The sequence below is a fragment of the Mchenga conophoros genome, linkage group LG23 (assembly GCF_057382185.1).
Source record: "Mchenga conophoros isolate Kocher_MC1m ecotype Shallow Benthic linkage group LG23, M_conophoros_male_GT1.1, whole genome shotgun sequence".
NCBI classification, from domain to species: Eukaryota; Metazoa; Chordata; class Actinopteri; order Cichliformes; family Cichlidae; genus Mchenga; species Mchenga conophoros.
This window is the reverse complement of record NC_140547.1, coordinates 8743524-9167555: the sequence shown is the minus strand read 5'-3', so window position 1 is coordinate 9167555 and position 424032 is coordinate 8743524. Positions and strand designations below refer to the sequence as shown.

At 40.0% G+C, this 424032-nt stretch overlaps 15 protein-coding genes and 2 long non-coding RNA genes across 38 annotated transcripts; 9 read left to right on the top strand and 8 right to left on the bottom strand.

Annotated features, from left to right (window-relative positions):
* Positions 1-3385: 3385 nt before the first annotated feature.
* anapc4 (anaphase promoting complex subunit 4) lies at positions 3386-15928 on the top strand. Its single transcript, XM_085264145.1, has 27 exons — positions 3386-3653; positions 5047-5162; positions 5285-5390; positions 5472-5604; positions 5691-5765; positions 5854-5880; positions 5976-6020; positions 6110-6194; positions 7216-7323; positions 7417-7652; positions 7810-7852; positions 10415-10491; positions 10580-10680; positions 10762-10813; positions 10903-10958; positions 11088-11134; positions 11348-11404; positions 11484-11540; positions 11660-11753; positions 11882-11979; positions 12084-12145; positions 12228-12266; positions 12367-12468; positions 12548-12625; positions 12759-12926; positions 15215-15338; positions 15540-15928. The coding sequence occupies exons 2-27, from the start codon at positions 5055-5057 to the stop codon at positions 15783-15785; spliced, it is 2424 nt and encodes an 807-aa protein (XP_085120271.1). The 5' UTR covers positions 3386-3653; positions 5047-5054; the 3' UTR covers positions 15786-15928.
* A 774-nt stretch (positions 15929-16702) lies between these two features.
* slain2 (SLAIN family member 2) lies at positions 16703-42647 on the top strand. Of its 5 annotated transcripts, XM_085264151.1 has the most exons (10): positions 16703-17435; positions 21657-21799; positions 31673-31840; positions 31927-32100; positions 32183-32536; positions 34275-34424; positions 35494-35580; positions 37637-37675; positions 38078-38303; positions 39788-42647. In XM_085264151.1, exons 1-10 carry the CDS (start codon positions 16951-16953, stop codon positions 39849-39851), a joined length of 1890 nt encoding a protein of 629 aa, XP_085120277.1. In that variant the 5' UTR covers positions 16703-16950; the 3' UTR covers positions 39852-42647. The 5 variants fall into 5 exon arrangements, with proteins under 5 accessions (XP_085120277.1, XP_085120274.1, XP_085120273.1 ...); XM_085264148.1 differs by lacking the exon at positions 35494-35580 and having other exon boundaries at positions 16704-17435; XM_085264147.1 differs by lacking the exon at positions 37637-37675 and having other exon boundaries at positions 16704-17435; positions 35497-35580.
* Positions 42648-44718: 2071 nt separating this feature from the next.
* Positions 44719-49049, top strand: slc10a4 (solute carrier family 10 member 4). Its single transcript, XM_085264152.1, has 3 exons — positions 44719-45589; positions 45811-46021; positions 46558-49049. Exons 1-3 carry the CDS (start codon positions 45075-45077, stop codon positions 47080-47082), a joined length of 1251 nt encoding a protein of 416 aa, XP_085120278.1. The 5' UTR covers positions 44719-45074; the 3' UTR covers positions 47083-49049.
* Positions 49050-49110: 61 nt separating this feature from the next.
* Positions 49111-51412, top strand: zar1 (zygote arrest 1). The gene is made up of 4 exons (XM_085264153.1): positions 49111-49830; positions 50466-50558; positions 50700-50774; positions 50847-51412. Exons 1-4 carry the CDS (start codon positions 49138-49140, stop codon positions 50988-50990), a joined length of 1005 nt encoding a protein of 334 aa, XP_085120279.1. The 5' UTR covers positions 49111-49137; the 3' UTR covers positions 50991-51412.
* A 674-nt stretch (positions 51413-52086) lies between these two features.
* fryl (furry homolog, like) lies at positions 52087-127328 on the bottom strand. Of its 10 annotated transcripts, XM_085264141.1 has the most exons (63): positions 127152-127328; positions 119029-119098; positions 94659-94867; positions 94232-94285; positions 93033-93172; positions 92817-92913; positions 91572-91651; positions 91174-91254; positions 90704-90872; positions 90027-90119; positions 89831-89929; positions 89119-89220; positions 87226-87270; positions 84682-84785; positions 84451-84559; positions 84255-84341; positions 83996-84167; positions 83766-83898; positions 83501-83608; positions 83168-83405; positions 82898-83074; positions 82676-82762; positions 82320-82588; positions 81863-82070; positions 81490-81614; positions 81350-81407; positions 81160-81251; positions 80902-81074; positions 80624-80784; positions 80422-80532; positions 79226-79380; positions 79042-79141; positions 78771-78939; positions 78031-78299; positions 77704-77844; positions 77447-77615; positions 77260-77344; positions 76672-76784; positions 76430-76580; positions 76241-76344; positions 75902-76084; positions 75194-75395; positions 74727-74848; positions 74459-74646; positions 73400-73494; positions 72678-73282; positions 72215-72483; positions 71994-72134; positions 70953-71153; positions 70700-70861; positions 70174-70284; positions 69853-70029; positions 68970-69170; positions 66320-66520; positions 64095-64501; positions 61108-61315; positions 60806-60955; positions 60262-60360; positions 59507-59575; positions 57165-57182; positions 56057-56167; positions 55031-55224; positions 52087-54040 (listed from the first exon to the last, which is right to left on the bottom strand). In XM_085264141.1, the coding sequence occupies exons 3-63, from the start codon at positions 94776-94778 to the stop codon at positions 53800-53802; spliced, it is 9303 nt and encodes a 3100-aa protein (XP_085120267.1). In that variant the 5' UTR covers positions 94779-94867; positions 119029-119098; positions 127152-127328; the 3' UTR covers positions 52087-53799. The 10 variants fall into 10 exon arrangements, with proteins under 10 accessions (XP_085120267.1, XP_085120268.1, XP_085120260.1 ...); XM_085264142.1 differs by lacking the exon at positions 119029-119098; XM_085264134.1 differs by lacking the exons at positions 119029-119098; positions 127152-127328 and adding an exon at positions 113435-113964.
* A 146-nt stretch (positions 127329-127474) lies between these two features.
* LOC146546660 (uncharacterized) lies at positions 127475-131965 on the top strand. The gene is made up of 3 exons (XR_014890833.1): positions 127475-127573; positions 129776-129903; positions 130028-131965. It is a non-coding gene; the product is annotated as an uncharacterized LOC146546660 (long non-coding RNA).
* Positions 129408-133818, bottom strand: ociad2 (OCIA domain containing 2). Its single transcript, XM_085265694.1, has 8 exons — positions 133685-133818; positions 132076-132231; positions 131897-131981; positions 130690-130743; positions 130543-130590; positions 130319-130466; positions 129801-129884; positions 129408-129604 (listed from the first exon to the last, which is right to left on the bottom strand). Exons 2-7 carry the CDS (start codon positions 132163-132165, stop codon positions 129818-129820), a joined length of 492 nt encoding a protein of 163 aa, XP_085121820.1. The 5' UTR covers positions 132166-132231; positions 133685-133818; the 3' UTR covers positions 129408-129604; positions 129801-129817.
* Positions 133819-134032: 214 nt separating this feature from the next.
* dcun1d4 (DCN1, defective in cullin neddylation 1, domain containing 4 (S. cerevisiae)) lies at positions 134033-137758 on the top strand. Of its 2 annotated transcripts, none has more exons than XM_085265326.1 (11): positions 134033-134102; positions 135394-135464; positions 135562-135601; positions 135808-135895; positions 136031-136119; positions 136221-136291; positions 136540-136631; positions 136794-136902; positions 137074-137178; positions 137348-137450; positions 137558-137758. In XM_085265326.1, exons 1-11 carry the CDS (start codon positions 134084-134086, stop codon positions 137611-137613), a joined length of 843 nt encoding a protein of 280 aa, XP_085121452.1. In that variant the 5' UTR covers positions 134033-134083; the 3' UTR covers positions 137614-137758. The 2 variants fall into 2 exon arrangements, with proteins under 2 accessions (XP_085121452.1, XP_085121453.1); XM_085265327.1 differs by lacking the exon at positions 134033-134102 and adding an exon at positions 134109-135086 and having other exon boundaries at positions 137558-137757.
* Positions 137759-139853: 2095 nt separating this feature from the next.
* Positions 139854-153017, bottom strand: lrrc66 (leucine rich repeat containing 66). Its single transcript, XM_085265255.1, has 5 exons — positions 152926-153017; positions 152133-152570; positions 149580-149749; positions 149040-149373; positions 139854-148952 (listed from the first exon to the last, which is right to left on the bottom strand). The coding sequence occupies exons 2-5, from the start codon at positions 152557-152559 to the stop codon at positions 140290-140292; spliced, it is 9594 nt and encodes a 3197-aa protein (XP_085121381.1). The 5' UTR covers positions 152560-152570; positions 152926-153017; the 3' UTR covers positions 139854-140289.
* Positions 153018-153274: 257 nt separating this feature from the next.
* Positions 153275-160153, bottom strand: sgcb (sarcoglycan, beta (dystrophin-associated glycoprotein)). The gene is made up of 6 exons (XM_085264748.1): positions 160124-160153; positions 158901-159110; positions 158625-158810; positions 158310-158501; positions 156965-157093; positions 153275-156881 (listed from the first exon to the last, which is right to left on the bottom strand). Exons 1-6 carry the CDS (start codon positions 160136-160138, stop codon positions 156681-156683), a joined length of 933 nt encoding a protein of 310 aa, XP_085120874.1. The 5' UTR covers positions 160139-160153; the 3' UTR covers positions 153275-156680.
* A 715-nt stretch (positions 160154-160868) lies between these two features.
* Positions 160869-166313, top strand: spata18 (spermatogenesis associated 18). Its single transcript, XM_085264747.1, has 12 exons — positions 160869-161292; positions 162508-162613; positions 162684-162799; positions 162882-163000; positions 163115-163210; positions 163291-163425; positions 163512-163743; positions 163851-164009; positions 164102-164277; positions 164483-164606; positions 164728-164802; positions 165084-166313. Exons 1-12 carry the CDS (start codon positions 161206-161208, stop codon positions 165138-165140), a joined length of 1482 nt encoding a protein of 493 aa, XP_085120873.1. The 5' UTR covers positions 160869-161205; the 3' UTR covers positions 165141-166313.
* A 22397-nt stretch (positions 166314-188710) lies between these two features.
* Positions 188711-221586, bottom strand: usp46 (ubiquitin specific peptidase 46). 3 transcript variants are annotated; one of them, XR_014890693.1, is made up of 10 exons: positions 202572-202974; positions 198361-198441; positions 197765-197978; positions 195363-195601; positions 194809-194885; positions 194624-194707; positions 194345-194542; positions 191188-191266; positions 190890-191097; positions 188711-190792 (listed from the first exon to the last, which is right to left on the bottom strand). XR_014890693.1 is itself a non-coding variant. In XM_085264434.1 (9 exons), the coding sequence occupies exons 1-9, from the start codon at positions 221569-221571 to the stop codon at positions 190996-190998; spliced, it is 1095 nt and encodes a 364-aa protein (XP_085120560.1). In that variant the 5' UTR covers positions 221572-221586; the 3' UTR covers positions 188711-190995. The 3 variants fall into 3 exon arrangements, 2 of the variants coding, with proteins under 2 accessions (XP_085120560.1, XP_085120559.1); XM_085264434.1 differs by lacking the exon at positions 202572-202974 and adding an exon at positions 221551-221586 and having other exon boundaries at positions 188711-191097; XM_085264433.1 differs by having other exon boundaries at positions 188711-191097; positions 202572-202973.
* Positions 221587-221679: 93 nt separating this feature from the next.
* rasl11b (RAS-like, family 11, member B) lies at positions 221680-224083 on the top strand. The gene is made up of 4 exons (XM_085264435.1): positions 221680-222022; positions 222116-222172; positions 222271-222347; positions 222811-224083. Exons 1-4 carry the CDS (start codon positions 221908-221910, stop codon positions 223306-223308), a joined length of 747 nt encoding a protein of 248 aa, XP_085120561.1. The 5' UTR covers positions 221680-221907; the 3' UTR covers positions 223309-224083.
* An 886-nt stretch (positions 224084-224969) lies between these two features.
* On the bottom strand, positions 224970-326879 carry scfd2 (sec1 family domain containing 2). The gene is made up of 9 exons (XM_085266441.1): positions 325933-326879; positions 324329-324497; positions 312973-313097; positions 305728-305903; positions 276226-276523; positions 242092-242237; positions 233759-233893; positions 229025-229144; positions 224970-225278 (listed from the first exon to the last, which is right to left on the bottom strand). The coding sequence occupies exons 1-9, from the start codon at positions 326744-326746 to the stop codon at positions 225186-225188; spliced, it is 2076 nt and encodes a 691-aa protein (XP_085122567.1). The 5' UTR covers positions 326747-326879; the 3' UTR covers positions 224970-225185.
* A 6-nt stretch (positions 326880-326885) lies between these two features.
* Positions 326886-353671, top strand: fip1l1a (FIP1 like 1a (S. cerevisiae)). 2 transcript variants are annotated; one of them, XM_085266443.1, is made up of 13 exons: positions 326886-327040; positions 327354-327430; positions 328781-328818; positions 329307-329402; positions 329503-329600; positions 329747-329832; positions 332139-332235; positions 332533-332641; positions 335790-335826; positions 338792-338832; positions 339278-339449; positions 353056-353172; positions 353267-353671. In XM_085266443.1, exons 2-13 carry the CDS (start codon positions 327378-327380, stop codon positions 353382-353384), a joined length of 1062 nt encoding a protein of 353 aa, XP_085122569.1. In that variant the 5' UTR covers positions 326886-327040; positions 327354-327377; the 3' UTR covers positions 353385-353671. The 2 variants fall into 2 exon arrangements, with proteins under 2 accessions (XP_085122569.1, XP_085122568.1); XM_085266442.1 differs by having other exon boundaries at positions 353264-353671.
* Positions 353672-353699: 28 nt separating this feature from the next.
* Positions 353700-388987, bottom strand: lnx1 (ligand of numb-protein X 1). Of its 5 annotated transcripts, none has more exons than XM_085266436.1 (11): positions 388693-388987; positions 383320-383833; positions 364984-365237; positions 362776-362931; positions 360853-361061; positions 360363-360776; positions 359460-359594; positions 356872-357049; positions 355541-355787; positions 354810-354968; positions 353700-354704 (listed from the first exon to the last, which is right to left on the bottom strand). In XM_085266436.1, exons 2-11 carry the CDS (start codon positions 383772-383774, stop codon positions 354569-354571), a joined length of 2343 nt encoding a protein of 780 aa, XP_085122562.1. In that variant the 5' UTR covers positions 383775-383833; positions 388693-388987; the 3' UTR covers positions 353700-354568. The 5 variants fall into 5 exon arrangements, with proteins under 5 accessions (XP_085122562.1, XP_085122565.1, XP_085122564.1 ...); XM_085266439.1 differs by having other exon boundaries at positions 355541-355748; XM_085266438.1 differs by having other exon boundaries at positions 364990-365237.
* Positions 388988-401906: 12919 nt separating this feature from the next.
* On the bottom strand, positions 401907-409875 carry LOC146546649 (uncharacterized). Its single transcript, XR_014890663.1, has 2 exons — positions 406276-409875; positions 401907-405974 (listed from the first exon to the last, which is right to left on the bottom strand). It is a non-coding gene; the product is annotated as an uncharacterized LOC146546649 (long non-coding RNA).
* Positions 409876-424032: the final 14157 nt, after the last annotated feature.

The following is a 424032-nucleotide window of genomic DNA, read 5'->3' as shown; positions in this document are numbered from 1 at the left end:
GGTTCAGCTTCAGTTTAGTCAAGGTCAGTACTGTAGACATAGCAGTAAAGGTCTAAATGCAAGTGATTGCTCCAAAATTCATAATTTAATTCCTTACATTTTAAGGGCATCAGAGAAAGATGGCAACTGCTTGTCACAGGGCTGATAGCCTCTACGGTAATGCCACCGTACATTTGACACAAGATACTGTGTCAAATGCTACAGGGTGGAGGTAAACAGCATATAAGCAGATGTTGTTGCTTTTGATATATATACATATTGTTCAAAAGCAGGATGCACAGAAATATAAAACAGGAAACAATTGCGACCAACTACCTGCGTCAGAAAAATAAACAATATGAAATAAAGAGCAGCAACATTCTTACTCCTTATTTGATTAAACAAAAGAAAAACACTGCGGTGTTTGTGGGGTGCATCTAATTGCGTGTTTGCACCTAGCCAAACCACTGGCACTAATAATTACTTCAAAAACACAATTAACTTCACCTAGTATCTGCTTGCAACCTTGCAAGGTCCTGTAGCACACTGTTAACCTGCGCCCATGCATATGTTTCAGTTTTCAGTTTTATTTGTCATATGCAAGTTAGCACAGGGTCAACATTACAATGAAATGTGTTTGATGAGCAGCAGTCACTCAGCAGCATGGTACAGTAGAAGAAAATATAATAAAATAAAATAAAAAAATAAAAAAATAAATAGAAAAATAGTAAAGAGCAAAATATTAGAGAGATGTGGTAAAAGAGAAAAGATGACTAAATATATATGTATCTATAAATATAAATATATGTACATATGTACATATGGGTAGTAATAGTAAAATTGCAGTTATAGCGACTAGTGATCATTTTGTGCTTTACTGTAATGGTACACAAAGGCACCTTTTAAAAATTTATTCAATTATGTATAGGAAATACACTATTTATATCCTGGTTCATTCACCACCTGCTTTGGATGTTATCAGTACATTCAAAGGGCTTTATTAACAGTAATCAGCTCCACAGATATTAGCCAGTACACTTGGGAATGAACACGGGCATTTGTATAGTGCTTTTCTCAAAAACTCAAGGCTCTATTTATCTCATACACAAACCCACTCTTACTGTGTATGTGAGTGTAGAGTATAGATATATGGAGATCCATAATTAGCCCTAAAAGGTATATATGTGTCAACTGTGCCTTTAGAGAGACAAAAACGGAAAGGCCAGTACAGTGGGGTAGAAAGACGCAGACAGTGAAGGACCATGCAGCCTCACTTGATCTATTTATGGGCCACTATCACATTTTGTGCTCTCAGAGCTATTCTGGTTCTTCATCAATCCACTGATTACAGTCAAGAGTAGGCGATAAGTCTGGAAGGAATTTCCTCTGTAATAACTATCTAGTCTGCACGCACAGACACACCAGCTAATGAGTAATCTTACATTCAACTTGCTTGTCATCCTACCCCACTTAGCAATAACTTTGTAAGGTATCATTTAAAAATAACCACATTATTTAGCAATGACTTCTATGCATTACAGTTTGTGGTCTACTGTATGTAAGAATAGCCATGGAACATTTCCAGGAATCCTTTATAGGCTACCATGTGTGCAAAAGGTCTTCCATCATAAATTATATTTACAGTGTTTTGGTTATAGGTAAATGGTCAGACATAGACATCATTTGCTAATGCTTAGAAATATCAACACATCTATGTATAATTATGTAATGTCTAATTTTGTATAACATTAAGCCACTGGGGTAAGATTAATTCTTAAAGGGCTTCTAACAGCTAAAAACAACTTACAAAAGTACTTGTCTAATACAAAACAGCAATCCAGGAACACACAAGGAGTTTGAAAGCACACAGGGCCAAACAGGGACAGACAAACTGACAAGACAATACAGGACTCACTCAACACATGTAAAACGAATGAGGTCAAGGCAGACAATCAAAGAAAACAGAAAATGTCAGAAAAAAGGTAGGGAAGAAAACTAAGACTACGACAAAACAGATGGAAACAAAGACAAGGAAGTACATGAGACACTAGGAATAAAAGAAAGGATATTAAAAAAATCAGGAGCCAAAACTCAAACATGTGAAAGGAAACCAGAACTACTACACACATGAATCCAAAAGATTAATGCAACAGAGAATTAAAAGGTTGTTCTTTTGACACAAAATAATGAAAATGTTTCCCATAAGTAAACCAGGTATACACCCAGGAGGTCAAAAGCACCTGAGTTATTTATTACAGCTGAAGTGTTTCTACTGGTTCTACTGCTGCACAAAAACAGACATGTTAAAACGTGCATAAGTGAATGTGCACAACACAAAACAGTTTCTTTGCAATGGATTCCTGAAGATTAAGAATGGCTAAAACTCTTCAGTGTCAATTTAAAATGGCTTTGCACATCTGTCTGCTTTTTTAAGTGCTAAAACTGTTTGCTTCAGTCTTCAGTTGTTTTTAGACTCATTAAATTCAATCATTAAACAATACAGACATAAAATTTACAAGTCTCTGCTTTTTTTTAGTTGTTTTATAACAATACAGAAAGAGCCATGTGTTGCATATAACAATGACAATGACAATTATATATAGCACATTTCATTACATGAAAAGTCGACATGCTTAAAATAGAAAATGAAAAAATATTAATAACTATGTAGGTTTAAAGTGCCCTAAGGCAGTGAAAACAGCAAAGCAGAACAAAACAAAATGTAAAAGAAAAATGTAAAAAAGCAAACAAACTTATAAATTGTAGGACTGTGTGAATAGAAAGGTTTTTACTGTGTTTTTGAATGTGCATACAAATTGGTCTCAAATCAGCAGGTAGCTTGTTCCAAAGAATAGGGCCACAATAACTGGACCTACCTTTAGCATACTTAGATCTGATTCTAAGAACAGTTAAAAAGTCTAAATCTAATGACCTGAGAGGTAAAAAAAAAAAATTGCATTGCAATAATCTAACCTACCTGATGTGAACACATGGACCAATTTCTCAGACTCAGCTTGTGATGGGAATTTTCTAACCTTAGATATATATTTTAGTTAAGGTAACCTTATTGATGTGATTGTCAAAACTGAGATCATTGTCCAAAATTATGCCAAGGTTCCTGACTTGCTCACTGTGTTTCAGAAAAACTGATGACAAATAAGAAGAAAGTTTTTGTTTTTGACTTTTTGGACAAACAACACGTATTTGTGTTTGTTCTAAAAACATTTGATAAATCCAGCATTCAATGTAATCGATGCAGCTCATTAGTTTGTACAAACATTTTAAATCATCAGAGGAGATAAATGAGAAGTACAACTTTGTGCCATCTGCACTTTTCCAGTTGTCATTTCAAGTTTCATTAAATTGCGTTTCTCTCTTAGTAAATTTGTCCCTTGCTTTCCGCCGTCGCTCCGCAATGATTGGTTAAAAGAAAAAAAATGGCGGCGTCCGCGTAGTTGTAAAAACATCGCGAAGCCGTATTAAAATTAAAATTTCGGCGGCGCAAGACAATTTGGAACTCACTGTGGCGTATTATGGTTATCATATTTCTCCGCTTGTAATGTCCTAAATCATAAAAAATATTATCCATGGCCTTCTTTCTGCATTAGCTTGCTAGCAAAACCGCTAGCATAATATCAGTGGAACAGAAAGATCTCATCTGTCAGCTTTAAACGGTAAGTGAAGCTTCAGTTTAGTTTAGATTTAGGTTGTGGATTAGGTTTAGATATTTTATTTATTTTTATTTTTTAATGCCTGGCTGTTTTTAACAGAGATCATAAGAAGTAACCTCATGAGGTTCAGGAACCTGTCAGAAAACTATAAAGAATCAGTCCGTATCAGTCAGTGAATCTGTTTATCTTAATCACTGCACTATAACAGTGGTGTTTAATACGATCTCCATAATCATATTAGAGGTCCACAGATACAGATTTGTGACAACTTAAAGAAAAGTTCTGAATCTTTTGACACTGTGTTTAAGGGGATCTTTTTTGGCGTATGAGATCATTTTACGGGCATGGTTTGGCTCCACTTGCCCTCTTTGGCCTGGGTGTTAAGCATAACTCCCAAGGAACAGTAGTGACCCACTGGATGCCGTTGCAGTGGGTAAAAAATTGCAGTTATGTCAGAAATTACTGCAGTTTTTCAAAATACTCTGCTTTACTTTTTTTTTTCCTTTAAAAAGTTCAAAGTATTTTTAGATTTAGTTTCAGTTTTTTTGAATCATAAAGACATTCAATTTTAAATTCAATTCAGTTTTAATCATATAGTGCCAAATCACAACAGCAGTTGCCTCAAGGTACTTTGATATGACACCCCAGTACAAGGGCCAGTTCAGTATTCAACTGAAAGTGGCGTGAGTGTTATGTAGTGGTTACCACATTTACCTTATTTTAAAGCTCCCTGGTAAGTGAGAGCGTTACATCTGGTGCAAAATCTGCCAAATCAAACTTGTGGATTCATCTTGTTTTCAAGGGAGAAAAGGGGGCCACCAAAAGTTAAAAGCTAGTGGTGTGAAGAGGCTAATCTCCCCTGCTACCTTTTCTCAAAGACCCCTAACTGTCTTCTCCCCGAAATACCTGTACAAAAACTTTGGTTCACTGCAGAAACTTTTTCTTTGGACAGTTACAATGAGTATGTTATCTGCAGGCTATATGTTTTATTTAATTTTTTAAATAAACTAAGATACCTGACTTTAGTTTTTCCTTCAACAACACTAATAATACAATTAAGTAGCTAAAAAAATTGAAGCTGTTAATTAATTAGGTTAATATACTTTTTGCAAATAACTGATTGATAGTAGTGTCTGATTTGTGAATTGTAATAATATTGTTGATCAGTATCACAGTGAAAAATGTATATTTTTTCAAGGGAGGTAATGAACATACTATTTGTTTCTGCTGTCCAATAAAGAGTTTGACTTAAGCACAGTAGTGTCATTCTTCAACAAAAGCTCAGCTGATTTTTTTGGCTTTGACACAAATAAAAGCAAAACTGTACAGAGAAAACGTTCACGAAACGCTTAACAAAAAGTGTGTTTTTCAAGTATTTTTATTAACATTTTTTCAGCCAACAAAATGCCTGCCTTCCGGCAAGTAGGAGAGAAGCAACTTCCTAACCCTGTACTGTGTATGGCATGGTCTCCAAAGAGGGATCTGATTGCTCTGGCCAACACAACTGGAGAGGTAATATTAAAACAATTATTCTGAAACACAGCTCAGTATTCTGTGTGTGTGTGTGTGTGTGTGTGTGTGTGTGTGTGTGTGCTTTTTAATACTTTAAATACTTGGCTTATGTTTTTCCATAGTTGCTGCTTCACCGCTTGGCTGGTTTCCAGCGTGTATGGACCCTACCACCCAGTGAGTATACTGGCAAGGAGATCACAGCGATTGCCTGGAGACCAGATGGCAAAAGTAAGGAGTGACTGTGCGCATCTTTTGCTTTTTTTAGTCATGTGTTTGATGGAATCATGATGTAATATATCCTCTCTTCAGTTTTGGCATTCAGTCTTGGAGACACTAAGCAGGTAGTCCTGTGTGATGTTGAGAAAGCAGAGATCCTCCATGTGTTTCCTATGCAAAGTCCTGTAACTTGCATGCACTGGATGGAGGTGATTGAGGAGAGCAGGTATGCATCGATTGAGGCTCAGGAACCAAGCCAATGGTGTGGAGGGTGTGTAGAATAATGAGAGTGATTGTTTTGATGTGTTTCAGTGCCCTCAGCTCTTTTTACAACTCTGAGGATGAATCCAAACTCTTTCTTCCCAAACTACCAACTCTCCCCAAGAGGTAACCGCAATATTAATGGCACATGCAATTATAAGAAAACAGCTCCTTGGATGAATTATTAATATTTGTCCAAACTTTTTTTTTCCAGCTATAGTACAACTTCAAAGATCTTCAGGTGGGAAAACATTTTAATAAAATGAAGCTGTTATCCAATGTGTGATTTGATCATTCCTTGTAGCAGCTGAGTCTATTTTTCTATCTCTTTCACAGTGAGGAAAAATCTGATGAGATACTTAAACTCCTGGGGGAAGTCCGGTAAATAATCAGTACATGAACAAACAGTTGTATCTCAAATGCACTGTGCTTTGTAAATGATTTCACCACCTTATGTTGTTTCCATGCAGGCTGAACATACTTGTTCTGGGAGGAAATGCAAGCTTTGTGGAGCTTTATGCCTATGGCATGTACAGGATTGCCACGCTGGAAGGGGTAAGGCTTTTTTTGCTTGTTTGCTTGTAAATCTACTTTACACTGATGACATTTTCATTAAGTGGCTTCCAAGTGAAGGAAGACCAAAGGACGCTTTTCAAAATGTCTTTTTATTTTGAGTTTAATAAGAATGTTATGATATCAGCAATAATCAGATATTGTGACAGCCCTAAATGATATAGATGTAGAGCTGTGCTAAGCATGCTAATCTGGTAAAAGCTATAAGTACATCAGATGGAGTTTATTTTTTTGTTCATGATCCAGTTCTGATAAAGTGAGCAGGCCTGTGAGTTGCTTTTGATATTCTGCCTTGCCAAAGAAAATCCAGAAGAGAAACTGTAGATCTGAAGGACTGTTACACCCCCTAAATGTAAGCGTATGTTATTGCAGCACCAGCAGCTCATATAATGTAAACATCAGCTGTGTGAGAAATGTAACGAAACAGAAAGAAATGTACTATTAAGCCTATATGCAATGCAGAAAATTGGTTTTGCCACATTATTAGCACAAGAGCTCCAAAGTGGTATGGATAGAGGTAAACCCTGTCTTCCTCACTGGGCAGGTATTAGCCACCAGAATTAACAATTTAACGTCAGACTTCATGTCAAAAGCAAACTATTTTAGGACCGCTTCCCTTTAAGCCAACTTTCTACTGATTAGTGGACACTCATAAACAGACAGTGTGAACTATGCTCACAGCTCAGAACCAGGGCTTTGTGTCTGGGGTGACCATATTTCAGACATTGCCTCTCTTTGACATCATAAAGAGCCACAAATAAAAAGAAGACTGTCTGAAATGGACTATTAAAACCATGCTGACCTTATTATTTAAAACTTTGGCCTTATTTAGTATGGGTATCTACCATTACCAGTAGCTATGTGACAGAAAATGAGGGAAAGAATCCCCTATGGTCCACTTTAAATGGTGAAACAATAAATCCCACAAATTACTATCTAAATTGCACAAAAATAATATTGATTAAACTTTTGCTGCTTTTGTTGCCGTAACAACACCCTGCAGGTTTTGGGAACGTGCCGGAGCCTGAGTCTGTCCAGTGATCTTAAGTCTCTGTCTGTCATCACAGAAGTCAGATCTGCTGACGACAACCCAGAGATCTGCTATGTTCAGGTGAGACGGATTGTTTGACTTCGCTTTTCCATTTTCTGACATCCTCTCTGCTTTTACCTAAATTTCTCTTAAACCGATGTCTTCTTCTTCCAGCTGGACACAGGGTTGTTGTCAGATTGCCTGCCTGAGGTCACCAGGATGGCACGCAAGTTCACCCACATCTCCACCCTACTGCAATACCTGCACCTCTCACTTACCTGTATGTGTGAGGCGTGGGAAGACATCCTCATGCAGATGGATCTTCGACTCACTAAGTTTGTGCAGGAAAAGAACACAAGCACTCAAGTTCAAGATGAGTTTCTGGAGCTTCTACTGTGGGGGCAGTCCAGGTGGGACAGAATTACGTTTTTTTTCTGCTGTTTGGATTTGCAATGTCTAGAGTGTCCTGTAGATGGTAGCAACACATCTTGAGCTGCTAACTCAGCGTGTTGTTCTGCAGCAGTTTGAGGTAAATCATGCCAGACTGCTCTATTTTTTTACTTGCAGCCCTGAACTGCAGGCTCTTCTCATGAACCAGCTGACAGTCAAGGTGAGGCTACAGTCCCTTTTCTTCATGGACTCTTCTGCTAATGTGGCAGCACATAAATGTGTCTTTTCCTATATTAGTTTCTATTCCTATTAGTTAGTAACTTTTTTAGCATTTTAGTAACAAAACTGTGAATGTGTCTCATTATATATACATTAAATGGTCTGAACAACACAAATTTCTGCATTTCAGTTCATATACTGGCATACATAAGTGATACTGGGTAAACTTTCAGTTTACCTCTGTACCTTGCTCCGTCTCAGCTCCAACACTCCTTCAAACAGTTGCTTTTTGCCATAATTTTCCCTCTGTGGACTTTGGACATGGAAAACTTTGAAGGAGCCAAACTTAAATACACTTTCAGTTGTGGTCGGAAGTATACATGGGGATGAATGTCATGGTAATTTTTGACTTTTAATGATTTCTTTGCACTGTTCTTTTTCCAGTGAGGAATGATTGGAAAGCATACGTCTTTAATGACTTAAAAAAAAACAAAAATCGGGTGTAAAATTTATTTTAGGTTTTCACACAGGGTCAAAATACATACAGACTCACATAGGCATATTCACTTAACTCTTAATAAGTGATGCTGAATATTCTATAATGTATTTTAACTTGAGGTTTATTAACCTCTTCTCAGCTATAACAGATGAAACTGTTATAGCTGCAAAGGATGGGCCGATATCATGTTATGCCCTGTAGGTATGGCCATATGCATGTCAAGGCAGATGAATTAATACTTTTGGCAGTACAGTATAAATAAAATAAAATTTTATTTATATAGTGCTAAATCACAGCAGCAGTCTTCTTGAGGCGCTTAATATTTCTCTGTATACAATACAGGGAAAACCCCCCTATGAGTAAGCACTTGGCGACAGTGGTAAGGAAAAACTCCCGTTTAACAGGAACACTACCTTCCAATTCTTCAGCTTCACCTAAAATCAACAGCTAGATGGTTGAAACTTGGGCAAAGTTGGGTGGTCCAGTAGGACAATGACCCCAAATACACATCAGAACTGGTTTTGAAATGGATAAAGCAGGCTTCTTCTGAAATGGCCTTCCACAAGCTCTGACCTGTGGAAAATCTGTGGACCAGCCAGGAACCCAACCAATTTAAAACGAACTGAACCAATTCTGACAAGAAGAGTTAAATCTCTAAAGTTGAATCTTTCCATTTCAGAAATATCCTTTTACAATGGCCAGCCACTCCCCAACGACTGGTATTATCCAGCCTTGTCCTTATTGTTTGTGTTACTGGGTTACCAGATTTTCTCATCTGGTCTTGCACAAATTTTCTTTTTGGAGTGAAAAATAAATTTCATCCTCCATTAAAAAAAAATTGTCTCCACTGAGCAGATCTGTAGGTGCTGGCACTTGTTTTACACATATTTAACCAATCTGTTTCCATCATTGTAATATTTGCTTCCATCAGATCTTAATGTATCATAGCATGTGTCTTAAGGGATTGCAAGCTGATTCTTGTTTTTTAAAGTTGTTAAAGATGTATGCCGTGTAATTACTCCACCCTGGAAAAAGAACAGTTCAGAGAAATCATTAAAGTCCTAAATTACCATGACATTCATGCCCATGATAAGCATGTGAGTGCAAGCATCCCGGGGAACATATTGTTTTTCTTGAGAAGCCTGGGTTATTTGTGTATTGTATGCTATCTTGTTTATCTGTTGCACTTTAAATATGTCAATTGTGCATGGCCCCTGCAATGAGCAGTGCCATGTTACTTCCTGGTTAAATAAAGATAAATAAACAAATAAACCTAACACACAGACCTACCTAAACTCAGCTTTGCCATACATTTATGGTTTTATTATTATTAACCTTTATTTAACCAGGAAAAGTCCCATTGAGATTAAAAACCTCTTTTGCAAGGGAGTCCTGAAAGACAGTAAAGACAGTTTAGATTAAACTCTAGTGTTATTTTAGTTTTTTGCATCCAGCTGTTTCTAGAAGTCTTTCTCCTGAGCTTATAACAAAGCTGAAGTGTCACACAGCAGCAGTGTCTATTCAGAAGTGAAAGAATCATGCATTCTTTTACTTATCTGACACAACTCCCATGGCTTAAATAAATAACAAATCATTCCTAACATGGAGAAGGGATGTAACAGCAAATAACATTGTGTATATCACTGTCTGAGTCACACTCTAAGCACTATAATAAGCTGCCATGCTGTAGCTCATGTCTAATAAGCAAATTAAGTGTGTATCTGTATAGGCTGTGACATCTGTAATTTTTATAATAACCTACTACTGAAACTCTGACATGGTTAGATGTCACTTTCAGTACTCTCACAACTCATAGGATAGGTGTGAGTACTGTGTGCCATTCTCTCAGTGCTGTGAAATTATCCAAATCAAGGCTTCAGGTAAATTATGTAAAAAGGGGCTTTTTGTCCAGTTGGCAGAATACCGTCACCTTAACATATTGATGAAGCCAGCAATGTTTTGTCTCCAATGTCTAAAAACGGCTTAAGAAGCATTAAGGTATACGAGTTTGTGAGAAGTTGAAAATGATGGGTTTTTTTTATTTAAAATTAATTTCTATTACAGGGATTGAAGAAGCTTGGACAGTCCATTGAGTCTTCCTATTCCAGCATCCAGAAGCTAGTAATAAGCCACCTGCAGAGGTATTTTGTCTTTTACTTTTCATCATGGCTGCCCTACCCTTTGACTGGTTGTCATTTTAAATCTGTCGCTCTCTTTTGCTGGCTGCAGTGGCTCAGAGGCTCTGTTATATCACCTCAGTGAGGTGAAAGGAATGGCCCTGTGGAAACAAAAGTTTGAGCCCCTCGGCTTGGATGCAGCAGCTATAGAAGGTGCATTTCAGGACATGCACAATGGTTTAAAACAGGTTTTTTATGTCAGTAGTCACATGTGTGTATTTTATTTTATTTTAGGCGCTATCACAGCAGTTGGATCCTTTTCCCTGAAAGCAAATGAACTTCTGCAGTAAGTTCAGGACCGTAATTGAGTAATGCACATGTTTTTTAGAATTAGTGCTTCTGTTTTCAAGTATAATAACTTTTTTTGCCATTTAGGGTGATTGACAAGAGTATGAAAAACTTTAAGGCCTTTTTCCGTTGGCTGTATGTAGGTAAGAAATAAAAAAAAAAAAAGAATTGTTGATCTTGAAACATTTAAAATAATTATTGTGCATGTATGGTCTTATTTATAGATTTGAAATGACTGTTTATATGCTCACACACTTTTTGCTTTCCCACAGCAATGCTCAGAATGTGTGAGGAGCATGTGCCACCAGAACTCAATAAGGTGAGCTTTATTTTTTTATTTATTAAATGTTTACTAGAAGCAGTTAACAAACTGTTCCTCCTGTTCAATGTATGGTAATCTACATCCCAGCAAATTAATTGCACAAATTGACATAAGGAAAATAATGTTAGAAATAATGTTATTTTGATTTAAGTGTTCATGGGATTATTTTAACATCCATTATTTATCTAAACATGTTGTTTAACTCCTTAGATGACTCAGAAGGACATTGCCTTTGTTGCTGACTTCTTGTCTGAGCATTTTAGTGAGGTGAGCTCAGCATAATATCAGAAACATGCTAATAAGTTTAAAGACTTTTTTAACTTTTTAATTTAATGTGGTTTAACAGAATGAGGAACTCTTCGGTCGTAAAGGGAAGTACTTCAACGTAGAACGAGTTGGACAGGTAAATGGTTTTGTACTGTTTATCTTTAGCTGGTCTTTTTTTGTTTGTTTATTTGTTTGTTTTTAATGGAACTCCTGCTTGACCGCATAGTGGTTTGTCTTTCCTAATAACATTTACAGTACCTGAAGGACGAAGATGAGGACCTTGTGTCTCCACCCAACACAAAGGGGAACCAGTGGTTGAAGTTTTTACAGGACAGCACACACCTGAAAGGTGAATTATCACCTTTGTGCGTTTCGGAGTTGGGTTAAATTCTTTGTTTTGCGTGAAACTACTTAAATGTTGATTGTACTCAAAATACCTGTTAGTTACCTGATTAAATGTTTCATTGGTTTATTTAGGGAGCCCTTTGCTGTTTCCTTCATATCCCCAAAAGTCTTTGCACTTTGTCAAGAGGATGATGGAGAATGTGATTGAGGATTGTCTACAGAAACCCGCAGTAAGTTTTGTGCACTGTAGATTTCTGCAGTCATTCAAAATATAAGGCTGGCTGGCAATGTTGTGTCCTCTCTCCTCTTAATTGTTTTGTTTCTTTGTGTGTAGGAAGTAATTGGAAAGTCGGTAAAACAAGCCATCTTTTTGCCCTTGTACAACGTGCCAGAGAGGTATAATCTTATGTGTAAAATCTGTTGTATTTTAAATATAAGCCATACACTGAGACTAAATTTGTATTTACCTGTTTTTTAGCTCCGAAAACACTCCTCGGCTTTTTGAACTTCCATCTTTGTATGTAAAACACAAACATCATGCAGTTTTTTTTGTTTTTTTTTTATCTGTAAAAGCAAGATGGGGTTTTAATTAATGTTATTCATTTGTCAACCTATAGGTGGAATGACAAAAAGGCCAAAATGCATTATGTTGTGTTTTGCATGCCAGAGATTTCACCCCACAAACTCTACCTGTTACGCAGAGGAACTGACCCAAACAGGTACATTTCTGTAATTCAGTAAGTACTTTTTAGATATTTGCTTTTCATTTCTAACCTCATTTGTTTTATATTTTTGCAGACCTATCCCAAACAGCGTCATGTCGATTAATCTCACCCATCACCTTGACAGTGGGGATGATGGAAATGCTGCAGACCAGTGAGTCACGTTTATGTTGTTCCTTTACTGTATTAACAGATATAAACGCAAAGAAATGTGTTTATGTGAAAGGTGTTTATGCAAGGCCAAAAGATTTTAAGGTGTGTTTTTTTTTTTTTTTTTTTTTTGTCAGGTCTCATTATTTTTACAGCTACCTGGATGCTCGTTTTTATGACGATGAAATGCTAACTGTGGTCTTACAAGGATCTGAAGAACTCAACGCCATGCGTGTCCTTGCTCAAATTCCAATTTCTTCCAGCTTAAGCTGCGAGACAGAATTCAACTGGGAGCCAAACCTGAGGTTTGTGTTTACGAATTTTTTTTGATTTATCTTCATTTAATAATTATAAATCTTTTTCTGACATTTAAAAAAAAAATGCAGATACACAGGTACATGACACATACATCATCAACGCAAACACTCTAGGAACACCAGCGAGTCCCATCCAGGTGCAGTCTGTAGGTTGATTACCTTTTTCTTGCATCCCAAATTAGAACTTGAACGGCCCACCTCAAATATAAAACACCCTACTTTTATTTGAAGTAAGGAATAAGTGGATTTGTAATTTTGTTACTGTTTGCTCTACAAAAGTAGTACCAACATTCCTTTTTGAACATTGCCTGGACAGCCTTCCATTGTTTTACTTTTATTAAATCAATTTTTAGATTACATATTTTCGCACACCAAAACTGAAGCACTGAACAAACTTCTTGGTCTATAGTAGGGCTGCTCGATTATGGCAAAAATGATAATCATGATTATTTTTACTGAAATTGAGATCTCGATTATTTGACGATATTTATTTAACCCTTTAAGACCTACTATAGAACCAAGTCCGCCAGAGATTATATATTTTTTTTTACATGTTGTAGTGCCATTTGTGGGAGCATTTCAAGTTGCTATACAACTGTTATAGCCCATATTTTAATAATATGTATGCATTAAGTCCATAGTAACTACATTAATTGCAAAAAAGTGCAATAAACTACAAAAAAATTGAAAATCGTTTTTGTTTTTTTTACATATATTTCTACTTGGAGAAATTTAAGAGGTTTATCCCTCAAAACTTTAAATACAAAAAAGTTGCACAAAATAGTTTACAGCAACAGGAAACTTATTTTGAGTGTCTTTATAGTTTTATTTTGGAGATACACCAATTTTTATACACTGCAGGAAAAACAAAAAAAAACAATCCTATGATGCAAATTTGCAAAGAAAACAGCATGTGCATCAAAATAAACTATTTCCAGCAGTGAAGTTTGAGTTCTAAGCATCCCAGCAACTATTCAGAAAAGTCAAACATGACCAGTATAGGCTTTTAAGGCCTACAAGTAAAAAACTACATTTCCGCGAAAATGACGTCACTTCCGGTTTCGGCCAGGAAATGGCGGACATGTGATAGTTCGCGCTGACATCTATTTCAATGTGGGAAGTGTTACGAACAGCTGATCAGATCGGCAAAGCGTGTTTCTGGAATATTATTTTTTTGTTCCTGCAAGCGCTTTTTATGCAATTTTTGCAAAGCTATATGTGGAAGGAAACCGTGACCGAGAGCTGATGGCATCAGATGTAAGTACAACTCCTCCGGATTCATATGCAAAACAAATTATTGCACTAGCTTACACGGTTCAGGTTCTACAGGGATTTAAAAATAGTTACACAACACGGAGCGTGCTGCTCTGACCGGCTTTAAAGGGTTAACAATGACTTTAAAAAATAATATAAAATAGTGTGCAACACCACTGAAGTTTTTTTTACCTCTCTTTTCAACCAACGGCAGTCACTCTTCTCTCCAAATAACTTCTGCTTAGCTTTCCGAGCTTCCCTCGGGTCCTCTTAATCAGCGGTCTCCAACCTTTTTTGCGCCACGGACCGGTTTATGCCCGACAATATTTTCACGGACCGGCCTTTAAGGTGTCGCGGATAAATTAGGGAGGGGCTAATAATCGGCTCAGTCATTTTTAATGATCGTTGAAAGCCCAGATCGTAATCGTGATTAAAATTCGATTAATTGAGCAGCCCTAGTCTATAGCACATAACAAGCCACGATATTATTAAGATAACCCATGAAAATGCTCTAAAAATTACCAACAAGTACACACATAGTGAAGCGGTCCAGTTTCTTGACCAACAAAGCAGAGCTGAGGCATGTGAGACACTGATCAGCTCCTGCTGTTTTTTTGTCAGGACACTTGTCGAAGTTGCCGTACCTGTAACGCCACGAATCTATGAATGACTCATAAACAAAAATTCTCCCCACGCCCCGAAAATTGTCCAGTGCTCATAGTTTGATAACCTTGATAATCACATTGCTCTCAAACCATAACCAATGACATAGCATTGCTGGTAGTCACAACCATGTTTGTTGTGTTTATCTAATTAAACCACCAATTTTAAGGTGCTGAACCTCAAAAGTGTATACATATATTATATCACTTATAAACTACTCGCATATTCACAGATTATTAAGTACTATTTTATTAAATCTTTTGGAAGTACTTAAATGTAAATGTAGTTGGTTTATGACATGTTGTAAAGCTAAAACTTTAACTTTAAAGTGCACATCTAACCTTGGCATATATTTACAGGCTGGACCAACAGAGCAGTTCCATCCCGTCCCAAGGCCTGGTGTTGGGTAATCAGTGGCGTGAACTGGAAAACATGAAAGCCCAGTTTGTAGCTGTTAATGGAATCCGCAAAGTGGCCTGTGTGGTAAGAATTCACATTATATTTAGTTTATGTGGATTTTGTTTCACGATATCATGAGTCATCTGCACTGCTGTGTTTTTCAGTGATCAGTCTAATGTCGTTTAAGCCATTTTCAGTCTTCTCATGTTTCTCCGGCAGTGGGGGAATTCCAGTGAATGAATATTGTGGACTGTGGCCAAACATTTACTTTTTCTTTCCCGACAGCTAAGTACCAATCTGAGGCACATACGTGTTTTTGAGATGGATGTGGAAGATGAGGATGAGGAGGGAGCTGACTCACAAAATGCCAGTGCTGATCAGGAAGGACTGGAAGCTACCATGAGCAGCCAGGGACAAGGAGAGGAGGAGAATTTGGAGGCTGAAGGTGGGGCTGGAGAGCAGGAAGAGGGAGAAGGTGTTTTTCAAAAATCTAAGGAGCACCTGGAATCAGAAGAGGCCCTGGATAGCTGAGAAGCTATCTCCAATAAATTAATCTACAGCTTTCTTTTTTGTTACTTACATTTTGCTGTTATTGTTGTAGTTTTTCACAGCATTTGTAAAAAATAAATAAATAAATAAATGAAGATGTAAAAATAAAGCTATATTCTCATGTTTGCTTTATCTTGACTAGTATTTTTTAATGGGGTCCCACAGGGGACCCACAGCGAGCATTATTTAAAAATATTTGGATCCTTTTTTTACATAAAGTTCTCAATTATACCTTAATAATAATACTTTAAAAGTTTTGTCATCAGATTATCAGAAGATGAAGGCTAGTATTTAATTTTACACTGCTATGTAAAAGTCTTTAACAATCCCTTGTAAGACCTTGTAATTTTTTGATTTTTAGTAATTTACAAATTGAGCAAAAGTTCTGAAGGCCTTTTTCTTTGAATGAAAAAGCAGCCAATGTCCAAGCATTTAATCTGTTCCCATTTATTAACTGATACTGTGAAAAATGCAAAAAAAAAAAAAAAAAAAGACTGTTTAACGAGCATAAAATGTAAATTTATCTTGGCATAGTGTGCAGCATGTCCTTAAAAAAATCTGAGGATACTCCATAATTGGAGGGTAACAGAAGCAGCAGGCCTACAAAGCGATCTACATCTGATCAGCAAGTTAATTTTTTTTTTCAGAATTATTAGATATTTGAACTCTGTATCCCAGTAGTTATAAATGTATAAGACTGTACCCAGGCGGTTAGTTGTAAATATGTAGTAAATCACAAATAAACATTCAAAATCCTGCGTTTAGGAGTTCATATGTTACAATGTGGTTTCTGTAGCCAAATTTTCGATCCATATCTATAACGGTGTAGTTATATGTGCACGCGCAAATAGGTGTTGGTTACGTGGTCGCTCCCGATATGGAACGTGGTGACGTGTGTTCTCCGCCGCCTGTTGGTCTTTCACAGTTGGTGACGAGTATTATGAAAATGGCCTCAACCCTACCCGTGAGCACGAATAACCGGAGAAGATGACGACGCTGAGCTTTTCAAGTCGGTTGAACACCAAAGTGTCTTCTTTGAACACCCATATAGCAGTGAAGTAAACAAAAACAAAGGGACTCTCGGCAAAGAAACGCCTAAAAATACCCCTGACCACCGCATATTTTCGTAGGGCTGAGAGGAGCCACTATGGAGGATATCAACTCTAATATCAACGCGGACTTGGAGGTGCGGAAGCTCCAGGACTTGGTGAAGAAACTCGAACAACAAAACGAGCAGCTCCGGAGCAGGTCTACGATGTTGTCTTCGTCCGGACCGATGTCAGGGAACCACAGACCCCTGAGCGCCGGATACGACTCGTCGTCCCTGTCAGCAGGGATGGCAGCCGGTCTGGCCGGCTTCCCTGGGGTGGGGTTCGCTGGAACGGGCGGCTACGGTGGGCTGTTGGAGAACAACCGCTGTTTAAACCCCAGACTTTCTTATGACGGCATCAGTTTCAGGAGGGCGTATGAGGGTGAGGGGGCATCTGCTGCCACCTCTTTATCGAGTATGAACTCATTTTATTCAGACACTAGCAGGGGCTTCACGGATGAAGGGGAAACCTCAATTCTAGATGAAGTGGAAATCTTAGATCTGGAAGACATGGACTGTCTAAACGAAGACGAGGACAGCTGGTGAGTCAAAGCCTTGTCTTGGGAGGTAACTTGCCTGCTCCGCCGTGTTTTTGTCTTCGGGGCTGGGTGACAGCTTTAAATGCCTGGTCACAGCTGCTATACACATTAGCTGCCACCACAAACGCCTGGCATGAACAATCATTTCAGTAGCTTGTCTGAAATCTGAAGTCATCCCCACTGAAGGAGCCTCATTGTGGATTACTGACTGCAGGATGTTGTTTGGCAAGTCATATGGGCGATCCCAAGGCACTTCTGTGACTGTCTGAATATAAAAGACAGGCTTTGTCTTACAGTCGTTGTCAGACCGCTCTCCATTCTTTCCGTGCCTAGAGTTTGTTCATTAGTTTCAGAGATAGATCAGCAGGCCTGTGGCAATTAAAATCATCAGTTTCTTGGTGTTGTGATGTGACAGATTGCTTGGCTTGTCGTGTCAGTGTTGTACAGTAAAAAAATCAAAGTTGTTTTCCTGCCCAGCAGCCATGTGGGAGAGGTAGCCATGGTTATATTCCTCTTCTGAAATCCCTTTAGCGCAGCAGTTGGCACACAGCTACAAGTGCTCTGCAGCACCAAGTGAGAGATGTGAAATAGGACAGTTATCTCATCAACATGGAGAAATAAACGCTATGGCAGGGTCCTAAAGATGATTACAAGAATTGCATTAACAGGGGTTATAAACATAAACTGTTAATCTTATACACAAGAGAGTGTCTTGTGTATAAGATTAGCATTAGGCAAGAGTTGTAGCAGTTCCCTCAAACCAAGGTGTTGTGCATGTCCTGATGTTTTGTCATTAAAGTGACAAACAAAAAAGGGACAATGTTTTTACCACAGCCCAGATCATTAGATTGTGATTGCATCATGAACAAAAAGCAAGCTAAATTAGTCTGATGTATTTCCTGTTACCTCTAAGATCTTTAAATGTACTTTTTGTAATTTCCCCCCAAAAATAGAGACATCAGGGGGTTCGTATTTTAAATTTAGTTGAAATTTGCTTTTTAAATTTTTATATTTCCTGTTTAGATGCACCTATTGCTAATCCACCAGTTGTAATTAGGTCTTTCTAATAGCATTACTCATTTTAAAGCCAGACTTGGAATGCATAAAACTGATATTCACACAAGTTAAAAAAAAAATTTCTATGTTAGGCCATTACAGTTTGACAAGGAATTCATGTTTCTTTGAAAGTAGTTGCCCTTGAAGAGATACCAAATCATACAAGAGGTGGTATTACACTGCAAAAATGTAATCAACGTGAAACATTTTGGATTGTAACATTACAGGCTAAAAATCTTTAAAAAAAAATATGACTTTCACTGTACTCACCAGACACTGACAGCAACACTTTAACATTCACAGTAGAGGAAGATAGAACCAATACAGTATTGTTGTTCTGCTTGTTAACTCCTATGTATTTCAATATCCTTTCCCGCTAGATTGTGCCCATATAATTTAACCAAGCACTGCGCATTTCTGCCCTTAGATGGCTTTAGAAAAGAAGTGCAGCCCGTCAAACTCCAGACTAAATTGGATTTGACTGTTTTTGACTTCCAAGAACATCATTGTTGACTGGATGAAAATATAATGATGGCCCTTTTCTTCAGGAAATGGTTATCTATCTTATTAGGACGGGCTTATATGCATTGCTTCTGCTATGGTAATGATATTGTAGTAGGCAACACGAGGGCGTAACTCTTAATGCATCTTAATGGCAGTTTTTAAAAGCTGCTGCAATCAGGGCATATCATCTGTTTTGAAGTTGAACATGCGCCAAGTGCTTTTACATTTTTAGAACACTCCTAACACAAACACTGTTTCTTCAAGGGAGGATAAACACGAATCCTGTTAATCAGTTTGCATTTTTTGTAATTATTATTTCAGCTAACTCAGCTTTTCCTGTCTTGCTTGCAGCTGCATGCCCATGCCAGCTACTGAGCCCTCGGCATCAGACTACTTTCAGACATTGCTCGCTCATGCCCAGCCAAGCTAGTCTCATTATGCCCTGGCTGTTTGTCCATCCTCTGGATTAGATTGATATCTGGGATTAGCCTATAGTGCCTAGCTTTTGCCAGCTCCTGTCACAGACTCCTGTAATCCCATGAATTAGCATCAGAGTGGATTTAAAAAGGCTGCCTGCTCCTGCAGCACTCGGCCTATCAATAGATGCCCGTTGCGCTCCTGTTTCTGCATGCGCATGACACATATCATTGTTTCAGATGTAGTTTTACATTGCACTGTACCACATGTGAATGGCTGTCATTGTGTTGATAAACAATGACAATGTGCAGTATAAGTATAAGGCCGGTATTTCTCTGCCCTTGCTTTGCCTGTAATGTTTCTGCTTTCATCTTGAAAGGCTTCCTCAATGGCTGCAACATTGCTGACAGCTGCTGACTCAGATTCCTCCTCTGAGTGGAAACTCAACTCAACTCTACTCTTCTCTTCTCTTCTCTTCTCTTCTCTTCTCTTCTCTTCTCTTCTCTTCTCTTCTCTTCTCTTCTCTTCTCTTCTCTTCTCTTCTCTTCTCTTCTCTTCTCTTCATAAACATTTCTATTGCTTTTATAAATGGGGAACACAATTAAATTCAATTTTGATGAGTGAAAACATGTTTAGACTGTTAGAAGTTGAAAGCATATAAATTTTACAGCCACTGAAAGTGCCACAGTCACAATTCATTTGCTCCAATGCACTTTTTGACCTCATCTTAATATGGAAATGAGGCGAGACTGATAGCGCGTCAGCTATCTCAGGTAATGCTGTATGTACTTTAGTGTTATTTCTTTTCCAATGATCTTGTTAGGTTAGCTTATTTATGCATGTTCTATACCTTTGCAATCAAAAGTAACATAAATTTTGTCATTTTTCAGTTCAGCAACTTTATGAAGCCTTAGTTCTCTGTCTATGACTGTATTTCTTGCTGTCAAAATGACATCACAAATGTTATTTGTAAGCAGAAATTATGTCGTGGTAAACAAATGTCATTCTTTACACTCAGTAAAGCTGTAGTTAATTCAGTGTGTCACATGTGTAGAAATGGTAGATGTAGCCACCATGACATCATCCAGCAGTCCTGGACTCTGCATTTTGAAGATTCATTGTTAGTGTTTTGGCTGCTCCTATTTTGGTTTTTGCAGCCAGAAGTTACCATATGTGGAGAGAGGATGCAGCGCTAAGTTATGAGCTAATGCCGTATAGATTTGTTAGCAAGCTGCAAAAACTTGTATGGGTGCAGTGAACAGAAACAGATACCTGGTAACTGGTGCCAGGTGATGGTCTGAAAAAATACCAGAATTTTATTCATCAAAACTGGAGCCTAAACTTCTAAGCACCTAGCAGTCACTGACCAGCTCCAGTTGCCTGTCAACACCTTTCACCCAAAGCAGTCACACACCGCAAAAACCCCCAAACATTTTTGTACCAGGCTATAAATATGGTTTTTAATGCTGCTGAACATTTTAACACTGGAACCTGTGGGAATTGACCAATTAAAGAGCTAAATTTTTAGGCACTTTAACTTAATCTTCTAGCTCTGGAGGTTGCTCGGGTAAAATTATCTGCCTGCAGCATCAACTTTAAAAAATAAAAATAAATCCCACATTTTGTTTTTCGCTGGCTTGTCAGTTTGCATATGAGGTGTCATTGTGTCTCTCTGTTTAGTTTGGTGTGTGCACTTGGTTCTGCAGAGCAACTAGATGTGTGAGTGTGAAGTGATTTTCAGGCCGTATTTTCCCTGCAAGCCTTGAGTTTAACTTGAAGCCATATTAAAAGTGTTTGGCTATTTAAATGAGTACATATGATTAAGTATTGAGATTTATGGTCTTTTCAAAAAAAAATTTTAAGACTGTTTATTCTTAAAATTTCTTAAAACTCAACACATGCAACATAAATAAAAGGGTATTAACAGGGTATTTACTATATTTTTAGAGTCCCCTTAAATAATTAGCAAGGCTCAAGATTTTAAATATTTATGTCTGAAATAAATTAGCATTAAAAATTTTTTTTTTTCTTTTTACTAAGAAAACATGAATTCCTTCCTGCCTCTCCACATCATCCACTATAAGGCAGCACTTTGTAATAAAACCAGGTCCAGATTAGCAGCTTGTTATCCTCTCAATCACATTTCCTCTTCAAGCTGTTGACTAACACCATATATGAGGTGTGATAGGAGTGATCTGTCGGTCATTATTAGAGGAGAAAAATAACTTGCTGTTGATATTTTTTTAGGTTATATGAGGCAAAGCTGAACAGTCCCCTGCAAAAAGCCTTGAGTCCTATCGTGTGGTGCCGCCAAGCTCTGGACAATCCGAGTCCCGAGATGGAATCAGCCAAGCGCTCCCTCATACACAGACTGGACCTCACCATGTCAGGTAAACAGGAGCATAGTTGTAATTGTTTCAACTGTAATTACAATACCGATGCACTTAATTTATCTTTCTTTTGGTATGTTAGAGGTCAGAAACAAATAACATGTGTACCAAACTATGTTATCTGGATCATTGGGCTTCTCTATTAGTGTCTGTATTGAGATATGTTCATTTGTGTTCACAATTGTCTGGCTGGCCTTCGAACAAACATGATGCATTTGAGCTGAAGAGAACCAAAATCACTGAACCAGCTCTCCTGCTAGTGCTTGCATCTGTTTTTTGGGTTGCTGATTTATGTTAAAATAGGGATGGGAATCAAGAACCGGTTCTTGTAGAGAACCAGTTCCCGGTAGTTCAGTTCCTTGGAATTGTTACTATGCCTGTTTATTGATGCCGCTTATTGGTTTCACTTACACTTGTGCTACAATTAGCTGATTTCAGTTCATGTGTTGGAAGAGGAAGGTAGTAACTCAGTCTGTGCTCCACAAGGTTCGTATGGATATTTAAGAAAAGTGTTCTGTGTAACATTTGTAATATATTACTTTTGTTTGTGTAATGACCCCAACACTGATCACATCAAAAAGGGGAAATGCATCCAACATTCAGAAACATTTGACCACACAGCATGCAATTAATTTGCATGAATGTAATGTCTTTGATGTACTGCTTAGCGATGGTGGTGACTCTCAAAGCCGTTAATGAAAACTCAAAGAGAAACCGATGTGATATTGATAACGAAATCGGAATCATTAAATTCTTATCAATTCCCATCCCTAGTTAAGAGTAGAGATGGACCGATCCGATATTACGTATCGGTATCGGTCCGATACTGACCTAAATTACTGGATCGGATATCGGAGAAAAATAAAAAATGTAATCCGATCCATTAAATATCACGAAAGCACCTCACAAAACTTGCAACACGCCGTAACTCACCTCAGAACGTTAGCATGTCGGAGCAGTATGCATCACGTGATAGAGCGGCTGTGGCATGCGGGACCTGTTGGTGGTCTGGATAGCATTTGGAGCTTCGCTAGCAACCCGGCATTTCATCTCCGACAAAGTTATCCCGAGAGAAGTAAAGCAAGTGTGTAAGTCCATCTCTGAATGTTTGTAAAGCATTCCTGCATTAAGCTTAACAAACGATATATGGAGCGACTGCCTCTTCTTGCTGCTACTTCAATCATGAAACTGCTTAACGATCAGCTGATCGGCTTTTCTGTCGCGAGTCCGTGTCTCTAGTTTGCTTTTGGCCCACTTTGCACCAGAAAGAGGAAACCAGCGGCTGAACAACAGCAGCACGTTTAAGCTTGATCAGCTGTTGTTAGAATTTATTTATTATTACTTTCTACTCGAGGATCTTTTTCTACGTAGCTGACGCTGGTAACTGTGCAGGGGCGGATCTAGCAAAGTTTAGCCAGGGGGGCCGATAGGGCATTAACAGGGAAAAGGGGGCACAAAGACATACTTTTCTTTCTTATTCTCATTTAAAATGTCTAGCTTTTAATAAATAATTATCTGACACCCAAAGTTTTAATTTGATGCAAAATAAATAGAAGTCCATTACTGTATATAGTAACTATTAAGTCTAATATATATACCCTAGTAAGCTATAGTACTTTTTCCTTTGGGAAGGTACCATCTGTGCAGTCTGCAATTTTGTTGAAGAAAGATGTTGAATCTATTTAATATTTCTTGAAAAATAATTGATTTCTGTGCATTTTTTTTTCACACTGCATCAAATTAAGGTTGATTACGTCGATTAAGCATCATGAGGTGGAGCGTGAGGGGTGGTTCCCTATTTTTTATTTATTTATTTTTGTTGTTGCTGGGAGTTGGAACCCTATTAGTTAGGCTGCTTAATATTTATGCTAAGTACTCTTTAAAATACCAGAATAGGGAGGATGGTGTAGGTCTAAGTTTATTAGATTGATCAGTATTGCTGAACTATGAAATATTTTTTTTTGCATACAGGTATAACAGAATAGCTTTAGTGTAGTTGTTGTTTTAAACTTGAGTATGAACTTATACAAAATGCAGCAAGATATTTAAAAAAAACAGTTTTGTTGATTAAAAAACACTATATCGGATTCATATCGGTATCGGCAGATATCCAAATTTATGATATCGGTATCGGTATCGGACATAAAAAAGTGGTATCGTGCCATCTCTAGTTAAGAGGCTGTTATACTTTCAGCCTGTTTGGATCCATATGTTTTGCTATTAAAGGGTGAACGCAAGGCTCTGATAGTAGGGTAGTTGATATCCACATGCCCTCTGGTTTTGGCACTTGAGGATGTGCATGCAGACAGCTGTGGACACTGCAGCTGTGTAGTCCTTTTTATATTTTCTTTTCAATACTGCTCAGAGTCTGCAAGAAGGGCGTATATGTAGTTGGCGCATTGTAGTATAGTGCCTCGATTGGAATAAAGGCACACTGTGGTCCACACGGAGCCTTGCATTCACAGTCTCTTGACAAAATTTACACCAGTAGGAGTCTGCCTTTCATGTGGATATCTGCTCGGCTGTTGAAGTCTTCAGCTGCCCTGGTCCACTAGTGAGCATAATGACCTGGCTGTGCCTTATGTGTATGTCATTTCTTATATGTACTCCTAAACTATGGGTATTACAACTTAAGGAAAAGAAAATTGCTATATTGTCACTTGTATAGGAATCAAAGAAGTTGAAATGGATTTGATTTCTGCAGAATATCTCATTTCCAACTATCAAAGGATCTTCCTTTCAGTCAGAAAATAGTAATAATAAATCACTGCAATGCTGGTAAAGACCAACTTGCTCGCACACTTGTGTCTCTAACGAGGTTACAAAAATAAAGAAGTGCATGATTAACCAAAACAACACCAAAGTGTACTGCACAGTAGCAGTTGTGTCCTCACTTTTGGATTTGGTTGCAAGGGTGACAGTGCCGAGCATACACTGCTAAATGATCTAGATTTATATCATTTGGTCGGAGTGAAAATTCTTCTTCTTTTTCTGTTTAAAAACAACGGGGTTATTATTTTCTGCTTATTTTGCTGGCAGATTGTATGAGGAGCTGTTGTGCCCTGGGACCTGCAAAATATTTATTATTTTGTGTCACGTGATAGTGCCTAATTGCTTACTTATTTATATTTACATCTGTGATTATTTTTTTTTTTTGTATTCTTATTTTGCTGCTTTTGCAGCACTTTCTTCTCAAACAGCAGCACCGACAAACCTAAACTGATCCATACTGAATGGCCTGAGCTAACCAGCGGACCTATCAGTCTCTGGTCCCTGAGTGTATGGATTCAATGAATGAACTGCAGACACACTCAGTTTACATACATAAAGTCAGATTTTTTTCATGTTGGGGTTAAAATCATTTAGTTGTGTATGAGAGTACGTAAAATAAGGAAAGATAGACTTATTGTCATAACTATACATGGAGCAATCGTGCTGACGTTTGCAGTCACTCTCGAAAGGCCCCTTCTTATAGTGAGAAGAACCTGAAAAAAGCAACTTTATATCACCCAGAGTTACCTAATTTCTTATGCCTGTAGAGTTTTTGATTTCACTAATTATATTTAACCTTTCAGTGAGGAGAACAGGGCTCCGTTCCTGAAAGTTAAACTAAGAGGCGAGTCATTTCCATTTTGACTGTGGTATGCTCATGTGATAGTTGGATCACGTTGAGCAACAGTCCAGTGAAGGTTGTCACTGGGGTCAGTGGGATTCTTTCAGCTGTTGTGAAAGAAACACCTGGTCACACATTTCTTCCCTCATCTGGGGATAGGGAAACTTGTTTATATGAATATTGTTGCATGGAGTAGTTATGTGTTGGACTGTCTTCTTAAGTAATGATAAATCAGATCAGAGTGAGGCTTGTATAATATAGCTTATTGCTCTTTATTGGCTGTTTATACCAGCTACTATGGGCTGGACTATGTGACCTTTTGTTGAACATTGCTCTTAGCCTTACCTCACCTTCCCTTGAGAAACCTCTTGCCTTACCAAACTAGTTGCTAATTATGGCCAATTCTGCTAACATTTCTCTTAATAATACTCACTGAATGGCTCAATTGTGGAATCTTCTTATACTCCTAAAAACTCATCTTTGGGAGCACAGTGATTTACTGCAGTACGTTAGGAGAGAATTGACCTCACTTTTGTATTTAAGTCATTAAATTCACACAATCTGTTAAATCCATGAAACCTTAATATGGAAGTTTGTTATCTTACTGTCCATTTGTCCGCCCCCATTGTTCCACTACTGGAGTCTGACCCACAGTTTGAGAAACACTGATTTAGGGAGTGGTGCTTACTTGTGGTGATATCATCGATGTAGGTGTGGCACGATAACGTCATCCTAAAAATACCCCCCTTGTCGCTAATAGCATCTGCCCCACCTCATTCATTCCTCAGATGGCACTGGTGGAAAGTGAAAGTGCACTATGGGGAGGCTTATGATTCACTGAGTAAAGTGGTTAAGACATTCAGATCTAATGAATTAAACACCAACATTGTGATTTTTAATAAAATATTTAGAAATTTTTCAAAGAAGACTTATAAGGTTACATAGTATCTCAGTGTCTGACCCAGACTCTCTATTAAAGCGAGGATCAGCATCAAGCAGTCAGTGTACATGCATTTACTTTCTACATCTCATCTTTTTACTTCTGCGAAAACTTAAATAACTTGATGAATTAGGAAGTCAGGTTGTATATCATCTGAGGGGAAACTGCTTATCCGCTCAGTGAACACTTTCCTGATTAGTTTATTGGCTCAGTCTCTAGTTGCTGGTTTTATTGAATGCAATGTAATGGTCATTTTCTAAACTGCGATCTTAGTTTTCAAAGAACGAAGTTTATGATGGCAAATTTGCTCAGCTTTACAACATGGATATGTTCAAATTTGATTTAGATTGTTGTAATCGAAAAATTCTTCACAGCGAAGTCAAAGTGAGAGTTAAATAATACCATTAAAACGTCTAATGCAGCTGTTGGTTGCAGTCAGCATCTGTCTTTTTGGGAAGACTGCACTGGAGTCTTTGGTTAAACTCCCATAATCCTTCTCTCTGCATAGCCAGAGAGCTACGCAAACACAGGACCATGAATTTGGCTTTAAGCGCTACATTCTGAAAGCATTTGTGTCTGTGAGAGTCACCAGACAGGGCTTTATAGCTCCGGGCTGAATTATTTTTCATACCCAACCTCTAGCAGGAGCATGGAAATGCTGTTGCTATGGAATCGCCAAATAAACTCTTCACTTGCGGCAGATTGTTACCAAAAGTGTGTGAAGATTTCACATCTGTCTAAGCATTGTGCCATCTTCTGGAATAAGTGCATATTCAGATATTTTAAACATGACCTTCTGTGTGAGGAGTGACCCAAGCCTTTTGTATGCGCACACCCTGTTAAAATCTTCTCCACAGATGACGTGTCTCAGTTATATAACTAACAACAGGGAGGAAACTCCTGGGAGACATCTCCTTGAGTTGACTATACTAGTCAGACAGCACAACTTTATTCATACCAGACAGTTCAGATATGCAGTGGAACCACTTTGTTATTAGTGCTGTACAATTATACAAAGCTCATTTCCTTTGCACTGCTTTGACAGCTGTTCCACAGAGTACGTAAAAGACCCAAGAGGTCCCAACCACAGTCACATGGCTGACCTGCCCTGTTTTCAGCTCTCACTTTTGCACAGTTGTTGCACCTCCTTCTTGCATGTCTCTGCCAGTTTTATCCCCTTTCTTCTCTGGTGTATTTATCTCTAGCATACAATAGTTTTTCTATTTGCTTGTCTCTTGGATGTGCTTACAGCTCCGTGCTGCTGCTTTAACCCATTCATTCTTTTATTTTATTTTTGTATCAAATGGCCTCAATGAAAGGTTGGTCTTCTCTTTCCCTCCCCCTTTAAGGCCTTAAGCAGTCTGTTGTGTGCCGCCTCATTTAGTTTTATTTTTGCCTGTGGAAACTGGCCTGAAGTTTCCACAGACTGGCGCAGTACAATTTCATATCACAGTAAATGGAAATGACATCAGTCACAGTGGGCAGAAAGAACATTTCCTTTTCTTTCTACTGACTTGTTTCAGTACACGAGGGTGTCAAGGACACTCTATTTTTATTGGTCCCTGTGCTACTGATCCCATCAGATTGGTCTCATTCTACTGAAAGTGTGTTGCTAGGGTTGCTGTGATAGGCCAGGTCACCTAACCACATCTAAATCCTCTGAAACCTGAATTGGCCCTTTGAGCTGTAGCACCATTGTGATTTTAGCTTAGACCCAATACAGACTAAAGTATGCCAAGCTCTTCTGCTGTGTTGTACACAAACAGGCAGAATTATTTTTAAAAGTTGATGATCAACTTAAATGAAAAGTTTACCAGGTGTGGGGCTTAGCCTGACTTAGAAGTGATATTGAAAGAATGACTTCTTTCCCATTATGAGATAGAAATTGGACATTTCAAGCATATTGTAAAATAACAGACTGTGGATCCTGATATCCTTCTAAAATCAAGTTATGATACTTACAGAAACTAAAAGTCGATATGAAAAAACATTAATAAAAATAAAAATTACACAGAAAGTAATTAGAACTATATGGTGTACTTAGTTTTAATTCTTAAATTTAATCAAATTTGCCAGCAGAAACAGTTTGAGGAGGCTTTGATGTTTACTGAAATTGGGATGTCTGTGTAACCGTTACCTTGAAAATACACCAGCTCCAACATAGCCATCAGAACTATTTGCACCCACTCAGGACAGTGTTTGCAGTTCTGCCAAATGACCCACAGTGCATTTCAAAAGCTCGAAATGTAGCCTGGTCTATTTTTAACGGAAGCCACATCAAGTTGCACAGCGCAGAAGAGGAGCACAGGAAGTCGGATACAGGATTGGTACAGAAAATTTAGTCTTTTATTTTCAAAATAAAAGACAGTTTATAGGCTAAACATTCAGCTTCTAAAACAGTGAGATCTGAAGCTCTGTGAAGGACAGAACGAGACCTCATCTGAGATACGATGTCACACTCGTGGTCAAATAAATTTCCCCTTGTGGGACTAATAAAGGTATATCAATATCAAGTGTGGTATAGTGAACCTCTTGAATTTTGTCTTTTTCAAATATGTATCCATATTTAAATTCTAAAAAAATACTAAAAGTAACACTAAAAGTATTTTCAAAACAAAATCAAATTTAAATATAGGTTAGATATAGGAGCAGAACCATTCTGGAAACTGAATTTGAGCTGAAAACAAAACAATGTTATATATATTTTTTAAAAAAATATTTTAAAAAATCCAAAACAAACACTTGCAGCACTGTTCTGGATCCAGTAACCACTGTTTATGATTTTACTGTATGCAGTCACAGAAATATGCTGTTATATCAACTTTCTTGTGATGTAAACACAGTGGAGCTTTACAGAACATGCAGATTAGTATTTACTCTTTCATTTACCACTTCACCAGGTGAACTCTTTAAATCTGTTGACCTCATTGTTCTTTTCTGGAAAACAAAGCGTCTTTTGGCTAAGTGAGTGCAGCATTTCTGACTAAACACGTTCCAACGTTGTTGGCATTCCACAGGATCTGATCCATGTGGATTGCAGCAGAGGAGACATGATGGCGTTTTCTAAATAATGCAGGACAGAGTGCAGAGCACGAGGTGGAACAGGAGAAAGTGAAAGGAGCGATGTGGAAAGAGCAGAGAGTTGATCTTAAAAGGCTGCCTCACCACCGAGCAATGTAAACACATCCAGTAAGAGAGATTAAAACAGAGTGATGATGGGTAAATTAACAAACTCGAGAGATGTTAACCATCTAAACCAATCAGAGTATCACTGTGACAGAGTGTCCAGAGTCTGATATCATAATTCAGACCAGCGACTTTGGACTGTAGCCTGTGACCGCTGCTTTGCTGAGTTTAACAGAGAATTGTATTGTGCTCTGTGCGTATATGGACTGAATGGTTTGCATTGTTAAGCGTTTGTCCCAGCTAATGATGTAGGAAGTCTCCATCAGGCCCACACTCAGCATACATTATAAGAGACTCAATCAGATTGAAAAGCTCTGCAATGTGCAGGCATAGATGTGCTGGCTCCGAGCAGACACTCCTGATGTTCATAGTCAAATGCTCAGAAGGCCAACAAGCTTCGTCCGGGCTTTTAAGGGGTTACAGCGTATAGATGGTGAATGAGCAGATTAAACAATGAACGACAAGTTTTGATCCCAAATTTCTATGAGTTGGATTTTAGACTTTCTCTAAACTTTCATTTCTCTAAAAGTTGTGATTCTTGGTAGAAACTATAAGATTGATAGCTGCAAGTTTGTTTTTATACGCAGGTAATTTATGAAGTTAAGGAAACAAAAATCCCCCTTCAGCAGGTATGCGGGGATGTTTATGTGATCGATGGTGATGAATATTTTTTGTTTTGTTGTTTTTAATTCTCTCTTTAGCATAAAAAAACAAATATTTTTTATTATAGTCTTTCAGCAATTCTTCATCTTTGAACATTCAGCCAACACAAACTTTATATTGCACAACAGAAAGGAATTTGCCACTGACCTGGTGGTCGCCTCCTCATTTGTTGAAAGGTTCAAAAGCAGTCAACAAGGCTGATGTTGGCCATGACCGTGTTTGGTTGACAGGTATTGTAGGATGAAGTGCAGATTTTATGATATCCTTTGAATGACAGAACCATTACTGAAGAACAGGCTGACTCAACTACCTCAAAACATTGAGACTGGACTGACTAATCAACACAAACACTGGACTTTTTGCACTAACTTCTTTACTTCCTAATTTTTGCTGCTACACTAAGGAATGTTTACTGTTCCTCCACTACCTCAACTCATCATCACAAAACCTTATTATTATTTTACGTTGTGTTTTTTTTGTCACACTGTCACTTTGTTGCTCTTGTTTGCACATTTGCACATGCACTTTGTTGTCTGCTGTCTGTTAACAAAAAAAAAAAAAGTCTTCCTTAGATAGTTAGTTAGTTTTTGTTAATTTATGTTGTAATTTATGTTAGGTCAGTCTGTCTTGTCTCTGCTAGCCAGCTAACTAGGCCTCTTAGTTAGCTAGTTTAGTGTTTTCTGTTAATTTATGTTGTAAATTTATGTTGCATGTAGCACCTTGGTCCTGGAGGAACGTTGTTTCGCTTCACTGTGTACTAACTGTATATGGTTGAAGTGACAATAAAGCCAACTTGACTTGACTAACTGGTCCCAGTTAAGAGAATATTATGGATTATTCATTGAGAACAGTCTTTCTTTTTCACCTATTAATGTAGTATACTTACCAGAAGAAATAGTGGTAAAATATGTTAAAAATAAGAAATCATATCACCTCAATAGAGTGATGAAATTGCTCAGGACACACATATTAATACTATTAGTTGTCCAGGACAAATATACAAGTACCTAATATAGTGAAAGTCTATTAGTTTGGTGCGTTTGCTGTATTTCTCTGTCACATTTTCTTAGTGGTCAACTTTTAAAACAATAAAAACAACAAAACTAAATAGTTTAGTGGGTAATATTTGCCAGGTTCTAAATCTGCTTGTGCAAGGTATCTAAAACATTTATTTGCTGACTTGTATAGATAATATAATAAAATGTCAAAATGAAAATAAAGGAACTGATGACAAAATAATTAATTGCAAGTAAATGTAATATATGATATAATTCTGTATTTTGATTTAACACCTCTACTTTCCCGCTTGAAAGTTTCATAGATTAGTGAATGAGAGGACGTGAAACTGCTTAACAACTCCACCACATGTAGACAGCATGGATTTTGCAACATGAAAACTTTATTGACAAGTCTTTCTGAGTCTCTCATGTGATGCTGTCTGACATTGTAGTTCTGCTTTTTGCCTCTACAGCCAACAAGCGCCGGAGCTTGTATGGAAGTCCGTACAACCAGCAGAGTTATGGAAGTCCTTATAGCACAAATGCAGCCAACAGCCCTTACAGCAGTGGCTTCAACTCCCCCTCCTCAACCCCAAGCAGAGTGCCCATCGTGCGACAGCAACTAATGCCCAGTAACGCAAGTATGGGTCTCTCTATAGTTCACTGTCTGTTTCAGGATATCTGTTTAGTTTATCTCTAAAACATTCACATATGATTTCTGCACCAGTTCATCAGAGAAACTCTGCAGCAGAGAGGAATCCTCCTGCAGTTAGTCCGCAGTCATCGGTGGACAGCGAGCTGAGCACGTCAGAAATGGATGAGGACTCAGTGGGATCCTCAACGACCTATAAACTCAATGATGTCACTGATGTCCAGATATTGGCACGCATGCAGGAAGAGAGTATGTATCCGTCATCCACAGCTTTATTCTTCAATTTTTTGCAATTACATTTTTTTTTGCACCACACCTTTTTTGCCAACAGGCTTGAGACAGGAATATGCTGCAACAGCATCCAGACGGAGCTCGGGTTCATCCTGCCACTCCCTGCGGCGCAGCACCTTCAGTGACCAGGAGCTAGATGCTCATAGTCTGGAGGACGACGAGGAGGCGGTGCACCCGGCCTTTCACCTGCCCTCCAACCGTTTCAGCCCCTCCCCTCGCCACTCTCCCCGTGCATCCCCGAGAAACTCTCCCCGCTCGCGCTCACCTGCTCGTTCCATCGACTATAGCCACAGCCGGGGTTCTCCTCAGCCCATCATCAGCCGCCTGCAGCAGCCTCGTCACTCGCTGCAGAGCCACGGGCATGACCTTCAGACTAATGTGGTGAAAAATGAAGGTAAGCAGTGGACATGAACAAGTTGCATGTTTCAGTTACTCCAGTGTTTCACACATTAGGTCTTATTTTCATCACAAGTAATGTGTTTATTATCAGATGTATAATCAGATGGATTTTAAAGTCAGAGAGCAGCAAGGAAGCTGGGGATGGTTGTCCTTACTTTGTGATCTCAGTGAGATGGAGGTTTAGAACAACTGCTGTCACCAGAGGCACCAGTCAGTGGACACTGGACAAAAAATTCAAACAGCTGTTTATCAAAGACCGCCACTGCAGCGACTTGGCCAACAAGCCAGCCAAATAAAGACTGACTTTTCAGACCTAAATGTAGCTAAAAAAAATGAGGCAAACTCAGAAGTGCCCAAAACATGGGTTCCTTTTAGCTGACCCGCAGCCTACTTGCTCTGTAAAAATTAAATACTATTGTCTCAGTAGCTAGTTTCAAGGGTTTTCACTAGCTACTTGTCTGTAACAGTCGTTAGCCAGTGAGCATATCAATGAGTTTGGCATTTGGGATCCATGTTTTACTCGTTACCCCTGGTTTCAACACACCAAAATACCAGCATCCATTATTTTATATGCAGTCTATGGGAAAAAATAACAAGAGACAGAAAGGGTAAGGGTGATTGTCCATAACTTACCGTATTTCCCGGACTACAAAGCGCACCTGAATATTAGCCGCACAAGCTAAAATCAGGGGAAAATCCTGTTTTGTACATACATTAGCCGCACCTGACTAAAAGCCGCAGGTGTTTCAATGTTGACTTATCATATGTAAGAGAATATGCACAAAGGGAATTGTCAGGAAAGAGATGGCTGTTTGGAGACACACCCCTTTTATTAATATTTTGAAAAACAAGTTATGGGTACATATTTGCACATGTAGTACATAACAGTAACCTACAGCACACCAGAAAAATAGATTCGGACTACCTTTTAGGCTCAGGTGCAGTGACACGGCTTTAACAAGAAGAAAAGTCAGTCATTCACCATCTTTCTCTTCTTCCTGCGCTCTAAAACCACCAAAGTCCTCTTCTCCAATGTCGGAAACGAACAGGCTCAGGATGGCTTCGTCATCCACTCTCCGCTTCTCTCCTTCGTTGTCACTTTCAAAACCAAAGAAATCCTCGTTGTCAGTGTCGGAGTCGAACACCCTCAGAAGGGCCGTGGCGGTGTCCTCCTCTCCATCATGCAGCAGTCCAGCCCTTCAAAATCCGTTGGTGATCGTGGATGTTTTCGCACTTTTCCACGCTGTCAGAATCCACCGGTGGAGTTGGGCATAACTTGCTTTTCGCAAGTTTATCGCCGCTCGTCATCCACGCCTCCCGCTGAATGCGTAGGGCTACCTTGAAGTTTGTTTTTCGCGCTACTTCGTACGGCACTACGTTGCCTGGCGGACGGACATGTGACTAACATACCACTCTTGAACCCTGATCCTTCCGCCAGGCAACGTAGTGCCGTACAACAGTGGAACAAACAAAACAAATCGTCTTACGATATGACAAAAATCATGGACAATCCATAGAAAAGCCGCACCTGACTAAAAGCCGCAGGGTTCAAAGCTTGTGCAAAAAGTAGCGGCTTATAGCCCGACAATTACGGTAATCACATGGATAAGTATGTTACCAAATATGCTTAAACTAATACATGTAGGAGTACACCGGCGAGTAAAAGTTTATCTGTGGGAAACAGTGATTTGAGTTGACGCTGACTTTGATTCTGGCCTGTGCTACTGTTGTAGAAAAACTGCGCCGAAGTCTTCCTAATCTTACACGCACCTCGGTGGCGGCGGCAGTTCAGGCCCCAGAGCCCGTGAAGAACAGTCGCAGCTGTGAGTCCAACCTGCAAGTGCCAAACGGCGGCTCCCCCCGACACCAGAGCCAATCTGCCAGTGAGTACTGTAACAGCCACGGAGAGCATCACTTTTTAAGCCTTTTAGTTTGAATGCGAAATATTTATTAACTTGAAGCTTTAGACTGTCAGATTCATTACTGAAGTAACTTTTTGTTAGATCGATATTTGTTTTGCTCTCCAAGCGCAGCGACTGCACTGCTTTGTAGTGACATGGCTTTGGTGTTTGGGGATCCTCTTTTGTCTTTGATCTTTTTTCCTTGTAATATGTTTAACACACACAAACACACAAACACACACACACACACATCCTTCCTCTTATTGTCTTGGCATAACTTTCACTTCAAAGAAAAGCACTCATCCTGCAGAATAAAAGCATGATGCCAGAAACACTGACAATCCAGAGCGACTCGGGGGATCTGTGACACAAACATTGTTTTACATTTCATGTCCAATGGTTTTATGGTCTCTTTTAAGAGCTTAGAAATCCTCCTCTGCGAGTTAAGACTATCCATTTGATATAATCCTGTAATGGGAGATAAAGGTAATGATTTAGTCCTTAATCCAGAAGCTGTAATCTCTCCTCTGTTACTAGAGGCAGATGGAGGGGTCAAAGAGGAAGTTTCAGCGGGTTAATCATGTGGTAGCTGCCTCTTTCTTGCCTTAACCAGCTCCTAGTGTGGAAGGATGGTGTATTTGTGTGCTCCCTATGCATACATACAGAGCAGCAATTCAGTTTTTACCTCAGTCTTTATACATTTATCTGTGGTGACTGGTTTGTGTTTTTCTGAGCTTTGGCTGTACATGGACATGGGCACCTCTGCTGCCTCTATCACTGGCTTCTCTTCCCTGTAAAGCATGTGTAAACCATACACTCCTTTTCTCTGTCTGTGCTGGGATTGGTTGTTAAACCTGTCAGAGGCAGAGGGCACTTTGCTCTGATAGTCGTGCTCCTCCTTCACTATCTCAGCGTGTGTGCTTGGAGAGCCCTCTAGTGTCCTCAACCTGCACCTCAGGCTCAAATGGCCTCCAGTGCCAAAATAGCCCCTCTTTCTCCATGAATTCTGTGACAGATTGAAGTCTAGTGCTGACATGTTTCTGTTTTCCAGCAGCACCTCAGCTCCCGAAATACTTGACCCCTTCTCGCACCTCACTGAAACCCAAACAGCAGCTCCAAAGCCCCACTGCCCTACGAGGTAACAGCTAAAGGCTGTGAGACTGCTCTCTCACACAGACAAATGCACAATTTGTGACAACATAAAAGTCAGCTGAAGGTACAGATGACTGATGAGTTGTAATGATGGGTTGTTATGTTTATGGAGCGGAAATGAAAGTGAGGGAAGTTGCCAGCTCGTCATTTGAAGGGCTGAGAATGTAAAGCAACGCTGAGCACACGCTGAATTTAAGCCTTTTATTTTTGTTGCTTTCTTTGCAAGATGTTTAATACGAGGTAACCATGGAGTACGTTTGTTGTCAGAGATGAGGATGATCTTGCAACCTTGTAAGAAATGTGTGAATGTGTATTTTCTTTTGGTTGTGGTAATACTTTCTTTCTGTAAAGAATCATGCATGACAGGGTCAGTGTTGTCTCAGGTAGGTAACACCTTAGAATAGCCATTGCTAATAAATAGTAAACTGATAGTTAATTAGACTTCAGTTATGTTTTTTTATGATTCGACAGTTAGATCATAATAAAAATAGTTGTAAATAAACGTTGTGCATTTATAATATTTGTCATCTTGATAGCTGTTAGAAAGTTGCCCCTGATGTTCAAAATACTTGTTTTGTATAAATGGACGCACAGGTGACACTGGCAAAAATCCAAAGGCTGGAGAGCGTGTACTGTTTCATTCACTGTTTAGTTTTCTTCTCTCTTGCTCTTTACCTGTTTGATGCCACACATACAAGACACCTGATGGCTTTCCTACGATGCAAGTCCAACATAGCCAGGCTTTCTTTGCGATAGCTGGCTCGACACAACGTAAAATCTCAGTCAGAGGTGGCGGGTATCACGATGGAGGTTTTTATAATCCAGGCGTTCTGCTTCAGGCTCAGCATAAAAAGGGATCGAAGCATCTTTTCACTCTTGGATGCAGATCTATAAAATCTAAAAACCCCAAAATATAATAAGAAAAAGAAACAACGTTCCTGAAAATCCTGTGAAATCTTGTGAATACATAAGTCAATACATATCTATTTTACTGCTAAATGTTGCCATGAGTGCTGCACGTTAGAGCCCTGAAACTTTAAACATGATACACATTATTACTCTGCATGTCTGGGCATAGCGCTGTCCTGTAGCCTCATAAAATCCCCGTAGATTGTGGGCAGGTCAAAGTGAAATAAATGTTATTGATTGACTATTCTCAGTGATAAATTGCCAACAAACAGGCCGATGAGTTTTCTAATGTGTTCTCCGTTAGCTACAACCTCAGCAGTGTACAAAATGATTTGGCAGCAGATTGGGACCAAGCATAAATACAATATTACATTTTCTCCATGACCAACTGAATGCATGCAGTACACAGTTTGTCGAGCTGTAACTTTACTGCACAGCTTCCTTTTGTGATATTAGTAAGCCTATCAACTTGCCTGTATGAAATATAAGTCTAGAGAATCTGTATTGTACTTGCTTTAAGTGAAAAAAATCAATGAAAATCCATCCTGATGATTTTTAAAGAGAAGATCTGAACACAAACCTACTCCAGACCAGGTTATGTGCCTAGCCTAAGATATGGTGACCTAGCCAGGTACACAGAGAGTCAACTTCATGACAGAGCTCACTAACCCATTAATCTCGCTTTGTTGTGCACTTCCTCCCAGAGATGCCAGCAGCTTTCACTAAATAGCAGGAATAAGAAGGGCAATTACTAAGGAAGCAATTAAAACAAAACATTTGGTTGTCATTAACAAATACATAACATCGTTAAAGGTGGCCCCGAAGAGGTTTTAGTTATCCCAGCAGAAAATCCTCTCCTACGTCAGGTGTTGAAATTTAAATAATTTTTCTTACTGTATATTTAGGTGGGTTTTATTTAGTCAAAGGATTTTTCTTTATAGATAATTAAAAATTAGAGGAAACTGAATAGATTTCTGTCAAATAAGATGACAGACTCATTGCCTTTATCATGTGTGGCGTCAGCCCTAAAGGCCCATTTTGAGCAAAACGCCACATTACACTGCATGGTCAGCACGTTCCTCCCTCCCTGCTCTGAAATAAGGCCTGTCTCTGTTGTCTTCGTCTTTGTCTAGTCCCACTCTCCTGTTGCTTTGGAGAAGAAGGTGATTTCAGTGAGTATTCACTGAGAGCCTCCACCTTTTTAAATATCGTGATTGTGGTTTCCACGCCGTGGCCGCATCGATGTTGTGTTGTTGGTTTTTACTAGTAGAGTTTGCTCTGTGTGTTTGTATCATCTCATTCTGTCAATGCATCAAAAATCATAGCCGGCAGCTGTGCTAGTTAACCTTTCTGTTCATTTATTTATGTTTTTGAACTTATGTAGAAGTTTGTGAATTTGGAATGGATGTTGTTAGTAAAAGCTTGCATACTGTCTCAGATTTTTTTATACCGGCATCATATTTAAATTAACCTCACACCATCGTGGTTTTGATCATTACTTCATTATATAGATACTGTGTATGAAAGCAGTCCATCATAATCCACTTACACCTGACTTTTCTGCCCGTCTCCAGTTCCATCTCCCAGTAAACTACGGACTCCTGCCACCCCATCACCACTAGCCTTGCGGCAACCGGTAAAGGCCACATCTACCCCCAATTCTGCCACCTCCACCCCCACCCGCTCCCTAGCTCCTCCGCGCAGTGGCCTGCCCCGACCTAGTGCTTCTACAGGAGGAGGAGGAGGAGGAGGCGGTGGGATCCCTCTGCCTCGCAGCAAACTGGCCCAACCCGTGCGCAGGTATGTACAGACACGTTGTCCTTATTGTGCACCTCTCTGTCTGATTAAAGAGGACGGTAACACTTTATAATAAGGGCGTAATTCCCCTGTAATTAAATGAAATTTCAATGGAATTCATTTTAAATTACAATGTAACTATATTTACCTACAAATACTTGAAATAAGCTGCAGCAGAATAAAGAGGTAGCAAGCAAGAAATAATTATACTTTAATTTAACCTCCTTTATTCCAGTGTGCCTACCTTTAAGTATCGCTCGGTAAATATGATTACACTGTAATTTCAGATAAAATACATTGAAGTTCCATCTAATTAAAGGGGAATTACACTCTTAGTCATGCAGCAGGTTATAAAGTGTTACCAGGCAGGCGTATTGTGCTTATATATATATATATTTTCGCTCTTATGTGTACACCAGTGATGTTTCTGGCTGGTAATTTACTAAAAATTGACCAGTCTAATATCAAGACAACAGTCAAAGCTGAGCACAACAGACTAACAGACAATGTCTGTAATTACATTCCTCAACAATCAAATCGTAAATTAAACGTTGCTGAAATTTTTAGTTGCTGTCACATAATGTTGCACAGACAGTCTTATTGTATTTCCTGAGTGTAGCAGCAGCAGCAGCATTCTTCCCTTCCAGGTTTAAATAGCTGGCTGGTTATTTTACTTTGACCGAGAAAGAGAGAGAGAAATGCTGGTGTAGCCGCAGCTCCAGCTAGTGGTGAGTGGTTGTAGAATCTCCATCCACCACTAGCTCTTTTAATGTCTTTTGATTCCACTGTTCTTACAAATTCGTGCACTTTTACTGTTATCGCCTGTCTTTTAATTTCTATAATTCACTTTCTGCATTCCGTGTGTTGCTTTGTGGTGGTTCCATTCCCAGATTGATTCCACTCTTATAAAGGTTGGCCAGTCTTGCTTCCTCCAAATAAGAACCTTCTAACTTTGAAACTAACACCCAGGAAAGGTTAATCCATCCATTTTCTTAACTGCTTATCCAGTTCAGGTTTGAGGGTACACTGTCATAGGACAGGAGGGGGGTACACTCACACACACTAGAGTCACACTTGTGGCCAAAGCTGCATCTCTTTGCCTGTGGGAGGAAGCACAAGTACCTCCAGGCAAACGCTGGCGGATTCGAACCCAGGACCTTCCTGCTGGAGAGCGACAGCGCTAACAATCACACTTTCTGTTCATTGTTATTGGTTTAATATGCAGACATTCACTTTGGAACAGCCTGGCTGGGAGTGCAAGGCTCGCAGAATTAATGACCAACTTTATATCAGTCCTTAAAACATATTTTTATGCGATTCCATCAGAGTCTGGCTGATGTCTTTCAGTTGTTTTGTTTATTATCTATTTTAAGTGCTTTAATGTGTCTGTGATATTTATTTTGAATTGTTTTCTGTCTTGTATCTCTTTATTTTTATTATTATTGTTGGCTGTTACAGAAATGCATTTTCCTTGCTTGCCTTTTCAGGTCCCTTCCTGGTCCGCGGACTTACAGCGGCGGCGGTGAGAACTGGAGAGAAGGTTGTTACTAAGGCGGGCCACCAGGGGGCTCTCCAGTCAAAACTATCAATAAAAGGAGGAAATATTTTAACATGGCACTTTATCTACCTAGATAACTCTTATAGTTCAGAAAGACCAAGCCCCCAAAAATACATTTGATTAAGAGTTTAAAAAAGAAAAAGGGAGAGGACAGAGTCCACATTGTGTCAAAGAGGACCTCTCATTGTGTCTCTCTGTGGGGACTGGCTCTGGAGGGGTCAGGCATGTAGTGCAGACAGCCCAGAAGATGCCAAAGAAACCAGCCCGACTCCAGCGCCCCCATCAGAGGACACGTCACCTGCCTTTGGTTCAACTGCAGTCATCCGTGAGACTGTCCATATCTCCACATGCCCAGCTTTCCTCCCTCCCCCTCCTCCTCGTCCTCCTCCCCCCTGTTCTTCTTTCACTTCCCTCAGGTTGAAATGTTTCCACGCATTTCTCTCTTTATGCTCTGTGTTTAACAGATGTCGGTGAGCGATCTCTATGATGATGCTGTGCAGGTGAACTGTCCCGTAACGTTAGAGAATTGTTGATGTCTTGAAACAGTGAAAGCACCTCTTGTGTGGGTTTGACATTTAAGAATCTTTCCTCTTTGTAAAATCAGCCAGAATGTATGCACAAGTTTGTTTTGGAAAATTATTTATTCAAAATTATTTAAGAAGTGTACATCCAAACATCCATATCAGTATTTTGTTTTAAAATTTCAGTTGTTTAAAATGTACGTTTTGAACCTCAACTGCAAAGCTAACTTTCCAAAGCCTTTTTTTGTTTGTTTGTTTTTGTTTTTAAAGTGTCAAACCGGGTGATTAAAGACATCCCAGCCAAAGCTTCAGTTCTGACTCGTACCACAGTTTTGCCAAGATTATACTTTTCCATTTAAGTGCTTAAAGTGGTCTGTTCAAGAACAGGGGCCAGTCTCACAAAGACGACTCAGTTCTAAAACCGTGTGTAAAAGATGGATTTTTGGTAAGCTGACAGCTAACGCTAGCATTCGTACAGCTCACAGATATACCTGCTGCTTCAGAGAGGAGGAACAGAGTAATTCAACACTAGAATTTTAAAATGCACTAAAGCTACAAACAGCAGGTAGGTTCAGTTCAATGACTCTGATTAGCAAATGTGCAGTCTGCTCCACGTGCATGTGTCAGGATTCAACACCCATATTTTAATTTAGTTTAAATAATTGAACATCATTTTATCAGCAGTGTCGCTGAGTGAATACATAATTTGAAGTTAGCCCTGGAGAATGGTGACGCTTTTGACCTAAAGGTACTTTTTTGTAAATCTTTGTTTTTATTAGTGGTTCAAAACAATAAAAATGAACCAAAGCTGTCAGAAGAAGAAGAAACAATCGTTCTAACTTTATGTCCACATTGCCTTTGAATTATGTTTAAGAGCTCAATCTGGGCCATTCTGTACTTTGAATTATGTTGTGGTACAATTTTGCACCACAAGATGGTGCAGTGACTCATCGTAACGTTTCCTAAACCTGACTAATCATTAGGAGGAACACGTGCTTATTTGCTCTGGTGTTTTGGGGAAAAGGGAAGCCTCTTGTATAAATAGGGAAGGGTAAAGAGAACTATCAAATTTAAAAAATGGAACAGAAACATGAATGTGCTGCCCCCTGCTGGTGAAAGTTATAATTAGATTATGCAGATAACTACAAAAAGTACCTTTAGATAAAAGTCAGTGGTTCTTTTTGTGAAATTCAGACTAGATTACACATTGGTGACCCGGGCTTTTATTTATCTTACCTGCAGACAATAGCAGGCATTTCATTTATAATTGTTCATAATAGTCCTCTTTCCGCTGCAAGACCAAGCTTCAATTTGGGATCCACTCTGAGCTACTGAATTGTGCTTTTAATAGAAACACAGCACTTCAAGTAAGCACTTAAAGTTAAAAGCCCTTTAATTTGGGACTTTTATCACTGGACCTGAGCTGCTAATTGACTCTGTTGCAGAAATATGGCAGCCAAAGAGCACATTTTAGACCCTCGCACACTGGAGTCTCAGATCTCTTTGTGAAACTGGCCCCAGGTTAACATTAGCTCTGAGTTTTTACTGATGTCTGATTTAAAAAAAATGTTGAGAAAAATAGCCTGAAAGAGCTGTTTTGTCCCTGTTCACCCATTCAGCCAATGAAAACAAGGAAACTTTGATATTGTTTATCAAATCCCCATAAGAGATGTATCAGTGTGTATCATTCATACCATGAAAAAAAGGAATATGATGAAAATCTGTCTTGAATACATTTTAGGTTTTGATTGGCTTTTACCTCTTATGCTATGAGAATGAATCAAAAGGCATGCCAGTGTTCGGGAAGCTGTACCGGTGATTGATGTGGTGGGTGTTCTTAAACTAGTGCCTATAATTTAAAGTTTGAACATAATTTTGTTTGTATGTTTTCTTTTTTTCTTGGTGCCAGTTTTTGGTTTTGCCAACATTGTTTGCAATTTTGCATCTGATTGCTTGATTGATTTGCTTGTTGCCTGTTTGTTTTTTTTAAATAGAATCAACACATTTATAATTGCTTTAAAAAAATGTTTTAAACGCGCCTTTGTATTTATATCTAATTACTCGCTCTGTAAATGAAACTATTTATTAAAGAGAGAGGTGCCTCTGTTAAAGCTCAGATTCAGTGGGAAGCTGTAGGACGAATGTTGCAAAAAGACATACCACACCTTTTGTGTGACAGGTTTTGTTATTGAAATTTTTTTTATATCCACAAACATGACATTCGGTTTCCCTGTGTAAAGTCACATTTCAAATAAAAGCTCAAAAGTATTCTTACATGTAGCTTTTCCTTTTTCTTGTTTGCAATTTTGCTAATTTGGAACTATAAAACTGTTTGTAAACACAAAGTGTACAAGCTGCACACCGTGGAGTTTGTACACATTTAAGGACAGTTTTTAAACCACATGTACACTGAGCAGACACTTTAATGTATCTAAAAAATAAATAAAGTGACTGCGGAGGCAGTGAACTCATCATCATGTTCAAGAAACCACTTCTGCAATATGGCATGTTATACAGCGGGGAGCAGCCATCTGAAGATGGTTCACTGTGGTCAGTACTAAGGGGCCCGAAATTGAGATCAGGTAATGTTTTTCAGAGGATGAACTGAGGGTGTGCACAAAGGCCCAGAAGAAGGTACATAAGGGAATATTTTTATGTTATTTATTTAGATTTTTACTTAAAACTGCCATAAAAAACACATCTTATATAGCACTGTAATATCTGAGCACTCAAAGCATTTTATACAACTTGTCACACTCATACAGGCTCTTTTTTTTCCTCCATGGTTTTAATAGGTTTAATAGAGTACACTCATATATTGTGTCAAAATTATTTCTGGGTATGTAAATCTGTCTCTGTGTGCTCTCACTTTACTATAACATTTATATTTTCTAAAAGAAAAAAGCAAACAACAACAACAAAACAATTTGCTTGCACTGTTCTTTGCTCTTGTCAGCTGTAATCAATTACAGTATTTATTCATTTTGTACTGTACTTTTGTTTTAGTCTCATACACTATGTCCAGCTGCTGATGGGGACACATTATGTATTCTGCACAGAGACAGCGTTACGTACCTGGAGTCACCCGCTGCTGCTGAGGAGGGGACATGGTGTGTTTCTCTGGGAAGGGGAGGAGATTGAAAGCCTGAGTCACCGACTGTTCTGTCCCCTCTTCAGCTCCGAAGAGTGAATTTATTTTTTCCAGACTCTCATCTTCGTGTGCTAGATTCACTCAGGATCATTTCCTGTGTGCTGCAGACACACAGAACAAAGACAGTTCATATGAGTGATGCTGAATAAGATAAACCATTATTGTGGAGAACACACTGTCACAGCAGCAGACCACAATATTTCATCGGTGCTGCCTATGCCGTCTACACAACAAAGGTTTAAAATAAGCAACGATCAAACCATTTACCATGTACAAGTTTTACCTCACTCATATTTAGGATTTCTGTTAAAAGATTTTCTTTGTCATATTGATGGATAAAAGATTTCAACATAAAAAATATTATGTATTACAGGAATTGAAATGTAATAATAAATATAGGCTTCAGGTTTATAAAAAGCAGATTCAGCAACAATATTCATCCTATTAGCTGTAATATTGTGTAACTGCTCTGCCCATTAAAGACCAAGGACCTCTGGGTGTGTCCTGTGCTTTCTGGCACCCAGGGAATCTTTTCAGTCCTGTAGGTTGAGGTGTGGGAACTGTGTGGTTTGCTCCGTGGCATCATGCATTTTAGGCTCAATGCGCCACAGCAAAATGTTTTTTAATGTTTATGAATCACACATGTCTACCTTATTTGAATTCAAGAATGAAAATATATGTGGGAGTGAGCTTGAGCCCGCTTTAATCACGTAAGAAATATATCAGACTCCACCAGGAGTACTTTTGGGAGCAACTGAATTATTTCAATTCCAGCTGATCTGACCAATATATATACAAATTCACTGTGATATATATGCTTTCAGGTTGGTATTTATAAAACACTAATCAGAGTTCCCAAGTTCTTGTTTGAGGTCAAACGCTGAAGTCTGATTTTAATAATAATAATCTACTGAACCAAAAGACTTCTGCGCAACGTAACGTTTGAGGTGAGGACTCGTGCGTAATGCGACCAGCATGACCAAAAAAACCGGGGGGAAAGAAAAGGGCGGGCGGATTTTCACAGTTTGCTGCAATAATTTAAAGATCAACACAGTCTCTGCTTACTCAACCTCAACAAGTAACTGACTTAGCGCAACTTACATTTCCCATAAATGTCAAGGATCTTTTCCATCCTTCTGCAGAACACGCGAGAGACGAAACAGCAACCACTCAACAGAGTCTCATTTTTCAGGATGGCAAACTGTCAGAGTGTAATAATAAGATTGAAGTTTGCGGGGTCTTTCTTCCTATACAGCGCAGAGCTCAGTGTAAATGGCAATTGTGGTAGTTATTAATTGGTCCAGCCACTCTTGCTTAAACTTACGACCCTGTGCTGTCTTTCCTCCAGCAGTTTAGCCCAGAAACAATCCGTGGCACCACTCAGACTCATTAGACTATCAGTACCATGGCACCATCACATACCCCGACTACTGGACCTTCCGCAGTTTCTTATTAGTGACAGTGCGTCACTAGAGGAATCGTTTACGCACGAGCCAATACAGGCACAAGGCGACGGTTGAGATTTTCTGATCTCCTTTTGCGCCATGGAGAACTCCAGTCTGCCGGGTGGAAGTGCGCAAAGTGCTGGTTCGGTGGACTTTATTACTTTAAAGCAAGTGGATTCTCCGGAGGAGGGTGTCATGAAGGGATTAGGAGCGGTCGGTCGTGCCGTGTTTCTCCAAGGCAGCGGTTACAGGACTGTAGCCGAGTTTATGGCCGTTCTCCCGACGGAAACCTCTCACCTGATGCCTGCCTTCTGGGACTCCCCGCTCAGTCACGGCATCAATGTGTTCGTCGGACTGGTACTTTGCTTCACTATGTTGGGGCTGGGCTGCACGGTGGAGGTCAGCCAGCTCGGAGAACATATCCGCCGACCCATCGGGGTGCTCCTGGCTCTGGTGTGTCAGTTTGTTATCATGCCACTAGTGGCTTTTCTTTTGGCGCTAGCCTTTTCTTTGGATGATGTGGCGGCGATGGCCGTGCTCCTCTGTGGCTGCTGTCCTGGAGGAAACTTGTCAAATATTATGTCTCTGCTTGTGCACGGAGAGATGAATCTAAGGTAGATCCCCTTACTCACCTAAGCATGACTTGAAGTGGGTTTTGGTGTTAACAGTGTTTTGTGCGCAAATTCTGACATTAACGCACTGAAATAACAACACTTAAGAATAACTTTTAAGTTCTGCATGCTTTTTTTAAGCCATTGCTACATTTTCCTCAAACGATCCAACACCGTACGTGCTGCACGTCCACCATACTCCTTCTTTTCTCTACTCCTCCCAGCATCATCATGACCATATCCTCCACTCTGCTGGCGCTCGTTTTGATGCCGCTCTGCCTCTGGATCTACAGTCGAGCCTGGATCAACACCCCTGTGGTTAACCTCCTGCCCTTTGGGGCCATCATACTGACACTTTGCAGCACCCTCATCCCCATTGGGTTTGGAGTTATGCTTAGGTACCGCTACACGCGAGTGGCGGATATTGTTTTAAAGGTAATCTGACAACAATTAACTTTTATACATCCGTTCGATCATTTCGTTCCAGCCGAAGTGCTTTTGGTTAGGGGCCTTAGCCCAAAAGCGCATTGCGTATTTCTTGGTCTCAGTTATTACTAGTGGGGTGGCTGACCGCTGGAAGAGTGACATCAGAGGCACTATATCAGGAAGAGCTCCTCCCTGTGCTTTCTGATAAAAGCGACACATGAGGGCCTCATCAGTTAGAGTACACAGTTATGTTGGGCACCACAAGCACAACGAAATTATATGCTGTCCCCTTAGTGCAAAGAAAGCAGTCTATCTTAAACTTTTATTATATGTACACAATTTTTAAAAAGGAGTTTACAATAAATAAATAAAGCAACATAAAAATGTGATGTTATTAGTTATTATTGGTTGCGCAGATTGGATATTGCCTTTATGGTTCAAATGAAGAAAAAAACTGAAATTTTTTGGTTTTAAAAATCATGTCTTGTAGAAAGTTGCCGCCATATTTTTAAAAAAATTCTCACGCTGAATTCTTGTGTTTGCAGGCTTCTCTGTGGTCTTTGTTGTTCACCCTGGTGTTACTCTTCATCCTTACTGGAGCAATGCTGGGGCCAGAGCTGCTCTCCACCATCCCGCCTTCTGTCTACGTGGTGGCTGTGCTGATGCCTCTGTGCGGTTACGCTGCAGGTTACGGGCTGGCAGTGCTTTTTGACTTGCCCCCCAACAGTCGCAGGGCTGTGTCTCTGGAGACGGGCTGCCAGAATGTGCAGCTGTGTACGGCTATCCTGAAGCTGGCCTTCCCTCCTCAGCTGATGGGGGGGATGTACATGTTTCCCCTGCTCTACGCCCTGTTCCAAGCAACCGAGGCTGGGATTTTCATCCTGGCCTACAGGATGTACAGGAGGGAGGTCCTGCATAAACCAGATCCCATGGTGGACGGTGAGGACACGGACATAAATTATCAAAGGTTTGAAGACGAGGACTTTGAACCGTCATATGGTGCGGTGACAGTGAGCGACCCAAACACTATCATGCTGGATCCTTGTCCTCCTGATCCAACTCCAGTTTAATCTGCATAAAAATAATAAAATAAAAAAAACAAAAATCGCTGCTTCGCTATGGAGGACCAAAACTGCCAAATTGAAAAAAGAAAAAAAAACGAAAAAACATATATATATGACTCAGTAACACAATTAATAGACATTAAATTATTACTTAAACACAGAAATGAATAAAGCTATAATATAAACACTTGTTTTTATTGTTTTCAACATGTCACTTGGTATTATAGTTATCCCACTTTATTACTTTCATTCATTTTGACTTTTATTTTACATTTATTTAATGATTCTTTTTATTATTTATCTATTATTTGACTGTATTTTTAGCCAAGTGGGAACTCCTAGGACTGAAAAATGAAGCAAATGCAAAGGTAATAAAACCTTCATCTAATACTGGTCCTTTAAAGACCACATGAGGTTGGCTCCAAGCAGACATTATAAAAGATGGATCTAGCTACCGTGACATCACTTGTTGGTTTCTGAAGTCCAATTTTGAAGCCTGGGGATGTGGTTTCTGCAATCGCCAGCTTAGTTGCAAAAATCCACATATGAAGAGATAACGGTCTGACTGTGAAAATGGATGCTCATTGGCTAACGCTCACTGACTTGTAGCTACATACCACAGATATCCTTCCATTCTGCTTTGCTTATAAAACAGACCTTGGCTTTTATTTTTAGCATGACCCGAAATGAGTGATTGAGACCATAAACTCAGCAGGAAAATCAGAAAATAATTTTCCCACAGAACTCTATAGAATTAAATGACTTTTCGAAACCACAGCTATTGCCATCTGGTGGTCTTCAAGTAGGATACAGATATTTTGGCACTTCTGCATTGGCTTTATTGTTAGACCCGAAGGTTACGTCCATCTTTGATACATGTGTATGATTTAAATTGGTTGATTGAAATTCGGGTGTTTTATTCGTTTCTTGCTTAAGATTAGCAGGGATGTGCACCTTTAGCTCCTCGCAGACTCTGTGCCGTGTTATTGTTTATGAGCTTTTGATTGGCCAACATTTTTTGAAGGTTGGGGTTATATCACCACCTGTTGCTTTAGCATGCTCTTGACTGCGCTCGAGATTGGTTTTGCATTTTCATGTGTAAGGAGACATTTTTTAAAGACAAACTCGGAAAAATCTTGTTTTAAAAAGTACCTGCGTAGCTAGCCTTCACACATAAGCTTTCCCTTTTCTAAATGGGTCACCCTCCCTCAACCCTCCCATTTATCCAGGCTTTGGAATAGCACCGGGAATCCAATAGCGTGTGACCTCGCCTTGGAAAAATGTGGGGGTAGGGCTGCGTTCTCCTAGTCTCAAAATGGTGATCATGCACATGTAAGGTGAATGTGTTAACCACTACACTATGTTGTTATATAAATCTGGAAACTTCAACCGCTGATAAAGCATATAATCTAATTACTGAGTCATTTATTGACTAATTTCTTTATTTTTTAATTTTGGCAGTTATGACCTTCCATACATACTATGACGCAGGGAAGCAGATTAAGGCGTTCAGATGGATTTATCATTTCATCGCTGTTATTCATAAAAGAAATGCCTGTAAAATGTTAACATGATTGCTAAAAAGGTGCTTTATGTCCTGAGCTTAACTCGTTCATCCTAACCACTGATGTCTCATTTTGTGATATAAAAAAAGCAAAAGAAACATGACTTCAAAGTTGCATTAGTGAAGCAGGACAGTGTTTCGTTCCAATGCTTTAAGTGTGTGTGTGTGTGTGTGTGTGTGTGTGTGTGTGTGTGTGTGTGTGTAAGAGAGACTAAAAGCCATTTTAAAAACATATCAGACTGATTCATGTGCAGTTTTCCCAACAAGCCTGTGCCAAAACTTTAGCTTACCTGTGCTCTACAGTCTGATCTTAATTGTACTGTAAAAATTGTGCCAATTAAAGACGTATAAACACAAAACAGGCACACCTCTGTCACGTGTCTACTTTCCCCTCCTTTCTTGTAATGAGACGTCCTACACCTGATCTTAATTAGGTCTAATGGAGAGCTCCACTCTATTTAACTAGTTACAGCAAAACCTCGGCCGGTTGAACAAACATGGCAACATATGGTGACGAGCCAGTGGACGCCTACTTCTATTCTTCTTACAATCCTTACATGGGCAGATACCCCCGGCCTAAAGACGCGGGGTGGAAATACAAAAGTTACTTCTCCCACTATGGAGACTCTTCTGATGCCTTCAACAACCACCAGCGCGCACAGCTGAAGTCCATCTTGTCCCAAATCAACCCCAAACTCACCCCGAGGCTCAGGAAGGCGAACACCAAGGATGTGGCAGTGCAGGTCAACCCGAAGAAGGACGCTTCGGTGCAGTGCTCCATTGGCCCGCGCACCCTTCTGGCCATGAAGCGGGACTTCCAGCGCAAAAGGAAGCAGGAGCCAGCGACGCCCGGCAGCCCCAAAGCGACGGGCGGTGTGCGTTACCCCCGTACCCTCGCCGTCTACTCCCCGATAGCATACAGGAGCGTCACCTCCTTTCTGGTCGATGAAAATAACAACAATAAGGAAACCTCCAGTGAGACGGTGCAGACCGGTGAGCCCCCGGGTGAGCCGCCCGAGCCCTCCGAGGACACCGAGGGGAAGGACGAAGACAGCCAGGCTGGTGGGGATGAAAAGACCGCAAAGCGAGCAGAGCAGAGCAAAAAGCTCAAGTCCAAACAGCTGGCCAGGAGTGAGGATGCGCAGCCAACTGCGGAGGACTCGAAGGGCAAAGCGCGTGTGCGGTTCCAGGTGAGTTAATCAAGCACCGGGAGGTTCATACTTGGCAGTTTTTCGAAGAAGAACGTTTGCGCCACAACTGCTTGGAAATTGCCTTGTATATTAAATGGCTCATTCAAGGACATGGGTTGGCGCATTTCTTTTTCTTTCAGAACTGAACGTCCAGTTTGGAAGCTGTAGTATTGTCCCAAATAAGTGCGAAAATGGCACTAAAATACTCACTGTCCTTATAAACTAGTCTTTAATTTGTTCCACTTCCTGGATACTGTTTAGGTATTGCCCAAGCCTTAACGACCTTAAAGTTGTTCCCAAGTTGAGCAGCTCTTTAGCCTTGGTTTAACCAGACTTGAGGGCAGCATCTATCAGAGACCCGTCTTCAAACAAAACTATTGGCAAATTTCTGTTTAGAACATCATCCAGAAAATATGCTTCTAATTTTGTCAGTGTGCTACCTATAAAGTTTAATCTGTTTCAGTTAATTTGCTAATTAACAATCAACTCAAAGTATATTTGTTTAGCCCCCCTTTGCAAGTGTCATGATCATGGCTACTCGGATTGTTCTCCTCTCAAACAACATATGTGGATGGTTTATTTTTGGATGGATTCCTTCTAATTTCATTGAACTAATTTTGGTTTTTGTCCTTCAGTTTCTGGAACAGAAATATGGATATTATCACTGCAGAGACTGCAATCTGCGATGGGAGAGTGCCTATGTGTGGTGTGTTCAGGGCACCAACAAGGTGAGCAGCTCTGTTTAAGGTCCTCCAAAGATGAAATGTGCTTTATCAAGAGTCCACCATAGGAAGTCCTCAGTGCAACAATGACTGACTTCCAGAGACCTGCTGCCTAGAAAGTATCTGAGTCCTCTGCTTATCTTCCAGGTTTACTTCAAACAGTTTTGTAGAAAATGCCAAAAGGAATACAACCCATACCGTGTCGAGGACATCACGTGTCATGTAAGTCCTAATCTGTCTGTGTGGATTTTGAATGGCTTGTTAGTCTCCACTTAACACTTCCTCTCTCCTCAGACTTGCAACAAAGCACGCTGTTCCTGTGCAGTAACACAACGACACGTCGATCCCAAACGACCCCACAGACAGGATTTGTGCGGCAGATGCAAAGGCAAGCGGCTCTCTTGCGACAGCACATTCAGCTTCAAGTACATCATCTAAGGAGCGTCTCGACTGAACTGTCCTCAGTATGCTGGCACAACTTGTACGTGGGGGGCATCTTGAACCCACTGCTGGTGCAACGATGGCATCTTGGATGCAAAATGTATTTTTGATGTTTCTGTACTTTATTTCACACCAGTTCTCTTTGTGTTGATGAAACTGAAGCACCGCATGTGCTTTACGATGTAATAAATGGCTAGCTTGCATTCGGTCTGTAAGCATGCTCACTTAAACTGTCACTGATCTCAACTCAAATGCAGCACCTTGGAGAATCCTGTTGTCTAAAATCAGGCTGACATAAACCTGAACATGTGCAATAAACTAAGACTGACATCAAATTATTGGAAACTAGGTTGCCGTGGCACCAAAGACACTGAAACTGGTGGGTCGAAGACTAAACACTTGGCTTAAAAAAAATAAAATCTGCTGTTCTGAATATCAGTGTATCCTACCCATTCCTTCGTAATTGTTTGCAGATCTGTTAGCCAAACGGTCACTGGTAGCTATGAATACTCACTCTGGCTATTGCTATGACTTTTGAGTGATGAGACCATACAGAGCCAAAGAGCACGGATTGGATTTAAATGGTTCATATGTACAGGGATTTTTACTAAAACCCTTCACCACTTTACCCAGTGTCTTAAGTGCTTTCTAATACACAATTGCACCACAGGGAATCTGGGTTTCAGTGTCTGGCCCAAAGATACTGGGACAGGAGAACCATCTACCTCCGGAGCCACAGATGCCCCTGTGGATTTGGGAATGTAGCTTTTTTTTTTTTTTTTTTTTTAAAACCTCCACACTGGTAAGCAGATGGGGGTGTGCCCATGCAGCACATCTTGTTTGCAGAATTTCAATTCATTATTTATATAGCACCAAATCACAACAGTTGCCTCAAGGTACTTTATATTGTATCTATTATTGTAGGCTCAACGGTACAAATAAAAACCCAACAATTATATGACCTCTATGAGCAAGCACTTTAGCAACAGTGGGAAGGAAAAAACTCCCGGCTATCTGGTATTTTAAGATAATTAGTATATTTTTTTTAAACTTCCAGTGAGTCTGGCAGAGTCCAAGAAAAAACACATGGAGATGGTGCTTTCAATTTTAATAACTGAAGATCAAGATCATTCTGTAAGGTTTTTATTGATCCAGAAAAGGCTGGTATGAGTGAACAAGGAAAAAATGTATAATGCAGCTCTACATTAAAATATCTTCCAGGTAAATAATCATTAAATAAGAACAGCATTCATATGTACCAGACAAGCAGGAGGAGAAAAAGAGAAGCTCTGAGGAATGAGTACAGTGACTGTTACAATGTGCCATGACAAGCTGTCCAAGAAGCATTCAGATAACGGTTCATGTCCTGCAGTCACAGCAGCAAGTAGGGGCATTGTGAGAGTACAGACACCCGCTTCCCCTCAGAAAATAAATAAACAGGATCAAAACGCAGCAGTGGATGAGCGCCGCTTTGCAACATGATCGACCTACATGGACAGATTCAAACCTCATCTCCTCCCTCGTAAGGCTTTAAGCAGAGCCTACGCTGCTAACAAAAAGATCACAGTGGAGACAAGGAATGCATATGTATGTGGGGCTTGGCTGGGTTGGTGGGATCCAGCAGAGGAGATGGAGGCTTGTTTTGATCTCCCATTCCATCGCCGCCAAAGGCGGACGGGTGGCTTGTCCCAAACGAGCATCGCTTCCCTCTTTTGAAACCACAACCACCAACCAAGGCAGCCTTTGGGAAATTTGTATGATTGGATGACTAAAGGTGGAGCGGACCATTAATGACTCAAACCTGTTTCTGGCTTTCTCATCACATTAGCTTTATACAGACATCCTAATCGGATGAACAGTGCATTACACAAAAGTACAAGGGGAAAAAAAAAATACTGGTTTTACACTATACATTTTCTAAAATATATACAGAGTAAAATAAGTTATGTTTCCATAATGAGCTGTAGCCAGTCCGCACTTGTGTGCAATTATATGCATTTTTGTGTGTGAGCGTATACCAGAATATCCAATATATAATCACACAGTCAAGAGTCTCTAAAGGCATCTACTTATTTGGTTAAAGAGTGAGTTTTGCGTGAAGACCTGTTGAAGGGGACTCTCCTCTCAGAGCAGATCAATAAACAGATATATTTCTCTTTGTACACTCCCTGAAGGTAAACGTCTCCCACAGGGTTAACATGTTAAATATCCTAACATTTACAACCTAGGATGTTAGCTCTAATAAAAAATACATTTCTCAAAAAAATATTCTTGCAGTGCTTTTTCTCTTTCAGCATGCGTTTGAAAACTATTCGGTTTCTCAAAGACTTTCTGAGTTTGCTTATGAATCTTGATGGTGCGTCCTCACACATACGACACCTCCTCTGGACTGCCTCCCAGGCTTCGACGCCGACTCCCAGTCCAGACCCCGAGGAGCGCATCCGTTCGGTACGACGGGGCCCCTCGGATCAGATCCAGCGAAAAGAGAAAAACAAATAACAACAACAACAACAAAAGTTATCATCCCACAGCGCCCTCTCTTATTCTTTCCCAGGCACGCCACCACATGACTTATTGCAACTGAATTTTGCGAGTTGGCTTAGTCTGGGAAAAGATATTAGCTTTAAGCATTCATACATGTAATAATATATATTAAGAGTCACAGTTATTCCCACGCATCCTTTAGCCCTTTATAGGTGGAGTCTCTCTTGTCCTCCGCCCCTCACCGTCTACACTCCAGCTGAGGGGAGGTGTAGAGGAGAGGGGTGTTTTTGTCCAGTCTAGTCCAGCCTGCAGTGCCTCAGGCTTACAGTCCGGTGCTGACTATGTCGGTGTGGGTCTGGCAGGTCTGTGCCTGACTCAGAGCCTCACGGATCTGCAGGTTGAGCTCCATGAGGCGGCTGCTAGCCTGAGACAGGTCTCTGCTGGGGCCTACGACCGCCAAGCAGCCTGTCTGACCCAGCGTCTGGTGACGGAAGTAAATGTGTAGAAGAGTCTGGACCGCGTCGTCCGTCTCGTTGCCGAAGATGTCGTTGGGCCACAGAGATCTGGAGATGAAGAAGAGATGTGAAGAAAAGGGGATTGTACCGAACACATTCTTAGCTGCTGGATAAACAGTTTTCCTGAGGTGCTTTGGGTTTGTTAGTCGACTCCTCTGAAAACATGTTCAGGTCTGTGAACAAATGCACTTTGGGCGATGTTGGGCAGTAGTTCACTGAGCTTTAGAAAGAACACAGTATTAAATTCTAGGCACTCATTGTTTAGGTAATGCTACAGGTGTGTACCATTGCACAGTTTTTGTTAGCAACTTTATTTCAAGGGGGTGTAGCAATTATTTTTATGCACAGTCCCTCATCTTCACAGACTCATGCCTCATCACCAGGCAGCGAGCCAAAGGTTTCACGACTGTTTACTGTGTGACTGGTGAGTCTACACGTACTGCTTTCATATCCCAGTGAACATCCAATCTCATCATTTAGATGGGATCTTCAAAATAACTGCCAAGAAGCATCACAAGCAGGCCTGCCAAGTCAAAGGAGCTTCTGCCTCTGAACATTTCAGTAATGATATGCGATAGAAACAGGAGTGCATTTTAACCTCCTTTTATCTTATATCTGGGCTTCTTACTTGAAATGATCATGCTGGATGTCCTAGTCCGAACTTAATCTGCAGCATCCAAAAATCGCAATATTAAAATATGTGACAGTGCCAAAGAACATCCTTATTATGTTAACAAAAAATGTTTTTCTGGAGCAAACTTGCAGCTGTCTTCCATGTTGTAGTAACCAAACTGAACGGATGCTGTGTCTGAGTGAACCCGTGAGGATCAGTTAGTAACTCGAGCCCTTAAGCGCAATGACATGAAGCACGAGACTGGAATGAAACAGCCAGGAATCAGAGTGCATTAAAAATAACAACTTTTTACTTGTTAAATAATGTTTGACTGGGCCTTTTACACAGGAGGCTTAATCACTGTATTGCCTTGTTATGTCACCGATTAAAGCCACTGTTTTGTTTGACTGTAGTGTTTATCTTACCTGAAGATTTTGACTTGTGTGAGAGCAGAGCTGAAGTCTCTGGCTCTCAGGGTTTCAATCAGCGACTGTATGGCTGTCTCGGTGTTCGTCTGGGCATTGTCTGACATGCACACATCCTCCTGACCATCATTTCCTGTTTCCGCCTCCTTCAGGCAGCTCTCTAAGATAGTGAGCTCGTCGGACATGTTGGTAACCTTAGGAACGGAGACAAAGGAGGATTATTGTCACAGCACCAAATAACACAAGCAGATCTTCCTCGGGAGGTGAACGAAATGAACCCAGACTAAATATTACCTGGACTAGCTGACCTCAGCGCTCAGTACGGGAAATAATTTAATTTTATTAAATGTCTAAATTAAATTAAAGCACAATTAAGATGCAGCTCAGAGAAGGATGGACTGCAATACAGATTTAGTAAAGCCTGTTTATCGATCCCGTGGGTAAAGGAAAATAATTATCCAATCAAATTGTGTTCCTTTGTTTTGCACATTTTTCATTGCATTTTCTGACTCCAGCTCTCTTTATATATATTTTAAGTTTTAAATGTATTTTTTCTCTAGTGTTACTGAAACAAGGAAAACTATCATACATTTTAAGGTATACTGTTTTGCAGTGGTTCCCTGTGGATTTGACAAGAAACTAGCACTGTCAGCGTTAATCTCATTAAATTGACGTTAACGCCATAACCGCATTAACGCGGCAATTCTCCGTTAATTCAGTTATGGCGTTAACGTAATTTTAATGAGATTGACGCTGACAGCACTACAAGAATCTAAATGAAAAACAAACAAACCCTAAAATTGAACAAGCAAGTCTTTACGTTCTCCATCTATAAAAGTGTACCCACACAACAAAGCTGAAAAGCTTTAAATTGAACGTCACTTTTCACCAGAGCCTCTTAATTTTGCTGAACCTCAGTAGCAGCAGCTAGTTCCTCCAACTATGGAATAACCCCCCAAAATGGATTATATAACAACGCACGGACAAACTTTTAACTCAGCAGACGCTAAACCTTGTGTCTCTCACCTCGGCCTCTCTCTTGATGGTGTCCACCCTGCTGATGAGCTTGCAGTAGGCCTGGAACAGCAGCAGCAGCTGAAAGTGCAATTTGTAGAGCCTCCGACATAACTCGAGCTCCTACAGAGACAGAAGACAGAAAAACACACTGTCACATCTCAGCAAAGCGATGATCTAACCTGTACTGAATCACTCTGATCACATGATTAGACAGATGGGTATCCTGGGTTAGAGGAAGAGATGAAAAAGTTAACACGGAGGGCCATTTGGTTTGGACCATGGTGAGTCTACTATAGGGTCGTCCCAAATAAAATAACCCAAATTGGAAAAATTGGTCCCACCTGACCTGAGTCAGCAGAATCAGATGATTTTATTTATTATATTAACTTTAGCTTATTTAGTGAAGGGATGCAAAATTTTACCTGCACACTATGAAGTACATGGAGATGGGTTGAAAAATGTCATAGCGTGCAGGTACATACTGCACAGCTTCAGATACCAAACAAAAAAAAGAAATCAGCTGCTTCTGATGGGGTCAGATGCGAAATACTGGCTGATATTTCATGGAATGACCCTACTGCTAGAATTAGTGGTGAAATCTTAAATTAGAAAACCTAGGGCATCATCTCATTGATCCCTCAGCATATAGAATTGATGAGTGAGGTGTGGGAAAACTAAAAGTTAAGCCCCTAATCTCGGAGGAAATGGGAGAAAATGATTTGAACAAATGGGAATGGAACAATGGAATCATGCAAAATGAAAGTGAATTCAAACCTAACAACACTGGACTCTCTAGCCATCATATCCTACTGATAACGGAGCAGCCCCTCTGAAATCAGGTGGCAACTCTACACTGAATACACATAGATAGATGAATTTATCTGCAGACACAATCAGTGCAACAAGCAAACAGAAAAAAATGCAAACAGGATAACACGGTACGTTATGATTGGGTGGGTGGATGAAGAGGTTGAGCTGGGTTACATGACCAATCAAGCAGAAACATAGAGAAATGGGTGGGGGTAGAACACAGTCTGTTTCTGCACAGAAAGATGAGATGTCAGTGTTTTGTCCGGTTGGCAGCATTATTTAAGTCTATAATATGAGAACCACTTACTGCTAGATTTTCCATTTGCTAAGCAAGAAGGTGAGCAGGTCACACACACAAACAAACAAACAAAACAGAAGGAGAGAAAGACCAAGAATTAGTGAGCTTTAACATGACAGCTGAGACACAGTGACCTGACGAGCAGGAGCAGTGCTTTATCATCTTCCCTTCACACGGGTCAGATAATGTGAGCTCACGTCAGCAGTAACAGAAACCCTTATTCTGAAAAGGTGAACAACAGCATGTGCGATGATGGGCAGAAAAGACACGGTGGCTACGCAGAGAGGAAGGAGGAGGCAGTGAAAGACCTCTGGATACTTCTGATTGAAAACAGAGCGTCAGTTTAACCCAAGGTAACATCTGTGTGAATGTCAAACACAGAGGGAGCTCCGCAGATCTGTCCAAGGAGCTCGGTGTAAGAGAAACCTACAGACTAAGACGTGCAGTGAGAGATCATGCAAATACATCAAGGGTACAAACTTTGTCTTAAATCTTACATTTTTGAATTGAGGAAAAAAGTCTAAAAAAGTCCATCTGAAGTCATAGTTGCAATTATGTTGTTGAAGACAAAAGTTATTTACACATCTTCTTTAAATCTACTGTTAACATGTTTATCACCCAAAGCTATAAAAAATGGTTGCTGGCAAATTGTTAGAAACACTTCTTGCCCTCAGGGTTTATGTTTAACTGGCAGCTGACAGCGCCACTGCCACAGCAGTACAGAAATGTTACTTAAAGAATTTTTTTCCTCTGCTTGCCTTTCACAATAAAAGAAAAGCTGTTCCCCTATATCTCAAGTGGTCCCCACAGAAGATGAACCTGCATGTTTGATTTGGCACAGACATTATCCCGGATGTCGTTCAGGATGCAAACCTTAGATTTACCTGCATGAGGAGTACGCTAAATTGAACCGTCGATCTTTCATGTGTGTAATGTAAACCTTATGTAAGATATAGCTTTGTTTTTCCTTCCCACTGTTGTCAAGGGCTGCTCATAGGACACCGTCTGATTGTTAGGGTTTTGTCTCTATAATTGTAGAGTGTGTTTACCTTGCAATATATAAAGCCCCTTAAAACAACTGCTATTTTGATTTGGCGCCACATATATAAAACTACGGCACTAGTTAAATGAAAGATCAAACATAATCTCAGTTTACCACCAAATAAACAGAATGACTGGAAAATGTTTGAATAAACTGCATAGAGAGGCTGTTACAGAAGTTCTTAATTATTCATTAAGCTAATTATTATCAGTAAGTACAATTTAAGGTAATCATTAACAACTCATGATTACATCAAACTTCCTTCAAAAGAGTCCTTAAAAGCACAGACAGGCCTAAATGAGTGCACTGTAATAGAAGAAATAAAACTCAAAAATAAAATTAATTTGCAGATGTCATGCAACTGTGTTTTAATGCAACACTAGCACTGTTAGTAACACTGTTACTAGAAATGTAACAAGAATTTTGCACATTTTCACAGGCATGTAACACAAATGGGATTTCCAGCGCATATCAGGCAGCAACTGGGAGGCTGAGCACTGGTAGCTGACTGAGACACAGGGCCATTTAATGGGAATGGAAAGTGCTGTTTGTGGTATTGAGGAATTAAAGCTCATTGAAACCTAAATGACTGTACTGATACATTCACATGCCTTTAATATGCTGCAGCTGAAGACCTAATTAGTGTAACGGCACATTAACGTCTCGGGTTTGATATGAACCTAAGTTTTGTAATCATGGTTTGACTCAAAATGATTAGCTGGTATGCTTTCTTCGCGCTGTGAGAACGACGACTGGTATAATTAGCGGATATGCGGGCCAAAAATTGAATTTCCTTAACGGAGATAAAATAAGTGAATAAAAAACTAAATCTTCAATCATCTTTACATGTTCATGGTTATCAAAGGCATTTAAGGAAATGTGATGCCGCCTTTTCTCTTTACATTGTTTACTCACATGCAACCAAAGCATGCTTGTACATAAATCCCTTAGTGCACTGCTGACAGTAACTGTTTAGCTCATAGCTAAATGTTCTACTTTGTGTACATGTTTCATTGATAAATAAATTTATCATTGCATTTTTACTAATAAGTAACTTGTAACATTATCCTGTATCCGCAGGAAAGCTGGTGCAGGTTCTCGCTTCTTTTAAACCAACATGGTTTTCTTAAAGAGATGCGCTTTGACTGGCTTGACGACACTTCGTTAATGTCTCTAATGTCTGTAATGCTGTGTAATTTCAGTTGGACGTTACCGATTCAGCTGCAGTGCAACACTTTCAAAAGTCAAACCGGTCAATAAGTATGACAAACAAATTCATGCATTGTAAAGTAAAAGTGTTCATCCCTACCTGTGCATGAGTATTGGGTCGCTGGCTGCTGTCTTTGTCCCCGAATGTTTTCCTGCAGTTCTCGAGCCACTGCGTAAACAGGCAGGAGACAAAACAGGAGAGAAAAACATAAAAGGCTTAGAGGAAGGAGAGAAACTTGGAAACAGAGGCATTTACAAGGCTTTTTTTTTACCCCATGGACATATGCATCTACATTTGTGTGTGTACATAATAAAAGGAGGAGATTTAATATGTGCGTTGTATTTAGCGAATTAAAGAAGGCCTGTTCCAGAGCATCCAGAGTATCTAGCCCTCCAGGGAACATTGCCGTCTCATTCAATTAGCGCCCCTGCATCCCAGAGCTCTCTGCAATCTCATCTCTTTTTTCCCCTCCCTTTTCCTCCCAGCTCCAACCCCTCACAGCTTCTCCCGCCTGGCCTTCTGTAACTGATTTAGGAGAGCTGAGGGTTATTTTTATCCCTTCAGCATGGTTTCTCACTGGTGATGCAGACACTAACGGCAGCTGAATGTACTCATACTGAACACTGATTCAGTGTCTGCAGCTGCTGATGAGACAGACTGGGCTTATCGTGTGCAACATCAGCTATTTGTCTTTATGTTCTCCTGGCTTTTTGCAGTGAAACTGCATAGAGATGAAAACCACTTTACGTGTTTTAAAAATAAAGAGGATGTGAAACAACATGTCTGGTGGGAAAAGGTTCCACAAGGATAAAGAGGCAGAGATGTGGATGTGGAGAAAGATAAAGATGGCTTACACGCTCTGCTGCTTCTCTCTTGGCGTTGTAGGTGTCCAAGTGTTCCTGCAACTCCAGCACACTAAACTTCAGAGTCTCCAACAGTCCACAAGAGACCAGCTACAACAACACAGGACACCACACATATTAAGCCACAAAAACATCCACTACATACACATAATGGCCCCAAGGCCTCGTGTTAGTGTTAGCTGGTCTCTCCTGAATGACAAATTGGTTTTCATTTGCTTTGACTGTGTTGCCGTTACCACAAATTTAAGCCACAGCCAGTTTTAATATGGTACCTATTCTTCTTTCACTTGTTGTACATAAAAATTAGATTAGATATTTTTTTGCTGTGTTGACTTCCCTTCTCATTTTTATCATAAATAAACTGGGCATAACACAAACTACACAAAAATATCTACACCAGGACACACACACACTCAGCACGACATAAACCATTTATATAAAATAATCCAGCCGTGTAACTGCTACAGCATTACTGGAGTCTCGCTTTATCAGATGCATCAGAATGATTACAGACAAGCATGCGGGCCAGCCTCACCGTCTCTGCATCCAGCAACACAGTGGGACACTGCGAGCGAGACGTCATGACTTCCAAGGAGCTAAGGAACTGATTACCCATTCGTTGGAGCCTTTCCCCGAGAAAGCGAACAGATGCATGTGTAATGGAGCCAAACTTTCTCTGAATACTCTGGAAAAACACACACACAAAAAAGAAAACAAAGTAAGATCATTCGGAAATAAGCTTACTTGTACACAAGATGAAACAGATAAGGAGCAGTCCTATCAGTCAAAACTGCAAGAACATAAAAAAAAACCCCAAAAAATGTGGTACACATTTACCTGAAAGAGTCGGGAAAACACGTGGAAAGTATAAACAGCCGAGGACCCATCTGTGTCTGACAACATCTGGTTGACATGGCAACGCCAAGCATCCTCGTCATTGTCATAGGCAACTGGCTGGAATGCAGCCAGGATGGCAGAGAGGAAGGGCGAAGGGGGCGGAGAGGCCTGAATCTCTGGGAAGCCGTCTGCGTCACCTTCATCTTGGCTAAAACACACACGGGGGCCAATAAGCAGTCAGACATGTTATACCACCCCCCCCTTTCACTGAAGGACAAAAGTAAACATACACACGCGCATGTCGTCACTCGCAGCAAGTAAACAACCTCACATTGCTGCATCTCTGCCTCCCTCACTGAAAATTCTGCTGCAGTGCAACGAGAGCTAAAATCTGCTGCAGTGCTCTCACAATAACAGCGATTAGCATTTTAGCATTACACAGACGTGTCTGTTTCTCTCTCGCTCTCTCACACACACAGACGCACACAGATACTCACAGGCCTGTGGGACCAAACAGCCTGAAGAAGCAGACAGAATATAAGTATCTAAAGCCTGCGCTGCCGAGCGCTGCAACGGACACGGTCTCTGTCCTCATCCTAACTACCGCTTCTCTTTCCCGTACTCTCTCCCCTCGTCTGCAGCTCCACTGTTAGCAGCACTAGCGCACTGCACTCATCCCACACAGGACTGCAGAGAGGTCTATACAAGCTAGGCATTTACACATACTGACTCACACACACACACACACGCACGCACACACACACACAGTACTGCAAGCAGAGCCAGCTCCCAACCCACTGAGGTAAAACGTTGCCGAGTTGTTTCATTTTACTCTCTCCCACTCACATAAATCCTCATGCACAGACACCTACACTAACTGGTTAGTGTCCTGCTGTTTTCAGTCACTCTAAGCTACTCACACAATTGCTTTCCATGCATGCGTGTCTCTGTTAATTGAAAGAACTTCAGTACAGTTACACATGGAGGCGAGTGAGTCTCTATTTTCTAGTTTGTTCAGCAGTGCTTCTTAATATTGCTTTAGAGCAGTTTAAAGCCCTGACTTTACAACTGTCCTCCAATCAGATTTGGCCCACCTTGAAGTGTTAGGAATGAACTGAAGCCTGCCAACACACGCATAGTTCTGATAGGCCACGCCAAGAAAGAAATTAGCTATCACACCATCTAAATCATGTCAAAGAAGTTAGATTAGTCATGCACTGTAGATTAGTCCATATCTTCTTCAGCCACACCTAAACTAGTCTACAATTAAAATGAAAGGTCAGCTGTTTTACTTTAATACATTTTTAAATGGGAGCTGTCTGACACAGTCTTCTTAAATGGACAGTTCCATTACTTATTAGTAAAAGGTCATTTGTAAAAACCATCTAAAAATTAAAGATTTTTAGACTGTGTGAAATTAAAATAAAACCAACTGTACAATGACTTGATGAGCTATCAGTCAGTTGCTCAGCAAATTGGTATAAATTCCACCATTTATTCAAACACAAAAGGAAATTAAAACTGCATGTCTTTGCATGTCTAAATGTCTCTTATCGATCAATATTTGCTTTTTGGGTTTCAGGTAAAAGGTGATTTACATGATACTGGCAAAACTGGCACAAAAGCCATCCAGCATTTTCTCAGATCTTCTCAAATTCTTTAATACAGTGGTATGAATTAGAGATGGCACGATACCACTTTTTAATGTCCGATACAATATCATTAATTTGGATATCTGCCGATACCGATATGAATCCGATATAGCTTATTTTGTAATCAATAAAACTGGTTTTTATGAATATCTTGCTGCATTTTGTATAAGTTCATACTCAAGTTTTAAAAAACAAGAGACTGAAGCTATGCTGTTATACCTGTATGCAAAAAATACACTCCACCCAAAACATTTTATAGTTTAGCAACACTGATCAATCTAATAAATTTAAACCTATACCATCCTCCCTATTCTGGTATTTTAAAGAGTACTTACCTACCTAACTAAGAGGGTTGCCAACTCCCAGCAAAAATATTAAGGGAACCACCCCCCGCCCTTAATCGATGTAATCAACTTTAATTTAATTCAAGTGTAAAACAAATGCACAGAAATCAATTATTTTTCTATAATAATTAAATAGATTCAACTTCTTTCTTCAACAGAACTGCAGACTGAAAAATATTTCTTTGTGCCCCCCTTTCCCAGTTAATGCCCTACCTGGCCCGCGATAAAACTTTGCTAGACCCGCCCCTGCACAGTTACCAGCCGTAAGCTACATAGAAAAGGATCCTGGTGTTATTTGTCTCTCAGAAACAGTTCATAACTTCCCTTCAACTCATTCATGTCACCTAAAAGTTAAACCCGTTTCTCCATCACCTTTTCAGCTCTGATGATTCAGTAAGGACGTCTCCTGGTTTCATATACATGTGTCCCTCTCACTACATATCCAAATGGATATCATGACCAGCAGCTTTTACAGCTGTGGCTCGGAGAGGGAGGGGGAGTGAGAACGTGTTGGAATGAGAGAAGTAGATGCAACTGCGCAGCAAAGACAGAATAACTCCAGCTTTGTGCCTATTTTTTTTTAATTCTAGCTGAAGTAAGGGACAAATCGCTTCCTTTTCACCTTAATATGGAACTCCGATGGCCAGTCCAGCTGTGGCTCAATATATCAGTTGTTAAGCTTAACGTGGAAATACTATGCAAACATTCAGAGATGAACTTAAGACTCTTGCTTTACTTCTCTCGGAGGTCTGTCTCGCAGACAACAGCCGCTCTATCACGTGACACACACTGCTCCGATGCGCCGAGCTGGGTTACGCCAAGTAGCGCGTTTTGTGAGGTGATTTTGTGATACTTTGGATCAGATTACATTTTTTATTTCTCTCCGATATCCGATCCGGTAATTTACGTCAGTATCGGACCGATACCAATACGTAATATCGGCTCGGTCCATCTCTAGTATGAATACAAAGAAAGACTCTGAAACACCTACCTGGACATCCCAGAGAAGTCCGCCTCTTCCTCCTCACAGCGCTCATCCAGCTCTTTCAGCGCCTGTGTCACATCTTCTTCCCACACAGACCCACAGGTGCTGTCTGGATCTGGATCTGCATCCTGCTTCGTCTCTGATGCCAGACAAAGAGGCAGCACCGTTTGGGACTCGTCCTCACAAAGGAGCCCTGGTGGTGTGTCTATGGCCGGCGGGGGAGGGGGGGCTGGATCCAAGTCGTCCTGAGGGTCTTGAGTCTCCTGGTGATCCTGAGCATCCTGAGGGTCCCGTGAGTCTGGGAGGTCACACATCTCTTGGGGGTCAGAGGGCAAAGGAGGGGCGCTGCAAAACCCTGTGTCCTCGCTCACGCTGCTGCTCAGCTCGTCAGCCGCCGTCATGCTTATAGCATCCTGTAACATCAAAGCAGAAGGGGGGCTCAGCATGGCAGGTCCTTTCACATTACAAAACATCCATTAAAATAATATTTTTATTTCAACAGTGGCCGCCAACACTGATACATAAAACACAGATTCACAGTTGAGCCTCTCGTAAAACTTGAATTAAGACCACTGTAGCCTATTCTCAAAGCTCACAGCTTTAATTACACAAGTGGGACTTTTAACTTTGTACCTTTTGCACTATCCAGTTTCTCTGAAATTGCTCTAGATGTCATGTCATAAGCTAATGTCTATTTAAAAAAAAAAAAAAAAAAAGATCACCCAATATTTATCACAAAAATGCCACTGAAAATTTGACGTCACTGCTAACAGAACAGCAACGTCGCCTGTCAGGGAGTGACAGGCCCACAAATGAATTAAATTAATCGGTGGTGACTCATAACATCTACATGACAACTGATTTATAGACAACTGCATAACTACAGAAACAACTAATGGACTGAATTAGCAACCTAACAAATGAACCAAGTCATTGTAATAAATTGTAGGCAGACATCAAGCCAGGCCATAATTTATAGAAAACATTAGTATTACAAGCATCTAACTGACTCATATGTAAAAGGAGGACATGCCGATACATAGTTGGTAGACGCGCTAATAGGAGAGAGCGATATGTTCCTATGTGCTGATATGCTGAAGATGGCACAGGGGTATTCTAATTAAGAGGTCTTTGCTTTTTTTCCTTTTTGTTTTTCCTTTCTTTATTATTCAAAGTCCAGTGCATTAGGGATACTGTGCATGGCAGACAGCCAGTACATCACAGAGACAGCAGCTATATTACAGAAAGCTTTTAGAAGTGGTCATGGCCATCCCGGAGGGAATGAGCAAGACTATTGATGGTTTTATCTAGAGCTCATTACACTAAGAGCTGGGGCTGTGACGGGGGAGATGTCCTTGGGATGATATTGAGACCACTTGCTTGGTTGTGTTCCTAAAAGTTACAGAGGTCACTGAGGGATAGATAGGGGAACCTGATAGAGAACTGTTTTGCACTATACACACCAATGAATTTAGTGGTTATTCATATTATACGGATATAAAGCTGAAATATGTTAAACTTCAAAATGCCATGTACATGCAAATGCAAATCAGAACAAAATGATATACTTACCATTGTTAGTGGAAGTGATAAATGTCAGTAGCAGTAAATACAGAAGGCAAGCTATGGCATGTTAATATCATAGCAAATTTCATTGGCTAGCTTTTGAGTTAACTGCACTTGTAAAACTAAGACACCATTTATAAAGGACTCATACTCACACATGCATCTGCCGAGGATTAAGGAGCTGGTGTCTCTTTCACAAGTTTTTAAATGGAGGATTTAGTTGGAAGGGTCAGTTGCTGTGTTATTGTAGGTGAGGTGAGCAGTAACAGCTGACCTGAGGTGAGCTTTAATTTTTTAACCATTCCCAAAATCATACAATCAAGCCCCACTACTATTAAGGCTGCAAGAGCTACACAGTTAAGACTTCAGCAACCATGCAGAGCAAAGTAACAAAGAAAGAGCAAGAAGCAGCAGAAGCAGCAAACACAAACATGCACACACACGCGCATATATAGATCTTAACCCGACAGCAGCCAGACAGTCCCTCAGAACCAGCACTTTTACTCCATCCTGTCCAAAACCCCCTAAAGGTAGCTGATCGTTTGTCTAAATGACAGATAGGCCAACAAATACAGCAAAAGCAGATACGAAATGAACGAAAAGAAAAAGGCAGGCTAAAAAGCACCCGAGCACCACAGTTTATTGTTGCTCCTGATTCATCGCACCTCAGGCAGCTGACTGCTGGTGCTGTCTGAGTGGGTCATCTCCAACATGGGACTATCCAGTCGAGGGAGGGAGGGTGCAGAGGGCAGAGTGGGCAGGACAGTTGCCTCCTCCGTCATGGCACTGCTGGAGGACTCTTGGGACTGCTGCAAAGAATCCACATGGTTGGATGCAGTGTCATCCGTAGCAGAATCACTGTTGAGCTGGAAAAGAGAAACATGAACTGTTTGGCTTTTTTGCTGAGGGCTGTATGAACACAATAGAGTATGATGTAAACCTTTATTACAAGTGTACTAATGCCTAAAGCCCTACTATTTCAAAACCTGAAGTGGACAACGGTTACTTAGGAAGGTCATTCAAAGAGGTACCTCAATAATAACATAATGGTCTTGAGAAGTTGCCTAAAGAGTTTGGAAAGAAGACGACTGGACTTGTTTAATCATGAGGTATTGTGGAGATACAGAAATTCTTTTATTGCTGCCATATAATCTGCATCATTATAATTGCATTAATAACATTCTTTACAGCATTATTTCATCTAATAATATTTCTCACAGTATTGATATTGCATTAAAGTTGTTTATTGAAGATGTTCATTTGAGGATCCTTCCATTATGTTCACTTTTATTACAGGTACGGCCAGAAGTATTTCATACACATTGCATAGTATTTGTGCTCATTAAGAGTTGTTGCTTAGTCTACAGACGGTCTTAAGCTTTGTGAAGCGCGACGTCTTCACAATCTATTGTGTTAAAGACTAGAGCATAGAAGGATAACTGCAATACATGCTTACAATACACATATAATCTAGAAATGTGCCAGGCCTGAGGCCTTAATTCATTTAGCTTCTAACTGCATTTTAGTCTACTTGGTAACAGATGACCGGAGTCAATAACCAGCCCTCGGAGAACCTGAAGGCTTGAAGTTATTACCTTGTTTGGAAGCTGTTATAGAAATGAGAAGTTCTATGTCTGTTTATAGCCATCTAAGATGTACCATTTACTGTAACTAACGGCTTTAACCTATTTTTGCCTAGGAGGGGCGGGTACCTCACTGCTTTAAAAGTGTTCACAATATGTATTTTTGTCAGAAGACATATGCGGATTTTTTCTCTCCTGTGTGTTAATAAACTCATCGTTTGACTGCACTCTTCTGGGCCTCCGTGGTTTGTGTCACTGCTCTACATTGACTGATTCCGCAACAGTATAAATACATGGAAAGAGGCCGTTTTAGGCTATAAGATTCTGTGTGCACTCAGTGAAAAATATTATTGTTACAAAACAAAAAATAATGGTCTTCAGCTTTGGAATAAAACAGTTTGAAAAACCTGTCTCACAAAAAAATAATAAAAGACAATAATAACAGGCAATTTTCTATAGGATTTTTCCCCATATGATTTCCACCAATTGATTATTGATTTCCCCCCCAAAAACCAATCACTTTGCAGTGGGATAACCATATTTACAAAATATAAAGTGACTTTAACATTTATTTTTCAAATACTGATCCTACCAATTACTCATACATTAGTCTACCCATTTAATCACTGAATTATTTAATCAGAGGTCCAGAATTAGTGCTGATTCCAAGTTCTCGCTTTGGCACAACTGGTTTCTGTATATATGTTAATTTACGTACGTAGTGTAAGCAGTAAAGTAATACTGCAAACTTAAATTAAGTCACTGCATGTGCTGAGATATCCCCAAATATCTTTATGAAATGCAGTAAAACAATCTCATTTGAGTATTTTCATAATAAACGAAATTAGATCATCAACATAAAGCAATAACATTTTAATCTTAGTAAAGCAGACACGCCTACAGATTAACTTTTGACAACTTACAACAACATCACCCCCGTTTCTTTATCAAGCAGAGCATTTTTAGTCATTTTAGTCATTACTGCATCTTCAAAAAAAAATTGGCTTCAGGCATCAGATCATGCTAGTATCAATAACATCAATTAATTTTATGAGCAGGTTAGCTCATTCAAAATTCTAGGGAAATAACACAGAAATACTGCATGCTCATTTTTCTAGTGTGTAATATTGTATGACTACAAAGTCTCGGGGCAAATGTCCACTAAAGCCAAAAGCTCATTCTCTCACCGTGCACTACCAAGACCAAGAAGAGCAGAAGAAGAGAGAAAGAAAACATCTGTATTAGACTGAGGACCTACATCCGATAATTATTAGCGTAATTAGCAGATGTAGATAAAGGCCTTGCTGGGAAAGCCAAAGAAAACAAAGAAGAGTTAAAGAAAGGCAGCCAAACTGTTAAACAATGCAAAAGAAACATGCTGGGTTTAAATATTTGATTCATTTTATATGTAAAGATTTTTATTCAGAAAAATTTCTAATAAGTTTACAAAAAGTGTCCTACACTGCACTTACCAATCGTAGATTTAAAGGTCTAGGAAACAATGAAAGCATTGGTCTTAAAGCTAGAGGGAGTGGGCTGAGATTTAAAAAGGGATTCTACCACCAGCGAAGAAGCAAGCGTGTAGCTCCTGTCCGCACTGGAAGGAGGTCCAGCATAGTATGCGCGCGCACACACACACACACACACACACACGCGCACACCATGCCAGCGGGCTGTGTGGGGAGCATGGTGGCTGGGTTGGGTGGGGGACCCTGATTAGAGTGAGACTTACAAGGCCAGAGCGGGTGAGAATCTGGCTAGCGCTCAATACCTCCTCCTCAGACGATTCGTCTGTGTCCTCGTGGTTGGTGAGGTTGAGGCTTGGCGTGCTGCCCGTGTATTGGCACTCCTGCAGAGACGGCGTGTCCCCTTTGTCCATGCTCTCCAGGGAGCGACGCCGCACGCCCCAGTTGAAGTTGTCCATGCTCTCCCCCTGCAGGACAACCAAGTAAACGGCAATGAGAAATGTGGGAAAAATGATATTATCTGGGTTAGATATTACAAAACAAGCAAACAAAGAACAACACAAATGCAAAATACACAACTTAAAAAAATAAGACACTCATGTGATTGAGCGGACGACGTAATTTTGTCCATGGGATGGTAAATGATGCAATGATCTACAACTATAAAGGGTTCACAACAACAGGAGCGATGATTTGAAATCAAAAGGTGGTACTGCACTTTACTGGATGACAAAGGGAGACACCAGGGCACTGAAAAGAACAACATATCTCAGTAGCTTTCTTGGCTTCAGACTTACCTGTAGCTCCTTGTGGCAAGAGAAGAGAAGGAATATGTATGTTAGTAGACTTAAGAAGGACATAAAAGTTTTCTACTACAGTAGTAGGACAAGTAAGGCAATTTTAACAAACAAGACATTAATGTTAATCTGTCAAACATCTACTACAGTATGGTCAACAGAAATGATGAAGAGTGACTGAACAGAGCACAGAAGTTCAAGTTCCCTACACTACATACAACTAGAAAACCTTTAACCTTTCTGAGCAGTCCCTTTCCACCTATAAGTTCCTTTAAATTACCACCTTTTTATTATGAGAAACGCATCATTTTCCCCCTCAAACAGGTGGGGCCATTTGAATGTGCTTTCTCACCTCAGCATCCTCCAGCTCCACATCTAAGAAGTCAAAGTCCTTAAAGACTCCAAACTGCTGCTCACTGCCTGTATCCTCTCCCTGCAACTCCTCCTCTCTGACGGCCTCCTCCACTGTGGGGATAAGACTGGTCTGCTGGTCTGCAGAGTCCAGGTCCTCATTGGATGAGAATACCACCTGCACGGAATGTCAGAAAATTAAATAAAATTTTTATCAATCCATCATCATCATCTCAGAAGTCCAAATTAATCCAATTCTAACACCACCACAAAGACAGCCTCGAAGCAGAAGCATTGCTCATGTCAGTGATTTTACAGAGACCTTATCTGAAGCTTTAGAGTAGGAGAGGAGTCTTACAGATGGATTTTTTGGGATGCCCGATTCTGGACCACATAGAGATAGGACATTCATCAGCCTCTCTCTGGTTCTTCTCTGTAATAAGAAGACATGCAAGATGAGAAAATGACAAGCTGACCAGGTCAAAATTCTTTTAGATGGTCTTTTAACAAAAACAGAACTCACATCTACAGGCAACGCAATGAGAGTGAAATATGTTAATGATAGCAACAGACTGATCAGACTCACATGTGTTTGGCTTTTGTTTGCTTACAAAATACTATTACAACTGCTTAAAATTAGCCAGTATGCATGTAGTAAAAGTAATAATTTTTATGGCTGTGTGTGTAAAATAAATTGTCATGATTTAATTATTTTGTTGAGCTTCTTTTCTAGACACGTTAAGCTCGTTAAAGACAGATCATAGCTCAGGTCCGGTGTTGCGTCACTTTGAGTAGAGGCTGCTTCAAAACTCAAGGTTTGGATGATTTGTGTCAGTCTGAGAAGGTACCTGAGAGAGTTGTGGCCTCTTCCAGCTTACTTGGACCAGCCCATTGGAATTAGATCCAGATGATGTAGAGGAGGTACTTCTTGTGACAGCAATCACCTGTGGCTTTCCATTCCTGCCTGCTGCAGTACGCTGATCCCCATATTTATGCCCGATTATTGGTGTCTATAGAGTCAAATAATGCAGATTAGAGATAAAAATCAAAGGTAAATCAATATGGTGAACATAGTAAACTTAAGGAAAGTAGGACACCAACCTCTGAGATGTCAAAGTGGAAGTCCAGAGTCTTCCCAGGCAGCTCTTTGGAAGAGTTGTTGAATATGCGCGTGAAGGCAATTTCTGGTGAGCTGCAGGACTCAGAACTGTAGGAGCGTTGCACATCTTCTGGAACAACAAGGCTGGCTGAACGGGATACAACCAACTTCAAAATGTTTTGGGCCTCTTTCCAATGTGGGCTCTGTAAAAAAAACAAAAAACAATGCAGAAATATAACGAAGCCACTGTGAGGAAGCAAGCTGTGTAGGTGTTTCTGAGGAATTTATGAATGTGAAAGGGCATTTCGGGTCCCAACCAGCTACTATTCATATGGCTTATAGTCATATTGGTAGAATGAGAAAGGAGGCTTAACACAAAAAGCTTGCAGTTCACATCAGTGCACATATGCTAAAAATCTCAATATGCACAAATACAATGTTTCTTTTTGTGGAATGCACAAAAGAAAACACTGACAGTAAGCTAGGATGGCCAAAAGTAGCTTAAGGCAGCCCTGGGTCAAATCTGGAAAAAAACAGGCTTCATAAATAGGTGTAATATAGCATCAAAATACCTCTTTACAGTGACCCTGAAACACACGTTATTCTTTCTTAGTCTCAACTGTGCTGCTATTTATAGAGCAGGACACCCCAGTATTTATTCACGTCAGACTAAATGTGAAAATATGCTGTTCTGAGTATGAAACACACACACACACACACTCACTCACACACACACCCTCTTACTAAACATAAGGCACACTGCATATGGATGGCTGGTGCTTTGGTGATTTTCTTGCCAACCACACGGGAGACCCTGGCTGATCCAGCAATAAAACTCTCATTCAGGCATATGTTGTCTGATAAAAAGCAAATCCCACAAAATAAATGTTTCTTGTTGCAAGACCTCAAACTAGCAGTAGACATAATCGCACACTTTACAATTAGCAGCAAGAGAAATTCAATGAGACCTCCATAATGCATTCCTCTTTTGACCCAAACCCTAAAGTCGGTCTGTCAGGCTGTCGAGTGACGTCAAGGCTCACCTGAACATATTTGCCAATGATCTTCATGATCTCAAGGTTGAACTGTTTGACAGGAGCTGCTGACAGGTCAATATGACTCAGCAAGCTATAGATGATCTGTAACAAGGACTGCTGCATGCTGGGAAGACCCTTCTCTAGCAGCTGATGGAGACAGAAATGGATACATTTGTTATTTGTCCATCTGTGACCAACATAAGAAGTGTGACCTTTTTCTCATATACCTCAGCCAAGTAAGTGACCAGATTCAAAGTTTTCTCTGCAAAGGCATCATGGAGGTAACGACAGACCACGTTGATCCAGTTGGTGTAGTCGCGGGAGTAGCTGTGTGTGCTGTAAAGGCTCATCATATGGGCCAGGTTAGACAGTGTGGCCGACTTCTCATCCGCACACACTTTGGCGATCTTATCGGCTGTCTCCTTACAGAAAGGAGTGGGGTTGTCAAAGTGCTGGATGAGATGCGGCAGGAGGCACAGGATGTTCAGAGGAAAACCTGCAGGCATGAAGTAAAAGTCTAACCTTAAAAATGTAAATCAATACGAATAAATAGAACTGGGCTAGGATGAGTTTTCTTAGGTCAATATGGGTTTATGAACAAGTCACAGTTCTAACTAAAGACAGTCTCTTTTATTCATTTCAGATTTTAAAAACTAAATGATTTAAAACTGTAAAAAAGTCATTAGTTACCTGCTACTTGTGAAGGGTCTACCAGTGTTTGTCTGGAGACACTGATGAGCTTACTGAGCAGGTGGATGGTTAGCTCCTGAGTAGCAGCAGAAGTGAAGCCCTTCAGGAAGAGTTGCAGCAGACCAGGGAAGTTGTACCACTTCAGCTTGTTTTGGACAGTCTCCAGACGTTCTCGGCTGTCCGCACGATCCAGGGGCAGCTGGCTCAGCAGCTTGTTGAGCAGTCGCAGAGCCAGCAAGTACTCAAACTCGTAGTCTGACTCGAGCAATGACACGGCGATCCAGAATACCGTGGCCATCAGATTTGAAGGGTCCACAGGTGGCATAGAGTCCCCTCCTGGACTTCCTGGACCTCCTCTGCTTAGTGATGATAAGCTCCGTGTGCGAGCCAGGTTTGCATAGCTGCCACCAAGTCGGTCAGCAATGTCCAGGGTGTTACTCCGACGCCTGTCAGCTTTTCGTTCACCCATCATCAGGCTGGCTCGAAGAGAGTTGCTGCGAGTGTGGACATAATGTAACAGACCACTACTGTTCATATTCAGCTGGCCTGTGCTTTTCCTGTTGGCAGCAAACTTGGCCCCCAACAAGTGGTCGTGGGTGGAGGTTCTGTGGAAAGAAATGGCAGAATTTTGTACACAGCTATTGCGAAATGTGTCAGGATGTTAGTTAAAGTAAGAAGAATTCAAACATTAAAATAATAAAGCTACCAATGAGAGGACTTACTGTGCTAAGGCAGTGAGGAGATCATAGTTTTTCACTGTGTCTGCTAGTGTGTCAATGCCAGACTCCAGCGTCAGGAGAAGCTCAATGACAAAGCCCTGAGGAGAAAAAGTAGGAGAGGTCAGCTCGTCAGAAAGAATTCACAGATAACAGCGAGTTAACACATAGCATCTATGTTTTTCTACAGAAACAACTCACAGGCCTGTTTTCCAGTTTGATGCAACACGTTTACTATATATTTTTGGCACATGATGTGCTTGACGATACAAAGAGTGGCCCTGGGAAAGTAAACTAAACCTAAACCATTGGGAAAATAATTTGATCACATTATGTTACTGCAGTCACCCCTCATCAAATGTAAAAGCATAACAAGATAAGAAGGTCGCTTCTTCATCAATAGTATTCATGCTTTCTTTAAACCTTTGTCTGTCCTCAAACATTAACTAAAAATGATATACTGATAGTAACTTTCTGTGCAGATGCTGTTAAACAAGAACTGGTTAACTATTTCTGTAGGAACAGGCTTTGCACACCTCTCATAAACACATAAAAGACAGAAAATTAACCTATTTTTCTTTTTGAGGTATGGATCTCCCCACACATATGAATGACTTAAATGCTGTTCTCACACTCAGTGCAGCTACTTTCATTGATTATAGTGGAAGTGCAATGCTGCAGCACAGATTCTGCAAATGCGCCATGTGTGAGGAATTCAGTGCAGCCACAGGGTAAAGGACACTGGTCTATGCATAGCCGCTGTATCACTGTTATACATTAAGTGTCAAAATCATGATGCTAAATGTGTGAATTTTACTGGCAAAGTGGCTTTAAAACCAAACAAAATGAAACCACACGCAATTTAAACAATGAACATTTGACGTTTTGCCATGTCCTATTAAAAACCTCATTCTATGCAATATTTTGCTGTAACACAAGCAGGAATGTTTTTAATAACTGAATGATCATGTGGTCAAATTAAATATAACCTTTAAAATGTTGTTTCATGTTATGCATTTTGACATTGCAGGTAAAAGACCAGACTTTTGCTAAAAATGTTCTGACCTGAGCTTCCTCTCCAGGGTCTCCTACAGTCTCAACCAACCGAGACAAAATGTCAGACAGTGTGGCAGGAGTCAGAGGTTGTTTGAGTGCCCTGAAAATCTGGAAAGAGCGACCGGCATAGTGGCGAGAAGAACAAGATAGAGCTGACCTTAAAGCTACTTCACTCAGCAATGAGTCCAATTGGAAACCTGAAAGGATACACAAGCACAAACAGGTAAATATGACAAAAGCACCTAATAAATATCAAGTGGCTGTGAACCCTACAGACCTGTCTGGGAATGCTTGAAGACTGTCACCACATGTCTGACAAAAGCACTCAGCTGTTCAGCGCTCTTAATGTTGGAGTTCTTAGGTGACACATCCTCGTGATTCCAGAGCGGACCGCGTTTTCTACAATATACAAATAAACACGCATGAACAAATGACCTGAAACACTATCAAAACCTTTAGTGTTATCACACCAAGCAAAGAAACTAACTCCAAAAATCAAACCCATGCAAATCAAAGTACCCCAGTCCTTTTAGACACTGCTGGAAGCATGAAAGCAAATCATTGTACACAATGAGTAACATCTAACAATGTGTTCATAGAAATGCCTACTAAACATGTGAGGTTATATATATTTTTCTAAATGCTAAAAAAGACAGTTTTTGCCAGCAGCAGGTAGTGACACGCATAAATGTCATACATTTCTGGGAAAGTGTTCTTTCTTTTTTTTTTAAAGTCTCTTCTCACCTTGAAGTTATGAACTCAATCAGAGCTTTGGCCTTCTCGTCATGTTCAACAGTGACATCTACTTCACTTAGAAGCGTGGGGGAGAGGTGGGACACAGCACTGGCCCCTGCACCAAGGCTTATACTGGACGACGTCGAGCTCGAGCTGAGGCCAGAGTCTGTCATCGGTGATGGCTGACAATCTGGCAAAAGCTCCTGTATTCCTATAGGAACAAATTGCAAACACATTGTCAGTTTTTCTGCTAGCATTTTACCAGCCAGGTGGCTAGCTTGGGCTAAACACAATTAAAGGTACAGTTGCTAATAATATAAGCAGACCATAAGTTGGTGTCCAAAAGTGAAGGTAGGCTAAATGATTTCTGTATAAAAATATGATTCACTGCTCTCCTTTTTGTATAGACACACATTACTTTATCTTAATTTCTGAATTAGAAAATAATAGGGTCTTTTTCAGGGAACCTTTTTCTATGGAACAATGATATTGTGTAAATCTGTCTATATGTGGGCAGGAGGTTGCTGCCACCCAGTGGTCAAGTTTGGCACTACACGTATATGTGTCCTGTTCCCTGTCCTGTTGTTTTCCCCTCATTTCAAAATAACTAAAAAGCAATTCCACAGCTGATAGCGAATCCGCACATGTTCCACTATAAAACAGCGATTCTCATTATTATTGCTCTCTTCCAGTTCTTGTTTCTGTAGCAGAACTAACCTGTGAGGTTGAACTCTTGAGCTACAGGCTTTACAGTCAGGACCCTTGGATCATTGTAGTCTCTGTTGCGTAAAAGCACCATAGCAACAGACTGAACACTGCTATTTGCACCCTGAACTATGAGCAAGTGAAGCAGCAGGCGTTTGCAGTGCTCATAGACCTCTGGGTGCTGGTGATCTAAACCTGAGAAAGACACAAAAGATAAAGACATTTGACATCATTCAACTGGAATTTATAGACCTAGTAAAGGGTTTTTTATGCAAAAATCCAAATATGCCTAAAACATTTTGCCTTAATGTATACAAACATATAAAACAGCACAAAAAGAAAGCAATTTACCTAAGAAAACTGCGTGTAGCAGGAGTTGTAGGTAGGCACTCCATTCTACTTTGACCCCATGGTCAACAATGAGGTCTGTGAGTAGGATGACTGCAATGTTACATCTGAAAAACAGAAAAAGTGTACTGGATTATAAAAAGAACTCAACACTGCAATGCTTTGTGAGACAAAAAGTGGACTTTGGTATACCTGTGGAGAGGTACAGCAGGTGTGTTTGTCTCTGGCAAATAGTCCACAAGAGGGGACCAGCAGCCTCCTGTTGGTGGGAAGGGAAGAGGCTCTGGCTGATTGTGATCCATCACTTTTAATCGCCAGTTAGCATAAAGCGGCATGGAGTCACCTGGAAAATAGAGAAGATTAGCAGGCATGGTAGTGGGTGGTATAAAAAAAATGTAGTGGTGAGTATGGAGAAGAAAAGATTTCCTGCTCACTCTTCTCATCTTCATAGGAGCCTCCAGAGCTGCTGCTGTAACGAGATTCCAGACGGTGGTGGTGGCGGTTCAGGTTGCTATTCAGACCACTGTAGATATCCAGGTGTGTGCAACTGTATAACAAACATGCATGTTTAGAAGGACAATGCCACTTTTCCTTCACTAAAACGTTTAATTCATCAAGCCACAGATTGAATACAAAAGAAGGATGCAGCCTGAGGGCCTATATAATAAAACCATTGAAAGTCCTTTAAACCTGTATTTATTTAGGGCGTATAATCAAGTGGCAAAAAGACTCTACAGGAGTCTGAGAAAACGATCTAACTGCTCAGTTCATGATCCCAGTAAAACATTTACTATGGTTGTATGTTTTAGTTTTAGTTAATACAGCATTTTAGTTATTTAGTGGAGTATCTTTGTCCACCATTATAAAAATTGGTTAATTTTTGTTTAAACTCCTGAATGGATGTACATGTGCTTTTTCGTGTCTTCAGCATAAAATATGACTGAACTGACATAGACATTTGTGTTTTTCCTATATTTATACCATCTAATAATAACAGAGCATTGCAGTTCTCTATTTTGTACCTGTCATCCATGTTTGAGTCTTTCATCTTGCTGTCATGATGAGCATCATTTCCTGGCACCATGGTATTGCTGCTGGAGGTTGTTCCTGAGAAAGCAGACATTAAACATTTGTCTCCTGGCACCAGAAACATAGCATATGACCTCTTGGCCTAAGCTGTGAACTTGGGCATTTATAATGCTCATTAACCTGAGGTGACTGAAGGAATCTTGTAACTGGAGCTGATGCGATAATAAGGGGGGTTGTCCATGTGAGTGACAGCTGAGCTGACAGGATCAGTCAACTCAAGCTCACACATCAACTCCTCCAGCAGCTGCATAGTCTTATCTCTGCCCAAGAAAACCACCACTCGTTTCACCTGAGGACACGCATAACATGAGGCGAAAGGTCATGAAGATTAAGTATCAGACACAAGGACATGGCACATTGAGTGTGCTGCAACTTACATAGGGCAAGAGGCTGGGGTCACTGCTGACTCCAGACATACTGATGAGGAAGTGAAGAATGATTTTGAGGTTCTTTGGCCAACTATCTGCTAATGTAGTCCAGACATTCTCGATCTCTGACAACGCAAACTCATCACCATACTGTTAAAAAAAATATAATAGTTTAATGATAAATGAACTTGCCCAACCAGCTTTTTAAGATGTAGATGTGTAGATCAGAATCAGAATCAGAAAGGGTTTTTATTGCCAAATGTTGAGCAGGTTTACAACATTATGAAATTGCTGCGGTACTTAGTGCAAACATAGATGGTATGTTAGCTGTGTCACCTTAGCGGTCATGAACATGAGGTTGTTTAGCACCATGGTTGTAGCACGAGGGGATCCCCAGCCCTCTCCACGGAGCCAGCGACGGCTATTGACCATCATAATTTCTCGGTCTTTCACATCCTCATCATCCTCGCCACTGCAGCAGTCCTCTGGTCGTCGTGGAGTTGGTTTGAAGTCAACAAGCTCCACATTATTCATCCAAGGTAGGAGGTAGTGCAACATTACTTGACGACCACCAGGATGTGCTGTCTGGATACGCTGACTCACCTCTGCAGTGTGGATAGTACAAACAAAGACATTAACACAGGGGTGTCAAACTCCTTACAGTCACGAGCCACATATGGCTCAATTAAAAGCTGAAGTGGGGGTAAAAGTATAATTTTCAGTGGGAAAAAGATAACTTTTTAAGTGTCATAGGCAGTTACCAGAGTGGCTAGGATGCCATTTGAATGAACTTAGCTATAATACTAAATAAAATACAAATGAAAAAAGGACCTTGAATGGAAATATACAGCCGAATTTGAATGGGAAAATCGTGCTTATCTCCCCAAAAAGTCAATCAACAGCAAAAACAGAAACCATATTAGCCGACTATCAAGTTTTATGAGCAAAAATCTTTTCTCATAAAAATAAAAGACCTAAAATAACTGGTTTCACAGTCAAAGGAAAGTGAGATATTTCAGTTAACGGAATACTTATCATATTACATTGATGTGTATTCATTCAGCAATGTAGCAAACCTGAGAAGATGGGCAAAGTGAGCTCTGGGTAAGTCCTTGCAAGCTCCTCAGACAGCTGGTAGTAAGACACAGAGTAGAGGTGTGGCAGCGGTGAGGGAGGGGTCAGGATGCCATCAGTCCGCTGAATCTCCAATTTGTGGGCATAACGGAAAAGCTTGGGCTCTAGGATCTGCATCACACAAAGAACCACAGATTATTAAATTAATGATTAAAGACCCAATTTTTTCTTTTTTGGGCATCTACAGTATGTGTAGGACAAAGAAATTCTGACCTGTAACAGCTGCATGGACAGTTCATAGATTTCCCTGGAAGAGTCAGCCGCCTTGAACAGAATCAGGTTGAGCAGCACCACAGTGTCAAACTGGTAATCCCTAAAAGAAATATAACACATACGGTATTTAATCACAAGTAGGTGGAACCTTAAAAAATGACATAAAGATGGCACCATGTGGTACCTGTTGTGAAAGACATTGGCAATGGCCCTAAAGCAGCCGGCAGCTACACGACGGGAGCCAGTGTAGCAGCGGTCCACAGCCCAGAACATGAGGTTGCTCTGGTCTGGATTCAGTTCTAGTAGCAACATCACAGCCTCACAACCCAGCTGGTGAACCTAAAGGAAACCACACAGCAACCGTTAAGAATCTCTCCTTCAGTCTACAAAACTCTGATGAGTTTTACACATAACTTCTTAATATCAAATGAAAAATACCCAGTATTAGAGTTATGAGACTGAGGTTTGCTGTTAACTGCAGAAAACTAATATATACTTTACAACAGCATAACTATAATTAAAACTTTTAAGAATTTGAGAATTAATCAGATCACTTTAACCTACCATTTCATTTTAACTAAGTGCAAGTCATTTATTGAATGTAGACCTATAAACATTTAGCAGGGCTTTGTTGCAGTACTTCTGAACACCACTGTGTGGTGCTAGTGTCAAATGAAGTAAATGTGTGCTACATAACTTTGACCTCATGAAGTCTTGCGTCACAGACTAAACTCCTGCTATCTGTGAGAAAACATCACCACTCATGCTTGGTGACTGGTCATAATACTGGGATTTTGTGGTGTGACATTTATTTAATGACCAGAGACATAATTATTATACTTTAAAAGTAATTAGCTAACATTTAACCTTATAAATATGTAGTGCATATATAAACTTGATTTAAATAGCTAATATAAAGTTTAACTGGATTATAAAAGGCATGATTAAGCTTAGGTTTCACCCACTGTTTAGGTTCAGGAGGAAACGATTGTGGTTTGAAATATGAGGAGATGGCATTCAGACTTGTTTCACTATTGCCACCATGCTTGAGTCACAGGTCTGACACTGAAGGAAACTTTTTGCATAGATCTGAGACACCAGTGGTTTTGACATAACAGCAGTAGTAATGAAACCTGCCTTACAAAATGTATTTTATGAGCTACCCTGCAAAACACATTAGTTTAAATAATGCAAATTATTTTTATTACACAAACTCATTACATAAACATGGATTTTATAACATTACCCATTATAAAAAAATATTATTATTGAGAGTTTTATTGCTAAAGTTTAATTACTTGTGGATTTACCACTTGTTAATGATAGTTAAGTGATACAGTTTTAGTTAGAATAGATTCAAAATGGCAGAATTTCTCTGACCTTCTTGTCCTGAGAATCCAGGATATTGTCCAGCCACTTGTAGAGGTAGCCATCAGAGGAGAGCCCTACATTGTCAGCTACAGGTCCACAACATAACACTGCAGACATGGCCTGGAACAAACAAAAAAGTTTGCTGGTTATCAGTAAATGCATGACACAGTATGTAAAAAGCAGATTTTCTTGAAATTTTTAGATGTTGAACCTTTAGTGCACAGTACTGATGGCGGTTGATCTGGATATTTCTGTCACTGTAACGATCCAAGGGTGTGAACATAATGCTGAAGGGCCCAGCCCAGTGACTGAACAGCATGAACAGACTGTGTCTCAGTGATTGCTGGGGGAAGATGGTCCTCCTCTGGTTCACTGAAGATAATAAGTAAAGAAATTGATACACAAGGTTAAACTGAGAAAAATTGCTTAAAACAAATGCTTACTTTGTATGCTTACTTTATAAGCATTTGTCTTAATTAAGAGATATACCTGGGACATTCTGAATGATGTTGGCCACAAGCGCGCTGAAGTGACAGCGAATGTCCTTCAGAGTGTCCGAGTCTTTGTCATTCTCAGCCTCGAGCAATTGCCTGGTCAGATCAACATACTCGAGCAGCGTACTATTCAGAGAATGGCTCTCTGAATCCAACCCTCCACTTGCCCTGTAAAAAGAAAAGTTTATAAACTGCATATATAAAAATAAATTCCTAATCATGTGGTTACTCTAGATGTTTGAGGATTACATACACTTGACTGATGACACCAGCATCAGCAAGTAGCTCAAATATCCGGACCAGCTGGACCCTGAGGATGTCACGACGCCTGCGTCGCTTCATGTTCTGCAGAGTAAAGAATATTTGAACTCAGTAAAGTGTGTTTCTATGCACACAGAAGAAATACAGAAAACATTTTCAAACCATCAATGAAGGGCACTTACTTCAGGTCTTCTCTCTAGAGCTTCCTTTATGATGGAATTTAGCTCCTCCATCAATTCTCTGCACAAGAAAACAATATATGTAAGCCATTAAAAAGTCTTTATAATTCTAAAAATGTATAGCAGAGTATAGTGCTCATTACCTGAAGACCATGGGGTTGGTCCTGCCAAGCCCCAGCACAAGAGACTCGGTGATGTCCATGCTCTCAGAGCGCATCATTGGAACAATGTGTTTGAAAAGTGAGGAGGGGGACGGAGTGCCAACAATCTGTTAACACACAGAGCAGAAATGTAAGGCTTAAGTGTTGCAATAAATTATTCAAAATCCTCTAATTTTTTACGGCTGTCAGATTTTTATGTGGCTAGTGTGCTGTTATCATTTGAGACTGTCATACTTGCATTGTGAGTGAATTTCATTATTTCATCCTTTGTGCAAAAGCTCCTAACCTTTCATTTTAAAATATTTATGAATGTGTGTGAAAACCTGGCATAGAGTGTTGCTTATGAAATTGCCACCTTTGAATCATAACTGTAGCCGCTGTCCGGCGTGGACGCCAGCGTCTCAGGCGGGGAGCAGCGGACGGAGCCAGAGGTGGAGGATGAAGAAGACATGGAAGGGGAGGGAGAGGCAGAGCTGCAGCAGAGAATCAGGTAGTTCCTCCAAAGACCAATGTAGGAGTCACTGCTGTTCAGACTGTTGACCTTCTTTGCATTGATGGGGCTACTGCAGGTGGATATTCAGTAAAAACAAGAGATAAATTTTATGTTGAGGGTCAACATAAAATGCAGCTTTAATCAGAATTCTTTTGTCATAGAATTAACCCAGTTAATAAGCATAAGAGTTATGTTTTGTAAAAAAGTACTAATTGCCTAAGTAAGCACATAATGTCATCATGTAGACATCCTCACCCAGTATTCAGAGTCAGACCATAATGAATACACCCACAATGACAAAGAAGTTAAGGAAACCTACTTAATGTCAACTTGTGGGGACAGTAGTTGCAGGCGAGTGTAGGCAAACATCCAGGCATAGTTGATGGTGGTGGGGCAATGTTTAGGTAGATTCTCCTGTCTCAGGTAGCTGGATAAGCTGATGACCCAGGGGTCCTGGCCCTGAGTAACATGGGCAAACACCCAAATGTGCGAGGGGCTCACTACATCAAACTGGTGGCTGATGGGAGAGGAGCTCCACTCTGCTAGCGTCTGCAGATCAATCCCACTGGGACAATACAGCAAGTTGGTCTACAGAGAAGAACAGAAGATGATGAGCAGTATGTACTTTTAAAGGTTTTAGGATTTTAAAAAAAAGAAAAGAAAATCCATTCATACCTGGTCAGCGCCTGTGAGGTGAATGAAGCTCTCCAACACTGATGCACTTAATCTATCCATTACATCAATAGCCAGTTCTTCATCTCCCTGAAAGATTAAGTAAGAAAAAATTGAATGCAATTGTCCTTGCACAAAATTATCATCATTTTCTTTCCATGCAGGTTTAAACATATTTTGCTTCTTTCAACATAACGATATCCCCTGTAAGCCCAAGAAAATTACCTTGCTAATGCTCAGTGCAGTATGAAGAGCTCTGACCTCCTTGAGGACATTGACTGCTAGCCTGCGCGTGGCAGGGCGGCAGCTACAAAGCACCACCAGTGCCAAACCTTCCACCACATGCACCACACCTAAAGGAAGGTTACGCTCCAAGGACAGAGAACGGCCACTGCTTGAGCTCTGTTAAAAATAACATTTAATTTATTTTAAACATGTTTGTCAGGCAACATAAAACCAATGAATACAAACTACACTGGTGATCCAAAAACCAACCTGTGAATCGTGGCTTTTATTGCTGCTCTGCACTGCCTGCTTCCACTGGATGATGAGCTGTAGAAGCATCTTTACTGCATTGTCCAGCAGTGTGGGATGAACGTCAGTCACCTCTCTGACTATGAAGTAGACAAAACCTGAGAGTACATCTTCTCGCCATTCTGGGAAATCCACCATCAGGGCCTGAAGAGTAGTAAAGGCAAGGCCACGCAGTTCTTCATCCATGTGGATGGTTAGTCTAGAGGAGGAGAGAGACCCAACAGGAAGATGGATATTAAAAGACATGATGTGTGCAGCAATGTGTCTGCAGAAAGGTTGGCGGGGATCAATTACTTGGCTAGAAGCTCTATTAGGTCTTGTCTGCTCATGCCATCTGGTATCAGTCTTGGGATGGCGGCCACACACGTTCGGAATAGATCAATCTTTGGCTTCCTCTCTCCCCTGCAGGACAGACAATTTATGAGAACCTGTTAATAGGTCATACAGCACCACTCAAAGTTTATAACTGGGTCAGGGTTTCCAAGCCTTTGACTGGAACTCTAAGTCCTACATAGCTGCATGGATGGCAATAGGAGAGCATAAAGCTGTTGTTACATACGTGATCATGTCCTCAGGCTCCTTGTTGGACATCTGTACATTAGTCATGCTCATGGAGCGTCCCACTTCCTTGTCCAGGTGTCGCAGGATGTTATCCAAGGCTTTTCGTACTTGTGGGTAGTATAGCGACATGCCTAGAAAAAAAAGATGGTGGACAGGTTAAAAGCTGCCTCACCTTCATCAAATGTTAACTCTTATTGTAAATGTCAGCTGTTCAAGACTCAAACCCACCTATCACTTTTGCTTCTTCATCGGTGAGGGTGGTGTTGAGGAAGATCTTTTTGACACGCAGGGTGTTGCCAGAGGGCATGATGATCCCTGTAGTAGGCATTGGAGGTTCCCCGTCTTTCTGCTGTAGGCTGTCAGCAATCACCAAGAAGGCTCGCAAACCGATATTCATCCTCTGGTTGGGCAGAGAGACAAAGCGGATAAGAGATAACATACAAACATTCCCTCATTACCAGAAGCTAAAGTCTTATGTATACATTACCTCTGGATTGATGGTAAAGGTTTTGTGAGACTTGCCCACGCACAGGAGGTCATAGATAATCTCCTTCATAGCAAAGTCCAGTCTTTCCTGTAATAATCAGCAAACCCGCAATCACTAAACCACACCTCATACTCGCCTAATTTTATTTATTTTGCTGTGACTTTAAAGTATGTCATAGTTTGTGCTCCAGGCTTACCTGAGCTATGAACTGGATGATCTTGACAAAGATGTTGAGGGGGGTGTCTCTGGGTACCACACTGCGCGAGCCTTTGGGGAAAAGTGCTGAAACGATGCTGAGGAGTCGACTAGCAAGAGGAAATGGGGAAACTGTTTTTTAGCTACAAGTATTCTCATACAAAGCCTCTTAGGAAGAGGACAACAGTAGTGGGTGGCAAAAAGACTGTTTGTTGGGTACTCTGCAACTGACCTCTGCGTGACAGTGTTACTCTCACACTTGATCCTGATGATATAGACCCACAGCAGTCTGTAGAGTGACTCTAGTGCAACACGGGACATCTTTGGGTCTTTATTCTGTAGATGTCAAAAAAGAGAGAGAGAGAGAAGGAAAGAAAGATAAGCCATCCATTCCATTTTGACACTTTCATTACTTACCTGAGAGAGACCAGTTTGTTGCTGTTGTCTGGAGAAACTTTGATTAAACACATTGCAATGGCATGCAAGAAACTGATGACAAAATTGTTTTGTGAGACTGCTGGTCACAAATTGATATGTGAGCACTGAACATCCACATGGTCTGATGAGCTTCATGCTTGGAGAAATTTTTAAGGTATAGTCGGCAGCAAAAGGAGGAAAATGCAGTATTACGCTGAGTACAAAGACAGTTACTGTAAGCCATGTAGAGTCATCACCGGAAAATTAACTGGGCTTTTGTAAGCAAGCTTTGTAAAATGCAAACATTCAATATTAAATGTAATTGTACATTAGTTAAGTCCTGGAGTACTCATTGTCCAGTAGATATTTCACACTTTTCTTTCTTCCAACTTGCATCCTACATCAGGTATCTATATTAACGGTATACATTTAAAGGGTCTTTGGTTCTTTAGAGCTACCAGGCTGAGAGAATGTGATGTGATCGTAGTGTGAGGGATTTTCCAGTTAATGCCTTTATATTTTTTCACATGATTAACATGAAGTTTTATTCGATATTTGATAAGTGGTTTTAGATGATTATGGCCCACACTTTTCTATAACCATTACAAAATGTCTCATCTCCCATTAGCTTTTCTTAATACACTGAACAAACTAACAAATCTGTGTATTTTTATTTAAAAACATTTAATTTAATATGGATTTCATTTTTAGTTAAATTAAGGATTCTTTATGCTATTTGTCAAAAGTAGCAAATGTCATACTAAATGTGACAAATGCTTTTGTGATTAAGGTGAAGTGAAACTTCCTGTTGTGCAAACACAAAATCTGTCACGCTTTTCGTGCCTCAATGATTGATCTAATCTTTGTATCATCTAGTCACTGAAAGACTGGTACAGTGAACGGCAGGTGACTCACAAGTGCAGCTAAAAAGAGCTGCTCAGTGTCGGCATTTTATTTTTTTAACAACATAAACTCTTGTGATAAGATGCTTTTAAAGCATGTGAATAAACTTTAATAGCTCTGTACTAAATAACACCAATAAAATAATTCAAAAAAAACTCTTATACATGCACAACATCATCATCATTTTTTTTTCCCAGTCTAACATTTGGCACTGAACACCAAAGCCATAAACGACACAACAGCTGACCTACTATGGCATTTTTAAAATGTCTTTTACTTTTGTAACATAATCAAGATGCCACAAATCGAGTACAGCCAGTGGGGCAAGTACTCGATTTGTGTGAAGGATTGAAAAAGCACCAGTGAGACTACAGTGTAGCTGTCGCTACATAAACTAAAACCCAACCCAGAAGGCAAACTAAAGGTATCACTGCGATAATGAATACATCATTAAATGCTGAAATATATTTTCCTGTCTATGCCAGACCCTCTGGTAATATATACCAGAAACACATCACTTCTGACATAATGAAATCTTACATTAATATTTAACGTAATTAACAACAGGAGTTTGCATTTTATTGCAGCACTACCGTGTGTCTACTCTTCCTGCATATGCTGTAACAGCTTGCTTGGTATACATGTGAAAGAAAAAGAAGCCACACTTTAAACACTACAACACTGTGGGGCTCATATAGTCATGAACCAGTAATTACACCTGAATCATCCACATATTAAATACGCCTGATGTCTTTGATATCGTCACCAGTCTGATGACTACTATAATGTGCATTCAACGTGCTAAAAAGTACACAAATGTTAATAATTAACCAATTTTTTTTTAAACGACATATTATAGGTTAGATTCTTCTAAACCCTCTCATCACGCAGAAAGACAGAATAATCTCCACCTTTATCAACTTACACATTTATCCATCAACAACTTAAATGCAGTAACAGGTCACGCTAATTTATTAATAATATAAATAGCATACGATAACTTCCTTTACTTTGGCAATAAGTAAGTGTAGTGTGGTAGATGTCATTTCTAATGTTTTCCTTATCATATAAAAGAAACTTTTTCCGCAGGGGTTTTAGTTGTAACAGTGTTTCTATGCTGTGGCAACTAGCTTAAAGATTTAAGTACTTTTCCCACTACTGTGCATCTCACCATGCAAAAATGTATCAACAGTCAAAATGAAATTATTTAACTACAAAGACACGAAAGCAAAACACCACTGCTCATAAACACAAACCAGCTCACCCACAAAGCCTAAAGCAACAACAATAGCTTCAAGTGTGCCCTTCATTTACTGTTTTCACTGAGCAACGCTTCAATGTCACACCAGAGAACGATTAGCCTCTTCACAACTGCACTAGCCTACATCGTGATCAGGACCCTGGACCGTTAAAAGGAAGGGAGCATCAAGCTAGCCACCGTCACCAGATAACTCACCTGCAGCGTCTCAATCTGCTTTCGGATGCTGTTGTTAGACGGCATCTGGAGCGAGCCAACGTGAAAAAAAGGGTCAAAAAACAGGAGACAAAGAATGTAGGGTTTGGGGAGGGACACATGCAAGTTATAAGCAAAAACAAAGACACAAAGCCTAAACAGATATGACAAGAGCAGATTAAAATCTCTTTACTCTTGTCAGTGTGACAGTATATAAATCAACTAAACCGAAAAGAAAAATAATGAACTCTTCAACATACCACTTGCATGTTGAGTAAAGTAACAGTTCATTTGTATTTGATATATTTTGATGTTATTTATTGGGAAAAAAGCAAAGTAAAATAAGGTGTGCTGTGGTTTAGAAATCAAACACACACAGAGGGAAATTACAGAGAAAGGAATATATGCAAGGCGAACACAAGGACGGAAAAACAAAGGACAAAAAGAAAAATGCCACAATATTTGTCCATTTCACCTATTAAGCCAATGAGCAGCAACGGCCAATTCAGTTATTCCGCACAAAATCCATGCTTAACAAGTTGTATTTTAACCATGTGGGGTTCAGATTATAAAACAGGGCTGCAAAACTACAGCATAATCTCTGGAAACGTTGTGTGTATTTTTTGTCACTCCATCGTGCATTTACTACATGCAGACATATAAATAAAGGTAAATAACTTGTATAATTATTCAACCAAGTAACATGAATTCTTGACTTTTCGCTTCAGCGTAGAGACAAAAAACTACCTCGCTCACCTGGTTGAATTTGACTTTTACCAAGTATTCAAATGATGCAATTTGTTAAGTGAAGCAGAGCCCTTACATTTACAGCTCTCAAGAGCAGCCACAAGGTTAAAAGCATGACCCGGCAAATCACTAAAATCATCACTACAGTCAAACCATAGCACGAACCCACAAGATCACAGATCTCAATCACAGAATCACTATCAACGCTTGGGAAAATTACTGATTATAATTTTTCAAACAGAGGAAATGCAAAACAGTCACTCTAGTGAAAGAAAATGCTGGAATGAGATCACTGAAAAGACAGACGGGCATTCAAAACCACTGGATAGCAGTAGAAAGTCACAAAGACGCAAAGTGTAATTTATCCACCGGAAGATCAAACAGTCTCCTCAAAGGACAATCAATGCAGAATGGGAAAGACAGTCATTAAGTCAGGCAGTCAGTCAGTGATTTGGTCAATCTGCCTCTGGGTTGAATGGTCAGAAACAGGTTTGACCCCTTTGTAATTGGTTTACGAGCAGTGATTAACAGACCTGAGTGAAAACAGCACTTGAATTAACATAGTATGCATTGTGCATTACAGTTTACATTTCATTACAGGTTTACTTTAAATGTATAGCATATAAAAGTGCTAGAGTCGCATCTTTGAAATTAGCTGTAGATGCACAACCAAATACAATAATTTTTGCTTACACATTTCCATTTTGTCCACTTTTGAGTATATATGGTCCATGCATATTATATACATTAAACAAAAGCTTTACTTTGCTTTACTTTGACATGATCAAATCAAGTGCTATTCCTGTCCAGATCTGGTTTATTGATAATGGAGGGGGAAGCACATTTTGATACTGAGACAGAACCACAGAGCACACCCTTGACAACAAAGACAACATCTTCGATCAACATATCAGTATCAGGATACCAAGATTTTGTTTACTTTGATAGAAATAACCTTTATATTAATTATTTTAAGAAAAAAAAATTGTATGGTTCCTTTGCACTACCATAAAAACATCAGAATATCATTTTCAGACTTGAACTGAATTAGAAAAAGTGTAGTGACTTTAAAATACCTTAATATAAATCTACTGTTGAATTCAACCTTTGTGAAATGAACTGGATTGTAAAGGATGATGCTAACATTACCTTGAGGTGCGAGAGGCAATTTTGCAGGAAGATGTGCCAGTTGTTGAGAAAGAACTGCTTCTGACTGACACACAGCAAGCATGTCACCAGGGGATACAGAGCCTGGGGAGAAAGACGGTGTCAGAATGAAAATAAACTGGTTTTCTCACGAGGTCTGAATTTTTTTGTATGTGCTTCTGATCTGAAAACAAAAGGTCTCCTACACTAAACACAGACCAAAAGCAAAGACAGTATCACAAGCTGAGACCAAAAGATCTATTTATCACAATCTGCACAATACTAAAACTGCTGGAAGCATCATCAACATAACATGTTACATTAGACAGGGATGAAAAAACAGAAAATCAAGGCCTGCCTTTAGAAAAGAAAATATAATGGACAAAGATGAGAGACTGTATTTATTTATTTTAAACATAGCATTATCTGGATGATAACGTCAGACTTGGTGGTCTGGGGGAAAAATAATGGTGTTGACAAAATAAAAGAAGAGTGATAAGATAAGATTCGGTTTCCAATAGCACAGCACCGACAGAAGTTAATATTATATATATACACACATATATAAATAGAGAGACATATATAAATAAAATATACGAAAGGGATAAATAGAATAGAGTGTGAGACAAAAAGAAAAGGAAGTGTTAAAAATTTGAAGTAAACAGGGTCAGGGCTGAAGAGGAAGAGAGGAAAGAATAGATGTCAGTGTTATTACCAAAGAGTGCTTCTTTCTAGAACTAAGGTCAAATGTTGTCTGGTAGAGCATCTCCACAAAGGTTTTTAAGCATGGCACGTTGACTTCATTTTTCACCGCCTGGAGGATGAACCGAACATTAGTTTGGCAAAATGAGATTCAGACTTAATGTTTACGCAACAGTCCAAAATTACACAATGCTTTGCTGGTTACTCACAGCAGCGACGGGGATGAGAATCTCGACAAAAAGGCCAGCAAGAGCGTGCTTTATGTCTTTATCCTTCACCTCCAGGAAATACTGGGCACATTCCTAGGAAGGATACCAAGGGCATGCATGTAAACAAGAATGCAGCGGATACAAACTAGCCAAACATCATGAAGACGTGTCATTACACTCCATTTACATGAGTTAAATAGAAAATTGAAAAATAAATAAATAAATAAATCACAGGCCTGGACCCAAGCAAAATATATAGACAGACCTAACCAGTGTGATAAGAAATGCAGTGATCAGACAATATAATTGGGTACAAGATCCTATGGGAGTAAAGGACATAAACCATAGCATGTTCCATTAAGACAGTAGGAAATTCTGATAATGGTACGACAGAACAGCGAGTGTTTTTTTCCCCCAACCACTGTATAAATTTTAATGAAAAAGCTAGTGCTCCATTCACAGCTCCTAGCAAAGCCTGAAATACATTTACACTCAATTCTTGGCAGACCTCACCTCTGATCGTTACTCATTTAGCTATATGAGCCATTGCTACAGAGAGCTGCTGAGTTTGAACAAAGGGGCAGCAGTTTAAAAAGAAAAAAAAACATCTGGTACAATTCTGCAAACGCATCTAAGTTACACTTGCAGGTATACTCTGCATAAATAGTATTACTTACCTGCATAAACTGAAACGAAGCCTCAAAATCCTCCACAGGATACATTTTAACCCGAAAGAACTTCATGCCCATGATGAGACTGATAATGCTTTGGACTACGTGAGGACTCTGCTCTTTTTGCCTGAGCTCCTTCAGTTCTGTGATGAACTTCTTCCTCACTGCCTGGAACCTGAGCACAGAGGCAGAGATATATTAGCACTTACAAAAACCCTCCTAACAAGAGTTTGTACACAGTAATGTATATAGGCAACATTCTGCCTGGCAATGCACATTTAAATGCAATTACTAAAGAATGTAATTAAATGGTTTTAATTGTTCTAAAATTCAGTTGCAATATTTGTACAAACAAATGTCTAATCCCATCTATTACACTGTGCTCAATTCAGACCGTTTTCTTTTAATGAGAAATGTGAAAAACTGTAAACTATTTGTCCAGTCTTACGCTTAAAGGCACATTTCAGCTTACTCACTTTGACTGTGTAAGAACCCCTATAACCTCAGCGTACAGGTCTGCAATGATGTGCACGTTGCCAGTGTTGGGTCCACAGTACCTGGAAATTAATAAAGGATATGGCATCAAGTCAAACAACTGCTGAATTATTTAACATACATCAAAAAACTATTCACACAACAACAGAAGCACTTAAAGTAACTGTGTTTACTTGCGGTTGACTCACGATGCTGAACAAGAGCTACTTGTGCCTTGTTTAAATGCAAATAATGAGCATTGAGCCAGTCTGCTCAAACACACATAAATAAATGACTGACTCCTTACTGCAAAGCCAAAGAGGGTATATTCATCAGCACTTTTTAGTCTGGTCTTATTCATCTGTGTCACTTCTCTGTCTGGAGTTTGATGCTTACTTACCCCTCTTTGTGTTTAAAGTGCTTGAATGCCAGGTTTAGGACTTCGTGTACCAAAACATCTGGCACTGGATGAAGAGGAATCTGTGACGTAAACACGAAATCATTAGTCTTATTAGAAGCATTGATAGTTCTCATTTGCTACCATTCATTACTCTCCCTTCAGGAGCAAAGCCAAGGACAACTCTGCCCTGGTCCCTAGGGACTGGCTCTTAGTTCAGAATGCTGCTCAGTTCTCAACAGTCCACTTTAGAAACACACTCAGCTGGGAGTTGGTATGTTGCCACTGAATTTATTAACTTTGTGCTCCCTAGTGGGAAAGCTCTGAATAGCTACACTGTAGTTCACTTCTCCACCACAACATAAACAATACAAATATATAATAAAACTGACATGTTAGTCAGCAAATCACTGATGAGTTGAATCAGGAAAAAAAGTACAGTAATTCAAACTGTCTCACAAACGATGACACCAGAAGTTAATAGTATTATTTCCCATTTGTTCCATATTCTTATTCTTGGACTTCACTAGAGCAGCTTTGCATGCTTCACAGGTTTATTTGCATTACCAAGGGGCCTTAGTGCAGCCCCTCAGTGCATCCTTAGTATGAAACAAGCTGAAATAATCCTAAAAATAGGATTGCAACCTCTTCGCGACTAGGAAAAAAAACTGGTGGTTGCAGACTTGGTCTGTGAAGCAACCCATTGTCACAATAATTTTGGTCATGCAATGATTTCCAACCACTGTTTTTTCTAGTGTGACTTTACGATAAGCCAACTATTTTCTGATTTGCTGCTAATCTCAAATAAAGGGTTTGAACAGCAGAGCCAGAGCCAAGAGTATGAATAACTGTCTAAAACCAAGTGTTTTAACCAAGCTGCTTATAAGAGCAGAGAATAGTTGTTTCAACCAAACAACTGGGTGCAACAAAAAGGTGGATGAGTATACTGGCTATTTATGTAATAAAACTGTACTTCATAAATCAATTACAGTGAGAAGTCTTCAATTGCACAGGAAATGCATATCTGATATACAGGACATATATCCAAAGTAACAAGGCAGTTCTACATGCAGTAAAAATATACTGCATTCTCAACCACTCACTCACTAGTTACCAGGAAACGATCGTGTCAACAACAGGTCAAATAGGTGACTGCACTTCTTCTTCCATATACATTCGTCAACCCGACTGGTAAATTGTTTTTATAGGCAGTGTAAATCATTAAACACAGAGTGTCAGGTAACTCACCTGTTTTAGAACTTCCACTGAAACTAAACAAAAAATGAAATCTATGGCTAAGTCCCGACGCTCCAGAAGGTAATCTTTGTCCCGATGCTGTTCATCTCTGCAAAACAGGAAATATAATAAGTCAAAAGATAATCCTGAAGTAATCATTTTTGCCCATAATCTTTTTGTTCGAGAGAAGAAGGTTAAGAATGAATGAAACAATGATAAGTATCTCACCCTTTAGACTTAGTACTCGAGCGAGGCCTGTACTCATAAGACTCGTCTTCAGTGCCACTCTGCCGCCGGTACCAGTCAAACAGTGTGCGCAATAGGGAGGGCAAACAGTGTTCTGCTATTGAGCTCATAGAGCTTATTAACTGGAAAACAACAACATGCTTGTTATAACAGCTGGCTATTCCAACGAAAACTACACAAAATCAGCATTTGCACGATTCAAAAACTTAATCCTATACAGATTACAGTACGTGTGTAGAGAAGGCTGCTCCACAAGCAGTACTTATAACTAATGAGGAGCATTTAGGGTGAGTACAGAACACTAGTCTTAACTAAATTTCAGGGCCTTATTTAGATGTGTGACATAAACTTTTAGTTATTTCCTGGCATAATGCACCTTTGAGCATTTAAAGTGCAAAGACAGAGTGTAAGTGTCTAAGTCATAGTGCAGTGAGAGAAGACATGCAAAACACTACAAACATGGCTTTATTTAATGCAATATCAAATTACATCACTAAAAAAACAAAGCAGGACTGTATTTAAAAGCAAATCGAAAGGATTCCAAGAAGGCACACATGCTTCTGAGGCGTTTATGTCTAAGACCACAATAACTTGCAGATCTCAGCACTGTGATTGCGTCAGTGATCACGTGAGCTGGTGCCTTCTGCCTCTGCATTAACAGGTCAGCACGCATTAACAATTTAAGAGTATATGCACATTTGTGTGTTTAAGGTTCAGCACAGCATGATGAGGAGGGTGGTTGGATGACAAATGCCATGCAGGAGAGTTATACAATTCCTCTCTCTGCCCTTATGGTGCCAGGCAGATACACTCCAGCACCCGATGCTGATTTACTGCTGAGGATGACACAGCGTTTCTACACTCTCACTTTGGCGCTCTCTATACTCATTTTCTCTCCCTCACTCACAATGGGGACAGCTGGATCTATACCACCATATCCTCATTGGCTTTGTGTTGTGCTGAACAAAGCATTCTGTAGCAGGCGCGCCTATTGTATAGAGTCCTGCACCAGCTACAGATGAGGGACAGACGAACCATTGAATGAAGCATTGATTGGGTAGAGCTGGTGTTTTAAACACAGTGCGCACACAGAGGTGTGACTGTTGTTTGTCCACGTAGGAAATGAAACCGTCAAACTCATAATAAATGCATGACATAATCTTTACTACGGCTGAACTGACCTGGTCAAACTGTGAGTCTTCTCCTCTCTGGAGGGAACGGGACAGGGGTTTCTCCTGTTAAAGTATTGGAGAGAAAGAGACAGAACGAGAATTATTGTGTGACGAGCCCAGCAGGGATACTTTTGTTAACAGCATGATAGCAGATTGCTTAGCCCACTATTCAGCTAGTGAACCACGCTAAAATTCTTGACAGCAAAGTTAAGACTTGAGGCTGCTAATATTAACCTGACAGCAACCTAATGTAAAAGACATTAAATGTACAACAATGCCGTTGCTCATTTACAATAACATTTGCCTGACAGTTAAAGACTTGGCAGTTGGTTGCAAAACAGAAGAGGCTGTCTCAGCAGTATATTGCGTCACATGTTGTGCATTAAATTACATTTCCTGTGTTTCTTTACATCTACTTTACCCCCTGTGGACTCACCAGCGGTTCAGCCATCACCATCTCGATCTTCTTCTCAGCCAGCACAGCAAACTCAGCAAATAGACTCTTGATGACAAACTCCCCGGGCTTGAGCTCAGGGTCAATGGTGATGCTCGACATGGCGGCGATGTTGTGTTTCTCCCACGAGAGGGGGGTCACCGAGGAGGGTGCACGGCGTCTACTCACGCTGCTGCTGACTGGTGCAGAAGCTGCAGAGGTGCCAGAGGGTAGAGGTTAGGAAATAATACAGTGAGAGTCAAAGCAGCATGGTCATGTTAAGAACAAGACTCTTGGAAAAAATGCAAGGTCATGCGCTCGTTCTAATCCAAACACAAGCTCAGACGTTTCCTAAAGAGGTAAAATGACTGAAGTGATGAGAGAGCAATTGCAGCGCCGACTAGAACAAACATACAATTTCCATTTGAATCGTGTCTGTTTTTAGAAAGCTCATTTTCTAAACTCATACTGCACATAATGGGTTCAAATCACCTGAAAAAGCAAACACAGGGATAATCATAATTCCTATTAGAGCCATGTCATTAGTTATTGTAATCTATCCTTAAAAAAAAAAAAAAACAACTAAATATTTTGTTTTCTAAATCTAGAATATTACACACCAGCTCTTTCTGCTAAATTAGTCTGAAATGACTAGGGATGGGTACCGGTATCCGGTGCCATGACGGCATCGGTTCTGACATAAACAGTAGTAACCAGACTGAAAAGCAGCGCACATTTCGGTGCTTCATTTCGGTGCTTTTTTTCCCCTGAGATGTGATACACTTTAGATTCTAGCCAATCATTTTACGTTTCCAAGGATAGTAGGCGAGCCCAGGTACATACGTTCTTTTAGAGCAGAGCTACAGGTTTAAAATGCCCAAGGCGAAGCGTCAAAGTCTGGCTGTACTTCACAGCAAAAGATGCAAACTCAGCAGCCTGCAACAAGTGCTTAGAGCCGATACTGTGATACTGTGCAAAGGAGGTAACACCTCGAATCTGATGAAACACCTGGCGACGTGTAGCGTTTTTTCCAAAACCGAGAAATGCGCCGTATTTGATAGCTTGCTGCGAGCCCTCACACCGTGCACATTTATTGCGGGTGTGGTGCCTGTTATCAGACCGGAGTTAGCAACATCCCCCAAAAACCCGAAGAGGAGAGTCCTGGCACCTAGCCGTTCTTCTCTGCGTGAGTAGCCTAATGATGTTCGTGTGTAATTCACGTTGAGTACGCTAAACACTTTATTACATTAATGCATGTAAGGTGAACTAGCAAACTAGTTACATGCGACTGTCTTCTTGTTTGATGGCAGATACTCCCTTCACCCTGGCCAAAAAGGCTAAAATGACCAAAGAAAAAGTGGAAAACAGTTAAACATGAGAGGTTTTTGGACAAAGTTTGTGTTTTTTCCATTGTTTAAGCACTGCTTCCAGCCAAGAGTGATACCTTATATGCCCTATAACTGCAGAAAAGGCTAACATTGCTATCTTTTTACAAAAAAAAAACAAACAAAAAAAAAACAAAAAAAAAAAAAAAACAGCTAAACGAGAGGTTTTTGGACCAATTTTGTGTTCTCCATTCTTTAAGCACTGGTACCATTTCAAAAGTACCAGTTTGGTACTGGTATCAGATAAAACCTAAACGATACCTATCCCTAGAAATGACTATACCTTTTTTATACTTTACACATTTATTTATGAATCTACTTCTCTATTGTGATCAAAGGGAGCACACTGGCTACACACGACAACTTTAAGGCATAGTCTGATTGGGAAATACCCTTGCCAAGACATTAGATAAGGCTGTTGATAGCAGGCTCATATTTGTATGATAAACATGAAGCTGTATCAGCAGAAGATTAGCTAATGTTTTTACAAATACTAGAAAAGAGCTAAGTAGCCATCTCTTGCTTTTTTTCCGCAGAGGTAGCAAAATTCATAAACCACGACAAAAAATGCTTTCTAGCTCATTTTATTTATACATGCTGAAATGATAAAATCATTGTATGGGTAGTTATTTGTCAGACTAGCTCTACCTTGACTTGTTCAACAGAGGGATGAAAGCTACTTTTTTGTGATGGTCGTATAAATTCTTCTCTTGTAGCACAACATGTCCATAAGCAAATTCTGCCAATGTTTCATTAACACTACACCCATCTGCTTTTTAACTTTTATTAGCACACCAAACCTGTTTAAATACAGATTTGTAGCTCTATATGAAAGAGAAAAAAAAAATCAGTATATTCCAAATATTTGCCACCACTGAGATTAAGATAGTTACAGTTAATACTGAAAATACAAAGCCAGTAATGGTAAAGTTGGAAAAAAAAAAAAAAGACCAACTATGAAGTATCATAGAGGGGTGACTTAGATAGACAGATGGCCTGCTATACATTTACCACAATATTGACCTTTAAGGCAAAACTAAATAAATTGTAGTGGTATCTGATAGTGCAGTGGTGTTCTCCACATTTTTACGGGATTCCTTCAGTAGACCATCTTTCCTGAAACATATTTGACTTGGAAAAGCCAGGGCACTCTGCAGGTTTGCATGTGGCACAGAACATTTGGTTCTCTTATTCAAATGTTATAAGCAAATCTTTAGAAGAGTCTTAAGCTATGGCTGAAAAGCTAGAGCATGGATACACTGTCTGTCTGGCAAAAATAGAAGTGTATCCATGCTTAATGCAAATCCTATATACAATAAGATGAAATAAACACAAATCTCAAACTCAAAAGCAATAAATATCACAGCACAAAGGTTTTTACTCCACTACTCAAGGTTCAAATTATGTTCCATCTGACATAAATAAATAAATAAAAAAATCAAATGAACCAAAAGGTTTTAACAATCTCTATAAAAGGAACATATAGTGGTGTTTGAATTTATGCAACTGCTGGGACACAACTTCCAGTCTAGTCTTCAATGATCTCTGCTAAGTGTATAGTTGACAGTGAATGGCCCCTTAGCCTCTTTCCCTCCCAAGAAAGCCCTTGTTCTTTCTCGTCCTGGTTATGGCCACTGATCTTGATGCTAAATCACTAACAGGCTGATTCACGTCATAGAATAATGACAGCAGTTTTCAAATTACTCTTATACTGCAGCATAGGTAACCAAAATGTTAAATTATGCAGCCACCAAACACTACTACACTCCTGAATAAAACATACTACTTTTAGTCACATTTGCAATCATTGAGAATTTATTTATTCACTTGCTTTTGCAAGAATGCAGTACAATTTTGATGGTGAGAAAAAGCAAAACTTCCAGAGAAAATCTATAAGGAGAACAGGGAGACATCACTGAGCTGTCTCGCCAACGAGTTCCTCATTACTTGTACCGAAACCAACTCCTCCACCTTGAAGTGCAAGTAGTGATAGCAGTCCCTGTTCTGCTATGGGTTTGGTATAAAACCACATGAGCCAAGTTCCCACCGATTGCAGATGTTTGTTAGAGAAGCCATCAAAACAAAATCCTCATTGGCTGGTGGGATGTAAATTTTGAGAGAATGTGGCACTATAATCACTTTATCTCACTTATCCTGTCTTAATTATCCGAAAATTAAACTTGATTGACTCTGTAAAGGATTTTAATTATATCAAAAACTCCCACAACAGAGAAAAGGTCTGCACAGAAGTGCTGGAGCTACCTGGTAAATAAGAGGGAGAGAATTCACTGACGGGGAAAAAGTGAAGCGGAAATGTAAAAATATATTATCCACGCCAAGAGAGCCACTGACGTTAGATACGATGTAAGTTCAAACAACATCAATCTCAAACCTTCTGTGCCTCTAAGAGACTACCTGTACAAAGTTACACTGTTACATGTATCATTTACTTGATAAAAATATAAGGCAAATGTAGTTCACGTCAGTATGCAGTAGAAGGACCACTCTCCATCACATAGTGCAAAGAGATGTGTTGTAAACCAAAATCTGCAACCACCATTCAATGAACTGAGATTCCCAGTGTTTGTGTGTATGCATGTGTCTGACACACATTCCTTTAAGGTTGATCAAAAGAGGATTAAAAGGTGGGAGTAACTTGAGGTATGGAACAATGTGCAGGCAGGAAAATAGCAGGACACCGACCGTGAGCACTCATGGATGTAAACAAGGCTGGATTTTAAACACTTACTGGATTTGGCATTTCTTAGTCCTCAACTTTTGTTTTCTTACAAAAAAAAGGGAGAAAAAAAAAAGAACAACAACTCTATAAAACTTAATAATCGTCTTTTTTAAGTGCAAATGAAAGTAGGGAGGTAGAAGAGGCAGCGTAGTAGCATGTATTGTGGTCATGCTGTCCAGCAGCACAGAGAGTCTTTCAAACATTTCCCTCTTTGTTTACTGTGCTCCACCAACACCCCCAGTGATGTAACACAGCTAGCTCCTAATAGCCAATCAGTGTTGCGTCCTTTACCCCCTCCATCCTTTTCGCTCCCCCCTCTCATTCTTTCTCCCTAGGACATGCCAGTCATTAGTAGGATGCCAGGCTATGACTCTCTGCTAAAACCAACAAACGCACAAATCATAGCAGAGAAATTGAACGAAAAACAAACAAAAAAAACCCCCCAAACTATACGGTTGTTTACAAACTCCTCCAGAATTTAGGCTAACTGAAAGTTTATTAACAGAGTTTTTGACTAGGGTAAAAGCCAAAAAGTAAGTGCATTGTGGTTAATGTACCTATTATTATTCAACTTTGATAGTGAGTAAACTGAATGAACTAATTGTTGATTTGATTACCGCAGCTCTCTGAGCTCTCCAGCTTTTACCTCCTTTGGCTTTATTGCTCTTCACTGCAAGCTGGCTGATTTCACATTAACTTACACTGCTTTTACAAGAAGCAATTAAAGTATTTTAACAAAACATGGATATTTAGTGATCACATATTGCAAGAGGAAGCAATACAATAATTTACTTTATTAGTATTTTGTCACACCCTTTGCCCCGAAGTCCTGTTTCACTTCTCATTCAAAGCCAAATTTCACTTCTGGCAAGTCTAACTGTCAAAGCATGTTTAAATGTTAATCACTGGAGAGAAGGGGGGGGGGGGGGGGGGGGGGGGGGAGCAATACAATATTGTAGTATTAGTAGCGTTGAACCACATGTATATTCCATATCTCATCTGAATGCAAATGAGTTATTTTAAATGAATGTTCAACACTTGATGGCTCTGCAATTCCATATTTAATAACTAATGGAGAATCTCACTTTAAGTTTAGTTTACTGCTTTAGTTTACTACCAGAGTTACGTAACTGAACTCTGGTATCTCAGTTTCTAAGAACATCATGATCTCAGGGTTAGACAGTATTGCAGTTACACTTCTAATACGGAGAAATGTTGTGCTTCTGCTAAAACGCTGCATCAGAAAATGCTCAGCGTGTTTTGTTGTGTGAGGCCTATAAAAAGTGCTTAAGAAATTGAGCGCCCTGCAGGATTACACAACTATTACAGCAGTGGCTCCACCTTGTCACAGTTAAAATAAAGCCCTCCCAAACGCCTGCTCATGAACACTGGCAACAACAGCACAAACACACACATACGGTTGGAATGCAGAGCTGAGGGTGCGTCCTTTTTTCTTTTTTTTTTTTGAAACAGAGACAAAAGACTTACTGCTAGGGTTTATGTGGTGCGGCAGTGCCAGTTCTGCCATTATGTCTCGACATGCCGAGTTTTTAACAAGTTATTACTGGTGTACTCTTCACCATTATACCTTCCAAATAAAAGGGAATTTGAAAGATACACTGGAAAAATAAATGTATCACCAGAAGCTGAGGACACTTCAGTTCAAAAGAGATTAATTGAGAAACCAATAATGACATGTTCCATCATGGATGAGCAATATTCAGCAATTAAAGGCCAAACTTTGATTTCATTGAGTGTTTTAATTAAATTATTACTGGATGTTGTAATGGAGAAAGCATCATACATGCATTTAACTTAGGAGCCCTTTTTGCTATGAATAATAGTAAAGGTAGAAAGTAGTTAAAAAGGGATAAATGGAACAAAGTTGTTTACTCAACAGGTAGATGTTTTACTGCAGAGCCTTGTATTTCTGTGTGCCCTCACATACTTACAATATCTTGTGTTACTTACTTGTAAATTTCCAAGTAAGTAACACAAGAAAGACAACTGTGTTTAAGGGTAACAGCCCCAGTTAAATGCATTATAAACTCACATTTTCAAATACAAATTATTTTTGGGGGATACAATCTATAATTCTTCAAGTATTCTTCAAATACTTTTTTTTAAAAAATATAAAAGTCTTCAAGTAGGGGTGGGCGATATAAACGATATACGATAGAAACTATATAAATTTGGCCAACGATAGAGATTTTGACTATATAAAATTTACCCGACAAATAGACTCCTTGGTGATAGATTCAAAATAGAAACTGATAATTGTGTTTTTTGTGAAACAGAAGAGGAGGATTTGGACCATCTATTCTTTTTGTGCAATTTTATACAAATATTTTGGTTGGATTTTCATACCTGGCTTTATTCCAGTGGGATTCAAATTACCCCATTTACCTTAAATATGATAATGTTTGGAGTGTTTTTGAAAGAAAAGAAAGCTAATTATGGTGTTAATGTGTTATTAATCTTGTGCAAGCAATTTATACATAAATGTCGTTTTCTTAAGACCAAACCAACACTAGCTTACTGGAAAAATGACTTAAACCTGTTGGTTAAATCTTTGACTTAAAAGGCTGCTTTTTTTGTTTCCTTTTTGGAAGATTTTGATTTAGTGAGTTAATAATCTGTTAAATTATGTGACCCCATCTTTATATTTTCTTTTTCCTAATATGTAAGGAATGTTTATTCTCTGAATGTGTAATATATGGTGCATTTTGTTTGTATGTAAATTTTACTAATATAAAAAAAAAAAGAAAAGAAAAAAAAAGATTTTGACTATACCGCTCTATCGCGAAAGCGCATGTTGTTGATGACATCAAGCTGCGCCTGTTTTGGTCGAAAGCATCGCAGCGGCTACAACCATTATCGTCTGCAAATTATGCCGGGCGAGAGTGATAGCAAAGAGATGAAGCACTTTTGAAATATGGGGAAAGCCAAAAACTGCGCTTCCTCCACTTCTGTAACATTGAGTCATTAATGTTGAATTCTCTTGCAGCTGCTCTATTCCCATGTTGTTGCCGTATATTAATAACTAACCTGAATGAATAATCTCAGTTGTTCTCCTGACTGAAGTTTGCCCCGTGTATAGCATCCTGCTATGCGATTACATTTGTCCCTGACCACCAGAATCCCTCACGTTAACTTTTATCGAGTGGAAAAAAAGTTGCCGTTCATCCCCCAGCTTCACTGTGCTAATGTTATGCTAACATAGCTGTGTCGCTAGCAATCACGTAGCATAACATTATATACCAGGTAGTCCAACTTCAGTAACCCTGCAAACACCACTGCTGTTTAGTTTCCTGTCTTCGTTTATGTTGGAAGTGACAGCAGAGCTATACGTTTTAATTAGTTTCAAAAATCTCTCAGTCAGAGAGATTTAGGTGGAAACTAGCGAGCTAACTTCCTGTTAACTTCTAACTCCGTTAAATTTAATAAATTCTGTTTTCATGGATGCTTGGATGTTAAACTTAATTGTTACACCTGCTGAAGCAGCAACGCTGATGATTTTATTAAAGATTAAAGGATTTAGACCGTTTTTAACTCTCAGTGTTCGTTTGACTTTGGGACCTGAAACGGACGGAGTTTTGGACCCAGATTACTCCGCTAAGCTCCTCACTACGGCAGCCGTAATGCTGACAATCCATCAAAACATTTTTTAACAGATTTCTGCTCGCCAAAATCGGTTCGACATCAGTAAGCACAACCAGAATTCATACATAAGGCACACTCGATTTTTGAGAAAATTAAAGGATTTTAAGTGTGCCTTATAGTGTGGAAAATATGTTATACAGAAAAAAAGAATGTATCGCAATATATATCATTACCGTACATGCTTCAAATTATATCACGATATGGATTTTAGGCCATATCGCCCAGCCCTATCTTCAAGTATTTGCTACCTTCAGGGAGAGGATTGAGACTTCCTGCAAATGTGTCTGGCTGGATGTTTACCATTCTTACATATTTCAAGGGGGGGGGGGGGGGGGAGAACAGTTACCAAGGTCAAACAATAACTGCTATGTGTTTCATGAAAAATTTGTCTTGTGATCACTGCAACCACACTCTCCTCGATTTTATAACTCACATATCCGTTTCAGGGTTAGGGGGTTCACGCCTCTCCCATCACATACTGGGTGAGGAACAGGGTAAACACTGAGCAGGTCACCAGTATAAAGACATTCAGGTCCATGGAACATTTATTTGGTTAACCTGCAAATCTTCAGACTGTCTGACAGAATAAGAGCACCTGTAGCACTTCTGATGCAGACTCAGAGAGAACATGCAAGGTTGACAAAAGAAAGGCTCTTGAAAGGGGACATGTTTCTTTTCAAAGCCAATGAAAACAGTTAGACTTTGTGCATTCTACTTTTTACAGATGTAATGCTTTCTTCCTGCAGTGCATTTGTGACAATTTCAAAAGATAGAAGTTCAACAAGCTCTCGTCCGCCTAAAAAGCTAGAAATAACTTTATACATAATTTTAAAGGGAGTTAATTTCAACACATTTTGGATGTTGCTGATACAAGTTTGCATTCTAGAAATTTAAATAGCAAACTTTTACCTAGTAGACTAAAATGACTGTGGTTATTAAATACCTAGAAACTTGTGTTGTGGTTATGGCAAACAGAAATGAAGTGTAGGTCCAACCTCGACATTCACTTAGCTAGCTCAAATTGTGCAAAATAAAACATCAATTATGTTAAAAGCACTAGATTGTATATCTTCTGGCACATAGTGATCTAAATGGCTGGCTAAATCCTCAAATATACAGTCATTGAAGTGGGGTGTAGCACATCTGTTCATGTTCACTGAAGCTTAATACACAAATTTCTCTTTGTTGGCACTCTTTGTTTTTTGGCCAGCATGCCTTTGCCATAATACACGGAATCCTGACTTGCAGAAATGGCTCCCAATAACAAGAAAACAATTTAAAAAAATAAATAAATCAAAAACTGTGATATTCTAATGCATCGAAAATTGTTAGAACTAATTAAAATGAATTTAACTGGCATGCTGATCAAAATACATAATTAATAAGTCAGTATTTTGTAACCACATTGCACGTATCTAGAAACAATATCAAAATGCACAGCATACACGGCATGAAAATTGACAAATGTTATAGCCATCAAAACTGACAAATTCCACTATGGGTGTGAGTGGCAGAGAGAAACACAGGTAATATATTAGCATATACAATTTTTTTAAAAAAGTGTACGGCCCTATAATCAGTCTCAGTCTTTTCCTCATTTGATAATATAAACAGAGGCAATGCCATTTAGCATCTGCTACTGAAAAATTGATAAATAATGTGCAAATCAATCATTTAAGTCCAAACCTGAATGATACAAATCTAAATTTAAATTTTAACCAAAACAGAATAAGTCAGGTGATTAGAGCCCAGCAGATAAGCCTTTAAAGAGGGTCTAACTATTCCTCTTTCAGACAAAAGGAACAGTGGCTCAGAGGTTGTATCGCTGAGCTAAAGCAGTCTCATCAAACACTTTTGCGTTGACGAATAATTCTGTTGCAGCCTATGTGTTGTCTTTTGTGCATTCAAGGTGAACTGTTAAACTGCATAAACAGAATTAAACTACACAACAGTTATACGTGTTACTAATGTAACTAAAAGAGGTTCGTGAAGAGTGCAGTTTACTACTTGACCTCTTTGTCCATCCCTACCATTTCAATGAGACTGGAGAGACAATATCTTTTTGATTCCTGATATATTATGGGCTGCGTGGGAAGCTAATAATAGGAGGCAACCAGAAGACAGATCAATAGTAGAGAAACATTAGCTGGCCCAGAGGAAAGGAAGAAGAGGATAGCGAAACTAGGAGGACGGGGAACAGAGTAGATAGGGGAGCACTCCTAAGGAAGCGCTTAACATAGTAATTTGGATATTAAAATCAGGGGTGCGTCAGCCGCATTTTAGTATTGGCGAATTTGCTTTGATGACTCCGGTGGCATGCACTGATGTCAGCTGCTGATAATTCGCTGTTGTGGCTCATAAATTTAGAAGTCCTTGAATCCTTGTGTTTTGAGTTCAATTTCATAAACTTGCAAAACAAGGTTTCTTTGTTCCCTTCGCACAGACGTGGGGAAAAATGAAAAAACATCTATATCTATATTGACTGTTACGCAAACTGTTAACAACAGCCAGCCGAAATAACAATATTAACATTGATAATATATCTGTCCAAAATGTATAATCAGTAAATGCAGATAGCAAGTTGATAAATACAGAAAAAGTAAAAGAAAGTTAGACAAGATCTTCAAAAGAACAGAGGGAATACTTCATGTCCATCTGTGTTATGTATCAGTAGATGCTCATCAATAGAAACATTATCTTTGGGACATCCAGGAGCCAGCAGAATGATGATGAGTGCAGGAAGAAGGGCACTCTGCTGAATGAAGACTTTAATTGCACCCACTTGCATACACATCAAACAAGGCCGACTAAACCTGCACTAAACATAATCTGTCATCTTGACAACTCCACTAATGGCCACTTTTCTTATACGGGAAGGAGATATAAGAAATCCACACATGGAACGCACAAAGACATGTACAATGCTGCACAGGCTCTGCTGGCTGCGTGTGGCAGATAAGTCTGGTGGCAGTAAGTGCGGTATGTAAACATTTGTGCAAGCTTGGAAAGATACTCACAGCTGCTACTCCAAGACTTGAGGAGAGATTTGATGCTGATCTCAAAGAAGACAGAATCCTGCAGGCTCAGCATGGTAGCTCCCAAAAGTTAAGCTTCCCCAGAAGGCACAAATTTTACAGGTTTCCTTTCACCTTTATTTCCCAAAAGCCAAACATTCCACTCTTCTCAAAAATAAACACCTTGCACTTATCAAACTTGCAGACTCCACCAGTAGGAGCTGAGTACTAGCCTCCACAGGTGCTAGTTAAAGGCAGCATCCTGAAGAACAGTGCTAGCAGATGCTGACGGAAAACCCAAGAAGCCCTACCACTTTTTCGCTTTTGCCACCCAGTTAGCTGAAGTAAAAGTGATCAGAAAGAAGAGAGAGAGCGCGCAGCCTGGCTAGTTAGAGAAGTATTCCACCCAAGAGCCTGCTGCCCACTTGCCAGTCCACAGAGTCCCTCATCCCCATTTCAGCAGAGAAAAATCCAGAAACCGAAGGACACAACTGCATGAGAACTTTTGTTCCTGAAATGAGGGAAAACAGCAGCAGAACAGTACGCGATAGAAGTCTTAACAATGTGCGGTAATATTCCTTCTCCCCTTCTCTTCCTGTGTGTATGTGTGTGTGTGCGTGCATGTGTGTGTGCCAGTCCTAGCCCGCTAGCACCGTCAGCCACCCTCCTCCTCCTGCCCCAAAAGCTCTCTCCCTCCGTGTTCGCTCATGGCCAGCCCCTCCTCTTCTGAGTGAGCTCTTGTTCTTTTACCGATGCCTTCTCTTTTCTCTCAGAGTGAGAGAGATGGAGAGAGCTTGTTTCAACAGCAAACAGGGAGGGAGGGAGCAGTGCGTGGGGGTGGTTGATGTCATCAAAATGCTGCGAGTGTTCCCTGGCCGTGGTTCAGTAATGCATACGCATGTCAGAGCTGCTACTGTGCTGCCTCTCTGCTAGCCTATCAAAGCAATACTTCCTGTAAGCTCCGCAGCAATACTGATGCGTCATTCCAAACTGCAGTAGGAGGGAAAGGAAAGAATGGGAGGTGGATGAGGGAAAGGAAAGAGGAAGGATAGATTGAACACACCTTAACTAGTCAACCAAAATAATAAAAATATGTTCCTAAATTAAATGTATTAAATGTATATTTCACTTTTTAAAACAGGAATATATATGACGTAATAGGAGTATGTTAATGCAACTCACTACAGTCAAGTGAGATGGATAGATGACTTGCTACCTGTTTTCTTTGGCATTATAGTGATCGAAACTAATCTTCTTGCTAAGCTAACTGCTCACACCCACAGGAATCATGGGCATTACATCACTGCCCTGTCTGAAAGCTACCAGGCATAGTAACACACAGAATGATACACAAACACACAACACACCCCATTAGTAAGAAAACAGCCCATTGTTTTTGTGTGAATGTGAAAGACACACGCACACGATTCAGCTGATATTTTAATCTTGCACTGACGCTAGTTATTCCTGCCCTGGCAGAGACTTTAATGCTGATCCACATGACATCAAGCAATTTGTAGTCAAGCACAGGATTAAGTTTGTTACCAAAATATTGTGAAGGGAAAAGCAGTGGGAAAGCTGCAAAAGACAAATGTTCTTTGTCTTCTTTTAGTTTAGTCTTCATTTCTCGCTCGCCCTCAGTCTCTCCCTCCGTCACATGTCCTCCACTACACAAGTTATGCAAAGTGAGGCAGAGCTCATTGCAAACAAACAACACAAGCAGATGCTTTGTCAAGCCCTGGCTGGTGCTACCCCGACGCAGGCTTCCACTGTGAAACTCTGCCTTGTAATACACAAACAGATTGTTTACAGTACCACTGCAAATTTGCAGCAATCACACTGTTTTATTTTAAGCCTTAAATCGGAACTTCTATGAGTCATGTTTAATCTTTCCTAGAGCTACATTAAAAGCAAGATACTGCCCCGTCTGTCTGTTCAAATCTGACCAACTGCATTTCCCCAAATGTCAAAGTATTACGTATGTGTCTAATTTACTAACCTAAAAATCCCCAGGATTACACTCATGCAGCAGCTTTACTGTGACTAATGGCCACAACTGGAGATGTAAAGCCATATATAGAAGTCTGTGAAGCAGAGTCTGATCCTGAATGAGAAGGGGAACAGCTTGCTGTTGCACAATTCAAAGACAATTTAGGAACATAGCAGGATGTTTCAAAATATCAGACAGTTTCTAAGTAATGAAGTAAAATATGTTTTGGGGTTATTTTGTTAAGATGTCACTAGATTACGTGTAGCCTTAAATTAGTTAATTTAATGAGGAAATGAAACTCTTGAGATTAAGAATTTCTTTTGTGAGAGTTCTGGGTCATGTCAGGAAACATGAGCCGACCGCATTTTCAATGGGAAAAAAAACAAAACAAAAAAAAACCCCAAACCCAAGCATGCACAGGGGCAACATGCAACACAGAAGGACTCCACCTGTGGGGTTTTTTTTGTTTTTTAATCTTTGGTCCACCCTTTTTCTATCTGACACAAATGCAGTAAGTAACAGCACAGAGGGTGGATAGCTGAATAGTTTTAGGGATCAGTCAAGTTTGACTGTTTTCAAATATAACTTACTAAATGTGCTCCCTTTACATGCCTTGGCTCTAAGTTCATGTAGTGGGAGGACAACAGAAGAACTCATGGTCAAATCCTGTTTAAAAACAACATCTGGGTTAATATTATTGTAATCGACAAATGAGTCAACATAAAACAATCAGAGCTCTCTGCAAACATTGTTTTCTGTAAACCAGCTTTATTGTTTAAGGAATGCAGGACTGACCACACCGTCTCTCTGGGAACACTAGAGCTAAAAGCTACTGTCCGATGGAGCTGACGTAAACCGAGAACTTCAAATAAACACCATTATAACTCACTTCCTGGAATAAAGTCCTCACTGATCAAATAATCTCAACTAAATGCACAATCAAGGCAGGTTACTTAAGCTTCATTCACAAAGTAGGAGCAGTGACTGACAGTTAGCCATCCTGGCTGCAGACAGTATAGAGCAGCTGCTCCTCCCCGGAGCCCATGGGGTGGAGGATGCATTTCCTGTGCTGGCCTCTCTGAAGGGCAGTGGTGGGAACAATAATCGATAGGAGCTGTAATTCAATCCCTGACCTCCCCAGCGATGCCTGGGCTGCAGAGGACACATCATTTAGATCCATCACAGCATTCTGAGTATGCAGCACAATTCTGCAACCTGCACATCTACTTACTTCCGCATGCTCCGTTGACTCAGACCCAGCTATTTCATTGCACTTCTGTATTAAACACCACACATTTAGACAAAGGTTTTACACAAAACTAAATAGGCTGGATTTTTTTCCCTTTAGTAGTATATTGCAGTTTAGCTGAATGACAGTGGATCTAACCTTCATATATAATGTGTTGCATAAACCATAAACGGTCAAATTCTATGAGACAATCTATTGATTCTGCTCAAGCTGAAAATGAGCAAACTCATTCTTTTGATTCGCCTAGCAAATTAAGACAGTCTAATTGGAAAAAAAAAGAGTATTTCTTAGGTCAGAAGCAAAAGCCCCCGTGGAATGATGAGCAGAACATGAGGAAAATCTGAATAAAAACACCTCTTAACTCAGGTTTTAAAAGGTCAGTTTATTACTCATAGAACCAAATGTCTTCAAGTTTATTCACTATGGAACAGCTGGCTGGAGAATGAGTATGAACAATGATTCACAGCATTCGTCGATATGACACCATATTCCCACTAAATGCAGGCTGCACTGCGCACCATTATGGAGTTTGTTTCACTATTGTTGGCTGACGACTACTTAAGAAATTCCATGAATAAGTTCATCCATCCTGTCTGGATACACACCCTGTGGAGTGTTTAGACAGAAATTTCACAAGGATCTTTTATTACAGAAGCACAACCCATCACTGCACCATTTTGTCACATGCTCCAAACACTCCCTAATCACAAACCCGCTGCACCCATTAACCAAATACAGTCCTAATCAAACGTATCCTGAAAACTGAACTGTGCATCAAGCAGTTGAATATTGTCTAAGCCTGCAAAAGATGACAAACGACAAAATGAAAAGAACAGCACCGCCTTAAAAGCCACAGACTATGCAGGTTCTTCAACAAGGGAAGTGTCACTCCACACGGAGTTAAAACTCAATTAAAGCTCCTCTGACCTCATCTTAATGTAGCAATCACGCTACGTCTTGTAATGCATAACTCACCATTGTGACCCCTGCCATCACCAGCATGGTTCAAAAAGGAGACTTTTTTAATATGATGGATCTTTCCTAATAGGGAAGAAAGAAGGAAATGTTTGAAAACAATTTGCCCAGTCAACAGAAACTGTCTTTCAAAATGAACATCAGCCTATAGCCTGCAGTCTGAGCCAAGCACATGAACACAGACGCAACAAGAGTTTCATGAGCCAAGCTAGCAAAACTTTAGATTATCTTCACACTTCACCAAACCAAAATGAAGAATATCACTTTGTTATTGTGGGTTAGTTTAACCGGTTGAGTAATGTTATTCATAAAAGACTAAGAGGCCAAGTGAGTGCAGCAGAAGGGAAGGCTGAGTCATATTTTAGCCATGAGCAAATAGGGAGCAAGCATGCTCTGACAGGTAGCAGTGGAGGGGAAAAAAGAAAATACCCTGAGAAGTTTACCAGTGTAAACTGGCTGACCTACATGAAAAATTATATGTACGTAAACCTTTAACTACTGTCACAGGCACAATATATCCCCTACTACAGAGGCATGACACTGGCTTTGGATGTGTCCAGGCGGTGAACGATTATTGAGTTGATGTGGCAAAAGATTTGTATTTGCTTCAGAGCAGACATGGTAGCAGCTGGTATACGCCACCTTTTGTATCCTTTGAACTTAATGCTCCATAGAGCTCCACGCTGTCTCACGCTGTCTGGAATGACTTCAAGGTGCACAATGCGATGGATGTTTTACAATGTCAAACTTCCTGACTGGAAGCGACTGGAGATGTTGACCTTGAATAAGAGCTGGCCAAAAATTTAATCAAAGACCTTTGACTTTTATGGATCTGTCCTCAGAGATTTTTGATCACACCTTGCCTACAGCTTACCTGCCAAGTAAAATAACTCTGCACTGTTAAACAGACATAACCTGCATCGCAGCTTTCCTTTTATGTTGTCTGAAAATGCTTAAGATCACCAAAGCTCCAGCCAGAAACAACAAGTATGCTTTTTATCATCCAGTAAGATGTCAGATTGCTAGATCAAATGGTGACAAGACACCCAGAAAAGTCATGATAGTGGGCTTTCTATGGAAAGGCATGTTCACAGATAAAAGAGACTAAATAAATAAAACACTCTTTTTCAACAATCCACCATTGTGTATATAAGTAGCAGTATCTTAAAAAAGGAAAGAAAAATCAAGGAAGAAAGTAAGAAGTATTTGACACATATTTCGCGATGCTGAACTAAACCACCTGGGTAGGACAGAAATCCACAATCCACAAACACTAAAAGGGGTTACAAAAAAGGTTCTATTGACAGTAAACACATCAAGCGGACAGAGTAACCTTTAACACTTTTCTTTGCAAACGCTGTTATCATTTTGACTGGCTCGGTCACAAAAGACAAATAATTTTGTTGCTGTGTTTTAAACTTTTGACAACTAGGTTAATGGCAGCAGTGAATGTGAATAATGTATTAAGAATGCTGACCATGAAAACATGAAAACCAAAATAATGTTTTAAATTGGGCTTGGAAATTTACACTGTATGCAGTTCTTAAATATAGTCTGTGTGGGCACATCACAGCAAGCATTGCCTTTGTAAGCTAAAAGTGGTTTGGTAATATTCGTGAATTGTTTAAATAGCAGTCTGACAGACCACAGTCCAGCCTAAACTTGGCTTTCTTATGCTACTGCCATGTGCTGTCGCATTACACAGTTAAGAGGGCTCCACCTACACTACCTCAGTTCTGTGTAGCTGCTTCTGTTTAATACTGATGTGAGATCACATTTTGACAATGGATTTGGCCTAGAGCTGGGCGATATATCGAGTTTTTAAAACATATCGATATATTTTTATACGAGATATAAGATGTGACAATATCCTTTATATCGATATAGTCTATGTTACGTTATAATTATAGTTGTGGAGCCGCAAGTTTGCCTCTCTTTCGTCCACTTTTGTCTCTACGCAACGTTACTCCGCCTCGCCTTCACTGAAGACAACTCCCCCTCCTACCCCATCGCTTCACGTGCAGGCAGCGACAAGACGGACACGGCAAATCTCCGTTAACGAGTTACTGCGCATCGCCCCATGCGTGGGGCTGGACGGCGTCAACGTGCTAACGAGCTAAACATGCTAACGAGCTAACCGCGCTAACCCTAAAATCCTTTCATTCTCTCAAAAGTTGATAGCGCGCCTTATGTATGAATTCTGGTTGTGCTTGGTGGCCGCGAACCGATTTTATGTGGTACACGGCGTTCAGCAATCTGTCAAAAATGTTTGAGTACGACTTTGGTAAGCTACGGAGCTACACCGCTTGATAGATTGTCGGCGCATTACGGCTACCGAGGAGCTTCGCGGAGTGATACGTACTGTGCATCAACGTAATATTACCGTATTGTGTGTGTATAAGGACCATAAATGGCACCTGTAAGAGACGTGGTTATGAAGCGGATTTCAAACTCCAGGCTATCAGTCACACAGTAAAACTTGGGAACAGAGCAGCTGTAAAATCTGTCTGTCTTTGTTATTACGCTCAGCGTCTTTTAGTTTACATTTTGACTGCACAATTGTGAGCTCTTTGTTTAGCACAAAAATAACCTTGTTTTCTTTTATTTATGGAGCATTATTATTTAATGAATGCTCATAATTTAATTTTGAGTAATTTTTCATGTACATCTGTGCTGTATGTTAATAAAAGTGCCTGTGTGACATCTGGGACACAGCTTTGACTAAGAACTCTTTTTGTTCTTACTTTATGGCTTAAAAAAAATATCGAGATATATATCTTATATCGCCATCCAGCTAAAAAATATCGAGATATGAATTTTGGGTCATATCGCCCAGCCCTAATTTGGCCAACTAGGCGAAAAACCCGTAATACACGCAATGACATCACTGCACCAATTCCAAATTCAGTATGAATTTTCTGACTTCACTTCCAGTGGTTTTCTGGCTCACAGTGAGTGGGGTAACTACTAACTAGCCATCAGGAAGACAGTCTTGCACATAGTAAATTAAAACTACTACTACTAATACTTTACTGGTATTCCAAACAAATTTTAAAGAAAAATAATTTTATGAAAATGATTTTCCTTTGACTAAAAGATTGGATGGGTGCCAAAAATTTTCCACTCTGTTAACAGTAAGTGAACTGACTGCTACGAATCATAAAATATTAGAAATCCTGCGTAGATAAACTTACTCAATATATACTATACGGTATAACACATCCAGGACAGGCATCTAAAGCAATTAAATCTCTGTTTTCCACACAATTAATTGGATTTGGATTTATTTATTTATTGCACAATTTGAGAAAAATGTATCTTACCACTGTTTGCACTTTAAACATTTAATAGCCTATGCCCAATAAACAAAGAAGAATATGAATAAGGAATAAAGCTTTTATCGCAATGTCAAATTTTTGCATATCTACAGTGTTATTTTGTGTATTGTACATGTTCAGATTGAAATCACAATGGAAATACAATTCATTTGTCAGCACACATGCCCCTATGCCACACTCTCAATTGAGCATGGATTGAGAGTGGTGACCACAGCATTTTACTGCCCTCCACAGTGAACAGAAAACACAGATAACCCAGTCGTATTTTTTCATACATGGTGTATGTAAGCATGTGTGCATAAAGCAGGAGGGTATTAAGCCAGTTTTTGGAAATATGTTAACAGAGATTAACCAAAATTGTAATCTATAGGAAGCACATAAAAAAAGCTATATATATATGAATTGTGTATTTGGGACATTTGTACCTTTAAGGCGGGTATGGTTACTGCGAGCATGTCTGGAGGAGCTTATCCCAGCATCTTGCTTTGTAACCGGATCTACCAGATCTTCTTCAATGGTCTGTCCCATGGTTAGCAGGCCCAGTCTTTTCACCCGGAGAAGCCGTGGGCCTGGCTCCCTGGGTTCAGTTCCCCCATGTTCAGCAGATCCCTCACCTGAGATCACAGCTGGAACCAGGCTCTTTAGAAAATCCATGGTCGATGAGACTTTAGGTCTTTTACTCTGGTGCATAGTCCAGTAGCCTGTGCCACGCCATTCTGACACAAATTACCTGCCTGTTTCACGTGCCCCATTTACAGAGGAGTAGGTAGTCTTTATAGCGAGCTGCAACCTACATGTAGCCGTCAGACGTGCACTCACTGTAAAGTTCTTAAGCTGTGGGCCCTTACAGAGCAACGCAGAAACTCTCTGTCAGGCTCTCTAAAGCTATATAGAGAGCTCCAACTGTAGCTAGTTAACCTGACAGAGTGAGAAACTTTCTACACTGCACATTACCTGTCTGTTGACAGTGTAAAGAGAAAGCAAAAAGACATGGATCTTTTCATAGGCTGTGATGTAATTGCAAGTAGGCAGGGCTATATTTGAGTGCCAGGCACTATCTGGGGTGGGACTAGAACATGTTCCACAGGAGATAACACAAGCTTGGGCCTCTAGCCAATCACAACAGCGACGACACCAGCCACACCCTGCTGGCCTGTGTTACTCACAGGAGAAACACCACAAGAGAAGGAAGAAGATTGACAGGGACTAAAACAAGCAAGGAAGCGCCATAGAGCAAGCTTCACTCGCCCGCCTGCCTGCATTTACTGATAGCGCTTATCGAAGTCGAAATAGTGTCACTTTTTAGTATTCATGCACAAGCACAAATGCTCATTTGCTTTCTTGCTAACTTGCTTAAACAACAAGAGCACCCCTCCCCTTGCTTTCACTTCTGTTCAACTGTGCTGGTGTCTGAAACAGGGTGATGACAGACTGCTGTGCTCTGCTTGGCTGCACAGTTTGTACCTGCAGTGAACTCAAACCCTTCCAAATATCCCTTGCTGCAGAGTAAGGCTGTCTTATGCTGTGCTGACTCTCAAAAGCTCACTGCCTAAAGAAATCATCAATTTACAAATGCAGTGAGTGCTCTACAGCAACAGAGAGCTGGAAGCATTCACAAATTTCAGTGATGGCCACAGCACTAATGTGCAAAAAAAGATTAAAATGCTTAAGATGAACATTATATGCTGTTTCATCAATCAGTAAGCAGCATGATAAAGGGACTGTTCTAATGAAGACTCCAATAAGCACTTTAATATTAATAATGAAATAAGCAACTCTAATATAAAGAGGTTTATGGCACTAAAGTACTCAACAGGATTTAAAACCTTGCTTTACATCTTTAAAAGCTTATTCATCCATATTCCTAACAACTTATCCAATTCAGGGTCGTTGGGGGCTGGAGCCTATCAACTGCTGTCAGGACGAGAAGCAGGGTACACCTGCAGCATTGCTGGTGCATCACAGGGTTAACACAGAGAGACGGACAACCATCCACACTCACTTTCACACCTAACATACAGGTAGGCACAGGGAGAACATGCAAAGTCTCCCCGTTTTCTGGGCCTGACACTCACACTTGGATGAGTTTCGGGGTTCTCATCTTCCTCCTGATGTAAAACTTAAGTCCATTATTTTCCAGCGAGTCAAACGAGGTTTGCTAGAGCCCTGTACAATACAGAAGAGGGAGCTACTCCAAGCTGACATCAAAACCAAGTTTTTGCTATATTAGCTCACATTGATAGCATTATGCTGTTATGAAACACGAATGGCGAACGTACTCAAAAATTAACCGTGGCCTTTAAAGATTTTTTCTTTGTTCGACTAATGATTATAAGGAAACATGCACTCTGTGAGACCAGTAAGTGTGGTTAGGGAGTGTTTACACCCTCTACTGCAGTGTGCGAAAACGTCAACAGCAAGATGATGTAATTGTTGTAGTGTATAAACTATGTCAAAAGGCAGAGACAGGAAGTAAAAGCTAAAGACATCATCCTCTTCCTGTTTCTCTCCTCTGTGCTTTCTGTAAATATAACTGAAAAAGCAATACATGTAGGTATGCATGTACGTAAATATGCTTGAATGTGTTCTTGCATTGGCTGCATATGGTATAAAAAAAAACAAACCCTGATATACAAATAAGGTAGCTGGCTCTATATAGTAGGAATGTAAATATTGTAGTGGCAGGAAACGCCAGACACACTAAAGGGTCTAAGACGGCCCATCAATATGGCCCTATGTATTTATATTAAATAAAAGGGGAATTTTTACATCTTATTATGCAACAGTTTCTCTGGTTTGGCCAACTTGAGATCACACTCTGGTGTTTTTAGCACTTGATCTAAAATTAGTAGATACCCCAAGCTTTAGAAGTTTACAACATGACTACTTGACAAGCAAGCAGAACACTTGTTAAAGTGGGACTGTAGCTAATTAACACTTATGCCCGAAACTACACTACCAAAACATCAATTAATTTTTTTTTAATCACACAATTTTTCCACTGGCATCAACATTTTCATATATAAAAAGTCATAAAATTGAATTAATTTACTGTTAAATCTATCAAAGTGTAAACCTTCACAATCCAGAAAAAACAACTGACACAAAAATGTTTTGTCCTCACTTAAAAGAACACCAGGAATTGAAATGTTAGTTCAGAAACTTCAAACCATTTTGCTTCCATTGCATATAAAGTGCAGCAGGCCTTTTAAGTTGCCATTTCCACTAGAGACCACAGATGTCTGCTAAGGCACAGGAACTAATTTGTAGTTCTAGTTTACATAGTCCTTTGAGTCTTTAGGAATTATATAAGAGTGAGGTAGCTAAATATGTCAAAGTGTGCCCATCTGACCTCTCATCTTACTTGCCAAACTGATTGCCTTAGTTATGGCATGCTGCAATTCATTAGGCTGGTAAAAGTTTCCAAAAGGAATAATTTGAAATCTAGATACAAAACTTGACAAATTATTAAAAAATATAATCCCAAATGTAAGCACAAGAGAAAAAGACTGTTTTAAGTTGCAAAGATTGATGTTGTTTCAGGACTACTGCCAGGCAAAGATGCAGAAAGGAGTTAGTCAGAGAAAGGGAGAAATGGATATGGCAAAGATAGCCATCATTAGGCCAGGGCACCACAATGGTCAGTGGAGGCAGCTGTGGTTAGCTGGGGCCAGGTCTGTGGTGCTGGTGAGTTAGAACAATACCCCTGCACAGGAGGCCCAGATCCCAATCAGCCCAGGAATGTGGAAGAGGAAACTCCGAGAACAATGTACAGCGTTCCTAGGCCATTCTGGGTCCCACCCATTTGTGCCTTGGTCTGCTTTCAAGCAGAAGAAAACAGGAAAACTACTGGGCCAGGGACCAGAAACCAGGGTCTGTTCTGCAGTCAGCTGAGGGGGCTGTCAGCATTAAACCTACCAGAGTCACTGTGATTGCTTTGTGCATGCATGAGTCTACTGCCCCACCTCTGGATGTGAGTAAACAGCTAGCATTCCATGTCAAGTAAGGTGAATATGAAAACAATGTTACACTGCCCCCTAATGGTACAAACAGCCACATCATCAAGCTATAACTCTGCCTTCTTATGCAAGACTCTCAAGTGTAACCTGAAATGATTCAGCCATAAAAATTGTGTTTTTGGACAAGTGTCTAACATATTGCTTGGGTGCAACTTCATCTTAATTTTTGCTTACTAACGGCTTGCTCTCCCAAGTTAGTCCCTATAAACTCTGGCTATTCAGATGATAACTCTAAATCTCTCAATTAGGAAACCAATACAATTAATACGTTTGAAAATAAATATCAGTATTTCTTTTTGTATGCAATTTCTTATGGCCCTATTTGTTTTTATATTTACATAACTGAATCAAATTTAATGTATGCCATGGATCTATTTTTAATTTCCTGTACACAAGTTAAATTTTAAGGCTGTGTTTTCCATTGGTAAACACAAACGAAGTGCTGAACATTCGTACAGCGAGAGATCAAGCTGGTTCAGCCCAGTGCTGAATGGCTGTTGAAAGGCAACCCACAGAGAGCCTGGTTGTCACTGCTGAAGAATGTGAGAATGTGACCTAACCAGACCCAGTGTCAAAATTAACCTCCTTTCTTTCTTTTTTTGTGTCCAGACCAAGTGTGAGATGACACATCTCTCCCGGAGACCAAAACAATATGCACAACCACATATTTAAGCAGTCATGTGACACATGCCGGCATAACCCAACTTCACGACATTTACAGCTCACTGCTGAAAGAATAATTTCAACACTTGATTAAAACTTTTTTCGCCCCTTAAATATTAACACCATAGCTGCTACTGAGAGTCATTTTGAGACCTAAGTGGCAGAATTTGCCAACTCTGCCTCACACAAACTGTGGAACAGTGTTACGGAATCAGCCGTAACACTGACACTCAACATATTTTGAACCATTCAAACAAAAAACAGAACAGTAGGTGGGCTTCAGTGTAACTGGAGATTTTTTTAAGCCTTTTTTTAGTTGAATCCATTTTTTATTATGTTTGGCACTGTCAAACATAACAATTACTTTATCAAATACTTTATCAATTACTGTCTTATGATGTTTGCTTTCTAAACATGCACTTCACATTTAGGCTTGATACACAACAGCTATGTCTGATTTAAAAATGCCCTGAAAAATACCTGATACAGCTTCCACTAGAATAAAATCAACTTTAGACAGCTAAGGGGGTCATTGATTCGATGTTAATACTCAGTTGTGACATGCAAGTGTGTGAACTCAAAGTTACATTCTGTGGGTCAGCTCATTGTTGATTTACGCAGTAGTGTTTCTAGTTTGGTCATTTATTTCTTCATTTTTTCTTTAAAGCTTAAAAGAGGAAACTCTTGCAGCGCTGTGATGGTAATATGAGTCAAAGCAGTCTTACACCTTTGCAATTGTAAAATGACACATCTATATGACAGAATTACTTGAAACTGTTAGTCTAACTGTAAAGCCTGTGTGAGAGCAGATTCAAATAAAGTTTCACCTTAGGACAGAGGTTCCCAAAGTGTGGGGGGGGGGGGGGCGTGGTATGGGAGAAAAAATAAAAAATAAAAGAATGCTTGGACACTGGGGCTTCCACGCAAACGCAAAGCAGGTGATGATGTTTTCAAACCAACTTCATTCTAAGCCAATGACTAGAAAATATGGTGAAGCATATCTTCCCTTTGGCTTCACCTGCACAGGAGCCAAGGTAGGAGATTACAAGATTTTTGTTGTAAAACAAAGAGGAGCCTAGCAAAAAAAGTTTGGGAAACACTGCCTTAGGACTACAGTACAGACAAACACAGATGAAGTTAACCAAGTCAAACAAGAAAAGAAAATGCCAGCCAGAAAATACTAAATACTCTATTGTACTACTTTTAGAACTTTGCAAAACAAACACAGCAATTAATCCAACACCCTCCTCATTCCCACAGTATTTAGCTTGCATTTGCTCTAAAACCTAAACCACAGTACACAGTGGAACACAACCCCCTTAACCCTTGCATACTACCTTAAGGCCATAGAGCATGGGCTGGAACAGGAAAGTGACAGGAGGGCCCACAAATTTGCTGCACAGGAATCTGAAATGGAGTGCACAGAAATCATCCCTTTAACAACTACAAAGCAGAAAATTGATATGAAAACAGCATAAACAACCAGAGGAATAGAGAAAATACACTCTTTAATCTTAAAGTCAATCTACTGTGCTCATTTCATGCGTCATATTTTAATTCCTAGCCTAATCACTTTGAATGATTCCCAGTTACAAATAGTCCTTATTTATGTCATGCTGGGGCTTTGTACAGTCCCATATCTTAAAAAAATAATAATAATAATAATTTCAGCTCCTCCCGCTTCAAGTCCCTCTTCCTTTAAGTAAGCTTTCTTCTGGTTGGCTGCCTCTCACAAACCAAAGGTTTGAACAACACATGATTGAGCTACTTTGTCTGGGATGACAGTATTAGACATGTTAGCTCACAAGGGTATTAGAATGCCAAGAATAAAAGGTTATAGGTCTGTGTTACCTTGCTTGACAGAAATCATTGTAAACTCTTGGCATTTCTGATCATCTGCTGAAAAGACGACTACCGCAACTGAGTAAGTGAAACCTTTGTCAACAAAACTGTCTAATTTTTTTTTTTTTTTACAGTGCTGCTGATTTTTCTTTAGCTGCGGCTAAAAACCTCTTCAGACAGATTCCAAAGATTCCTCAATGCAGGAAAAAGCCTGGCTGCTAGCTCGCAGAAAAACCTTGTGCACATGCTGACCTCCCTGTTTAAAACTCTAGCCATGTTTAATATGCGCACTAACATATCAACAGTATATTAAGGAAAGAACATTCATTATGGCTTTACATTAACATTGGTATAGATGCACTTACTTTTGAGAGTTGGGAAAACATTCACACATGTGTAACTTCACTAGTACAATCTTAAAGCTTTCAATAATAGTGTCAGTATTTTTAAAGATATGGTATAAAAATGTCTAAAACAGGCATTTTCTCACACCCCTCCACCCCCGATTCTGAGGCGCCAATCAGCAGGAAGGATATGAGCCATAATCATATTGTTGCGGTGATGCACAGAAGAACTTCATGGCCATTTTAGATATGTGCTGACAGACATCTACTCATTTTAGGCCATGAAAATAGGTAGGTACGTTTTGTTTTGTTTTTTTAAATAGTACATCTCTGTACACTGAAATTAGAATTATGAATCTCTTCACATTCACTCAGAGAAAAGCCTTAGAATATCCACCCAGAATCATTCAAGGTAGTCTACCAAGTCGTGAGATTTACTTCTAGCAGGACTTTGGCTGCACGTCTCCATCAATTCAGAAAATTCTCTCCACTCCACATGAACCGATTCCCTGGATACTTGGATAATGATATGTTTTGCTTTTTCTTGAGAACATCAAGATTATGCCTCCAAATTCTTTTTACTTCAATTTGATATGCACTTGTGAAGTGATGACATGAAATATTCAGTTTGGCCAAATTCTGAAACGTAAATAATCCTTCCAAAAATTCCTGGCCCCAGTTAATCCCTTTCAAACTTGGCCAGACCTCACTTCTCACTAAACGTTCACATAAGTGACAAACCGAATCAATCACACAGAAGTAATTACATGTCTGAAATTCGATTATACAATTTTTTAAATCACTTTCTCCAACACATCCTGTATAATCATAATGCGTTAAAGACAGAGTGCTGCTGAACTGTCCAGTCACAGTTTCAAAGTGATGGGTCAGCCTACTGTTGGCTTCAGCCTGATTTGCTCTGTGTTGGGACAGGATTAAAACCTCCTCCTGAGCAGAGAAATAATCTGAAGATTACCCACTACATCCAAGAGGCAGTTACATAAGCATTCAAAGCCTCCAAAACTGTACTTTCCTTCTATCACTGTAGCAGCTGAAAGAGGCTCCTTTTATAGTCAAGTAATCTCATATCCAGTCACACATTCATTGTTACTGTCTGGCTCAGAGGAGACAGCAGCAGTCATTTTAAAGTAAAAATAAAACGAAGGCTTGGTAAATATAATCCAATCTAATAGAAACGAATACTGAAAGTAAGTACTGAGACTAGGAACTTCAAACTATTATCAAACCGTAGTTCAACAAAGGAAGGAAGAACAAACCACTTAGTCACACAGCACTCAGACAGAGAAGCCGAGTTGTGAGAACTTCCACTCTTAACATTGCGGACGAATGGTGAGAACAAGTCAGCGGACATAGCAAGTCAAAGCAAAACAAAACCAATGACAGCCATAAAGTCACGTCACAGCGACATACCGTTACCAACCTTTTCCCACCCACCACAAACACAGCTTGAAAATTTCAACAAAAAAAAAAAAAAAAGTCAGGCAACATCACTCACTTCTCACACTGAAAGACCTGTGAATAATATATCTGACTTCCTGTTCCATCTCAGCGACTCCAAAACACACACACACAAAAAAAAAAACATGTGACCGCAGAAGTAGAGTAAGCCAAACGCAGAGCACCTCAAAAACGCTGCAGCAGAAATCCACCCGAGTAACAAAATCTCCTGCTCTGTGTTTAAGCACTTGAATCTAAGTATTTTCTCTGGCCGTGCTTAAACATATCTCAGTAATTCTTCTAACAAGCAGGTGCTTTACCAAGTCCGAGTATATTTAAGCGTTTAAACATTGCACGTTTTGACGTTGCTGCAACTTGTGCAAAGAGCTAAAGGTCAGCAGTAGCCAACTGATCTGATCAATGGTTAACCTGGCTTCATATATTAAAACCATCCTGCTCTTTCTGGTATGGGAAGGATGCTGCAAATAGGAGGCTGATACAGGAAATAGGAGATAACCCTGACAAAGACAAGACTGTCCTGTCACATGTCCACTACCCACAGGCTGCAAAACTAAAGCAGAGTTTTCTTACACAATCAGCATTATAATTTAGAAAACTAAGAAAGTATAATTCAATGCTTTTTTTAAGATAAGTATTAAAAAGGTTTGTAGTTTAAAACTGTTTACAGTCAGAAAGAGGCAGTGTCTACAGCAAAATAGACAAAAGAGGAAAGCCTATATCAAGCCCTGTCCAACAGTAAATGACAGGCCTGGCCTGTTGTAATCACTACCTCTTAAACAAAAATTTACTGGTTTGTTCCAAATGAAGAGAGAAGTGTGCAAACACACACCTTTTTTGAAAGATTCAGCAGATATTCCTCTTATCTTAATCTCGCTCTGGATTACATTCATAGGCAGAAAATATGAGGCATTAAAGTAGAGTCAACTGATCTAAACACAGAGGAAATGCTAAGAACTTAGCTGAGGCCGACTTGAGGGCAAAGACAGGGTGGTTTCTTTGGCGAAGGCAGACCCAAACATCAATTATGCTCCAAACCCTCTTTCCCAAAGCCAAGGATAATCTTGCTCAGCAGGGCTCAATTATAGGTTATTTCTAGCTAGACTCAGTCCACATTGTGCACTACATTATGCCAAGTCTTCCAACACAATCAATAAAATGTATCCCTAACTCAGAGTATGTAATACTATGCATTTATCAGAAAGCACAATGAAAAAGAAGAGGCTTTTGGAAGTTAACTTTATAAAAGTGCGACAAATGGTGACAGACTGCTAGTTTCAAAACAGCTACACAACTACTAGTAGCTATAAATGAAAACAAACAAACAACTTACTGTAACTAATCCTCCCAGTGTCTTCTAATGTTCCTTACCCATTATCACCAACATTAAAACTACCTATCTGTCAACTTTTTTTTTCGTTACAGACTCATGAATATTCTTATCTTCACAGTTTCACAGGAAGCCTTCGTTGTGGTGTGTGACTTTCCCACCAACAGAATGAAAGAAAACAGCGGTGCTGTTCAATGTTAAGCACTCTGGAAATATAATTTGCATTGGAGTTAATGCTCAATGCATTAGAATGTGACCAAAGACAGGTCCTAGTAGTAGGGTTGTGCAATTCCAATTGTCATTGTACCTTTCAGCACATCTCTTTCCTTTACTTCACACTGCTTTCTTTAGTTTTTCAGTTGATTTATGATTAGAGTTTAAGGATAATTAATTACAAAGTGAACTTTTGTCTTTTTTCAGTTTAATACATCAATTTTTAACTCCATTTTTAAATAATTTCAATGTTCATAAGAGTGACCCAAACAACTGATAATATTTGTTTTTGCCATAACAGAACAGGCCTAGATCTCAGCAAACACACACACTAGGGGAAATGGTTAACTGAACAGCAAGGAGTTAAACCAAATTTGTGTCTGTTCCTTAGAATCTTCTTTCCTCACTTGTCCAGTTAATGATTTAGCTTTGTGCAAATACAAACACAGAGACACCTGGATCAAACCTATGTTTAGATAAGATGTCTACCCGTCATTACTGCACCAAATAAATGACACGTGGTATATTATATGCTATGCACACATCACATGAACTTTGGAGTCGTGTCCGAAATTGATATTGAAGGTGATAATATAAAACCAACCGACTACTAGGTCAAAGGATATCAAAGCTTGTGCTTAAGAAAATAACCTAGCTAAGCAAGATGTTTGTGCAATTCAAAGCCCATATCCAGGTGCCAACATGACAGCCATGAGAGATGGGTATAGATAATAAACCAAGAAAAAAAAAAGCTTCAAGTATTAAAATAAGCAGAAACAGAACACCCAAATATGGTAGCACCTGACCACTACTGCACAGCAAATACACAGCAAACAAACCCAAAAACTATGAATGACTTCGGTCAATAAGACACATCAAATGTTTTATGCTGCATAAGATTTTTATACACTCCACTAAAATGTTTATTTAACAGTTAATCCTTGCAGGGGGCAGCTTACTGAGAGCCCACTGTTGGGGCATTTCACAGAGCTTGGTTTTTCATCCACATACTCTTTAATGCCATTAACGTCTTTCCAGATTAAAGCAAACACACTAATTCACTGGAATTATGTCCCAGATAATCACAGAGAGATGGTGATCTGCAATCTAGGGGGATTCCCCCTAGTTGGTACACATCTGTACTGCCATCAGAGGCTTATCCTGGTAGATTTTGGGGCAGGGGCAGAAGAGCTGTAAGTCAGTTGCAAAGACCCACAGTCTAGCAGGCCAGTGTCAGTACATCACTACAAAGGGTTGTGTTTACAACATTTAAAGTAAGTGATGTGTGACTTTATAACAAGTTCACCTTAGCTGCAGTGCAGTACTTAACAGCCATTATACTGCAGTAGAAGCAAAGACATTAGATAACACTATTTTTGGTATCATTTCTTAACTTGAACTCACAAAACTCTTAATAAAGATTAAACAAATTCAGGAGAATTTAGACAGGGGTATTTTATGCCTTTTCTGACACACAGCAGAAGGTAGTCTATTTTAGATGCGTTCAGTGGAAATACTGTATGTGGGTTAGGTGAAGGTGCCTGAACAGAGTACGTAGGAGTGAATATGATGACCACTCACTGGAGGTAAATGCATCAGACAATCCGCTTGTTAAGTGTGATGTCTTTATGCTCCTTGAGTTCCCATTGAGAGTTAAAAATAATCTAGTGCAGCTGTCAGGGCATCTATGAAAAATGGCATTTAGTGGAATCAGAAGTTAGTAGCAAATTGTCTAAGTAGTCGACATCGATTGCTGAAAGACCATAATCTGACTTATGTAAAAAAAACTTTTGGATGGTCCCTTATTCACAAGGGGTCATCAAAGCAGGTTGGTTTGCTAAATGTGATTTGACAGATTTTTACAGCTGATGCTCTTCTTGATGCTACACCCCCCCCTCCCCCCCAAAGGGATTTGTGCTTTCCCCTTAGCTGTGAATCAGGGATCATTCACTTGTGAATCACTACACTATGGAGCCAACATATTCTAATTTAGTGCTTAGAAAAACTTGCATAGGTAGAGAATGAAATGTTTTGGTGGTGCTTCTCTCAAGCAAAGACCTCACTTGAAATGACATCACTTAACAAGCAGACTAGCGCAACCTGACATCTCACACACTTTGCAACAGGAAGATGGCAATTTAAAGCCAAGATAAAGTCCAATCTAGCTAGGCTGGACATTTATTTTTTTAATCAGGTGATGTCTAGAAAAGATTACTTGGCTAGCAGTGCATGTGTAAAACCAGCAATGCATTGCGTCTGGAAAGTTTTTACAGTCAAAATCTGATCTTTTTTTAAATGTTTCACAGGCAACTAAATGTTTAAATAAGAGTAAATAGACATTATTCACTCTTACTCAACTGCTTTTAGTGTAAACAAGACAAAAGACCATCCAGTAGTGGTCAGTTTCTACTACTACTGCCACTCCAGTACTTTCATATACTTCACCCAAAGCTATTCCTGTACTTTCTTGGTAATACACTTTGTTGGTATATAAACCTTTAATTCAGCCGCTCAGCACTCTGGAAAAAGGTTTTTACTCGGGATCTCTTAATTTTTCTGTATTCATCTTTCCTTCAGTCCTGATGGTGTACCATTGCTGTCACAGAATTCACCACAACATGATGTGGCCACCACCGTGTTCAACTGTGTAAAAAGTAATGTGGTGTTTGTGTCCAAATAGTTCAATCTATGTTTTGCTTTTTTCTGTCTGAGAGACCTTAAGGTGTCTTTTGGCAAACTCTCAGTGTACTGATGGTTGTCCTTGATAGTTACCATAGGGCTGTATTTTCAACCATGTTTCTCAAATGAGTCACAAAGTATACTGACAGCTGCCCAAGTATTTTTATAGACAAATTTAACCCCCCCCCCCCCCCGAATGGCACCATGAACAATTCCCAATGTCTTTCCCAATGTGAAAGTTCAGTCACTACTAATGAGACCCAACAAACTTCCGTTTCCCTCCCATATCTGACCAAGTCTTTTAATGCTGCAGAAACACCTTAGTATCCAAAAATTAAAACAAATCTTATTGTAGGAAGATCAAGGATCAGTGATAGAAGTATGATGCACCGGGATTCAACTATCACAACAAACAATGTGTCATCAACTCGACGTTTCAGTTGTTTATATGTTTGCTCTTGTTATTGTGCAGCATATGTGCAGACTATGTGTAAAACATAACCGAATGCGGAATTTTGAACATGGATTTGGCATGGATTTTTAGCATACATTCTATATATGCTGCATGTTTTGCAATCTGTGCAAATATGCATAACAATGTTCCTGTTCTTCAGATCACTGTCCTAATTTGTTTGAGCAAAGGAGCGAACACAAACTGGCTTTTCTTCTTCTTATATAGTTTGGCTATCTCCACCTCCAGCCAGACAGCAGACTGACCAGATTCCTTTCTGCCTGTATCCAAGTGTCACTGCTTGGGTCTCAACAGAAAAGGAACAAATGCTTCATTGTGGGTCTTGATGCACTCTGAACAGGGGAATGAAGTCCTCGCAGGGATGATAGATGCAAATCTCGAAGTTCTCTCATTGTTATGCCCATGCACATGAAGCACCATGCTTGAATATGATTATTTTCTTTAAGCCACTCATAGTCATAACGTAATAAAATAATGCATCTTTATTTTCCTGAATAATGTCCCAGATTTAAAAAGAAAATAGCGCATTAAACACTGTTGGTTAACTCTGTGCTCGTGTTTACTTTGATCACAGCGGGTAAGTATACCAAACAAGTTTCACAGCAATTTATTTCCCACGACATGAACGTGAAAAGCTATGCTAAAGATGATGCTAAAGATGTACATAAAAAAAAGACTGATGTGGCTAACATACAGGAGAATAAGCTTCAATGTAGCCTTTAGTTAGCAACTAGCCTGCTGTTAATACTCCACTAAGGGTACTGCTAAGCAAAGGGCTAGCTAGCAGCAGCAGCAGCCAGTTGTCAACTACAAGTTAACGTTCAACATGTAAGCTAACGAGCTGGCAGCGATAAAAGTAATGACAACAGGAATCTGATCGATGCTAAACTTGCAAGGTAGACAGGCGATTAACTCGCCCCAGCACAGCAGCCAAACTCCCTCTTTTAGCATGCTACGGCAGCCGATTTTGGTACCACAGTTGGAGAGCTAACCTCAACGGCAAAGTTAATCGCGGAACTTGGCATAAGCCAACGTTAACTACATTCGATAGCAACCTCCCGTGCCCTCATTCACCTCACTATATGTTAAGCCGACGTTACTCACAACTTTTGTTTCTTCTCCTCTTAGTTGAGCTAGGTGGCTAGCTTGCAGACGATCTTTTCATTCGCCGAACAAGCTTCAACATCCTGGCCCTTCTCCATTGGAAGGATTTGCGTAGTGGTGTGATTTTTTTTTTCTCAGTCGGTTTCTGTGGTGGAAGAGCCCCACAGCCAGAACAGACGGCAGCTTGTTTGCCCCGCCTTCTTTGTTCTGATTGGCTCTGATGGTGTACGCCTACACAGAACTCTACGTTCTACCGGACAAGGAAAGTGCCAATCTTGATAGAACGACCTGTTGATTGGATGACGTCTTCTGCGGGAGTTTCACACGAATCTACCTTTTTCCCCCCTTTCTTTTTCAATCTTACGAGAGTACACCGGCCTTGCGCGGATAGGCGGGTAGTCGGAAGAGACGCAGTATGTCAGGTATTTTATGATTTATTTATATTTGAGCATTGCTGACGGCAGTATCGAGTAATCACAAAAATATCAGTTAGAAAGCTTCCAAACGGATACAGAGATTAAGTATTATTTCATTCTGCGGACTAAACAAACATTATATATTATTATGTTAAAATGTGGAATCAGCTGTATTGTCTCTTTTTTTAAACGATCATTTGGATATATTTGTTGAGGCGTGTGGGCATGCCTGCAGTGTGTGTCGTGCCTCTTATGGAGCACTTTGGTCAAATTTGACTGGATTGTCAGTTACCGATAAAGCTGTTCTGGTATCACTTATTACTCATAAAAATATATAAATATAACGCGGAGGGGACTACTCTATCGCTGTAAATAAACCAATTAAACCAATATAAAGTACTTAATATAAGACTAACTGTGGTACTGCAAAAATTGGGAATGATTTTGTTTGCATCACTATATGAAGAAAGTGGAGAAACCAAAGGCCAGCAGTTATGAGCTCCTTTCATAAACACTAACTGATATAAAATCATAAAACTGATTAAACTTCATATTTCAAAAATGACCAGCTGTCTTCATCAAAAGAGTCATGAAGTCCTTGTATTATTTGACACTTATAAAAATATAATTTTGGCAAAATCAAATATAAAACACGTTTCGTCATAAAAGGAGTATTTACTTCCTAAAAAAAAAATCATTTCATCCCAAATATGATGATTTATTGTCTTAATTGTAGGTTAGCTGAGCAGTGCTGCTAACTTTCCAAAACAGATTCAGGTTCAGACTCTGGCTAGGACCCTCCAAGACTTTTTCAAATACACTCTGGTGTTATCTTGGCAGTATGATTTGTTGAAATATGAACATTCACAACTGCCTTTAAGCACTCTGAAAAGGGTTTTCACTCAGGATTGCTTAAATTTTGCTTCTCCCATTCCTGTTGCAGTAAAGCATTGCTGATGCTACCATCACATGTTTGACTGTACTAACTGTAAGGGGGTGATGCAGACTGCCTCATATTTCTTCATTTGTTTGTCTGCACACCACGTGATATTGCTTCTCAAGCTCAAGGTCTGAGAGTCCTTAAGGTACCTTTTGGCAAACTCCCAGCTCACTGTCACATGCTCATTACTGAGGAATGTCTTCCATCTGACCATTTTACCATCAAGACCTGATTAGTGGAGGCCTGCACTGATGTGAGCAGTCTGGGTAACTTTTTAAATCAGACGTTATATTTGTAAATGCCTCTACACATATCTGAAGTAAAATCACACTTAGCTTAGCATTACTACAAGTAGTGACCAATTCTCATTCACAATAGGGTAAGAAAGCCACATCGTGTTTTTTTCAGTTATACAACTTTGTTAGTGCTTTCACTTATAGACACACGAAAGCACAGGTTTTAAAATGTTATGGCTGTCTGTTCAGCTCCAAAGTGCACCTTCTGTGCTATAAACTGTCAAAATTAAGACCAGATTTCTTAATGCTCAAAATGTGGAAAAGAAAACAAAGAGAAGCCATTATTATTATTAGACTGGTAAGTACCAAATATTAAAAACTCAAAGATATGTTCCCCGTTCCACCTTTCATTAAATTCTGTAATTTGTCATGTACAGATTAACCCCTTACACCTTAGTTGTTTTTGAAGGTAGCCAAGCATTGCATATTCACTGAGCAACCTAAGGTAGGACTACTGCTGCTGTTATGGATGTGGTCGTTACTGTACTCATGCCTGATGATTCAAGTTTGGCAAAACCTTTTTTTTTTTCTCCATTGTCATAGGGCTGTTATTTATTTATTTTCAGATCTCATTCTTAACATTCAATAACTGTTTAGTTGTTGATAATTATGTCCAAAGACCTGGCTTTACCCATATATTCACCTCCCTGTATAAACTAGAAATTCTATAAGCGCTTGCTCTTTGATAGAAAGGATAGCAGCGCCCCCTAGTGATTATTTGATAAAATGAGACGTGTTTACAAGTTTTATTTAAGACATTGATAAGAAGGTGATGAATTCATGCAGAAAATCTCTCCAACACTGGTGAGGATGAAAAAGGAAAGGAAATACTTAAATAGGTGTGCATCAATGTACAGTGACACAAATTATGTAACATATCAAAGTTGTCCTTTTAAAAAAATATATATATATTGTTTTTCATATTTTCTGATAGTTTATATTTGCACTAATCTGAATACATTATTTTTACAGTTATGCACACTGAATGTTACCGTACATCCGTCCTCACAGTCTTTAAGCCTGTCCAGCTGGTGCTGCTGGAGCATTTTTCTTACATTCTTCACACACATGGTGGCAGGGTCTATGAGGATAATGTTTGGGTAAGTGTCATGCTGAGGCGTAAGGGTATTGATCATCCAAAGAGAGGAGAAAAAATAACAATGGCTGATAAAAATAAGTATCTGTAACATTTTTAAATAATTGTTTTTATGTCATTTATTAAAGGTGGACCAGCACAATGACACAATTTCCTCTGGGATTAATAAAGTAATTTGATTCCGAATGACTTTTGAATGCTTGCACTGTAACTCTGGTGGTCAATAAACAAGACAGAAGAGCAATTACTCAGAGAATATTAAAAAAATAAAGTAAAATGAAATAAAAACAAATGGACAATTAAATATACAACGAAAAACCACAAAGTAAGTCTTTTTCCGATTATCAACACTCCTCTTCCCAGAATCTGCGAATATTACCACACAACATGATAATATTACACAAACAGAAATTCAGCACCTGCCCTCCCTGTGTCTGTGACCAGGGTGATCTCTCTTTGACCAGGGTCCAATCCCCGGTCCACCCTGAATGCCAAGCTCCTGGAATTTGCTCCGACAAGTGCCCACATAGGATGCTTTCCCCACTGCAAATCCAAGGATCCCTGCAACTGAAGAAGAACAATTATTTCATTAATCACAGCTGCCACTTACAAACTGAGATCCAAGATACTGAAAGACACAAACCTGCTAGTTTTGGAAAAGGACCAAATCGCTTTGATGATTTCCAAATACCTATGTGGAGGGAAAAAAGTGATAACTATAGAAACACCTGCTTTACTTTGATCAATATCATGTAATTTAAAGTACGGTATTTGAATGTTAATGCTTTACCTTGGTAGATGAGACCACCGGTGACAGCCATGCTGCCCACAGACAATGGAAGCGCTAAAAACAGAAATCAAGTCAAACAGAAGTTACTCTGAAGCTGATCAAAGCCACAAACTGCTGGACAGCGTTTGGGGAAATATTATAATAGAATCAGAGTAAAGTTATTTTAAAAAGCCAGCATTCAAAACAAATACATAATGCATAAAAGGTAAGTTTTTCTGTCTGTGATTAAATGGCGATATTTCCCATATGAATGAATCCACTAGAAGACGTTAATTTTGCTTTGTTTGCCTATAGTTCAACCTAAATGAACTTTGAGACATATACCAAAACTCAACCTCATGTCCATCTAATGGGATGGAAAGGACGGATACAGGAAGAAGTGATTGCTGCCACTGCATGTTTACATAACTGCTTGATGAGAGAAGATGAGCAGCAGCTGTGTGGTTAGTGGTGAGAGGCCGGGCCAAGATGGAGACTAAAGACAACGATGTGTTGCCACATGAAACACCAATAATCTTCAGTTTGGGAATTCTTTACCTAAAAAAGCCTGACCACAATATTTTCTTTAGTGCAAGCTGCTCACAGTAGCTTATACAATCTTAAGCTTTTGCTGTGATAATTATTTTCTGACAGTTGTATAAAAGATGTGTGGGTGTGCATAAATGACTGATATATCTTTAAACCTCTTGTGTTTTTTTTTTTCTTCTACTACTTTTTCCAGATCGGGTGTTTTTTCCCCCCTTAGTTTTATCTAGAACCTCTTTTTTACCTCTGGACACTCCCAGCCAAGCTTCACCCAACCTTAACCCTAAGTAAAAGCTCTGATCAGGCAGGGCAGAGTGGTTATAGTATTTAAATGATTTCTTTAAAAGCAATGCATATATAAATAATCATGATCAAATAAACACATTGTAATCACAACTGAGAGAATGACGAAAGTATAAAATCTTACTATGAGTTACTTACCCTCTTACTGATCTGCCCCCCTTTTTTAAGACCACACACTGAATTCCGCAGTGAAGAATGTAAACCCTCAACGGTAAGCTTGATTGATGACCCCTATCCCCTACTTCTACTACAAAAACCCTGCTTACACATCAAAGAACATTTCCAAGTCTTGTCTCTCACTGGGAGACATTTCAACAAATTGTTAATGAAAATTTGTGACACACGTGAGAGCGTTTACTGAATGTCTGAAAGAGACTACCTCTGTACCAGAAGCTCTCCTCTTGGCACTCTTTCCAAACTTTTCTCACATCTTCTCTGTGAACATGGGCATCACTCAATGGGCACTGTAAGAAACAGAATAGAGGTTAGTTATCATATGTGACATATAGCATTGCATCTGGGCTCAAAATGTCTAGTACAAATTTGTTTGCCACTCACTTTCCACCCTCCTTTAATGGGAGCTGAACCTGAACCAGCAGCTGCCGGTTCCTCGGTCGGCACTGTTTGCCCACTTATTTCAGCACTCATGATCTTAGACCCTTCAGTAGTTTGTTGCTGGAGCTCTATTATGCTGCTTTTGAAGCTTCCCCTTGCCTGTGTCAAATGCAACAAGCTGTAATAGAACTTCCTGGACTAGACTTTTAACTCCGCCTTCCTAACAGAGCTCTGCCCAGTCAGATTTGTTTGAGCATGAGGATGACAAGCCAAAACAGGTCAGGTTCACCTCTGTATACCAGTTTACACGTCAGTGTTTGACACACCTTTTTTGCCTACAGCTTCGTGTTTGCTCTTTCATATCACTATTTAGTAGACCCACAAGTGTGGGTAAAGGTAACATATTATCTACATGTGTTTAGGCTAAAGATTCAATATACGCAGTCAAACTTCATAACAAGATCACCTATTATTGGTTATTTCATTGGACACACATCCCTATAAGCCAAAGGTCAAGGTTTTCTTTACTACCACTAATAAAAATGCAGATATCAGTGCTACAGTTTCTCTAATAATGGTATATATAATCTGTACTTAAATACCTTTCAACAGGTCACAGCTTAAGGAGCAAAGGCTCACTTATCCATGAAGCAAACACATTTGTTTTACTACTTATTTATTAACATCACTGCTGAGCATTAATTAAATAGTTTAAATTTTCTATATCCTAACAACTGCAACTGCACAAATTCTACAAAAATGCTCTGATTTAGAAAAAAAAATAGTAGCTGTTCACTAGTACAGAACTAATACATAACATTATTCTAAATAACGTATGACTAAAAAAAATTAATTTAAAACTGATCCAGGCCAATGCATAAGGCATCGTATTTAATATGTGAGGTATTTCCTACAAATTTCTAAGTGTACCCGCCAAATAAATTTAATTAGGTTTAAAAAAAAGGGGGGGGGGGGGGGGGGGCTACATTCTCCTCCAAAATGTAGTTTAATAGTATAAAAATGAAAACACACATCAAATGCAAAGTAACCCACCTTGAATCCACTATTAAATGCCCATATGCTGTAAACTAGTGCCGACTAGGACTGTCAATGCATAAAGAGTGTAACTGGAAGGCAAAGGAACTACATACACGACTGTGCAGTGGACAACTCAGTAGGCCGTTTTACCCATTTCTACCAGTACAAAGTAATACAAATTTAATCATGGCTGTATTGAGTAAGGTGCTGTGGTTTAAATAACCTGGTGAGCTTCTCTATACTCACACGGGGTATAGTTGCTTAGCTAATCATTTAAAGAGAGTCATGTGAGTAACACCATAATGTTACTGATATATAAAAAAACAACTTTGGGCCCAACAATGTTGCTACGTTTGCATTCGTTCGTCTTGTACAAAAACTGAGATTTATAGTCACATGACAAACAGGGCATACTAAATTTGACAGGGTAACGTAAATGAAGGTAAGTGTTCAGAAAGACTTTATTTATCCCCAAGGGGCAATTAAGAGTGGTATTTAGGGCAGCATCACTGCAAACATTCCGGAAATTTAAGTGCTGTCGTCCTATCCTTGGTAAAATCAAAACATAACTCACATTACCAAATACACCGTCTCCTACTTCCAACAAACGGCGTTGACTTTAAGCGAACCCAAACCGCGATTACACTGGGAAGTCAATTTAGAAGTAGAACTACCAATCAGATTTCATCGTGGGTTGGTTTCAATTTTGCACGAGGAAATTCTAGTGATTGACGTGCGAATAGCACGGCCTGTTTTGAGAACTATGACCAATCACATTTCGTTGAGGGAGGAGCTGGTGTCTTTTCCCTCCCTGTCATGACATGACACCTCGACTAGCCAATTGACAGCGAGCAAAGGCGGAGGCGAATGAGGCTGACCTTCAATCCACAGCTGCGGGCGTGGCTTACATTGACAAGGCCCGCCTATTGGCCGGTCTGCGGACTTCCCACAGACAGTTGTATGTTTCATAAAAATGCACTCTGATGCGGCAAGTAAGTAGTAACGTTAGAGAGGTTTTTCTGGATCAATTTGGGACCCCATAGCGCGTGTGGCACAGACGTTAATAGTCTTGCTCTGTTTTGAACAACAGTTTTGTCTCATGGTCGTGTGGCGTTTGATGAGGACGCGTGAATTCTGTGCTATTTGCTGCTCTCTTTGTATTTGCTAGTGCTGTCTTGTGCGACAACAAAGGGAGGATAGCTGGTGTAATTTTAGCTGTTTGGACATGTGGAAGGTTATATTTGACACTGAAGGTTTTGCGAAGTTAATTTTTCGAGTCGCGTTAGCGGTGCTCGGCTGAATGCGGCTGACGTTAGTTAAATTCAGATGGTTTTCGATGGTTAAACGGCGTGTTGAGCTGTTTATATTCATCTTCATGGGTCACGTACAGCAGGTATCAGCTCACATTTGGCATCCACGCAGGACCATTGCAAATCGGTCAATATTCTGGTCAACTGCGGACTCTTACAGGGAATGAAAATTGTGACGCAGTTGTGTAAAACAGCTTTCATTGCCTGCTGCAGCACTGCCGCCGGGTTTTGCGCCATCTACACCAGCTGCTGCAAACGCCTGTGCGTTGGTTTTGTGCCAGAACACATATAATGTTGTATATTTTTCAAACAACGTAAAATGCATTCAATCAGTTGGTGTAAATGTTGGGGGTAGAAGGGTCTGAGAGAAGTAGTTGTTTTGCAAATGCATGGGAATTGTAGTTTAGTATCCCAAACAGAGCTTAGCTTCCAATGGCCTGTTTAGAGGAAATGGACTACAACGCCCATACGTCCAAACTCTCCAGATACTTTGTAAACTCTGTGCAAGTTGCGCGTCTGCACTGCTATTTTAGGTATGCAGCTAGTGCTATCTGCTCGGCAGTGTACTGGTTTGAGTGTGGTTTTGGCCTCTGAAAAAACGTTAAAATCATCGGTGTTTGGTGACAGCTTTTAATCGACAGTGCACAGAAGGCTTGAAGCGAGAAGGTAGCATGCATGATCGTTCTCACGTCTTTAGAGGAATGCAGTCCCTCCCTCATTCGTGTGAGATATTTTCAGCAACGTAGATCTTTGAAAACTGGAAATCAAGCGATAGTAGTGCGTGCTCTGTGAATGTTGTGTGATTCCTAATCAAAGATCACCTGAGATTTGAGTCCAGTGTTCTTACTGGGGCTGTGATGATGTCACCTTCTTGTACCCTTGTGCTCATGCCAAGCATGATCAGGAGCATAAAGCTGAGTGTCACGGTTTAGTTTAGTTCTTTTCTGACGTTATATTTATTTTTTGGAAATAGATTTTCAGCTGAATTCCCACTTGACTACACTGGCCAGCATCCATAAGATCCACCACACCTTGCACAGGCTGGTAAATGCATATTAGCAATATGTTTATGTGTGCTTTATTTTAGCATGCATGTGCCCTGTACATCTGTGTCCTACTCACACATATTTGTTTTGAATAGAACTTGGCAGAAGACGTTGGACAGGACAGCCACCCCTCAGGTAACTATACAGCTGCTCCTTTTTTTATGTTTTTTTTAAATCAGTTTAGTGTTTTTATCAGGCCAGATGTACATTAACATATCACTTTCTGAAGTGGACTCTCAGTGCTTGGCTAGTACTCAAATGTTTTGCTATAGAAAGTTGGCATATTGCATGTCGTTCTTAAAGATTTATTCTTTCATTTTCTCCTCTGTTTACTTCCCTAGCTTGTTGCTCTAAAGCCATGCCTCCTAGGAAAAAGAGGAGACCCTCTGCTGGAGATGACATGTCAGCCAAGAAAAGTCGCCAGGACAGGTGCGAGATCCCTTTAATTAAATATTCAGTGAACTTGAATATGTGCAGTACACAGTTTATTTTGCCATTCGTAAACATATAATAAACGGTGTACTGCACGTGTAGTATGGTTGAAATTTTCTTTTTCCTTCACAGCGTTTTCAGAAAACATGAAACATCCCAAATCCGAGAGGAGGAGATGTTTTCTAGTAAAAGATGCTTGGAGTGGTTCTATGAATATGCAGGTGAGCACTTACTGGACACACTCTTAGTTTCATTGCATTTGACCTCTTCTCAGTGCATACATGGGAAATTGCTGCTATTGACATTTGTTTATCATGAATAGGCTGCGATGATGTGGTGGGTCCAGAGGGCATGGAAAAATTCTGTGAGGACATCGGGGTGGAGCCGGAGAATGTAAGCGCATATTTAAAATCTTTCATATTTCGACATCTGTTTATCTCTCTGGCATTTTCTTTAATGACATCCTTTTGGAAGTGGTGACAATTTGCATTTCTGATCATTTCTGAGACTTTATAAAAGTCTATCTTTTAATCTGCATTCTCAATCAGCAGTCCTAGACCTTTAAGGTCATGTGATATGTAATGGATTGAATATCTTGTATTTAAGAATATCTGCAACTGTCATTTGTTGCTTGTGGTTAGGTGGTGATGCTGGTTCTTGCTTGGAAGCTGGATGCCCAGAGTATGGGATATTTCACCCTTCAGGAGTGGCTGAGAGGCATGGGCTCATTGCAGTATGTCATTTACTTACTTTAGTGCTTTTTTCTTCTTCTTCATTTTTTTAAAATATAATACAGTTTTCAAGATTTCCTATCTAGATTGATGTGTTTTCTTAGTGTAACTTGCATTAAATTGGATCCTGTAACATACCTAAGCTAGTTTTCTGCTGCCGTCAGGTGTGATTCGACTGAGAGGCTGAGGAATTCACTTGACTACCTGAGATCTGTCCTAAATGACAGCACCAGCTTTAAGCTCATTTATAGATATGCCTTTGATTTTGCTCGGGTGAGTGGAGCAGTCAACACACAGCATTCAACAACCAGGTTAAATTCATTTGAACAAATACAAAAATCTCAGTAAGAAACAGTAAATATTGTAATCTGGCTGTCTGACTTGACTGTCTGTTTGGACTTGTTGCATTGATTTGAGAAAGTCTTGGGTGTTCTGATTGTACAGGAAAAGGATCAGAGGAGTTTGGACTTGAACACAGCCAAATGTATGTTGGGGCTTCTTCTGGGAAAGACGTGGCCTTTGTTTCCTGTGTTTAATCAGTTTCTAGAGGTAAGCAGTTTGGTTGGTTGGGATGTTTGTTTTGTTTTTTAAGAAAATCAGTCACAGAAGTCTCGTGGAGTAGTTGTATATACCATCATTTGTTGCCCATTTTAACCTTGGAAAGAGCTGTTGTAGCTAAAAAGCTATCACTCTAAAGGATTTATTTGTTATTCCTCAGCAATCAAAGTACAAAGTCATCAACAAAGACCAATGGTGCAATGTTTTAGAGTTCAGCAGGACAATCAACCTGGACCTCAGCAACTATGATGAAGATGGTGCCTGTAAGTGAGCACACATTTACGTGTAGCTGAGTGTTACCCAAATACTAATTTTGTAATATACTGAAATTTGTGCCTCATCTTTGTTTTTGTTTTGTTTTTTTCATTAGGGCCTGTTTTGTTGGACGAGTTTGTGGAATGGTACAAAGAAAGACAGATGTCATAACTGCAGCGCAAAAATGGGAAAGTAATACAACTGTGACAACAACGACTCTGAGAATCAATAACCAATAAGTAACCAATACAAAAAAAAGTAAAGGAGTGACTGTGGGTGCTTCCTGGGGAAAGGAGGGGTTGGGGCTGTGGGTGGGCTAGGGTGGGGTTGCTGGGTTTGCAGCCTGCATGCACGCTGCTCAGAGCGTGGAGGCAGGAGGGCTGCTGTGCTCCCTACCGAAGTTGCGTAGTGAGCAAGCTTGCAGCAATCTCCAGTGGCATTGCTCTCTCACTGTGACATGTCATATTGCTGTCTGTGTTAGGATAACGTGGTGTCATACATGGATGATGGAAGCAAAATGGTATTGTGTGGGAGAACCACTCCTCACCCCTTGTCTTCAGCACAGAGAAACTGAGAGAAGTGACCATTCATGCATTGTGTCTGAGTCTTAAATAGGGTCACTTTGACCTGGGCACATTAAAGTATTATACATCTGTGCAATGAACTTGAACTTGAGCTTTTCTGGACAGATAGCACTTAATTTTATTTTTTTTTTGTCATATTTTGAGTTTCATAGGAGTACTTCAAGAAGCACACTGTGTCAAATGGTTGATTGCAAGTTTCTATTCTATTGATTTGTGCCAGTTTGTAGTTGTTTTTTGTTTGTTTTCTTCTTTCCCCTCCAGTTTTGATTGCTTCAGCTTTTTTTGTTGTTGTTGTTTTTTTTTTGTTTTTGCTTCTAGCTATTCATTTGCTAGCCCCCTGCAAAGGCTTCAGACCTCATAACACCAAACAGTTTAGCATTGCTGCTTACTAACTCTTATTACAGTACAGCGGTGAGCCACTAGTGCTCTGATCAGCATTTATTGGTCTGATGACTGATTTATGTATCTACGTTCTGTAGATGAGAGTATTACTGTGCCTCAAAACATGGAAGTCACTTTGTGTGTCCCACACACATACCAATAAACCCAAATGTACATACACGTGTGATAAGAGTACATGCACACAGACACACTGAGTGGTCAGGGATTATTTCAGGATGAACTCAGACTGTTTTGGCTGTGTTATAAGTTGACATAGAGCTAGTTGGTGTCCATTTTGTCTTGATATGTGGCATCTGTTTGTCTTCCTTAGTCCACTGATAGTTTCAGGTCTCCTCTTACCAGTAGCATCTCTCCCAACACTGACGGTGTTAATGTAACTGCAGTGGAAGACCGGTGACCCTCTCAGGATGAGGTCCTTTAGGCTTGAGTAGTAAGGTACGTTTGGTGAAAGTGTTGCTTTATACCACCCATAGGATGTACTCAAAACAGTGGACACTGACAGTTTGGAACTTTGTGATGATGCTATGCTGTTCTTTTCGCCTAGTATAATGTTCTTGTAACACATGTATAAATTTTTGTCTTTGGCTGTGATGTGATGCTGAATTGTCAGAAGATTTAATATTTGCATGCATGCTCCGACAGAGCCTTTTGTGAATGGATGAGATTTTTTGAAAACATTTTTCAAACTTTTTGTTTTTGTTTTGTACAGGTTTTTGTGCAAGTGTTTTGTGCTTAATTTCATAAACACAATCATGTTCTTTGAATTCTGATGATAAACATGATTGTGTCTATTAAGACCTGGAACACACCTGTAACCTCATGGTGGAACAGGAGTTCCCTCCTGCATTTACCCTTTGTTACACATCCTTACATATGCTGCAAAACTTTGGCAAACTGCAGGCAATGCAGACAGTAGCCTGTTTTGCTACTGTTGCACTACATTGTCATGACATACATAAACGCTTCCATAAATCCATTTCAGTTGAAAACTACACAGAAACCTTTGTCGTCACTACAATGCATCGACCATCAGCATAAACCTTAAGACTAAAGTAGTTGTAGGATTGCTTACCAAATACTGTGTAGAGATCAGTGGTTTAGTCTTCTCCCTTGATAATGCAGGAGGATGAACAGCCTTGTCCCAACTGTATATATGTATGTAAACTATGTGTCTATATGTCTGTTTTCACTATAACCTGTGTCTATACAAGTAAATAAAATGGTTTATTAACTTATTTATGGCTTATGTTCTGGTTATTTAGTTGATAGTTCGCCCTTGTTTAACCTTATAATGTCAAGTGTATCACATTTAATACATAGGATTTTGAGACCTCTACATCATCAGTTTTTGTACCTGTAATAGCTAAATAAATTGCACAAAAATCTGGGATGTAGCAAATATACAAATAAAAATGTATATGTGCAAATTGATATTTTTATTATTATTATTTGCTAAAATGTTCAATTAGAGATACAAAAAAAAAATCTGTAAATTATTTCATGATTTAGTCTTTAACATCACTGAATTTAGGTTTTTATACACAAATTTGAGCCATCACACTGGACTTCCTTCAGAAGTCAGAAATTCTGTTCATGAATGCAAGTAAATAACTCATTTGGCATCTTATTTTGCAGAAATAAGTCAAACATGAAAGATAAGCATGGTGCATCGATAAAGACTGCATTTAAGTGCTCTGTGGCAGCCCTAGCCAATGAATGATTATAGCTTACATTTCATTCCAAAGTCACACATAATATACAATTCACAATATTTTTGACATTCACAGGATAACTTAAGCTCAGAGAATCATGCCTATCATCTGGGTGGCTTTTCAAGTGTTTAGCATGAATTGACTTGTCATTAAACATGACTGATGTTTGAAGTGTTTAAATAGATTGGTGGGTATTCTGGTGTAAGCGAAGAAGCAACAGGTTCCTCTGTGTTTTGTCTCTGTTGCTGATAGGTTCTATTTCCTTCCGAGCCGTGTTTCTTATTGTCCTGTGGAGATCTCCATGAAAGCCCAACGGCCTCCTCTGGCGGTAGTGTTACAGGAATAGGAGGTGGGGCAACTTGTGGTGGTTTGATGTCATGGCTCCTGTAGCGGGGAAGATCATACAACAAATCTGTAGCTCTTCTCTCATCTGGTGAAGCAGAGGGGAGATGTAATCGTGGCAGGGGTTTGATGTCTGGCTCAGACTTGCGATAATAAACACCGGTGTCAACTTGTGGACTGTGGTCATCAGCTGTAGGAGATACATCCCCACTGAAATCCACCGTGTCCCACATTTTTCTCTCTGATGACATGACTTTTAGGGCACTGAGGCCTTTTCTTTCCTTCCTATCAGAGAGCAAAAGAGGGCTTGGATTCTCATATGTGGTGTTGGGTGAGTTGTAAAGCCTGTGAAGAGCACCTCCGGATGCAGAAGAAGTACTATTGGCACTAATGGATGAGAATTTATGTGTTGGCTTTACATCTGATTTCCAACTGTCTTGCTTTATTTTAACGTCACTTTTGATGCTGGAGGAGTACAGCTGGGGAAGTTCTGGTTTTGCAGGTGAAGCCTGCTGTGGAGGTGTTGTATTCAGACCCGTCTTTAGTGCTGGTGTAGAGATTTTAGACAGATGATGACCAACACCAGTCCATTTTATCTCTGGTGGTATATCTGCATTTGCATTGTGTCTTTGTTCAGTCCTTCTCCTTACTTCATCCTCAAAGCTCAGACTGGATACTCTCTTTGGAGCAAGTGATGAATTTCTGTCCTTTTCACTTTCCTGTGCAACATTTACCATTTGGGTCTTGCCACTGGGGGAGAAAGAACTATCAGATAGCGATGAAGTTTTCATAATTGAACGCTTATAGATTGGAAAGTCAACATATGTCATGCCTGGAGGAGCTCTATTTTCTGTTATCTCATCTTCACTGCTGCTGCTGCTGGAAGAGGAATCAGAGGGTTTCACATGTTTGTTTTCAGGATTCAGAGAAGAGGAGTCTGGCAGCGGTGATGAGGGATATTTGGATGGTTGAGAACTCGGTGATGTGATTTCAAGGCGCTTTCTAAATCGGGAAAAACCAAGATTCATTGTGGCCCATCGTGACTGGAGCTCAGAGTTTATCTCTGGTGTTGTGCTGAAGTTGTCTTTTCGATTTTCCGTCAACTCATCTGTTATAACAACATACTTTTCTAATGTAATATTGGAATCTTTCTTTGAAATGTGAGGAAGCTTAAACAGTGTAGAAGTTGGAGAGCCTAAGTTGCTAGCCATTTTAACAGGCTGGTCTGTAGTCCGACCTTCACTCTCATCACTGCTGGAGGAGGACTTAGGTGAACGTGTCTTGATATCCAGATGCTTTTTGACATAGGGGATAGTGCTGAGGCCTATTTCAGGCAATCTTGAATCTGGTTTAATTGCAACTGGGCGGTTTCTTAAATCTTCCATCCCCTCCTCATCTGAGCTGCTTGATGTGTAAATAGGATCATGACGTTTGGTTTGAGATTGTTGAAACCCCGTTGAGCCCAAACTCTGCTTCTTTGTCTGGCCCCTTTTTTCATCTTCACTGTCACTACTTGAAGATGACTCAGAAGCTGATAATACTGATTTGATGTCTGCAGTATGATGAACATATTGGGTTTTTGTGTAAAGCAAATCAGTTTCTTGCCTTGGACTATATATATCTTCTTGCTCCTGTTTCTTTATGTGTTTCGTTGTTTCCTCCTCACTGTCACTGCTAGAAGATGTGTCAGAATCTACTGATGGTGCTTTGATATCTAGGCGGCGTTTAATGTGAGGAATGTGTAGAAGATCAATGTTAGGCCACTTTGCATTTGGATCGGGACTCTTTGTTTGAGATTCTCTGAATGGGCGGGGTGGAATGCCCAACTTTCCTGGAACCTGCTGCACTTTGTGGCCTGCTTCATCATCACTTTCACTACTAGAAGATGAACTAGAGGCTGATGAAGGTTCTTTGATATCTGAATCTTTCTTGATACTCCTGGGACGCTCAGGAGGAATGGCAGGCCTTCTTATGTCATGCTCACGACTGGCTTTTTGAGATGACCGATTTGGAAGAATTGGAATATGTACAGCTCCATGGTCTTGTTTCTTTACTGTTTCCTCCTCACTGTCACTGCTAGAAGATGTGTCCGAATCTACAGATGGTGCTTTGATATCTAGGCGCCGCTTAATGTGAGGAATGTGTAGAAGATCAATGGTAGGCCACTTTGCATTTGGATCAGGACTCTTTGTTTGAGATTCTTTGAATGGGCGGGGTGGAATGCCCAACTTTCCTGGACTCTGCTGCACTTTGTGGCCTGCTTCATCATCACTTTCACTACTAGAAGATGAACTAGAGGCTGATGAAGGTTCTTTGGCATCTGAATCTTTCTTGATACTCCTGGGATGCTCAGGAGGAATGGCAGGCCTTCGAATATTATCCTCTTGATTTATTTTTTGAGATGACCTGTTTGGAACAATTGGCATATATATACCTCCTTGCTCCTGTTTCTTTATGTGTTTCGTTGTTTCCTCCTCACTGTCACTGCTAGAAGATGTGTCAGATTCTTTTGATGGTGCTTTGATATCTAGGCGGCGTTTAATGTGAGGAATGTGTAGAAGATCAATGGTAGGCCACTTTGCATTTGGATCAGGACTCTTTGTTTGAGATTCTCTGAATGGGCGGGGTGGAATGCCCAACTTTCCTGGAACCTGCTGCACTTTGTGGCCTGCTTCATCATCACTTTCACTACTAGAAGATGAACTAGAGGCTGATGAAGGTTCTTTGATATCGGAATCTTTCTTGATACTCCTGGGACGCTCAGGAGGAATGGCAGGCCTTCGAATATTATCCTCTTGATTTATTTTTTGAGATGACCTGTTTGGAACAATTGGCATATATATACCTCCTTGCTCCTGTTTCTTTATGTGTTTCGTTGTTTCCTCCTCACTGTCACTGCTAGAAGATGTGTCAGATTCTTTTGATGGTGCTTTGATATCTAGGCGGCGTTTAATGTGAGGAATGTGTAGAAGATCAATGGTAGGCCACTTTGCATTTGGATCAGGACTCCTTGTTTGAGATTCTTTGAATGGGCGGGGTGGAATGCCCAACTTTCCTGGAACCTGCTGCACTTTGTGGCCTGCTTCATCATCACTTTCACTACTAGAAGATGAACTAGAGGCTGATGAAGGTTCTTTGAGATCTAAATCTTTCTTGATACTCCTGGGACACTCAGGAGGAATGGCAGGCCTTCGAATATTATCCTCTTGATTTATTTTTTGAGATGACCTGTTTGGAACAATTGGCATATATATACCTCCTTGCTCCTGTTTCTTTATGTGTTTCGTTGTTTCCTCCTCACTTTCACTGCTAGAAGTTGTGTCAGAACCTACTGCTACTGATGATGCTTTGATATCTAGGCGCCGCTTAATGTGAGGAATGTGTAGAAGATCAATGGTAGGCCACTTTGCATTTGGATCAGGACTCTTTGTTTGAGATTCTCTGAATGGGCGGGGTGGAATGCCCAACTTTCCTGGAACCTGCTGCACTTTGTGGCCTGCTTCATCATCACTTTCACTACTAGAAGATGAACTAGAGGCTGATGAAGGTTCTTTGATATCGGAATCTTTCTTGATACTCCTGGGACGCTCAGGAGGAATGGCAGGCCTTCGAATATTATCCTCTTGATTTATTTTTTGAGATGACCTGTTTGGAACAATTGGCATATATATACCTCCTTGCTCCTGTTTCTTTATGTGTTTCGTTGTTTCCTCCTCACTGTCACTGCTAGAAGATGTGTCAGATTCTTTTGATGGTGCTTTGATATCTAGGCGGCGTTTAATGTGAGGAATGTGTAGAAGATCAATGGTAGGCCACTTTGCATTTGGATCAGGACTCTTTGTTTGAGATTCTTTGAATGGGCGGGGTGGAATGCCCAACTTTCCTGGAACCTGCTGCACTTTGTGGCCTGCTTCATCATCACTTTCACTACTAGAAGATGAACTAGAGGCTGATGAAGGTTCTTTGAGATCTAAATCTTTCTTGATACTCCTGGGACGCTCAGGAGGAATGGCAGGCCTTCGAATATTATCCTCTTGATTTATTTTTTGAGATGACCTGTCTGGAACAATTGGCATATATATACCTCCTTGCTCCTGTTTCTTTATGTGTTTCGTTGTTTCCTCCTCACTGTCACTGCTAGAAGTTGTGTCAGAACCTACTGCTACTGATGATGCTTTGATATCTAGGCGGCGTTTAATGTGAGGAATGTGTAGAAGATCAATGGTAGGCCACTTTGCATTTGGATCAGGACTCTTTGTTTGAGATTCTTTGAATGGGCGGGGTGGAATGCCCAACTTTCCTGGAACCTGCTGCACTTTGTGGCCTGCTTCATCATCACTTTCACTACTAGAAGATGAACTAGAGGCTGATGAAGGTTCTTTGATATCGGAATCTTTCTTGATACTCCTGGGACGCTCAGGAGGAATGGCAGGCCTTCGAATATTATCCTCTTGATTTATTTTTTGAGATGACCCGTTTGGAACAATTGGCATATATATACCTCCTTGCTCCTGTTTCTTTATGTGTTTCGTTGTTTCCTCCTCACTGTCACTGCTAGAAGATGTGTCAGATTCTTTTGATGGTGCTTTGATATCTAGGCGGCGTTTAATGTGAGGAATGTGTAGAAGATCAATGGTAGGCCACTTTGCATTTGGATCAGGACTCTTTGTTTGAGATTCTTTGAATGGGCGGGGTGGAATGCCCAACTTTCCTGGAACCTGCTGCACTTTGTGGCCTGCTTCATCATCACTTTCACTACTAGAAGATGAACTAGAGGCTGATGAAGGTTCTTTGAGATCTAAATCTTTCTTGATACTCCTGGGACGCTCAGGAGGAATGGCAGGCCTTCGAATATTATCCTCTTGATTTATTTTTTGAGATGACCTGTCTGGAACAATTGGCATATATATACCTCCTTGCTCCTGTTTCTTTATGTGTTTCGTTGTTTCCTCCTCACTGTCACTGCTAGAAGTTGTGTCAGAACCTACTGCTACTGATGATGCTTTGATATCTAGGCGGCGTTTAATGTGAGGAATGTGTAGAAGATCAATGGTAGGCCACTTTGCATTTGGATCAGGACTCTTTGTTTGAGATTCTTTGAATGGGCGGGGTGGAATGCCCAACTTTCCTGGAACCTGCTGCACTTTGTGGCCTGCTTCATCATCACTTTCACTACTAGAAGATGAACTAGAGGCTGATGAAGGTTCTTTGATATCGGAATCTTTCTTGATACTCCTGGGACGCTCAGGAGGAATGGCAGGCCTTCGAATATTATCCTCTTGATTTATTTTTTGAGATGACCCGTTTGGAACAATTGGCATATATATACCTCCTTGCTCCTGTTTCTTTATGTGTTTCGTTGTTTCCTCCTCACTGTCACTGCTAGAAGATGTGTCAGATTCTTTTGATGGTGCTTTGATATCTAGGCGGCGTTTAATGTGAGGAATGTGTAGAAGATCAATGGTAGGCCACTTTGCATTTGGATCAGGACTCTTTGTTTGAGATTCTTTGAATGGGCGGGGTGGAATGCCCAACTTTCCTGGAACCTGCTGCACTTTGTGGCCTGCTTCATCATCACTTTCACTACTAGAAGATGAACTAGAGGCTGATGAAGGTTCTTTGAGATCTAAATCTTTCTTGATACTCCTGGGACGCTCAGGAGGAATGGCAGGCCTTCGAATATTATCCTCTTGATTTATTTTTTGAGATGACCTATTTGGAACAATTGGCATATATATACCTCCTTGCTCCTGTTTCTTTATGTGTTTCGTTGTTTCCTCCTCACTGTCACTGCTAGAAGTTGTGTCAGAACCTACTGCTACTGATGATGCTTTGATATCTAGGCGCCGCTTAATGCGAGGAATGTGTAGAAGATCAATGGTAGGCCACTTTGCATTTGGATCAGGACTCTTTGTTTGAGATTCTTTGAATGGGCGGGGTGGAATGCCCAACTTTCCTGGAACCTGCTGCACTTTGTGGCCTGCTTCATCATCACTTTCACTACTAGAAGATGAACTAGAGGCTGATGAAGGTTCTTTGAGATCTAAATCTTTCTTGATACTCCTGGGACGCTCAGGAGGAATGGCAGGCCTTCGAATATTATCCTCTTGATTTATTTTTTGAGATGACCTATTTGGAACAATTGGCATATATATACCTCCTTGCTCCTGTTTCTTTATGTGTTTCGTTGTTTCCTCCTCACTGTCACTGCTAGAAGTTGTGTCAGAACCTACTGCTACTGATGATGCTTTGATATCTAGGCGCCGCTTAATGCGAGGAATGTGTAGAAGATCAATGGTAGGCCACTTTGCATTTGGATCAGGACTCTTTGTTTGAGATTCTTTGAATGGGCGGGGTGGAATGCCCAACTTTCCTGGACTCTGCTGCCCTTTGTGGCCTGCTTCATCATCACTTTCACTACTAGAAGATGAACTAGAGGCTGATGAAGGTTCTTTGAGATCTAAATCTTTCTTGATACTCCTGGGACGCTCAGGAGGAATGGCAGGCCTTCGAATATTATCCTCTTGATTTATTTTTTGAGATGACCTATTTGGAACAATTGGCATATATATACCTCCTTGCTCCTGTTTCTTTATGTGTTTCGTTGTTTCCTCCTCACTGTCACTGCTAGAAGTTGTGTCAGAACCTACTGCTACTGATGATGCTTTGATATCTAGGCGCCGCTTAATGCGAGGAATGTGTAGAAGATCAATGGTAGGCCACTTTGCATTTGGATCAGGACTCTTTGTTTGAGATTCTTTGAATGGGCGGGGTGGAATGCCCAACTTTCCTGGACTCTGCTGCCCTTTGTGGCCTGCTTCATCATCACTTTCACTACTAGAAGATGAACTAGAGGCTGATGAAGGTTCTTTGATATCTGAATCTTTCCTCATGCTTCTGGAAGATGAATTTGACTCCGGTAATGGAGCAGTGATGTGTGAATGCTCTTTGATTTGGCTTTTTCTGTCTATACTTGAGTGTACTTTGGAATCTGCTTCACTGTCACTGCTGGAAGAGGATGAATCTCTTATAGATAGTGAAGGTGCTTTGGCATCCAGATTCTTACTCTGACTGGTATCCGAATAGACATCATGCCACTTTGTCCGCGGCTTTGGTTTAACTTTCACTGTGCTATCTTTATCAATTTCTAGCTTAACTGTGTGCTGGTCTGGCTCCTTATCACTGTCACTGGAATCGGAGGAAAACGAGTGCTCTGGTTTCACTGCAGGCTTGATTTGCTGGTCAGAGTTGGCTTTGTAAAGTGTAGACTCATCCTCACTGCTGTTTGAGCTGGAACTGGACACAGAATCCCGCTTGTGTTTTTTGGAAGGGGTTGCCACAGTAAGTTTTGACTTATTAGAAGAACCAATTATACTGCCTGACCTGGGAGATGGACTTTGAACAGAATCACTAAATTCAAATAGTTCTTCATTCTCCTCTAAATAACCAGGGTCTGTTGTGTGTGGTGACCATGGCTCAGAGGTAAATCCAGGCATTTTACTTTTGCCTTCTAGTGATCTTTGTGGCACCTCTTCTTTTGTAAGTATTGAGAAATCAGTTTTCTGTTGAAAAGGGTCCTTTGTCACCTTAGGAGCCTTAGGCATTGTGTGGTGCTCTTTGAATTCTTTTTCAGATAGTGAAGAATCAGAGTTTGAAGAAGATAGGCTTCTCTTTTCCTCTAGTTCAACAGGATCTGGGATGGGTTCAAACTCCATGTTGTGCCTATGTCCAGCAGTAGTGTGATCTCTGCCATCATTTAGTCTACCCTCTGAATTGCTCTGATGTGAGCTACTTTCATTTCCTGAATCTTCAGGAGTATGTTTAATATTCTGAGCCTCACTAACTTCACAATCAATCACTACATCATTATTGATGCTTTCCGGATTGCCACTGACTACAGTATCATAGTACTGTACGTTGCCATGTTCTCTGTAGTCTACAGTGGTAAATGTGACTCTCCTTTCCCTGTGATGTCCTGTCCTTTCTAGTTCCTCTCCAGTGGAAAAGGCCTCATTGTCATATTGTGTTTGTTCTACAGAGACTGCAGAGTTAGTTTCACGGGACCGTGTATTGATGTTCTTTTCGGTGACTCTTTTCCAAAGAGCATCAATACACGGTCTTGCAAGGACTCCAAGGATAAAGGCAATTAGAAATGTGATGAAAATAGATAGACACACAGCCAGTGCCAAGTCAGACTGAGTAACTGCTCCAGCTCCTGGACTTGTCCCATTACGTACACTCTTTGTGGGGCCTGCTTGGATTATGTATTGGCTGGTTTCAGACAAACTTCTAGGTTTTCTTCTTGCACCACCTATTTTACTGATTTGGAGGTTAAAAACAGACACAACCTGTTTTTCTTTAGACACACACACATACAGTCCCGTGTCACTCTCTGTGATGTCACTGATGAGCAGACCACCATCAGACTGGTTCACAGACATTTGACCATTGGGCGTCCACCACACTGAGTCTGGAAAAGATCACATTGATATGCAGTATTATCAGTTTAAATTGCTAAATATGCATTAAACATTTTTGCATCATTTTGATGTATTACCTTCTGCTGAACAGGACAGCAGTATCTCAGAGCCCCTGTGGACTGTCACATCCTGATGGAGCTCTGGGATGTTACCAGTACTGAGGCAGTTCAGTTCATCATCCTGCAGCTGAAGCAGATCTCTGCCTGAGAGGGTGGATGGAGAAGCACACATGATGCTCCAGACCTGCAGGCCTCTGTTGCTGTCAAAGGCTATCCGCCGTCTTAGACTGTGCATCCTGCAGTCACACTGCCACCTGTTTCCAAGCAGCCTAACTTCTGTTCCAATGTTTTGCAGGGTGAGGTACATTAAAGGATGGATGCTGGTCAACATGTTGAAGCTCAGATCTAGGACCTTTGAGGGCAATATAATATTTATGATGAGTTTGACTGGCAAAACAAATTGCAATTTAGATATTGACATTATCAGTTAGTTAGAGTAGGCATCAAGGTTTTAAGTCTAGCTTTTGAACAGATATCTGAAAAACAATCACCTGTATTTACACAAAAAGGCCCCAAAATACAAAAACAAACAACAACAACAACAACAAATGGTCTTACTTTGAGCTGTGGTAAATCCTGAAACATCTGTGGATGGAGACTTGTGATGAGGTTATGTTGTAAGTGTAACTCTTTCAGTTGCTGAAGATGGCTAAGTTCTCCCAGTCGTAGAGTTGAGATCCTGTTGAAAGAGAGTTGCAGAACCTCCAAGGATTCAATACCCTCCAGCCCTGAATGACAGAAAATCAGAGTTGCATTTAGAGATTACTGGGTAGCTCCCATAGACAGCAAGACATGTATTCTGTATTCCAGATTTTCAGTAATAACAACAAGTTTGTCTGGCTCTTGTCCTCTCTGTCAATTTGCTTGCAGGTCTGCCATATTAACACGGCTGACATTATATAATGTGAAACATAAGCCTCAATCAGTGTGGAGCTCATCAATGAAAAACAAAATCAAATTGTTTTGTTTTCACAATGAATAGTGTTACAATATGTCTATTTTTGGCCATTTTCTGCTGGCTCCTCCTTTTCAGTAGAGACAATCTCCCTGAGACTGCTGTGCTGAGGAAAAGCACTGTGGATCTGTGCTTCATTAGAGAGGCACTGGTTTTGTGATCTGAATACCAAATAGAACAGGGTCTATGATTGTCAACAGAGCTCTTGCTAAGTAAATAGGCGGTCTATACATTCCATTAGAAGACTTATAGTGAATGGTTTCCTTTGAAACACTCACATGTTCAACCAAGGAGAAAGAGGAGAAACATGACAATGCCCAGGAAAAGTGGCATTGTGTGATTCACAACATTCCATAATTTCATTGTACATGTATAATGACACTAAAGGGCTGTTCTGTTGTATTCTATTTCCACCTTTTTAGGGAAATGTCGATTAACAACTGTGACTGGTTGGAGGCTGTACAGGGGAACTACGTGAGGTGGTTTATTTCTGCCTGGAGCAAAGTACTAAAGATAAAGCATATCAGTGGGGTGGTTTGTTTAAATGAAAAGAACAGTAACTGACATGCATAAATCTCACAGATTTATTACACTATGGACTTTGAGGTAAACCCTCCTGAACATGGTGGCAAGGTAGACCAATCTTTCCAGTGTGACTCATGGACATTTCTCAATGACATTCCATGAGGAAATTAAAGGTGTGCCTTTAAGGAGTGTGCAACTTTACCATTATATATTATTACCTAATATTAAAGATAACAATAAGTTATGGCCCAATTAACTAGTGTGAACAAATTGTCTCATAATCTGGAAGTCTGGAATCTGGAAGTCAAAACACTTTTAGATGTTTACAAGAGACTTGCACGACTAGTTCCATACTGAAGGTTAAATTTAATATGTCAGTTTTTCTACCACCTGTTTATGTTCCACCCAAGATAACAGTCAGCCATAGTCATGTAACCAACCTCAAAATGTACTGGGTGTGGTTTATGAATACTATGTAATATTGTTATATCGCTGCAATTTGCAAGACCAGTATGTTAGGATGGGTTGCTACTCATGTTGGCTGAGAATTGTGCTGATATTAACTAGACGTTAATATCAGCACAAAGATTTTGTGATTGTAGTTTGCAGGATTATTAAATTCTGCAGTATGTGCAAGTTCAACAGAATTGTAAAGTACAGTAAGTATATTTACTAAAGCACTGTAATGAAGAACAGTTTTCAGGTAGTTTTACTTTTGCTTGAGTCAACCTTCTTCTCTTTATACTTAGATTTCATTACATTTTTGTGGGAAATGTTACACTTGTAGTGGATTGTTATAAACAAATGGTTGACACATTAAAGGAAAATCTTTAACCTTTGATCCTACTGTAAAACGAAAAGTGGCTTCTTACTCTGGGAGACGTATTTTGCTTACATGGTTTGATTCCCCTTACTAGGAAGGTTTTCTCAAGAGAGTGATGTCTTTCAGGATGATAATATCAACAAAAAATGTGCATTATGGATGCAAAATGACACATGAATATAAAATGGATGTTAACTAAACTAATCACCAAACAATTCTGGAGCAACAGTGTTAGAAAGCATGCGCTGCTATCATCATTTGGACACCAAATGATATGATGGATTTAAAAGTAATGATTTTTCATCCTTCCAATAGACACCTGTCGAATCAATGCTAAACACGTATATTTTTTTCCCTTACTAAGAAGCTGCCTTGAGTTTTACAGCAAAAATTAGCTACAAACTTAAACTGCTGCTAATGTTATGCACGATCTATTCGTGCTAATTTGTACTTTTTATCATTTTTTTCCAGTTCTTTCTTATTACAGCAGTTTAAATATTTTCCCTTGCATGAGATGAAAGTTTGATGAAAATTCACCAGAAAACACAATTCTTCTATAGAAGATGAGTGTTGTTGAAGCACCGGGAAATACTGCACTGCATATATAATGCTAAGTGATATTGAAATCTTTTAAAACACCTGCAGATTCACCTGACAGTGAAATTACTTTTAAATGAAATTAATTACATTTTTCAGGTTTTCAGTTAGTGCTGACTGGTAGCAGTTTTTATCCGTGTGAAAATGTGTATGTTTATGTGCTTTGACAGTGTTTTATTTATTAGTTTACAACCATATAACACTGACTCACCCTCTGGGAGTTGGCGTAGCTGATTCATCTCAACAGAGAGCAGCTGCAGGGTGGGGGCCCAAGATACACATTTCCGTCTGGTCCAAGGTCTTGAGCGATATTTATCTGTACGATGTTGACCACCGAGGTTTCTTCCAGTGCACAGGGACAAACGTGTGATACTGTTGTTTCCCAGCCACACACTCCTGAGGTTATAATGTGGCTGGTGAAATGTTACAGATTTGAGGAGGTTATGAGAAAAGTCCAGCTCCGTGACAGAGTCCTGGATGTGCTGGGGCACCGAGGAAAGGCCAGCTGAGGAACAGTTCAACAGGAAAGCACTCTGACAGGTGCAGGACTGCAGACATGCAGGTGAGGAAGAGGAGCAGAGAAGCGAAGACACAAGGACTAACACAGCGGCCAAAAAAGGCCCCTGCAGTGCTGCCATCACAAGCTGCCCTGAGAGTACAGATTGTCACATTGCACTTAGAAATAAATTAAAAAGGAAGAACTATTTTTGCTTCACAGATAGGTTTAAATTAGCATTCACGGCAATAAAAATGAAGCTATTACATGAACATGAGGTCTACGTTATAATAGGTGATGAGCCCAACCTAAACACTATGCAATCTGAATATGTAAGTTTATTTTTTTGAAAGACAACCTAATGGACACACATCTAAAAGTATTTATATATTTACCCATAAAAGGTTTTTCTCTTTTTCAAAAACCTCGGGTTACGCTCATCACCAGTGATGGGTTAAAAAAGGTTAAATATAAAAGTAAACACACAGTAAATGAACTGAAGACTCACCTGTGCATCCACTCTTTGCCAAACTGACATGAAACCTTGTGACTCTTCACACCCGGAGAGCTTTACTTCAGCTGTCTCAAGCAAGTTCTGATCGAAGTCTGAGGTGTATTTTGCTGCGTCTAGCTTAACACGTCCCTGCCCAAAGAAGCTGCTCTGCGATTCATACAATCATTTACACATCTGGTTAATGTCTTACTGTCACAGTCTTACTGTGATGGTGTAAGTTTATGGCGAAGACCAAACCTTCATACTTTGCATTCTATTAGACAATAAAGCGCTATAATGAGGCGCAGTACGCTTTTATGGTTTTAAATGACCGTGGGCGCATTTACTGAAACAATGATAACACTTTTCACATAGCAACACATTTCTTTATTGAAACAAACATGCCAATGAAACGTTGGACAAATTTCCAAATAAGGCTGGTCGCAATATATTTATTTCTTCGGTTTTTCTTCGATCAAATAAGCTGTTCTTTCATGACAGGCATGAAGTCTGTGCTCTGAGAACAACTATTGACGTTAACATCAGTAATCGTTAACATCAGTTGACAACAGACAAGACAATCCAAAGCAAAGTCAAATATTATATATTATATTGCACAAAATTCAAACAACCCCATATAGGTTGCACCCACAGTAGCTGATGAAATAAAATTCTCAACATTTGCATTAATCTGTAGCAGAATGTAGTGCACACTGTTTTTTCAATATTGTATTCTTCTGTTGTTAAAAAAGCTTTTGCAACAAAATTAAAATATTACACATATATCTAATGATATATAGTCCCTTGTATATCCATTGGCACGTGCATGATAAACAGCCCGAGATATGCAGAAAGAAACCTACTCTGCATCACTGGATGGCTTAAAATGTATCATGTATAACAATTTATCATTAACTCTGTGCATTGCATTACCTGCAAATTTTACATACATCATTACAGTCATGTAGTGTCTTCCACATGTCAGCTAATATGACAGAAAATATCACACAGCTGCCCGGAATAATGAAACGGCAAATGGGATCTTAGACAAACCCCATATAGGGTTTTTATATTATTAATACTGGATGGCAAGCCAAAAAAATAAATATTGTATCTGCTCATTACTGCTAAAGGGGAGTGAAAACAATAATAATACCAATAAAGCATACATGAGACACTACATGTATAAAGGCTAATTTACACTATCTCAAAAACTGACATAGATTTAACTCTGTCTTTGCAGAGGATTGAAGGAAGAACTATTTAAAGTTTACATTTTTTGATCTTGTTTAGCGCCATCTTGTGCCAGTACAGAACACGACATCACCGGGTTGGTTGGTTGCTAGGGGTGCAACAATACTCGTATCGATATTGAACCATTCGGTACGCATATGTATCGAACAATACAAAATTTTTAATTTATTTTATCAACTTTCCTTCTGACGATGCTGTCTGTGTTGAGCGCTCAGTGGATCTGCGCTCGACAGTGCAGCCTAGGTGGAGTAGTCGAACGCAGATTCACTGAGCGCAGGGCAAGCTAGAGAGACTGAAGTTAAGCTCTCGTTGCAACATGGCAAATTGAACCTCCCCCACCCTCATTCAGATCTGGCGTTTGGAACTATTTTGGTTCTCATGTGACGTATGACCCTGAAGGTAAGCGCGTCATGGACTAAAGTAAAACAGTATGTCGGATGTGCCACGCAATGCTCAATTACATTGGTGGGAACTAGTGCGTTAGCGCAGTTTGCTCGTTAACGTGTTGGCCGTCCAGCCCCACGCACGGGGCGATCCGCGGTAGCTCGTTAACGGAGATTTGCCGTGTTGTGGCGTTAACGTCAGTTCAACAAGATTAACGCTGACAGCACTAGTGGGAACACAACGAATATGACTGCACATTTACGCCGACATCATCCTAGTGCAAAGACAAGTGGAAGCAGACAAAAACAACAAGCACGCATGCTACAAACTTTACTCGAGTCATTTAGACAGCCGTTAGCACATGATTCTCCTTATGGGGACCTGATATGTTTAATATGCTGCTGAGAATATAGCCCAGAAGAAGCGTATAGTATAGCTTTTATTTTGGAAAGAGCCATTTCCCTGTAATAAACTCTCTTTTCCAAAGATGAGTGATTCCTCAATCAGATAGATGTATTTTTTTTACTTTGTTGTTTCAGCAACATTAAATTTAAAAACTGTACTTTTGAGTTAAAATATATATTTATAATTTTAATAAATGACAAATTAAAAAGGCATGAACATTTTTTTTGTATCGCAAAAATATCGAACCGTGATACCAAAGTATCGAACCGAACCGTGAATTTTGTGTATCGTTGCACCCCTATTGGTTGCAGCTTATAGACTTACATTAGCTTATGTTAGCTAACTAGTAACCAGTAACTCAGGTGAGAATAAGGACACTAAAATTAAAAAGCAGTCCAAGGGTATCACTTTTGTGCTGTCCCTGGCTGCAACAATAAATTTTATCAAAAAAAACAAAAACAAAGCTATATTCAGTTTCACTTTCTGTCTCTTAAGCAGTAAGTGGTTCCCTTGTTGTTTGGCTAGCTGCATTGAAACAGTAAAATCCTCCTGTTAGGCACAGTAGGTGACCAACACTCGTTTACAAAGGTTTATAAAGCACTTTATGAATGAGGACTGTGTGGAGGAGACCCTGTTTGAGTCAGGTGACAGGTGGTTCACCAGACCGACACACTGCTGTCCGATACCACACCGTTTCTTCAGTAGGTGAGTGTACCTAGAAGCACAATCAGCTGGCAAAACAGATGTTTGCAAGATGCAATCAGCACTATTTATGCAATAAAATAGTCTCTTTTCCTATGCACATCCAAACAGTTTACAACACAACATACATAAAAACATACATAAATTTTATTGCATAAATTTGATCGCAGGTTGTGGCCTTTAACTGATTGCGCTGCTAGGTACATCTGGCCAGACGAGGAAAAAAACCTGAGTTTCTAACACCAGCTTGTTGGTCTGGTAAAACAACCTGTTACTTGACTCAAACAAGCTCTCCTCCACTCAGTGCTCATTTAGAAAGTGCTTTACGAACCCAAAAATTACAGATAACAGGTGGATTTTCCTGTTTCAATGCAGCTAGCCAATTAACGAAGAACCAATTACTGCTTTAGAGACAAAAAGTGAAATTGATCAGCATTTCCTTGGTTTTTTTTAACATAAAATGCATCATTGCAGCCAGGGGCAATAAAAAAGTGATCCCCTTTGATCCCTGCTTTTTTTGGTTTTAGTGTCCTTATTATCACCTGAGTTACTGGTTCTGTGATTAGTTAGCTAACATAAACTAATAAAATGCCCTGGTGATGTCATGTTCTATACTGGCACCAGATGGCGTTAAACATTTTCAAAAAATGTAAACTTGAAACATTTATTTCTTAAATCCAGCTTCCCAGAGAGAGTTAAATCTAGTTTTTGAGAGTAGGGCTCCATAGTGTACATTAGCCTTTGTACGTGTAGTGTTTCATGTCCTACTATATAGAAGTAACATAGACTGATATCATCTCAAGTTGGCAAATCTGCAGAAAAACAAAATACTACAGTTTTTATCTTTGGCCAAGTGGCAAAAATAATAAGAAACACAGAATTTGACACATGACCCACAGAGATATTATGCCCAAGCCATTATGAATGTCCTATATATTAGAGCTCCACACTATCAAAAATAAATTTGAAAGTGGTTTATCTGAATTCAGTGTGGACTGATTGAGATGCAATAGCAGATTCCAGTCCTAGTGAGCCTTCTTACATGGGTTATCTAAAGTCTGGCAGCCCATGTTGGTAAATTTCACCCGCACACGGAACAGAGTTCCATCTTCACACATGCAGAGCTTGTACCTCTCCTGACCTTCATTGAAATACAGATCTCCTGCAGAGTTAGGAAAACGCGTGGCATTGAACATGACCGATCCATTGAGCACGATGCTGTTCTCCTGCGAAGACAAATCATCATTACTCATCGATCTTCTGGCCCTTTACTCGATCGGCTTTATTGTAGGAAAAATTCCATACTCACAGCCCTGAGCTCAATGTTTCCACCCATTTTGAACTCGATTGTCCGACCCATGATGTTGACCCCTTCGTTACCACGAATGATGGCAGAGTCTCCTTTAATGTTCAGGTCAGATGCTGCATTACTGGTGATCTAAAAGTCACAGAGAGAATATGAAGTTTAGAATATAATGTTATGAACAGCAACACAAGACTGTTAACAAAAAAGTTAAAAAATAAAATCAAATAAAAACGAAAGACATTTTTAACGAATATTTTTTCCTCCACTTATTAAATGTGATGCAGCATGGCTGCAAATATCTCTTAAGGCTACTGTATTTCCACTAAGCAGTTTATTAGGCAGTATAATGTGAAAATAAATAGCACACTATGTGCACACTCTGTGCTGGGCCTTTTCCAGCTAGCCTGGATGAGGAGGGAACCCCCCGCTCAGCGCAGCCACATGTGCCTGAGGTGTGACCTGGGCAGTTAGCCAGTGAAATTTGCTTCCTCTGTGATGCTGGCAACTTTTCCATTTTTGGCTTGTGGCAATACAATTGTGTTCATTCTGGTCAACTGACAGTTTCTTGTAGATCTAGTGGCATTTTTATCAAAAGTTTAATCATTTACAAAAGTGTACACAAAAGTTTATTGTTACTAAATTTAACAAATATGCATCTTTTGACATCTTCAAGTTAAAAATTCATAGAAAATAAAGAAATATAAATTAAATCTTTTTTGCATGTTATTCTAGAAGTTTAGAAAGTTTAGGAAAAAAGTAAAAAAATAAATTTTTCTAGCTTTAGCTGTGTTTTTGGAACCTGCGTCACAAATATGTCGCAAACATATTTGTTTGTGATTATTTATTCTGAATCTTTTGAAAGGCACCACTGCTTGGAATTCAGCTCTGTTACGAATTTTCTTGAAACTTTGTTTAGCAGCTTTGCACACCTGTTTTTTCTGTCAGGTTCTCTCAGCCTCTGATAAACTGGAGTCATGGTGAACTGTAAACTTTATATCCCTCCATAGACTTTCTAGATTTTCAGATTTAAATATATTTCTTTAGAATAGTCCAGTTTTGTTTAAACTTTCACATGATGTGGCATCTATGAATGTTTAGATCTGAAGTAGATTTGTGAAAACAACTTTCACAAGGTTAAAAGATGAATTCATAACTGAGCCTTTCTTCTGTTTACACTGATGAAGTTCAGCATCTTCATGGGGACTTTTCCATGTTCTGTAAATATGCTGTTTTGCTTTACCTTTATGGATTATTAGCTAATGTTTGGTACAGGTTATAAAACACTGACAGGACTAATGAAATACTTTGTTATTGCACCCATCAGTGAGTTACTGGAAACCGTACACACCCTTTCTGTGGAAGCTTTTTTAACGCTGAGGACTTTGACTCCTTTGGGCAAATGAAACTCGTGGTTTTCAAAGTCAGTGCTGAAGAATGTGGTCTGGGTCCGAGGGTCTGTGAAGGATATGCCGACATCACTGACGATTGAGGTCTTGTCCTTTTCTACGCTCAGCTTTGTAGTGCCTTGCTGGAAGACTACCTGTAGCAACACATGTTAAATAAAAGAGGAGAGTTTTTAATGTGTGCGCATTATGGGCTTTTCTTGTCTTTTTATCGATACTCAGCTTTTACTAAACTCTGTAACACACTCTGTATTGCTCACCGGGTTGTTGTTACCAACAATGACCAGATCCTGGTCTTTACGGCCTCCTACTGTGCTCTTGTGCAGCGGGTGGACAATACCCATGTCTGCTTTCTGTTTGAAGCGCAGCAGGCCACTCTCATGGAACTCCATACTGTCGCAGCCATTCGGACCGATGCGGATCACTGTCCATATAACCAATGTGATCTGTGAGGCGACAGCATGCACAAAATATACAGATCACACACTAAAAAAAAGCAACACACAGACAAATACACTGATGTTTTAGGTACTCACAATTAAATTAATTAAGGCGAGGAGGAAGAGGATGATAATGATGCACACAGCCATGTTTCCTTTGCGTCCTCTTAGCCCTGTCTTATGAAGACGCTCTTCCTCTATGGGTACATAGCCTGCTTTGAAATTACTGTTGTGCTCCTTGTTGATAGTACGGCGTTCTATGGCTTTTTCTCGCATGGACTTCTTCACTGGCCCATTGGAGCTTTCCTAGAAGCCAGAAAACAAACTCTGAGGTCTAATGCTTACAGTCTTAATAACAAGTAATAACAGATAATAAAACCTGTAATCTATGGTGTAACTGTCCCACATTTACCACGTAACTCTACTGAATTACTTGAAGTACCTACTGTTTCTAAACGTAGACACTTAAAATGTAGTTATAGCAAGAAATGGTAGTAACAATTAGAGAAACGAATTATACTGTAAGAACTTATAAATAAGAAGACCTATGAGTACCTATGAGTATTTTAACGGAGAAAGAAATGAAAGTTACATGCATGCATTTTTAAATTAATTAACACCTTCATGTTGTTTTAATGGAAAGTAAAGACAACCTTTTCTCTTTTTACAATGTAATTACACAGTTGTTAGGGTGTATTTGAGAGTATCCACTCATAGGCCTAATTTTATAGCTTTAGAGCACATATTGATTATTGAGATTGGTTTACCCAGAATCTCACGTTTACGCACCAACTGTTGTATTATCTCGACTTTCTTTTCTTTTTGAATCGCCTCTACTTTCTTTTTAGCTTTAAATTAAAGTTTTTAGTTCCTCCCTGTTTTCAATGTCCTCTCTGCATCTGTTAAATACCTGCGACAGCCTGTCGCTGGCCATAACTAAAAATAAACTGTACTCATTTTGGCAGCAAAATGGAAATAAACTGCTCTCCGCTGTATCAATATTACACAGCTATAGTTTTATTCTCTTCATAGTGTTGTAATAAATTCGCTGTCAAACAGCAGGTCTAGTAAAAGAATAAGATTTTTATTTATTTCCATATGACGCTTTCGCTACCCATAGCAGAGGCCACTAATGTTTTCTGTTACACTGATATTCCGATAGAGCCCAGACAAAAGCCCAGTATGCTTTAAAAAAAAAAAAATTAATCCAGTTTATATTGTGTATTATTTAGAAACATATATATAAGTGTTCCGTTAACTAAATGCAAAAAAGGCGGAGAAAAACGCAAGAATAACAACAAATACGGAACATAACGGACCTGTTCAGACGCCATGTTGACCCTCCCTCTTCTGCTTGCTGAGAGTTCGGAGCAAACCACTTTTCACAGATAAAGGGGACAGTACTCCATAATGATTATGTTTTTAGTTGTGGACTGAATGGTAGTTGAATATGACTTGACTATAGAAAACAAATACATACACAATAAATATAAAAAACAGATAAATAAAAAAAAATCTATCAAAATTTTTTTGATGACATTGAAAAATGGCATATTCCAAACTCAGCCAGCCAATGACAGAAAAATCCTAAAATAGAAGAAACGGTCCATTCATATTTTCCACAGGTGAACTGTCAGCAGCGGACACGATTCTTAAATAATAATAATAATAATAATAATGATAATAATAATGATGATGATAGATAGATAGATAGATAGATAGATAGATAGATAGATAGATAGATAGATAGATAGATAGATAGTAATAACATTACTATTAATTATATATATTTCATAGCTGTACATAGCATAGTGATCATTTTTTATCACAAAAATTGTGATACAATTGTGATCATACACTCAAAAAGTCATATTTAGGATAACGTATTTAAAGGCATTAATTGAAATGATTGCTAAATTTGATCTGGATTACAATAAATAAGTACAACACACATAACTATTCCAGTTATTATTTTAGATACAACAATGAACTGCACATTTAATTTAGTATGTCATATTATCGTATAATCGGATTTGACCCAACACCGCCACTCGAGCAGCACCTGACCCCAAGGGGGGTTAGTTAACTCCCTCGGTATTGGTTTCGTTTAACAGGATGTCATTACGATCGTATTTACATCTGGGGGGAGACCACAGTCTGCAGAGGCCTGACTGAGACGGGAGTAATTTATTTAAACCCTGCGTTCGTTGCTCCCGTCGTCTCCTCACTCGGTTGCCACAACTGAAGGCGGCGCTTGGCATTCGTGTCGCAGGTGCAGAAAGCTGCCGGTCCAGGAATTTTTACTACACTCCTCGTTAAGACGTACCCCCCTCCGCCTGCTGCTACTGCTGCAGGCCTCCTCCTGGGGATTTTTAAAACCTCCCGAGGATTGTGGATCGACATGGCTGACACTTTAAGGAGATTGACCAACACATCTTCATTCAGCGTCTTACAGGACAAGCTTGAGAGTTGGCACAAGGACTACCATGTAAGTTCATCAATAAGTCATGATTGACCTAAATCTGACCACACAACTTCATCCGTGTTAGCCAGTCCTATTTCCATGATCACTATCCACTGAATTGGTATATTTGCATACAGTTGAACCTTTTAGCCAAAGGGTTTCAGATATATTATGAGCATCCTCGTCTTCAGAACATGACAAATAGGTTTGTCTGCTCTCGTCCATTACTGATTTTTATTCGTTAAACCTGTGATTTTCATTTGTTTTGTTCCACTTTATTATTATAATCATAAATGAAACTGTTACAGGCAGTTTGGAAACGCTTTAAATCATTTTAAAAAATACAGCAAAGGAATGCATTTGTTTAGATTTGATTTCCCAGTGGAGTTTGGTTGGTATGGACGCCGGTTGCCATGGGTACTTTTAGACAGCTCCAAAGATATTTGCCTCAGGTTGAGATGGTTCACTTCCTCTTTCTTCCTGTAGAGGCAATAACTTCAAACGTAGGCATCAAATGCCTTCGAGTGTTTACAGCTAATACGAAATAAAGCTAATAAGAAACTAATAAGTAAAAATGAGTAATAAGTAAGTAATAAAGAAATAACCATCATAATATATATAATATAACAATATAGTACTATATCGATTAATTGATTATATATATTGATTTTTTTTAAAGAAAATCTAGGAGACGTACCCTAACAGACCTAACAAACCTCCTAAACTAAATATTGTTTAAATAAATTTAATATAATAAATAGGTACACGGCATAAAACAATGGAGTTTTTTTGCTGAGCTACTTTTTGCTTGGCTAAATTGTGAATAAATCTTTCCTGTAACCTTCTGTCAGGAAAAGTGAAGCTTAAGAAATGAAATTATGGGAGAACAGGGCAATACCTTCGACTATATAAACGTGGACAATAACATTCATAACATTCACAGGGAAATGCTATTTTTCAATTGTTTTAAAACCCTAGTTTTGTGTCAGAGTCTGCAAACTTTTTAAGCAGTTTTTATCAAATGCAATTTTCCCACCTACAGTTCTAAAACATATATGTTAGTTTAATCTGTGATTCTAAATAAGCTTTAAGTGAATTGTTGTCTGTTTCTTTGTACTAGACAGCGTGTACTCTACCTCTGGCACTGTGACAGCTGGGGAAGGCTCCATGTGACTATGATGGATAAGTGGTTAAGATAATGGAAAAATAAATTTGTTTCCTTTTTTTTAACCCTCCAAGGTGATTTCTTGTGACCAGAATCTGAACAGATGTTGTGAGCTGATTGAAATCACCGCCAAAATCCAGGGCCAACTGTTTGCCATCCTCAACCTTACAGCTGCAGAAGGTACAAGCTTCATCAGTTTATTTATGTTTATTTTATTGAGCACAGGTTCTAACATTTTGTCACTAATCAGGTGGACACTATGCCGGAGTGGACACTCTGAAAACACGACTACTACCATGGCTCGGATCCTGTTTCTCAATGGCGAGGCCCTCAGTCAGTGATGACACCAGTCTACAGCTCATCCAGGTGACTCCATCTATCAGTAAACCAGAAAATCTGTCAGAGTGTTCATATATATGACATATATATCATCATTTTTAAATGTTAGGATTCAGCAGAGAAGGACAGAAAGATCAGGGAGCTCTCTGCCTCCCATGAGAATGACTTGCAGAAGCTGGAGACTCAGCTGTGCTCCGCTCGGCTACAGCTGGAGTCAGTCAGAGCAGAGTGAGTCTAAATTATAGATTAAAAAAAACTGTCAGACCTTCTTACCTCAGCTTCAATGGCTCATATTTAACTACACTTTGGTCAGTAAATACAGGTACCGATCTGTTTAAACAGGCTGCTTGATGCTCAGAAGGAACTGGATGAGACAAAGAGCAAGTCTACAACCACCTTTCTGGCCACTGAAGATGAAATATTACAACTGAAAGCTGAGTAGGTGATGTAGATGATTTACTTGTTTTAATATGCACGTATGAGTTTTTCTGTTAATGTGAAGTGTGTCTGTGCTTCAGTTTGAGATCCGCACATGAGCAGGTGGACATTTATAAGAGAAAGCTGGAAGCTCTCGATGACTATGAGCGGCAGATTCGCCTGTTGAGAGACGAAGTGTCTTACCTGAGCACAGAGAAAGCCATGCTGCAAGCGAGGTACACACACAAACATTACACGCTCACACACTGACACCGTTCAGCGTCTTAAATAATTAATATGTTAGATTTTTTCTGTCTCTCAGGTTGGTGAGGAGTCGTTCTCCGAGCCCTTTGTCCAGGCACAGCCGCTCTTCCAGCCCCGGAAGGAGTGAGTCACCCACCCGAGCCCAGCTCACTAACTCCTCCCGCCACGCCCGCCTTGTGTCGCGCTTCAATGACCTATATGCTGTGGAGCGTCTGGATGCCCAGGCCCTGCTTCGCCGCTACATTTCTGACTTGGAGATGGTCCAGAGAATAATCTTTATTGCAGTTGTGGTATGGCTGCAGCTATTTTAGAGCTGTGTGTACACAGAGCTGATCATTTGATCTGCTGTCTGCTGCGATTCATGGAAATGTATGTATTGCCTGCTTTCCTGTTATAGGAATCCTTCAAGACAGCAAAACTGGCTTACCGTCAGTTCAGGCTACGAGTCAGAAAGACACTGTCCACATCTCACTTTGGGCCGGAAAGTCTAGAAGATGCAGCTGTGGACTACATCGTCAGAAACCTGGACCTTTATGATGTTCAGACCAGCGTCAATGTAGGATGATGCGTCTCATGTGTGCTGTGCAACACTCATGAACAAAATGCTGTAGTTCTGAGGGAAACCATGATCGTCTTTCATCTCTGCAGGATGTCATCAATGCTATGAATGTGAACCCTCGGATCTCCTTCCCGCCAGAGGTGGACTTTGTCCTCATCAGTTCGTTGATCAGAGAGGCATGCAGAGTGGCCTTCGCCATGCAGACACTGGACCCTCCACTGGACTTGGGCTTTGCCACTGATGGAGAACTATACAATGACATCAAGTCAGTCCTGTTTTTGTACACCCAGCAGTCATTTGTTCATTTTTTAAAGGGAAAGTTTTAAGTAACATGTTTTCCATGATGCAAACAGTCACTACAGAATATCACTCCTTGAACTTCAGCCTGTCACTGAAAGCCTCTACCAGTAGATGTCACCCACAACACTTAGATGCACACTTCCAACTCTCCCCTGTCTCTTTCCCTTAAGGTATCGGCGCAGCTACGACTCTGAGTTCACTGCTCCTCTGGTGATGTACCATGTGTGGCCAGCCTTAATGGAAGGAAACACTGTAATAGTGAAGGGCGAGGCTGTGACTAGAAGTGGTGCTCTGGTATTGGTTTTTTAATGTTTAAATATATCACAATTACTGGATGTTATTTAACAGGGTACGTGAGGACACGAAGATGCATACAAAGCTCGTGTGCATACTGGTGGTTTTTCTGTTTTTGCAGTGGAGCCGAAGCCGCAGCAGAAGCAGTAGTACCAGCCCTGTGCGCTCTCGCTCTCTCAGCCCAACTCGCAGCCTTGTAAGTCACTATAATATTAAATAGTCCAACCACACAGAAAGAAAAGCACAACTTGGGAGTTTTGGTCACACAGGGGATAATTTTCTTTTCCTGGGTATAACATCACTCAGCTACTCATGAAATTATGATTCCTTTCACTTTTTGTACCTAACAACGTGCATGCATACCCATGGCTCTAAGGGTATGTATTTCAGAATCACTTTTTAAAATGTAATTTGGTTTGTTTAAGCTTTAACTTACTCAAAAACTGGAAGTATAATCATCATCATTGTCTTTTTTAGGCATTTAACAGCAGAAGAAGCCTGTCTCCTGGACGTCTCAGAGCTAGCCACCTGTGACATTTGGCCACATGTGCTGAAAGTCAAATGCATGGTCACACTTATGCTTCTACCAAATAAAGCAATGAAACCGTTCATAACCTTACCAACCAAAGGCTGTGTGCATTGTTGGAAGGATGCTTTACAGGACATAAGATGATATAGATTAAGCAAAATTAGCCCAGTAGATAACTGAACAGTTGTTCTACTATATTTACTCTATTAATTTTTGACTAACAGTATTGTAGTGATGCTTGGGAACTTAAAGGAAAGGCATATTTCAGGAACAAAAAAGACCTGCACACTAGCACTTTATTGGTGCTAAAATTAGGACCCATACTCAACACTATCAGTCAACATTTCAGTGGCAGATTGTATTACTGTGCTAGTGATTGGTGCTAATTTAACATCCTCCAGTACTTGAGTTACAGATTTTTGGTCAGTGTTTTTAGTGTTTGTTGGATGCTGTGTTGTTATTCTTATTTTATTTTTTTATCCTTTTAATATTTTTCGTTATTTTTGGTGCTGTTGTTCTATGTAGATACAGTATGTAATACCAGATCAGACTTTCAAATAAGATGGTGATGAGATTTTTCCACTAAAAACGTAAAGAGTTGTTCACGTCATCATTGTAAAAAACAGAAGGGTCAGTGGTAGTTTTTTGGGGGAAAAATATCCGGGTGCATTCAGTGTGACAGTGCGTGTCTTCTTATTTCAAACGGATTAAAGAAGAATTAAAACATATTGATTTTACAGTGATTTGGTTTGCAATGCGAGTATCCTTTAATGGTGCCTTATATCAGCGGTCCCCAACCCCCGGGCCTCGGACCGGTACCGGTCCGTGAGTCGTTTGGTACCGGGCCGCGAGAGTTGAGGCTCAGGTGTGAAATGTATAGTTTTCAGGGTTTTTATCGGTTTTCAGCGTTATTTTGTTATCGTTTTTAACGTTAACTCGGTTTTCCTGGGTCATTTCAGGTGTATTATGAACAAAACTTCTTTTTTTCGGTACCGGTACTAGTTTTATTTTGTTGTATTTATCCGCGACACCTTAAAGGCCGGTCCATGAAAATATTGTCGGGCATAAACCAGTCCGTGGCGCAAAAAAGGTTGGGGACCGCTGCCTTATATGATTGTTTTTTGTATTAAATGGCTGATGCAACTCCAAACTATTTTCTGATTTGTAATGTATCATTTTATATTGATTAAAGACTTTTTTCTGTAGCCTTAGTTCAGTGTAGCAATTAATTTCCTACAGACATTAAAAAAAACATTTATAAATTTCATCAATATAGCATCAGAATCAGAATCAGCATACTTTATTAATCCCTAAAGAAATTAATTGGGTTACATTTGCTCCATTACAGTAACAGTAACAGAAAAAGACTAGACTATTTAACAATACAATATGTTACAGATTTAAGAAATAGCACAATATATACAAATCACTCAATAATAAATATCAAGAATATTGACAGCAACATTACTGAGTAGAAAACAGCATGTACAAGAAGGATGTAACTGTTGCAGTGTTTACAGTGCATTAGATGGAGGGGTTGCACAGGGAGATGGCCACGGGCAGGAATGATTTCCTGTGTTGTTCAGTGGTGCTTTTTGGTAATCTCAGTCTCTCACTGAACATGCACCTGTGGCCAGCCAGCATGGAGTGGGTGGGAGGTATTATCCAACATTGTCTTTATCTTGGACAACATCCGCCTCTCCGACACCACCTTGAGGGAGTCCAGCTCCATCCCCACAACATTACAGACCTTGCCAATCAGTTTGAGTCGGTTGGCATCTGCGACCCCTAACCTGCTCCCCCAGCATGCAACAGTATAGAGGATAGCACTGGCCACAACAGACTCATAGAAAATCCCGAGCATAGTCCGATAGATGTGGAAGGACCTTAGCCGCCTCAGAAAATAGAGATGACTCTGGCATTTCCTGTAAAGTGCAGTGGCGTTTTTAACCCAGTCCAGCATGGTAATGCAGTTAAATCAGAAGGGACAGTTTTCACCAAAACCATTTTTAAACAGCTGATGTGGTGTGGACAGCCAAGTTTGTGAATGTGATAACTCGAGAACAAAGTGACGAATTAGTTTAAAATTCATACCATAGGTATTTCTACGAGGTAGCTGAGGGGGCCCACTGGCCGTTGCCAATATTTTTTTTTGCTGCTGCGTCTTATACTTTTCAAATGGCATTACATTCCTACAGCCCGATCCGGCGGGGAGGTGTGGGAAGCTAGATCGGGCGCCCCCCCCTTCCGGCTCTCCTCTCTGCTCTCTCCTATCTTGTCCCTTTTGTCTTACTTCTCTCCATCACCTTTTCTATCCCTTTGAAGAAATGAGGCTCCATAAATGCTAAAGAGGTAAGTATTATTTCTCAGTTGCAGTGAATAGATAGGAGAAAATAAACAGTAGAAAACTAAACAGAAGAAAGAAGAAGAGAAATAACAACTTAACATGAACCAGTGACATACTCCGGGGCCTGATCAACCCTGGCAGGGCCTCCTTGGATGAGGGTGTCTAGTAATAATGGCGGAAGCACCCGATGAATCCAAGGTCCACTACTGACAACGTGTCCCAAATCTTAATATGATAATCTAGATCAGATCTCTAATTCCCCCCCCCCCAAAAAAATGGCAGATTAGCCTGGGTAAAAGACTGAAAGCTGAGGCACACAATGATGTGTGCTGCTGGTAAAGTTTCTGGGCTGCCTTTCCTCATAACAGCCATCTGTCAAGATTCTCGCCATTTAAAGCAATGCATTATCAAGGACTACAACATCTAGTCCTTTTAATGAATTTCCTACTACTCTGTTTGAACAATAGGGGATGCTGCTACTCCATCAAAGCTCAAGAAGTAAAAACACTGCAATGTGTGGAGCTCAATTTAAGTGTGGATTTAGTCCATCATTCAACACAGAATAAAAAAAACATGGGTTATCACATTAATTGTGCAATTTCAAAAAGCCTGAAATCATTTTACGACGTTTTATGAAAGTTGGAGGAGGAGATAAGGAGCCTTTACTGGCAAAAGCAAAGCCCAAAGTAACACAGAACTGAAGTCCAGCCAAAAAACAGCACAGGAAGCACGAGAAAAATCAGGGAGCACAACAGATGTCTTGACACAAAGGGGCAAAGACGTTATTGCATGTGCACAGTGTGCAAATACACTGCACAGGTGAAATCATCAACAGAAGGTGAAACTAGGCCAAAATATACGAGAAAACCAACCTACAAAGTAAAACAGGAAATAATTAAAAGACAATTAAAACTTTGTGCCTTTGCACATGAGGGCAAAGGCACAAACTGAGAAGAATAAAAACTAAATCCAAACAGTCTCAAATACTAAAACTCAGCATTATAACAGATAAACCCCTGGATTGTGGCAATTTAAATGAAATGTTTCTAATAAACTGCGCACTGAGTAGAAATACAAAACAAAACGTTATCCTGTTAAAGCAGTGTTTTTTTTAAAGAAGTGAAAAGTATAAAGGAATTATAGCGCTCAGACTGACACATTAATAGAGCATGGGACAAGGCGAGACAAACAGATACTTCCACTGATTGGTCTGTTTTCAAACAGCTTAGAAATAAATGTACTTCTCTTATTAAAAAGGCCAAATCTGAATACTTTTTGTCTGTCACCACTGAGAACCTCAATGATCCACAGAAATTTTGGAAAGTAATCAAGTCTTTTTCCGCCAATAAAATGACTCAAACCTTTCCTAAATCTGTTGTAAAAGATTCAGTCTCAATTAATGATAAAACTGAAATTTTGAATTGTTTTAATGAACACTTTCTATCAGTGGGTTCCTTGTTTGCTTCTGCAGAAACTTTTTTAACAAATACTTGCCCAGAACTCTCTATGTTTTCTGGAGACTGTTTTAACTTTGTACCTTTTAGTGTTTATGAAGTGCATAAAGCTTTAAAGGCTTTGGATCACAGAAAACCTCCTGGTCCAGACTTGATGGAACCTTATTTTTTGAAGTTGGCAGCTGATTTTATTGCAGAACCACTCTCAATTCTATTTAATTTTTCAATTAAAACCAAAGAAATTCCAGCGGTTTGGAAATCAGCTTTCGTTTTGCCTTTATTGAAAGGAGGTGATCCATCGGTGTTGACTAATTATAGGCCAATATCAAATTTGTGTGTTTTATCCAAAATCCTGGAATCTCTAGTTTGTGACCAGTTGAAAGAGTTTTTGTACTCTAATGATATTGTCTCCAAATTTCAGTCAGGCTTCAGGAAAAAACACAGTACTAACACTGCCACTATTAAAGTGATAAATGATATTATTGTGGCACTTGATAAGAAATTGTACTGTGCGTCACTCTTTATTGACCTCTCAAAAGCTTTTGACACTGTTGATCATGCAGTCCTAAAAAACAGACTGCTCAGCCTTGGATTGTCAGAACATGCATTAGCGTGGTTCTCAAATTATCTGAAAAATAGAACCCAGTGCATTAAACTTGAAGGTCTTTGTTCTAAATTTGTTGCTGTCCACAAGGGGGTGCCACAGGGCTCAGTTTTGGGTCCCCTTCTGTTCCTTTTATATATCAATGACTTGGGTCAAAATGTCTCAGACACAAATTTGCATTATTATGCTGACGACACAGTTATTTACTGTTATGGATCATCTCTTGCTCAGGCCATTGAAACTTTACAGAAAGCCTTTGTTGCTTTCCAGCATTCACTTATTCAGCTAAAATTAGTTCTCAATGCTGACAAGACTAAGCTAATGTTGTTTTCCAAGTCAAAGAAGGTCCCGGAGCCTATTCCAGTGGTGTCCACCCTTGAAGGAAATGTCATAGAGATAGTTCATGAATATAAATACCTTGGTGTCTGGATTGATGACTCCTTCACCTTTAAACCACATATAGAGAGACTAGTAAAGAAACTGAGACTTAAACTTCGTTTTTTCTTCCGTAATAAACAGTGCTTTTCTTTTGCAGTAAAAAAACGTCTTGTCACCGCAACCTTTTTATCTGTGTTAGATTATGGTGACATTCTGTATATGAACGCTTCTTCTTCATGTCTTCTAATGTTGGACACGATGTATCATGCTTCCTTGAGGTTTATTACCAATTGTAAATACCTGACCCATCACTGTGATTTGTACTTAAGAGTAAAATGGCCTTCTTTGGCCATTAGAAGACAGGGGCATTGGTACACTTTTATTTACAAAGCTATGCTTGGATTGCTGCCTCCTTATATTTGTACTTTGGTCACAAGGACAAATAGTGGTTCTTACTCCTTGCGCTCAAATGATCAGCTGCTGTTGTCTGTTCCCCTTGTCCGCACAGAGCTGGGTAAGAAAGCCTTTGTCCACTCTGCGCCTTTTTCGTGGAACATGTTACAGAAAGACTGGAAACTAACTGAATTGTTGTCTTTAAATGTTTTTAAAACTAAACTCAAAGGCCTACAGGCTGCCTCAATAATGTGTAATTGTTTTGTGTAATTTTAACTTTGTTTGTTCGTATGTATTTGTCTTGAAATGTGCTGCCTCTTGGCCAGGACTCCCTTGAAAAAGAGGTCTTTGATCTCAACGGGACATTCCTGGTTAAATAAAGGTTAAATTAAAAAATAAAAATAAAAATTATCTTTACACTTGGACTAATTTCTTTGCAGAATCCCAGCAGCAACACCCCAGTTCAGGCAATTTTTTATTCCTGAAATCTAATTAGCTCTCCCTGTCTGCTGGCCTTCTTCCCACCAGTCAAACCAATTATACTGTCAGCTCTTCAAAACCATATCTAATATCGGAAATCAAGTGTTAGTTCTGCTAAGCAGAAATTACACACTCACAAATAATTGCAGCACTGTGTGATGCAGTGTTGGCTGGCTATTTGCTGTATTATGTAACTTGCACTATTATCAAGAGTTTTTGATGAGAAAGCTGCTTTTGCTGTTTTGATTAGATGCAATCGTGGTGATTATACTCAGCTGCTGTGACCAGAGATTTGGTCTGTGTGGTCACTGATTAAAGATTACATTGTTGTTTTTAGCATTAGCTTTCGTTTGTATGAAGCGCGTAACATTATCCAGTGGTTTTAAGGACAGAAGAGTTTTACATGTAGCTTTACATTACATTACATTTAGGGGCGATCGTGGCTCAAGAGTTGGGAGTTCGCCTTGAAATCAGAAGGTTGCCGGTTTGAGCCCCAGCTTGGACAGTCTCGGTCGTTGTGTCCTTGGGCAAGACACTTCACCCGTTGCCTACTGGTGGTGGTCAGAGGGCCCGGTGGTGCCAGTGTCCGGCAGCCTCGCCTCTGTCAGTGCGCCCCAGGGCGGCTATAATGTAGCTTGCCATCACCAGTGTGTGAATGGGTGGATGACAGGTTGTGTAAAGCGCTTTGGGGTCCTTAGGGACTAGAAAAGCGCTATACAGGCCATTTACCATTTTACCTTGCATGCCATTTCTATAGAGACAGGCAAATTTAAGTTTGCTCTCGCAAAAAATACAACAAATCCTTTGTTATGCCTCGTATTAGGAATACCAAGAGACTTTGAATGTGTACTGGAAAAAAACTGAAACCAGTGGGAACTTCTACTCTGCTTCCACAACAAATTTCCTAAACAAAAGCTGTATTGTCAGATCTATGATGCGTCTGAGAGGTCCTGGCTCCTGGAACGCATGCGATGGCCTGCTATGGAGCTATGCAGTGGACTGTTTCAGCTTAGTTGTCCTGTGAGTCTGGGGGGAATTGTTTACTCAGGTGTGCTGTGGTCAAATGTGGTCATGGACACAGGAACACCAGACTATGGATAGACGAAGAAGAGAGAAGAGAGAGATGTTCTGAGAGATGGCAAATACTCAAATACTGCCTTGTACATTTTAACTGATAGAGAGTAAGACAGTAAGCCTCTATATCTAGATTCAGTTTACTGTTTCCCTTGTGACTACAGGTAAAATCTCCATATATGCACCATTTTGGAAAGACAGTAGAACTTGGAGCTGACCCTAAACAGACAATAGAGAGGTGGAAATCCAGCCAAAGTTTCCACTTTTGTGGCAAAGGCCTGACTCAGAGCTGCTGGAGCATGCGATGTTTCCTCTGGTTCTTCATAGCCTGCTACGTCCTGGCAGCGGTCTAGTTTCTAGAGCGAGCTTGAGGAGTGCCCACCCTTATCCCACAGCCAGAAGGGAAATATTAATGAGGCTGTATGTCTGAGCACATGATGACATGGTTATGGGTGACCAGACTCCAGTTTGTAAATCAAAAGCAAAACTAAAACAGAGCATAGAAGGAATGACAGAAAATAAAGCAACAGTGACTAAATATGAAGCAATGATGGAGTCACTCTTCAACACAGGAGTCAATGAGCCACTGCAAGTCAAGGAGGCTTCTGAGTCTCCAAGAGAGGCAGTGATGTCTTAGGCCCGGAGAGCCCGTTGAACACATCTGGAATGGAGCAGGATGCAGGTTTTGCTCAGGAGGACTTCACAATTTATGACAGGAAGGACAAAAGAGAGGTAGCGAGCAAAACAGCGTTTACGACTGTGGCTTCATACATCAGTGTGTATGTGAATAACTGCAAGTGGACCTCATGGATAAGCAAACCCCACCCTGTTTTATCCCATTTCCAGCAGCACTGTAACACCCAAGGGCGACTTCCCTGGCACTAAGCAGCGGATGAGGTCATAGCAACGGGCTCTCTGCAGGCATCTGCCTCACGGACGCTACGGAGCGAATAGGCTGATCTTCTTCCGAGTTCCAGTGATATCAGATGTTTAGTAGCAAAATCCACTGCCAGAGATACCACGGATAAACGCTTCCTTCCTGTCTCTATGACGGCTATCATATCAAATAAAGAAAAACGACTGAGTCTGGACTCTCTTTTTCCCCGTGCAGACATTTGTCCAAACTGTTTCCCATTTATGCTCTGTTATCCTTTAGACAGCTGGAAGAATATTTGGAAGGCGAATGATTTTCATTACGTTGTTTACAATAGTTTCTGGGTTTATGCCCGTGTCGATGAACTTGTAATCAGCAGTCACTCAGGGAGACTGAGATGTCCCGGTGACTAGGTTAAATGCAAAAAACATTCACATCAAATGATCTGCAGCCAAAGCACATCAGAGAGCAAGCTAACATTTTAAGGCCACTTCTATTCATATCTGCACAAAACGGCCTGTCAGCGAAGGCACTTTTGGCAAACTGTGTATGGCATCTGGATCGACGCTGTGATTTTCTTACTTCCATCACCTTGCCGCTCTTACAAAGCTCGGTAAACTGTCTTGGTGCCTTGTGCTCAGATTGATCCAAATATGTTTCTCTGAGAAGTAACTTTCTGTTTTCTAACAACAATTTCAAATCAAATTTTTTTCCCCATTTTTTTAGGTGGCAGGTCATCTGCACTGGTGGTTAGTTGTCATTTAAGCAAATCTTCCTCCATACTAATCTCCTTGCTGTCAAACCTTTTATGTGTCCGCGCATACCTCCCACCTGTGGAAGTGGCTGAACTTTCCTTTGACAAGCTTTAGAGGATTTTTTTTAAAGGGGAAATGAGCGTGGATAAATCTAATAATATATGATTTTTACCCAATCTCACAGCATATGTGCCATTTGGGAACTATTGTCCGCCTCTATTCAAACAATAACCATGTAACTGCTTTCTGTGATCTGCCTTTGATGATTTTAAGAGAGCGGTGACACAAAAGCAGGACCCAGAGTGAGGCGGTCTGGTTCATAATTTTCCACAGAACAGTTTTTAACACATAATTAAAGCCTTGGAAGCTGCCCTGACCTTTTCCCTGTTCTTGAGGATGGAAGAGATCAACTTGATGTCAGTGGCTTGGCAAAGAAAAATCAATTTACAATTCAAATGGAAAATTTCACAGCTGCAAAGTAAAGCTGCGACTATGTGACTATGTGCACGGTGGTGAACGTGACCCGCACCTTGTCCTCAAGCATTAACCCTCTCCTGAATGGTGGAATTCTCCATATAAAAAAATAGTAGAAAAACACATCTGGATGCTGTGATTAATGTGAATAACAGAATGTGAATCACATACATTTACATTACAGAGCAGCACTGGTAGAACTGAGTGCTCTGGCTCCAGGTGTGAGTTTTGAAGGTTATTGCTCCTCTGGGGCTTGTTACGCTAAGATTTGATACTCGCATGGAAACATGCGGCGCCATTCTTCAGTCCGACTGGCCTCTAACCTGAACACCCCCACCCTCAACAGGAATGGAAGAACTGAATGATGGAGAAAGAAAGAAAGAAAGAAAGAAAGAAAGAAAGAAAGAAAGAAAGCTAACTGACTATCTAACTGTCTACCCTGATTTTGTCTTTCATCTCTTTATTTTACAGATGTGAGGAGCTGAATCTGTCACAGGGACAAAACAGATAGAAAAGCAGATAGAAAATCACACAGGGCGAAAAGAGGCTATGTAAATGCAGATGGAACACATCAAATAGAAAACCAAAACAAGTAAATTTCATTCTTTGTTTGTGCTCAATCATACACGATCAAAGATGAAAAGCTGTTTGGTTTGAATGTGACTTTTCCACCTCATCTCGGATGTCCAGATCCTTGGGACAAATGTGGAACATGTTAATGATGCTGAAAGGTAGTCTGAAATTACGATTTTCTTTTCCTCTATCGCAGTAACTTAAACGCTCAAACGTTTTACCGTTATTTCCACTGCTGCCCTGTCTGCAAGGCATTTTTGGATTTTGGCATCGCCCGTAGATCAGCACGTCCCTTTGTGATTCACATGTTTTTGGTGCTCACTTTTGTAAAATAAAGCCAATCAAAATGTGGGCTGTCATCTCAATATGTGGCACAGCAGGGACACGGGAGAAAACGTACTGGTCACTGGTCTGTAACAGGCTTTCTTGGTCTTGTTCTGAGCTGATATGAAATGTAAATAATTGTTGCTTCTCAGAGTTCAAGGCCACGTAAAATGCTGCCGTTAGACCTTGAGCCACATTTTTTTTTTTAAATGTCGGGAAAAATGACTCACAGAAAAATGTCTAGTGATGAAATGTGTACCTGCTATATTTGATGGCACCACTAGATGGCAGTTAGACACTATAAAATACTGACGGTTAAACTGTGGCGGACAAGAAATATTGGGGTCCTCTAGTAAGGTGAAAATAATAATTCTGTAGTGTTAAAAGTTTTACACTGAGCCATATATACTTAAAGAATATATCAACACACTGACACATTTTACAGCCTTGGGTAATACATACATTGCAGTGTAAACATTGCAGTATTGTAGATGGTTGAGTTGCAGCTATAGATGCTTTGCATTTAATCTTTCAACGTGTTAATGTGTCAGCTTGCAATTAGAAGCAGTGAACAACAGTCGAGTGTTTGCCTCTGAGTTCTTATGGATATAGAGTGAAGTCATTAAACAGTCATTGAATTATTACTGTACTTGAACAGGGGGCTTACACTGCATTCACTGCAGTGCTGAATGCACAATGATAAATAATCTTCTCACTTACGGGGATCTCCTCAGTTAACATGAGCTTCCTAATTGCACCAGTGGGATAAACATGTTCCAGCTCATCTCCTCTGATATAGACATTCTTGTCTGCTTGGGGCCTCTGAAGTAACACAAGTCTGTGTGGTGTCCAGGACCTCCTCACCCCCCATATTCCCAACTGTTCTCCATAGTCGGTCACAGAGAAAGAGCAGCAAGATGGGAAAAATAGAAGAGAAACAAATACTAATATTTGCTTGGCTACAAACACAATCCGCTCTTTGTTACCGGTCTGCCACCGACATTTGCTTGTCCTAGATTAAACCTGCAAAACATACTCTCAGACAATGTGAAGTGAAACGCTTCTATTTGTGTCCTTGTGCGTCTGAACCCGAGACTTCTGCCTTGTTTATTTTTGTGTTGTGCGCTTTATATTTGTGGCCTCATTTCTACTAAATTATCTTAATGACCTTGAATGGACTGTAGCCATATTTGAGCTCTTCTGGCGGCATTTCAATGGCTGAGAAAAAAAAAAAAAAAGTAAAATAAATGATAAAAATTCATAACTGAAAGGCTTGAAACCCCTCTGCTTTGAAAATGTTGGAATGAAAATTATTCACATTTTAACAGTCTCAATGCCACTCTGCACGTGCTTGAGAAGCTTTTCCCTTGAACAAGCTGTCGCTCATCATTTGTCTGCATAAACAAAAATGCGCTGCAAATCAGGACAAAAATGCCACGTGACAAAAAATAGCAACAGGACAATAACATAGAGATGCAATTTTAGGTTTGAGGGGTTTTTTCTCCTACTTTACATTTCAAAAAGCCCTTTCATGGACAGTAAACTTGTTTTGTTTGACTGCACTGTTTTCAAAACCCCATTTGCACATCATTCTTTGCAGTATTTCTCTGTGGCACATGCAGCAGATTTCACAGAAACGAGCTGTAACGTTTATATCCTTGAATAGTGTAACTATAGCTATTTATGGCTCCAATGCAACACAGTTAGGTCCATAAGTGTTTAGCCAATGATAGATTTAAGTGCAGCTTTAATTCAAGAGGTTTAACAAATGCATTGCATTAACATTTTAGGAATTACATAAATTTCTATACAGGCTCAAACGTAATAACACAAAAAACCAATTTGAAATATGAAGAGTGTTTTTGATACTTAAGATGTCTGGAAGAGACAAATATATGCACCAAAGCACTACAAGCTGGATTCAAGATTCTTCTTTTTACATTAAAAGCAAAACAGACTCATTTCATCATTACATATCACAGACATTTATACCCAGCAAAATGACTGCACACTGAACAATGAACGGCGGAGCAACAATCATTTGTTTTTATTATATTACTCTTTTTATTATTGTATATTGTATATATCTCAAGTTCAAGCAGACCATGGCAATAAACAAAAGTGTTGTCTGCATGAAAATGACATCAACACAAAGGATTGTGGAGGTTTGCAAAATGATGGAGGTAGTAAAAGAAAATAAAGTGGAGTTTGAAAGTTTAATTTTTATCTCCCCTTTTCCTTCGCAGCAGTACGGTAGATTGGTGTGCCGTATCTACAGCACACATTAATCTGGCTACAGCTAAGAAAAATAATCAAAATAGTGGGAAAAATATCGAGGCAATCTACCGCACAAAGATGACAATCCAAAACAAAATATAAAAGCTGAGGGAGAAATTCTGCACAGGGATAAAACCTGCAGTATTTTCATTGGGATCCTGGAAGTACAACCTATACACAGACATAGCTCCTCCCATTCCAGGAATTTAAAAAAGTATTGAATGATTGATTGATCTATTATTCAAAGACAAATAAAATAAACGAACAGCAAAGACATATATATCTAGTCATATCAAGTGAAGGAATCTGATGTCAGGGTTTCCTTTTCCTTGGCACATTCTTTCAGGCATTTGGCCATAAAAGGAGCACAAAAGTGTCCAGACTGGATTGGCAGTTTCCAGGAAACTGTGACATGGTGCGTGACAAATAAATAAATCAAATAGAAATAGTCAGACAGTAACATTTTTAGTCAGACTTTCCTTAGAATTGCATCTAGCACAAACACATCTTGGCTAAAAGCATAGCGTGCTGCATGTTTAGGTCACGGGGCTTTCCCGTGACAAGGGTGTTAAGGTAAATAGGAGAAGTGGAACCAGGATTGTATCCTGGGGGGCGAGTATTCAGGTTATTCGGGCTACTGAAGCCTTCAGTGCTCTCATTTACAAGCAGGGAGACATGAAGTGCAAAATATAACTGTTGGGTATTTGGGTCAAAGAATGATTCATGCACTGTTCTGTATTAAGTAGTGTGTCAACACACCTACAATGCTGATAAAAATAACAAAACCGCTTTCCCAGAGATCACTTAAAACTAAACCCACACAAACTATTTACAGTTTGTGTTCAGCATTATATGTAGAATCTCTTCTGTTGTTTGTGTTTCCAGAAATGACTCAAAGACTATTTTTCATCATTTTCCATGAAATAGGGAACGTTTTTCTTCTCTTGATTTCTTCAGTAAAAGTGGTCCATCAGAGTTCCTGCTAATATGACTAGTGGCATCATTCATCAGTGACAACTGACCAAAATTCTGGGTGAGATCCTATCTGTTTACTCTAACTACTTCAAGTTCCTTAAAATGGCATGAAGGAAATTGTTTATGGATGTTTGTCATGCTCTTAAATCATGCGTGCTTTGCCATCAGATAAGGGTTTGCTACAAGTAAAAGACTGTTACTCCACCCAGATGCTTGGAGTTTAACTAGGCAGCTCTAATTTTCTTACATACTGCACAATGAGCATTTTGAATTCAAGAAAATTAACAAATTTCAAACAAAACAACCAAACAAATAACCCCCCCCCTCTAAAAAGAACATATCAGATGTTGGTATACACTATGGGGACAAAAGCACTGGGAAACCTTGGCCGTTAACATCCATGAAGCTCCATGCATGCAGTTATGTGTTTATCAGGCTCTGATGAATACGTGTGACTCTGATTTCTATAGTTAAAACTTGCAACACTTATGCAACTGTGTCAACTTAGTTTTTAAGGTTGCGCAGATAAGGAGGCAGCTTAGATCTGATCAGACTGCCGGTAATGCTCTTACATCACCACATCATTTAGTGATGTGGTGGTTAGAAATGATCTGATCTCAAACCGTTCCATAACTGCTCCCACTGCCTGCAGACCTTCGGTGATGCGCTGAAGATTTCTCCTCTGTTCACCTCTTCTTCTCTCCCCCTTGTTTATTCTCTCTGTTAGTTTCAGCCATGTCCTGTTTATCGTCTCTTTAAGCAGTTTTCTGGGGGTTTTTTTGTTATTCGCAGCACAGCAGATGGATGACCTCACTAAAAGTGGATTCATGTTTCTGATCTACACTGTAGGTACACTGCAATCTGACTTGCACCTTCCTGGAAACGCAACAGCATATCATGTAGATGCAGCCCACAACCACTGTGATTTCAAGTTTGGTAGTGTCATTTTCTCCTGTGAATTCTTCCTCTCCATCCCCACATTGTGCTTGGTAATACTGTGGTTCTCTTTATAAGATTATAAGTCCTTAAACTTACAGTTTAAAGCACTTGGAGGTGGCTCTTGTGGTGAACTGGTCCTGTATAAATAAAACAGAATTGAAAGTAAGTTGAAAACTAGGTCACGGGACAACAGAGGCAAGAGTTTATGGATGAATGATAAAGTGAGTGTGTGCTGATGAGGGCAGCTCTGGCTCCCATTAAAAGTTTGTGTACAAATGAATCAAGACTCTAAGAAATCCCAAAGTTACGCATAAACTGTTGTGAAGAGCGGAAAGCTCTTTTTTTCATTATTGTTGCACATCAGTTCAGTTAGTGCTGGGCGACTCCTTCAGCTATACTGATCAATTTAAATGTAGATTTTTAGTCTTTAATGTCTTCTGTGAGGTATATAAGGGAACGTGGACAGAAAACTGGAAGTTGCTGAGGCCTGTTTTGGGAATTTTCATCAATCTACTATTATTAGAGTACTCCACCAATGAGGTTATTTTAGTCATTTTTTTGATATAGTTGCTACCTAAAACAGCCGTGACTAAGGACTTAAGATTGCGCTGCATGGTTGCTTTCCAGTTAAGTGTAAATCAGGGTGTGCACTGTTATTTTCTGGTATTTAAGGGAAGTTGTGATATTCATTACAAAAAAAGGTGTATACACAGGAAGAAGGTTTGGATGAATGAAGATTAAGATACAATAAAAACATGTAAGTGTAAAACTAAAAGTTTGAAAGTTAAATTTAGTGTGAACAGGAGGGCTGAACACATGATGTGATGTAAAATGCTGAACAAAAGACCACGAATCTCAAAAAAGAAACCTGTCGAAAAGCAACTTTCAAAGCAATGTTTTATCGCGTCTTCTGGGAAACACAGTAATAAAAAGCTTGTGTAATAACTGCTGATCCTTTATAAAATTGCAAATTGTATCCTTTTTGTTTACAGACAGTGAAAAGAAAGCTGTTACCGCTTGCTTCCGTTACACTGACAAGCTCATTTCTTCCATTTCTGGGAAGACGTTGAAGGTCTCTCAAAATGTGCTGATAATCAAGACACTGTCATTTGTGTGTGTCCATGTGGGTGTGTGCATCCTTTTGTTCAGCTCTCTGTAGGAGGTGAAGTGTTTCCCAGAAGTGGCCGGGATCTTTTCGTAGAATCTGTGAGAGGTATCACGTCGGAGACCTCATGCGGGGTTTCGCCGCATCTTCTCCTCTAAATCTTACATCAAATTACAGGAAAAGACAAACACCCTCAGTCACCCCTTGTTTTTGTTTTGCCTCATATAAAAGCCAGTGGTTTCATAACAGGAAAGTCCACAGGCAGGCTGTACGATAACACTGATGGTCACTGATGCCACAAGTTCTACAGGTTTGTTAGGAACAGGGTCACTTTGGGTGCTTATACTATCCCATTAGATCATCTATGAGTTTTCCTATTGACAGCCTTTGTGTAGTCCTAAACTGGATGTCACATAACATCCTTGCTGATGCATCCCATCTAATGGCTAAACTGATTCTGCCATCAGGTGGTTCCCTACTGAACAATATTCTTTCTTTTATTTCAAAATTAAAAGAATGAACTGTTACTTCTATTGGACCTTAAACATCTCAGAGACTTGTAGTCCAATGAAATACTTGGGGTGGGATTACCTTGGCCTCTAGCAACACTGTGAGGAACCTTGGGGTCATTTTTGACCAGCATATGCCCTTCAGTGTGCACATTAAACAGATATCAAGGGCTGTCTTCTTTGATCTGATCAATTCTGCTATAATTAAAAACTTCCTGCCTTTCCAGAGTGATGCTGAAAACTAGTTACATCTAGACTGTTCTGAAATCTCCCTGAAATCCTTCAGCTGATTCAAAACACTGCTCTCCAAGAAGGAGAAATCTTATCGCTCTCATATTAGCTTTTTCAAGCCTGACTTGAATTTGAAATTCTTCTTCTCAGATAAAAGAAAACGCTGAATAACCAGGCCCCATCATATCTTAAAGACCTCATGGTATCAAATTGTCCCAATAGAGCACTTAGCTCTCAGACTGCAGGTTTACCTGTGGTTAAAACCTTTTCTAAAAGTTACAGGGAAGACAGAATCTTTAGCTGTCAGGCTGGAACAGCTCCCAGTGAGACAGACACTTACTGTACTTTCAAAATTCAAACTTTATTTTATAGGCCAGATCACTGACTCTGAACTATCCCTTACTTATCCTGTTATAGGCTCAGACTGCAAGAGAACTTTATAACTTTATATATGCATACACATACATACTTGTTTTTAGTTGTTGTTCAATTGAGAACTGTACAGAATTCAGCTTCAGGTTCTAGGTAGAGGACTAATACATCAAACTTCACGTATTTATATACATCTTTATGTTTTTAAAATGAAATATAGCTATACAAAATGTGTATGCGTGATTATTTTTTGCTTATCAGAGGGAACATAATCTTTTTTGGAACAGGAAGGGATTATTTCCCTCTACAAATTACATATATATCTTTGTACTATCTACATGTGACTCCTATTATATAATGAGGATTATGGACACAGGCTGCCCACAAACAAAATTATTCTAAATCATTTATCATTTCTCTTGCATGAGTAGTTCATGTAATTTATCTGTTAGTCTGATATGCAGTGGGCTCTTCCTATGCGCATATTATATAATTATGCATAATTAAATAATTTGTGATTCACCTGTGTCCTTTGAAGCTCCGCAAAGGAGAAATGATGACGCACATACAACACAGAACAAAGGCTGCAAGAAACAATGATCAGCTTGAGTGGGTTTCAGCGTGAAAAAATAAATACTGTATCTATTTATTTAGTTTTGTTAAAGTGGATGCTTTTTAAAAGTTTTCTCTCCCTCTGTTCTGGATATTTTTGCTCTGTTTCAAACAAAAATTCCTTGGATGAGAGCAGGTTAATAAGAAGAGAACAACATCAATCTTCAGTCTGTTTAAGGAGTATTTTTTAAAATAGCCTCACTACATGTAGGTAGATCTGCTCAGTTGTTCCCTAACAAAGTATGTAATCAGCCAGTCACAACAATTCAGCACATTTAGGCAGGGTCAAGACAACCTGCTGAAGTGCTGAAACCTGGTGAAACTGAGCATCAGAATGGAAAAGAAAGGGCATTTAAGTGAGTTTAAGTGAATGTGGCATGATTGTTGGTGTTCTGAGCATTTCACAAACTGTTGATCTGTTGATTTTTCCACAAAAACATTTCTACGATTTACAGAGAATGTCCTGAAAAAGAGAAATTGACCAGTAAGTGGTAGTGAGTGGGTGAAAATGTTTTGTCTTGTTGATGGCCAGAGGAGATATTGCCAGACGGCTTCGAGCCTATAGGAAGGTAAGAGTAACTAAAATAACTGTTTGTTACAAGCAGGAGAGCTTTAAAGAACACGTTAAACCTTGATGCAGGGCTACAGTAGCATATCACTTGGAGTGTCATAGGAAGGTGAGGCTAAAGTTCACACCAAAACTGGAGAACAGAAGATTGGAAAGATTCTGCATTATTTGGATAGAATGGTCAAAATCTGTTATGAATGGATAAACCATTGTTTAAATGGCACAGCCTGGCTGAATATGGTTGCTGATCACGTCCGTACCTTTATGACCACAGTGTTCAATGCCTGACTGCAGTGGGATAACGAGTCGTGTGTCACAAACCTCAAATCATCTCAAACTGGTTTTCTACAATCAGTTCACTGTACTCACGTGTCCTCAGCAGTCTCCAGATCTCAATCCAGAAGATCAGCTTCGGGATGTGGTGAAACAGGAATGTTTTCAGGACCTTGTTCAGTCTTTGCCACGAAGTATTAAAGCAGTTCTGAAGGTAAAAGCTCTGTACATAAAAGTGGACTGAGTATTACTCTCTGAGACGGCTTTTAAGCCCTGAAAATAACAATTTCTTACCATGTCTCTATTTTTAAAAATAATCTACGCTTTTTACCATCGAAATTGCTTCTTTTCAAAAGATTTCATGGTTTTAAAGGTTTTATGCTTCCGCAGACAAAACCGAGAAGAAATGAAACCAGGATTGAACAGGACATATCTATGTGATTTTCTTTAAAATGGAGAAATCAATTCCTTAACATTAATCCTATGATTAATTTAAAGAATATAGATGGATAGATGTGATGCTGGCTCAAAGACACTCACTTTAAGTGCTAATTGTGCCGTTTATCACAGAGCATGCAGTGACTTTCTGTGTAAAGAGTGAGAAGGCTGAAAATGTGATTTTCTGCAGTTCTCCTCCTGTTGCTGATTTCTGTCACCTGTCAGATTTGTTTAACACATTTGCTGAGAGCTGTGACAACAAAGTAAACAGTACTGAAGCAGAGGAGGATTTTGATCACCACCTGTGAGAAGACCCTGGAGGTAATAATAGCAGGACTGCAATCTCTCCAAAAGCATTGCAGTTTAACTTTCACTATTTACTTAGCTTCTAGCTTTTAGCTGCTGGAGCAGAGCTGTTGAGCAACACATCAGCCTCCAGACAGGAAGAGAGGGTCAACACGGTAGTCCCAGAAAGTCTGGAAAGGCTGGTTTGTTGAAGGCACGGTGGGTGGCAGGAACTACCATTAATTTCTTAATGCCTTTTTTGGCCAGTAGATAGTTTCTCAGCAAATAACGACTATTAGACAGTCTTAAAAACAGAAGGCATCACTACCAAGGCAGCAGCGTGTTCTTTTATGGCTTTTGCCACCGCTTTAGTGCAATGTGGACTGTTTCAGCATTACAGGAGGAATGGTGTGGATGTGTTTGCTGTGGTGCGAGTAGGAATTCTCATTTGTCTTGCACAGATTGAGCAGCACTTTTCACTGCTTTGTCTCAGGAAAGAAGCTGCAGAGAGGTGTTTGCATGGCTCCTCAGTTTCATACCCCCATTAGTTTCTCGCGGAAAAGTCATGCAGTTACTTTGACACAAATATGAAAAGTTTCCACTTTCTGAGTCAGTGTGCTAATTTGCTTTACACCTCATTTTAAAGTCATTTACTCTCTTTCTCACTAATGCTTTCTGCGTCCAGGCTGCGTTTGTTATAAAAACACAACTGATGCCATTTTTGAAGGTTGCCAGCACATTCTGAAAAGGCCACCTACCACGCATATGACTAAAACTGATGTACGATTTGTTGAACTTCATTTCTACTGAACAAAATTTTGTAGTTTTAGAAAAGGTTCAGTGTCACCGGCTCATTGTTTCCTGGCTGTTATCAACTTTCATATTTAGACTTTCAAATAGTAGGTTACTGAAATTATCAGTATTTTATGGAGATTTTCATAGCAACCTCTGGACTGGTGTAATGTATAGTGCTTCAAAATTCTCTCAAGTTTCTGTCGTTCAGATTGTTCATTTGCTATATTAACAGTTTTTAGCTGTTACTGATTAAATCTGATTTTTGTTTGATGAGAAAAATGAAATAACCAAACTCTTAAAGGGCTTAATATGAGACTCTATGAGAGTTGTTGTGAGTGACCATCTAGCACAGAAGAATGTGAACAACCAGCACAAAAGAAAGCATCAATTTTAGTTTTTAATTAAAACATTTTTAAAATTTTTTAGCTCAAATTATGCACTAAATCAAAATAAATGTCAAACAGCCTTGAGACCAGTTTAAAAAAGAAAGAGCTTTTTGTCCTCAAGGATTCATAAACACCATCTAATATATTATGTAACAAATAGGCTGCATTTGTAGAAAAGCCCTTTATTATGCCTTTATTATTTTTGTATGTGTTGTAGTATTACGCTGCAAATGAATTTGCTGCTCTGCATCAAGTCACCACAAAATAATCAGTAAGCACCTACATGTCATACCGTGGCAAGATAATCTCTGGAAAATAAGAAAGTTTATTAATCCCATTGGGGGAAATGTGCACGGCTGGATAAATTCTTGTACAGGCAGAAGTTATTTCAGGTGATCCTAAATGTAAAACAAACACTTGGAATTTAATGGGTATGTGCCAGTGGGAAATGACAAGCAGAGGTATGAGGTAAGCCAATTAAACTAATTAACAATAGCAATAGAATGTGGCAAGTGGACACAGATTAAGACAATTAGTATCATGTAGTCAGGATTGTGAGACGACTACATCTGGAACTGTACACCAACGGTTATGAAATACACAATTTCAAAAAGCCGTTAAGGAGACTTATCCCGCTAATTTTCTGCTCCCTGCTATTGTTCTTAGACTCTACTATAGCAGCTTTGCATGATTCATGGTGAAAATAATCCGTATTTATCTTATACTTTGATGCAAAACTGACACTATACTGCCAAAAGTATTTTCTCGTCTCGTCTGCCTTCACACATGTATGAACTTTGGTAGCAACCTATTCTTAATCCATAGGTTTTAATATGATGTCAGGCCACCAAAACCAAAAGGAAAGAGACATCCCAAAAACTGTTCCCACAAAGTTGGGAGGATGAAATTGTCCAAAATGTCTTGGTATGCTAAATCATAAGAATTCCTTTCACAGGAACCGAGGGGCTGAGTTAAACTCCTGAAAAACAACCCCACACCTTAATCTTCCGTCCACAAAACTTTATACTTAGCACAATGCAGTCAGACAAGTACCGTTCTCCTGGCAACCACCAAACCCAGACTCGCCACACGGAGAAGCGTGATTTAATGACTGGACTTGGTGCATCCTGAAAACAACCCATTCTTTGAAAAATGTTTGTAGAAGCCGTCTGCATGCCTAGGTGCTTTATTTTATATACCTGTGGCCATAAAAGTGATTCGTTTGGATGAGTGAGTGAATACTTTTGACAATATAGCGTAGTTTGTCTTTTAGTTCCATTCAGCTTAAGCAAACTTGTATCGATTGGTCAACCTTAACAAACTGAAGACTTGAACAGCAGGTGGGTGGAGGTGTCATGCTTACAACCAGAGCTGTATGCATAAGATTACTGAAAAATTGAGCAAAACTGAGCATTTAAACCAGTCTGAACCCTGAGCTTTGAAGGAATACCCGTCTCTCTGTTTATCTGTCGCATTAAATGTCTGAGAACCTCAAGTCCACACCAATTCAACAGAGGTGAATACACAGTTAGCTTATTAATATCAGTGTGTCATATCTAATAAAATACAAATGTCAAACATTTTATATAAAAGTTAGGCAACTGTGACACATTAGGCTGAACAAGTTAAACACAGGTAAATGCTGCAGCTGTCTCCTGTGTTTCCTCGTTGGATGCAGACTCACTGAAAGCAGGTAGGGAGGCAGAAGGAAACAAGTGAAAATATAAACAGAGAGAAGACTGTGCCAGACTGCTGACAGCAGCTGTACTTTGCCTCCCGAGGGATTAGCTGAGATTTCAGGGTGACTGAGAGGACACTGAGCTGATAGCTGGTTAGACAAGCGCACTGTCTAATTTTCAAAGAAAACCAAAACAAACAGGAAGTTTCGTTCAGACTAAGATATGATGTGGACAGAGCCGGCTACTGTAGAGGTGATGAGTGATCTACCCAATTAGTTTTTTCTTCTGATAAATATGTGGTATACAGGCCCATTGATCTCCGGGCTTATCTCATCGTTCATACAAACTGTTATCAGTTCTGTGGTCTCATATTAAATTATCACGTAGTAACAAATTTAAAGATGATCCTAATATTTTGCTAGATGGTAATTGCCATACCGCGCCATCGGCCCCTCTGGCCATCAGCAGTAGGCGGTAGGTGAAGTGTCTTGCCCAAGGACACAACGACCAAGACTGTCTGAGCCGGGGCTCGAACCAGCAACCTTCCAATTACAAAACAAACTGCCAACTCTTAAGCCACGATAATAGGTATGTCTAAGTAGCCTAAAGGGAATAAGTGCTTGAAAAAAGTGCTTGTATGAATGGGTGAATGGGGCAAGTAAAAAGCTCTTTGAGTGCATTTAGTATTATGACACCAGAGGAGATTTCTTTTCCGCTCCTTCTGTAGAAATAACCGTATTTGTTTTGCATGTTTGTCCACCACTCTCGAACATTTGCTTGCTGAAATATTGAACCATGTCTTCCATGCAATAGCCATTCAGGTTCAAGATGTTTGGAGCTGTTATGCATATGCTGCCAGTCTGAAGCCTCTCCAGAACATTTTAGTCAGATTCAGCTGAGCCGAATCCATGACACTATACCTTTGTTCTGAGGTAGTCATAGATTTACAAGTGTGTACAGAAGTATGATCTTGCTGACTGTTTTTATTTGCCCATCTTTGCAACAATACTATTGCTCTGGTGTTATATTTATCCAGTTCAAATGACCTGAACTCTTGTGATCTCTTGTGACACTTGTAATACAATACTGTAATATTTTATTTATGTTAATTCCAGACATCTTTTTTTCCTGAAACAACCTACCTGAAGTGGGATTGGTGCATGGGAAATGAGTGGGATGTTTACTGAGATGTGACTCAGAGTGCTTATTTTGTTATCGCGGCAAACGGGGTTAAGGTTTTTGATATCGTTAGCGTGCGTAAGTGTCATTCTGTGTGTAAACACGATAGCCCGAAATGTTTTGAATCAATTCTGATAAAACTTTGTAGAAGCGTAGAGTGGGGTCATGTTAACAGTCCGTTAAAAATGGCCTTACATCCAACAAGGTCTTCAAGTTCAATGTGATGATTTATTGGTCAAAGATTGTAGATTTTTGTCATAGCTTGACAAAGATTTTATCAAACTATGATCCTTACAAGTGTGGTGTGTGTTGTCAACATATAGAAATTACCATGTAAAGATTTGATTTTACATTTGACCTCTCCTTAAGGGTTGATTAATTGAGCTGAATGTGAAAATGCTAATGATATTTAGAAAAAAATTAAAACTTGTTTACTTACTTACTGCTTGTATTTATGTTAAGAACATATAGGCCTACAGGGAGTGATATATGGGGATTCTAAATACAGTATTACGCAGGACGTCTGACCTCTTCTTCAAGGTCAGATAAGGTCAAACTTTTTTTTAGTTCAAAATTTTATAAAATATCTGATCTTTAAAACTCTGCTTGAAATTCTAGTGCCGTTGTCTTGTCAACATGGAAGAAATATATCTGTATGTGGGAATCCTAAATATCATGTCACACTGGACCGCTAATCTCAGTTTTACATTTCATATGCCTCTCTTTCAAGTTGATGAGTTGCCTATTTAGAAATATATTGTAGTGTGTTATATAATAGGCTCAAGTTATGTATGTCAAGTTATGTAAGAATTGATATTAATCATCCATTACCCAACCCTACATACTGTTATAGTGTAATGAAAGTAAAGATTTTACTGCACTACAAACTTATTAAAGTACATTTTAAAAAGAACTAAGAGGACATAAATAAATACAAAATTAAATACTATTACCTTTAAAGTAAATACTGACCAAAGAGCGAGCCATCTTACAGGAAGTGTGTGCTCTCTGGGTGCTTCTTGTTATAGCCTTTATGAATGCCTTATTTCTACCTCTGACAAATCATACAATTTAAGCATTTTCTAAAATAAAAACAAAACCTAAATAAGCAAACATACTCAGGAAATCCAAGTAAACTTAAAAATGGAATAAAAACTGATAAGGACTGGTCAGCTGACACGTATAGTGATGCAACAGAAGAATAAAACCAAACAATTCATAAACATTGTTGATAGCAATTTTTATTGAACAGAAGAAACTAACTCAAAGTGAGTGTGTTAGACTGTGGTTCATCATGTTAAAGCATTGAAGCTCATCATCGTCTAATAAAGTGCACTTTCAGTTAACTGCCAAACGGAGAGTCATCTCCTTCCCTCACACAAGTTCAGTCAGGTCCCACACGGTGCAGGACTCTCTGCACCTCAGCTCTTCTTGGTAGAACACCATCACAGTAAGATACATGAGACCAAGTGCAATGACTGAAAATCTCAGTAAGGGCGAGTGCATAAGTGTTAATGGAAGATCAGCACGTGAAAGAGTCTCTCTCATCACACCCGGGTCTGAAAAGTCTGCTATTCCAGCCACCGTTTTCTGCCCTGGCTCAGTTTAACCCAGTCGTTATCATAAAGCAGCAGATGGTGGCTTCTGCTCAGTACTCTGATTATGTAATCATGATTGTAAAACAGCACAGTATTTCTTTATTAACGGTTAACGCTAAGCTAAAATCTTTGCCATGAGCGTCTCTACATTATCAGATCTCAACTTTAAAAAAATATTTAGCTATTCCCAGAAGTGTTTCTCTACATAATATATATGTACAGCTGCATCTTTACAAAGAAAATAATGTTCTGTTAAAGACTGTTGCAAGGTCAGACTCCAGTTTTGGCACGTGTTCGTCATGACTTCACCCAGAAAACAGACTACGTGGATGAGACAGCAGAAACGAGCGCATTCAACACGCCTCTCATGTACAAACACAGACACTAACCTAACATAAATCCTATTCCTACGTCTTATTTATAACGAGATGTATTTGCAATGGTGATTCCCTCGGATGTGGAGCAAACAGGAATGTTGTTCACATGAAAACAAAGTGTTTGATGTTGCGCTCGAGAAAAAAGCGCCAGAGAGATCATTTACAGTACTGGGGATATCGTATCAATCACCATTAAATTTGAAGAGATTTTCAGGATTGCAGTGTGCTACATCAGACACGCACACATCATCAAAGTCAGAGACGGATTAAAAGGAAAATGCCTAAGCCATAATTCACCATAGAAATGGAAAAGAAAGGACAATGCAGTCCAAGGTTGCAAAGGGACACATAACAGAGGGGGAAAAACCAAACCAAACAGCACATCTACTACTCACAATTAAATGTACTGTATTTTAATCTCACCAGGAAACGTCACACTGGATACTTTCACCTCATATTGGACCGTTTTAGCTTTTTCAGTCGAAAGATTAGGCAGTAATGGGTCGTGTCTCTCTTGCGTCAAGTTAATCTCTTATTCCACATGTAAAATACAAAATTAAACCTAGCTTCTTTTTTTTTTTTTAAACCTGTCCTATCAACTTGTGCGTTTCATGCACTTTATCCTTAACAGCCAGAGCTTAAACATACAGTATAAGCTCTCAAAAGAGCCTTTCACTTAATTACATTACTACTTTGTTACCAGCATTTCATATAAAAGTAATAAATATACAGAGTTCAATAAATTGGGGCGTTCCATGAGAATAACGTATAAAGATTCAGTGGATTTAAGTGAAAACAGCAGGAATTTTTTTCCCCCAATGTGTAGTGTTATGCGTGTAGTGTTTAAGTACTGATTGCTTCTGGTCAGACTAACAGGACAAAATAAAATCTACTACCGTCAACAGCTGACAGCTTTATATTTAGGTAGTTTAAAGCTTGCGAGTTCTCTCCAATTAGTGTTCAGATATTGCTTGAGAAATTAGAAATGCGTGAAATCTCTCAATGCGTATTATACAGTGTTTGTCTCCATCTTCATACATTTCTCATGCACCCACTAAAGACATAAATACACCGAAGCTCAGTTAAGGAAGGGGAATAGCCCTAATGGAAGGAAGTATGATTGGGTGGCACATCATGGAAGTAGATCTTATACATAATGTAGATCTTATAAAAATGATAAAGTACAATTTCTGAAACTGTCTATATGTGCACCAAATCCTTCCTGGTTGAGAACACCAAGTGGCTGCTTGATGCAATACCTTTTCCTCCCCGATCATGCTGTTGAGCATTTTTGCTTTTCATATTAAAGTGCAGTCCAAATGCAGGTGGCTAAAAGACAAGAATCAAAATAAAGAGAGTGACAGAGAAAAGAAATAGACGAGGTAAAACCCAGAGGGTGAGACTGGGGCAGAGGATTGGCACATACTTCAGAGAGGTCTGACTTGAGGAGGAGCAGGATGGGATGGAGATGAAGAGTCTGTTAGGCTGAAGTTTAAAAAACAAAACAAAGTCCTTCCTATCCTTCTCCAGCGTCACTCCCTGGATTGGTAGAAGAGGATGTATCCCGACTCAGAGTTCTTCGAGATATCTGAGGTAAGACCGTAAAACTCCTCAATGGCCTGGGCATCAATTTTCTGCACAACAGAGGTAAGATGAGATTAAATGGCAATGCAAACAAACAGAGGAGTCAAGGAACAAATAGGCCAACACTAACAGTCACGCACCTCCACAATGTCATCATCAAACAGCAGCCAGAAGCCATGACTCTTCACTATAGTGATGTAATGACCTCGATTTGGGCCGCTGAGGAGACAAAAGACAAACATTGAAATCGTTAACTCTGCCCACGCGTACTTCCTCCTGTCGTTTGCACAAAATTAACCACAACTGGCCACACGTGCACTCACTGCCATTTAATAGTGATTTGGGACTTGGGAAATTCTGAGCAGCAACTTTATGTGGTTTGAGAGCTAATACCTTAAATCTGTGAAGATCTTGTAATAATATGAAGGAAGTGACTGCTCTTGGCCAGGTGCAACCACCACTTTTCAATTCATTTCTATTTATATAGTGCAAAATCACAACAACAGTCGCCTCAAGGCGCTCTATATTGTAAGGTAGACCCTACAATAACACACGCAGAGAAAAACCCAACAATCGTATGGCCCCCTATGAGCAAGCACTTTGGCGACAGTGGGAAGGAAAAACTCCCTTTTAACAGGAAGAAACCTCCAGCAGTACCAGGCTCAGGGAGGGGCGGGGCCATCTGCTGCCACTGGTTGGGGTGAGAGAAGGAAGACAGAATAAAAGGCATGCTAATCTTTTAGGACACATTCACGCCAAGTTTTAAAGTGTTACACTGTCCAGTTTGATCGGAGTAACAGGAACAAATTCAGTCTTTACAGACGCAACAAATTTTAAATGCACTCGACAAAGTGTGCACTTCTACAAAGAGGAAGGAGAGAGCTGGCGACGCAAAGATTATAAAAGATGGACATAGGCACTGTGATGTAAGGAAGTCAGATTTTATTGCCTCAGTGTTAACATTTTGACCATCACTTAGTTTTCTGGAAAAAGAAGTGGTTCAGTTACCAGACAATCTGAACTTTGTGCGCCACAATCTGGTGGTGAAGCCCAGCAGAGAGTTCCCATTTACAGCTGCCTTTGTGGACAACCACCTGCCAGTTAAAGCAGCTACACCCACAATATTGCAAACAAGAAGACTTGACAGATTTTAAATTATTAAATTATGCAAGGTCCTTAACAGCTGCTGAAGAGGAAATTCGTTGCAGGGTGCAAAACTGTTTCTGTACAAGGCTGTAAACATGTTTACATCTGCTGTTCACTCCGATCAGCTGAGCAGCTGTTGCTCTTGGTCCCTAAACTAGCCGAGCTTTCTCTATTGTGGTCCTGAAGCTTTGGAATGATCCTCCTCTTCACATTAGGCAATCTACTTCAGTGGTGGTCTTTAAATCCAGGTTAAAAACTCGTTTTTATTTGCTGGCTTTGGACTCAGTGGATAACTGACACTGCTAATGCTTTGTTATTTTATTTATTATTCTTATTTTGCTTTTTTTAAATTTTTTTTATTTCTCGTGTACAGCACTTTGGTTGGCCATATGTTGTTTTTAAAGTGCTATATAAATAAAATTATGGTATGTTGTGAAACTGAGGATTTGGAATGGGAGCCTATGGGACTGACTCAGTTTTAGTTTTTACTTCATATTTCACTTTTCAACTTGTGCTGGTTGAAAATTATGGCTGGGCCATATCATACCGTTCACGGTAATACCGATATAATGTTGGGCAACAATAAGAAAATGAAATATCGCGATAGAATATGGGTAAAACACGCATGCGCAGTGCCTTTGTTTTCATACGCATATGGCAGAAAAAGCATGGTGGAGAATGAGAAGGGTGAAAGCGGGTCGTTGAATGAAACGGATGAACCAGAACTGGTTTGTAAAAATGCTGCAACTTCAGTGGTGTGGAACTGGTTTAGCTTTCGTCACAACAAAGCACTATTTTTGGTAGAGCATGCTAGCGGGCCGTCGTTATTACCGCGTTTTTTGGAAAATACCACACACCTTAAATCAATCCTTTGATTTTTCTGAAAATCGGCAGTGCCCCTTATAATCCCGTGTGCCTTATGTTTGAATTCTGGTTGTGTTTACTGACCTCGAAACGATTTTATGTACACGGCACTCGAAAATCTGTCAAATGTTTTAGTGTGACTTTGCTAAGCTACGAACCCGCACAGCTTGATGGATTGTCGGAGCATTACGGCTATCGTAGGCAGGAGCCTCACGGAGTGATACGTACTGTGCTTCAACATAATATTACCGTATTGTGTGTGTATAACCTCTTTTTAAGATTTATGGATATTACACATGGTTATCCTGAGGATCTGTCGGCCAATTTCCACTGGAAATGCCTTTTGGTTAAACTGTCAGCAAGGAATTTGCATTTTCACTGTTAAATTGTATATAACTTTAATGCACATAAAAAACAGCTGCTTGTTTAAGTTAAAATACATTGATGGTTTTTTTGCACTAATAAATTTGTGGAGTTGTAAAGTATTTTGTCTAGTGTCAATTATATCGTCAGCAGACTTCTTTTTTTTTTTTTTTATAAATAAATACTTTATCTTAGAAGTATTTTATTTTAAAATGCAAAGTATGCTTTTTAAAATAAAAACCTATTAGTGTGGATTTACCCAGAGACCTGAAGCCTGAACTATAACACAGGATGTGGGACTTAGCGAGGTAACTGCAGGTTTAACCCCTGATTTTCAGGAAGATGGTTCACTTTTTACTGAGGTACATCTCTGTGGTCATTTGTGTTGCAGATGTACCCAGCTCTGTAGCAGGTTACGCTGGCAATAAGCGATCAACAGGCATGAAATCACCTCCTACTGACCAATTGATTCACCAGAAAATAACATCATGATTCCTGGAAGATCCCTCAAACGTCTGAGCGAGGATGTCAGCAGGGTCTAAAGTTTTTCAGCAGTTTCTAAAGTCTCTGTCTTTCTCTGATGACGCAGATTGGGAAAGCCTAGGTTGACTTACGAAGCTCTTTGAGTAACTGCTTAGCCTGATTGCTAACGTTGGGGCAGGTGAAGCCAGATAAGGAAAAATATCCTGGCAATGTTGAATTTGTTTCATAGTGCGGGGTTCTCGTTCCACTGCCTTTATGGGTCAGCTGAAAAAATGTAAAGTCTGATCAGTGAGTTGGTAGAGGCTTAAAAAAATGAACCGTGTTATTTTTTTAAATTCCAAAACATGACACAATAACAGCCTTACATATCTACTTTTACCAGGTGTGACAAGATCCATCACACGTACTTTTGCTATATGTATAATAATCAGTATACTATACCTTCCACAGTGCACCACCACAGCTACTAGATCATACATGCGATCCAGGTTGACTGCATCCCCAGACGTGTTAAAGAGACGGAGTTCTAATGGGAAAACCACCCGATAGGACAGCTTGGTGTAGCGGTGCAGCTGCTCCATGTACTTAAACCTCTTGAGGTGTAGCGCCAGGATCATAGGAAGTTTCTTCACACGCATCCTGCAGTGAAGAATACATGCTTAGGAAGGAGCCTTTCTGCAGGAACATAACACTGGTGGTCAAACGGAGTGCTTTACTGACCGTTTCTGTGCTTCCTGCTTGCTGCAGCATGTCTCACAGTAGTATTTGTATTCACTGCACAAAGTCTCTGTGTTACTAAAGTCCCTGGAGGAACAAGCAGACCACAGGAGGCTCAATTACTGAGTCTCACTCACACCAAAGGGAATATGTCAGCTCCGTCTGAATGTATAATAAATCAATACTACCTGAGACAGTGTGTTATTGATGTGTTCTGCTCTACATCCACAGAAAGATCCAGAAAATCCTCATCTTTGCTGCTCACCTGTCAGACAGCGAGAGACACCGATGTAACTCATCTGTTGTTACACTGACAGAGTCAGTGAGACTAAGCCTGCTGTTCTGTGACAGAACAGCCACCCACTCACACCTACACACACTCAGCCAGTCTTTGAAATGCTTATTTGACTGAATGGCTTTTGTCTCTGCACCCTGCATCGCCTTGGTGTTTTGCAGGGGTTGTTCTGGGGAACCTGTTTCACTCCTTGCCCTCAAAAAAGGTGAGGACAAAACCTCAGACGGCCCTGACGTAAACCGGGTGGTCAGAGCTCCTCAGAAGCTCTCACTGATTCTCTTTTTTTTTTCCTTCCCATGTCTCTCAGCACCTTTGCAAAGAGCTAATCCCCTTTTCAGACTTATTCAGGTGAGATCTCTTGTTCGTGCACCAGCAAATCCATTACCAGATAGCACAAACTACCTCTCTAATAAACTCACGGTGTAGAAAATCCAGGAGCATACATACTGTTTCACAGTTGAGGCAGCGCGTCTCATTGGTCAGTGTGCCTTGAAAGATATCGTGAACCCACGTGGGCTCCGTCTTGTTCTCCGTCTCAGCCTCGGTGGTGACGGCGGTGCCATTGTTCTTGAGGCGCCCGTTCTGCTTTTCCTGCTTTTTCTCCTCTTGCAGAATATCAGCCACGGTGTTCAGCAGGTAGTTGAGGAATTCGTGTGCATCTTGTTGCATGTAGTTGTCAAACAGATCTGGAAGGAGACAGAGATAAATGCATACAACTTCAACTTCCTGCAGAAATAAATAGAAATACATAATATTTCTACCACAATGGGCCTACAGGAGGCTGTTATTTAAACCTATGCATCAATTTAAACATCTGAAAGCTTAATAGATCAGTGCTACAGATAAAGGACTGGACCACAGCTATTCAATGAGCCCCCCAAAAAAGGACCAATAAGGTTGTAACTGTTACCATAAAGCAGGCGCTTGGGAGAAGCAGCTAGCCTAGATCTGTATATATTAACAAAATTTGCCCTAAGCCATCTCTAAAGCTAGCTTTTTAGCTAATTAAACCTTATTTTAAAAAATACGTTTCTGGAGCACGTTGCTCCTAACCCCTCAAAATATACTTTTTTTCTATAGAATACAGTAAAAACTGTGCACCAGTATAGATAAAGAAGTGGTAGACCAGTATCGACTGGTTCTTTCTATGTTACATCAGGGGAAGTAACAGCTGTTGTAGTTCTGAAAACTACAGGTGTGTTTAATAACAGTAATAACTGCTGGTTCATTGGCACAAGCAGAAAACAGCTGTCATTACAGTGATTTGTTACACCTGCATTACTCTCACTGCGATGCTGCACTTTGAAAATGTCTGCCTTGACATGTTGTAAGTAAAATCAGCAGGGTTTATTTATAATAAAAACATCCATACACATTCTTTGTTTTAACAGATCTGTATATAAAGGGGGAAATGAGAAGGGAATGGTGGCGGCTGCCGAGGGGGAAGAAAAAAAAAAAAAAAAAAAAAAAAGCGTCCAGAGATGAGCCAGCTGACCAAAGCTGGGTCTCAACAGAGATTGCATTGTTCATGCACATAAAGAGCTTCCTCAATATGGACAGCAGTGAACAGTCAGCCTTTCTGTCAGCTCTACTCTGAATGACCTTACCACCAACACGCACCTGCCTTTCACTTCAAATATTCAGACTGTAATGTAGCTCAAAAGCACACTAAACTAAACCACAGCACTCAGCTCTCCATTTATGGACACGTGTGTGTGAAAGGATCCACATGACGGACACTTAAGTCATTCTTCAACACACTGTCTTAATGTTTTGAGCATATAAATTTTGACAAGAAAAATTACTCTTCTGAGAAATTATTAATGCGAGACTCTTCTTCCAGTAATCCAGCACATAACACCAGAACACTAAAACTGGGACACCTCAATGGGATTAACCCCTTTTTATTTATTTATTTATTTTTAAACAGCACCAGTGGCAGGCCCATTTTACAAGCACTCTATAAATGACAGTAACTCAGTTACCATTTGTGCTAGAGACACAATTCAAACGGTTTCGGGAAGAAGAAAAAGTGACCTTTAAGGGGATATTTGGTGTTTCATGGCAGCACAAAGCATTCACAAGGCACTGCTGTCTGAACACAGGAAGAAAAATCAGCTCGGCACAGAGATTACCATGTGCTTTTCATATTACTGTAACTCCTCAACTATTTCGAGCTAAAGAGAAAATTTGAACGGTTCCTGAAAGATCAGAAGTACTTTGTAACTTTTACAACCAAAATTGCAAAATAAGTCTAAGCAGCCTGTATGACACAAGGTTCATAAACGATTAACTGAGATGAGATCCAAGTGCCCTTAAACCCTGTATTATCAGAATATGGGGGTACTTGTTGCTTTGGGGAAGTGACAAATTAATTAGCAAATATTTATAAGGTGCTTCTCTGCAAATTAGCCAAGTACTTTGTGAACAATAACTAAAAAATATGCTGAGCTGCCTCTCCAGTGAGGTTTTCATCCCAGGAACAAACCCCAACTGGGCTGACGGTAGTCCTTGTTCAGACAGGAAGGGTTGGCGGACTTTGAAAAGTAGATCTTGAGGACTGTCCACTACTTAATCAAGAGTACATCTGGACATACATATAGAAGAATAAAGTGTTTATGCAATTCTTGGCAATCGGGAAAAAACCAAAAACAAACACAAAAAAACCAAACATATGTTTATATTTTTTACCACAAGGTCCATTATCCAAAATATAAGGTTCGTGTAACTTCCTGCCACTGTAGATGGCGTAGACCTCACAGTTCTTATTCTTTTTCTGTGTTCATACAATTCCAGCACATGATATAACAAAGGCCGACTGTGAAACTTTCATTATGATGTATGCTCACCGTTCTCCTTCCGTAGGCGGGAGATGAATTTCTTGGGCGGTATGACGCCAACTTTTTTCTTCTGCGTGGCAATGGAGTGGAAGAGGTCAGCCAGGCACGTGAGCAGGTTCTCCTTCTTTTTCTGCTGGGCTTTGTACGCCAGCACATTCTCCCGGAAAGGCCGGCAGAAGTACAGAGCCTGGAGCACTGAGTTACAGTAACACGTGTTTCCAAACTGAGGGAGAAAACCACAGGGAGACATCGACACAAAACCGTGATGAGGAAGCGATTTAAAACAAGGACTCGAATATTTCTTTTAGATTATCTGTTAATAGCTCGTGGAAAAACGCCAGTGTGTTCTATTGTTGTTATCCATTTGGCAGACACAGTGTCTAGAGCGTTGAGAAACTTGTGTGTTTACATAAATGTCTCATTAAGGAAACAGAACATCCCCGTTTGGCCAAGAGTCTCACAAACAACATTGTTACCTCGAATACCCGCTGACCAGCCGAGGACATGACTCACTGCGGTCCCGTGGCATTTTGTTTTGAAAAATGACACCACTGTTGTTTGGCAATGGCTTTTGTTAATGCAAGCGAGGATTTAGTGATACTCACATTGACCAATCCGAAGTAGTGTTCGTTGATTGGGAATTGCTCCGGGCCGATGTCTTTCTCCAGAGCAGAGGCATTGGTGCCCTGAGAGGACAAAACACGAGACGCTCTGTCATCGTAATCATCTCATATTCCATTTGAATCATTTCAGTAGATTTCAGTGACAGACTTATTTGCTTAGTCCGGTGTGTGAATATACAGGCAAATGAATATGGAAATGATGCATAGTCAAGGGCCAGGAGCAGCTATACATCTGCAGCTATGAGGCAAAACAAAACTGACTTTTTCTGTAATTAATAAAATTATTATTTCTGGAATATGTAAAGATCTCAATTTTCTGCAGAAAGCACACACTTCTGCACATCTTGCTTCCTTTCGTCAGAACAACAAGTCATGTCAATGTAGAAAACGGATATAGTCTAAACAGGTAGACCCGTATCAAAAGTCGGGACTCTTGCTGCACCCAATTGCTGAGACAGAGCACTTATCTCTTGTCAGAGCTCAAAGCTTTTTCAAATGAATCACAGCTTTGTTGAGTGAACACAGCAGACAATTTAGGTTGGGGAAGGCTTTGACTTCTAATGACTGTCATTTCTCATCTGTCAAAGCAAACAATGGATACCCGTCTGTCCGGCTTACCACTTCCAGTCTCCAATGTTTTGGGAGACATGCAGGTCCCAGGAGAGACGAATTACCAAGGAGAATCCACACATGAAATATCACATCCAACCTTTACTGACATCTGAAACCACACTTTGAAATTTGAGCTCCTCCTGATAACAGGAAGCGGGCAGTGGTATTGTTAATTTAGAAAGGAATAAATTCTTAAAGGAGACATATTATGCTCCTTTCTACATATTTTTTTGATTAAGGCAGAAGCTTGAAATAACAATTATTCATCTAACACTGAAGGTGCACTGTTGCTTCACAGCAAGAAGGTTCCTAATTTGAACCTGTTGCCCTGCATGTGTGCAGTCTACATGTTCTCCTTACTCCTGCACGAGTTTTCTCCAGGTACTTCGGCTTCCTTCCACAGTCCAAAAACGTGCAATTTAGGTTAGTCGGTGTTAAGAAAAATCCATGGATACTAATAATAATAATAATAATGATAATATAATGACTGGTGCAATACACTGCAGCATTTTATCGGCCCATATCCATCAGTGCGTCCTTAACTTGTAACATCTCGATTAGATTACTTAGTTAAGATTATTTAATAAATAGGGTTAGGGACCTACTGACTGGGGGATGCGCCGATATGATATTTCGATCAGGATAAAAAAAAATTATTATTATTATTTTTTTTTTTTAAATTCACATGAAGATGGCTTCCCTGTGAACTGCTTGTTCCTGCTTTATGTTTGGTGAAACATTTGTTGGGAGGCTTTCACTAGTGTAGTTATATATTAGGGATGCAACAATACTCGTATCGGTATTGAACCGTTCGGTACGCATATGTATCGAACAATACAAAATTTTTTATTTATTTTATCAACTTTTCTTCTGACGATGCTGTCTGTGTTGAGCGCTCAGTGAATCTGTGTTCGACTACTCCGCCTAGGCTGCACTGTTGAGTGCAGATCCACTGAGCGCAGCGTAAGCTAGCAAGACGGAAGCTAAGCTCGAAATTGAACCTCCCCCACCTTCATTCAGATCTGGCGTTTGGAACTATCTTGGTTTTCATGTGAAGCATGACCCTGATGGTAAGCGCGTCATGGACAAAATTAAAACAGTATGTTGGATGTGCCACGCAATGCTCAATTGGTGGGAACTAGTGCGTTAGCGCAGTTAGCTTGTTAACGTGTTGACGCCGTCCAGCCCCACGCACGGGGCGATCCGCGGTAACTCGTTAACGGAGATTTGCTGCGTTATGGCGTTAATGTCATTTTAACGAGATTAACGCTGACAGCACTAGTGGGAACACAACGAATATCACTGCACATCACCTGATGGACAACATCTCCCACCCCATGCAGCAGACTGTGACAGCACTGAGCAGCTCCTTCAGTGGGAGACTGCGGCACCCACGGTGTGGGACGGAGAGATTTCGCAGGTCTTTCCTCCCCACTGCTGTCAGACTCCATAATAAAGACTTTAACTGATCAAGCACACACATCCATACATATGCAATAATACTAAGTGCAATAATCCTTTCTGTCATCGTTGTATTTTTACTCAGTTGTATATAGTATTTGTATTCTATTTTTATCTTATTGTATATTTATTTTATTTTATTCTATTCTGTACAGTTGTGTACTGTATTTATTCTTATTGTATTCTAATTTTTGCCTCATAACTTTTGCACTGTCCACTTCCTGCTGTGACAAAACAAATTTCCCACGTGTGGGACTAATAAAGGTTATCTTATCTTATCTTATTTACGCCGACATCATCCTAGTGCAAAGACAAGTGGAAGCAGACAAAAACAACAAGCACGCATGCTACAAACTTTACCCGAGTCATTTAGACAACCGTTAGCATATGATTCTCCGTATGGGGACCTGGTATGTTTAATATGCTGCTGAGAATATAGCCCAGAAGAAGCGTATAGTATAGCTTTTATTTTGGAAAGAGACATTTCTCTGTAAACTCTCTTTTCCAAAGATGAGTGATTTCTCGATCAGATAGATTTATTTTTTTTATTTTAGCAACATTACATTTAAAAACCGCATTTGGTTTCACTGAAATATACAGAGGCTGCTGGAGGCTTCCCATGAGTGTTTCTTCTTCACTCACCTCTTTTCACTCAGTGTATTTATACAGCACTGTTCATTTACCCATGTCTTATTATTAATCTCAGCTCTCTCTTTCACAATGTGTCTTTTGTCTTGTCTTCCTCCCCACACCCCTCAACAAGTTGTGGCAGATGGCTGCCCTTCCATGAGCCTGCTCCTGCTAGAGGGTTTTTTTCCTGTTAAAGGGGAGTTTTTCCTTCCCATTGTCACCAAGTGCTCATACTGTCTTTGCCTTACAATATAAAGTGCCTTGAGGTGTCTGTTATTGTAATTTGGTGCTCTATAAATAATACTGAACTATATATATATATATATATATATATATATATATATATATATATATATATATATGGATATGGATATGGATAGATAGATAGATAGATAGATAGATAGAAAATATATATAGAAACAAAAGAAAAACACCACACATCCTGATGAGATATGGATTAATATATCAGTCTGTGCAATCTAAGAACTCTAGCAGCTCTGACTGACACTGCAGGCTTTTCACATTAGCATCTAGTCTAAATAAAGCAAAGGCCACTGGCATTAGGCAGAGCCGTTTAAGTCTGTTCTTACCCACTCTTCACTGCCCCTGAACACACCAGGAGCACAGATTAGTGCAGATTCCTGCTCTATGCTACCAGGATGTAACCGGTCCTTTGCTGCAGCACCACATTATGCAATCACACCAAGCTGTCAAAGGCAGCACGCTCCCCCATCCCTCTTGTCAATCACCGGTGACAACTATACAAACTGTACATTGTGTTGTCTCGCCAGGATGCAACACACAATGCAAACGCTCCACGTGTTCTGGGAATCCATCCTACCTGACAAACCATCCTACCCATTGTTTCTGCGTATGGGCACAACACAAATTTAAGTGGCGAACCGTCCTACCTTTGTGAATGTGACCTACAAGCATATTTTAACAGCTAAAATTAAGTGGCAAATCGTCCTACCTTTGTTAATAAGATCTAGAAACATACTCTGATGGGTAAAATGAAGTGCCAAACCAGGCTACCTTTGTGAATGTGACCTACAAACATACTTTAACGGGTAAAATGAAGTGGCAAACCGTCCTGGCTATATGAATATAAGCTACAGCATACTGTGATGGGCAAAGTTAAGTGGCAAACCATCATACCTAGTTAAATTTGTGGTGGAATTACTCTGTGACAGCAGAAATGTGCATAAACTACTTATGGTAGGACGTTTTGCCAAAGGAGGATGGTTTGTCAGAACACTGGCAAGCTTCAGCGTGCAAAGGTGCACAAAAGGGGCCCTGTCTGAGCGACAACTAACTAAAGTATGGGGCCACGATTTAAACTACTGTGTATACTCGTTTTAAAAAAAAAACCTGCAGTGTGCACATTCTCTGGGTGCAGGTGGGAGGCGACTCATCACACACACACACAGGTTCAGCACAGTGCCTGCAAGCGGATCGATATCAACACGGAAAAGCAGCGAGTTACTCACCATATTACAAATGGAGGCGATGTTTCTGACAGTCATTTAGTTTACAGTGTCCCCTTCACCGCCATCTTTATAAAATAAACATAGCAAGGCGACGCTGAGCAATGAAGTTAATTCGCAGTCGCGGCTGGAGGCCAGACTGCAACCTCAAGCGTCAGAAAGCAGGCAGAGAGACACGGAGCACCATGCAGCCGGCACGGAGCTGAGGGGGACTCTCAGTGTGGACACGGCTGCATCCTCGCGCACATATCGAACACCCCTCAGCTGGAAAACGACAGTGCACGAGGAGACAGGCGAAAGTTGCAGGCAGCAGGTTGTTAGCAACGTCTAGGAAACGAGCCTGCTGTGTGAGGAAGCACTACAGTCCCGCCCACCAAGGGAAACCCCCGGACCTGATTGGTCCGGATTTAACCGAATTGATTGACGTGATTGAAGAGCCATATGCAGACATGCACAGTGGCGTTTAAGTGAGCCGCAACCAATCATCTGCGATGATTTTGAGCAGGGATTTGTAGTTCGTTTTGTGATTTATGAAATTTAAAAGGACTGAAGGGTTTATGCAAAAAGCCTTCTGGTGACATAAAGTAATTCCCCCATAGAGAAGTGGTGTGAAGCAAAAAATATGTTTTCAGGTCTAAAACCAGCAGCTTTTTTTTGCTATATGACACCTTTTGCTGCTGTCAATACTAGGGGTGCAACGATACACAAAATTCACGGTTCGGTTTGATACTTTGGTGTCACGGTTCGATATTTTTTCGATACAAAAAAATGTTCATGCCTTTTTAATTTGCCATTTATTAAAATTATAAATATATATTTTAACTCAGAAGTACAGTTTTTAAATGTAATGTTGCTGAAACAACATAATAATAAAAAAAATAAATCTATCCGATCGAGAAATCACTCATCTTTGGAAAAGAGAGTTTATTACAGAGAAATGTCTCTTTCCAAAATAAAAGCTATACTATACGCTTCTTCTGGGCTATATTCTCAGCAGCATATTAAACATACCAGGTCCCCATATGGAGAATCATGTGCTAACGGCTGTCTAAATGACTCGGGTAAAGTTTGTAGCATGCGTGCTTGTTGTTTTTGTCTGCTTCCATTTGTCTTTGCACTAGGATGATGTCGACGTAAATGTGCAGTGATATTCGTTGTGTTCCCACTAGTGCTGTCAGCGTTAATCTCGTTAAAATGACATTAACGCCATAACGCAGCAAATCTCCGTTAACGAGTTACCGTGGATCGCCCCGTGCGTGGGGCTGGACGGCATCAACACGTTAACAAGCTAACTGCGCTAACGCACTAGTTCCCACCAATTGAGCATTGCGTGGCACATCCAACATACTGTTTTAATTTTGTCCATGACGCGCTTACCATCAGGGTCATGCTTCACATGAAAACCAAGATAGTTCCAAACGCCAGATCTGAATGAAGGTGGGGGAGGTTCAATTTCGGCTAGCGTTGAGGCAGTTGCCATGTTGCACCGAGCTTAGCTTCTGTCTTGCTAGCTTGCGCTGCGCTCAGTGGATCTGCACTCGACAGTGCAGCCTAGGCGGAGTAGTCGAACGCAGATCCACTGAGCGCTCAACACAGACAGCATTGTCAGAAGAAAAGTTGATAAAATAAATAAAAAATGTTGTATTGTTCGATACATATGCGTACCGAACCGAAAGCACTGTATCGAACAGTTCAATATCGATACGAGTATTGTTGCACCCCTAGTCAATACATATGTTTTAAGAGTAGTCGCTGTAGCTCAGAAGCTAGAGTGGTTTGCAAAAGGTCAGTGGTTTGATTCCTGCCTCATCTGGTCTGCATGTCCAAGTATCCTTGAGCAAGTTACTGAACCCCGAGTTGTCCCAGATGCATCCACCAGTGTGTGAGTTAGTTAAAAGTACTTAAGCATAGAAAGAAAATTATGAATGGGTAAAGACACTGAATTTGATTCCATTTCAATGCAATTTGACATTATAATATTAGAGAGAAAACCCAAACGATCAGATATGTATCTATGATCAAGCAACGGTGAGAAGGAAAAGGTCAATTTTAACAGGAAGAAACCTGCAGCAGGACCAGTGTCAGGGTGGAGCAGCCATCTGCTGTGTCCTGTGGAAAGGAGCCAGAGTTCATGAATTACTAATGATTACATACAGTACTGGTGTATAAACACACGGGGAGTAAAGAAGACATCCCCATTGCATCAAGAAAAGTACCTTAGCAGCCTAAACCTATTGCAGCGTAACTTAGTGATGGTTCTGGGTCACCTGATCTAGCCTTTACTATATACTTTATCAAAAAGGAAAGTTTTAAGTTTAATCTTAAAAGTAGACAGCATGTTTGTCATTTCCAAAGAAGAGGGACCTGATAGCTGAAGTTAGTGCAGCCTAGAAGCAATAAATGCATGGACCAGCTTTTCAGCATCAATTTGAGACAGACTGTTTCTAAATATTAGAGATATTGTGCAAATGAATAAAGGGAGTTCTTTATATTTGTGCAATATAGAAGCCGTAAGAAGATCATTATGTACAACATTCACTACTGTTTCTGTGCTATGATGAATTTTAAATCCTGATTAAAATGCTTCAAATAAACTGTTCCTTTGGAAATGATCAGTTAAAAGTCACAGTGATGGTTTAGAGGAAGACATTAAGTTAACTCAGAAAGATTAATTGGACAGAAAGCGTCTAAATAAAGAGTCAGAAAATATTGCGAAGTTGCACGATCATTTAAATTTTGAGAAAAGTAAATTAAGTCTAATTAAAAAAAATAACATTTATGTCGAGACTTTCATTTTCACCATCTATATCTGTGTTAAAATCATGTATAATAATGATTTTATCAAAACGGAGCACTAACTCAATTAAAAAAAAAAAAGTCTGAGAAATCAGATAGAAACTATGAGGTGAATGATAGATAACAAATAAAGCTGTTTTTTGAGTTTTCTGGGTCTTTGGTTGATCAATAACAGGGAGTGAAAGATTGCAGCCACTCCTCCTCCTCGGCCTTAGCTTTGAGGATTCTGACAGTCAGTATGACTCATTTAAGCTAACGTATTCATCCTACATCCTCTGCTTCCTGGTTCCATTTGACTATGAAGCCCACATCATGTTTTGGACACCCAGCATTTTAAGGAGAACATGTAGCTAACAATGTCACTCCTGGCATGAGGCTCAATATTAATTTTAGTGACCTCCGATTGATGCAAATGGGTGTCATTACTTTCACTGTGATTTGCAATCTCACTGAATATATGCTTACTTTTAGACAGCAGTATCAAATTGTCTCCAGTGTTGTCTGTTCTGGCCCTGGAATACAATTAACTATGGTTACTGGAGTCTCTAGCTTCACATTTCTAAAAGTGCTTTGACTGCTCAAATGGAGCAGAAAAGTCAATATAAGTATGAGTTCAGTTACTAGAATTGCTGTTTCGCAATTTTTCCAGTATTGTAATTTACACCCTTGTCTGTCCTGTCTCTTATATAGAGATCTGCCAGCAGAGATTACTGTCACCAGTTCAGTATCCAAAATAAAATATGATCACAGTCTCCCTTATTTCAAGGCTGTGAAAAGTGTTTTTACGTAATATTACAATGCAACAATTTTGACCTCTTGGTCAAAATTGCAAATTTCTTCATCATTTTATCCTGTTTTACATTTCTGGAAAATGTTGCCATTGTCATTAATTTAGGAATTCTTGAGTTATGGTCAAAAAGACAAGGTCACAGGCCCTTACACGCAAAGTTGTTTTCACATATGCACTGCACATTCCCGGGCAGAGTTAGGAATCCAAATGTCTGACTCACTTAGTTCAGCCAGTAAATGGATTTTAACCTGCCAACTCTCTAGCATAAAGACTGAGATATCAAATTAAGTCCATGTGTGAACAAAGCAGGTCATTGTCTTGTAAACTTACAGTAAGCGTATGGGTGTCATGTATTCTACCTCCTGCATGTGCTGCTCAACTATTCAGCTTAAATTAGATGAAATACTTCCAGTAGTAAAAATGCATCTGAAGCAACATTCTTTTTCTGCGCAAAATGTCATAACATTAACAACTTGAAAACAAGTAAAAACAGCCTGGGTGAATGTGATCATATTTAAAGAATTTCTACCCAACAGATATTGTGTTCAACTTGAAAACATACGAAAAAAACCATCGAACAAGGTGTACAAGAAAATTAATATTCAAATTTCATAAATATATGGCATTCACATTGAGTTTGTTTTATTTGTCCAGGAAGTGAAACTCTTGAGATTAATAACCTTATTGTAGGATCCTTCTGGGGCCAAGATAGTAGCGGTGCAACAATACTCGTATCGATATTGAACTGTTCGAACCAGTACGCATATGTATCGAACAATACAAACTTTTCTTCTGACGATGCTGTCTGTGTTGAGCGCTAAGTGGATCCGCGTTCGACTACTCCGCCTAGGCTGCACTGTCGAGTGCAGATCCACTGAGCGCAGCGCAAGCTAGCAAGACAGAAGCTAAGCTCGGTGCAACATGGCAACTGCCTCAACGCTAGCCGAAATTGAACCTCCCCCACCCTCATTCAGATCTGGCGTTTGGAACTATCTTGGTTTTCATGTGAAGCATGACCCTGATGGACAAAAGTAAAACAGTATGTCGGATGTGCCACGCAATGCTCAATTACATTGGTGGGAACTAGTGCGTTAGCGCAGTTAGCTCGTTAACGTGTTGACGCCGTCCAGCCCCACGCACGGGGCGATCTGCGGTAACTCGTTAACGGAGATTTGCCGCTTTATGGCGTTAATCTCATTTTAATGAGATTAACGCTGACAGCACTAGTGGGAACACAACGAATATGACTGCACATTTACGCCGACATCATCCTAGTGCAAAGACAAGTGGAAGCAGACAAAAACAACAAGCACGCATGCTACAAACTTTACCCGAGTCATTTAGCACATGATTCCTGGTATGTTTAATATGCTGCTGAGAATATAGCCCAGAAGAAGCGTATAGTATAGCTTTTATTTTGGAAAGAGCCATTTCTCTGTAATAAACTCTCTTTTCCAAAGATGAGTGATTTCTTGATCAGATTGATTTATTTTTTTTATTATTATGTTGTTTCAGCAACATTACATTAAAAAAACTGTACTTCTGAGTTAAAATATATATTTATAATTTTAATAAATGGCAAATTAAAAAAGCATGAACATTTTTTTGTATCGAAAAAATATCGAACCGTGACACCAAAGTATCGAACGGAACCAAACCGTGAATTTTGTGTATCGTTGCACCCCTACAAGATAGATATATTCCAAGTTGGCAATACTTATTTGTTCATTTTTTTATTTAAAAAAAAGAAGAAAGCACTCCTGAATAAAGTCCAGACAAGCACATATGGAACATGTAAACTCCGCATAGATGACCCTGCCTGAGTTTGAACAAGAATCCATGTACTGTGAGACACCAGTGCTAACCAAATTCACCAATCCAAAATCAGTTTGGAAATGGTAACATAATATATCCTCTTTTCATGATGCATCCCCTTGGGATCTTTCCTGGAACGCTGCTTGCCTTTTAAACCTCTGCTTCTTTTAAATTTCAAATGGCCTGTTTGCAATCCAGGCCTTTTCTTTAAAAAGTAGTCCCCAACTCTTGATAATATCATAAAGAGATTTCTTTAGACTTCAGAGGAATCCTTTCTGAAACTGAGAGGCCTCAGAGATAATCCTTTACACTTTGAAAACGTATGTTGTGCATTCTTTTGCAAGGTGACATTCTGTAAATTATCATTTAATTTCCAGTTATTTGGTTCTCTATCTGCCAATTAGTTGACAATGAGGAAAAGAGAGAGGGCATTATGAGGTAAGGGCACCTCAGGAGTCCTGGGCCCTCGGGACTCTCTCATTTATCAGCAGCTTTGTTTGTGCTTTCAAAACATTCCCTCAGCAATTATCCCCTTAGCATTTCAATATGAACAAAAAGAAAGGAAAACAACAAATAATTATGACAGACATACTTCAAAAGGGATGGGAAAAGGAGAAAGGAATAAAAGTGTCAACAGAACAACAAATAACAGAATAACGGGGGCAGTTTGAGCTGAGGAGGATGGGAGAGCCACATTGTTGATCAGATGTTTTGTATGCACCATGTACTTACTCAGAATCTTGCTGACTGATGTTCTCATGGTTTATCTGTGAAAAATGTTTGATGGGTGGGGAAACAGTTACATGTGGTTGAAGCTCCTGGCTCTTGACACAAAACATTCCCAGACTTGCTTTCTATTTTGGTCCAGTCAGTATTAATAGGACAGAGACCACAGCAGATGCAGATGCCATGACTCATACTGCTTTTATTGTAATTTTTCCTGCTCTTTATGTTCTCAGTAAGTAACCATAAGAGCAAGAAAAATATGGTCATTGTAAAAGCATTTACAATGAAACCCAGCTCCTGTTCTGCATCTCTGATGATCTATTCCCGGCCTTGCTGATGAGATCAAATCAGTTTTATCTCCTATCTCTGTAAGCTTTGCAGGACAGCTCATGTATCGTCAGAAGGTCTCAGGTGAACCGAAAAGGGGGGGATCAATCGATCTGCGTTTATCTGGAGTTTTAATCTCTCTCATCTAGTGTTTTCCTCTTCATGTTTAGGTGAAGCTGACAGGACGTCTGTGAAAATGAACCTCAAAGAACCTTCCCTGCTTGCCTCATTTGAGACCAGAAGTGGGGCTAAATGTTTGGGCAAGCGAACACACCAAAAAAAAATTTTAATGTTGGGTTTCAAAAAAAAAAGTTTCCAGTAAAAGAGGCTGGCTCCGCCGCTAAAAGCACTGATGACCTTCCTGTTGTTTAGCTGCTACAAAGAGAGGCAAAATGAATTATGCATCACGAGGAAATAATCCTTCAGTTTAGGCACATTGGCATTGGCACAGGCTTCTGAAACATCAAGGTTAGGAACAGTTTATTAAGATTGTTGTAGAAAAGTTTAATCCCCTCCTCCAACCACTGTATGTGAGACACAGTGTCTATCTGTTCCTGGGGACTGACTATGTTATGATGACTGCTAATACCAGATGAGTCATAAGTCAAGTTTTTACAAACAAATTTTGCATGTTCAGAATGATTCAGTTGGTGTGACATTTCTTTATACACTTGTAGTATTTGAAGTGAAAATAAAAGCGTTTTGTGACAGACTTTTGCTCTGATCTCAACTTGTCTCATGTTTTAAGCCACAATTTGCACTTGCATCCCCAAAAACTAGTAATTAACAAAACTATCCGTGTGCATTCAAACAGTTTAGATATACATGTCAAGTAAATGTTGCTCCATCAAATAAGGAGCTAGACGTTCAGCTTGTGTGACAGTGATAGTGCCACGTCATATCGATGACTACTATTTCTTTTATTTTGTGATGGTTTCATGTTCAGAATTGAAAGCAGAAACAAAGCAGGTTTTAGTATCTTTCTGCAGCTGCAGGGCATCTGAAATGGAGAGGCAGGTTATAGTGTTTGCTCTATTGTATGTCAGAGCTCTGGATCTTATGTCCTGTCTCAAAAGCATGAGGAAGCCTTTTTCTTATTTATTATCTTGTTAGGCTTCTCAGTACAAAGATTTCAAAGTTGGCAAATAGGAAGAAGATGTATTAGGTGGCACCGCCTTTTTATAGTAATACAAAACATGGTGGGAAAGATTATGATGTATTCAAAACATGTGCAGCAGTATTAACACTTTGACTTTAAGGTAACTGATGTTCTTCATATTGTATCCAGCAAGAAAATCCTCTGCGTGACTGAATTCTATTATGATTAATTTTTGTCCAATCAGACACGAGCTCCCGTTAGAGTTTGTATCCCGGTCAAGTTACGTTCCCCGTTCCACGTTCGGAACACTTGAACCTAACAAAATAAACCCTGCGTGTGTTATATTAAGGGAGATAGGGAGAAAAAAACATTAAGAACTTGGCCACAACAGAGAGAACAGCAAAAACAAAGGGGGGTGAATTGGTAGTTGTGCACGAAAGCTTTGGCACGTTCATTGGCTTTTCGTACACACTGTTCCTAAAAATCTCTCGTTTATATGTACTACCCCCTCCACTATAAACAGAAGAGAAGGGCATGCTCATGCGCTCTCTGAACCACAACAGGCTCGCCACTGTATTATCACACAGGCGTGTAATATTTTTTCTGTGTAATGAGCAACTGAATGTGTAGAAATACTATGAAAAAGCTGTGTAGTGGTGTAAAAGTACACTAGAGCTAATATCCTCATTATTGATTGATCTATAGTCTCTATAAAGGCTAGATCAAAAGTAGTTTTACACACCTCAAACTGCATATACTCCAAAAAATATCATTTTAATTGGTTGATTATTGCCTTAAAATTTGAATCATGCAGCATGGAGTCACCCTGTTGACACTTTAATATTAGAGGTGAAAAGACCTCAAATGTAAAACAAACATGTGAGCCTAATTTGATATCTGCACAATGTTCATCTCATTTAACCATCAATGAAAACCTAAATGTTTACTTGAGTTTTAACCAGTTAATTAACTTCTTGTAAAAGAAGATAATTAGATAACATTCTAGCTCATCTGTTTCATCTTATAACTGCTCTGCTTGTACTGCTGCTCTTCGTCCTGCGTTCCTTCTACATGTTTGTGGGGATAATCACTCTATAATCAAATTCCTTGTGTTTCCAGGCATCGCTAGCTAATAAAAAATGTTGTGCATTAAGCAGAACAGAAACTAAAACAACACATTTCATTTACCAGAATCCTGAAAATGCAAATAACAAAAATGTTCTTTTAGATTATCACAAAAACATCCACAGCCTTTTACTGCTGTCACCATCAGCGAACCTAAAAATTCACCTGTTCTACTCTGCAACTTTCTGCCAGATACAGCAAAGCAATAGCTGCACTGTTTTCATTACAAAAGGCAGGAAGCAGTAATTGTTAACTGTAACCATGTAATTCAGGCAGCCCTAGATATGGTCTGCTTCTATACTTGTGTTTGCGCACGAGCACATTAATGTACGGGTGAGTCATAATACAATCCAATTGATGTAGAGTTTAGAGTGGGCAAATGGAAAGGATCGCAAATATTGTTTAGGTAATATTCACTTGGCAGTTCATTTAAACACTCAGGTTTATGGCAGAAGATCATAGTGCTAGTGGATGATTGTGGTAGTCTGACTATATAAAGGGCTGACCTAATTCTTATGGACTTTTCATCTTCTCCCACAAGCACAGTGGCATTTACAAACTTGTGTGATATCAGGTGACGGGTAATCCTGGATAATCATAAAATATGTGTGACTGTCGTTTATTTGGACATTAAAAGGAAAGTGAACTAAAAGAAGGAAACACAGGGAAGACAGATCATGCCCATATAGAGCCCTAAAATGGGTAATATATCAGAAGTATCATTTGGAAGATAGCACATGCGTTCATATACCATATCGCCTGCATTTTTTTCCCCTTACATCTCTCTGAGTGGCTCCAGATTCCTGGGCTGCCTTCCTTCTCACATGAAAGGTTAGGAGCACATTGTCCTGATCATGGTCAATAACAATAGATCTGTTTGTATAACTGGATGTCTACAGTGAGCTGAGCATGCTGCAGAAAGCACTCGAGCTTGACCCACTTTCCAGTCCTGTGAACCGCATTAAATCATTCTGCCAGGTGCTCTGAAAGCTGCAGGTCCACTTAGTGAAAGTACTATAGCCTTCTTCTGCTTTTTCCTCATCTTTTTTTCCCCTTAAACATAAGTTTTGGATTTTGATGTAACAAGGCATAATAATACAATGACTTTACGCATGTACAGATGTTTGGGACTTTCAGATCCCCTCCCAGGACGTTCGAAAATGTAAAAACAAAAACGAAACACACAAAAAATACAGTCAGTTAAAAGTACAGCATGTGCTATTTTTTTCATGTATTTACAAGCAATGTTTGAAGGGACAGTAATACAACTTAAGAAATCAGACTTTCCTAGTCTCTCGGTTGTCTTGTGACCGATTTCTATATGAAATTCTTGAAATCTAAGCATCATTGCCTCTCTTCCATTTCCCTACAGTGCAAATGTCAACAATGAGCGAGTCCCAGTGCAACATAGACTAAATATCACAAGGAAAACTAAACAAAAACTGATCTGGCTTCAGATAACATTTTGATAGCTACTCCATTAGTGAGAGAGTAATGGTTAGCCAGATAGCTGTACAGTATGTTTTTTTTCCCAGTGGCCCATTATGGACCTATAAAGTCTATAGGTCTATCAGAGTCTTCAGAGGATGCTGCATGTGCTGTGTTCAGGTCACTGTTCGAGAGAGACACGATGCAAAACTTCCCGTGGGACATCAGTCTTTTTTGATAATACCTCAAAAGCTTTAATAGATGTTTAAAAACACTTTTCCTACCCTGACATTGATACAAACTCACACACGTATTCTGTAATTCAGCTAATTTAGACATCAAATATCGACCTTTACTCTATTTTGCCTCCTCTGCTTAGAGTACTGCAACCTGAATGCTTCTTTTCAGTTCACTGAGTCAGCAGGTGTAATTGCTTGGAGCATGAAGATGCCTGCAAGAGCTCTTTAGCTGTGCTTGTGTTTTTCCATTCATGTGGTGTTAAAAAATAAAAAACGATGTGTTTCAGTGTACAATTTGTGCCATGTCCTGTGTGAAAGCACCTTTGGGAGGTTGAAGGGGCGGTGATAAGCATAGATTGTAGCTTTGTCAGACAGGAAACTGTGTTTTGCACTTGTTTAGCTTTTCATTTCCATTTTCCTTTAGTTTCTTCGCTTGATTTATACTTTTACTGATTGGAATAGGCAAAAAAAAAATCTACATAATTGGGTTTAAGGACTATGAAATGCTCGGTTTGGGAAAAGATTGGGGTTTTTTTGTTTTTGGAAAAAACACAGAAACAGTAAGCAAACAATGGCCAACCAGATATTGATGCCAAGGGACTCAACCTGCAATCGAATTCATGTTAAGTCAAACACTGCCGCAGTAACTGAGTACCACGAGGATTATCTGTTTTATTCTACTTGCAGCATGTTTTAAGACAGCCCTGACTACAAAAATTCAAATCAAACCTTAGCAACTTTTGATGCTCCAACAGCTGTGATGAAAGGGAAAGGAGGGATTTGACATTTTTGTGGCCTCTTTGAAAAATTGGAGAGACCCTTTAACACACGTGCATATTTTTTGCAAACACATTCCTTCTCTGAGGTTTGCAGGATGTAAACACCACTCAGTTCCAGTGAATTGATTTAAGTGCGCAGGAATCTCCTTTTCTGCAGCACGCTGAGCTCCTCTCTGACGCAGCTGCAGAAAAACATCTTTTTTTTCATGCGTTGGAATGAAAACTTTCCTTAGAAAGAAATAACTGCACTCACCTTGATTTTCTTCTATGCCTCAAACCAGAAGAAAATCTGCCACAGAAATGAGCTGCACTGCATCCACTACCCATCAGTCTGTAACACATCAGGCAAGTTATTTTTTTCAAGCATGTTTATAGGAAGGCACAGCTTTTTGTGTATGAAGGCCTATTCAGTAGTTTAATAATGGGACATGATGTTGTAGTACTCCTTCCTTCAGGAAGTATCTGACGCACATCTTTTTCTTTTTTCGTTAAGCTTAGTGCCAATTTTCACGCTGAGTACAGTGTGTACCCTTCAAGAACACTGACACGTATCCTGCATTATTGCCCAGGGCTGTTTGGTCTAACTGTTTTTCCTCTTCCCATTCTGTGGCATCCTAATGGCCCAGCTACACCACTCCTTGTATCTGAAGGAGTCACAGTGTGTTTCTAGAAGTCAGGCTAGGGTTGGAGACAGTGTGTACTAACCAGCATCCATGCAGTGTTTGTGGTGAGAGAAGCAGAAGACTCGTGGAGCCTTCATGATTAGCTGCTTGTTAGAGAGACAATTGGTTCATCGCATGGAGGAAAACAGAATGCGATGCTAAAAATCAAAGCACGCTTGAAAAAGTGTGCAGGATTTTACTGAAAGTGAAACGCAGTGGTACTTTAAAAGAATCATCTTTACTCTGTATGATGACAAGAAGAAAGGATGTCTGAATACAGTCATCGCTAGCTGTGAGCACAACGCTTCACCCACCATACCTTCTGTTTATGGTGGGCAAGAGCTCAGAGGAAAATGTTTTCAAAAGGAAGGTGGTCTTAAAAGGAGAGAGTATATAAAATGACCTTTTTCAGAAAGAGGTTGAACTAAGGGGTTGCACCAAGGCCCGATATAAGACGAATAAGGATTATTGTGAACTGTGAGTCACGCAAAACAACCCAAGAACAAAATATAGAGGTGGAAAACAGCACGCTGGATCACCTTTGAAATATAAATACCAACAAACACTTGTGAAAAGTGTCCTGCCTTCATATATTTTTCATCCCATCAGTTTACACGTGAGATGACAAAACGTGGAGAGATTCTCACGTTTTCAGCGTCAGAACATCAATACGCTTCCGCTAACGCACACACTAAAAACACCAGCAGCTGCTGTTTTACATGCTCTCCTACCGGTACATGCCCACACAAAGGAGAGCTGCTTCACACAGAGGGACCTTGAGAATCCGGGAGACCCATCTCCGCCAGCCTCTGAGTCACACACGCATATTCAATTGGAAGCGTTTTAATTTTTTTGTCTACGACATCTGCGAGCGGGCTGCATAATTTCCGAGGATGCGCCGAAGCACTGGTTTCTGAGTGGGTGTGTTTGTGCTTATGAATGAGAGCTGGGCGTTGAGTCATGAGCGTATATTGTGTGAATGAACGTGCCGGAAGGTCTGTCTGCATGTGCGCGGCCTGAGGGAGTTTTCCGGCAGACAGTGAAGGTAAGAAGATCAACTCATCCTGTAAACTTCACCATGAAGAATACGAATGTCAAGCTTAAAATGATGCAAAAGCAGCAGGTAAACCACAAACATTAGCAATTAAACGCAAATCCTAACAACAACACGAAGACACTTGTTCCCATAAGTGAGGTCAAATGCATAACTACCTCACTGACTCTGTAAAGGTCTTCTGAGTCAGAGCACACACACTTAAGGAACAGAGACTAGATTTATTTCACTGGGGAATAATTAAGCGTGCTAAGGAAGCACCTTAGAGTTTACCTAATGAAAAAAAAAAGAAACCTTTACCATGTTTATTTTGTCAACTTTCAAACTGGATAAATGACTAATAGCTTCCAGTTTAGCATGCCATCATAAAAGGCCTGCCTGCTTTAGTTTCTGTGATCATATTTAACCTAAATGAAAACAGGACAAGACTGAATTTAAAGCAAGCTGATTACCATCCAGTATTTTCCTTTGCTTTTAAGAAAGCACTGATGATATCAGATTTGTGTTCACAGGTGTCTAATCTACCTGCATTCAAGTCCATTCTTCCCCCAAGAGTTAGGTTAAGCACATAATGTTATCAGTATTGAATACTGATGCTGACAGAAGTCGGACACAGGTCTGCGTGACCGAGAACATAATCAAAGCAAATATTTGGGCGCTTATTTTCAACATGCAAATGGTGCATCTCTCGTTCGTGTTTACATTCATATAATCTACACCCGATTCAGGCTGCACGTGCAGAGTGACATCTTCTTTTCCCTATTCATCACTGAGCTCTTGTTACCTGCGAGCTGATGAGCTGAACAGGTCACAGTGTCCCACTGTGAGGAAGAGAGACGAACTGTGATAAGAATCACATCAGAGAAGGCAGAGTTTCGAGCCAGAATCACACCTGAAACACATATTTCAGTCCTTTTTGTAGCACGCGCACACACGCACACTCACAAATCAAGTCCACCCCTGATACATTATGAGACGGAACACACAGTACTATGCATGGACTTCTCATTGCGTTTGTGTAATTGCCAGTATGTGAAGCAGGACTTGAGGCCTGGCCCTGACTCAGCCCCCAGAGAAGCTGCTCGTCTTTATTAAGCCACCGCAGAGACCGATCCTCACTGCCTGGGCAGTAAACCAGGCTAGACTAGAAACAAGGCCCAGGGGGGAAGTCTGAATTACTAACGGAGGCTCCAAACCATAAATCTCAACTAGTGAACGCTGTGTCCCAACATGATCTGTCCACTGCTGTGTCCCCATCCCTTTGTGTGTCATACTCCTGAATAGAAAGACGAGTTTCATTTCATTGCCATTTCCCAGTTTCCGCAGAAACTTACATTGTAAATAAATGAATATTTGTTCCCACGAACACTCATGATTCATGAAAAAGAGGCAAATAAATAAACCCACCTTCTCTCCTACTCTCCTCTCTGTTTATCTACTATGTGGTCTAATTACACCATTATTTACTGTACACTTTAAATAATGGTGGAGAGGATGATGCATTAAATCTAATTACTGTGGTAAATGGTGACTTTCTGGATTTATTGGTTTCCTTAAAATCCTTATTTTGACACTGACAGCACTTTTTATTGTACAGTTGGTGTTTAAGGCCATTTGTATGTGATTAAGCCATGCACAGGTAAATCTACATCAAAACAAGCAAACACTAAACCAAACCTGCCTTTCTCAGATCAAAACTTTCCTGATGTCTTTACCTAAAATAGCAAAGAGAAACAAGACCACGTAATTTTTCTTATTTGTATTTCCTTTACAGGTTATGCAAGAATAAAAAGACTTTAAACAGCTTCTAAATCAGGAGAAGCAGGATAATTCCTGAGCTTAGTCTTTTACCTTATATACCAATATCTAACAGTCACATGCATGTCAGACTAAAACACCCCTATGCTCTGTTATTGCTGCAGCACTTACTGTTTTTTCCTCTCTCTTCTCTTCAAAACATGTTGGCACACACACCCCATTTGGTGACTGACATATGCATGTGAATCCAACCGGTGAAAGCCAGATGAGGCGCGGCATGAATGAGAGATGGCCACTCGAGATTTAAATATTTTACATTGTGCTTTCCAAAAGGTTGGCAATGGGCAAACTGCTAACTTCTTTTTCACAGCTAAGCGCTGTCGTTCCCCGAGTGGGAGGAGGTGCCATGTGCGTGTGCGGCGGTAGTGATGGTGCTGTTAGGGAGCTATTGTCATTGAAAGCCAGTGCCATTGCAAACACAACTGCAAAAAACCACTGCTGCCGTCGCCCTACGACTGCTACCATTCAGAGGAATGCAAATGCTGAAACACGTTGGAAGGTTTACATTTCAATGAGAGAAAAACAACCTTTTTGCCACTGAGCAGCTCAGAGCTGCTTGTGCTGGCAGGCCATTTCAATTTCCATACATCAGTGGAAATGGAAATGTGTTGCTGATAAACTGAAGAGTGAAAAGATGTGTGCTTTTCAGAGATAACTCTGTTTCTGAGTTTAAATTTGAAGTAGTGAGTATTGTTTTGTATTACACAGCTTTGAACGTATTTCTGAAACTTGTGGCACTAAATTAAATAAAGTTAATAATTACTAACCAAGCAAACAGCAGGCCAATGGACGATTTAAGTGATGAAAGTCAAATATTTTTGCAACACTTTTGGTGCTGCAAACCCAAACGCAATTCTTTTTGTTGTTTGAGAACCGCCTTAGCAGAAGCATCTTGAGGTATTTTTAACAGATGAATAACAGAAGGATTGTCTATGTGATGCATTAATTTAAGCTTTGCACATTAGTACACTGCAGCTAACAGCGCCTTCAGTTAAAGGTACGGTCAGAGTTCACTCAGTTTTGATGATGTTTTTAACGGTTTTTAGCGTGCAAAGTGTGGTTTTTTTGGGTGGTTGTCTTTTTCTAGTCTTGGAGTTACTGTCCTTCTGCATTTTCTTATGTTTTTAGTTATTAATGAATAGCCTGTTATAGCAGACAGCCCAACTTTGACCCATTTTTATGGGGCACCTAAACACGCAAAAGACTTTTTGTTCTAATTATATGTTTTGTACATCCACAGTTCGGGTTATGACATGACATCATAACACAGAACAAGATTAAAAGGAAAATTTTCCCTTTAGTTTACAGTCTTCTAACCGTCACAGAGAAGACTAAACCTTCACGATACAGATCGATACAGCTAGTGTCAAGAAATGTGCCATCAACCTCACTGTTTCAAAGACTATAACTTGACACACAATTGATAGCTGACAGAATAAACCACCATCCTCTAAACAGACATTCATTATTGTTTTTACGAAATGCATTCCCCCCCCCCTGTCTAGCCTTCAGGTATAAGCTGGCTCCCTAAACTGTCATTCATTTAATAAAATTTGAAGAATCCCAGTTTTAAACCCTGTGTTTCAATTCACTGACATTACAAAATGACTGTCTTATAAGATTTGGCTCTGGAAAGCCTCTTAACCTGGCCTGTGCTTCTCTAACATCCCAAATGACCCTCTTTTGTGGGCTTGTGCCCCGGGCAAAGTGAAGGCTGCCTCTTGTCAGCTTTACTGCAAAAGGCGAGGCCACCTTGGGAAATCAGTCCACGCTTCTGTGTCAACAAGGACATCCTTCTGCGAACACCACCCTCCTCCCCTCCAGATTTTGACTGCCCTCCCCTCCCAATTAACTCCACATTCCTCCGTTTGCAATAAATACCCCAAATCCTCTCTGACAATTGCCCACACCACAACTAAAGGATTAGCCCCATTCTACCCTTTATAACCATCTATTGTCACCTCTATGTGAGTGACACCCTGATCCCTATAACAGGCCCTCCACTGCTTTGCTGTAGTTATAAATATCTTTCACTTAAAGGCATTAATTTGCCTCTAAGAAGCAGAAAGGAACAACAACACAGAGAGTGCACTTTACTGCAGTCACTGTGCTTTCGTGTCGGGATAAATGCTTTTCATACAGACTGAGTTATGGTGCAATGTATCATTCACAAAACAGTTTAAAGTCGTGTTAACAACCTGCTTTGCCTACCGATGTGAGTCACTCACCATTTTTGATTGTGTCAAAAGAGTGAACCCTGGCTATCCATTAGGCTAACAAATAAAAACACCCCCACAAGCATCCTCGTTTTATTATCTGTCATCATTAGCCTTCTCCCCTGATGTCGAGGAGAGAGCACCAGTGATGCTTTTAATTGTTCTGCGCTACAAATGTGCTGGTGTGTGGGCTAAAATTATGAAATTGCACCTCACTCAAAACATTCACTTAAAAAGGTCAAACCTTGGGCTTTATGTTTAACTAAAGCCCTGCACTGAGCCGTGGGGGTGAACTCCAGAAAATCCTGCATACACGCCATCAAATGTAAATACAGTATTTATGCACTATTAGCAAGAAAACAGGCACTAGCATCACAGCCAGGGTGGAGTTCACCACATCGGCTGTGATGTGGTTAAAATGAACAGCTGTGTGTGTGTGTACACCTTGCAACGATGCCTGCTTGTGAATCATGGGCACTAATTTCATATTTCAGTGCAGCTGCCTGTCATCAGCACTCTTATCAAAAATACATACCAGACCGTAATCACGGCGCAGGAGAACTGGGTGCCAAAATACCTCAGAGCACATGAGCATAAATGAAAGATGGGAGAAGGAGGAAGGGAGGGGTGTATGACAGGAGGCAAAAGAAAAATGGGACAAAAAAAAGCTAAAATGGATTAAATCACAATGGAGAGCAGCTTCAAATTGAACTTGTCATGTAACTTGTGCACAAATGTGTACCTTTAGTGGCACAGCTGGCACTAAAATGACAGAGATGAAGCGCATACGCTTGCATGAGTTTCTGTAAGGTATGCGTGAATGTGTATGATGTGTGGGAGGGGGTGTATTGATGCAACATCAACAGCCATTAACCCCCTGTGTGGACAAGTTTAGGGGCATGTCTTAACAGGTCACCAGCTGCAACGCAACACAACACAGGCTGGGAGGTTGAACAGCAACGTGTGCATTCAACAGAATCCGGTTGTTCAGTCTGACGTCACTAGCCGTGTCTGGGTCTAAACTCCGCTGCAGGTCCATATATCAAACGATCACTGTGGCATTACTGAGAGTTGAAAAACTGTCTAAAGTCTTTCATCTTTAATAAAATGATCAGCGTTCTGCTCTACCAGGTGTAACAATTGAGTTTAACATCCAGGCATCCATGAAAACGGAATTTATGACATTTAACGGAGTTAGAAGTTAGCAGGGAGTTAGCTCGCTAGCTTCTATCTAAATACAATATAGCATGTCCTGACTGCGGGGTTTTGGAAACAAATTAAAACATACAGCTTTCTTATCACTTCCAGCATAAATGAAGACAGAAAACTAAACAGCAGTGACGTTTGTAGGGTTACTGAAGTTTGGCTAGCTGGTATATAATGATGTGCTACGTGACCGCTAGCGACACAGCTATGTTAGCATAATATAAACAAGCTAACTTTTTTTCCACTCGATAAAAGTTAACGTGAGTTTTCTCGGTGGTCAGAAACAAATGTAATCGCATGGCAGGATGCTGTAAAAGGACCAAACTTCAGCCAGGAGAACAACTGAGATAATTCATCTACAATACAAAGTTAGTCATTCATATACTGCTGCATGGGCTGGGCTGTAGTTACATCCTAAGGTTTTAAAAACTGAGCTTAAATAAATGATTAGCGGTAATAAAAGCCGAGGGAGGTCAACAGGGATCACTGACTGTTTTAGGAGCTTTTTGAGATCAAATAGAAGAAAATACATAGCATTAAACATGTTAACAACATAAAAGCCATATTAAACGCAGACTACTTTAGACCCGGAAGTAGGATTCGTCGCGTCATCACTGAACAACCGGATAGGAAATAAAATATGATATAAAAATCGTATTTAAGACATAAATAAAAGTAGTGGGTTGAATTTCAAGGATTTCTGGTAACGATGGCTCTTATACATGCGGGGTATTTGTTGTTTATTTAGGGGAGACATTTCACCACACAGCTAAAGCTTTGTTTATGTCGTTTTCTTTCCCAAATCTGTGTAATTCATAGTGACATACCTGCAGAGGACAGACAACCTTTCCCCGTTCAAAAACAAAGGGTATTTTATCAGAACACCCAGACAGAGGTCTCACCTGTTGCAAAAGCTTGAACATCCACGTGTAGGCGGGGACGCACGAGGAGAGGAGAGGAGGAGGGGGGGATCACCGACACCCAATCAGATGTGGCCGCTTCTGGAGCGCTATAAAAACTCCGTGGTCTCCTCTGCGCCAGCATTTACTCGCAGCTTCTCCTTCTAAAGACTGTTTTGACTTTTCCCTCCGGGTTTTTACAAGAAGAAAATAATTGACCACCGAACCACTTTGCGAGGAAAACGGAATTTACTAAACTCACTTTATTTAAAAGCTCGCTTTATACTTGGACTCGAAAATAGTTTCGTCTCTGCTTTGGATTGTTTTTTCGTTTTTTGACTGAGCTGACGGGCAAAAACAATGCGCCTCATCCAGAACATGACAACCATAGCGGAGTATCCAGCTTCTGAATACTCGGCCCCCAACCGGGCCATTAAAATAGCCGTTATAGGAGGCAGCGGTGTGGGGAAGACAGGTAAGAGGAAACTGGAAAAAAAAATACGCAAGCATTGTAGGTAACGTATACCCTGGCGTATATGTTTAATGTTGTTTTCTCGCTTCTCCTCAGCACTCGTGGTGAGATTCCTAACAAAACGCTTTATCGGAGACTACGAGAGAAATGCTGGTAAGTTGAATATCTGTATTTTTATGAATGGAAAACGCTAAAATTGAGCTAATTGTTATTTTGTGGGGTACTAAAGGTTTTGTTCCTCCTATGTGCAGGTAATCTCTACTCCAGAGAAGTCCAGGTGGATGGAGAGCAAGTGACCATCCAAGTACAGGACACTCCTGGTGCCGAGGTGAGCAGAAAGGGACATATTATAATCTGTCTGGGCTGACTGGAGGGTAACAGAGTGGACAAAATAACCGTCTGGTTAAAAAATATCTAAGCGTCTTCAGGCACTGCTCCAAAACCGAGCATGTCTGTTTTCCTCCTGAAGTAGAGCCCTTTGTTTTGCCTGTCTAATCTTCCATTTAAGCTAATGGATGTCTGGGGCCAGAGTAAATGATACCCTGATCCACATCCAGACTTCTCAATCACCCACACCTCTCTCTTCTGGAGGAGTAATCCTATAGCTTTTGTCTGCCTCAGCTGGCATTCCAGACATTACAAAAGCTCAGTTTCATAACATGAGGAACATTTAATCTTTCCTGAAATTTGATTGATTTTGTGCATCAGAACAAGAATGCTGGAAATGTTTTTCAGAGGAAGTTGTGTTTTAATCATCGTCGTTTTTTTGTTTGGTTTTTTCCCCCCCCCAGATGACAGATAATGGCATCAGTCTACCTGACCATGTGACCTGCTCCATTCAGTGGGCGGATGCTGTGGTGCTGGTGTACTCTGTGACTGACCGCAGCAGCTTTGATTTGATTGATCAGTTGCACCAGCTGGTTGTTCGCAGCAGCGGTGCCAGTATGCCCCCAGTAATCCTGCTGGCCAATAAGGCAGACCTGTTGCACCTGAGGCGAGTCGACTCCCAGCAGGGTCCCATTCTGGCTGGAAACCTGGGCTGCTCCTTCTATGAAGTATCTGCCAGTGAGGATTACAACCAGGTACACGGGGCTTTCCACAGGCTGTGCTGCCAGCTAGCCAAGCAGCCACCCCCTGCCTCTAGCTCCCCACCCACCTCTGCTAGTGGTGTCACAGAGAAGAGGCGCTCTCTCCTCATCCCCAGACCAAAGTCTCCCAATATGCAGGATCTGAAGAGGCGCTTCAAGCAGGCGCTGTCTGCCAAAGTCCGGACTGTCACCTCAGTGTGAGGAGCGCTACAAGCTGAAAGTGGTTGAGAGTGGCCACAGAAAGTACTAAACGTTGGAAAAGAGGACGGAAGATTCACGCTTCTCCAGTGAAGTCCTGCTCCAGTTCAGCTGGTGTGATATGAACAGTATAGCAGGAGGCAGATGAATCTTTGCAGAGATAAATGGCGTCTTGGTGAGATGGAGTCTGTCCTGTCAGATGACGCAAAGAGCAGCGGTGAAGCAGTTCAGGGGGAGAAAATTTCCCTTTGAGGACAGAAACAGCCGATTGAAGCTGAGAGAACTAAAAACTGAATATAAAAATTGTACATAAAGCCCTCCTGGCAACAACAGCTCTGAAGGACTGCTTATTTTTAGCTGTACTGTGCCTGTTGTGGCTGTTCTTTATTCAGACTGCCACTTCATCAAGGCTAAACGCCGGCATTATTATACCAGCCACTTAAGCTGGGTCTCAGTGCAGCTCTCGGTGTGTTCACTCTCATATTTGAATATCTGCAGTTTATTTTTTGCAACTTACAAAAGCATCATTGTGCATGATTGATGAGTGAGGGAAGGGTGGGGGTTGAAGTATCCTTGTGGGGTAGCAGCCACTATGTAGCATGTGTTGGTGATTATCACTGATGCACTTTATTAAAAAGAGTCCAAAGGGCCTATTGTTATTTATTTGTTACAAGTTCTTTTTCATAATAAAAATATTAAGAACTTCCAATAAAATGTCTCTGGAGCATTATTCATTTTGCATGTGTGGAATAAAGTTTACAAACAATAGATTATAGAACTTCTGAGTCACTGATGTCCTTGGGACTGTAACACTAATAAACTGCATTCATACTGGGAGCAGATGACGCACACAGAACAAGGTAGTCTGACCCATGAATACAGCAATTCTTAAAAAGGCTTAGATATCAGACTAGTGATGAAAAGCATGGACACAATGGAAGCATGACTGTACAGCCGCTTCACAGATCTTGTGAGCTGTTTAAAATTAAAAGCTCTGTGCAGTCCTTGACCTCCCAAAAAGTATTTTGACTAAAGAATGAAGCTGCTGATGCGACTGCAGCCAAATCCTTATGGGGTTTTTTTCCCCCCTCTTTCAGAGCTGACCTTGTTTTCATTAGAGACCTCGAACAACTGCACCGGTCCCAAAGATGAGGTGAAAATTATATTAAAACAGTTTGCCATTAAAACATCCAATTGCATCAGTTTACTGGCAATTCAGAACCTAATCAGGGAATTCTGTTCAAGCCTGCCAGACGAGGATTTGCTGAATTACACCTGTGTTTGACAAAATGAGGGAGATTCGAGAACGGCCCCAGTTGTGGGTGAATTTCTGAGCTTTAGCTGTGATGATTCATGTTGGAGAGAACAAAGAGAGACGGGAGAGTGGGAGGGATGGAAGGTGGAGGTGAGGTCTAAGTGTGAGCAATTTATCGGGCTTGGCAGGCAGTGTGAAAGGCTTTGTTAATTATCCTGGTCTTATTTGTCACCATATGATGTTTGCGAGGGGATGATGTTAACAGAGTGTGTGTATTCTTCCGGCCACAACAGCATGCTGTCCATTGTTAACACTTCTAATGGGTTCACACACAGAGACCTGCTTTAAACAGCTAACTTGACCTCTTGTGTCCTGTGTATATATGCAAATAAAAGACATCACACATGGGTGTCTGAAAAGTGACTTTATTGCTTTATATTAACATTTGATGGAATTTTACGCCTCACGCTTAGAGAGGTGGCTTTTTACAGAACAGGAATGTTGCTTCATTTGCATGTCGTCTGTTGACACGCCATTTTAATTTCTCATGCCCTCTTCACACCTCAGTGTTTAGATGTTCGAGGTGCATGTGTTCATCCGCGTGTTAACACCTGCGTTTCCGTTTTTACACACCGATATCAGGTACCAGTCTCTGGGTGCCGAAGAGCAGCTCGGGGATGTCTGTCGGTCTTAGTAACCTGGTGGAGAGAACGAGCACCTGGAGTGGGGAACAACACACTCGTCAGAGTTAAAGGATGTCAACATGTGCAAGCCGACACTTATAAATGAAGCACATGTTGAGAAATTCGCAAGGTGGAAATCCAAGAGCTGCGTGAATCAGTTTCTGTTGTAGGTGGGTTATTTTGTTAAGTAGTAGTACTCAGAAGGTTTTGGCTTCTTTTGGGGTTTTTTTTTGAGCTGTCAAACAAATGATGTTTTGGTTGGTGACTCGCAAACCAAAGTTGATCTTTTCATTTTAAAGTCTTTGTAAGGGTGATGTTAAATCAAAGACAGCAGTTATCCATACATTTAGTTTGGAGAATAAATATGACTGGAATAATTCAGTAAGTTCATTCAGACATAGGGAACGAATACAATCCTGCCATAACTTTTACTTTATAAGTACGTTACTGACAAAAAGCTTTATAAAATCATTTTGCAGGTTTTTGTATGTAAAGAATAGAAGCACTGAAAGTTAGGCAACAGCTGAATGAGCACAGGATAGAGTTACAGCGTCGATCCAGAAACGTTATTTATTTATTTTCACGTAAACTTTGGCACAGGTTTGGATGCGAAAGATGGAAATAGAAAATGCAGGAATTATGTCAAGTGCATCCAGTTGCTGTGCAGCACGTGTGAGGCTTTACTTGTGGGTGAATTTGGATGGCTGGCTGCTTGGCTGCCCGTCACATTTTTCAGTTAATAAGAAGCTCAATAAGATTGTAAAATATGCTCAGTAAAATTCAACATCAACACAGTATCACACTGCTTTGTGAGCCTGTGTGTTTTGTGATCTTTAATACTTTGCAGCATATCTGTTAAAAATGCAGTTGATATGAGGTGTGTGTGCGATGACTAAGATGACTGTTGTTGTTGTTGTTGTTGTGGAGAAGCTGTTTTACAGCAGTTGGACCATGAAACACAATCTCCTCCCAGAGGCTGATAAGGTGCAAATACCACTCACATGCTGGAAAGCATTGATGCGTCATTGATACGTAATCTTGGGTGTCATTGTCGATCTTTAAAGATGATAAGAAATAAACTCGGCCTCCTGGTCTTCTTTTCTTGGGCGTTTCTCATGATAACTGCTTTAACTGAGTTTTCTATGACTGACAGCAGAACAGCTGAATACAGTTAGAGTGTGGCGTCTATGCTCAGACACACATAGAAGTTAGGAATTGATGAAGCAACCCCCATCTGGGAGGATACAGGTGGATGCTAGGATGGTGGAGCAACAGGTTCTCATCCCAACACGTTAAGGGGCATGAGAGCGGGTTTGCATGAATCTATAAATGTGTTAAGGTTAGGTTCAGGGCTGTAATAGAAAGCCGCAAGCGTTTCATAAGGACGTAGAAGGGTACATTTAGCGTTACTATGAGACGCCTAGGGGCACGACAAATCGTTGATATGTTACGCACTGGGAATGATAATGCTCTGGCTGGACAGGTTTAAACAGGAGGTAGTGATGTAGGGCACTAAACCGTCAGAGGGAGAGGTGGGACATTTTGCAGCTTACATAGCCAAATTGGGAGAGCTTATTGTGTATGACCTAAGTTCTGATAAGGCTCATTGTTAAATGAAATCCATTACGGGTGACAACCCCATGAAGCGATTGCCAGTAGTGTGCAATATAAGGCATTTTAAGGTCTGTCTTTTTGCTTACTGCATTAACCCATATCTGCTTTTTGATAATTTTTACCTTGCGCCTGTCCAAATTCTTGTTTGGTAGTGTAATGGATGTTGGATCAGTGGTTGTTTTCTCTTACGCAGCTCTGGATTCAGATGCAGCTTTCAAAAACGTAACTTTAAAATGACAGAAGTACACAGCTGAACGGCTTTAGCTGAAGTATGCACTCCTATAGTTCTGCAGACCTCTTCTGATGTTGTATAACAGAGAAGCCCTGTTTCTTTGCAGCAGCGTTGACTTAACTCTGCGCCCTTAACTGCCTAGAACAGCAGTGGCTGTTTGTGGTGGCAGAGTGACTATATTTCAGAAGAATTACATCCAAGTGCAAAAGCAAAACGTCGCTGTTTGTTTTCAGTGTAAATACTCATGAATGTCTGGTCCAAACACATCACATAAAGTGTGAGCACATCTCTGTGTAAGGGTTAGAGTGCGTGTGGCCCTGCAGGTTATTATATAAGCTGGTCTTTATTCAGTTCTTCTGATTACAGATGGGGGGGCTTTGATCTTTGCCAAGCCTTTCATTGCCTCTGGCCTCTTTCTCGAAGCCTTTTATTAAGACGAGCCTCATGTCCCTCGCGTATTTCTTGCACTCCTCTCATCCAGAGGAAATGCATCATCTGCATGTTTTGTGTGTTAGTGTTGATTGCATATGCAATAAGCACTCAAACCACCCAAACACACAGACAGGCAGACAGACTCAACATCTTGTGTATGCAATTAGTGTATTAAAAGGTGTAAAGATCAGATGACATGCTCACCTTTATGCCTGATCAGAGCCACCTGTTTATGTAGGTCAGTACTTAGGTTTGCTCATGCAGTCAGTCTTTGCTTGAAATTCAGCAGATACTACTGAGTATGGAACTTAAGGATTGCTTGATACTGTTAATGTTAAATTTCTAATAATCTTTTATATCACCAGTGGCTTTTGTCACAGGAGAGGGTAACAAAGCTTGGATAGCTATAATATAATATAATATAATATAATATATACTCACTAGCTCCTTTAACAGGCCCACCTGTTCAACTCTATGCAACACAAATATCTAAACAGTCAATTGCATGGCAGCAACTCAAAGCATTTAAGCAAATAGAGATGGCCAAGATAACCTACTGAAGTTCAAACTAAGCATCACAATGGGGAAGAAAGGTGATTATATGGTTGCTGGTGCCAGACAGGCTGGCCTGAGTATTTCAGAAACTGCTTATCTGCTGCGATTTTCCCATACAACCATCTCTAGGGTTTACAGAGAATTATCTGGCAGGAAGAAAATATCCAGTGAACAAAAGTTCTCTTCATAAAAAAGGCTGGTTGATGCCTAAAGTCAGAGGAAAATAGCCAGAGTGCAGAAGAGGATCTCTAAACGTATGACATGTCGAATGCTGAAGCAGATACGCCACAGCAGCGGAAGAACACGCCAGGTGGCACTTCTGTCAGTTAAAAACATGAAACTAGGATTGTACAGTCAGAATTTTGAATAAACAACATGAAAGCATGGATCCAATGGTGTAGTGGTGTAGGGGATGTTTTCTTGGTATACTCTGTGCCCCTTAGTGCCAACTGAGAATTATTTAAATCCCGCAGACTATCTTGTTGCTGACCATGTCTATCCCTTTATAGCCACAGTGTATCCATATTCTGATATATTTTGTTAGCTTTTCAAGTTAAAACATCTCAAACCCGTCCACTAATAAAGTGTCCATTCAGTGTATATTACTATAAACAGTTCAACATAAAGCAAAATATGGAGCTCAGGCATTAGGTTTCTGAATTAAATGAAACTATATTTTTAGTTGTAAGTTTAATCACTTTGTATGGCATCACTTTAAGTGATATGACGGTAAAAGTTATTTCAGTGCTCATTCTTGAGGTTAAAGCATGCAGGTAAAGCTTGCTAGCATGGATCTCAATTCTGCTTTAAAACATGATGTGTTTCATTTAATTTTACCAGTGAAGCCATTTGTAGTTTGAACAAAACATTTCCCCAATTATTGAACTGGACTGGAAGCAGAACTGGGAAAGAGCAACGTCACCTGACAGCGACAGGCCACAGACTCACCTGGGTCCCCGGTCTGTGTGTGGCAACAGTCTCTTTGATGAGACGAAGTTCTGATGGTGTGACTCCACCAACCATGAAGAGGAGGAGCAGAGGGTTGTCGCCAGGATGTGGACGGCTCACCTGGAGTTAAGACGAGACATTTTGACAGGTATTTTTAGGCCACTGGAGTTGTTTATGCTGCTTCTTTCCTTCCTTTAATAAACATATATTTTTGTCCACTGAACACTTTATATCATCTCTTTTCTATATAACACCTCTGCCATCTCTTATGTATTATTGCTGAGTCACCTCTCAGCTGGATTCCTGTGATATTGTGGTGCCACTGATCACAGTGCACCTGCTAACAACACTCGGAGTGAGACGTCTCCTCACACTGGTGTCATGATGGCTAACACGTGGACATGTAAGCTCTACACACACACTTACACAACACACAGACACCTAAATATCCCACATCACCTGTGTCAGGGCGCATCTCACAGACTGATATAAAAAAATTGTGCTAGCACATTATTAACTGTCATTTAAAATGCTGTTTTAACACCAGGTAATGTCTGGTGCTTATGGTGGTGAGCAATGGCTTTGTACTATTGGTCAGCGGGCAGCGGTCAGGACGAGCCTGTGAATGCTAACCAAGCAATCAGAGCTGCAGGGGGTGGACCTAAGGAGAGAGTGGCTATCCACGTGAAGCAGCAGCAGGCTGGGATAAAGCATGTCAGGGATGATTCAACATGTGTTCATGGGAAATTTTGGGAACTTGCTCAGCTCAAGCTGTATGTTGTACATCTAGGCAGATCTGGTGGGACTTCTAAACAATGCAGACATGGCATCCCCATGTGTAAGTAAATCCCCACTAGTGTGTTCCCTGGATCTGAACCTCACATGGTGAGGGAGGGGCTGTGAGCTGAAATGTGCTGCAGAGTGTGTCTGAGGAAAAGAAAACATACTTTTAGACATCATCTGTGGACTTCTTCTACAATGCCACTCACCAAACTGTTTAATGTGAATTCTCAAAAAAAAAAAAATTCTCAACATTATCTGCCTCTGTCTTTTGCTAGACACCAGCTATTAATTTCTTTAATAAAAAAATAAATGAAGTTGAGTTTAGTTCAATTTAAAGCAGTCCATAAAAACACAAAGATGAGCACAAAACACAGAATCATGGCAAATATCAACTGAATAATTAGAAAAAAAATCTATAAATATATATAAAATTATTAAGCAAAAATAAAACTTTTTTGGGATTATGGATATAAACTAGTGCTTTCAGCGTTAATCTCGTTAAAATGACGTTAGCGCCATAACTGCATTAACGCACCAAATCTCCGTTAATGAGTTAGCGCATGTGTGCCCAGGAGTGTGGGGCTGCACGGTGTTAACGCGTTAGCATGGTTAGCTTGCTAACGTGGCGCTAATATCATTTTGACGAGATTAACGCTGACAGCACTAATATAAACCCATTTTAGGTTTACATTTCTCAAGTTTCACTACTGCTTGGTTAGTAATATGTTGGCATCAAGATGGTATCATCCATCCAAACTACATGTGACTGCAGCAGTCTGCTAGCAAACAGAGAAATCACAAAGAGGTTTTTGGTGAAGCATCCTGTTTGCACCCAGTTTCATTCAGCTGCAGCGGGCAAACTCCATCAACCACCTGGTTAATGCACATTTTTGTCTAGCAACCAGATGTTAATAAGTGGTTGCTGAGTGGTCTCCAAGCCTTTGTGACTGATGCCTTAGCTTGACTTGTCCTGCTAACTAACTAATCAACACTATGCTTAATTAGTGTAGATGGACCCTCTGGGCTAAGATTTCCCCTTTGACATCTGGTAACAATTAATAGGTAAACCAAAACAAAATAGGATCAGTTAGTTTATCTATTCTGCTTGTCAGAGAATTCAAGTAAAGAAGCAATCTGATGTGCAGAAATAATGGAAACCCTTCACAAACCAGCCCCGAACTTAACTGCAGAAAATCAAACGTTTACTGTTTTGGATTTTCTGTTCTGATGAGTTTATTTAAATGCTTCTAATAAAGGAAAAAAAAAATAGTTCCCATGCAGAGATCAATAAAGATGTCCTTATCTTTATCACAAAAACCGTTCAGATTTCTGATAAAATGTAGCTGCAGGGTGCTCACAAACAGCAGATTTCAATCTACACAAAGTGAAGAAGTAAAGTCTTCACTACACTTGTAGCACACAGAACAACTTTATGGCTTGACCAACACGATAAGGTCATCAGGGTTATCAGATGACGACCATGATGAGGCTACAAGCTGAAACGCGCCAGTCAAGCAACAACGTTGTTCTATAAAATACAAGTGTTGTTGTTTTGACCACTCCAGACTTTCTCCTCTCCTCCATGCACTATTTGCATTTGTAAATTGTGCAAGATAAATCACTCTGTGATTCTCTGGTGTCAGTCATAGGCAAGAACTATGGTTGCATTAACATTACAAGATCGCTTGTACAACTGGGATTCTGTTTAAACAAAGACTAAATATGGTACACCAGACACACAAATAATTTGGTTACAGACAGTTTAAGATGACAGTTTGAAACAACACTGCACAGGCTTTCAGCAGGTCACGGTCCAGACAGCAGGGTCCACTGTGTTTTAATAATGTAAACTGTGTTCACAGTAAACTCTTTGGCTGAAAATAGAAGTTTTATAGGAGGTGTTTTATGGCATAAAGGGTGTGCACTGGGCTCCTATAGACTACAAGGTCAGTTTTATAGGTTTAGGTTGTCTGACTTGGTGGTTCTTGAGCCAAGTTTCTTAATTTGAGTGAAACCAGGCCACAGTTACACAACTTGTCTAATTCCTTCCCTTCTGGGTAATCATCAGTTTAAGCGGGCCCAGATGTGAGATCAGATCAGATCAGACTGTGGAGAGTGATCCACTCTGCAGGAAATGTACATTATGCATAGTGTTAGAAAAAAAAACTCAGACTAGTGCTAAAATAATGAAAGAATAATGAAAGAATAAGCCAATTATCAACGACTTTTAACAATTAAACTTTGCAAATCCAACTGCATTACTTCTTTCTTTTCTGTTTCGGTTCCCATTAAGGTCTTGCTCTTTAAGAGCCTCAATATCATACTGTGCTGCTGTCATCTGAGGATTATTTTCTGCCTTAAAATAAATGTGATTCTTTGAAGTAGTGACCTGGCATAGCTTCTACTGTGAGCTGGATATCCAATTTGAAGGCTTTATGACCAGATCCAGGCAAAAACGTTGGGGTACGGCGGCAGACAACAGTTTCAGTTCTCATATGTGTTTTTTCTGCAAATCTTTCTGCAAAAGTTGCAAATTCATTGCTATCCTAGATATCCTAGAAATATCACAGATATTTTTAAAAGAAATCGTATAATACATATTATGGTCACCTACTGATCGGAAGGTTGCTGGTTTGATCCCTGACTCCTCCAGTCTGCATGTCAAGTATCCTTGGGCAAGATACTAACTACAAGCCAGGCTTGTAATATTGTAGCATCAATTTCTACCAGGACAACTTTCTACAACAAAATCACTGAAGCGTTCTTTGGGTTGGTTTATGCCAGTGTGTTGCACTGTAGCATAACATTTATATTGTTAAGTAGTTATTACATAACAGTACATCTTGTAGAGTTAAAGAGTAATAGAAAAGCAGTAAGGAATTAAAGAAACTAATTAAGTACCCCAACACTGTCGACAAATGTAATGCCATTAGGCTGGAAACATTGTGGAGATGAGGCTAATACACATATAGATCCCAGAGATCAAAAATCATCCATAGGTGACAGGCACTGGAATATCATGAAGATATTCATCTCCACAGACTATAAGGCTTCATGCTTTTTCATCAGTAATCTCTGATTTTCTTCAAATGAGCTCCCAAAAGTGACTCATTTTTACCAGTTATACAATAAAGATGTCTCATTCTTGGGAATCAAGAAAAATAGTCAGCAAACCCTTTCTAGTTATATCACTGGTTGATATGTATAACAGACTTGAGGTACAGCACAAACACTTTTGAAAATGTGTATAAAAAGTATTAGTTTGGCGGTTTATCCTCTGAAGGGTTGATTTTTGTCCAAAAAGTATAGTCATTTCATTCAGCTTTGTGTGGGATTTCTGAAATCTGCCATATCCAAAAAATTGCGATGCAATATAAGATTTAAATGAAAATTTGTTTAAAACTATATTTAACTATAAACAAAGTACAAAGACATCGTAATAAAAAGCGGAAGCTGAAAAACTGATAGTTTATTTGGAACATGATGCTAGCAACATGTTGGTAAAAACTGGCACAGGAATATGGTACGACATGTTTATCACTGTGAAGACTGACTTTTCTTTTTTATAACTGCAGTCATTTAGCAACCAAAGAAATCAGTTGCTTTCGTGTGAAAGTGAATGGTAAAGGGTTGACATCGGCTTTCAGTGGCTTGACAGTTTGGGATCTACATTGGGATTTTCTGTTTCACAGTATACCAAATGTCTGGAATGCAGGTTCCGCATGCACATTTCAGTATAAATGATGCCTTCAGAGAGTGCATGTTACCAGAGCCATGTGTACTAATGTAACCCAGTTGTAAAGTTTCCATATTTAATCTTTTATGTATTCGTCCATTCATACATTTTCTTAACAGTTTATCCAATTTAAGTATAAATAACTCAAATCAGGTAATTTCTTCTGCGACAGAGCTGACTCTGTTGCATATAAGTGTTTGTGAGGAATGTCTAACCTTCATGAACATGCTGAAGCCGGTCTTCAACAGGTCTGTAAGACCTCCAGACATGTGCTCGATGTCAGGACATTCACGTCGATCAGGGTGAAAGACTTCCTCTAGAATCTGCCGCAGGAAAGGTCGATAGGTTGCCTGTAAAGCATAAATATCAAACCACACAAATAAGCATGCTTAACATCTCCAATGACAGTGGAGGTTTTTCTTTATAACAGCCTCTATGCAAATATACAGATTGCTACAGGTTGGGGGTTGAGGAACTGTTGGTGTCTTTGTGGAGTCCATATTGTTCTGGGCTTTTAGCCCCTGCGTGATTATGTGAATGGCTCTGGGTGTTAGACAGTGAAGTTATAAACAGCCCTGTTCAAGCTCTGCACAGGCTGCTGACTTATGAGTCAATTCAGGAAGAGCTTTTAAAACAGCGCAGTAAAGAACCCCACATGGTTATATGTGGCTAAAAAAAGCACTCTGGCCAACCATGTGGGTGATAAAGGGATGAATCAAATGAAGAATGTGATATTCCATTAACATGATTCCCAGAAACTAAGATTATTCAGACAGGGATATTTAAGTTCATGCTGACTAGTTTAACTATTCTATGTCCAGTCTGAATTATTATTAGCAGCAAATGGTTGTGGATGGTTTACTGTGAACTTTGGTGAACACATCAATCCCCCCTTTCGCCTTAGACAGCTTAGTGTGTGATGTAACTTGCTTCTTCAAAGTAGACACCTGGCCCACTTTTCCAAAGTTTCAGCAGCCTTGCTTTTATAATAACCGCAGCTTATGTTTTGTCCCACTTCACAGAAAAAAGAAGGTGTTTCAATAAAGTGTGTGTCCTTGGAGGAGCTGAATTGCACAACCTCAACTAAAGCTTCATAAATGTCTTTATTTACAGTGATCCATGGAGGAAAAAAAAAAAAAAAAAACTCTAACAGAGGACTTTTTCTGCCCAGTGACCCAGGACAAAATGAACCATTTATAGCCCTCAAAGCTAGCGGATCAAGAATTCAAGGCGGATTTTTTTTTCTCCAAGGGACCAAAGCTTGCTCTCTCAGAGAACAATAAAGACCCAGATAAGACTTGGCAAAGCCTTATTTGAGTACTGTGAATAGCATAAGTGTCTAAATAAACATTGTGAACATGTTCCAGAACTGAAAGTCTCTTTTTTACATGAGGTTATATTTGGTGGGAAGGAGCGGATTATCCTTTAGATCATTGGTAGATAATTTAATTTCCCTAGAGAAAAAAAAAATATTGAGCAGAACAGTTCCAGTTTCTCATGTGGACCCTTGAAAAAACTACTTGCCCACCCCCGATTTAGATCTTGCAAAGAAACAAGCACTAAAAACACACACCTACACATACAATACTGTCTAAATGTTAATGCGTCCAGGTGTTTCTGCCCACAGACATCCTCTCAATATGCATCATTCTTAACAGACACCTCAGAGCCTCCCACTCCTCAACAACCTGCAGGAGAATCCAGATTAGGCTTGGGGAAATCCTGCTGTCCAAATGATATAAACTAACATACACCTCCACCAAAATGACTGTGCAGCTTGGGTCACTCTGCACAAACAGACCTTGGAGTAAACACAATAATGATTCACCTCTGGCTCAAGCATGATCGTGCATGTGCATACGCAACATCAAGGCATAAACAACAAATCCAACCCGCAGTCACGCACTCTCCATTATCATCTGAATTTGAAAAACCTAAAACCAATACCATTAAACCAACACCCACATGTTAAAAACAATATTAGAATTAGTCATATGATAATGTCAGCGCTTAAATATTCCCTTGCAAACACAAACATGTGAGGGCACATACACACCCCCGTCAAATGTGAGTATCAGGTTTCCCCATGGGTTTTATTGGCTTTGAGGTAGATGAACGAATTAATGTTCCAAAACAACAGGTGATAAAATGAAAAACACAAATGGAGCATGGAAAACTACAGTCTGGCATGTCCCTGGAAACAACCCAGTCCAAAAATATGATAAAGTTGTACTATGCATATCATTTAAATGCCTAAAAATGGTGTTGTTTAATTCATCAGCCTGTGGACTCTTTTCTTTTTGAACATTCCTGTCAAAATATGAAACCTTTTAGCGAGTCATGCTAAATGTTAAGTATATAAAGGAATACACTCTCTATAGCAGGATGTAGGTAGTAGGAAAACTGATGCTGCTATAGAATATATGCTGTAATTTCTTTTTAATTTACCGCCAATTGATGGCAAAACATTCTCAGACGTGGCTCTCCCCAAAACTGGGCAACACACAACCATGAGGCCATCTCCTCCCATTAATATATCAATATACTGACTAAAAATATCCATCCATCCATTCGCTTCCGCTTATCCTTTTCAGGGTCGCGGGGGTGCTGGAGCCTATCCCAGCTGTCATAGGGCGAGAGGCGGGGTACACCCTGGACAGGTTGCCAGTCTGTCGCAGGGCTAACACACAGGGACAGACAAACATTCACGCTCACATTCACTCCCACATTCACACCTAGTGGCAATTTGGATTAGCCAATTAACCTATCCCCACAAGCTGCATGTCTTTGGACGGTGGGAGGAAGCCGGAGTACCCGGAGGGAACCCACGCAAACACGGGGAGAACCCTGGCCTGATGGTGGAATTGAACTCAGGACCTTCTTGCTGTGCGGCAACAGTGCTAACCACCGTGCCACCGTGCTGCCTTGACTAAAAATAATTAGAAAACAATTGAATAGTAATAATTTTGAAGCAACAAGGAGTTTGCTTGACCTGTTTCCTGGCAGGAAACAGTAGCTTCCTGAACTAGAAGGCAAGAGCTGATCAAGAAACAGAAACTGTATGTTAGCAACTTTACTTATCACAAAGTAGGGCAGCCTTAAATAATACCCTCCTTTATTATTTTTTTCTATGTAACATCTAAAAATTAATATAACTGTATATTAAATAACAATTGAAATTAATGTTTAATGTTCAATAAGAGTCATTTTCAGTCACTGCCCTCGCTGGACATTAATTTTCGTTTTCTGAATTTCATTTTTATTTTGGATGCACTTATGCTTTAGACTGCTTCACATCTCATGTAGGTGGTAATAGATTATATCTTATTACCATGTCAATGCAATGACTGGTCATAATAGAAAGAGAAAAGATATTATATAAGACATAAAAACCTGAGTAAATACCTCCGAAAGCCTGTGCTCAAAAACCCACGCAAGAGGGAGGACAGTCTATCTAGTCATAGGTGTGTATGCTCACCCATGTGTCACAATCTGTTCAATGTAGATGCAAATGATTCATTTTCTCGTTACTATGGTTTTTGGTTGGTTATACAACTCTCCCACCTTGTTGCTAGTCTCTGAAAGTCTTAAAACTTTTCATCATGATGCAGATGCTTGCTACTAAGAACATTTTCCACCCAATTTCAAGTGTTTCCCACAAAAGCAATAAAATCAAGCCCTTTGTTGAACTCGAATTCAGTTTTTTTTAGCGTCTCGCTGTTACAGCTTGATCACTTATAGCCCACTGTTTTCTTTTCTCGGAATTTCAATAGTGCTCAGTTACTCACACCATGACATGCGCGAGTTTTGTGCGCCTCTACAACGAGAATACACGTGACCATTCAAGGCTGTGAGTGTAGCTGTCTGCTGGTCAGAATAATTATGGTTGTAACAAAGAAAGCCTAACTGAAGCAAACAAAGGAGCTGCGGTATTTGATTTTAATTTGAAATATTTTTATGTTTAGTGTTATAATCACACAAATGTAGTTATAACACAACACAAATGACAACATGCAACGACAGAGCTCAACCCCAAAACAACCCTACTTAAGCCACAACTTAATTCATTTGCTCTTGTTCACCGCTTTGATGAACCCCAAAACACTTGATTACTGAAGCTGATGGCACACAACACTCATTCCCTCACACTAGGATAAAAACATATGATTCCCATGAGTCCCATCACAGAGTCAGAGCAAGAGATTCTGACCCATGTCAAGCCAAAGCCACAATCATGTCTTTCCACATATTCTTTTGTAAAGGGTGGGTTATATAACATCATTACACTGGATTTACAGGTACCACACGCACACAACAGGAGTAGATAACACAGAACGACTTGACTCCTCTTCAGTGGCCTTAAACATTGGAGTGAGGACCTCTGCATATTAGGCTACGGCCTAATAAGAAAACGTCAGGTGTCGGCTTCACTGGAGGCAGGGGTGCATCCTCAGAGAGGCTGGATGATTTCTGACGTTTCTCAAGAACAAGCAGTAGCTGGCAGATATCATACTGTCCTACTTTCATATGAAATCATTTTATAATAGTCCTGGAACAAGAACAGCCAGGTCTGGCCTAACACAATGCTTCTCACATGCATCCAAAATGCTTGCTCAGTCAAGAGGCTACTGGCACATTTTCACAGACACTGCATGATTATTATTATTTTTACAGTGTTATTCAGATGCAGAAATGAGAGACTGAGTCATGAAATGTATTCAAACTTCTGTGTTAATCAAGAACATAAGCCTGAACTGGAACAGTTACTAGATATTTAAGTTGTCTGAGAAAGAATTAGACTCCAGTCTTGGGGCACACCTACGAATCTGAATTGCACATCAGCACAAAATTTGAGCACTGGGAGCTTCAATGCACAGGCCACCTACAGTAACATGTAGATGGCCCAGTCCATGCAGACAATTTATATAAGGTAATTCTTGTCTAGTTGGGAGGACAGAAGAGAAGAGAAGAGAGCTGCAGAAGCACAGCTGTCTATTTTCTACTTATGGTGGAGCTTTTTATTATTTTCTCTATTTCTATGCACTGAAGAGTGAATACAAGAAACATTGTGTAAAAATGACACATTACATTTTTTGTAGTTGTTATGTCTAGATTGTAAATTGGTTGAAGATGTTTAGACTGCAAACAGGCAAGACTTCACGTCACTGATCCCAGTCTTTGAAGTTAGCTAGCTGTGGTTTGATTTTCTGTGAATGCATGCAAGCCAGAGAGAAAGAGAGCTCTCATTCTTGTCAAGAAACTAAAGTAAGTTATTTCACAAAGTAATTACATTTTCCTATGACTATAGTAACTACTTTATATTAAATGTCATTTACTTTATACTGTGGCTAAAATGTTTGAAAAAGCATGTACAATGGATAAAAGATTGCAACATTCAAATGCATTTCAACCATATTATCTCACTATTCTGACGAACTTCATCTCCAAGGTTTTCTACATCATGGCTGTGTGATTGGTTAAATTATTGATGTAAGATTTGAGAGAATCACTCAAGAAATAAACCTCAGAGGGTAGAAGGAGGAGAAGTAGACAAGAAAAAGACTAAATGACAAGGACACAGAAGTATTGTTAAATGAAACTTCAGCAAAAGCTTAAGTTCCAAGAATATTTCTCCTGGCCTATAATTCTCTGACAAACTGCCCAATGAGAATGAAGGACAACAGCAGTGAAGCCGCCACTCTAGAATGTCACTGTCTATACCAAAAGGACAAAGCTTTCAGATGCACTGAGAGGGCCTTTGGAGTTACATAAGCTCCAAGACGAGTGTGACGAGGCTCTCGCAGTGAAGTCCCATGTGCCTGCATGCTTGCATGACGCAAAAGGGAAAGCAACAAAAGCAGGAGAGGTCAGAGGTCCTCTGGTAAATCTGTGCTTGTGCTACAAATAAGGCTGGGTATCGTCACTGATTTCTAGAATCGATTCGATCCACGATTCGATTCGATTCTATTTGAATCTGGGAAATTTTGCCTCAGACAGTCAGAAATATTATAATTCAGATCAGTACATTTACATATTTTTGTATCTATAAAAAGGAAGCTGACAATTTCCAGACTTTATCAAAGGTGTGAGCGTCACAGCAGAGGCCTTTGTGTCAAAGTAGCTGAAGATAAAACACATAAAAACATGAAGGTGGTTTTCCTGGCCTGGGATTTTATAAAAATATTCTGCAGTACATCAAAAACAAAAGAAAACCATTAATCAACATATGAACATTACCTCTGAAGTTACAGCGGTTTTATTAGAGACACGGCTAAGCGTTTTGCATTTTGTATAATTTTAAAAAGTTTATAAATTTGTTCAGTATTGAACGGCAGAAATGAGGTTTTCTTTTCGGAAGTAAGTAAAAGGAAAAAAAAACATCGGCCGACAGTGCTGTAAACAACGGTAGACTTGTGTGTAACAAGCAAGAGAATAATGCAGAAAACAGATTTTGGGGATAAACGGGAAACTGTTCTTGAAGTACACAGAGAAAGCGAGAGAGAGAGAGATGTGCATGAAGTGTGATTTTATCGTGTTCGAAGCAAAACAGCAAAAGTAAGAGGGAATTCATGACGATGTTTATGTGAAGCGTAGTTTGGATCTTCTTTTGCTGCTGGTTTGGTCAATATTGTTTGGAGAGAGATAAAACTAACAGCTTTATGATCAGCGCAAAAAGGACATAAACACAAAGCGCAGACCCGCCGAAACATCAGAGTCAGCGAGCTGTCGGCTTTCAGCCCCGACCGTGTCCGTGCCGTCGGGTGAGAAAGGCGACATCTCACTGATTCTGATCCGCGGGTCCACGCTTTGTGTTTACGTCTTTGTGCAGAAGCCGTGTACCTGCTCTCATTTACTGTTTTAAATGTTTGGTGGTTGTTGAAATTTTGTGACGTTTCACCTGAGATTCTGGAATTTTGGGCAAAATATATTTATATAAAAAAATCGATTCAGGATTTTAATGAATCGATATCACATTATCCAAGCCAGAATCGATTTTAATCGATGAATCGATTATTAAAACCCACCCCTAGCTACAACCACTGCAAGAGTGAACATTACATGGAGTAGTTAAATAAAACACAAAGTAAAAAGTTACATGTACAGTGCAGTGAAAAAGTGTTTACACCATCCTGATTTCTAAAAGATATTTGTAATATTTACGTTCATGATCATCAAGCAAATTTTAATATTAGACAAAGTTAACGAGAGGAAACATGAAACCCAGTTTTTAATTAATTATTTCATTTCTTAAGGTGGAAAAAAAGCTTTCCAAACCTATCTTGGCTTATGTGAAAAAGTAAAATGTCCCCCTTGTTAAATCATGAATTAAGTGTGATTCACCACAGTTTTCAGAAAGCTGAGTTCAATTACACAGGCCAAAGCCGGGCCTCATTAATTCCTGGCCTGTTGAGAAAGAAATCTCTTAAATGGAAAGTATCTGACAAACTGAAGTAGGCTAAAAGATCTCAAAAAGCAATACATCACACCTTGATCTACAGAAACAGTTCAGAAACAATGTCACTGATATCTATCAGGCTGGAAACGATTTGAAAGTAAACTAGTGAGCTACGGTGAGAGCCATTATCCACAAATGGAGAAAACTTGGAACAGTGGTGAATCTTCCAAGGAGTGGCCAGCCTACCAGAATTACTTCAAGAGCGCATTAATGGATCATCCAGGAGGTCAAAAAACAATCCAGAATATCATCTATAGAACTGCAGGTGTCAGTCAGAGGAACAACAATATGAAATAGACTGGGCAAAAAACATCTATCCATGGGAGAGTTCCAAGGAGAAAATCACTGCTGACCAAAGGCTCATCCCACATGTGTCTAAAAACATCTTGATGATCCCAGAGACTGACAAGACACAAGTGGAACTTGTTACAACTGGTGAAAAACTAACACAACATTTTATAAAAAAGAACATCATACCAACAGTCAAACATGGTGGTGCTGGTGTGATAGTCCAGGGCTGCTTTGCTGCTTCAGGACTTGGAAAACTTGCCATAATTGATGGAACCATGAATTCTGATCTCTACCAGAAAATCCTAAAGGACAATGTCTGGCCATCAGTATATACCCTGATGCTCAAGAGCACTTGGATTAAACACAAAATGATGATTCTGGAGAGGCTTAATCAAAGTCCAGACTTAAATCTGATTAAAATGCTTTGACATGACCTTAAACACGCTGTTCATGTTGGAAAACGCTCCTAATTAAAACAATTCTGCAAAAAAGAATGGGCCAAAAATCCTCCACAGCAAAGTGAAAGACTCATTACCACTAACACAAATACTTGACACAAATACAGTTCTTCCTGCCAAGGATGGCACAACCAATTATTAGGTTTAGAGCACAATTATATTTTCACATCAGGCCAGGTAGGTTTGGATATCTTTTATCCCTTAATAAATGAAATCATCATTTAAAAACTGTATTCTGTATTAACTTGAAGCTGTGGTAGTGTTCATACTTGATACGGGTAAAGCAAACCACCCCTGTAACATGTGTTTTGAGGCTGGCAGTCAGAGTTTGTGTGCCTCCAACCTGGTGAACTCCATCGCTGGCAGTGTAGATGGAGCGTAGCTGCTTGAGGTGGTTTCTGGTGCTGCTCAAACCTCGGAGGGTCTTGAACATCTTCTCCACTGCAGAATGAACTCGCTCTGCGGTCAGCTCCTCAGGATTTGTACAACCTAATAAAAAACAAGCACACAGTCTCATTAACAGAACATTAAAAACCACAGATTCATCTAAAAGTAGACACATTACATTTTGCTTCAAAACTGGCCAGAGAGGAAAGCTAAATAGGCAAAAACAACCCATTTGATTCTGCAAAAACAATTGGCCATAAGATGTGGCATGTTCATTTTTGTGGGTAATTTTCTCAGCTGGGTGTGTACTGAAACCAATTATCAAGGTAAACGCAAGGGAGGACAAGAGCTCCTTTATTTCAGCGGAAAGCACTGCAGCCTAATCAAAATCTAATGTTCCCTTCTTTCTAAAGAAGTGCCTAGGGAAGCAAAATGACAGCGTTTAAGAAGAAAGAGAAATGGCAGTGAGAAAAGGAGAGTGGGGCTTAAAAATATCAAAGACAAGTAAACCGAGTGAGAAGATAGTGAAGAAGGCTAAACGATGGCGCCCAAGACGTCCGTTTAGAACGCTTCTGGCAAAGTGGGTTGAGGGGCACCTGCAGTTCCACAGCACACAGCTTGGGGATTTGCCTGCCTTTAATTAACAAGGAGGTCAGCTGTGTTACAGAACACAGACCTGAAAACTGAATCAGCACTACAGACTCTGAGAGGCTCGTAACAAAAAGAACAATGATGACTCCACCATTTGTACAAGTAGTTTACACATAAAAGTGCTTTTCACGCAGCGGCGTGACTCCAACATTAAGCTACAGTTTCCTTACAGTCAGGAACTGGCTCATGTTCTGCTTGGACATGTTGGTCCACTCAGTGATAAAAATGCACAACCTATATCATATAAACCTGACGTACATTTTAACCGGAATTACAACAAGATCTTATTGCACGTATTGAAGCACGTATTAATGCCGTGAACGTCACTTCACTCTTGTTTTATCTGCTTCATTACTGAAGTAATGAGCAGTTGCACACACAGTGAAAGCCAGAGAAAGGACAAACTAGTGCTACCACAAATTACACCAAAGTGCAGTAAAGACTAATTGAACTCAACTGAAATGAGTGCAAATAAGATAAACACATTTTTGTATTTTTCATTTTGTTCATCTCAGTTCTGTTCTGTTTTGTTATTATCTACTATATAACCAATAAATGCCAAATCATTACATTTATATACTCATAATATGTATTTATAAGTTACACTTTGTTTCACAGTGTTAGGAAAGCAAAGTTTAAACTGAGTTTAGTAGGAAAAATGTGTATTCCCCAATCCCAGCTGCTTAGCCTTTAAAATTTGTGATTTCAATTATTAAACTGTTGCTGGAAGTCACAAGAAGGTTGCCAGCCAGGTTACAGGCTTGTGTCACTGGGGACATAGTCCATGCCTCTCACCCTATTCACAGCTAGGATAGACTCTAGCATTCCTCTAGCACTCCTGAATAGGATAAGTAGTTCAGAAACTGGAATGATGAATGGGTGAATCCTAAAAACAACAATAACGCAACAAGACTAGTCTACAGTTATTCTGTTGGCTCGGTAACACTTAGCCACAATAAGGGCCAAGTCATAGTTTCTGCATGCAAATGTGCATTTCATAAATGTTTTATCTGCTTAAGTATGTTCGGGTTCATGTAGCGCCCCAGATTTAATACTGCATGGACTGTCAAATAACAAACAGGCAGCTTCCATTCCTGCAGGTACGAGGTTTTCATCACGGTTTCTAGCCCATACTCGTGGTCTATGGCAGCATATGCATACTTCTGGCTACATATATTTACCACACTTACATCCTGAAGTATGACAAATGTTTACATGATTTCATAATATCAATGGAAACATTCTGATGTTTAGCAGGTATGACCCACAACAGCACTGCTGCTGCACAGTAAAAAAAATCCCATCCATCGATCCATTCATCAGTAAAACCTGCTTGTTTTTTTAATCCCTCAGTGATAGGATGATTCTTCTGGTGTATATTGTAGTCACCTGGCAAAACGTCAACATTTAGACCCTTTTAACTCCATTTTTGGTATCTCCCAACTCCTGCGGGACATAAGTGTGTGTCTGCCGTTTTGGTTCTAGACATGAAGTCTACAATGAAATGAAACAAATGAAAACAGATGTCTGCTACAGACAAAAATATTGTTCCGAGCCATGTGAGTGAATCAAAACAGTTAAGTTGCACAGTGAATACAAAACACTGAGCTGAAATTAGAAGGGTTTATAAAGCTGAGAGATGAGGGAGTTTCAGGCAATTCTTTGTGGACCCTTCACTACAGAGCCTGTCACGTTGTTCTGACACAGGCATTGCCAAATGATGCACAGTTATTACAAAGATATTAATTGTGGCTGCTTTAACAGAACGGTTTACACCCAACTCTTGTTTAAATTATTTTTCTCTGGCCTTAAGTAGTATTTATTCATCGAGAGTGTGAGTTGTGCAGTTTTAAAGACATGAGCAATAGAAACAGGCGTTTTCACTTGAACTAACGTAGCATCTGTTTGTTCTTTCACTCGTGTTTCCCGGCACACTTTACAGATATCCACTAATCGCGTTACACGCAGGCAAAAGCGGACAGCTTTAAGGATACACTCACTGAAGGAGTGTGTGCATGTGACTGTGCACAGTGGACAGATTGTGGGATACAGCTTTATCAAGAACCACTCATCCAAAAAGATGAGTAAGTGATTTTAGCCATCTTTCACAGGAAATGCAAAAACAATAAAAACAAATAAATAAATAAAAAAACTAAAAAAAAATCATGACCAGCTATCTTTTGAGCTAGATTGAGTTCTGGGCCATCAAAAAGATTAAATCTTTGCAAATGTTAGAAGTTTTTTGGCCTGTTTTCATTTTTTTTATCCACATCCTGTTTTGGGGTTGAATTAGGTTTAAATTGCACATTAATTTGTTAAGGATAAACCTTACGGGTAAGAGGTTCAGGAATGTCAATGAATGCCCTCACAAAGATAACCAAACACTCACAGGGAGGCCCAAACAGCAATCACTGTAGGAAACCAAAGACCACAAGAATCCTGGGAATTGAGAGCAATTTTAGCCACAATACACGAACCACGCATCCCAACTCGGGTCTGTAACAATAAACCCACCAAGTGTGAATTGTTCAGATGAGCAGCTGTCAATATAAAAAATAAAAACAGCTGCATAATATATACATTTGATTTTGTGGACATCACTTTAAAGCAAAAATTATATTGTTGAATGCAGAAGACACTAAAAAACAAGATATCTCTATTTCTCTGAAACACTCACTACTGCTCTCAGCTAAACCCAACATTGGTCTAATTAAGCAGACTCAAAGGGCCATGCATGACTTCTACCACCACAGGGTTACCATTGAATCCTGGAAACTCTCTTAAAGCTCTTACCTAAATATTACATAACAAACCATGAGCTCATGTCTTACACAGACCTACTTCTGGAATGAAAGCAAAGCCAGATGTATACATTGTGTGTTAGGAACATGTGAGTTTTGAAGATAAAATCGAACATTCGCAGAACATGTGGTAAAAATCGCCCTTTATGCACAGCAAGCTAAATTGATGGAGTGCAAGAGCACCTACGCCACCTCAAACTCTTATATCTTCAGGAGGATTTTCACAACACTAAAAACAGACCTGCAGAAATAGTTTGCTTTATGGTATTTGGCATGCTATATATGTAGAGCTATACATCACTTTCAGCAGTTAGAGTGAACAGCTTTACTTTTTCAGCATGCTAGCTTGGGTTTTTTTGATCTCTGTTAGTTCCTTTCCCCATCCCATATAGATGATATCAAATTAAGCAAAGCGTGTCTTTGTTTTGATTTGCTGTCTTCAGGAATGTAAAAGTGTCTGGTCCGCTGAATTTGCTCTCCCGCGTTGCCCAGGCTGAGCGGTAAACTCCTACAAAAAAACAGCGGGTCTATTCAATTGAGCTGAGCGTGAAGCCTCAGACAGATGTGGGTCTTATCTTTCCAGACACCCGCAGAGGGGGAAAGCGTCCTAAAAAACACACTACTACAAATGTTAGTCACTAGCATTTCTACAGTGAGAAGCAAAAGAAAAGGGGGATCAGGCAAACACGCAGTAAATTTTACTGATTTACTGAAAGCAATCAACTAAAATACTGTCTGTGCATAGTGGGTGTGTTAGTGGTGGCAGTCCACTCCAATATGAGGGTGAGGTAGAGGGAGATGTGTAAATCTCTTTGAGCGCTTGCGTGTCTGCCATGAGGGAGCTGCTCGACTTGTTGCCAAAGAATACAGTACACGCCCAGAGCTAGGAGTTGGATGCAGGTCCCACCCCGAGCAACCTGTGCTTTGGATGTTGATCTGCAGACACCGAGCAGGAGCAGGACCAGGTGCTGACCCGGGAACATCCAGTTTGGCGGCGAGGCTGAACACCTGTGTCTGAATTCATCTCACGCGGCACAGTCACGCCACCCACCATATCGGCAGCACACGTGTCTCACATGCAAATATGCAAGCTGAATTATCTTTATCCCCCCGTTTCTTTCTCTCTTTTTTTTTTTAAATTAAGTGAACAACATTGGACGATGATGGAAAATAAATGAGAGCTGTCATATGAACAGCTCTGCCATTTCCATGTATGCATTTATATCCAGAAACAACCCATCTTAACAGACACCAACTTGTTTAGTAGATAAGAAAATATTATTCAAGTCTGACTCATCGCTACACTACACTGCTTAGAGACAAAGAGATTAGGTAAAGAGTCCAGTAAGAGTCCAGGCAGGAAACAGCTGACTGAGTGTTTCCTTAATTTGATCTAACAGAGCCGGAGGTGAGCAATAAATTACTAAGAGAGGTGCGAACATAACCTGTGACACTCACAAGGTGAAAAGAACCAACCAGAGGAGGATGTTAGGTAATAAGCAGAGCTGGAAGATGATGCTGAAGACTTAAGAAATATTAAAATATTCATTGTTGAAGTAAAACTACTATCAGGTTGAAAAGATGGGATTTGATGAGTTCTCATAAAAGTAGGTGTTGCTATTTTTTTGAATGTGTAACGCATTGATTCACATAAAAGCTTGGATGATTCAGATGACAAGCTTTTATACCACAGCTGTGTGGGATTGTACATAAAGAAAAGACAGGCCTTCTTTTTACCACTTTATACGACAACCTCAGAGGCTGAAAACCAAAAAAACAGGCTAAGTGCCAACGACTGAAGTTTCCTCAGTGGGTAGTTGAGTCCCTTTAGATTCCTGTGTGTCAAAGCCCAACTTTAGTGCGCAAAGAAACATGTTTGCAAACTGTTATGAAAAAACACACTGTTTTGTCTCAATAGCTAATCTCTTTGTCATTATAACTGTACAGGAAATTGATTTTATAGGATATCTCAGTCGTTTAAATGTTATTAAAGTTGTCTATTGTTGCATGATGACACAAAGGGCTGTAGCTTGTTTGATGTGTGAATTGGTATTTTCTTTACATGTTTCTTAGCACTAATTAACAGATGAGTAGATTTGTTTTTACAGATTCATCTTGGGCTAACAACGTTAGCAAGAGTTAGCTCATAGTTAAACACTCGCCTATCCAAAATAAAGAGGGGGAGTGGTGACATATGCGTATTATACAGTTAAGATCACACATTTACATGAACTCATCATTGCTGTACTGTACATTGTACATCTTTAATGACTTTAAACAAACAAGAATTGGGTGTACAAGTTTGAAATGATTATATCATTTCAAATTTGTGAACCCAATTACAGATTAAAGATGTAAGCTAGTACAGTCCTGGAAAAAGAACATAAAAAAGAAATCATTAAAAGTACCACGATAATTCATGTCCACGATAAGTATATAAACCTCTGACCACAACTGTATTTAGTAGAGACTGTGATTACATAATGTCATAAAAAGAAAAATAAACTTTAAGTTTTTGCCCTATAAGCACAAACTAAGCCACTTTTCACATTCATACATCACGTATTCTGTACAAACACGCCTTTTTATCGCTAAGTAATTGTCTATATATACATATTTTAGATCACCCATTACTGAAACAAGAGGTGTATTTGCTGGGGACTATTTTCAGCCATGATTTACCCTCTACTGAGTTATTATGGCAACAAGACAGTGTATGCAGGATTGAGTCAAAATACAGGAGAGTGCCAATTCTCATGCTAGCAGAGAAAGATGTCGCCTAGTGCAGGCATATCGGACAGATCAGGCTTTGCTTATACAGGAAATAATTGTTACAAGGATCAGCGCATTAATTACCGGAGCCTTTTTGTGTGTTTTCTCCACATTATGAAAAATTCCAAATGTACAGTTACAACTGAGGTTCAAGAAAAATATTCTCTCGAGCATATAACAGAGCAGCTGCACCAACAAAGACTGAATGCACTGTGCACGTAAACAATCAAGTAAAAAAAAAAAAAAAATCATCAAAGAAGAGGAAGTAAAAAATGTGGAAGCATTTGTGTTCATTACCAATGCCACACTATTCATCTCACAAGAAGTGCACTCTCTGCTAAAGAACACAGGGAACATTAAATTAGAAAAACACAGTCTGTTTCCTCAACAACCCTCAAAACACTGAAACTGCACTGCAACAGCTCACTGTCTATGGCTGACCCCACAATCAAACTAATCACTCTGTACTTATCAGTGGAATGTAGACAACCCGACTACTTATAAATATCACAGCTTATTTTGAAACGTGATCAAAAATTCTATTCTGGTCTGAGAAAAGAATGAGAGTACGTGATTTTTAAGCGAGGGGGAGAAGGATTCATGCTGCCGAGCACAACTTTCTAAAAAGAGTTTATATCAGACGTGGTAATCCCGTGTGGAATGCTGAGGAAGAAAATCTTTCCTGCAGAACGCCGGGATGAAAAAGGAGAGACGGAAGTAGTGGGCTTTTTGAGCTACATGCTTGTCGTGCCTCTTTTACCTTACATGATGATGCTTCCTGACAACTGAAAAACAAACACTGTATCCAGCTCGGTCAAGGTTAACCTCAGACAGATTTGCAGGTTAAAATTAACCATAAAATCTTTGATCACTGAGGTGGATCTTTTGATATACAGGGATTTGTGTACTTTCCATTTGCTAACACAATAATAAATATAGGAAAATCATAATGGACTTTTATGCAAATGAACAGCAAATCAAAGTTATGAGGAAGTTGAAGATGATGCAAGCATGTGCATGTTCATAAAATCTGATAAAAACAGCAAATTACATACACCGTTAAGAAGAATTTCTAACATTTATGAATTCATTTTCCAAAAGCTATTTCTCTATTTCCCTGGAGGCCAACCAAAGTTTGGCCACAGCACCACTGACTAAAGACCAACACCAGTGGAAGGACATTAAGGGAGGGTAACTGCAGCGTTTCTCAATGGGAGTTGTTCCCACACAGACAAACTTTTTAAACAATTTCATGTGAATATTTGCAATTTATTGAGTTTAAATTAATTAAAATTTAATAGGTTGATAAACTTTTGTTTTTTTTTTTTAAACACAAAAAAAATGTAAATGTACCAGCGGCTGCCAGCTCTACCCTTCACTCTACTAGTAGATGCACCAATTTGAAATCCCTAGGCGATCTTCTGAAAAGTTCACCTTTGGCCTTGACCTTGAGATCAGACTGAGAGTCGAACCAGACTACAACTTTGAAAATCCAAAAGTTGCATCTTTCCCAAGTTACACCGTTCACAAGATTTTCAGAAAACTTGATTTCTGGTCAAGGTCACTGGGCTTCGGAGTCGCCTGAGAAATGGTAGCCCACAAATCAATAGGGGGTGTTATGGAGGCTTTATCCACCAATTTTTCTTAACAGTTTAGCTTTTTCTTCACTTTACACTTTTAAATACCTGAATGATGTGTGTCGAACTAGTCAAAAGGACCACTATTTATTATCACTTAATGCAAAAATGGCAGATCTAAAAGGACAAAAAACAAAATAGGACGTCCACCTTTAATCAGTGATAAACTAATTAAAGCTGAGAGCTGGATTGCTGTGTCAGCATCCAAGTTGGAAAAAGTTGGGCATATACTTGTGTGAATTCCACTGTGAGAACTTAATCCTTCTCAGAGTGGCCCACTTGACAAAAAACACAAGACCTGTTAATCTGAGCTGCTTCACTGACTCTTTAAGAAGTACAGAACAATGCTACACACACACACACACACACACACACACACACACACACACACACACACACACCCCTTAGGCCATCAAGCACTCACTTTTAACTCCCACCTCCCTCACTGTTATAAGACCTTGCAAAGCACAACTCTTAGTGTGGATCTGAGTTTCTATATTTATTTCCTCTTCTTGTCATTTCCAAAAAGGACACACACCTCTGCTACAAGAGATAGTGCGAGGCAGCTAATGTGATTAATTACATGCTGGGGAAGGTGTGGTCTCCACTCTGCCACTTATGGAGAAAACTATCATGGTTAAGCAGCCCGCAGACAGCATAACTGTGGAGAGCAAAAGGATCTGCCTTAATAACACAGAGCACTTTCATGTCAGCTTGGTGGCTATGTTAGATGACAGGAATGTGGGATGCAGTGGCGTGGCAACCCTCAGATGTTATGCTGTTTGCTAACAGGTGTGATCAAACAGTGAGCACGCAGGACTCACCCTCTGATGGAGAAAACACCCTGTCACCACTAAAGGGAGTTTCTGCCAGTATGCATGAGTATAATAAATGACTAACAAGGATAAGGGTACATGTGTCTAATGCTATCTCTGAGCTGAATGTGAGGACACCAGTTTAAATCATAGGGTAACATACCAATCTGCTAATTCAGAGAATGGCAGGCCCTAATTTTCTCATCTAACTTGAGGTCTTTAAAAGCAGATCAGATGGGTAGGCGCACAAACACTCACACACTTTCACTGTGTGAACAAAGCTGCACAAACACTACAGCTTTACCATACTTTGTGAATGGCACATTACCTCTTTTCATATTAAAGTCAGTACTCAAATTCTTTTCCTTTTTTATTTAAAACTCTTCGATTGTGCCAGACATCAGCTGACTCATGACTGCAGTGTTAAATAAGACATAAAAACTTCACTGTAAAAAAACAGTGTTGAAACTTCTCTTTGATATTGCTCCTTATGAGTTGCGCTTTAGCGTGCCGTCATGTGCTATTAGTTGAGATGTCAGGCATGCTAAATCTGTCTTTGATCCTTTGTAATTACAGTGCTGTGTGTTTGCAAGTGTGTTTGAATGGCGGAGTGTGTTATAATCACAGCGGTTGCAGTGTTTCACGGTTTTGGGGTAGAAATCTTAGAAATCTGGAGGAGAGGTACACAGAAATTACACCAATTCCAGACAAAGTCAAAATTACAACTCTGCACGCAATGCAACCCGAGTCCTCTCTTTAATATAGAGGGACGAGGGGGAGCAGGGGAAAGCAGTGTGTCTTGTATAAAGTGTTATGTTGAAGATGTTGAACAAACTCCCCATATCCACATCAGCTTAACTGTGGCTGCCTGACTGAATGCATATGCAGCATGTTAGCTCTCCTGTCTCATGAATTTCTCAGTAGTTACATAACTGCATCTGAGCGAGACTTAAGCACATGCAAAATATTCTTCTCGGAAAGAATTATTACATGCACACAAGTCTGCTGAGTAGTTGTTGAATATTTCATGCGTTTTGTAATCGGATCGAATATGTATTATGCAGTCATTTGTGTCAAAACTACATTTATCATTGTTCACCGTAATCCAGTCCAAACAGGGCAAGTCAAATCTGCTAGATGTTACAGCAGGAAAATGTAAAAGCCCTGAGCTCCACATCTTTATTTTATAAAGTGCAGCAAAATGTAAAGAACAAGTTGTGTAATTAAATCCAAATCAATAAATCAATCGCAATCAGACTGGAGTGATCATACCAGTTTAATTCAATTCAATTTTATTTGTATAGCGCCAAATCACAACAACAGTCGCCTTCAGGCGCTTTATATTGTAAGGTAGACCCTACAATAATACACACTGAGAAAAAACCCAACAATCATATGACCCCCTATGAGCAAGCACTTTGGTGACAGTGGGAAGAAAAAAACTCCCTTTTAACAGGAAGAAAGCTACGACAGAACCAGGCTCAGGCTAAAGACATGCTGTGGAAGAGAGCCAGAGATAAGTCTCTTCTAATTACCTGTTACAGTGGAACCCAGACTTACGAATACCCCGTTTCACAAAAAATTCAAGATACGAAGGCACTGAACGGCAATATTTTTGCCCGTGTTACGGCAAAATGCCCGAGTAACGAAATCCGCTGGCTCTGACTGGCTGAGCCTACAATGCCCACAATGCCTTCCGAAACATGTGACAACCCCTTGGCTTCTGTACTTGCGCTTCGCTGTTCCACTTGAACCACGTATTGTTGTTCTAGTTAGCAATTAGCCTATAGCCTATCGTTCAGCATCGCCTCAGTCAAAACGCGCGATGGGTCGTCGTGGTTCCACTGTATACGTTTTAATTTAATCTAATTTTCAATGTGCCATTAGCTTTGCCTTCATGGAATCAGCTTCCTGTGTGTGACAATGATGCTAGGAGAGCACTGGCGTTAAAAAAAAAAAAAAAAAAAGGATAAAACATGTCCGAAAGCTGAATTATGAGAGTTTATTTTTAGTTATGCAAGATGGAATAGAATACCTTTAAAAACTCATATCATATTCTTTCTGAATTTATCCTATTAATATTAAGTTTCTTAAACTTTACCTCCATATTTTTGCATAATTTTAGAAAATTTCAGGAATGTAAACTTTTTGCTACTATATCTCCACTGGTTTTAACTAAAATTTTTACAACTATACATGGAACATGCACCATACTTGTAAAATGCAACCAGTAATGTACATCAAATCGTAACGGATACAATGCTGTGTAGTTAAGTAGCAGGCACTTGCAAACACACTGGGAGCAAAGTTACTTACGGAATGCTATGAAAACTGTATTCACTCTCAATTTGGGTGTCTGAGTTCATAAAGTGTGTCAATAGGTGCTTGCTTATCTGGACAGTTTGCAGGATCTGAGTGTCTGCGGGTAAGTGGGAAGTTGACATAAGAAGCCCTTTAGAAATGCTTAAAAGGCTCCTTGCAATGAATAGGCACAGTATATCTCAAAGGCTCAGGGTCTCTTTCATTTGTGCATGTGTGTGCACTAAAGCGTGTAAGTATGTGGGGTACCTGTGCATATGCAAGCATGCATGTGTGCATGAGAATGGCTTCTCTTGCCATTTGAAACAACTGAACTTTAATTAACAGTGAGCACGAGGGATTTGATTACAGGAGCCAAAGATACATCATCATGCAGCTGGCTGGCCATTAAAGCGTTATGTAATACAGAAAAAAACAAAACACTCAACACCTCATTAAAAAAAAAAAAAAAAAAAAAAAATCCTAATTATAAATTATTTATTTGACAATCCTAAATCTAGTTTTGACTGTAAAATGTGCACATTTGGAATCTGTAACAGTCACAAAGTCACAGTGCAATCCCCTCTTGTAGGTCACATACTGAACCCAACTGAACCTGCTGTGCAATCATAGCTGCATGTGTGTGAAAGAATGTCATTAGCACTGTGATGACTGAGTGTGTGCATGTGCCAAACCCGGACAGAGAGGTTTTAAAAAAAAAAAAAAAAAAAAAAAATTGTATTAAAATATGTTGTGGTTGTGTGCACGTACTTGGATAAGCACCGTGCACACGTCAGCAGATGGTAAGGTGCAGTTTTCATCACTCCTCAATTCCAGATCATTCTAGAGGCCGATCATCAGCGGCTGCAGACATAAGGCCATTCCACAGTAAAAGTGCTCACAGTGTTTCCTTTTCTAATCCTCCAAATTGCTGACAAAGACTTTGACTGTAGGATGGGCAGTGAGATTGCATATCTTGTTTAAGAAAACAAGAAACACAGACACACCATGACACAACAGCTCCTTCTTCCACAGGCAGCGGTGAGGGCAGTGAGGCCCAACTTAAACTAAGGCGTGCTGTGAGCAAAAGTTGGTTTAGTCTGTCCCCTAGAGGACGACAGCAGCAATGCAGAGAATAAATTACATGCATCTTGTTTTGGAGCTAAAAGAAAAAAAAGCTGAATGCATTGTGTCTATAAGGCTGCAGTTCCTTCAGCAGTCTAAACAGTATAAAACTTTATGACACTTAATTTGCAATAGGCAAAACATTTATAAAGTCAAAGGGTATTCCTATGAGGGTTGTAAACATCTTTTTCCATGAACAGAAAGCCTGTTTTTAGTCAAAACAAACATAACCGCTGTCTGATGTGCAGCTCTTAAATGAGTGTAAGTCATGAAACTGTAGTTTAGATGTCATGGCCATTAATCATACGGGCACACTCTAAAATAAGGGTAAAGATGTTTTGGAAAACAAGTTCTGCTTAATTAACATTGTGGAAAATCTTCTAATGAAGCACAACTAAGTTTTCATAAACCTCAATTCTTTTTTTTTACTCAGCAAACATTTGCTCATTTACACATCCTGCAGTTAGGGGGCAATATTAACATTAATTTGGCATAAAATCTTTGACCAACTGGCCTGACTTGAATGTTTGTCTGATATTCACTATTTTGTTAATAATGTTTTTGGTCTCCTAAAAACATGTTAGAGAAAATATTTGGTAGAATATCTCCTCCCTGTTAATGTTTTTTGCAGTCAAGAACAATTCTAGCCTTGACCTTATTGCCAAATTCACTGCAACGCTCCATTAAAATAGGAGGAGGTACAGAGTCGGGTAATAAGAAAACATCTACTACCAAATACTGCCATGTTATTTTCACATTTTATACATTATCATTAGACAAAGATTAATTAGAAAAACTTGTCTGGGAGGCAGGTAGTGCTGTTTTCTTTTTACTACAAATTTTATTTCAACTGTCACAAGTTTGAGATGAAGTTCTGCTAATAATAACAAAGTTTACTGGTGTTGTCAGGTTATACTTAAAGGAATAAAGCAAATAAAGTCAGGTCTATAAAAGCGGCATGATTTTAACTTTGAACAGTCATGAACATTTTATTGTAGCCAGTACATGATGATATTTAGAGATAAAAGTGCACAACAGTGTAGAACACTGTATCTACACTAGCGGGATTTAAATCTGTGTTAACCTCGGATTTATAGAGATGTTATGCAATCTTTAAAAAAAAAAGTGCTGCTGAGACACCTGCACTGATGTCATCACTTTGTGTTTCAGTGTTCGCCTGTGACTGGAATGTAGCTGTGGTTTTGGTTTGTAACAAGTACAATTTTGTTTTAACATATCTGAGTATATAATATCAAAGTCCACCGGTTGAGTATCATTAACATGTTGCGGAGCAGTTTGGCTACCATAGCAGAACGTCCGTGGGGTCAGAATGCCTTAAAAACAAGGGGGTGGGTGGGTCAGAAACAAGGTTAAATATGAGTAAACAAGGACTTCCTCCCCAAGGGTAAAATCTGCACCTGGACTTCTCATTACTGCTGTGCTCTGAGTCTGCTCAGCACCGCAGAGCACATGTGGCTCAGAGGAAACAAGCTCATAGCACTGCGAGTCTCCAGCATTGCATCAAACACAAACACAGAGTTCTGGGAAAGCGTGCCGGCCAATAAGGGTTCAATGGACCACCTCCTCAGTCTTGATGAGCAACCTCAGCAGCGTTACCGTCTCTTAAAGTACTGACAGTATTAAGAGTTTGCACATGCAGTTATAAAGATTCGAGTGTGTTTCCTGATGCTCACGGAATCAGTGCAATGCAACAGCCTGTCCATCTACCCACAGGGAGGGACCAGGATTTATTTACGACTCGCTGACACTTTGATCCTCTTCAATTTCACAGCTCACACAGCTTGTTTTCTTCTTTCCCCTCTGCTCTGACTTTATCACACCAATCTTCTACTACTGGCACTGGCACAAAACGCGGGTCTTTTCAGAAAAAGTATATGCTCTCATTTTGAGTCTCATCATCATCATCAGTGTGAGACTGATGCATGTGTCAGGTAAAACAAAAAAAACAATGATATCATCTTTGTAAAGCTGAAAGACAAATGGCTGGCCTATGACATGCAAAAAAGAAAACAGCTAGCCCACCGTCTCATGTTTTTTCTATTTTTTTCCCCTTCCATTTCGGTCTCCCCAAGGTCCTCACCTGGGGCCCTGTAAGGCCCCGGTGGAGCCTTGCCATACACTGTAGAGCACGAGACATCAATCAAATGCGGAGCAGAAAGAGGAAGGCAGAAGGAGGAGAGGGCGCCCTGCTCTCCCACCATGACTTCTCTAATCCCCCTCCCTGGACTTTAAATCTCTCTCAGTCTGAACCATCTTCACCTTCAAAGCTTCTCCCCTGTGTGCCACAAGAAAAATGTGCAGTCCAGAAGCATGTGCAAACAAATATTTATAAAATTCAAATGTAGAAGAAACTCTGACCTAAAACTAACACATGCAAATGCAGGTCAGAGCGAGTAAGGAACCTATGAATAAGAGTCTCTGTTTCAGGGGAGATCCAAGGGGGGGGAGGCTCTTATTTTGACAGTCACTCTGTCCAGGGAGAAAATGGCCTCTCTGTTTGTTTTCCAAGGAGAAACATCTGAACATCTGTGGTGTTCCTCTGTGCAACATGCTGGGCTAGAGTTACAAGCTGCACTGGTGGACAAGAACGCATAAACACATGTGCGCTGTTGGACACATTAAGACGCACATACACACTGGAGAGCAACACATAAAAGTGTAAGGGCATTTTGAAGTTGATGGATTTTATCTCAGTTGTAGTATATGACTATTATATATTAAATATGCTGCAGTGAAGTTGTGCACAATTTAAATCTTTTTAATTAGATGAAAAGTAAATACCACAAACTTCAAAGGCAGGCTGAGGAATGCAGTCCTAATGTCCTGGCTGTCGGGGCACTGTGAACGTGTGAACGTGGCAGATACGACTCTCCAGTGAAAGCTGCACCGAAGAGCTTATTGTCTTCTGGCTGTGTCTGACGTTTTTATTGCATTACTACATATTGAACCAAGAAATCCAAGGCTAAAAAAAACAGCTCTTAAGCAAACATTGTGTAAGCGCGAACATATTTCACTTGGCAAGAATATCTGGCCTTTGTGACAGGCCTCCCTTTTTCAATAAAAAGGTTATGTCTCCAGGCCCATTTTACTCTGGGAAATGCTGCAGAGCTGAAGATACTCTAAAGAATTTTTGCATAAACCATGCGGGATCTTAGAGCAATACTTTGTTTTTAATCTTTTCAGTTTCTCACAATCTTGTAACGCTGCAGCTCTCAATATGGTCAAAAGGGTGCACTATTACACCACTGAACCCTGAACTCCAACACACACAGCCACACAGACAGACACACACGTTCCAACTCTCACTGCTGCCACGAATGAACTGTTTTCTCTCGTTCTCCTGGGGGAGCTCGACGTCATTTCTTCTTTTTCTGTGACTCAAACTTCTCAGATAATACACGGACGTTGTAGCCCAGACGTGGGCGCAGTGTCTTCAAACCTGCGAAAAAACCAGAACCACTTTCCCTCCTCCTCTGGTCTCTCTGCCTCTTTCTGGTCGTTCTTTTTTGCTGTATTTTGAAGCACATTGCATATTACTAGAACCACAAAAACATTAAATTAAATTTTTGCTTTTGTGGTTCCTGCTGAGTAAAGAACAGTTAACGTGTATGATGTGGAAGAGTAGAAAAACATCCAAAAATACAATTCAAAAGTTCAAATTTTAACTGTTTTAACAGTGCATATTACAGCATGCATTTAAATTAGTTGTTTACTCTGTGTGTATGATGACCCTCACACTAAAATGCATGAAGCTGTATTTACACCCACACCTGACTTTTCTTTTAAATCACAGCCTTAAGGGACAGTTTAAGGAGCTCCAGTAGTTGGGAGTGACAGGCAGGTTGGCTACAGTACATTTCTCAAACCACATCTAGGATGTGCAGGACCTCACACAGAAATTGTGACCTGTAACATGGTAATGATGGTTAAAATAGAGGTTTGATCTGCTTTCAAATAGCATACATAGTAGTAATACACTATCATCAACATGGACAGTTTGGTATTTCAGAGAGACACTGAGGTGAAACAGCAGTACCCAGCTCTTTGAAAATAAGATAAGGTAAATGAATTCCTAGAAAACCAAACCAATTCCAGGCTGCCATAGAGATCCAAACCTAGTATTTAGGTAAAAATAAAACAACCTCTGCAATAAGACCTCCATGAGAACAACGGAGTAAAGAAAATGGGCTCTTCGATAGTGCAGAGCCCACTAAGAGGCTGGTGAAGAGTGCTGAAGTGCCAGTGAGCTAAAATGAAACAAAAAAAGATAAGGATGGTTAATCTCACACTTTACTTTTTACCGCTAGTAGCTATTTGGGGTCATATTTTTATGAATGAATAGCTTGTTTGGGTCTACATACTAATTTGTGGATTTGTAGTTTATGCAAAGAAGCAGCAATGCAGTGACAAGGAATATTATATTTTAATTTGTGGAAAAGATGTTTAATGATATTTTGCACTAGATTATAACAGAGAATTACGGTAGATGGAATAGTTCCTGTATTGATTCAAGGTAGCAGTTTAGTTTTGCATCAAGACAGAAAATAGGTGGAAACTGCTGGCACAGCTGCCACTTTTTAATAGGCCAGCGGAAACTTAAGTTACCGCTGGCCTAGGATTGATCACTCCAAAAAAATAGCCCTTATACAGAATCCCACCTAAACCACTTTGTTTATATAAGAATGAATTAAAGAAATATAATGTGCTAGTTGGTAAGCCTTAAACATGCTGGTAGGTGGGTTTTGCAAACCTTGAAAGAAGCAGTATAACTGGTTTGTTCCAGTGTTTTTGCTAAGCTAAACTAAGATGTCAGTTGTAGCAAGCAAATTTTCCAAAATGAGTGTGCCAAGTGCCTCTGCATTTGGAAATGGCCAAATAAACCCCCAATCCGACCCAGTTCTGTTTAACACACGAATTATCAGGAGACGTCATTAAATCCTTTCTGTAAAAATCTAAAAATTCGACATATGGTTGAGCCAGAGGAGCTGTTGTTATGGTACAGAAAAGTACACTGCATCAGTTCTAGCAGAGAAAATTAGCAGCCATCCACAGGAGAGTAGGACATGTAGCAGCCTCCAGGAGCAGCAAATGAGGGAAAACACAATTATTAACTTCTATATATAACTTTTGTCTAACTTTGTCGTGGCACTGGAGGCAGTTATATAAGCACAGCTCATAAGGGCCTATTAATGTGGAGTCGAAAATCCTAAAAGAAATAATCTATTAGCTCACTAGATGTTAAAAGCTTATGAAACCATGTTAAGTATAAATTTAACCCTGAGGAGTCTGGGGCGATCGTGGCTCAAGAGTTGGGAGTTCGCCTTGTAATCGGCTCCGACAATCTTGGTCGTTGTGTCCTTGGGCAAAACACTTCACCCGTTGCCTGGTGGTGGTCAGAGGACCCGGTAGCGCCAGTGTCCGCAGCCTCGCCTCTGTCAGTGCGCCCCTGGGTGGCTGTGGCTACAATGTAGCTTGCCATCACCAGGTGTGTGAATGGGTGGATGACTGGATGTATAAAGCGCTTTGGGGTCCTTAGGGACTAGTAAAGCGCTATATAAACACAGACCATTTACCATTTATTTGCTAAAGAACGTATTTATTTGATTACGTCTGCTACTACCTATTTTTTTGATGAACAGCAGAAATCCACCACGAGGATTATACTTTACATAAAACACAGCAGAGTCAAAGATATGCATGCTGCTGATTTAAAAATAATCTACATTTACATGTAGGTCGCAATGACATCAAAAACTCTACAAGTGTGTGGCGGATCAGCGGGTAAAAGTGCTTAGAAGCCTTACGGCAAATGTTCAATCCCACACACTAGGAAGCATAATAATGTGATAATATGCATGGCAGCCTGGATTGCCCAGAGTGCAGCCTGGCTGCTCTGAAGCTCAAACCCACAACACCGTGCTAATGAAGAGCTGGAGGAAAGGGACGGCTTGTGGCCAACCTCACTGATGGGGTTATCATTAATGAACTATGGAGCAAGGCTGCTTGACTTCGCAATGAAAGTCAGCCAGATGCAACAAGAAACAACAGTGATAACGGCTAGAACGCAATGTGATTTACATATGAAGTCTTAAAGATTGCACAGACACACACAGGTCTACTTTCTTCAGCTAAATAAAGAACTGTAATTACAAAAATAAGAAAGAAATTGGTTTTAATAATAATTGCAAACCACTTTGGACAAATTCATACAGCGCTAGGAGGAAACCGTTAACATACCAGGTTTCATAGTCTGAACGTGTTCCCAGACACTGCATAATTTATTTCTATTTACTTTACACACACACTGCCTTAAGTGTTGATGTTGAAACACACTCTCACAAGAATATTTCTAAATACCAGAGATAATTATGAAGTTCAAAATTATTGCCACAAGAAAAGCTTAGAAAAAAAACAACACAAAAATATCCACTTGCCAAACTCATACTCGAGCACTTATTTTGGAAGGAGGAGGAGTTCTCAAGGTTTACTGTGAATAGTGTTAAGACGTGTTGTTTTCCAAAAAAGAGAAAAGACTTGAATAAAACTTGAATACCTCATGTCTTGAACGTTACAGTACTCTGCAGCCGTATTGAACCCCTGACCCACAAAAATTTGAGGGTGCAGAGAAAGAGGTTCTGTAAACGTACACCTCGAGAATAAGTGCACGCTTCCTGCTTTAGCCAGGACTGGGGTTCACACGGGGGGGTTAAGTGGTGAAGTACCCCACTCTCTCTCTCACTTTTTTATTTTTAACCCTGAAAGAGTCGAGAGCAGGATTTTCAGTTCACTTGCAAACTCCTAGGCATGCACTTTAAAATCTCACATACTTATCAAATTATAGAAAGGCTCTGTTACAGACTTTATTGGAGCATACGTCAAATTAATAGCCAATTTTACAACTACAAAAGAAACACTAAGTCTCCCATTAATCGCTTAATGCAAACAAAACTGTAGTTTCATAGGGGGGAAAAAAACATCCAGGAGATGGAGAAAGATAGAGGAAAACAATGGAGGAGGACAGGACTGTTTATTTACTGTGTGCAAGGAAAAAAAAGCCTCTCCAAAATGTCGCCTGGTGAGGACAGAAATGCTCCCACAACCACAGACAAACGTCTGCTCGTACTCATGTACACATAGCTTCACACACAAACACACAACCATTAGACAGGAAGAGGACAGATAGAGTAGAGGGTGGCGCAGCTGATGAAAAGTGATGTTTAACCTTTGATCTTCACTCTGTAGCGTGCGTTTGTGTGTGTGTGTGTGCATGCAAGCATGTTAGAGTGTGCTGGAAGAAAGAGACCGAGAGTGAGTGCTGCATGATAAGTGTGCAATGTGCTCGGCTGCTCCCATGGGAGACAGCCGATAGATAACGCTGACGTTGTTCAGATCCTTTGATAATGGCTGCAGGGATGGAGCAGGAAAGAGGCGGGGGGAACGAAGGCTTGTGGTGGCGGCTGTGTATGTTTGTGTGCTTGTTTGATGAGTGGGTGACAGTTTGGTCAGGTGGTTGTGTAGCCTCTACCCCATGGTGGTCACTGGGTGCTGCTGGTCTGAATTACATACTGCAGATGAGGGGATGGAGGGTCGGACAGCAGATCTGTGTGACCTTTAAAAGCCAAGTGTGCCTAGGGACAAAGTATGGGAATGCAGAATACTTCTATATGTGTGTATGTTAAAACGAGTGCCGGAAAAAGTGAGCAGTAGGGTCAAAGAAGGGAGAAAATGTGTTTTTGTCTGTGGGAAAGCAGAAAAGAGAGATTAGTTTCTATATGCGCTGGAGACAGACTTGTGTATTTGTGCGAACAAGTTCTTGCATGACTGTTTATTGATTCTACAAAGCCATTACTGCATGGTCAAACTGAGGGGATACACATACGATTGTGAGAGAGAGTTGCGGGTTTCACTGGCTTCATACCTGGAAGCCAAATAAACAACTCGGAACTGACCGATCTAAACGCAGAGCAATAAACTCACTGATATCTGAGACGCAGGGTCTGTTTACTGGCTCATCAGTCAACACACTACAACAGTCGTACTATACCTGTTTGTATGGACTACCGCTGCGCAAAACTGGATTTTTTGCTGTGACGTATTCCGAGTCATAATGAAAGAAAAAAAAAAGTGAGGACAAATCTGATGTAAATTTCAATATGAAATGACTTGTTTTGAACCACAAAGACGTCTTCGGTGGTCACAAGTTTCTGTAAAGGGTAAAGGAGGGGTGGGACGGAATAGAGAGCAGAGATTGAAGCCACATGTGGAGGAGTAGCACACATCACACGCACGCACACAGACTGATTGATTAATCTGGATTTTTTTTTTCTTCTCTCTGAAAATTTCCACTGCAAAGCCAAAACAGACAATACTGCAGTGCACATTCAGACTAACATTTCAAGGGATTTTTTTCCAGTCAGCCACTTGCTTTACTTTAGTGTGACTTAGTCATATGATTATCTAGGTGACTCACAGGATTTTTCTCAACATGGGAGACTGAAGAGCTGCTGCACTGGGCTTTGCTCACAAACTAGAGCTGCAGAGAACAAAGAGACTGAGGTACTCTTCATCTTTAAGTCTCAGTTCTACAAGAGCACTGTAGCATGACAGAGGAAGTAGTTGTGTTCTCCCCACAGACAGCTATTCTATGAAGACGTTTCTGATACTTCTCTAACTGTAGGAACAGTAGCACACGGTAGGAGGGATAGGTTTAGTCTCTGTGTAAGCCCGTGGTGATGAAGAAGGTGGAGGCTACAGAGGGATCAGAAGTTCAACATGGGACCTAAAAACAAAAAAATGGGAAACTTGTGAAAATACATAGTTTTCAGATTTCTCTCATAGGAGGTTTCTGCCGCTTAAAACTGTTTACATGGGTGTGAGGATTTCCAAGGGTAGCTGGCATGTTGATTTTGGAATGATAGGCATTTAAACTTCAATTTCAGTTCTACTTTTCAGTGCCAGGTAGCCAAAAAAACCCAAAACAAGGAACATGTCCTTGTAAAAAATACAGATAACACACTGGAAATGTTGCATGTAGTTCAAATGAGGAAAAAAAAGAAGTTTCAAAGTAATGGGGACTTTTAAAGCATTGAAAAGCGTTAATCAGCTTTCTGCAACATGAACATTATGGATAAAAGAAAGTCATATTCTGGGCTAACGGATTACAGGAATCTCATTTCTGCAGCAAGATTTCTCCTAGAGAACAGCGATTTGTTGTGCAACTGAGTTTATCAAATGCACGAAACAGGACAAAGACTTGTGACAGCAGAGCTGTGGGGATGATGTAAAGTGATGCCAACACTTTTTCACGATAATTCGAAGAATTTATAAAAGGCTAAAAGTGAGACTAAGTCGTTTGTTACAGAGTTACCAGAGAAAAAAATACCCAGTAAGCAACCACTCGCTGGGGAAAATGCCTTGTTGATGCCAGAGGTCAGAGGAGAATCGCCAGACTGCTTTAAGTTGACAGGAAGGCAACATTATCACTCATTGCAACCAAGGTATGCAGAAGACAATTACATGACATGCACAACATGTCAACCTTGAAGCAGATGGGCTACAGCAGCAGAAGATTACATCGGGTCGTATTCTTGTCAGCTAAAAACAGGAAACTGACACTTTAATTCACACAGACCGACCAAGGTTGGAAAATAGAAGACTGGAAAATGATGCCTGATCTGAACATTCAGAAGATTTGGTCAAAACTGGGTCTGAATTAGGTCTGCCTTGTTTCAACGGTTTAGGCTGCTGGTGGTGGGGATGTTTTCTTGGCACAGTTTGGGCTCCATAGTACAACTTGATCATTGTTTCAATGCCACAGTCTAACAGAGTATTGTTGACGACCCCATTATCCCTCCCTAACTCTATCCCTCTTTTGATGGTTAACAAAGCTTAAATGATCTCAAGCTAATTTCTTGAACATAACAATAAGTTCACTGTACTTATATGCCCCCCACAATCACCAGATCTCCGTCCAGTGGGACATCTTTTGGTTTGGTGGAAAGGAGCCTTGAATCATTGATGTGCAGCTTACAAATCTGCAGCAACTATGTGATGCTGAAGACACCCGAAACTGGTATCCAGGAAACGTAAATAGCAGCAAATCTGCTGGTGTGGCCATAAACACCACATTCACCACAGCCCAGGTCGTTTGGGGTGACTATCCTCTGTATGCTCCTTGTCCGGCTCCTCACCTTTTGTGCCTCCACTGCTGGCCCAACCACTGAAAAGTGCTGTTCTGTTTCTGAGTCATGTCTGGAACAAGTGACGATCCTTGACATGAAAGTTGGGTCAGCTTCACACAGAAGTTAATGTTTGCTTTGTGAGCAAGTTTGGTGAAATCTCAAATGAGATTCTGCAAATGATCAGAATGAGACTTTTGTAAGGCGATCCAAACTTAGCAGGAGCACTTGAAATGGTGAAGAGGTGCATTTGACCCTAAAGAATACTGGGCCAAATTTGAATCAATTACAGTTTTTTCTGTTTTTATGGGAAAACATGAAACTTGTATACTGTCCAACTTCCTCCCTATCATCCTCCCCATCTTCTTTTTTATTCATATTTATGTATTCGAGGTTGTTGTTAGTGCTGCTTTTTTAAAAACAGCATTTCTCAATGTTGTGAGTTACACATACTATATTTCTTTGCACTCATTATCACTGGCTGGCTGAAACAAATTTAAATACAACTAAGATTAAGTGAAAGAAATGGGTTTTTAAAAAAAAAAAAATTGTAAATGATGCAAATTGAACTTCATTTATAAATAAAATATGAGGCTTTAACAGGAAACATGTTTGCGCAACCGTGAGCAAGAAAGGAATGAATTTCAAGAGAGTAGTCAACGCCAGATAGAGAACGGGGGGGGGGAGGGGCGAGATAAGAAGGTGAGTCCCAAAGACACAGAGGAAACCTCGTATCACAGGAAGCTTCTCTTGCAAATGTCAGATCCTCCTAATCGTGGCTTCGCTTCCCTTTTCAGTCCCTGGAGCTCGACATCATATGAGCACTTACAACGATACCCACAAACCAAAGGGAGTCACATGTATACTTACCCATACAGGCAGGCATCCTACATAAACATCACATCCTGCTGGGTTTTAGGTCCACATCAAAGTGGATTATAGGGTGGACGAGCGCTACAGTGACCGCTAGCAGACATAGCACTTATTATTACTGACCTTGATATGTTGACGCCACCCTTGTTTTAAGGAAATGTTGCAATGCTTCATCTTCACAAAAAAGTGCACAAATATTTAGTCGTTTTATATGCCTGTCATTTTCCATTATTTTAAGGTTCATTTTACTTTTAATCGTATACCGTGCATGCATTTTTACCCGCGTCTGAGGGCTGACAGTCTTACTTCTGCTGAAGACATGCATTATACCTCTTATAAAAGTGAGTCAGCAAAACCTAAACAACCCAGTGCACCAGTTTTATATGAACCAGTCCTGCATAAACACTCAAAAGAGAAAAACCAAAAAAATCCCAGCTAATCTGTACTTCCATGCTGCAACATAGAGCTGTCACGGATTAACTAAGAGTAACAACTTCATAGTCAAGTTCAAGTGAGAGAGTGAAGTGGGTGTTGTGTGTGTTGAACCACTTGACTACTGCAGCGATGCAGAGGCCTAGCAGAGGCTGGCTGCTCCCACCTGAGAGTTTGTGTATGCGTCCAAGTGCCTACGCGGGTAAAGAGACCTGCCAATGCAATGCTATTAAATGCACATTAGTGTGTCTATGACAGAGTCTCTCAAACATTTTGTGCCCAAGGCACACCTAAGGAAAAGCCTAAATTTCAAGGCACACTTATATGCATATGTGCACAAAACCACTTCTATGTGATCTGACACATAATCCGTTTGTTTGATTGTATTGTAAGCCAAAGGCACTTTAAACAGCTCGTTTGTGGCCGTCTGAGGTTTCTTTGTCTCTGTAATAAGCTCCACTGCAGCACTGATCTCCGCTGCCTTATCAGACACTTTCACACAGTCCAAAAAACAGTCTTACTGCCTCTTGTTGAGATCATGACCTCTTTTGTGGTTTCTTTGAGGGGGAATGTTTGGTTTCCAAGTGTCTATTGAGCTTGCTTGGAACCATGTTAGCATCAACCACCTTGTCTCAACAGATTACACACTTGATCTGAGTAATGCAGACATCCCAGGTGCACTCATAGTCACACACAGGGAGTTTCTGCATACTCTTTAATGAGTAAGATTGTTGATTAACTGAAGTGGTAGTTAGTTTTTGGTTGCATCACCCAAAAAAGTTTCTTATCTTCCTCTCTGTCACTTAGGACCTCTGATAAGTCATGCTCTCATAATTCGTACCATTTGCAACAAAGTGAACAGACTGGGGTTCCTCTTCACAGAAGTTATTTTTAAGAACTTGTCGAGGGCATAGAGCTGAATCCAAATGCAGATTCAGTGAATTAGCAGTTCATTGCAGTTGTATGTTGCAATAACAACTGAAGTATTTGTGCTTTGAGGCAGAAATGAGCCGGCCAGTAGTGGCAAGTACTGGTCTAATAGTACTTCACACACTTAACACGCATATATTTTCATTTTAAGACTATCTGAAAAGAATTCTTTTGCGATTGTGCTTTATTTCAGTCGCAATTCTGAGTCTGTTTAATACACCAACATGCTGCATTAATATCACTTTGTCAACACGTGTAGCTAAGTGAATGATTGTTTCATTGGAGAGGAGAGGTTGCATACAACTGTGAAACCCTGGAGAGATGCTACTAAAAGTTGTGTACGCTTCCAGCAGCAATGCAAGGAGAAAGTCTAAAGAGGGAGGAGGTGTGGAGAAGAAAACAGGAAAAGGAGAAAATTAAAACCATACTCTATATCCCTTCCTGGAAATATTACACCCCTTTCAGAGGATTTTCTTAGAATTTGCTTTTGCTACTGTATGGAGAGGAAAATGAAAGCACAGTCAGAAATAGTGAGTTCTTTCAAAGTGGAAGCAGTAGTTTGTATGTTCTGGGTCAGGGATGAGAAAAAGCTGTATTACAGGAATAGTGTAAAATAGGAGTAGGTGGGCTGTCTTGGCTTTAACTCAAGAGTGCGACAGTTATAAAGGAGGTGTGTGTGTATATGTGTGTGTTCTAATGTGTTTATTCTGGGGGGCGCTGAGTTTATACTGGCCTTACTGCAGCAATACTGGCTGTAGAAGGTCCTTATCGCTGTCTATAGAAGGTCCTTATCGCTGTCTATACGCCTACATGACGTGGATGACCATGATTAATGGCAGTGGTAGTGCTCTCTGCTAAAACGGTACTCGCTTTGTGAAGAGACTACACAGAAAATGCTAAAAGAACCAGTTCATTCCTCCTTCCATCTCTGCCAGTCAGAATGAGACGTTTACCTGGACAGAGAGTCGGATGCGATAGCGCTGGGCTCACAGACACAGCGCAGATGCCAAAAAGCTGTCGGCAACAGAGAAGTTAACACAAGTCCAGTGTGTGTGTATGTTTAAATGTCTGCAAGAAAAACAGAATAAGAATCAGTAAGAGGGGACCAAGAAGCAGACTGAACTAAGAGAAGATCAGATCCAATGATGGAGAGGCAGACATAAGATGTGATGATGGAATAACGCTCTACTGACAATAAGATTTAAAAGACATAAGATATCTTCCCCCAATGCCATTTACTTTATCAGACTCTGTCCCACAACAGGGACACTCATCTACCAAAGGCAAACAACTGGAACACTTCACATTTTCGGATTTGTTTTAAAACATTAAGTACGTATTGAAATGAAGTGTGAACATGAAGCAAGTGTCCAAATAAACACTCTCGATTTCAAATGGTGCTTGAATTTGTTAGTGCCACCAATTGCTTGGTTTCCTAGCAACTTGCTGGCTCTTGTGTTTTTAACTACAAGTCTGAACTGGTCATGAGAACTAAATCACTTATCTGATAATACAGCTTTCTCCTAGTTTAAAAGTATACAATTTAAGTTAACTCATGCCTCTAATTTGGCTGCAGGTGAGGTACCTGCTTAAGTGTGTGGAAGATGCGCTATATGAAAAACTAAATTGCTTTGAGTGATCCTTAAGGGCAGTCAGTTCTATCCCAATGATAAGGAAACATTAATGGATTATTACGTGTCTAGCAAATTTCAAATTTAATTTGTTTTTCATATTTAGCTTAACTGAATTTTCTCTTACTGGATTATGTTTTTATCTTGAATCAAAACTAGGATATGTGAGCCACACATGAGAACCATGTATCTAGGCTCTTAGCGCATGTACTGTTAAATAATTTCCATGAAAAATAATCACATCTTAGCCGATGTGTCACAAGACAAGGCACGTAGACCATTAAGCAATTGAGGAAAACATAGCGGGAATATAAGGAGAGACGGAGTTCAAATGTTCCCTAAAACTGAGGCCCCCTCTCATTTCTAAGGCCTGTGTCTGCTCAGTCGAGAGGTCAGCTGAGTAGGTGGAGCAGGAGATAAGCCTATCTGTGACTGTGTCCATCACACTCCTGAAGACACCAACAGACACAACAGAAAATGACCAGACACCAGATGGCAAGTAAAGAAAGACTCCTTTTTACTCATTCCTTACTATCTCCTTCTATCTATTGGCTGGACCTGCAGTTCTCAGTAGGGACACTTTGATAACATGATTGAAGACCAACTAAATACACCCCGATTGTAGCATGTCATAAACTAAACAAAGCTGGGGCATAGCATGGAAGACAAAAGAACAGAAACTAAAGGGGAAAAATGGGGGAGGAGAGAGAAAAAAGTGTATTTTCAAGTCTCTTTGCGTGATGAGGGGGTGTAAGAGGAGAGGGGCTGTAAAAAAGAAAAGGAGGAGGTGGTGGGGGCGTTCCTGTTGGCTCAGCGCTTGATTAACACCAGGCCTGACAGGAAATAACCCGGCCAGTTCAGCTCCAAGAGAGCTTCCATCTGGTATCGAGGCTGAGTCCTCCACCCAGGAGAGCTCCGAACTGAGCAAAAGTGAATGAAACCGTTTCACTTCCAGGACTGCTGAGAATAATTCCACTGCTTGTACAGGACACTGCTGCAAACACTGTCATTCTGTTCCTGTTGTTTGAGGTCAAATGAGGCAAAAGCAGTGCAAGGCTGCGGTCTTTCAGTCTAGACCTCGATAATCAAGATCACCTTCTTTCTATCTATCAGTACTCGGTGTGGCTATTTGGTTACTTGAACATTCAGTGACATGATTGAGGTGAAACTTAGACTCCACTGATTCAAAATGTTACTTAGGATGGTTGTGGAAGGGAGGAAAGGGGACAGTTTAGGGAGGAAAGCGGGTACATTAGGAGAGGTCATCTTTCACTGCTGACTGGAATTCTAAATGTAAACAAGTTCTTCCGCACCAACAGATAAAACGCAGATATGCTGTAAAACCGAGTGGGTCTGGTGAAAAACTGGTGACTCACATGCAGGCATCGTGAACCACACTTCTACACTTATTCATGAATACTTTTTGAGCTATGGCCATGAAACTGCAGAAAAATCGCACAGAGACCTCCGCAGACTCAAACGAAAACATCCTCTGAGGCCTTATTTAAATTCTTCTGCAGGCTGTAAAGCAGAAGCCCTATGTATACAAGTACAGACCCAAAGATGTGTTTGTGCAGAGAGGCATGCAGGTTTCGATCAGCCTCCTCAGCCGGCTCGCTGTCCAGGGGTCAAAGCGCAACCCACGCCTGCACTGACGCGTGCGTAGAGGCCATGGGCCGCGGGCTCATTTAGAGTCCCTCAGGAGCCAGCCTCTATGCGCCTCTGGTATGTATTTCTTCCTTTGCTTTGTTTAGCAAGCATGTGCGTATGTATTTGCAAATCTGTGTGGGATCTCGATAGTCTCCCTTTTCATCAAGCCTAACTCCCAGCAGAGAGATAAGTGCTTACAAGCCTTTTATGATGTGCATTTCCTGTCATAAATAAGAAGCAGAGGGATTCTCAGACGAGCGCTAACACACTCCATAAACCAAACAGAGGTGTAAACTCCATACTGGGCCAGTTCTGTGAAATCCACCCAACAAACAGCAGCTACTGCTGACTAAAATGATTTGCTGCCGAGTGATCAGATCACAGGTATCATTTATAGCTCATGCAGTCTCAGAAAAAAGTCTTAAAACTGTGATGCCAAAGGACTTTTTGAGTCTTCTAATGTGATTAAAATAGTGGATTTTTGAGTATAATAAGTACAATAATAACAAAAAGTATAATATGCAGCAATATTCAACTGAATGTGGATCCATCCATCCATCCATAGATAGCAGCGGCAAGTGAAACACCAAAAACAGGATTAAATACTTAATAGTTTTGAAAAGAAGGTTTACTAGTTTTGAACATAGAGACCAAAAAAATCCAAGAAAAGAAAATCAAAGTAATAAATAGTTTATATGAACAGGAAAGCAGTTGATTAACCCTGAATGAAAGTTGCATGATTGTAGAAACTTTAAACATACCACGAACAAATTCTATGAAAATCCATGAAAAGGTCTACTTTTAAAATATTTCTTCTTTTTCCCATTAACAAGTATAATCACTTTCAGCCTGCTAGACATTATGTCATCAATACGTTGTTATTTGAAACACAACATATCCTTTCAATTCAATGGACGACACGCCAAGAAAATGTTGTGAGAAACTGAAGCGGACAGACAGAAGCGCTGGGCTGATTTGATTATGAGTATTATAAGTATGTGATTCATCATCATCTACACATTTTCCCTTTAGCCCTGTCAAATGGCAGGTATATTACATAGCTAGCAGGAAATAAGAAAAGGTATAGTATCTGGAGGCAGTGCTGAGAAGCAACCACAGTGTTGACTTGGGAACAGATTTCTTGGGTGCGAGACTCTGGGGCTCATCAAGCTCTGTGTGTGGCCCAGCCTGCTAACCAGGCCTGCCAGTGAGGACTCTGATGAGCTTTTGCTAATTAAAGCCTGAACTCCAAATCTTGAGCTTATCTGATGAAGTGAACTAGAGAGAACAACACCACAGGCGGCTTTGTTCACCCTGGGGCGTACGGTTTTCACCTCATATATGTATGCATATGTGTTTGTATAACAGTAGCGGAAGTAAAGAGAGACCACCAATTAAAAATAATTGGGACTAATTTCATAAACATAGCGCAACAGGGGGAATATATTTAATCAGGCGTAATCATTAGACTAACTTATGCTCCGCTTCCCCCCTGCAACCAGCTAGGTGCTTAAGGGAGGAGAAGAGAGAAAGGAGAGATGCAAGGAGGCAGAAAAGAGAGAAAAGGGGGAGAAATGGAAAAAGGAAATATAAAAACAAAAGAGAAGTAAAGTTTAAAAAGTAGGCAGAGCGTGTTGGTGGCCAGAGTTATGCGAGATCCCTTTCATGTCCCATGCTGCTGTGCCAACCCAAACAGCAGCATTGGGGAGGTCCGAGTCTCCGACTGCTCCCCTCTTCCTTACCCTGTGCACACCCCACTGACAGGATGAATAACAAACAAAATGTGCGACTGAGAAACAGAGTGAGAGAGAAGAACATGTCGTGTAACCATTTCAGTTAAGATTTTCCCTAGAAGTTCCCTAGAATACTGTGACTTTCTTTCCTTCTTCTGTCATCGCAGTGAGTAAATCATAAGCATCAGCACAAATTGTGGATTGCCCGCCCTGTACGCCCCCACACTGACATAAGTATAGACAAACTACGATCCATCATCCGTAGCCAGCTAGATGTCATACAAAAGGGAATTAAGAACATTTGAATCGGCCCGATTTCTTTTTTTGTCTTCTGCACCCCAATGCTGAGAGAAAAGAGGGAAAAAACAGAGGGAGTAGGTTTGATTCTGAACCAAAGAAAACCAAAATTTACCAGGGCTGACAGGAAACAAATCCATAAAGCACAAAGTAATGCAAATTTTTTGCTCTCTTACCACAATAAATGTAGTTTTTGCCACAACTGAATGAGGGATTAACAGTAAATGCTCAGAGCTATTTACAACCTACACACATCACACACACCACATCCACATACACTACAGTCTGCCAGCAGCCAATCACATTCTAGACTTCAGGACAAACTGGGCTGCTTCTCCAATCCCATCATTTGCTCTCTGTGTGCGGCGTTGCCTACAACCAATCCAGATCGTTCCAGATGTGGTGTTGGCTGCGGAGCATTTGGTTTAAGAGCTCATTTCCCAGTCTGGAATAAGTGGAACAATTTTCTTGGATGAATACTGTTCAGCTCTTTAATCAAATCCATACCCTAATACAACAATACATGCTGCACACACACTGCAATATGTCTATAGTATATAGACACATGCTAACAATGAAAACAAAGCATTGCTCTTTGCACAAATCCAAATTTACAACTTAAAGAAGCGCTGCTACAAGAAATTACTGGTGTTATTCTAGCCATTATATTAATTTATATCTATTAAAAGGTCTTCAAGGGCTTTAAATCATCCCCTTGCACTGGCCAACATGTTCTCTCACTACCACAAACATTAACACTGCAGTTTATTTTGAGCCAGCCCCATATTCATGGTCCAGCTGCCATAAATATTTAGTAGTGTGCCAAATCTTTTGCTTAAAATAGCCCCTCAAAATTATAGTATTTAATCCAGTTTGAGTAATTTTACTAAAGACAACACTGGCAAAATGAAATTATTTTCATAACCAATTTTTTAAAAAGGGTTGGGACATATGAACTGGGGTCTCAGTGTCACAGACTAAATGGATAAGTGAAAAATTATTACACATTGTTGGTAATCATTTTCTGGGATTTTTGATGGGGTAACCACAATTAAAATAATTAAAAAAAATAATAATGTTTTTAATTTCTTTAATTTTTGGTTCATAGAGCTTTGTGAATCTGTGACACCTTAATGGGCTTCTTGGTCAACTGTTGCAGCTGCAGTGCTCATTATTAAAATATAAATGTGAGCATAAATAAATTTTGGGTTTGACAAATGAAGCCAATAAGGTAACCTGAATTCTTTCTAATGGGCAATTCCTCAATCAAGAAAACTGATTATACATAAGGCTTCTTTGCTCTATAACCACATTAAGCACTTCCCACAATGAGTTTATGGTCAGTACTTTTAAGACTTACTGAAGATATTCTGTTCGTTTTATATGGCACCCACTAAACAATGTCCTCAAATAAAGTAATTTGCTCATTGTGCATCAATTATAACTCAGAGCTGGCTGCTAAAGGACATTCCTGACTCCAGTTATGCAAGAACCCCTAAAATGTGTTGACAAACTGCTCATACAGTATGTCAGTAAACTGTAGTCTTGACTCCCATTGCTAGTTCATTTGATTTCTGGCCTTAAAGTTGAGTTTAACTCATGACCTCACCTTACTGTGTCACTAACATTTAAAAAAAAAAAAGAAAAAAAAAAAAGATTATATTTCGTTGACAGGACTGAAATGTTAGGGTGGTTCCTGAATAGCATTCAAACATTACTACTATGGTAGAATTTAGCTTAAGCATTTACATGACATTATTAAATGTTTTAGCCAATGGAAAACAGCTGATCTCACAAGTTGAAATGCTCATCTAACTCTTACTGCCTTTCTAATCAATGAGTGTGGGGGTGGGAGCTAACGTAGCAGTACTGCCTAGCACTAGCACTGTCAGTTCACGAAGAATTTTGGTACGCATAAAGAACAAGTACTGTCGTTTTTAGCATTATGGTCCTGGTTACTTGCCTATGGCCGGCTAGCTTTATCTGCTTAGATGACAACAATAAGATAAACCACCTTTTTTGGAGTACATCATTCTCAAACATATGAAGCTAAATAAAACCGATGAAACAGCCTTTTCACAGCTAGCGTGTTCTAGTTTAAAAAAAATCAGTGGAAAAAAAACGTAACAAAACAAAAAAAAACGTATTTCATATCCAGAAATGGGAAAAAAAGTATATTTATGCTTTTTCATGTCGAGAATGAAACCTCACCTTGCAGAATCAGATGTAACATATAAACATGCCAAATCTATCATTGACAGTTTATCTATAAAATCATTCAGTATTTATCCAAGGACTAAATAAATGAGTGTGGCAAATGATAATGTATGCTGACTAATATGAGAAGATTTAACTGCAAGCTTAGAATTCCCTTTTGTTTGAAAGACGCCGAGTTTTCTCAAGGTACACATATATATAGTCTCTCGCTGCCCCGCCCCCCCAAAAAAGACAAGAATAAAGTCTGGAAGCTTGTTTACTCCACCGTGGACTCTCGAGCCCTCGATTTCTTCAAATGTTAACACTGTCTACAAGGCTTGATATTTGTCCCTGATGCAAATTTGTGAGTCGAAATTCACTCAAGTCATGGGGGGAAAGTTTTTACCACCCCCATTAGCATTAATAAAAAAACCACACACACCAAACATCCACCTTATCCTAACAGAAACATTACTCAAACGGGGCTTTACTAACCCTTGCCACACACATGCTGTCTGAATATATTTAAAAGTTAACAGGAGTTTCATGAAAACTAAAGTCCACGGGGGCTGGCAGCAAACATCGAACAGAAAACAATTCCACACGAGGAACACCATTTCCTGAAGATGCTCTTTAATTAAGTTCCCAGAAGGAGGTAGTTAGAAGGGTTAGGGTGTGTTGCTGCTTACTATCACAAACTTATTTGTCCTTATTTCTTACTCCCTTTCACTGGCATTCTGGCTTGTGTATATTATTCTTGTGTTTCTGCACTATGTTTGTGCATGCGCTGTGTGTTTCTGTGTATCTGCATCGTGTTAGCTAAGCTCTGGCTGTGTACTGTAGCCAAGGGGAACAAAATAAAAGAATTTGTAAAAACATTGTTCTCATGGCGACCAGGTTTCTTTGAATGTCTGGTTTTCATTTGAGTCCTTTAATTGGGGAGAATGTCACAATCAATGTTTTGCTCTGGATGCTGAAAGAGACGACCTCCCGACTCATGTTACCCCAGCCAAGCACTTCATCGACTGCCATAAAGCCTTTCTCGCAGACATTCGTGCACACACACACAGACTCAAATTTAAAAGAGTGCACACACTGCCAAATTACACTGAATGGGCGAGACGTGCGCAATGTGAGTACATACACACATTGTTTTTTTCTGTCTAAAGCACACCTGGCACACCATGACAGGCTAATTTGCAATGAAGTGTTTATAACAGAGAGTCAGGTTTTTAACATGAGCCACATCTCACAGCCTGTGCCTGCCAAGAGGCCCCTCGCCTCTAAACTGCATTGGCCAAGTAGAACAGGAAGAAGAGAGAGACCGAGTATAAGAAGGGAAAGAGAGAGAGAAAGAGTAAAACTACAAAAGATGTATCACTAATCTTTATTAGTGCTTTACATAGATTTACCAACCCTATATGTACACCATATGACCCCATGTGCCATATAAGATGAAAACCCCAATCCCAGTGTAATATTTCAGGGCGTGTGCTAAGGTACAGCCAAAACTAAAAGCAGCGCTAATTATGAACTATGTGGTAGGGGAGGAGAGGCTCAAGGTTAAAGACGCCATTACTCTGGGAGGTACAGTCGGCTGTGTTGTGGAGGAAGACTGTTAATTCATCTTATGAGCTGGCCTTGATCTTCTCTGCCACATGGTTTCATGCTCAGCTAAACCAGTGAAATGTCTGGTAAAGTACAGAGAAAATCAATATACTCTCACGGACTCCCATAGATGCACACATTACAGGTAAATCTTAATATTGTGGAAAGGGAAGCTGTAGGGGTTAAAGGTAGAAGTAATTTCTCTCTCACACCTATCCAAATATACAAAGTTCCCACAGCCACTTGGCCAACTGACTAGAAAATGCGTGTAGGTGTGTGTGCACTATAGTGTGTGACACGAGAAAAGGATGAAGTGTCAAGACAATGATAAAATGACCCCTATTCCAAGAACTGGGGCAGCAATAAACAAACCATTTGCTCTCATTTTCCAACAGCGCTTCTGCAAAACTGAACAACCGCAATGGCAATAACTTTCTCTCACCAGTCAGTTTCTGAAGCAATGGGCTGAGTTCTGTTTCTCGACTGATGACTAGGGTGAGCGCTCCTATCAGGTCCCTCTCCAGCTTCTCCAGCTCCTCCTCCTCCTCTGTATCATGATCTGCAGGCTGGGTCTCATCAGCCAGGGAGTAGAGATAGACCAGCAGGAGGATCAGCTCATCGGGACCCAACTCGTCCTCCCTGAGCCTCGACCCTGAGGCCGAGGTGTCCTCGACTCCACGGGGCTTCATCAAAGGCAGCAGCTGCCTCAGCACAGCAGGGAAGTCGGCGTCTCCAAGAGCCTGTGACACGGCACACAAACACGTAAAAAATAAAATAAAATAAAATAAAAATAAAAATAAAGGGCTTAGTCGGTGGAATGCAGTTTTTTGAACCTTGCTGGTTTTATTATTTTTAATGACCATACCAAGAAATGACCACTGGCTTATTAAGGATGTTCGTCATAGGAATCATTGGACATGTTTGGAAAACATATTTTCTTGCTGGAAGTGAAATTAAAATATCAATACAATTTTGCATGCCATATATGAAGCCACCACAATTAACCTGTTAGTTTAGCTTAGCCGAAAATCCAAGACTTCATTAAATGCTGTTTAACTCTTTAGCAGAGGCTTATATTTCCAGAATAAATGACTTCCAAACACACAATTACTTCACACTTTTCAAGAAGTAATTATTTTCTTTGTTTCTTTGTTTTAAATGAAACTAAAAAATTTTAATGTGTGGTGAACATAAAATGGCTAATGATAGGACATATAGAGTGCTTTGAAAAAGTATGATAATCAAATTTAAACATTACACAAAGAGTAAATACTAAACTAAACTCAACTAAATTCTATATCTAACTGGCAACTATAAAGCTAATAAGCTTTAGCAAGAGCATAGCTGTTGCCTTCAAGGCAAGGGTCATATGCAGGGTAGCTGAGTTAACATTACAACACCCACGCTAATCTGTAATCGTGATTACTGCAAGATGTGCTGGTTCTTACGTTTTCTTTTCTAATGAGCATTTATGTAAACAGGAGATTTACAAAAAGGTTTAAGATATGACAGGTAACATACAGTTCAACAGTTACATTAGAATCCTTTAGTTAACGCTAAATTTCATATTATTTAAATGCATAGAAAACAAAGTCATCTCTTTAATAAGAAACTTGCTAATATGGACAATATAATCAATATATCTATATAAATTACACAGAAATGAACATTGTAGAGCACATCATCTTAGAAATGTATTTTATTTAGAGAATAATAGAAATGTGTACTTCAAGGAGAATATTGTTTATAATAAAGTACACATCACACTGACTATATGTTTGACAGTATTGTTTTAAGGGTAATTTTTTTCAATGGTACAATGGGAAGTAATAGATACCCCATCACTATAATATAATATAATATAATATAATATTGTATAATATTTACAGTCTGTCTTACCTTCGGATTTTTTTGTTTATTTACTGCAGATTTTTTATGTGTTTTTTACTAATATTTGTTTTTAGTATTTTTATCATTTTAATATAGATATGAGACAAAATTCAACAAGTTCAGGACCCTTTATGTTTATGTTGGTTATTCAGTCACCGTCACAAAGACATCCAAGTCGTAATAAACTGCACTGAATCCTCCTTACTCTTTTAACTACACTGGAAAATAGCCAAATGAAATAAATTTCCAGAATAAAGTCTAAATTTTATTTTTGTTTCAGTTTATTACTTCCACATACAATACTATGCAAAGTCTCGAGCCACCCACACACTCGAAGAGGATAAAGAGGTGGTCCAGCGTGTTCCTCCTGAATCTAAGATTCAACTAACAGATGAGCGCTCCTTTTCAGGACTTTGGCATAGACCTTTTTAGGGAGGCTGAACAGTATGACCCCCCTGTAGCTGGAGCACACAATTTAAGATTCTCCCTCTCTCAGAGTGAAAAAGCTGCCAATGTCAAAAGAAAAACTTTGAAATACGTTCAGAAAACTTGAAGAACTTTTGCTCAAAACCACTATAAAACTACAAGTAAGTCTGGCACCTTGGAAGCAAAATATAAAAGTCACTATTTTGACAGGCCCCCATTGTTCTGATGTCCCAGTTACTCATTTCTACTCCCAGTGGACATTTTACATAAACAAAAATCAAGAATAAACTGCATTGGGAGATAAACTATTTCGATCATTTGATTTAATTAAACCACAAGTATACATTCTTGATGACTGACATAAGCGTAAAAATACTGTGTTGCGTTGTAAGTGTTTAAAAATCACAGGGACAGTGTGAGTGAGCTCATCGTTCCATTTGCTAATTTTACAACTCTGGGTGGCTGATGTAACGCTTAATTTTGTTTTAGTCTTTTTTTGGATTTGCTCGGGTACCGAACTATTTTTTTCCCTCTCTTTTTATCACAAATGCACACATACAAAGACACACACTCACAAAGCCAACATTTGGAGCAATGTTTAGGTGCAGTGACCTGTTTTTGTGAGCCTGTCTGAGCAGGTCTGAATAGTCGGGCCCTCACGATGGTTGGATGGCATTCTGATCCAACGTGCTGCAGATCACGGGACCGTTTACAGAACACTGGCTACTCTCACAACAAGGGTGAGCTCACAGACTTATAAAACAAGGGTGTGGATCTAATCTGTCCGATGAACAGCATGAAATTCAAATGGGAAAAAAAGGGCTGAAGGCCCAAAAAGACAAAAACAGAGACAGGAAAGACTCACAACAGAGGGAAAAGTCAAAAAAGCAATGCAAAAAAAGATACTAAGGTAATAAATGAGTAATTAACCTTCAGATGATAGCATAAAGGGGGGGCTGAATGTTAACAGAGGATATTATGTTTGTGTTGGCTGTAGCTACAAATGCCCACATGGATACATTTCATTTTGACAAGAGATTCTTTTGTAAAGACATTTGTGTTTCTTTCACCAAGACAAACAGGCCTTCAGAATGAGCAGCTCTCGATGTTGCGGTGGGCCCAGTGGGGGGATCCTGTATCTGACCCAGAAGATCTCCTCACTGAGCCAAAGATCCAATACAGTCCAGAAATGGTAAGCCAAAGCCACAGAGCTGACTGACTGGCCCTTGTCACACCAAACAATTATCTCAGTATAAGGTCACCTACGATGACGCCAGTGAAGTCTTTGATTTCATGCATCATAAATAACTTAATATGAATGAAAGTGGCAGGAAAAGACGTTGAAGGTGAATTAATCAGTATCATTCACGTCCTTTAAACACGCAGGTATCACAGAAACAGAAGTCTCTTCACTCCAACAAGGCCCCCTTCCTGCATCAGACCCCGGCCAACCACTCGGCCCTGGGGACCGTTCCAACACAATCCCACTACACATTTTTCTTCTTAAACATTGTGAAATCAAATACCTCTCCAAGCTGCTCTCATTTGAACTGCCAAACAATGCTTTCCCTCACTCGTTTCACTTGCAGACGGCAGTGAGGAAAGACAGACAAAGAACATTATGGCTTTCTTGTTGAAATGCAAACTGCTGAGCATTTTCACCCTCCTCTCTAACCTTAGAACAAATATTGATTTCTAACACTTCTGTCTATACCACGACGCTCAACCTGATCTTTTAGGTTTGAAAAGAAGCGTGCCACTGTCAGCAAATTACATTTTCATTTTGACCACAGTTGGCTTGAAAGGTACCCGTTGTCATGTAACTTTGGCATCAGAAGCTTTCAGCATATGGTACTGCAGAGAAAGCTGAAAGGGGAGCTCTGGAGTGTTTCTGGGGCCCTACAAAAACTACCTCACTCAAACAGTGTACTGCAAGTGTAGAAGATTCAGTGTTTTTAGTGTTTGCTCCTGCAGTTAAAGTTTCAATTTGACACGCTAAACAGTCTTATAATCATTACAAATGGCTCACTTATGGTATTTACACTACAACAGAGGATGTAAGCATTTGATAATATTATAACACAGAAAATTATTTAGTTTTTTAAATGTATATATGGTTCCCATGTCGCACTCTTGCTTCATTTTAAATAAGCTTTCTGGCTAAGGTATTTCTGTTTGGAGTTTCCGTGTCCTCCCATCTGGCTTCTCCCCACAGTCCATGAATGTCAAAGATATGAATGTTAGGTTAACTGGTGATTATGAATTTTCCATAGGTGTGAAATTGAGCAAAAATAGTTATTTGTCTCTCTGGTTTAGTCCAGTAATAGAGTGGTGACCAGGGTGTATCCTGCTTCTCATCCAATGACAGTTGGGATAGGGGCCAGAGCCACCATGAGATGGAAAAGCTGAGAAAAATGAATAGACAGATGAACATGCGGTTACCAACCTTTATGGCTTGTGGCCTTTTCAAATGGAGCAATGGCCACTGTGACAGATCGTCATACGTTTTGGCCACAATGTGGGTTTGAGTTAAGAGCATTCGAAGTTAAGAATGAGGTTTTGTTTCTTACATTGATATATTTGGATGAAAAAAATTGAAAACCCCATCCATCTTCTTCCGTTTATCCAATTTGGAGCTGTGGGTGAGGGATGTGGGAGCCTATCCCAGGTGGCATGGAGTAAGAGGCAGGGTATACCCAGGACAGATCGCCAGTCTGTCTGGGCTAACAGAGAGAGAGACAACCATTCATATGTGAGCTTTCCCTTAGAGAAAGGGCAAGGACCTCAGTCATTCAGGAGTGACTCAAAGTAAACCCGCTGGGCATCAAATGGGTCAGTTGGGGTGGTGTTACAGGTGTTTCTGGCATGTGCAACCCGGAAGTAGCCCGAAGGATTGTAGCTTTTAACTGGCTTGGGAACACCTTGGTATTTCTACAGAAGTGCTGAAGGCAGGTAGGGAGGGCCGGACATTTTTACTTAGACTGCTGCCCCCTGCTGTAGAAAATGAAAGGATGTCCTGATTCCCTATTTGGATCTCTATTAGCTCACAAGAATTACACATGATGATTTAGAAAGTCAAATGAAATGCACACTGTGTATTCATCCAATGAGCTTCTGATTTTTAGATACCCATTGATATCATGGACTTTTGACACATCTTATTGGAATTAACACAGTGGCATAGATCACCTATAGACAGTAAGGGACAAAACATGTTTTGGTACATAAGCAGAACAGCAATTACGAGATATCAAAACTTGTGCCGTCTAAACTTGCCCCAATTTTCAAATTTGTACAAATCAACCAAGCATTCCTTCCCTAACCATATGTATAAACTGTGTACTGCTATGTGCATGTGTTTTCACATGCAAGACAAGTGTGCACTTCAACTGAGTCCTTTCAAGCGCGCTATAAAAGCTGCTGTCAGCTGTATACCATGGCGCCAGATAGGAAATAGAAGTCTTGGTACAGAATTGGGACTGAGCTGAGTGAAGCTGAGTGGGACCTCTGAGTAAAACTCTCTCCAAGTTAAATTCAACAATGGCCGACTCACAGCTCTGGCACACAGGATAAGTGGAAATGTGGTGGTGAACTGTACACCTCTGTGAACATGATGGAGTGGAGTAAACCATGCTTTCAGCAGAAGTTTGGGTCAGACAGAAGTGTTTCCCTCAGATTATTCCAGAAGATAATTTAGCCACAAAGGTGTAGATTAAAATGCAAAGTAGGACTTTATAAAAGAAAAAATAAGACAGTGAGCAGTGCAAGTTCCAAGTTCTGGATCTCATAATCACAGCATCAGCAATCTAACGCTCTAAAAATGACCACCTAAGCTCATTTTATGCAAAGGTGTATTTAATTTAAGTGCAATTATCAAGCATATGGGTTATAAGAGCCCAGTACTTATGTAAACTCAGAAAGAAAAAAAAACAGCACCTTCCCAGGAAATCCTGCAAGATATACACCCAATGACAGAAAGATGGCTAAATCTGTGACACGCATGTCTGTGAAAGAGTGTAGATTTAGGTGCAGTCTTACTACTGTAATAGCAGGAAACTAGCATTATTATTATTATTATTAAAGACAATTACTGAATCCACGGCCTCTGCTGCCATGCTCTAATGCGACCATTATATACAATTATAGAATAACAATGGCATTACTCTGTCAAAACAAAGCTAATTTTAGGGCTTGCAATTACTCAGAGAAAGCCATTACTTTAAATTACTCTAGTTTCTTATCATGACATAGTATTTGCCTAAGAAAAGCTGACTTTGGATAAAAATATAGAAATTGTCTTTGTTCTCCAAATGGACTCAGGACATTGGCTAATGCAACGTTTGCCAGTGAGGCTATTGGTAGAAAGCTGAAACATCACTGGCATCTTGCTCAGACCTTTGCACCAATCATTAGCTCGCTCTTGCTTATGTTCTGGTTTAAATATGTCTGCCAGTGATTGACAGATTACCGTTTGGCAACTCCAACAATCCTGGAGTCCATAAAGGCTCAATCTCGTCCAATCACAGAGTCGGGCCAAACTCCGCCCAAGCCTAGTGCTGCCTGCACAGGAAACCAGCTCCAGATGCAGCCCCTGGAGGAAGGTGAGTGTTTCAGATGCAGTGCAGTGCACTAACCAGAACCAGGCCTCACTTGCATTGCTCCCTGCCTGCACAATGAACCTTTTTCTGGGCCTGAAGGCAGGGGGAGGGGGTGGGTGTTGGAGGTGTGGGTCCTTGTGGGAGCATGAACCAAGTTGGCTATAGGTCAGTTGTTCTAGTCGACCAAAGACTCTCTGGCCAGAACTCACCTCAAAGGGTTTTCACACAGTTTATCATTACCATAGGAACCAGGAAAAAAACTAATTTGAATTATTTTGGAAAAGCACACATGTGCTTCATTTGCAAATATATAATCACAACCAATTTGCATTCACAAATAACACGCAAAGCTGGAAGGGATACAAGCAAACTTCTAAAAGCAAAACACATAAATCCTCGGGGAATGAAGACAGCAACTAAAGTTTGCCTCTAAATTATGTAATGCAAGCTTACCATTGATTTGTAATAGAACAGCTGGAAGACAAACAAAGTCTTTACCCTTAGAGAGACTGGAAGGATTCTGCACATGTAAACAACACCAAAAATGAATGCAAACTCACATTCTGTTAATGAGCATGCCTTATCCAAGCCTGCTGGCACGAGTGCACGTGTGCAGTATCTCAGCGGAGACACCTGGTCATTGTAACCTGCTGTGATGACAATGACGGATCCGAGAATGGGTTTACCGTTTATTAAAAGGCGGAAATTTGCCTCAAGTTAAGGAGGAATGGAAAAATATAGTTTATCTCTGGATCTCTTAACAGCCATTATTCTGTCTTGTGTGAAAGGTTGTGGACATTGTATCAGATTTTTAACCAGAACAACGGAAACAGGACTTTAAACACAAAGAAGAGCAAGTGTGCACATAAGATCACAGACATACTGAACAGTGGAAGATCAACTTAAATCACTCTGTTTTCTGCGAAATGAGGTTGGATTTTATTTATTCATCCCATCCTTGTCTTCCTAATCAGGAAACAAGCAATAAATTAGCCATAGAAATTAAGTCTGATTGTGTTTGTTTATATACAAGAGACATTTAAAACCGCTTTTTACGGTAAGATTTTTATCAGCAAACATTTGCAGAGTTTATTTGTCTTTGTCCATTTTTTGTTCTCACAAAACATCATTCAATTTGGCTAATTTTTCAGAGGTTGAGACAGGCCAAAGACGTGGATTGTGCTAACTACAACATCTGAAAGCCTGAGCGGTTCCCTACCTTCTAAAATGTGAGGCTTCAGCTGTTCAGAAGCTGTACGAAATTACAAATACATCTTACTTTTGCTGCTGGCTGACTTTGATGTAAGTCATGACTATGATGTACAAATGTAAATTGAAAAACAAGTAGCTTCTGAACGTTTTGTGTACTCAGGTACTACATACAACTACAGGTATTGCCACATACACCAGGGCTGAAATTTTAAGGATTACACTTGTCACTTCTCTCTTCTCTAGACGTATCATCATCCAGGTGACCTGGTAATGTAACAAAAATGTTTGAGGGGAAAGCAGACCGAGATTTTCTTTCATGCAACTCCACCTGTACAGGGTGGATTATGGAACGTACACCCTGATCGCAAACATGCATGTTGTCTATCAGTGGGCCAACTCATGCATGTCTCTGACTGAGGGGAACATAAATAGAAAAAAGGAGTAAAGGAGAAAGGCATGAGTACTTTATTGATTGCCTGATGGGATAAATGTACAGCTGCCTGGCAGCTCAACGCACTGGAAATTGTTTTTTGTATTACAGTTCATTCCTGTATTTGTTTTATTTTTTTCCTGAATGCTGCACCTGCAATATCAAATTGGTGCAAATGTTTTCTTAACATTTCTTGGATTCGTATGCATTTCATCAAGTTGTATGTACTGAGTTCTTAGGCCGCTGTAAAGAAAGTGAGCTTAGTAAGCTCTTATTTGTAAGGTGACCCCCCCAGTCTAGATCCAGCAGCTTGCCTGTAATGCTTGCTGGATGACAGACACGTAAAACTTTTGTTTTAAATGAGGTCTGAATAACCACACAGTGTTTGAGATGTGTGTGATTCCATTCTGCCCAGCCAAGTAGCCCGGATGCTGAACTGCACGCTACACTGTTGGGGGAGAAATCAATGAACATCTGCACAGAGAGGGATGGATGGTCAGCTGCCTCTCTGTCTGTGCAAGTAAAAACTTTCAGTAGTTTTTACATCAGTTTTCGTCTCTTTCACCTTTTATCCCCTTTAATCGTCTGTCTCCCCATGCAACTCAGTCTTTTATCTTTTCCTCTTTTGCTCCCTGTGTGTCAAAAGTTGGTTTGGCACAGAGCTTGAGGACTATAATTTAGAGGAGACATGAGACCCAATCACAGAAACAAACACAGTCCCCGCACTCCACCCCGTCACCGCCAGTCAGCCACATGCTGGTCAATGTGGCTGGATTCTGTCTGCCCGGCACACGACACCATGCCTGCTTATCTCACTTAGGCTAAGACCTGCAGTTCGTTTGCGGTGCTGGAAAAATACGGAAGACAGAAGTCGCACAAGCTTTTAAGGTAGTATACTCTCTTATGGTTGGAAACATAAGGAAATTAACAAGGCTTCTTTTTTTTGCTGCATGGGCTGCAACAGATTATGGCGCAATTCTCCAGATGAGAGAACTGCAGCCACAAACCCCAGGGCCATGTAAAACCTCCCGCATTTTTCTCACACTGAGGAAAACCAAATCATACAAAGACACATGCACACAGAAACACACAAACATCCCCCTAATACTGCCAAGGATAGTACATTACATCCACTACTAATTGACTCAGGAGGCTCCAGCAGGGAGAAAACATCCTGAGGTAAACACACGGTTTCTACACGAAGCAGAATGAAACGGCCACAATTCGTCCGATGGGATTCAAAGCAAAACAACTGTGTTTGACATTTTACTGTTGCTCAGTTTCACTTTTTCCTGCATCCATTCAGAACAGACACAATATACATATTCACTTTTCTTTTCATGCATCTACTTTTCTTTCTTTTTTTCTTAAATCAAAGAAACATGAGAGATTAAAACAGCCCCTCTGAATCCAGGGTCTGTCTCACACATGGATGAGAAGTTGCATAGTCGGTGGGGGCAGAATAGTTGGGGGTTTGAGTATAGTTAACCAGGAGGTTATTTCAAAATAAGAGCTTGGCTTATATGGAAAGAGTAGGCAAAATTCAAATGTGTAAATTCTTACTTGCAATTAAGCATGATCCTTCAATATGTTTAAGCTTGATTTATGATTAAAAAAAAAATTTTAAGTTAATGAGTCTGTTTGTATAAGGGAAGGCTAAAGTTGCTGCCTCTGAGAGATGTTGCACTTTGATTCAGATCCAGGGCTTGAGGAAAATCACAAACATTAGGGGGCACTGCTGCACCATGACAAATCCCATCCATGAATGCACCCTGCATGGACTGAACTGTGTCTGTCTGTTTTCTTTCCCTCCAAAACTCCATTCTGGAAAAGGCTTCAAAAGACAGGAAATGTGCGACAGTTGAAATGAATATTTTTAAACTATATGCTGCATACTGCCGGTCAGAGCTGTGTGACTGTGAATCCTGCATATCTGACCTTAAGTCTGTCCGTGCAGTAACTTCTAAATTCAGCAGCGTGTCATCACTAGCTTTGGCAGAACTCTGTCATCAATTAGTTTGTAGTAACGTTTGAATAAAACATGAAATTCATTATGAATAAACTAAGAGCTGCATCACGTACTGGTGTACTATGACGCGAGTCATTACTCTGAGGAGCAGCAGTGTGCTCTCAGTCTCTCAATGGACGGAGCTAGTGTGTGTGTGTGTGTGTGTGTGTGTGTGTGTGTGTGTGTGTGTGTGTGTGTGTGTGTGTTGAGGAACTATATCGTGAGCTGCATATTGGCAGTAGGCAGGGCTTCTTTTCTGACCTCACGTTAACACAGAGGTCAGAGGCAACACTGTACTTACCAGAGAGGACTTCAAAATGAGAAAAAAATGGTTATGCACACATCTGTTTTAAAGCAATGGGTTTCAAGGCTTGCCGAGGAAATGTGAGTGATGCATGTGGGTTTTTTTGTGTGTGTGTAAATAAGGTCTACATCATAATCTGGACTGTCTAGCCAACCTGTGCATATCTCAGATAGACACAGACAAACACGCCTACGCGTGGCAGCTCTTCCCTAAACATTTATAGAACACTCATTACTGCAACGGGAAATGGAAAACAACTAATCTCCCTTCATCCCACTGTAAAAGCACTCTCATACACACACCTGGCTGGATGTTGATGTGTACTGGAAGACTTTAACAACAAACAAAACAATCTGGAAAGAATATACAATAAGCATAAATATAAATCCAAAGACAGACAGAGGAAAAGTTTGGAATTATGGGAAGTGACTGAAGAAAGACCTCCTCTAAGAGATGCTATTAGTGAGTGAGCTAGATCCCATGATGCTCTCTGATGATCTATTTGGTGATGAGACTCAGACCAATTCTTTATCAGTCAATTATGATTAACCAGGTCATTTTACTGTCTGAGCTGAGGCTAACTTTAGATGTCTGAGTATTTTTTTTTTTTAAAAATCAGCAGATTGTGAAAGAAGACCTGAATTTCAGTGTGTGCATACAAACACTTCAATTAAAGATTTGAATGACCGCATAATAAAGAGCTATAGGCAGATTCTTCAATCCGTTTTTTATTGGAAAGCCATGGTTCACACATAAAGGAGAAGAGAAAATTGAGTTAGGAAACTGGAGCCACAGTCAGGGCTAGTGATGAAAGGAACTTTCAAAATAAAAGCTGAGAAGAGATAAAATGTTTATTTCTAACTTCCAAAATTTGAAAGCGTTACTGACAAACACATCTTTGCAAGATGTTTTTTTTAAACACAGTAACTTCTCTGTCTGTGCTCAGCATGTCAGAGCAGTGGACCATAAAAAGAAAGCTTTTTCTGTGAGTAACCCAAGTCCTGTGTCTGGGTTGCATTCTGCACACACAACAGTCCTCTGTCACACACACATACTAGCATGTCACCACTAATACAAGTTTAACTTTGCCTTACTAATGCAAACATACACCAAATTATAGCAACAGAAGCATTTTGTGCCATGCTTATGTTAACTGACGTGTCACAGGAGAAGCTATACACAACATAACATGCAGGCAGGAGCGCGAGCACAGACATACAGCGATTTGTTTGCAGACTACATGTCTGCACATTAACACCCATCACCCTCCATGAATTCCATCTGTTATAACACTGAGTATCAGAGGGCTTAACAGGATCTCTTTTTGGCAATTCATTTGAGCCTGACCCACATTTCATGAAAAGTGGCAAAGACTGATAGCCACAAACAAGTACAGGGGCTGAAGGAGACAGAAGTTGGGGTCAGGATGGAGACAGGCAGGGTGATGAGCGCATGGCTGACTTCTCTTTATGTATGAATATATGTGTGCGTCTGTGTGAAAACGAAACAGTCCTGGTCTGCTGACTCTGGTTCAAAACACATTCTGAAATGGAACAATACAAACAAAATCAGCCAGGATTTCTACTGCGCAAACATTCCCAGAGCTTTAAGCTCATGGCTCAGCTAAAAACACTAACAGGAGAAGTACTGAAGCAAGCTTAAACCATTAATACTGGCTAACACCTTTCCCCACCCCCCAAACCTGGTTTTAGACGCAACACATCCCCATCCCCATTATTCTCTCCCCATTCCAAGATTTATGAATCCATCACATAGTGTATCAGGGATATCAGGAGTAATTTTTAATTGACTTCCAAATGCATATACAAAATGACATGGCAACTATGCTGAGAGAAAATGAATGTACTTTAAAAACTAATGAAAATAGAAATTTAATCTACAAAAGAAGTATCAAAGCTCACATTCCAATTTAACCAAACATCAAGTATTATATAAACACATCCTGCATTGGCTAGAAACCTGTGAAAAACTGGTTGAAAATTCAGCAAGTTATGATGATTTGTGGATAGATCTCGTACTTCCATAAATATGCAACATAGCACAGAGATGACTTGTGCTAACATGATTGGTGTACTGACGCACAAGATTCAATTACAAATCACAAATGGTGAAATCACAACTGCCAACACTAACAAGTATTATAGCATTAATCAAGTAACAGCTCCAGAGGGCTTTTGCAAGAAAGTTTAGAATGACTAAGGATCAAGATGGTGTTGGACAAATGAGTCCAAGTGATTCACTAAACTTGAACACTGAACTCCCCTTCATACATTATACCCAAATCCTTATCATACTCCTCCTAGAGTTCTTATGGCTCTTCTTCACTTCCCAGAATTCTTGGGTCACGTGCTGCGTTCCCCTCACGCATCACACATCCCTCACAACAACTTAAAGACAACAGCTTGCTGATGTTTCTCACACATTCTATTTGGGTGGATAATTTCTCAACTAAGGAAAAGGCTTAAAATGTTTTCAGCCGTTTCAAATTTGACTATATCCCTTGCACCTCTTGGGCCCACAATCACTGACCATCTCTGGCCTTTATTCCAAGTTAAAGTTGACAATGTGTCACAGGGTGCACGACGTTTGCCTGACCTCTGTGATAACTGATAACAGTAGATGTCTGGCAGTAAATCCTCAGACACCATTCATCTCTTCATACACTGTGAAAATAAATGTCTCTCTTTTTCATCCCTTCCCATCATCTCTGTCCTTCCTGAACAGATGGTAAACACATCACTAATGTCTTGTCTGTCTGTTTGTCTATCCTGTGATGCTGCGCAGAGCCTCGCTGTTAAACAAGAACTAAACACGTCACACTGGCAAAGAGGTACATCTTCTCCAAACAGCACTAAGACTGTGAGAACTATAGTGTCACTTTGTGCTTGATGACTTAAGTACTAAAGTGCACCCAAGTATACCACTCGGCTAATATTATCCAATTTGTACCACAACGCCTGTATTCAGTAGTCTGTAGACTTGCGCTCACCACACACTTTTTGGTATACTTTGTTAACAAATTTCCACTTCAGGACTTCATAAATCTGTAGATCAAAATATTATAAAGTTTTATTCCATTCTAATAAAATGCTGTTATACTTTGATTTAATCTCCTAAAAAAAAAGTTCTGCAACAATTAATAGACTGATAAAAATGTCTGATTAATGAGTATCAAAGCAATTAAAGTTAAACAATTAAACTCACACTTTTGTGCCAGTGCTACATGGCACAGTTATCTTTAGACATAAAGGGCAAAAGCTAGCTGAAAGAGGACAAATTGTAAAAGCCTAACTGTCCAGAAACCAAACTGCAGTTTGCTGCATTTGTATCCATGTGGTACAAACCTTAACTACTTAGGTCACAACAGTCGAGGGATTTTATTGTTGTCATTCAGATGTCTTTAGTCTCACATGATATTGGACAAAAGAGTTAATGTCGATTTCTGTGCCACTGGAGAACAAGAGTAATTATTTTTTCCTTTTTCTTTATAACACTTGCAAAAAATAATATACTATGTAAATTTAATGTAAATCGGATGATTCTGACACATCTGACACTGCTCCCCCCCAACTAAATGCACTTCTACAGTGATTTAATACTGAAATGATGATCTGGATCTGAAATACATAAAAGTACTGCTTGACTGACCCGAAACGTTGGAGTGCCACAGAGCCATTTTGGCACTCCAATGTCCATGAGCCATAACAAAAAATAGTCTTTTTTCTCCTCCTTTTGAGTCAGTTTCCATCTAATTGGTTGTTCGTTGCAAATGGAAGGTTTAACCAGCAGGTCGGTTGCTTCTACAGGGAGTGCAGAATTATTAGGCAAATGAGTATTTTGTCCACATCATCCTCTTTATGCATGTTGTCTTACTTCAAGCCGTATAGGCTCGAAAGCCTACTACCAATTAAGCATATTAGGTGATGTGCATCTCTGTAATGAGAAGGGGTGTGGTCTAATGACATGAACACCCTATATCAGGTGTGCATAATTATTAGGCAACGTCCTTTCCTTTGGCAAAATGGGTCAAAAGAAGGACTTGACAGGCTCAGAAAAGTCAAAAATAGTGAGATATCTTGCAGAGGGATGCAGCAGTCTCAAAATTGCAAAGCTTCTGAAGCGTGATCATCGAACAATCAAGCGTTTCATTCAAAATAGTCAACAGGGTCGCAAGAAGCGTGTGGAAAAACCAAGGCGCAAAATAACTGCCCATGAACTGAGAAAAGTCAAGCGTGCAGCTGCCAAGATGCCACTTGCCACCAGTTTGGCCATATTTCAGAGCTGCAACATCACTGGAGTGCCCAAAAGCACAAGGTGTGCAATACTCAGAGACATGGCCAAGGTAAGAAAGGCTGAAAGACGACCACCACTGAACAAGACACACAAGCTGAAACGTCAAGACTGGGCCAAGAAATATCTCAAGACTGGTTTTTCTAAGGTTTTATGGACTGATGAAATGAGAGTGAGTCTTGATGGGCCAGATGGATGGGCCCGTGGCTGGATTGGTAAAGGGCAGAGAGCTCCAGTCCGACTCAGACGCCAGCAAGGTGGAGGTGGAGTACTGGTTTGGGCTGGTATCATCAAAGATGAGCTTGTGGGGCCTTTTCGGGTTGAGGATGGAGTCAAGCTCAACTCCCAGTCCTACTGCCAGTTTCTGGAAGACACCTTCTTCAAGCAGTGGTACAGGAAGAAGTCTGCATCCTTCAAGAAAAACATGATTTTCATGCAGGACAATGCTCCATCACACGCGTCCAAGTACTCCACAGCGTGGCTGGCAAGAAAGGGTATAAAAGAAGAAAAACTAATGACATGGCCTCCTTGTTCACCTGATCTGGAGCCCATTGAGAACCCGTGGTCCATCATCAAATGTGAGATTTACAAGGAGGGAAAACAGCACACCTCTCTGAACAGTGACTGGGAGGCTGTGGTTGCTGCTGCACGCAATGTTGATGGTGAACAGATCAAAACACTGACAGAATCCATGGATGGCAGGCTTTTGAGTGTCCTTGCAAAGAAAGGTGGCTATATTGGTCGCTGATTTGTTTTTTGTTGTGTTTTTGAATGTCAGAAATGTATATTTGTGAATGTGGAGATGTTATATTGGTTTCACTGGTAAAAATAAATAATTGAAATGGGTATATATTTGTTTTTTGTTAAGTTGCCTAATAATTATGCACAGTAATAGTCACCTACACACACAGATATCCCCCTAAAATAGCTAAAACTAAAAACAAACTAAAAACTACTTCCAAAAACATTCAGCTTTGATATTAATGAGTTTTTTGGGTTCATTGAGAACATGGTTGTTGTTCAATAATAAAATTATTCCTCAAAAATACAACTTGCCTAATAATTCTGCACTCCCTGTATGCTCACAGCCAGAGCTAAATCATACAGATCCAAGAGTAGAAAAATCCCCAGTTTTAAACAGAGCACTAAGAGCTGCCTATAGCCTGAGCCTTGCACTGACAGAGATTACTTGTACTTGTTTCATATGAGCATTGCGATAGCAGTATATGTATGACAGAATATCCACTTTTTTCTGATATTCATAGTATACAACGGGTAAAATATTTAACATGTCACCAATTTTGTAAGTGCTACTGACATGAACCAGATGTCGGTAACAACCAATCCAGTCCACACATGAAAAGAAATCAAACCACAGATGTCCATAAATTAGGTGTAATAATAACACATGAAGCAAGGGAGGCGCAAAAAGGCATGGAAAGTCATGACGCCTGCTGAAATCCATCAGTGATTAGAAAGAAATCCTGCCACTTAGTGCAAATTAATATCAGCTGGTTGAGTCCCAACTGATGGACTATAAGAAGGTGTCTCATTACCAAGGTGTCACACAAAAAAAATCTCATGATGGGTAAAACAAATGAGCTCTCTCAAGACCTTTGCAACTTATTGTTGCAAAACATACTGAGGGCATTGGTTACAGAAGAAACTTTCTAAACTACTAAAAGGTTCCAATGAGCATTGTTGGGGTCATAATGTGGAAGTGGAAAGAACATCATTTCACCATAAACATACCATGAATCAACTATGACCAGGTGCTCCCTGCAAAATTTCAGACAGAGGAGTAAAAAGAATTATCAGTCGAGTTGTCCAAGAGTTACAGAAAGACCTGGAAACAGCAGGTGTAATTGTTTTCAAGAAAACTATAAGTAACACACTCAACCAAAACATTTTACCTCCACCTCCAACACTGGTTGAAAAAGAGTACGGCACACACACACACACACACACACACACACACACACACACACACACACACAGCAATTTTTTTTATAGTTGATGTCAAATTATTTTAAACTCACTGGGATTTATTGATATTTATCAAAATGATAAAGCACTATGAGCTAGGTGTATATAATATTTTGTCCACCACTACTGACATTAATGGCAGTGGAAAAACTTCTGCAACCAACTTTACTATAATTTAATGGAGTGTCTCTCACAATAGTGTCCAATATGACCAAAGAGCTGAGTCAGAACCTCTCTGGCACAGTCTTAAGCTTTATAAGCTTTATAAATGAGATTTATTGCAGAGTTTCTGTGTTGGAAAAGATTATAGTTCGATAGTAGGGGTGCAACGATATTCGTATCGATATTGAACCGTTCGATACAGTGCTTTCGGTTCGGTACGCATATGTATCGAACAATACAACATTTGTAATTTATTTTATCAACTTTCCTTCTGACGATGCTGTCTGTGTTGAGCGCTCAGTGAATCTGCGTTCGACTACTCCGCCTAGGCTGCACTGTCGAGCGCAGATCCACTGAGCGCTCAACACAGACAGCATAGTCAGGAGGAAGAGCACAGGGCAAGCTAGCGAGACAGAAGTTAAGCTCTCCTTGCAAGATGGACCTCCCCCACCCTCATTCAGATCTGGCGTTTGGAATTATTTTGGTTTTCATGTGACGTATGACCCTGAAGGTAAGCGAGTCATGGACTAAAGTAAAACAGTATGTTGGATGTGCCATGCAATGCTTAATTACATTGGTGTGAACTAGTGTGTTAGCGCAGTTAGCTCGTTAACGTGTTGGCCGTCTAGCCCCATGCACGGGGCGATCGGCGGTAGCTCGTTAACGGAGATTTGCCGTGTTGTGGCGTTAAGGTCATTTCAACGAGATTAACCTGAAAGCACTAGTGGGAACACAACGAATATGACTGCACATTTACGCCGACATCATCCTAGTGCAAAGACAAAAACAACAAGCATGCTACTAACTTTAGCCGAGTCATTTAGACAGCTGTTAGCACGTGATTCTCCTTATGCTGCTGAGAATATAGCCCAGAAGAAGCGGATAGTATAGCTTTTATTTTGGAAAGAGACATTTCTCTGTAATAAACTCTCTTTTCCAAAGATGAGTGATTCCTCAATCAGATACAGGGCTTGCAATATCGCTAGGCCGACGTCCCGGAGCTAGCGATCTTTCCAGTCGGGCTACAAAAATCTCTCTGCCCTGCCCGTCGGGCTATTGTAGGAAAAATATATGTCAATGCTTTTGCATTCTTTCAGAAATGTAGCTGGGTAATTATGTCATTGGCATCGGTGAGCCACTGTCAATATGTGACATATTGAAGTCGCGTTTGAATTTGCGCTTGTTTTTTTGCTTTCACTTTGCAATGACAGCACTGATCTGTGAGTGATGATAATTTGTGCACCAATTCCTCTGACATCGTCTTATTAATCGTTAGCTTACTATGCAAACATGACAAGTGAAATCTCCCGCAGCAAGCTTAAACATGTGAGAGGTTGATCGCGCAGAGAATCGCTGAGCTTATGTGAGTCGTGTGTAAAAGTAGCAGTGTATATATATTTTAGTTCTGCTGAGCCAAATAAGACAGGTCAGGGTGAAGAAGTGACAGCCAAAGAAAAGCTTACCACAAAACGGAGAAGTTATGACAAATGAGACTATAAGGCAAAAAGAAAGTGCAGCTTTATGGTTTCATGGACAAAAGAATTTCTGTGGCTGCAATATGACGAGCTAAATAACCAGGGCTGCACATAAGTGGTCCGCAGGTGCGCATTCGCTGTCAAAATAAAAAACGCGCACAAGGGTTAGGGTTAAATTTAAAAACTGTACTTTTGAGTTAAAATATATATTTATAATTTTAATAAATGACAAATTAAAAAGGCATGAACATTTTTTTGTATCGAAAAAATATCGAACCGTGACACCAAAGTATCGAACCGAACCGAACCGTGAATTTTGTGTATCGTTGCACCCCTATTCGATAGGTGTATCTAACTGGCAACACAGCCTGGCTTAAGGACTGTGTTTTTCTAAACTCAGTCATGTTAAAAATTGCTTTATTTCATGAATGCATTATGACATATTTCACCAAATGTGTCTAGCAAAAGTTTTGCCTGCTCAACAAAGTAAGGGAAAAAACAGAGACAGCCAACTGCAGACTGGAGTCATGCAAACTTGCAAAAATAAAAATTGGATTCTGCAGTTTAACCTCTGTACTGTTATGCTTTAGACAGGATGTGGAGAAGTGGTTAGTGCAGTGTGAACGAGGACATCTGAACTTCAGATCCTCACGGCCAGATGTGCAGTATGTGCTTAATGTGTCATTTGACTAAATGCTTTATTTTTTTCCTATGATCGTATCCTCATACTCACAATCAGCAACTAAAAAGGCAGATGCTTTTGACAATTTTAACACCAACATGACCACCTAAACAGAACACAAAATCATCAAATCATAAAAAGGTATGAATTATTATGCCGCACAAGCACAGAACATAAAACTTGTTGCTGTCACTGGCACCCGTCGTGCAGACATCTCTGCTGTGTTACGACCCACGGTGCTAAAAGCTCAGAGAGATCACAACTGCACACATGAAAGACACAGCATCTTAAATAACTCAGAACAAAAGCAAAACAACAAAACAGTAGGGTGGAGAAGATGGAGACTTATAGCTGGAGATTGTGAGAAGGGGGAATGTATATAAGCAGTCCTCTCCTCCTCCTCGGGCCCCTTCATCCCTCCCCCCGCTCATAATTAGCGGTTCGGCGTCGCTGCTCGTTTTGGGTTACTTTTATTCCTTGCCCCATTTCCATGAAAACAGCAGTGGGACAAACAGACCCACATGTGTCTCTAAATGCAGCGAGAACAATAGTAGACAAAAAGTGGGGTGTATGAGTTCACTCCAGATGAAAGCTAGAGTGGGAAAAACACAGGAATTAGTGAGGTTTTCGCTCACATGTTTTCAAATTGAGTTCTCGTATTGGATAAAATGCAGCGTGGAGGGCTGGAACAGCTTAATTTTGGCCTTGGTTGGTATACACCATGACAGTTAGTGGAAACTTTTCAAGAACGCTCTGCAGGCATTGTGAAATGCACTGTTGTCCAATAGCCAACATGTTTTAGTTATTTCTGCAAATTCAATGCATTTATGTAATGTGTAGCTCATTTAAAATACTTCTACTTACCTTTGTGTCACTTGTATCTAGCAGCTATTTGGGCAGTGGTTTCTATTTGTCATAATTCTACTAAACATATCCAGTGTTTTGGCAAATGTTCTAAGGCATTTCAAACAAATTCATTAACAAATATTTCATCAGCGTGTACTTCTTCAAGTTGGCCATTCTGGTTCCAGTGTCTTACAGGCTGTTTCAGCACATGGCTACAGTTCTTTTTTACTGCAGGACCAGATACTCCCCTTCTACTCCAGATAAAAACCAAGATATCGTCAGACACATTTGTACGAATGAAGTCCAATTGTTTAAAAAATTGAAAAATAAAGGGTTAGAGGTGGAAAAAGATGGACACTTGGATGAAACAGAATATCTAAACTAAGAAAGAAAACACTAATAATATGGAATGAGGGGAAAGGAGGACATTTAACCATCACCAGATTCCACTCCAGCAGAGAGCCTGGGGGGTATTTCCCTATTCTTTGCACCCCTATGTCAATCATGTTACAAGGCAAGCAGAGAGATTGTTTCCCTCCACAGATGAGTTTCATTTCTAGCTCATACAAGATCAGTCCAAGAACAACAAAAGGCAACCTTCCTAAACACACGCACGCACACACACACACACAGAAGGGAAGCTGTGCAGCATGCAGTTTTTCATCTCCATAGCGCCTAACAAATGCAAATACCAGCTCAATTTGAAAGCTGAGCTCTAAACCAGACACAGCAAGTGTTGTCACAACCTATAAACACTGAACCATTTAAAGTTGGAGAGGACTGGGTTCTGTATGCTCTGGCTGCTCAAATCAAACTAAATGCCCACTTCTAAAGAACAGGCTCGCACAACACTGAGATGACGCTGGACTTAATCAAATCAACAAATAAAGCCTTCCTCTAGAGTCAGAGGTCTCTGTAACATCACACAGGTCGTTTGTGCTCTTATTGCTAACATGACATATCTATTTGACACATTAGTTTCCAAACACAGTCAGAGGTGGAAACCCTCTCTTGATTCATAATAAAGACAAGTCTGACCCTGTCACAGATAAACGTATGAAATGAATCGGTGAACTTCACCTGACCATCCACTCAAACCATTTGGATCCAAACCTTTCAGCTTTGCATTACACATGGAGCAGTGCCTGGGGAGGTATACGTAATTAATGACAGAGCAGGGATGGCAACAGTCTGTCTCTGATTGACCTGGTTTGACCCTCACCGCTTAGTTGCCATAGTGATTGGTCAGTCTCGTTCCCTATGGGTGACTGGGCAATTCCCTGGGGCCACAAGGTAGCCCACAGAACGGGCATGAGGTAACAAAGTGTTGGGGGCAGAGGAAAGAAAATTGTGCAGACTGGCGTCTCACAATTACACTCTGAAACAAAGAGAGGTTCTAGTCGAGAAGGTGGGCAACATCATTTCAAGGGCCACACTGGCTAAGAAAAAGTGAAGGACCACATAATGGAAATGTGAACTGAAACATGACAACCATAATGCTGAGTACTGTTAAGCTCCATGAATTTCAATGCATGTTAATTTAGGCTGAATATATATTATATATTATAATATAATAGGGCAGCAGCACTATAATAAGTTGGTTAGCACATTGCCCTATAAAAAGAAGGTCCTAAATTTGACTCCATCATCTGACGGGGGCCTTTCTGTATGGAGTCTGCATCTCCCAGTGTTTGTGCGGGTTCTCTCTGGGTATTCTAGCTTCCTCCCACAGTCCAAAGACACGCACTTAGTTGGATTAGGTTGTCGGTCCCTCTGTGTTAGCTCTATGTCAGATTGGCAACCTGTCCAGAGTGTGCAGGTATCAGATTTAATTGTTAAGCTAACTTAAACTCTAATATAACTGCAGTAACAGACTTGGATATGCAACAAATCTGACAAGTTCATTTTTATGCATTTATTTACAGTTTGTTATCGATAATCCCTTTAATAGAGTGAATGACATCATAGTGTGATACTATACAACCTGAAACATCCAAAAAATACATCACATTTGTTATTTGACTTAAGTTACTGTATCTACAGCTGATTTGTGGCTTATTAAGACATTGACATGGCTTGCAACTACAGAACACATTAATTCGCCTTCATTCCTTTTTGCTTGTTTGAAAATTAATGTAGCCAGGGTAACATTAACCCCTGGCTAATATCCTATAATAAAGTCTCAAGATGAGTATTTATGCTGTGGCCATCTTGGTGCATGAAACACGACGTGATGGGATGATCTACACTCTTTGGTTGATGACTTGTGATTGATGAGTTGTTAGCTAATGATCATATCCTGGATGATCCTCCATTATGTCTCTAATAATTACTATAATTGTTTGCTATCATACATCCTTTATACTGTCTTAATACAGTCTTTGATTCTAATAAGATATTTATAAGCAATCTCACAAACTTGTGTCATTAAGCCTTTTGGGAGCAACTGGTCACATCTCTTTGCAAATTCATCACAATCTGTCTTAATGTCAATGTTAAAATACACAGCACAGAGCAGGCATGTTTACCCATTACCTGTGATCTGTAACACGTCATTACAGAAGAAGAATGCCAGACACTTAAGTAGAGGCATTTAGGCAGTGGTACAGATTCAGTTATTCACCTTGAGTTTTATTAATGTCTCTGGCTTTTATTGATTATGTTTCATGTTGTTTTCTTTTCCTTTTATGATACTGAGGGTGCGATTGAGATGGTAATGTGTAATTTACCCATGTTTGTCCTGGGCCTTGATTTTTATCACGACCAAAGTGGGAAGATTGTGTTTGTTTAATGGCTCACAAGTCAGAGCATTCACCTTTACTGAACTTATGCACAAGCCTGCATGATTAAAGACAAGCTGAGAATGCAAGAACTAGCAGTGAGGTTTATCGTCCGATTGCTGATATGCTTTTTCCCATTAACTGACCAATAACAATAAATCTTCAATCTGATGAAACTCTTTCATCTACTTTTAGTTAAACAGTATCCAAAGAGGACAGTCAAAGGTCCTGGAATGTTCTTCTGTCTCTATTTCAAATAAGAGAAATTAACACAAAGACGTATGTCCTGTGGGCTCTGACCTTCCCTGGCCTGTGCTCAGCAGGTAGTGACAAATGACCTGATAGTAAATCTGTCCTGAGGTGGAGCTTTTCTACAGCGAACACAGAGCCTGTTTGTGACAACAGGAAGTTGAGACAATCTCACCAGAATAAGCACATTAAGGGATGCACACGCATGAATGGTTGCACGCACACATAGCTGTGCACACACGCACCTGCTTACAAGAACATCTGGATATAGTTTCAGATGCACAAAACCATGGGGAAAAAAATGGAACACCAACAATGAGCAGTGACACGTAAAACTGAAGGCAGAGTCTGTGTGCCAGTCTCAGGAATATAAAGGTACGATGCGGTTCGTTGCTCGGATCCATCTGGGACAGTGGGTCATTGTTGGGCCTCTTGCAAACCCCCGCCATCTTCCCTAATGGTCAGCTTTTTCTATGGTCTTCCCTGTTAACAATCCAAGGATGAATGCTGTGTATTGTGGGATTTTTCCCAGTCTGTGGTGTCTTTTTGGAGCATGCTCAAATGAAGTCTGACGCCAGAAGGCCAAGTCAGCAGACCACACTAACCTGATTCACCACGGATGGAGAGTGTTAGTGGAAGCTTTATGAGCCCCCCCCCCCCCTTACCTTCTGATCATGTTCCCTAGACCACCTCACCTAAACACTGCAAGATGACAGTGCACCTCAGCACAACAAATTTCGGGAATATCAAAAGTGTGCCTAAGTGGAGAGAGCAGTGTAAATGATCTTCAAGAAAGATCAACGATTTCAGCGCGATGAAAGTTTGGTCTGAGCAAGGGTGAGAAAAACGAGTTTCCTTTGGCCAACGCTGTGAAAAACATTCTGCAGAAACCTCAAAACACACACACTCGTGGGGGAAAAAACTCAAGGCCACATGAAAAATCCTCCTGACATGAAGGGCTTTGAGTCTGCAGTTTAACAGGCGCAGTAAACAATAGAAACCAGAACAAAAGATATCCGCAGATGTACATATGTGACAGTGCAACTCTGCCTCGATACAGAGCGAGGGGCGCTTTAAGTAGAAGAGAAAATGTTCAGTATATCAAAACCTTATGAGACCATCTTATTCCCCACCTTTAAATTTTAGAGCGCTGCAGCGTTGTAATTCTACAGCTATTAACATCAAAGCAATAAAATTTCAGTTCAGTGGGCTGAGATATAGATTTAGTAGAAAGACGTAGAGCACTTAAAACGCAGCACATGCAAATGACTATTGAGCTGTGAAGTGAATGCAGCAAGGCCTAATATGAAGCAACTTGATTGAGCCTTCCTGTGTTACTTGATTTTCCAGGGGAGGCACAAACTGAACACAATTATAGCCAGCAGGATGGCGAGGCGATTAAGGATAAGTAATGCAGAAAGCCGGGTGAGTCAAGCACCTATCTGTCTGAAAGAAGAGAGGTAATGATAACAGGAAGTGAGATGAGTTGATTTTGCCCTCTGGCCTACCAACCCATCACCTCTGCTAAAAAGCCCCCCCCTCTATAAACAGACCTCTCTCTGCCTATTAAACAGATAGTACATTAAGGCTGAGCTGTGCAGAACAATGTAAACACAGCCGTCTCAGGATACTGGTGCTGGAAAGGGGGGGGGGGGGGGGGGGTGTTGGCTTGACATGGGGGCTATTCCTGGGTCTTCCTGGGAGTGATCATCATTGCTCTTCCCCCTTACTATAATCCTTTCCAACTAAACACAGGAAGGAAGAGATAGGTAAATAACTTGATCTTCCGATAAACTAATTTCTTTCCCACTCTACATTTTTATAAAGCTTGTTATGCTTGAAAATACAGAGGCGTGGACTTTAGTGGAGTACAGGAGTTCACATGGGCCATGTGAGCTTATGCTGTAGTGAGCCATATGTTTGTGGAACGCATCACAGAGAAACAGTAATACTGCTCAAGACATATTTAAAAGGAAGCCTGATGAAGTTATAGAAAACAATGGGTAAGGAAACAGGAGCTGAGAGACAAAGAGTCCACTTTGTAGAGAAACAGACAGGAGTTGATCCTGAACCTCCTGTGGTTTCTTCTGTGAGCAAATCTGCATTGCTCCAGGGCTAACAAACTCACAGAGAGGATAATACACGGGCTGGATGAGGGAGAATGTGGTACAGAAAGTGGATGGATGGGGAGACGGTCAGTCCAGGTCAGTACAGATGTGAGGCTGTTAAACAGTAGGGAACTAGAGGAGGTCAATGGTGGACATCTCAGGGCAGCACCCCGAAGTCATTCACACCCCTTTGTTACAATCTGGAGGAAAACAGAGAAAACAGCAGGGACACAGTGGTGACAGAACATAAGGGGGAATGTCTGGGATGTGGGGATAGTCTCCATACCCTGGGGAAAGGCCAATTACAGGCTTAAAGCCTCCTGCCTGTCTCTGGCATGCAGCTCAGATAAGATGAAAGTTACTTGGGACCAATATCAACATTTTTCCCCTCTGTCACCATAAGAAATGATGCAATCCAGATGTTGCATATATAACTGCATGAGCATACGTATTGTGGGTGCACTTTCTTACAGCTTTATATAAAAGGAGATGACATGGGTTTTTATTGTCAAACTACTAACATACTGCAGACCTGCAGGTTTGATTCTCTGCAGATCATTGTACATCCAAGAGTGTCAAGGGATAAAGGTTGAGGGTCACGAGTCTTTAGGGCAGAGCCCACTGACACTGTCCTGGGGGTTATTAATGGAGTGTTAGGGTCACCAGGCTCCACCCTGGCTATATAATAATTTATAACACAGACGTCACCAAATGCATAAACAAATAATAATAAAAAAAAAAAAAACTATTCTGGACTTATCTTGATGAATTAACCATGCCTCATGGTGAACTGTAGGTTTTCAGTGTGCTTGCAGAATAATTTGTGGACGATTACGAAAGAGGGTCTCACAGGTTGGGTATTTTTAACTAAATTGTTTCTGTGGAAATATTGCACAAAAGCCCCATTTAAACAGATTTTAGGATAAGACTGATTCAACACTCTGTCAGCTCAAAAGACCCAACTAGGGAGCAGCTGCAATCAAAAAGTAGCCTTTTATGTAATTTTTCCTGAAATTTGCAGGTCAAACTCTCTGTTTAATCTTGATGACAGAAAATAATTACACTTCATCCTGGTGGTTAGCACTGTTGCCTCACAGCTAGAAGGTCCTGAGTTCAATTCCACCATCAGGCCAGGGTCTTTCTGTGTGGAGTTTGCATGTTCTCCCCGTGTTTGCGTGGGTTCTCCCCAGGTACTCCGGCTTCCTCCCACAGTCCAAAGACATGCAGTTAGTGGGGTTAGGTTAATTGGAAACACTAAATTGCCCATAGGTGTGAATGTGGGAGTGAATGTGAGTGCGACTGGTTGTCTCCTGTCTATGTGTTAGCCCTGTGACAGACTGGCGACCTTATGACAGCTGGGATAGGCTCCAGCGCCCCCCACGACCCTGAAAAAGGACAAGTGGAAGCGAATGGATGGATGGATTTTTTTCCAAATGATTTTGATAAAGAAAATGAAGGCTGACATCCCACTGAGGCACATACACTGACACTCACACCTGAGACTGAAGTCAGTATGGTGGGAATGGTGCAACTTGTGAGGGATATCTAGTATTAAGTCGGACCAATTCAGTTCATATTTGTAGTTGCTCAGATCCTGCCAACAAAAACCAACAGATACTTACATTTTCAATCTTATCTGAACTAATGAAATAATGGGGGTTATTTTTTTTTTTTCATATCCTGTACATAGAAGAGGTTTTACAATGTTATCTATCTGCCATAAAGTAATGTTAAGGGTACTGGTTTTGGATTCATAGCTCAGTTTTAGTCATATAAACACCATTTCAGACTACAACACAAACATGCAGCTAAAGCAGAGACAGCGATAAGAACCAGGCAACCAGTTTGAGTTACCCTTGGGAGATGGGGACATACAGCCGAGTGCAGCTTTCTGTCTGAGCAGCGCTGTGACCAGCAATAACTCTGAGTTTGAATGTTTGCAGAGGCATGCCCTGGTAATCCCAGCAGAGTAAAGCAACAGGCCGGGGTGAAAGAGGTTAGCTCCTCTCTATTGCACTGCTGTCATCACTTCCAAGTTCAGTGATGTGACAGACTAATCAACAGTAGGCTGGACAGCACGCTATATAGAGACACTACGTACCTTAATAAAAATCGGTCTTTTAAAAAAATGAACTTGCAAAGTCTACTCTCCGTGGGAGGGATGTACAGTAGAAGTGTGCATGTTTAGTTTGGGAAGGCTGAGGTCCTGGCTGGGATGGTGATGGGAAGGTAAAGCAGTGAGTGTTCCTGGAAGTGGTGAAAGAGTGAGTCTGTTGAGTTTTGCCTTAGCTGCCCCACCCCTTCTAGCTTGCCTAGTACTACACATTCTGTGGACTGGAGAGCCTCCAAGCCTGTTCAATCTGAACCATTCAGATGAAACCCCAGTCTTATGTCAGACAGCCAGGGCCAAGAACAGTGAGGGAGGTATAAGAGCAGGCAGGGTGGCACTGCCAGCCAAGATGATATCTAGCTCACACACACGTAACAACTCTATTAAGGAGGTAATAAATCTGGTGGCAGTATAAATACTAAGTATCACACTAACCACATTTATTTCACAGTCCCACTAACATGCTGACCTCCAAAACCACATCTGTACCCTTTTCTGATTAACCTCCAAGCAGCAAGACCCTCACAAGTACTCAAGCATGACCGGACCAGAACACTATTCTACAGCAGCTCAGGTCACATAGTGGATATTACGCAGCATCTTACACGACGTGTGTTTTTGAACCTTTATTTCACCAGAAATTGATATATTTGAGATATTAGAATCTCTTTTGTGTGCTTCTGTGTTTGTAGCCAACTTTTGGGAAAGGCATGAACTAGGCTAGGCCTTGAACTCATTGGTCCTTTGCCTCAGTTCGGTCACTGCCCATCCAAAGCCCCAGTGAACCACAGAGGTGTTGGCCTGAATGAAGTCACACTGTCCACCAGCAATGGAGCGTCCAGCTCTGGTCGGTCATACCCACAGCAGCCCTCACACACTCAGGCAGAGCAAACACATCCAGACTGCCAGGCAGAGCTGAAAGGCATTTCATCCCGCCATTTTATAGAGTAATTAACTTCTCTCTGACCATGTTGAGCAGAGGGGGAAAAAACGGACTCATACGAAGATTAAATAAACAGAGGGGGCACAGAGGACACACAACTCATTTCCCTTAATTCCTCAATAAAACTCAAGCCAGTTTTGATTGCAAACAACCCTCAAATCGCGCTCAAGGCCTGCTTGTGAGATTTGATTCTTGAAGAATGCAATTTTGAACTTGGGGCAAGTGCCACGTATCCTACACTGTTATTAACATAGTCACCATCAGCTTAATGAGACACAGTCACTTTAATGAAGTTAGTTCTCATAAGATACAACTAAAACTAAAAAAAAGTGTGGTGAGAAATTATCCAGGTATAGCAGACAACCATGGGGCAGTGGATCAAAGTGGGTTCATGAAGTAAATGGATATTGGAACAGTAAGCCCTAAAGTCTTCTTCCTTTATTAAGTAAAACAGGGATGGCCCCAGCTGAGGATGAAGGTTTATGAGGTTGTTTTCAAATTCTAATTTGGCATGGGGCATGGCTAAGAGCTTGTTTTGTTTTTCCGTGCTTTAGTTTAATAAGTTCCTAAATACTCGGCTGTCTTACTGCTTGCTTTACAGCTTCAGGAGTATAGAGCGACTCAATGAAAATACCAAGGTAAGAGAAGCAGGAAATGGCTTTGTATTAGTGAGCTCATAGCTTGGCGCCATTAAGATTGTGTGTTAGAAAGTACAGAACATGTACTAATCACTGCTGTGGAGGTGAATGAGTGATGACTGACTGTGCTCTCATTTTTGATTTATTCGTTATACTCCGCCTCCTTCCCCAGACTTATCCTGCGACCTTTAAAAGCTCAAAGACACATGTACATGTGCCTCCACCATAAAAGACCTCCTGTAGATTCAAAGGCTCTACACGAAATCATGGCAATCTAGCGTTTTCTCCGTGTTTACTTGAACGGAATGTTTTCCCTACAAGCAAAACTGACCTTGTTTATGACAGAGAGGAATCTGTTTTTTCCTGTTGCTGTCAGTTTAACACAACATTCTTGCCACCATCTTGCTAACCACAAACACACACCTACCTCCTGTGCACTGGTAATAACATATTTACTAACAGGAGCGATGTTAATTAAAAATGCTAGCGAATATGCAGTTTTCCAGTTTAGTTAAAACTATCAGTGTCGCTTTATTTCAAGTTATTATCTAACATCGATATGTGTTGTTGAAGTTATTTCAGTCACACTTCTCACACTCTAAAAGAAAACTACTTTCATCTGAAATAGGCTACTGTGTTGCAGTTGAAGAGCTCAAAAATGTGTCAATCTGTCATAGGTGGTATCGCATTTTTAAGATGTTCACATCTCATTTAAAAAGGAAAACATCAAGTTTTCATCGGCTCTAGCACATATGGATAATAAGGCCGTGTAAGATGAGCGCGCACCTGCAGCAGCAGCCTCTCGAAGGCCAGACAGGAATCCCAGCGAGGCAGGCTTGGGTGTCGGAGAGTCTGGGCCGTGGCCAGGCCCAGCTGAAGCACCCCACAGTGACTCTCTAGCGCCCCTCTACTGCTCCGGAACAGCTGGATGTAGGAGCACAGCTGTTCGGGGGTCACACGGCCTGAAAGGAGGGAAGATATCATCTAGCGAGCAATTTGGAGCCGTAAGAAATTAATCAATCAAAATCTGGCAAAGATCGTTGTATACAGTGCAATCAGAAGGTTTACAGACGCCTTGACTTTTCCCACACGTTTTACAGCCTTAGGATGAAATTGTTCAAAATTAATTTCATCCAAACATAATAATGACAAAGTGAAAACAGAATTGTTGAAAGGTTTGCCAATTCATTAAAAAGAAAAATCTGAAATATTACATTGACATAAGTATTCAGAGCGCTTGCTGTATTTGGCTCAGGAGCCTCAGAACATGAAGTTATCAACTTTGATCGAATTCCCTCCTTCCTGATGTTTTAGGTGGAAGGAAGGAGACCTAAACCTGGTGGTTACTCACACTGAGCTACAAAGATTTGGGGTGAAGATGGGAGAAACTTTCGAAAGGGCAACTACCTTTGAAGCACTAAACTTTATGGCAGAGTGGACCCTCTACTCAGTAAAAGATGCGTCAAAGCTGGATTGTATTTTACAATAAAAAGGAATGAAAGGAATCCCACACTCTAAGCAACAAAACTTTGGAGCCCCGTGGTTATCGGTTTTTAGGGCGTAAAAACCCCCCAACATTCCACCATTTATAAAATCTCCTTGTCTTTATCATGAACCTCAAACTGAGACTTTGAATTCTAGCATTAGCCCACTTTCTTCTGGGTCACAACTACTATAAACCTTTCTGATGATGATTGATGATGATGACGATGACGACCATGAATTGGAGACACAATTTGTCATAAAATCATCCAAATCATTAAATACTGAGTCGAACTGAAGTTATGTCAACTAATTCCCATGAAAACATGAATGAAAACTTTAAGTTCTAGTTACTTTTTTTTAAAAATTTAATTACTAAACGTTTTACTTTTATTTTAGTCAAAAGATACATACCAAATGTAACTGAAATACTGGAGTACTGATAAGCTTCAATTTTGAAATTCATCAACTTCTAAAAACTTAAGGCAGTTGGTTACCTTAATTTGTTTAAGTTCTGCTAACTTTTTTGGGTTTACAGTGTACAAACATATTCTATACATACAGCATTTTAAGAATTATATTAAGGGAAAATGATTAGACTATACAGTGGTCCCTCGCTATAACACGGTTCACCTTTCGCGGCCTCGCCGTTTCACTGATTTTTTTTAGTGCAATTTTGTTTTGCGTGCTTTTGTGTGTGTGTGTTTTCATTGTGTTCTGTGTCCTGATCGGCTGTAGACCATTGTCAATCAATCTCTTCTGTGCCATGTCTCCTGTCCAGTACAGAATGCGCTGGCCTTGTCAAATTTACATAAATCTTCGATTGCTAGCGCTGTGACTCTGAAGTTGGTTTCATTCTATAATACTGGAGTTATTTTTCTACGAAGGTTTGAACTTTGAGAGTGTTTAAACAAGAGAGAAAAGTGTGAAAATGTTCATGCCTGTCTGAGAAAAGTGTATAAAGTGTGTAGTGAGAGGTTTTACAGCCTTAAAATATCTATAACAATTGTAAAAAATAATAATTTGCAGATTTCGCCTATTGCGGGTTATTTTTAGAACGTAACTCCCACACGATTAACGAGGGAACACTGCACACACATAGAAGGGAAGAGCCAAAAGCAGAAACAACAATAACCTTTTACCAAGCATAACAGCATTAAAAAAAAAAAAATCAAAAAAAAAAAAATCATACACTTATCTTGGGGCAGAGGGGAATGACTGAGACTAAAGTAGAGCATAACTTTATCTTAACAGGCAAAAACTCCACAGGGTGAGAGAAAGCAAACTGCACGGCTTGCGTGAGTGTTGCCGTGTGACAGTCACAAAGGAATATTCTCTATATGTGCTTGTTCCTGCGTAGAGTTTCTGTGATTGTTGTTAGCCAGTGACTCATAAATGTTGCACTATGTAAGCATGTGTGTAGGTGCTTAAGCATGTCTACATATAGCTGAGGTGCAGCAACACTGACAAGAGGCACTGAACCCGTGTTGAGTATGACTAATAACTGTAAATCAGAAGTTTTCACTGATTATTTATAGAGGTAGCAGAAAGAGTCCAGACTCCTTTTACTGTTTAGGAACCTCTGAATCTCCCCTAACTTCTCCCATTTAAAGAGACAGGAAAAGCAGTGCAAAGGGTGTAAAGTCCAGGGGTGGTATGAAGCGCGGCTTAGAGGTATGAGAGGTTGTGTCAGGGGCTGGGATAGACAAAGGGCACACATTAACTTGCCATAAAGCCTACTTCTTTATGTTGATGTTCTGAACCAGCACCAGATGTGGGAGTATTTCCTGTTGGACTACATGGCCAGTGTTTTCTTTAGTGAGGCAAAACATATGACCAGAAGAGAAACAGACAGGCAGGATACAAACGAAACAGAAATCTAAAAAGACAGAACTAGAAATGCAAAAAGGCACATGTTAAACTGGACGACAAAATGTGTAGCTTTGTACTATTTTCAGGAGGGATACTTGGGAGAGCCACACAAAGCTGCTACCAAAGTTATATTCACAACAGCTAATCAGTAAACACGACAGGAACATATATTTCCATATGTATGTGTTGGGAAACACCTTCTGAAATGAACTGAAGGACTGAGTGCACTGGGTGGCATTTAAAGACAAAACAGAGCAAGCGCCTCCGAAGGCGAATCAAGTTTCTTGTTGAATTTAAAGTATTTTTAAAGAATAAGCTCCAGTCCAGACAGAATACTGAAAAGCTCTTTTGTGAGCATATCCAGCCATAAAAATCCTGGCAGTATAACTAAAGTTCACAAAGCTTCATGTGCCAACCATAATTCAGCACAGAACCAGGGAATAATTTCACCCAGAATGGTATCCTGTAGGCTAAAGGTAATCGGAATTTACAGCTACAGCAGACCAGATGAGAATGAGAAAACGTAAAACATCGGAAAGAAACACGGAGAAAGTACTTTAGCCAAGAAAGCCTCACAAAAGCCTCCACTCCATTACACAATCAAACAGTCCTGGTTCAGCCTTAGCTCTTATCTGTGTCTCTAAACTTCCTTCAAAACAGTGCTATGATTCTTCAGGCATCCTGTTGCCAGATGCAAAATGAATCTGTTTTACGTTTTCTCATTGTCATCTGATCTGTCAGCTGAGCTCTCATTTTAACTACCATAGCTGCAGCAAAACAGAAGAACTGTTTTAAAACGAAATGTTTGCATCTGTAAATTTGAATGCATTTCAAGAACCGTGCATTCCTTTCTGGTGGTGACAAGCGCCAAGTATAGAAATATTTCCATTCAGTCTTCAGTGCATTGGGTGTGCATGGAATAAGAAGCGATTCAAAATAAATATAAATAACATCAGTACTTCAGAATGTCAGTTTTGTTAAGAAGAACCCTACATACATATGAATCAGCAGTACTGCAGTTTCTGTAGCTTTTCCACACAAGATGGTAGGGAAACCTGAACCTTTTGGACATTGCAAGAATCTTCTGGGTGCATTTATTGCAAAGTCAGCCATAAAGCAAATCACATTTTTAATCTCTTGCTATAAACATCTGGATCTTCTGCGCATTTTAGCCTGATGTGCAGAAGTGGCGATTGAGACTTGGCTATGATCAAAGTCTTCAACAATGTAAGAAGGGGCAAGGGCCAACAATGATTTAGTCCGGTTACTGGAAGATGACTTGAGTTCTAGGTGCACAGGGTTACTCAGAGGGTAAGTGATGTCTGATGTCGGAGTGAAGCTGAGTGGTAGCCTGCCTCAGCAGCTGGACAGCCTCATAAGTAATTCTGTGTGGATGAGGACACAGGAAGGCTCAGAGATTTTTATTTATGCACTCCAAGAGGAGGAACATGTTGGAGCCTTTATCTGAGGATGTATGTTAGGGACCCTTTTAAGACTTTACTGTACATTAGAGCAGAGGCTACAAGTGGGCAGCTACACAGTCGCAGCACTTAGTGTCTTCAGTGTCTCTCCAAAAAAAGCTTTTATCTCTGGCTTTTCTTTAGTTCAAACTTAAAGTAAATTTCAAACTGAATCTGTTGGGGTGGGAGACTTCATTCAAATTCAAGAGTGATGTTTGAAGTGCATCACTGGAAATTTTGATTGTATTGTTTCTGTGGTTAACACGACTAATAGGACAAATCTATGTTTACAAATGAAATGATTCTCATTCCTTAAACGTAAACTAGGATGCTTTGAAATTTTAAAAGATCTGAGTGTCATAATATGGCTCAAGGGCCATGACAAATAATGGGAAGAAATCACTTGAAACAAAATCTACCAATTTATTAACTTAATTAAGTAGAAAAGTATAGTACTCAATGAGGGGTCCTAATCAGTGTGTCAGTAGTTGGATGACTGAATGTTAATAAGTATGCATAGTGTTGTGCATTTTAAAAAACCTAAAATGACAAACCCAAAACCAACCATACAAATAACATGGTGCTGGATAAATGGAGAAAAGGGATGCAAGAGCATTTAAAAGCCAGCTTTTAAATGCTCCAGGTAGACTGGCCCTGGCTATCATGAAGCTGCAAGACAACACAGCAGGCTCTGGCTAAGGGACACAAGTTAAACAGTTTGTGTGGATGTGACTGGTAGTAACATAATGCAGACCTGCAAGAGCAGAAAAGAGATGATATACAGAAATTAGAGCGACATTTCCTAGGACGAGTCATTCACAAAGGTCAATGTGCAATCTTGTAATTTTGAAGAAAGAGATTTCTATCTATATTTTGGCTTGTATCTGCCATGGTCCACCTCTTCACAAAATTTCACAAATACATTCAATATAAAATTCAACAATTTTTCATAGAAACAGAAGCAAATACGACTAAAAAAAAAAAAAAGAAGCTACGATCAGGTCTTCATTTCATTTGCTTTAAAAGGTAACGTGCAATTTAAAAGGTTCCTTGTTCTGTGTGTTTAACTCATTTAAAATTCACTTCTTAAGGTAAATTTATGAATTATGCTACGTGAGCTGGTGACACTGTTGGGACAAATCGATCAAATCAATCATAAGCATCTACATTGGTATGGGAACCCTGGTATAAATGCAGAAAAGCAGAAAAATAGACACTGGAGAGAATCCCAAATTTGATTTAACACTTGGCAATTCACCTGCCAAGTGTTAAATAAATCCGACGAACATTTGTTAAACAGACAAAAAAAAAAAAAATTGCTCCTTTATGGTGACAGAGAATCCAATTCAACAAAAACAAAACAAGAAATGAATAGGCCCGCCTTAATTACTAGATAAAATATTACATTTTTCCTCTTACTCACATGTATACATGTGAGTATATAAATTTAGTTTTCAAAAGGGAGAAATTACACTGCTAAACATAAACACATCTTTGCTGTTACAAAAATGTATTTTTCCCCAAATCAACTGTCCGCTTGACTCACGCTCCTCTGTCGTTAAAAGGCCGGACTGTGCCACAGGAAGAAAGGTCCTGTCAACACATCCCATTTACCGCACGGTGTCCGTGCACGCAGCACATACACAGAGGGTATAAACTTGTGACGCACGCATATCCACGCATATATACAAACACAAGCAGATGGATGAGATGAACGCACGTTTATGGAAGATGAAACCGAAGCTGTCCAGCTAATTCCCTGCAAAGAGCAAAAACACCAAAGATAAACACTGGACTCTGCAAAACCACATACTGTACATATCCCTACACAGAGCTAGGGAATTTCATCATTCTATTGTGCTGTGAGAAACCTGACGGGTTATATCAGGCGCTGAGAAATTGATTATTTTCTGTTTCTCACAGGATGATCTTATCCTGCTGAGATGAAAAGAAGCCAAGTTGGGTCAGTCTGTATGTGAAAATTTAGGGCCTGGAATACAGCGATATCCTCTTTTCTCCTCTGATCTGCATAACCCCACCAGAGTGAGAACACTCTTGGGTGCAGGGGGAAAATTTTCCTCTCCTAGCGAGCGAGTGGGCACTGAGAGAGCAGATAGGTATTAATGCTAAGTGTTTTGTGTTACTCGGTTTAGCTTGGTCTCAGGAGCAGAGCATGATGGATTGAAAACTCTGCTGGTGGGCAGGATGGGAACTGTGGGGGGTGCTATGGGAGCTCAGGGGGTTTTGTGAATTCTGGTCCTCTGCCAGCGGGGTATAAAGGTTCAGTGTTAAGGATATTACAGTACCCCCTTCTCTCACTGCTTCTCTCGTTTTCTCTCTCTCAGCAAAAACATTAAGTCAACAGGCTGTCAGTGAACCAGCGGGAGAAGCTTCAGTGCTATACCTTCTTTATACATTTTTCTTTTAGCGTCACTTGATGTTGCGTATTTCTCTCAATAAAATCTAAAAGCCTGCACACATCTGGAATTAAAGGGACTGCCATGTGTGAAAGGAAACAGCCATGTGTAGATTTGGACGCCAGACAGAGTGCCTTGGGTGTGAGCATATGTGTGCGACCTCCAGCATATTACAACCTGCCTGTTACGAGAGACAAGACCTTCTTTACCTCATAGATTATAGGAGCTAAGGGACCACAGTGCCCCTCCCTTTTACACCCCCTTTTTTGCCAGATGCTAACCTGCATATTAGCCATGAACGGGAGTGTGTGCGTATGTGTGTTTGTGGGAGTGTAGTACATCCATTACCTCTTTAAGTCAGAGGGTAGCATAAAGGTGAACGTGCACAAGGACACGCTACACTCGTGCACGTAATGACTTTATTTGTGTGCCTACGCATATTTTTATCCCTCGATTCAGTCCCTTTGCTTCATTAACAAACAACAAAAGTTTTCGAAAGCAGCATGTGTGCAAGCAGCATGTGTGTGTAAGTGTGTGTCACAGAGCCAACATGTGGTTCACATTTCCTTCTGTGGCCACATGGGCAAATACACAGCAAGGCAAAGAAGCTTGATTTCAATAGGAGGTGCTTTTGTAATGTTTTTGAGAGTGCTGAAAAACATGACAGAAGTAGCACATGATTCTCTTTAAGCAAGAAAAATTCTACATACTTTATATGATATGACTGTTCTGTGTTTTGTCTTTAATTAATGTGAAACATGATATGGGCTCTGCTCCTTCCACGGCATAGTGGTTTTTACCCATGCTCATCTTGATTGGCAGATTCTCTTTACTGGCTGCTTCCACTAGTTGCCGGCGGACCTCTATCACCCCCTCTTTGTGTTTACTGGTCAGCATGGCGTCCCACAGAGACCTTGCAGATGACCTGATAGGTAGAGCAATCAAAACAGGTTAAGTTTAGTCATGAGGAAAACATAACACTGCAATAGAAAGTGAACTGTGTTTTTTAGCACTAACAAGCTGAGCAATGGTTACTTTTCTTGCTTGTTTGTTCAGAGTACACAGAACAAGATGAGCATGATTGAGCTCAAGCCTCAGTGATAGAGAGCCTACTGGTTGGGGACTGGTGACTCCCCGATGGGAGCCCTCACAGGAAAAAACTGAAATCAACAGAGGGAACATTAGGAATGTTTTGCATCCACCTTAAAGATCTGTGTGCCAACATTCCTCTGGACTGATAACCACCGTCCTTACAAAAGTAAGTCTGGAGACTGAGACTCGTCTTTGTGCCATCTCAGGCCCTAGTGGGTTTTTTTTTTTTTTTTTTATACACTATTACGAAACACACTCTAATGGGAGACTGGCGGCAAGGCATGCGTTTAAGACCATTACCATCTGCTTGCAAGCAGAAACGCATTCAAATCTTTCCCCAAAATAATCTAAGAGTGTCACTGAGGAGCCTCATCATCATTAAATGAATAGAAAGTGACATTTTTCTTACAAAACAGCCTCTATATAAGAATTTCAGACCATATTTTATGTCTCTGTACAAGTTGGTCTAGTTTCTTTTCTTTTTTCCCCCCTCATGATAAGAAAACTTAAACTTTGCTGGTTGAATAAAAGGACATAAAAAGCTTACATCATTGTCTGTGCTTTTGACAGCTATTCAGACAAGCGGTCATGATCTTCCACATACTCAGGAGTGCCCAGAAACAAAGTAGAGAAAGAGACTACACTGAGAAAATGAACAGAGGACAGAGAGAAGGTAGGAGGGACCTAGTTGACAAATCCACTCTGTTTTTCTTTTCTTTCGTCTTTTTTAAGAACTTTTTTTCTTCGCTCGCCTTTTCTCCTTTCTAACTGCTGCCATGTGTTTAATATCAGATGTAATCTGTTCCAGACCTTGGGCAGGGGCTAGATGGGGAGAAGAGGGGCTCACAAGGGGACAGCCGCCATCTTCACACTAGAACTAGACACAAAGACCAGCAAGTACGACTCAGCCGACGACAAGTGTTAAATACAGAAAGACTGATACAGTAAAAACTTTGGGAAAATAAGGAAAGATGAATCAGATAGAATCATAATAATTACCTGATTTTCTGAATACTTTGCAGATTTTTCTGGTTAATGAAGAGTCATGGCAGAGGCCCATTCCCTGAAAACTCGATGATGCATTAAAACTGCTAAGACTAATCAAATCACGTCCCACATGCTTGTCATGGCTGAAATACCAATATTGTGACTTGACCGGGCCATATGTAAGTAACCACAAGTTTGTTTGAGGGTGTGTGCATGTATATGTCTGTGCGCAACCTTGCACATCTGCATGTGTTCTTGTAAGTTGGAGGGCCTCGGCAGAGTACAAATGAAATATGGTTCTCATTTGGCTTATTGCCCACCCAACCCCCCAAAAACCACAGACGTCCCACTCCCCTGATGCTTTCCTCAGGCCATTTGGTCAGACGAAGGTGGGGGTTTGAGCTAGAATAATCCTCCCGGGGGTGAAGTTTATATTGGCAGGGTGTGAGACAGAATCAGCCAGAAACCTTATTGAGTAACTAGTCTACTATGGAAAGGGGTAGGAGGTGGGGTGCTGGGAAACTGGGGTTCGCGTGTTTGGTCATCTGTTTTTTTTTTTTTTTTCTGAGTGCGAAGTGCAGAGTGAAGGCTCTCTTAGTTGAAAGGCTGCTCACACAGAGACTGAAGGGGGCACTCTTGCACCTGACTTGTGTACATCACGTTGAACGCCCTGTCTAGCTTGCTTGGATATGTTGAGTGGGGGTTTAAAGTGTATGGATGTTTGTACCCAAAGTAAATTCCATTAGTAATGAGTTTTGTAACATTTAAAAATAGCTAAACATCAAATACTTGCTTGAAGAAAAATCTGTGTACTATTTTAAAGAATGGCCATGTAAATGTCTGTTAATGTTCCTCCTACCACATCGAACCCATTAAAGAAAGTGGGGTGGGTGTGCGTGTGGTGGGGGGGGGGGGGGGGGGGGGGGTAACATTCCTGGAAGTATGATGCAGCATAATAGGATAGTTTAAACCATGGTGACTCAGGATTTCATGAGCCCCCCCCAGTTCATTATTTTGCCAAACATGTATGTGCATGTTTGCCACAAAATTCAGTGTTTATGATTCAGAAAGGAGTCATACTACTGATACATGTGACTGATAAAGCCTGAAGGAAAAGTATTAGATGGTCATTTCATTCGCCACCTGGAAACTCCCCCCACATCAAAACCAAAGCACCCTTATTTCCTCACTTACCTTCACTGGTAACAGTTACAGGATTACATGTAGTGAGTATGTAGTGACTTAAAACTAACGACTGACACAATAAACTCATTAGGTACGTTTCTACTGAGATTTTAGCTAAGTGAGCAATGAGATTTTATAATCACAGAATTCTACTGAACTGGACCCCTCAGTAGCCATTAACAGAGTGCAAGTTAGGTCTCCTTCACACAGGCTTAGACCCGTTAGTGTCCATCTGGCAACTACCAAGCATACTGTGAAAAGTGTGTATTCCGGAACTGGTTGTTTTCTGGAGGTTGCTGCAATTACTAGTCTGAAATTGACCACAATGCATTATACATTTCTGCACCAAAATCCTTTCTGGAATTGTTGTGATTGCTAGCAGTTTCCCACAGTCACCCACAGTTTGCATGGAAGTCATCAACTTGACAGCAAATACTTGCAAACTACTTGCCATGTGGTAGAAATGTTTTGCATTTGTATTTTGAAATGCTGGTTGCAGTGGTGAGGCATAATTTTTACTTTGAAAGCAACAGTTTCCACTTCTGACTCCATCTTTCATACAAAATACAGGCAACCAAAGCAATCACAACAAGAGTTCTGGTGCAGCACTATCTTCGAGACTGATTTTAACCAAACACCAGCCAGTAAGCTCTATAGACCACTCATCAACCAGTGGAATATAGATTTTTCTCTAGTTCCCAGAGATTGTCAGGCGGGTCATAGGCCAGTCTCCAGGCTTGTGTGACTGAAGACTAAGGCAACCAAACACCAACTTCCCTTATCAGTCCTAAAGGGTATGCCGATCTTTTATATAAGATCTATGAAACTACTTCATAGAGTACGCTGGCATCTCTGCAAAAAGTGACATTAACAAACTACATTACGCTCTAGTGCAAACCAACATTACTAATCCCAATGTGTTAAAGAGTATTGAAGTTTCACACTCAGCAGACTGCAAACCCAGAGAGTAATCCATTTCCCATCACACCTGATTTAGATGATCTGTGCATTTTCCAGTAGAACTGCACGTAATAGACATGGACTAACAGAATTGTGCAAGGTCATACCCATTCCTTGGTGAGTTAATTTATGGAGTGTGTTTAATGGGGTAAAAAACACTGTTGGTTTTCTGTAAACATCCCCATCTAGCACAGGGCATGACACGAGAGAGAAAGAGGGCGGGGGAGTAAAACCAGACCTGGCCTTGAGTGTCTGTGTGTTCTGGCGAGAGGGACAAATGACCCAGTGAATTTATGGAGAGAAAAAGAGGCAGAGGAGTTTTGCAGGAAGCGGGGAAATGATGGGAGAGGCACACCACAAACAGATAAATAAATAAATAAATAATAATTAAAAAAAAAACAGTAAAATAAAACAAACTGATGCGAATTTGAGGGTCAGTTCTATGTGTCTTAAAACTGCACTTCTTTAATAATGAGTAAAAGGTTTTTCCTTTTACTACAACTAAAACAGTGAAATACGCAATCGTTAAAGGAAAGGAAGCTTAAGAAATTTTGCACAAAAGTCATCTCCCTATAGGTGTTGGCTGCACGTGAAGTCAAATAGAATGAAATGTCCTCAAGTGATGTTGCTTAAATCTGTCCTGATTGGAGCTAAAAACTAAAATGTTAATATAACCTATAGATCCTGGTCCTTGTGTTTACATAAGCCACTGCTAGTCTAAAATTTCTGAATCTGAATTGAATCGGACATTGTGGATAACGTAGGTTCGAGGCTTTGACATAAAATAAAATGCACGGAGTAAAGAAATGTCTGAGTAATTTCATTCATAGAAATAATGTACATTTAATTTAACACGTCAAAGACAACTATAAACTGCTACAGCAAATAAATAATATCAAATGCACCAAAATAATTAGGAAAATGAAATGTGTCAATTCATAAAATGTAAAATAAATGGGCGCTTCTGTGGCAGAGGTGTGGTCCCGGGCTCAGCTTCAGGGGAGGTGTGGTGTAGTGAACACAGGGGGATGCCAGGGAGGTTGGTGGGATGTGGGGGTGATTTTTGGCTAACAAGCTCATAATCATTTTCTGTGATTTGTAATTTGTGAGGCCGGAGAGTAGAGAGTGTGTGTCAGAGGTAGAAATCTGCATGCGTAGGTGGAGAGGCAAAAGTGAAAAAGAAACTATCAGTAGTGTGTCACTGAAATAAAGGAAAATCAACATAGACAGCGTGCCCATTTGTTGTCCGTTTCACACCGTTTTATTTACTTTTGTACTGATACTTCTATTTATCTACTTTCACGTGTAATTTTTATTTGTATTTATGATTTCATTCATTTTTCGTGGTTAGTTTCCATATTTACATCTCTATTTGCCATTGCTGCTTCCTCCATTTATTTCCCCAAACTTATTTTCTTTTTGTATGCATTTCTTTTGCAAGAAGCGAAATGCATTTATCGTATTACTTATGAATTAATTATTTAATGATGCTACAAAAGCCAAATAGAGTGGCTGTGAATTCTCATGTGGCAGTTTGAGCTTTCCATTTAACAAAAAATAAAAAAATAAATAAATAATCACATTAACATTAAAACATCCATAAAAGATGTCGATTAAATCTTTATGCCTAAGTGAAAGAAAGTCAAGTCTTCTGAACAGGGTTATAGTAAAGACATGTTAAAAAGTTTCTTTTTTGCAGCACTGGCAGAATGGTAAAATGTGGGAGAAGGTTAAAAATCAAAGGATCTTGATGGGGGGAAATGGAAATGCAGGAGTCTTCCTCTCCTCCTCTGTCTTGGCTACATTCACATTTCAAATAAAAGCCAGCAGTAGGGGCTCTTTGAAGGAATGGGCCTGGAGGAAGTAAAGTACCATTTTAGGGAGATGTTTTATCAACTCAGTTAACAAATACACACAAAGTTTCCTGAACAGCTCTTGTGTTCTGCAGCGTAAATTAAACCACAGAGTAGAAGACAGCATACAGGACTGAAAAGGTTATGTTATCTCAGTCTTGATGGGAACACAGAGTACATGTTGTTCAGGTGCACGTAATCTATTTGATTGGTGTACTCTGAGTTTCAGCTTGAGATACCTTCTACAGAAGAGTAAGCAGAATTAGGGAGTGAATGAAACAGAAACAACTTAAGAGGAGAACCACAAGACACATCAGCTTACTCCATCCTTAAATGTATTATTATGGCTAAAACTTTGCATCTTAGACACTGATATAAACTTTATTTTCCAAATCTGCTTTATCTGTCATTAACCTTTAGGAAAAGTGAAAGTGAATAAAATCAGATTGAAAACTGGCTCAATTTTATTAAAGGATAATAAATTATTTTCACAATTTAATGCAATAATCAAAAGATACAAAGCAAAACTGGTTCTCACTTTGGATCGACTATTATTTTTAAGAAATGAAAAAGTCATTTTCCCTTTTTGTGTCTTTTCCTTTGGGCACACTTTCTGTATACGAAACATTTATCATTAGTTGTAAAATCAGCCAACACTGAAACCAGTTACTATAAATGTTCATTCAAATACAAAGGCAAAAACCTCACATTTGACCAGAAGCCACATCCTATGCAGCATAGTTCAACTATGCTTGAACCTTCTTCTTGTGTGTCTACTTTATGCAGGACTGTATAGGAACTCATACTATACTGTTGGCAAGGAACAGAATGGTTGCTAAGCTTATAAATCACTGAAAGACTCATTCAGCTGTTCATGCCACTATTCACTGTCTAAGTATAGAATAACAAAACAATCTCTAACCTTTAAGGAGAAACCGTAGAAGAAACGTGGTGACTTTTCATACTCTACTCTTATTCTTGGTAGAGTAAAAACAGGCTTGGCTATCCTCAACTGCCTGTCATTTGCTTTATCCTCTCCACCCTTTACTATCTAGGCTGTTTTTGTTACTTTTCTCATACTGTTCGAAATCAGTGTTCATGGCTTTTATTCATGCTCATATTTCCCAGCTGGGACAGAAATAGGTGTTTTCCCTCTTTTCTGGTGGTATGCATGAGGGATCTGCAGGCCAGATTTGTGGAGATGGCAGCCATGTAGTGTTTTCTCATGGCAGGGTGCGGTCAGTAACACTGCTTGGCTCAATCTCTACAGCTCCCAAGGCAGGCCCAGTTCACCTTGGCCACCCATACTTGCTTCTGCCCACACTCCCGCCACAGCATCAAGGTCCAAGGCGGCCAGATGACGGGGGTGCAGGGTTCAGTCTGAGACTGAGGAAAACTCTGTGCCTTCTGCCAATGGGGTTCAAATGTCCTACTCAGGATCAAAAGGGCTGTGAATCCAAGCACAGCAAATTATACAGACGGGACTCGAACGTACTTGACCACAAACACACACACACACACACGCGCATATAAAACAACACTTTGACTGCCACTTTCACTCATCATCTTTCTATATACACGAAGTGGCGCACCCTGGTGCCGTTTAATGGCTGAAAAAAAGGACAGTAGTAGCATAGAAATAGCAAATATACAAAAACACTGCACGAAGAGCCTAGGTTTGCATGTGCACTCACCCACATGCTGTATGCTTTCTTTCTGGCATGATTACTACAACCACAGAGTCAGGCTGTAGGATATGGAAATTCACACCAGGTTATGAAAGACAATACTAGAGTAATTGCACAGTAAGTGTGGGGTCTTGCCTGTAGAGCTAGAATCAACAGCCACCCACAGAATGTTTAAGACATAGTAATCTATAAAAATATCCTGGAATTACAGAGGGAAATATCATACAAAAGGTCTAAATTAAATCCACACCTAATATTTAAAGGGTTGAGATGGCATACATAACAAAACCAATAAAAACACTCTGTTACCCACGCTAAAAATAGCTAAAAAACATCATGGGTAAATAAACATCCAGTAGGAGGGAAGAACAGTAGACCTCTAAAAACATGCATTTAAGGAACTCTGTCTTGAACATATTAGAATGATTGACATAAACACTTCCTGCAGCGAGCTGTGCACTTGAGGCCAGTTAAAGAAAGTGGGAATTCTAGGCATCTCCCTTGCTCTGCTTCAGCAGCATTTCAATCTCCTACATAGAGCTGGGCGATAGAACGATAACGATATGTATCGCGATATAACTTTTACTCGATAGAGAAATTAAGCTATCGCGATAGACCTCGCCGCTCTTGTCCTCTTAAAAAAAAAAAAAAAAAAAAAAAAAAAAAAAAGGTCAGCCAATCCAAATTAAGCAGCGCAGAGCCGAACCAATCACAGCCGCAGCGTCACGTCGCGTGACTTGTTACGTACAGCACAAGTGCCAAGCCGCACGTGTGTTTGTTTGGGAAACAGCCAGCGGGTAATGGAGCCAGCGACTAGAAAAATCAACCGAGCGCGACCGAAGAGAAAACAGATGATGGTTCCAATGCCGAAGAGATTGTCGAACGGAAGAGCCATAGAAGTTCCGTAGTGTGAAGGTATTTCGGCTATTTCAAGTCTGACAAAAACAGAGTAGCGTGCACTGTAAATTGTGCCGAAAGCAAGTCTGGAAATACAATAAACTGGTGCATGCGTCACACTGTGCGCCACGTTATTGTTTCGGTGAAATGAATTTCTACAATACTGTTACTGTTAATTCTACTCTCTGCAGTGTTTAAATGCTTACATATACACACAGTTACTGTCCCTCCACACATACGACTCGGTTCTGCTTCTATGCCCCAGCTTTGTTTACTTTTTCCCACCGAGGCTTCTAGACTTCTGATTGGCCAACATTTCTGCACGGTTAGGAATCTAGCGCCACCTGCTGCTTTGGCATGTTCATAGCAGCGTTTTCCTTCATTTCTGCCTTTATGTGTGGACGGGATTATTTTTTAAAACGAAAACGGAAAATCTCCGTTTTCAAAAATACCCGTGTACGTGTGGACGTAGCCTCAGTCTCTGACTGGAAGCGCTAATTCGTCATTCGGCTTTTGTCAGACTAAAGTAACTGTTAAAACTGTTTGAAAAGCTAAGCTATACAACAAGGAGAGATTGAGAATTTCCTTTTAGTTCTCAGTTTATTTGATATTGACAAAGGTTAGTCAGTTTTGTCTGTTCTTCTGTAAAACAAACTAAGATTTATTTTTAGAATTAATATTTTGTTTCTAAGTGGAATTGACAATTTAGTAGTCTGTTTCGTTTGTTCTATTTTGAAACTTAAACGCTTTAGCGGCTGCCTTTTGTGTAGTTTGCAATATTTGCCTTTATTTATCTGAAAAAGTCTCATGTTCCTTAAGTACATCTACCCTGTTGAACTTATTATGGGAAATAAATATTTAAATAAAAACAAGCTGCTGATTATTTCACATTTTACTTGTGAGCAACGGCACATTTAAATCTTACAAATATAGTTATTTGGCTTATATCGTGATAGATATCGTTATCGCCTGAAATGAAAAAAACATATCGTGATATGAAAAAATCTCATATCGCCCAGCTCTACTCCTACACATCTGTGATAAGGCTCAGCTGGATCATCTGCTTAGAGATAGTGTAGGGAATAACTCTCCTGCTGATCCAACTGGCTCTGATCACAGATATTCTCCACCGAGACTGTCGTCGTTTACTTATTACTTTCAGCAATACTTATCTGCATTCTTTTTAAAAAAAAAATCTGAGCTCTTGGCAGAGCTTGTTCACAATATCTGAATGGATCATCTAAATGTTTTAAGATCTGGTGTTAGGCTGGGAGTCTGGTCATATTTGGTGAAAAGCTCAGGAACAGTGATTGTGGTTGGTACCTTCGTTTCTGTTATCAGTTTTCCTTGGGGTGGCCCATTTATACCATCATAAAATTAACAATGAGAGGGCAACCTTGTTGATGCTGTACTTGTAATTATCCAGATTTAATTCTGATGTGCAGCTATTCAGAGCAACTACAGTAATTTGTGGGTATACCGTAGTTATTTGGTAGATAGGAATCCAAACTTGAACTGTACATCCAACCACATGTTGGGGTAACCCTGCCTAGATGTCCTTAAATAATTACAAGGGGAACACCAACTAGAAAAACGGGTTCTCTTACAAGAGAATCTTTACCATAGCTCAAAACATTCAGTATGTGTGAGTCCATTCATGAAATCACCGCAGTCAGACATGCTGCATGACAGCTCAGTCCACTAAACTCTTCTTCTCAGTCAAAGTCTTTTCCTCCAGCAACCACATAAAGGGGCAAATCCAGAATGGAACACTTGATGTAGGACTAATCCTTGCCATGGATAACAGCACCACCGCAGGCGCCTAGCATGTGCATCTGCAGAGCTAAGACCAGAGGCAGGTTTCACTCAACTACTGGCACTAATGTTGATCATGTGCTACTTAGGCCACTTGATGGAGTGGGTAGCTCTGGCTGGTAAGTGTGCATTTGTCCATAAGTATGCCTGGCTTGGGGAGAAATCTATTTTTAGGTTGTGTTAAAGGATGCCTTTTTACTCATTGCCAATTTATAGAAGACAGTAATATAAAAAGAGACAACAATATAATTGTGTAAAGTCTCCAATTAATCTAGCCAGCATGTCTAAACTGCGGTAGGAAGCTGGAGCACCAAGAGGAAAACCACATTAGGACAGCAAGATCATGGAAACTGGAAACACAGAAAGGCCCTAAATGGTGTAGAGTTCAAATCCAAACATAGCTGTTACTCTATTTCAATTTAACTTACTTGTGTGATATCAGCCTTATTTATTTTCTTTAAAAAATGCTCTCTTAAATGAATAGTCATGCTTTCACTGTAAGAAACAGGGTCCGTTCTTTAAACAAAAGTACATTTTTTCCATAACATATAAAATTAGGAAAGGAAAGCTGGCTTTATGAGGCAAGAGAGCTGACCTGTCTAAACTCTGTTTAGACAAAATGATTTTATCCATCCAATCATCTTCTTTCTTTTCTTTTTTTTTTTAACCACTTATCAGTGTCTGGGTTGTAGGACTAGCAAATTCCCTCTCCCTGGCCACCAAGGTGTTCCAAAGCCAGCGGACAGACTTAATCTAGCATGTCATGAGCCTGCACTGGGATCTCATCCCAGTTTGACATGCCTGAAACGCATCACCTAGAAGGCATTCTGGTTATATCCCCAAACAACCTCAGTGGAACAACCTCTACATAAAAAGGATGTAGCAGCACTACTGTCAACCTCTCCTCAATGACTGAGCTCCTCACCCTACTACCGAGGTTGAGCACACACAGACATCAGAGGAAGCACATTTCTGCCACTTCTATCTGCCTCCTTATTTCTTTGGTCACTATACCACTGCATGTAGAGAAACCAGTAAATGGACAGCTTTACCTTTGTGTACCAGTTTATTGATTTGGACTGGCACAGCCACAGCAGCTGTAAGTCTCCAACTCCACTTGCGAACAAAAACTTTAGATACTTAAACTCATTAACTCGGGGCAGCAACTCATTGCCAGCAAAGATTGAATAAACCGTCTTACGCCAGAGAACCGTGGACTCGGAATTTAAAGTGCAAACACATTGTATGAAATGCCAAAATAAAATATTTCAGATCTTCACTTGAGAAATATTGTTGCAGGTAGGTTATGGCTATACACGGCAATACTGCACAAATACTGACATTTATTGTTTTAACAATTGGCTGAAATTAGGTGAAATGATTGATCAAATGGTTATAATAAATCAGACAGCAAAAACAATATCAAAGTGCTACGTATGTCTTCAATATGTACTAAGATGTATATAAGTGCTATGTGGTACTTCTGCAAGTATTGTAAATAATGGGGTCAGAGTAGCCCTGTGGCAAAAACTAACACCCCAAGCTGGTCATTGCTGTAGCAACACTTGGATGTTGCCTTTATGATGTGACGAGCTATTTCCAAGTCACCCTTATTAGATTCTACATGACGGGGAATGTGGTGAATGCTCTAAATTAATAGAAAAATTAAATACACTCACTGAATCTGTGCAAGACAGCCAGGGGCCAGGATATTCTTGGAGTGAGGGGTTTTATGCAGACTTGTGAGCTCCAGCATGTCCACCTGCACGTCTGTCACATGACCCGGTAAGAGTTTTAGCATAGTCAAAACTTTCTCTACTAGGTTGTCACCATGATGACCAACAGCCCCTGTAAATGAATAAATTTGGGATTTAAAACAAGAACAAATATGTGTTGAGTATGTAGCAGCAGTCATTGGTAACGCAACAAAAATATGTGCCTTCTATACCAGATAAAAGGTAAGCAATTAATTTTCCCAAGGAGCCACAAAGAAAACTGGGACTGTTGTGGAAGGCCACATCAATAAGCTGAACATTCCCTGGCTGCTTGGGTTACTTGGTGTAATAGGTAGCTCTGGCTGGTGAGTGTACTGTTGTACATATGTATGTTGGTCTTGGGGAGAAAAGTATGGAAAAATATATGTGCATCAGAGGACAACTTGATATAAATATTCGTTGGGAGGTGGCTAAGGTAATATCTGCAGTGCTCTGCAATAACTAATCTCATCGTGGGTGGTATTTAATTTTAATGATTGCCAAATTACAGAAGACAGGAATGTAAAAAGAGGCAACAATATAAATGTGTACTCAGAAAGACAGAAAGATCATAGAAACTCGACACAGAAAGTTCCTAATTGGTGGGGATGCTCAAACCAAAGCATCTGTTATTCTTCTTTAATTTCAATTTATCTATAGGATATCAACCTAATTTGTGAGGAATTTTTTTTCTTTTTACATTTTCTCTTTTACATGACGAATCATATGCTTTCACAGAAGAAAGAGGCTGCTGCCAGTAAACAAAAGTATATCCACCAATCAGGCATAACATTATGACCACCTGTCTAATATTGTGTTGGTTCCCCTTTTCTTGCCAAAATGGCCCTGACCCATCAAGGCATGGTCTGCACTAGACCCCTGAAGTTGTGCTGTGGTATCTGGCACAAAGATATTAGCAACAGACAGTTTAAATTCTGTAAGTTTTGAGGTGGGCCTACATAAATCAAACTAGTTTGTTCAGCAGATCCAACAGATGTTTTAGTGGACTGAGCTCTGGGGAAGCCAAGTCAACATCTCAAACCTGTTGTTGTGCTCCTCAAACCATTCCTAAACCAGTTTTGCTTTGTGGCAGGGCTCAATATCCTGCTGAAAGAGTCCACAGCCATGATAGAATACAGTTTCCTTGAAAGGATGTACATGGTCTGCAACAATGCTTATAAGTGGTGCACATCAAACTAACATCTAAATGGACGGCAGGACCCAAGGTTTCCCAGCCGGTAAAGCATCACATTGCCTCCATTGGCTTTCCTTATTCCCAATGTGCATTCTGGTTCCATGTGTCCTCCAGCTAAATGACCCCCACACACCAAGCCAGGCAAGTGAAGGTAAAGGTGATTCATTAGACCCATCTAAACTTTCTTTAGATGAAACCCTCTTGGGAAAATGAACTGCTTATCTTTGTGCTAGACATTTACTTGACTCTTACCACTCTCATTGTTATGATTCTGGTGTGATTGGGCTTATGCAGCATGCAGAAAGGTCAAACACAACATGGTCACAAATATTACCTGTAAGATCCATCGTTCGGTCTACAAAGATGATCGATGCTTTATTAGGGGCTGTCTTCCTTCGGTTTTTTGCTTGAGGAAGATTGGCGAGTTCCCCTGCTATGATGCGGCTCATTGGACCCAGAGCAAAACTCTCCTCTCTCGTACCTGTAGCCTCAAACATTGAATTTAACGCTGAAGCTAAGGATTTGACTTCAATTTGCAGTTCAGCAGGGAGACAGTGCATGTCTATATCATTCAGGCTTGCAAATCTTCTCTTCTCTGGTCGTTTTTCATTGATGGCCTCCAGGTCTGGCGAGAGAAGAGGGAACAGGTGCGCAAACGGGGGTGCAACTATCAACTGCTGTGACACAGGGGCGAAGACAACTGGAACATGCATGACCTCCGCCGTGTAGTTCATATTTCCCATCCACTCGCATAATTTCTCTTCAAACTGCTCAAACACAGGGCTTCCTTCCATTTCTGTCGTAACTTTGTTGACGAGCAGGTGCACGGAGTGAGCAACGGTGGTAAAGACAACGCAGTACTGAAAGTGACTGAGGGATATGATGTCTTTAATAATGTCAACTGTCCTCCCTTTCAACAGTGTGCTGACAACAAACACGGCTTTAGGCTCATTGACACCGCACGCTTCGAAACTCGAAAACTGCTTTAAATTCCTGGCTCCAGCTTCCAATAACGTGGCAGCTCCTCCACTCCAGTGGAGAGCCTCTGCACATTTGTCATCCATGAAAACAACAGATTTCTTTACCTTCGACAGCACCTTCTCCCACATCAAGAGGGGGAATCGCGTAAACTCCTCAGTCGCCAACATTTTCCTAGTTACGTGTATCAGCTAAATTCACCGAAATCAAAGACACATCAGCAATTTCAGCTTAAGTAGCTCGAACAAAACAAACACACGTCTCTTAAAGGTGACGTGGCGCTAACCCGTCGCTTCATTAAAACGTCACCCAAACGTCGTTGCTATGACAATAAGCAGTATCCCGAGAACAATCGTTACAGAGTTAATAAAGGAAAACTTTTTATGCAATATTCTCACGAAGTATCTAGACTTTCACTACCATAACCAAGAACGACAAGAGCTAAAAGGGGGAAGATCCAGCGGGTAAATTTAATCTCAAAAATTATGTTAAACATGTGAAGTTTAATTAGTCTTGATGGATTTTAAGCTAATTGAAATTAGTCATGGCGATTTGTTGACACGAGCTTCCTTCATTAAAAAACGAATTTAAATGACAGTTGGCACAAACAATTAAACCCCTAAAAATGTTTAATGCTTAGAGTTATGAGTTCCTCTTTATATTTGTTTAAATCACTTCCCCCAGCGTTTAACGGAAAGATACCATAGCTTAGTTTAAAGAGGCCAGCTGTTTCTTCTGTTTTCAATAGAGCCACTTTGATTTTAATGTGCCTCCAAGTTCCTTGTTTTAGGGGTATATGACATGAACGCCACAGATGACCGACACGAGATACAAAGGGTTGGACTCTCACCCAGGTGTGTAGCCAGTGCCTTAAATAAATAAGTGTGCAAATTTACAGTTGTGTACAGCCATTGTTCTGGCATTGCGCGTGTATATATATGTGCATATATGTATATAAGGCGTAGTGGTACTCGACACTGGACCAGTAAGGGTCCCCACGCTAACCAAGCAGGGGACCCTTTATATGTCAAGACAATATTCTAAATAATAAAAAATATATACATGAAATGTTGTTTAAATTAAGTTAAACCACTAAAAACTAAAGGAAACAATTCAATACAAAAGAATACAAAATTATTGAAAGTTACAAAGCAATATTAATTTTGTTGTCATGAATTAGAAGGAGTTAGATACTCGTCTCACAGGCCGTAAATTGCAGTGAGCAGTAGACAAATTGAAAATAAACTGTAATGGCATGATTATTTCCAACAGTATTATACTAATGAAGCGTTCAGGTATAATACAGTTTTCACAGTACGATAATGACATTATAGTTGCACAATACATGTGACGGCACCTTGTGTGCTGCCCGAAATGTGCAATCAGTCATGTCGAGCATTAAAAAGAATTTGATGCTCATTAACTCGCTGTCAGGCGAGAGGTATTTGTTTGTGAGCTGGGAAATGGGGATGTTAGCAATCATACAACTGGAGCCCTGATTTTTTTTTTTTTTTTTTTTTTGTATGTTTACACCAGCCTTTATGCCTCAGAATAAATGTAGCATAACATGCCAATTACAGTTAGTGACTGTAAAGGATACTAAGGCTTAAACAATGTTGTTTTTTGGGCGGGATAGTTTAGTTGTTTTTGCATTTGGGAATTTGTTTGAAATCATGCAAGCAATTTAAAGAACAACAGTGTCACTTACGTTGATCAGTGCCTAATGGGAAAAAAAATACCCACATGAAAAACCTGAACGTGAATAGACATGGTTAAATGCCATTTTTCACTTGTACCCATCAAGGTTTAGTGTTCTTGCAGTAATGTAAAATCATTCTGACAATTATCTGTGTGAGTGGAAATTCTTTTCTATTTTGATGATTTGATATTATTTTCATCCCTTTCTTTTGTTTATGGGACAATTTGAAAGCTGTCCAAGATGATAATGACATATTATTTTGAATTTTTCCAGCTTTTTATTGTGTTTTTGTAGCTGTTAGGTATGTTATGAATGGGCCTTATTTGTCAAAAACCCCCTTCTGTCAAAAATTTGCTTTGAGATATTTTCATAGTGTTTAAGTTAACGCGTTGTGTCATCAGCACTCAACACAGACAGAAGTGTTTCTTTCTGTTATTTAAAGTTACTAATGATGATGATAGAGATAACAGTGGTGATGATGTGAGGGCCTCCTTATTTCTTGCAGTACATTTATGCATCTTAGGAGGACACAACATGTAGGTGGTGAGTAGTGACAACCCTTTTGAGATTTTTGGGCAACACAAATGACAGTGAAACATTAAACAAAACAGCCACACAAAGACCAGGCTTTATTGTAAACTTGGTTTAAGAAATAAGAAGACTATAAGATATAAATGTCTTATATCAGTTAACTGATATGCATTCAGCTTCCAAAGACACACAGTGACTATATTTCTCCTCAGAGTCAGCCAAGAATTTAAATATAGAATTTTACAGTGAAAACGATCAGCCTATTAGAGAACCCAGTGACCATTTGACATTTAAAAAAGTACACTTTCAGTCATTTTACACATATTCATAATTAGTTCACATTGAGAATGTCAGCTTCATTACTGCAAATCAGCTGACTTAACTCAGATCTTTATGATTTAAAATATTCCTTATTGAAAATAAATGAGAAATGACGATATATGTGACAAATATATGAAATGTATGTGACATCATTATGTCTGCATTGGGATGATTTACAGGTACTACAAATGACCTATTGTTAGAAAAAGTCCAAGGAAATGAAGAAATTAACCAGAAAGTAGAGTTTTTGGAGAAAAAGCCATGGAGAAAAGCTGGTAAGTATTGTTGTTTGACCTGACACATCAATGAGATTCTTGTATGCATTCAGTAATTACATTCAGACCTATTCATTACCATTTAGTGTTTTTATTTTAGGTGCTAACATCTCAGATTACTTTAACTATGGTTTTGATGAAGAAAGCTGGAATGCTTACTGTAGGAAACAAGCAAAACTTCATGGCATGATAAGAAAGGTAAATGCTAAAGACAGGGTAAGATAATGCTATCACTAATGTGATTTAGTCAGCCTTCTTTTTAAAGAGACCCTTCACTTAAACAGGAGAACATAGTTAGGAATAATAAATCAGACTGAAACTTGAGAAATTGTTATTCTGCTCAGGCCCAGAAGAGGCACACTGGATATGAAGAAGAGGAGGTGTTTTGTGCTTATTCTTCCCCAGGCAGACCATCTATTGTAGCTTTCAGGTCAGTAATATGTCTTCTCCATACTGTTATATTTTGTGCCTTCAGTCCTACACCCTCTATCCCATTCTATGCTACTGCTCTGAGCTCAGAGCCAGAAGAAGCTGGCAGCTGTTTTTTTCTGTTTGTTTGTGACACGGCAACTATCTGCCTGATGCCATCTGTTTTCTGTGATCCTAAGATGTGCTCAGCATATTAGGGTTGTTTTGGCAAGGGATTGCAAAATGTTGAGGTAAACACAGACTTATGTTCATCTGTTAAAGCCCAAGGCAAAATTTCATCGAAGGTTAAAGCTTTTTAAAAAAAATTTAGGCTTTGTGCCATTCTTTTTTCCCGTATTTATATTTCATACATTTATGATTTATCTGCTAACAACAGTGACACTACTTTGTGATCATAGCTTGTCTTGGGCACAAGTCAATGCTTATTTACAGTTGTGCTTTACTTGAGCAGGGTAAAAGGTTTAAGCAGAGACTATTTAAACCACTTTTGTTCATTTGAAGATAAGAAGACTTATCTGAACACAAAATAACTGTGTTAACATTCATAGGCCAATTGGAGTCAGGAAAAACCCTGATTAGTATTTCCATTTTAGGTTCTTTAATGTAACCCTATGCCAGCAGAAATTAATGCAGATTTTTACTCCAACTTTAACAGCCGCTGTAGTTTTAGTTAAAAATTGTAGTAATTCATTAGAATTTAGTGTAATAAATATATAATTGTAGAACTGATTAGGCGAATAGCGTCTCTGTTTACTGTATACTGTTCTTTTGATACATTAGATGATTTAGGCACTGCTGGTACATTTACAAAATGGATGAGCTGGAGGTGCCATCCATCAGTGTGGGAGCATTGGACTTTTAGATGACACTGAATTTGTGGATCGAGACAATAGAAAAAAAAAAGAGATTTTCAGCTTTCTGTAAATGACCTCCTCTGTTGCTATTCCAGGAGTGTAGCGGTGTGTTTTTCCAAGCCATGACTCACTAATGAAAAATGCTGCAGACAAGTGCAAATATAAAAGGTTTGGCATTTTGACGTCACAGTTTGCGATTGCAGCGACCAATTCATCAAACATAACTAGATTGGGCTTTATAACCCAGTTAGTGCCAAATCTTTATGTGTAGACAAGTGTGTTTTTCCTGCAAAGAGATATTTTTGGTGCATTGCTAAACAGATTTCAATTAAAATTTTTAACAAATCCTGTTAATTTGGTTTTGATTTATTCGAGGTCATAAATAACACTGTGAACAGACCTCTGTCAAATAGGGTAACACAGTTGCAGGGGTTTTGCTTTATGGATGGATTGTGCTTAGATGCAAAGTAAGTCATCAACGAATCAAAAAAAAAAATCGTGTACACACTCATGAGGGGCCTGTTTTTTTTTTTTTTTTTTTAATGCTAGGAAAAAACATTCACTCTCAGCAAGCACTTTGCAGCTATTTATAAAACCATGCTTTCAGCCATTGAGTGAAGCTGTCCCATGCAAAACAGGTTCTTTACCACTGCTTCTATTCATTTACTTTAATGGTGATTAAGATGTCTGTTGGATGCCTTGACCATCATCTGAGACTGACTGACAGAAATGGCCAGCCAGTTTAAGATCTGTCCTACTTGATGTCATTGTTCTCCATCGGCAAGTTTACCCTTAGGAGGAGGACACAGATCTGAGTCATGTGTGTGTCATGTCTCTCTCCCTATGTGACAGCGATTGACCAAGACCCTCTTTATTCAAAGAGGGTCTACTGTTTGGTTAAGGAATTTACTAGTGTGTTACATGATAATGTAGTAAAGATTTTGGTTTGTTTTTGTGCAGCTCAGGTCAAAAGTGTTTGTGTTCTCAGATCTGGAGCAAAGAGACATTAAGGAGCTGCAGGCACTTCCCTATTGAGTTGCCATTAGATGTAGGCGTTTTTACTTTTTTATGTATGCTTTTCTCTACTGTTGATAAAGTCCTTGTGACAGAAGCGGGTTAACATTCCACTTGTGTGCGTATGTGTGTGTATGAGCTCACTCGGGGTGAGTGTAGCAGGGTTTAGGGCTGTAAAGGGCTGTTTTGTGAAGATGGCAAGATGACCCAGATAAGGAGGTTTAATGCGTTAATGGACCTGCAGGGGGTTTAAGTAAGGACATTGAAAGTGACATTAGGATAAATGAATGTCCTGTTTTTAAAAATGTTATATAAGTGCACATCAGCATCACATTAAAAAGAAGGATTTATGTATGAGAACCCCCACTTGCCTTTTTTAGGACATTATCAAAACATTGTATGTATTTGTACAGTCTTTATCATATTACCTGATCAACAGAGATTCAGATCCTATCACTAATTTGGCTGGAGGACAACCTGAATCCAGCAGAGAGGATGGGCACCAATGTCATAATGATGGAGGCAGCAATACTCAGGTATTATGTTAGTATGGGTTTAATAAGGATGGGCACCAATGCAGGAGGACCTGAAATGATCAGTCTCGGAAGCTATAATTAAACCTTTTGGCATGAACCAACCTGCAGACAATTGATTGAACTATGGGAATTTCAATTAACATAGCATTTTTATTGTGTTCCGCACAGAATTTTTGTAAAAAAAAACTATATGTGTATTAAGCTACTGGTTCAGCCTACAACTTTATTGTTGATAGTTTGTCGCTGTCTTTCTTTTTATTGTTGTCATAAATAACAGTAACTATCTTTATTTTTCAGGTTGTTTGTGAGATGTGCCATTATGAGGACAGCAGTAATACTAATCAGCTGCCACCTCCACTCAGCAAGAACTCTTTCTTTAAATTTATTAAAAAGAGAGTTCCACCACGTAAGTCACTCTGCTATTGGAATGCAACACATTTACTTATATTAATGCTTATTTACTATATTTACAAAACTATTTGAGAAAGGTTCTTGTATGTTCTTTTTCATGTGACATGATAATTATGAACATGTGAGTTATCTGCGGGAGAATATTTAAATTTAATACTAAGATTTTCAGGTGTTAAGGCCCCAAAGAGAACCCTCTGTTGGACACATCATGCATCATGCAGCTGCACAAATGACTAATAGCAATCAGACCATGTGTTTGTGAAGCTGCAACACGTGTCATAATAAATTATCCTGTGGAGTTGAAGGACAGAGGTGAACTTAACTGTGTGTATACGTGTGTATCTCTGCACCTGCCTGCATGTGTTTGAAGGCACTGTATGGATATATGTCTTCCTGCAGTCAGGTATCTAGTGCTGTCCAGGTGGGAGTCCATCAGTCTTTAGACTTCCTCTTAGTCTTTGCAGTGAATCATATTGAAATCCAGGAAGGCTCCCTGGCGCAAGCACACAGCTGAGCACATGCCATATCTTCATCTTCAAAGGCTCTGAAATAGAAATGCCGGCTTAGGCCTGCTTGCCCCTTACCCTCCGAGCCCCATACTGCACAGCAAAACCCGTGCCAGAGCCACTAATACAGCCAAAATATCAAACATCCTGCCGGCACCAGCTTTGAAGTTATATGCATAGCTTTAATGCCGACCACTCCCCTTTCTTTAAGTTATAGGCCCTGTCTCCTTGTGTGAGGCAAATGTGTAGCATGATAAAAATAGCCCCTGGTAAAAAAAAGAAAAAAGTTGCTGGGTCTGCAGATTGAGGCACGAGAAAAGTGCTGAACAGACCCAACTGTGGGGAATAGGGCAGAGGAAAAGAAGGGGCTGTTTTAATTTTTGGTTTGTTTTTCAGTAAGGTCACATTAGATGCCAAGTGTTTTTCATAGGTGCACATTTTGGAGTGGAGCTGTGTCATTACAGGGTTGTACTTGTGTCATCTATCAGTGCAGCACAGTGAAGGTGATGCTGCCTGCTGCTGTGCACTGCAGCTAATCTTCCATACAGCTGGTTACTGGGTCACTATAATCACTGTAGCAACAGAGCTTGTATGTGAATGTCCTCGCTGACTGAACTGAGCAGATTTTTAAACTCTTTTAAAAAACTGACTATGCAAGTAAATGCCCCGTGATGAACAATCAGAGCAACATTAGGACTATTACCAATAAGACTTTTTAAAAAAATGCTTTTTTAACCTTATAATTTTTTTGTTTTGTTTTGATTCATAACATAAAAAAAATCTGTGCCCTGTATTGATTTTCAGCTTTAGAGTGGAGAATGCTAGTTTTCTTGTAAAGAGCTGATGGCTGTGCTTTTAACAGGTGACAGTGTAATGACAGGATGCTGTCACTGCAAGAAGATTTATGCACATCTGTCCTTGCAGATTGCTGCATCTGAGAGTATGGGAGACAGTAGCCTTTACACTAACAAAGATCACTTGGGCCTGTGCTGCAGTGCAGAACAGCAGCCAGTTGTCCCATGTGAAATATCAGCTCCATCTAAAACACTGCAGCCTGTAGCTCTGTAAAGCATTAGCACGAGACTCAAAACCACGCAAAAACAATCAGATGCAATTAGCCCTCAGCCATTTGCTCTCTCATATGCTGCCAAGCATGCAACTCTAGCCTCCATCAAACACTCACTTGAGATCACCACAGGTAAAAACAATTACTCACTCACGCTAACCTTGATGGCATGTTTATGGACAAGCTGCTGTGTACTTTGTGCATCTGCTTGTGTATACAGTATGCATTGCATAGCATTCCATTAGCAAAGTTACTAATACTGCCAATCACATTTTACAATCCACTTAGATTTTCTGTAGTATAATTCATTCTACAAACTCTTTGTGATGTCTCATGCAGTGACCTCATCTATTTGCAGTAATGAGAGCTTGTCGCAGATGTTTTTTTACATGCTGCACTCTTCATGTTCCTGATTATTCACATCATGGAATCACATTAAAGGGAATTACCTGAAGACCCTCCAGGCTACACTCTCAGACTTCGATGTCTTGAATTTTGAGAAGTTTGTACGTGTATGTTAAATTCTGCTCTTTTCTTTGGGTGTCCAGGTGTCTCAAGTATCAAAAACCACACTCCTCCATGAGCACTTCGGGCCATCTCAACTCTGTGGAACTTGTATTTGAAAGGGAAAAAACAGTGTTTTAGATTTATTCACAGGACGGCATCTTGATGTTCTTTTCAAATTCAGGCAGCTCATATGTACAGCACACATAGCAGCTCATATTATTCTTCCTCCTGCTTCAACCAAGCTGTTTCTAGCCACTCTCACGTTAGGGGTCTTTAAAAAAAAAGTAGGAGATGGTATCCAGATGTGAATGTGTGCTTGTGCCTTGAGTCTTCAAAGGAATCTCTCTATATATGTGTGCTTGTATGTGTGTCTTTATGTGTACACACATTGGCTCCGTACAGCAAGTGTGAGAGCTGATTTTGCAGCTTGGTCACGTAAAATTTGAGCATTATAACAAGTGGGTCCATTAAGTGTGCACTCAAGCATTTGACTTGTTCTGTTTTATTGATGGAGGAAAAGGCAAGTAGCACTTGCTACATTTTGTTGCACTGACATTTTGAGGCTGATCTAATTTCTTAAGATTAAAAGATGCAGCACTATAAATTATGAATGCATGTTCCTGGTAATGGGTTATATTTTTTCATATTCTTTTATATTGTTTCTGTTATTTGTCTTGTGTTTCTGTTATTTGTTGCTATATTAATAATAACAAAACATCTTCTCACGTTTAATGTGTGATTTTAGACTATTTCTGTTTCCATTTGATTAAAATATTTGGCCTGTGTTGGACAAAATCTGCATTTGGAATACGTATAATATTCTAAACCTTCTAAACTGTTAAGGGGTACAACCTTTAATATGCAGCTTTTTCGTGAATTTTCATGCAATAATTAAATAATTATTTTCTTTGCTCTAATTAAAGCAGCAAATTATTGTGGGTATATTATTATTTCCCTTTTGAGGTTGAATGTAGTTACGGTATTAAAATCTTTTTTTTTTTTTGGAATTTCAGTATTACTGAAGAGAACAATAGATAACTTTGCTGTCTTCTTTTCCTGCTCAGGTCCCCAACCTCCCTCCTCTACTGCTACTTCGGTCAGGTGAGCCCTATAATGTGTCTATCTTTATGCATCAGTTGTAGGTCAGCTCTTTATGTAATGACCGTAATGAGGAGAAACTGAAGGTTACTGTGTCAGTGAAAAAGTGAAAACCGGACTCCCTCACAAATTCAGCAAATGTGCAGGGAGGGAAAGAAAAATGTTACTCAGAGACTGGACTAGAAATCATTAGTCAAGCGATTATTACGTTAGTGTGAAAGGAAGTAACTCAAAAGTTTGATAAAACAACTTCTGAAACAGACCAGGTGTCTCTAGTTAGACTCTAAAGATCAACTTGGATTGGGGTTTCTTTTCTGTACACCATGCACTGTTGCTCATCTTCCAACTGAATCAATGGCCATATAAGGTAGAAAGCAAGATAGCAACCTTGTTTGTTCCTCCAGTCTCCTGTTTATCAGTATTCCAGGCACCCCCTCCACTCTGCTTTTCCGATCTATGTCACAACCTGTCTGCAAACTCCCACATTTCAGCAGTAATTTACACAACTTAGATCACAAGTGGGCCACGTTGAACCCAAGGCTCTCTTGCATTTTCTTACACGTTAATGAATGCAGCCCTACTCCATTTGTGTTTGCTGCTGTGCTTGTTTCACTTGGATGCTGTCTGTATCCAGCCTTCCTGAGTCCAGCTCTGTTTGTCTGTCTCACTAGCTTCCTGTTCCTTCATCTTTTCTCTCTTTTCTCATTCCTATTTTTTCCCTTCCCCCAATTTGCTGTGTCTGATGTGTGCCTAAATGTGCTCAGTACTTTGTCCATAAAGATGGTTTTTCTCACATCTCAGTCCATCTGCCAAATCCTCACATCCTTCAGGGACTTACTGTTCCTATGAACTCTGCCAGCCATCTCCTGTGTGCTTTATGAATAATTTCCTTTTAAACTTTTAAAAAAAAGTATACACATGTGCAGTGATAGTCCTGGTTTCACTGTTGCCTTTCCCTTGGGGCTATTAGGAACAGCAGGTATTTCTGGCATCATCTTGGCCTTGACATGCCATGCTGCAATGAGGGCCAAGGGTCCTGAGGGCTTCAAAAATACTTAAGATCTGATTAGACTGTGGCAATTCTACAACATTGTTCCCTTATAGTGACAGGATGTAGCAATTAATCTCAAAATGAAAATGTCCCTTTGTAGGAAAATTAACTAACAAACAAAAATCACTGGAAAAATTATTCAAAATGAGCTAAATTTTAATGTGGTAAAGTTAACTGTTCAGGCAGTGGTAGTGTAAAATCATGTTCATCTATGTTTTATACATATCTCACAATAATATTCCTTTAGTCATCCTAGAGGGAGGCCGAATCAGTATAAAAACTGTGATCTATTAATAAAGGAACGTTAGAGCATGATAATGACTTGCATGTTTGCCATATCTTCCATAGAGGTTTAACACACATCTATAACTTTATTTTGGTGTGTGTTCAATCAGTCTCCTCGACCAAAGCTGTTGATTCTGAGCATTATCAACCTTCAAGTGTATATTACATTACCAATCTTTTTGGGCTTTGCTACCTGTCACATGCTCAGAGAACCAGACTCCCTCTTCCATTCATTGATTCTTCTCCATTCATAAGTAAGTCTTTTAACTTCTTGTGCATCTGTTGAGCCAAAAATAAAATTCCTCAGCGATGGAACTGTTTACTTTTGGATTTATGGAGCAACATAACTGGGCTCACACCTGTTGGAAAGGCGTTCATTTGGATGAGCTTCAAACAAAAGCCAAGTTCACATTCAGCTCATTCGGAAGTTTTCAGTTGGAGGCAAGTGTGCCCTGGCCACGTGGACGGACAGAAGACCCAGATTTTATCAGTAATATGCCCTCCATCCGTTCCTCTTGCGTTGGCGAGCACACACTATGCCTTGACAATGAGCCAGTCACTTCAAACACTTGGAGAACACAGCTGTGCATTTGTAAAAGTGCTTTGATCCTTTTGCAGACCCGCTTCTTTTATTTTTTCCTTCACTGATTCATCTGTAAATTTGTTTGCTCATGCGGTTTCCTTTTTTAGAATGCACATTAACATTCCTTAAACATTAAAGACAGTAAACAGACAATTACAAATACAATCTGCCAGAAGCAGATAAAAAGAGACTGTCGAGGGTCATCTTGTAGCTGGATCCAAATTGAGGATGCAGGAAACAGGAAATAAGCTCAAAACTCAGCTTCAATGCTGTAGGGAATAAAGAAATCCAAAAACATTACAGAGCAGAACCAAACAATCCAAATACCAGAAACTTTCTGGGAACACATGGCAAGGAGATACACAGCAATCAGGGACAACATAATAAAGGACAAAGGGAGACGTAGACGATAGACACAAGAAAATGAGAGTGTGGTAACAGGTGTGAAAACAGCCGAGGACCTTTAACATAATGACACAAGAAGAAAAACTTGACACAAGACACAGAGAACAATGGTCACCAAAATAAAGCAAAGTGACCCACAACAGAACAGGGCGACAAGAATAAAGTGACACAACTAACAGGAGAACAAGAACGAGAAAAAGACAAATTCCGAGACAAGACTGAGAGAACCAAATGGCATGACAAAAGGGAATTATCTAATAAATGGCACAATAAAACACATAGTATACATAATAACTATAAATAATACAGAACTGGAATATAAATCACATTTCAAAACCAAAAGAATCATTTATACAGTTCTCAGAACTCTGGGCCTCAGACACATACGGTTGGTGTAAATCTATGTGTAATGTATGTTGTCCTTTTGTTAGATCTGCTAATACTACTAATTGTATGTTTTAATAAATTCTGCTCAGTAACAGTAATTTGTCTTTTTAAAAAAATTCAAAAATGCTATCATGAAAGCCTTCTTAATGCCATTTATGGAAACTGAAGTTTGAAAAAAAGAATGTAAACTTGGATCATCTGTAAAGGTCTGATGTAAATATAGGATTTTCACATATTTCTTTATTTTCTATTTTCAGTGGGAACTCTACAAGTTTTAACAGCCCATCAGCTTCATCAAGTATGTACATTTGTCCATAAGAGATAGTGTTTCATATTTATTAACTGTTTCAAGATAGATCAGTACTGTATATTACACTGTCTTAGTGAACCTGTTAGGTATGGTGTCCAAGCACTCAACCATTCTGAAAATTACCTTAGGCCGTGCTCTCTCATTCATATTTCTCAGCTGTCTTGAGTATTGGAAAACTGAATCATAATCCTTACTATTCAGCTCCCCTACATATTCAGTTTGAACTTCCAGTATGTGAATATATTTACTAGATCTTTTTCTGTGTTAACCGTTAGAGAAAAAGAAATAGGTGAGAATAGGTGAGAAGAATTGGTTCAAAGCTCAGAGCTAATTGCTAAACAAATGGTAATGCATGTGGTTGTTAGTTGCTCTCCCCAATTTTCTGACCTGGTTTGGTTCTGTTCTTTAATGGGTGTATCATTTTTAATCCCAGGAAGAATCACCATCAGCCCTGGAGTGATTGATACCACCAAGGCTCGGGAATGCTACATATTGCAGGAAAAGCATGACAAGGATAGAGACAGATCCAGAGCGCATGGTCAAGATAAAGAGAACAAAAGAAGCAGAAATAGAGAGAAGGAGGGCTGCTCCTCTTCCTATTATAGGTTGGTCTATGTGAACTGATGATGATTTTATTTAATGTATGTGCTTCAGTTTGCGCTTTGCATTTAGCACAGTGTACTCTCTCCTTTTGTTCTTCCTTTCTCCACTGTTGGGTGCCTCTGCAGTAGTTGAATTTGAATGTCTGCTGTGCAGCTGTGGCCTTCTGGATTAGGCAACATATAATATATTGGAAGTAATCCAGATATTCATTCTCTCCTGGCCTTGTTCAGTATGTGTGTATTTGCAGCCTGCCTGCACACACACACACTGAGGGAGAGAGAGGGCAAGAGAAAGAGAGCAAGAGAGAGAATTTTGCTGTAGAGCAATTGAAAATTTTAGATAAAAGACAAAAACAGAACCAAAAAATGATCATGAGGTGCAGTGTAAAACTCTGTAGCTCTGTTTTTTCAGGTTAGACCAGACAGGGACAAGATATTAGTGCAATATATGGTTGTGAAGCCGCTTCTGTGTTATGTTTGCTGTCTTAGATGGCAGAGAACCGAAGAACCAAAGTTGCTCAAGACAAGTGTTAATAAAAAAATACACTTTAAAAAAGAGTTGCTTTTTATAGATTAATTCGTTCTCTAAATAATTAAGTTTGTGCTTGAAAATACAGACATAAACGACATTATTTTAGTATTTGAACTTACCCAAAAATGTTTCTATTAACACAGCTAAAGGCATTGTATTTGTGAGTGGTTACCATCTTGGCTCTCCAGCTGATCGCTATAAAATAAACACACTATTGTGAGAAATGGCCCTAGTGAAGAAATGCATACTATTGCAAAAGAGCATAAGGCCATTGTGACAGAAATCAAGACTATTGCAAGACAAGGAAAAATTATTGCCAGCACAGGCATAACTATTTCAGTTTTTCTGGTGCAGTGAGATGAGGGAATAACTTGCTATATTTGCCAGTTATTGCCAGAGAAAGATTGAGTTTGCACTCCTCAGCATGGAAATTGTTTTTTCTCTCTCTCTCTGAGGCTCACAGCTGATCGGAGCAGTATAATTTCCTCTCCAATTTTCACATAGTGCCCTACTACCCTATAGTGTGACAGCCTGAGCGCCTGCTGTACAAGCACTCATACATGCTAACATGTGAACAAGCCAAATCATGCCCTACATTTCTCAGTGTTGACCATTAGCCAAATTTCTATTTAATTATTATTAACTTAGACAGCTGTCAACTGTAATACACACAGGCACATCTTTTCACACACTCCTCAGCTGACCTGAAGCTCGTACTATAGGAAAAGGCAGGCTTATAGTATTGTTAGGTTGCGTGGGGTTTTACCTTCTGGAATAGGAATAGGTTCATGTACAGTTCTTTTCTAGTCTACCAGACATACAAGCACTCTTTCGTGTATTATCCACGTAAGTGCTTTCTATCTAACATTCACACACATTCATTGAGAACATCCTGGGGTTAGTAACTTGCCCAAGGATATTTGACATGACTGGGACAGTCAGGGGTCAAACCACCATCTTCCGATTAGTAGATGGCCTGCTATTGCTCCTGAGCTATAGCCAACCCCTTTTGCCTCTAAATACTTGAAACTACAAATATATGCAATGCAGGTGAAATTCTTCTGTTTCTTTGGCTTCAAAAGCTGTAATGTTGTTGATAACAACAAATCCCTGCATCAGCTACTGTAAAAGCGTTGCTGGTAATTAACTTGCAATTAAAATAAGTGCAAAATAGCAAAAATGACAAGTTGAAGTATTTCTTACTGTACTGGGCTCTGTTAAAATATCCTTACATGCTTTTCTGTGCTGTTCAGCACTTTTCCTACTTGAAGTGGTGAGCATTTCATTGAGTGTTTATGCCCTAGATGTTTGAATTCAGGTTTATACATATAGCTCAAAGCAACATTTTGGGTCAAATAAGGGAAGTGGGACATGGGACAGATGGGAAGTTATAGGCTAAATGTAGAAGATCTGAAGAATGGGAATCACATGTGCATGACAGACACACAAGAGATTTAGAGTCATTCTACAGATTTGGTCCCAGCTGACAGGACTATTCCTTTGGCCCAGTGTGTGCTCCTCACACGTTAGTGGCTCTGCTGACGTTTTTGTCCTACATTCTGGTCAGATGATCAGAATTCAGATACGCACACACACACACACACACACACACACACACACACACACACACACACACACACACACACACACACACACACACACACATGCATATGTACAAGTTCTATGTTTTTGTTACGCTGATTTATTACTGGGCTCTAGATTATTTTTAGAGTAGGCCCAGGGGGATTTATTGTTAGTGTGTGTGTGGGCAGGACAGAGAAGCAGATGGAGACCTCCATAGCTTTGCTAGCCATCCTTATTGTTCACTGACTAAGTCAGTGGGAGTGTTACATGTATGTGTTATTCATTTAGAAACTAGCTAGCCTATTTGTCCTTTGCTTACTCATGCACACAGGCAAAGTGTGGCAAGAGGTTTTCTAAGTATCAGCTACTGGTTATTAGCTGTGACTGTGACATCATGCCTCGGATTTAACCCCACTACTAATAGATTCCACAAGGCTATTGTTCACCAGTACATTTATTCAGACCGAGTGATATATTGTACTTTTCGGGCACACATTCAGTCTGAGTAACTGATTGGCCATTTGGTCAACACTTGCCCCCTAACTGTAAATTTTAGCTTTGGATGATAAACGTAACTTTTTCAGCTGGCAGTACCTCAGATATTCTTCATTTCCTTCATGCACACATATGCCCGACCTTGCACAACACAGTGACGAATTGCAATATCCTCTTTTTCTTGACATCAGTTCACACAAGGCATAGATCTAATACCTCTTGGATAATTCGATCAAACCTGGATAATAACGGAATTAAGAAATTCTAGTGTGATAAGGAAATTAAAATGATAATTATCTTCTATTAGGTTGGATTAAAAGCATCATTATGCTCCAAGACTCGCTTCAGCGTTAACAGAGGGTATGGCTCACATTTTATTAAAAAGGAGCTAATAGCTGAAAAAAAAAGGTTTGCTGGTATGTTGTGCAACCAAATCAGGCTATTGCTAATTCGGAACAAAACTCCTGAAAGCTTAGCACGTTATTACCTTTGCACTTAATTTATTAGTTGAATTATTTAAAGAATAACATTTCAAAATTACCAAAGTTTTGCCTGTGTTAGGGGGAAACAGTTTTTTCATGCAACTTCATTTTCATCATTTTTGAAACATCAGATTTGGATTTAGAGGTTAGAGCATAGTCTAAATTCCCATGTATTTCTTGATTTTCCTCGGCTACTCTTGTGCCTGATGCCACACTTATCCTGGCCTCAGGGTCTGTCTTGGGGCCTGGACATTCTTTCACCTACATCTGTTTTTACTTTCCTTTCACCAAAGTTTTTTTTATTATCTCTTAGTGTGACATGTTTTTGTCTTTCTCTTTCAGTATCATTCAAGAAACTCATTTTTTTCCCAGAGCTGGTGCCTGTGCCAGATAAATTTTAAAATTACTTCTACATTGTTTGCCTGTCAAGTTTCAAGTTTTATTGTCATGTACAGATAACAGTGTAGCCACATTTATCCATAATGAAATTCTTTGCCTCGTGCTCCTCAGCTTTACATGAGCATATAGAGAGTGTGCAGTTATATTGAGAAGAAAATAACAGAAAATAGCAGTTTATTAGTAATAAAATAATAATAATAATAACAACAATAAAAAAAGAGAGGAAAAAGTATTAAATATTAGAGAATTTAGTTGGTATTTACATTTAAGACAAGTTGGTATTTACAAGTTTGTGCAAGAGTATCTGCAGGTTGTACAAAGTTGTGCAGTGAGCATTTAAGTAGCATTTGTTGAAGTGACAGTGTGCAGAGTCCTGTAATTGTAGTGAGTGTGTAGTGGTGTGTATGGAATGTCAGCATTTCAAAAGTCTGATAGTTTGTGGTTAAAAACTGTCCCTGTGTCTGGTAATGCGGGTCTGGATGCTCCTGAACCACCTGCCGGACGGCAGGAGTGTGAAAAGTCTGTGGCTGGGATCAGAGAGGATCCGCTGTGTCTTCCTCATGCAGCGCTGTGTGTAAAGATCCGGTATGGCTGGCAGTTCAGTCCTGGTGATGCGCTGTGCTGATCTCACCACCCTCTGCAGAGCTTTGCGGTCCAGAGCATTACAGCTGCTGTACCAAGTGGTGATGCAGCCAGTCAGAATACTTTCAATGGTGCATTGATAGAAGTTTGTAAGTATTCTGGGGTTCATGCCGAATCTTCTCAGGCGCCGCAGGAAGAAGAGCCGCTGCTTTTGTGATCACACCAACATGGTGTGACCAGCTCAGGTCCTCGCTGATGTTGATGCCCAGGAATCTGAAGCAGCTGACTCTCTCCACCTCTGCTCCTTCGATGTGGATGGGGGGTGTGGGCTCCTCTCTGCAGTCTCCTGTAATCCACGATGAGCTCCTTGGCTTTGCTGACGTTAAGCAGCAGGTTGTTGTCGCGGCACCATGATGTCAGGGCTCTCACCTCTGCCCTGTATGCTGTCTCATCTCCATCAGAAATGCAGCTGATGATGGTGGTGTCATCTGCAAATTTGATGATGGTGTTGGAGCTATGTGTTGCTGTACAGTCGTGGGTGAACAGGGTGTACAGGGGGCTGAGCAAACATCCCTGGGGGGCACCTGTGCTGAGTGTGAGTGTGGATGAGGTGTTGCTGCCGATCCGAACCACCTGAGGTCTGTCTGTCAGGAGGTCCAGGATCCAGCTGCACAGGGAGGAGTTGATGTTCAGGTCACGGAGTTTCACGATGAGTCTGGATGGTATGATAGTGTTGAAGGCGGAGCTATAGTCGATGAACAGCATCCGCACATATGTGTTTTTCTGGTCCAGGTGAGAGAGGGGCAGTGTGTAGTGCAACTGCTATTGCATCATCTGGTATCTAAATTTCAACCTCAACCTGGATAAAAATAGAACAGAAATTATTTTATTTGGGCAACTCAACACTTTCGATGAGTATGACAGCACCATTGGTCTTTTAGCTTCTTACTGTCACCCAGTTCAAAGAACCTTGATGTGATTTTTGACTTTGCTTTTAAGATAAACAGATTAGCTCTGTTGTTACCTGTGTATTCAAATGAGGCTCCACAGTAAGGTGAAGGCCTACCTCCCTCCACATGACATTGAGAGAGTAATCACACCTTCATTACCTCTCAGTTTAACTATTAATAATTCTTTGCCTTTATCAGTTGCTCCTAGCTTCTTCTGCAGGCTGTACAAAATGCAGCAGCTCGCCTTTTGACAGAAAAGAATGGTCTAATCACATTACACCTGTACTGGCCTCTGTACTGGCTTCCAGTCCATTTCAGGGTCTGTTTTAAATTTGTATTACTTGTTTATAAGAGTATCAGTGGTTGTTTTTACAGCCCTACATTCTTACTAGAGCCCTGAGGTCTATGAAACTATTGCTCTTGGACATTTGTCAATCCAGGCTCAAAAACAGAGGTAACACAGCATTTTTGGTGGTGATCCCTAATCTTTTTGTCACGGTCTGTGTCGGCAGACTGTGGAGAGGTGGGGAAACAGGACCCAAACGCCAGACTCTTCAGTGCAAACAGTGTTTATTTACAAGGTGGTGAAGTAAGCAGCAATAAATCCCCTAGTGTCCCAGACTCCCATGTCGTGTCTTCTTCCCAAAAAGTCCCAGTGTAGTGCTCTCTGCTCCAGTGTCTCTGCACTCCCCGTGCTCACTGCTCTCTCTCGTCCCACATTCCTCCTGAGGGAAAACAATAGAGGCAGCCATTAACACACTTTATCCCAGCAGGCATACACTCACAGACTTTCCGACTACGCTAGAAGACTGACGTGAAGTCAAACGCAATAATCCAGCGTCGGTGGAAGCTCCATCGCTCTTCTAAATAGCTCCCCCGACGAGCCCAGATGAGGAGCAGGTGTGTGGCAAGGACTTCGGGTGTGGCCAGTCCTCAAGCCAGGCCACGGCCTGAAGGTGCCTGTAACTTCGCCACAGAAAACCGCAACACACACACACACCTGCCTACATACAGATGCGGACAGAGACCAGAGGCAGAGCAGACGACACACCAAATGAGAATAATAATAATAATAATAATAATAATCACAACAACAACAATCATAGTCCCCACTGCTCACGGACTCCGAGTCCCCAGAGCCGGTCTGTGACACTTTTAAACAACCTAATCTTTGACAAAACAGTTGCACAGTCACTCAATCATTTTGAAACACTGCTCGACACTTTGCTGAGCAGGATACCCGGATGTTTTTATTGTTTTAGTGTGTTTTTTAGTGCATATTTATTGTTGACTGGTTATTGTTAATTATGTATATTTTATATGGCATGAAATTTTAAATTTTAAATGTGCTATAAAAATTTGACTTGACTTTAACTTACATATTTCTAGATGCAGGCACTATAATATCGGCTATAACTCATAGTGACCGTACAGCTTTTATATCTTTGTTTTAGGACTTTCACTCATTGCCAGAAACACTTGTGTGCTTGCTTGCTGTATATTAGCTGATCAAGTCATTGCATACTAGTTATATTTTACGAAACATACATGTTTCTCACATACAATTTATTTAGTCTTAGATTTATACTCCAATGATTGTAAAATGCACTGACCCTGTCTTTGTTCTCACATACTAATATACAAAAACTGAATAAGGTGAGATTAGAAAGGGTTAGAAGAACATAGCGTTTTACTATTTAAATGAGTCTGATTTGATTTGTGCCTTTTATATGAACCTGTGCAGAAGTAGAGCATAAAACCCAGAGTTAGTCAGCTAATTACTCATTTTATACCACCGGTTATCTAGCAGAGAACATTGAACCAATCCTACATGTCAGTTAATCCAAAACAATGTAATTTACCATAATGAACATATGTAGAAAATTAAAAATAAGGACAACTCTTTCTACCTAAATATCAAATTTCTAAAAAGTGTGTGAGCTTAACACTATGTATAAATTCTGCTATGTGACCTTGATACAAAGAATCTACATGTTAATCAGCTCTAATATGCAAAAGTCCTGCATGTTTATCACAAATTCAAATAGAAGACGTAAGCTTGACAACCCCAATAAAGATTGCATTATTTGGCCATGATTGTGTTTTAAATGATAATTACTACAAAAGAAAAAAAAAACAAATTTCTTTTTCACTGCAAAGCAGTCATCCCTTGCTATACAGGTTGTGTTAATTGAAAAATTGTACTTTGTGTCCACAACACCACTCTCTGAAGAATCAGGGTTTCTCAGTCAGGTTGTGAATTCTACGGTAGTGCTCATCCGGTCAAGCTTGAGCACTAATTTTGAATAAAATAATACAAAAAAATATATGTGAAAGGAGGCTTTTATGCTATAATTTACTCTTTCCTCTGGAGTCATTTGAGTGTGTTTATGGTATTATGTGTGGTGAGATGTTTCTGTGTTAAAACTAATGGCTTTGAGCAAGAACAAATGTGGGCCTAGAGTCCTAGTCCCTGCTGCTAACACAAGAGCTGTCTACAAATATTGAATATATTTAGCTTTTTACTTGCAACAGTTGCCCCTTAAGGCTCTCTCTCTCTTTCTCTGTGTTGTTCAAGTGAATGATAATAATTACTCCAGCTATGTGTGAGCACACTGTCTGCATAAGCAGCGCATCATCTGTACTTTTCTATAGACTTTTTGGAAAAACGGGACGTGAACAGTGCCTTTAGTCTGATGATTCTTAAAGGTCAGGCTGATTATTTTAAAATTACAGACTATTGCTGTGCCAAGGTGGCGAGATGAGCAAGTTAGATAGAGAGGGGAAAAATTATTTTAATACACTACTCATTCACTCTTAGCAGTGGGTAAGATTTTCGCTGTAATAAAACTAATGGTGCTGGCAGACTGAAAGATGTAGAACACTGAAGCAGAAGGAAAAGATTTTATTTACAGAATTCTAAAATAGGAAACAATGTTTCTTTGAAGGCAGAGAACTAGTTGGTCTCTGTCTGATAACATAGTTGCCATTAAGGTGGGCAAGTAATTGGTGAGGATCCAAAGACTTGATGCATAGAAAGCTTGCTGGTAAATATGGAAAACCAAGAGCAGACAGAAAACCCAAATATAATTACGATAAATCAGTCCTGATATTCGGTAAACTGGTGACTGGGAGATGAAAAAATGTATGAATATGAGTATATATCAGAGACCATGTAAAATAAAAATACAGTAATGAAGAATATTTCAACATTGCTGAGTTAATTCATGTGGTGGAATATAGAAAAAGAAGAAGAAGAGGCAATGAAAGCACAAGATAAAATTCAAACAATCAAACAAAATCATACAAATTTAATTTGGAGGAGATAAAAAAATATGTATCCACATAAATGTAAAAACATAATGATTAACAAACTATGTTGGAGCTAACCCATGTTGGGTATAATGTGTTAGAAAGTAACACGTAAAATTTTTTCAGAAATGGAGTAATGTAACAAGTTACTGCGATTCAGTAATCACATTACAGTTCCACTTATGTTGTTACTTGCATTATAAAGTTATAAAGTTATCTGCATTCAGGACCGATAGAAAGACAGAAAACATCAAACGTCTATATTTCTACGTACTTGTGTTACAGTCAGCCGATATTGGTTCAAGGCAGAAAATGATGCATGGGTCTACAAATTTTGATGAATGGAGATATGGACACTACTTTTATTTTTATTGCATGAAAAGACAAGAGCATAAAGGTAAAGTGGAAACTGCATCCAGGACAGAAACAGCTGCATTTTACTTCTAACTCAACATCGGCACTTTGGAAATATCTGCACAGACAGCATGCTAACACAAAGCCAAGAGCCCACATTGATGTTAAAGCTGAGTGTATGCCAACCTGAGTGCAGCGGCATTTTTTTGAGTACCAATACCTTCACTGGTGTGGATGATTTCACAGCTGTATTTAAATGAATTATAACTACTCCATAACTTCGCCTCAGTGGCCGTCTTTACTACCACAGTAGTACTGCACCCAAACGCACTTTTCTTGCCACTCAGTCCACATTCTTTCATGATGCTTTCAGGTATCTGAATAATTTATCACTCAATGTTCTTCCAAACACTTCATTGCAGTAGGCAAAATCCTCCAGTGTTTTCCTTTCTTATAAGTGGCAAGATGATGAGTTGAGGTACATTTGCTACTTCTGTTGATTTGTTCCAATAGAAAATACGTTTTCTCGCAAGAACACTATCTGAGACTAATATCATCTGAAAGTTATTCATGTCCCTCCATACTATGACATTGGATCAAGGAAGAGCTTTTCAATTTGTTAAATGCCCCTGGCCTTAAAAGAGCAACAACAATTTTTAGCATGGTTTCTTGCATTTTTGCTGTGAACTGAATTACAAAATGAGAAACTATGCTAGCAGCTTAACCCTTTGATATTTACAGCCAAGTCAAGTTACTTGAAAATAGTAATTAGTTACTAATTACTGATTACTTCTCCAAGAAAGTAATCCTGTTACTATACTAATTACTTATTTTCAAAAGTAATTAGCAACTTTATTACTTAGTTACTTTTTAAAAACATAATCCATCATATAATATTGAACCAAATGAAAAAGCCTCTTTTTTTGTTTTATTGGTTTTATTCTTTTAACTACATGCACATTGCATCAAGCAAAAATTTAATTGAATGCAACAGTCTCTGAGTGGAGATTATTTGTTTAACATTTAAACCTATTTTCTGCATATTCCAGCATATAAAAAAATAAATAAAAATTTTTTGTGTTTACACTCACTCTTTCAAATAGATGCAAGTAAAACACAGCAAAAATGTGCCGCAGCAGTCATGTCACTGGGGGGATCTGGGTGTTCCTCTGTGAATTTCACATTGCTGTGGCAGCGTGATAGGTGCTTGCTCAGATTTGAAGTTAAATTTTTCGCTGTAGAAAGAAATTTTCTTACCACGCAGAATGTACAGGAGATGCTAATGTTCTTGTCACTTTTTACAGAATCAAACTTAAAGTAATGTCAGTACTTCCAATCTTTAAACCCTGCATGGTTGTACTCTCTCCCGCACTTTATATTATCCATTGTTAATCTACACACGTCTGTTGCACACGTCGCATGTTCGTACATCATTGTCATGAGACACTCTCACAAACAAACTCACGGTTTAGTAACGCAGCATGTTTATGGGAACGTAACAGTAATCGAATTACTTTTTTGCAATAGTAATTACTTACTTTACTCGTTACTTGAAAAAAGTAATTGGATTACACTAAGGTGTTACTGACCATCCCTGATAACAACAGAGGAATTTCTCATCATTTTTCAGTTGTAAGCAGTGTTCTAGGTGGTTTGACCGACAGTTTAACAAGCTGCCAGCATAATGGGATAAAATCCATGACATCAAATATTACAAAACAGAGCCATTACATTGGTCCAAAGATGTAATAAGTACCACAATAAAATAGGTTTACTGGCCAAAAAAAGCAGTGCGTAAAACATGTTTAAACATCCTTTTTTCAGGCATTTTTAGCTATTTTTAATAGGATATTTAGTACCTAGAGAGAAAATCAGGCAGAGAATTGGGGAGTGACACGCCTGGATCAGCCTTTTCCTGGTCTTTAAGGTACCTCAAGGTCAGTGGCGTGTCTAGAAAATTTTTGTTGGGGGGGCCAGGTAGGGGCACAGATTTGGAGAAGGGTGGCAGATGTAATTGGCAGATAATGTTTAAAAAAAAAATTCTACCAACCATTAACCATAATTCAATAATCCTATAAACCTAATAACCGAATGAGCTTTTAACTCTTATTAGAATGAGATTTTAACCACTACGGTGCAAAGTTTTTAGATACTGCGTTGATAAAGTACAAGAGATACAATCAGTGCTTTGTCAGTGTTTACTCAGCATTCAAGGACAGCAATATTTGCATAGTATTTTTACTGACATGTAGTGCACATATGTTTTGGGCAAAAACATTTTTGAATATTAAAATACGAACATTTGTAACAAACAATTGACAAATTAGCCAATGCCAATGTAAAATTTTATCTGCCTATTTAAAAAAAGAAGATAATCTTCTCACAAACTGGTGTTTGATTTTGAAACAGGAAAAAAGTGGGGAAACAACTGAAAAGACTAACATTTGAATAAAACCTGAAAGCAAGTAAATACTTGCTATGCTGCCTTATGGTAAACTTTGGTAATATTGATAAAGAACAACACTGGCTGACGATGAAATACAGTCAGCTGGCATGGTGACACTGCCAGTATTAACCTGCAGGGCTGGACCGGGACAGAAAATCGGGCATTTTGACTAGAGACCGGCCCCCCAGGTATTAAAACCATAAAGCCTTTGAATGAAAACAAATGCTGTTGTGACAGTGATGTACACTGTCTTGTTGGTATATGTATGATTTCTATACATTTTACATCAGATAAAAACTTTGGTTGTAAGATTTAGATAATTATTTAATAAAAGCTAGATATTTTAAATGAGAATAAGAAAGAAAAGTATTTCTTTGTGCCCCACCTCTCCCTGTTAATTCCCTACCTGGCCCCCTGGCATAACTTTGCTAGACCCGCCCCTGCACAGTTACCAGCTGTCAGCTACGTAAAAAAGGATCCTGGTGTTATTTGTCTCTCAGAAACAGTTCATAACTTCCCTTCAACTCATTCATGTCACCTAAACCTGTTTCTCCATCACCTGTTCAGCTCTGATGATCCAGTAAGGGCATCTCCTGGTTTCATCTTCATGTTTCCCTCTCACCACATATCCAAACCGACATCATGACCAGCAGCTTTACAGCTGTGGCTCCAGCAAACATCAGCTGATACTGGAAATTAATATTAAATAAATTCTAACAACAGCTGATCAAGCTTAAACGTGCTGCTGTTGTTTAGCGCGACATCTGCTGGTTTCCTCTTTCTGGCACAAAGTGGGCGATAAATAAACAAGAGAGAAAAGCTGATCATTGATCAGTTTCATGATTGAAGTAGCAACAGAAGAGGGAGGGGGAGATGAGAGAAGAGGCAGCTGTGCAGCGTAAACACACAGAATAAATCCAGCTTTGTCTTTTTCCATTCTAGCTAAAGTTCGGGACAAACTGCGTCTCTTCTCAGCTCAATACCAAACGCATAATATTTTCTCTGAATGAGGGACCATTCCATTTTTAAGGAGCCGTTGGCAACTCTACTAACTAACCTTATGAATAAAATAAAGTTCACTATCAGTAACATCATAGCAACTGAACAGCTGTACAGAAACTCCGTCATGCTAGTTCGGGCAGTATGAGTTATTGCAACTGACGGTAAAAAGTCAGCACAACAAAAATAAACTCCACCTAAACTTAGTTTATATCTGACCCAGATAGACTGCAGCTCATAACTTCTTACCTGAAGTTCAGTTCACCTGACACTCGGACCGGCGGCTGCCTCGGGTCTCTCCTCCTGCCTCCCCTTCCCTCATCCACCTGCTGGCCTCTGTGGAAGCCCCGCCATAGCCACCACCAAACAACTGAGTTATTTTTACACATCGACCTGCATCTGGCCAATCCACCACCTCTCATTGTTCATGCCCTTACAAAATAAAAATAAAAAATAAGTCACCGGGCATATGCCCGGTATGCCCGATGGCCAGTCCAGCTATGTTAACCTGCAACCAAATCTGCAGCTCCATACAGCAATGTTACGACTTAGATTATATCTTATAACTCATAACTCTTATGTTAGCTGCCCTCAGTAGCATACGGCTGCAATAATTCTTTAAGTGTTATTTTTTCCTTGGTATTCTAATTTCACCGAAGTTTACTAAACTCAACAAACTTAATATTACTTACCGGGACATTTATTCTGTCCTCATTTTCTTTCACCGAAAAATTGTTTCCTGCGGTGCCATCTTTCGTGCTTGGCTCTCCTACCTTTGCCAACGTGATGCACGTAGCGCAGAAGCCGATGCTGCATTCACTTACACTCGGATATCTGAGCTTCACCGTGAAAACATAATCGGACATTTGATATTTGATTGAATTGTATTGTTCTGCCTTTGGGGTGGCACCTGGGGTGGCCAGTCTGGTTGGGGGGGTGGCCTGTGCCCCCCCAGGCCACCCCGCTGGACACGCCATTGCTCAAGGTGCTCAATGTAGACACAGAAAAGACCATCTCACTCACTTATAGAACCATTGGACTATAAATTTTAAACCATACATGTTTGCAGCTGCTTTGTCCAATATGTCTCCAGTGCTGATTTAGACTGATTTCACCATGTTTTTGCATGTGTGTTTCCAGAGGTCATATGAACACTAGAATTTAAAACTTATAGGTAACTGCAGTGTGGATGTGTGGCTTTTATGTAAAAGGCATGCTGTGACACTTGTATTGGGCTCTTTGTTACTCAAAGTGGAAGCCGGGGGGAGGTTATAAAAGCTAACACAGTGGTTACAGTTTTAATCCCTTGAGTCATGACTTATCTCTCTTTCACTGGAGCAAGAGAGCAGCAGTCTTCCTGTGGGTCAACAGGCCTTTCCCCCCCCTTTTGTGTTATGTCCCAATGAGAAACTCTCAAGTTTTATCAGTAAGTAATGTAAGAATAAAATAAAAACCATTTTGTTTTCTGCAACAGGGAAGCGCAAATGAAGCACAGGGAGCCTAGGAACCAAGGGTACAAGTATTGCTATGACAGAGGCAGTGGAAAAAAGAGAAAGAGCAACAAAGATGGATCACGAAAAAGATCAGAAAGGTCTAATGAGAAACAAGCGCACTCACATATATGTAAAAGGATGAAAATACTAGAACTAACCTTAATGATCATTATCTTGTGTCTTCAACAGCAGCAGTGTCAGGAGCAGCAGAAGTAGCAGAGATGTTGGTGGGAACAGGGACAGGAGACACAAACAGAAAAGAAACAGAAAAGCCAAGACATGTAGGAAGAACAAGGAAACCAGCAAGTAGTTCTCTCCTAACAAAAAAGGAAATTAAAATCTGACTGACTTTCAGTCTCCCAGCCTGATTAACAGAGAACTGCCCTATGGCCTCTTACATTATATTGTTTCGGAAAATTAATTAATAGATAACATCATTCACAAATTAATATTCATTTAAATTAATAATTTTATTTGAAAAACTAAGGATAATTTCATGAATGTTTAGTACACTATGCTTTCATTGTTTCTTTTTCTGTTGATTTTCTTCAGATGAAGGGAATGTGTACATGTAGCTTTGTGAATCCCAGGGTGATATGCTTTTAATCATCTTTGTCACAGCAACCAATTTTTCAAATGATTTTATTGATCAGTTAACCAAATGTACCATCAGATGTACTACACAGGCCGAAGCGTGACAGATAGAACTGCAGTAGATGGGCCTCAGCCCTTCCACTGATACACAGAAACCAAGTCATTTTTTTTCTTAAATGTAAGAAAATTAGTAAGGCCTCCACACTGTTATCTAATTAAATATCTTTTAACATGTTATGAACACATTAATCCTTTATTTTTTCATATATTTTCTTTGCCAGTGGTTTGATAGTTTAGCCATAGCTTCTGACATAACATAAAAAACCTCACAGACTACTACTTGGCAACGTGTCTTCAGATCAACAGATGAAGATGACAACCACTGTCAGTACAAACAGAATAAAGCCTACATTAAAAGGCCATACAACAAACAAACAAAATAAACATATTACAAGTGCTTGGATCTTTTTTAGACACCCAACAGTTACAGTAGAGAAATGTGAGTCCAACTTAACGCATATCCTAACATATAACTACTGGAATTGGCAACATGTTGTGTCTCCTGTCGGTACTCCCACTCGATGCCAGAGAATGATCATGTCCTCTAAACTGATAACACCCAACATCTTAGTTAAAAGTGTCTCAAGCCTGGATCCTCCCAGTTCAGCATTTTCTGAGGGGCACGTTAACCTCTGGTAACAATCCAGTCTTATGTCTGTCCCCCTCCAAACTCCTGCCGAAGTCACGGCTGTCCATCAGACGTGAGGTATCCAAACAGCTACACGACTATTCTAAGCTTCTCCCTCACAGCAAAATTAGGTAGTCAGCCAGACTAAAGCTCTGCCTTTGACATTCCTTGGTCACTGCCACCGAAACAGTGCTGGATGGCTTAAAGCACTGCTACAGCAGGCTACCAGGCCAGGACACTATGGTCAGGGTGATTCTGCCACGGAGCTCCTTCAGAAGGCGAACCAGTGCTGTGTGTGTCATCCCCCAAGTACTCTTTCCATTCACCTCAAGCAGGATGTCCCCACACCTACACAGACAGAGAAATGGGAATTGAAAATGATCTTCTTTGACTTCTAAAACATTTTGCCCATGGGCAATTGTGGAAAAAAAGTGATATCCAACGAGCAGATACCTTATCCTGCCATCATTGTAAGCTGGTGTCCCCTCCACAATCGAGCGGATGAAAAAGGATTGATTGCAGTTGACCTCTTCCTGACCTCCAACAATACTGAAGCCCAGGCTGCCCGAAGTGCTCCGCCGCAGGACGATGTCTTTGCAGCAGTAGAGATGCCTGCATGAGCCAAGAGGGAGATTAATCACACTAATCTCTCAACGGCATCTTTAGATTACACATACTGTGCATCTATACTGAGCATGTGTGCTGTAGATAGAGTGCTGAAATGAGCCCCACTCTAAAGAGAAAGGCCTGGCTAACCTTTGAATGCAGGTGTGATTTGGACTTTGTATCAGTAGTGCACCAAATCACAGTCCAAAGCTAAATTTTCACTGTGACTTAGTGCTTGGTTTCTTTGCATCTCTGTTTCATCATACTTTATAAAACTAGGAGCAGCAGTTGTTTGTCGTTATCAGTACACAGCTGTCTTTCTAACACACCTTCTAAATTCATATGCTAAGAACATAGAGAAAGTTTAACTGATATCTTAGTGGTAAATATTTAAGCTGAAAGGTTAGTTTTAAAAGTATAATGAGCATTCCTTTCCCAGCTGGCTTTGTCAAAATTTCAGTTGGCACCAGCTGGCAGAGGTCACAAGGACCGGTGTGAGGGGTTTAATTTATACTGGCCTCAGAAAAAGCATACAATTGTACATGGAGATGATGCAAAGGCAGCAGTGGGTACTCTACCTGGGTAGCTGCAGCCATGACACCCACAGTGGGGAGTAATCGTCATTAGGCACCGGGCTCTTGATGCTGTCTGTAGGTGATGGCGTAAGACAAGGTGGGAATGTGCAATCTTGCACAAAGTCCTCTGGAGGACGCATCTCCAAAACCTTGAGCACAACAGGAGAGGAGGTGTTCTTCAAATTGGCCACGGCCTCACCTCGTGTTACCCCTGTCAAATCCATGCCATTCACATTTAACAAAATGTCACCTGCAGGGGAAGATATAGACAGCACAACTCAAGCTCTGCCTGGGGCTGATACCCTCATAACAGCTTAAAACAAGACGTGGGACACATCATCTGCCTATTTAATATTCATCAACCTCCACGCTAGAAGACAAAGAGATGGAAACTAAGCACCACCTGTGCTTTAAAAAGCCTCCTAGTGATGAAAGTGGTGCAAAGATAAATTGATAATCGCAGAGTCCATCTTGCTAGTAAGCAGCTCAAAGGACACATTTGCCCTGTGAGGATATGCAAATACAAATTAGCACTCCATTACAAAACGCAAACATGTTTCATAACCGTACAAAAGGAGGCAGCTGCTGCTGCTCTGTCCCTTATGAATACAATAATGTGCACCTTGAACCATGAATAGGACAACAGACTCAATTTACTTCTATTTTTATTAAGCCTTCATACTGTACTTCTTATCACCCATCTCAGCATTTCTCTCAATCCTCTCATAACCAGAGTTTAAGGCATTGAGATTGAGAGTAATGAAAGGCCTAATATGGTTCTATTTTAAGGTGAATATGCAGGAATCAGCATTTGGGGCTAAAAATCTTCCACTCTCCCTGCCTTCAGTAGCATTACAGGATTTTAAGGCTGCTGCTCTTCCATACAGCTATTGTGTGTCTCTTCATGTTTTGCTGGTTCGGTCTTGACGAATTTCATGTAGCAAAATAATTAGATACTTGACAAATTCTCTTCTGCATTGCAATTGGAGTTCAAGTCTCGAGCACTGCTATGCTAATGTTTGTTTGTGTTTTTGTTTAAATCTCTTAGAGCCAATTTGCGGAGCACTGAACCACAGCAGCACCAGAGTTTTCTGTTGCATGAATAACCTTCATAATGAAACATGAGCCTTAAATGTTCATCAATCACCCCATCTGTTCGTTACAAGTATTCATCACCAAACCCACATAAATACTGACAGAATTTTTATGCAATGAAACTCATGCTTAATCCACTATATGAGTAATTATTTGCACAGATTACAGACATCACATTTCTTCTGAAATACATGAGTAATATTCTAATGATTACATAATTAGATGACAACTCATTTTACCTTTGCGTATGGAGCCCTCTTGTCCCACCACTCCATCAGGGTCCACATTTGTAACGTAGATGGGGAGGTCCCACCCTCGGCTGGACATGCCGCCCGCCACTGTCATACCCAGAGAGTCATGCGGCTCCTTATTTAGACTTACTGTCTTCTCATAACATGCAGGCTTTTGACAAGAGTCCTTTACAGGAGACAGAAAGCAGACAGACAAATAGTTGAAGTAAAGAGTTTTTTGTAAAGTGACTGATTTTAAAAACAACCAAGGTTGTTTTTTATTCCTTCCCCTAATATCCCGTTTTCTTTTCCAACTGTGATGTTAATGGACATACCACACATTCAGAACTGATGCTGTCACTGTGGTGTTTTGAGTGTCCGCGTGCACCGTCACTCCAAACATAATAATGACTTACACCAAGGGCATCTTAAATAAATTATATAATGTAATTAGATTTAGATGTAGTGCATTTGCATAATAATGAGGAGCGTTTTCTGTGAGACTTGCAATAATGGTAGAAGTCACATGAATGCCACCCATGCTGGGTTATGGGAACAAGAGCCCAATAACATAGACACAGTTAAAAGCTGATTGATGAATGACCTCGTCAGCATAATTGGTTAATGTATAATATATGGTGGTTATTATGGTAGAACATTAGGCAGCTCAAGTGCCTCCTCAGTCTTTGTCCATGTTGAATGCAGAGATTCATACACAGAGTCGTGATGTGTTATTTGATGTTTTGAACGAGGCATTGCATGGGATAAAGTGAATGAGGTTTTATTCATAGCAAGTGTGTGAGTCATATGAGGCAGAGTTGAATACTAATGAATAACACATGGACACACTGAGGTTGGTGGGATGTAGCTTGTCCTGCTTTGCTAATGTGCCACATTCACACGTTTTAGCTGCACTCACAACAAGAGATCACTTGACTGACCTTATGGCATGACAGTGCGAAAACTGAACACATTACCTGGCTTTCATATTAAAGCACTGTCAATTCTGTCTGTTTTTTCCCAGATTATTTGATGGCTTTTGATGAACAATAATGCTGTGTAATGAGCAGAGTTTGTTACCTCCCAGCACAGCGAGCTCACATAAGATATTTTGTCATCTCTGTTCTTTATGCTTAGCCAAGCAGCTAGCTATTTCGTGTGGTGATTAAAGAACAACCACCTGGAGTTCAAAAGAAGGATTTCTTCTGTGGCATGCCAGTTATTTTTACCAGGTTTGTTTTAGGCAAAATGCTGGATAGTTGTTAAATAGACTGGCTTATCAGTATGTACACAACTTAAAGAAGAATTTAGAAGCTGGTGCAATCAGTGTGACATGACCCACTGGTTAGTGGGCAATGTGCAATCTTGAAGCTTCTGGTTGAGCATTTTGCTCAATCCCATCTTGGTGTTTTTAAACCTGATGTGACAAGTAAAGCCTGAATAAGTAGCTTACAGACACTGCATACAGTGTTAACCTAAAGAACATCCTGATTTATCAACATTTTTTACACTACTGGAGTAATAAAACAAAAAGACTTGAAACTAGCACTTAAGATGTTAAACTTACCAGGAATGTATTTAGTGAGGTCATAGAACAAATGAGGTCATTTTCCTGTAAACTTCTATGCATTCGGATGAAAGTGAGGATATGGCCCCTGATGGCCGCATAATGAAGCAGAGTATTGTACTTCTCATGTCTTGGAATATGTCTTGGCCAAACCACACGAATCCCTACTATTATAAATTAAATCACTCAGGTATAACATATAAGCTGACACTGGGAAAAATATTACGATTCAGTTAATATTGTGCTGTCCTAACTGGACTATTACTGGTTTGTCAACACTGCCCTAGACCACTGAACAATGTCCCCAAAACTAAAGATTCATGAAGCAGCATTATCTCGCTAGATGTCACCTTTGGTTTGACAATGAATAATTTCTTATCAGTCACTTCTCAAGCAGCCGCATTAAAGATATAATCAAAGATATATAAAAATATATGCATTTACATGTTTTGATCCCGGTGACATTGAAAGAGGAGGAACTCTCCACAAGATACTGTACTGTATATGCAAAATATCCCCAAAGTAGAGATCTGTAAGGAAGTTTGTGATTATAGTGATTAAATATTGTGGCAAAGACAAAAAGTATCGCAAACTTGCATTTTTTTTGTGCCAATTACATTCAAATTTGAAATCAGACAAATTCTACTTATAGCAGGAAGCCAAAACAATTGCCTCTTAAAAATCAAAGGGAATTGATCAACCTGAAATTATACCATGAATTTTCACCTTGGCTCTGTCGTAGAGCAAGATAAATTGCTATGTTCAAAAAAACAGTAAAGGTTGGGATGTCTTCTTTGTGGTGAAAAAAATAGGAGATCGATGGGGGTGCAACACAAAACAGCTTTCCTGCTGTACTGCTTGAATGACATACTCAGCTTTGACTGGAGAATAATACCTCCATGGATCATTTGCACCTGAAAGCGAATATTTATCACGGGAAGGGGAGTCGGGGGAACAAAGCTCCTCTGTGTATCAGTACCGTCCTTGTCTCTTGTGTGTGTATATATATGTGTCTGTATGAGCTTCTCACCAGCAGTGTTTGCTCTAGATCCACAGGGGAATATGGTGGGGGACCATCCATGCCCCACGGATCTTCTTGTATGAGGTCTGGAGTGGGCAGGCAGATCTGACGAGACACTATGAAATGGACGCGCTCTTCACTTGCCTAAAAAACAACCACAGAAAAATTTGACATGTGTTGCAGTTAAATGGGGAAATTAATTTTATTCTGAGTGAAATTTTCTGGATAGCTAATCTTCACTGCCACTTTGTCGTAACTCTTAGAACTATACTCCAGGCTGACCTACACGCATTCACACATATGCAAGCATACAGCCACACAGACTGGCTGGATACATCCCTCTCCCCATGCTCTCATTCCTTGGAGAGTTCCACGGGTCTTTCTAGCAAAGAGCTGAGTCCTGAATTAGCCAGTCCAGCTCATTATTGCCTTAATTGAACTAATTTAATTTCTATCCTGGCAGTTCTTAATCTCCGACAGAAAGTGCCTACTCTGAGAGGCCATCTTGGCTCCACAGAGACCCAGTAGAGCCAGTCAAACAACCCAGACAGGAACTTGGAGCCCAGAGACCCTGCACAGTCAGCCGCAGACACACTGCAATTAACCACTATTAACCAAAAACACACCATCGTTGACTGGCATCAACCAGGATACAGAGGCAGCCACATGGCCCAGTCCATCAGGGAGTAACCACAATTAAATACTATTAACTGCACTGAATGCAGACACAACAGCACAGCACAACACAATTAGCCTGAATCACCACAATTATCTTTAATACCTCAGGGACTCACATTAAGATCACAACACAGTTGTTTATGGTCTGTAACAACATGAAGGTGAATTTGTCACAACTGTGAATTTTCTATGTAATGCTAATGCATGCAGTCTTTCCTTGACTTGCTAACAGACCTGAATGAGTAGAGCAGCGTGCTCTGGTGCGCCATAACGTAGATCGTGCCCGTTGATGGCAAGCACGCGGTCACCAATGCACAGTTGCCCATCACGTGCAGCTAGTCCACCCTCCAGCAGGTGAAAGATATACACTCCATGCTCCTCTGGCCGCCTCACGAGCTTAATGCCCAGCTGTTCCTCTGGAGCACTTTTGTTCAGGACCACATGGATGCTATCATCTCTCAAGGGATGATGGGGTAGGCCGTGTGATGGGTGGCCCCCAGTGATGTGGCCATGTGGGTGGCCATGCGAATGCGAACGGTAGCGATGCCGCTGTTCTCTGAGCACGGTTAGCCGGAGGAGTTGGCACGGCTGTTTGAGTGTGGTCACAGCAAAGCAGTGGGGCACGTTGCTAATGTCAATGCCGTTTACCTGAAGGACAAGTGGAAATGTAATTTCACGGAGGACTTTTTTATCACTTCCAGCTGCTTTGTTAAACTCACTATACCTTGAGGATCATGTCCCCGGGAAGCAAGCGTCCATCCCGAGCAATGACACCTTCTCTGTAGATATCCTGGATTAGAATGCGAACTAAAGGGGTTTCATTGCCACCGACGATGCTAATGGCCAGTGGCTCTGAGGGATCCACCCGCGTGATCTTAATACTGGTAACTTCACCATCAGGGATCAGGTGATGGAGCTGAGGAAGAGCCACCACTGGGGAAGAAGGAAAAGGCTGTGTTAAGTTCTATTGTACAAAGATCAACAGCCAAAAAGACCCAGCCAAATAAAACAAGAGAGGAAATGGGAGAAAAGGAGAGCGCTGAGAAGGAAAAGACAAACACATCTAGGGAGATGGAGGTATACCGTAGTGTAGAGGTTCAGCAGTGGAGCCAGCTGTCTCTACTCCCTAAGGTTACTAAAACAAACTTGTAGAAGTCAAGAGGGAAAATTTGCTTGGCTGATTATCCTCTGTGATGTTTGTATCATTAGTCACATACATCTGTAGCAAGTATGCTTGGGAAAACCCTAAATTTCACATTTCCACAAAGTTATTACTAGGGTGGGGATGTAAGAAAAGTTGTAATACACACTAAATTTGTACACAGTCCAACTACTTTGATTCACAACAGATTTGTTTCCCTTGTTTTCACCTCAGTACTTGATCATCTGCAAAAAATAAAGGATTCGAGTATAATGCAGACCTCATTATGAGCCTCAGCATTTTTAATGAAAGAGTATGTCTCTTCTAGTTTTATGTCATTCTTTTGTGCAATCCTCCCACATACCCACTGTTGAATTTGTTGAATTTTACTAAATGGCAGAATGATTCATTCTGAACAGGACCATGTGGAAATGGGTGGGGGACATTATCTTGGCTGACAGCCTTGGCCAAAGTCTTTAAGAAGTTGAGTTTTTCATTTCATTTCTTATTCCTAAATGCACTGTTTCGCCTCGTATCTCTGTCTCTGTAGCCTCAGACACTTGTTCCACACTTCGCTGCACTTTTTCCAATACAAAGTCAATATTTTGTCTTTTTTGCAGCAGATTGCTTCAAGGGTGGAGAGCACATTAAGAGAGACTCACAGCCGTTATGTAATCCTCCTTTCTCTCCATCATTCACCTTTCAACCTCTGTCTTGCTTCATCTTGTCACATACTTTTTTTACCCACCCCAATGGGACTGTATGATGTGTTTGCTTATTTATTTGTTTTCATTTTATTTTACTCTGCATCCACTCTTCCTTACATTTCTCCAGGATGGAACTACGTCTACTTCACTTTTGCATCCTTCCCGTCTATCTTTGTCTCTCAGTGGCAGGCAATGAATATTTAATCTTTTCTCTCAGCCCCGTCAGTGATGGCCTCTGAGAATAATCTACTCCCAGATCATTCGTCATCCTTCATTCTTACGCAATCCCACGTTCCTTCGTCCAATCACACTGCAATTCTGCTTTAACGTTATACTCTATGGTTGGCTATATTTCCACCACAAGTGCCAGTCTGTAGAGATTACATTAAATATCACTACGGCACATTTTTTTTTACTGCATACATACATCTTATGGTTCTACCACGTCTAGAACACTGCTTTCCCAGGTGAATATATCATCAAGTTGGTAAGGAATGACAGGATATGGTAGAGTTGAATAGAAGGATGAGATAAAAAAGAAGAACAGGTAGTGGAGACAGAAGTAGGAACATCATCTGCTTTATCTTCAGCGACCTCTGGCCATCCCATCCCTCAGGCTACCATTCTCCCATGATCTGTCTGCACAAGCTTATGCAATCTACAGCTGAATTATTAAAGAAACATATACTACTGTTACACTGTGGGACCCAGCTGTGTCACCCTCCATATAAAGCTGAGGAAACAAGTATACACATTCAGGGAAACACAGAAACACAGATATAAAGGTTTTAATCCATACCTTCCTGTGGCACACTGGAATTTCTGGCATTGTCTCTTTCCTCAGATGTCTCATTGCTAACAGCGTTGCCACTCTTAGTCCTCCTCAAGACGCTGAAGGCCCTGTTCAACCTTCTGAAGGAGCGACTCCTCACTGAAGAGCGATCAAAATTTCTGACTGCAGGGGTGAAAGAGAGGCACTTTAAAGATGACCTCACCCTCAACATGCCCAGACATGTCTGAATCTCACTCACAGCCAATGGAAAGCTTTCTCAGAGCTGCACCAAAGACATTAAGCAATCTGTGATCCTGTTGCAATTACCTGTATAATGCAGGAAGACCTGTTTGAATAATACCCATAACCCTTAAATCTCTAAAGGATCTAAACAGTGCAAAGTGATATTACTAAAGAAGAGTGTCCAGTTTTGTTAGGGTTTTGGATTAGCTTCCCTTTTTTTGTGAAATGAACATAAGAATTACATTGTTCAAAGCACTGTGTATTGATCAGCACAGTGCTTTTCTGTGTTGTATCACTAGTTGTGTTTTTGACTCTTTCTAAAGTGAGCTTAACACTCCACCTTGCATACAAATGGTGGGTTAGCTTTGGAAGCCTCAATCCCTAACTCTGATTCAACACTGGATTAGGGGGACTGTGCTTGATATTTAAGGAACTTTTTGAAGCTTCCACACGCACTTCAAACTTGCAGCATGGAGGTTAGAATTCAGAAACTGAAATTTATTTTTGTAGTACAAACAATTAATGGAATTTCTTATATGAACCAAGTGGAATGTCATGGTTGTCCTGTAAAAGAGACCGTCTCTTCCTTCTACATTTCAGTGTGTCCATTTGGTATTTTTATTTCCGCTGTGGTCAGAGTGCATGCCTTATCAATGAGTTTCGAGAGACCACAAACTGCCTCTCAGGCTGAACAATGCTTTTTTTTCTTTTTTTTGCACTGTTAAAATAGAGAGCTCAAAAAGAAAAAACGCATTCCAGCTGCAAATTTCACCATATTCAGGTAATGTGTGAGTCGAGGCTTTAAGAAAATACTACTACTCCCCCAAAGAAACAATGATATTAGCAAATAAAATACTGATACTCAAGTCAAGGTACCTCTTGTTATGAATTCAAGTGTAGCATATTAGAAACTGGAAGCAATACATTAATTAATCGTGCTTATATTTGTTTACAAGTAAAATTTTGGGGAAAACACTGGGGCCCCATTAATCTTTTTATTTTTTCTTATATAACAGAAAACTTTTCTTTTCCCTCTTTGGGCTATGTTTTTGTTTTTTTTGGCAAGTTTTAAAAAGTTCAAATCTTTTGAAATGCGTTCAGCTGATAGTCCTTTAATTAATAAACCAAATCCGTGCACAGTAAAGTTACATGGTTGCGTAACAACAGTAGTGGACTCTAGCGACTGGTACCAAAAGAGACCCTCCCAGAGAGGCTCTTGTCTGTACTTGTACTTTGCTTTTTAGGCTACAGGAGCTTCCATTGAAGACAGAAGCCCCAGCCCGGCTGCTCGGAGCACGGGACAGCAAGCTTCTGCAGTGCCCCTCCCTCCCTCTGCAGGCCCATGGAGATGTGAAGGCTCCTGACAGCCACATTATTCTTTAAAAGCGCGAGCCGCTTCTGGAGCTGACAGCTTGTTCAGCAGTAGTGGTGCTCGTGGTGGTGGCGGAGGGTGCTCAGTTGACCAGACCTAAAGTGCTGGTGCAGCGTCATTTGGTTTCCCCACTGCCTATGCGCTTACTTTAGCAGAGCAATGGACGGGCAGATAGGAACACTCGTGACTGCTTCCTGGTTTCACAGGTGGGAGAAATGAGGGAAGAGCTGCGATCACGTCATTGGGCATTAACACACACTTGCACAGGCTATATTTAACCTACCTCTCCTTCCATTTCTCCTTGACTGCATAATGTGCCTGCATCTCGGTGACTTTGTCTCTATGTGTTTCTCTGCTTTTTTCCACAGAGAGATTTTATAGATTGGTGAAACTGGTGTTATGTGTCATGTCATTTGCGGGTGTAAATATATGTATGAATACAGATCTTTGGTGCTTGGTTTTGACTGCAGACCGTGTAACTGTGACTGGAGATCTCTGTACTCTGTTGGTTTTCAGTCTGTCACTATGGCAAACAGACACCTTTTTAGCTCCTTCTCTTGCCAGATAACGTCATATGGCATTGAACATGAGCACACACAAACATCTATTCGCCCACTCACACTCACTCTTCTTTGTGCTACTCCGAGCAGCCAGGCTAGTCGTGCTGCCTGACTGACTATTATCCTCCATGCTGGGGTCAAAGGCAGGGTTGACCAGACCAGGTTCATCTGACAGGAGGGCCACAGCAGCAGAAGTGGGGCCATCATTGGGCAGGGTGGCAATGGTGAGTTCTGAGGTGCTGTCAGTGCATTCGCCCTCCTGCGAGCGTCGCTTTCTGTCTGCTGAGAGCCCATAGTGAGAGGCTCCTTTACACCTACACACACGAAAAACAAAATGTCAGTAGCAAACTCAAATTACAAAGTGGCTGCAATTATTACTAGACGTGTTCATAAATAGATGACATTGATGATGTTTTAAAACATGCTCCAACTCCCTAATAAACTGAATTCTGAAGCAGTCAGAGTGAAAGTCAACACATTTGCGTTAGCAGCCAATGAAAAGGTCAGACTCTCAAGACAAATGCAAGCAGATTTCAGCATGTCCTCCACCCTCAGGCTTTATTCATGCCGACCTATATCTTCTGCTCGGGGATGGCCTCACACAAAGGCTGCTTATCTGACCTTAACACTCAGACAGCACCTCTCTGAGATACCACACAGGCTGTACAATAAACCACAACAACATATGGTAAGGGAAGATACATTTTCTAGTGCTCGCATTTAGAATTCATCTGTCACGCCATCTGAGGTTGGTCTAAAAATTTCATACTTACTCTCACAAAAAGAAAAAAATATATAAAAAGAGTTTTTGTACCATCTTTGTGACAGTATGTGCAATCACATGTAGGTTGGGTTTTCTGCTTTGAGTGTGAGCGTCCCTGACAGATGATTGAATACAAATGCAAGAAAGAGAGCGGGTAACTGACACAACATGTGAATATAAAACAGAAGTCGTTTGATAGTTGTTTTTCTCAAAAACAAATCTAATTCCTAAGTTCCAGCTGTCAACAACACAGCCGCAACACATTTCCACAGTCTGTCATACATAGACACACATACAATTATACACACATAATGCTACAAGCCACGAAAGGCTTTTCACACTGACAATATTAAATTGGGAATGTTTGTGTGCGAATTAAAGATATCCCTACAGAGCATGGTATTCTATTGCTGCAGAATTTTCTTCCATCTGAAAGTCATAAAGGCTTTGAGCTGATGCTTCATCAGACGCAGGAATAACTCTGGCTTGTCTCTCCGGCTGTCTCTGTGGAGCCATCAGCACAAACATTAACTGGGTTTTAATGAGCTGGATCAAACCCAGGCTTTGCTTCAACAGTAGCTCAGAAAAACAAGAGAAGCAGCACCCATTCTCCTGTGCTGTGGTCTGACAGGTAGGATATTAAACCAAAAAGGAGATGTAAATGAAAGCAAAGTACAATCGTGGGCATCATAGCAGTTACAAAAAGAAACTAGATTACTCACTGAGCCAGGTAAGCCATCAGCCCCTTAAGGGCACCACATCACTGGAAGTGGTATTTTGTCTCTATAATAAATATGTCTCAGTGGGGCATGCTGCTTTCTGTTCATATTTGGCAAGGAAAATAACTGAATCCTGAAGTAGATTCTACTTCCGAGCTGTAGTCAGGTACAACATTACACAAAGCTGAAATGCCCATTGATCTTCTTCTGACCTCAGAAACGTGCTACTGTGTTACGTCGCATGTGTTTGCCTGTGTGTGGGCTGTGCCACGGTGTTATTCTTGTTCATTCAGTTAGTAAATTGAACGCTATCAAGCATGTCCATTCAGCAACATACCACTTAACTGAGTGAAGTGGCTGAATAGAGTAATATTGCAATCAAGAGGAGAGGAGAGGGCAGCTCTGCAGTCTTGAGGGGCAGAAGCTTTCCTCACGTCACTCACTGTCAATTAGAAAACTTAAATCTAAATTCAGCTTGTGCACACTGCTCTGAAAGCAGAAACTCCCCACCTGTGCACGAATATACATGGAAACAATACATATATGCACATGGTACAAAGTGAACCTTTCTCTTAAATGCAACACAGAAACTGAAAATTGCAAAACAACTTGTGAACATAAGTGACAATTTTAGATGTCCTATCATTGTCACCTGATTATATAAACAGATTAGTATTTCTAAGACTCCAGAGTCCAGAAGCTCTTGTGAGATATTATGTGTTGCAAATAACCATGGAAAACCTTCTGGCCTTTATATTTTTACTGGCACCATTGAAGGGCAAAGCCATGCAGCACTAATCAGAGTGAGGAGAGCATTAGTCATCCTCCTGTATGTTAGTATTGCTTTAAAGACGGCATTGCTGGATTGACAGTTGATCAGTGGCTAATTTATTATTCAGATGGTGCTGGTTGAAATATCCCTTACCATAAGAAAACATTGCTAGGATCAGTGGTGAACTGACCAGTGTAACCATTTACATACTGTACTGAAGTACAACTTTTATGTATTTGTACTTTATGTATTTCTATCCTATGATATTGGTAGTTTCTTATTCGATTCCACTGTATTCTGGAGGCAAATCTTGTACTTTAAACTCCGCTAGATGAATTTCATGGCCATAGTTATCATTAAATGCAAATTTAGATTAGAAATATAAAATATAATCACACTTGCAAATGATACAATATTATTATAGATTAAGCTACTCAGCAGTATATAAAGTAATTACGGTTACTTCCAGCTGAAGCATTAACCTTACATGAATTAATGAATGAGTGATCCAGGAATTTAATGAACCCTATATAACAGTGAAATTGGACATTTTGCATTACCAATAACTATGCTTTGATATTAATTAAATGGTATTTTGACTTTTCCTTTGAACTTTTTAATACTGTAGCATTACTGCTTTTTGTTTTGAGAGATCTCAGATATTCTTTTCAACAGTGTACAAAACAGCTTAATCAAAAATGTTTTTAGATTTTAACGCAGTACAACTTTTCCTGTAATGCTATTTGTATTAAGGCACTGGGCGCTGGACAACAGCCTGAAAATCGTGCTCGATATTTTCTAAGCCAATTTGCAACACTGGATTTATTCCTGATAGAATTTTCTGGCTTCCCATGGTTCCCTCTTAACTACTTCTTGGTCCCCTGTCTGCCATCACACAGAAAAAATAAATACATCCAGGAATCACTCAGCCTGCAAAAAAGACGGGGTTGTTTGGATGCAAGAATCAGTATCATGGCGTTAGATTCTCAGTTAACGTCGATGCATCATGCATTAGTCATACAGAAAACTACTTAAAAGGATGAAAGAAGAAGACTTTTAGTTAGGCCTTAATTTTTGTAATATTATAGTAGGTATGTTAATGCAGCTCTGGCTATTTCTGTAAAACAATGTCCTTTTTTATTTCAAGTGTTTCTGACTTACATGTGTGACTGCTTTTCTCCACACACCCACACACTGATTTCACAGGTATTGTACTGTGTATAAGTAGTGGTCATGGCGAATATATGGAGTTCAATACTTAGACAACATTCTCCTGTTTTAGCATGAGTAGTGGAAAACGGAAAACCAAAGTCAGCCTGTGGAAACGTGCAAATACTATTGAATACGGGTTCATTCAGTTTTTACAGACCACCCAAAACTTGGAAAAAATGTCAGAAAAAAATTAACGAATACACACCAGCTTTGAATGTGTGCGTTGCCAACAGATCACCTAAGATCTCGAAGGCTTCATTTCTTGCGCTGTGATGGGTCTCAGATAAAGACGTGACAGAAATATATCGAGACCCCTTACACTTTGAAACTTATAGGCGTCATAATACAAAGTCTGTGAGATAGCAGCATAGCGCTATTGTTTAGTTCAGGACCAGTTTATTAAAGGCTTTGTCTTCTGTTAATTAAAACCTCCTCTCTTTTCTTTAGGGAATAGGAGTTGCCTTAAAACCATAGCCGTATCTCTGCTGCTTAGAGTTTTAATGTCTGTCTTTTAATGCTAAGTCCAGAATCTGCACTACATGAGGTTGAAGGCAGGGAAGCATGATAGAAAGCCCTTGTCTCTCTCACCAGGGTGGTCCTGCAACCTTAGAGCCAAAGAAAATGAGCCAATTAAGTCTGTACACTGGAGAGGTGAAGTGCTTGCATATCCACAGAGAAATACACAAACAGCATACACTTCTCTTTATTTCCTTTTTTTTTATTTTTTACATAATATCATGAAACATATCCTTTTATTTTAAAAATGGGACTTTGAGTGCTTATGCAAAGCTGTTTTTCAGCATCATGTTTCAGGAGATGATCACTCAGCTTAGAGGATGCTCATTAGCACTGCAGTATACTTGTCCTGTACAGCCTCAGTTATCACATCATCTCTCTAAACCCCAGGATCTGTGACAAGATAAAGAGCGAAGACACCAAAATACCTTAGCGCTCAGCCCCTCCTGCTCCCTTTTATGCAACTACCCTCCCCTCCTTTTTCCCGCACTCTTTCCAGAGCAATAACAATTACCCATGATGCTTTCGGAGACACGCTGATCGTGCCCAAGCGCCCTGGCTGTTCATGTGATGTGAAATAAACACCAGCTCACAACTCATCAAAGCCCTTGAGATTCTCCAATCCTCTTTAGGGGTGAGTGGATTATCCTTTCTAACCCAAATACTCTCTCCGCTCCCTGACTGCCACGGACAGTCATGTTGGGCCACAGTCCGCATACAACGCAAATTACCTCTGATAAGGTGACAATTCCAGGTCAGACAGTCAGCTACAGCAACTGGGCTCAGCGCATACTTTCAAATGTAGGTAACAGATTATAATGATACATGCAGTTTGGAATCTAAAGCACTGTTTAAACACAAACTCACACTTTAAGTCTGTGGTGACACAGCCTCTGTTGACCTGCCTGTGAACTACAGTTTGACTGGCGTTGCATGACTAATGTGCCTTTCTTCTAATTCTTTTATTAATGTTAAGTGCAGCGGCAGGTAGTTGTTCTTGATGAGTGCTGGCTCCTATTGCCAACTTTCAGATGGGTTTGAAAATATAACGAAGACATATAACGTGTGAGAACCCAGGAGAAATAAGCAGACGCTACACTGTGAGCCCGGAAGTAGACTGCACATGTGTGCGTATGTATATGTGTGTACAGAAGGTTTTACTGTGATATGTAAACAGTATATATACAGTTTCATAGTCATTTTATGGCTTAAAATGCTCCTGTCTGCCACACTGTAAACACAAAAATAACCAAATGATTGCACAAAAAGGCAAAAGCAATATTTGTTTTTGCTGTTTTGCGCCATTGGTATGTAAGGTATGTGCTCAAGAATGTTTGGCCACCCTCCTTATTGCGCTGGTCAAGTGGATCTATTAGGCTCTTTTCCCACTCCATAATTTTAGTCTTGGACTTCACTGACACTTCACTGTCTGAAACAAGCCATATTAGCTCCTTTCTCCCTCAATTCTAATTGGCTGCTTCTGGTAAAGAGGAGGTTTGAGGCTGAAGAGGTAGGTGGGGCTTCTGTATTTGAAAACAGAATTGTGGATGTGGATGGGATGATGTTAGTTTTATCTGCTCTCTTTGACATTATGCAGGTATATATATATATATATATATATATATATATATATATTAAAAACAGAGCATTTAGGGCAGTCCAAAACCTGAGCTTTAAACCCTGGCCATGTTCAGTAAGAACATTCATCACTGTAACAGTATGTATGTGCCAAAAAATAAGGATTCAAAATTATAATCAGAAAATCAATCATGGAAATCCAGCAATTATGCATAGACTCTGGGCTTGGTGTACATCCAATCTAGCTGATAGAGGGAGTGAAAGCTGTCTATCTCTAACAGCTCTTGGCTGAGTCCCAAGCATAACTTGTTTTAGAACAGTCTGAGCTGAAATAAAAACACAAGGCTCTGGGGAAGCACCTGTGGTCACAACACACATAGACACACAAAAAACGGCTGCACAAGAATGCTAGCGCAGTATCAGTAGGAGTGGCCGCCAGTAATTGAATTTGTGTTGATAAAACCTTGATGCAGAGTTGCTTCCTTGATTAGTGTAGTGAATCAATCACACATAAGGTGTGCATGCCAGATACATAAAGTTTGATTTGGGGGGAATGGACAGAGTGATGCATAGATGCATAGATCAAGTGAAGAGAGAGTGACATAAAGACAGAGTAATCCAGTTAATGATGAACTAGAAGAGTATTAATCAGAGGATGTGCTGGTGTGTTGATTGGATCCGCCTGCTGTGAGGGGTAATCCCATCTGCCGCATGAGGAGGGGATGAGGCCAAACCTAGAAGGGGCCGCGTCTCCCGTGTGAGGACAGTTGGGATAAGCTTGTTTCTAAAGACGGATCTGCTAAATTGAAGTAGGAGGTGAGCTTCTGTTGGGCGTGACTTCTTACCGCATTTAAAGATAAGTGGGTGTTGAAAACAAAAGGGAACGCATACAGTAACCGATAAATCCTGTCTTTCTGTTTGAACTGTCTATTGTGCTCCTGTGCAGTGAGCAGTGGCTCCGCAGGTTTGGCAAGCTTAATGCATCTGAGCGTTCACAAGCGCAGATGAGAAGCCAGCACAGTGTCAGTCGAGTCAGCCTGTTACAACAGCCTGAACTCTGAGTCATGGTTTTTGACCAAATCAATATGTGTGATTATCAGTCGAGCCACGACCCCATGATCAGGCTTGAAGAATATTTATGCAGCATTTACTGTGTCAGTGTCTGGTTTCAACCAGGAGAGCAATCACATACTCTTTTTGTCAACACAGAAGAAGAGTTAAAGTAGTACTAAAACTGATTTATTCTCTGCTGTGTGTGGCTGAGCTGGATCTCAGCTTACTAACAGTGTTGGTCAAGTTACTTGAAAAAAGTAATCAGTAACTAATTACTGATTACTCCCCCCAAAAAGTAATCCCGTTACTTTACTGATTACTTATTTTCAAAAGTAATTAATTACTTAGTTACTTAGTTACTTTTTAAAAACACGATTTACAACCTGAAGAGGTGATAAAGTGATAGATCTTTCAGCCCAATTCTACTTTTTCTACATAATCCATCATACAAAATGTAATCAAATGGAAAAGTCTCTTTTTTTAACTTGTTTTATCAGTTTTAATCTTTTAACTTTATGCATCAAGCAAAACATTTAATTATATGCAACATTCTCTGACTTGAATAAATTAGTTTAACATTTAAACCTATTTTCTACACATTCCAGCACATAAAATAAAATATTTTTTGTGTTTTCACTCACTCTTTCAAACAGATGCAAGTAAAACACAGCAGAAAATAAATAAAGTCAAAGACTCAGCGGTCCTTTTGCTCTATTTTCACCTGTAAAGCAGGAGCAGGGTAGGCGGAGGGTTACCCTGGTGTAGGTGTGCTGCGGTCAGTTGAAGAATCCGCGCGAGTGTCTCTGTGAGTTTCCCATCACGTCGTAGCTACTCGGTGCTTGCTCGGAAGTTTAGGGGTTTTTTTCGCTGTAAAAAGAAGTTTTCTTCCCACGCATGATGGACGCTAATGTTTTTGTCACTTTTTATGGAATCAAACTCAAAGTAAGGTCAGTACTTCCACGCTTTAAACGCTGCACGCTCATACTCTCTCCCGCACTCGATATATTATCCATTGTTGATCTGCACACAGCTGCTGTCACCAACGTCGCACTTGCTTACGTCACTGTCATGAGACATTCTCGCAAAAAAAATCACGGTTTTAGTAACGCAGTAACGCAGCGTTCCTACGGGAAAGTAACGGTAATCTAATTACCGATTTTGCAATAGTAATCCCTTACTTTACTCGTTACTTGAAAAAAGTAATCAGATTACAGTAACGCGTTACTTGTAACGCGTTACTGCCCATCTCTGCTTACTAATACACCTTACGTATGTCCAGCTCAACTGTGGCTGTTTTCCAGTGCTGCAGTCAAGCACGATGTGTACGTTGATGTGTCGACAACTCTAACTGTAATCCCCTCCACGCTACGCTGAACTGCATAATCATAGAGAATCCCCACCAGGCTGCTGTCCCACATTGCCTTTGGCACCTTTTAGCCTATATTTTTCACTCTATGCCATCCTAGCCCTTGGCAGTGTCCTGGTTTCTCTACCTCCACGTGCCATGGTACAACAGCCTGAAACACAGCCAGCACTGGTCAGCCCAACCAAAAGCCCTGACACTTAGTAGGCGACGTTCACGTGAGAGATTAACTCTACGCTGCTCTCCTCTCTGCTGTCAGTTACACTCTGTTAGATGCGTGCTCTGCAGTCTGCTCATATGGAACGCCTCCTGCAGATAAGCTGCTGCAGACAGGACGATGCAGAAAGCATTTCATGTCATACACGTCATGCATCAAAACCCATCAACAGCAGCAAAACTTTGAGTCAGTCATAAGCAAAGGTTAACTTATACTAATCTTTGTAATACACCTAACTTCTATCATGTAGCTAAGAAAGAAGGGCATCTGAATTAAAAAATATTAGACGTTTAAATTTACTTAAAGTCTCTCCTAATGAAACACCACGGTAAGACTCATCTTCAAACCTTTCTGCATGCTGACAGTACCAGACACACCTGAGAGGAAAGCTCTGCTGAAGTAAACACACTGATCTGCTACTCACTGCTGTTCATGAATAAATGAATACACACACCTGTTCTTTTGTGACTGTGTATTTACACATGCATGGCGTGCACTTCAATTATACAACATCAAATGCGTCTTTGGTGTGTTGATTAGTCCATATTTGTTTTATGTGAACAGTAATGTGCAATTTTAGATTAATGCATTAGTCTGAATTGCTTCAGTGTGTCCTTTGCATGTGTCCTTGCCCCATGTCTCCTTGCATGTTTAATTGTGTTGCTTCTGTAGACTTTGCCCACCTTTGCATATAAATGCTTGCATGGTTGATTCACTGAATTTGCTTCATAAACTAGAATCCCATGCAAAGAAATAATTAAACTGATTTAATTTTTGGAAAGCTGTGCAAGTACTTCAAGAGGTGGTAAGCATGACTTTTATCTTTTGGCTTCACTCCCACTGGCCTTCACTGTATCACTTGTATCTGCCTTGCTAGATACAATGAGACAGGGGGAGCTGCATGACTACAGAACAAGGATTAATATTTAATCCAAACAAAATTCTAATTAGTGAAGCCTGCCCCACACTAGGTTCAGACATGCGGCTAAAGGGGGCATGGAATGGCATGGCGCGCTGCCTCTGACTCGAGGTGGACCTGGTACAAACAAATGACTGGTATTGTTCAGATCCAAAGAGTGAGCGGCGGCTGGGTGTCTAAGCCTGTTAGGATGCGTTCATGCTGAAGTCGTCTGGAGCAATAGGAGTGCGTATTGCTCGTTGTGATCAAACACCTCCGAGATGAGGTCTGAAAAGACGGAAGCTAAGCTAATCATAGTGTTTAAGACATCTCAGCTCAAGCCCAGAAATGAACACAGATTAATCATTAATGCTCTACAGCACGACACTGTGATGATCAGGGGATGCCACGTGTGCTGGGGGAGGGAATACGCAAGATCCAATGACTGGTGTGTGTGTGTGTGTATGTGTGCACTGTTATGATGTGGGCAGTAAATATCACACCCGGTTGCTGTGTTGCGTGTACCAGCGTGGTGTTTGTATTGGCTGTTGATGACATAATACAATGGCAGTAAACCTATTAAGAGTTTCATCACAGAGACATTAACTCTGCACTTGCAATGTTGGTTACACTTACTCCCTGTGTATAGCAAGTATAGTGTGTAAACAAGCCTGTACAAGCATACTGATGTGTAAATAAGACAGATTATAACCATTCTCGCTTTTCTCACACCATACAAACTCACTGAAGCAATCGCACACACACAGAATGACATCTGTAAGCGAAAGAACAGACTGAGAAAGACGAGTGGAGAGAGGGTGTAGGCTGAGGCGGTAGTCGCACAACGGGAGCTGGAGGCTGCTGCTGTCAACAGTATGGATAAAGACAAATGGTGTTCCACTGCTCACTAGCCAGGCAGAAAAACACCATGTCCGCGATTGTCTGCTTCTAGTTACTCTCTCTGTCATGTCATAATCAGCAAAAGCGCTACTGTCACTGGTACAGAGACACGCTCCAACACATGCTGTCAATATTTCTCACTTAGTGAGTGTCAGAGAGAAATCATATGATTTTATTTACAAACAAGCACTCGCTGAAAGGACCTGCATACTGTGCCTGCTGGGTACCATCACCATGGCAGCCGTATGTATAGCCAGATGGAAGGCAGGCACAGGAAGTGACCTTATACCCTCCTGTCTCCTCTCATCTCCCCTCTACTCTTTTCTGTGCTCTGCATGGTTCATCCACTCTATTCTTCTTACATCCTCAACCACTTCTTTCTGTGTATAATTAAATCAGTTTGACCTATCTAATATAATAAATCTGTTTTACTTGATTTGCAGTATTTACAGTGTATCACCCTTCTTTCCTCTCCTCTTTGGCATCCATTGCTGCCCAACACGGGCTCTTGCTGTCTGCAGGAGCTAAAGCCCCACTCAGTGCAGAGAGCGCATAAAATGAAATGAGGGGATTTGCGAGGCGGTCCATTGTTCCATGTGTTCATGCAATATAATGGGACATTTCCGACAGACTGGAGAGAAGAGCAATTGTTGAGCTCCGGGATCACAGAGCTTTGAGTTCACACGGAGCTAGTGAATGTAGTCAATGCTTACTCCCACACAAAGAGAGACCGAGGAGCCAAGAAGGAAGACGGTGTGACGTACAGTAAATGTATTAAATGTTAGATTATCCATCAATGTCAATTTGCAAGCAAAAAATAAAAGTATTTGCAACTTTTCTCTGGTCTAAATGACTTAGATCAAACTATTGGCCAAACAAAACAAGCACTACTAGGACATTACATCATATGACTAATATTAACTAGAAGTGTATTCTGCAGATCAGGTTATAATGAACACAGAAATGTTGACACAGATGTTTCCATGTGCATTAGTTCTGATATAATGTTTGATGCAGAATTAATTAGAAGGAAATGTGCAGCAACAGGTGCATTATTATGTTATGTTGTTTCCAACACAGACAGATTTCTCAATTTGTTCAGTATAACAAAATGAATGTGTGTATAAGTGAATGTGTAGTTTATTTTCAGTAGATGCAAACTGAGAGTAGCCAGATATGAATTTTTAATGTGGTGAAAGTCTGTTCCACAAATAAACACAGAGTAGTTACAACCGTCCGAGAGCCCATACAGGCTGTACACACACAGTGTTTGTGTGTGTAAAAAATACTCGCTTGTGTGTCCAAATACTGTATTGCTCCAGTCAATACAGTAGTGACACACTAACACACATGCTACTAAAGAGAACGAGATAAAGGCAGAGATGCCATGCTGCAGTGCCGCTCTGTAGCATCCCAACCGTCCTGGACAGCATAAAGCACAACCTGCTGGCTCTGCTGCGTTTTAGCGCCACAGCAACCAGTGACCAAAGCATCAGGAAGCAACTGACTGGTTGTTTTCACAACAAAGAAGAACACCCTGACTCTTCAAGCGATGATCCGAATGTCAACATTGGAAGTAATATACAAATATGCATTAACGCTCTGAATGCAGACACAAAGAAATGGGTTTAAAAAGTAAACAAAATGCACGATTACACATAACAGCTGCGCTGATGGAGGGATAGGATGGGTAGATGTTGATGAAGAGGATGCAGGAGGAGGCTGAGTGTTGTACTCACAGTTCTGAATAGAGGATGTGCAGGTTGCCCAAATTGTCTGTGTAGTTGGCCGGACTGAGCCAGGGCAAAACTAGCAGCAACAGAGCCTTCATGATCAATGCTCTGCTCCTTTTCCTCTCTTTTCTTCCCTGTTTCCTCCTTTCTGAACTATAGCTCTCTCCTCTCCTGTTCCCCCCTCCTCCCCCTCCTCCTCCTCCACCTCCAATTCTCCGAACCTGGCCGTGCTGACCTACCCCTCCTCGCCTGTCTTTCTTCTCAAGGGGCGCTCTCAGATTTGAATTAATCCTCGACTTCCTTCCTTCTAGCCTCTCTTTCCCCCTTTTGTTTTCCCTTCTCTACTTATGTCTGTGTGAGTTTCTTCCTCTGCCTCAGGCTGGTTGCCTGGTCATCTCAGCTGCAGAGGCAAACGGGCCAGTTGCCAGAGGTTGAAGACGTAGTGGAGGAAGAAGAAGCAGCAGAAGCAGGTGCAGAGAAGTCCCGTTGGTGCACAAGAGGAAGATGTAAAAGTACAAGAAGAACAGGAAGAAGACCCTTGCAAAGGTGGCACATTTGGAATACAATTTGAGATGTACGGCCCCTTAATCTGCTCTGGGCACTGGCGAGTTGTAAGAGGATTTGTGCTCGTATGCGTGTGTGTGCATGTCAGTCTCCCTCTGTGTGTGCGTATGTGTGCGCGTGTGTGTATGTCAGAGAGAACAGCGCAGGCTGTGACTTATACTGCAGCAGAAACCACTGAGGTGGGGGGGATGGAGCAGACCAAAAAAGAGACAGCAGGGGGGGAGAGGTACCAGGTGCGCTGTGATTGGCTCTACCCTCTTCACATGCGTACTCTCACGTACACTCCCATACATACATACCCACAAGTACAATCTCTGCATTCACCTCCCCCCTGCCTGCACATACATTCACCCGTGAAGGGGAGGATAGAGAGTATGTTGCCTTCCAAAACCCTCGCCCCTCCTCTCTAACGATGGACTAATCCCAGTGCAGCAGATTGGTCTGATCGCTCAAAAGAATCTGCCTACATGTGTGAAAACAAAAAAGACAGAGCATGACCAAAACACACCGGCAAATCAATATTCTCTGCACGGGTGGAGCCTTGTTATCCTGAGTGACATGAATGAGAAATATGGGCGAAAAAGGAGAAGATTTAGAATAAGTCTTTACTGACACACTGTCCATTTTCATTCATTCATTCCATATTAATTCAATTTTGCAATGTACAAGAGCTGGTAAATGGAAGGGGAAAGGTAATTCATAATAACAAAGGATGAATCCATTCACCAAGACTTCTCCACCTGTTTAGATTGATTGTGGAGAAGCTGTGGGAAACATGGCTGGAGGAGAGCTGTATTAGGTGTTGGTGACAGCAACCAGCATTAACTATTGTGATTTGATTTTAAATATGAGTAAGATATATTTAATCTGCTAACTGCGCTGATGGTGTTTGGGGTATGCATGGGGCTTCTTTCATCCTCTTCTATCTTTTCATTCATTTGTAGTAAACAGAGTGCAATGGAAGTGAATATGAAATGCAGGAGGACATCTGATCTATTTTTATTCCGTTCTATCAAATCTCACCCTCAGTCGCGTTTCCGTCAGTTTATAATTCATTTATTACTCAAAGTAGAGCAATCAAGCCATATTCTATTCATGTAGTCCAAAATTACAAGTCTGCCTTTGCTTTCTGTTTTCTATTTTGCTCTTATATTTTCCACCCTTATCCGATTTTCATAGTGTTGAGCTACACTCAAAAAACACACTTGTAAATTGTGGTGTAAATACCCTGTCTGGATGAATTTCTCATGGATGGAGGCAGTATAGTTACCGGCTGAATTTTTTCCCCAATGCGTTTGTGCATCTGGGTGTTAATGCATGCATGCATGCAAACTGAGGCATAAGTTGTCCGGCAATATTTGAACAGTACGCACAGCAACAAGACCACAGGGCACGGAGGAAATGGAAAAGTAATTGGATTGTGACAGGATGCAGTTTGTGAACAGAAGCCAGTCTGCCCCACAGGACTCATTTCATTCTCTTGCACATTAACTTGGAGTCACAAAAGAGGCATCATAACATACACATAAACACATACTCCAACCACATTATTACTTTTCATTTCTCACTCACAGCAGCCAATCCATCATACTGACACAAAGTCATAATCTTTAAAAGTTTTTACAGAATATTTTTGTATTCTTGACATTCTGCTTTAAAGTCAGCTTACAAACCAAGGCTGTTTAAGCGCTAATAAGTAACATGTAAAGGAAACAAAGAGATGGTGTGACAGTGTTATAGCGTTTATCTGTGTTGCATCTTTTTCCCAGCTTCGTGATATTCTCTATTGCAGGAGCTTGCAATACAGTAGAAGTGCCTACTCTCTTTTCCTAGAGCTCTTTTTTAAAAATAAATTATGCAGTAACACTTTATGTATTTCTTCTCTCTGCTACTATGGTAGTACTAACGAGAAACCGTGTCCTGAAAAAGTACATTTATCTAGCTCCTTCAGTGGTTCACTCTCTGCAGATGGTGAAGCAATTGAATTAAAAATCTATGCAATAAAGACTGTGGTTGCTTGGTTATTTAGTTAGGTTTCCAAATAAGTCAGTTTCTTTTTTTAATCTTAGCAGTTTTACAAAGTACTTTCTAATTCATCCACTCAACCAGACACATTAAAAACTCTTGTCTGCCATTGGTAGCAGCTTGGGCACCTCCACTAAGACACCTGTCCCATGGAGGTGTCAAAGACTGAACCATTCACTCTGCAATTAGGGGCTTAGTGCCCTTTTGAAACAGAGACCAAAACCCAATAATAACACATCAATCCAGATAAGAACCACTAATGTATTAAACAAAGAATCAGAATCAGAGACATTATTTCATATGTCTCAGATATTAAGGTTACCTATAACACCCTTCTCTGCAGAGTGTGTTATGTCATCTAATATCAAATAGGTATATGTAAATAACTATAAATCTGCTATAAGAATTACATAGACAGGTAAAACACTTTTCCGCTTCCCTCACTGGGTGGCTTTTCTCCCTCTATGAGTGTCTATCTAGTGAAACACTAATTCGAACATGTTCACCAAAACCATAAACAGAACAGTACAGAATGAAATGAAATAAAATAAAATAAGCACAGAATAAAATAGAAAATGTCTGCATGCATCACATGTATTTACATAAGCTTTGAACTACTCCTCAGTGGGCATTGGAGGCATACTTGAAAAACAAGGTAGTTTTCATAAAAGGAAAAAGGAGATGAACAAAATGCTGTCATGCTCAAGGCAAAATATCATCAAAACAGAACTCTGGGTAAATTGGCTAATATGAAAAACATGAGAATGAGAGACCTTCAAAGCAGAAAAAAAAAGATTTTGTGCATTATAGATAGACACATAGCTACATGAAACTAGCGAATGAAAAGAAAGAAAAGAAAATACCTGGGGGATCACATAAGGAGGCTATTTTTTTTTTGCCATATCCTATATATCCATACAGGGAAAAGTAATAGAAAACTGAAAAGATACTGAAGATTACATAGTTGAGATGTTATTCTTGATTGCAGAGATGTGTCCAGGATGGCATTTTCTCTATCCAAAGGCCAATAAAGGTCACAAATGATTAGATTAGTATGAAATCAGCTCTGAACAGATGGCATGGCTGTCTAAGTCATTAGAACTCCTGACACATTGCCAGATTTTGGGGTAGCAACAGCCAGAAACAGTCCACCCATCATTAGAACATAAAATACAGGCAGAGGGAGGAGCAGCGTTACACACATGAAATGGGTACTGAAAGCACATCTTGACTGGCTTAATTTCCCCAAATTCCATTTTGAGTTTTTATAAAATTTTAGGAAATTTGTTCCAATCCTAAAGCATAGTTAAGTTTTGTCTTATTGCTATATACTTGGAGGGCCATAAAACAAACTGCCATGGCACTGATTCTACAGCAGAAAGCATTTTTAGGTTTCTAACCCATGCAAAACAACGTGGATTTACTCTCACATTTTAAAGTGCTATTCTCACATTAGCTATTTAACCATCTGAAGGACAAAAGGATATAAATGAAGAGTGGGAGCAAAATTAATAAAGGTGCTTACACATGGAATGCACAGGAACAGCTTGACAGGCAAGAAAATATATCTTTGCAAATGAAATGATAAAATGATGAAATTCACTGTTTGGAACTCCTCTCCAACTCACCGCTGAGTGAGTTGGTGAAAAGAACTTACAGTATTTGTATATAATTTCCTCCTGTGTCACTTTTGTCCTGTTAAAATTACACGAAGGCGTTGATTATACTTGCTTGCGGACATGGAAACAGACAGCTGGAGATAGTTTCTGTTAAACTTCTTTAAATCTGCTGCCCGGAGCGCTTGTGTACTTTATACATTGTACACATGTAAGTGCAAGTTCATAAAAAACAAGCAGGCTCATAGACATTTGCACAGATGCTCGCAGTCACTGTCTAAAGATGACATGTGTCATGTGACCCAGGGTTTTGAGTTTCCGTTCTGGACTTATTTTCAAAAGTTTGAAGGAATGACGTTGGGTTTTCCAGGTTATCATAAGTTTTGGGTTATCTAGTTTCTGAACATGTCTCTTTCCTGTGCCTCTGAGCTTGTATTTGTAATTCTTGATTTCTGGTCAGTTCATGTCTTTCCTATTCTGATGTCCATGTCTGTTTCTCCCCTGTCCCAGTGTCTAGCCCATGAATCTCAGTGTTTGTTACTTCCTGTCTTATTTTGATAGTCTCTCATCCTGTGTGTGTTGTGTTCTGCCTCGTCAGTCAGATTAGTTTCAGCTGTGTTCCTACCTGTGGTCTGTTCCCTCGTTATCCCTTGTGTATTTATGTCCTCAGTCTCCCTTGGAGTGTGGTTTTGTTTTTTTCTGTGAGGTCTATGGTTCCTTAGTAGTTTCCTAGTTTCCTGTTCCTAGCACCTAGTTTCTTGTTGTGAGTTTAGTTAATTCTCATTGTTTCCAAGTGCTGCACCTGCCGAACCTGCCACAAGGCTGAATTGTGACAAAATGACACGGCCATTATGGACCCAGTAGCTCTCAACCCCTTAGATGAGTTGAAGGAGGGCATGATTTTAAGGTGTAAGGATATCAGGGAGCAGTTAGTTATAGGCTACAAAGACTGGTATCCACCATTCCTTGGTTACTGGACTTACTACATGAGGGTGATTGAAACTGACTTTCTCTGTCTGGATCAAATAAAGCCAGTGAAACAAGACTGTTTTCAATACAACGGGACCTAAGACTGATCAGTGTGCAACAAAACAGGCTAAATCAAAAGACTGTTAATTCAGTTTGTTTAGTTTCTTGTGTATATCTAAGCCAGTCGCTATCAAATATGAGTTTATTGCTCCTGAACTGACTAATAATGAACTCTCTGTTCAAAGTCCTCTGTTTCTGAGCTGGCAAGTAATAAATCAGTTAATTTTGATTCTGTGCCCACCAGTTGTGAAAATAACATGTCTAGGGGTTCAGAGCCTGTGGATAACCCGGTCTCAGGGTCTGCTCCGTCTTCGTCTTCAGCATCGCGGTTGACCTCCAGATCCTCTTTGTCTCCACCGCTAGAAAAAGCCCCTGAGTTTTGCCCCGAGGCATTGTCGATCTCCTGAACTATGTGTGGTTTTTGGTTTTTTTGGACTCTGTTTGTCTCATGCACCCTGTGTCTTAGTAAGGACTCATAAATTATCTCTGTCTTTGAGTGGTGCACCTGGGTCCTTACAGACTTACGGAGATGAAAAGTATAATCCCGACCCAAGACTACTAGTTTCCTATAGTTTATAATTTAAATATACTTGATAGATTCAATATATAGAGAATATTAACCAACATCTTTCAATAAAAACTCAAAGACGCCATGTACCCACTGGACCCTGATGGAAATGTTTAAATCGGCATTTCACTGAAACTATTCTACATTCCTGCAAACAGTGTGTAGAGTCATCTTTCTGAAAGCAGTCTCTCACCTCTACAGCTGAATCCTTCTGGGAACTGGCCTCAGAGAGCCACACCTCATTATAACATTCACATTACATGAAGGAAAAGACTAGGGAAGAAATGACAGGCGAAAAGATGAGCAAGAAAAGAAGGTATAAAAAGAGCATAAACAGATGAAACGAGTCTATGTTTTGGAAATGGGAAATAAGATTCAGGGAGGGACAAAATTTTTAGAGTTTAAGGAGTTTTAGGCAATTTGATTTTTCTAAGTTTTAAGTGCAAATGAATAGGAAATACTCCTGGTGCTTATGTGTAGTGTGGGGCAAGATTCACTAATTATCCCAGCGGCCTTTGGGCTAAGGAAGTGTTAATGAGCATTAATGAAAACAGACCCAGACTGAGAAAAAAGGAAGTGCTTTCTTTTATAAACAGAGGATCTGGGCCTAGTTTAGATGGAAGTCTCGTTGGAAGAACTCTAGCCTTTGGGACTGGAGCTGTGGGCTAATGACGACGGGAGGAGGAGGAGGGCGGGAGACTTGGAGTGTGTACTTACTTCAGGTCATTGTAGAGTTTAGTAGACACATCAAAACCAAATAGAAGACAGGAAAAACCAGGAGCTAAAGTACTTGCTTACTTTAATAGCAATACTAATAATATCATTTTTAAACAGGGAATTTAATGGTGCAAACTGTTTCTACCAGCCTACCTGAACTTGATGTGGTCTTCCAGTTGACCACGGGGCATTGTTTCAGTGCAATGGTCAGTGAAGGGACAAGCCACGGACAGCTTCTCCAGCAGCTTGTGGACCAGAAGGCTGGGCTTCCTGCAGGTCTGCAGCATGAGGGGTTCACGGCACACAGGACAGAAGTCACTCTCCAGCAGGAAGCTGGTGAGACACTCTTGGCAATAAGTATGTCCGCAGGGCGTGTCCAGAGGCTTGATGAGTGGCTGCAGACAGATGTGACAGATGAGGTCATCGTCCACTTCATCCTTGTAAAGGTACTCATGGTTCTCTTCCAACTGATGACTGTGGCCACATGATGCGCACAGTTCAGGAGTCGGAGACAATGATCCATAGTCTGAAGGGGAAAGAGGTGGAGCTGATGCTTCAGCCATTGCCGTGGCAACTTCAGGGTATGTACTCTGCTCCTGGATACTCATTTGGAGAACACTTGGGATGCCATGTTAGAGCTGGTAAGGAGGTCATTAGCAAAGGAGAGCTGTGGGGAAGATAAATATAATGCAAACAGACAAAAATGTAAAAAAAATATAGTCTGTATTCAAAAGTCAAGTGCAAAAGTGTTACCAGCAATGCTTGTAGGGTATTTTCACATTTCTGTAGAGTATTTACCTAACAACAAGTAACTGTTGTTGTGATTTGGCACTATATAAATACAACTGAACTGAATTAAATGACTGCAATTATATGAAACTGCTTCATGAGTAATACTGATGCATCACTATATAAGCCACATTTACCTGTTTTAGTTGCTCAAAATTAAATCACTTTGAAGTACTATAAATTTCAGGGTCACTATTTGGGTCCAAAGAGTGACATATATCTAAAAGGGCGATTTGCTCATCCTTTTTTTGCTATGAAAATACTCATGATATCTTGGAGGAGCCGAGCAGGGACACTTTTATTTTTATATTTTTCAAACACAACTACAGAACATGTTGTGTGCAGCAGTCCTCCAAACCTGTCTTTTCTCCTCAGTTTGATTTTCTGCACTGACACAGAGAAGAGAGATCGAACAAGTGAGATTTCTTCTGTGGATGCAGCAACATCAATACTACTCATGTCAGCAGAAAGTGCAGAGACAGATAGAATCAGATAAGTCTTCAGCCTCCTGCTCAGTGTACAGCCTGACAAACATACATCACTGTTAATCCACAGCAATGTGACATGATTTTAGACGTGCCAAGTCTTTTTTTTTTTCTTTACTGATACACAGGTTTACATTGTGAGTGTGCCAATGAACGCGTCATATCCAAAACCCAAAACAGGCATGCTATTTGGGCACATGGACACAAACAGATGGGCTCAGTGAGGCACACGTCACCTTGGCATAAGCCATCTTGTTGACTCTCCACATGCTTTGTTTCTGGACCCACTGCTGGGTGTTGGCTGCTTAATGAGACACTAGATCAAGTTAGAAAAACAAAACAACAACAACAAAACTTGTGTTTGGAGCCTACAAAATATTTATGTAATCCAAGCCCTAGTTCTGTTTTAATTGGACAGATTCCCATGCTCTTCTGCTAAATAATTTATTTCTAAAAAATTATAACTAACAATAGACTTTGATGTGGATTCCAATATGGTAATACATACAAATCTGTCCTACCTCTTTGTGAATACATGCAAATGTCCAGATTAACCACCAAGCTGCAGAATTAATCAATATAATTTCTTTTTACAGTATGAAATTGTTGGGTGGCAAGTTGTGAGAGCCACAAGCTTACAGTCTTTTGGTATGCCGGGTAGCGGAAGGCTAATAAGTAGAGGCTTAACAGTCTTAACAAAGATGAACTTTCCCTCTGAGAACTTGTGGTGGCACAGCTGATTCATCACACACTGTGGCAACGTCTGACTTTGTCTATGAAGCAGAGCACTTTCATCACTACACAGGAAAAGCTACAGACAGAAAAGGGGAGGGAAAGAGACCAAGTACCTGTCAGTAGGTGATGAGAACAAGAAAATGGTGATTCATAGTCAAAGTAAATAAAAAATAAAGCTTGTCTAATATTCTCTTTAGCTTACGTCTGTTCTCTTCTCGCACTTGACGCAAAGCTGTTAAAAAACGATTCAAACTAACAATAGTATTAAACAGTGATGTGAAAAAGCAAGAGCACAGAGAAATAAAAATGAAATCTGGCATGCACACCCTAGAGTTCGGTAGCACGGGGGGTGCTGGATCAAAAAGAAAATTCTAATATGTTAGACCACTACAGAGCTCGCGTATAATGATTTTATAACATTCCAAACAAGAAGAAGAGCTCCAACTTCTGGCTCATCAAATGAACATTGATGGGGTTTTTTCTTATACATACTAACAAACGAATATTTCAGCCTCGTTGAAGTGCTGAAACTGAGAATCTCAAATGATACCACAAGGAAATGTAGTTTTTTGGCTTTAGAAGCCAATATTGACCCATTAATAAACTTAAAATGTAATTATGTATCTATGTCCGTTTGTATCCTATCTTCTCCTTAATGTGAATCTAAGAGGGTACACGGTCTATTACAACTGGGATTAAATTATTGAACTTAAATTATTGACCAAAGAAATCAATACATGCTCTTTGTCACTTTGTATAAAATATAAAAAGTGTTTAAAATTTCACAAATTGTAATGTCCAGAAGAAATTTATCAAGAGCTAAAATTGATATTGAGTAGAAATGAGTTAAGCCCATTGATGCAGCCCTTAACAACAGGCCAAGTTTCTCATGTGGCCCCCTGGGGAACTTAATTGCACAAGGGGCCACATGAGAAACAGGTAGCACTAGGAGCTACCTGCGGCTCCTGGGACAACACTGGTGGTTCTCAGGAAGGAGTTCCTTTTGTGTCAAATGCGTCACTGATCTTGGCATGATCTTGACTTGGCTCAGTCCTGCGCATAAGAACATCTTCCAACAAACGCAAGATATTCCAGAGAGAGGAAAGACAACTTTCACCCAAAGATGGGAGGCCCTACCTTTCTCTGGAAATCGGTTCTGTTCAGTCAAGTCAAATCACAACAGCTGCCTTAAGGAACTTTACATTGTAAAGTAAAAATACTACAGTAATAGTGACAAAAACACAGACAATCAGATGACCACCTATGATCAAACATGCGGTGAGAGTGGGAAGGAAAAATTACATTTTAACAGAAAGAAATCTCCAGAAGCAACAGGCTCAGGGAGGGGCAGCCATCTCCCGTGACCGGGTGGGGGTGAGGGGAGGGAGACAGGACCAAAGAGACACCGTCAATCAAGATATATAATTCCTGTTTGTGCTGTTTGTCATTGTGCTGCAAATTTTTCGAACTTTTAAAAACAATTTCTCACAGGGATCATTGCATTTCTTCTAACTTACAATCAAAGATAATCTTATGTTCGGTTATTCCAACAGATCGATGATGTCTTCCATTGGGTGTAGTTCTTTTTTCTCAAGAATTTTACAGTGGAGAAGTTGAGCCTGACATGCATAAATAACATCTATACAACATGGCACAATAGCAGGGATATTCCCAGTGCTGCTACATGTATCTACATGCAGACATTTCATGCTTTTGCACACCTTTTTTTTTTCCATGCAGGCATATTCAGTGGACACACCCGTGCCTGAGGAGCATTGGCTCATACTGGATCATTCCTAATCGCTGAAGTGATAAGTTCACTTTGTCACAACAGTCCTGTGGGACTGCTGCTCTTTCCTCACAACAAAATCATTCACGACAGCTAATTGACTGAACCTTGACTACATATTGTTGACGTTTAATTATTGACTACACCGGCCATCTAGTATCCAAAGAGAATGAGAAAGGTGGGGCTGTCAGGCTCAAGGCTTTCAGTTTGGACTACAAAGTAAAAAAGATGTTTACATGGTAAATACAACACTCAGGGTAGTCTTTATTTTCATCTTTGAACTATAGTTATGCCAGTTGTTGGCTGTCTAGGCCTTATGCAACTGAGTGCAAAGAGAGGTGTTTATTTAGCATAGCGTGAGCCTTCTTTCATACAGTTTGCACATTGTCTTTAACTACCATTGTTTATTCACTCTCAGGTTTCTCTCCTGTGATCTGAAATAACTTGATGAGTTAATAAAGAGACACGGCCATGCCAAGTCAGCTTCTTTTCTTAACAAACGATTGTGAAGAATAAGCCATTAATAAGGTAATTTCTGTATCAGCATTCTCATTGTCCACACTGAGCTAGCTTGTTGCTATGTACAAATCCACTCCTCATTTCTAGTCACAGACATCAAACCATATTTGTATCGACCAAACAAAACACACCCTCAGCGTAAAAGTCAAAGCCTGACAAATCAGACAAAGTATGAGTGTCTGCAAAGCAAGTTCATGCTGCAACATAATGATCTCTCTGTCAAATCAAAGCACCGTGTTACTGTAATTGACAAGGAAGACACCTGTTACAGGTGTAGCTTAAAGACCGTGAAGATAATAAACTGATCTGTGACTCGTGTTAGGAGAAATCTCACTTAGAGAGTGGAAACAATAAGTTCCTCATTGACAAATGGGTTAGTCATCATATCATAAAAATATTTAAATAGTACCAGATAACCTGCTGACAGGTCAATAATCAAGGACTCTAAGCTTAACATAGCACAAGGCAGGCTGGACTCAGGCACAAAAGTTACGTGTTGTAGAGCATAGGCAGTTGTGTTCAGACATGTCCATGAGACAGAAAAATTCCAACAAGCCATTTTTTCTTTTCATACAAACATCTGTTTTGCAATCACACAGCGATAAACATTGGAAAAACAGCAACAATCAGCCATCTATCTATCTATCTATCTATCTATCTATCTATCTATCTATCTATCTATCTATCTATCTATCTATCATTGAACTGTACACCAAATGTAACACAGCATAATATTTTTGATTTCTTCAGCGCATTTTGTTCCTTTTAGAATAAACAGGGGATGTGCAAATCAAATATTAGTATAATTTCTGCCCTTTTACTAATCTCTGCATTAGGCTCGTGGGTATGTTTGTGTATTCTGGCCTCTCTCTGAGTTCATAGCAATCTGAACGTTGAGTCTGAGCCAGACCTGACACCTCAATCTGGGAAAACAGCTGAAGCCAGATGTGAAACCCCATGAAGCGTCACTTGTATCTGAATGGCTGAGTGGGTCAGCACAGACTATACTTAACACCAGTGCACATAGGTAAGAGAAAATCGACATACTCTACACTCACATATAAAATACAAATTTAATGCAAATTCTTTCCATGCAAACACCGGAGCAGCAATAACTGCTGGCATGACGTTTTGTGTAACTTAGTGAAGCATTTAAGATAAATAACAGACATGCTTCTAATAAAATGTAAAATAGGAAACTATACTTACATGGCTTCATTAGCAGCATTCACTTTCGGCAGTGCAGTTCACCTGAACAGGTAAAGTCTGGCAGGCAGTGTAACTTTAAACCATTCAGAGAGGAGGTGGAGGGGAAGGACAGGAGAGTTAAATGACTCCGTAAAGAGGACTTTGTCCAACTCAAGCAAACCGGAGACCGGCTGACAGTCTTCATGTAGAAAGAGAGAAATTTTATCCTGCTGCTGGATTTTATAAAATACGGAATGAGTCCAAAGCGGAGAGGATTTCTCCTGTGTGAGCCCAGAACCTGCTCACCTCTAGACAGGCAAAGGTGATCAGGAAGTGGGCAGAGAATAGAGGCGTGGTTAGAGAAAAGGTAAATAAGAGAACTGCCCAAACCTGTACTGGGAGTTCAGCAGAAGCTGGATTTTCTTCTAAAACAGTGTGGGCAGAGGAAATGAAACCTTGAACTTTGTGTAAAAGGCAACTGAAACACTTCAAAAGTGACTAGTGCTAATAACAAAAATATTTTTAATGAACTAAAATGTCATGCAAAATGCCACCAGTGGCTTAAACTACAAGTTCAGACAGGACCTTTCTATAACATGGCAAAGATTTAATAACCCACTAAGCATTTCAAACACCTACATGATTGATTTTCTGTAGACCACTTACTGAAACAGAAACACTGTGCTCTGTAGTTTAGCAGAAAGCCCATAATCTGAGTAAATGACAACATGTCTCAGGTTTTTATAATGTTGCCAGGTACTGTAGAGTAAGCATTTAAACCTTTCTACAAGACAGGAATCGGAATACTTGCTAGTTGTATGTGACTTTCTTTCTTATCATTGTCTAAGCTTTCCTTTAGAAAAGCTGCTTTTAAATCCATGCGTGTGATTCCAGCTTTGCACAAAACAGTTGTTATCCTTTGTGTTTTCACGTGTGGCTTCCTTCTTTGCTTTTCCTACCTCAGGCTGCTCTTTAAACACAGATACTGTGAGCCACAGGTGCTCCAGACTAACTGCAGACATGAAGTGACAATTCTTTATGAGTCACTCAGTGACGCAGACAGAGCTGAATCATTTAGCTTGTTTATTAAGAATATTCTCAAACAGTACACACTTGTAACATATTATTATGCAGTACCTGTCAGAGCTTTTTTTCCCCCCGTCATCTGAAGCTTATTTTGAGTGCATGAAGAGAACAAACAGATGGGCTACTTAAAAGAAAATAAATGACTGAAGTGTAGCAAAACAGTTGCAGTTGGGTCAACCAAACAGGTAAGTAAAATTAAGGTACAATGTAGGCTGTGTCTCTGTGTATAATATTTGGTTTTCATGAGGCTAGAAATCCTTTATTTCAGTACTGCAATAAAGGCAAATTCCCAGGTGACAAATGAACAGGAGTAAATCTATTTAACGATTTTAAGATTGTGATAAGTAGTTCAATCCTTTCTCATGTTCACAGTATCAGCAGCATTTGTTTAGTCCATTTTTACCTTCAAGCATAGTTTATTCCAGTTGCAGTTCACATGGAGCTCACAATCCTGCAAATGTGTTGTTGTTGTTGTTGTTGACATGAACTTAAATGTTCTTGGATTCGGAGAGATATTTGCCAGTCTTATATTTTCACAATCACTGTAAAATTACAGGATGAATAATAGTTTCTCAACTAAATAAGTGCAGTCTTCTCTTCTCTTCTCTTCTCTTCTCTTCTCTTCTCTTCTCAGCAGGACTCTGGCAAACAGTATGATATGGCAGGATGTACTAAGAGTCAGGAACGCTCATGAAATTCGCCTTATGCTAAATTATACAGTGATTATACAGTGTGTATTGCTGCAGTGAATCAAAGATTTTAAGTTTCTTGAACTCTTAAGTTCTCTTTGAAGTGCTGAGTTGAACCTGCATCCTGTTTCATTTCTGCTGATTCCTCAGCTCCCTGCTGCTGGAGCTTATCTAAACACTGTAGTGCAGGTGAAACCAATCCCCACCTTCTTCCTAGCAAACTTCCCTGCCTTTCTCTTATTTCTCCATCTCTCAGAAACACACACACCAAACAGTTTTACTGTTTTCTCCATTTTTTTCACAGCTTAACTGTTTCACATTCCTCTGACATATTTCCTCTAAGTACCGTGCAATGATTTGAATTCAGATGGCAGATGCGAATGGAGAAAAAAAAAAAAACAACACAAAAAATCTGGCTGACAAAAAAGACAGGGACTATTTCTCTTTTAACTCAGTATTTGAAACAGCCTTTATTAAGTTCTTTTTTTATCCATTCTCATGTGGCAGTGAAAGGTCGGTTGTCTCTCTTTTCCTTCCACAGAGCATCCATATTTCATGGTATCAATGCAAATGCCTTGCCTACCATGAATAATGAAGACAGGAAAGAACAGAATGAAAGTAATCAAATAGATGCAACCGAGCCAGCTCCAACATCACCAAGGAGATGGCATCCTTCTTGTCTTTCTATTGTGGTTATTCAACGCAGACGTTGTAGGAGTGCAGGTGTGAGTCAGTGGCGTTGCAAGCATTTTGGTATCATGAGCATACCACTGGGTATCAGGCCAAGAAAAAGAGCCTGTGTGGCTTTTTAAGGTCATGCGTTTTGCCTGTTCCAAAAAAACAAACACTTAACATTTACACTAAAGCACCAACTCAATGTATTTTAAGTTTATATTTATATTACAATAAAGATGTTACATTTAGCTATTACTGCACTTGGTATCTTCTGTTATTCTGTGGCCAAAATACCATTTTTGTTGTAGCAATATGAGACATGCAGGCTTTGGCTGGACAAAATAGGGGGAAGAACTGCAAACCTCTCAAGAAAAACAAATCAAAGTTCAAGTCAACTTCATTGTCAGTTCTGCAATATGCACAGGGCATAAACAGGATTGAAACGAGCCATGATGTGCAATTAAAATAAATATAAAAGATGTAGATATAATAAATAAAAAAGGTAGAGAGCTATGAGATTATAATATGCAGTTATGAAAGATAAATAGTATCTAGTATAAATATAAACCGCACAAGATATATTAAAACCCATCTGCTGTTACTACCAGTGTTGGTCAAGTTACTTGAAAAAAAAAAGTAATCAGTAACTAATTACTGATTACTTCCCCAAAAAAGTAATCCCGTTACTTTACTGATTACTTATTTTCAAAAGTAATTAATTACTTAGTTACTTAGTTACTTTTTAAAAACACGATTTACAACCTGAATAGGTGATAAAGCGATAGATCTTTCAGCCCAATTCGACTTTTTCTACATAATCCATCATACAAAATGTAATCAAATGGAAAAGTCTCTTTTTTTTAACTTGTTTTATCAGTTTTAATCTTTTAACTTTATGCATCAAGCAAAAATTTAATTATATGCAACATTCTCTGAGTTGAATAAATTAGTTTAACATATAAACCTATTTTCTACACATTCCAGCACATAAAATAAAATATTTTTTGTGTTTACACTCACTCTTTCAAATAGATGCAAGTAAAACACAGCAGAAAATAAATAAAGTCAAAGACTCAGCGGTCCTTTTGCTCTATTTTCACCTGTAAAGCAGGACTAGGGTAGGCGGAGGTTTACCCTGGTGCAGGTGTGCCGCAGCGGTCAGTGGAAGAATCCGCGAGTTTCTCTGTGAATTTCCCATTGCGTCGTTGCACACTCGGTGCTTGCTTGGAAGTTTAGGGGTTTTTTTCGCTGTAAAAAGAAGTTTTCTTCCCACGCACGATGGACACTAATGTTTTTGTCACTTTTTATGGAATCAAACTCAAAGTAAGGTCAGTACTTCCACGCTTTAAACGCTGCACGCTCATACTCTCTCCCGCACTCGATATATTATCCATTGTTGCTCTGCACACAGCTGTTGTCACTAACGGCGCACTCGCTTACGTCACTGTCGTGAGACATTCTGGCAAAAAATCACGGTTTTAGTAACGCAGTAACGCAGCGTTACTACGGGAAAGTAACAGTAATCTAATTACCGTTTTTGCAATAGTAATCCCTTACTTTAGTCGTTACTTGAAAAAAGTAAACAGATTACCCATCTCTGGTTACTACTATATATAAAAACATGAGGGACATTTTTAATACAAAGTTTTAAGCACAAATAAAGTTCAAAATCAGAAGTCCAACTAAAATCCCAGTGGCATCCCTGTAGCTACTGCAAAAACAAGGTGAAGTCATGTGAAATGGATTTACACTTCCCAGTGAAACTACAGGATGACTTCCCAGCGGCATTCACGAATACAGATTTGTTTACGGGTGTGGTCAGGTTGTGAATTGTGACTTGGCAAGTAAGTGAAACTTCAGATCTGGTACAGCAGGAAAAAATGACTCACCAAACCTCCCAAATATACTGTGAGCTCCAGTAAACGTCTTTGGGAATGTGCTATGTGATAAGCTAACCAGGGATCATTTGTTAGCTGTATTTGCTAGTATATAAATATAAAATGGGAAACAGTGTTGGGGAGTAACAGAATACATGTACCGCTGTTACATATTTAAAATACAAAATATGAGTAACTGTATTCCGTTACAGTTACCGTTTAAAAAGGTGGTATTCAGAATACAGTTACTTTGTTGAAATGAATGGATTACTCAGCGGTATTTCCTTGTTTCAAAGGCTATGTCCTGTCTATTTTTGGTTTCCACGCCGGTGGAAACCCAAACAAAACACACAGAGGCTCTAATGCCTGTGTCTCAATCTCGCGGCCCATGTCACCTCTACTTGCGGCCCGCATAATGACGTGAAGCAATATTTAAAAAAATTATTCACAAAAGTGTTACAGCCCTAAAGAATGTAGCCTCATGGGCAGTGTAGTCCGTGCTGCAGGGAGAATGGACTGCCATACCCGTTATTATGTGTCTGTGAGCGAGAGAGGGAGAAAAAGGAAAGTGGAAAAGTACGAGTTGTCATCGGGCAGAAACGGGAGATGGAAGCATGTAAATATAATAATAACCACTGCAGCCAAGAAGAGTGCCTGACGAGCCCAGTTGTAAGTAAGCTATTAAGACTCGACTGTACACTGTGTTCATGTTTTCCTCCGAAACAATAAGTCCCACTGGAGCACCCTTTCAACGCCTCTCTCTGTCTCTCACTAGCAAAGTTGACCCAGACAACAAAGTAGAGATGGCACGATACCACTTTTTTATGTCCGATACCGATACCGATATCATAAATTTGGATATCTGCCGATACCGATATGAATCTGATATAGTGTTTTTTAATCAACAAAACTGTTTTTTTAAAATATCTTGCTGCATTTTGTATAAGTTCATACTCAAGTTTAAAACAACAACTACACTAAAGCTATTCTGTTATACCTGTATGCAAAAAAAAATGTTTCATAGTTCAGCAATACTGATCAATCTAATAAACTTAAACCTACACCATCCTCCCTATTCTGGTATTTTAAAGAGTACTTAGCGTAAATATTAAGCAACCTAACTAATAGGGTTCCAACTCCCAGCAACAAAAATAAATAAATAAAAAATAGGGAACCACCCCTCACGCGCCACCTCATGATGCTTAATCGACGTAATCAACCTTAATTTGATGCAGTGTGAAAAAAAATGCACAGAAATCAATTATTTTTCAAGAAATATTAAATAGATTCAACATCTTTCTTCAACAAAATTGCAGACTGCACAGATGGTACCTTCCCAAAGGAAAAAGTGCTATAGCTTACTAGGGTATATATATTAGACTTAATAGTCACTATATACAGTAATTGACTTCTATTCATTTTACATCAAATTAAAACTTTGGGTGTCAGATAATTATTTATTAAAAGCTTTTATTTATTAGACATTTTAAATGAGAATAAGAAAGAAAAGTATGTCTTTGTGCCCCCTTTTCCCTGTTAATGCCCTATCGGCCCCCCTGGCTAAACTTTGCTAGATCCGCCCCTGCTCAGTTACCAAAAGATCCTCGAGTAGAAAGTAATAATAAATAAATTCTAACAACAGCTGATCAAGCTTAAACGTGCTGCTGTTGTTCAGCCGCTGGTTTCCTCTTTCTGGTGCAAAGTGGGCCAAAAACAAACAAGACAGACGGACTCGCGACAGAAAAGCCGATCAGCTGATCATTATAAGCAGTTTCATGATTGAAGTAGCAGCAGGAGAGGCAGTCGCTTGTTAAGCTTAACGCAGGAATGCTTTACATTCAGAGATGGACTTACACACTTGCTTTACTTCTCTCGGGGATAACTTTGTCGGAGATGAAATGCCGGGTTGCTAGCGAAGCTCCACATGCTATCCAGACCACCACAGGTCCCGCATGCCACAGCCGCTCTATCACGTGATGCATACTGCTCCAACGTGCTAACGTTCTGAGGCGAGTTACGGCGTGTTGCAAGTTTTGTGAGGTGCTTTCGTGATATTTAATGGATCGGATTACATTTTTTATTTTTCTCCGATATCCGATCCAGTAATTTAGGTCAGTATCGGACCGATACCGATACGTAATATCGGATCGGTCCATCTCTACAACAAAGTAAAGCTAGTTTTCAGCTATGAGCCCGACACGGAACCCAACGTATTAGCCAGAAGCTGCGGACCTGTTTTATATAAGCATGGAATAGTTTTCTGTACGAGATCGCTGCAAAAAGTGCAGCCTTGCCTAATGTCCACCTTACTGTTACTCATTTTATATTAAGATTTTAAAATCTAGTTGGTATTGGTATGGCGAGTAGTCTTCAGTAATAGTAATAAATCACACAGCAACAGTACACTCATGTAGATGTAAAAAGCATGATTATATATTAAGTAATCCAAAGTATTCAGAATACTCTCATTTAGTAACAGTGAGAGGAATGAATACTTTTAGATGCCATACTCCTTCAGGGCTTTAGGCAACAAAAGCTGTAGGTTAAATTTAGAAAAAGGTCATGATTGGGGTTGAAAAATTAATCCTTTCAAAATCATTAAGCACACCTTACAAAGCTAGTCTGGCAGAGAGTGTCTTAGAAAAAATTTTGTTTGTCGTATTCTTTAACGAAAAACACTTGCAGCGATGCAGGCACACACACACACACACATACATTCAAATATTGCAGAAAAAAAGGAAAGTGTCACTGTTCATGCAATTCCAATTTGCCATCTACCTGATGGTTTACCCTCAGACTGCTTCTGTGCCCGCTGTTTTGCTCTCTTCGGTATGTCTACTCATTTTATTCAGTCTCAGAAAAATAGTGCTGCCATTGTGTTTTTCACTCATGAATTCATTTTCTGAGGCAAATGCTTTCAATTTCACCACGTAATCTTCAACCACCTAATTCAAGGTGGCATCTGAAATACGCAAGTGTTCCTGTCTGATATTGTTTCTCTCATCTTTCACTCACAGCGGTAATAGATTGTGACTTTTCACTGCTCCTGTACTCAAACACACCTACAAACAAATGCCCGTTAACATATACTTGCTTTAACATGTCACACATCAGAGAGGAGTGTGTTATAGTCGCTGCCTTGACACTGCTGGTTCCCTGCCACCTTTCTAAATCCCACCCACCTCTGACACACTTCAATCCTGAGCTGAGAAATCTGAAAGGATGGGTTTTGGAGCATTTTCATCTAAGTGTTTCACTTCTCTTTTATTACTGCTACACTCGTTTGCACAAAAAGGCACGCTGATAAAGTAGGGCAGTCGATTTTAATTTTCCCAACCCTGATGATATAATATGGGGAAATAATGACGTATTCAATAAGTCATTAGTTTAGTGTCACAAGAGGCTCGTTTTTACACAGGAAAAGGAAACTTGCGCAACAGCGGTTGCAGATCATGCATGTGTATGTGTGCATTTTTGACAGCTGCTCTATAAAAAGTGATTGCTGATGTGAATATCATCATTCAAAGTGCAAAGGACAGATACTGCAGATTGTTATGCTATTTGTCAAATGTCACAGTGAGACTCAGCCAGGCATTTGAACATGCGGGACAGTCAGGGAGGGTGCTAAGCAGAATACAGAATCAGAACACAAGGAAAGAGAGAGAGAGGAGAAAGAAAATGAGATATGAAATGAGCGGTATGTCTGCTTCAGTTTTCAGAATCACATCGGTGGTCTGAGTCTCAGGGGGAAGTAGAGCATTGCTGTTCCAGCAGGTAACACAGCAAACGCCAGCCAACAAATGAAGATGAATGCAGTTAATCTCTCAGCTGCCAAAACTACACATTCACATTGAGACACATACACGCAGACCAAGGCCTCTCAGCCCCTCCAGTTTACTCTCTCTCGCACACACACTACTCTACTGAAGTTCTTTCATTTTTTTAAAATTAATTTTAATGTTTCTGACTCATAATGAATAAAATGTTCTATGTGACCGTGTAAATGAGACTGAATGTGTGTGTGTATGTGTTTGTTTGTGTGGCCTGAAGTGTGTGTTGAAGGAAACTAGAGCAGGGCCACAGATGCTTGACAGCGGGACAGTCTCATTATCCTGGTCCAGTGTGAGAGGCTACCGGCGACCCCGCCAACCTCATATGTCACTCAGAAGTTGCCTTCGCTAACGGCACATTAGCCTGATTGGTTTCACGTTCTGTAACAGGAGACGGCTGATTAACATGTCCTCTAGTGTGAGACAAAATAAAGAGAATACACTACAAAAAATGGAGAAGGTTGCAGGAAAGAGTGAATGATCAATTTTGGGTACTAGCAGGTTTTAACAGCTGCAGGTACTGTAAGCTGCAAGGATAAATCACACCAGTTGTTAAATCCCTGCATACCTGGCCATACCCCAGCCCCTGACAAGCCTTCAGGCTCTCAGCAGGACCTCCTTGCTTCTGAAGAGATGTGTAAAGACACATTTCACCCAACTGAGAATAGATGGCAAGTAGTGACGAACCACAGTCTAACTTTGCATGACATTTATGTTGTGGTTTGTGTAGAAAGGCTTTCGCTGCTTTAACTTAACATCTTGTCCTATCAAGAAAACCCTCTTCTTAAAATTGTTATTTGAGTCCCTCCAATTCTCATTTCAGATATCTTTCATAATGTTAGTAATGGTTATGTAAAAGTTGTGTCAGTTGCAGCATATTATTAACAGGGGCCCGTTAGGACAGTGTTGGTCTTCCTCCAATCGTTTCGTAGTATTTTGGAGTGATTAAATTGGGCTTATGATGCAACAGTCCAGATGACCAGGACTTACAAGAATATGAACAGACGGGAGTCATTCATCATGACTGTAATGTAATCCTCTCATCCTTTTATTAGACAGTCACTTTACTCAGCTGCCATGTAACCCTGTATCCACATACATGAGCATGATACCAGCACACAGTCAGTGAAGATAAAGGATGATGCAGAAATCCAGGTGCAAAAGCTTATGTGAGATGATGCCGGCTTAGGGCCTGTTTTTGTTCAGTGTTTCTGAAAGCAAACATTCCTTTTGGGAAGAAGTGTTGAACGTGGAATGAATTAGGCTTTATAAATATTCAGAAATCTCTCCTCCTCTCTCTCTACCCTACTGTGATCACTTAGCTGAACGGCCAAAAAGCCTCAGATCTTTGCAGGCGCTAACTTCCATCGGGGCTCTAAAATCTTATTAGTACAGTGAAACTCAACATGTTTATTTGTTGATAAAAATGTTCATGTATTCCAAATGAGATGTGTAATCTTGGCAGGAAAATACTGCACCAAATCCTATTAGCACAAAGTTATATTCTTACCAGAACAGTGTATTTGTTCTTTTTGGCAGTCCTACCACCCATTTATGACTTTATGATATTTCTTTTTCTTTTGCTTTCATCCTTCTTATTACAATCTCCCAAGATGCAGATCAGTTCTTTGGATTCTTTTGTTGTTTACTGACTAGTTGCTTTGCATGTCCATGGCTCTCTCTATGCAGTATTTCAGGCTTGTATTGATTTTCACAGCACACCGCCTTGTCTCCTGTGATGTCTATCCGAGTCTTATATATTTCTCTGGCCATTGTCCTTCGTGTGCCAGTCACAGCAGCTGCTCTGCTCTTAAGCCAGCTACCAGTGGGAAACTGAGTCATTGATGTGAAGCATCTTGATGGCTCTCATTCAGCCTCAGGGCATAGCTATACTACTCTGCACAGACCCTGACAAAGCACATGTTGAAGAAACACTGTAGACATAAAAATACATAAAAGACAGCTTGTATACAGTAGCATCTGTATTCCTACAGCAGAAATACTAATATAGGAAAACTAAATTGGATACTGAATAAGTACTAAACTTGATTTTGCAATAATTTCCCAGATTTAGGCTCTACTTCAGTCAGGACCACAATAAAAGTGTATCAGTTTAAAATGCAGTAATTTATGCCTGATGGTTTGTCTCTGTTGTGTGAGAAAACACCTCCGTGCCCTTCTGTTCGCATATGTGAAAAGCTAACAGTAGGGTGAGCAGTGCCAAGACCTCCGTTTAGAAGAGAATAAGCATCAATGACAACACATTTGACATTGATTTTGTCAGATAGAGTGTGAAAAGGTGGAGCTGAGGTGAAGGTGGATTCAGAGCAACCCTGCAAGTGCACAGCAAATCTGAACAGGCAAAAGCAACTTAAACAGTGCATGAGATTTTTCAAATGAATTAATAGAAGGCAACTGGCTGATTCATCAGCTGGCTGTGTCATGGTGTGCTGTGTGGCAGGCAGAATGTAGGACCCAAACACAGGACTCAGAGACAGAAGGATTAACTTAAAGCGGCAGCCTTTATTGCTAGGAGAATTTTCCATGAAATTAACTCACAAACCCAAACCAAAACCTCGAGCATGGAAACTAGAAATAAACTGGATTCAAGAAACTAAGTGACATGAACTAGGGAAATGTACCAGGAACAATGAACTAGACTAAATCAGGAACAGGAAGGGGAGAAAACACAGCATGGAGAGGCTACAGCGTGACAACAAACAGGGGAAGACTGAGGACTAAAATACACAGGTAGGATCACGAGATGATGGAGGAACAGGAGGAAACACAGCTGGGACTAATCTGACATGATGAGACGAGGACAAGCAAAACTAGATACACTGACGAAGGACAAGGACTATCAAAATAAAACAGGAAGCACACAGACCGAAACTCAGACTCAGGACACCCAAGGTTAACAGAGTAACTGGGGAGACATAGGAAACATAGCGACAAGGGTGACTAGACATAAAACATGGGATACAGGAAAAGCATAGAGTAGACATGGGAACAGACACTAAAGACAGGTTAAGATAACTACTAAGGGAGGAAGGACTACAGTCACTAAGAACTAAAGAAAACCAAAACCATGAACAACAATAATCAAACACTATAATATTTACAGAGTCAGAAACACAAATACTGGGCCGTAGACCCAGTACCAGGAGAGACTGATCTGCTAAGCTTGCGACTAAGCTTGATGTCTTGGCCTGACTTTAGCACCTTGAGGCGACTGTTGTTGTGATCCTATATAAATAAAATTGAACTCAAATGACTGAATTAAAGCCATGTTCCAGTTATACTGAGTTATTTCTATTATAAAATATATATAACTGAGGCAGAAGTCAGCTGTATTAAAGTGCTCCTTATGCAACAATTTCTGAAGATATTTAATTTAATAAAACAATCCATTAAATATAGCTAAATTTCTAAAAACATTTTGCTGAATTTGAGCATTATTCACTTTCATTCAAGAAAAGATTTATATAATGAATGAAGCTACAATTCTTAGCATGGCTGACTGCATATAACTAAAATGAACATACCAGCTCCTCTTGAGATCACAAATGAACAAATTAAACACATTATTATTTTAATATTCCACTGAAAACTGTAGCAATAAATTGTGTCACAGTACACCACTATAAGCAAGAAACTTCCAAAAATATTCTTCTGTAATGATCTGCTCTGTTCAGATCTCTCCTACGTAGGGATGGGAATTGATAAGAATTTAGCGATTCCAATTCCTTTATCAACATCACCTATCGATTCAGTTCCTTATTGATTCTCCTATCGATTCCCATAGGATTCTCATTGGCTCCATTTTGAAAGTCACTACCACTGAGCAGCAATAAATAAACATTACGTACATGCTAATGAATTACATGCTGTGGGTCAAATGCTTGTGCATACCTTTGTTGAGGTATTTCCCTCTTTGTTGAGATCAGTTGGAGTCGTTACTCAAAAAAGTCATTATAACACATATTACACAGAACACTTGAAAGTAATGGATTACATTACTTAATTACTCCCGGGGAAAGGAATTTATTATACTACTCGTTACATTACTTTCTTGTTACTCTGTAAAACAGATGAAACTCGCTGTCTCATAATCACCATTTAACAATATAACCTGAGGTACAACCCCACATACCTACGCAAAACCCTGATGTGGACACAAATCTCTAAGATCGTTAGTAGAACGCAAAGCCGACCGCACAAAGCAAAGATGAAAACCAGCACAAAAAAGCGATCACTACATTGATTCTGCTTTACAAACGTGAACAGGTAGAAAGGGAGGCTGCAGGCTGCTTGTTACCTGTTGAAGTTCAGGGTCTGGCTGCTGGGTTCTTAGCGTTGTGTCAGCAGCATAATACGGTTGTTTCTGTCCTGGATGCAGTTTTCTACTTTACCACGTATCTCGTCCTTTTTGTGCAATAAAAATAAATGTCCATATTCACACACTAGACTGCGTGGCTATTTTCCTCCTCTGACAAGTGAGCTAAAATCATCTGATTGTAGCGCAAGAACCAATACGCAGGATTTATAGGCAGATATACCAACTATTCCAAGGATCTGTACTACTAGCTTCCCGATTCCTACTCCTAGGGAAATATCTGGATCTTCAGCTGCTAAATTTTCCACTTTTTTCAGCAGCTATTATCTTATTGTCACTGCTATTTGGTGCTGGGTAATTGCGATAAAGTTTTTAGAATTAAGTCAGTCAAATCTTAAAAAGCTTATTATACATATACTTATTGATGTTAAGGGAGAATGATTAGACTGCTTTGAGTCGATAGGAGGCAACAGCAGTAGCAGTATCAAATAACCATTCATTGACACCGAGGTATGCAGAAAAGCATCTCTGAATACACGACACGTTAAATCTTGAAGTAGATGGGCTCTAGCAGAAGGAGACCAGGTAAGAACAAGAAACTGAGGCTACAGTTTACATGGCCTCACAAAAATTGACAATAGAAGTTTTAAAAAATGTTGCCTGATCGTAGGAGTTGTTAAGATTCAGTATTGAGGAAGGGTACAAGAGGTGATCGAAGAATAACCACACTGGTCCGGCCGGGTGAAGTCAAACGATGATTTTAATGAATACACGCGTGGGAAGACACTCTGTACGCAGACAGCCAGTAGTCCTCGACTTAATCAAAGCATGAACAGATATTTTATAGCATCAGGGTTTGTTTACTGACGCCCCTTCATACGTCACAGACACATTTTATACATAGATCAAATCAAAACCACAACGACTTTTGACACAGTTTAAAAGAACAATTGTCTCCTATCTTCACAACAGGTGCTTCCTGTCACTGCCGGATGCTCGCAGCAGTTCTGCGACAAACTGCTCTTTGCAACATCAGCAAAACATGATTAAACTTTCACCTATAAATGATTCTCTAACTGAGTGTGTGTGTGTGTCTGCGTCTGTGTGCTAACCACAATTGCACCCTGTTTCACCTCGCGACTAGCTCCTGACCCCTCACCAGACAGAGAGACAGAAACCACTCTCGTATATGTAATAATCGAACTGAAACTATGGATATGACTTTTACTAAATAAATGTTTTAATCAAGAACCTCTACTAAACATAATAACTGTGTGCATAAGCATCTTAAGGCCTTCTTAAAGCTATCTGTTACATTGTTAAAGCAATGATCATACTGTTGCTTAAAATAACTTCCTGCTTGTGCAAACTCTCTGCAAGCCTGTTTCCTGTCAGCCTGTGACTTTTAGCCTTTCTGAAAGACACACTGTTCAACCCCTGAATGCAATATCCATGCTGCAAATTATATTATTAATGCAATGACAATTATTTACCAATAGCAGTAAAATAATTTCCCTCCTCGACACTCCCCCTTTTGACCTCTGGAAAACCAGAGGTCACAATACATTGTGTCCTCACGCAGACCCTTCTCTGGTGGTCTCGAACCTCGAGATCTCCAGGATCCTCGCCCCTCCTGTGGTCGCCGAGATCTTCTGCAAAGGAAACAAAACACCTTTTCTTGCATCTCCCTAACTTATCCTATCTGGGACTCTTTAATCAAAAGCCTGATCCTAATTATCTTCTTAACTTATTGACTTGTATTTATGTATACTCTTCAACGTTACTCATCACTTTAAAATTCTTTAAGCCCTGCTTTTACGTCCGGTTGCTCGCTCTATTTTCCCTTATCTGATCATCAACATCCTGTGCACAAATTGTCGCTGCTGCAAGTTCCTCTACTCTAAAAGAAAACAACCACTTTAATCAATTAAGTTTAAGCATATAAGCAATTACTCCTATATACATTTCATCATAGCTAAATGCTGCCTTGAAACAACTCCTATGTGTTAACTTCATTTTAACCTCACATTTCCTATGTTATAACCCATTTTGGTATAGCCTTTTTATATCATTTTGCTCCTTTTAATGTAACAATACCTTCTAATTCTAATTTATCAGACTTAACCAAAATATATGCTTTCCTTCCTCTTTGGTCCTTCTTTAAGTTCAGTTAAAAGCTAAATGAATTTAAGGCCTTTTGCCTGGAATCAATACTGTCATGTGTGTTTCTTAACTCTGTGTCTGTAAGCGTGTGCAATCCTTCATGAACTCATATTATCCTCACAGTAGATTGGCTAATCATAGCGCTAGCCAAAGGCTCGTGACCCTCCAGAGACAAATTTGAGCCACAACTCCTTTAAAAGCACAAAATGCAATATGTATAAAAATCATTTCTATTTATAAGCTCCCCCTTTATCCTAAAAATACCTCCTATATAATATCTGTATGTGTAAGCCTACATTATAACCACTACTTCTAGAAATCAAAAAGAAATCAAAGCTGTTCTACTCCTTCAACCCTCACTAGTTTTCCCTCTAAGAATTATTCACAGCTTTGAAAAACCGGCATTGTATCTTCTAAACAGGATTCAGTTCTGTCATAGTCCTGGGCCATGTTGGCCCAGTATTCTTGGTTCCTTGTATTTTCGTTCCTTATTTAGGCCAGGTTTTCTCAGGTGTCCTATTGTGGTGTTCCCTAAGTGTTTTTTCCCTTTGTGACTCTTACCCCCTTGTGCCCCTCTGTCTATTTATGAGCTCTCGTCTCTCTTTGTGTTATTAGCTTACCCAGTTTAGGTTTCCGGTTTCTTGTTTTTCCACCAGTGCTGTTTTGTGCCCACCGTTGTAAATAAATATTCACCTGCACCAGAGCTGCCGCCTTTTGGGTCCTTTTCTACAACTCCACACGGCTTGCCTCGCAAACCGTGACAAGTTCACTTTTAATCCTTTAACCTTAACTTAAAATAACAGTTTCAGTTTTACCATATCCAAATGATCAAAAACCCAAAAGGTCCTAAAATGATCCTAAATTATTAAACAATTAAATTATTAAACCCTACACCCCCCTTTATCTTGATACATTTCATGTGTCAAGATACTATACAAAACTTAAAACGCTCAGTTTTCCCCACTCATGATCCAATCTATGTCATAAAAATAAACTTAAAACAGAACAGTTATCAGTCACGTGTTTCTACAATTAATGGTAACTTGAGTTACATCAAAAATATTTCCCCTTTAGCATTTGGCCTTCTCCCAACAATATACTATAATCCCATAATCTAACCCCAGTCAACAAAACAAAAATTTTTCTGGTAAAAGCAAATTGTTTATCCACATTAATTCATCCTTACTCACATACAGTCTCACATTCACTCACATGCAGTCACACCATATATTTGCTGATAGTGGAGCCTCCCGCACGATCAGATACTCCACCCTCAGCAAAATGAGCTCAGTCATTTTTTATTTTCCATAGGAAAATATTTCTTTATGCTTTTGGACTGGATTGACTCGCATAAAATCCTTTTTACAGGGACTTACGACCTTGATCAGTCCCCAGGTAGCTTTCTCCTCAGCCAATTGTAATCTGGGAAGCCCCCTTATATTTGCTCCTTCCGAGAATTTTCAGCGCCGTTATTCACTGTTGCAGGCCTGCTTAAAACAGAAATGAAAAATAGAGCTGATTGTTAGCTCATAAGAACAAAACAAAATCACCTGACAGGTTGTCTTTAAGTGCACTGTTACAAAATAATGGGCCCAATTTTAGACATGTCCATGTTTCCTAAAACTCCCTCTATTTAAAACAAAAACACCAACAACAACCTACCTGACAGAATCAACCCATCACCACAACAACCTTAAACACACAAATCTTGCCACCACATAATTTCACCTCCTCAATACACCAAAAGTCTCATTAAAACCACACAATTTGCAAACAAAAATCACCCCCTTATGCTCTATAACATACTTCAATTCAGCATAAAACCCCCTTACAACAACATATCACTAAACTATAAATTTCCTACCCCAATCTGCACTTCTCGTCTCTGCTATGCTTCCTCTTCCTGAAAGTCACAGTCACACACACACTCAGGAAGTTCTTTCGTCACCACACACTCCAGCTAATTTGCATACTGAATCATCTCTCAAAAAGCTGTAACAACAGAAACATATGTTTAAACATTCCCAACTCATTAAATCATTTTATTTCTTCCAACAGTGATCACTAGTATTGATCACTCAGTACGAGAGCACTCCTAAGTCACTCTTTTTTAAAACTACTTTAATCCCTTTTTCGTTTTCATAACTCCCTTTGTCATATGGCTTATTCTATTCCTCAATTACAAACTCAAATGTATTTTATTAAACATTCACACCCTTGTATCATTCATACAAAATAGCAAGCTGTTCTTCATTGCCTATGTTCGTGTTCTTAGCCAGGTTTAATCAGTGTCTATGCATTAAACTCCATGAGCTTGTCCTGTCTTTATAAGGTTAATGCATTTTCTGTTTGTGTATGTGAATTTGCATATGGTGCTTTTGCAGTGTGTCAGACTCCTGCACAATTCTCCACTTAAGCCGTCAGTTTCTTTCCCAAATTTGCTAACCCAAATTTTAAGTTCCCACCTTATTCCTGCTCCTCAGCCACAAGCTAGGGCCCACTTGTCAGGTTTATGGAGACATGGCGCTGTAAACAATTCAACCAGAAACTTGCCTTGGCATGTCCAGTCAAGTTAACCTACAGGTCTCTTCCGACCGCCGCACGTGGAAAATTGATCCAGATCTGTTTCGCCCCTATAGAAACACAACTGAGACATTTTCATTATTATCATAAGTACTTAAACTACCCTTTTCCCTCTCTCTGGTCAGAGGTCCCAACTTATGTTATGTATATACGTGTAAGCAGGTCTTCATTGCTTTTCCTATGTATTTTGTTAATGTTCAGTAAGTGTAAGCTGCTTTCTTCATTGCCTCTATATGTTATAGTCAAGTTTAATTCATGCATCTTTTCTCTGATTTCTTAATTCAAAACTATCTCACTTCTGATCCTTTCCAGAAATAATTTCACATGTAACCCTTTGTCTATGTGTGTTTTCCATTCTTGTTTACCTCTTTGTTTGTGACGGTGGACATCTCTAAACCATCATGAGATCAAGCTTCACTTTCAGTCCAATTACACCCTGTATTCTCACAGTCGAACTCGTCCTGCTTCACCTCTCACTGGTCACTGTCCTCTTCTCTCAGTGTCCTTTTGTTGTCTTGAATTCCAGCAAACACAGTCTGTTTCTTCTCTGTTTCTCTCCAGTATTTTCCTTTTGGATCAAGTCCCAGCCTGGCAAAATACCACATTCAGTGCCTTTAAACAGTCATGTCACACTGTTCTTACCAGCCTGCTGTCCACCGTGCATGGTTCATCACGTGGTTTCTTCTTGTCTGATGATCCTTTCACTCGTCCCTTTCAAGATTACTCCAAGCATGGCAAATCTGACAATCAGTGTCCAGTGCTTTACCACCGTTCATTATCCCACTGTTCAACTGCCCAGCCTGTAATTTACAGTACATGTTTCCACCTCGTGGTTCCTGTCATGCTGCTGCTGGTGTCGTCAGTGTGGTTTCCGTTGCACTGTCTTTTGCCTGCTATTAATTCTTCTCAAGTCCACAATGTTCTGTCGGTCTTCATCAGGAGATTAACTGTCCTTTGAGCTTCTTCTCAGGATGGGGACAAGTGCGAGGTCAAGCTGTAAAATTTTAAGCCAAAATCTGGCCCGTTTTCTCCCAATTATGCTACTCTAGTAGTTTTGGCGCCGTACTCAAAATTCCAGGTTGAGAGAAGTCCACCTTCATTTATCTGTAATCTGTGTTGACACACTAAAACATACAATTAATATCCTTTTCATTTCTTTTCTCAAAACCTCCATTCGCTTTATCTGCCTAGAGTTTAACTCATCTGTTTCTCTCTCTGGGTGCTCACTCGTCACCTTATATGGGCATGCAAACTTCCTGTCACCCACACCATTTCCTGTTACACACACACAGCACGCAGCTGCTCAGAGCAGCTCAAGCTGCTTTGCTGTTTCTCCAGGCTAATCAAACTTATTTTGTATTTACAATCTACAAACCCTCTGTAATTCTACTAACTTTTGACCTAAAATGTAGCATCATTCACACAATGATTTCATAATCCTCTCACACACACCTTTTAAATAAACTAAACTCTTATAACATCACTCATGCATCTCTTAAATTAAAAACACTTTCAAACTTTAAAACATCCTACTTTACATCACCAAAGAAATACCTCTCACACCTTTATTCATCATTCAAAACCTTCTAGTCACCGCATTCACACAAGAAATTGAAAAAATAAAACACACCAGCAACTATTGCTGGAGAGAAGTTACTACTGAAAGTAATATGTTAATCTTAAGTATATACAGTGCACTCAATATATTTATATATCTACATCCAAACTCAGTCAGTTACTATGCATCCACTACGGCAACTCAAAACTTTATTTATAGTCCTCTAATAAACATAAATGGCATTTTAAACACACACTCAACAATGTTTGCAGCAGTATTTGTAAAACCAACTGTGGCTTAAACAGTTCACTGCTTACTCATTTGCATTTTCACTCACACACACCGACCGTCTAAAAATAGCTCCAGCATTGCCTCAGACTCCTTTCACACAGAGATCTCTTATTACAAAGACGTCTTATATTTACAACTACTGTCAGATCTGTCAGCTTTAGCGCCTAACCAATTTAGACAAATTTAAAATAACCGCCCAGCGGATAAACTCCCTGAGTTTTTTGCGACCAATTAACCAGTATCAAGACTTTAACTGTTTCTGGCCTCATTTCTAAAATCCCTAACTCAATTTAAAAGCGTCAACCAACCCAAACTTTGCCTGAAGCTCTATTTTTGGCATTTCACAGCCAAGGCTTACCCCGAAGTGTTAAGTTAAAGTTACACGCCCGAAGACCAACTTCTCCTGTCCAAAAAAGCGCAGGTACCGTTGCAAACGGTAAGGAGACTCTAACTCCTAGCTTAATTCCGGGATGCCCTGTACCCCACAGCTAAGCCACACTGAACTATCCCTCTTCGCCGAGAGGTCAATGTCGCGCGTCCACGACAAGGAGGGAGCATAACCTCCGGGCTCTGCGCTTCCTAGCAGACTCGAACTGCCGTTCTAGAATAATTTATAATACTTTGAAACAACAATCAACACCCGAAACAAGTGTATAACTGAGGCAGGTGCAACCTAGTGGTCAAATGGAGACTCCAACTCACAAAATGACCGCTCAGGTCCACTCTTATGACCAAATTTGGACTCTAACCAACACAATAACCAATTCCCTACCAAACTACTTGAGACTCTAACTCAATTTCTTTGGGACTTCAACCCAGTATTTAACTACTTGAGACTCTAACTCAATTTCTTTGGGACTTCAACCCAGTATTTAACTACTTGAGACTCTAACTCAATTTCTTTGGGACTTCAACCCAGCATTTAAACTTTTCCTGGCAGACTCTAACTGCTTTAGCAGACTTTACTGCTTTCATTTCTTCTTTCTTCTTAGCAGAACTCTAACTGCTTCAACTCATGAGATTTTTCATCAAAATCAAAACAGACACCCACCAGTAACTTCAGTGAGTAGACTTAAATTTTATCATGTCCAATTTGGCACACTTTGGAAATAATTCAACAGGTAGTGCCTTACCTTTTGGATAAGCCGGCTTATGCCCACTCACTTAGACCACTGGAAGTCATGTCTGCCCGTCAGACCACCCAAGACCACCAAATTTCTCCATCTAAACCTCCAATTCTCCCTCCTCAATAACCGGACGAAGCCCCCAAATGTTAAGATTCAGTATTGAGGAAGGGTACAAGAGGTGATCGAAGAATAACCACACTGGTCCGGCCGGGTGAAGTCAAACGATGATTTTAATGAATACACGCGTGGGAAGACACTCTGTACGCAGACAGCCAGTAGTCCTCGACTTAATCAAAGCATGAACAGATATTTTATAGCATCAGGGTTTGTTTACTGACGCCCCTTCATACGTCACAGACACATTTTATACATAGATCAAATCAAAACCACAACGACTTTTGACACAGTTTAAAAGAACAATTGTCTCCTATCTTCACAACAGGTGCTTCCTGTCACTGCCGGATGCTCGCAGCAGTTCTGCGACAAACTGCTCTTTGCAACATCAGCAAAACATGATTAAACTTTCACCTATAAATGATTCTCTAACTGAGTGTGTGTGTGTGTCTGCGTCTGTGTGCTAACCACAATTGCACCCTGTTTCACCTCGCGACTAGCTCCTGACCCCTCACCAGACAGAGAGACAGAAACCACTCTCGTATATGTAATAATCGAACTGAAACTATGGATATGACTTTTACTAAATAAATGTTTTAATCAAGAACCTCTACTAAACATAATAACTGTGTGCATAAGCATCTTAAGGCCTTCTTAAAGCTATCTGTTACATTGTTAAAGCAATGATCATACTGTTGCTTAAAATAACTTCCTGCTTGTGCAAACTCTCTGCAAGCCTGTTTCCTGTCAGCCTGTGACTTTTAGCCTTTCTGAAAGACACACTGTTCAACCCCTGAATGCAATATCCATGCTGCAAATTATATTATTAATGCAATGACAATTATTTACCAATAGCAGTAAAATAATTTCCCTCCTCGACAGAGTCTTGATTTTTGCGGCAACATTTAGTTGGTAGGCTCAGAATCTGGTATAAACAACATGACTTTCTTGCCACTCTTAAAGCCCCTTAGTACCAACTGAGGGTCATTTAAAGGCCACAGCCTGCCTAAGCATTGTTGCTCACAATTGTCCATCCTTTAATGACCACAGTTTACCAATCTTCTGATGGATGCTTCCAGAAGGATGACACGCGATGCCACTAAACTTAAATCAACTCAAACTGGTTTCTTGGATATAACAATGTTCAGTGTACTGAAATGGCCTCCGCAGTCACCAGATCTCAATCCAATAGAGCCCTTTATGATGCGGTGGAACTGGAGATTAACATGATGGATATGCAGCACTAAATCTGCAGCAACTGTGTGATGCTATCGTGTCACTTTGGACCAAAATCTCAGAGAAATGTTTCCAGCACATTGTTGAATCTATGTCACAAAGGATTAAAGCGATTCTCAAAGCAACAGAGCTCCAACCCAGTATTTTCAAGGTGTACTTAACTGGTGAATGTATGTTCTTTATTGTTTTTTAGACTTAGTTTCTCACAGAAACTGAAGTACATATAAGTATATACTGAGGACATTTTCGCAAAACCCCTATAAAGCAATAAGCAATATTTGAAACCCATGACAATGATCTACAAATTATATTAATCCGGCTGTTTAGCAAAAATCTCGCTGTATTTTTCTTTATTGTTTATTGTAAGTCTTCTTGTGTGTCCCAGACGGGGCTCTGTTTCCAATTTTCCCAGTACAGTATCTGCAAAACAGACTTGGCTGATACAGTTTTCATTACCCTGAGGGTGACGTAAGATGTTCAGGCAGTACTGTTGAAACTCTTGAGAGAAGCTTAGTAGAAAAAGGGTCAGTGTCAGATAAAGAATAACAGTATTTGAATCACAAGTTATTATGATGCTTGGGAGACTGCGGAGGAGAGTTGCTGTGTAGAAGTAAAAGAGAGCTTTCACATCACAGAGCAGAGAGAAAGCCGACATGGGAAATAAAATGAGGTGAGGAGGATGAGGAGTGCAGCGAGAAACTGAAGGCTTTTAAGCCAAATAGCTGGTTCACGGTGTAAAAGAAGGAGGGAGGAGATGTCAAATGGATGAGAAGAAAACAGAGCCAGGGATTAATGGATGTGTGTAAAATGAAACTAGACTGTCACAACAGTAGGAGTCAACCAGGGGAACTGCTTAGGTCACACTTGGAACTGTGCCCCTTTTTTTTGTCCCTTCCCCTCTCTCCTTGTTTTCCTGTGCTCTTTCCAACACCAGCTCCTTTTTCTCTCCTCATCCCTTCCTTTTCATCCCCTTTCCCTCCCTCCCTCGCCCAACCTCCCCTGTGGCTGTCCTGTGACGTTGAACAGACGTGGAGGTTAACATCACTGAGAGGATAAAGGGGAAGGCGCGAAGCAGAGCTGAGTGTGGGTGCGGGCTCAGACATAAATAGAAAGTGACCTATCGTGAACACGCGCTGCTGCATAACATTAATAGACAGACTTAGGTAACATAAGTGCGCACACATCTGTATTTTTTAAGGTTACATGTTGCATTAACATAAGCTGTTTTCTGTGCATTTTGTCAAAGGATTAAAGTAAAATGCCAACAACTGCAGCTTAACTGTCTATGATGTCTCTGATGAGTCAGTTAAGCAATGCGCTCCTCTCTGCTGTCTACTCCCTTGCCTGTCTTTCCCCTCTCTTAACAAGTGGACGTGTAATCAGACATCGCAGGTTTGCTCTGCATGGCTCTACTCTGCTTTATCCACTCGCAGGTGCACAGCTAGGGACAGATCAAGGTTAGGGGTGTAATGATAGACAGCATTCATGGTGTGGTACCGAGCTTGCACATGTGCAAGTTATCAGAGGAAGACCACCTCCAGGTGAAGTATGAGTATGTAACATCAACTAGCTTTGACACATGTACGGAAGATAACCTACGTTTTTTGACCAGAGCAATCACAGGTTCAGGCAACGGAGAGAACGATTAAAACGTGTAGCATGACTTGACCTATGTCTTAAAGAAATTTTCAGAGAATTTGCAGAGTTCTTAAGGCTAGAATGTTGACTGTTAAAACATTCCAGGTGGAGCGTGAGCTCTGTTGTTGATCTGGAAATGCAAGAGTATCAACTTCTTAATCTGTCTCACAGTGCGTATTGAGCCGAGGTACAGTTAAAGCCTGTACAGTTAAAACCCTTAAACAAGGTTAACATGGAACAACACTATTATGCAAACCCATATTAAGGAGCACAAAGCATATAGATGCAAGGTATAGTAAACAATGGATAAATAAGGCAAAGAATGTGATTTTCAGCTATTTTTTGCATTTAAAGAGACAAAACACTAATGTGGAACTTAAATTATTGATCTCAGAGAGACTGAAAGAGTGAACAGCAAAGGGGTCCTTGAACTGCTGTTAATCCCATTCAGCTGCCCCCTAATACTGTGGTATAGATGTCCCGAGCTGGGTAGACTATAATGACAAAATGCACTGACTGCGGCGAAGGTCTATTTTTAAACTGAAATTGTTACATAATTAAGAGTGAATCAATAAGTCAATTGAAGGAGAAAGAAGAATAGTGACATAGGTCGGATGTAAACATGTTAACAACTCCCAAGAGGGCGGTGTGCATGCACTCTCATCACCATAAACACTTCCCTGTTTCTTCCCTCTCTCTCACGTGCACATGCAGACGCACATGATAACAAACAGAGCTTCCTACTTATTAACAAGAATGAAGTGAACATGAATTCCAGCGTCTAATATTCACTTGGAGCAGCACACAGTAAGAATGGCCTTGAACCAATGTAAACAAAGCAGTGAACTGGTGAGGTAGGAAATTATGTGCATATTCAACTCATTTCAATCTCTTTTGTCATTTTATTTTCAAGAAGAAAAAAAAACATTTGTGTTTATTAATTATTCCCATTATGCAAAGTTATTCAAATGAAAGCAATGAACAGCTCCAGTTGGTGTTGTGTAATCTGTTTCAGTCTTTTGAAAATGGACGGTTATTGACAGCATTATTCGAGACAAACTGACAACAAAATGATTAGGCAAGAGTGGATGTGGTGAAAACATAACACATTAACAGACAGCTGTAACGCAGCGCCTGGTTTGTTAGAGGTGCAGTTTCATTGCTTGCCATTGATCTGTGTTGCAAGCACTGCTGTAAGTAAAGCGTTGGTGAGGTTTTTGTTGAGTGCACATTTCTTTATGAGTGCAGTAAAAATGCATTGTTGCTACGAGCCTAATGATGCACCGTCTTAGGGAAACCATACATTTATCAAGTACACTGTATGGTCTGCTGTATTTAACTTTGGTATTTCAATTTCAATTGTCTTTTTTAAGCTAAGCTTGAAGATAAATGACTGTTCTTTTTAATGAACAGACATGTGAGGGATATTGATCTTCTTATTCAATAAAGCTCCAATAACTGAATAAGGACTCCCTAAAAAGTCAAACTAACCCTTTAGAAAAAAAGAATCAGAAAATGCCAGACAATGAAAAAGGAGTTAGGTTACCTTTTGTAATGTTACATTTTTCACATTTCTAACACAGTAAACACTGACAGAAGAAAAGGTTATCAAATAAAACTTGTCAAAGTTAACAGAATAAAAACACAAATTTAAAAAAATGCATGCTTATATTAAAATAAAGACTTTTTTTTACTTTTAATGAATCAGTTTTAATTTTCTTTTTCTTCTTATTGCATGAAAGCAACGGACGGTCAAGTTTAATTTGGCCAGAAACAAGTATGTATTGCTGTTAACATCAAAGCTTGTTGCAAGGATCAGCAAAGTCAAAATGCTAACGCAAAACTGCAGTAATATTAAAACTTACTGTATGCCAAGTTCAACCAAACAACCAAAACTTAGTTTTCAAAAGTTAACAAAAGAAGTGACTCGCAGGCTGTGGCACTGGAGCAATGTCAATGTCAATGTCTTTCTGTGAAGTGCTCTTTCATTTGTTTTCAGCTTTGCTGTTGGCTTTGTGTTCACACTTAAACACTAAAAGTAATTGTCACTATAATAGGGATTTGTGTTGGTATTTGGGACTGTAGCCTCAGGTTTATATCCTTAACAGGTAATGTGGCAATGACTTGCTGCCTACAGGTATCAAGTGAGTAACTTGATGCTTAATATGGTGAACAATAATCACAGCATCAATATAAGGACTCACAAATATCAGCAAATCTCTGCTGACACTATTGGGAAGGACAAGAAGGAATGCACAAAAAACAGGAAAATCTGTTACAGCACAATATCACCCAGAAAATCTGGGGAAAAAAATCTGGAAAATCTCAAATAAACAAAAATGTTTGTCCATGAAAACAACTGACAACAACAGAGAGCGGGGACCAGGAGGGATAAGAGTCCCAGCATTTTCTTTCTTTCTATCAGCTGGCACTGGATATAAAACACCAGGACACGACCACAAGGTAATTAACACATAATGCTCCAACACAACAATAAATGCTAGCAATTATGTCAGCCACTAAAATAGCTTATGTCGAAGGCACTACAAAGATTCACTCCAGAAGTCTAAATCCTGTCTAAGTCTGTCCTAAAATGACAGCATCAAGAACAGCTGTGGCTAAAACGTAACCAAAAGAGCTTCAGTTTGCTTGCAGCATTTTATATTTAATACTGCCTCCACCACATTCTTAAATCAAATTATATGTACATGTAAAATAAGCCATAATCATTAATTTTGATAATAAATGCAAAATACATGCAGAATTGCTGATGAACCTCTTCGCAAGGGTTATCAATTCAAGTGCAATTTTGAGCATATAACTCTGTAAACAGACATATCAGTCAGGTAGCTGCCAATGCACAAAAATGATGGCATTACAACAGAGTGGTAGCGCATTGCTGTTTGAGTCATCAAGATGCAAGCAAAGCCAGCACACAGTATTTAACTCTAATGAGCCTCTGACTTTGAGGCACATCAATGAGGCGCCTCATTCATAATAAAGAGCTTCAGTCCCGCGGGCAGCAGCTAAATGAACTGGGACCAAATGCAGGCAAACAGTTTAGTCTGCTCCCTCAGCTCTGTGAGCACTGGCTGTGATAATTAACCACACAACTAAATTCCAGAGTCATATTGTAGGTAGCTTAGCAGACACCGGGGATACACATGGGGTGGCAGCATGTAAGCACATGACACAGGACATTTAGGTTTATAGATGACCATTCACTAATACAACCAGCTTATGAGGCAAACTGGGATAAAAAGAATTGAGATTAGAGAAACAAACAAACAAACAACAAAAAAAACCTCTTTCCTTCTTGTCATGCTTGCAAAACCACTGATTAAATCTCACCTTCAGCTGAGGATTCAACCCAGAGAAATAAGAATCTAACACACGGCTTATGGGAGATAAATCTGGGAGTTAATCAAGACATAGCAATTAAAAAATTATCTTACACAACAGACAACTTATATACAGTGCCATGTGGATCCCAAAATAAATTTAACATTTTGTAACATGCTCTCTCCAAATCCCCTGAGAAATGATCAATGGATCAGCTTTGCAAATCTAATACCCGGAACAAAGCACACGGGAGGATTAGCAATGTTTATCATTATTATCCTAACAGTCTCCATCCAAATGAAAGGAATTCTGGGAACTTGGCTGGCTGTGCCGGAATATGGGCACACAGCACTGAAGAGACCATCACAAACACCTCTGAAGCAGTAGTGATGGATGACATCCATGCAGGTCAGTGCTGATGGTGATTGATCAGTCTCTGAGGCCAATGATGTGAGTCACAGCCAATGTGACAGAGATGGGAGGAGACATACGTGAGGTACAAGTCAGAGCATTTATCATGCAGGCGTCACGTGGATGTGGATATTTAATGCCTTTATTCATAGTTCCTTGATTTCTAATCTAAATTTGTTCAAAATAATAGTATTGGAATCTGCTGGACACTTTAAACTAGTGATTTTGATTAAATGAAGGTAAATAATTAATAAGTGAATACTAACTAAACTAACTAAACATTATTGATTATCTTTTCTTCAGTTGGGTAGTACACAGCTTTACAGATTTCCATCAGTTTTCCTTGTACAGCACACAACAGTACAACAATATTGCTTACCTTTATTGAATGTCAGCTTATTGTGGACATTTTTTACAGCTTCACTAGACCGGCTAGAGCAGATTGCTTTCCCACAGTGCTGTGCTGTTGCTGAATAAACTAGCCCTAAATGTTAATCTGACAATGTTGCATTAAAAAAATGTGAGTGCTCAGTGACTTTTGCAAAAGTGGTAACAAGACAGAACTGAAACTGTCAGTGGCCTTCATCTTAACAGTAGAGAAGCAGAATTTAGTGTTCAACTAAAATCATACATGGTTTTAGTTTATGATTAAAATTCAAAATCAGTATTTTTTAATGTAATCAAACCTGAGGATTTAAAGCTGTTTCCCTGACTCAACTATTACAAACTGCCTTCACTTCTCTTTTATCCTCACCCACCTGAGCTCTTTACTGTGGTGACTAAGAGTGTGAAAATCTCAGCCTACCTTGACTCACTAATTGACCTCAATGTGGGGTTTCAGAAAATAAGGTAAAATTGCTCCATTAGCAGTTCTGGAAATGGCAACCCTGCTGTGATTAGTGTTAGTTCTGAAAAGTCCTTTCAGGGTTCTGTTTCTGGGAACATTTCGGCATGAGTAATCCATTAATCAGAGTTTACATAAGTTTAACTTCGCACCAACTGCAGAGGTGTTGTCATGTGAGGAAATGTGGACCTAAGATACCATGGCATCAACGTGGGGAAGGTTTTCACAAAGCCTGTATTTAACATAGTTTTTTTTCTCTAATTTGGTATGTTTAGTCTGATAATAGTATTGCTATAGTATATGACTAATTTGACAGATTACCTCTTGCATTTCAAGAAAACTTAAACTGACGTTAGATTTAACAAATGCTGTATAAGGAGGAATTGTTCAGTTTGAGAGTGATACTCTAAATATGCTTGTACTTTTAATACTTCAGCTACTGGTTTTGTTTTTCCAAGTTTTATTTAGCTACTTCTATCCTCAAACACATTTGGTTGCCTTTGGTACAGACCCCCAGTGATACAGTCAATGCAATCTAGCAACCCCCTAAACTACAAAGGGTTTTGGCAACAGTGGGAAGAAAAACTCCCTTTTAACAGGAAGAAACTTTTGGCAGAACCAAGCTCAGGGAGGGGCAGCCTTCTGCCATGACCGGTCGGGGATGCTGGGAGGAAGACAGGACAAAGACATGCTGTGGAAGAGAGCCAGAGATGAAGATTAACTAATGGTTAAATACAGAGTGGTGTACAAAGTAATAGAGAGTGAGAGTGAAAAAAGGGTGAGTGAAAAAGAAGTACTCATCATGGGAAGCCCCCAGCAGTCAGGACCTATTGCTGTGTAACTGAGGGAAGGTGTAGAGTCACCTGATCCAGTCCTGACTATATGCTGCTCAAAAAGGAAAGTTTTAAACCTAGTCCTAAAAGTAGAGAGACTGTCTGTCTCCCAGATCCCAATTGGGAGCTAATTCCACTGAAAAGAAGCCTGGAAGCTGAAGGCTTTAACTCCCATTGTACCTTTAAATACCCTATGAACCACAAATAAGCCAGAAGTCTGAGAGCAAAGTGCTCTATTAGGGAAATGTGGTACGGTGAGATCTCTAAGATAAGATGGGGGCATGATTTCAAAGAATTCAAATACTCAATCAAATTCTTTACACACTTTAACCTCCTGCATTTAAACTGCACACACATATGATCCTGCGGCTGTGACCCAGTACTCTACTGTTCTGATATTGTAAACCTCCTCTGTCAAATTGAACAAGAACATTTGGGACGCAACAGTTTAAAAAAAAAAAAACTGCGCAGAGGCTGAAAGATTCAGGTCAGGTCTGCAGACGGAACAAGGAGGTCTGAATCTGATATAAACTGGCCCAGCAGAGGAGAAAGATACGCTCAGGTTGTGCTTTCCTGAATAAAATTTGTCAAGTCATTCTCAACACAAAACTGTCACCCTTCATTTTAGCATTCATACTCCATTAAAAAATATTTTATATCATAGCATTTGTATGGTGAGTGTATGATATGTATATATATGAACTTGTAATTGTCTTGAGCCATCAACATATTAAATTTGCCATAAACATTAATCTGCTTAATAACATAATCACAGTAATAACATTGTAATAATGGCTTATGCATGCATGCTGTTGTTTTTCTCTTCAATTCATCATACAAAACCTCCCAGTACGTTATTCAGCTGATTATCTCTAAGAGGAGGAGAGTGTACCTTCAAAGGTAGTGTTTCAAATAAATAAAGATTTATACAAACAAGCTTCACAATTACACTTACGTCTATGTTGTCACTTAGACCTAAAATAGCATGAATAGGCAGAAGATTTATGAAGTACAGGGCCTTCGCTTTCCTCTCAGAGCAAGTCCCAGTTGAAGGGCTCGATAATGGGAGGATGACGTTACCGACCTGAGAGAGACCTTTACATATTTTTATTATAAATCCTCATTTTGTTGATCAAATTCACAATTAACCCTCACAAAATTGGTCGTGAACAGACTGCCTTTTTTTAGTTAGTGTATGCAGATTTGATGTCTTTTCAAAAATAAAGCTTGTGCTAACTCTACCGATGGACCAGTATGAATAATTCCATTTCTGTTTATTCGGCTAGCTTTTATCTCACCCAGACATATGAATCACCCTGGGCTCTGGTCCCCAAGTGAATGTGTTTTTATCTGCCCATTGTTCTTCCTATTTTTGAAATTTCTTCCCCTCTCCAGTGGTCCCTAATCTCTCTTATCAGTGTTCCCGGTGCACTTTCTTCCTCCCAGTCATAACCATCTCCCTACTGTTGGTAGTAATAGGTGTTTTGGGGCAGACGATCCCCTCCACAAATGTCATCCTCTCATGTTGTCACGTGGCATTTGGAGCAAGTCCTCTGGAGCTGGGCTGTTTGAAGTATTGATTGAAGTGCCCTCGTCCCCGGAGTCCCATTATGTAACAGAGATGCAAAAATCCACAAAGTCACTGAGAGGGAGGGACAGAGAAGTGTGAAGGGAGATAGCTGGAGGAAAGCTCAGAGGAGAAAATGTACCGGAGCTAAAAAGCGATACAGGGAGAGAGGGAAAGCATTGGAGCGGGATGGGGAGACAACTGTAGAGAAGATGAGAGCAATCTCTAAATCTGTGGCTCATCTATCATTAAATAGCAGAAACCTGGACAACTGCAAACGTGTGTCATAGATCATGAAGCTGAAAATAAGCCTATGAAGGAAGCTATCTTCACTCCATTATTACTGTTGTGTCTCATCATAGGTTTGCAGAAATTCTTGTTGCAGAAACTGATGATAAAAAAAAAGTGACGGATGCTCTCTGAGGAATAAGGTTTTTATTTAACAGACGTGCCGCAGAGTCAATAATCTGAAAGCTTTTCATTTTTTCCAAGTTTTCCCTCAAAATGTTTAATGATGGCTGAACAATGCAGAGTCCTGGAAAGTTGCATGAGTGAAAGTGTACAGAGATTGCTGTATCTCCACTGTGGCAGAGGTGGCAACTATCCTTCTTAGCAACTTCATATGCATAGTGCAGCTGGTTAGCCAAGCAACCAAGTCACATGACAATTACTCTGGGAATAAAAATACTTTAAAATGAACAAATTAAAAAACATTCCCTCAGTTCACATGTCAGACCTTAGCATTTTATCTTCTCACTGAGGTACAGTGGGGCAAAAAAGTATTTAGTCAGCCACCGATTGTGCAAGTTCCCCCACCTAAAATGATGACAGAGGTCAGTAATTTGCACCAGAGGTACACTTCAACTGTGAGAGACAGAATGTGAAAAAAAAATCCATGAATTCACATGGTAGGATTTGTAAAGAATTTATTCGTAAATTAGGGTGGAAAATAAGTATTTGGTCACCTCAAACATGGAAAATCTCTGGCTCTCACAGACCTGTAACGTCTTCTGTAAGAAGCTTTTCTGTCCCCCACTCGTTACCTGTATGAATGGCACCTGTTTGAACTCATCATCTGTATAAAAGACACCTGTCCACAGCCTCAAACAGTCAGACTCCAAACTCCGCCATGGCCAAGACCAAAGAGCTTTTGAAGGACACCAGGAAAAGTATTGTAGACCTGCACCAGACTGGGAAGAGTGAATCTACAATAGGCAAGCAGCTTGGTGTGAAAAAATCAACTGTGGGAGCAATCATCAGAAAATGGAAGACATACAAGACCACTGATAATCTCCCTCGATCTGGGGCTCCACGCAAGATCTCATCCCGTGGGGTCAAAATGATCATGAGAACGGTGAGCAAAGATCCCAGAACCACACGGGGGGACCTGGTGAATGACCTGCAGAGAGCTGGGACCAAAGTAACAAAGGTCACCATCAGTAACACACTACAACGGCAGGGAATCAAATCCCGCAGTGCCAGACGTGTTCCGCTGCTGAAGCCAGTGCATGTCCAGGCCCGTCTGAAGTTTGCCAGAGAGCACATGGATGATACAGCAGAGGATTGGGAGAATGTCATGTGGTCAGATGAAACCAAAGTAGAACTTTTTGGTATAAACTCAACTCGTCGTGTTTGGAGGAAGAAGAATACTGAGTTGCATCCCAAGAACACCATACCTACTGTGAAGCATGGGGGTGGAAACATCATGCTATGGGGCTGTTTTTCTGCCAAGGGGACAGGACGACTGATCCGTGTTAAGGACAGAATGAATGGGGCCATGTATCGTGAGATTTTGAGCCAAAACCTCCTTCCATCAGTGAGAACTTTGAAGATGAAACGAGGCTGGGTCTTCCAACATGACAATGATCCAAAACACACCGCCCGGGCAACAAAGGAGTGGCTCCGTAAGAAGCATTTGAAAGTCCTGGAGTGGCCTAGCCAGTCTCCAGACCTCAACCCCATAGAAAATCTGTGGCGGGAGTTGAAAGTCCGTGTTGCTCGGCGACAGCCCCAAAACATCACTGCTCTCGAGAAGATCTGCATGGAGGAATGGGCCAAAATACCAGCTACTGTGTGTGCAAACCTGGTAAAGACCTATAGTAAACGTTTGACCTCTGTTATTGCCAACAAAGGTTATGTTACAAAGTACTGAGTTGTATTTTTGTTATTGACCAAATACTTATTTTCCACCCTGATTTACGAATAAATTCTTTACAAATCCTACCATGTGAATTCATGGATTTTTTTTCACATTCTGTCTCTCACAGTTGAAGTGTACCTCTGGTGCAAATTACTGACCTCTGTCATCATTTTAAGTGGGGGAACTTGCACAATCGGTGGCTGACTAAATACTTTTTTGCCCCACTGTACACGAAGAATCACATATTGAGAAAATCTCTGTTCACACCGGCAGACACAAACATGAACTGTTATAAGCTAAAGACCCTTACAGAAAGAAAAAATATAATAGCTGGTGAAATAATTCAAGATTTGGGACTATTTACTGGTGAATCACTCACCAAACATACATGCACACACAAAAGCACACATACTAAAAACAGGAAGGATGGCCCGTTCTACACAAGGGTTTAATTTGACACGCAGGACTTCCCACCACGATGCACGACCCCTCTTCAACGGTGTCAGAGATGAACGTCTGATGAGGACAGACTCAATATGTGACCTTTGATCCAAGTCAGACCCTTGAGCAGCACATTATTCTCCTGGTGGATTGTGATGAACATGCATGTGTGTGAGAGTGTGAGAGTGTGAGCTGATGCCTCTGTCTGGCTCTGACCTTAGTTACCTGTGCATTTTTTCCTTTTTGTGGAAGAGAAAGTGCAATTTATCCTGCAGAGACTCACATTCAGCTTGAATATGGATGAGATAGTTTCCAGACAGACAGTATTCAAGTGGTCAATCACACCGCAAAAAACAGTTGGTCCAACAAAGTTTGTTGTGAACTGGTGTTGTGAATATCTGCTAACCTTGTTGCTAACCTCCTGAGTCATGAACACAATGTTCTAATTAGTGATTAAGAAATTTGGGTTTTCTCATGTGGACACATTGTTTTGGAGGAAGGAATTTCCTGTATTGGAAATTTTTGCTTCTTCTATTATTTTCCAATGTTGGGACATATTGTACTACTTTTTGGCTTTTGAGTAAATAAACAGTGGTGCAGTGGTTAGTATTGTTACTTCACAGCAAGAAGGTCCTGGCTCTGCTGGGGCTTTTCTGTGTGGAGTTTGGATGTCTTTCCGGTGCCTGTGTAGGCTCACTCTGGGTATTTCAGGCTCCTTTCATAGTGCAAAGACATACTTGTTAGGTTAACTATCATTTCTTGCATTGCTGGAGGGTTTGCTTCTGATGCTCACATGCCCAGGGGTTAGTATGATGATGCTCTGCCGCACCACAAGCACCAAGTTTTGACACATTTATAGTCATCATTAAGGTTTTTCAAAGATTTATGCTGGAATAGCTCAGGTCAGCCTCCCCCCCGCCTTTACTTTCTTTTTGTATAGGTTTTATGACATGATTAGGGACGGAAATCTTCAACAGTAAAGTTATACTTTCTTTATACACAGATAAAAATATGTAGACTTGTCAATTATTAGAACAAACTTTAATTCCTTACAACAGGTGATCTTAGGTTTACCTTAAAATAGCAAATTGGAAATACCTTCCACAAAAGACCCCAAAAAGGTCTTTAACTTCTTGGTCCTCTCACTGCAGGTAGAAGAAAACTAAAAGTCTTTGTCCACTTGTCTGTTTTTTGTTGCTTGGTCTGTCCCTCAGCTTTTATCTGAACAGTGTCTTGTTGGCCTGCTGTTTCTCCTCTAAAGAGAGAACAGACCTTTCTCGTAATTAACTCCAGTGACTTTGGCCTACCCAGAACCACTCCACTGCCAGCCAGCACATGAGGACAAGGGAAACTCATCTTTGATTTTATGAGTCAGAATTTTCTCATTTATAAGATGAAATGCAAACAGAATGTACAAAGTCCACTAGAGCTAACCAAGTTGTGGCTAAATATACCTTTATAAAACTCCTTCCTATATGATGGCTGCTTGACAGGAAGCGATGAGAGTTTGTTGAAGGGCCTTGTAAAAGGCTTTCCACTCTAGTGCTAAAAACTATTCATCTGCCTCCATGTGTGAGGCAACTGTGTGACTTTGTCTCTAGGGGAAGAACAAAAGGACTCATTCCATTTATAGAGCTTTTAGAGCAGCCTACTGTCTGATTTTATCCCTGGAAATTTGAGCAATTACCTAAACGCACTTCATGGTAAAGGGTGGGCTCTTTTCTGTCCGTGCTAGTGCTGTATGTAAGACAGCTAGTGCCAATGATGGGGATGCTGCAAGTGATGAATTTTAAAAGGGCAAATTAAGTGATTTCAATGAGTTTTAATTAGAAGCATACATAATGCAAACATTGCTTGAGTGTGCCATTTGTGATCTGGGTATCTCAGGGTGCAGAAGGAGCTGTCATCTAATTTCTCTACCTGGCTGCAGCTGTGAAATTATATATTAGATGTGTATCAGATAGTACCAACTTCCAATTTACAAATTGGTGTGCCTAATATTATAATCTTCAGTGATTATTCGTGCCTGAGCTTCTCTTTTTGAAGTCCTCATCATACACATCTCAGTATAAACGTGTCTTTAAGCTATCTCCTTCTGATTTCAGAGATAGGATGAGCCAGTTTGCCAACTTGCTTTCCCGTCTATCATAGGATGCTTACGTAACATTCCCACCTTCAGCATGGATGGCGGAAGGCATCTGCGTGCTTGTGACGGAGCGGGGACGTGCCTGGGCTGATGCCGAGGGACATTTTCATGAGTGTCAGGACTCACTTTGAAGATTAAAAGGGGAGATATCATTATCCTGCCATGCACATAGGAGACTTGAGCTGCTGCAGTGAGACACCGCAGGATAAATGCAAGACCATCAGCTGAATCCTCACTGCTTGTTCATAGCAGCGTTTTTCTTGTGAATTTTAAAATCAATTGCTTTTCAAACAGAACAAAAGCAATTTCTGCTTGTTGCTAAGCAATGATCACCAGACACCTGCAAGTTTCTGTTTTTTTCTTCTTTATTCTATAAAATTGAGATTTTTTCCCAATTCATCTAACCCAAACAAAATGCCAAGAAGCTTATTTAA

What these genes read in the sequence shown, in the direction of transcription:
- anapc4 (XM_085264145.1), top strand. Translation starts at nt 5,055, where the DNA reads ATGCCTGCCTTCCGGCAAGTAGGAGAGAAGCAACTTCCTAACCCTGTA. An exon ending in GGATTGCCACGCTGGAAGGG is followed by an intron (nt 6,195 to 7,215) that starts GTAAGGCTTTTT and finishes AACACCCTGCAG; the next exon opens with GTTTTGGGAACGTGCCGGAG. An exon ending in ACGTAGAACGAGTTGGACAG is followed by an intron (nt 11,541 to 11,659) that starts GTAAATGGTTTT and finishes TAACATTTACAG; the next exon opens with TACCTGAAGGACGAAGATGA.
- slain2 (XM_085264151.1), top strand. Translation starts at nt 16,951, where the DNA reads ATGGAGGATATCAACTCTAATATCAACGCGGACTTGGAGGTGCGGAAG. An exon ending in TAATGTGGTGAAAAATGAAG is followed by an intron (nt 32,537 to 34,274) that starts GTAAGCAGTGGA and finishes CTACTGTTGTAG; the next exon opens with AAAAACTGCGCCGAAGTCTT. An exon ending in AAGCCCCACTGCCCTACGAG is followed by an intron (nt 35,581 to 37,636) that starts GTAACAGCTAAA and finishes GTCTTTGTCTAG; the next exon opens with TCCCACTCTCCTGTTGCTTT.
- slc10a4 (XM_085264152.1), top strand. Translation starts at nt 45,075, where the DNA reads ATGGAGAACTCCAGTCTGCCGGGTGGAAGTGCGCAAAGTGCTGGTTCG. An exon ending in CACGGAGAGATGAATCTAAG is followed by an intron (nt 45,590 to 45,810) that starts GTAGATCCCCTT and finishes TACTCCTCCCAG; the next exon opens with CATCATCATGACCATATCCT. An exon ending in TGGCGGATATTGTTTTAAAG is followed by an intron (nt 46,022 to 46,557) that starts GTAATCTGACAA and finishes TTGTGTTTGCAG; the next exon opens with GCTTCTCTGTGGTCTTTGTT.
- zar1 (XM_085264153.1), top strand. Translation starts at nt 49,138, where the DNA reads ATGGCAACATATGGTGACGAGCCAGTGGACGCCTACTTCTATTCTTCT. An exon ending in AAGCGCGTGTGCGGTTCCAG is followed by an intron (nt 49,831 to 50,465) that starts GTGAGTTAATCA and finishes TTTGTCCTTCAG; the next exon opens with TTTCTGGAACAGAAATATGG. An exon ending in TCGAGGACATCACGTGTCAT is followed by an intron (nt 50,775 to 50,846) that starts GTAAGTCCTAAT and finishes CTCTCTCCTCAG; the next exon opens with ACTTGCAACAAAGCACGCTG.
- fryl (XM_085264134.1), bottom strand. Translation starts at nt 113,699, where the DNA reads ATGCACCAGAGTAAAAGACCTAAAGTCTCATCGACCATGGATTTTCTA. An exon ending in CTCCTATGAAGATGAGAAGA is followed by an intron (nt 76,581 to 76,671) that starts GTGAGCAGGAAA and finishes TCTATTTTCCAG; the next exon opens with GTGACTCCATGCCGCTTTAT. An exon ending in TCAAGAGTTCAACCTCACAG is followed by an intron (nt 75,396 to 75,901) that starts GTTAGTTCTGCT and finishes TTGTTCCTATAG; the next exon opens with GAATACAGGAGCTTTTGCCA.
- ociad2 (XM_085265694.1), bottom strand. Translation starts at nt 132,165, where the DNA reads ATGAGTGCTGAAATAAGTGGGCAAACAGTGCCGACCGAGGAACCGGCA. An exon ending in TCCTTTTCCAAAACTAGCAG is followed by an intron (nt 130,467 to 130,542) that starts GTTTGTGTCTTT and finishes GTTCTTCTTCAG; the next exon opens with TTGCAGGGATCCTTGGATTT. An exon ending in CACAGACACAGGGAGGGCAG is followed by an intron (nt 129,885 to 130,318) that starts GTGCTGAATTTC and finishes TTATCCTCATAG; the next exon opens with ACCCTGCCACCATGTGTGTG.
- dcun1d4 (XM_085265326.1), top strand. An exon ending in AAGAAAAGTCGCCAGGACAG is followed by an intron (nt 135,896 to 136,030) that starts GTGCGAGATCCC and finishes TTTCCTTCACAG; the next exon opens with CGTTTTCAGAAAACATGAAA. An exon ending in ATGCCTTTGATTTTGCTCGG is followed by an intron (nt 136,903 to 137,073) that starts GTGAGTGGAGCA and finishes CTGATTGTACAG; the next exon opens with GAAAAGGATCAGAGGAGTTT.
- lrrc66 (XM_085265255.1), bottom strand. Translation starts at nt 152,559, where the DNA reads ATGGCAGCACTGCAGGGGCCTTTTTTGGCCGCTGTGTTAGTCCTTGTG. An exon ending in AGGATTTACCACAGCTCAAA is followed by an intron (nt 149,374 to 149,579) that starts GTAAGACCATTT and finishes TTGCCCTCAAAG; the next exon opens with GTCCTAGATCTGAGCTTCAA. An exon ending in GCTGTCCTGTTCAGCAGAAG is followed by an intron (nt 148,953 to 149,039) that starts GTAATACATCAA and finishes GATCTTTTCCAG; the next exon opens with ACTCAGTGTGGTGGACGCCC.
- sgcb (XM_085264748.1), bottom strand. An exon ending in TCGCCTTAATTAATTTAATT is followed by an intron (nt 158,811 to 158,900) that starts GTGAGTACCTAA and finishes GTCGCCTCACAG; the next exon opens with ATCACATTGGTTATATGGAC. An exon ending in AAAAAGCTTCCACAGAAAGG is followed by an intron (nt 157,094 to 158,309) that starts GTGTGTACGGTT and finishes TGTGACTTTTAG; the next exon opens with ATCACCAGTAATGCAGCATC.
- spata18 (XM_085264747.1), top strand. Translation starts at nt 161,206, where the DNA reads ATGGCTGACACTTTAAGGAGATTGACCAACACATCTTCATTCAGCGTC. An exon ending in CCAGTCTACAGCTCATCCAG is followed by an intron (nt 162,800 to 162,881) that starts GTGACTCCATCT and finishes TTTAAATGTTAG; the next exon opens with GATTCAGCAGAGAAGGACAG. An exon ending in CTGGAGTCAGTCAGAGCAGA is followed by an intron (nt 163,001 to 163,114) that starts GTGAGTCTAAAT and finishes CTGTTTAAACAG; the next exon opens with GCTGCTTGATGCTCAGAAGG.
- usp46 (XM_085264433.1), bottom strand. Translation starts at nt 202,607, where the DNA reads ATGACTGTCAGAAACATCGCCTCCATTTGTAATATG. An exon ending in GTGGTGGTGCACTGTGGAAG is followed by an intron (nt 191,267 to 194,344) that starts GTATAGTATACT and finishes TTGTCTCCTCAG; the next exon opens with CGGCCCAAATCGAGGTCATT. An exon ending in TTGATGATGACATTGTGGAG is followed by an intron (nt 191,098 to 191,187) that starts GTGCGTGACTGT and finishes TCTGTTGTGCAG; the next exon opens with AAAATTGATGCCCAGGCCAT.
- rasl11b (XM_085264435.1), top strand. Translation starts at nt 221,908, where the DNA reads ATGCGCCTCATCCAGAACATGACAACCATAGCGGAGTATCCAGCTTCT. An exon ending in CAGCGGTGTGGGGAAGACAG is followed by an intron (nt 222,023 to 222,115) that starts GTAAGAGGAAAC and finishes GCTTCTCCTCAG; the next exon opens with CACTCGTGGTGAGATTCCTA. An exon ending in AGGACACTCCTGGTGCCGAG is followed by an intron (nt 222,348 to 222,810) that starts GTGAGCAGAAAG and finishes TCCCCCCCCCAG; the next exon opens with ATGACAGATAATGGCATCAG.
- scfd2 (XM_085266441.1), bottom strand. Translation starts at nt 326,746, where the DNA reads ATGTTGGCGACTGAGGAGTTTACGCGATTCCCCCTCTTGATGTGGGAG. An exon ending in GCCAATCAAGATGAGCATGG is followed by an intron (nt 305,904 to 312,972) that starts GTAAAAACCACT and finishes CCCTCCTTTCAG; the next exon opens with GCCGTGTGACCCCCGAACAG. An exon ending in ATTGCTTCAGAAACTGACTG is followed by an intron (nt 242,238 to 276,225) that starts GTGAGAGAAAGT and finishes GTTTTTTATTAG; the next exon opens with GTTGTACAAATCCTGAGGAG.
- fip1l1a (XM_085266442.1), top strand. Translation starts at nt 327,378, where the DNA reads ATGAACGCCACAGATGACCGACACGAGATACAAAGGGTTGGACTCTCA. An exon ending in CCATCTATTGTAGCTTTCAG is followed by an intron (nt 329,833 to 332,138) that starts GTCAGTAATATG and finishes CCTGATCAACAG; the next exon opens with AGATTCAGATCCTATCACTA. An exon ending in TCTACTGCTACTTCGGTCAG is followed by an intron (nt 335,827 to 338,791) that starts GTGAGCCCTATA and finishes TTCTATTTTCAG; the next exon opens with TGGGAACTCTACAAGTTTTA.
- lnx1 (XM_085266436.1), bottom strand. Translation starts at nt 383,774, where the DNA reads ATGAGTATCCAGGAGCAGAGTACATACCCTGAAGTTGCCACGGCAATG. An exon ending in TTCCAGTGTGCCACAGGAAG is followed by an intron (nt 361,062 to 362,775) that starts GTATGGATTAAA and finishes CTTCTTCCCCAG; the next exon opens with TGGTGGCTCTTCCTCAGCTC. An exon ending in ATCTAGAGCAAACACTGCTG is followed by an intron (nt 357,050 to 359,459) that starts GTGAGAAGCTCA and finishes TCTCCTGTAAAG; the next exon opens with GACTCTTGTCAAAAGCCTGC.